This window comes from Triturus cristatus, chromosome 7 (assembly GCF_964204655.1).
Source record: "Triturus cristatus chromosome 7, aTriCri1.1, whole genome shotgun sequence".
Classification (NCBI taxonomy): domain Eukaryota; kingdom Metazoa; phylum Chordata; class Amphibia; order Caudata; family Salamandridae; genus Triturus; species Triturus cristatus.
The window spans coordinates 1,541,435,375-1,542,012,090 of NC_140590.1; the positions used below are offsets into that span (position 1 = coordinate 1,541,435,375).

Sequence of the window (576,716 nt, forward strand, 5' to 3'; positions counted from 1 at the left end):
GCGTAGGAAACCTCCTGTCAGTTTAGTTTCAGTTTATTTTATGTCTTTATTTCGATTAACAAAGAATCATAAAAGACAACGTACTTCAATAAAACATGTAGCCTAGCACAGTACCACAATAACCGCTGTATCCAAAAACAGTAAAACCGTTAAAATTACCTAAAAAAAAAAAGTTACATACATTGTAATGTTATCTCAGATTGGCTGTAAAAGCAGATTATACATCATATAAATGGCTATTATCACAGAAATTTGTTGCAACCGGCATAAAAGACAGTGAACAAATTTGGACATAATACATATGGGTTACTGTTGACAATGACAAATTGATAAAAGCAGCTGCTACAGATGGGACAGAGACTATGTATTGCAGGAGAGGTTGTGTTAACAAGCCCTCAACTTTCTTGCTTGAATAACCCACAACCAGCTCAAAACTTTGGCCACTGCTATGACAGTAGGGTCATCAGTGTTAGTTTTCAAAATCCTGAGAGCCTCCAAAGCTACTCTAATGCCCATATTCTTGCAAATGGGTTTCAGCCATTTGAGCCTGGGTGACCTACAGGCAGGGCATATTAAGAAAATGTGAGCTAGTGACTCAGTCTCAGCTGGACAAAAAGGACATTTATCATCCATAGGGGGGTGCCAGCTTTTGGTATACACTTTGATAGGAAGAGAACCCACCCTAAACTGGTGATACAACTTTCTGTCAGTTGGTCTTGTTATAATGTCCCAGTATGATTCCAATTTTGGCTCGTGTTTAAGGTCGATAAAGACCCGAGTCAAAGAGCTGCAATGGTGTTGTGTAAATTGCTGCAATCTAACCATACTCCAATAGGCAGCCTTCAAATCATTTTTAGCGGGGAAAACAGCGACTTCTGGATCCTCCCACAGTTTACTCATCCCCATACTAATCAGTGTATGCTTTAAGTTCCTTATCCACGGTATTTTAGTTGTGGAACCCAACGCCCTGACTTCAGAAAAAGCTTGGGCGTACAGGGTGAGCTCCGTAGTGGTCCAGAGTCTTCTCCAGAAAGCTATTGGTCTAACCGTGCCTGGTCCATGATTTTAATACATCCCAAATTCAAATGTAGAGGCCACAGTGGGGTAGACTGCGGAAGGCCGATCAAAGCTCTTAAAAATGTATTTTGGGCAGCAGCCAGGGAGGATAAGTTGTTAAAACCCCAAAGTTCCACCCCATAAAACACTGCTGAACCTACTTTAAGGTTGTATATTTTAAGTGCAGGTGCTATGGGCTTAGTCCTAGAAAGCCTATGCTCTTTTAACAATGCTCCTGAAAGTTGGGAATGTTGGACTGTCAACAGGTCAATCTGGGATTTCCAACTCTGTTTCTTTCCCAATGTTAACCCCAAATAGGTAAAGGTGTCAGTCTATTCCAAGGGGACATTATTCATGTGTACCCTCCCCCTCACGGCCTTTGACCTATGAAACACCATGAACTTTATTTTGTCCGCGTTTACCTCATGCTCATGGCAAAAAACCCCGAAACGCTCCAGAGCAACCTGCAGGCCTGGAAAACAACAGGGTATCATCTGCTAACATGAGCAGCTGTATTTTCATTCCTGCCAGCATAGGAGCATCAGTAGGCTGGGATATGAAATGGTGGACCACCCTGTTAATAATAAGTGAAAACAGGGTTTGGGCCAGAACGCACCCTTGACGGACACGCTTAGTTACTGCAAATCTTTTAGTAACATTCCCCTGCTTCCCCCATCGGACCTGTGCAAAGTTTGATTCATGCAGTTTAGCCAGGATACTCAGTAGTTCATTGGGCATAGCCAAAGCCTGAAGGGCACTCCACAGTTTTGTGCATGGGACTAGATCACACGCGGTCTTAAAATCTACAAAGGCCGCGTAGATCGTACCACCTCCAATAGCGACTACCTTCCAATACACAAGAACAAACCTAAACACTTGGTCAATGGTGCTTATATGGGGACGGAACCCTGCCTTTAATGGGGTCAAATTATCCAACTCATCTATCCAAGCCTGTATTCTTACTTAGGCAAGCCTGGCGACTATTTTTTGGATGGAGTCGATTAGGCTTATTGGCCTATAGTTGCCTGGTAGTGAACGGTCACCCTTCTTGTGTATAGGTAGGATTTCAGCACCAGACCACGTTTCAGGAATTGGTGCGCCACTAGCTACTGCATTTGCAAGGTATTTTACATAGGGGACCCAATGCTCTTGATCCGATACAAACTGGTCAGCCGGGATACAGTCTGGTCCTGGTGCCCGGCCTCGTGGGATTGACTTTAGCACATTTAGCACCTCTAAATGGGTGAAGTATGCACTGGTGTTGGGTACGGGTTGGTAGAAGGCGGGGACATTGCAACTAATGGCTAAAAACTGAGCCTCGAAATGAGACACCCACACCTCTGGGGCGACATGGTTTACGGGTTCTTGGGAAGTCACTCCGCTGCCCCATTTAACAAGGTGCCAGAAGTGGGTCATATTTTGCTTGTTGCTCGCTACAAGCCGATCATGCCATCGAGCCTCATCCCAGTCCTTCTTCGGCTGTTGCTGAGATGCCTTGTACCTGAATCTGGCTATTCTTGTGTCCCCCGTTACCTGTGATTTAATAGTCTTAGCCAATAACTTATATGCCTCCCTACTGGTTTTATTATACGAGGCGGCTGACTTGGTGGATAGGGCCCTTGTTTTTTTATTGGGTTTGATAAAAAACTTTTTAAGCTTACCTCCGGTCAGCCTCATGCAATTCTTCAATCACCCATCCAGCACTATGTTCTTATTGTATCAGTCTGCCAATACCTAAGCACTTATGGGGCAGATTTACAAGCCCCCTTTGCCACCAGTACGTCACTTTTTGTAACGTAGTGATGGCGCCAGGCACTCCTTCATATTTACAAGGAGAGGAAAAGCCACCCTGCATGGTTTTTCCTCTCCTTGTAAATATAAATACGACCCCTTCATACACAGAACTTTGCGTTGAAGGGGCGTTCCATAGGTGTTGCTGTGGGTGTTCCCACGCAACACCCATAGAACAAGACACATCTCCAGATTTATGAGAAATCGTAAATCTGGAGATGTGTCTGAATTCTGTGCCATCCTTTGGTGTAGCAAGGCGCAACGAGGAGAATTGCTTTCATTTCTCCTCATTTTTTCCTCTTTCAATGCATGCTGCATTCCACAGCATACATTGAATGAGGAAAATGTCTTTACTGATTGTTTTTGTGCAGGAAGGTGTCCCTTCCTGCACAAAAACAATCTCCGCATGACAAATCCTTTGAAATTCACTGAAAAAAACCATAGGTTTCAGGCACATTATAGTTAGGAATTATTTAAAAAACCATAGAAATTCACTGAAAAAACCATAGGTTTCAGGGGTGTTATAGTTAGCTGGACACTTCCCTCGTAAAAAACCATTGAAATTCCCCCGTTATAGTTAGTTCAGCTAACTATAACTCACGCCCGCAATGCACTGCTGATGACATCACATATTACATCACTCATGACATGGTCAGTGACATCACTGATGACATCACTGATGACATCACTGATGACATCTGAAATGACATCAATGATGACATCACTGTGTCTGTGTTTCTGTAAAGTTTAAATATGTTTATTATATATAGGGAAAGGCATATTGAAGAATGAGTGGGTGTATAAGTGTGTGAATGGATGATTTTGTAGGTGTGTGACTGACTGAGTGATTAAACGTATCTTACTGAATGCATGGGTTAGTGACTAAACTGTGTGAATGTCTGTATCCGTCTGTCTGCTGGTGTGTAAGCCGCTGCATGGGTTTGCAAATAGCTACATGATTGTCTATATGGGTTATAGATTGGTTGTCTGAGTATCTGTATGGGTCCCTGAGTGTTTGTGTGGGTGGGGTGTGTGTGACTCTGTGCATAGATATGTGAGTGGGTGATTCACTGGGTGCATGGTTTCAAGAGTGCACATGTGATGGACTGTATGGGTGGGTGAGTGTGTGTATGGTTGTGTTAGTAAGTGAAAGTATATTTCAGTGGTACATGTGTGAGTAGCTACATATGTGAAAGGCAGTATATATGTGTGTTGGAGTACATAAATGGCTATAAGTGAGAGTGTGTGATTGTGGCTGTATGGATGAGTGTGTGCTTGTATCATTGATTGTATAAGAGCGTAAGAATGTGCTAGTATTTGTATGAGTAAGTGAGCTGGTGTGTGTATAACTGTATAGGTGAGTAAATGGCAGTGTGCTTAATTATTTGCATGACTGAGTAGGTGTGTGAGTACCTCTATGGATGAGTGGCGGGATGTGAGTGTCTATATAGGTGCATATGATAGTCCTGTACTGAGTGACCATAAGTATGAGTGACTGTACGGGTGAGTGAGTGGATGGGTGTGTAGACCTAAGAATGAGTGGGTATGTACTTATTGGTGTTGGAGTGTCTATGGTTTTGAGAATGGCAGTCTGTAATTTAGAGTGAGTGTATCAAAGGTTATATTAGGGTGTGAGAAGATGCATCAAATTATCACATGGATGATATCATCAGTGATGTCATTTGAGATGTCATGAGTGATGTCACTGACCGTGTCATGAGTGATGTAATATGTGACGTCATCAGCAGTGCATTGCGGGGGCGCGAGTTGTAGTTAGCTGAATTAACTATAACGGGGGAATTTTAATGGTTTTGTATGAGGGAAATGTCCAGCTAACTATAACATCCCTAAAACCTATGGTTTTTTCAGTGAATTTCTATGGTTTTTTAAATGCTAATTCCGAACTATAACATACCTGAAACCTATGTTTTTTTTTAAGTGAATTTCAAAGGTTTTTTAAAGGCTAATTCCTATCTATAACTTATCTCTAACCTATGGTTTTTTACTGAATTTCATAGGATTTCTAAATCTTTATTTTTCAGTGCATCAATTGCTTTATTTATGTTTTTCATACGGTTTTTCATCATTTTGTAAAGTTTTTTTTAACAAATTAAAAAAAAAACTACGTTTTTAATGATTTTTTTTTAAAGTGTAAAAATGTAACTATTTTATTATTTTTATTTTTTATATTTTTTAATAGCAACAACTTTACACTCTGTATAGGTATTTACTTATAAGTACCATAAAATCTCAATGAATACAACGGCTCTTTTTAGAGCCACTCAGAAATGTACACACTTATTCCACAGACTTCTTCAGCCTCGCTTCTACCGAGGCACAAAATGGCTGCCAACAGTTCCTGGTTTCAAATGTTGACAACCATTTCACAGCCAATTAGCATTCAGCGCGTGATCGGGAGGGTGCGTGCAGAGGGTGCGCTCAGGGTGAGCATAGGGTGCGCGGATCCTCCGAGGCCATAGATATAGATGTACTTTTAACTGTAATTTTCTCAGGAACTACTCAACAGATTGACACCATTTAAGCAAAAGGCATGAGTCTGAACTGAGGACTACCTCTTTGCCAAATTTGGTGTAATTGCGTTCAGCAGTTCGGGCTGTAGCTGCGGCTAAAGGTCCTATGGGAAAATGCATTGGGAAAACTCATTTTGGGACCCCCCTTTTTTCTAACTAACTATAGCGGAGGAATTTCTATGGTTTCGTGCAAGTGAAATGTCCAGCTAACTATAACACCCCTGAAACCTGTGGTTTTTTTCTGTGAATTTCTAAGGTTTTTTAAATGCTAATTTCTAACTATAACGTCTCTGAAACCTATGTTTTTTTCAGTGAATTTCAAAGCTTTTTTAAATGCTAATTTGTAACTATAACTTCTCTGAAACCTACAGTTTTTTCTGTGAATTTCAAAGGTTTTTTAAATGCAAATTTTTAAGTGTAATAGCAGTTATACCTATTTTTTTGTACTGATTTTCTACAGTTTTTCTGTTTATTTATAAATATTTTATTCATTAAATAACATTTTTCTGAAAATTGCAAAAAAAAACTTTTTTAAATTAAAACTGAAGTATTGTTTAATTTTTTTGTTTTATTTCTTTCTTTTAATATATTTATATTATTTTCTTTTTCCAAATTTTTTTCGGAGTCGCGCACCCAAAGCGTACACATCATGGTGGGTTACATCATATACATTTAATATTACGTGATGTGCGCGATTGGTATGCGACCAGTCCGCGACTCTTGCTCCCGTGCATCCACGACACATGCGCATTACGGTACATGACGTTTGCACGGTGGCGGGTCCGGCGTGACATATACATGCTGGGGCGCGCTGGGTTTGCGACTCCCGCGAATTTTTTAAATGTTTTAAAATGATATGTATGTGTATTTAATATACATATTAGGGCAAGAGACAATCTAAGATATTCATAAAAATGATATATTTGTATAAACTTATATCATTTTTAAATATATTTTTGCAAAGTGGCGTCGGGTGCGTGCTTCGTGAGTGCAGAGTGCGCAGATCCCATGTGACCCCAAAAAGAAAGATTTCATTGGTTCATAACATTTCCCACTGTAACTATTGAAGGACCCCACCCATTTTAATCATTCTTGTTGGAGCATCTTTAGAGAGACATCTATTTTCCTACAAGAACCCTTTTTGCTTGTTTTGTTTGGTGTTTTTCAAAAAATATCAAACAAAATGGCATCTGGACAGCAGCAGCAGCAGGAGGAAGTATCTTCTGAAGAAGAATTCTTGTAGGAGGCACCACGTCCACAGAGGCCAGAATCTGTTGTGTGGAAATTCGTCACTTTTCCACCTGGAGAGAAGAAAGTAAATGCGAGAAAGGTGACATGCAAAATTTGTGACCGAGTCCTGTCAAGAGGCAGTGAAAAAAAATACTCTTGTGGCACTGCTTCTATGTACCAGCATCTCCGGATGACACATCCTCTCAATCTTGCTCGGGAGGAAACCAGGCGAGTTGCTTTGAACCCCTCACCTGCTGTGGCAAGTACATATCGAGCGTCCTCAGGAACACCTGCAATGGACATTAGGCCAGAATTCGCCTTTCTCGAGCAACACTGCGTGAAGTGTAACAAACTTATACGCTTCGGTGAGCCGTCGGTGGATGCAGTTTGTGCTGCGCAATGCAATCATCGTTGTTAATTTTTTGTTTGTTTGTTTTTGGAATGATAAGTAATTCCAAATGTTTCCTGTTTTATTTGTTTTTTTTGTTCATTTTTTGAAAAAACACCAAAAAAATACATTTTTCAAAAAATACAAAAGAAAAAAGAAGAAAAAAAAATTCTTATCAGAACTACCTTATCTGGTTAAAGAAAGAACTATAATTGCAAAGTAGTGTGTGAAAGTTTGGTTGAATATATATATACAGCATGATTGACTGAAATAATGCATTAGTAGTGTATGGTGAATTTATAGGTGAAGATTTATGAGAAAGTACTGCAGCGTGACACTGCAAGCTCTTTAGCTGCACTGCACTGTGGCACTGCCGAAGCACAGGGATGTGACATATGTACATGAATATGTTGCAACTCTGTGCTTCCCTCTGCACTGCTGCACAAATTGCAGCCATGCGGTGACACAGGCACCCTTGCACCATGGTGCAAGGATGTCTGTGTCGTGTGAAGATTGTTTTGTGCAGGAAGGGACACCTTCCTGCATAAAAACAATCAGTTAAGGCATTTTCCTCTTTCAATGTATGCTGTGGAATGCAGCATGCATTGAAAGAGGAAAAAATGAGGAGAAAGGAAAACAATTCTCCTTGTTGCGCCTTGCTACACCAACTCTAGGATGGCGCAGCAGTCACACACATCTCCAGATTTACGATTTCTCATAAATCTGGAGATGTGACTTGTTCTATGGGTGTTGCCTGGGAACACCCACAGCAACACCTATGGGACACCCCTTCAACACAATGTTCTGTGTATGAAGGGGTCGTATTTACAAGGAGAGGTAAAACCATGCAGGGTGGCTTTTCCTCTCCTTGTAAATATGAAGGAGTGCCTGGCACCATCACTACGTTACAAAAAGTGATGTACTGGTGGCCCAGGGTGCTTGTAAATCTGCCCCATAAGTGCTTAGGTATTGGCAGATTGATACAATAAGAATATAGTGCTGGATGGGTGATTGAGACTGACAGGAGGTATCCTACGCTGCATGGGTACTACTTTAGTATTTAATGGAGTGGACCAATAGTATGTATCTGCTTAGAGATTTGTAGGGATTATGCACAGAATATTTTGTGTACTTGTATTGGTGCATAGGTCATTTTATAAGAATACCACTAGTAACTGGAATGAAGACAATGCTTCAAACGGAGTGAATACTTAATTAATAAGTGCTTAGGTATTGGTGGAGTGATAGGATATGTAGATAGTGCTGGATGGGTGAATGGAGAAGTGCATGGGACAGACAGAAGGATTCCTAGACTGCATAGGTACTAACTGGGTATTTAGAAGAGCGTATCAATAGTATGTAGCTGGTTAGAGGTCTGCATGCATAGTGCACAGAATATTGTAGCTGTACTAGTATTGGTGTGTCTATGGTTTCGAGAATGGTAGTCTGTATTTTAGGGTGTGAGGAGGTGCATCAGATGACAACGTATATGATGTCATCAGTGATGTTATTTGAGATGTCATCAATGATGACACTGACCATGTCATGAGTGATGTAATATGTGACGTCATCAGCAGTGCATTAGTTTAATCCAAAAAGCTGGCAGCCATATTGGCCTGGTCACGATGTGAAAATTCAGGAATTGATACAATAAAGAAAAGAAAACAAGTGTTAATATGCACACAATGTCATTTCAGCATATCTTGCCCCGTGACCGTCATACCTGTATGTTCGTCAACGTGACTTATTCATAATAAACATACTTAGGATTGCAAACATCAACATAAACAATGGACTACACATTACTTTGAAGTGAAAGGCTATCGGCCATATTAATCTGGGCACGTTGCGTATTATAATGGTTCTTACATGAAAGAAAAGGAAAAAAAGGGGTGTTAATATACACACACTATCCCTAAATAATGTTCTAGCGATTATAGTTCCATTCCATTCACAGCTCATTTGAGATGTCATGAGTGATGTAATGAGTGATGTAACTGACAATGTCATGAATGATGTAATATCTGAGGTCATTAGCAGTACATTGCGGGGGCGTAAGTTTTAGTTGGCTCAGGTAACTATAACTGTTGAATTTCACTGGTTCTGTATGAGTGAAATCTGAGTCCAACTATACCGTCCCTGTAATCTTTGTTTTTTTCAGCAAATTTCTAGGTTTTTTTTAACGTTAAGTAAGATGCATATCACAATGGATGGTGGGGGGTTGGAAGCAGGGCCTGGCATTGTGCTGCCCCCACCCAAGCTTGCTGCTCCTGCCTTCCTTCCTCCTAGCCATCCATTGTCCAAGTCCATGTCCCTGTTCCCTTATTACATGCCTGTATGGCTGTTGCTCTGCCACTGGCCTTCCCGCCTTCTCTGAACAGTTAGCTTGCTGCCCCATCCACCTCCTCCCTATCCTCTGTTGTCTGAATCCATGGACTAGCCTCCTCCCTCCTGCCATGCATGGTCTGATGTGCTGCCACTGCCCTCTATTTAGCATGATGTACCAGTCCACTCCTCCTGCCCTCCATTGCCCCATCATTGACCTCCTGCTTTGCCTCTGCGCTTAGCATGCTGCCCCTATTCTCCTTCCCCTGCCCTCCAATGTCTTTGTGCATGCCCCTGCTCCATCATTTTTGCCCACCATGTTCCATGGACCTGCCACTCCTATCTACTCTGAGTGTTCTGTTGAGCTGCCACTCCCCTCCCACCTGCCTAGCATTGTCAGATGACTGTAACCTGCCCCTGCCACCTCCACCCTGCCTGTCCACATGCCATGCCCCTATCCCCTTCCTCCTGTCCTCCATGGTCCACTTTACTGCCACACCCTTCTGCCCTCCCTGGTCTGTTGTGCTGCAACTGCTCCTCCTGCCTGCCCCGCGTGGTCTGTTTGGAGGCCCCTTCCCCTGAACTCTCTTGTCCGTGCCCAGGTCCTGACCCTCCCTTCTATCCTCCATGGTCCTTTGTGCATGCCCCTGCACCCTCCTTCTTGCCCATCATAGCCATTGTGCTGCCACTAACCCTCCCGCTTGACATGCATGGTCTTTTGTGCTGCCAGGGCCCCTCCTACCTTCCCTGTGTGGTCAGCTAGCTGCCCCTGACCCCCTCCCTCCTTCCCTCCATGGTCTGTGTGTATGCCATCATAGTCTCACTGTTGCTCTCCATGGTGTGTCTTGCTTCTAGTGCCCATCCTGCCGGACCTCCATGGTCATCTTGCTGCTCCTGCCCTGCAACCCTTGCCACCAGCCCTCTGTTTCCGTGTGCAGACCACTATTCCCTCCCGTCTTGTCTGTTTCATTGTAATGCTCCTAATCCGTCCCTCCTGCCCTTTATGGTCTGTTATGCTGCAGCTGTCTCTCCTGTCTGTCCATTATGGTCAGCTAGCTACCATTGCCTCTTTCACCTCTGTTCTCTGCTATCCATGTGCATGTTCCTGTCCCCTCCCTATTGCTTTCTATGGATTGTTGTGCTGCAGTCCCATCCCACATGCCATGTGTGGTGTATTGTGCTGCCACAAACCCTGATGCCTGCCCTGTAGGGTCAGTTTGGTGCACCTCTCCATGTCCCTCCTGTCCTCTGTTATCCGAGTCCATGTCCCTACCCCAATTCCTTCTGCCTTCCATCATCCAATATACCATATTTGCTAACATTCTGAACTTGGTAAGAGGGAGATTTTGAAAAAAAACTGGGGTATTGATTTTCCCCTTTGACTTACATTGAAAAAGAGGAGATTTTAGACAGGAGACAGATCAAATAAAGCTCATTTGGGCTTAAAAACATGGGTGAATCGGGTCTGTTGGCATGTATGGTTGTGGCAATATAATAGACCATTGTGGACAGAAGGAAGAGGCAGTGGTAGTACAGTCTCTCTTGCCAGTCCTGTATTGTTGGTTTGTTGCCCCTGCCCCCCTTTCCACTGCCCTCTATAGTCTGTTGTGCTGCCACTGCCCTTCCTGCCTACCCAGTGTGGTCAAATTGTTGCCTCTGCGCCCTCCTACCTGCCTTCAATTTTTAGAGTCCTTGCCCCTGGCCTCTGCCTCTCAACAGTATCCTAATGAACAACTAGATTGCTAACATTCTATATTTATTACAAAAGTGTGGAACGCCTGACGTCATCTTGATGCAATCAGGGCATTTCCTTTAGAAATTACATATATGAGAGGGTCTTATTTGCATCAAAATTATGGTTAGTGCTCTAAAAAACTAAAATGACGACATATTTTCTGAGTTTTCAAATAGCGACAAAGCACTTTTAAATTATTTGTAATCTTTATGTTTTTTTATCCAGTTGACCACTTGATTAAATGTTGCACTTAGAGGAGAGGATGTGGTGTTACTTCCAGAGCTGCAGACTTTGCAACTGGGGAACCAGGTTGGAGTTTCTGCTTCAGCTCGACATTCTGTGATTCTGGTCAAATCACTTAGTCTCCCCATGTCTAAAACCAAAATGAATTTGTTCTTGTGTGATGTAACCAATGCTCATGTAAAGCACTCCAATACCTGACAAGTCTGCGCTATATAAAACTGAAAAAACACAAAAAATAAAGTGTTTTGCACACTTCTGTCATTGGCTACACCTGGGTGATATTTGTGCTACATTTGGGCTCTTGTCTCTGGTGACCATCTTGGGAGATTTATTTGTTATGAAATTTCCTAATTTGCTCATTTACTGCAGTCTCCTCAGTAGGAAATGCTTTCAGTTTTTCACTTTGATTCCCTCAAGAAGGTATTCAGATATGTCACACATATGCCATAATTTAATGAAATAGAAGAGGATTTGAGAAGTCACTCAAAATGTGCCCTCATTTTTCTTTCTTCAGCACTAATCATAATTTCTATGGCAAAATGAATCCCCTCATTGTGTTCCTTTTTTAAATGAAATGTTTTAAGTGTTACCACTTTATTCCAATCAAGATGGCTTCAGGGGTGCCATATTTTTGTCATAAGTAAGACAGTAAGCACTCTAATTGTTCTAAAGAACACTCTGGGACATTATGTCATTGGGCTATACTTGGGCTACATCTGGGTGATATTTGGGCTACATTTGGGCTCTTTTGTCTCTGGTGGCCATTTTGGGAGATTTATTTGTTATGAAGTTTCCTAATTTCCTCATTTACTGCAGTCTCCTCAGTAGGAAATGCTTTCAGTTTTTTACTTTGATTCCATCAAGAAGGCATTCAGATGTGTCACACATTTGCCACAAATTCTGAATGTTAGCACTCTAGTTGCTCATCAGATCACTGTAGTAAAGCTAATGCTCACCAAGGAAGTCTGCTGCTGGTATTCAAAGTGCATGTTTCAGTCTGCATGTCAGAATTTTTTAATGAAATAGAAGAGGATTTGAGAAGTCAAAATGTGCCCTAATTTTTCTTTCTGCAGCACTAATCATAATTTCTATGGCAACATGAACCCCCTCATTTTGTTCCTTTTTAAATTACATGTTTTAAGAATTACCACTTTATTCCAACCAAGATGGCTTCAGGTGTGCAATACGTTTGTCATAAGTAGGACTGTTAGCGCTCTAGTTGTTCTTTAGAACACTCTGGGAAGCTGCAGTGGGTCCTAATAATGAATTCGCTGTGGTTTACACCCCATTATGGGTTTGACTTTAACATGCTTTTACCATATATCATGACATTAGACAGCAGTGCTGGCGGAGACCGGTACCAATATGGCCCGGCACGGATTGAACGAGGGTGAGACTCATTTTGATGAGATTATATCCTTATATCTTTATGTTCCAAGTACGATGTTTATTTTCTGTCTTCCTTCGTACTTCTGTTGTTTGCTTCACCACTGTAGTGCAGTGTCCTTCCATTGATTGATCACTGTTTATTGCACTTTAGCACGTCACTGCACTCAGTCCCAATGCATGTGTTTTTACACTACCACAAACTACAGTATTGGGTTGAGTGACTTTCATTGTAATAGCATTTTAATGGATTGTTTTTGATTATTCTAACTGTGTTTTTATTTCAGGTTAAGCATTGCTTACCCCGGTTGACACCAAGGTACCAACCACCCCTACACATTTTTTAGGGTGCTGTAATGGTGGCCGCTCCTTCACTATTCGCTCTGGGTGACCACCACCAAAAAATGTGGAGGTAGTATAACATTTGGTCCTGAGGAATTGCCATCAACTTTGATAAATAGGCAAGAAACATGTCGACCTCTTTTTAGCGTATCACAACACAACATTGTAGTGACGATACGCGCTATTCTCATTTTAATTAGGGGAGTAACCATACTCATTAAAAATTCTTTTGAATTGGATTATTTTTCCCTATTTTAACGCACACAACACCTTCACGTACACTGACACTAGGATCCTCACTTGCACTTCACCCATCGGCTCTGGAAAAAAGATCTCCGAGAAGTAGGCCCCTCAATGGGTGCCTGATCGGGCATTGCAGCGCCGGCCCGAGTAGGAGCAGACCCGATGATGAAGCAAGACACCTACTTGTCAGGTGTGTGAGGGTCTTATTCCAATAAGGAGATCACTCTCCGAATTTCCATCGGTTTCAACCACACAGTTAGCATTTCTTTCCTCTTTTCGTTTCACGATAGGAACTTCATACTCAGTGTTTGAATATAAGCTGCAGTAGAACACAAAGGAATCAACTGACAGTCTCTGCCCTTGTTGGATGTACATGTTTTACTGAGAATGTCAGACTTCATTCTCACATGACTGAGAAAGATAATGTGAATTTACACAAAATATATTCAGTTTAGCTTACAGTTTAGCTTATAGATCACCTTCCAAACCTCTGTGGGAAAAGCATGAGAAAATAGTTTTCTCTCAAACGTGATTCATGATATCCCAGCAGAAGGCTTTTTCACATGGTAAAATCACCTTAGAACACACCACAATTCCTAAAATGAGTACGGTCCCATCAACAAATGATTTATAATGTAACTAAAGTCTTAAAACCTTCTATTAACTGCATTGCTTTTTAATGAGGTGCTATCATGTATATTGGTCCCAAGATGGCTGCCAACACTTCTTGGATGAAGTGCTGACAGCCAATCAGAACTCACGATGAGATGTGTGGTTTATCGTATGTGAAGGAACTCTACCGTCATTAGGTATTTACCTATGAGCAGTGTTGATCGTCAATATTAGACTAGCCTTGATAAAAAGTGCCTATACTAACAAAGTGGAACAGAATAGATAAAAAGGAGAGAGGAGGCTTACGATTCAGAATGAAGAGATTAGGCAGCATGGGTCCGGGCAGGGGATGGTGACTCTGAATCACACGCTGGCGGGTAGGAGACAGAATATTGCGATATCACGCTGCAGGAAACATACCTTGAATTAACCGGTACGACCTCTGCCACTTACTGAATGCGAGCCAGCCAGCCGCGTTGCCTAGTATTCTGCCCATCTTCAGGACCCGGAGCTGAAAAATACTTCATACCAATAATAGCCACTTTGTTAGTATAGGCACTTTTTCTCGAGGCTAGTCTAATATTGACGATCAACTCTGCTCATAGGTAAATACCTAATGACGGTAGAATTCCTTCACATACGATAAACTTGAATTTATTTATCGGCACACTCGGCAACCTTCGTGCCGCTCATGCATAGTCATGCCTAGAATCCCACATTATAGAAACTATTAGTGTTGAGCAAGAGCCTATTCGGGCCCATTTGGTTTTTTGTTGAACATAGGAGGCACACAGATGCTTTATTAAGGGCATATATGAATGTACTTTATCGCTCATTTCCTAAAAATTGTACACGAGGCGATTTGTCTATGTGTGTCTTGTGTATCTGTATGTTACTGTTTCTTTTGCCTTACAGATATGCTACGCATTCAGAAGTGCTGAAGGCGTGTCTTTCAGAACCATGAGTAAACCGGTTCTCTAACTGGCCATAGGTTAGGGTGCACCTTAGCGAGTGCACACCGCCATGGTCCCTGGTCCTGAAGAAAGCCTCTCTATTGGCATACAGAGGCTGAAACATGTCGACCTAATGTTTTAATTTTGGATGTGGTTGATCAATCTAATCAATCAAATGCCCACCATACACTGACTATTGTAACATCACATTCTGCACAATCACTTGCACTCAACACTCAGTAATCCTGCTCCACTGTAATCAGGTGTTGAAGCACATCGGGTAGGCATTCGGCCTCTCTGGTGGGGGTCCAATGATGAAGCATGCCACCAACCAGGTTGGTGAGTGAAGACCCTTTTAAAAGACATGAGTGATTTTTGTTTACAGCCCTCGACATTCTGGCTTCACTCTTTTTTGTTTATACATACTGCTGGGGATTAAGGGTGGAGATAAAGAGTTCCCCTCTATCTTTTTGTTTTGATATGTATATATATACATACATATATATATATAAATGCATATAAAAATGTGCATATGTGTGCGGGTAGAGGTAGAGAGTAGTAGAGCGAGAGGTAGAGAGAGGTAGAGAATAGAGGATGAGTAATAGAGAGTAGAGTGAGTAGCAGAGAGTGAGTAGTAGAGAGAGTAGTAGAGAGTAGTAGAGACTGTGTAGTAGAGAGCGAGTAGTGGAGAGCGTGTAGTGGAGAGCGAGTAGTAGAGAGTGAGCAGTAGAGTAGTGAGTAGTAGAGTAGTAAAGAGTAGTAGAGAGTGAGTAGTAGTGAGTGTAGAGAGTAGTAGAGAGTGAGTAGTAGAGAGTAGTAGTAGCAAGTGGCTCTAGAGCAGCTCTGCTGACCTAGTTCTTAGGCTACAGAGCAGCTCTGCTGACCCGGTTCAGTGATGTCATTTGAGATGTCATGAGTGATGTAATGAGTGATGTCACTGACCATGTCATGAGTGATGTAATATGTGACGTCATCAGCAGTGCATTGCAGGCGCGCGAGTTATAGTTAATTGAACTAACTATAACGGGGGAATTTCAATGGTTTTGTATGAGTGAAAAGTCCAGCTAACTATAACGTGCCTGAAACCTATGGTTTTTTCTGTGAATTTCAAAGGTTTTTTAAATGCTAATTTCTAACTATGCCTACAGAGATAGGACATGTGAAGAAAGAAGAAAAAATGCACAGAAAGAAACAAAAGAAGTGCAGAAAGAAGCAACAGATGTCCTCAAATACGAAGATAAGTGCAGGAAGAAGGATAACGTGCAGAAAGAACAAAAAGAAGAGCAGAAAGAAGCCTTGTTGCAAAATCATCCTGTACCCTCAACTTTTTCAGACGGATACTGGTGGTAACTGAGTCTGACTAACCAGTCCTAGAGCCAGTGCTATGTTAAAAGACACTTAGAATACAGGGAAAACACCTACATACACTAGGGAACATTATGCGTTGGGGTCCCCGTGTGATTAGCATGACCTCCTCTGTAAGCCCCTAGTATATTATAGGGCATGGGGATTAAAACTACCTCTTAAAACAGGCCACAGGGCGTTTTTGCACACGTTAACTCAGGCCCCGTCCCCTCCCTTCACCACTGTGTAAACACGCCCTGTGTCCATTTTTAGTTGGGAGATTAAGTTCATTTGAATCCTGAGGGTCCCTAGGGTCCAACTAGCCCACTAGGTACCTCCAGTAAGTGCCACAGAGCTGCGTTGCAGAGAGGTGTAAAAAGTGGCACGGCCTGGACCACCTCTCTGCAATGCAGCTCAGTGGCGCTTACTAGAAGCACTTGGTGGGCTAGTTAGCCCCCAGGGGCCCTCAGTATTGAAGGGAAATTATATCCCCAATTTAAAACGTGCCATAGTGCGTGTTTGCACACATCACCTCAGGCCCCGTCCCCTCCCTTCATCACTGTGTAAACGCGCCCTGTGGCTGTTCTAAGTTGAGAGATTAAGTCCCCTTGAATCCTAAGGGTCCCTAGGGTCAAACTAGACCACTAGGTATCTCCAGTAAGCGCCACAGAGCTGCGTTGCAGAGAGGTGTAAAAAGGGGCTTGGCCTCAGAACACCTGTCTGCAGCGCAGCTCCCTGGCGCATACTGGAGATGCCTGTTGGGGGCGCGTTTGCTGAGAGCTGCACGGAGGGGTCATGGCCTCCGGCACGATGCCAGCCTTTTATTTATTTTAATTTTTTAAGAAGGGGGGCTGTGTGGTTCCCCTTCTTATTCTAATGTATTGGCCCTGATGACCCCATCCCCCAGGGCCTGTCTCCTAATTATATTTTTTTGACCCCAATCCCCAGGGCCGGCCACTGTTTTTTAATATTTAAAAAAAATATATATTTATAGACACACCTAGGACATGCTGGACAAACCGTACGTACCTATCACCATGACGATTTGCGTGATATTCATTAAAAGGCGACTATGCATGCAATGAATCCACGTGGAATGTATTTACACCACTAGTGAAGCTCTGACATGTCTGATGCCCTACCGTGCCTAATCCCGGCAGACACCCTTGTCGTTTATTTATACAAACATGGGTAGCTATTGACGGGAACATTTAATACACATGCACACCAAGCCATTCAAAGGGGATTCAACAAAAATTCGACCAAAACTATGCAAGAAACCCCCCTCACGGTTAATAAAACACACATCCACTGCTGGATGTGTAATACTTTTTATTTTACTCTCTGGAAAGGGGACGAACATCACTTGAGAGTCACAGCGCGCTCCTGACAGAGCCCAATGCTGTGTTACACCCACCATTGCCTGCCGAGTGCCACACACCTCTGTGTTGTATTCCACTAGCTAGTGCATATGCTATGACACTCTCTAGCCCATGTGCACTGTAACACCACCCCGTGAATATGTCATACCACACTTGTCTTCGCACGGGTTATATTGCCCCATCTAACGTGCCTTCCTCGATGCCTATGTTATAACGCACAGTGCTATGCCATACATATTACAATCTGGGATCCATATCTTTGTCACAGTGCATATGCAACGTTACACTCCCCAGCACATATTTTATATTACAACTTTAGAGACTAGTTAGGTTACACAACACTGCCCTGTGCATATTACATTCCAAGGCGCATATCGCATAGCACGCGCTAGTGCCTGTGCTATCTCGCGCTCTCCAATGAATCTGTCATTGCGCACAATGTATTGCATATTATATTTCACGCCCGGTTCATCTTATATCACACATTTTGGTGCATAGTTTATACCATACACTATATCTAGTTTTCATTTTCAATCCTGCTCTCAGGACTATGTTCTATATAACACTGTGTTCACCTACCCTTTTCACGGGCATTACATTTTGCGATAGGGGGTGGAGGGTCAGGGGGTGTTTCTGCCAAGTGAGCCCGGAGTCACAGTCACAAACGTCCTCTTCTTCCTGAATAAAAGTGAGATTATGCTGCATACTTGTTCATATTTTAAGTAGTTCGCACAGACACAATGTTTTAAAAACAATAAAGTTCCTAATACCCGCCTTCTCTGAACAGTTAGCTTGCTGCCCCATCCCCCTCCTCCCTATCCTCTGTTGTGTGAATCCATGGACTAGCCTCCTCCCTCCTGCCATGCATGGTCTGATGTGCTGCCACTGCCCTCAATTTAGTATGATGTACCAGTCCACTCCTCCTGCCCTCCATTGCCCAATTCTATGCCCCATCATTGACCTCCTGCTTAAACTCTGTGCTCAGCTTGCTGCCCCTATTCTCCTTCCCCCTGCCCTCCGATGTCGTTGTGCATGCCCCTGCTCCATCCTTTTTGCCCACCATGTCCCATGGACCTGCCACTCCTATCTACTCTGAGTGTTCTGTTGAGCTGCCACTCCCTCCCACCTGCCTAGCATTGTCAGATGACTGTAACCTTTCCCTGCCACCTCCACCCTGCCTGTCCACAAGCCATGCCCCTATCCTCTTCCTCCTGTCCTACATGGTCCATTGTACTGCCACACCCTTCTGCCCTCCCTGGTCTGTTGTGCTGCAACTGCTCCTCCTGCCTGCCCCGTGTGGTCTGTTGTGAGGTCCCTTCCCCTGAACTTTCTTGTCTGTGCACAGGTCCTGACCCTCCCTTCTATCCTCCATCGTCCTTTGTGCATGCCCCTGCACCCTCCTTCTTGCCCATCATAGCCATTGTGCTGCCACTAACCCTCCCACTTGCCATGCATGGTCTTCTGTGCTGCCATGGCCCCTCCCACCTTCCCTGTGTGGTCAGTTAGCTGCCCCTGACCCCTCCCACCTTCCCTCCATGGTCTGTGTGTATGCCATCACAGTCTCACTGTTGCTCTTCATGGTGTGTCTTGCTTCTAGTGCCCATCCTGCCTGACCTTCATGGCTATCTTGCTGCTCCTGCCCTGCCCCCTTGCCCCCAGCCCTCTGTTTACATGTGCAGACCCCTACTCCCTCCCTCCTGGCTTGTCTGTTCCATTGTAATGCCCCTGATCCGTCCCTCCTGCCCTTTATGGTCTGTTATGCTGCAGCTTTCTCTCCTCTCTGTCCATTATGGTCAGCTAGCTACCATTGCCTCTTGCCCCTCTGTTCTCTGTTGTCCATGTGCATGGTCCTGTCCCCTCCCTCTTGCTTTCTATGGATTTTTGTGCTGCACTCCCGTCCTGCATGCCCTGTGTGGTGTATTGTGCTGCTGCAAACCCTGATGCCTGCCCTGCAGGGTCAGTTTGGTGCACCTCTCCATGTCCCTCCTGTCCTCTGTTATCCAAGTCTATGTCCCTATCCCATTTCCTTCCATGATCCAATGTACCATACTTGCGAACATTTTGAACTTGGTAAGAGGGAGATTTTGAAAAAAAACTGGGGTATTGATTTTCCCCTTTGAGTTACATTGAAAAAGAGGATATTGTAGACAGGAGACAGATCAAATAAAGCCCATTTGAGCTTAAAAACATTGGACGTTTCCTGGCTGAATCGGGTCTGTTGGCATGTATGGTTGTACTACCATTGCCTCTTCCTTTTGCCCACAATGGTCTATTACATTGCCAAAGCCTTGAAGGAGGGTAGATTTTGTATCACAGGGGGCCCCTGGCCCGTTCTGTCCACACCTCAAGTATGAGACCCTTGTCCTTGCCCTGCCAGCCGCATTTGTAGGCCGTATTAAATTGACCAGCGGGTCCTGTGTTGCTATATAATTATCCTGAGACATCCTTACCACTCAGCCAGCATAAAACCCCTGTGTAGGCCCTTCTGTTCAATATGTAGGCCTCTTTGTTAAATTGACCATAGCTCTGCAATTTTAGTGTATAGCAGTCTGAAGGCAGGTCTGCGAGGCCTTCTGCTCCAAACTAGTAGCCCCCACCCTACCCGAGTGCTCCGTGCTCGGTATCAAAGTTCAACATCCCCCTGAAGCTGTCGACATACAGTAGGCTGCATCCTGGACTGGTACTTGCTTCCTGGGCAGGTTTCCCGCTTTTAAGGAAGTGGCAACCACAGAGCGTCAAGTTAGGAGAACTGAGGAGATTTTATACATGAATATATTGAATTGCCGTACAATACCCATTATTTTCTGCTTGCTGTATGGAACTTACGATAAGCGATTGGCCTGAGAGACTGACCTTTTCACCCAGTCCATTGTCAGCATTAAGTGGGTAAATGACGAAATGTCTGATAAAATCTGCAGACAAAGCTTTTGGGTAGCATACGTAGGTAGATGTAGCGTGCAAAGGAGCCCACAAAATGATATAAAAAGGAAGCACCCACAGATATCGACGGACTACCTCGCCGTCTGTATGTAGGTTAACAGGCTGTGCAGGTTTTCCCCAAGAGCTGGGAGCTCTTGTCTTCCTTTGCTTAAAATGTCTTGCTCTGCTTTGCTTGAAGTATCTTATTCTATTTTACATATATGAAATGTCATGTTATGTTTAACCATTGTTCTCTTTACTTTTGCATTTAAAAGATTTTGTATTGTAATTGCAGGAATGCTTGCTCTAAGAGTAAACGTGAGTGTTCCTAGGTAACATTTTCCTTGGTGTAACTTGTTTCTCATGATGCATTTATAGATGTGTTTTCTCTCTGTCAGTACATTAATTGAGATACAGAGAATATCATGACAGCTGTATGATTATCTGGATTCTGTATTTTGTACTTTATGTCTCTATTCTGCGGTTTCTTTGAAGTTGCATATTCTCATTAAACTGCCATTGTATTCTGCCTCCAATTCCATGTCTCATATGTCTGTTTTCTTCATTTTTGGAGCAAGCGTTCCTAGGCACCCCGGCTCAAATTAAGGTGCCCCTTTTGTCCCTGACTCACTCTCCTGCTCAGTTCTGTGGTGGCTCCCGGGGCTCTGGGGACCGCCCCTAGCTTCCTTGACCCGTAATAGATCTTCCCTCTAACAGCCTCTCTTGCAAGTCCTGTATTGTTGGTTTGTTGCCCCTGCCCCCCTTTCCACTGCCCTCCATAGTCTGTTGTGCTTCCATGGCCCTTCCTGCCTGCTCAGTGTGGTTAAATTGTTGCCTTTGCACCCTCCTACCTGCCTTCAATTTTCAGAGTCCGTGCCCCTGGCCTCTGCCTCTCAACAGTATCCTAATGAACACCTAGATTGCTAACATTCTATATTTATTACAAAAGTGTGGAACGCCTGACATGATCTTGATGTAATCAAAACTGTAATACCTAGAGCATTTCCTTTAGAAATTACATATATGAGAGGGTCTTATTGGCATCAAAATTATGGTTAGTGCTCTAAAAGACTAAAATAAGGACATATTTTCTGAGTTTTCAAATAGCGACAAAGCACTTTTAAATTATTTGTTATCTTTATGTTTTTTTATCCAGTTGAACACTTGATTAAATGTTGCACTTAGGGGAGAGGATGTGGTGTTACTTCCAGAACTGCAGACTTTGCAACTGGGGAACCAGGTTGAAGTTTCTGCTTCAGCTCGACATTCTGTGATTCTGGTCAAATCACTTAGTCTCCCCATGTCTACAACCAAAATGAATTTGTTCTTGTGTGATGTAACTAATGCTCATGTAAAGCACTCCAATACCTGACAAGTCTGCACTATATAACACTGCAAAAACACAAAATAATAAGTGTTTTGCACACTTCTGTCATTGGGCTATATTTGGGCTACATCTGGGTGATTTTGGGCTACATTTGGGCTCTTTTGTCTCCGGTGGCCATCTTGGGAGATTTATTTGTTATGAAGTTTCCTAATTTCCTCATGTACTGCAGTCTCCTCAGTAGGAAATGCTTTCAGTTTTTTACTTTTATTCCCTCATGAAGGTATTCAGATATATCACACATTTGCCATAAATTCGTAATGTTAGCACTCTAGTTGCTCATTAGATCACTGTAGTAAAACTACTGTTCACCATGGAATTCTGCTCCTGGTATTAAAAGTGCATGTTTCAGTCTGCATGTCAGAATTTTTTAATGAAATAGAAGAGGATTTGAGAAGTCACTCAAAATGTGCTCTCATTTTCTTTCTTCAGCATCAATCATAATTTGTATGGCAAAATGAACCCCCTCATTGTGTTCCTTTTTAAATTAAATGTTTTAAGTGTTACCAGTTTATTCCAATCAAGATGGCTTCAGGTATGCCATACTTTTGTCATAATGAAGACAGTAAGCGCTCTAGTTGTTTTTAAGAACATTCTGGGACATTCTGTCATTGGGCTATACTTGGGCTACATCTGGGTGATATTTGGGCTACATTTGGGCTCTTTTGTCTCTGGTGGCCATCTTGGGAGACTTATTTGTTATGAAGTTTCCTAATTTCCTCATTTACTGCAGTCTCCTCAGTAGGAAATACTTTCAGTTTTTTACTTTGATTCCATCAAGAAGGCATTCAGATGTGTCACACATTTGCCATAAATTCAGAATGTTAGCACTCTTTTTGCTCATTAGATCACTGTAGTAAAGCTACTGCTCACCAGGGAAAACTGATGCTGGTATTGAAAGTGCATGTTTCAGTCTGCATGTCAGAATGTTTTAATGAAATAGAAGAGGATTTGAGAAGTCACTCAAAATGTGCCCTAATTTTTCTTTCTGCAGCACTAATCGTACTTTCTATGGCAAAATGAACCCCCTCATTTTGTTCCTTTTTAAATTACATGTTTTAAGAATTACCACTTTATTCCAACCAAGATGGCTTCAGGTGTGCCATACGTTTGTCATAAGTAGGACTGTTAGCGCTCTAGTTGTTCTTTAGAACACTCTGGGAAGCTGCAGTAGAACACAAAGGAATCAACTGACAGTCTCTGCCCTTGTTGGATGTACATGTTTTACTGAGAATGTCAGACTTCATTCTCACATGACTGAGAAAGATAATGTGAATTTACAGAAAATATGCTCTCAGTTTAGCTTACAGATCACCTTCCAAACCTCTGTGGCAAAAGCATGAGAAAATAGTTTTCTCTCAAACATGATTCATATCACATCACAGCAGAAGGCTTTTTCACATGGTAAAATCACCTTAGAACACACCACAATTCCTAAAATGAGTATGGTACCATCAACAAATAATTTATAATGTAACTAAAGTCTTAAAACCGTCTATTAACTGCAATGCTTTTTAATGAGGTGCTATCATGTATATTGGTCCCAAGATGGCTGCCAACACTTCTTGGATGAAGTGCTGACAGGCAATCAGATCTCACGATTAGGCCTGGGCCAAAATTCCGTTCCGTTCGCGGAAATTGCGATATTTTGGCATTTTCGCGTTCCGCGGAAAGTGCGAAAATGTCAAAATTTCCGCATTCCGCAGCTTAGCGATAATTTGTTTCTTGCTCGCGCTGTACAAAAATACATTCTCGCGTTCGCGCGATCGCCTTACCTGAAACCCCGCGTTCGCCGACAAGTTTTCCCGACCCGGTCGCGTTCTCCACGAGATGTTGGATTTTGGTAGCCATTTTGCGCTGTCCCGCGGCCGCATTAACATCATTTGTCGCGCGATCACGTCATTTGTCGCGCGATCACGTCTTTCTTCTCGCGATCAAAACCGCGCGAGTATGAGAAGATTGAGATCTCGAACATGTCATTCTACATCGCGAGCCAGAGGTTGAGGACGCGGGCACGTCTAATCGAACGCGAACAGGAGAAAGAGACCCCGAACATGTCATATCCAACGCGACAGGGACAAAGAAGAGAACGCGATCATGTCGTTTTCGACACGCCGGCGGAAGTAATGTGAAGCTCAAGAACTCAACAACGTAAAATTTTCAATTTGGAGAGGAATATCGGCTCTAGCAGCATGAAACCATCTGCAAATGCTGATTTTGGATGAAAAGAACTCCTTACATTGAAATTTGGCTTTCCTTTTTTGTGCAAGGAGTCATTTTTTTAAAAGGTGGAGAGAGGGAGGAAGTGACACAGAATCTCCAACTTCCTGTTCCTGTCCAGCAGGCTCCTCCCAGTGCTTTGTCCATCTCCTGCTCATTCTGCCTTTGAAATTGGAGCTGGAAAGATCACTCTTTTTGTCTGCTGCATCATTGCAATTGGATTTGAGGATTTTTGGAATAGGATATTTTACAAGTAAGTGGTTGTTGTGGTTGTTGTGTTTGATTGTGGGCATTGCAGTTGTTGTAACTACAATTTATTTTTGATAATTAATTATCATCACTTTTTTTTTTTTAATTTTGTGGGTAGTAGTAGTAGGCCCGAGCTAGCCATGGGCATGGCCTCATGGGTGTGTGTGTGCATGATGAAGCAACTGTTCCTTTTGTTGTTTTGAATGTATTTCATTTTCAAGCACATTTAGGGCATGGATGGCATTGGATTGAGTTGGGGAAGTGTGTTTTTTGGGGTGGCCTTTGTGATGATGTTGGGCCTGGCCATGTGGCTGGTGACCATTTTGAAGCCTAGGCCTGCAAGCTTGCCTGGCCTTGTCTGCCAACAGGCCTGCTTTTTCATCCACTAGGATCAGAGCAGGTAGCCACAGCTTTATTAATCAACTGCTTTCTGTGTGATCTGTTGAATTTAGACATCATTTAGGGCATGGATGGCATTGGATTGAGTTGGGGAAGTGTGTTTTTTGGGGTGGCCTTTGTGATGTTGTTGGGCCTGGCCATGTGGCTGGTGACCATTTTGAAGCCTAGGCCTGCAAGCTTGCCTGGCCTTGTCTGCCAACAGGCCTGCTTTTTCATCCACTAGGATCAGAGCAGGTAGCCACAGCTTTATTAATCTTGTGTTTTCTGTGTGGTCTATTGAATTTAGACATCATTTAGGGCATGGATGGCATTGGATTGAGTTGGGGAAGTGTGTTTTTTGGGGGTGGCCTTTGTGATGTTGTTAGGCCTGGCCATGTGGCTGGTGACCATTTTGAAGCCTAGGCCTGCAAGCTTGCCTGGCCTTGTCTGCCATCATTTAGGGCATGGATGGAATTGGATTGAGTTGGGGAAGTGTGTTTTTTGGGGTGGCCTTTCTGATGTTGGTTGTCTTAAAGACATGCTTTTGTTGTATGTGTCTGGTGTGTTGGTGTGCAATGCATGCGCCCTGCAGACCTTTTTGGGGCCTGTGAATGTTCGCATTTCCATTTTGTTGCATTAAAAAGGCAGAGCAGTGTGCTTTAGCATGCATCCTTTACCTGGCTTTTATAGGCCTTTTGTCAGCTCCTGGTGTTTCCGAGGCCCCCGACTTGTTTGTGATTTGTGAGTGTCCATGTGGGTGGTGGCCTTTTTTGGTGTTTGGACTGTGAGTTATTAGTGTACTGCTTTTGCCATAGGCCTGCATGGTTTTCCTATTGGCTATTTGGCTTACTGCTTCCATCCATCCTCCCCCTTTGCCAGCAGCAGCTCCATGGATGCTGAGATGCTCAAATAATTTAATGGCCCACCCCACTTTCATTAAATTTTTATTTTGGTGGTTATTATTAACTTTCCTATCCTTCCTGAGAGTGTAGTGTGTGGCTGTACACAGTAGTATAACATAGCTGTAGTTAAAAAAAAAAGTCATAAATGGCTAGACTATCTTTTGTTTGCACTAGTACAGTACTAAGTAACTGAACCACAACAACAAATGCAACATTTCACTGATGTTCTTCTCCTGTCTTATTTGCTTTTAGGTGCACAAAAGACAGAGTAGGAGGTGTCATCAGCATCACCCGGCGGTGGCTACCCGTTGTACTGCCGGCCAGACAGAAGTCCTGCTGCGCATCACATCCACGTGTGACCAGAACTTGTTGTGCATCTGCATCCTGCCTGACGTCTGAAGAAGATGGCCCCAAAGAAAGGTACCAGGTCTAGTACCAAGAAAGTTACCGATGAGAAGAAGGAACAGAAAAAGGAAGTGCCATTAACCACGACTGGTGGTGTGCCGGCCAATGTTTTTTTTGCCACCAAAGCGTTGTCCGGGAACCAAGCTGGGAGCAGCACAGCAGTCCAACCCCACCAACCTAGGCCCAAGGGCTTTAGTGTCGCAGAGGTAGCCAGTCTACTAACGAGCAGCGATGTTGAAGAAATGTCATTACCGCAAATTAGTACACAATCAAGTTCAACGCAGGCGCAAACTCAGCAGATCAGTGTGCAGCTGCTGCAGATCGGCGCATATAAATTCTACCTGCTTCCGCGGACAGAGTAAACTACAGTCACACGCACAATCACACATCATACGCTAGGGCCCATCACACTAAATTCACACTATTACTCTATCCACACTGAATATAGGAGAGAAAACCTAAACCAATCTGCATCTACAATGAGGTCAATGCGACCTTAATGACATTGTCCTGAGTCATGATTTTAAACATAAGAAATACATTTGAAACTTCAATAAATGACAAGGAATAAACACCCGACACTAGAACAAATGCTTGTTTATCTAAATTAATTCAAATGGAAAGTCAATCATTAGCAACATCGTTATTCTCATAATTACCTATTCTAGCTAAAGGGTCAGGACAGGTCTCTCGGTAAAGTCTCTCGAGCTGCCGTCCTCAGCATAGGTTCAGGTAGAAGTCCAAACCGCGATGACCACAAGGAACGCAATGAATGCAATGAGCAGCAAGGGAACACGGACCCTCTCTAGTCTAGCATATTTATAAGAAAAATAACAAATAAAAGTTACAAACAAATGTTGAATATCCGTTGAGCCACTGAGCAGAGCGAGCAGGAAAGGATGTCACTCGGTTACATTTAGAAAACCTCCGCTCAGGAAAAATCACAAAAATAAAAACACGGAAGAAGGAAACTCGAGTTTGCAAATGTTACTTTCGTAAATGCTCTTCCTTGATATCTTAGCAGAGCCACTGCAGACTGGTCATTTTTCATTGTGGCTTTATCCTTCTCCAAGGACAGTTGGAATCATTCCCAGAGCTGCTGTCCTCACGGAAAACTTTCTACCCAGGCAGAGGCTGTGGTCAGGTGACTCTCGACCATGTTCAGCAAAGCCTCTCATCAAAATTCGATCACTCGAGTGCAGGCTGTAAATGGCAGCCATCTTTATTTAGGCCAACACGGACCATCTTAATTAAAAGAAACACAAAACAACGTTACCACATCATAATGATTATACAGTGTTAAACCCCACTAATACCCTTATGTGTATGTATTTATCTAGCCTTCTGCAACGCAATAAAGCATTAGCACACGTTATTTTAAACGCACAAAAACAAAACAAATAGCACTTGCGACACTTATTTAATAAAACCGCACATTATTATTAAGCAACATATATGCATCCCACGTGTAGTTTCTCTCATTAGTAATGTTGGTTAATCGGGACAAAAACAAACTATTAATTAATGTTTTAAAATTAGTAATTTAAATCATAACATATAGACGAAACTGGAGCTTAAAACTCGATAAATTTTCAACAGAAAACTCTGCTCCAGCACAGCCACCGCAACAAGAACAGCAGCAGCCACCGCAACAAGAACAGAAGCAGCCGCTGCAACAAGAACAGCAGCAGCCGCCGCAACAAGGACAGCAGCAGCCGCCGCAACAAGAACAGCAGCAGCCGCCGCAACAAGAACAGCAGCAGCCGCCGCAACAAGAACAGCAGCAGCCGCCGCAACAAGAACAGCAGCAGACGCCGCAACAAGAACAGCAGCAGCTGCCGCAACAGCCCACCATAGTAGTTGTTGCTCCTGACGTAGGGGCATTTCAGGAAATCGAGCTTCCTGCAGACAAAGTGGAGCAAAGTCAAACCACTGTTTCAGAAGATCTATTGTCTTCCAGACCACCAGCAAGGAAAAGGAGGCTTAGTCCATCATCTTCTTCTTCAAGCCCCGCTTCTGATGATCGTGATGACACTTGGGTCCCACCAGCTCGGTCTGAGAGTGATATACGCCACAAGACAATGCTTCTGAAAAGGAAGGTCCCAGAAAAACTTAGTTATGGAGGTAGATGTAGAAGGTGGGGGTGATGATGTTGATGAAGACGAGCCAGTCATCACGCACATTACTACCGCCCCAAAGGGATTGGAGACCGACATTCTCACCCTATCCAGAAAGGCTGCTACTGAGCGGGATGTAGCACGGATCTCACCAACACAGGTTACACCACCACTACCTCCAGCTGCCATATTTTCCAAGGCCCGGCAGGGACCTACATCCAGCTCAACCATCTCAGTAGGAAGTGGTAGTAAAAGTCACAGTGTAGGTGGACAGGGTCACATATTTTCAAGCACCCCCTCAAGTTCATCTGGTGTTGAAAGTGGCACATCCAGCAGTACCAGAAAGTTCTCCTCCCCAGTTTGGGACTTCTTTTCTGTTAGCGCCAAGGAGGAGAACGTTGCTATATGCTCAATTGTCGGCAAGGTGTTCGGCGTGGTAAGCTTGGTACAAACTATGGTACCGGAGGACAAGCAAGTCATCTCAGAATACACCACACTATCGTGTGGGAGGATCACCTACTTAAGTTAAAAGAAAGTAGAAAAACTAAACCCATTGAAGTTGCTCAGGATTCAGAATCAGGGAGCGATATTATTGTGGTGGCAGGTGAAGAACAGGGAGGAATTTCTAGCCCTGTCTCCAGTAGTGCAGTCACTGCAGTGGTAACGCCCACATCCTCTTCAGTAACATCAGAGTTGCACCGCAGTAAGAGCCATACTCAGAGTGTGGGTGAGACACCAAGGCGACCGGCGAGTACCTCAATGAGACAATCTGTGTCGTTGAGCCTTAGTGGGTCAATGAAAACAGCACCCCTAAGGAAAGTAAGCCAGCCTACCATTGAGAGCATGTTTAGGTTGGAGGGGCAGTTCCAACGCAACCACCCAACGGCACGATTGAACAATGCGAAGCTGGCTAAAATGTTAGCGCTGGACCTTCTTCCTTTTTCATTTGTGGAAGGGGTGGGTTTCCTTGAATTTGTGTATGCCATCTGCCCGAAATGGAAAGTTCCCAGCCGGTCCTATTTTGCAAGAATTGCTGTTCCGGCACTACATCATGATGTCCTGGAATTGGTTGGACAAGCTTTGAGGAGAGTGCTGTGCACAATATCCACCTGACAACAGACATGTGGAGCAGTTGCCAAGCCACAGATTACATGTGCATCACTGCACACTGGATCTCTTTTGTGGGGGTTAGAGATAAACTATCTGCACAAGGTGTTGTTGACACAGCTGCGATTTTTGAAGGTACTCGGAAACATGCAACTGTAGCCATGTTCGGCATGGAGAAATCTCATACGGCTGAAAACATTTTAGAAGAGTTTCGCACCAAGGTTTTGGAATGGCTGCGGCCCAGAGGGCTTGGTATTGGTTTTGTTGCCACAGACAATGGCAGTAATGTACTTAAAGCCATGGAACTTGGTTCCTATTTCAGGGTTCCGTGTTTGGCACACTGCATAAACATTATAGTGCACGACTTTCTGAAAAAAGAACCCATAGTCAGCAATTTACTGGCCATCTGCCGAAGAATATGCACTCATTTCAGCCATTCTTTTAAAGCTCGGAAGCAGCTGAGGATCATCCAACGTGAATTTAGGATGCCAGTCAAGGCACTCATCCAGGAGGTGGCAACACGTTGGAACTCAACGTATTACATGCTTGATCGTCTGTACGAACAGCACAGGTCCCTCCATGAATAGGTCTGGTACAGAAGCAGTGATGCTAGTGTTAAAGGCATGACCCTTCAGAGGGAGCAATGGACCCTAATTAAATGCCTGACTGAGATGCAGTCTCCTTTTGAGGTCTTCACACGTGAAGTCAGCAAGGAGGACTGTACAATGGGCCAAGCTATCCCATTGTTGCAAATGCTAGAGCATGAGCTGAATAATGTGTCTGAATCCTACAAAGGTGTAGAGGACAGAAGGCAAGCCCATGACTTGGTGGAGAGCTTATCCAGGCGCTTAACTGAAAATGTAAGGATACAAAATAAAATTTTGTCACAATAACATTACATTTGTGCCACAATTCTGGATCCACGTGCAAAATTAGGACTATTCCTTGCTTTTTCCGACAATGATGTTGCCCGCTACAAAAGTTGTATAGCTGAAGCAGCCATTAAGTTTGAAAACGAGGGGCTGCTAATTAAAAGCCCGCCACATCAACCCACAACAAGTACTGATACTGAAGCAGGCCATGCAGAATCAAGTGCAACTTCGTCGGCTGAGGGCAGTGCGGTTGGCTCACAATCACAACACTCACCATCACTATCGACTACAGAAACAAAAACTGGATCATTAGGCCGAGTACAATCACCATCATTACAGGATTGGTATGTAAAGATGGGCTATTGTAAGCACAGTGCTGATGCATAGAAAAAACAGCACAAAAGCTTACCATCAGCAACCCTGAACATTGAGCGGATGATCCAGGCCTATCTGGACGACCCAACAGAGGTGTACGTTGATCAAAACCCATTGTAGTATTGGTATAGGAAAAGGTCTGAATGGCCACAGCTCAGCAGGCTGGTGATAAGCTATCTGGCTTGCCCTGTCGCGAGTGTCTCTTCCGAACGTGTTTTCAGTGCTGCTGGTTCCATTGTAACATTGAAAAGGACCAGTCTATCTCCAAAAAATGTGGAGAGGTTAACAATGATCAAAATGAATCAGCACTTCATACCACCGAATTACACAATGCATGCATCAACAGAGGAAGATGAGGACAGCGGCTCAGGTGACGGAAGTATTGTGTCAGATGATTACCTACTACTGGAAGAACCCCCAGAGTTTGAGGACGAGCTATACTTCCCTGACAATTAGGCTCGCACTTACTGTCTTCCTCCCTTTTTTCCCCCTTTGTTTATGTGTCTGTCGTTCCGGTTATAAACTTGTGAATTGCAACAAATCCATTATCACCGTCTTCTACTCTTCTAATTTAATATACAAGTTTCAGGTGTCTGCCATTTGACAGTACAGTCCTCCGAATCCAGCTCCTCCGCTCGATCATACTGAATCTCCTGCTCATTTCCATTTTCCTCATGAATGATGATTGGATGATGGTAACAACAAATTCAAACTTTCCTCGTCCTTCCAAAACAAGGGGACCATGAATCAGATGACTACTATATCTATCCTCCTTTCAGAGCCGAGAGAGACTGGCCATTAACTGAAAATAAGATGGAACAGGTAATGATTGATGCCATGCATTGGACGCAGAGTCGCAGACTGAATGATTTAGATTTTGTTGTGTTTGTTGCGCATGAATTTATGTAATTGTGCACTGCCACTAATCAACTTTCTACAGAACACACTAATTTTCCCCTTCTTGCAAATAAGAAATGTGTACTTCTCCTGCATCTTGGTGATACATTGGTTTTAATTCAATACAGGAAGGGGACTCACTCAATCTGCGCAATGCAAATGACTGTGACACAACAGCACCGTCCATGATGATCATGGCGAAATAGACGGCCCGTTAACAAGATGAGATGGAACAGGTAATGATTGATGCCATGCATTGGCCGCAGAATCGCAGACTGAATGATGTAGATTTTGTTGTGTTTGTTGCGCATGAATTTATGTAATTGTGCACTGCCACTAATCAACTTTCTACAGAACACACTAATTTTCCCCTTCTTGCAAATAAGAAATGTGTACTTCTCCTGCATCTTGGCGATACATTGCTTTTAATTCAATACAGGAAGGGGACTCACTCAATCTGCGCAATGCAAATGACTGTGACACAACAGCACCGTCCATCATGATGATGGCGAAAGAGATGGCCCGTTAACTTAAGACTAGAAGGAACCGGTAATGAATGATAATTAATGGCATGCATTGGACACCTGACTCTGAGCTATTGGTCTTTGTGTTTGCGTTGTTTGTTTGTTGTGCACAAAGTGATGTCAAAGTGTACTAGTAGTAATCTATCTTTCTGTACACAATAAACAATGACTCAAGTCAGTAATATTTATATTTCTACTCTTGTTGTGACATAAAAATTATACTTATACTGCAGGCCGATCTTCAGTCAGTCAGTAAGAGTATCAGAGATGATGATGAAGTCAGGAGGATGTTTCAGGAGTGGCATAAAACGGAAAAGCCTAAAGGTAAACACGTCAACAACAACCACAGCAGACCCAAATGTCTGTGTAGAAGTTGAATAGAGTGTTGCGGTGGGATGACTGCAGTGCATTGATTTTACTAACTTAAACTGTAAAATACTATGTTTGGAATGGATAATGTGCTTTGCGTTTGTCCAACTCTTTGAGAGAAAAAAAAAAGGACTCTAAAGTGTTAACGTAGGATGTGCTACTGCTAAGCACTGTGGGCCTGCTCTCTCCTGTTACTGTTGAAGGTCAATGCTGGAAACAGACTAGAGTAGAGATGATGCATATGCATACATGCCACCTCGGAAAGTGTTCTTGTTGCACTACACCATCACTTGTGCATTTGTTTTCACTTTCTTTCTCAATATCCCCTTTGGTTTTCCATCTAAAATTACAAGCCGAGCCTTGCCCAAAACTTTGTAAAACATTACAATGCATATTAATTACCTTACCAATCAATCACCTTTTTTTTTCCAGCCGGGCAGTGGCGAGTGGCGAGGCGACACACCCAAGATTGATGGACGAGAGGAGCAAGAGGAATGCCGAGATGCAAAAATCCAGTCCACATTTTTGACCAGGATAAGACAGTAACAGTATCCACTTTTAACTTCTTTTAAATAATTTGATTAATATCTTGTATACAATCTTTACAACAGTGTGTTCTTGGAGTTGTTATTATCAATCATCATTAGGTTTGCTCTGTGTTTACGATTCTTCCCTACCAATATTTAAAATTTCTATTTGCTATCTGTAAAAGTATTAAGGCCGGAACAACAGAACAAGAACTAGAAGTGTATGTAATCCGGGTCTCATCATCATGCATGCATTGCCTTTTTCTCCCTTAACATATGGACATGGTAGTCTTCAATGATTGTCGTTTGTTTGTCTATGTATGCATACTGTTTTACTATGTCAAACCTTTCGCAAAAACCCCCTTCCCACCATTCAACAAACCCTAACCCTCTTCCCCCGGGCTGTGTGACTTATTGTCGAGGTGTAACTAAATTAAATGTACACCAATACTTAATCACACACTTGCTGGGGCGGATGTGGTGAAAGCAACACTACTTCAATTTCAAGGCAGAGCGATGATCTTCTTCTGCTTGGCCACCCATGAGTAGGATATTTCAGAGGTTATTTTATTTAACAAAGGAACATATACCTCAGCATGAATTGCCGGCATTGATTGGATTTGTTTGTTGTCATTCCTCATATACAGCACTAACTGTTAGACTGTAGGCATAGTCAAGTGACTCGACACAACTATAGTTTGTAACTCTGTCTAGTAGGCTATCCTCCTAACCACCATTCCGTTTTTTTGTCAAATATTTGAGCATATTATTGTTGCTCGGTAAGTTCTGTACTGTACTTCATTCAACTACTCCTCTAACAGTCTCTCAAAGGCGATTGACTGTCTCCTTTTCTTTTTTTGGAAATGCTGCCGCCCTGCCAGTATCTACTACTACTACTATACTACCACCACCACCCCAATCATGTATGAAAAAAGAAACCATCTTCACCATGCAGCCAGTGCTGTGCCACAGTTGGACATAAACATCAAGCACCGGTAAGAGAGAAGTTTGGGGGAGGCAGAATTAATAATGGACATGTTGTCAATGATTTCATTTTCACACACCACTCCAAAGAATGCATAGACTAGAGGACAGACTGAAAGTACTAGAAGGACCAGTCAATGAGTGAGGTGTAACAATAACAAAAGAACCAACAGCTGACTAAGGTCTAGCACTTGTTTTCCATGTATCATCCGTATGGGTATATGAGTGCCACAACTTCCAGTATCCACTGTATAAAGATACTTGTAAGTCAAACAGTCCACAAAAGAAGGAAGGTGCACTCTATCACGAGTCATACAAAGACCAACACCTGTAGTAGCAAAAATATCTTCTTTATTCATAGTCTTGTTAAAAGACAGGCACACAGCCAACGCGTTTCGTTCCCCTGTGCCTTGGGAACTTCATCAGGGCTCAATATAAATTACTATAGTGTCCACTAGCGCGTCAAACGATAATGACCAATGAAAGCATAAACGTACAGGCACGACATCAGTGCGTACAGTTCTTGAAGTATATCCAAAGGAGCTCCCGTAGTTTATTGTTTAAATACAGCGGGGAGCAGGTTACGAGAAATTCCTCAAGGTGTATCTAAGTTCGGCAGTCCGTCTGCAACACAGTTCGATGGCTGTTTGGTGCTCCTACTCCTCTAACAGTCTCTCAAAGGCGATTGACTGTCTCCTTTTCTTTTTTTGGAAATGCTGCCGCCCTGCCAGTGTCTACTACTACTACTATACTACCACCACCACCACCCCAATCATGGCATGTATGAAAAAAGAAACCATCTTCACCATGCAGCCAGTGCTGTGCCACAGTTGGACATAAACATCAAGCACCGGTAAGAGAGAAGTTTGGGGGAGGCAGAATTAATAATGGACATGTTGTCAATGATTTCATTTTCACACACCACTCCAAAGAATGCATAGACTAGAGGACAGACTGAAAGTACTAGAAGGACCAGTCAATGAGTGAGGTGTGTCGCATCTATCTGTTTGTGTCTTATACAGTCAGCAAATTATTGAAATCAAACACAGGCTATGGGCGGCCATGCACCAGCAAGGAAACAGTGCGATGTAAAACAGTTACCCCACCTACAAAACATTAACAACATTGCATGTAACATAGAAAAATATATTTAATTTACCCTAACAAAAATAAACTAAACCCACAAAAGTTGACCCACCCCCCTCCCTAACCCCAACCAATGCCCATAGAATGAAGTCCGTAACATACAAACAAGTTCCCACCCACCCACCCAAACAAGAATTAAAAAAGGGGCAGAACAGGATGACAGGGACTAAGTGGTGGGGCGGGACTGAAGGAGGACACGCATCTGGCGCATCTCGTCCTCTAAACGGGCGACGCGGAGTCTAAGGCCGCGGCAGTTGCAGCCACAGAGGGGGGGGCACCGGAGATGGCACGGTGGCGGCGGGCAGCCGCCAGACGGTGGCGCCGTACCGCTGAAGGGCGGTGGCTGGGGCCCGGGGCACTGGAGGAGGCTTGAACAAATGCTGCCGCAGTCTCCTCCTCCTCCTCGGCTAGGACCACCAGCCGCCGGTATTCCCGCTGGATTGCCTCCAGCTTCCGGCGCCGTGCCTTGGCGGCCAACTCCTTCCGGTTGAGTTTCAGAGTAGCTGTGTATCAAAAAGAAAAAAACAAGACAATTGTAAAATATACTCTTAGAAAAACAGTAGGACAAGGTAATTATTTATACACATAGTGGCATGGTAGGGTAGCACTATAAAGCACAGTAGTACATAACATTTTAAATGTCGCCCGTCCTTCTTCCTTCCACCCGTCTTTTACTTTTTAGTTGAACAGTGCACCAGGTGCTCTTCTCTATAAAACTTTCAAAGCGGAGTTGAAATCAGATAGATGAGGCCCTTGGTTACTCAATACTCCGGCTCCTAGTCCTATGCCAAATAAAGGGAATTCTAGTCTTCTAGTTCACTCTTCAAACGTCCCCAACAACTCATACTTACTTACGACATCGGATAGCGGGCGGACTTTGTCCGCCCGCCATCCTCATGCTAAAAAGGGTGGGGGTCCAGTGGGGACAATTAATTAGGATGATGCGCCCAGCACAGTGGCGGGCGCATCCTAGTTTTTTTTTTACATTCTGGTTGGCTTTGCTGAAAGCAATGCTAAAATGTTGTGCTGCTTTTCCAAGCACAACATGACGGGCCCAGCACGGAGCCTGTCACGTTTTGCTTTGAAAGGCGGGGGGTACCATAGCATAGGTAGGTACCCTCCATGGGGGCCCCCAAGCATACTCTGCAATGTCTGCATGCCTTTCCGTGGCGGACGGCAATGCCGCCACGCAAAGGCATTCCAAAATGCAGATTATATGGCTGGCGGTGTGTTCAGAGAGACACCACCGCCATATTGAACACTTTTCCGCCTGGTCGACATGTGGGGGGTCTGAATATTTTCTACAGGGATGGCGGGAGGTTTGCCCCTGCTGTGTCGGCAGTGAATTCCAGCCGGCCCGGCGGGGGCAATACGCCCACCATCCTAATGGGGCCTTAAGTCACAACTGTACAGTATACATATACATACAGTACACCCTTGCAGTGAGTGTACTGTCAAGTTCAACAATAGTTAAGGATTATGAATCTAACTTACCACTGCCCGCCACTGGTGCTGCCACTCCCCCTACTGCTCCGTTGCTATCTGCAGCAATTGCCGCATCCTCGCCCTCGCCTTCGCTGGCCCCGGCAATGGTGGTCGGTAGTGCGCATAGAAAACATTACACATTTATTAGGCGTCATATACACCTCCCCCTATTGATCAGTAGCAAGGTTGAAAAATGAGTTAATACTAACATACATCACTAGTACAAATCAGGTAGTAGTAGAGTAGACACTAATAGTTATATATGATCATTGTAGCCTTTGCTTAATTAGCCCTAGCCATGCTACCATTTTACCTTGGTGGCTTTTATTTTTGCACATGTGACGTTACCTTGCAGTTTCTTAAGTCACCTTTGAGCCCACATGACCTGCCTCACACTGCTACTGTCTAGTCTACGCGCTGCGTACAAGCGGTCCACAAACATTAACAAGCCACTTTTTTAGGAAGTACTGGTGTACTACTGTTACTGTTAGTCCATATTCCTTATCCATAGATGCTACACTTTTTGGCACGGCTGCGAAATACTTGCAAGTTGCAATATACTAACGCACACCATTTCTTTTTTCACATTACAGACGCAAGATTCCCTTCAACGAACCAGAGCTTCTGAATGATGCAACAACTACCAGTACTAGGTTTAGGGGTGGGCAGAATTTGCGAAATCCACTCTCGCAAATTATCGCGAAGATGTTTAAAATTATCGCAAACAAGCAGAAATATTGCGAAGATGCGGAATTTTTTTTCCCGCATGTTCGCGAGATTTTCTGCATGGTTGCGGGTCGCCAACTTACCCATGTGGTTGCTCGCGGGCGCGGCCATCTTGTTTTGAGTTGTCTCGTGGTGCATGATCGCGAGAAGAAAGACGTGATCGTGCGACGCATGACGTCACTGCGGGCGCTAACGGTCGCGTGACAGCGCAAATGGCTAAAAACAATCCAACATCTCATGGAGAACGCGACCGGATCAAGAAAACTTGACGGCAAACGCAGGGATTCAGGTAAGGCGATCGCGCGCAAGAATGTATTATTTTACAGCGCGAGCAAGAAACAAATTATCGCCAAGCTGCGGAAAGCGGAAATTTTGACATTTTCGCACTCCGCGGAACGCGAAAATGTCAAATTATCGCAATTTCCGCGAACGGAACGAAATTTTCGCCCAGGCCTAACTAGGTTCTTCTAAGGTGAGGGGTCCCTTCACTCACATCTTCTTTTATAAATTTATATAAACTAAATTGCTATGGGATGGTGGTGCTGCCTTCCACCACTGTTCAGTTATCATGATTTAATTCCCAACTGTATAAGTGTAAACAATGTATATTGTTTTAATGTTATTGATTTTCCGGTTGGTGCTGCTAAGAAAACAGACCTTCTCAAATTGAAATAAACATTTTGAACTTACATAGACTTGGTGGTATTTGGTGTGGACTAACTTACACGAGTGAGAAAATTAAAGTAAGGGTGTGCATGTGAATTGCTTCCACGACTGAGAGGTTGGGTGTGTTATGTTCTGGGTTGTCTACTTGTTGGGTATCTTGGGGGGAGGGTTCCGAGACCTAATAGTTATGACAAGACAGTACTATAGTCAAGCAGTGGAATTGTGGTGGGTGAGGAATTTCTGATTGAGGTGTGCAAGGAAGGTCCAACCTACCATCACCAACATCCTATTTTATGGTGCAAATGTATATGCAAGATCCCTACAACAGTGGTATGTCCTATAGGGTATCATATCAAAATATTAAGAAATCTGGTAGGGCTGTTGTTGCTGTGAATTTTCAAAGCCTCAAGATCAATAAGAGTAAAAGTCGACGACCCAACGGATTGGACTCAATGGCTCGAGCTACTGGTGAATATGAGTTTTATATTACAACCTTTCACAAAGAGTGACACTGGCCAACTGGGCAACACTAGCTACTACAGTACAGACAGACTGATAGTATGTAGTAGTAGTAGTACTCAGTCATCATAGCGGAGGCAGGGATAAGATTTTTGAAACCGTACAGATCGAAGGATAATTGGTGGTAAAAAAATAGCATTTGGAAACCAACAATAGTTCAGGAAAAATATGGGGCACTAAGAGTTATGGAATAAGAAATATTATTAAAAACAAGAAGACTTACTGGGGCCAGCAGAGGAGCCCTCAGCGGTGTCCTCCTGGTGGTGGTGTTCCTTTCCCGCCGACCGCCCAGTCCCTGTCGGTCTGCCCCTGGGTGCTGATGAACAGGGAAGATACAAGAAAGAGACAAACATTGATGGATGGTGTCAAACAAATACAATATTTTTCAACAACGGTCAAAAAACACTTATGTAAACAACAATTGCAATTACTACATTGACCGATCTCATCTGGTCAACATGTAAAATCGGGGGATTCGCAGTTCGACTACTTAAGTTACTATTTATCAACAGTAATCCAGTCTTCCATTCGGATTCCAGAAAACTAAGTTACAACTAAGCCTAAGTACAACGTACCACCCAACCTAGCCCACCTATTCCAGGCATGCCAATTGTACATTAAGTATGCATTTCCACTGTATTCCTCAACAATGCGTATGGTCAAATCATGGAGGACACATGAACATGACTACATTTTTTGTATACACCAAATTTTGGTTTGATTGATGCTGATCTGCTACTGCTAAGTAACTGCTTATCCTACCACCACTCATTGAACAAACTAGAAAAGGTTCTAAAGACTGCCGTACTAGCAGCATGTCACGTAACTGAGTGAGGGGGCATCACGCATACCACTAACAAATTAGAAGCTCATACAAAGTAGTGTACCTAAACATCAATCCGCCCCTATCTATTAGTAACGGGACAAAGTAAGGAGTGGACTAGAGTCACTGTAGCATTACGTAACTTAATTTCACTAAAATAAACTCGTAAACAATCACGCTAAGCAAGCGCAAACGCAAAGCTGCAAACAAGTAAGATTAGTAGTAGCGCAGAAGAGCACCATAATCACAGAAGACTTTTAAACGTTATTAACCTGGAATGTATTGTAAGCAGCAACATTCTAGCTGGTTGGAAGGAAAAAAAATATTCGCAATATATAACACAGAGCAGAAGAACAGACACAAAGTTGTAGTAATTAAATATGTACTCACCAAGCCCCGGGACCTCCACTCCTAGCAGGTCCAGCAGGTCCTGCTCACGGTCCAGGATGTCGGACCACCGGTGCGTCAGCAGTGCCTGGGTGCGCCGTACCCCAGAGATGCGCGACACTGCCTGGCGCACCTTCCCCCACCACTGCCGACGCTCCCGGAGGCCGTACCCGGACCCAGGCCTGCCACCTGCTGCCAGGGTTGAGGGGAGGTGGCGCTGCACAAAGAAAATTAGTGCAGCCAACTCCTCCTCCCCAAATATGGCACGTGCCTGCACCCCTTGTGGGCGCCGCCTTCCGCAAGGAAGGCGGTCGCGGCTCTGGGTGCGCCGACGAACAGCCCTACCCTTGGACATGGTTCTGGGGACGGGGCGGGAAAGAAAAGGTAAAATAAATAAAGGAATAAAGGAAATAAATAGCAGGCAATAGAAAGAGGAAAAAGTAGCTAAAAAAAATTAAAAAAAATAGACAAAAACCAAAAATATAGAAGCAGGAAAATAGTTAGAGAAATAATAAGTAATAAAGATCCAAAAAAAGTGGCTATAAACAAAGGATTGAAAGGATTTTGGGAGGATTGAAAATCAGGCCCCAGAACCATGCAATGGAGTGAAAAACAAGATGGCCTCGCCCATTGCGACCACGTGCGCAAGTTCGCGTGATATTTTCTCCCCCAGCAGGCAAAAAGCAACGCGATCAAGTAAAAGCGGTCGCGAACAGGAAATTTCAACCGCGAACGGGCGCGAACAGACATTGCGCGACCCGGAACAGGAAGTAAGCATCGCGAGAGGGCGGGACAAGTGAAAACAAGATGGCCGCGCCCTTGAGCAACCGCATGGGTAAGTTGGCGACCCGCGATCACGCAAAAAATACCGCGAACAGGCGGGAAAAAACTTCCGCGTCTTCGCGATATTTCCGGCGTGTTTGCGGAGATTTTTAGCATTTTCGCAATAATTTGCGAAAGTTAATTTCGCAAATTCCGCCCACCCCTACTCACGATGAGATGTGTGGTTAGGCTCCGCCCAGATATATATGTGATTTTACTTTTGATTGTCACAGGAACTACTGAACGGATTTACACCATTTAAGCAAAAGGCACATGCCTGACCTGAGGACTACCTCTTTGCCAAATTTCAAGTAATTCCGTTCAGCCGTTCGGGCTGTACCTTCGACTAAAGGTCCTATGGGAAAATGCATGGGGAAAACGTGTTTTGGGACCCCCCTTTTTTCTCAGCCCCCGCTTGACGAATCACCCCGAGACTTTCAGGGTAGGAGCTGAGCGGAGCGCCCCATTAGTTTTGAAAATTTCACGAAGAGAAGTCAACCGGCGCCAAAGTTATTCAAAATAGAATTTTTAGATTTCCTATGGGAACTCGGTCCTAACTATAACTATCTACTGGCGACCGCCAGTAGATAATACACACATATATATATACATATATATATATGTACATGTGTATATATGTGTGTGTGTATATATATATTTACTGAAAAAACCATAGGTTTCAGGGGCGTTATAGTTAGCTGGACTTTTCACTCGTACAAAATCATTGAAATTCCCCCGTTATAGTTAGTTCAGCTAACTATAACTCGCGGGCCCGCAATGCACTGCTGATGACGTCACATATTACATCACTCATGACATGGTCAGTGACATCACTCATGAAATCACTGATGACATCTCATTGTGGTTGTACTACCACTGCCTCTTCCTTCTGCCCACAATGGTCTATTATATTGCCTCAGCCTCTCTTGCCAGTCCTGAATTGTTGGTTTGTTGCCCCTGCCCCCCATTTCCACTGCCCTTCATAGTATGTTGCGCTGCCACTGCGTGGTCAAATTGTTGCCTTTGCACCCTCCTACCTGCCTTCAATTTTCAGAGTCCGTGCTCCTGGCCTCTGCCTCTCAACAGTATCCCAATGAACAACTAGATTGCTAACATTCTATATTCATTACAAAAGGGTGGAACGTGTGACGTCATCTTGATGTAATCAAAACTGTAATACCTAGAGCATTTCCTTTAGAAATTACATATACGAGAGGGTCTTATTTGCATCAAAATTATGGTTAGTGCTCTAAAAAACTAAAATGGGGACATCATTTCTGAGTTTTCAAACAGCGACAAAGAACTTTTAAATTATTTGTAATCTTTATGCTTTTTTATCTAGTTGACCACTTGATTAAATGTTGCACTTGGGGGAGAGGATGTGGTGTTACTTCCAGAGCTGCAGACTTTGCAACTGCGAGCCAGGTTGGAGTTTCTGCTTCAGCTCAACATTCTGTGATTGTGGTCAAATCACTTAATCTCCCCATGTCTACAACCAAAATGAATTTGATCTTGTGTGATGTAACCAATGCTCATGTAAAGCACTCCAATACCTGACAAGTCTGCACTATATAAAACTGCAAATACACAAAAAATAGGTGTTTTGCACACTTCTTTAATTGGGCTATAATTGGGCTACATCTGGGTGATATTTGAGCTCTTTTGTCTCTGGCGGCCATCTTGGGAGATTTATTTGTTATGAAGTTTACTAATTTCCTCATTTACTGCAGTCTCCTCAGTAGGAAATACTTTCAGTTTTTTACTTTGGTTCCATTAAGAAGGCATTCAGATGTGTCACACATTTGCCATGAATTCTGAATGTTAGCACTCTAGTTGCTCATTAGATCACTGTAGTAAAGCTACTGCTCACCATGGAAGTCTGCTGCTGGTATTCAAAGTGCATGTTTCAGTCTGCATGTCAGAATTTTTTTATGAACTAGAAGAGGATTTAAGAAGTCAAAACGTGCCCTAATTTTTCTTTCTGCAGCACTAATCATAATTTCTATGGCAAAATGAACCCCCTCATTTTGTTCCTTTCTAAATTAAATGTTTTAAGAGTTACCACTTTATTCCAATCAAGATGGCTTCAGGTGTGCCATACGTTTGTCATAAGTAGGACTGTTAGCGCTCTAGTTGTTCTTTAAAACACTCTGGGAAGCTGCAGTAGAACACAAAGGAATCAACTGACAGTCTCTGCCCTTGTTGGATGTACATGTTTTACTGAGAATGTCAGACTTAATTCTCCCATGACTGAGAAAGATAATGTGAATTTACAGAAAATATGCTCTCAGTTAGCTTATAGATCACCTTCCAAACCTCTGTGGGAAAAGCATGAGAAAATGGTTTTCTCTCAAACATGATTTATGATATCACAGCAGAAGGCTTTTTCACAAGGTAAAATCACCTTAGAACACACCACAATTCCTAAAATGAGTATGGTACCATCAACAAATGATTTATAATGTAACTAAAGTCTTAAAACCTTCTATTAACTGCAATGCTTTTTAATTAGGTGCTATCATGTATATTGGTCCCAAGATGGCTGCCAACACTTCTTGGATGAAGTACTGACAGCCAATCAGATCTCACGATGAGATGTGTGGTTAGGCTCCGCCCAGATATCACTAACTTTTTTACCCTAATTTTCTCAGGAACTACTGAATGGATTTACACCATTTAAGCAAAAGGCACGAGTCTGAACTGAGGACTACCTCTTTGCCAAATTTGGTGCAATTCCGTTCTGGCTGTAGCTGCGTCAACAGGTTCTATGGGAAAATGCATGGGGAAAACATGTTTTGGGACCCCCCTTTTTTCTCGGCCCCTGCTTGACGAATCACTGTGAAATTTCCAGCATAAGAGCGGACCGGAGCTGGCCAAAAGTTTGGAAAATTTCACGAAGAATCGTCAATCGGCTCCAACATTATTCCAAATAGAATGTTGCGGATTTCCTATGGAAAATAGGTACTAACTATAACTACCTACTGGCGACCGCCAGTAGGTAATGTATATGTGTATATATATATATATATATATATATATATATGTGTATATATATGTGTGTGTCTATATATTTGTGTGTGTGTGTATATATATATATATTCACTGAAAAAACCATAGGTTTCACACATGTTATAGTTAGCGGAAATTTTACTGATAAAAAACCAATTAAATTCCCCCGTTATAGTTAGTGCAGGCAACTATAACTCACGCGACCGCAATCCTCTGCTGATGCTAATACTGTATTTAGACACTTATTTGCCCATGTCTTCTTCCATACATTTTTAGCTATACATATATTACAAATATTTTTTTTTCATAAAGACACATATGTCATCAGCAGAAGATTGCGGTCGCGTGAGTTATAGTTGCCTGCACTAACTATAACGGGGGAATTTCATTGGTTTTTTATCAGTAAAATTTCCGCTAACTATAACATGTGTGAAACCTATGGTTTTTTCAGTGAATTTGTACGTTTTTTTAAATGCTAAGTTACTTTACGCCATTCGTGGCGTGCGCGCCCACTTAACGCAGTTCGTTCCGTGCGCGCACGGTGCGCTTCGCACACCGTTCGCGCACACTTAGCACGCTGTGCGCTTCGCGCACCGCGCGCCCACTTTACGCAGTTAGTGCCGTGCACGCACGGTGGGCCCGCGGCGCGCGTACGCTAGATGGGCCATGTACGCACGATGCGCTTTGCGCATCGTGCGCACATGGAGGACACATGTAAGCGTAATCGGCGAAATTACCGAAAAAATAAAAATTCCGTTTTTGGCCTTGGGGGATCTTTGGGGACTCCCTCAACATGGCTATGTGTGTGGGAGCTGTCTAAACAGCCCCTTTACATGTTTTTGGGCTTTATATTTTAAAAATCACTCTCAGTGCGAGAGAGAAAATGGCGGCCGCCGCTTCCTGGTTTCGGCCGATTCGAATGTTTACTAAGATCTAAGAGCCAATCAGAATCGCGCTCGCGCACGCCACCGTACGCGTTCGGTAAGCGTACCGTAAGCGCACCGTAAGCTGGTTCAGATATATATATTGATTTAAAGGCTATTTTCTCAAAATCTACTGAACAGATTTACACCAAACCTACAAAAGGCACTTCCTTGACCTGAGGACTACCTCTCTGCCAAATTTCTAGTAATTCTGTTCAGCCGTTCGGGCTGTAGCCCTGTCGAAAGGTCCTATGGAAAAATGCATGGGAAAAATGCGTTTTGGGACCCCCCTTTTATCTCAGCCCCCGCTTGACGAATCCCCCCGAGACTTTCAGGGTAGGAGCGGAGCGTAGCGCCCCACCTATTTTGAAATATTCGCGAGGATTCGTCGACCGGCGCCAAAGTTATTCAAAATAGAATGTTGCGGATTTCCTATGGAAACGTGGTCCTAACTATAACTACCTACTGGCGACCGCCAGTAGGTAATGTATATATGTGTGTGTTTGTATGTATGTATGTGTGTATATATATATATACACACATACAAATGGAATCAGTAATATATATATATATATATTACTGATTCCAAAGAAAGACCGTTAAACAACTTCGGTCCTACCCTCGCTAGATGTTGACAATGACAAAAGAAATGTAAGACTTACTACTTTTAGTCAGCAGGCGAGCAAAATACGCAGAATCATATATTCCCAATGGCCAATAGTACTGATAGACATTACCATTAAATCCATTCTACCAGAAACACCAGCCATCACATTTAGAAGGGCTCCCTCAATGAGGGATGCCCTTGTTAAATCAAGTCCAGAAACAACACCCAAAAATACCTGGCTGACTAAGAAAGGGTTTTTAAGTGTAATTCATGCCGTGCTTGCACTTTCGCCACCAACAGCACTGAATATTCAACGGTGTTAAGTGATAAAAAAAAATGACCATCAAAGAACATTTGACATGCCGCACGGAATTTGCTGTCTACAAATTACGCTGCACATGCGCCTTAAATTACATTGGCAGCACTAAGCTCCTTGTGCATAAACACTTTCTACAACACGTGTGGGCTATCGTTAACTCCGACCCTAATTATCCGGTGGCCAGACATTAAAAGTTGTTCAATAATAACAAGCTTAAAGATCTAGAATACACAGTATTGGGGGCCGTTCCGATTTTCGGGCGGGGTGGGAACCGTGAATAAATCCTTCGGCAATTAGAGACATTTTATCTTGTCACTTCACACTAAGATGCCGAACGGCCTCAACAATAGCGAAGATATGCACAGTTTACTGTAACTACACATTTATATATAGTGGCTTCTTTTTTTTACTGTGTTTCTCGTTTTTTAACTTTGTACTATATGAAGGTAGTAACTCTTGACAACATGATCTTATGAACAGACTCATGTATGCCATTTTTACATAATCGGCATTTTCGTTAGATCTATGTTCACGCTTGGACAAAGAATATCAGCTGCTACACAATGTACTGAACTCTCTTTTTTGCACTTTCACGCTTATTTGCACATTGCACAACACTTTAACCGACTTTGTTAGGTGGCACATTCTGATTTTAGACCTGAGATTACCTTTTTAACATTTCATCTTCACGAGAAGAGAGGATATGGAGTTGAGGCTATTTTTATCTATCATCAATTTTTCTGGTCTTCACACATTGCTATGAGAACTAGTGCACTTGCAATTTATTTCAACAAATTTTTATATATGGTCTCATTTTATCTGCTTCAATTTGTGGTTTATTTGTTTGTAATGGTACTATACATCATGAATTTAATATATTTATACCGTAACATTTACAATAGGATTTACATCATCTGCCCATTTTGCAAATTTCTTGCACTTGCCCTTTATTTCCGATTAGTATAATTGCATGGTCTTTTCTGTTCTGAATCGCTGGAATGACATGTCTGCAGCACTTGCTTGATTTGATTTGTGAATTACCAGTATTTGGGAAATCTGTCTATACCTTCTCCACAATTACGAACTATATAATGACTATATGAGTAAAAATGAGTCTAATATTGGTATTATTTATATACTATGATGTAATTTGTACTGTGTGGGAATTTTTATTCAAATTGTAATCATAGAAGTACTATCTGCATTTGTGTGAAAAATATGAAATGCTTCAACTCATATTGAAGGTATGCAGGTATTTCTATCAGGAATACTGTCTGCTCATAGTCTGATTTTTTATATTTAGTCACATGGCACTCACTATTTACAGCCAATAGTGGACATATTTGTATTTATTGTTCCCTACTTCATGTGATCAAGCTCAATGGCGGTCACTATGCCCGAGTATTCAGGATGTAATCGGTTTGCTGAAATAAATCCTGCACTGCATACCGTAAATTTGTTGTGGTTTTCTTCAAGTTTGTGTGGAGATTGAAAGAAGTCCATGCCAGAAGTCCCCGACAGAATCAGTTGAACGGGGCTGGAACGCTGTTTGTGATACATATATTATCTACTGGCAGTCGCCAGTAGATAGTTATAGTTAGGACCGTGTTTCCATAGGAAATCTCAAAATTCTATTTTGAATAACTTTGGCGCCGGTTGACGAATCCTCGCGAAATTTTCTAAACTAATGGGGCGCTCCGTTCAGCTCCTACCCTGAAAGTCTCGGGGTGATTCGTCATGCGGGGGCCGAGAAAAAGGGGGGTCCCAAAACACGTTTTCCCCATGCATTTTTCCATAGGACTTTTAGTCGAAGGTACAGCCCGAACGGCTGAACAGAATTACTTGAAATTTGGCTGAGAGGTAGTCCTCAGGTCAAGGAAGTGCCTTTTGCAGGTCTGGTGTAAATCTGTTAAGTATTTCCTGAGAAAATAGCATTTAAAAGCATATAAATATCTATACGCGCGCACCGTGCGCGCACCATGAACGCACGGTGCCGTGCGCGAGTGAAATTCTGATTGGTTGTTAGATGTTAGTAAACATTCGAATCGGTCAAAATCAGGAAGTGTTGGCCGCCATTTTGTCTGTCGCACTGAAAAGGAAAGGTGGAAAACGTGAAAAGGGGGCAGGGAAGAGAGTTTCTGACCCCCTAGCCTTTGTCAGGGGGTCACAGAAGGACCCCCAAGGGTGAAAAAAACATTTAATTTTTTTACCAAAAATTGCGAAGGTTCGCGCACGGTGAAAATGCCATAAAAAAAAAACATACATAAATTAGCATTTAAAAAACCTTTGAAATTCACTGAAAAAACCATAGGTTTCACACACGTTATAGTTAGGAATTAGCATTTAAAAAACCTTTGAAATTCACTTTAAAAACCATAGGTTTCACACATGTTATAGTTAGCTGGACATTTCACTCGAAAAAAACCAATGAAATTCCCCCGTTATAGTTAGTTCAGGCAACTATAACTCACGCTACCGCAATCCACTGCTGATGACGTCAGATATTACATCACTGAAGACATGTGTCTTTCTGTAAAATAAATATTTGTAATATATGTATAGCTAAAGGTAAATGGAAGAATAAATGGGTAAATAAGTGTCTAAATACAGTGATGTAATATCTGACGTCATCAGCAGTGGATTGCGGTCATGTGAGTTATAGTTGCCTGAACTAACTATAACGGGGGAATTTCATTGGTTTTTTTCGAGTGAAATGTCCAGCTAACTAGAACATGTGTGAAACCTATGGTTTTTTTAGTGAATTTCAAAGGTTTTTTAAATGCCAATTCCTAACTTTAACGTGTGTGAAACCTATGGTTTTTTTAGTGAAAAAAAAATATATATATATATGTATATATATTCACTGAAAAAACCATGGGTTTCACACATGTTATAGTTAGGAATTAGCATTTAAAAAACCTTGGAAATTCAGTGAAAAAACCATAGGTTTCACACATGTTATAGTTAGCTGGACATTTTACTCATAAAAAACCATTGAAATTGCCCCGTTATAGTTAGTTCAGCTAACTATAACTCGCACGCGCCCGCAATGCACTACTGATGACGTCACATATTACATCACTCATGACATGGTCAGTGACATCACTCATGACATCACTGATGACATCTCAAATGACATCACTGATGACATCATCCAGTGAATGTGTGTTTTTCTGAAAATTAAATATGTTTTATATATGTATATCTCAAGGTCGATGGAAGAATAAATGGGTATATAAGTGTCTAAATGGATGATTTGTTTTTGAAAAATTGATTGTGTAACTGACTGATTAAGTGTATCATAGTGAATACATGGCTTAGTGAGTAATGTTTAAATATGTAAATATCTGTATCAGTCTCTCACTTTGTGTATAAGTGGCTGCATGGGTTGGTGAGTAGCTACATGGGTGTCTATATAGGTTATTAGTTGGTTTTTTGAGCATAAGTCTGAGTGTCTGCATGGTTCGGTGGGGGGTATTATGTAGTGCATAGGTGCATGAATGAGTCACTCACTGTTTGTATGTGTTGAAGACAGCATGTGTGCAGGACTGTATGGGTGGATGAGTGTGTGTATGGGTGTGTTAGTGAGTGAATGACTGTCTCAATAGTGTCTTTATGAGTAACTACATATGTTTTAAACTACTATATGTGACTATTGGTGTATATAAGTGAGTATATGTGAGAGTGAGAGATTGAAAGAGTTCCTGTATGAATAAGTATGTGTTTCTATAAGTGATTGTTTAAAAGACTAAGTATGTGTAAGTTTCCGTAGAAGTAAGTGTGGTGGTGTGTGTATAACTGTATATGCAAGTAAATGTATGTTTGATTCTTTATTAGCATGAGTGACTATGTGTGTGAGTAACTCTATGGATGAGTGGCATTGTGTAACTGGATGTATAGGTGTATGAGTACATATGATGAGTGAGTACATGTATGAGTGACTGTATAGGACTGTTGGTGAATGAGTGAATGTGTATGTGAATCTTAGAATTACTGAAGAGGTTGTTGTAACTGGTATTGGTATGTCCATTGTTTTAAAAATTTTAGTCTCTATTATTGAATGTGTGTATCAAAGGTTATATTAGGGTGAGAGGAGGTCTGCCACTCTATCACAAGGATGATGTCATCAGTGATGTCATTTGAGATGTCATCAGTGATGTCATGAGTGATGTCACTGACCATGTCATGAGTGATGTAATATGTGACGTCATCAGCAGTGCATTGCGGGCGCGTGTGAGTTATAGTTAGCTGAACTAACTATAACGGGGCAATTTCAATGGTTTTTTACGAGTAAAATGTCCAGCTAACTATAACATGTGTGAAACCTATGGTTTTTTCACTGAATTTCTAAGGTTTTTTAAATGCTAATTCCTAACTATAACGTGTGTGAAACCCATGGTTTTTTCAGTGAATTTGCAAGGTTTTTTAAATGCTAATTCCTAACTATAACGTGTGTGAAACCTATGGTTTTTTCAGTGAATTTGCAAGGTTTTTTAAATGCTAATCCCTAAATATTTCGTTTTTGAAACCTATGTTTTTTTCTGAGAATTTGTATGGTTTTTTATATGCTAAGTTATGTATTTTTAATTAAAGATATTTTTTTTTATTTAAATAAAATTACTTTATATTCATTTATATATTATCTGTATTTTTTTATAAATTATTTTTTTAAATAATTCAATTTGGATATTTTTTTTTTATTATTTTTTTTATTATTTAATGTCCTCTTTTTTTTTATTTTATTTTTTATTTATAAATTCTTGGGATGCGCGCTCTGAGCGCGCACCTAGTACTATTTCGTATGTTTTTTATGAATTCCGGCGTACGTTATTTACGTACGCAAATATACTTATTGGTGCGCGCTGGGAGCGCGCACCCAGTACGTATGCGTACGTATGTACGTACGCATGCGTCCTACGCCCTCGACGCGGTTTACTTCCGCATACGCTAAAATTACGCGCAATAACGGTCGCGTATACGCGTGTTAAACGTATGCGCGCTAGGTACGCGTATATGACGTATGCACCTGCGCGTTTACGCGTTCGTGCATACGTCATCACGGGGTGCGCGCACGGAGCTTGCGCAGTGCGCGCACCTCGGGTTTATACATAATAAAACAACATTTCTTATTGGTTATCATTACTTTCAGTTTCTAATTGTTTCAATCCACACCCAATCCCCTCATGGCAAGTCATGTGATCAAGAATCATCACTTATGATTGGTTTAAAGTACTTTCTGTTCCAGATTCTTCCCAAACCACACCTACTCCCCTCATTATTAGTTCTGATTCCTTTGGAGAAGGAGCTATTCTGTTGTTGAGAGACAATGGCTGAACAGCAACCTACTTCAGACAGTGACCAGGACACTCTTGAGAGGCAGAGGAACAGGAAGCAAAAAGACAGCTTTGTATGGCAGTTTTTTTACTTTTCCTGAGAATGAGAAAAAGGTAAATGCACCAAAAGTTACATGTGTACTTTGTAAAAAAGTCTTATCTCGTGGGAATCCTAACAAGAAATATTCTTTTAGCATTCACACTATGTTGAGACATGTTTACAAAATGCACCCAGCATCTTATCGTCGAGCTTCTGGAGAAAACCCTCCACCTGCTCAGCTGACGACATCAGCAGCAGCTCAGCCGAGCACATCTTCGGCAGCTCAGGGGAGCACTTCAGCTGCGATGGTGCCTTCACCTGTTTCTTTACCTCTTGTTGGTCCACCTTGTTTGGCGAGGTTGTCTACACGGTGCACTGATTGCGGTTCTCTTATTTCTGTGGGGGAGACCAGTCTTGATCTCCTTCAGAGAAAATTTGATGCGCATTCATGCACTAGGCCATAGATGTTTTTTCTTTTTTTGCGTTTTTCTCTTCCTGTTTCCCTCCATTAACTCAAGGGCTCTTTTAAGAGCCACTTATAAACTTAACCAAACAAATTTTTTTTTTGAAAAATTTTTTTGAAAAATTTTTGAGGTGCGCGCACCCTGCGCGCACCCAAGGTTTTTTTTTTTTTTTTTTTTTTTTTGAGAGACTCCCCCTTTTTCCTACTAATGCAACCAACTGTGAAATCACCAGAGCAAAACGCAACCAATCTCTGCCTATAATTCCTCTTTGCACACAGAGTCATGTTTTCACATTAGTCACAAAACGAAAAATCTTTGCCAATTTGAATGCACACTTACTGCTCTTTTTTGTTGGCAAGTGAAAATCACTTTTACAGACTGACACATTATGAATCCACTTTTCAGATTTTTTTAAATGCACATGTCCAGACTGCTTTTTCAGACCACAAACCATGTGTATGCTGGGTGACTGCCTACACTCCAGCAAGAGCAACCAGCCTTAGTGATGCTGAATGTATTTGCATTACAGACTGAAACCTCAAAACCCCACAGCAGATTATCAGAGCCAGGACCTCTGTTCTCTACACCTCTCTCCACTCAGCAGAACCAGATAATGGCAATCTTTCCCTCTATTTTTCCACACATATACATGTTAATTTCAAATCTCACTGCTTCCCCCTTTTTTTCAAATGTAATCACACATTTCTATTGCTTGAAAACCAACCCTTTTCCAAAAGTACCCTTCCCCCTACTTCACTTCTGCCTAGTTCCCTTCCCCCAACTTGACTTCTGCCTGCTACCATAGCAACAGCTCATGGAACACTGCTGTGTGGAGTTAGGTCAGAAGTTCGCCACACAATGTTTCAATTCCACAGAGCAAGAGTGCTTGACTTTTCAAACCTTACAGCAAATCCATAGTACTGTTCTTTGGTAACACATTTTTCTGAACCAATACAAAACATGCTTCTATTATTTTACACATACAGCCTAGTTTTTAGTGTAGAATGGTATGAAACAGCCAATCAGTTCTTTTTTTTTTAATAAAAAATATGTATGCCTCCATTTCCAAACTGTCTTTCATTTCTTTTTACCATTCTACTGAATTACACCTCCTGAGTGCATCCAGATCTCCTTTGAAGATGTTCACAGTGTGGATTGTAGGACACAGCTATGTCTTCTGGAGTGAAAAATTTGCAGAGAAAAGAGGTATGGTGAGAGACCTTGCTTTGCCAAATGTAGACATCAAGTGGATTGGTCAGAGAGGGTTAAAGTGGCACCAATTAATGCCTTTGGTGAAAACCTTTCAACATCTCCCACAGCCTAACCTTATTATTGTGCACTGTGGTGGTAATGATCTAGGCACTTTAACTGGGGTAGGTTTGGAAATGCTTATTAAGGACACCTTTGTGCAATTGATGTCGCTTTTTCCACAAACTGCCTTTGTATATTCTAACATATGCCAAAGGCAAAAGTGGAACTGGTCCAACCAATTTTGTCCGCAGATTGACAAAGCAAGGAAGCACGTCAACAAATCTATTTCTGCTTTCCTCAGAGACTATGGTATGGGATCCATTTACCACAACAACTTGCGTTACGACATGCAAGACATTTATAGAGGAGATGGTGTGCACTTCAATGATGAAGGGAACAGAGTCTTCCTCTTGAACCTCAGACTCTGCGTCGGTACTTACTTGTAGGTACCGAAAAACAAACAATAAACACAAGGGCTCTTTTTAGAGCCACCTTATATCTAAACACTTAAATGCAATTTTTTTTAAATTTCTTTTATTATTTTTTTTTTCCGGGTGCGCGCAGGGTGTGCGCACTCGGCGATATTTTTTTACAAAATATTATTCTTTTTTTTTGCCCTACAAGGTCCTACTTTGACCCCCTTACAATGCCTACTGGGTCTATTTCTACCCACTCTGCCCCCTTTTCAAGTGCTCCCCCTTTGTTTATCACCCCCTCTTTATGCGATAGACAAAATGGCGGCCGCCGCTTCCTGACTTCCACCGATTCGAATGTTTACTAAGATCTAACAACCAATCAGATTTGCTCTCGCGCACGGCAAGGTGCGCGCACCCAGCGCGCACTCTGCGCGCTTACAGATATATATATTGATTCAAAGGCTATTTTCTCAGAATCTACTGAACAGATTTACACCAAACCTACAAAAGGCACTTCCTTGACCTAGGGACTACCTCTCTGCCAAATTTCTAGTAATTCTGTTCAGCCGTTCGGGCTGTAGCTCGTTCTAAAGGTCCTATGGAAAAATGCATGGGAAAAACGCGTTTTGGGACCCCCCTTTTATCTCAGCCCCCGCTTGACGAATCCCCCCGAGACTTTCAGGGTAGGAGCGGAGCGTAGCGCCCCACCTATTTTGAGAAATTCGCGAGGATTCATCGACCGGCGCCAAAGTTATTCAAAATAGAATGTTGAGGTTTTCCTATGGAAAAGGGGTCCTAACTATAACTACCTACTGGCGACCGCCAGTAGGTAATACACACATATCGATCACCAGTTCCGGTTAGTTACAAGGCTGTCAAGATGGGCTGTCTGAGTTTGGGTTACCGGATTACCCTGTCATACAGCAAATCTTCCTCCCAGTCAGCAGGAATTACCCAGACACACCAGTATGCTTGAAATAAGTTTTAATGACAAAATAACACGTTTTGGCTTTACACCTTGTTCATGTTCATCAAAAATCCAGTATTAATCTTCCATATTTAAATTTATCTACCAAAAAAATAAAGAGGACTATACCACAACATTGTGATTCTGATAGCAAACAAAAGTGACGGCCATCTTAACATGGAAAATAAAAGCGTTCTTCTCTGCTTTATAATTAATACCGCCACAGTAATTATACAGCAATTCTATTAAAGTGCTGTGCCAAATTTAAAATACATATTTTCAATACTAATCTGTAAAATACATGATGTATTCGATCCCATCATCAAGATCGTGTGATTGTCATCAAAACGTGAATACAGAGCCACATGATATGTAAATATTCTTGTAATCACATATTGTTACACAAATTTCCCCCCAGTGGGCAATTGTAACAACTAAATAAGTCATTGCAACATTTCAGTCCTACCCCAGTGGGCGATTAGCACAAAAGTTCATATAGTGCATCAGAGGTTATTTAACAAAATTGAAGACAGATGGTTCCATATTAGTTACTATCAACAAAAGAAGAAGACGAAAGTCCCTGCACCTGTGTGAAAAAATAGAAATATAAAATGTTACATATTAAAACATTAAAACCAGTTGTAAAGATTCTGCAACAATATTCCTAATTTCCTACATACTCAGATGGACTGCAAGTTCCTTGCTGGAATTTAAACCCTGTGGCAGAAGGGTTTCAAAATCAATAATATATTTAGATTCCAACTTGCATAATGTTAGCTCCCGATTTCCACCCCTTACATTTGTATTGACAATCAATTACCATCATTCTTAACTTCTCATTTTAAAAATGGCAATCAACAAAATGTCGCGCCACTGGATAGTGCCTGTCATTGAGCCTAATAGCACGTACATGCTCAAAAACTTGTTTCTAGCACGATGTATAGCCCTTCCTATGTACATTTTATTACAAGGGCAAATTAAAGCATATACACAGTAAGTGGTGTTACAACTCAGGGGTTTCTTAACAAATTCTCTTCTCAAATTTGGTACTAGGAACTTTGTGCAATCTGTACTGTTACTGCACACTTTCCAATTCTTGTAGCAACAAAAACTTGGATGCCCCACACTATTGAGCGTATCATCTCTTGTAATCAGGTTAACACTCAATTCATCGCATAGAGATTGATAATAGTCTATGTAAACATTTGAACTGTAATCCTCAGATAACTTTTTTTTAAATCAGTCATTAAAACATGCCAATGTTTAATACCTTGCGCACTTCCTGTACTTGGTGGGAAAAAGTTGTTATAAACCTTATATTCTCAGGACACTCGTACTGCTAGGTGTAATAATTCATTTCTGGTCACTGACTAAACTCTTTTACTAGCCTGATCAATGATCTTTTGGCTGTACGCCCATTCCGCAAAATGTTTACAAAAGATTTCTTTTACAGAAATAAATGCTGTTTCAGTACTACAATCACGTTTTGCCCGAAATAATTTCCCATAGGGGACACTATATATAAGGTTAGAGGTATCTGCACTTCTTGCACTTAACAGACTATTACCTGCTGTTAATTTTCTAAATATCTTAGTCTGTAGCTTCCCTTCCTCTATGCTTATCCACACATCTAACAATTCAATTTCAGTTCTACTGATGTGCTCATTAAAAGTCAAATTGCAAGAGTTGATGTTCAGCTTTCGCACAAAACTTCTGGCAGATTCTTCATCACCTTTCCAAATACAAAATATGTCATCAATAAAACGCAGCCACAGGACAACATAGCTTTCAAATTCCTCCCGCCGAGCAGCCACTTGCTCCTCCCACCAGACCATGAATAAATTTACATAGCTGGGGGCGAAGCAGGTGCCCATAGCTGTTCCCTGTGACAGCTTGTAGATGGACTTGTCAAAGATGAAAGAATTGTTAGACAAAAATACATCATATCTAAAATAATTTCAGTGTGGAAGAATAAAGAAATTGAGCGTGTCTTCAAGAAGTATCTCACAGCTTTCAAGCCCAAATCATGCTTAAATGCTCGTGTACAGGCTATTGACATCCAAAGTTATAAGGGTATACTCCTCTTTCCAATGGACGTCATTAATTATTGTTAAGAAATGAGTGGCGTCACGTAAATATGCTGGCAACCCCTTTACAAATGGTCTCAGGTAATGGTCAATAAATCTTGAAGTATTTTTCAGTAGAGAGCCTATTGATGAAACAATAGGCCTTCCAGGAGGATTCTCTGCATCCTTATGCAGTTTGGGAAAAAGATATAATACCAGTATTTTAGGATGGGTACATTTCAAATAATTGAACTCTTCTTACTCTATGAAACCCCTCTCTCTCCAATCTACTAGCATGTCCCCAAATCTTTTGTTGGATCTCACTACTTCACTGTTGTTTGAAGTGCAATAACAATTGGCGTCATTCAGCTGTCTCATTCCTTCAGTTAAGTACTTAACTTTATCCAGAATAACCACATTCCTGCCTTTATCCGATTGGCGGATCACAATAGAGCTATCTGTTCTTAAATTCTCTATTGCTTGACTCTGGGAGATGGTGATATTTCTCCTGCAGGTTGGTAAAGTCCTGTACCTAATCTTCCTAAGATCTTTCAATACTCCCTTTTCAAAGGTTTCAATAGCATCACATTGAACATTAGCTAAAAATACTGATTTTGGTTTAAAAGTACTTCCTGGATAAACATCAAATTCTAGATTAAAATTGTGTAGATTCAAGACAGCATCTTCATGATGATCACAATATTCATCAAGTGTTGTAAGTGTATGCAATATCTCAACATCATCAATGTTCAATTTACTGAACCCTGTCATTTTGAGAGTTCCCCTTTACATGCTGTGTATCAAACCACTTTGAGTTTCAATTTCCTAGAAAAATAAAACAAATCAATTCTAGTCCGTGCATAATTGAGGTTTGTAGAAGGACAAAATGACAAACCCAATGAGAGTAGCTTCTTTTCTTCCAAAGAGAGTTTTCACTGTGACAAGTTCACCACATTCATGGTTTCACTTTCCTGCCCCTTGTCATCATTCCCACGGGCTTTGTTTTGTCGCTTTTTCCTTCTTTCTTTTGCTTGCTTGTTCCTCGAGTTCTTCCTCTGCTTCCTCGTCCACTGCCTCTCTGCGCACTTTGTTCCTGGAATTGTTCTGTCCTTCCTTGATTTAACATTTGGAACTGTCATAAAAAAATTCTTCTTTTGGTTCTCATGGGTAGTGCTCTGACTCAAAGCTGAAACTGAGACATCGGACGTGCTTCCATCTGAGACCTCACTCTCACTGATTTCAATTGTAGTTGTCAGTGCCACTTTTATCTCTACACGACCACTATCCTTATTTTCAAACATGTGGTCGTATCTTTTGTGAAATGTTAAAGTCCGTCCTGTCTTGTAGTCCTTAAAATCACGAAGAAACTTGCGCTGCTTTTTTGCAGTAATTTCCTCTTCCAGTTTACCCAGACGTACCATTAGGTTTTTCATAAATTCCTCCACTGATTCTTTGGGCACCAATTTACCAAACTCACTAATAATTCCATCAATTTCCTCAAGGAGTTTACTCCTGTCCTTAAGGGCATATTTTACCAAGATACGCATCATTGTTAGAGAGCACGAGGTAGAATTGTTAGACTATTCCTCCAACATATCCAGATCCGCGTCTTCATACGTTGGAATTGTAAATATTTATAGCCCGCGAGGATCTCGCTCGACATCAATATATCTTTGGAGAAATTCCGCTCCCCACCATTTGGAAAGTTCTTTCTTGTGTAATTTTTCCAATTGCTGATATAATGTTTGAACTTTGATCTCTTCCGTCATACTTTGCATTACAGTTAGTGTGCTGCTGCCACCAGCTCCCATCTCAGTAAAAAATAGTTTGTTTGCAGTTTCCTTCCTTCTGGCTTCTAGACCTGCAGCCATTATTACTTAACAATCGATCTTTCACAAGCATGCAGGTGCCTACTCTCCAAAACCCCTAGGTCCCGTAATCCTATCTGCTTCCAGCCCCTTGACCTCTAACAGGCACCCAGCGCACCCAAGAGCCCCGTAGACGAGCTAAACTCACCACTGCTCCCAAATGCCCACCGTGTCCTCTGAAGCGGTCCGACAAGTGAATGCCTCAGCAAGGAAACTCTCCCACAGGCTCCAAGTGCAATAGACGCCGCTCTGCACAGCCGTGGGGATTCATATTGTCGAGTGCTTCTCTGTGCTAGCATGTCTACATGCACTGTTTAAAAATGTTGAATGGGCTGCTGATTCCAACAAGTCCAAAGTACCTTGAAGTACCGGTCAAAAAAGGGGGTCAGCCTCGTTCCTTTTAAAGAACTGTGTAATATGTGCCAACAGTAGCGACCCACATGGGGGGGGGGATCTGAACTACCGGTCCCAGCATGCAATGTGTTCACTCACCTGAGTGTGATTGGTGGAAATTTGAATAAATGGAGGGAAAATACTGGTGCTTCCTGGTTTGCTGTTGGTTACAGGGGGAGTGTCCATGAAGAAGGGCTTTACCCCGAAACGCATCGGACATCGAGATAAGTGAGGAGAGTGTCTGTGCAAGTTGTTTCTGTTTTGTGCACTACCCTCCTGCGAGTGCTGTCCCACTCTAGGGGCAACTATTGTTCTTTCATTACCTACTGGCGGTCGCCAGTAGGTAGTTATAGTTAGGACCACGTTTCATTAGGAAATCCGCAACATTCTATTTTGAATAACTTTGGCGCCGGTCGACGAATCCTCGCGTATTTTTCAAAATAGGTGGGGCGCTACGCTCCGCTCCTACCCTGAAAGTCTAGGGTGGATTAGTCAAGCGGGGGCTGAGATAAAAGGGGGTTCCCAAAACGCGTTTTTCCCATGCATTTTTCCATAGGACCTTTAGACAGGGCTACAGCCCGAACGGCTGAACAGAATTACTTGAAATTTGGCAGAGAGGTAGTCCCTAGGTCAAGGAAGTGCCTTTTGTAGGTTTGGTATAAATCTGTTCAGTAGAATCTGAGAAAATAGCCTTTTAATCAATATATATATCTGTGGCAGCTTACCGTGCGCTTACGGTGCGCTTACCGTACGCGTACGGTGGCGTGCGCGAGCACGATTCTGATTGGCTGTTAGATCTTTTAAACATTCGAATCGGTCGAAACCAGGAAGCGGCGGCCGCCATTTCGTGTGTTTCACTCAGAAAAAAAAGAGTGATATCTTGAAAAGGGGGCAAGGTGGAGAGTTACAGACCCCCTAACATTTGTAAGGGGGTCAAAGAAGGACAGAAAAGTTCAAAGAAAACATTTATTATTTTTTTTTAAAAATCGCGGGGTACGCGTACGGTAAGCTTACCGTACGCGTACGGTAGAAAAAAAAATAAAAAGAGAAATAAAATTCAGATTTAAGTGTTTAGATATTAGGGGGCTCTAAAAAGAGCCGTTGTGTTTATGAAGTGATTTTTTAGTGGTACCTACAAGTAAGTACCGATGCAGAGTCTAAGGTTCAAGAGGAAACCTCTGTTCCCTTCATCATTGAAGTTCACACCATCTCCTCTATAAATGTCTTGCATGTCGTAACGCAAGTTGTTGTGGTAAATGGAACCCATACCATAGTCACGGAGGAAAGCAGAAACAGATTTGTTGACGTGCTTTCTTGCTTTGTCAATCTGCGGACAGAAATGATTGGACCAGTTCCATTTTTGCCTTTGGCATATGTTAGAAAACACAAAGGCAGTTTTAGGGAAAAGTGAAAACAGTTGTGCAAAGGTGTCCTTCATAAGCATTTCCAGACCTACCCCAGTCAAAGTGCCTAGGTCATTGCCACCACAGTGCACTATTATGAGGTCAGGGTGTTGGATTTGCATGAAGGATTTCACCAATGGCATCAATTGGTGCCACTTTAACCCTCTCTGACCAATCCATTTAATGTCTACATTTGGCAAAGCAAGGTCTCTCACCATACCTGTTTTCTCTGCAAACTTTTCACTCCAGAAAACATAGCTATGCCCTACAATCCACACTGTGAACATCTTCCAAGGAGATCTGGATGCACTCAGGAGGTGTAATTCAGTAGAATGGGAAAATGAAATGAAAGACAGTTTGGAAATGGAGGAATACATATTTTTTTCATTAAAAAAAAGAACTGATTGGCTGTTTCATACCATTCTAGAATAAAAACTAGGCTGCATGTGTAAATTAATAGAAGCATGTTTTGTATTGGTACAGAAAAATGTGTTACCAAAGAACAGTACTTTGGATTTGCTGTTAGGTTTGAAAAGTCAAGCACTCTTGCTCTGTGGAATTGAAACATTGTTTGGTGAACTGCTGACCTAACTCCACACAGCAGTGTTCCATGAGCTGTTGCTATGGTAGCAGGCAGAAGTCAAGTTGGGGGAAGGGTACTAGGCAGAAGTCAAGTTGGGGGAAGGGTACTTTTGGAAAAGGGTTGGTTTTCAACCAATAGAAAGAGAATAGGAGAGAGGTGTAAAGAAAAGAGATCCTGGCTCTGATAATCTGCTGTTTGAGTGCCACATTTCTTTCACAGCTAACTAATTTTAAAGGTGAGTTTAGAGTTTGAGAGGGGATGTATATGGTAAATTAAGAAATGAATAATAGAAATGGAATTCCTTTTGTTGAAGTTGTGTTTATCATTTTCTGTTTTGGGAGAAATTTAAATGTGAGGAACATGTAAAATAATATGGACTATGTTTTCACGATAAATTAAGGTGTACTGGTATAAAAAAAGAATAGTTTAAGGGTTTGAGGTTGGACTCAGTAATGCAAATACATTCAGCATCACGAAGGCTGGTTGCCCTTGCTGGAATGTAGGCAGTCACCCAGGTTACACATGGTGGTGGTCTGAAAAAGCAGTTTGGACATGTGCTTTTAAAAAAATCTGAAAAGTGGATTCATAATGTGTCAGTCTGTAAAAGTGATTATCACTTGTCAAAAAAAAAGAGCAGTAAGTGTGCTTTCAAATTGGCAAAGAAATTTCGTTTTGTGACTAATGTGAAAACATGACTGTGTGCAAAGAGGAATTATAGGCAGAGATTTATTGCGTATTGCTCTGGTGATTTCACAGTTGCATTAGATGGAAAGGGGGAGCCATTTTTTGGTGCAGAAGCAGACTCTTAGCACACACCCAGCTGCTTACCATGTTGAATCATGCACAGTATTTACAAGCGAGTGGGGTTTGAGGTTTCAGTCAGTAATGCAAATACATTCAGCATCACTAAGGCTGGTTGCCCTTGCTGGAATGTAGGCAGTCACCCAGGTTACACATGGTGGTGGTCTGAAAAAGCAGTTTGGACATGTGCTTTTAAAAAAATCTGAAAAGTGGATTCATAATGTGTCAGTCTGTAAAAGTGATTATCACTTGTCAAAAAAAAGAGCAGTAAGTGTGCTTTCAAATTGGCAAAGAAATTTCGTTTTGTGACTAATGTGAAAACATGACTGTGTGCAAAGAGGAATTATAGGCAGAGATTTATTGCGTGTTGCTCTGGTGATTTCACAGTTGCATTAGATGGAAAGGGGGAGCCATTTTTTGGTGCAGAAGCAGACTCTTAGCACACACCCAGCTGCTTACCATGTGGAATCATGCACAGTATTTACAAGCGAGTGGGGTTTGAGGTTTCAGTCAGTAATGCAAATACATTCAGCATCACTAAGGCTGGTTGCCCTTGCTGGAATGTAGGCAGTCACCCAGGTTACACATGGTGGTGGTCTGAAAAAGCAGTTTGGACATGTGCTTTTAAAAAAATCTGAAAAGTGGATTCATAATGTGTCAGTCTGTAAAAGTGATACAATTACATTTTAATTATAAATTAAATTGTTCGGTGGGACAGGTAAGTGAGAAATTAGAAGGTCTCTTTCTTCCACTTTATCTCAAAAAGATTTTTAAAAATTAGTTATTAATTTCTCAAGGATCTTGAGATGTGGTAATTGATTTTTAGTGTTTTTAAAAAAAAAAAAAAAAAATACGCTTACCGTACGGTAAAAAAAAAAAAAGTTTCAAAGAAAAAATAAAAAAAAGTTGAGAGGTAAGGTTGGCTCTTATAAGAGCCGTTGGGTTCATACAGGGATGGAGGAAAGAAAGAATGGGAGTATTATGAGCGTCTACAAACATGCTGGTCTATCTTATTGTTAATAAGGGTAAGACTGATCTCCCCAAAAACAATAAGACCACCACATCTTGTACACCTCATTTCAACCCTCCCAAATCGAGGGTTGATGTCCACAGGAAAAGAAGAAGGTGATGCTCCAACATCAGAGGAAGGGCTCAGCTGAGCTGCCGATGATGTACTCGGCTGAGCATCTGAGGCTGGGCTCTGGTGACTTACTGAAGAGTTTTCTCCAGTATGTCGAGCAAAGGTCCTTGGGTGTCTGTCCTGGAGGTGTCTCTTCATAGAGTGATTTCCAAAGGAATATTTCTTCCTTGGATTTCCTCTTGATAAAACACGACCACAAAGTATGCAAGTGACCAATTGAGCATTCACCTTTTTCTACCCCTCTGGAAAAGTGAAATACTCCCATACAAAAGAAGTCTTTTGTTTCCTCCTTCTCTGGATCATGGTGGTGCTGCTAGCCTCACTCTCAGAAGAGGTCTGCTGTTCTGCCATTGTATCCCAATGTCAATCCAGCTCCTGCTCCTAGAGAATCACAAGCAGAAATGAGGGGAATGGGTGTGGTGTGGGAAGAATCTGGAACTGAAAGTAATTTCAACCAATAAAAACTGTTCTTTGTAAGTCACATGAACTGCCGTGCGCGCACGTGACGCTTACGGTGCGCTTACGAAGCGCGTACGTCACACTCGCGCATGCGCATTACACGCCCCTGCGTAACCGCGACGTTGCTTCCGGGTGTACGCGTACGTCACGCACGTATTGCGTATCGCGCATGCTAATTACACGCCCCTGCGTAACCGCGACGTTGCTTCCGGGTGTACGCGTACGTCACGCACGTATTGCGTATCGCGCATGCGCATTACACGCCCCTGCGTACCCGCGACGTTGCTTCCGGGTGTACGCGTACGTCACGCACGTATCACGTACGCGCACCGTACTTATGACGTACGAAGCGCGTACCGTCAGCTTACCGTACGCGCACGGAAAAAAATGCATAAAAAAAAAGACTTTCCATAATGCAGGATATAGTACATATATTATTTTATACAAAGGCTTACAAAAAATGACAAAAAAAAATTTGCATTTAAAAATCCGTACAAATTCACTGAAAAAAACATGGGTTTCACACACGTTATAGTTAGAAATTAGCATTTTAAAAACGTTGCAAATTCACTGAAAAAACAATAGGTTTCAAACATGTTATAGTTAGGGATTAGCATTTAAAAAACCTTACAAATTCACTGAAAAAAACATAGGTTTCACACACGTTATAGTTAGGAATTAGCATTTAAAAAAACCTTAGAAATTCAATGAAAAAACCAAAGGTTTCACACATGTTATAGTTAGCTGGACATTTCACTCGTAAAAAACCAATGAAATTTCCCCGTTATAGTTAGTTCAGCTAACTATAACTCGCGCGCCCGCAATGCACTACTGATGACGTCACATATTACATCACTCATGACATGGTCACTGACATCACTCATGACATCACTGATGACATCTCAAATGACATCACTGATGACATCACTGATGACATCATCCTTGTGAAAGAGTAGCAGACCTCTTCTTCCCCTAATATAACCTTTAATACACACATTCAAAAATAGAAACTAAAATGTACAAAATAATGAACATATCAATATCAGTTACAACAACCTATTCAGTAATTCAAAGAACCACATACACATCCACTCATTCACCAACAGTCCTCTACAGTCACTCATACATGTACTCACTCATCATATGTATTCATACACCTATACATCCTGTTACACAACGCCACTCATCCATAGAGTTACTCACACATATAGTTACTCATGCTAATAAAGAATCAAACATCCATTTACTTGCATATACAGTTATACACACACCACCACACCTACTTCTACAGAAACTTACACATACTTAGTCTTTTAAACAATCACTTATAGAAACACATACTTATTCATACAGGAACTCTTTCAATCTCTCACTCTCACATATACTCACTTATATACACCAATAGTCACATATACTAGTTAAAAACATATGTAGTTACTCATGGAGACACTATTGAGACAGTCATTCACTCACTAACACACCCATGCACACACTCATCCACCCATACAGTCCTGCACACATGCTGTCTTCAACACATACAAACAGTGAGTCACTCATTCATGCACCTATGCACTACGTAATACCCCCCACCGAACCATACAGACACTCAGACACTCATACTGACAAAAACCAACTAATAACCTATATAGACACTCATGTAGCTACTCACCAACCCATGCAACCACTTATACACAAAGTAAGAAACTGATACAGATATTTTCATATTTAAAGATTACTCAGTAAGCCATTTATTCACTATGATACACTTAATCAGTCAGTTACACTAAAAATACCAATTTATTCTTCCATTGACCTTGAGATATACATAAATATAAAACATATTTAATTTTCAGAAAAACACACAATCACAAGGATGATGTCATCAGTGATGTCATCAGTGATGTCATTTGAGATGTCATCAGTGATGTCATGAGTGATGTCAGTGACCATGTCATGAGTGATGTAATATGTGACGTCATCAGTAGTGCATTGCGGGCGCGCGAGTTATAGTTAGCTGAACTAACTATAACGGGGAAATTTCATTGGTTTTTTACGAGTGAAATGTCCAGCTAACTATAACATGTGTGAAACCTTTGGTTTTTTCATTGAATATATATATATATATATATATTTCACAAATCCCTTTTTACAAAAGTAGGTTGGGTCGCACTAACAAAGGGTTTAAGTTAATCCTTTTATTCCTTATTTCACAGGGTGAAAGCCAAATTCAACACATTTCGATCCATCCAGAGACTTTGGTCACAAATCTATATATTCCATTTGGTATTCTCTTTTGTGCCATTATCCTGACCAAAAGAAGGGTGCTGTGTGTTTCCTGCATGGCCCATTGTAGTTTAGCCTAATTGTGCATGCTGTAGGCTGCACTTTGCATTGCACACATTACTATAATAAACACACTTGCTTTTGTGGAACATTCTATTTTCACACAGAACCTGCATATGTTTTCATGTTCTGTTCTTTTTCTGAGATTTAGTCAGCACACCATAGGCAAGGTCAAATGACAATGCCCCTTATTATTTTCTTTGGTCAGGCACTAGCACCTAGATATAACATGAGAATGCAGCTGTTTATGAGCACACGTCTTGTCATGTAGATGAGCCCAGAGGTCCAAAAAGCACACTTGGAGTGAAATTTAAGACAAGAGCACTGCGTCAACTGAGAGGTAAAACATCTGTGTAAGGTACATGGTCTGAAACTAATCCCAGAGACCTTTGACATATAATAATATAGCTTCAGTAGAAGAGGAGTGTGTTTAGGCTACTCTGTCGTATAACATGACAGGGCTTTTCATGGTATATAGTTTATTGAAAGTGATAACTGTATTTTTAGTCTCCATTTGCTTTCTAATTGTTGCATGAATATTGCATTTTAGTGCATGATAATTTAAATAAAAAATCTAAACCTTATTTGTGTCTCTTGTTTATCTAATTGTATGAAAGTGAGAGAGCGGAAGGGTGTGTCCTTTTAAGGCGACCCGCAAGTGTCATGTTCCACTGTGACTCCTCCGGCCTTGAACGATGCACAAAGGGTTCCACACCCGGATGTCCCCGACTCTGGATTCAAACCACCACAGAGCACTAGGGCAATCAGGTGAGGGAAAGGGATTAGGAAGGGAACAGCGGGGAGAAGGATACCTGCAACAAAAGACTTACATAGATAACAATGATTAAACAATAGCATACAAACAGCGCTACTCTCGTTAGGTCTCACTAAATGTGTCTCCTACATACATCACACATACACCAAATCTCTATAGGAACACTCGTTCGCCAGCAGGGACCTTCAGAGTAAAGCACCATCCATCAGACACCAATACTCCACCCTTTTCCTCTCCCTTTTCTGCCCCAAAATAATATCTAATTACTGCTGTGCCTTCCAACAGTATCCAGCGTGTGTAATTCAAGAAAAGATTCGACAGTCTAGAATGAGCCTTTCTAGGCGCTTCACACTGCCCTCCCTAGTATCATTACGAGTCATGAACCAAAGGATACTGAATGAAATTAATTCTGAACAACAACTGAAACAGTCTCGCCCGTGATTGCCTCCTCGCTTCCGTGGTTCGTGTCTGTCAAGCTTTTGAGATGCACTCCCAGTGTGTTTTAGGACAATGCCGAGCAATTCAGGGGCTAAACACTTCCCCAAAGTCCAGACAGTCGAGTGTCAACAATCTTAATGCAGGTGCGGCGGTGCTTACCTCAGCGCTTCGCAGTGGTCTCCCTCCTGGCAGGAACCTCGAACAGAAGTTCACAACAAGCCTCTCGAACCACGGTCGGCTTCCAGGAAAGACGAATTCGGAGTTGCGGGTGTGGCGCGGGGGCTCTTCCTTCAGCGCTTCGCTGCGGTCTCCCGACTTGGAAACCGCCAAAGATTTCCAGTTCCGGGGTGGGCGTTGGAGCGCTTGCTTCAGCGCTTCGCTGCGGTCTCCCGACTCGGGAACCGCTAAAGACTTCCCCGTCTTCCTAAACTCTGCAGCCACAGGAGAACTCTCCTTGAGTTCAAACGGAAATTGGCAGGATAACGCGCGCCTCTCAGCTCGCGTCCCCGAGCTGTAAAGCAGTAGCCATGCCCTCCTACCACCGGGTATTCTGGGCTTCGTAGTCCCGGTTTTGACCACAAAGTCTGGTAGGCGCCCATGCTCAGCGCCTGACAGCAAGTGGGTTAAGAGTGTTGTGTTCTGGGTTGCAAATTCACTTGTCTCTCTGGTAAGGTTAGGAGGGCAAGTGAGGCACTATAGCTAGTTGGACTCTGGCTCATAGATGCAGCGGTGGTATGATGCCTCAGTCCATAAATGCCAAGGTTCTATGGCCCCAAGCATAGTGTTCCTGAACAGAATCCCTGAAACACTTTCTGTTACACACTGTGACCTCATAGCATTAAAAATACACAAGTCACTATTTCCCACTGTACCATCCAAGATTTAATTCTTTGGCTCTCTTATTACACACAGACCTCGGCAGTGCATTGACTAATAGAGGTTTCATAATATACTATAGTGCATTTCCCACTAATAACTTTATTTAATTTTTAATTTAAGCGGTCTAATATTTTATATGTAGCTACTCGACTGTGAAAGACCTAAAAACTTTCAGAATATTCAGTTTTTAGCCACATCTTTGACCCCATCCCATATTCCAACTTTCAAAGCCCTCTAGCCCCCCCGAAACATGACTGAAGTCAACAGCAGCAGCAAAATAATATATAAAGGGGTCAGATTTTGCTGAATTATAGGTGTCTGTTTTCAAAATGTTAAAAATAAAAACCTTTTTTGAAATACTGTTTGGAAGAAGATAAGGGACCACTTCCCCCCCTGGAATTAAAGAAAGCATCCTATTTGGACCTTACAATTCGTCATTAATGATTGTAAATAGTATGGTTTAATTAGGATGAATGATGTTCAGCAACCCTCAGTTCTATACAGCTGTAAAAACCAAGCCGTCAACATCGCATAAAAAAATATATGGTTCTCCTCGGATGCCTTGCACTAAAGTTGCAGCCTGTGCCATATAGCCATTATACCCAGGACCATTGGAAATATGCGATTGCATGGCTGCAATGATTTCAGCATAGTTATAGATTTGCCACATAATAAATCATCTAACATAATCTGCTGATTTTAACAAAATACATGTTTTTAATACACAAGAGGTTTAAAAGTTACTAAAAAGCAGCAACACATGTTGCTGCACAGTAGAAGGCCCTTTGCAAAGCTGGACTGGTCACCTTTTTGTTGCTTATTGCTATATTTGGGTGTTAACCTGGTACTAATGAGGTGCAAACACAGATTGACCGTTTCTCTGAAGAAAAACAGGCCCACCCATCACATTAGTTGAGATAGGAGTTATCTGAATACGTTTTGTCAAACATAAAATACCGCTGTGCATTTTTAGTGAATTCTTTTTGGGTACTTTTTTTCTTTTTTTAAGTGTGTGGTAAGTCCCAGTCACCCACTAACCTTTGGTTTGCAAACATTATTTAATATTATTTCCCCACTGTAAACATTATATGCCATTTGGTTGTCGATGATCAGAGATTTTTTGGCAGGAGGGTGTCCTAAAGATTGAAAAAATGATTGACTGCGGGTCTCACAATCAAAAAGTTTAAAGACCACTGCTCTAAGCCCATGGGACTAACCAAAGTTATTTTGAAAAAAAAAAAATATTAATTATTTTCACCACAAACTATTGTGTGCAAGATCATAAATGCAGGCAGGCTCAACTCACAGACAGGACAGCAATATTCTGTTAACATAGTAGTTTTTCAGTTAGTGGCTACAACAGCATTAAGATGCCAAACACTGAGCCGCCAAACACTGAGCTGGAAAAAAACTGCAGCCAAAACAGAGGCATTAAAAATAGGAGAGCTGAAGGTGAAAAGTTAGAGGAGAACCACACCAAAGTTGCCAGGTCCAACAGGCAAATACCCAACCTCCCCAAACAAGTCCTCTCAGCTAATAGTACTAATAAAGGGGAAACACATCTGACTAACTTGCAATATATGAAGTCAATCACAATTATAATATTCCCAAATAAAAAGTAGATTTTAGGATGTATAGATGCCAGCCGCAACTCAAAACTAGCCTCCTTGCAGTGGGTTGTCATGTAGCTTTTGAATTTACATATCCAAGGAATTAAGGCATGCTCAGTTGCACAAGGCATCCTACCTTCTAGGCTGCCCCAGGGAAAGTGATTTCTTACCATTTTCCTAACTTCTCATTTCAGGCTACCTATATCTCTCACTGTCGCTCTATCAGGTGATATCTTTGTAATTTCTTGCCCAGGGTTCCCAAAAATTACTGTTATTTTTGAGTGACATTTTCTGAGAGTTTAATATCGATAAAATGACACAAGTACACATGAATCATGCCAAAGTTGTTACCCAGGATCCTTATGAATATCTCTTAAAGCAGCTTAAAGACGCCCAATAACTTGTTAGACGAGAACCCATGCTCTAAGCCTTTGTGACTAAACAAAGATTTTTAAATAAACATTATATTTAGGCAATGCATAACAAGCCAATGAGGTCTGACAGACAACTCAGAGGTGGGATAGCAGTGTTCTGTTAAATTATTGGTGGCAATAACAACATTAACATGTCATCAAAAGAAATCCACCACATTAGAAAGAGTGTGCCACTAAAAAGAGACTACCAAATAGTGAGCCGCCAAATAGTGAGCCGCCAAATACTGAGCCGCCAGATACTGAGCCGCAGAACACAGCCACCAAAAACGAAATCTCTAAATAAAGCATGATTGGCATGGTTCTCCTATAAATGTTAGCCTTCAAAGATGCCTTCTGAATGCCTGTTCCGACCCAATTTAAAACCTGGCTGTTTTCCAAACCTTAGCCTTGCTGAGAAACTTACTGCTGCCTACAGTCCGTAGCTTCGGGACACCCCCGTTGGGGGTAGCTGCACGCTATATATGCTCCAAAAATAAATAAATAATGCCAGGTCTAACAGGCCAAAAATCAATCCCCCCCCCCCCACCACTAGTTCAAAAATCAAGCCATCTCAGCTGGTAGTAGTAATAAAAAGGCAATACATCTGACTACCTTGGAATATAATAAGTCTACAACTATCATAATATTCCCAAATTAAGAGGCTGTGGCAGCAGGGGTATGTCTCTCTGAAAAGCAAACAGCCTCCTTGCAGTAGCTTGGTATGTAGCTTTTTTATTTACAGTTCCAGTTATGACATTGATGAAGCTTCAACTATGCCTGAATAATACATCTTAATGGGCAGTTGCTCAAGAAATCCTAGTTTGTAGGCTACCTACAGGGAAAGTGATTTTTCATCAGTTTCTTAACCTCAGTTTTCATGCTAACTCGATCTCTTGCTGTTGCTCTATCCACGGTCATCTTATCAATTTTTTGGAAGCCAGGGCAAAACGTTGCAGTGATCTTTGAGTCACATGTTCCAAGAGTTCAATATACAGTTTAATGGCCTTGAATTTGTAGATAGTGAGTCATAAAATTGAGTTTTCGATTAGGGGCAAAACTCCATAAAATGAATCATACTAAAGTCCTTTCCCAGGATCCTTATGAATCTGTCTTAAAATTGCTTATAGATGCCCAGCACATTGTCAGAAAGGATTGCCATGTTCTAAACCCATGCTACTAAACTTTTTTTTCAAATATATTTTTATAATAACTTTTCAACAAAAAACAATGTCGAAAAGACAATAACCCTGGAAAAGTTTTTGTGAGTTCAAATCTCTTCCATTGAATTTTCTGAAACACAGGATAAACAGTACATATGCATAGAAGTACAGTGGTAAAATAAAGAAATATACAGATAGAATGTAGCAACACTCTTGGAGTAGGGATTCAGAGAGGGGGAGAACAGAAGACTCTGTAGGATTTGACTTGAAGACATAGATGCCATGTTGTCATTTGGGTTTTACAAACAACAATTATCTACTGTAAGTTATGCAAGTCATAAGATTCATCTTGTTTGGTCATAAACACAATACATCACAGTAATCATGAATAAATATTGAAGATGTGGTAACCACTGTCTGCATCTTGATTCAGTTGAGGAGGTAATGGGAGTACCACCAGTAGAGATGATATAAAGGATCTAATCCTGGCTATGAGTTGGACATAAATCCTACACATTAGAATAAAAAGTACAAAAGCCCTGTGTGGGCGGAGAGGAGGTAGAGTATGTGTTATAAGATAAATAGGCTGTGAAAGAGAATGTCTTAAGAGAAAGTAACATTATCCTGAGATAATTGTTTACGGTGGCTTGTAGCTAAGAAGCTTGGTGTCCAATGAGTCCCAAGTTGGTGCCAGGGGGAGGGTTTTAGTGTCACATCATCAGCACCTCTAAGGAAGGTGATCCATTCTTGCCACATTCGGAAAGATGTCACCTTGAAGTTCTTCCAATTATGTAGTATCAATTTGCATGCTAGAGTAAGCATTAGGTCTAGTAGATGGGGATCACCCTGGAAGACTTAATTCAGAGACAGAACAGCTGTATTCTGTTGTAAAAATTGAGGTAAAGTTAGTGGCAATAACAGCATCAACATGCCCATCAAAAGAAATGCCAAATACTGTTGGTCTACCCATTGCCATCTTAATTTTTAGAACTCTGGGCAAGACATTACTGTGATTTTGAGTTATATTTTCTGAAAGAATAATATACAGTTCAATATGTGGGCTAGGCATGATCAGAGGTCGCACTACACAGTTCTCCGCACAACTTTAAGTTTCACGGGTGGGCAGAGTTTCCTGATACACCGACTCATGTTGTGTTTTCCATTCGAATGCACTGCAGAGCAAATCCTTGAGTTGCAAATCATGCGTCAACAGCGTCAATCTTGATTTCTACTGTTAATGGTGCTGGGCCTGTTTAATCCCTCTTTAATCCGTATAATCATCTGTACTCCTAATTAATCTACCCCTCATTTTTATTTATTGTATTAGTGTGTGTTTTTGTGTCTGAATTTCTTTTTAATTGTTTTCATGACTACTTTTTACTGCTTATTTTTCCATTTACATCCTTATTTTTTCTTTTCTTACTTAACCTGTTTCAATATTGTTTAACCCACCCAGCGCCATGGCCAGCAGGGCGAGCAGCGGAATGGCAGTGCCAGGCCTGTCCGAACAGCCAGCAGCAGCCACCTACCATGTGGGCGGCGCAGCTGCCCAGGTATTAAGGAGGTGACAGCATTCGTTTTTTGGGGAGTTCCACCTTCTCTCCATTCTGGCAGCAGACCTGGCAGTGGATACCCCCTGAAGCAGCATAGAGAGGAGGTTGTGCTCCACTAAAGAAAATAATGCTGCTACCTCCTTTATACCTGGGCAGCTGCGCCGCCCGCATGGTAGGCAACTGCTGCTGGCTGTTCATAGACAAACAAAAAATGGTTCTGTCGGGTGAATACAATTTCTTTGTATCTCAAGGAAATAAATCTTCAACAAGCGCTAGAACACAGATAAAGCTGTGAAATCATGCATAATTGAAAACAATTAATCTTTAGTTTTTCAAGCTTTAAAATACAGTATTTTTTCAGTACACAAAGACTTAAATTAATTACCATAGGTAGAGGCTGTCAGGTAATTCAATCAATCGAACGACACAAGTGACAATTATAGTGACACTGTGAATAAAGTGCAAAAGTGGCAAGATCAGTGTATTATACAAAAAAGTGATAATCATACATGATGAACAAATATTTATACATACAAGCTTTCAACAAAGTCCAATTTCAAAGAATAGCCTAAGCATCTCCAGCTAAGGAATTAATTCACGATCATTTTGAGCTAGGAGACCAATAGAAAAATGGACAATTAAAACCGTCGACGTTTCGACCCTATCTGGAGCATTAATAAGTGATGGTCAGTACGGGTCTTCTTCAGGACAAGGAGATGAACAGACAGCCTGCAAGGAAAGGATTCAAAATGAATATGTGTTCACCATGCTTTAAATGGCAAAAAGGCAGCACATAATGGCGAAATGACTCACCGAATCTTTAAATTTGATAAGTGTCCAAGGGAGATTGAGTCAATATCAAATAGCCCTAGGGAGGTGAAAAGGCCTGATTAATGTGCCATTCTACACCCAATATGCACAAAAAACAGAAAGAAGCAAGAATGAAAGATAATCCATACCTGGATTAAGATGAATACTAGCACAGATGAAGTGCAAACAACCACCAATGATGTTGCGTATGAATAGAGTAAAACGGAGGCTCCTTCCAATTCTGTATGCATTTAGTGTATTCAGAACGTAGACGACTCTAGAAGTCTTTAAAATGGCTGTTGCTAAAAATAGGGAAAACGGAGAAACCAATGTAAAGAAATAAATCATACATGGCAGTGGGCTTAAAAATGAATAAACATGGCCCCGTTGTCAAGTAAGGAAACATACCTTGAACCCTTGAGCTTGAAAATCAACTCTTTAATGCTCTGGAATTCAGAGCGCAATGAATGCTGCCTCTAAGCCTTAATATGAAGTGCGTTACCAGTAATCAATCATGGATCACCAGCAAAGGCTGTAAATTGAAACAAAAATATCCTGAGTGTGGAATTCCAGATTTAAAAAGGAGGAAGAAACTTCTTTGGTGGCATGCGTGTAAATTTACCTTAGTCAGAGCTGACAGGCGACCGGAAGATGTATTCCGTGAAAGAGGTCGCTCGAAATGCCTGCTTATGTCAGAAATGGTGCGTCCCAAGAACGTCCGTGGCTAACGTGCATGAGGATGTGCAGCACTAAAACCGGCAGCCGCCGGTGTGGATAATAGAAAAAAGACTTTACGGTTCACTGTTGTTGGTGAACCACTGTGTTTCATGAAGTATAGCGCAAATGCCGGCAACATTGTTGCGCTTACATTATAATTAGGTGACATAGTTGCGTATTACTTAGTTTCAATGAATCTAAAATGGGAGTGCAATGCTTGATGGTGACTTTAGAAAGCTAATACATTTTGACATCCAGCTATCGCATCAGGAGGCTTTAACTAAAACATATCAAGTTAAAATACACAATCATACATAAAAAAGGGCATTAATTGTACATTAATAAATTCAAAATCCACAGTTAAATGAATGAAAAATAAATTCACTGTAATCACAACAGCGATAGTAATATTCCCAGTTTTAGTCTCCGCCTGTTAGTGAACTGTAGGAAATAGAATTGACAAACAATATACATTACTCATTTGAAACAGTGAAATGTTGATCAGCTAACAGACCAGGGTGACAGTGGGTCTGCTCTGTGAGAGTTAAACTGATGAATAACGTATTCAGGTATGGGAGCTGGATGTACAAAGAAAGGAGAATTAGCTATTTCTTAATAGTGCCATTTGTTTGTATGTCTCCTCCATTTCATTTAAACCAGACCCTCCTGTTTTCAAAGAATGAATCCAGTTACACTTCTTGAAATTCAACAGCGACGCTAAATTACCCCCTCTGGGATGTATATGGACCTTCTCAAGAATAGTCCACTTCAAGCTTTCAGGATGGTGTTCTGAGTCAACCAAGTGTTCAACCAAATGGTGCCCCTTGCATGCAGCATTTGATCCTACTGATGTGTTGTAGGATCCTACGTTTGTCCCACGTACAATTTGTCGCAGGGACATTTGATAACATAAATTACATTTGTACTGTTACAATTTGTAAAATGCGACAGGGTGTAATTACAGTTGGCAAAAGAAAAATTGGTGCCTTATATCATTAAAGGGCATGCTTTGCACCGGCCACACTTGTGGTGACCTGTCACTGGTGGCAAGCATAGTTGTGCCCTTAAATCAGGTAGTTTGGGAGTTTCTAAATAGGCACTCACAAAGCAATCTTTAATATTCCTTCCTCATTTGAAAACAAATAGTGGATCTTCAATGGTGCCAATTTCTGTTGCTACCAAAGTCCAATATTTGTTGATTGTTTTCTTGATCTCATGGCTTTTAGAATTGTAGGTCGTCACACATACCATCCAGTCACTTTCACTAGACTTAGGTTTTACTTCTAGGAAGGCTTCGCTGGGGCAGTACCATGCTCTTTTCTTGGCACGTTTGAGTAAGCCCATCGGATATTCCCTATCCTTCAATCATTGTATCAGTATATCTTATTCCCTAAAGTAGTCAGATCTGCTCAAACAATTGTGGCATATACACAAAAATTGTCCGTACGGCAAATTGTCATGGAGACTCCTAGGATGGTTTGAGTTATACTTGAGCGAAGTATTGCGTTCCGTCTCTTTCCTATAAAGATTAGTAAAAAATCAATCTGTCTTCAATTTGCAGTGTGAGATCAAGGAAATTAATTGATTCCTTACTAGAAGACGTAGTAAATTGAATGTCGCTGGATCTACCATTCAACCAATCAAAAAATTCCCTCAATGATGCTTCACTCCCTGACCAAATCATAAAAACATCATCGCTATACCTCTTCAACATATTGATGTCATCTATGTGGAGGTTATCCAGATTATAGAGGTTCTCATTTTCATAGCGATCCATAAACATATCGGCTAGACTGGGAGTGAACCTCGCCCCCATAGCCACACCCTTGCACTGCAATTAGTATTGGTTCTGAAATATAGGTCTCCCAGCTCAAAATTATAGTGAATTAATTCCTTAGCTGGAGATACTTAGGTTATTCTTTTAAATTGGACTTTGTTGAAAGCTTGTATGTGTCAATATTTACTCATCATGTATGATTATTACTTTTTTGTATGATACACTGATCTTGCCACTTTTGCATTTTATTCACATTGTCACTATAAATAAGTGTCTCTTGCGTGGTTAGATTGATTGAATTACCAGACAGCCTCTACCTATGGTAATTCATTTAAGTCTTTGTGTACTGAATAAAATACTGTATTTTAAAGCTTGAAAAACTAAATAAGATTGTAAATTTTTTCAATTATGCATGATTTTACAGCTTTATCTGTGTTCTGGTGCTTGTTGGAGATGTATTTCCTTGAGATACAAAGAAATTGTATTCACCCGACCGAACCATTTTTTGTTTATTGTATTAATGCCCAGGTTCTGAGGAATACTGGGTTAACCCCGTTTGCTTTGCTGGCCGTCATAGACAGCGCTCGGGGAGGGTGCATCAGTGAATGCGTCACACGAGTCAGGTACATTGCATCCTCCAGTAGCTGATGCACTGCTTGGTGGGCATTCTTGACAAGGACAGGAGTTGCTTGACGTGGTCTGCATACAGATCCCGGTACCTATATTTGTTGTGTTGCTTATGCTCTGCAGGACAACATTTTTTCCTCAAATAGCATGTTGCTCACACTCAGAGGTAAGTTACGTTAATTTTACATTAAGATTATTATGTGATCAGAGCTACCTAATCAAACTCATTTTCAGCGCTCGCTTTGGCTGATTAATTAAGAAGCCATTTCAGAATCTTCTGTCCTCCTGTCATCATAGTGAATCAGTGATATCATTGAGTTAGTGCTCTGTGAGTTTCTTTATGTAGCTTGTACAGTTGCATATATGCATTGCAACAAGGGGAGACTGAGTTTGTCCTTTAGTGGGGTTGAGAAATGAGAATACAATAAAAGATCATTCATTCATTGCAATGCATTAGTTCCAAATTTAGTTTTGATTAAGAACATTTGGAAGAGAGATTTTAGGATTAGCATGGCCAACTCAATGATTGCCTATAGTTTTAGTTTTGAGGATATTGACTATCTGTTTTAGAATAATACAGTGTGACTGTGCTTGCGGGTTATAAATTTGTGAAGGTTAACCGAATCACTCGTCTATTTTAATTTTTTTCACCGAAGTAGGGCAAGAAGAGGGATGTTGCAGGGGTGGGTCCCGGAGCAGCTGGTCAGGAGGCACTGACCACTGACACCACTGCAGAGGGCTCTGCTAACCCAGTAAGTCCTATTATCATTTCCCTAATTTGGGGTTTAATGATTGTTGTGATCTTAGGGTAGAATCTTGGGGTATTGGAAAGTTGGTGCTGGCTTCCAGGTTGGGAGTTGCTGCCTGGAGCTTGGTATTGCTGGTGGGAAAATAAAGTTGCTCTGACACCCTTACCGGACTTCTTTACAGGAGGGAATATGAACCCACGCATGCAAAGCACGGTGGATTAGCTCTTTATATCTGCCTAATATGCTACTTTTAAATTTAGCCTTGTTCATTTTTTTTTTTTTACACTGTTTTTTCCAACTCACCTATCCGATTTTAGTTTCATTCCTGTTGTCTCTGCATTTTTTGTTTCCTTATTTCATGTTTTTTTTATTTTGTGAGCTGACTTTTTCTTGTCTCTAGTTCTCCTATATTCTTTTTTGTTGGTAATCGTTCCCTCTCCCCTCTATAGCTTTTGGTACTGTAAGACTAAGAACTCATTTTGGGCACTTTTCGGTCAAATGTTAGATTAGGAGCAAGAAAATTAAAGCCTTCTCAACAAACATACATGGTGAGTATTATTGAAAATACTAGCTTACTTGGGCCTGCAATCTTCACAGTGAAAAAGAGAGTGGCCATGGTCATGGACCTCCGCAATGTTTTGGTGTAGAATTAATTTATTCAGTATACCAGCAGTTGCCATGACAGTGCAGCATGGCTGGTAAGTATGAGGTCCCATTGCATTTGCCAACCAATACCATATGTCTTTCATTGATCATTATTCTGAGCCATAATATTCATAGGTTATAGTTCTGTCCCTCATTATGTAAAGTTTTTAGTTTGCTTCACTTCCTTGCTTGTCTAATATATAGCAGTTGTATTTTTTTTTATTGAAAAAATTAAGGGGAGGCGTATTTGGCATAACAGCATTAAGTTATCCATCAAAAGAAATACACCACAATAGAAAGAGTGTCAAAAACAGAACTTGCAAAAAAAGAGTGCTGCCAAAGAGTGAGCCCCCAAAGAATGAGCTGCCAAAAACACACACCAAAAACAGCAGAGAAGGAAAAAGGTTAGGGGACAACCATGCCAAAGATGCCAAGCCTAGCAGGACAAGAACCAACCCCTCTCAAACAAATCAAGCCATCACTGCTAGTAGTAGTACTGAAGGTGCACCATATCTGACTAGCTTGGAATTTAAGAAGTCAAGAACTATCATATTGTACCCAAATAAAGAGTAGATTGCAGCAGATATATATGCCTCCCAAAAGCTAATACCAGCCTCCTTGCAGTGGCTTGAGTAACTGAATACCTCTGGCCACTTGAAGCTTCAGCAATGTCAGATTTGGAATTTTATATTTGAGGCATGGGCAGTTGCTTAAGGCATCCTACCTGCTAGGCTACCTACAGGGAAAGTGATCTTTCATCACTTTTTAACCACTATTTTCAGGCTACCTCTCACTTTCGTCCTATCCATGGTCATCTTAATTGTTTGGAACCCTGGGCAAGACATTGCATTGAAGTTTGAGTGACATTTTCTGATAGTTTAATATACAGGTAATTATGTGGGCTTGAATTTGCAGATATTAAGTAATAAACTTCAGATTTTGAATGGGGGCAAAATTCCCTAAGATAACACAATTAAACTTGAATCATAGGAAAGTCATTACCCAGGATTCTTATGAATATATGTCTTAATGTGGCTTAAAGACGCCCAACACATTGTCAGACAGGATCACCATTCTATAGCCTGTTTAACTAAACAATGATTTTAAATATATATTTTTCTTTGATTTTTTCAGCACATTAAGCAACATGTGGAAGAAATAAGCACTGGCAGGCTTAACTCAGACAGGACAGCAATAGTCTGTTAACAAAATAAAGGTACAGTTAGTGGCAATAATGGCATCAACATGCCAATCAAAATAATTTCACAATAAAAAGAAAACAAACCGGACAAGCCAAAAACTGAGCTGCCAAAATCAGAGTTGCCAAAAATTTAGCTGCCAAATACTGGGCTGACAAGCGCTGGGCCGACAAATACTGAGACGCATTTACTGAGCTCCCAAAAACAGAGCAGCCAAACACAGGATGGTTGAAGGCAAAACGTTTGGGGAGAACCATGCCAAAGATGACAGGTCTAACCAGCCAAGAACCAAATCATCCAAAAATAACACGCCATCATAGCTGGTAGCAGTAATGAAGTGGAAACACATCTGACAACCTTGGAATATAAGAAGCCATGAACTATTATAATGCACCCAAATAAAAAGTAGGTGGTGGCTAGTGCCCATACCTTCCAAAATATAACACCATTCTCCTTGCAGTGGAATGTTATGTAGGTTTTGAATTTACAGTTCTAGGCGGACCCAAGTTAAAGTGATCTTTCACAAGTTTCTTAACTTCTCTTTTCAGGTTGTCACTATTGCTCTTCCCACGGTCTTATTACTTTTGTGGGGCCTTGGGCACACATTACTGGGATTTTTGAGTGATGTTTTCTGAGAGTTTTATTTACAATTCAATATGTGGGCTGAATTTGAAGATATCAAGCTATAAAATTCAGATTTCAAATGGGGGAATAGTTCAATAAAAAGACAAGTACACAAGAATCAGCGAGAAGTCTTTGCTCAAGATCCTAATACATTTATGTCTTGAAGTGTATTGAAGATACCCATCACCTTATTAGGGGAGATTACTATTCTCTAAGCCCATGTTACCCAAAAAGTTGTTTAAAAAATTAATTTACCTTTTTCAACACAAATCAAATAGTACAAGATCATAAGCTCTGGGAGCTTAACTCCAAGATAGGACAGCAGTATTCTGTTAATATAATAGAGGTTCAGTTACTGGCAGTAGCAGCATTAAGATATCGATCAAAAGAAATGTACCACAATATAAAGAGCTACCACAATGGTGAGCCACCAGTTATTCAGAGCCACCAGATACTCAGCCGCAATTGCCTCTGAACTACGCTATACCATCAACTGCTCTTATTGAGACCTCCACCTTCCCTGATTACTGGAAGCATGCTGAGATCAACCTTCTGCTGAAGAAACTGTCTTCCAGACTGACAGACCTTAAGAGTTTCAGACCCATCTCCCTGCTCCCCTTCCCAGCCAAGGTCACTGAGAAGGCCATCAACGCACAACTCAGAGTTCATAGAACCCAACCACCTCCTGCATTCCTCTCAATCTGGCTCCAAAGCTACCACAGCACCGATACCGCCCTCCTTGCCTCTACCTATGACATCTGCTCCCTCCTTGACTGGGGAGAAACAGCAGCCCTCATCCTCCTGGACCTCTCAGCCGCTTTCGAAACAGTCTCCCACCGCACCCTAAGCACGAGAGTCCACAACGCCAGCATCAGCAACAAAGCCCTGAACTGGAACCGTTCCTTCCCTACCGCTAGAACACAACGAGGCAGACTACCACTGTTCCTCTCAAAACCCAGGGAGATCAGCTGCTAAGTCCCCCAGGGTCCACCCTGAGCACCACCCTCTGCAACGTCTACATGGCCCACTCCCAACCATAGTCAGAAGCCACATACTCAACATAATCTACTACAGCGATGTCACCCAACTGATCCTCTCCCTCACCAACGAGCCCACAATCACCAGAAACAACTTCCACGATGGGATGAATGCTCTGACAACATGGATGAGACAGCTGCCTCACGCTTGACTCAGACAAGACCAAAGTCCTCATCCTGGGGCCCAACACCTCCACCTGGGAAGAGTCCTGGTGGCCTGCTGCTTTAGGAACCCCCAACCCCACAGACCACGCACAGAACCTAGGCATCATATTCGACTCTTCGCTCATGATGAGCCGCTAGATCAACACTGCTTCCTCATCATCATGCTTCCACACCATTCACCTGTTTCAAAAGATCTGCAGGAGGGTCACCATTGAGGCCAGAGAGACAGTCACCCATGCACTCATCAGCAGTAAACTCTACAACGGCAATGCACTATATGCAGGTGGCACCCAGAAACACCTCAGGAACCTACAGAAAGCCAAGCCACAGCCAGACTGGTCCTCAACATCACCCCATAGCAGCCACATCTCCAAACACCTGTGAGAACTGCACTAGCTCCCAGTCAACAAAAGATTAAAGTTCAAGCTCCTCACGCACACCTACAAAGCCATCCATGATGTCGGACCAGCATACCTGAATGACCGCCTCTCATGCCACTTTCCTACCAGATACCTTTGCTCAAATGGCTCTTACCACCGTCCCTCAGATCTGCAAGAACATTACAAGAGAAAGATCCTTTTCCTACATTGCCACCAAAACCTAGAACACTGTGCCTCTCTGCCTCAGGCTCTCCCAGTCGCTGACCCAATTCAGGAAGGATCTCAAGACCTGGCTCTTCGACAGAACCTCTGCACCCTGCAGGAACTGCATCCCCCCAGTGACTTGAGACCCTCACAGGTGAGTAGTCCTGCTTAACAAGCGCTGACTGATTGATACTCAGCTGCCACAAACTCAGCACGCACAAACCGGAGGTTTCAAGGCAATAAGTTAGACCTGGCATCTTTGACATGGTTCACCCCTAACAAGCAAATAACCAACCCGCACACCCCCAAATAAACAAAACAATCAGAGATGGTAGTAATGAAGGGGCAATGCATCCGTCTACCTTGGAATATAAAAAGTCTAGAACTATCATATTAAAACCGAACAAAGGGTAGATGGCAGTATGTGTCTATTCCTCTCAAAAGCTCAGGTCAAACTAGGCGCGGGGGAATGTTTATCCAGGAAGATCCCTACAAGCACAGGGGTAAAACAAGGATACGTGCTCGCACCAACATTATTTAATCTTTTCATGGCCGAACTGTCAATCTTGCTGAACAAAAGTTATTCCCATGCACCCAAGCTAGGGGGCACCCAGCTGTCCAATTTATTCTACGCGGATGATCTGGTGCTGATCAGCCGGACTCCGATAGGCCTACAGCGACTGTTGGACATCACATCGCAATATTCTGAAACAAACAAACTCAGAATCAATCAAGAAAAAACGAACGTCATGTGTATCACTAGTCGCAAAAAAAAAATAACGAACAACTGGTTCTTGGACTCAAGGAAGCTGGATGTTGCAAGCAAATACAGATACCTGGGGGTCATTCTAGACTCCAAGGTCAGCTTTAAGCCACAATGCAAGGAAATAAAAAAAGAGGATTAATGACTGCGGTATCTTTCAGAAACATAAAAAATAAGATCACTGGACGAAGCCTCCGCCCTCTAATGAAGGTGATTCAGGCAAAACTGATCCCATCTATCACCTACGGAAGCAAAGCAATGAGAGGAAGGGACGCTGAAACGGTAGATGGTACGGTAACAAGAGCATCGCGCATGATCTTTGGCTTGCAGAGGTACACATCACCCGTGTAGATTAGGCTCAAATTTGGGCTCGCACAGGAAGAGCAGGCACGCAAAGGAGTATATTTAAAAAGCTGGTACAAAATAAGCATGGGAGAAGCAAAAACACTCAACACTCCTGTGGAAGCAACTGCAAACTAAAGAAAACTGCCCTGCAAGGCTTTACCTGCAGGACGCAATAAAACACCCAGGGTTGCCTCAACTATGGGATCGCTGAGGACCCTTGGCGGGCTTCAAAAAAGCAGTAAATAGCATTGTTAAAAAAGAATCTCTCTTGCAGAACAAAGCCTTACTGGCAGAGCGAGCACATGGCTGGCTAACCATACAATCTTACAGCAAACTCAGGCCCCAAACATATCTTCAGGCCAGCTTCACCAAAAAGACAAAAGGGAAGTTTTTGAGATTTCGCCTAGGACCGTTGCCCTCTTGGCCCCTTGGCTGCGTCCCTCAATGCCAGCACAGTGCTGCCTTTGTGGCAACGGCAAAGAAAACAAAATACACCTCATCACCATCTGTAAGGATCTACTACAAGATCGCCGGAACCTTTTGAGACCACCATTCAACAAAATACAGATAAGGTCATGCAGGCAAGCAGTGCTGGCATGCTTCTCCAGTGATGAAGTCCAACTTGGCTGCCGACTGGTAAAATACCTTGAAGTCGTAGATGCCCAACTTAACAAAGTGAAAGAATAAACAGAAAAAGCCAAATTGGTTTGGCTGTAGAGCAGAAGCCAGCTCCACAACCTGCATGAAGAAGGAACAGCACTCACATTAGCGAAAAAGCCGGAAGGACAGTGACGGAACCCAGCGCAACACTTGTACCCTTAGAGCTAAAATAATTGGAAGGCAACGAGGGCTCAGCTGGCATTTTCAGTATCCATTGAGCTTTTATTGTTACAAAGTACAAGCTTACGTAGAGGATAACTTTGTTATCCAGGCAGATTATGGACTGCAATAATTAACTGAATTTGAATGGGAATGTAAGGTAGCCCAACCATGCAAAGTTTTTCAATGGTATGATAGAAGTGAGCCAGTTTCTGGGCCAATCTCACATCCTGTCTGTATTTTAATAGTTTTAGCTGCAGCACCTTTTAAACGCAGTTTTTACTTACACCCTACTACAGTATTATTGTAATTTGTTATGGCTGTTATAGACACACAAAACTGTTTTTATTTATGGTTTGTAATGATTTTAATTAACTGTACAATAAAGTATTACCTTACCTAACATCAGCTTCCTTGCATTGGCTTGTCATATAGCTTTGATAATTGCAGTGCCAGTCCTGACATTGCTGAAGCTTCAAATACACCAGAGGAATTAAGCCACGAGTAGATGCTCAAGGCATCCTACCTTTTAGGCTGCCCCCAGGAAAATGTAATCTCTTACCAGTTTCTTAGCCTCTTTTCAGGCTACCTCTACTTCTGTTGCCTTATCCACTATCATATTAGCAATTATTTGGAACCCTTGCTACCAAATCACTGTATTGTCTTGCCATCATTTTCCGAGAATTTAGTAAAATGAATCATACCAAACTCCTTACCCAGGAGCCCTATGAATATAGGTGTTAAAGTGGCCTAAAAATGCCCACCACATTGTCAATTGTGATCACCATTCTCTAAGCCTTTTTGACTAAACAAAGTTCAAAACTTTTTTAAATTATATTTTTAAGCATATAAACCAATGTATAGAAGACCATAGGCACTGGCATGCTCAGCTCAGAGACAGAACAGCAGTATTCAGTTGAGAAAATAAAGGTACAGATAGTGGCAATAACAGGATCCACATGCCGATCAAAAGAAATGCACAATAGAAAGCTGCCAAAAACATGGCAAGCCAAAAACTGAGTGGGCAAAAACTGAACGGCCAAAAATTTAACTGCCAAATAATTGGCTGACAAACACTGAGCAGCAAAATGCCAAGCCACCAAAAAGAGAGACACCAAAAACAGCCACAAAAAATAGGATGGTTGTAGGCTATACGTTAGGGGAAAACCATGCCAAATATGCCAGGTGTAACAGACCAAGAATCAACCCCCTAAACACAGAATAAAATAAGCTATCACAGCTGGTAGTCATTTCTGTTGCCTCTTTTTTACTACTATATTGGAAAATAAGATATAAAGAGCTATCATAATATTCCAAACTAAAGAGTAGGTGGTGGCAGGTGTCTGTGCCTCCCAAAAAGAAACAGTCTCCATGCAGTGGCTTGTTGTGCAGCTTTTGAATTTACAGTTACAATTCTGACACTGTTAAAGCTTCAAGTATGCCAGAGGTTTTAAGTTATGGGCAGTTGGTCAAGGTGTTCTACCTTCTAGGCTACCCACAGTAAAAGTAATCTTATAACAGTTTCTTAACCTCTCTTTTTCGGCTACCTCGACCTCTTACTGTCGCTCTATCCACTGTCACCTTCATTTTTCAGAAGGTTGGGAAGCCATGGGCTTGAATTTGAAGATATTGAGTAATAAAATTCAGATTCCGAATGGGGGCAATATTTCATAAGATGACAAGTACGCATGAATCATATCCAAATCATTGCCCAGGATTCTTATGAATTTTTGTCTTAAAGTCACTTAAAGATGCCCAACACCTGGTCAGGCTGGATGACAATTCTCTGAGGACATTTGAATAAACAAATTTAATTAAATATTTATTACAATTTTTTTTAACAAATAGCAAAGCAATATATACAAGACCATAAGTGTTGGCAGGCTTAACTCCGACTGGAAAACAGTATTCTGTTAATAAAATAGATGTACAGTTAGTGGCAAAAGCAGCATCAAAGAAATGCACAATAAAAAACTGCCAAAAACAAGGCAAGCCAAAAACACAGCTGCGAAAAACAGGATGGTTGAAGACCAAATGTAATGGGGAATGATTAAAAAAATGCCAGGTCTAGCAGGCCCAGAACCAAACCCCCCTCCCTACCAAATAAAACAAAGCATCACAGCTAGTAGTAATAATGAAGAGGCCACACATCTGACTGCCTTGTAATATATGAAGTCAAGAACTATCATAATATATATTCAAATAAAGAGTAGGTGGTGGCACGTGTCTATGCCTCCCAAAACCTAATACCAGACGCCTTACTGTGGCTTGTCATGTAGATTTTGAATTTGCATTTTCAATTCTGACATTGCTGAAGCTTCAAGTGCGCCAAAGGTATTAATGCATGGGCAGTTGCTCAAGGTGTCAGCATCTGATTGGCAGGGCGTACAATCAGGCATTGTACGAGGAGCCTGAAGCAAAGGCCAGCTTGTGGGCTGTTTTTTTCAGCTGTAGATAAAATCACATTTTACTGGGCCTGGCTCGGCCACTGGAGCTTGATCTTAAAGGCTGCTGTAACCATAGAACGAAGATCGGCGCACGTTATAACTAAGTATAGAGTATGGCTGGCTTACTCTGAGTCTTGTGCAGTAGGACAACGGGCCAAACTGAGCAGGCACAGGTTGTGGTGGGTATCCTCCTGTCCCCATTCTCTCACCCTGACAGTGAGGCAAAATGGGAGTGGCTGATCTCTTTTTGAATTTAACAACCAGCACTAATGTTACCTGGGGTGGAGTGAAAGGTGGCTGTGCAGTTAGAAAGATTAAATGTGATTGCCAGCTAAAAGGTTCTGCTTTTGTTTCCAGCAACAGCCACCTTATCTGGGAGGGATCTCCAGTTCACCACTGAGCGAAAATAAATATTGCAAACAACCAAAATGAGCAAAAAGAAAAATGTTTGACAACACAAAATATTTTGGTCTTATTTTTTAGAACCTTACTGTGAAAAACGTTCCTTCTGGGCCAAAATTACACAGGGAATGGAAATTCTGCATGGCATGGCAGTAACAAAATGGAATGAGCGGAGAGAATGTGGCAAGAGGCAAAAGGTAAAGTGAGACAGCAGAGTGGGTAACAATGACAAAAATATGGGAGGAGGTAATCAAGTGAGGGAGAAAGGAAAGGTAGAGGAGAGAGGATAAGAGTTAGAAATGCAGACAGATGGAGGCAGTAAGGGGGAAGCGATTTGGGAGAAGTAACAATTACAGCACATATCTCCACTGTCTTTCAGGTTTAAAGAGAGAAACCTGCAAAGCAAAAATGGAGAAGAGGGAGAAAGGAAAGTGGTAGAGAATGTGGTGCAATGGACAAAGCAGAAAACCAGGTTTGAGTGTCGGCGTCGACTTAACATTCTGCGAGTCTGGGCAGATCAAAAAATATCCCAGTGCCTAAAAAAATCAATGTGAACATGTAAAGCACTTCAATACCAATGGGTAGAGAATGCGCTATATAAAACTACAAAAATCATGAATGGCAAAGGAAGTGATGGAGGGGAGCTGAAAGCAAACTTGTGTGTCAAACATTTTCTGGTCTAAGAGAAAAAAGTTAAGATATTTACTACTCATAAGCACTATGCTAATTCTCTCCCTCAGTCTAGGGCTCAGTTTAGAGGTTGATGGCATTCCAGAAGGTTGTGCTAAATGCAACAGTAGATTACGATTCACCAGTGGAAATTCCTTCATCAAAGACATGAAATGGTAAAGGAAATTCTACCTGTGGATTCTCCTTTGGTTTAAACCCTACCTCCAGGCACATGAGGACTTTCTCTTATCGTCTGCAGCAAAGCAATAAAGTGGACACACAAGAATATAACATAAAATAACAAGAGGAATAAGTGCCTGAGACATATACAAATAAATAAAGAAAGAGTCCACAGGGAAGTCAGGAGCGGGAGAGAGAGGGGGATTTGGAGACAGAGAGAACGATAGCAAAAGAAAGAGGGGAAATGTGAGAGACTGAGTGAAGTACATAGGTAGAAACAGACACCAAGAAGAGGAAAAAAAGTAGAGTATGAGAATAAAGGAAGAGCTAGAGGGAGGGGTAAAAAGTGATCCGAAGAACGAAAGAGATGCCCACAGCTAGTAAGAAAGGGGCATGGAGACAGAGAGAAAAAGGCATTTAGAGTGAATTCCTGCACCTTTTCAATATTCAGACCAAGGCTATACCAAAAATACAAAAGACATCAAGTAAGAAGTTGTATGCAAACCTCAAAGACATCGCTTGTAGAGAGGTTCCTGAGTGACAACTAAAAGAGGAGGACCCCTGGTTCCTTCAGGGTGAACAAAAACCTCCAGACACGAATGATGAAGATGGTTCTCTGACTCATTGCCTAACATTATACAGGGTATTCAGGGATCTTTGGGTGGGGATGACAGACTAAGGGTCCAATAGGTGACCAACACATTCAGGCACCAAAAGAACAGAAATGTATAGGCCTGAAGATCAGGCGAGGAGACCAGCAGGTGAGTTGCATTGGAATAATGGTGTGTCTAGTGGTGCATCTATGGCCAATGCTACTGACCCCATGAGTTTAGAAAGTTTAATTTATCAGAGATTTCTCCCGCGATTACTCCAGATACTATGCAAAGTTTGATGAAAGGTCATTATGCACAAATGTGGGTCAATTTATTGTTTCGATGCCCTGGCTTGTGTTCCTAATCTGACTCTGTAACACATCCTACTTTCTAGGCTACCCGCTGGGAAAGTGATCTGTCATCAGTTTCTTAACCTCCACTTATAACTGTAGCTCTCCGTCATCTTATCAATTTTCTGGAACCCTGGGCAAGATGTTGCAGTGATTGAGTGAAATTGTATGAAAGTTCAATATACAGTTCAGTATGTGGGCTTGAAATTGCAGCGATTGGGTGATAAAATTCTGATTTCTTATGGTAGAAAATTATATGAGATGACACAAGTATAAATTAATTATACCAAAGTCCTTACCCAGGATCCTTACTGATAAATGTCTTGGAGAATGGTAATCCTATCTGACAAGCTGTTGGGCATCTTTAATCTACTTTAAGCCTATTTGACTAAAGAAAGACGTAGAAGCTGGCACTATTCATACGATACCAAAGTTAGGTATAGTGTGCACATAGTCCAGCGAGTCCCCAGAGGTATAGCAGAGGCTAAATTAGGTAAGTACTAACAACTCTCTTTGTGGAAGTGTGGGCGAGCAGTTGGGCTTATCCACAGGGCGTTTTAAGCATTTATTGTATTCACTCAATCAAGACTGATACACTCAGAGACTGAATCCAGACCAATTGGGTAAGTATAAAAAAGGTATACTTGGATTTCATTATTTAGAACTTAGCAAGACTTGGTACGGGTAGGTAAAATATAATTTCAATTGTAAACCTGTCTACAGATATGCAATTGAGGATGGATTTGCAGTTGTTACAGATTAGCATCCCTTAAGAAAAGCAGTTTGAATTACACAGTATGACTTTCAGAATACTTTTCAGTTACTTTTGGTTTACTTTGAGGAGGGTGGTATGCCTAGATACCACACCTAAGGTTCTCACACTACATGGTAAGTATGACTTTGTACTTTGCAGTTTAGTTCTATTTTCTTTATACAAACATCAGTTTAACACTTAGGAACCCATGTTATCAGATTTTGGGTCTAAAATGTTCTAAGGGAGAAAAAGTGTTAGCAGGTAAGTACAAGACGTGAGAGTTTTGGGGGTTAGGACAAAGGTTCCCCAAGGTCTAGATGGGCACTTGAATGGCACCAGAGGTGGCATTGGAGTGGCTGGGTTCAGAGTGCAGGGGCCCAATGTTAGCCAATAGGGCAAAGGGGGCCTTCAGTTAGGGACAGCTTACAAGCAGGCCAATCCGGTGTGGGAGCAAATATCCTGGGGCTAATGTCAGCACTACAGGGGCCCATAATCAGCATTGGAGCTGCACCACCAGCGACACTGGGGCAGCCAGGTGCAGGGTGCCAAAAAGTCATCAGGGACCTTGTGCTTTTCAATGGGAATTCTCGGTTTGGTGAAGTTGCTGCAGGCTCTGGCAGGGAGGCTTCCTGAAGGTGACCACGGGCTGGAGAGATAGTTGGTATCTTGGGAGATACCTGGACACCGTCAGTTTGGCCACACAATGCCGTGGGGGAGTGCAGTGAATGGGTTTCTTCTAGCATTAGTTTTTCTTACCTGCTCCGGTCAGAGGGACCCTTCGGGTTGAGGCTGCAGGCGTCTTCTTGAAGCTTGATTCAGTTCAAGAATCACCAGATCACTGGAGGGAAACCTCTTTGTGGTTTTGGGCCACTCAAACTCGAGCTGTGGACATCGGGTGCAGAATCGCAGATTCAACTGATTCTGGTCTTAGAATCTTTGTTGGGCAAATACGCTGGCCATGGGAGACAGTGTCTGTATGGGGAGTTCAGGGCAAGTTCTCAGTGCTCTGGGAGGCTGCTAGACACACCAATTTCTTCTTTGTAGGCAGGTCAGAGTCTGGAAAGGCCCATATGTCTGGGGCAAAAGCAGCAGGTGTCTTCTTTTTCCTGCGTCAGCACAGCTCTTTGATCCTTCTTTCCTCAAATCTGAGGAAGGCAAGGTTCGGGGTTGCCCCTAATTACTATATTTAGGGGCATTTAAAGGGGTGTGAAGGTTGGGACCAATGGGTTTATTCCTTGGGGTGGGTAACCCCCGATTATGCCACCTTCCATTGGGAGAGAGCATGAGCCTCTCCTTGATTGGCTATATCTCCTCATCTTCAAGATTGAAGGGACAGATGTTTGCATCACCTCGCCTTCCCTACCTGAGGGGTGGGTTTGGAAAAGGTGGGCACATCTCTCTTCCTAGGTTGGTCTTCCCGCTGATTTTCCCACCCAAAGTGGGGACCGGAAGAGGTGGGAGCCAGTTGCTGGGGGCAGTCAAAGGCAGGGACAGCTTCCAAAGGTGGTAGGCCTTTGAAGCTTCTCCTTCATGGATGCTGCCCATCCTGGGTGAGGAGGCATGACACCTCTGCCAAGGGCGGTTTCTGGACAGAGAGCGGAGGCTCTCTACCCACGAGTCCAGAAACATGGCGGTGGTGGCAAATGGCAGGCAGCCATTCAGGAACCACACCAGGGGTGGTTTATTTTGAGGGGGCATCTCGAAGATGCCCTCTGAGTGCATTTTACATTAAATCTCACACTGATATCCGTGTGGGGTTAATATGCTGAGAAGTTTGCTACCAAACTTCACAGTTTTTAGTAAAGCCATTATAGAGCTGTGGAGTTCGTAATGACCAACTCCCAGACCTCATATTCCTTATGGCTTTACTACACTTACAGTGTCTGAGAATGGAGGTAGGGGAGGGCACAGTGGAATGGGCCCTGTGCCCCTACAGTGTCTGAGGGTTAGTGCACCCTGCTAGAGGGGTAACTTGCCTAGGCCTTAGACAGTGGGTTGCAGGCTTGACACACAGGGAAGTGAGCCATGTTGACTCTATTCTGTGTCAAAACACACAGCATGCACTGGCATGGTGTGCGTGTTAAGGTACTGGGCCCTTAAGGGTGGCACAATAAGTGTTGCAGCCCTTAGATGCCTTCCTTTGTCACAGTGCCCTTTGTGCCCATGGTATCTTTCACAAGGGGGTTACCCGAGGCCAGGGATGTGCCAAATGGGTGTCCAAAGGCACAGCTTTGGGAAAGAACAAAACCCTGGGAACCTGGTTGGAAGTGACTCCGGCACATCAAGTCAGTTTGTATCAGATATCAGACAAAAAGTAGGGGTAACCATACAAAAAGGGTCACATTCCAACAAATGTTTTTTAAATAAATATTTGTGTTACTTTTTTTTTTGCACATAAACCAATGTGTACAAGGCCATAAGCGTGGGCAGCCTAACCTCGGAGACAGGACAGCAGTGTTTTGTTAAAAAAATAGAGGTTCAAGTAGCATCAATTCCAGCGTTATGATGCCCATCAAAAGAAATGCACCACAATAGAAAGGCCACCAAATAGCCACCAAATATTGAGCCGCCAAACACAGAGCTTCCAAAAATAGGAGGGTAGAAGTCAAATAATTAGGGGAGAACCACGGCAAAGATGCCATGTCTAACAGGTAAATAATAAACACCCCCACAAAAAAAACAGCCATCACACCTGGTAGTAGTAATTTTACCTGGGCTGTGAACTCCATTCTGTTTGTGGAGTTATCCACACTCTGTGGAGCAAAGGGAGTTCTGAAAAACTCTGCTTTGCAAAGCGGAGATTTTTTCCTCCCTCTCATTCGCCAATGTTAAGTTAGCGAGAGTGAGTGAGGAATATCTTACTCCAGATGACCTCTTGCCCAGATTTCTCAACGCAGATGGCCAAGAACGCTTGTGTTGAAAAACCTTCCGTTCACATTGAGGAAACTGGCACGCTAGCAGACTGTAGAATGGAGGAAAGAAGCAACGACCTCCTGCGCTTCCCATGTTTTTGTTTGCACTGATTTTCCAGCACGGGACAAACATCTGGGGCTAAAAATCAGCGTGAATGTCACAACCTAATGTACTCTGCCGCTTACAGAACTCTGAGCTGCACGGTGGAGTTTTTTGGTGACTTAACTCTGCCCAGGCCTTGTAGTAATGAAGGGGAAACACATCTGACTACCTTGCAATATAAGAAGTCTAGAACTATCATAATGAGCCCTAATAAAGATTGGGTGGCGGCAGCTGTCTACGCCTCCCAAAAGTAAACACCAGCCTCCTTGCATTGGTTTGTCATGTAGATTTAGAATTTTCAGTACCAATTCTGACATTGTTGAAGCTTCAAGTACACTGGAAGAATTAAGACTTGGGCAGATGCTCAATGCCTCCTGTCCGAAACAGAGCCGCCAAATAGCAAACTGACAAATAGCGAGCGGCCAAACACTGGGCTGCCAAATATAAAGCCACCAAATATAGAAACCCCAATTACATAAGGGTTGAAGGCCAAAAGTTAGGTGAGAAACACGCCAAAGATGCCAGGCCTAACAGGAGAAGAACAAACCTCTCCAACCTCCATATTTTTTAATATCTCTACATCAACCTTTCCTTACATGATCAACCACCCCCAGAATGGTATAATCCAACTCTACAATATCTACTGGAAGAAGACCTGAACCACCAAAAGACTAAAGAAACGTACAAAAGGTAAAAATACGGACATTGAGAATTTTAAATCTGTTAACTACAAATCACAGTGCAAAATCATAGACAGCAAAGTCAGAGTTAGCAAAGTCAGAGTCCAGCCACAGAATAAAGAACAAGTTCTTAGAAACGTCAATAAGCAGTCAAGAACTAATAACCAGATTTTCTTTACAGCTTTTAACTAATAAACATTTCTATTTGTGAACCATCAAACAAAATTACTTTTTCTATCCTGTTTTACGGCATGTAAAATATGGCAACAGGAAGAAGTAACGTACATCAAGCCTGACAGAGGCAATCAGCTGCTAAAGTATGGTGGCTATTTTTATTGTAAGGTGAGACTAACTGAGCCAAGGAATCATTGGAGTTGTGTGCAGTATTATGCATCTCATTGCACAGGCAGAGTGGTTACTCTTGATGACTTTGTTTTTTTTTTTTAAAAGCACCGAGCAAAACCACTATGCCTCTGCAATGGAGATTGAGGTTAGAGAGAACATCCAGCAAATCAAAACTTTGGCATCCACCTACAAAGAAACCTTTGGTTCAGTTTTAAGGGAGGTATTCCAATACATTTCTATGTATATATCAAGTTCTATGCTCACAATTCCTAATGTACACACAATTATACAAAGAAAAAACAGGCAGCTCACCCACATTGATCAACACTCGAGACCTACTCAGACATTAACATTCCCATTGAATTTACTATAACCTTTACTAATAAAACTTTTCTTTTGCACGGCAACAAAAACTCTCAGAAAAGGATACTAATCTTTAGCAAAGCCCATAGCCTTGTAACTTTAGAGAGAAATAATATTTGGATGTTGGATGGGACTTTTAAATCCAGACCCCTACCATTCATCCAAATATACACTATTCACACCAATATCAATAACACTACAGTTCATTTAATGTACAGTTTACTCCCTGATAAGCAAACCTCCTCATACACTGAATTTTTTAACAGTAGTAAAATCTAAAAAAAACAATCTATATAAGTGATAATTAATTTTGAATTACCCATGATTAACACCATTATTAAGGTTTATCCAGATACCCAAATTCAAGGATGTTTTTCACTTTTTACAGACCTACTGAAGAAAATCCAAAATACCTAATTGGTTGAGGATTACATTTCAAACAATAAACTGCAGTATGAATTGAAGTAATTAATTAACTGCATTATGCTTTGTACCTCCTGACAGTGTGGATGAATTCTACAAATCAATTGCTGAATCAGAGTATTTTACAACAATGACAAATTAGCTGCCTTAGTAAACTACTTTGGGGACAAATGGATTGGCCATCAAAACAGATAAGGCAAGAGGAGGAAGCCAAGGTTCCCTGTTGAATGGTGGAACTGTTACGCAACATGCTTAGGGGTGCAAAGACAAATAATGTAATAGAGGAATGACTACTCCAACAAATCAATAAAAAAAACTCACCCAAACTTTTATCATTTCTGAGACATTGAGGAAGGAACAAAGATTCGAAGAAATGAGAATAGCACAGACATTCTCAGGTAGTCTGAACCCACGTGTTTATATAAAAAATAAAAAAATTGTATGAGCGACTACTGAGTCAAATGTAAAATTTTCGTTGGTGGTGGCTTTAGACTACCTAGACAACATTGCATGCATACTACAGTTCTAACAAAGACTAACAAGTGTCTTGAGCACACCAATAATCCAAAGTAAAGCATCCATATTCAATGAAGGTATCCAAATCCCATTGTAAACTAACAAATAATAGACAGATTGGCATAGCAATATTTTCCAACAAAACCACTGCTGGAAAAAGTACTGTAGTTTAAAAAAAAAAAACACAAATGCCCAAAGCAAAATCCTAAAGAATTAGTATTTTGGGAGGAAAAAAACTACAATGATCAATCTATTTATCCAATCCACTGTCCATACAATAGAATTTGATCCATACACTTGGAAGAGATATCCCAAAATCCAGTGGTGGATATATTCAAAAAGGTTTGTTTGAACAAAACATCCTGGAAAAAAATTGAAAATCTCACCAAAATCCATAATTAATACACTCCGCCACCCAACCCTTCTATTTCCTACATATCCTGTGCTGGTGGGTGGTACACACACCCAAAAGTAATTTGGGAACTTTCTATAAAAATATAATATTAATAAATATGTACAAATAAATGAATACCCAAGTATTTGAATCAATGCCACAGTTTTAATACACTCCCCCACCTAAACTCACCATTTCCCTCATACCCCATGCCATGCCAGAAGGTGGGTGTTATACACCCTAGAGTAATTATTTCTAATTTGGAAAAAAAATATAAAAAATCAAAATAAAGTTAGTAACAGAGTATTTAATTCACTATCCCATCCAATAACCCAATTTCTCACACATCCCATACCGGAGAGTAGGTCTACTTCCTCCTAAGAGTTTTCTTTATAAAAACATTAATTAATACCCAGGTATTAAAATTAAATCTGAGTATTAAAAAACTCGCCCACACAAAACTCCCTTTTCCCTCACATCTATTTTTTATATATTTAAAGTTAATTTTTAAAAACACAAAACATAACCAAAAACAAATTAAACATCAATCTTTAACATTCTTCCATTATAAAAACATACCTATTAAACTTGCCATAAAATGCATAGTAATGGCATGCATTGTAATGTATTCTGTGTAAAAAATGCATTTTAAAATCATATTGTAATGCCTGTCTTGTGATGGTAGTGTCCTGGTTTGAGAACCAGACATGCCGTACCACCTCTTGGCAAGCCTAGCTCTATTAAGGAACTAGACCAGCCCTTGTCTCTAATAATTCATGGGATTAACCTAAGCAACAACAAAAAACAAGACAACATGGAGGTACCTAATCCCCAGAGTCCGCAGAGCCCTTCCAATTTTCACAATTGCACTAAAGTCAAGACTCCTGATAGTTATCAGATTCCTGATATGCATTCTCCTTGTTCCTTTCAGAAATCATCTGACCAACAGTACGACAGAGGAGGGCAATCTAATCTCAGACAAGGAGAGTATGTGCAACTGAAAACAGAGAGTACTCGTCTGACGTGAAGATGAAGGAGGATAGGCCCCTTCTATATACAGCACCTTTCAAGAGTTGTAGCACTGATAGCTAGATATGCCACAGACTGAGAATCCTCCTCCTGAAGAGGAGTTGGGTGGTGACTCTGGACAGTGCGACAAAGGTCACCATAGTAAGCCGGAATCTCCACCAATTTCTGGTAACGAAAGCAACTGATGCCTTCATTACAGATTAAACTACCGACCCCCGCATGGCCACTCCAGACAGACTTTATCACTTAGAAATCAAAATTGAGGGTGATATTCAACTCACCATTAAAGCAATTTTTTGGGACAACTTGACTACTTCTTATGATATTCTATTGGCATAGGTCGATTGGTTCCCACATTTTGTTCTTGCATGTCCCCAAAGTAAGAATGTTATTCTCCCTTCTTTCTCACACCTCATCCCAAACAAGGTCAAACATGCATATGTATCTGAATGGGACCTTGCCTTGGCTCCAGCTCTTTATTGTAATTACACTTGTTAGGAAACGGATTCCCCTTAACATGCTATTCCTATACTGTCTACACTTCAAAGTCAGCCACAGTGTCCTACTAAATGGTATGCTAAAGCACCGTTATAGAAACCCTTTCCCAACTGGAGCACCAGGGAATAATAGATCCCTGTGTCTCTCAAATTAATAAACCTCTTTTTCTCGTTCTGAAACCTGATTGCTCCTATCATATAGGATTATATTAGACACATTTGAATAGTCATACTCACTCATTTGCAGTGCAAAATACCCATAGTACGGTTCTGATCAATAATATAGCATACATAGTGTCTAACTTATACAAAGAACCTACCAAATCCCACCACACCTTATAGGATACTTTATCTGATGTTTTCCAATTCAGACTAATCTGGTGAAAAGCTATTGCTAACAGAATATCTAATAATTTATTTTTAGGGAAAGATGGAGTGAACAAATTGGACAGTGTTCCCCAAAAAAGTTAAATAATATTGAAAAGGCTATCAAAATAAAAAATCCTCTTAGTCTGAGCCCAAATTTTGTACCAAAGAATTACTGGCATTGGGACAATTGTATAGGATATCCATTAAATCTGCATGAGCAAAATCACATGACCAACATTTAGAAGGGGTATCGGAGGAGAATTTGGAGCACTGAAAGGGAGTAGAATATAGGCGATGATAAACAAAAAATAGAGTTTGTGTAATATCAGCAGACCGTGATATTTTGTATATGCGTGCCCATAATCTATTCCAAAGAGGGATTGTCCAAGAAACTTCTAGATCTCTCACCACAGAAGCTCAGATATGGATTTGGTTCTGGAGGGGTTGTCAGGAAGGGAGGAACATTAATAAATACCCAAAGCTCCTGGGCCCGTTTTCAGAAATTTCGTAATGCCAGAAGAGAAGGGATCCTTCTTCGAAGAGTTCTGAGAAATAAACATCAAGAACCACATTCATCAATGATAAAGAGTATAAAAGGATTTAGGGCAGTGAAAATTAGGAAATATTGAGGATAAAAAATAGGGGAGTCGTTATAAAAATGTTATATCCACATTAAGCCTTTATCCTTCGAGGAACGGTAAAAAAAGGTCTATTGTTCATCTTGAGTAAGGAGTTGTACCATATCGGCATTTTAAAAAACAAGGCCGTATCTAGAGTAAGTGGAAATAAATTGGATTTAAGCAGCGATACTATGTTGTGTAATATAGAGGAATGAAGAAGCGACGCCCTAGCAGTAAGTGATAGGACCTCTTGAAAGCTAAAGGGAAGAAGAGAAATATGCTCAATATCTAGCCATAAAGGATAAAAGGAATAGAATAAATCATGAGTCCAAAGAGCCACTTGGCGCAAAGCAAAAGCTCTATAATAACCATAAAAATTTTGGAAAATTAAACTCCCCCTGCCAATTTCGTTTTTTGTAATGTGAATAACGCTACCCTTGACTTTCTATGCTTGCAAAGAAATTTGAGGAGGAGTGTGTTGATTTAAAAAAAAAAAACATTTGGGAATGTGAACTGACAGCATATAAAAAAGATTTAACAGTAAGGGAGAAATCAACATTTTAATACAGTGTAAACGGCCTCACCATGATAAAAATAGAGGATTCTAAGAGGAGAGAATCTTATCAATTTTGATACTAATGGGGTCATTACGATGGCAGACAGACTTTGTCTCCGGGAGTGGGACCACCTGCCTACAAGGCAGCAGTCCCACAGATGGTATTAGGATGCAACTGCCACTGTGGTGGTCGTACTTGCCATACTTTGCATTATGGCGGTTTCTGGTGGCTTCAGCACCCACCGCAATGTAAAAAAGGCACTGTTTACATTACCCTGCACTACATGACATGGTGTAGGAAAAAGTAGAGGGCAACTATGCCAAATTCCCAAACAAAAGTGCCCAGGATGAAGGAGGGCCCGCTACATGGCCCCAAAAGTCTATCCCCGCCAGCCTTTCCGTGGCTGGTGTACTACCATGGAAAGGATGGCGGGGAGGCACATCCTAATCCCTATGCTTGGGGAGGCCTTCACCACACCAGTAAGATTAAGGAGCCTGTCGGATGTGCGGCAGTCAGAGTTTCCAACCGCCACGGTACTGCTCCCATTATAATATAGCGGGCGGAAAATGGCCTCACAATGGCAGTGAACCTGCCACCGACAGCCTGTCAGTGGCGGGTTCACCACCTTTGTAATGACCTTCAAGTTCTGTAAAATTTATTGTAATCATATCAGGGATGGAGTTTGAAAACCATACCCCAAATATTTAATCTTTGCAGAAGTGGACCAGTGAGAGAATAAGAATTACTGAATGTGTATTTAATTAGCAGGAGAATTTCCGTTTTATCTTAATTAAATTTATATCTAGAGACAGTAGAAAATAGAGACATTTCTTGCAATAGAGAAGGTAGGGAATCCTCAGGAGAAGAAATTAAAAAAAGAATATCATCTGCGTAAGCAGAAAATTTTAAATGTTGGTCTCCATGAGGAAAGCCAAAGGTAGAAGGGTTACGACGTATCCGAGAAAGAAAAGGCTCAAGAGCTAAAACAAATTTAAAAAGGAGAAAGTGGGAACCTTGTCTAACCCCCCTATTAAGACAGACATGTGAGGAAATCATGCCATTAACCATTACTGATGCCTGGGGCACATGATATAGAGGGAGATAAGAGCTATAATTTTAGACCCAAACCCGTGCCATTTTAAAGAATGAAATAAAAAATCCCAGTTTACTCTATCAAATGCCTTTTCAGCATCAATTGTTATGGCTGCAAGAGAAGATTTAAAAGAAGGAGCTTTACTGAGAACATTCAGAAGAAATCTCGCATTATCCGAGTAAGCCTACCCTTAATAACCCTGATCTTTCTTCACCTATAAGATGGGCAAGAAAGGATTGTAACCGAAGAGCTAAGAGCTTGGCAAAGATTTTATAATCATCAGATAGGCTTATAATGTTTGCATTCACGAGGGTCTTTACCATCCTTATGAAGAAGACATATTAAAGCTTCATGGGAAGTGCCAGAAGTAGAAGAAGATGCAGTAAAATGTTTAAATAAGCGACACAGAGAAGGAAGAAAGATGATGGAGAACTGAAGATCGAATTCTACAGTTAAAACATCTGGACCAGGCATTTTCCCTAAATTAAGTACTCACAAGGCTAGAGCAATTTCTTCAGTAGAGAGGTTATTCTCTAAATAATCAAAGTCCAAATCAGTAGCAACAGTATGATGTAAATAATCCACAATTGCAGGGGAAGGAGGAGTTGATTCAGGTGTATAAAGATATTTGTAAAACAGAACAAATTCTTCTAAAAGAGCCTGTTGACTGGGAGTAGACTCACCAGTCGATGTGGAAATAGAATTGATAATGTGCCACTGTTTTCTTCCCTTGAGGTAATTTGCTAATAACTTGTCAGCTGTATTTCTTCCTCCATAATAAGGTGCATTTTTTGGGAAGAGGATTCTTCAGTAGTAATAGAATTAAATTGCAATTTGGCTTTAAGCAGGGTATTAAGTCAGAGGGCAGTGCAGAGGAGAAATAATTCCTTTCTAAAGATTTAAATCAATGAGAGAAGACTAGTATGTTCCTTTAAGTTTGTCTTCCTTTGCCTAGAGACATAGTTTAAAATGAAATCTCTTGCGAGGCTTTGAATGTTTCCCAGCGCAAGGAAGGTGAAATTTCAGTATTGACATTCAACGAAAAAAAATCTGAAGCAAAAGCGATAAATGAACTAGAGTATTGTGCATCTTGTAATAAATAATTGTTGATTTTTCATAGATACAAAGGGGGACGGGGATTAACCAAATCCAAGTCTGTAATACCCACAGCATGGTCTTGAAGCACAATTGGAGAAATCTGTGACTGTATGACAAACTGTGCAAGGGACTTAAAGAAATATATTATCCAGTCATGAAAGTGAACCATATGAAGCAGAGTAAAAAGTAAACTTCTCCGGCAATTGGGTTAGACATTCTCCCAGAGTGCCCCAAAGCTCCCTTGTGCTTATACATTGTTAAAAATTACCTGAGGATTGTTTATCTAAAAATGGGTCCATTATTTGATTAAAGTCTCCTCCCAGAATAAAGTAAGAGTCATGAAATTGTGTACATTTTTGTGCAATGGAGGGCCAAAAAGCATTTTCAGGTTGCGCTGGGACATAAACATTAAAATTAGTAAGGTGGATATTAACTATAATTAGGCTTGCTATAATCCACCGACCCACATCACCTATTTGTTGAGAAACCAAAATAACATTGATGGATTTTTTACCCAATATCACAACCCAATTCTTATTTACCGATGGGGAAACAAACACGTAGCCAACCCAGATTTGCCTAAATTTCAGAGCTTCACATTGTGCAAGATGAGTTTTCTGGAGAAGAACCAGATCTGGATTAGATTTACCAAGATGGGAGAACGCTCCCTCTGTTGTTTGATCGGATTAAACGATCCTTTAATATTCCACGAGAATTGTACACAAAGAAGAAAATGGAAAAAAATAGTAATGGAGAACAATGAGGCATATATAAAAATTCCATCATATAGTACAAGGAAAAGAAAGGCAATGCAGAAATGAGACAAGAAGGAGAGGAGGAAGGGAAACGATGAAAGGAAACAAAGAACAAAAAAGGGAAAGGTAAAAAGGAAGAGAAAAGAAGCCAAAAGAAGAGACAGTACATATCCATAAAGGACGACAAAGATCATACCTGTAAAAAACAAGAACGAAATAGAACAGGGGTGGTGACGACACATAAGACGATAACATGCCCAAGGGTGAGGGAAGCCAGGCCACACCAGGACCAAAAACAATTAGGAAAGAGGACTGAAGATACTGAATTACATCAGACTAATCTGCAAGGAGGTAGAAAAGATCAACATAAGACATATAATATACAATAAAACATACTAAGAATTACAGTCCGAGACATATTAAAACATTTGAAGAATTGCAAACGGAGATATACTAAAGAGTTACAAAAAAACTATAATTTAATATTGGTGTAGAACCCAACAGTGAGAGCCAAAACAAGTAGATCAACCATTAGATGGGCCAGCAGGGTCCATAATACTCAAAGTACAGAAATGTATAAACTTCTTAAGCTCTGATGGATCTTGAAACGTGTGAGTGTTATTTTGGAAAGTTACTTTAAAAATGCGGGGATGAAAAAGACCATATCTAGCTCAAAGAGAATGAAGAGGAGCTTGGAGATTTAAAAAATCCTTTCTTCTGGCTACACTGGCATTAAAGACATCCTGAGAGAGGAACATCCTTTCACCCAACCAAGAAACATGACGCTTAGCCCTAGCTGCAGAAAGAACGTATAGCAAGTCGGTAAACTTGAAAAAGAGAATGATAACGCCTTTGACAGGAGATGTAGGCAGTGAAGGAAGACGTCCAAGCCTATGGGATCTCTGAATAATGAGCAAGGTTGAGGAGGGCATGTCTAGCAATTTTGGCAAAAAGGAGGAAAAAAAGGAGACTAGGTCATCTTCTTCCAAAGCTTCAGACAGGCTATAAATGCGAAGATTTTTCCTCCTATTCTGGTTTTCCAAATCCTCTGTATGTTGTTGGAGCATGCACAGCTACTTTTCCAAACAGTTAATTCTATGAGCCTCACCCAGGACATCCAAAAGTTGCTGCTCCATCACAGATACCCGAATTTCCACTGATGACCATTTATCGTCTAGAAGTTGCATTCTGCTATTAGTTTCCTCCACAAAAGGACGTAAAGCCCGAATCGCCTCCAGAAACAGCTCAAAGGAGACAGGGGGCCTTGACTTGACAGGTGAGGGTGGATCTTGTTTCAACCGCTTGGATGTAGGAGAGGGCGGTGAGGCCTTATTGACGGATTGTAGCGAGGAACTATGAGTAGGGGCTGCATTAGTCATTTCTCCAACAACAGGTGACTGGACTTCTGTTGATGAATGAGACACAGGCCCCACCGATAAATGCCCTTTAGGTGTAAAGATAAGCTGTGGTTTCCTTAATTTACTCATAAAAAGGATTCATACAACAAGACGGTGATGTCACAAGTGTATTTTTGACTTCGCCTGCACCAAAGGAGTGCCACCTCAGAATACCATAAAGCTCCCGATATACACACGACTCACCAGTAATGCGCTAAAAAAAGATAGCCCTAAGCTGAACCCCGATAAAAAAAAACTGCTGCAGGGGCTGACATTATCTTGCAAAAAAATGGGTACGTCCCAAATACTTTGTTTTGAACATGCTGCATTCCTAAAAAAATAAATCTTACTCGTGAATTTGCGCAAACCTCAAAATGGTGGTCACTCAAGTAACCAAAGTTAATGATAGCATAGGTGTTCCTCCAACATCACCTGCACCAATGAAGTATCGCCTCAGAGTGCCAAAGAGCTCCAGATACACACATTACCCAGTTGTGAAGCGCTAAAAACCAGCCTTCGAATGAGTCACAATAGAAATGTTAGAGGGGCTTCCATTGTCCTTGTAAAGTCATAGTTAAGTCACCAAACTTAATTTTGAATACGTTGTATTTACAGCCTTCTTACTTGTGAAGGTGCACGGATACAAAATAGGGGCCGCTCTGTGAAGCAGCAGCGAAGTCTAGGAAATGAACGAAGCACACCGCGCATTACTCCAAAAAGCAGCTTTTCTTCATGCCCGTGGTTTCCTCCGTAAATGCTGCTATTGTGGTCTGTCGCGATGGCGCCAACCAGTGACGAAAGACCACAACTCATCCAAAGTGCGGCGTACCTCTTCCGTCAGGCGACCATCTTGAGTGGTGCCAAAGCCACGCCCCACCTGGTTATAAATTTAACTTGGAAAAGTGTGCTCAATTGAAGCCTTCATGCACACATAAAAAAACGTAGTCTTTTATGGGATTTTTTTAAATTTGCAGGACATACATACCTGAGTGTGCACATACCTTAACACGTCTAACTTTTCCACTTCCTGTTGGACCTCGAAACACATCGCAACACTCAGTTCTTTACAATCTGATTTGCTGGAAACATGTAGCCTACATACATGTGTTAACACCACTAACTTGGTCATCTGGGTATTATAGGGTGGAATTGAATATTCATATGTAACCTTTAATGAAGGTTAAACAGTACCTGTAGCAAATAAATCATATCTATATTCTCCTGCAGAAGTGTATTTTGCGAATGCATGTCATTACATCGCATAGTAATACCACACATGGCATTACAACGTGGATATTACTACGCGATGTCAATGACATCGCATGCCATTACATCGCAAACTATTACCACGAATATGCCTTTACCATGCATGCCATTACAACGCAAAGGCATGCGTGGTAAAGCTATATTTGTGGTTAGTTTGCAAGGTAAGTGACTACCCCACCCCTACACAACCCTTCCCCGCCCCAGTCCTCTCCCTACAATTACATTACACTACACGACCCCCAACACTATCCTAAAACACAACACATGCACACTACAGCACTACCCTAATCCCTAACGCACTTCACTACTCAAATCTACTACACTACCCTAAACCACTACACAAATTCTACAACATTACCCTGAACCCTAAAACACTACTACACTACCCTAAATCCTAAAACACTACACTACGCAAACATTACTACACTACCCTAAACCCTAAAACACTACACAAACTCTACTACTCTACCCTAAACCCAACACTACTACACTACCCTAAACCCTAAAACAATACACTACGCAAACACTACTACTCTACCCTAAACCCTAAAAAACTACACTAGCCTAAACCCAAAAAAACACTACACTACACAAACACTACTACACTAACCTAAACCCTAAAACACTAAATCACTACACTACACAAACTCTACAACACTACCCTAAATCACTACAACACTACCCTAAACCCTAATACACTACATTACACTACAAAAAACACTACAAAAACCACACAGAACACTACTTTTACACTACCCTAAACCCAAACAATTAACTCCCACCCCAAGCACAAACCCCCGTACCTCTCTCCTCTCCAGTGTCGCCGTGGGATCCTGCTTCCTCCTTCCTGCTTGCTTCACGTCGTGAGGAAACAGCCTGAGTTTCCTCACAATGACTTGGATAGCCACCAGATTACATCGCATGCGTTGTAAAAGCGCATGCGATGTAATGGTATGCGTGGTTTTACCAAGCGTTTCAACATCGAATGCGTTGTAACGCATGCGATGTAATAGCAACGCGTGGTAAAACTGCGTTGTAATGGCTGTTGCCCGTATTTTGCTTCTACTGAAAAAATTCTAAATGCAGTACAGATTGTGATCCCGAAGGAACGGTCACTTGCTCAAGGTAAAAGCATTGTCGTTTTTCCTATGCCAGCCTTCGAGGCCATCACAAAAGCAAATATCCCTATTGTAAAGGCCCTCTATCCCCGATGGATACAATGGGCTACGTCCTTAACAGCCATGGATGTAGATTTAGTCTTCGACCCTTCCTTGCAAACTCAAGAATTTTTGCAATACGAATACCTTTATCCACTGCCTTCTTCAGTTTTGCCTCTTGATTAATGGACAAACATCATTTACACTGATGGTTCTGCTCATCTTGGTATTGGTTCTAAGAAGCAGTATTCTGCAGCATGCCCAACCAGTTTTGGCACTATGTCAGATGGTGTTTTTCAGCCTCCAATTACTTGCACCTAATCCGCTGGGTACTGTACTGCCCAGTTGGCTGAAATGAAAGCTTTATTCCGTGCTCTTGAAAATATGGATCCTGAATTCCCCACACTTGTTGTGTTTGATTCGTATTAATGTGTCCTTTCTTTTAATAATAGCTTACATTTTTGCTGAAATGATTTTAAGGCTTCAAGGGTAGCACAGTAAAGCACAAACTGCTCTGGGTTAAAGAGGCAGATCTAAAGGATAGGTTGTCCCAAACTCATATTATACATATATGGAGTCATCAACTTGTTGTTACACACACCGTAGGAAACACTCTGGATGATGAAGCTGCCAAATCTCCAGCTACCACATCTAAAATAGTAGCAGTAATACGCTCCAAAACTTGTATTGATAATGATATTGTATGCCTTTAATCCATTTAAAAATCACACTGCTTTACCGAAGGGCTTTCCTTCAAAATATTCCTATCACCTAAATGATCAAAAAGAGTTCCTTTTGAAACTATTCCTGGTGTTTGTGATTGTGTGATTCCCAATGCAGACTGCGGACAGGATTTAATTATAGCAGCACACAAAAGTGTAGCTTCGACTCATGCTGGAGTGGCTGTCGCTATTTCACGCTCAAAGCAACGTTATTGGTGGCAAGGTTTATACCAACACCAGAAAATATATTTTAAATTGTGAAATATGTCAGCAAATCAAAAGTTCCTCGGTGTCTAGTCCACCACAGACATCTTCATGTATAACCAGACTTTCGACTGCTTTTACTTAGATCATTGTGGCCCACTGATTTGATGCATTGTGTTCAAATATATTTTGGGTGCAGTGTATTCTTGTTATAGTTTTCCTTTGGGTGCGTCCACATCCCTCGGCTGAAGTTCAAACTGTTGTTAAAGACTTGCAATTTGTTATCAGCACATTCTATTCAGGCCTAGGTCCAGCATTTGCTTCTAAAGCATACCGTGATTCGATAAAGTCCTTGGGTGTGCAAGTACTTTTTTCTTCTCCATATATACCCAAGGGGGAAATCCATTGTGGAGATAAGTACTGCTTTAAGACGTGGTAAATTAATGACTAGAGTATTAGTTACAGGGTGTGGTTGGTTAAACCCTCTTTATGGGCTTTAACAAGCACTAAATAACTTCGCTAGAAGGTCTCTAGTTGGGCGTGCCACATATGAATTACTTTTTGGCATCAAGATGTATGTTCCAGTCCTTGATGGCCCAGAGGTTCTGGCAGCTGCCACAACCTTTGACGCATATAACCATTTTGCTGTCTTAAAGGACCTAGAAAAGTTTTGTGACAGTCAATCTTGCAAACACTTGCCCAAGTCTCACTCTTCCAGTGCTGCAGATCAAGTTTTATTTGGCTTCCAAAGATTGGCGATCTAGTTTGATAGAAGGTGGCAATCAAAAAGGAATACGGCCAATGTACCATGCTCTAGTTCCAGTTCTTGGTGGCCAAGGAACATAAACAGTGATTCTGCCACCACGTTCAGGATACAAAGATAGACACTTTGTCTCTATTGAACATGTCAAACAACTCCATCTGGCCGATTCTTCATTGTATGACATGGAGTAGTTGTTAATTTGCACAAGACTTACAATTGTGGCCCGTGAGCACCAACGATGCAGATACTCCCCGATTGAGGGAAAGGCTGAGTAATCCGTTGATCAGCTCCTCTGCCCGTTTCTTCTATCCAGCTTTCTACAATGGATGTTGTATGTAACTATCCACCATTAGTAAATGCTAAGTGGGATTTTCTAAACCAACTGAGTCACAGCCTCCTGTTTTCCAGCTAAGTACCTGCAGGTATTTTATGGATCAAGTTATTTTTTCTTCAGACAGTTCTTCTGTTTTGTAGACGCCACCAGCACAGATTTTAATTTATTGGTTAAAATGCACTTATATAGTCCCCCCCCCTTGGCTATATGTCATGATCATATTTTCCTTGGTTTCCTTGTTCCTGTGGATTTGCTTTGTGACTATTTCCTACGTAATAATGACCATTATCTCCCAGAATGTACTGCTACAGAACTGGTAGACAGGGTGCTGGCCCCTACATTCATCATCGCATAAAATGAAAAGGGGCTGGTGTCTGGTTAACATTTTAGCCATTCCAGTGACCAATGGAAGTGTTTGGGATAAAGTTCCATAAAATATATTTGGTCCTATGGAGATCCTGCAGATACCATTATTCCCAGAGATCTTAGACATATAATCATTTAGCTTTGGTAGTAGGGGAGGAGGTTAGGCTACTCTGTTTTATAACATGACAAGGCTTTTTATAGTATATGGCTTACTGACCATGCTCACTGTACTTTTAGTATGCATGTATTTTCTAATTGTGGCATGAATACTGTATTTTAGAGCACTATATTTCAAAAATCTATTCTAAAATTCGTTTGTGTATCTTGTTTATCTTATTGTGTACAAGTGCGAGTTAGGGAGTGAAAGGGTTTGTCCTGTTACCATAATCCCAGAGAGGGTCGAGAGTGTTGTGTTTTGGGGTGCAAAGTCATTTGTCTCTCTGGTAAGGTTAATCGGAGTCTGGCTCAGATACCGCAGTCCCTATATGCCAAGGTTCTATAATCACAAGCATAGTTGTGCTTCTGAGCAGAATCCCAGAAACACTTTTTCATAGACTTTGAGCTTGTAGCACTAAAAATACACAAGTCCCTATTCCCCACTGCACCAATCAAGATGTATTTCTGTTTCTCTCTGGTTACACACAGACCTCAGCAGTGCATTAACTACTAGAGGTTTCATAATGTACTATAGTGAATTTCCCACATACAAGTTTTGATATTTATTTTTCATTTAAGCTTGCAGTTATTTTATATGTAGATAACGGACAGTGAAAGACCTAAAATATGTAAAGAATATTCTGCTTTTAGCCACATCTGTGACCCCACCCCATAGTCAGACCTAAGGCCATCTAGCCCCAAGCCCAACATGACTGAAGTCAACAACAGGAACAAAATAAGATAACCAGGAGTCAGTTTTTGCTAAAACATAAGCATCAGTTTTCATATTTAAACTAAAAAACCTTTTTAGAAAAATAGTATGAAAAAAGATTAGGGGACCACTTCCTCCCCTGGAATTAAAGAAAGCATCCTACCTGGACCTTACAGTTTATCATTAATGATTGTAAATGGTAAGTTTTAATTAGGATGAACGCCGTTCAGCAACCTCCAGTTCTATGCAGCTATAATATCCAAGCCATCTGCATCTCATGAAATATAGTATGGCTCTTCTCGGATGCCTTGCACTAAAGTTGTGTGGTGATTTTGGCATAAATATAGATTTGCTCCATTTACCGCAATCCATCATCTAATGTATACTCTGCTGATTTCAACAAAATACAACTTTCTATTACTCAAAAAGCTGACTAGTTACTAAAAAGCAGCAACATGTGTTGCAGCACAGAAGAAGGCCCTTTGCAAAGCTGGACTGGTCAACTTTTTTTTGTTTATTGCTATTTTTTGGTGTTAAACTAGTTCAGTACCAGTTTAACATCCAAAATGCAACCACAGATTGACTGATTCTCCGGAGAAAAACAGGCACACCCATCACATTAGTTTAGAAAGGTGTTATCTAAATCTGTTTTTATCAAATTATGTTTTGTTTGTAAAAAATAAAGTAACATTTTTGGTGTTTGGTATGCCTCGGACATCGAACCACAGTCACCCACAAACCTTTGATTTGCCAGACACTATTTAGTATTATTTCCCCACCGTAAAAATGATTTGGCGTGGGTATTGAGGGCGTTTATGGTTGTCGAGGAGTTCTAGGCTCTGGAAATTTGTCAGGAGGTAGTCATTACGCCTAAATAAAATGATGACAGGGGGGAGTCTCGCAATCAAAATGTTTGAAGACCTCTCCTCTAAACTCAGGTTACTAAAAGTTGTTTAAAAAAAATAGTTTCTTGAATATTTCCAACACATAACAAACCAATGTATTGAGGATCATAAGCGCTGGCAGGCTTAACTTAGAGACAGGATAGCAATGAGCTGCTAAAAAAAAGGCTGTCTAATACTGATCCACCCAATACCGAGCCGCATACTGAGCTAACAAATACTAAGCTAACAAAAACAGCCACCAATAATGGAGCCCCCAAAAATAAAGTTTGCTGCAAAAAGGTAAGGGAGAACCATGCCAAAGATGACAGGTCTAACATGCAAAAAACGAAGCCTCCCACATCCCCCCAAGACAACAAGCCATCTAAGCTGGTACTAATGAAGGGGCAACACATCTGACTTTCTTGGATTATAAGAATTCAAGAACTATCATAATAAACCCAAATAAAGAGTAGGTGGAGGCAGGTTCTAGGCTTTCCAAAAGCCAACACCAGCCTTCTTGCAGTGACTTCTCATATAGTTTTTGAGTTTACAATTCTAATTCTAACTTTGCAGAAGCTTTAAGTACACTAGAGGTATTAAGTGATCAATTTTTGGGGAACCCTGGGCAAGAAATTAGTGATTTTTGAGCAACATTTTCTGAGCGTTTATTATCCACAAGATGACACACATACACATAATTCATACCCAAGTCCTTACCAAAGATCCATATGAATATATGTATTAGAGTGGCTTAAAGATGCCCGACACCATGTCAGATGGGATCACCATTATCTATGCCAATTTGACTAAAACATGTTTTTTAAACAAAAGTTTTCGCAACATTTGTTCAGCACATAAATTAATGTGAACAAGACCATAACCTGTGGCAGGTTTAACTCAGATAGGACAGCAGTATTCTGTAAACAAAACAGAGGTACAGTTAGGCAACAACATCAACATGCCCAAACGAAATGTACAAAAAAGCCCCCAAAATAAAGGCAATCCAAAAACTGAGCCACCAAAAACGAGCTAAGCCAAAAGCAGGGCTGCCAAACACTGGGCCGCCAAATGCAGAGCCACCAAATGTAGTATTGTCGAAGGCCGAAAGTTATGGGAGAACCATGCCAAAGATTGCAGGTCTAACAAGCCAAGAACCAACTCCCTTCCACTCTACCAACAATAAAACAAGCCATCACAGCAGGTAGTAGTAATGAAGGGGCAACACATCTGACTACCTAGGAATTTAAGAATTCAAGAACTATCATATTAAATCCAAATAGAGAGTAGGTCGAGATAGGTGTCTACGCTTCCCAAAAGCCAACACCAGCCTCCTTGCAGCTGCTTGTTGTGCAGCTTTTGAATTTACAATACCAGTTTGACATTGCTGAAGCTTCAAGTACACTAGAGGTAATAAGGCATGGGCAGTTGCTCAATGCATCCTATCTCTAGATTGCCCCCCAGAGAAGTGATCTTTCAGAAATGTATTTCCCTCTCGTTCCAGGATACCTGTATCTATTACTGTAGCTCTAACTGCTGTCTGATCAATTTTTTAGGGCCCTTGGCAAGACATTAGACTGATTTTTAAGTGACGTTTGCTAAAAGTTTAATGTACAATTCAATATGTTGGCTTCATTTGCAGATATTGAGTGATACAATTCATATTTCAAATGGGGAAACATTTCTTAAGATGACACAAGTACACTTGAATCATTGAAAAGTCTTTACTCAGGTTCCTTACGAATATGGGTTTTGAAGTGGATTGAAGACCTCCCACACCCTATTAGGCGAAATCACCATTTTATAAGCCCATATGACTAAACAAAGTTGTTTAAAGACAATTGTTTTATTATATTTTCCAACACATAAACCAGTGAGTACAATACCTTAAGATCTGGCAGGCCTAAATCCGAGACAGAAAAGCAGTATTCTGTTAAAATAAGAGTGATTTAGGTAGTGGTTATAATAGCATTAAGATGTCCATTAAAAGAAATGCACCACAATAGAAATGCTGATCGGGCCACATACTGAGCAGGCCACATACTGAGCAGGAAACATACAAGGCTGGCAAATATTGAGTTTCCTAAAACTGAGCAGGAAAAAACAGCTTCCAAAAAATGAGATGCAAAAACAGAGCCTCTAAGAATAAGAGCTGCCCTGTACGAGTGCAAAAACAGCAACACTCCTATCAAGACATCAAATGTGGGCTTAGAGAAAAAGGACTTAAATACTCCATGTAGTTTCCTGCGAGGCTGCGGGTTGAGGTGGAGGGAAAGGCCTGTTTTTTTGACACCCCGGAGTCGGCACAGGAGTGGCTTGATGGATGGCAAACGGTCGGTGAAAACGGCATCAGGCAGAGGAAAGATCAATTGCCAAAGAGATGAGCAGGGGCCAGAAGTACAATCAAAGTGAGAACATGAAGGACAAGACTAGAAATAACTGGTGCTGAGCACTGATTTGCTGCCTGCAAAGCAGATTAAGAGAAGGCTCTAATCATGGATCATCACAGAAGGAATGATCAACTACTATGTCCTCCTAACTCAAGAATAAGTGACTTCCAGTCTAATAGCTGTGGCATATGCAGGGTGGGATCTCTCTTCTTTTCCTTTTGTACCTAAGGTAATGGTGGGAGTGAAGGTATAGGGACAACCCCCACTTTCTTTTTTTTTTTTTTTACATGAAGAGACAGGTACCCTGCATAGTTTGGGATAGGGGCAGGGAGGGGGGATTGAGGTTTTAGTTAGTTCTTAGTGATAGTTTAGATCACACTAAGAGAAAGGGTAGAATGTAATTCCTCCAGAAAAAGCTTGAGATTGAATCTGACAGCCTATATCCAGGTATTAGTCACACATGCGAAAGGGATCTTGATGTTCACATGGCCACCTATTGCATGCAATGAATAAAGATAATAAGGATGAGTCCGACAGTAAAAATGCGGCATTAAACTTCTGTCTTGGAATGTGAATGGCCTGGGGGGATAAGCTCAAAAGAGGAATAGTGCTCCAATACATAGAGACATTCACCGGATGAAGTCCTCCTACAGGAGACGCACTTGATGGGAAACGCATGCGGAGCAATGACCAGATAGGGTTACAAACTAGCGGCTCATTTGGCATTCACTACTGAATCCAGAGTAGAAGGCATACTGATTAGTAAAGAATTTCCATTGATAATTGAACACACATGGCAGACTAACAGGGCAGATACATCATGATTTTGGGGACATGGGAGGACACTACACCAATATTAGTAGCTATATATGTGCTACCGGGCCTTCAAGCAATGGCTTTTAAAGATTTGGGAGATCGAGCGCTCCACTTTCCAAAGGGAGACTGCTGCTGGGAGGGGACTTTAACTCAATATTCTCGGGGTGACTGGATCACCACCCCCCCAAGGGGGGCTCCACCCTCCCGAACACAGATCTGAGACTTCATAAATGCTTTGGGTCTGGCCGATGAGGGGCAAATCTAACCTCCAACGGACACCCAATTCACACATTACTCTGGGGCCCACAAGCGCCTTTCCAGACTAGATTACATAATTGTACCAGCGGACCAGGTAGGACAAATTAAACAGGTGTGCCACTTGGCGAGGGGTATATCTGACCATTCCCCCATATGGGCTCAAGTAGATATGGGAGTGTAACCGTCAAGGAGAGTGTGCCGATAAATCCCAGGTACTTGAAGAACCGGTCAACCAAAAAATCTGTGATAAAAGAAATAGGTTTGTACTTTCAAGAAAACAAAGGATCCGTTGACTAAGCCCAGTCGCTCTGGGAGGCCTTCAAAACAGTGGTCAGGGGCCACTCAATCTCCTAGATAGCCAGGGTCCATAAATAGAAAACCACTAAGCTTGCAGGTTGGAAGAAGAAATCTTACACCTGGAGGGGAGATAACGAAGAGAAGAAGTGCCAGAGGTCAAACATCTGCTGGATATTAATATTAAAGAATAAAGAGACCTCGTCACAGATGCAGCCCAAGCGCAACATAGGGCTACGCTGTGTCGAGTATATGAGGCAGGGGATAATGCAGGGTAATTACTGGCATGGCTTGATAGAAGAGAGCAGTCGAATAGAGTGGTAGCTGAGTTGAGGACTGAGGCAGAGTTACAATTGACTGAGCCGCAAGTATTAGCAGACAGATTTGCTGATCACTTTCAGAACATATATAAATCACACACCGTCTCCACAGGCAAGGATGCAGACGCCCCATTGTCAGACATGTCTCTTCCCACCCTCTCTGAGGAAGACTCCGTTGGGTTCGAAGGCGAGCTCACACCCACAGAGTTGGAACGAGCAATCGGTGCACTACAGTCGGGAAACGCGATAGGTCCCAATGGTTTACCAATTGAACTATATAAGCTAGCCCCCAGTAAAATAGCACCGCATTTAGCTAAGAGGTTTGAAGAGAGCCGGGAGTGGGGGACGCTTCCACTTGATCAAAGACTAGCCACTATAATGTTCATTCATAAAAGTGGTAAGCTCAAAAATAAACGCTCCTCATGCATACCGATATCCTTGCTCAACGCAGAGGTTAAGATTTTAGCCAAATTATTGACAACCCGGCTCCTTAAGGTTATAACGAAACTGGTGCATCCGGATCAGTCGGGCTTAATGCCATCCAGAAATACCTCACTTAACCTTCAAAGGTTGCATGGCGTAATGGGCAAGACAGACACTAAGAAAGGATGCAGTGGTGGTATCATGAGAAGCCTCAATGGCGTTTGACACAATAGAATGGCCTTATATGTACAGAGTTCTAAGAAAAATGGGTTTCGGCTGGAACTTTATCAGCTGGGTTAAGCTTCTGTATAGTGCGCCACAGGCACAGGTGGCAGTTAACAACAGGAAATCAAAAGTGTTTACCCTAGAAAGAGGGACTAGACAGGGCTGCCCGCTCTCCCCACTGCTCTTCGCGCTGATGCTGGAACATCTGGCACAGTGGATAAGGAAAGACCCAGTTATGAGGGGATTGCGATGGGCAGAGACATAGGAAGATCCTATCTCCCTGTATGCAAATGACATACTTATCTACCTCACGTCACCGAGAACGTCCATAAATAGAGCACTCCATATTTTTACAGACTTTGGTAAATACTCTGATGTTCGTCACTGGAGGTCTCTCCCACTGTCACTGCTGAGGCGCGCTGCATTATTCAAAATGATGGCACTGCTGCGATTCTTATACATATTACAAAACTCTTCAGGACCAGTCCATGCAGACTATTTCAGGAGTATTGAAGGTGCACAGAGGGAACTGTTGTGGGAAGGAAAACAGCCACGGATAGGGACTCAGAAATTAGTAAGGGGATGGTATGATGGCGGTATGGGACTCCCTGACATCAAGAGATATTACTTTGTGGCACACTTACACCTAATAATCAATGCATTTATAGATCCTATGATGACCCTGTTACAGAATGGACAGATGGTTTCTTCCAGATGGGACTTATTCCAAAGTGCTCTATGCTAAGTCGTTAAGTACTAAATTAACGGGACCAACCAAACATACAGTTCAAGTATGGCATACAGTAATAAAATTATGTGATGGGCTGGGAAAATACCGCAGGCCACTACCTTGTGGGATGCGTTGGGCACTTTGAGAAACACAAAGGCCTTTGCTGGCTGGGACCAGATCGGGATCTCCCGGGTGGGTGACATATGGGAAAAAGGCAGAGTTATCCCCTTTGCACTGCTACAAATCGAAAATGAAATGGCCAGGACAGAAACTTTGCTACTTGCAAATCCAACATGCGCTACAGGTGGCTATTCCAAAGGGTCAAATGCTCCTCGAGGCCTCCCCACTAGAGGATAGGATTGTAGAAGAATATGCACCCAAAAAGGCGATCTCCATGATATATCTATAGTTGGTTAATAATATGCCTGACTCCCTCCTACAACTCTGTAAACACTGAGAGAAAGATATCACGGTGTTGGAAGATGACGACTGGCAGGAAGACCTTGCATCCCCCATGGAGATAACCATCACGTCAAGATGAAGATTAGTACAACTCAAGGTGCTACATAGAACGTATTTATTAGGTACAGCTGAAAATGGGTTATAGGGACGACCCGGGGTGTGGTAGAAAGTGTGACCAAGAAGGAACATTTATTCACATCCTCTGGGAGTTTGTTCACGTTCAACGTTATTGGGCAGAAGTGACCCGGTGTATGGCAAGTGGACTGTGGAAACAGGTAGAACCTTATTTAAAACTATGTCTCCTGAATGTGTGGGACCACACTGATTTAAATGAGAAAGAGAAGGCCTGGGTGCCGCTGGGGATGACTGTAGCTAACCGAAACACGGCCAGACTGTGGAAAGCACACGAACCACCTACGTTAGTAGCTTGAAAGAAAGCTATGGACTGGTGCATGGTAATGGAAAGAACTGTGTATGAATCACAAGGTTGTTCCAAGAAATGGTTGCATATATGGGGTAAATGGAACAAATAGAGAGGGAACATTTGTGAACCACCGCAGGTAGTGAAGTATCCTGAACCTGACATGGACTGAGAGCAGTCCTGAGTAATAGATCAGTAGGATCGGAAGCTTGGGATAGGGAGGAGGAACATGACTCATTCGTATATATTTTGCTATAAAGTACTGCATGGAATTACAATTGGGTTGTATCAGAGATGTCATCAAGAAAAAGAATTGTGAAAAAAAAGGAATAGGAGCAGCCAAAGACAGAGACATTAGGAGTAGGAGCCGCAAATAAATGTAGCCACCAAACACAGAGCTGCCAATAAAAGGAGCTGCCAAGCTCAGAGCGTCCAAACACAGTCACCAAATGTAGAAGGTTTGAAGACAAACAGTTAATTGAGAGCCACACCAAAGATGTCGGGACTTAAAGGAGAAGAACAAACCGCTACACCCCCTAAACAAAAAGCCATCCCAGCCGGTGGAAGTAATAAAGGGCAACACATTTGACTAGCCTGGAATACAAATCAAGAATCAGCATAATATACAAATAAAGAGCAAGTGGCGGTAGGTGGCTATGCCTCCCAAAAGATAACACCAGCCTCTTGCAGTGGCTTGATGTAGCTTTCAAATATACAGTTCCAATTCTGACATTGCTGAAGCTTCAAGTGTGCCAGAGGTATTAAGGCATGGGCAGTTGCTCAAGGCGTCCTACCTATGCACTGCCACCTTATCAATTCTTTGGAACCCTGGGCAAGACATTACACTGAATTTTGAGTGCCTTTTTCTGATAGTTTAATATACAGTTCAACTCAAATTTCAAATGTGGGCAAAAATTCTCTAAGATAACACAAGTAAACATATGTGTTAGCAAAGTGTCTACCCAGGATCCTTAGGTCATAAAATGGCTTAAGACGCCCACTAAATTGTCAGACAGGATCACCAGACTAAGCCTGTTTGACTAAAAGATTTTAAATACACATTTTTCTATCATTTTTTCAGCACATAAAGCAAAGAGTGGAAGACCATAACCGCTGGCAGACTTAACTCAGACAGGACAGCAGTATTCTGTTAACAAAATAGAGATACAGTTAGTGGCAATAACAGCATCAAGATGCCGATAAAAAGAAATGCACACTAAAAAGCAGACAAAAAGCAGGGTAAGCCAAAAACTGGCCTGCCAAAACCTGAGTTGGCTGAAACTGAGATGCCAAATATTTTGCTGCCAAATACTGGGCCAACAAATACCGAGGTGCAAAATACTGAGCTCCCTGAAACAGCGCCCCCAAGAACAGGAGCATTGAAGGCAAATATTTAGAGGAGAACCTTGCCAAAGACACCAGGACTAACAGGACAAGAACAAACCCCTCCACCCATCCAAAAAACAAGCCATCACAGCTGGTAGTAGTAATTAATGGGCAACATATCTGACTAGCTTGGAATATAAATGGTTAAGAACTAACATAATATACCAAAATAAAATGTAGGTGGCAGCAGGAGGGATATATGCCTCTAAAAAATAACTTCAATGGCTTTTTATCTAGCTTTTGAAATTAGAGTTCTAATTCTGACATTGCTGAAGCTTCAATGTCCCTTTCGGAAAGAGGAGCACCTCTCTGCTAACCTTGTACCTTCAAGCACACCAGCGGCATTAAGGCACAGACAACTGGTCAACACATCCTAACTTTTGGTCTGACCCCCTGTGAAAGTAATCTTCCATCAGTTTCTTGTTTCAAATCTGTTTATTTAACACAGGACACAGGGGAACGGTCATACAAATTAAGGCAATGTAACCCCATCAAAAACGAATAAAAAGAATATCATCTCTCAATTTGGATGTCAGAACATTTTGTGTAAAACGGAAATGAAGGAGTCAATACATTATCACCCAAACCCGTGCTGCAGAGGAAAGGAAGAAAACTAAAACAAAAAACGAAACAATATGTTCCAACCCCTTCTAAGGTAACAGGGCATCTCCTTCAATTTGGGAAAGACCAAAGGAACCATCAGTTTCTTAACCTCTTTTCAGGCTACCTATAGCTCTCGCTGTTCCTCTACCCACTTCATCTTATACATTTTTGGAACTCGGGGGAAGACATTACAGTGATTTTTGTGCAACATTTTCTGAGACTTTAATGTAAAGCTCAATATGTGGGCTTTAATTTGCAGATATTGAGTAAAAAAATTCAGATTTCGAATGGGGGTAAAATTTCATAAGATGACACAAGTACAAAGGAATCATACCAAAGTCCTTACTCAAGATCCTCATGAACACATGTCTTAATGTGGCTTAGATGCCCAACACCTTGGTGAAAGGAATGGCAGTCTATTTGGCTAAACAAAGTTTTAAAAATATATATTTTTTAGTACAATTTTTAACACAACAAACCAATGTGTACTAGAGCATAAGTGCCTGCACGCTTACCTCAGAGACAGAAAAGCAGTATTCAGTTAATACAACAGAGGTACAGTTACTGGCAATGACCGCATTAAGATTTCTATCAAAAGAAATGGACCACAATATAAAGAGTCATCAAAAACAGATGTCAAGGGGGGGTGTGGCTAACCGCCAAAGATGGGGGACGCATAGCTAGAGAGCCCCCAGGCCAGCCCAACCATCCTGGCATTTCCCGGCGCTGTCGTGGCCATTCACATCGGAATAGGGTTGCCACAGTCTTAGACTTTATGGAACAAAAAACTCCGCCATCGCACAGATGCAGGACAGCACTGAGGTATGGCCTCTGCTGGTGACATTGTGGGCCGCTGATCCAGCGGTGCTGCCTGTATGGCTTGATACCAGATCAGACCATTGCTGATGGAGGTTAGTGGAGTGTGGATCCCCTCCAACTGAGACTGCGATAAGCTATGTATTGCCAGTTTATGGCAGAGAAGAGGAAAGCCCTGACGGAACTACACGGGAATTGGCCAACAACGGGTGGGATTAGCAAAATTACAGTTACCATCTGATGGTGGGGGCTTGGGGACACCTGATTTTAAATCTTATTCCCTTGCAGGCCAACCTCATACTGGCTGGCTGGACACAACCTACATGAGATAGCCTATACGCCAGCATGCTCACACAGGGAATGTGGCATAAACAGTTGTGCCCCTAGGAACAGTTCCCTGCCACAACTTCATTAGTGCTAAAAGTTGCCCTTACTTACTTGAGAATGGCCCTGAAGTAAACTGCAGAGCCTGTTCCATACACCTCATAAACACCTCTCCTAGGTCTCCCCACCCAAATGAGAACACTGACGAGACGCTGACTGCACCCATGGTAGCAGGTAGGAATGACGACCGTGGAATCACTATTCGGGAACGGGATGTTATTAAACCACACAGACTTTCTACATGAACAAGGCATTTCAGACTCCCTGTTCCTTATGCGTGCAAATATTACACGTTAAGTCAAATTACACTGGGCTTGAGACGGCACAGAACCAGCCACGCACAAATTTGTACATTCAGTATACTTAATGGGAAATGTCAGGCACTTAATACAGTGGCTATATTGAGGCCTGCAAACGCACTTAGCTGTACTCCTGACACAGTTATGGGAAAGATGGGGACACAACCTGGGTAGGGTGCTACAGGACAAGGAATGGAATGCTGTTTTAGAATTTCCTAAGAAAATCTCATGCAATTTCAGATTTAAATTTATCCAATACATGGTATTACACAGGCCATATCTTACACCACACAGATTACAGATCTTGTTTCCGGGGGCGTTGGCAATGTGCCCTAGATGTTGTGAACAGGATTCAGACCTGAGCCACATGTTATGGGCTTGCCCCACTCTCATATTATTGGGCACACATTACGACAGTGCTGGAGGAGGTGATATGCGGGACTCACTGGAACACAGCAGAAAGCTGCTTGTTAGGCCTATACCCTTGTCCTAAAAAATTACAAAGTGCAGGCCAAATTCGCAGATTTGGCACTCCTTCTGGCAAAATGCCGGATAACCAAAAGATGGAAGTCGGCAACCCCCCGAGTATATCGATTTGGTGAGACAATGTAATACAATGCGGGAAGGCAGAAAATGGCGCACTCCATAGAGAGGAGCACAGGGGTTACGGAAAACACCTATAACAATGGAGTGTGATGCCCTGCTAGAATCTTTCAAAACTTTACATTCTCCAGATACCTGAACATCACTTACATTGCCGCAGGTTCTGCTGTATGGTACGTGGCCACTAGAAAGATGCTGACAGGTGGCATAAGGCCCAAGCAATGTGTGATAGATGCCAAAGGTATATTTTACACAAGGGATACGGCCCCGGACATTCTTCATAATACTCTGTAGTAAGGTTACTGACCCTGATAGAGCCCACTTGGGGGTACTGGTCCATACAAACCACCTATCCATGTCCCATCTTTGATAGCAGGTAGCTGTCAGTTGGGGATATATAGGCTAGATATATCACATACGTACCTTGCATGGCAATGGATACTGTATTATATACTGGCTAAATGTCTGTTTTAGACCTGCATGCAATGTGATGCAAGATATATGTAAACAATAGAATTTATGGTCCAACAAGATGTGCAGAGCAGTTATATTACATACTGTGTGAACTATGAAAACTAAAAGTTTGTGGAGGGAAAACGGAGCCACCAAAAGCAGAGCCACCCAAAAAAACTGCCTCCAAAAAAGCTGTTATAAACTGAGGTGTTATAAACTGAGCCACAGAAAGAGAGGAGGTTTGAAGGTGAAACGTTTGGTGAGAACCACCGCAAGAATGCCAGGTGTAACAAGCCAAGAACCACCCCCCCCCAAACCCACCCCAAAAAAATAAGTCATCACAGCTGGTAGTAGTAATGTGAGGGCAACACATCTATCTACCTTGGAGCATAAGAAGCCACTTTAATATACCCAAGTAAAGAGCTTTTGGGAGGCATAGGCAACTGCCTCCACCTACTAACACCATAGACTTCTCATGCAGCTTTTGAATGTATACTTCTAATTCAGACATTGCTGAAGCTTTAAGTACACTAGAGGTATTAAGGCTGCCCTCAGGGCAAGTGACCCTTCATCAGTTTCTTAACCTCTTTCACGCTACCTCTACCTCTGACTGTTACTCTATCCACTGTCTTTCTATCCATTTTTTCGAACAGTAGGCTATATATTGTAGTGATTCTCGAGTGACATTTTCTGAAAGTTTAATGTATAGTTCAATATGTGGGCTTGAATTTGCAGATATTGAGTGATGAATTTCAGATAAGGAATAGGGGCAAAATTCAAAAAGAAGCCACAAGTACACATAAGCCATACCAAAGTCCTTATATAGGATGCTTACCAATGTATGTCCAAAAGAGGCTTGAAGATGAATAACTCCTTGTCAGAACGGATTGCCATTCTCCAAGTCCATGTTACTAAACACAGTTTAAAAAAATATTTTTATTAAACTTCAACAAATTAACCATTTTGCACAAGACTTGAGCGCTGGCAGACTTACCTCAGAGACAGGACAGCAGTATTCTGGTATCAAAATGGAGGAACAGTTAGTGGCCATAACAGCATCATCATGTCCATCAAAAGAAATACCCAATACCTCTTACTGTTGCTCTACCCACTGTCATCTTAATTTTTTGGAACTCTGGGATAGACCTTACAGTCATTTTTGAGTGGCTTTTAATTCAGTTTAATGTAAAATCTAATATGTTGGCTTGAATTTGCAGCGACTGAGTAATAAAATTCTTATTTTGAATGATTCACTCCAAATTCCTTTTGGATGATCATTATGAATATTATTTTAAAGTGGCCTAAAAATGCCCAACTCGCTGTCAGATAGGATCACCATTCTCTAAGCTTATTTGTCTAAACAATGTTTTTAAAAAAAATATATTTTTATTAAATTTGTTTAACTCAAGCATAAGCACTAGCAGGCTTAATTCAGAGACAGGACAGCAGTAGTCTGTTAAACAAAATAGAGATACATTTAGAGGCAATAACAGCATTAAGATATCCATCAAAATACTGAGTTGACAAAAACTGAGCTGACAAAGTGAGAAGGGTTGAAGGCAAAAAATTAGGTGAAAACCGCGCCAAGGATGCCAGGTCCAACAGGCCAAGAACCCACCCCCCATAAAAAGGATCACAGCCAATAGTAGTAATAAGGGGGCAACGCATAAGAAGCCACTATAATAATATATAGTAGGTTGCAGCAGTGATTTTTGAGTTACATTTTCTGAAAGTTTAATGTACAGATCAATATGTGGACTAGGCCTGGACAGAGGTCGCAGAGTCATGCTACGCAAAGCTCCGCGGAGTAACAAAAAACTCCACTGCTGGTGAGCAGAGATTCCCGCACGGCTGTTCCTGTTATGTTTTCCCATCAAACTCAATGCAGAGTACGTCTTCACGTTGCAAATCAAGCGAGTACCAGAATCGGTGGGAGCCAGTTGCTAAGTCCAGCAAAAGGCAGGCATAACTTACAAAGGCAGCATGCCTTTGAAGCTTCTATTTGTAGACTCAGCCCATCCTGAGCGAGGAGGCATGTCACCTCTGCCCAGAATAGGCTTTGTTTCTGGACCAAGAGAGTGAAGGCTCTCTACCCAGGGGTCCGGAACCCTGTCTGGTGGTGGCAAATGGTAGGCAGCCATTCAGGAAACACACCAGGGCTGGTCAATTTACAGGGGCATCTCTAAGATGCCCTTGGAGTTCATTTTACATTAAACCCCACACTGGCATCAGTGTGAGTTTAATGTACTGAGACATTTGCTACCAAACTTCCCAGTTTTTAGTAAAGCCATTATGGAGCTGTGAAGTTTGTAATGACCAACTCCCAGACCATAAACTCTTTATGGCTTTACCACACTTAGTGTTCGAGAATGGATTTAGAGACACTGTATAGGCACAGGGCTCATGCCACTGTGCCCTCACCTGAGGGTTAGTGCTCCCTGCTAGATGGGTGACTTAACTAAGCCTTAGTTAGTGGGTTGCAGGCACGGCACACAGGGATGTGAGCCATGTCGACTCCACTTTTCTCTTCACCAAAACACTGCACTAGTAGTGTGTGGGTGTTATGGTACAGGGCCCTCAAGGGTGGCACAATAAGTGTTGCAGCCCTTAGAAGCCTTCGTTTGTCACAGTACCCTTGGAACCAATGGTACATTTTACAAGGGGCTTACTTGTGTGCCAGGGATGTGCCAATTGGCTGTACAAAGGTACAGCTTTGGGAAAGAGCAGATGCCCTGGGAACCTGGTTGGCAGGGACCCAGGGCACATCAAGTCAGGTTGCATCAGATGTCAGGCAAAAAGTGGGGGGAACCATGCAACAAGCATTTGCAATGCAATAGGTCTCGCAGTTACGCGAGTTTGAGCTTTTGGCATTGTAAACGGCTATGCCTTTTATTTTGGTTTATAAAACAAAAAAAACATTTACAATGGCAATAGCTTAAACTCGCGTAAATGTGAGACCTATTGCATTGCAAATGCTTGTTAATATTCTGTAGAAGCGTGGTGGCAGAAAAGGGGTAGTAGGGATTTAGCCAGCTCTGCTACGGCAGGGTTAGAAAATACACCATTCCACCCAGTGCTTAATTTGAACCGGTGGTTGCAGATGCATGCGCTCTGACTCAGGCTCGACATAAGGAGTTTACAGAAATATTGAGCTCTAATATTTATCCCACAGGAACACTGCCAATTAGGGTGTCTGTGGGAACAAATTTGCAGTCCATACTTCACATTTGTACAAACACACGCACACTTGCAAGGAGATCAGATTACATGACCCACCAGTGATAAACATGTTGAGGAACTTGGAGTTAGGAGAGCAAAGACCGGGCTCACACATGCTCATGAAAATCAAAGTGGCATGTCTGCTTTACAGGTCAGCTTCGAGGCACAGAAGCGGACATCAGCGCCCCATGGTTTTGTTTATTTAGATACACTTTGGGCCGCCATCTTTTCATAGGCAGACCCGTCTCTGCAGCAAGCAGTCAGCCTCCCTTGTTGCTGTGCCGCGCGGTGCTCGTGCATATTAAATTAAGCGGGCACCGTGATCATGCTCCGAGCCCGTGCATATATTAAACAAGTGACTGGCTGCTTGTAAAAAGAAAGTGTGCATCACGCACAGCAGCCTATCGGAGCCCCATTGAAGGCCTTCCAATGCCCCAACATCTCGTGACCAGCGCACCGCAGGCATGTCACTGACAAAGACTGAAGATCAGCTGCTGCCTTGTGAGCTATAACATAAGGGGAAATTAAAACACCATGTATATTACCATGAGTTAGATTTTAGAGTGAGGTTAAGCCGCACAATAAAGCTTTCACGCTCCGTGGAGAAAAGGGTATGTCTCAGTTTAGACACGGAAGTACCATCCGCTAATTGAAGGGGCTTTCTCACCATGCCTGCAATATGCCTATTTGTATAAACTACCAGGCCCTGAAGAGCTGACTGTTAGTGAGATGCCCCCTCAACAAAGTATTAAAGAGAGAGCAAGATCCCCTTTCCGCTTTGCGGAAGTGTCGATTATCAGCAAGGGATACAAATGTGGCGAGGATAATATAATACCTGGTGTCCAGAAGGGATACAGTCCAGCCTTGTCGAGAAACCACAAAGATTTTGAAGAAAAACATACAACGTTGAGCGGCAGTCAAAGAGGACTCTAGGGAAAAAACCCAGAATTTAGATAACCAAGATATCTATCAGCTCATAGTGTGCACCTGTGCAGTAAACATGCAAATGGGCCCGTTTTTTCTCTCTTAGGAAAAAAATCATTAGATTACCTAAATTAAACAAGCATTTGCAATGCAATAGGGCTCGCATTTACGCGAGACCTATTACATTGCAAACGAGAGTGCGGGCGGGCGAGAAGGCACGAAGAACGGGAGTGCGGGCAGGTGAGAAGGCATCGACTGCGGAAGGGGGGAGGCACGGGAAGAACGTAGTGCTCACAATCTAAAAAAACATACTGTGCAACGCTCGAAGTAAAGGGGCCAGTAGCCATGGAAGGATACAAATGACGACATGGCCGTCATAAGGAGGGACTAACCAGCCTAAAACCAAGCAGAAAGCAGCATTTAAGACACAAGCCAATGAAAAAGATGGGCGGAGCTCTCACAGAGCTTCCACTCCATACTAAATACTGCATGCCTCGCTAAGCGAGTAGCGCATGCCTATTGCCGCGTTAGGCTTAACCAAAAAGGGGAACTTTCCTACAAATGTTTTGTAAAAATAAATACTTTTATTACTTTTTGGAGCACATAAACCAATGTGTATAAGACCACAAGCGCTGGCAGGCTTACCTCAGAGACAGCACAGCAGTCTTTTGTTAAAAAATAGAGGTTCATCTTAATAGGGCATTTTGAGAACCCTTTTGACTTGAATCCAAAGTTTACACACTGCAATTAAAATTTTAAATGTCATCTTTATAAAGGTACCTATGGTGGCCAAATTTGAAAGGAAAATGGTTACCATCATCAGGAAGGTTTTCTGTTAAAACTCTGAATCGATCCAAAAAATGGTGATTATTATCCATTAATAGCATCTTGTTTTTCTCAGAAAGAAGGCCCAATAATATATTTGAACATCTGGGAGTGTTATCCCTCCCTCTATGCCCAGATCTGGAAATCCATAGGGACACCAAAGTGCCTACAAGATACTTTAGCCACCCCACTGTTAACCTGGTATGCTGGGGTGACCTAATTAAACAAGAATGCTTGCTGTGATGGGACTTTTTAGCAAAGAGCACAAATCACAGCTTATCTAGATTTAAATACTATCAGTTAGTAAGCTAGTTCCGTGGAAAAACCTACCTTGGGCTCAAAATGGAATGGGAAGAAGAGATACCGAGGAATCATGCCTACACAAGAGGTGTCTAAGTGGTAATGGGCTCTGTTTTGAGGTTAAGACAGCCCCCCAAACCTACCTGAGGGAATCTGGAAGGCAGACCTGCCAGGACTTGATATTCTACATTAATTGCAAGTATCTATGTCTACACTTTGGGTAACAATAAGATCTGCACCGCTTAGGAGGATTCATCCATTTACCTTATACAGGGCGTACTGGTCACCTAAGAGGCTCTCGAAGATGGGAGGAAGTAAGAGGTTTTGCCCTAAATGAACACAGGTGTTTGCCTACTATGGCAGTGTGCAGCCTTCTAACTCTTCTGACAAGAGGTGGGCACATTTCTTACAGGAATCCTTGGGGAGAGAATAGAGGTAAGCCTCGATTTGATTATTTTTGTGATCTTAGCTGGTGAGAGGGCCGCACACAAAGTGGGGACATTTGTGCCCGACTGCTCTTTACCCTGATAATTATTGCACAAAGAGAAATATACATAAAATGGGACTTCTCCATTCCACCCTCTTACTCTGATTGGTTGGATTGCTCTAAAGGTTCACAAAAAGAAAAAATGTGGGACCCCCTATACTGTAATACGGGGTTAGGTTAAAATATCATGGCAGGGTGGTTTGACTTCTCTGGTGGCCAGAACTTGTAATCACATCACACTCCACATGTCTAAAAGTCCAAGGATTAAGACAAACTTCAACAGTTGAGGAGAATGGTGATGGTTGTCGTAGAACTCCCTCCACAAACAGATTGAAGGAGGCATGATAAGGATCTTAACCCAATCAAGGAACCTGTTGCACCTCCGAGTCACAATTAGGTTCTATCTCTGTCTATGTCATATATGAGGATAAAAAAATAGAGATTCAGGTATCGGCAATAAAAAAAGCTGCCAAACAGCGAGCCTCCAGACACAGAGCCGCCAAGTACAGAAGGGCTGAAGGCAAAAAGTTAGGGGAGAACCACACCAAAGATTCCAGGGGTAACAGGAGAAGAACCAACCCCTCCAGCCCCCTAGAGAAAACAAGCCATCACATCTGGTAAAAGTAAAATGTGCAACACATATGACTAACTTGGAATACAAGTCAAGAATTAGCATAAACTACCAAAATAAAGAGTAGGTGGCAGCAGGTGTCAATGCCTTCCAGAAGCTAACAGCAGCCCCCTCGCAGTGGCGTGTCATATAGCTTTGAATTTATAGTACTGATCCTGCTTTAGGTACACTTGAGGTATTCAGGTATGGGAAGTTGCTCAACTTGTCCTACCTTTTAGGCTGACCCCTGGGAAAGTGATCCATCACCAGTTTCTTAACCTGTCTTTTCGGGCTACCTCTACCTGTCACGTTGCTCTATCCACTGTCATCTTATCAAATTTTTGGAACCCTGGGCGATACATTGCAGTGAATCTTGAGTGCCATTCTTTCTGATACTTTAATGTGCAGTTCAGTATGTGGGATTAAGTTTCCAGATATTGAGTCGAAATTCAGATTTTGATCGTGGGCAAAATTCCCTAATATAACACAAGTAACCATGAATGTTAGCAAAGTCCTTACCCAGAATCCTTATGAATAAAGTCTTAAAGTGGCTTAAAGACTCCCACCACATTGTCAAACAGGATCACCAGACCAAGCCTGTTTTACTATACAAAGATTTTAAATACATATTTTTCTTTCATTTTTTCAGCACATAATAAAGAAAAGTGTGGAAGACCATAACAGCAGACAGGTTTAACCCAGACAGGACAGCAGTATTTTGTTAACAGAATAGTCTCACAGTTAGTGGCAATAACAGCATGAACATGCCGATAGAGAAATGCACAATAAAAAGCAGACAAAAACAGGGCATGCCAAAAACAGAGCTGCCAAAATCAGAGTTGTCAAAAATTGAGTTACCAAATATTTAGCTGACAAATACTGGGCAGACAAATACTGAGCCGCAAAACACCAAGCTTCCAAAAACAGAGCTGCCAAAACAGGAGCATTGAAGGTAAAATGTTGAGGGAGAACCTTGCCAAAGATGCCAGGAATAACAGCACAAGAATCACCCCCTCTACCCATCAAAAAGAAACAAGCCATTACAGCTGGTAGTAGCAATAATGGGCACTATAGCTGAATAGCTTGGAATACAATTAGTCAAGAAATATCATATACCCAAATAAAGAGTAGGTGACGGAAGGTGTCTATGCCTCCTTAAAAAAAAATCCAACCTACTTGCAATGGCTTTTTATGTAGCTTTTGAATTTATTGTTCTGATTCTGACATTGCTGAAGCTTCAGCCTCTCTTGGAATATAGCCAGCCTCTCTAGGAAACTTTCTTTCCCGGACTGGAATAGGTTTATCGAAGGCTATAACGTTTGTATATTCCAAGAGACGTGGAGCAAGATTGCACATCATAAAGTAGGATTTGTGTCTTATTATGTTCCAGCGGTACTGGCGCAAACAGGGAAGGGGCGTCCATCGGGTGGGTTATTGGTATGGATTAGCATTTCCCTGGATTGGTCAATTAAACAGATCCAATGTATCTCTCCTGATCTTTTAAGATTGACCATCCGGGAGAACCAAGGAGGTAGAACTCTGGAAATTTTTAATGTCTATGTCCGGGGAACAAAGGGAGGAGTAGAATCACCTATAATTGCATCCTTGGAAACTGAGCTCTCCAACTGCCCCTATGACTCGCACAGCCTAGTAGCGGGAGACTTCAATTGTACTTTTGAGCCTCTTGCTGCCGAGGATGTGCTAGACATCGAAGAGGATGATGTAAAGTGAGGAATTCCTCTGTTGTGTATCCCGCCGATAAAAACATGGACCGAGCTGGCTGTCCAATTGAATTCTTTAGCCGTAGAATATGGGCTAAGGGCAACAAATGGCAGGTCACTATCTGATGTAAAAGGGGCCCATACCTATAACGGGGTAGGTTGCTCCTCGCGAATCGACTACATTCTATTAAATTATAAATTGTGGCACACCTAATAGATATGGCGATAACATCGACAGTCTATAGTGATCAGAATCCATTCTCTTTAATTTTAAAACCTTCATGGTTGCCTAATCCTGGTTATCTGGCTTTAGAATATCCAATGCCAACAAGGGAAGTAATTCCCTCCAATTGTAATAGGTATCTGAAATGGCACAGAGTTCTTCTGGATAAAAAGAAGCTATGTTCAACTACTAGAGTAGGTTACCGTCCAATGTGTGAGAAGTCTAATAGTAATAATACATGGTATACGAACATTTTTAGACAAAAAAAACGGCCCTGGTTTTGGCAGTTTGAAGTAAATCGCTCCCCATGATCAAGCAAGCAAGAAGAGACTATAAGGAGGCAGTATCTAGTGCCAAAAAAGAGTGGGAAGAGCAGTACTGGCAAGATTTAAAAACAGCCAGTCTGGAGAAGGACACTAGCTGGTTTTGGAACTACATTAGAATTAAGACACGGCCCGATAGTGAATCAATCACCTGTAACATCTCAAGTTGTATTTGGTATGACCACTTTCTGAAACTTTATTCGGTCTCTGAGGATCTTTCATTGAAAGACACATTAATAGATCCCAGAATAGGCACAGGGGACTTAAACAGCTATCCCTTTTCTGAATTGGAAGTGGAAACCGCCATTCGGCGTATAGTTCCAGCTAAGGCAGCAGGCCCAGATGGCATTCCCGGAGATCTTCTTCGGGCAGATCCCGTTAAATGGGCGAAATTTATTACCATTCTTATTAATGCCATTGACACCGGCTCTCCGATACCAGACTCCTGGAAAGGAGCAGAGGTGGTCCCTATTTATAAAAAGGGCGCTAGGGACGACCCTGCTAACTATCGCCCTATAAGCCTAATTGATTCTGTGCAAAAGGTCATTGGGAGGATGGTGTTGGAGAGAATCCTGGAATGGGCAGATGAAAATAGGATCCTCTCCGAACACCAAGCAGGCTTTAGGGCAGGTACAGGGACAATTGAGCAGGTGTTCAGGTTAATTCTCCTTTACTGGAAGGTGGTCAAGATAGACAAAGGCAGTCTTTATCTCGCATTTATAGACTTAAAGACTGCCTTTGACCTAGTCCCTCGAGGGCGCCTGTGGAAGGTACTAGTGACCAGGGGGTTCCCAAGTATATTTTAAATCTCCTGGTGCGTCTCCACGAAGGAAATTATGCCCAGGTTAGATGGGGCTCCAAGGGGCAGAAGACGGATAGAATACCGGTGAACAGGGGTGTCCGCCAGGGCTGTGTTTTAGCTGCCACCCTATTCTCCTTGTATGTGAATGGGGTGGTGGAGCATTTGCAGCAAATACCATCTGACGCACCAGCCCGGCGGACAAAAAAATTCCTACCGTCCTGTTCGCCGATGACACCCTCCTTATCTCCAAGACCCCGAGGGGCTTGCAGGGTTTGTTGGACAGCTTCCAGTCATTTTGTACTAATAGAGGATTGATCATCAATTCTGAGAAAACCAAGTACTTGGTGTTGAATCCTCCTAAGAATCTTAGAATTCCACCCGTTTTAAATTCTGTCCCGCTAGAGAGGGTCACCACGTTCGACTACCTGGGTATCAGTATTTCTGACTCCATGCTTTGGAGTACCCACATACAAAAAATGCTTTTGAACCACAAAAGGGTAGCGGGGGCAATACTTAAAGAGCATCGCAACTCAAGAAGTAGGCCTATAGCTCCCACAATTGATATAAATAAGGCTAGAGGAGTGAGTTCAGCCCTTTATGGTGCTGAACTCTGTGGCTTTTCTAACCTAGATCAAATTGTGAGGTCAGAAAACAAATTTTTAAAAGATCTTATGATGCTGCCCCCGAGGACCCCCACTAGGCCCCTACTGCAAGATCTAGGGTGTCATTCATTTAGAGATCTGGCTAGACTCCGCCCCCTTTTGCTGTGGGCACGCTTGTGGCAGACCCCAGAATTATCAAAGTATGCAGCGGGGTTAAGCAAAATAATGAACATGGGTGGTTGGTATAAAATCAAATGGCTTAAGGACCTAAAAACATTGCTGTACGATCTTGGCCTTAAAGAGGCGTGGGTAAATAGAACTTCTCCACCAAAGGCAGAACTCAAGATAGTTTATTGGTCCTGGGTCCGCAATAAGGGTTTTCTAGATTGCAAACTAGGTATGCTATCTGAGGAGTTTATGCAGCATAAATATACCACCTATTATGAACCATACCTAGATGTCATACAAAAACCTTATGACAGAGCTCTGTATTTTGAGTTCAGGGTTGGTTCACTCCTCACCCGTGCAATGACCGCTCGATGGAAGGCTCCCCACCAGACATTAGCCTCTTGCCCGAATTGCAAAGCAAACCTTGAGACAATAGCTCATGTCATGTTCGTGTGCCCAACCTATAAAGCGCCAAGGGAACGTTGGCTTAAACCGCTCTGCAGGGAGTTGGGTACTCGCAGCCACTTCGTGGTGTTGCGCATCCTAAGATCTGATGCATGAGCCCTACACGCGTGCGGCATGGCTAAATTCTTGAGCTGGGCATGGAAGATCAGACTGAGAACCCTGAAAGCTAATCCTTAAATATTGTTGCCGCTAAGAGCCACTTGCACCTTGTGAATGTATTTCTTATATATTTTTATCTTGTAAATATTATCCTCAATGCTATTGCTAATTATCTCATCATAAGGATCCTCTGATGAATTATGTTACTCAGTCACTTAGGGTATTTTTAATATTTGATGAAATGTTTTGTACCTTGTATAATGTAGTTTTTTAACCTGTGTTTCACAGCTTTTAAGATTTGTTTTTATCGAAATAAAGCTAATATGACTGACAACAAGCCATTACAGCTGGTAGTAGTAATAATGGGCACCATAGCTGAATAGCTTGTAATATAATTGGTCAAGAAATATCATATACCCAAATAAAGAGTAGGTGACGGGAGGGGTCTATGCCTCCTTAAAAAAAATCCAACCTACTTGCAATGGCTTTTTATGTAGCTTTTGAACTTACAGTTCTGATTCGGACATTGCTGAAGCTTCAATGTATCTTTGGGATAGTAGGGTACCTCTGCAAACCTTAAAGCTTCAAGTACACCCGAGGTATTAAGGCATAGGCAGCTGGTCAACGCATCCTACCTTTTCGTCTGAGCCCCCATGAAAGTAATCTATCAGTTTCTTAACCTCTTTTCAGGCTACCTATAGCTCTCATTGTTCCTGTACCCACTTCAGCTTAACAATTTTTGGGAACTCTGGGGAAGACATCACAGTGATTTTTGTGCAACATTTTCTGAGACTTTAATGTACAATTCAATATGTCGGCTTGAATTTGCAGATATTGAGTAATAAAATGCAGATTTTGAATGGGGAAAAATTCCATAAGATGACACAAGTACAAATGAATCGTACATTAGTCCTTACTCAGGATTCTTATGGATATACGTCTTACAGTGGCATAAAAACAGCCACATCCTTATCAGACGTGATCACCATTCTTTAAGCTTTTTTGACTAAACAAGGCTTTTTAAACAAATATCATTATAACTTTTTTTCAACACATAACAGACCAATGTGTACAAGACCATAAGTGCCGGCAGGCTTGACTCAGAGGCAAGACAGCAGTATTCAGTTAATATAATAGAGGTACAGTTACTGGTAATGACAGCATTAAGATGTCCATCATAAGAAATGCACCACAATAGCCGTCCAAAAAAACAAAGCCATCTAAAAAAAAAAACGCAAGCTGCTCAAAAAAAGACCAGCACCAAAAAAGTATGAAGGGTGCAACAATGTCAAGAGCTTGGGAGAAGAAGTCTTAAAATATGGCCAATGACTAGTTAATGTCATGTGAATTATCCAAATTGGGGGTTTGGGAAGTAGATTGAAAACATTCCATAGTGATTTTCTTCAATAGTCTTGATCTCAAGCCATTTATAGTATTAGGTGTTGTAAAAGGTAACCTTGGAGGGGATTTGAAAGTTGATCAGAAAATGATCAGGCCAGGTTAGTGGTTCAAAAATTTCTACATGAAGTCTCAGAGAGGTAGAAAAAATTAGGCCTAAGGCATGGCCAGCTGAATTTGTGAGACCCATCCTTATCAAGTGAAGGTCTAGTATTTCAAGGTTGGACAGCAGTTTCCTTACCAATATATGTCTTAAAGAGGCTTGAAGATGACCAACAACTTGTCAGAAGTGACCGCCATTCTCTAAGCCCATGTTACTAAACAATTTATTTTAATGAATTTTTATTACATTTTTTCAACACATGAACTAATGTGTACCACACCATAAGCACTGGCAGGCTTAACTCAGAGAAAGGACAGCAGTATGCTGTTGTCATATTAGAGTTACAGTTTACAAGCATTAACATGCTTAAGATGTCCATAAAACGAAATGCACAATAGAAAGAGCCACCAAAAATTGAGCTATCGAAGAGTGGACCGTCAAATTGTGAGCTACCAAAAAGTAGGCTGCAAAATAGTGAGCTGCGAAACAGTGAGGCGCCAAATAGCTAGCCACCAAATAGAGAGCTGCTAAATACAGAGCAGCCACACACTGAGCCGCCAAATATACTGAACCGCCAAATATACTGAGCCGCCAAATATACTGAGGTGCCAAAAATAGGAGTGTTGAAGGCAAAAAGTTAGGGGGAACCATGGCACAGTTGCCAGGTCCAACAGGCAAATAACCACCCTCGCCCCCAAACAAAAAAATACATCACAGCTGGTAGTAATGAAGGGACAATACATCTGACTACCTTGGAATATAAAAAGTCTAGAAGTATCATAATAAACTCAAATAAAGAGTAGGTGGTGGCAGGCGTCTATGCCTCCCAAAAGCTATTACCAGCCTCCTTGCAGTGGCTCGTCATGTAGCTTTGAAATTTTCAGCACCAAATCTGACACTGCTGAAGCTTTAAGTACACTAGAGGTATTTAGGCATGGCATTTGCTCAAGGTGTCCTACCTTTTTGGCCACTCACAGGGTAAGTGATATTAAATTAGTTTCTTAACCTCACAATAAGGCTACCTCAACCTCTCACTGTCTCTCTATCCACTGTAATTTTATTATTTTGTAACCCTAGGCAAGGCATTATAGTGATTTTTGTGAAACATTTTCTGAAATTAATATGCAGATTAATATGTGGCCTTGAATTTGCAGATATGGAGTCATAAAATCCATATTTCAAATAAGGGGTAAAATGCCACAAGTACACCTGAATCATACCAAAGTCATTACCCAGGATGCTTATGTATATATGTCTTAAAGTTGCTTAAAGACACCCAACACCTTATCAAATGGAAACACCATTCTATAATCCTGTTTGACTAAACAAAGATTTTAAATAAATATTTCTTAAATTTTTTCAGCACAGAACAAATCAATGTTTACAAGACCATAAGCCCTGAAAGACATAACTCAGACAGGACAACAGTATTATGTGAATAAAATACATGTAAGGTTATTTGCTATAACAGCATCAACATGACAATCAAAAGAAATGCACAATAAAAACCCCAAAAAACAGGTCAAAGCAAAAACGGAGTCGACAAAATCCTAGTGCCTAAAAACTGAGCTGCCAAATATTTAGCTGCCTATTACTGGGATGACAAACACTGGGCCACAAAATCCTGAGCTGCATAATATTGAAAGCAAACACAAGGAGACGATGGATGGAACGCTGAAACTTTTCAGACACTCGCCTCCAATCACAGATCAGGGATGAATTCCTCATCATTCTTTAGCTCACTTCGCCACCTCCGTTCATACCCATCTACATGCAAATCAGTTTTGACCCTGTGCCTCATGGGAACAGTCCAACCCGAACTGCCAAACCAGGTCTTTCCTAAACCGGAAACAAGCATCTTGGGACCTGTTTCTGGGTAACACTCTCCATCAGTCAGGCTAGCTTGAATCCTGTGGCAAAGTGAGCAAGGGACCCATGTCTGGGCATACCCTTCCAACTTAGGGCGAACAAAGTAAACACAAGGAGACGATGGACGGAATGCTGAAACTCCTCAGACACTCACCCCCAGTCACAGATCAGGGTTGAATCCATCATTCTTTAGCTCACTTCAACACCTTAGTTCAGACCCAGCTATATGCACATCAGTCCTTACCCTGTGCCTCATGGGAACAGTCCAGCCCGAACTGCCAAGCCAGGTCAACCCAGATCTGTGACTGGGGGTGAGTGTTTGAAAAGTTTCAGCACTCTGTCCATCATCTCTTTGTGTCTGCAAAATATTGAGCCACCAAAAACAGAAAAAAAAACAGAGTGGCCAAATACAGAATGAATGAAGGCTCTAAGTTAGGGGAGAACCATGCCAAAGATTCTAGGTCCAACAGGCCAAGAACCAACCCCTCCATCACATTTGAACTTCTAGGCAGCACCCAGGGAAAGTGATCTTTCACAAGTTAACCTCTCTTTCCTGGCTACCTGTATCTGTCACTGTCAATCTACCCAGTCTTAATTTTTTGGGGCCCTGGAATATAACTTTGGAGTGACATTTTCTGGGAGTTAATTATCCATAGTATGACACAAGTCGAATTGAATCATACCACAGTCAGTACCCAGGATCCTTATGAATATATGTCTAAGTGGCTTAAAGATGCCCAACCACCTGTCAGATGGTATCTCTATTCTCTAAGCCAATTTGATTAAACAACGTTTATTAAATAAATATTTATATTAATTTGTTCAGCACATAACAAACCAATGTTTCCAAGACCATAAGCGCTGGCAGGCATAACTCTGTAAACAAAACAGAGCTACAGTTAGTGGTAACAATAGCATCAATATGCACATCAAAAGAAATACACAAAAAAAGCCAATAAAAACAAGGCAAGCCAAAATCGGAGCTGCCAAACAATAGGTTATTGGTGGGGCAAATGTAGGTCTGCCACTGGCAATAAGTCCACTGACACATGGTAGGACTCAGCATAGGTCTTAGAAAATTATTCCTATGCTCAACCGTTGGTAATGTGGCTGCGAGCAGACAGGCTTAACTTCAAAGAGAGGTATGTAAAGCATTTAAAAACACCAACTTAGTGAATAATTAAGACACAACACAAAATAAAAATCCAGTACCAATTTATAATTTATAAATTTTCTCTCACTGCTACCTCTGTCTTACAGACAGACGGCAGTTCAAGCCTTGATCATCCCAAGGCTGGACTACGCTAATATCTTGTACTTGGGCTTTCCGAAATACTTAGTAAGTCGCCTCCAGTTGGTGCAAAATGCGGCTGCCAGGGCTATCTTGATGGTCGGGCCTAGGACCCATCTGGCAAGTCACCTGAAAACTCTACACTGGTTACAAGTGAAAAACAGAATTAATTTTAAGGCGCTGGTACTAGCTTTCAAGGCCTTGCATAATAGCGGGGCCCAGTATCTCAGAAAGAGAATTTCTCCCTACTGTCTGGGTAGGACGCTAAGAACTTCAACCCAACATCTGTTAGCGGTGCCAAAATTTCTTCTAGCAAGGAAGGGAGGACGTTCCTTTCAGGTGACCGTAGGCATATTATGGAATTCACTGCCTCTCTCCCTCAGACTTGAACCTGAACTCCTTAGTTTTAAACGCCTACTTAAGACCTGGATGTTCCATCAATGATTTTGCCGGGTAGGAATGGAAGCTTGCAGGATCTCTCTTCTTTCGAGGTACCTCTTTAGCGCCGGGACACTCTTGAGTAGCCGTGCGCTCTACAAATTCCTCATAACATAACATTAAAATAGGTAATATCTTTATCTTTCAAATGACGCCAACATGAAAAAAAAAACACTGTAGGGAACCAGAGATATGAATTTTTAAAGATAAGTCACTTTCTAATGCTTAGAAACCAACAGTGCCCCTTTTAGTCATTTCGTTTTCTCTGACAGGGACACACCTTTAGAAATTGTTCTGGAGAATTTTCTCACCACTGTGTTGTGCCACCTTCTCCAGCAGGCGGGGTCCAGTTAGAACCCCTTCCTGAAGTTCTGCTTGCGGGTCCCAAAGTATCCAACACACAATCCAGAGTTCTGGAATCTCCAAGAGGGTCCTTGAAAGTGTGAAACTTCAATTCCGCAATCCACTTGAACAAAACCCTTACAAATCCACTGGTACTCCAGGCTGGGGATTCTTTTTGGGGATGTCCAGGTGAGCTCTGTTAACCTGTAGCTTGCAGGGAGTCCACTCTTTAGTACTGTCGAAGCAGGTTTGATCCACAGGGCTGTAGTTTCCAATGGTGTAAATAGGCGCAAACTCAGAGTCCTGGCCTTTGGAAATGCACTTCAAAATCTTCAGCGCAGACAGAACTTTGATTCTCTTCTGTTTAAAGTTTGAAAAGTACATGACTTATGAGTGCGGGTTTTGAGGGTTAGGACCAAGTTTCCCCAAGGTCTAGATGGGCACTCAAGTTGCACCACCAGTGGCAATAGAGCGGTCAGGTGCACAGTGCATGGGTCCAATGTTAGCCAATGGGGCAAAGAGGACCTACGGTTAGGGACAACAAACGAGCAGGACAATTGGGTATGGGAGCAAAGCTCCTGGGGTGAAAGTCAGCACTGCAGCGGCCAAAAATCAGCATAGGAGCTGCACCACCAGTGGCACTGGGGTGGCCGGGTGCAAGTTTCCAAAATGACAGCATGGAACCTGTGCTTTTCACGGGAAACCTTCAGTTCAGTGAAGTTGCTGCATGTTTTGGGAGGGAGGCTTCCTGCAGGTGACCACTGACTGGAGAGGTAACTTGGGATCTTTGGGGATTCCTGGACACTGTCGGTTGTGTTACCCAAAGCAGTGGGGCACCCAGTGTAGGGGTGTCTTCTGACATGGGGAAGTCATACCAGCTCCAGTCGCGGTCAGGGGTACCCTTCAGGTTGAAGCTGCAGGCATTGTCTTGAACCTTGAGTGAGGTCAGAAATCACCAGATCCCAGGTCAGGCTCACTGGGGAGATCTCCTCGTGTTGTTGGTCCACTCAAACTCAGGCTGTGGGCGCAGATTCACATAGTCACCTGGTTTCAGATTCTGGTCTTTCAGTCCTTGTTGAACAAAATCCAGTGCTCACGGGAGACCCAGTCTGTAAGGGGAGTGTAGGACAGGTTCTCCGGGCTCAAGGGGGCTGCTGGCTATGCCGGTTTCTTTGCTGTAAGCAGGTCAGAGTCGGGACAGGCCGATAGGTCTGGGGCCAAAACAATAGATGTTCTCTTCTTCCTGGGTCAGCATGGCTCTTTGGTCCTTCTTTACGCAAATCCGAGGAGGCAAGGTTCAGGGTTGCCCTGAAAAACTAGATTCAGGGGTGTTCAAAGGATTGTGCAGGTTTGAAACCAATGGGTCCCTTCATTGGGGTGGCAATACCCCCTATTATGCCATCCTACAGTGGAAGGAGACATGAGCCTCTCCCTGATTGGCTTGGTCCCCTCATCTTCAAGATGAAAGGGACTGAGATGTGTGCTTCACCTCTCTTCCCCCACCTGAGCCCCCCTTTCTTCCCTGCTTGGTTTTCCCACCGATTCACCTGCCTAAAGTGGGGGCTAAAACTGGTGGGAGCCAGTTACTGGGGGCAGCAGAAGGCAGGGACAGCTCCCAAAGGCGGTAGGCCTTTGAAGCTTCCCTTTCATGGACCCAGCTCTTCCTGGGCGATGAGGCATGACACCTCTGCACAGGATGGGCTTTTATTAATAGACTGAAAGAGCAGAGGCTCTCTACCCAGGAGGCAAATGGTGGGCAGCCATTCAGGAACCAGGGCTGGTTGATCTTCAGAGGGCATCTCTAAGGTGCCTTCTCAGTGTATTTTACAATAAATCCCACACTGGCATCAGTGTGGGTTTAATGTGCTGAGAAGTTTGCTACCAAACTTCCCAGTTTTTAATATAGCCATTAGAGAGCTGATAGAGTGGTCATGTGTCATTACGCGATGACCATCTCTACAGGGTTTGTTACCACCAGTTTAATGTTTGGTATCAAACATGTTGAAATCATACGTGTCGCGGTATGATTTAATGCACTGCAAAGCTCCTCCAGGAGTCCCTCCATGCTCCCAGTACCAGTCTTCTAGAACCAGACAGCATGCTAAGGCTGCTGCCGACCAAAGAGACAATTCTGCCCTCCTGCTGCTGAGCCAAGCTTAAGCAGGGGAAGGCAGAACAATAGGTATCCTGTCACAGGGAGGAGTGACCACTTCCCAGACAGGTTTTAGTGTATTGGGACAGGGTGGGGGGCGCTTGCCAGTGCCACTGAGACTGCTTGAATAGCACATTTGGTGCCCTCCTTGCATACTCCACTTCAAACCAGTTCAGGGAGCCGTTTGTTTGCTTCACTCTGGCACGAAATTAAACAAAGGACATGGGAGTATCCTTCCCACTGTCCAGCCCCTCCTCTGGGAGAAATTCCTGAATCATCCCAACCATTTCTTTGGGGTACTTAAGGGCTTACCTGAGGGTGAGTCTCTAAATTCATCGTGGGACAAGATTCAGATTGAACACCACTTCAACTTCAACCGTCTGGGCACTCTGGACTTTGCTTTGAGAACCAAGACTGCAACTGTGAAGGCTCCTGCTGCTCCTGGTTTCATCATCCTGCCAGTCTTCTGCAAAGTCTGTGCCCGTGCTCCATACAGGTTCTTCACAAGCCCGGTGGACATCCAAGACACCCGAAGAAATCTCCCCTGGACTGAAGGAGTCACTTCCCTGCATCTGCAGGCAGCGCTACAAAGGTAACCGGTCTGCTGATCCTGGGCTCCCACAGATTCCGAAAGGCTCAGCAACACAGGTCGTGGTTCTGCAACTCCCTCAAGACCCAAAACTGTCTTCACACTAGGTTTGAGGTCAGTATCCCTCGTCAGAACAACTGGAACAGAACCCCTGTGCACCTCGTCGACTTGCCGTTCGGAAGGCTTGCTGACACTCTCCTCCAGAGATCTTCAGGCACCAAGAATGTCCAACCTCAAGCATCTCCTGGACCTAAGATCTTCTCCTGCATTGCTCCTTTACAGCGTGGGCCTCCATCCTTTGGTGTGTTGCAGGGATTCTGCACAAACACAGAATGATGCGTACGATTATGGGACCTTCGTGTATAGGGACTTAGTCATACTATCGCCTTAGTACCCATGAGTCCAGGTCCGACTAGCTATAGTGTCTCACTTGCTCTCCTACTCACCAACAGAGAAACAACTGATTATACACCCCAGAACACACACTCCCAACTCTCAGGAATTGCGGTCCCAAGACACACCCTTTCTCTCCCACTCTTGTACTTGCCCACAGTATGATCTGACAAAGACACAAACAAGTTCCATATGTTTTATTTTAACTAACATACTTGAATATGCTGTATAAGTGCCACAATAAGCAAAAAATCCATAACACAAATATGGTCAGCATAGCAATTAGTCCATAAATCATGAAAGCAGCTGTCATCATTAAAAGACAGTATAGCCTTACCTGCCTCCCCTTGTATAGAAGCAGAATGATTATATATTAGAAGATCTATAGGCATTATCTGCAGACCCCATACCTCAGTCCATCGATGGTAGATCAACATCATAGGTGCTCTCATGCTCTTCTCCCTGGAAAGGTCACTCTCCAAGTGTATGCCGTGTGTCTAAGATGAGCAAAGTACGTTTTGTCTAGGTGCTAGGGCCTAACCAGAACAGAACAACAAGGAGCATTGTTGATCGACCTTGCTCACAATGCTCAGACTAAATCCCATGAACACAGCAGTAGGTTATCATGTGAAAATGGCAAAAGGAGCATTTGCAAAATAAACTTGTTTAGGAATGTGCACAAAGCAGCGGACAGTCTAGTTTGCTCATGCTAAGTTAGAGAAGACAACAATGTCCCCATGGGCCAGGTGACAGGTGATCTGCTCGAGGTACTCATGTATCTCTGGCCTGTGAGTTCTCTCAAGGGTCTTCATAGGATCCATTGGGCTCCCCTGCTTGCTCGGGGCCTGCTCTGACTTACCTGCTCATGGTGAGTCACTTGGACCTTGCTGGTCCCGATACTGCAACTTTTTTGACGACTACTTGGTTTGTCGCTGCCAGGGTTAGTTGGTGCCACTGCTATACACTGACCCCCTGTGCTCTTGACATCCAACATGAGACAGCTCGTGAATGGCTCCTGGTCTTCCATGGTGTCGCCTGGTCCGCACAGCTGCAACTTAAATGGCACCGTCCACTCTTTTGCATCTATCGACACCGGTGGGCATTCGTCTTCCATGCTGCCTGGTCACTCCTGAGTGCAAAGACTCTGTCCCCTCTGCTTGCAGGTATCTCCTATCTTGAATCCATCTTTGGTTCCACCAGACGATTACTCCTTCTCCAGCGGCATCTTTTCTGAAGTCCTCCAGTGTGGTCTATGACGGTTTACCGCGTCACTTCACACCTATGCACCCAGCTTCCCTGGTGTAGGTTTCCTGGGTTCCTGGGGTATCCACAAGTGGGGTGACTCCCCTACCTATTGGTAAAAGTAGCTGCTTTACAGTCCTTCTGGTATAAGTCTGAAGGATGCTCTCGTCAGCTACCACTTAGAGAGCTATCTAAGGTTGTCTAAGACCACTAAAATTACCATACGGGTTGTCTGGATTAGTGCACGGTAATTCGCTTGAATAAGTGTGAACCATTTTCTAAGCCAGCATCTCACAGCTGTGAACTCCGCTCTGTTCGCGGAGTTATCCGCACTGTGTGAAGCAAACTGAGTTCTGAAAAACTCCGCAGAGCAGAGTTTTTTTCCTCGCTCTCATTCACCAATGTTAAGTTGGCGAGAGTGAGTGAGGAATATCTTGCTCCAAACCACCTCCTGGTCAGATTTGTCAACGCGGGTGGTCGCGGTTGGCCGAGAATGCTTGCATTTAGAAACCTTCTGTTTGCGTTGAGGAAACTGCCACTCGAGTAGACTACTTGAGCGGCAGAAAGAAGCATTGCACTCTTGCACTGCACACTGTTTTGTTCGCGCTGATTTTACAGCGCGGTAGAAACATCTGGTGCTAAAAATAAGCGTGAATGTCACAATCTAATGCACTCTGCCACTTACGGAACTCCGAATCTAGAACTATCATATTGAACCCTAATAAAGAGTGGGTGCAGCAGGTGTCTATGCCTCCCAAAAGCCAACACCCTCCTCCTTGCAGTGGCTTGTCTTTTAGCTTTTTAATTTTCATTACCAATTATGACAGTGCTGAAGCTTCAAGTAGACAAGAAATATTAAGGAATGGGCAGACGCTCAATGTTTAATGCGAGCTGCCAAATAGTGAGCCGCCACCAAATACTGATCCTCTGCCAAATAGTGAGCCTCCGCTAAATAGTGAGCCTCCGCCAAATAGTGAGCCTCCGCCAAATAGTGAGCCTCCGCCAAATAGTGAGCCTCCGCCAAATAGTGAGTCACCTCAAAATAGTGAGCCGCCAAATAGTGAGGCACCACAAAATAGTGATCCACCAGATAGTGAACCACTGCCTAATAGTAAGACCCCGTCAAATAGTGAGTCGTCGCAACCAAAAAGTGAACCGCCTCAGCCAAATACTGAGCCACCGTAGCCATATAATGAGCCGCCGCCAAATAGTGAGCTACCGCCAAATATTGAACCGCTACCGCCAAATAGTAAGCAGACACCACCTAATAGTGAGCCGCTGCCAAATAGTGAGCCGCCGCCAAATAGTGAGCCGCCGCCAAATAGTGAGCCGCCGCCAAATAGTGAGCCGCCGCCAAATAGTGAGCCGCCGCCAAATAGTGAGCCTTTTAGTAAGAGTGGGTATTTGGAGGATTAAAACAATTGTGTGAAATGGACCTTCTATTTTACATGCCCTATTGTTTACTCACTTCTGCTTCAACCACTTTATGGTAGACATTTATGCCCCCTCGCTCCGATACATCACTAGCTTCTACTGCTGTTATTGTTCTACCCAGTTTTACTTGTAAAATTAGTCTTTTACCCCTAATTTGTGTCATTGATCTGTATTTATAAATTTTCTCCATAAACCCATAAGCCACGAAAATACGTCTGACGTTTGAGTAAGCCACATATTATATAAGCAGTTTTAGCATCAAAAATGTTCAGTGTTAATCTTGGCAACATTTACTACTAAACTGCTAGGAAATCAATGGTGAAGGCTCGGACCACATTTATGCTGGCGGCACAAACGGTAACACAAACCACTAGGGCAGCATACTCACCTCCAGGAGGGTCTTGATAACTAGTTTAATTATTAGGTCATCTATTTCATTAGCTTCATCTGTATAGTTATTTCCAAAAATTCACATGCCGTCTTGACTCCTCTGAGAATGGCATTAGCCAGAAATAAATGACAGTGGGTCAAGCAATGTTCGCTTTTCGTTTAGTAAAAATACTCCACCTTCTTTTGTCCCAAAACAAAATATTAAAATGACGCCTCTCACTCATTGAATGAAAACATCTATGCTAGTTGAATACACTATGGTTTTTATTGACTGTGAAAAAGCATGGACACTTAAGACTCTCAATGTAATTACCTCTCTTCATCTTACCCAACAACCCAACCCTACCGCCTCCCTACCACTTTGGACCCACGGAAAAAAAAAGTACAGTAGGAGAAATCCATTGAAAAGCATAATATTCACAGCTAGAAAATTGAATATGCTTCTCATATGTCACAAGATTGGAATCAGATGCAATAACAGTTGAGATTACTTATCCATGTTCAGTTACAACTTTGCTACACTGAAAAGACCTTGTCTCAGTTTCAAGATTTCATATGTCGTGCATGAAGTACAGGCAACAGCGTATGGTGGAAAATACCGGCCATGCTTTCATGCACAATTTATCCCACAATGCTTAGCCTGCCTAACTTTAGTAGCCATGAAGAATAAATAAAATAAAGATGAGAGAGATGCATTTATTGGGTTATCCTGTTCCTGCACTTAGTCAAAAATCTCGAAGTTATTTAAAAGGAATTAACATGACAATTCATGTTACTTCTTTTTAAATAACGATGAGATTTTCGACTAAGCCAATCCTATCGGGCTAAGGCACAAGGGGCTGCACTTTATGGGGCTGAAATATGGGGTTATGTGGATGTACAGTCCCTGGCAGAAAACAGTTTTGACAGGAAGCTACTCTGCCTCCCATCCATTTCACCCCTTATTCCGTTCTATCCTGAACTGAGATTAAAAATAATAACTGATGTGGCTATACTAAAAATATTAGTTTACTGGGTCCGTCTCTGGAGTACTCCAGTGCTTGCTGATTACAGAGATTCGGTTGATGAAGCCTTAAGCTTCCAGGTGCTAGATCGCTCCCCTGGATCAAACATGTGTTCACCTGGACGGGGAAGCTAGGACTTCAAAGATTTTGGGCCGACCCGAATAAATGAAAAAAAAAAATGGATAAAAATGTTTTGAAAGCTATTTATTGGGCATACACTGACGAGGAACTTACAAATAGAAGTCCTCTGGGATCTCTGACCAATACATTTCCTGATCATAAATTCTTACCCTTTGAGGAATATTTAGATGTTATACCCTCCTCTTTTCTTAAGAGTCTGTTTTCACGATTTCACCTGGGGACACTCCCTCTAAGAGCATTCACCCATAAATGGAGTAAAGAACAGGTAACCATGATTTGTCCCATGTGTAACCAGGGCATCGAAAATTAACCACATCTACTCTTTTTTTGTCAAGAGTATTCAACCTCTCGCCGTATATGGATCATTCGCATATGTCGTGAACTGGGGGTCTCTTGTTACCAGGTAGCTCTTCGTATTTTAAAGCCTGATACATCTCTTAGAACCGCATTAGCGGTTAGCAAATTTTTAGAGGCAGTCTGGCACAAACGAAGAGCAGTTTTAAAAAGTGAAGTGTAATGATCTATGGTCCTCTTGTTTTATACACCTAATTATGAATAAGAATTGTATCTTTTTTTTTTTTTGGAGAGTTTTTATATAGCGCAAACTAGACCTGAAGATATCAAGTATCAGTGCGCTTCACATGAGCACCAGTTTCGTAACAGATGGGCACATTAATTTTTTCTTTTTGTTAGGTATGGGGAGATAAAGTGATTTGCCAAGAACCACAGGATGTTGAGCGACGTTGCCGAGACTCGAACCCGGTGGTTGCCTGCTTCGAGGTCGACTGCTCTAGCCATAAGGCTTCATCCTCTACCCAGGCAGTTTTCAGTGCAAGACGTTATGATGATACTGTTGTATACCATCTATGTATATTTTTTGCTGCTCTTATTTTGCACTGATATTGAAGCACGGATCACTTTATCCCATGAAGCGATTTCATCAATGGGGTTGTGTCCTACTGTTCAGTGAATGGTTATCGCTGGAATGGCTAGTTGCAATGATTTTTAAGCACTGGGCACTTTATTCCTTGGCATTACCCTTAATGAGGGACATTATCAAACATCATTGTTAACACTGCGTGTAGGTACATGTACTTTTACCCTTGAATTTTATCTTCTTAACTGTATTAGTTTATTATTTCATTGTTGTGTACCTCACATTGTCATTGACATTTGTCTTGGGATATGATCTTAATATGTAATTGCAGTGCTGCAGAAGGCCCTTAAAGCATTATTTGTTCTGTACTACTGCCCTCTTACAGTTATTGGCCACAGTGGCTATGGAATGTTCTATTGTTATGTGATGTATGTTCTATGTATTCATTATTTTTAATTGATTCAGTTTTTGCTGGATGTATTTTTTATGGTTGTAATAACTGAATAAAGTAGTAATAATAAAAATTACAATTCAGTTGAAAAGTTCAAATACACGAGACTGACGCCAGTCACCTTCCAGGTGTGCTCAGTTCCCGAAGGATCTGTATGGTATAGTCTTGGAGTTCCATCAAAGTCAAAGCCCACAATAAGGGCTGATGTGCCAAATGTTCTGCGGCCATTTCTCTGGGTGTAGCGCTGCCAAACAAAATAGGAAACCTAAGGCTTGCTAGGCCCAGACTGCTATACTAGTTAAACTAGAGGGGCCCGACCTAGGAATCCTTTGCTCAAATGGCACCACAAGGAAGGTTTTTTTTAGATAAAGGGGTACACATCTGAATTAGAAGGAAGCTATTAAAAATAACATTTGAATTTATTTAAATCAGTGGCTGGCACCTGATTGGGTGAAAAACAAAATCACAACACAAAAACATATTAAAACATTCCTTCTTGGCTCTTGCACAATGAATATGGAACACCTTTGCTTGGCCCTGGCTCACTGAGTAACATCAGTGGGCAAACTAGCTATAAGCCAATAACTGCCTATAATCTGTTTTCCCCTTCAGACTTCCTGCTCTCCTCTGTGGAACATCCATGGACAATAGCTTAATATAAAATTCTACATGTAATATTACTCATTTGGTCATATACTACCCATCCCTAAATCACCTTCCCCTTTAAAGAAATGTATCGTAGTGCGTTTTAACAGACATCACTGTATTGTTAAATGCATTGTTAAAACGTTGCTCTCATTGTAATGCATTTTACTGGATGAGTTGTAGTGGAATAATGCCATTTAGTTGCGTTCTGTACGAAGGTGTGGTTACTTAATAGTATAAATATTGAGAAGGCATAAGAACAGCCTTTGGTATAATAGTTGTGTATTGCAGAGGTAATCATGACTTGGGAGTTTCATTGGTTTTATCCCCCAACTGTTCTTTAACTGTGTTTAAGTGAAGATTGTGTTTTGTAAGCATGTGTTATACACAAAACTAACCAGAAAATGATTTTATCCATATTTTTTTGCTTTGAATATCTAAGTTTTTTAAAAACTCATTACAAGTACCTCCAAATTCTATGAAAAGAAAAGCCTGTCATGTCAGCTCACATTCAAAAACCATTGTGTGCTCTCACACTGCACAGTGTACAGCCTTTGGCTGGCCAAGAGGAGGTAGGCCTCTTTTTTTTTTTATTAATAAAGCAGGTTTGTACATAAACTTCAGTTTAGGTCAGTAAACCCACACATGTTCATGGCACATATTGCCCCCCCTCACCTCCATAAACCAGTCAAGAGGTCCTATCTGGGTCAAAGAGGTTTTGCTGAGTGTCATGGAACTTGGAGCTGCATGGTGGTCTGCGAACACATGGAAAAACTTACCTTTTTTCCCATTTTGACCTAAGGATGCAACCTCTGACCTGTTATGGTGCTTTCATTTTTGTTTTCAGAACTTTAGCCCTGAATCATGCAACGGTGGCAACAACAGGTTTTTCTACATTGTGGACAGAAAATCAACATCCAACCCAAAATGAGTAAGTGGAGATAAAACTCCCAGCTCCAATCAGATTTGAATAGTTTCAAAATGTAGTCCCTGGGTGGTCCTTGAGGTGGGCTTAGTGGAACAGGTGTGGATTAATGGTCCGGATATCTCTACGTTTTTAACCCTTTCAAGCTAATTTTTCAACAACTACCCAACAGATTTACGCCAAACAAAACAAAAGTACTTCTTCCAGTAAAGTTCAGCTTTCATTTCAAGTTTGGAGCAATTCTGTTAAGTAGGCTTCTCAGTATCAGACAGCAAACCTGCTCAATGAATTTAAAATAGTTAACATCACTTTATTCTCCCCAACACCTTTTTTGTCCTCTTCCTGCTTCTTCCACTATACACTCTGGATGTGTGGCCAGGGAAGAAACTACGGAGATTTATGTTTACATTCTCTCTTTTTTATTTTTAAATGTAATTTTTATTAGCATTTTGTTATATTACATCGTAGTATCCAGAACATGTACATTGATTAGGTATGAACAAGAGTGATCAAAGGAGAACAAAAGAAACAACATGGCATTCTCATACAATTTTATATCAGCAGACTATGCAATAATTGATGTGTAAACTTGGTCTATTATTGGTGGAATACATACATCAGGTTTAAACTCATCCTGTATGGGGAGCTCATCAGGTTCACTAATATACTCAAATGTGTTACCATGAGGACTACCGATAATATAACAAAGAAATAATAGAGAAAACAAAACTTTGCGTCTTTTTTTAATGAACATAGCCAACTATTTAACAGCTGATTTTCTCTGGGGTCAACCTCAACGAGATTCATCTTTCATCTAAACTGTTCGACTATAAGGAGTCTAGTTGGCATCGGGGGATCAAGGGAATCAAGGAAGGTGGTGACTCAACACCTCCAGTCTTACTGCCTATGTCACATGTCTCTAGGTTTGGTAGACCTTTTGCAATTTACGGTAGTGCCATCTGGAGGGGGGGCGGGCATCATCTTTCTCATTTTTCAGGGATTCACCGGCTGAGTTCTCACCATCTCCAGGGCCTTCAAAAGCTCATAGAACAATATTCGGCCTTTATGGCCTATTTGGACCATCAGGTGAATAAAAAAATCTTTTGTTTTGACTGTTGGACGAAACACAAAGAAGATGAGAATATTTCAACTTGATGGGAATAAAGTCAAACAAGTGGAACAATTGACCTATCTTGGTGTACTCTTTGATTCTAAATTGAAATGGAAAGAGATGGTCCAAAATAGAAATAATCACTAGAGTAAAAGCATAGCTGCAATTTCTAGATGTTCAAAAAAAGTGGGGGCAAACTAATTCAGGAAATGGTCAAAATGTATCTTCCAAAAGCAAGATCAGTAGCCACATATGGGGCTGCAATTTTGGGGTCAGTAAATGTGGCGGCACTCCAAGTATTGGAAGACACAATTGTGAAAAGATTGTCCGTCCTAGGAGCTTGCTCAAATTTTATATCTCATAAAGAACTAGGCTTCCCATATATTAATGATACTATTTAAATGGTCCCACTTTTATTGTGGTTAACAATTTAGAATCGAAATATGGTACCACTATATCAATTTAGTTAGACCACACCCTTAAAATTCTGTGGTTATCGTATTTCAGACAATCTTATTTTTCTGGGTACGGAGGACTTTTATGTTACACCAACACTGTGCGTAAGCTTTTCTAAAACCAAGCTGAAAAACATCTTTATAGCAAAAAGCATAAGGGACAGATGGGAAAGATGTAAATGAAAATGCTCAGTAAAGATTTATCAGGACTTACATGCTGTACAACATGGTTCCCTCTCATACCTCTCCTTTGAAGAAAACTCTCTGCATAATTTTATTCTGATGAGATTTTGCTTAAACTTCATACCACTAATGTCGGGACACCGTTCAAATGTATTCTTGTTAAGTCACCTCCCTCTCTGTCCCTGTGATGAAAAGTCAAGACATTCCACTTTGCACATATTGTTTTTCTATTATTTTTATGCCATAGACTGGAATACGTTTATTATTCCTTTGGTGTGGAAATTTAATCTCCGTTACTCCGCGGAGGCATTATTTGCCCTTCAACAACTAGAAACCCCATATGTATGCTTCGCTACTGCCTCTTATTTACTGGCAGCTGTAAAATCTAGTGGGGCCTTAAATACATTAACAATTTAATATGGGGAAGATTTTGATGATTTTAGTACAGGTCTAACTATGAATAGAATATGCATTTAATCTACAGAACCTTGCAAGATTTTTAACCAAATCCAATAAAGGCAGGTTATTTTAAGCTTTTAAAAATATTGTGATCTTGACATTTTGTCACATATAGATTGTGATTCTGCTGCTATACTTCCTAAGGAAAAGTTAGTAAAATTTGTTTAAGAATTATTTTAAAATTGGAATGTTTAATTTAAGTGGTTGACATAAGGTAGTTTAGGCAACCCAGTATTATTAGGAATTAATCTATAGTGTTTTTAAGGAATTTCTATATTTTTATTTAAAACAAATGATCCTGGATTGCACCGTGATTCTATTTATAGTCTTTATTTGTATGAAATGAAATGTATTCTATGTATTCTATGTACTTTTATGCATTTTATGTTCAAATGCGAAATAACATTTTGGGGATTTGATATGTACCCTAACAGACAGACAGACTTCTGCTCTGCACTGTATAGATGGTACCAAAACTCAATTCAGGATCTCTATGATCATCAGCTGATTGCTCTATATCACCGGGCAGCCCCAACCCATATGTGCAAAGCTGACATCTAGTTCTTCGCACCTAGGGCATTTCTGATCCTCCAACCTATACATATAATATTGAGCCTGTGTGGTGTGAGATAGATCATATGGAGTATGTTAAACTGTGTGAATTTGAAGTTGGCATTCCTGGAGATTTTCTCAGGCTCTCTAGCGCCTTCTTCCATTCCGCTTCAGTCAGGGTCCTACCTATCAGGGCCTCCAATTCTTCCTGTAGGTGGGCCAATGGTTGTTCCGTTAAGGTCCTTATTACAGCATACAGTAATTTTATGAGATACCTGGCTGACCCCAGTGTCACTATTGCCTGTAGGGCTGAATGCATGTTGGGTTTGTTAGTGTTGCCCCACCATAATGTAGCCAGAGTTACCAGCATGGTGTGGTTATTCAATAACTCCACTAGTGGCTAGTCATGGTGTTCCGGGAAGTCAGGTCAGGGTAAGTTGTTCACCATCCTGGAAGCAATTCCGAACTGTGATCACCCCTGCCTCAGTCCACTCCCTCAGCTGTCCTTGTGTAAAGGGGGATCTGTCTCCTATTTGAGGTAACCCTGTTAATGGTAAATCAGGCACATTCAGGGGGGTCCCCATTGGTCATTTAGTCCATCAGCCCCAGTATTTTAAGGCCACTTTTAGTAGAACCCCTGTGTTTTTAACTTGGTGTTTGCGGTTTAAGATCCTAAGAAGGAGAGTCCCTTACGGGGACTGTCCCAGTAAGCCCAGTGTTTCTAGTCCTCTCACTTCCAACCATTGAGACACCCACTGGAGCTACACAGATAGATAGCATGCTTTGAAATATGAAGCACCCAGACCTCCTGCTAGCAAAGGTCATTGCAAGACCACAAGGGAAACTCTATTGAGCACCCCATCCCCGATCGATGTCCCTGAGCAATGTATCCATGTCCCTAAACCATCTCCTGGGAATCACCATGGGAGGTTAACAAAGTAAGATAACAGTCCCGAAAGGATAACCGTTTTGGAAAGCGCTATCCTGGCTGTAACTGAGAGTTTGTGGGATCACCAGAATGACACATTTGTCTTTAGCGTACGGAGTGCTCGGCCAAGGTTGTCCTCGAAGAGCTCAGCCAGTCTATGGAACACCTGTATGCTCGGGTATCTAAGGGAGCTTGGGGACCAAGTGGGTCCCCTTGGAAGGTAGTTGGGTGTGCCCAGATTGGGTCACAACGGGAATATCTGGGTCTTTGAAGTATTGACTTGAAGCCCTGACGAGACTGCAAATTCCTCTAAAATGGTAATGGCCTGCAATATGGCCTAGTAAAATATCATCCGCATATAAGATTATATGCATCTTCCCATCCGTGTCTCGCCCCTTATCGTCTGAAACATTCTGCAAGTGGTTCAATCACCAGGCCGAAAAGCAATGGTGATAGTGGGCAACTTTGCCTATTCCCTCTGTGTATGGTATATGGTGCAGACTCCACTAAGCCTGCACGCACCCTAGTACTGGGATTCAAATAAAGCAGGTGGACCCATCACAACTATCCATCTCCTAGTTCCATGCTCTTCATAACCTGCAGCAACAAGTCCCACCTTAAGGAGTGAAAATACTATTTCCAGGTCGACCGCCATTACCACTGCATCTGGATATACCGTCAGACCGTGATGGAACAATATAGGAGACAGCCTACTCAAATTACCCGAGGTCAACCTAGTTGGGATAAAGCCATTTTGGTCCATGTGGGCCAGATGCTGCATGTGTGAGAGTAGCCTAGTGGCCAATACCTAGCTAAGCAGTTGAAAATCAAGGTTCAACATAGATAGTGGACAGTAATCTGCCATACCTGCTAGATCCGATTTACTTTTGGGAAGCGGGACCACCAGTGCCTCTTAAATGGACTTTGGCAATTGGCCCACCTGTAGTGAAGCAGCGTACATATTCTCAAGATGGGGTCACTATTGTCGTGTATGTGTAGTAAAACTCCACCAGGAGTCCATCTGGCCCCTGGGTCTTCCCTCTGGCCATTTCCGTAATTGCCTAGCTAATTTCCTGAGTGGAGTTTGTGGCTTCCAAACACTTCCATGCATTTTGGTCTACTCCCTGTAACTACAAGCCCTCTAAGTAGGTCACCATCAGCTCTTCATGCACTTCCCCGGGCATCGGATACAGCATCACATAGTATTCTCTAAATGTATGGCTGATGATTTTGGGGGAGAAGACTGTATGCCAGTCAGCCGTCCGAATACTAAGTATCGAGGAGCATCTGCCCTCTGAACTAATCAGCCATGCTAGTAATTTCCCTGCCTTCCCCCCTTCTATGTGCTCTCTCTCCTGATATGCTCAAGAGTCCAGGAGCTGACAGCGTTCCCAGGCTACATTATTCTCACTCCTAGTGTTTTCTAATCATTTTTTATTCCCCTCACCCCTTCTAAGCTCCTTATCTAGTGCATGAATTTGGGATTCCAGTCTCTAGAGTTCTTGGTAGATCTCCAGAACTGCGCCTACTGTATGACCCCTACACTGGCCTCTCAACCCCACTTCAAAGGCGTCCCACACCATCTGGGAGGTGCTTGCAGTGTTTTGGTTTAATTCAAAATAGGTTGAGATGACTGCTCCTCCATTAAAGATAGACAATGCAACCGTCACAATATTTCCAGACTATACTGCGACAGTCACGAAACAACGCAGAGGATTTCTCGAAATTAAAAAGATTCTCCCTGATCGGGGAATCAAGTATTCCATGCTGTTTCCGGCCAAATTGAGGGTAGAAGCTGAAGGCAAAGCGTGGTTCTTCATGTCGCCAGAGGATGTACAGGAATGGCTGGAGGGATGGCGTAAGGCCACCCGAACGGGAAGATCAGTAGGAAGAGACGCTCGACGCGGAGACCGTGAGATAGAGGAAGAACAGGAATAGACCTACGCAATGGAACGTGAATTATGTCCAAGGGAAGCAGAGACTGAATGGACCACAATGACGACATTGGTGGCATCTGAATGTGTTTCGGGCCTTTGGGACCATCCTACTGTTACCAGCAGGGACTGCCGTGGAAAGGCTGTTCATGTCCGATAATGGACAGGAACTTTTCTGACTGTATATGGAGGCATGGACCAACCATGACAGAACACTGTATCCTTAAATAACTTGACCGACTCGGTCGGATAGCCAATGGGGAAGGCGGCGATTGGTACAGGTTTGGGGGGGGGGTCTAGGGGGCAACGGAAGCTTTCTCTCGCCCCCGCCGAATGGTAACTGGGAAGGGTACTAAGCATTCTGCACAGTTGGGGTGGCGGGTAGTTTTAAGTCTGTCAAGCAGAGGCAGGAAGGTGGGTGGGTAGGGAGGAACTGTTATTTTGGTATTTCATGTTATTAGTTACGATTCTCACAAGGGCGAGACTGGCACACTACCTATCAGAGATTGATCTTTGAATATGCTATGGTAATGATCCTGTGACAATACATGCTGCCCGTGGCAAAAAGGGGTGATGCAGGAACAACAAGAGTCTAGTTCGCAGACACCCCCGGTGTCCCCGATAACTCTTGTCGCTGCTTACATGGAATGTACATGGGCTAGGAGATAAGATAAAGAGGGGTTTGGTTCTACAATATTTAAAGCGGCGGTGGTCCTGCTGCAAGCGACACATTTAGTGGGCTCGGCCTGCAGGACAATGGACCGCTGGGGGTTTCAAATGGTTGTGTACTCTGAGTTCTCTTCTGGTTCGAGGGGTGTTGGTATTTTAGTGCATAAACACTTTCCTCTAGTAAATGCCTAAACTCGGACAGACGACCAGGGTCGATTTGCGGCCATTACAAGTCAGTGGGAAGGGAGACTGTTCAATATAGTGTCAGTATACATCCCTCCAGCCCTTCATTCAGTGGCCCTCCCAGCACTTAGTGCATTTCTATTGGATCTCCCAGCAGGGGAAATGCTAATTGGTGGGGACTTTAATGCTATAATTGATGGAATCCAGGATCCGCACCCCCCCCCCCGATCCGCACCCCCCCCAACCCCCCCCCCAAGATGAACTCGGCACGGACTACTCGTATGGAGGGATTTTTAGACGCCCTTGGGCTTACAGATGCGTGAAGATATAGACACCCAGAAACATGGCAATTCACTTTTCAGTCAGGGGTACACAATAGTCTCTCCCGAATCGTTTATTTCTTGACAGCCGCAGATAGCCTCAAGAATGTGGTAAACATTGAGATCCGTCCTAGAGGTTTCTCAGATCACTCTCCACTAACATTGACATACACGAATCATCGCAAGGCAACGTATCTACCCTATATATATCCTGGGTATCTACGTGTCCCTAAGATTTCAAAAGACATTGTTACAGCAACACGTCACTATTTCCAGGAAAACGTCTCTTCGGTTCAATTCCCTGGCACTCTTTGGGAGGCGTATAAAACGGTTGTCCGTGGTCAGGCCATCTCCTCTATTGTAGATCACAAGAGTGAGAAACAAGCCGATTATAGAATCTGAACTGAGTAGTGCTAATGACCAGCACGCACAGAATCAGTCACCAGAAACATCCCAAACTTTGCGTATTAAACAATGTGAATTTAGGGAATACCAGCGAGAAGTGACTAAGGCATAAGATATATGAAATAGGTGATAAGGCAAGTAAGCTTCTAGCTTGGCTTGATAAAAAGGAGCGGGCGCAGAAAACGATAGCACAGTTACGCGCTCCGGATGGCGGAAGACATATTGAATACATTGGCCGGGTATTTCGAGCGGGCGCACGCGTAACAGACCAGTATAGCGACGGATGGGGCTCAAACTTACATTAAAGATATTAATATACCTAAGCTGTCCCCAGAGGCGGCCCTCATGCTAGAGGCTGACGTAACGATCGAAGAACTGCAGATGGCTATCGGCTCCCTACAATCAGGGAAAGCGGTGGGGCCTAATGGTATACCCATTGAACTATACAAAAAGACTGCCGATACTACTGCTCCATATCTTTTAAATATGTATCTTGAGAGTCTGGAGGCAGGGGAGCTCCCGCAAGATCAGCTAATGGGCACCATAGTGACGATCCCAAAGCCTGGTAAGCCCCCGAGAAATGCACTTCCTATCGCCCGATATCATTATTCAATGCTGGAGCTAAAATACTAGCCAAACGTCTAGCGACGCGATTGACCCCACATCTTGCGGCCCTAATTCACCCAGATCAGAGTGGGTTCATGCCAAATAGAAGCACGGCTCTTAACTTGCGGCGGCTGCATGGAGTGTTGGCTCGCATGCCTTATATTCAGGAACCGGCGGTCATCCTCTCCCTAGATGCACGGATGGCGTTCGACATGGTGGAATGGCCATATCTTTTTGCAGTCCTTAGACACTTAGGCTTTGGCCCAAAATTCTGTGCATGGATACAGCTACTATACACTAAACCCCTAGCGCATGTAGTGGCCAAAGGACATATCTAGGGATTTCCTGCTGACACGTGGAACGCGCCAAGGGTGTCCACTATCCCCGTTACTGTTTGCACTTGTGTTGGAGCCACTGGCGGCATGGATCAGATGGGAACAAATGATCTGTGGGCTCAGGTGGACACCGAGCTGGGAAAACTGCATCTCCCTATATGTGGAGGATGTGTTATATCTAACATCCCCTAGGCGGTCCGTTTTTTGTGCTCTTAAAGATTTGCGAGATTTTTGGTCGGGTGTCTGGCTACACCATTAATTGGTCCAAATCGATTTTATTTATACTACATGGCCCACCACCGTTGCTTCCCGAGTGTTGCCCGCTACATATCACTGAGGCTACCTTCAAGTACTTGGGCATTCACGTGACACCCAAGCCGGACGACTTTTTTCAGAGAAATCTTAGGCCCCCATGGAGCAGTTTAGACGAGACACGACCTTCTGGCGCAATTTACCGCTGACATTGCTGGGAAAGGCAGCACTTTTTAAAATGATGGCGCTCACCCGATTTTGATATGTTTTGGAAAATACCCTGTTTCCCGTACCACCGAGCTACTTCAAATCAATAGCGACAGAAGTTTCCAGTCTGTTATGGGGGAATAAACCAGCGCGCATTGCACAAGACAAGTTAGTCAGGAGCTGGTATGATGGCGGTATAGCCCTTCCAAAAACACAATTGTACTACTGGGCAGCTCAATAAAAAGTAATTAATTGCTGGATACATGCTCCCCAGACAGACCCAGCATTTCAGGCAGATAGGCAAGGGCTGGGAGAGGAAGGGGTCATGTCAGTGCTATATAACAGAAATAGATCCAAATTACTATTTGGGCCAACAGCACACACAGTTAACATATGGTATGCGGCACATGCCAGGTTAGGATGGCGGGGGGGGGGTCATCACGCAAATCACACCACTCTGGAATTCACAACGGCTTGGGTGACTCAGAAACAGTAAAGGGTTTAGCAAATGGGATGCAATAGGCATATCTACGGTGGGTGAGCTCTGGAGGAAGGGCGAAATGGTCCAGTTTGAACATCTGAGGGTCCAATAAGAGCTTGCCTCCTCGGAGATTTTTAGGTAAATACAGATCAGACATGCACTGCAGGCGGTCTTAACGTCAGGTACCATCCTACCGGAAGCTACTCCTCTGGAGGATAGATTGTTGACCGAGTATATGCAAAAAAAGGGCCACCTCCCTCATCTATCGTAAGTTGATTAACAATTTGCCGGACCCCATGTTGGCACTTAGACAAAAATGCTCCGTGGATTTGGGAGAATTTGATGATACGGATTGGCAGGGGGCACTATCGTCCCCTCATGAGGTTGCAATATCTTTGCGGCTAAGGTTGATACAACTCAAAATACTCCACCGTACATATTACACTAGATTGACCCTCTACAAAATAGGGATGGCTTCACATCAGTTCTGCCTGCGAGACTGTGGGGAGGAGGGCACTTTCTATAATACTATATGGGAGTGCTCGAAGATTGTGGGGTATTGGGTTAAGATAATGAGGACTGTATCACAAACTGTGGAGGTGTCATTGTACCAGAGCCGAAGAGATGCCTGCTAAACATATGGGAACCTAATGATCTTAGACATCCAGCGCAAGACTGGGTAATGTTGGGACTGATGTTTCCTAAGCGGAATATTGCAAGGAGGTGGGGTTCAGGAGAGTCACCTACATTACAAGAGTGGTGTAAAGACATGGATGAAGCTATGGTGGCGGAGAGGAAGGTATATGTACATCGGGGATGTCCTCAAAAATGGGGAAGAGTTTGGGGAGCTTCAGATGGTATATCTGTGAACCACCAAGCATGGAAACTGATCAGATGTCCGATTAAAGGGGGAGGGGGCGGAACGGAGTTTGCATAATGTCAATGGGATCATTCCGGATGTCACTGGTATTAATGATGTATGCAATGTTGACGAAATGTGTGCCAATGGATGATGAACAATATGTATCATGTGATTTTATGGTGCCCTAAGTTTGAAATTAAATATCTTATTAAAAAAAAAAAATAGGTTGAAATGGCTGTGGACAATTGCTGCCTAAAGCAGTCGTTCTCAAGCAGACTGGGGTCTACTCTCCATACTGGGATGGGAGCTCTTTCGGGCGTTGGGGAGAAGCTCAGAAGTACTAGACTGTGGTCTGAAATGGTGCGTCCTATTCTGCCACCATTGGTGTTGGTGCTAGTTGTCTTCAGCATTGATACAGGTCTAGTTGGGTGTGCAACCCATAAAGTGGGGAGTAAAAGAAGTATTCCAGCTGATGACAATTTTGTAACCTCTAAACGTCTAGTAATTCCCACCCCTTCATCCAGTCCCGAAGCCCTTGGAAGCAATGGCTGCTGCTGTACCTCATAAAGGGGGTGTAGACAGTCCAAATCTATGTCCACAACACAGTTATAGTCACAACCCAGGATCATGTAGCATGCTGCCACTTCCAACAGGTGTTTAGAGAGCTGTAACAAAAAGTGAGTTTGGTCTTAATTTCGGGCGTACATGCTCCCCAAAGTAACTTCCTTTCGCTCTAGTCTGCGCTTTACTATGACATAGTAGCCGTCCGGGTCAAGGATTTTGTGTGTTGCATGAAAGGGGGTGCCAGGTTTGACCTACAAAAGGGCCCCTCTAGAAATATGTTGAATAAGTGGTTGCGAACAACTGTTTCCGCCACCTATGGCAAAGTCTGGATGCTTCCTCAGCTGTCAGATGAGTTTCCTGAAGCATCACTAGCTGTGCGCCTCTACGGCGTATGAAGTGAATACTGTAGCGTCCCCAAATATTCCAGTGTAATAGTTTAACCTTTCCTACTTTTGTTTGTTTGTTAGACATGACTACAGAAAGGTTATCCTTCCTCCCTTCCTTGGTCCGAACCATCCTCAACTCCCTGACATAGTTATATGTAATTGACCCCAGTGCAGCACTCAACAAATCCAAAGTCGTAACTCCCCATCCCAAGGGTGGTCTGGTGAAGGGGGGGGGTCAAAGTAGGTCAAGAGGCTCTGGTTCCGTCCCTGTTAATGTTACTGGTGAAAGGGCTGACCAGCACACACACTCCTGAGTTTTACTATAAACCCTTTCTCTGGATCTCAGGCACTTGTACAAAAGAGAAAGAAAGAGTTCACCACTGTTCTGGACTGTTATATGAGGTCGTCTGCAGAGTGACTTTTGGCAAATCGGGTTCATTTCCTGAAGTGTCTTCAGAGTCCGATGTGGGATCTCCTGGTTCCGATGATGTGTCTGCCAGTCTATCCGCTTTCTGAGCTGACAATCTGTGTGACCGCTTGAAGAGCTGCTTTCCTGCCCTGTTGAGTTTGGGAGGTTGTGTGTTTTCAGAGTGGAGTCGGTTTCTTTGTTCGTTGTTGCGGATTCATAGCTCCGCTTTTTGTCCCACTGTGGCCAGATTGAGCTTTTGGCAAGGGTACCCTTTTTTATATGCCTCTAGCCAGGACCATGCATTTTCTTCAAATATTGCATAAGTGGGTGGTTCTGTCCAAGATGATTCTAAGCTTCGCTGGGAAGACAAGGGAGTACTGCACAAGCCAGCTTCCCGGAGGGCTTTCTTGGCCTCTATGAAGCATGCTCTTCGTGCTTGCACTCTGGCTGTGAAATCTGGGAACACCAGTTTATTGCTGTTGTCCAGGGCGTAGGGGCCATTGACCCTCTTGCTGCAGGATCGAATCCTGGTCCCATAGTGGAGGAGCATGGCCACCACCTGTTGAGGAGGTCTTCCCGGAGCCGGGGCTCTCCCCGGTATTGGAGCGCTCTTTCGAGGGCAAAGAACTTGGAGAGTGAGTCAGGGGACATTTCAGTTCTTAAACATTTCTCCAGTAATGTCAGCATGTCTGTGCCTTCCATGCCCTCAAGAATACCAACTATCCTTATGTTGTTCAATCTGTTATACCATTCAGCATCGTCAGCCCGTCTCTACAGCACGGCCACTCTGGAGCTTAGGTCTTGTAGGTGTGCAGCCGCTTGTTTATGTTCTAGTTGGAGCTCCGCTACCACTCCCTCCACGGCTTTGACTCTGTCCAACAGTTTATGGTGTTCGGCCTGTAGAGGTCCTAATCCAACCAAGACTGCCCCAACGTCTTTTTGCAGAGCCACCTTAATATCAGCAATTGTTGCCATTTCTTTGTCCAGGTGAAGAGAGGCCCCTGGGCCTGTGGGGCTCCCCCCTCTTTCTCTGCGTATGGAGGGCTTTCGTGCATTGGGCTGTGTGCCCCCGGTTTTGCCTTTCTTCATCTGCATTGTGTTGCCCAACTGAAAGGACAGTGGTGTGAAGTACTCATGCCCTCTCAGTATTTCTGCACAGCTCATTCTGTGTCCCTTTCTATGGGAGGTTTTAAGGGGTTGTAGTTGTCAGGTGCAGCTTATAGGTCTATTTCCGTTACTATTCACGGTTTCCAATCAAGGTGGCTCAATTGGGGGATCCACCTGTATATGAGGGTCCCTGTGAGTCCTTGGCTCCTAGGTCTTCCCTGTTAAACAGTCTATTCCAGCCTCACAGGTCACTTCAAGCTCTGTGCCCCCCTGTGATTTCTCTCATGCCAGGGCCCTTGCTGTGTCCAGCAGAGATAGTCCCCTACTAGTTCGCCCCTCTCTGATGGAAGCATGGAGGTTCTGGGACACTAACTCCAACTTCACGTTTTCTCTGGAGTCAAGGAATGTCTCTCCACGTGTCTCAGGCCTCAGTCACACCTCTAATCCCCCGCAGTGATCTTTCCTCACTTTCCTTTTTTACAGCTCTCTGGCGGGCCCTCTTGGTCGTTCCCCAGGCCAGGTCTGCTCTCTGCTTCCAGACCCCCTCTCACCTACTTGGCAGGTCCGGGGTCCTTGTGGATTGGATATCCTCCCTGCAGCCAGCCCAGACCTGCCACTCCTCAGAGCAGGCTCCATTAAGCACAGGGGTGATGTCAGTGGGTCCGAACCTGTGTCACTATGTGCAGGCCTCAATCTCGCCTCTGGGATCTCCTAGGCGCTTGGCTGTGATTTAGGTCATCCTGGGGCCACCCGAGACCGGGCCCGTCTTGCCAGAGCCTCCCTGCGCTACCACTTCTCCAAGTGGGCCTCTGTCCATTGTATATGGCAGCTGACAGCTCCTGGGGTGCTGCCCTACCCTTCTGGAGCCTGCTTACTTCAGCACTGTTGTTGAGCCCCGATGTGTGTGCCATTGAGTGCTCTCCACCAAAATTAATTTTTTAGATACCCTGCAGTCCTCACCTCTGCCCTCCATCTCTTAAGTCCCGCGGGCCTGGGTCCGCCTCCCTCGCTCATCTAGCTGTGGCCTGCGCCCCTGGCAGGCTCGGATGTGCCGAGCAGGGCAGCCGGCAATTAGTATCGAGCATACCTCTTTCCTGGCTGCTCCTCCCGACCAAGACCTCTCCGCTCGCTGCCAGAAGGATTCCACTCCTCAGGTTCACTAGCGCCTTGCCTCAATCGCGGGTGCATCAAAGTGTACTCTTCTGGGGCGACGTCAAGGATCTCTGGGTGGGTTTCTTTCTGCTGTCTGCTCTCTCTTTTCTCAGGCCAGTGGCCCCCACCACCTCCACTTACGCTCCGAACAAGTGTGCCTCGATGCGAGAAGAGCTCTGCTACGGTTTCTGCTCCTCCATGCGATCACTGGAGCATTACGTCCCCCTTAGGGAGCTGCAAAGTGAGTCAACTACTGGAGAGTTGCAGTAGTTTGGTTGGGTCGGGACTGAGCTCCACTTTAAGCAATGGCCAAGTAGGGGCTCCCAGTCAGGTGCAGTTTATGTTTACATTCTCAACATGAGCATATCAACCGTTATAATTTTTTCTGAAGATTAGAACTCAAAAGTCAGATTTGATGCGCTTGCTTAGCTCCATGTCAACACTAGCACGGCAGCAAAGAGCAGCAGTTTCAAAACAAACATAAGTCACTTAAGTCTTTAGCAGCGATTGAAGGAGTTTACTCCAATAAATGGACAAATAAATGACATTCCCAAACACATGGGAGCCAAAAGTCTATGGGAGGTATTGTGGACCAAAGATCACATATTCAAGTCATCTCCACACAAAGTGTTATCTATTGTTACCTTTTATTATCTCACATTAACTCATTTGACATTTTTATATTGTTCCTTTTCCCATTTAAAAGGGCATTTTGCAATGTACCTGGGAAAACAGATTTTCAGTACAGTCTGAAGTGGCAGAGGAAGTGTCAGCCTCTCTTCCTTTGGCTCAGGGGCCAATACATGGGGGCCTGCCATTCAGTTTCAAACCTAATACCATAGAGAGTTCCCAAGGGGCTAATGGTACCCACACATCCCAATATTCACTACACATAACCGACCTAACAATTAACTAGATAACGGGTTCGCAACCTTTTCTGTAATGAGAGCTACTTCTTATCAGTGAAACTGGCTGTGATCTACTGAAAGCCATGTAACTTGTGCATTGCTATCAGTCACACCCTCGCCCAGCTTCATTGGACTTTAAAACCTAAAGTCCATGGAGCCCGATACTATGGTTTGAGAAAAATACTGTGACTAGGAGTACTATGATAGAGCTACTATGTGCGTCAGTGAGCGCATGTCTGTAAGGATGAATAAACGTATGTGAACGGATGGTACAGGACATAACCTTCAACATATGTGGCAACATTTCATGTACCACAGAAACATACCACCATTTATTTTTAATAGATTAAATTTAAAGTGCAGAAAAATGTTCTGCAGAAATTATCATAAAGGAACTATTTTTGCACTTAATAGAAAATGTTTCTGCACTGGATGGAACATTTGTCTGCACTTTAAAAGACACCAATTTTTTTAAAAAAGGCTGAATTTTTCAGTTATAAATATGGCAGCGTGTCTACCAGCCACTGGGATGAAGATGGCTGCTGTGCGTAAATGTGACGCATTGAAATGGGTGAAAATGTAACTGAAGAGTTTACTTTATGTTAATATGCATTAAAGTAAATTCATCATTTCATTTTATTTGCTCCCATGTCAAAGTGTCTTTACAAAAAGTAAGCATATTACTCCCAGTGGCCTGTAGACAGTGCCATATTTGTAACAGGAAGTACAGTCATTTGTTTAAATGTGGGGAATTTAAAGTGAAAAAATATGCTTCATAAAACATTAGGACTAGATTGGCTTAATTTAAAGCAGAGGAAAACATTAAGACTATGTTTCATAGAAACATTTTTCTTCACTTAAAATGTCTTACATTTAAAAGAAAATGCCTGTATTTTTTCAGTTAAACTTATGGCACTGTGCCTTCCAGCCACTAGGAGCAAGATTGCTGCTGTTTGTAAATGTGACACTTTGAAAAGGGATAAAATAAAAATTAAGAGTTGTTACTTCTTAATTTTAATTTTCTCATTTAAAAGCATCCAGAAACATAATTTGGATCTCATGCTCCAATATTGAATTGAGAAGGTTTTTAATTTAGAGTTAAATACCTCAGTACTTCAGTTCTGAAGCTCTGTGATCCACATAAGCTATAAATCTAACTGAGCAATGCTTATCAGGCTCTGCTATCTGCAGCCTGATAATAATGTAAATAAACATAGCCTTTCCTTAACTTTCAAATGAAAATGCAACACTTATTTATTGCAGATCTTAATTAAAAATGAACTGAAGGGTGGGAGCTACTCTGAATGTTTTTGTGAGCTACTGGTGACCCGCGATCGACTGGTTGGAGAAACATGAACTAGATGATCACAAACGTATCACTACCACCAAAAAATGATTTTCAAACATTGCTTTATAGGTAACCCATAATAGTGAACTTCACACTAAGTATCCCAAGGCTCACTAGTGAACTGTTTACCCTGTAGAGCCCAAGAAGCAAACAAACAGTAACAGAATGCGGAGAAGAATACCACCAAACGACACGGGGTGGAAATATTTAATGTTCTCCCCAATACCTGCAAATGCCATGCAGACGTTTTCAACCAGGAAACATCTTCCGCACAGTCCTTCCATCCTGCAGTTTGGCAACAGACTTTTTTCTCAACTTTGAGGACAACAATATCTTTTCCCCGAACTCCAACCTTAAGATGAAAAAGAAAACTTATTAGAACCACGAACATGCAGATGGACTGTCCAGTCGGAATCAGAGACGTTTCTAGTTAAAGTAAAATGAGGAAGGACCAGAGGCAAGAAACTTGAAAAAGACAAACCAACCTAAACACTGATTGTTAAAGCACTTTCTGCTTCTCTGTCACCATTTTAATAACTCTGCATTGCATGCATAAACATTATGGTGAAGTTATATCTGGTTCCTAAGGACGTAGTGAGCTGAGTGGGCAACTGTGTCTGCTGCTGAGATTCAATCATCAACATGACTAACTTAGCTTTGAATCTTTGATACCTGTAAAATAAGTAAAATGACTATGGATAGTAGTATTAAAGGTATAAACAAGCATTGGCAAAGCCAACAGGTCCCGTTTTTGCGAGAGTTAGAGCTATTACTGCAAATGACAGTCTTTTACCCAAGTATTAGGGAGTGGAATGGATGTATGTGGTGTGGAATTATGTGGGTTGGATTGGAATTGTGTGGTGTGAAATATTATGCTGTGGAGAGGATTTTAGGAGTGGAATTGTGTGGCATGGTGTACATTCAAATTATTTGGATAGTAGTTATGTGGTATTGAGTGTACTGGAACTATGTGGAGGGGGATTATGTCTAATTGAGTGCAATTAGGTGGAATGGTATTTTATGTTGTGGAGGGGTATGTATTGGAGTTTAATTATGTGGTGTGCTGTCAAATATTTTGGCATGATGTAGAATTCTGTGATCTGGATTGGATGTTTGTGGTGTGGTGTATTATAGTGTTTTTGAGTTGAATTCTGTGGTTGTTGTTGAATTATGTGGTCTGTAATGGAAGTATGTGGAGTTAAATTGTGTGGCGTGGTGTCGTGTAGTTCCTACAAATGTATATAGGATCTACGTATTTTAAACAACAAACAAAGGGATTGGTGTCCAGACTGATTCCAGACACCCCCAAAGGATACGTTAGTCTGCAGACCGGATATCTCACAGTGTCACTATAAGCCCCCAACCTTACCAAGGAGCACATAGTTTCTGGCAACTATTGAACATGACAACTCTGACCTCTCAGGGATCGTGGAAATAGTCCAGCATTATTCGCTCAGTCACTTGTGCTCACTTTGTCTCAGAGAGATACACAGAATAAACAGTGGGGATGTTTTCAATAAGCATTTATTGAACCAGCGTCATTCTAGTATAAAATACATGTGCAGCAACAACCATAAGACAGAAACAGATATGTACAGTTATAAGCACCAAAAGAGTAAATAAAAGATAGAATTCTACCATGCTGCTAAACAATGAACTTGTAGATCATGATCATGTAGATATAAACAATGATCATATAGATGCATGACAGAAATAATGTGTTCTCATACGATTAAAACCCCAACTAGATGTACCTAAGTGTACCTAGCATGTATGTAGGTGTATAGCCAAGAATCCCCCTAGGAAAGAGCCAACCCCTTTACCTGATGTGAGAGAGAGAAGGACCCCATCTTGGTCTCGAGTTGGACACCCTGTGAGGGATGTCAGACCACTGCGTGCTGGAGTGTCAGCGTGCAAGGACTTCAGCGTCTCGTGTCAGCATGCAAGTCTTTTTCTCCTCTGGGTTGCCCAGCTAAGATGTGGTACTTATATACCCAAAAGGCACCCTCAGGTGTTCTACCTAGATGTGTCTTGGTACTGTCGGCGTGTCCACCAAGTATGGCAACAGTGGTGACCCTTATACAGAGTTATTATGCAGAAGATGGGAATCCTGCTATGATACTGAGAATCCTCATGCATATTAAATTAGGCTAGTTTGAGAGAAAACCACACACCTTTTATGTGGCACCTAACTAGGTAAAAGATCAGCACCAGAACAATTATTTAGAGCAAGGTAGGAAAAATGTAGGTAAAAGGTAGTGCAACTACCTAGGCCTATATTGGGGTACATTGGGGTTCATAACACCCACTTCTCATCCTACTGGATGACAAAGTAACAAATTCTAAAAAATGCCTTTTTAAAAAGCATAAAAGACTTTGCTAAAATATGAGTATAAAAGCAAGCCTGGACATAGTTCATTGAAGCGGAACTCAGCGAAGTGTATATAAACTCTGCTGCGCTATGCAGAGCTCTGCAAGCGGTGGAGTGTATTAGATAAATGCCATTTGCGGTGATTTTCCATGCCAGGTGCTTGTCCAGACTGCAATTATCGCGAACGGCACAATGTACAGTGCAAGCGGGCGCTGCTTCCTTACTGTACTGCTAGAGTAGATTTTTACACGAGCTGCAGCTTTCTTAATGGAACAGACAGTTTCTCAACGCGAGCAGTCTCAAGCATACAAGAACTCAAGCAATGAGAAATCTGACGGCAAGCGTTGAGAAATCTCGCTGGGAGGTTGATTTTCCACGCTTGCGCTAGCCATGATGTGGAACGAGGAAAATCTCACAGAGAGGTGGATTTTCCTCACTCGCCAACTTGATGTTGATGAACGTTAAAGAGGGCAAAAACTCCGCTCCACAGAGTGGAGTTTTTCTGAACTACGCGAGCTCAGCGTAACGAGAGTGCAGAAAACTCCGTGAGCGGAGTGGAGTTCACCTCCCAGACTTGTATAAAAGCATCTAAAAAACATGGTATGTGTTAACAAATTATGTAAACATTAAAAAAGCTCTATAAGTCCTCAAAATTGTCAACATACTGTTAGACCAACTGAGCACTCTGAAAGCCAAAGTGCTCAGTGACAGCAAAAGAGGAAAAATAAAACAAAAATAATTTTTTCTATTTCCAATTTTTTTGACAAAAGGCCGAATTGTTCCCGGCACACGGAGAGTCAAATGTTTGTGTGTCCTATGTAGGAGACTCAGCATCACTGCTTCTTGCCTTTGCAGATGACTGTCACTGTAACCCCTCTTGGACTAGGTCAATGGAGCAACGGTTATCTTCTCCAGTTCCCACAGCCACTGTTGAGGTAACACCTGATGCCTGTATGCCTGGTATAGAGCCGGTGCCTATTCAGACAGAAGAACAAGCTTCCCACAGTAGCTCGAAGAATGCAGATATCAGAATTGGAATATGCTGAGGACACTGCACTACATGGGCCTTTAAAGAGTCCAGCAGTACTTCCAGAGGCGCAACAGATAGAAGTGTTCGACATATGTCTAACACACGTTCGTATCCACAGAATAAGCAGCGGAGTACAGGCAGGAAGCTGTCGACCCAGACTAATCTGAATGACAGAAACCAATGTTTGCTTAGCTCTGAAAGCCGAGGTGTGCCCAGATGGAGTACCTTATGTTCAAGGCAACATCGCTCCAAGAGCACTTTTTCCATCTCCTTGGAATTTTGGACATCCTTTGTGTAGCAGGAAAATTAAAACCAGGATACCCACTACAAGTAGTAGGACCAGTGGAATCTCTCCAGAAACACTTCCCAATACAGAGTATATAAAGGATGGAATAACTCCAAAGATTGTCCGAAAGTTGCTTAATAGCCCAGAAACTGTGTTCCTAAATAGGTGTACTATCCCACTCATATCAGACATGTTAAAGATACGATGTACCATTTCCCCGAAATGGAGAAGTTAGTTCGGAGTAGTGCTTTTATCTCAGCTGAAGACCTTTAAACCTGGAGATCAAAAGTCTCTTGAGCGAAGGTCAAGGCCACCTCCTTCTGTAATAGTAGGGCTTTCGGTCTGCTCAAAGAATCAAACCGTATAAGGGAAACATTCAATGAAGGCCATAGCGGCACCTCCCTGAATGTGTGGGTTGGTGGAAACAATACTTGCATACAATACGTAACCTTGGAACTTACTGTAACCAGATAGGTGATGCCTGGTAGCATCCTAAAACAACCTTGATCATTCAAAATCAAATAACTCCCATTCAAGAGTAATTTGAACGCCGGTTTAATGACGGCAGCTGGGGATCCCTTCAAGTGGCATGATAGGTTTGCAACTGAAGCATGACAAGCTCAGTGAAGCATATTATACTGACAAATTAGAGACCCACTTAATGAATTCCCACAGTCTGAACCGCTGAGAAAGACTTTAGTGTCCCTATTCCTGCATCTAAATCTGTAAGGTAATTCCCCAAATGTATGTATGTATTCCATACACAAACCACTTCATACCTGCCTGCTTGAGGGTACTGTAGACAATATTGAAATTGGAATGTCGTGACTGGCAATGTAATATGGCCATTCATTAACCATTCTGTGGAAGGTGACTCAGCGATGGCGATAGGTAATTGGTCCAATTTTTCAATGTGCAGCATTGTATACTTTGCTACTTTTTGTGCCATTGTGGTCTGCCTTGCTGTTAAATTATAAGAAGAAAACAGATGTACTGTTGATATATCGCCAGGGCACGTGACCAGATCGCAAAGACTGTAGCTTCCAGCTTAATAATAGAATGGATCATAACTGCGATTGCCCATGTTGAAGAATGGACAGATCCTGTTCCAATATATATGTTGCAGAAGACACAATGTTGCCCAGTAAATAAATCCTAGATGATAGTGTGGTCATACCATTGTCGACCACTGCCAAAGCCTTTTCTAGATTAACCCTGTCAATTTCATGCAATCTTTCTACAGCTTCCTGTTGTTCATTGTAAATAGCGTATAAGAAGCGTTTATGACAGTTTCTGGAGACCTAGCAAAAACATCCATTAGATCCATTTCATCTGAAAGTAAGTACAAGTGTTGTTTTACCTGGGACAGTGATGAGGTTCTCAGCCACTCTAGGCATAACTTCTCAACACTGTAGGATATCACCACCCCGAATGTTCTCATTGTACATAGCGTTGGTCAGGCGTATGGATAAAAAAAACCTTCGGTTGTACCTCTGAATCTCGACTGACACCCATTTGTGTCAATAGGCCATACCAACCAACGCTTCCAATTGGGGTCTGAAGAATTGTATGACCCCCTCATGTATAATGTCATCTAGCATATTCTTACAATGATATGCATAGTTTAACCATCCCTTAAAGTGTGATAGCGAGACAATCGGAGGTGTGCTAAACTCCTTAATTTTGGCTAGTTCAAGACAGGAAGTCTGTTGCACTGGGTTATTCAGGAAAATAATCTGTTATGGTTTGAGACATGCTCTAAATAATGACTCAGTTCCATGAACTTGCCAATCTTTAATCCCCCAGACAGATTTTGTGTCTATGGTGTCCCTCCAAAAGTTGAAACCTTGTAACGAAAGCTGGGAAATGAAGGAAGCAGAATATTTATGTTTCATATTAGTGAGCATATTTTTCTTTGCAGGTGTAGGTGCAACCTTATAATAATATGAGGTCGGATCTGAAGTATTAAACCCAGAAAAATAGGCAAATTTTTGTGCAAACATTTGTGAACTACCTTTTGGTGGTGTGGGCAATGTTCCCAGTGATGGTAAATAAAAACATTATTTAGGATACTTGCTTTGTGCAAGAAATGATGAGCATAATGTTGATAACAATACACTGTATCATAATCTGATTTATCATAAAATTCATTTTTAGAGAATGCAGCAGATTGTTCTAAATCGGACAGCATTCTATTCACAGTTCCAAAGTCCCAATCTTCAGAGAATGTACTGGAGTTAACCCCTTCGACGCTCATGACGGAGTGGTTCCATCATGAGCGTTGGTTGCACTGTGCGCATGACGGAACCGCTCCGTCATGGCCCCGCCCGCGCTCAGAACCTTCAGCACGGCGCGGAAGTCCGCGTCGCGCTGAAGGGGTTAATATCATCACTAAAAGAAATTTAAATGCATGTGGTATTTTAAAAGTTCAGTGGGACCAAAAACATCATATGAAACCCTGTCCCAAACTATTCCTTCAGGGATCGGAGCAGCTGTAATGTTCACAAAGGAGAGGTCTCTTTGTTCACGATGAGATGATGTATGTGGTCTCCGGACCAAGTTCACATGTTATACTGCAGAGCGTTCTAGGTGATAATGTACATTCAGGGGCAGTAAAAAGACAGTCACTACATCTATCTAAAGGACTAAGAAAAGTAGACCAATAACAATTCAGAGCTTTAGCCAGGGTGAAACAAAGTAAGTCTTTTTCCGCCAAAGGTAGTGATTAAATATTTTTTCTTTTAGGGGAACAGAAGCTGGTGGTGACTGACTCAGGTTCACTAGGATCCATCGAAAAGGTGTCAAAATCAATTAAGTAGCCAGACCCTGTTCGAAATATCTTTTGTAGCTCAGCAAGTTTTGTTGAACTGGCAGATGACTCGTTGTGAAACATTCACATAGATGTTGATATTAGGTCGAATTGAGATCTGTGCTTCATTTGTATTTTTTTGTTGGTCAATTTTGACTGGTACAAGTTCCATTCCATTGTTGGGAACTCTGTTACTTCGTAGAGTGGAATCTTCAAACTATTAGTCTTTCTGTCTGAACTTTCTCTATTGTAGCGAGTGGCGATCAGCAGCTACCCAGGAGCCCATGCTGCCTGCTATTCAGTATCGGCCACATAGTGTGGTTTGAGCAGATAAATAGATACTAATTTTTTTTCTTCTTGCCAGAAAGAAGAGGAAGAAGTACAGTTCTTGTTCCCTCGACTGCTAGGACAGGTACAGGCGCTCTGTAGGATGGCCCTAATTATTTTTTGGCCAAATCTTTTCTCTGACCAGGTCTCCGATCTTCCGGACCTAGGCAGGTCTTGCCGAACAGATTTCACTTCCCCATTGGTGGTGCATTTTACTTGGACCTTGCTTTTTAATGCCCGGAATTCATTGAATTCCTGGAAAACAGACAAAGGGTCATTGAAGTCAAATGCTTTTTTATCCGCCATTGTGCTGCCACAATCGAGGTCAGGTACCCATATTCTCATCCCAAACAGGACAACACATGGAGTACGGCTTCCTAGGGAAGTTCGTGGCATGTAAGTCCTCTCTGGACCCCATATAGTTGATTGACCCAACTCCCACCCAAGCCTAATAACCTTGCTGTTAGGGATTGCTTTAAGTCCTGGTTATTTCTCTCCACAATCTAATATCCCTCTGGATAATACAGAGAGGAGTACCGCAAGACCATACCCAAACTACCGATAGCTTCTTTGTAAATCAGAACGCTAAATGCAGGGCCACAGTGAGAATGTAATGTGCCAATTGCGTATGTCCATATGAAGACTCGCAAATCCTTTATAACAGTTTGAGCGTCGCCCGAGCACTGGGGCTAAACCCACAGGAATGAAGTGCATGAATCCACTGCCACAAAGATGTACTTATAAGCCCCATCATGTTGTTAGGGGCCTCAGTGATCCAAATATACACGTGAGAGGTCTGTCTGAAATCAGTAATGGTGTTTGTGGTGGATGTGCTTCGGTGGAACCCTTCATCTGCTGACAGATGTTGCACTTAAGGACAAAACCCTTGGTTTGTTTGGTCAGATCTAGCCACTGAAAACGTTGTTTCAGTAGTGAAACTGTAGCAGTAATACATGCGTGTGCAGAGAACAGGCCCCCATGTGCAGCTAGAATTAAACCTAATCTGCGATCCATGTTTGGTATTACTGTATTCCCCACTCATGGAATTTGAGCATATGGAATATTTTGCAAATCTAACTTGTAGGAGTACTTGAGTGGAAAACATTTTAACAAGGCTGAGCTGTCTGTACGCGAAGCGATGACAGCTACCATTATCTGGCCGTCTACCCTTGTGCTAGAACAAGTGATTACAGCAATGGCAGCAGTTCGCACTGTCACCTTAGCGGCTTCATCAGCCAATGAATTCCCTTAAACATGCTGATGCCTCAGAATAGGAATACCATGAGCCCGTGGCAAGCCCTTTTTCAGTTCTGGCACTTGCTCCCAAAGTAATTTGTGCTTTATTGTGCAACCTTTTGAATCTCTAAACCCATCCAGGCACCAGTAGTGAAGATAGTCATTGTAAGACTGGATGCAAAAAATGAATCACACACTACAAGTGTGGGGAATTTTTGATCATTATTTTTTAGCACCAGTATCAGGGCTTTTAGTTCTGCCAACTGTGCCGTGCAATCTCTTAGAGACTGCATCTGCGTATTGCTAGGGTGGCGCTTACCATCTCTCATATGTCCCTTTACAATTGCACATGCGGTGCTGTATTGCGGTTTACTTCCTACGGCTAGTTGAGCATAGCCGTCAGTACAGATAATATCATCATACTGATCTAGAGGCATTTTTTTTTCACTCTGAGGAGGATATTCTTGTTCGTACTGAAAAATGCTTATTTTGTTAATGTAGAATCAAATTTGTAGTCTACGTCTTTTGCAGTGAGATAATTAACCCATTATATGCATCGCGGATGCAATGCTTTAGCATTTGGAACGCTTGCTTCAGTAACATCCTCTAAGGTTGTTACTGGAGTTAAGACCATTATTAATTTCCCTTGAGCCAGTGCTCGCTCTCTCACTACAAGAGTTTGTACCGCTGTCAAAATGCTTTCTGTCGATGCAAAATGCATCTCAGCAATCGTGAACAAATGTGATTTCTATGCAATGGGTACAATTTCACCTTCATTAAAGGTTAGGTAAGTATACCCGGATTGACCCGAGAATACACTGCTCACCAAGTTTGTAGCATTTACACAGATATGTGAATATATGGAAGCTATCATGTCAGCTTGTAGGGAACAACGAAATTCTGTATGTTTCTGTGTCGAAAGTCGAACGGAGAAATCAGTTCTAATTAAGTTGTAAAATGGTTTTACTTTTTCTCCATAATCTAAAATGCATGTTCTGCCAAAATTGAGGAACCCTAAAATGTATTGTAACTTTTTCAGGGTCTTTGGAAGTTGAAGCAGCACACACCTTTCTAAAACATTAGCTGCTAGGCTTTTGCCTTCACTTGAGAGATCATACCCCAAAAATAGGACATTGAGGTGGGCAATTTTTGAAATTATATTGTTAACCCTGGTCAATTGATCCAATAATTTATAGTCCGATAAATATCATTTATATAGGACATTGCCTCCTCATCAAACTAATTCTGGTAATCTTGCTGAGAATAACCCTGGGCTATTCTTATACCCTTGGGGCAATCTACAGAACTGACATTGAGAGCTGAGGGCTGAAAATTCTGTCAAATATCTGCTCTCAGGCACTAGATTTTGAAAAAAGAATCCATTTGAGATATCTAGTGTTGTTTTGTCTTTCTTCCACATATTATTCATTAATGCGACACTGTGTATTTTGCTCTGCAAATGTTTTAATGCATGTGTTCGAATGCCTGTAGATTTAAGCTAGATGGTATGAATTGTCGGATTTCATTATGAATTATGAGAATCAGAGGATTATTCATGGAAGAGGTGCAATTCTTGATTACACCCTGGTATTCAAGTTTATATATGATCTCACTGACTTGTTTTTTTGCATCATGTTTTATAAGGTATTGTCTCTGTGGGGTTGGAGTAGTTTTGACTAGGACTACATGGTGAGGTGACTCACCATCCCAACCTACATAATTGCTGTTTAATGCAGCAGCTAGTGCTATCGCCCACTCCTGTGCGTATGAATGTTTTAATGATTCTGGAACAAGGTCGGAGAAAGCCGATAAAATGATGGTCTCTCCTTTCGGGCAGTCCATAACGAACTCAGGTGGGCAAACTTTTTCAGCCAGAACGAGATCGTCTTCAAAAGTCATGTTTTGACAAAAGAGACCTTTCACTTTTCTTGATATATCCCACCCCATATGGAGTGTTATTTTGTGTAACACATGTGGGACACTTTCCCTAGTATCAGGTGTCTCCACCGTGACATGCTCATTCAACACTGCTGTCACCAGAAATTTCATTAGGTTCTGGCGAGCTATTGTTGAATTCTGCTGCACTGTCCACCATCATCGGAGCCCATTCAGAAGTTGAGAGTCTTCAGTAGTCTGAGCATTTCTTATTTTACGGCCAGCTACTTTATTTTCTTTTAATTTAGGTTTACTCTTGGATTGATCTTTTTTGATAATGTAGTCTGAAGTGCGATGTGTGTCTCTTGGCTTGACTCACTCTTCTGCTCTGTGTTCTGACCGTCCTTCCCTCTCAGAGTTTTTTTTTTTATCAACCCTGAAAGGAATGAGAGGAACGTGTATCAGTATCCTGATATCTGTCAGGTTTTTTTAATGTTATCACGGATCCTAAGGTTACACCTCCTGTCAGAGCGTTCCTGTTGAGGAGACCCACCCGTGATTGTGATGCATTCTGCCTATTTTGTTGTTATTATCCCATTTCTTTTTAGAAGAATCAGGTGCTTGCTTGGGTTTATCCTATTCAGGATAACTCATTAATTGTGGTTTCATAGGTCTAGCTCCCAAATTATCTATACTCAATGAAGTATAGGTCTCTTCAATAATTTAAGGTAATTCTCACTCCTGTTGTGCAGGTGTGCATTCACTCAGGCATTGGCTTATAGACAATGCAGCTGCCTATCCTTCTATATTCGCTAACATAATTGTTAATACCTTGGAAAAATTGTGTATTAATATCATTCCTAAGTTTAGGGCAGGTTCTGCCCCGTACTCATTCTGTATTTGTCTTAATACTTCTGTCATCACTGCTATTGAAGGGGTGCCATGAGTCATGGTATAGATGGCAGTGAAAACTGTACCCCAAGTGGTACAATCCTATATCTAGGGATCTATCCTCATTGGCAAGCAGATCGTTAGTAATCTGTTTTTCTTGTGAGCCTGTGTGTGGAAACACTGCCCCTAGCTGTGCTATTTTCTGTGCTATCCAGAATGGTATGTGCTCGTGTTTAATGGGCATTTTTCCCATAACCGCGTTCAGTTTTTGTGGGGTAGTTTTAGTTGCGGTCTCTTGTAGTTGAACTGCTGTAGTAACCCTTGACGGTTAAATGGTGAGCGTTCTCATAACCAACGTGTCAGGTTTCTGTAAAGTTTTATTATTTCTTTGTAAAGTGGACGTGAGTCTTCTATTGGTAAATGTGTCAATTTCTGGATGCGGTGTATAAGCAGCTAGGACCAGCCAAGTCGCTCCATTACTGATGATTGGACCAAGTCTCACTTTTTCTGTGGTGAGTAGGTGGGCACCTTTAAACTAATTTATATGTTCCTGGTATGCTAACGAGACCTCTATGTCCTCATGTGGATTGTATTCTTCTGGTATTTCATCTGCTATATATGAATGAAGTGTATGTGTATGTGCATCTGCAGGTGGGATTTGACCCAAGAATAGAACACCTCTGTCCTGTATGCCTTGTGTGCCTCAATCACAAAGGTAACAGTCCCACCTACAGCTGAGACTCCAAAATCTGCTACTTTTAAAATAAGTCGATTTCTGACATTTTCTGAAATGTTTATTGCACCTTCCTGCCCTCCGTCCTTCGCTGCATTTGCCTGTAATGCTACCGCAGCCTCACATTGGACAGACATTTCAAAAGGTTTTTCAAGGAAAATAGAGAAAAAGGTTTATGCCCAATGTAGGGAACTATAATCCTTCCAGCTTGAATATACATACAGCCAATAAATATACGATCAACTTACTCGGCTGTGACAAATTTCACAGATTGCTGAAGCTTCAAGAACAGAGGTATTAAGGCATGAGCAGTTGCTCAAGGTGGCCTATGGTCTAGACTGACCACAGAGAAAGTGACTTTCACAAGTTTCTTAACTTTTTTTTCAGTCTAACTAGCTCTCACTGTTTCTCTACCCACTATCTAATCAACTTTTAGGGGCCCTGGGCAAGATGGTGCAGTGATGTTTGAGTTTGTAGTTTAATATACAGTTCAATATGTGGGCTTGAATTTGCAGATATTGATTAATATAATTCAGAATTCGAATGAGGGCAAAAATACATAAAATGACAAGTACATATGAATCATATCAAAGTTCCTACCCAGGACCCGTACAAATGATGTCTTAAAGTAGCTTAAAGACGACAAAACACTTTGTCAGATGGGATCACTCTTCTCTAAGCCTATTTGAGTAAACAAAGTTTTTAAATAAATATTTTATTACTTATTTTTAACACATAACAAACCAATGTGTACAAGACCAAGTGCGCTGGCCGGCTTAACTCAGACAGGTCAGCACTTTTCCTTTAACAAATTAGAGATACAGTTAGTGGCATTTACAGTATCAACATGCCTGTTAAAAGAAATGCACAATAAAAAGCAGCCAACAACCAGGCCATCACCAACCGAGTCGCCAAAAATAAGATGGTTGAATGACAAAAGTTAGGGGATAACCATACCAAAGATTCAAGGTCTAACAGGCCAGGATTCAACCCTCCCACCCCAACAAATTAAAGAAACCATCACAGCTGGTAGTAATAATGAATGGGCAACACATTTGACTACCTTGGAATATAAGAAGCCAATGATTATTATAATATACACCAAAAAATAGTTAGTGCCGGCTGGTGTCTATACCTCCAAAAATCTACCACCATCCTCCTTGCAGTGGGTTGTATTATCGTTTTTGAATCTACAGGTCCAATCCTGAAGATTCAAGTACACCAGAGATATTAAGGCATTGGCAGTTGCTCAATCGTCTTGGCTGCCCCAAGGGAAAGAAATCTTTTGCAGGTTTCTTCACTTCTTTTTTCAGGTCACTTATGTCTTTCACAGTCACTTTACCCTGTGTTATCAATTCTTTTGGGCTTTGGGCAAGACATTACACTGATTTTAGAGTGAAATGTTCTGAAAGTTTAATGTACTATTTAATATGTAGGCTTGATTTTGCAGATATTGAGTAATAAAATTCAGATTTCAAATAGGAGAAAAATTCCATAAAATGACACGCAAATCTGAAAATCCTTAGCCAGGATCCTTACGAATATATATCAAGGCAGATTGAAGACACCCAGCACCTTATTAGGCAAGATCACTGTTCTATAAGTCAGAGGTCTTCAGTGTGGGGCGTGAACCCCAGGGGGACGGTGGAGTCATTGGATGTGGGGCGCACATTCCTCAGTCTCTTCAGCTGATGTGTCATTCAGGGAGTCTACTTGTGATGTAAAACCGAAGCATTCCAGACAGTGAAACACTACTTTCACAGTGTGCTGCTTGCCTGAAAGAAATGTAAATGTGCACAACTTTTTAATCTGCAATTTTGAAGGGATATCTGCAAATGTATTCGATGTTGGGAGCTGGTACTAGCTTTAGCTGATCGAATCACTTGAAGCTTCTTTTGGAGTGGCAGTGCAAAGAGTTAACTGAGCTCTGTATTGTGTGCTTTTAATTGTCATTGTTTTTACATAGCTTTCACTATTCCGGTGTTGAAAGAACAGTTATGTAAAACAAAATGCATCATTTACGGGCTGTGTATTACTAAAATCTATTTTGGAAGCACCATAAAAATGCCTTTACAACACATACCATTACAATGTATACCATTACAACACGTTACAAAACCTTTCAAATATGCTTTTGATTACCACCCCCTAAAATACAGGATACAATTTTAAACATTTACAGAACACAAATATCAAGATTGCTAAACATTTCCCTTAGTAAAGTACTCCTAAAAAGCGGAAACATTTCCTATGTTAAAATACAGTACTGGTATTTGGAAACAAAGCGTGTTCATTCTAAATACAACACGGGTGTCCTTCCTCTATTTTCACTCTACCAGTAAAAGAAAGGTCTACACAAAATGGCTGTTCTAAAAATGAACAAAGAGAATCCTTTTTTACAACACATAATAAACATTCTGGTAGACTCTTCATCATGCGGAAAAATATATTCCAAAACATTTTCTTTTGAATTTTGGAAAACTCAAAAACCATAGAAATTCAGCCAACCACCATTTTGTGCTCAGTGGTACACTGACTTTTGTGGTGACCACATGCTACTGAGTTGCAAAGAGAAAAAACATTCCTAGACCGACACTGCCACGTATTAACTCCAGTAAGTGAAACATAAAACAAAGTACACTAAGAACAACAATTATTTCCAAACCTGACATTAATTATAAATATCATACAAATTCACAGATTTTGAACAAACCAACATCCTTAAAATTTAAATACATTACTTGAAGTTAAACCACTAAATTTTAATTAAATATATGTTTTTATATCGTAACAAAATTTTTATCTCAGGGAAGGTGCTGGCCAGTGGTGGGAAGCAAAATTACTATTCAACAGCACCAGGTGCTGGACTAGGGGGTGGTGGTGGACAGTGGTGGGGGCAAAATTAGCATTCCAACAGCAGCGGGTGCTGGCCTCAGGAGGGTGCTGGTTAGTTGTAGGCCTTAAAATGTAATGCATTTACAGTAAAACATACAGACATTATAATTTTTTTTTTACAGGACTTGCACATTACCATTCAAAAAGGACCAAACAAAAACATCGACTCAAATCCATCAACACCAGCACTTGTAAAAAACAAAAAAAAAGATAAAGACCGTAATAGCTAAAATGTTTGCAAAACCCACTTTTTACACCCAAACAAACCAAAAACAAGTCTCTTAAGCAGCCAAAAAACACAATCAATTAAAAAATTAAAGAAAGCAAAAAATGTAAAAAAGGTTGTACTGTAGACAAATCATTTTGAATATCTCTATGTCAACACTCAGAAGGGAGTAATACAACTCTACAATATCTACTGGAAGAAGACCTGAACCACCAAAAGGCTAAAGAAACTTACAACGGTAAAAATGGACATTAAAAAATTTAAAATCTTGTCTTTCTTTTTACAAGGATCAACTACAAATCACAATTTAATTTGATGTATCTGATCACAGCTCTTCCTTGCTTCTGATCTTGATCGCAATGCTCCACCAACTACAAATCACAGTGCAAAATCCTAGTTCGTAAAGTAAGTCCAGCAATTGAATAAAGAACATCTTCTTAGAAAAGTCAATAGGCAGTCAAGAAATAAAACCCACATTTTCTTAATAGATTGTAACTATTACATTTCTATTTGTAAGCACTAAAATAAAATTACTTTTCACACCCTGTTTTACAGACAAATACAATATGGCAACAGGAAGAGAGGCATCCTACAATAAGTCTAACAGAGGCAATCAACTGCTAAAGTATGGTGGCTATCTTTATTGTAAGGAGAGACTAACTGAGCCTAGGAATCAAAGGAGTTGTGTGCAGTATTATGCATCCCATTACACTGAGGTTACTCTTGGTGACATTGTTGAAAAAAACACCGAGCATAACCACTCTGCAATTGAGATTTAGGTTAGAGAGAACATCCAGCAAATCAAAACTTTGGCATCCACATTCAATGAACCCTGTGGCTCAGTTTTGAGGGAGGTATCACCACACATTCCAATGAATGTATCAAGTTCTAAATCCACAATTCCTAATCTCAGCAGAATTATACAAATGGAAAAACAGGCAAATCACCCACAACGATTAACACCCCAGACCTACTCTGACATTAACATTCCCATTGAACATACTGTAACCTTTACTAATGAACACTCCGAACAATCTACCATTCCCTTAGTTTTATTCTGTAAATTTTACATAGAGTTAAGGAAAATGTGGATAATTCCAATTTTAAAACAACAGGGGTTGAGGCAATGTCGTCCAGTGTTAATTAAACTTCAGTTTTTGGAGAACAAACACATAGCCTGGAGGGTAGCTATGTTTTTGAAGAAGGTGCTCCACCTAAGGGAAAGTATTATTAAGAATGTATAAGTAAAAGGGGCACTCATCCCCTTTTTAGATAGCTCATATCACTGCTGTGTTATTTATTCTTCTTGTTTTAACTTGTTTTATTGTAGTCACCTGACAATTGTATTTATTCTGTGTAATTTAATGATGAATATGGTAGATTTTTGTGTTTGCTTTTATGATTATTAAAAAATGAGTCAAATAAAGCTTTCCTTGACTCGACTACTGTAACCTTTACTAATGAACCCCTCCTTTTGCATGACAACAAAAATCCTCGGAAAAGGATACTAATCTTTAGCACGCCCAATACCCTTGCATAATAGTGATAGTCAGATGAGGGATGGGACCTTTAAAACCACACTCCATCCATTCACCCAAATATACACTATTCATGCTAATATCACCAACACTGCAGTTCATTTAGTATACGTTTACACTGTTTATGCTCTAATAAGCATATTTCAACATAGACTAATGTTTTACAGTTGTAAAATCAAAAACACTCAATAAATGTCCTAGAAAAGTGATAACTTATTTTGAATTACCAATGAATAACCCCATTTTGAAATTATATCCCCATACCCATGGATTCAAGGATTTCTTTCCACTTTACACAGGTCTATTGGAGAAAATCCCAAAAACATTTTAGTTGAGGATTACATTTCAGACAGTAAACTGCAGAATGAACTGAAGAAACTAACTGCATTATGATTTGTACCTTCTGACAGTGTGGATTAATTCTACACATCAATTACTGAAGCTGAGTATTTTACAACATACTAAGACAAACTGGCTCCCTTACTAAATTAATTTGAGGACACATGGATTGGTAATCTAAGCAGGACAAACTGCAGGAGGAAGCCAAGGTTCCCGGTTGAATGGTGGAACTGTTACACAACCTGCTTCAAGGGAGGTGCAAAGACTAAAAGTAATAGAGGAATGGCATCTCCTTCAACAAATCAATCAGAAAACCTCACCCAAACGTTTGGCATTTCTTAGAACTTTTGAGGAAGGAGCAACGTTTCCTAGAAATAAGAATGGCACAATCGCTGAAAGGTAGTCTGATCCCACATGTTTCAAAAAGAACAAAAGAAATGTCAGAGCGACTATTGGGTCAATTTCAACAATTTTTGTTGATGGTGGCTTCAACAGCTGTTGACAGAGGCTGACCGAGTCAGCGCGAGTGGTGAGAGACCACCTAAGGCACCGTGATCGGTGCTTTAGTGTATTACGGATTACCGTATTTCTGTATAACAGAGTACCTGATTGTCGTATTACACATTGCATCATTTCTGCATAACGAATTACCGGATTAGTGTATTACGCATTGCATTATTCCTGCATAACGAAATACCTGATTAGTGTACTACGCATGGCATTATTCCTGCATAACGAACTACTTGATTGTCGTATGACACATTGCACTATTCCTGCATAACAAACTACCTGATTAGTGTATTACACATTGCAATATTTCTGCCTAACGAAGTACCTGATTGTTGCGTTACGCATTGCATTATTTCTACATTGCAAGGTGCCCGATTGTTGCGTTATGTATTGCATTACTTTTCCATTGCAAAGTGCCTGATTATAGCATTACGAACTACAGAACATTGTATTAGGACTACAGTGGAATGTTTAGAAGTGCTTATTGATACCGCCAGAACTTACAAGGGCTGGCTGACCTAACCACCATCCAGGAGGAATATTACCAATACACATAAGTTGGATTTATATCATGTGGTCTTATCGTATATCTTTTTATATAAAATGTATACTCATTTTTATAAAACTCGTGTGGAGTCCATTTGTGGTGTCATCATTGGGTTGCTGTGAGCTTGGTTGCAAATACTTTACACATTGGCCTTGAAAATAAGCCTGGCTGCTCGTGCCAAGCTACCAAGGGGGTGAGTGGGGGCTATCTCAGAAGGTGTCCTTCCTTTCACTGACGTGGAGACGCAGGTCCTATATGGCCTAAGGTACCTACCTCAGCCAACCAGGGATCCGGGGACCAACAATTGTTCAGACAACAATAGTATTTGATCCATATGCTTTGAAGTGATGTCCCAAATCCAATGGTTCACATAGTCTAAATATTTTGTTTGAACCAAACATCAAGAAAAAAATTCAAAATGTCACCAAATTCCTATACTTGATCCAAGGCATCCATTTTGTTCTCACTCCTACATGTTTTTGGTGGCATTAACACAATATGCAAAGTTTTCAAAAACACGTTGCAAAGACTGTTTAAAAGAAAATTATTTTCCCATTTTGGTTTAAAATAAATCCTATTCATTCTTGAAATTAGTTTTTTAAAGCAAATAATGAAAAACAATCAAGCTGACGTGGGCCTACTACTGTTAGCTGCAGAGGAATGAAAAAACATGCAAAACATACATCTTACTAACATGGATCTAACTTCCTTCCTCCTCTCACCTTACACCCATAATCTGCATAATAAATTAAATTTGACTTACCTTACAACAGCTGTTCTTTGCTTCTGATCTTGACCACAATTCTCCTCAGACTGTAGATACAGACACACAACCGTATTTGCGAAACCTGAAAGGAAAAGGGAAAAAAGGATAATTTCTCCCATTTAACTCAATTGAAAAGCATGGGAAAGTTCTTTTAAAAATTGTTTACAAAATGTTAATACATTTTTTTAAAGAAATTTATTTTTCTAAAATAATGTAAACTATATAAGATTTTTTGAATTTTTTCATGAATGTTAATTTTTTTTAAATAAACAGTTATATTTATATGTTTAATCTGTTTTTTTTTTAAATTATTTTTATTAAGCATACAGTCGATCCATCGATATCAGCAAACAATAGCAAGTAGATGCATTTTGGCAACATTAGAAACAAGCGGTACCGTAGCACATAGACATGGAATAGTTTGTATTCATAGCACTAAGTGCCTTTTTCCCCACACCCACTGGCGCAAAGGTCAGTGTCAGATCTGCCTATCCTATGGGTGGAGTGTTCTGGGGGTGTATGACCTGTGGAAGACTTGGAGTGGAATTAGCCTGAATCTTGCCCGTATGGCTACTTCTCTAGGACTCTGGATCGCTTCCTGCCAATCATCTTCCTCCAGTACTCCCAAGTCCGATTCCCAGGCTTCTCTCAGCTTGCCTACAGGGTCTGGGAGATTGTTCTTTAACTTCCAGTATAAGGGAAACCGCTCTCTCAGTCATGGGGTGAATAGCAACTGATCTTCCAGTGGGGAGTAGTCGGGCAACTCCCCTTCAGGCACTTGGCATAACAGCGCATGCCTCAATTGCATATATGGAAACTGCTCTCCATTTGCCATTTGATATTCTCTTTGGAGATCCACAAACGTGATCATGGTCCCGTTCCGCCATATATCCCCCAGGGTTTCAATGCCATTAAGGCTCCATCTATGGAATCCCTGTAGGTGTCCCACTTCACTCAGAGCATCACTTACCCATAGTGGCATTCGTTATGTTAATTTAGAGTCCCACCCCAGTAGCTTAGTGCCTGCATGCCACGTGCTGACCGTTTGAGTGTGAGGAGGTATAGCTCTCCCTCTTTTTCTACAGTGCAGGAGCACCAAATACCCACTGTTCACCATTGCATGTAAATAGACTCTGTATGTCGGTACAATGTGGGGTGTGAAAGCCCAGCCCTTAATGTTAATTAGCTGGGCCATCAGGTAGTAGCTACGAATGTCCAGGACCGCTAATCCACCCTCGTAAACCTCCTGTTGTACTGTACGTGAAGCCACTCGTGGCTTGCCACCCTCCCACAAGAGGCTACGCTGTTCCCCCTCGATTGCCTGGAAAAAGATATCTGGGATTTTGTGGGGGGTGTTTTGTTGTGGATAAAGTAGTCACAGTAGGGCCATCATTTTAAACAACACACCCTGCCCATGAGGGAAATCGGTAGCCGCCGCTAGTGCGTCACATCTCTCCCCCGTTTCGCCAGCTGGGAGTGGATATTTAATGTTATGACGTCTTCTGTTGATGTTGTGATCCATATGCCTAAGTATTTAAATTTATTGTGTTAGGGCCGCACAGTTATCCATAAGAGGCGGGAGTTCACCAGTGAGATTAAAAACAAGAGATTTATCCCAGCTTATCCGGAGTATGTACCAAGAATCCGGAGTATGTTAATGAGTCTGTGGAATGTCTGCCTTGGTCTATGTGCGTATAGTACATCGCCAGCATATAGTTAAATATGCTCCTCCCACCCTCCCCCAACATCAATACCTCAGACTAAGGGGTCTCCTCTGATCCAAGCCGCAAGTGGGTCCAATGCCAGTGCGAAGATCATTGGGGATAGTGGGCACCCCTGTTGCATGCCCCCGTGTAGTGTGAACAATTTTGACACTGACCCATTCACCCAAACGTGGGCCCTTGGATCACAATAGAGGAGGCAGACCCACATGCAAAAATGTGGTCCAAGGCCCAGCCTGGAATGGACCGCTTGCAAATATGGCCATTCAATGCTATTGAATGCCATATTGGCATCTAGTGACAGTAGTGCTGCAGGTTCAGTTGGGTTCGCAGCCTTATCAGGCATTACACCATATAGTTGTCCCTAAGATTCAACCTGGTGCTTCCATGGGGCATGAATCCAGTTTGATCCAGATGTACAATGGTAGAGAAAATGGGGCTAAGCCGGTTTGCCAGCAGCTTCGCCAGGATCTTTGTTTCAAAATTCAGTAGGAAAATGGGCCGATAGGAACCACACCGCTCTGGGGGTTTGTCTTTCCTTGGGATGACCACAATTGTAGCTATTCTCAAATCTACCGGCAGGGCTCAGTGTTCTCATGCAGAATAGAATGTATCTAACATCGGTTGCACCACCCCAGTTGCCACACATTTAAATAATTCTGCAGGATGTCCATTTGGGCCCACAGCCCTTCCAAACTGTAGATACCCAATGGCCTCCTCCACCTCCTCCTTTGTCAAGTCTTGAGCTACGGCTTCTCTGTCTTCTGTAGAGATTGTTGACAGGGAGATGTCCCTAAGCAATTCCACACATTCTTCTTTCATCCTGTTTGTTGCTGATTGATACAGCGCCTCATAGTAAGTTGCAAAGGCCTAGGCTATATCTGCCCCAGAACTTGATAGCGCACCATCATCCTCTCGGATCTCTGCGACCCAGTTCTGTTCTGTCTCTCCTCATCAACCATGCAATAAGCCTATTGGCCTTGTCCCCTAGGTTGTACAAATGCCTCTGCACAGCTACTGCATGTTGTCTAGCTGCATTATTCTCTAGATCTGTAAGCGCCGTTTGCTTAAATTATATTCTATGTCTAAGGGCAGGGTCATCCGACCCTTTGTATTGTATAGCTCGATCAAGGGTTTCAATTTTGTTTTCTAATTCCGTGTATCTGAGATGCCTTTCCTTCCTCTGACCCCCTGCCACTGCCTGTAAGTAATTTTAATATGCATGATTAATTAAAACATTTGCAAACATGTAACAATAAAAGGTTTCTTATTCACAATTCAGTAAGTAAAAGTGTATTAAAAAACTATTGTTAAACGTTGCTTAAAATTTCACAATTGGGCATTATGCTCGTCAGTAACTCTAAAGTGCTTGTGCGTCAGAAAAAGCTAGGCTGGCAGTACTTTTCCTGAATTGTGCAGCCCTCCTCATACAGCATAATAAAGTGCATTGTTTTGCGTATGTAGCCATCCTTGGTTTAAAGTGCCAGTGCGACTGTAAGGTGCTGTAAGCTTTTTGGGTCTAGCATCAAAGGGTGCCCGGTTCAGCTACATGTTATGGCCAGTGTCTGCATGCGGCCAGTTTTTGAGTCTCTTAGTTACGGTCTCAATTTTGTTTGCGAGTAGGCAGTATAGCTGTACCGCGGCTGGGTGAAGCACAACTTTACTGGCTGCCTGCAAGTCTGGGTGCCATGCCGCTTGAAAAATGGTTGCAATAAAGTGCTTCTTATGTCTTTTAACTTAGGGCAGATGCAAATGACATGGATGCTATCCGCCTGAACTCTTCCACATAGGCGACAGGGCTGCGGCCCTCCTCTCCTTTCTCACGGTGGAAGATATGGGATGATTGTAATAACACCTACTCGTAACTTTAAAAAGTTTTCCTTTGTCCTCATTTTAAATTCTATTTTCGAGTAAGATTGCGGTTTGAGTATTTCGTAGTCACTGAGCCCTATCGAGCCATGTACCCTTTCAGCAAGCGTTTCCTTGTCTTCTAAGACAGATACCATTTGTGTCGATTTTCTTTTTAAGGATAGATGGTCTGTTGGGGTTCCCAAAAGATCCGACAATCCCAGTAACTTAAGGGAGTCATACAAATATTCCCCGGCTGTCGATTTTTCATGGCGAAGCAACTCGATCCAAAGATGGAAATTTAGCGATCCAGCCTCGGCACTACGGAGCTTGTGCCAACTTTTTACGTACGCGCCCCTTCTTTCCACCGATTGTTTTTGGAGCCCAAATTCTAGTCGTATTTGGGCAGTGGAAATCATTTTGGGAAATGAAAAATTGCTCTGTAAGAATTAGCTATGACCATGTCCAGAGCTGCAGCATCTTTAAGATATTCTCTCCCATATGTTATTGTACGCTGCAATTTTGCACCCAGTACCTGTAGCAAGAGATCGAGTGTTAGGTCAGGCAACATTTTCCTCAGTGGTTTCATCACTAGGTAAGTCATAATTCCCTTTCTCTGCAGAGACTCCAGCTGGGGAAAAAAATGAACTTTTGTGGTCCAGAATAATTACAAGAGATTTGTAGTTGGTTAGCTGGTCCAGACATTGCCCGTCTAAATACCAGATGATTGTTTTCTTATTATGGTAATTTACTGCCATCATTTTAGTTTTCTTTAGATTCATTTGTAGGGCGTTCCATTGTGAGAAGCGGTTTGTCATATTCAAGAGATGTTGAAGACTGATGGGGGTCTGACTTATCAGCACTAAGTCATCTGTGTAGAACAGATTTGACAAGAACATGTTTCCCACTTTTGGAGCATGTGACGTGCTCCTGTCCTGTTCCCCTGGGAGGTCAGCTAGGAAAAGGTTGAAAAGTAGGGGCACTAGGACGCACCCTTGCTTTAGGTCATGATTCATTTGGAGAGGTGGGTCCCTGCACCTAGTTTAATCCTGATTCAAGTGTCCGTATGTAATAGTTTGAGCCAGTCCAGGAGGGGTTTTGGGATCCCCCAAGTTTCCAGTTTTTGCCAAAGTTTGGCTCGGTCAACATGGTTGAAGGCAGCAGTATAGTCAATAAAACAAAGATATACGAGAGTGTTTGTCTCTTTAGCTGCATCCATTAACAAGGCTAATGCCATGATGTTGGTTGTGGTTCCTTGTCCTCGGCAGAACCCAGTTTGGGTTATTGGGATAATCGAATTTTCGGATGCCCAAAATGTTAGTTCATCCTAGATTGTTCCCGCGTAGTACTTTGCCTCTACGTCAATGTGAGCGATTCGTCAATAGTTAACTGGAGCTTTCCTGTCACCCTGTTTAAAAATTGGACTGATGATTGATCCTTCCCAGGACTCCGGGATTGTTGTTGCGCAGTTTAGGTCATATAAACTAGTGATAGGCCTTGGCTCCGCATTGTCTTTATGCAGGTTTGGGGGATGCGTTGGGACCTGGGGCACCTGCAAGTCTGCCCCTGGCTATTTGCCTCTTTTCTGAGTTGCTGTTGGACCATAGCGTTCCTCTTTGATGGAGGATAAGCGGTCTAAGCCTTCTGCCTGATCAACCCCCTGATGATGTTGCGTTTTCCTGTTAGAGTCATGTTGCTCTGCTAGAGTGGGGTTGTGCGTTGTTTCTTTCCTGTTAATGTCGCTTCTATCTCTTCTCGCATTCCACATTTCCTTTCTTCATCCTTTTGTGCTTTATATTTTAAGTTTTTGAAGAGGTAATCTACCCAGACTACCTCTGTTATTTTAGAGTTTATTCCAGGATGATGTGGTTGCTTGATTCTGTTGATTGTTTGCCAAAACTTGGCGCTGTTTTTTTTGTTTGGCTTCATGAAGTAACTTGGCCCATAGTTTGTCATTCTTTGATCTTTTTTTTCCCATTTCTTTCTTTTTATTAGTGCGTTCACTTTCTGGAGGATGCATTGCAGGTCCAGTTTTTGTGGAGTTTTACAAAGCCGCCTTAGTGTTTGGTTATGGTACGTTTTAGGTTTTTTGATTCTGGGCTGGTTGTCAGTCTTGTTAAGGTTTCCTTCAATTGTCCTAATTTTGTCCCTGTCGTGAGTTTCCCACCAAGGGTCGTAATGAAGCTTTCCCATGCTTTCACTGGTTGGGTTGGTGTATCTTTCCCTTGATTATATAATGTTTTAGCAGTGGCTGATGTTGCTATGGTTACACCTTATTCGCTTGAGATTTGAGGCCCCTTCTATGTTGATGGCTTTGCATGCCTCTAGCATGAGGGCTGTGTTAGCCTTTAACGTCACTTCCTGGGGAGGGTTAGTACAGTGTTCGTTGTTGCCCATTCTGAAGGTAGTGATTTTATTGAACAGGGTTAGGGTTATAAATGTAAAATCTAGATAAGAGGTTTTTGATGAATGAAACGTGGCAGGCGGTGGATTATCCCCCTGAAGGCGGCCGTTCAGTGCTCATAAGTTTAGATGTTCAAGGTGCTGAAGAAGGTGCTTTGAGCATCTAGTTGGTTTCTCAATTTTTGTCGGACCCTGATTCGGTATTCCCCATGCGACAGTAAGGTCTTGCGCAGGGTCATCAACTGGTCTGGACCCTAGAAGATGTAGGTTAAAGTCACCTGCCAGAATGATGTGATCAGTGTCTTGCTCTTCCATAACCCATTTTATTTTGTTGATTAGCTCTTTAGCGGCTTTTAGTTTTTGATTCGGGTGCACGTAGGTGGTAATTATTATAACTTCTTGGCGTTCCTTGTTAAACTTGAGCGTTATCATAGCCTGAATGGCGCTTGGAGCTGCAATTCGGGCCTCTATAGGTAAGATTTCTCCGATTGTGGTTGTTGAGACCAGTATCATTAATCCCCCCCAAGCGATGACCAAAGTAAGATCCCTTTGTAGCTGGAACGAAGTGGGAGGTGTATCCCTGAAGCTCAAAAGCCTGGTCTGCCCAGGTTTCCTGGAGCAGTATCATGTCAAATGTTTTTAGGTAATTTAATACCTTAAGCTCCTCAGTTTTACTAGCTAGGCTATTGATGTTCCAGATGCACATGCTGGTTTTGCCTTGCTCCACTGGGGCTGTCAGTGGGCTGCACATCCCTTTGGGCTGCACATCCGTGTAGGTATCCCCTGGCCACCACTTTATATGCCTCCCACAAAGTGCACAGCGATTCTACCATCCCTGAGTTTTCATTGAAATAGTGCTATGTTTGTTCTCTAAACATGTCTTAGAGATCCCCATCTTTAAACTGCCACTCAGATATACATGGTGGAAGGGTATGGTCCCTCTCAGGGCCCTGTAGCTACACCTTGACTGGCAAATGATCGGATATGCCCCTTGCTTTGAGTTGGGCCCCACAAAAGTGTACCACGTACATGTATTGTGCAAAGCGGTAGTCTAGACCTGCTTCGCTGCAGTGATATGTGCATATTGCCTCGTGGTCGGATTGTGAAGTCTTCAGAGATCCAAGAGCCCCCTTGCTTCTGTGAAAGCCCTGAGGGGATACGTGAAAGCCCTGAGGGGATCCATCCCCCCCCCCCCAGCAGACATTCCAGTTCTGTCCAGCTCCGGTGCAATTACCAAGTTCATGTCCCCCCAAAATAAGCACTCAGGGGGTATGTCTAGTAGGGTTGCGCTCAGCTCTGGGAGGGTCCCCCAATGTAGCCCTAGTGGTATGTATGCAGAGCATAGGTTTAGGTTCTGGCCCTCCCACGTCCCAGTTAGGGCCACAAGCCCACCTAAGGGGTCTTCTCACAGGCGGTTTACTATTAGAGGTATTACATTTTTGGCCAGTATCGCCACTCCCCTGAAACTTGATGTAAAACTTGCAAGGGCCAGAAGGGTATATCTAAATTTGTTCAGTGCTAAATAATGATTGTGTCTCAAATGTATGTCTTGTAGAAAGACTAGATCAGGGAAGTGACGACGTTGGTACTCCAAGACCATGGTCTGTTTGATTTTGACTCCCATCCCATTGACATTCCAAGTCAGGATTTTCATTGTAGCTGTAGCGCCATAGCGTGGTCATGTGAATATGGGCCCAGCTCCATTTCCCACCTCCCTCTAATTCAAAGATTGGATCGTGGAAGTTACATATTGAACAAAACCATAAACTTTTTTGCTCTACTCCCTTAATGTAAACCCTTCACCCTGCCACCCTGCACTTTATGTTCATAACTAACCACTTCCCTAATTTGCAGAGCACCTGTCGTCCAGTTAGAACCATTAACCTATAATCAGGGGTTGGCCAGTGCCACCACTTACTTACAAACAGCCGTCCGCCCGAACTCCTTACAAAAGCTTCAAGATATGCCCTTTTTAAGTGTCAGGGTCTTGGCCCCCATTAAGTGTTGTCCTTTTGTGTAAAATGAGCCTTAAGTACCTGCAGTAGTCTATGTCTCTCGCTGCTCTGGGCTCGAACTCCGGCCTCACCACCCCACCACAAAGGGTTTCCTTGCAATCTCCCCACCCCCACACCAGAATTATCCAGGTTCAAGGGATCAGTCTTCACACAGCGGTCTTCCTCCGCTTCATCAGTGCTTGTTCCCTGTGGGGAAGCCTCTCTCAGGTCTTTGCAGTCTCTTCTATTCTGAGGTTGTTGTTTGGCTTTCTGCCACCCTTCCAGCCATTCCCACTCCTGATCGTGCGCCGTGAAGTACCATGACTTGCCATTTTCCAGTACCCTCAACTTGGATGGGAATAGCATCATATATTGGAGGTTCTCTTTTGACGTCGTCAAACGTGTGTTGCTGTCGCTGAACCATTAGGGTAAAGTCCAGAAACAAGCGGATCGCCCTTTAGCAGGGCCGCTTGTAGGATGACGTCGCGATCCCCGTAGTTTAGGATCTGCACGATAATGGTTCTTGATGGGGCCCCTGGCTTCGGTGGTAGCACTGAAGCTCTGTGCACCCTTTCCACTGAAAGGAAGGTAGAGAGATGCTTGGGCTGGAGGTGCTGGAGTATAAGGTCATCTAAGAATAAGTCCACATTGGGGCCTTCTGCCTCTTCGGGCACCCCCACAACCCTGATGTTGTTTCTTCTGGCCCTTCCTTCCTGATCTTCCAGCTTTGCCGTCATTATCTTATGGTGGTGGTTGAGTTTTTGTATCTGATCTTCCAACTTTCTGGTGGTGGATTGTTGGTCCTTAATGTTAGTTTCTGCCACCCCAACCTTTTCCGCAGTCTTGTTCATGTCTGCCCGTAGTAGATTGACCTCAATTGTAACCTTGCCCATTTTAGATTCCAGGGTCATTCCCAGCACCTGGATGGCCATCATGATGACCCCCAGGGAGGGCTCCGTCCTCTCCTGGCTTCCGGTTGCCTCTGCGTTCTCAGCCATTGTATGTCTGTGCACCGCATACTTGTCTAGTTTGTTGGTCTGAGATGGGGGGATACCTTTGGGCTGTTTTACTTCTGCCTGTGGGGGGGGGGGGGGAGGAGAAGAGAAAGCAACGGTCCCCACACTCCTTGGTCCAACCTCACTCTCCTACTCTCTTGTCCTTTTCACCACTGGCGCCAGCTCAGAGGTCACAGAGGGTGAGCATCACCGACAACCCCCGGAAATGCCCCAGAGCAGGCCCAATTGTTATGACTCCTTGACTGTTAGGTAAGGCTGCTTATGATATGGTTTATTTTGGATAAATACACCTCATTGAATGTTTAGGACGTACGGACAAGAGAACCTTGCTGTACCGATTGAAGAAAACTTGATTTGAAAAGAAGAAGAATAAACTTATGGACATTGAAATGTATTTATGTGATATTACACAATTGTGTGCTCGGGGAGGGTATTTGGTTTAATTTGTTATGACTCCTTGCAGCCGTGCACAGCACTCATACTTGCTGTGCCGTGCATGTTCCTCACGGGGTCTGTGCCTCCCGATTAGTCAATTCCACCCGGACTCTAGGATCATGTGTTCTCCCCCAGCACCAGTGGGCTCACCTATTCCTAATGCCTACTCCACCCTGTACTATTTTAGTATGCCTCCTGGTGTGGTCTGCTGCCCCAGGAGCCCCACCAATACCAATCGTCTCTCTCTCACTCACGGCAATTGAGGGGCAGGGACTGGCTTCCAGGATGTGTCTTTTCCCTCACCGGGGGGGGGGGCACCTCACTGACGAAAGCCACACCCTGTTTTGTCGGAATCCCACAGGCTTACAGTCCATCAGGCTCTGATGTTAGCGGGCCTCCTGGAGTGCCACCCAGCTGTTTTCTCCACTCACTGCAGCGACTGGGGTGGTCTCTGGACACAGGCTCAAATCAATGATTTCCGTGGGGACACCCCTGAGGCACAGGCGAGTAGGTGAGTCTGCAGCTTCTTGCTGCTGCCATGGAGCCAAGCCCTCGTACCATAGTCCCCAGGGGCCACGGGCCCCCATGAGCACCACTCGGAACTCCCCACTAGCTCCGGTCACGGGCCACTGTAGCACGGGCACCTTCGGGGTTTCCTGGACACTGGGGTAAGGCGGATTATGCCAGGGTATTACAGAGGATGGGAGGGCAGCCGCAGAGCTCTTCTATGCGGCCAGCTTGGCCGGCGCAAGACCACGCCCACCATGCATAATCGTTTTTTAAACATTTCAATATATTTTTCCCACATCTAAAAGCGTGTTTTTTATTTACAGATTATTTAACTATTACATCGGAATTATATCCCCCCCCAAGCTAAACACCTTTTTTAAATGTATAATTTATTACTTGGGTATTAAAATGTATACCAGAGTACTGATATATACTCCACTACCCAAAAACACTATTTCCTCATACCCCACACCAGAGGTTGGGTGTTACAGATCCAAGAGTATTTTTGGGACTTTATCTAAAGTAATATTATCATTAACATTTCAAATAAATAAATACCCAAGTATGGTAATTAATACCTGAGTAGTAATATACTCACCCAACCAAAACCTATATTTCCCTCACATGCAGTGCGAGGTATGCACCCAGGAGTAATTATTTCTAATTTATCAAAAAAAAAAGATATCATACATTTAAATTCATCAATACCTAGGTATTAAAATTAATACCTAAATATTAATTCACTACCCCACCCAATATCCTACACATTTCATACCAGAGGGTTGGTGTTACACCCTTAACTAAATATAAATAAAATATAATAAATTAATACCCAGGTCTTAAAATGAAAACCTGAGAATTAAATTCCTGACATCTGTTCTCTGTGTACCTTTCTGGAATCATTTGACCAACAGTGCGACATAGGAGGGTCATCAGCATGCAGACAAGGAGAGTACGTGCACATGAAAAGAGACAATGCTCATCTGAGGTGAAGATAATGGAGGAGGATAGGCCCCTTCCATATAAAGACCCTTTCCAGAAAAAGGAAGTTGCAGCATTGACAGCTAGATATGCACCAGACTAAAAATGCTCCTCCTAAACAGGAGTTGGGCAGTGACACTCCTTGACAGTGCAGCAGAGGTCACCATAATTACCGTATTGGGAGCCGTGGTGGGGGGGTAGCTATTATCTATAAAACCCCCCTCCGGTGCTCTTTGTTACCAATAAACGACCTTGACGGAGCCGAAGGGCTAGGGTTCTTTATTTCTGTTTCAGCACAGCAATCTGTTGCAGGTATACTTCTCTATAGACCACAGGGACCGGTGGGCCATTTTCTTGAATCTGTCACCATGGCTACTGCCCCCATTGCCGCCAGATATAAACACTGTATGGTCCTTGGTGATTTTAATTTACACTTTGATCTAGACACGGACATGGAGGCCAAAAAACTTTGCGAATCATTTATAATTTTTGATATGCCTCCTTTTGTTTTTTCCCCAACGCATGATAGAGGCCATACACTAGATGAATCTTTTTCGTCTCAGAATATTGAACTTGACAGTCCCTTAGCTCTGACTTGGTCAGACCATTGCCTGCTCACTTTTTGGGTGCATGTAGAAGGTCACATGACCGGGGCACTGTCTAGCTCTCAATCTAAGGAAACCAGATCGTTTAAAAATATTACTCCCATAGCCTTAAAGGAGATTTTAATTGATCATCTATTTTGGCGGTTAGCCTTCTCGAGGATGCAGCATCTTCCCTTGATGATTGGTTACATACGTGGACACTCCACTTGGCACCTCGTAAAATACCCAGGGACACACGGAATAGTCCCTCGGCTCCCTGGTTCTCAGCGGAACTTAAGCAAAAAGTAAGTAAGTAAAAAAAGCCTGTAAATGTTTGGAGCGCTCATGGAGGAAAGAATATCTCCCCCAGAGTAAGCTCCTTTATAAGCAGGCTTTGAAAGACCACTTCTCGAAAGTACGTAATGAGAAGAAAAAGTTCTTAGGAAACAAAATTGAATCCGCAAATAACTGTAGTAAGGCTCTTTTTAAAGTAGTGAAGGAGTTTGTTACCCCTACTGTTACCCAGAATCCATTTACTCCCACTGCCATATGGACGGCCAACATTGCTACTTTCTTTTACAACAAGATCAAGTCCATCCAGGACTCTTTTGCTGTATCCCCCCAATCTATGTCTGAGAGCGCCTCTGATTTCTATGACAACTCTCAGACGGACATTTTGGAAGAATTTCCACCTATATCCTTGGATGTTTCCCTATCCATTATGAGAACACTAAAATCGGGTTCACCGTCCGACCCGTGTCCTGCTAAGATACTAGCATCAATTGCAGATGTTGTGAACCCGACCGTCAACCATGTGATGAATTTGGCATTAAGTACTGGAACTGTCCCGGCGAATTGGAAACGTGGCTTGATACTCCCCCTTTTGAAAAAACCTACGGCTGATCCTGCAGTCACTAACAACTATAGGCCCATTACGCTGCTCCCTTTCTTTGCTAAAGCCTTAGAAAAATATGTTAATGCAGTAATTACCAAGCATCTTGTTACCACCAATGCTCTTCATGCTAGCCAATCTGGCTTCAGAGCAAACTACAGTACTGAGACAGCTCTGTTAGAAATCTCTGAAAGTATCAAGAACACTCTTGACAAAGGTGGTAGAGCAGTTCTTATACTGCTGGATCTTTCAGCTGCTTTTGATACCATGCCCCATGACCGCCTCCTTCAGAGACTGAGGGAATGCAGCCTACGGGGCACGGTTCTCAACTGGTTCTCCTCCTTTCTCAATGAGCGGCAGCAATCTGTTTGGTCCCCTCCTTTTTCTGCTGTTATTCCCCAATTAAATGTGGGAGTACCTCAGGGCTCAGTGTTAAGTCCGACTCTTTTTAAAACTTATATGGCTCCTCTGGCCTTTCTTGCTGAAAAATCTGGAGCCAAAATCATTACATACGCCGACGACTCAAATTCTGTTTTCTTATGGGAAGGACGAACCGTTTAATGAAGTTTCAATTAGGGAATGTTTGTCCAATATATTTGGATAAATCAGCTAGCCTGTAATTCGGCTAAGACGGAAATCATCTTTTTTGGTCACTCACCGGGGGATGAATGGAAAAACTGGTGGCCACAGGACCAGCCCTCTCCTCCCAATCCTGTGTCTACAGTGAAAAATCTAGGCGTCCTATTGGACTCCGACCTCTCTATGAAGTCGCGAGTAAAATCTGTGACTGGCACTTGCTTCAGGCTTATCAAAATGATGAGGAATTTTCTCTCCCTCCTGTCTAGGCCTCATAGACAGACTGTAGTGCAGGCGCTTATCTCCAGATTGGACTATGTCCTTTATCTGAGCTTGACGAAATTTTTACTGAATCGTTTGCAATTGGTCCAGAACACTGCAGCCAGAGCTGTTTTGAGGGTTGGCCCCAGGACCCATTTGTCTAGCCTGTTCAAGGCACTTCACTGGCTCAGAATAAAAAACAGAATTGACTTCAAGGCCCTGGTCCTTGCTTTTAAGGCGCTTCACAATATAGGAGCTTCTTATCTTCAAAAGAGAATTATCCCTTATTGTCCTGGGAGGACATTAAGATCTTCTGCTCTCTATTTGCTTCAGGTGCCCAAGTTCCTCCTAACCAGGAAGGGTGGGCGATCCTTCCAGGTGATGGTCAGTAAATTATGGAACACTCTCCCTCTGGCCCTCAGAAGTATCTCTGAACTCCTCAGTTTTAGAAAGCATCTCAAGACCTGGCTGTATCTCCTATAGTCTACAATTACTTCGCTGGGAGAAGGTTCAAGAGGTTGTATAGGAGCTCCTTGGTTTTTCGGTCAGGTTATCCTTAGCGCCGGGACACTCTTTTTGGGTAGCCGAGCGCTTTATAAATCTCTACGAACATAACATAACACGCCAAAATCCCCACCAATTTCTGGTAACGAAAGCAACTGATGCTTTCATTGCAGTTGAAACAGCGGACAACTGGGTAGCCCCTCTGGACAGACTATCATTTGGAAATCCAAATTGAGGGTGACATTCAACGCACCATTAAAGCAATGTTTTGGGACAACTTGACGACTACTTATGAAATTCTATAGGTGGGGGGTTGATTGGCCCCCACCTTTTGTTCTTGCGTGTCCCCAAGGTGAGAATGTTATGTTATTCGCCCTTCTTTCTCACACCTCATCCCAGACAAGGTCAAACATGCATATATATCTGAATGGGGCCTTGCCTTGGCCCCAGCTCTTTATCGTAATCACATGGGTTAGGGATAAGGATTCCCCTTACCACGCTATTCCTATACGATCTACACCTCAAATTTAGCCACAGTACCCTATTAAAGGGGATGCTGAAGTTCCCGTTACAGAAATCCTTTTCCAACTCTAGTACCAGGGAGTAATAGAACCCTGTGTTGCTCAAATGAATAATCCTCTTTTACCTGTTCTGAAACAGGATCTCTCCTATCGTATAGTCTATTTGAATAGTCATACTTGCACATTTGTGGTGCAAAACACTCATAGTACAATGCTGAATATTATCATCTGTAGGAAATACAAAACCACATTGGGCATTTCCAATGTTTTTTTCAGTTACAATTTGGCTCATGAGAGCTGTGACTGGTCAGCACTTAGCACCCTCAGTTTTCAGAAGCGTTAAACCAGTCTTCCTATGGGCCAAAAAAACAGCCCAGGAGTCTTTCTGGCATGCATTGCATTGATTCTCCATGAGACAGACCCTGATGCGCTTTCCTATGTTGATGATATCTATTTTAGATAATTGAACACCGAATTAGCAAGAGTGGATCACATAAATTCACGATATGCTTACTTGGTTAGAAATCTAACATAAAAAAATCCTCCATAGCTTTTCTCAGAGTCCTTTTCTCAGGATATTAACTTAAAAGTGAGGGGAACAGTCTTGCCCCTCATTTTTGGGAAAAGTGTACTCAATTGCAGCCTCCATGCACACTTAAAAAAAATTGTCTCTTATGAGATTGTTGAATTTTGGCAGGACATACATACCTGATTATACACATTGCATTAAAGCACTTTATACCTTAATATGTCCTGATTTTTCCACCTCCTGTTGGATATCGGAACAAATCGCAGCACTCAGTTCTTCACAATCTGATTTGCTTGAAACACATAGCCTGCATACATGTTTTAACACCACTGACTTGGTCATCCGGGTATTACAGAGTGGAATTGGATTTACACATGTAACCTTTAATGAAGGTGAAACGGTAAACAATAGCATATAAATTGCATCTATATTCCCCTGCTGAAATGCGTTTTAATTCCAACAAAACAATTCTAACGGCTGTACAGATGGCCATCCTGAAGAAATGGTCACTTGATCAAGGGAAACACATTGTTGTTTTTCCTATGCCAGCTTTCAAGGCCATCACAAAAGAAAGTGTCGCTAATGCAAAGGCCCTCCATTACCAATGGATACAATGGGCTACGTCCTTAACAGCAATGGATTTAGAATTAGTCTTTAACCCTTCTTTGCAAACTCAATATTTGTTTTGCAATATGAATACCTTTGTCCACTGCCTTTTACAGTTTTGCCTCTTGATCAATGCACAAATATAATTTTCACTAATGGTTCTGCTCAGCCTACTATAGGTTCTAAGCAGCGGTATTCTGCAGCATGCGATATTGGTATTAGCACTACATCAGATAGCTTTTTTCACCCACAAACTACTCGCACCCAGTCTCTTAAGGGCTGTATTGCACAGTTGGCAGTAATGAAAGCTTTATTCCTTACACTTGAAAACACGGATCCTGAATTCCCCACCCTTATTGTGTGTGATTTGTTCTAATGTGTACCGTCTTTGAATGATAACTTACATTTTTGGCGATAAAATGATTTTGGGGATTCCAAGGGTAGCACAACAAAGCTCAAACTGCTTTAGGTTAAATTTGCAGATTTAAATGATAGGTTTCCAAAAACTCATATTGCACATACATGGAGTCATCAACTTGTTGGAACAAATGCCGTAGGGAACACTCTGCCTAATGAAGCAGCCAAATATGCTGTTACCACATCTAAAATAGCAGCAGTATCAAACTCTAAAACTTGTATTGATAATCATCTTGACTGCAGTTATTGCATTTAAAAATTGGCACAGCTTTATAGAACGGCTTTCCTTCAAAATATTACGATCAATTAAATGATCGAAGTGTTTCTTTTGCAACTATTGCTGGTGTTGGTGATCGTATGATTCCTAATGCAGACCACAGACAGGATTTAATTATAGCAGCACACAAAGGTGCAGCTCCACTCATGCAGTAGTGGTTGCCACTATTCTTCTCTTACAGCAAATATATTGGTGGGAAGGTTTATACCAATAGACCAGAAAATATGTTTGAACTTGTGACATTTGTCAATGAATCAAAAAGTTCCACTGTGTCTCGTCCACCACAGACATCTTTTTATTTATAACCAGCCTTTTGGCTGCTTTTACTTAGATCATTGGGGCCTGTTGATTTCATATACTGCGTTCAAAAATATTGTTAAGCATCTTACATACATATGATAACACCACTAACATGGTCATCCGGGTATTACAGGGTGGAATTGGATTTGCATACGTAACCTTTGACAAAGGTGATACAGTACCCATAGCATATAAATCACATCTGTTTTCTCTTGCAGAAATGCTTTTTGCTTCTACTGAAAAAAATTCTAACTGCTGAACAGATGGCCATCCTGAAGGAACGTTCACTAGCTCAGGGTAAGTGCATTACTGTAGTTGTTCCTATGTTGAGTTATAAGACAAGGGGGTTAACCCAGACAAGTCACTAGGACCTGGGTAATGTATGGTACAAGACAAAATGGCCCTAGTGGACTCAATTTTAAGAAAAACCTTTTAACATCACTTGTAGAATTAATTCAAAACAATTATACAATAGGTTAAACACATTTTTTTTATGTGAGACACGGGTTCTCATGTTCACAGAAAACACATCAATAATATACATTTAAAGAAGGTGCCCCATTGGGAAGGGTGAGCGCAGCAATGTGCAATGGTGAGGGTAAGTGAGAGAGGGAGGGCATTGAGCAATATTTACATCCAAATAGTAGAAGATGCCAGTCCCGCCTATGATACATGGCCAATCTATACAACACCACAATGTTAGGACACATGAGGGACCTATCACTGTTGTTCACAATGGTAAATACAATATCAATCCATCAACGTTTTGACACTGGGGGATGAATGTAGACAAATGGAGTTCTTAAAGTAGGGTCTTCATCAGGACCAAGTGTGGGACACTTAAGAATAATTAAGGGACCTTTATTAGGCACAGGTGATGAAACATTAATGAAAATATTTACTGCATAAAGGATGGGCAGAAAAAATGACCCTTAGACCACCAGATATGTGTGGTGGTGAGCAGAAAGTACTCTTAAGTACTAGTGCTGCATTGTGTGCGCTGGACATATTGCGCCATTTTTTAACTAACTGCTACTTAGTTTTTATGGACAGATTTTAACCTAACACTGCTAACCCGCTTTAAAAAAAAAAGAAAATTACTTGGAATTTGAATTGCTTTACCTTGTGTTGTGGACTTAGCCTCGGGAGCAGTTTTCCAGTTTCCTGGTTGCTGGATCGGATATCCCGCTTTCCACCCCTAGAGCCTATCATTTCGGGAGAGGGAGGAACTAATCACTCCACTTGGCCTTAAATAACAGCCACAGCGCACCAAAAACAAGCCCATCTGCGCCCATCCGCGGCTGGCCAGAGGCCATACTCCATGCCCAATTTTTCCATTACTCCGCCAAGGAGCTGAAATCATTACGAGTTAGCATGCCAATTGATGCCATTACCCATGCTAAACTCGAGAATGTGGGTATTCTGAAATTCAGAGATACTTTACCAGAAATTAACCCTAATGCCTGGAGGGTCATATCAGAGAAGTGATCTTGCCTGCATCCGCTACCCTTCAGCATCAGGAGCAAAAAAAACTTGCAGTTAGTTGGCTGAACACTCGCTCGCTGGTTAAACACCACCAGCCCAAATGGCACCATGTTAGACATCCAATGAAGAGCCGAAACTGGCTCTCAGTGGCCAAGTGCTGTGCATTTAAGATAGGGTGTATCACCTTTAAAGCTCTTCATGGCAACAGTCAAGCATTTATATCCTCTGGGATTCAGTGCTATGTCCCTTTTCAGAACCTCAGGTCTTCTTATCTCAATCTGTTGGTCATCCCGTCCTTTAAACCTAAGAACCATTGGGGACTAAGATTTGCGGTCTAAGCCCCTCAATTCTGGAACCCCCTTCTGTTAGAGATGACATCAGCGACCTCTTATGTGCAGTTTAGGAAACAGTTAAAGACCTGGCTGTTCTGCCAGGCATATGATTAATTTTAACCCTCGCACTGTTACAGCATCCCCTGGACCCCAGCGCCATGAAACTGTCTGGTGTACGTGCGCTTTACAAGTTCCTTTAACATAACTTAACGTAACATGGGCCCTCAGGCTCCGATGCCAGAAAAGGATGTTGTATTATGGCTGAAAAGCATGTAAGCAAATATCAGCACAAGTAAAGTTTGGGACATTTGCATATGCAGCTGACATGCTCTGGATTCCTTATGTATAGGAGCATAACCTCACGGCAGTGTTGAATGAAGAGGCCTAATTTGGAGACCCTGCTGGACAAAGTCAGCTGGAGCAAGTCCATTATCCTGCTTACTCCAGCTATGGAGCCATTGCTGCTGCAGTTTCTACAACAATTGATATCAGGCATGTCCGATACTTAGGAATTCAGATACACACAAACCCCGAAGTTGTGATATCAGAAAACTATGGCAATACCACGCAGAAACTGGCAGACAGCGGAGAACTCTGGATTAGATTGTCGCTGCTGCACGCAATCAGCATAGCCATGATGAAGATGGTGGTCTTGGCCCGTTTTTGAAATTTTATTTTTTAATTTTTTTTTTAATAAACTTAGTGACAGCCATATAAAATTTGCGATTGACAATATCCACTGGTTGCTCACATCATGGCACAGTATACAGAGGTCAGCAAAGCAAATACATTAGTCACATCTCCGTCCACACTTCTGCGTAATTCCAACTCCACCACTGGGGATACACATATATCACCTCTATAGACATTCCATTTGGCCCATTTTCGGTCCCATTTTTTCGAGCACCCCCTGGATATAAAGACTTCTTTCTCCACAATCATGCATCTGTCTGATTCTTTCACCCATAGAGATGCGGAAGGCGGTGCCGCCCCACCCCCTCGCCAGTTCCCTCTTCACCAGTGTGTATCCCAGCATCACTAGCTGTTGTTCGATTTTAGTTAGGTCAGTGGCTGCTCAGATGTTTAATAAGCCCAGTTGCGGTGTCAGTCCCACCGTCTTTCCCAGTGCAGTCTGTATATGATTTGTGGCTTCCTCCCAGAAGCGATGGACAGCCGGGCACTCCCGAAGGGTATGATAGAAGGTAGCCGGCTACCCAGTTTTGTTTTTTGATTGATGAATTTTCTGATAATCTTGCCTGGGTTGTTGTTTCAGTGACTCCAAACACTTCTGACACGTCTTGCCTGGGCCAGGAAACAACAGAGAATGAGCTGGAAATCACTTACCTTGCCACACTCCATGGGAGGACTAAATGCCCCTGACATAGAAGCATATTATAGGGTCGCCCAATGTGCCCATGCCAACACTTGAGTACTGGCCCACAAGATCGCCCACATTTGTGGCTGGAACAGAATGCAGCTGGCTCAATGACCCTACCACAACTACTGTTCGGAAAGTCGATCCGTAGAGACGGAATAATTTATTTGGAAAACACAACTAATAATTCCTGGCAGAGATTCCTTTTTATACTTGGCAAATACCCCAACAAAGCTGGTGCACTTGGTTCCCCATCTGGAAGGAAAGGGGTACAAAGGAATCGCTTGCAGCCCTAGGAATTAGGGTTATGGGAGATTTGTTTGAGGATGGCACTAGGTTAGGTTGGGAGGAAGTGGGACGGTGACTAGCTAACCCCTTGGCCCTAAAACAATTTTACTTTTTCAGAGCCCGACACGCTCTGAGACTTACTTGCGGAGGATATCCTAGAGCCCACAGAAATGCTGGCACTTAAGACTAATTCAAATATCCTCCCCGGGCCATTTGGTGACAAGACTCTACACGCATTTGCAGGAAGCTCGCACATCAGGAACAGCCAAGGCCCGACTTGCATGGCAAAATGAGGTATAATCCCAGATCACGTTGGGTGACGTTTGCACCCTGTGATCCAGAGGATTAGGATCCATTGAGGTTGTATCAATTCCAACCTTGTTTATTTTTCACATATCTTGGATTTGTGTGGTCACGCTTTACTATTGGCAGTGTGATAATTGATTGCAGTAGCATGTTTTAGATAAATACAGGTCCTTAAGAAAGCCGTGGGTAGTATACCCGGATGGCTGAAACATGTCGACCTACATATAGCAGCCAATAGGAAGCACTGCTATAATTTTGTTACACCTTTTTAGTCAAGGTGTGCGGAGTGAATGGAATATTTAGGATTTTTCTCTCTACACAACCTTTTTTAGTTTTCACAGTTTTTTTGCACTGCACTTTATAGGATTACTCATCCTGGACACAACAACTTCTTGACTTGCTTTTGTGGTCATTATCCATCAGCCCAAATGAGCAATAGAGCTTCTAACTAGAGAGGCAGTCTCTATGATCAAGAGACATACCTCCGTCATAAGTTGGATGACCAAATGATCTGAACGATCAAGAGAGCTAGTATGTTCCAATTTCATGCTCCATCCTAAGAGTGAGATTGATGGTAATCCATGCTCTGCTCTTGGACTGTTTGGGATTGATCCTATGCACCAACTTCCTTCTTTCTTTTCTTCTGCGCTGTCTGTTAGTAGACCCCCAGTTCTTGTTTGTGTGTATCATTAAGTTAGTAGTGGGGATTGGAATTTGGGTAGGTCTATAAAAATTTTCCCTTAGACCCTAGTTTCCTAATAGTATTTTTGATATCCTAGAGCCCACAGAAATGCTGGCACTTAAGACTCTAATTCAAATATCCTCCCCGGGCCATTTGGTAACAAGACTCTACACGCATTCGCAGGAAGCTCGCACATCAGGAACAGCCAAGGCCCGACTTGCATGGCAAAATGATCTGGGGTAACTATAAGTGAAAATGAATGGCAATATTGTTGTGGTGTAACGAACAGTATCTTTAAACACCAGGCACAGACTAATGCACTATAAATACATTAATGGAGTGTATTACCCCCGTACGACTATTTAGGTACAGGCTTTGGGATACACTTAACTGCCAGTGCAGCAGATCGGTGGACGCTGACTTTGCGCATCTGGCCAGGTATTGTATGGGAGTTGGGCCTTTCTGGTGAGTGGTCATTAGGGATTTGGAGACTATCGCAGCAATGTCACTGGAATGATCTCCTTTAGTTGTTGGTGTATGACAAAGAGATACAACGCAGCATGAGACATCTAGTGGCTATAGGATTGTTACTAGCGAAATGTAGAGTCACTATGCCATGGGGTTGGGGCCCACTACTAACGCTGGAGGAGTGGCATAAAGCCATGACCTATTGCAACACACAATCAGACATACGCTGGGAGCTCCTCCCACTGCAGGGTCGCCCTTAAGATATTGGACTTACTTTGCAGGCCATGGCGGGAAGGGGTCGGAAGGCGTTACTCCGCTAGATGGAAACAGTGGGACTCTGACATGAGAGGTAGGGAACGTGCAATATGATGTACCATGTCAGAATGAAAAGAAGTACAATGCAAGTGTAACATGCTCTGCAATATAGAATTATGTAATAAGCAAGTTGCTACTAGGTATGCGGCTGCCCTCGGCCCCCGCAGGTGGCCACCTCAGAGGGCGGCCACCCTTAGTTGCATTTGGGCTCCTCCCCCACCCCCCCCCCCACTTTCCTGCGGGACTCCAGGAGGAGTCCTCTTACAGGGCGCGCCAGACACGTCATGTCAGCAGCGCCGGGGGTTAGGGAGGGGTATTTAGGCCTCCCCCCTCCATTTTGGACCCACTTTGCTGCCCTTCACACCGTTCTTCACGTCGTTCTTCACGTCGTTGTCGTGTGTCGCCCCAGCGCCTAGCGTGGACCCTCCTTGCTGCCCTTCACGCCATTCTTCATGTCGTGGTCATGTGTCGCCCCATCGCCTCGTGGTTTTGGTGAGTGCCTAAAATCCTCCCCCCATGCCTGAGCACTCCCATCTGGTGCAACACGGCAGGGCAGCCCAGCATAGGCTGCTTGGCTGCCGGAGGGGAGTGCGGGCATTCGGAGGCAGCGCCGTGGCCAGGTCACTCTATAACCCACTCTGTTTAATATAGCGGGGGGATCGAGCACAGAATTGTCAAAGTACTCCCCCTTTCCTTACAGGCGGGCAGCATTTGGGGTCGGCGGCGAGAGCTGCTTTCGCGGGCACTAAGAGGGAATAGGGGCGGGGAGAGGAATTGTCCTGTTTCGAACTGCCAACTGCGGGGGAGAGTCCGGGGTCCGCGCCTTCGGGTGCTCGCTTAGACCCATGCAGTCGAGTGGCGGCTAGCGGGCAGGCAGGGCGAGGGGGTGCGCGAGCCTGTGCAAAATGGCTCCTTCCCGGCCGCGGCTGCCCCGGCTCAACTTGTGAAACCAACCCCCCCCCCCCCTCTTGGAATATAGATTTGGGGCACGACATCCCAGACTGGGCCCGCGGGTGCGGCGTTTCGATCAGGAGCAGGGGGGAGGCCGGGCCACTGTCTCGACGCTGCTGGCACGGGCTGGACTCGCCCCCACCGTACCACCCGTGTAGGCGCTCATGTGGCTCTCCCAGGGAGAAGGTATGCGGGTAGCGGTCGGAGCGGTTTATAGGGCTAGGAGGAGCCTGTCTCTAATCCGGGCGCATGCGGTGCATGCCTGAGGCCCCAGGTTTGATTTCCCGGTGCTCCGCTGCGTGCGCAGTGCTAGCCTCGTCTCAATGCCCTGTGTTTCGGTTCAAGTCTGCACCAAGAGTCTAACGACTGGCGGGTCTGGTGGGCCCAGGGGGGCGGCGGGGGACGGCCTCCGCACCGACTAGCCTGACCCCCCCCCCCCCTTTATGCGAGTATCCTAGCGCTCTGCGGGCCATCTACGGGCCAATCTCCGGGGGAATTGATGTGAGGTTGGCGGGGGTGGACTCCGCTGCGGTGCTGCTGCTCTTGAACTGCGGGGCTATAGCTTAATGGTTCTGACCTCGGAGTGGGGGGCCTGGGTGCGGAAGGCGGTATTGTTCCGCCTGCGGCGGCGGATGCTGTGTAAATCGATTAATCTCACAGTGCCTAACAAAGTGAAAGTGTATCCTCATGCAGTAACTGGCGCCATGTAAAAGCACTCGGATACCCGCTCGGGTCCAGTGCACACATTTCATTGTCCACTTTTGTGGGGGCCATGGGGATGGTTGCTTATTCACTCATATGTGTTTGTGAGCTCACTCGTGAGGGCCACGCTACCTCCGGTAATTTGCCCGGGGGTATAATGTGTATTTAACCATGCTGGTTTTCTTTTACAGGAGGTATGCAGGCCACGTGGGGGCGGGAGTCTGTTCGACAGCGGACTCAGCGGGTGTCCGCAAAGACAAAATTCACAACCCTAGCTACCGACCATCCTTTCACCCCCCCCCGCAAATGATTGTGGTACTATCGCTAAAACAAGTAGTGCTTAGGAAGTCTCTGAATGTATGTGTTGTCTCCCGGGCCAGGTCAACTACAGACGTTCAGCGCAGTTATCGCAGGATTTAACTTCGCACAAGAACACAGCAGGTATTGGGGCGCAAGATGTAAGGTATTTCAATGCCTTGTGGCAGGGGGGATGGTACAGCGACGTAAGGGGGAAAATGAAAAAGGGTTCAAAAGCGTCACTCTGGCCCAATGATTAAGGTAAACTCTTACACTGACGATTAGGTGTTCAACCCTTGGTCTTTCAATGTTGTTGGGCGTTCAGTCTAAAATGTAGGCAATGGTATTTCCTTCAGTAAGGTTGGAAAATATTGTAGCTTAGGATAAGAATGGCCTGGCATGGATCTTCCGGTTAGGAAGGAACGCGGCACAGGTGCATATTGTGGCGTCGGACCTGGGAGCAGTTGGCCTGATTGTTGGCTGCCAGTCCCAGTGGGCACCTTGTACCAGTCCAACCTGACCCTTATGGTGATAAGCAACAGACGACCTTTATCGGTAACTACCATTAGGGCACTATGGAGAGCAGTCTTCTTGGCTAAGTCTGGAAGGAAGGTCGAGCAGCTGGTTGTAACAGTCTATAATCTCTCAATGAGCAATTGGGGGTGGCGGACTGGAACCGCCGCTATTTACATGTTCTTTTCATCCATACAGTAAATAGCCCCCACCCCCGTCTAGTAAGCCCTGCGGGTATCGCCTCAGGGAGATTATCGAGGGTGATTTAATGATTGTACATTTTTTATCACCAAGGTTCACCGTCAGTTCGCACACTACAACCAGGAGGACTGTCAGGAGTCCACTCTAACGTCTGAATCAGTAAGTTTTAAGCAGGACTCGGCAGTAGCTGGAGAGGCAGGGCAGGTGTGATACCAAGCAGCTTCGAGGGTTTCTTGCACTAATCGTTGTTTTTCGTTCCAATCAGGAGCAAGTCGCAGCAGAATTGTTTGAGGTAAAACAAGTGTACACCCCTCGCTTACACCCCCCCCTCTCTACCGCTTTCTCGATGATCGCCAAGACCCCCCATGTTCACATCACCTCCAGGTAATGACGGCAAACCGGATAAGCACTTACCCGTTGTTTTATTTACAGCATAGAGAAGCCACCCCCCCCACTCGCCGGCAAACACGGACATCGCACCCCTCCCTAACATGGGCAACTGTTAATGGACGTACGGAAGCGACAGTGGGTGTGTGGACAGGCTAGGGTGAGCCAGGTGACAAAGATCGAAGTAAGTATGGGTAAGTGTGAGGGGGGGTACGCTGATAAACAGAGCCGTTATGGGGGAACGTTTTCAACCCGCAGGTCAGCACCAAGGCCCTGGGAGGTCAGATACTCATGATCCTTTATCTCTGCAGGACCCGAGTAGAGTTTCGTCACTACGAAGCAGAGGCATGGATAGCCAGGGATCCCCTCCCCTCCTGTTTTCCCAAACAACCACAGTGGAAGAGTCGCAGCCCAGCACGTCGCAGGAAGCTATATGGGCAGACTTTTGTGAAATGGCAAAGACCAGAGGAGTCTCCTGGGCTAAAGAGATGCTTGACGCCCGAAAACAAGTAGATTCTGGTATAGTTGAGGTTGTACCTGCTGCGGGTTCAGCAGGGCAAGCTGAGGCAGCACCCGGGAGGTCGAAGCATGCACGCCGGCCGACAAACAAGGATTTTCCGGCAGAGCCGCCTTCCCAGAGAGTCAGGGTGATTGCCCCCACACGGGCAGCAGTGCAAGCAGTCATCCCGGTCGGCCCGCCACCGCTGATCCCAGTCAATGACACAAACTCTGATAAATTCGGTAAGATGATGGACTCTATGTTGAGCATCTTGGCCGACTTTAAATCACGTTTGGTGAATACTGTACAGACACCCACTCCAGTAGCCAATGTTACGCGAGGGGAAAGTACATCATCTATTGTGAGAGTGTGGAGTGAAGTTGCTGGACACGCAGGTGTTCAGGAAGGACAAGGCTCAGCAGCCGCCGCAGCGAAAGCAGGGTCACAGCAAGGTTTCACTGCGCAAACGGCAATAGAGCGCGACAATAGGGAGACCCCAGCAGCGAGCGACAATGCTACCACGAGCGCGCCACCAACAGCTACACCCATATCACCGCTACCAGCAGTCCCCTCCCTTCCCCAGCCTGACAGACAAAGTTGCCCCGCCAGCAGGTAAAACAGACGCTCCCAAGCCCACAGTGCCATCAGCATCAGACAAGGTAGGCACAGGGGCAGCGGTGCCGTTAGTCGCAGTAGCACCACTGAAATCGGGACGCTGCTCCCTGGCTTGGGAAGTACCGCAGGCAGCTAAGGAAGGGATATGGAGAAGGGAATTTGTGGACATCTTTACCCTTCTGATGCACGGGGTAGAGGGTCAGGATACTAGGAAAATGGGGGGAAAGAAGAGGATAAAAAGGTGAAATTTCAGTCTTGGCCAGAAAAGACAATTAAGAACTGGGGTGATGCCTTCGCTATTTTGGTAGCAGTGGTTTCTGAGAAATTCCCAGAACAGGCGCCCGCAATGTGGCAGTATTCTCACGTAATACATGATGAGGTGGAAAAAACAGGGGGGGGATCAGGTGGTATAACTACGATCGTGAATTCCGCAAGAGGATGACGATGTGTCCAGACCTGAGCTGGGACCAGAAAGAAATTCAATTCTGGGTGGAACACATGGGGAAATTTATGGCATACATCAAGGGGGAATCAAAGAATCAGAAGGGGCAGGTACATTACAAGGGCCAGAAGCAAGTGGCGAAGCGTCCCTTCAAACAGTCCTTTCGTGGAGGCCGGGGGGGAAACGGTCAGGGAAGGGGGGCAAGCGATTTAACTCAAACTCTTGCAGGTTGTACAACGCAGGGGCTTGCTCTTGGGGTAAGGCCTGCAAGTTTGCCCACATTTGCAGCAAGTGTGGCACCGGTCATACGGCATTGTCCTTCAACAACCAGCCAGCTGCCAGTATGCCACCCAAGTAGCAAGCCAGACAGAGCGGCACCCTTCCTTCCCACCTTTCTGCCCCCTATCCCTCCCAAAGCAGATTGCCCAGCCACCCCCACAGCGCCTGACTTCACTGATTGTAAGTTTACCGCAGTAAAGGGAGCCTCACCAATTTGCATGGACACCCTCATCCCCTTGCTCAGGGCGTACCCCAACGAAAAGGACAGCAAGATTTTGGCTGAGGGTTTCATAGATGGATTCAGGATTCCATACCAGGGGCCCCTAGTTGTCAGGGGCGCAGAAAACCTGAGGTCAGCCAGGGAACTTCCGCATGTGGTGCATGAAAAAATCATGAAGGAGAGGGCTTTGGGGAGGGTGGCAGGGCCATTTCTTTCCCCCCCACTTGATCATTTCTTGGTGTCTCCCCTGGGGGTGGTCCCCAGAAAACAACCCGGGTCTTTCCGCCTCATACATCACTTATCTTACCCAGAAGGCAACTCAGTGAATCACTGGCTTGAGGAAGGAAAATGTTCCATGTCGTACTGTTCTTTTGACATGGCGGTAGACATGGTCAGAAGAGCAGGGAGGGGTGCATGGCTGGCTAAGGCTGCTCCCAGTGCACCCTGATTATCACCATCTGCTGGGCTTTAAGTGGCAGAGCAAATTTTACTTTGACAAATGCATGCCGATGGGTTGCGCAGTTTCCTGCGCTTACTTCAAAGCATTTAGCAGTTTCCTACAGTGGGCACTCATTTGGTCATACAACACAAATGGAGTCACGCATTATCTGGATGATTTCCTCTTCATAGGGAAAGCAGGGACCCAGGACTGCAGCTTAGCACTTCATCATTTTCAGGAACTGTCAGGGAGCCTAGGGATTCTTCTCGCTCCGGGAAAAACCGTGGGTCCGGCTCAGGTCCTCACTTTCCTGGGCATCGAGTTGGACACGGTCAAGGGCGTGTCCAGGCTCCCTGCCGAGAAGGTGCAGGCTTTGCAGTCGGATATCCAGGCTCTCCTGGGCAAGGACAAAGCCCCCCTGGGTGTCATTCAGAGTCTGTTAGGGAAGCTAAACTTTGCATCCAGGGTAGTCCCGGCGGGCAGAGTCTTCGCAAGGAGACTAGCGAGGTCCACAGCCAATGTGCAAAAAAAGCATCACATGGTTAGACTAACGAAGGGTCTAAAGGAGGACCTCCTCATGTGGCATGAATTTCTGCTGACTTTTAATGGCACAGTCATCTGGAGATCCCCCTGGGCTGGTAGCCCAGACATTTGCCTGTTCACGGATGCGTCAGGCAGGGAGGGGTTCGGCGTCCTAATGGACAGCGAATGGTGTGCTCAAAAATGGCCCAATGCTTGGCGCAGGAAGAACATAACAGCAAAAATAACAGTACTAGAACTCTTTCCCATGGTCATCGCACTACATCTGTGGCCAGAGGTGTTGTCAGCCAGGAGGGTGGTATTCTGGTCTGATAACATGGCGGCGGTACAAGCCATCAATGGGCAGACAGCCAAATGCCCTCTGGTTCTGTGCCTGTTAAGGGAGCTGCTCAGGGCCTGCATGCGCTGCAATGTAGAGTTTAGGGCACGTCACATTGAGGGGGTAAAGAATGTAGCAGCTGACGCTCTCTTGATTTCAGTGGCTCCGTTCCCGGGAGGCCTGGCCAAGAGCGAGCGCGACGATGATCCCTTACCCAGCGCAGCTATGGAGAATTCTGCGATGGAACAGCAGCTAAGAGCGATGGGCGAATGTTCTCTCGCACCAGGGACCAGGAAAAGATACAGAAATCAGCTATCAACTTTTCATAACATTTCAATGACACTGGGCCAAGCCGCGCATCCCCTAGAGCAACGGGTGCAGGGTTTCGTACTCTGGGCATAAAGGCAGGGGAAGAATCACTCGTGGGTGCGGGGTCATTAGTCAGCTGTAACCCATGACACCAAATTGAGAGGTGAACAAGATCCCACTAAGTCCTTCCTGATCTCAGCAGCTTTAAAAGGGTGGGCTAGAGAAGAAGTCAGAGTACCCGACACCAGGGCCCCCCTCGAGTTCCACACACTCCAGGCGATGCTAGACGTGGTAGAACAGGTCACCATTTCACATTTTGAGGCTCGACTCTTCGCAGCAGCGTTTTGCCTCACGTTCTTTGGGGCATTACGAACTAGCGAATTGGTGGCTAGGGCAAAAAACGACCAGTCAGGAGACGCATTAGGCAGCCACGACATATGTGTGTCAGATAGGCTGGTGATCCACCTCAGGAGGTCTAAAACTGACCAAGCTGGGAAGGGGAGGGACATATTGCTAATGCCACTGGGTGACCCCAGATACTGCCCTGTGGCGAGAGTCCAAGAGTACTTGGCTATCTGCCCTAAGGTCCCGGGTTACTTTCTGATACATGTGGATCAAGTGCCTCTCTCCAAATTTCAAATGGATAAGGTGATGGGAGCTTGCCTCGGGCGTGCAGGGCTTTCCCGCCCTGGCAGTAGGTTTTCGAGTCATTCATTTAGGATTGGGGCTGCTACTGCAGCATTTAAGGCGGGTATGGGACAGGAAAGCATAAAGAAAGTGGGTCGCTGGGAATCCCGTTGCTTCAAGCGCTACATTCATCCTTGAGTGGGACAGCTACTGGCAGCGTGTCATGCGTTCCCCCTCCCCCCCGCGACAAGGGACTGTTGTAAGGGACTGTTGTAATGTGTGTGCAGTGAATTACAGTGACGGATTTTGCGTCCTGTATATATATGTGTGCAGTGAAGATGAACAGCATAACATGTAATGCCTTTTGCAAATACGAAAATTAATTAAGTGTGTGAAAATTGCATCCATTTATTTTGCCAGGATTCCAAGTGTGGGTGATCGGCCACTCGTTCGTCGCCAGACTGGCCCAGTTGGCGGCGCGCAGGAAGTGGATGCAGGGTTCCCCACATACTAACTTGGTCTGGTGGGTTTCCCCAGCATGAGATGGTCCAGCCTACTGAATAGGCTAGAACAGGGCCTGGCAGGTCGGGAAGGCTTTCCCAACATCTTGATAATACACCTGGGAGGCAACGATCTCACTTCCATGGGCAGGGGTGCTCTCTTACAGGCGATGAAGGCTGACCTGAGGGAGAATAGCAAGCGCATGGGACAATGTGAGCTTTTTTGGTCTGAAATAGTGCCACGCTTGTCCTGGCACGGGGCTAAGTTCAACGAAGCTGTTGAACATTCCCGCAAAAGGGTGAACAGTGCAATGCGCAAGTTCACAGACCAAAGAGGTCTTGGGTTTATCAGACATGAGCTGATCCAAATGAAGGTGAGAGGCTATTTTGATGCCGATATGGTTCACTTGTCACAGGTTGGAAGGGACCTGTTCCTCTTGGACATGCAAGAGACACTGGAGGGAGCCGGGTGCAAGTAAATAAAGTAGTGTTGGTTGGTGGGGGGCTCGGTAGACGACGGGGGCCGCCTCCAGAGCTGTGGAGGAGTTACAGGGCGATCTGGAAGCAGGCTGGGTACAGAAAATACCTCTGCAAGAGCACAATAGGGGTGCCAGAGCCAAACCCACAGGAGCCTCAGGAGAGGGTCCTGGAACAATGACGTCAGTGCCCCGCTAGTCCCTAGGGCGGTTGTGGGCCTGAACAACCGGGGGCTTGCCTTGCTACGCTCCGCCCTGAAAGGGGCGTGAGTAATAAGGGACCAATGTGTCACGTGATCCAGTAAGGGGATCCCCCCGATAAGGGTAGTGCTGGTTGGGGTTTTTTCCACAGTGCTTGGCTCATCAGGCGGGCAGGGCAGCATAGGTTAGTATGGCTGCCTGCCCTTGCATTGCCCGTAAGATAACCCACCGTATGTTGCATAGTTTTGTATGTAATAAACCTGCAGCAATAACTTTCTCCCAAACAAATATTGTGTGGTGTAGTTATTCATGCATGCTTATTCTGCCGTGGTGTGGGTGGGGGTCTTGTGCCCATAATGTAACTAATCACTGTGTCTCTTCCACAGGAAAAACCTGACTGCAAATGGAATGTTTATGGAATCATCAAGCAAAGCACACAACACTTTACCCGTAATTTGTTCTCCCTGCTGGGCCGGGGGAACGAGGTGATGGGACTCACTTTCCCAGCGCCCCCAGTGCCTCCTCACATGCACAAGAAGCACCAGCGGTCCACGGTGTGGGGTAGAAGCGAAGCACACAGAACTTGACCCGCAATTGTGTCTCCCTGCTGGGCCGGGGGGAACGTGGTGATGGGACTCACTTTCCCAGCACCCCCTGCACCTACTCACGCTCACAAGAAGCACCAGTGGTACCCAGTGCAGGCTGGAAGCTAAGCACACAGCACTTCACCCCCAATTTGGTCTCCATGCTGGGCCAGGCGGAACATGGTGATGGGACTCACTTTCCCAGCACCCCGTACACCTCCTCACACCCCCAAGAAGCATCAGACGTCCCTGGTGCGGGGTGGAAGCAAAGCACACAGCACTTTACCCGCAATTTGGTCTTCCTGCTTGGCTTTTTTTCCCCAGCACCCCTTGCGCCTCCTCATGTGCACAAGAAGCGCCAGAGGTCCTGCGACATGGGACACACATGGGGATGTGCAAGGGCCAAGAGTGGGTGCGTCCATGCCTGTCAGAGCCCGGAGCAGGCTGGGCTGGGCCACACTTTAACGTGGTCTTCATTGGGGCCTCTCATTCTGTCTGAATTAATGCTTTGCTGCTAACATGGGCAAACGAAAGTCAAAATCGTCTGAACAAGGTCCAGAGGGTATAAATACATATGACTCCTTCCTCCTGAGAGCAGGGGATGCTCTATCTAAGGAAATTGAGAGGGCGGAAGAGAGGTGAGCCTAAAGAACTCTCAATTACTTTCAGGGACAGATGTGACTTTAGGTACAGGAGTTGCTAACCCCCAGTCCCAAATTAGTGATACTGCACTGGACTCTGAACCCTGGGACGGATTAGTGTAAAGCGTGATCCATCAGACGAGCCACCAGTGAAAAAGAAAAGGGGTGGCAGGTCCAAGAGACTCACCAAATCGGACAATGGGGCTATGACAGAACCTTCCTCAATTGTGTCATCAGAGGTGGGGTTTGAGTCTGTAGTAACTACTAAGTTCTTGGAGCAAACTATTACCCGACTCTTACAGCCCTTATTGGAATTGTATTGAAGTTAGTGTGGCTCTTCTTAATAACCAGGGATGTAACAGATCTGCAGGGTTCTGTAAGACAGCAGAGCCCCCATTGGTTATGCTGGGCGATAAACTTAAAGATCATGCAACTACAGCCCCTGAGCCTGCTATGAGGTCAGAGGGTGTTGCTGCACAACATCATAATCAGGAAATAAGGGCCACACAACCTTGGTCATGGCAGGCGCCACTTTCCACTAACATCAATAATTCGATATCCCAAAATTATGCATACACCCCTGCAGGCATAGGGGGTAATAGTTCCAAACCTAATAATCAGAACACCCAACGCACTAATCCTGAACAGCAATCCCAATAGCCTACTCAGCCACCCAATGTTATTGCAGCATCTAGCTCCAGGCAGGGCTTATTTGGTGAGGGTCGGAAAAGTCCCTCAACCATGAAAGGTTCTAACCCAAACCTTCCTCCAGCAGCCTGCCCATTTGTGATCACCCTGGTAAATACCCCACAATTGCAATATGAAGTCAGCATCCACACACCAACTGTTGAACAAAGCACTACAATTGCTGTTGAAGCATGTTGATGTCTATGAATGTCCCAACTTAGCAAAATATATCATTTTGGCTAGAAGTATTCATTGGGTGGGCAACTCCCCTAAAATAATCTGGGGGGTTGCATTGTGCTTAATTTGTCTTGTCAACTACTTATTGGGTGTACTTCCCAAAAGTACTACGCCATCAACTCAAATGTATGCTTTGCCGTTGGAGTACTTGTATATGCCCCGGGGTCTCAGGTGTTCTAATTCAGGGTCTGATACTAAACTTGCTCCTTTACATTCACCCATCCAACAGAGTCTCAACCATCTAGCAGCCATCCCGCTAACTAATACATTTGCTGCCTTGGAAGGGCTTGACACTTGCGACTGACTGGGGGCCACTAGGTTGACTCCAGATATTTACTACAGTGAACAACAGCAGGACGACGCCTCCATCTTAGCTCATACATCACCACCCCAGAGTAGTGATTTGATTTGGCATGGGGCTCTTATTAATCAACCCTTGCCTGATCCATCCCAAGATTTCATACAGGCATTTTATCAACAACTGTGGGTGACTTCCAAATATCCATCTCCCATATCTGACCATTTTGCTGCTAGCAATGGCTTAAGGCCAATAGGGGTCTAGACAACCAGCCCACTCCAACGAGAACATGGCACTTCAATGACTGGTGACCAGTTGCAAATCCTAGACAATTGTGTAGGGCCCTCTAGGCTGCAGGTACTTTCATGGAACTTTGCAGGTCTCACTACCAAAGTGGACTACCTGGAGTGGGGGGTATTCATGGATCAACACGCATTCTGCATATTCCAGGAAACCTGGGCTAGGGTGGACATGCATAGATTAGGCTTTGCGTCATTTAGCATAGCAGCCACCTCTCGGGGTAGGGGGAAGGCCCTCAGGGTGACTCAGTACCTGTGTTGGTGTACATTTGTGCTGTGAAGTGAAATAGAGACATCTTCATGTGACAGTCTTTGGTTTTTTCTGATCTTTCCTACTAAGGTCAGAATTCTCTTCATAAATGTCTATTCTCGAGGGGGGGGGGCTAGAGGGCTTACGGCAAGATGGCCACAGTGTAGTGCAGCTCGGCCGGCTGTGAGCACAATATCCACCATCATCCTGCACAACTCCCAACACAACACCGTGAAATTGGGAGATATGCCTCCGCGAATGCTGCGGACACACGTGGCAGCCTTCAAGTGCCGTCAGAGAGCCAACGCTGGTGTTGCAGACTCCATCCTTGGCAAGGAGACCAGGCCAATGGCGGCTGTCCCGCCGTAGGACCATCAAGTGAAAGGATTTAGTCAGCGGGGGAGAGTGGTAGCCTCACTGCCCACAGGTGAGTCCGGTGAGGATAGCTGCTCAGCACGGGTGTGGGACATTCTACAGCACTGTGCGGTGGGCCTGTGACTGTGGGGGTGCCATCGTGGCCACGACTGACACTGCCGAGCGGGCCACACTGGCTCAGTCAAGCCCCAGCACTCACTGCCACATTCCAGCTGCGAGTGGAGGCCCCCTGGGCAGCCGAAGTGCTTTACTCACCAGGGCGGCACTGGGAACGCCGGCGACAGCCCATCTTAACTATAGTTGTTGGATCCTGCATGCCTTAACCTATACGGTCCTGACGGGACTCGAATCCCCACCACTGCCTACTGGGCCTAACGAGCAGATAAGCGGCACTCGGTGGGAAGTCCTCTCCCGAGCGCACAGCAGTAAACCCGGCTGGATCTGCATGGCTGTGCTCTACGGAGCGTCGTAACTCTGCCTTTACCATCTGCGCGGTGTGGATCCACCACTGCCTTCTTAGCATGTGTGAGCACCTGGGTGAGTGCTGGGCGCACAGTCGCTACCGGACCTGGCTGGGGGACGGCCCATGAGTTTTTAACAGGGTAGCACAATTTTTTCAGTGGCCTGGGGCCCTGAAAGTAAACCCCTATCAGCCCTTCCTGTACTGATTTAGGAGTCAGAGGCCAGCAGGACGCTCATTTCTCTGCCCAATTGCCAAGACTAAGCTGCCAGTCTAAAAATAGTGGGTGTTCGCAGCGCGACTGCACCTGCGCACATGGTTCAGGTACGGCACCTTCCTCGGGTCCATTCTGGAAAACACCCAACATTGGCCCCCCCGCATCAGCTGACGGAGACTGACGTAATTGGAGCACGCACTCTCCCCATTCCTACAGGTATATGCGGTGGAGGGGGGACAGTTGGAATTCGAGGCGTGCCACTGACAAAGTGGCCCACGAGCGGCCTGAGTGGCACTGGGAGAACACTGAGGACACTCCACAGGCGGCCCCTGCCGGGTAACCCCAGTCTGCCAATGACTCTGTGGGGCAGTGTCACCACACAATTACTGTTTGCACACTCTGGATTGCTGGGGCCAGCCTAATGGGACTTAACCACACACAGCCAGCACCCTCATGGTGCACTCTATCATGGCTGACCTGAGGGAGTCGAATCATACGCCGTGACAAGAGATTCCTGGGCCGAGGTGGCATGGGATAGGTACGGTCTGGGCTAGATTTCAATGAAGAGCCCCGCCCTCACCAATTGTGTCAAACACAAAGTATAGCCCTAGACCTAGGGGTGAGGTCGGCAGCACAGCAGTGGACAGCGATCTGGCCGAATGGGGAGGATGGACAAAGCCCAACTGAAATTAACTTTAGAGGCAAGGAAAACCACCCACACGACTGGGGAAACTGCTCTAACTATGGCAGAAAAGGGAACAAGCCGTGCAACAAAGATTGCTGACCATAGATGGTAAAATAGATCGCCTCAACATCCGCATGGACAACATGACGGCCAAACTATAACAACAAGTGAGCAGGATCACTGAAATGTAAACCCGTATTGTGTCCATGGAAGATGTCACGCAAGAACTACAGAACAAAAGCCGCCCTATGGAGAAGGTGCTGGCCGTAATACAGGCAAAGAATGACTAGCTTGAAGCGCGGTCCCGGCACAACAATGTCCACATCACAGGGGTGCCGGAGTCCACGAACACAGGGCATATGGAACAATATGTTGAGACTCTGTTGAGACTGAACAATCCCAGAAAGGTCCATCATGTGCTGGAATTTCTTAACAGACACCACATAGAGGTAGCAATGTTCCAGGAGACGCACCTCACCACGTATACTGACAAGACAATAGGTCGAGGCTGGGCAGAGCGGACGGCCGCGTCCCCATATTCCACATATTCGCGGGGTGTCATTATTATGATCAAGAAAGGAGTACAATTTCAACAGGACAGGGTGTTAAGGGACAACCAGGGTGGATGTGTAATCATCACGGTCGTTCTAAGGAGCTCACAAATTGGGCTGAACAACACATATGGGCCAAACACTTACGACCCCGAGTTTTACACCGCCATTCGTAACAAGCTAAGAGACCTGTCATTAACAAATCTAATCTGGGCAGGTGACTTAAACATTACACTCAACGTGGAGCAAAACAGATCGCCGAATGCGATAGAACACCCCAGGCAGGCTACTAAGGAAATGCTGGCATGTATGGACAAATTCGACCTGGTAGATACGTGGCGCCTCCGCCACCCAGGTACTAGGGAGGGCACATACACGTCCACTGTGCATGCCAGTTGGTCTAGGCTGGACTATTGGCTTGCCACTACACGCGCCAATGGCTGGGTGACAGACGTCAGACACCTCTCAAGGACACTCTTCGACCAAAAGCCAATGCTTTTAGTGATAGACATACCCACCTACACACCACCACAATACACATGGCATTTTAACTCTAGGTCTCTGTTGGACCCTGTGTACAACAGTATATGGAGGGCAGTGGAGGAGTACTTTTAGATAAATGTGGGGTTGGTTGACAACCCGTGCATAGTGTGGGAGGCCTTCAAGGCCACCATCCGTGGTATACGTATAAGCACCAGCGCAGGGATACTGATAGATATACGTTCCAAATTGTAGAGTAGAGAGGCAACCATCATAAAGCTGGAGGCAGAATATGAAAACACTCACCACGCCGACATCCTAGGAAGAATTCAGGAACAGCTTACACTCTACAATGACTTTGCAGGAGACAAATTCAAATACTTAACGAAGAGGCACACCGCGAGGGCTTATGGAGAGGGCGGTAGGATAGGGCACACCTTAGCCCAGAAAATTCAAACTAGAAGCACACAACATACAGTAACGCACCTTACTGACAACTGAATGACGCACGTTGATAACAAAGGGATCAACTCCACAATCGTGGCTGCATACAGTAATCTGTACACATCGGGAGGGGACACAGATGGGGCTGCGCTCACAGAGTATTTGGAGGATATAGCCCTAGCGTAGCTATCGGATGGCCAACACGAATATCTGGCTCAGCCGATAACGGTTCCAGAGGATCAGGAGGCCATCAGATCGCTGCCGAATGGTAAGGCACCAGGCCCAGATGGGCTCACCAATGAGTTCAACAAAACCTGTAGCGACCTGCTAAGCCTGCACCTTGTGGCCATGTACGCTGACGCTCATGAGAAACAAATTCTATCCCCAACTCTAAGAGAAGCTCTAATAACGTTATTCAAGCCAGACAAAGCGCAGGATAGATGGGACTCTTACCACCCACTGTCCCTTATCAATACCGATGCCATCATACTGGCGAAGGTGCTAGCTACCAGAATGACGCCATTAATGCCCAACATTGTGCCTCCAGATCAATCGGGATTTATCCCGGAAAGATCGACCTCCTATAACATTCACACCATATTTGCACTCCTACATGTCCTTAACCCAGAGTTAGAGGTGGCGGCCATCTTATTGGATGCAGCCAAAGCCTTCGACTCGGTGGAGTGGGGATATCTCTTTGCTATCATGCAAAGAATGGGTATGCCCAGTGTGTTTCTAAACTGGATAAAGCTCCTCTATACGGACCCAATGGCCCAGATCAAAGTAAATGGGAGGGTGTCGGGCCGGTGCGGATACGGCGTGGAACTCTTCACCATGGCGTTAGAGCCCTTAGCCTGCAAAATAGGACAGACATACGCAGACACTGCACTTAGATTCTACTAACGACAAATAGGCATATCCTCTATGCAGATGACATGGTGTTCTATGTAAAAGACCCACAGCATAACCAGTCGAGATTTCTGAGAGAGTACATCCGCTTTGGTAGATTCTCCGGACTCCAAATCAACTGGAGCAAATCTACAGTTGTTCCTCTAATAGAGGGCACCCAGCCATGCTCACTAGACTGCCCCTTGGAGTGGCAAGCCGACCCAGTTAAATACCTGGGGATCTGGATTCACAGGTACCCAGTGGAAGTCATCAGGATTAATTATGGAAGGGCAATTGACCAGCTTGAAGTACAGGTAGACAAATGGGTTAAACTACCCTTAACACTAGCAGACAGGATAGCTATTATATAAAAATGTTCATGCTGCCCAGATGTTTATACCTATTCAATAACATCCTGATTACCCTACCTAATCATCTTTTTAAAACAATACAAACGCGCATAATCAAAATGGTCTGGGCTGGGAAGCAAGGGCAAATAGGTTGGGACACAGTAACACTCCCCTATGAGCAAGGAGGATTTGCCGCCCCAGATTTCAAACTTTACTATTTATGTGCCCAAGCACACTATGCCCATTATTGGTATCACCCGGTGCGATATCTTCCACATCTGGCTGTAGAAGATGGGGATGCTCATCCGATACCACTACACCACACCCTACCTCACAAGTGCAAGGAAGTCCCTCGCACAGAAATCAACCCAGTACAAGCGACCACAGAGGCATGGAGGCAGTTGGGTGGCATGGCCGTGAAGCTGCCGCTATATGCACCAAGCATGTCGCTTGCCAACCACCCGGCACAGTCAGTGTCGCAGGATGCAGGCAGCATTGTAATGCTACAAGATGTGGGTATTTGCACTCTGGGCAGTCTATATGAGAAGGAGCAGTTTGTGAAGGCATCTGCCCTACACCACATTAGCAATCAAACGCTGCTGTACTGCGGGCAGCCATCAAAGCCCTGTACCCCAGCTTCCCGGTGGAGCCACCTGCACTGGCCGCGCTACACATGATAATTGTGGACTCCAACAAAATACATTTAGTGGCCAAACTATACCACGCAATGCAAACAGAAATAGCTCAACCCACCCACAGAGCACTCAATAGGTGGAACCAGATGCTAGATGTGCCTCTAACCCAGGATGAATGGAAGTTTTGTTGTAAACTTATCGAAATGCTGACTCGTAATGTTAATTTGCAAATTAACCACTATAAATATCTTTACAAAACCTACCACATGCCCATGAAACTATGGAGACAGGGCCTAAGAGCGGACTCCACTTGCCGCAGATGCGGGGCGTAGGGTGCAGATTTTGTACATCTGTGGGAAAGTCAGAGACTACTGGGAACAAGTGGTATCATTATGTGAGGTAACGCAATGTGCATTGAATTGTTCAGTTCCAGTGTACCTCTTGGGCCTTCTCCATATGACACGGCCGGCCAAGAGGCACACCGGTTGGCTATCGCCAAGAGTTGACGACTCTTGATCAACTAACCACCTTTCTGCTCACTATTCCGGACAATTTCTGGGTGATCCTACGGGGTGATTTTAATTGCCAGTACAAGCCTCTGAATGGCCTGGTAACCTCAGTGATGAGGAAATGCACTGGGCCATTCCAGAGCCCAACATTCCACAAACTCGGGCATAGACGCCGCTGGTGTTGCAGATGAACACCCTCAAATGTAATCATTCATTAAGGCGTGTAATTGCTGCACAAAATCTGACACGCAGGGTAACCACACCTTTAATAGACCAGGACATGCCTCTATTATAGACTACTTTCTGGTAGATACAAAATCTTGGCATTGGGTGTTAGATATTATGATCGTGCCCCGTCATGATAGTGACCATAATGCTCTTATCGTATAGGTGATCTCGCCCTGTGCCATGAGTGCATCTAAAACGCAACCACCATCCGACTTCAGTCTAACACTGACCAACGGCAGGAGGAGAGATCGGTGGGGGGAATTCTGCCAATCTCATAAAAAGTTGGCATCTCTATACGAAACCACCATCCCATTCCTCATGGTCGCGAACTAATTCACACTGATTGACGGCATCCATTTTACTCTTTCTAAAATTTTTGATAATCACCAAGATCACGTAACCACTATGGCTAATATTTTTCATTCCAACATAAGAATAAGGGGGAATAGAAAAGTAGGACATCCCTGGTATGGCGATAGCTGCCGTATGACCAGGTCAGCTCTCATCGCTGCTATAAAACTTAAGGATTGGCTGTTAATAAGAGAAAAAAGGGCAGCCCACAAAATTGCTATCGAGAAGGGAAAAAGAAGATGGGAATGTCACAAATGGGACACCTTGCTAAACACCTTAAATAAATACTCATGATTTGAGGTCCTTTTGGAATGTTATAAATTCAGGATCCCGAGAAGGAAAATTGGCCACAGAACCTAATATAGGAATGGATGTTTGGAAGGCTCACTATGAATCCTTATATTTAAGGGTAGAGGATAAGGATGGGCCAGCTGGTAATGAGGTTTCTCGCCTGAGCCAATGTGTTTTGATGCCCCTATAATATTCCTCATTGAGATAATTGATGCATTGAGCAGGGTAGCGCCATCCAAGGCTCCAGAGTTAGATAAGATTCCTGGGGATCTTTTCCGTAGTTAACCTACTATTTTGGCCCCCTACCTGTGGTCTTTGTTCAATGCTAGCCTGCAGGGAATGTCGCTACCCACCACCTGGGCGGGGGCTGAAACCATACCAGTTTACAAAAAGGGCTCTCCACTGCTCCCCATTAACTATCGACCCATCAGCCTTATCAACGTTAGCCAAAACATATTTACCTGTGTATTGTTGGGGCGACTCCAGAGCTCGATGAAGGAGCACAATGTTCTTAGTTCCCTCCAAGCAGGGTTCAGAGCGAAGATGTCCACAATAGACCACATTTTTAGGTTACAATTACTACATTGTAAATCAGTGTGTATAGAGGGTGGCAAACCCTAATACTTGTGGACCTAAAATCCGCATTCGACCTGGTTCGGAGGGACAAATTGTGGGCAATTTTATTGCATCTGGGTGTCCCAGCATATCTTTGCCATCAACTGAAATGACTACACAAGGGCAATTTGTCAAATTAGGTATGGCAAAAATGGTGAACTAACTGCCCCCATACCTGTTGAAAGAGGCGTACGCCAAGGCTGTGTCTTGGCCCCGACTCTTTTTATTGATGGTTTAGTTGGGTCATTGACTGGAGGGAAGGATATTGATGCCCCTAAGCTGGCAAACTGTAAAATTCCAGCCATGAGGTTCGCCGAGGATACCCTCCTGCTCTCAAAGTCACCAATGGGAATTCAGAGGGCTCTAGACATCATTTAAGTTTTTTGCAAAAATAGGGGGCTGGGGATCAACCTACAGAAAAACAAATACATGGTATTTAATGCAAGCACTAGTACCCAGCCAAATCCCGGTCTAGATGGGAAACCCCTGGAGAGGGTGTCCGCTTTTGAATATCTAGGCATCACGTTCACTGAAAAAATGGACTGGGGTGCGCAAATTAAGAAAGCAAGTTTAAAGCTGGTGCAGACAACAAGGGGACTGACAAAGGTATATAGGAATTGCACCCACAAGTTTTAGGCCCGCGGTGGAAATGTATAAAGCCCAAACCAGGGGTGGCGCCCTGAATGGAGCTGAAATTTGGGGTCACTGCACATCAGGCTCCAAATCGAAAATTGAGAATTCTTTTGCATGGACCTAGGGATTTGACCAATCACACACAAAGCCACTTTTAGACCTCTTCTATTTTGGTGGCATCAGTGGAGTACCCTTGAACTGACTGCATATAGGGAAGAGCTGAGTGAAGTATTGAGTTTACAGGGGGTGTGCAAATTACCATGGCTGGTATTTATCAAGAACACTCTTGTGGCCATGGGCAAGGGCATTTTGTGGAACAATGCCGAAGAAATCTGCTCCATAACTTCAAGGAAGGACCTGATAGAGAGCTACAGGGAGCATAAACTTGCCCAGATACAGGGGAGGTCTATGTCTGGCTCACTGACTACAGGGTTTTTTAAAACAAAAGATCAGTACAGACTAGAGCCCGTCCGGGATGACATCCAGCCGTTCCTTGCCAAGAAGTTATTTTTGCAGTTTAGGCATGGGTTGCTCCCGTTGTGTGACTTTACAAATAAATGGACGGGTTCATCCAATTTGGGTTGTCCGGCCTGTAGCAATGCAGTTGAGACGGAATATCATGTAATATTTATCTGCCAAGGGTATAAGATGGAGAGGCGTCGATGGCTTCTACAGCTATGCAGAAACATAGGAACCAACCACTGCACATAGGTTTTTAGGATTTTAAAATATGACACACACATGCCTATTGTGTTCTCAATATCCAGTTTTTTATTCTCTATGTGGTGTGTACATAGAGCCACTTTAAAGATTAGCCTATAGGTTTTGCCAAATTATCATTATATATTTTATAAACTGAGGTTCGGCCTTTTTTAACATGAATATAAGTATTTTATGATTTTTAAAAGAGTATTTTCAATCATAATCTGTTGCACATGCTTTTATATCTATTCATTTGTATATATCTTCGAATGCTACCATGTGAGGGCCGCACTGTTGGCATTATGATCCCTGGTTTCTGAAAACTGTAAAGGCCCTATGCTGCTCATGTTTTGCACACGCACTTTATTGGTTCCTAAACATATAGGTTAATTCTAGGGCCCCTGAGGCTGGCATGCGGGATAGCTGAGCGTTCTATGTAACCATGCACATGCACCTTTCTGTAATCCTGCATTTTACTTAGAGCAATAATAGTTTTTATTCAATTGTACAAAATGTATTGTACTTTTACTTGTGCTTTTATAGTCACAACAGCCGAAATAAATATTTTTTGATGATGATGATAATGATGAATCATCATGCAATGCAAAACGTTCGAAGTGCAGCTGCATCTGTGACCTATTGCTTTGTGTGTTTGAAAATAATAAAGAAATAAAAAATAGAAATATTAGCAGGAACACGTTCTAAAACTCGTATCAATAATGATATCTTGGATTCTGTTAATGCATTTTAAAATGGCACAGCTTTACAGAAGGGCTTCCTTTCATAATATTCCTATCACGTAAATGAGCAAAGGGTTCATTTTCCAACTATTGCTGGTATTGATGATCGTATGATTCCCAAAGCAGACCGCAGACAGGTTTTTTATTATAGCAGCACTCCAGTCATGCTTGAGTGGCTGCCACTATTTCGCTCTTACAGCAACATTATTGGCAGCAACGTTTATACCAACAGACCAGAAAATATGTTATAACTTGTGACATTTGTCAATAAATCAAAACTTCCACTGTGTCTCGTCCACCACAGACATCTTTTTATTTCTAATCAGCCTTTTGGCTGCTTTTGCTGAGATCATGTGGCCTATTGATTTCATATAATGCATTTAAATATATTTTGTTTGCAGCAGTATATTCCTGCTATAGATTCCTATGTGCTTGGCCACATCGCTCGGCTGACATTCGGACTGTTATTAAAGACTTGCAATTTTTATCAGTACATATGCCTGTAGCGCATTACATTCGGACCAAGGTCCGGCATTCGCTTCTAAAATGTAGCGAGATTCGATAAAGTCCAAGGGTGTGCAAGTGCATTTTTCTTCTCCATATAGACCAGAGGGTAATTCTGTTCTAGAGAGAATGAACTGTGACTTAAAGCTTTGCTTAATGGCTAAAGTATTAGGTACAAGGCGTGGTTGGTTGAACCAACTTTATGGGGTTAAACAAGCGTTAAATAAACTCCCTAAAAGATCTCGGAGTGGGCAGACCCTGCATGATGTACTTTTTGGCATCAAGATGTATGTTCCAGACCTTGATGGTCCAGACGTTGTGGCGGCAGCCGCAACATTTGACATAAATAACCATTGTGCTATCTTCCAGGACCTACAAAGGTTTTGTGACACTCAATCTTGCAAACATTGCTTCAGTCTCACACTTCCATTGCTGCAGATAAAATTCCAGTTCCTGGCTGGCTTCCAAAGATTAGAGATCTAGTTTGAGAAAAAGTGGCAATAAAAAAAAGAATTTGGCCCAATGTACCAAGCTCCTGTTCCAGTTCTTGGTGTCCAAGGAATGCTAACTGTCACACAAGGAGTCCACAGGTCCAATAACTAGTCAACTGAGCGTGTGGATAGAGCCAACCATGCTGGGGAGGGGGATCCCTTTCAAGGACGGTTTCCCTCACACACCAAAGGTATCCTGCTTCATCATAGGGCTACCTCCTCGTATCACGAGCCTAGTCGTGAGCCTGGCTACAACCCCCTCGCTGCGAGGAGCTCAGGGTTAGGTTTTTTGAGAGGGGGTTATTCTAAAACCCTGTGTGAGCGTGGTGTGTCGAGTGCAGTGCTAGGGTAAATGGTGGTTAAAACTGGCAACGAGGTTAGCCAGACCAAGTTGATTATGCTACCTTGGGCCAGGATTAAAAACAAATAGTGGGTAATGCAACTGCCAACATTAGAGAGAGCTGCATTAGGAAGCAATCAACATGTTTTGGCCTTCAAACCTATAAAAGTGTTGTGGCCTGCATCAGGATCATGTAATAGCTGCTGCGATTAGTGAGTGAACACAATACTGAAAAGTGTAAGATAATAAACAATAAACGGCAGTGTGTAAAACTAAACCAGTGTTCCTGTAGTTCAGCGGAGTCACCAGTGGGACCTGTGGTGAAACAAAGAAACAACACACCGCGCCATTTACATTGTGGTAAAAAATATATATAGCATGGTCAAGCCACAGCACATGTGACAAACAAATATGTAAAATACATTATATAGGCTGTCAAAACATTGTGAATGTTCACCTAGTGGTTACTTGTTTGTGCGAAACTCACCCCCAACGGTCAGGCAATTTACCACATCTGTCCTGGGCTACGAGCCATAGGTTCATACGCCAAACCAACCTAATGAATAAAGTTGATGGCGTTAAAGTAAAAAAGAAAATGTTTCAATGAGCAAGATCTAGCTAAACAGAATGTGAGCAATCGTTAGCAAAGGGGTCATCTGTAAAGTGGTTCCACGAGAGAGCTATGGGAACTCATGCGCTGCTGTGTGCAATAGTTATATCGTAACATACAAAATGTCACTGCGTGCAGTCTGCGAAGGCGCAACAACTATTCCAATGGGTGCAAGCATGCAGTGTGCCACGATGGTCTAACGATTCAAGCAGGTGAAGTGTGTCCCAGAAAGGTAGTAGGTCATATGCGTGGAGCTGTCCCTAATGGGGACGGATTAGTCACTTGCGCTTTCTAATTAATGCCTCGGTGTGAGCGCTGCGGGTATTCCGTGTGTATTCGGAACCCGCTTCTGTGAAAGACACGGTGCGCAATGGAAAAAGTATGCCTCGGGGTGAGCGCTGCCTGTATAGCACGTATATTCATAACCCGCTTCGGAGAGAGAAATGGAAATAATATGCTGCGGGTTAGCGCTGCCGGTATAGCGCATGTATTCAAAACCCTTTCCTAATTGAGAAATAGGGTTATGCTATATGAGATGTGTAATAATCCAGTCGTGTATATAACCATAAGTTTATTCAGCAGTTAAACTAAACATCCATCACCACAGCGGTAACAGAACCAACAACGTACCGGGAGTGCAGGTTAGAACGTTCGCAGGGTTCCACGAGCGTTCCATTCCAAAGGGGTGGGTGGAAGGAACCAAATCAGAGAAACAGAATACAACACATCTTCCTTCCAATGCATATTTGGGAAATAACAGATCAATATGTGAAAAAGTCTTTTTGCCATTCCGGCTTGGAGTGCACCTCCCTTAGGCACATCTTACCTTCAGGAATGGCATTTTGGATATCATTGCTTGGTTTTACATTACCATCATGGTGAATAGGAACTTCGCCTTTATCAAGAACTATTCTGTCCATACTCCAATACTGACCATCATCCAGCTTTACCACATTCTTAAATACCTTGCTTATCACCTTCCTTTCAGAATATTTAGAGCTACCTGACACTACAAAATTAGGTAATTTCACCTTCACTGCATCCCCTACCTTCAAGGTTCTGGGTGACTTCTGAATTTTCTCATTGTACCTATCCACATACTTCCTTTGATTTGAATGCATCTTTTCCATGATCATATCTCTGTCCACCTCCTCATTTCTTCCACCGACAAGCCACAAAGGGCCTAGCTTAGTGCCGGGCTCTCTCTCTTTAAGGGACTTAAACGGTGACACGCCTGTGACTGAGTGAGGAGTTATGAGATATGATCAAACCATGTCCTCCAATGCTTTCCTTACATTGCTTCCATTTTGTACATTAAGTTGAATGCATTCTTTGATCATGCGGTTTATGCGCTCTACCAGCCCATTTGCCCTTGGACAATACAATGGCGTAAACTGGTGTTCAACAGAAAACTTCCGCAGGAACTCCTTCATACATGCAGAGGTAAACTGAACCCCATTATCCGTGACCAAAATCTCGGGTATCCCCTCTGTACGGAAAACCCCTTGGAGGAAACTCATAACACTATCAGTAGTGATGTTTTCTACTACTTTAATAATGATCCATTTTGAATGGTAGTCTACCAATGTGATGATAAATCTGCCACCCAGTCCTCTTATATTTAAAGGACCAACAATGTCCATGGCCACTTTGACCCAAGGAGCAGTGGGAACTGCCACAGGAGAGATCTTCCCTTTGCTCACGACCTTGCTCTTGTCGCTCATGGTGCAAGGCACACATTATCTTACCTCCTTCTCCACCATATTGTCCATTTTTGGCCACCAATAGTGTAACCTAATTTTACTTTTAGTTTTGCTGCACCCTAAGTGTCCCTCATGTGCCAGATGTAGAATCTTATCTCTTATGTCTTCAGGAGGTACTAGCTTGTCCCCTCTGTATATGTTATTTCCTTGTAAATGTAGTTCATTTCTCACCTCCCAAAATACATCCTCTCCCTCTTTCAAAATTTTGGGGCTACAAATAAGATTTTTTACCCTTGGGAATAACTTATCCTTTGTTAAAGCCTCAACCCATTCCTGTTTGTCCAACCCATCAAAAACTGTAGATACTACAATTTCTTCCCCAGGATCCTCCTCCACCTCCTGATTCCTCAGTGGTAGCCTAGATAAGCAATCTGCTGCCTGACTCTTTTCTCCGGGTATGTACACAACTTCAAAATTGTAACCCTGTAGACCAAGGAACCATCTCGATATCCTAGGTGTGGACCTTCCCAAATTCTTGGATGAAATAATGCTCACTAAAGGCTTGTGGTCTGTCTTTACATTAAAAGGTATGCCCCACACGAATGTTCTGAAATGCAGTATGGCCCAATAACATGCCAATGCCTCCCTCTCAATTACCGAGTAGCGAGATTCAGCTGCAGTAAGAGCTCTCGATGCAAATGCTACTATCCTTTCTCCATTTTCTGTCACTTGACTGAGAGTGGCTCCAATACCTTTTTGGCTGGCATCTGTGGTAATGATGGTGCGCTTACTAGTATCAAAACATCCTAGGAATGGTGCCTCTGCTATACTGTCTTTTATGGACTCAAAAGCCTTTCTGCATGGCCCATCCCATTCAAATGTTGCCCCTTTCTTTAACATACACCTCAAAGGGTACGTAATTTCTGCAAAGTTCTTTATAAATTTAGAGTAATACTCTGACAGCCCCAAGAATGACTTTATCTCTTCCTTGTTGGTGGGACATGGCGCTAACTTTATAGCTTCTACTAAGTTAGTTTTAGGCTTAATCCCTTCCTGGGAAATGACATGCCCTAAATATGTAACTGAGCGGACTCCTATCTGGCACTTTTCTTTCTTCAGAGTGAGACCAGCCTTCCTCAAACTACCCAGAACCAAACGTAGCTTTTCATTATGATCCTTCTCATTCTTTCCATACACTAACTGGTCGTCCTGGAAACATAACACTTGTTCCAATCCATTTAGAATACCTTGCATTGCTCTTTGAAAAATGGCCGCAGCTGAGGCCAACCCGAATGGCATTCTACAAAATCTAAATGCGCCAAACGGTGTTATGAACGTGGTCAATGCCTTACTTTCAGGGTGAAGTCTTATTTGGTGGTAGGCTGATGATAGATCTATTACTGAGAATAGTTCTGCCCCACATATCTGATTCAGCATTTCATTAATATTAGGCAAGGGGTGCCTATCGATCCATATGTTCTTATTCAATTCTCTTAAATCAATGCACAATCTGATATTGTTAGTATTGCCTTTAGCTGTGATAACGATGGGTGCGACCCACTCCGCACACTCCACCGACTCTATGACCCCTTGACTAAGAAGTCTGTCTAATTCTGCCTTCAGAGGCTCTCTCATTCTAATAGGTATGTTCCTACATTTATGGGCAACTGGTTTCGCCCCCACCTTAAGTTTTATTTTATGTTGGTACTCGTCCAAGCACCCCAGTTTATCTGTAAAAATGTCAGGGAATTCATCAACAATTTCTGCCCCACACACACCTCTTTCCACCAGCATGACAGGACTTTCTGCACTGGGATCCAGTTTTATACCAAGGTCTCTCTGGTGCCCCCATCCCAGTAAGTTTGCCCCCTTCTTTGCAACATATACTTTTCCTACAGTGCTCCTGCCCTTAAATGATATCCTCATAAGAGCTACTCCCTCTAAAGGAATCGGATCCTTGTTGTACCCCACAGGTACTACATCTGGAGTGTGTAGTTCAACTTCTCCCTCTTTGAATTTTTTCCAAAATTCCTCCCTATTCATAAAGGTGAAAGGTGAACACGAATCCACAAACGTTGCCATTTTTTCTCCATTGAACCCAATATCACATTTAGGCAGCTCAACGTGATTTACACTTACTTCCCTCAAAACCTTCACTTGTAACACAAAGTTCCTTTTGTAACCTTCACCATACTCTACACTGTTTACTGTTTTCCCCGACATATCTTTACACGCTCGCGCAAAATGTCCTTTCCGATTACAATTCCTACACATAGCTGTTCTTGCTAAACAATTTACACTGTTTGCTAAATGCCCGCTACTTCCACATCTGAAACATTTCAACCTGTTTTCATTGTACAACCTCTCCTGGTTAACCATTTCCTTCCCATCTTTTTTTTTTTTGTATTCCTTATGGCACACACCTCTTTCATTTCTTCATTTGTCTCACTTACACTGTTCTCCTCCTTGGTATTCATTTCCTTCATGCATTCCACAGTTTGTTCTACACTTTTCGCAATATCGATTGCCATTTTTAAATCTGGATTACCAACAAGCAACTTGCTCTGTATTTTCTTATTATTCGTGCAACGTACCAACTGATCACGTATCAAGGATTCCGTTAGTTCATTAAACTCACACGTGTTTGCAAGCCCTCTTAACCCTGCAATGTAGTTTCCAACCTTCTCATTCTTGCCTTGGACCCTTCCAAAAAATTTGTGTCGTTCTAGAACAACATTAATTTTATCCGCAAACTGTAGTTCCAATTTCCTCATACTGCGATCATACACATCGGCCCCTTCCTCATCCGCTTCCTCATCCTCCACTTCAGGCAAACTATCAAAGATCTTTCTACCCTCTGCCCCTAAATTATGCAGTAGGATATGTTGTCTTCTGATAGCAGAAAACCCACTTGCCCCTATAGCTATAAGGTACGATTCAAAACTTTTCTTCCATTCTTTCCAGGTTACCAAAGGTTCCCCAGCTTCTGACAGAAAGGGCGTAGGCTGTAACATGCTAGCTGCTGCCATATTGTAATTTTCCTAAACTACTCTTATTCCCCCCAAAATTCACCTACTATTACGTTTATCAAATCTCTTCACTATGCTCCTGTACTTGTAATGAATAAATTTGCCTACTCCACAATGTCTCGCTCAGGATATACTTGTAAATTCAGTCACAAGTTCCTTCACTGCAGGTTTCCTCCGAGTACTCTACCCTCACCGTATGTCACTCGGTTCTGTTCAATTCGCTCTAAAGTGAAATGTTACCAGAGCGTTAATGAATCTCCTCCCATCGTCTCCCTCAACAACCTTCAATCTTCTGCTTCTTACGTCGTCCCGGTTTCCGTTACCGGCCGCTCTCCAACCTTTTATTCCAATACTGCGCAGGTTGACGAAGTGTCACTACGATTGTAGTGTTCTCCTCACACAGTCGCCCTCTCACTGCTCGCTCGGTAAATGTACTGCTCAAGTCCACTTGAAATTGTGTAGTGTTCTCCACACACAGTCGCCCTTTCACTGCTCGCCCCGTAAATTACTGCGCAAGTCCACATGAATTTGATTTTCTCCACAACTCACTGCGCATGTGTACTGTCACCTCACTTTGCTTCACACACTATACTGCGCAATGCCGGATTAGTCCGAAACTCCTCTCCACTTCACCGTGCATGTACTCGCACTTGACGCTGCTCACTTCACAACTTCCTCCCTACATGCTTTTCACCGGTGTTTTCTTTTTTTTCAGACTTCCTCAAACTGCCGTCTTCCGATGTCCTCCGTGCACGCGTCCCATAAACTTCTCTTTTCTCCGCTTCTGTAGATACCTCACCCCACGTACTTCCGATTACTCCTTACTTGTCACACAGTGAGTAACCTTTACTTGTTCACATGTTCTGTAACTCCATACTGTCCTTTTCGACTTTTCCTTTCTTCTAATTTCCCGCTGTGGCCACAAATGGAGGGGATGTTAGTATGTCGTCCTCCTCACGACACTCGTCGCCAGTGTAATAATCCAGTCGTGTATATAACCATAAGTTTATTCAGCAGTTAAACTAAACATCCATCACCTCAGCGGTAACAGAACCAACAACATACCGGGAGTGCAGGTTAGAACGTTCGCAGGGTTCCACGAGCGTTCCATTCCAAAGGGGTGGGTGGAAGGAACCAAATCAGAGAAACAGAATACAACAAGAGGCATCCCACCAATGTTAGAGACAGGACTCGTAGAGATGCCAATGGCTGAGAAAGTCCTGCCGGAGTATACGTAACTTACCGCTCAACTTGAGCGATGATGCAGGATGCATATGTATGTCCGTCACACAGGGGGAAACCTGCTGGTGGAATACGCTCTTAAGTAGTGGAAAATAAATGCATAGCGAAGCGGGAACCAACTACCTGGCTATACTGCCACCAGGCATGCTGGGAGTTGTAGTCCGGAGAACCCCCGCTACGATGGGAACTCGAACAAAAAACAGAATGTACCCACTGTTGTGCAGTAGATGCAGGGGCTTTTTAGTAGTGGAGGGTGTGAATGACTAAAAAAGGTGGAAGGTGCATCCGCTTTAACAAAAAACTCAGAGAGTAAGGCCCAGGTAAACTTGAGTTGTTGGTGACAGTAATGATGTAGGTAGCTCCGCTATCACCAAGGCTTTGTGTCAGGGATAACATAACGAAGAGACTACGTCAACCATGTGGAAAAATGACATAGTACGCCAAAAGAAAGGAGGCGTATAGTGATATCATAAGAAGATAACTGCCTAGAAATGTCAGATAAGGCCGACAAGTGCAGAAGGGGCTGTGTGGATAGATGTCATTAGGCGCTAAAACAGCATAATAGAGTGCGCGAAACCCTAAATGCTAGATGAGCTAGGTCAGTGTCAGCCATGGAATATCATCATTCAGCCCAGATTTAGATGTGCCTAGTTTAAATGGCCATCTTTGTTCGATGCGCAGCAGTTGTTTTGTGAGATTAGGTGTCATCGCACTTAGGTTGGGTTTGTCAAGCACTGTCCAGGTGAGTGTTGTCTGCCTGGTGATGCACTTCTAAAAAATGTTTTGATAGTTTAGTTGTTTGCTTGACGCTTCTAAGGTTCTATGGGTCTATGTTCTAGGATGCGTGCGCGTACTTCGCACGTAGTCATACCCACGTATCTCAGGCCACATGTACATGTGATTAGATAAATCACCCTTTAGCGATTGCAATTAGTATGGTGTCTAAGCTCCCAGGAACTTCCTGTACCAATGTCAATGTTCTTGGTAACTGTTTGTGCGCAGACTGCGTATATCCCACACAGGAAATGTCCTTGGACGGGTGGAAGATCCCACAAGGTGTTCGGCCTTGGAAAAGGAATGCTAACAGTGATTCTGCCACCTCTTCTGCGCTACAAAGACACCGCTTTGTCTCTAGTGAACATGTCAAATGACACCACGTGGCTGATTCTTCATAGTATGACACATAGTAGTCCTTTTACAAAAGACTTTCAATTGCGGCCTGTGAACACCTCCGATACTGATATTTCCTCCACTGACCATTTGCCTAACGCGCTGCCTGTTCTTTTTATTCAGTCTTCTACAATGGATTTCTCTTATAATGATCCACCATAGGCAAATCCTTCTGAGTTAAGTTTTTCTAGCCCTACTGCTGAGTAACACCCTCAGCTGAGGACCTCTGGGTATTATATGGATCAAGATAATTCTTCTTCAGACAGTTCTGCTTGTACATGTCTCAAGCACAGATTTGTGTTTTTATTTCTTGGTTAAAACACACTTATCTAGTCCCCACTTCGATCATATCAGGATCATACTTACCTTGGTATTCTTGTTTCTGTGGACTGGATTTGTGACTATTTTTTTCCTATTTAATAATGGCAATCATTTCCCAGGACGTTCTGCTACACAACTGGTCAACCGGGTGCTGGACCCCATTCATCATTGCCTAAAATGAAAAGGGACTTGTCCCTAGTTAACAATTTGGCCATTCCAGTGACTGATAGAATTGTTTGGGATAAAGTACGATATATTTGGTCCTATGGAGATCCTGCAGATACCATGTGTTCAAAGTTTCTATGGGTGATGTAATAGTATTAAAGTTGCATTCAGATAATTTGAATGTTGATATTGTAAATTATATGCTTTCTGAATTAGAGTATTATATGTTGTGTTTTTTTAATCAGAAGACCTATTCCATATTTCTGCCAATTAAGATGAGATGTTCTGCTACTCGCATTATGAACATCACTTTCTGCACAGAGATAGTGTACAGCATCCCAATTTTATTTATACACAATGGGATCATTGTCCAACTCCCCCCCCCCCCCCCGAGGGAGTTGAAAAAAGCTGAAAGATGGGTATGCATAGTTCACGGGATATGACATTTTAGACCCCATGTCATATTTTACACTAACCCCAACACCACAAAGGAAATATATGTTTGCCCAAAATAAAAATATATACCACTACATTTGTCAATCAGTTGGCACTGAATGATTATGATTACTAGAAGGACGCCATTTAAAAAAAAACTATTTGGGGCATGAATTCCTGGCAGGTTCAGGGCATGGAAACCTTATGTTGATCCTGTTTAATTCCTACACAAATCATTTTCCTGAATGAAACAATCCAACAGATGACTTGTCTGTGGTTGGCAAAAGCTAAAGAAATTAACACCCCGACTATTCTTTCAGTGGCCTTCTTTGATAATTGGCAGAGTTTAGCAAATTATACTGAAGAACAATTAAATAGCATGGTACAGAATGGTACCTTTGATTCCTCATTTCCGAGTCCGGGCGGGTGGTTGTTATGGGCAGTGGATATGAGTGGTTGTCATGCTTGTTTTCTAAATTCCACATCCAGGTTTTAATCCGGCAGACCTGATCCCCGATATGCACAGTCAAAACATTCTAGTATTGTTACCACCTAATCGGTGGGTAAATTGCGTCAGCAAAGGTTGGAACATTCCACACTATCTGCAGTGAAACATCTTTCTCACCTGTCTGAGGACATGAATTGATCAGACTTTCTGTTAGGTCATAAATCCCACATTCTAAAAGATGTATTTATGCTACTTATAACAAAATATGGAAACTATCATAAATGGAAGCTGCTGCACGTTTAGGACAAATTTACCAGGATAATTTGGAAAAAGTGCTGGCTGTTGTTGATAATAGTATTAATACGATTTAATCTAGTTTTTAGAATGTGAACAATATTCCATCATCTTATTGATATTGTGCAGAGGGACATGTCAACCGTATATCATGGGCAAAGTCAGTTTTGATCTATTATGCACTTTAGGTAGGCGCTTCAGATACTTAAGAATGGGCGAGTTCCATGGCATTACTTGAATTGTACAATTTAGTTTCACCTTTTAACTTCACACAAACAACAAGTCACGAAAGACGGAACAAACAAAATGCTGCATTTAGAAAAATTGAAACAACTCACATTTATAATAGCCGAGACGCCTTAGGCGGTGTGGGTACTACACGGTGTTATTTCACTACCCATCAGGATATTTAAATTCATCACTTGCATGAAACATTTTGCCATAGGCAAATACGAATTCCTTGGGAGCAGCTTCTTACATGAATTATGGTCATTACTCTTTACTTATAGTTGTGAACATTCCAACAATGAAGTTATTTTATAAATGGAGAAGTATGTGACCACTGTAGGATATTCACTTGCTTGTAAACAAGTAAAAATCCATGGCACCTGTAACACTTTGGCACCCAATTCGGCTTTTTATTTGAAGGGAATCCTAGTTCCTTTAATTCTCGCTTACTTAATAGTACTTTCGAATGATAGTTACCTCATGTTGAGTGATCAAGACTGTTGTGGAATGCAGACTGGAGTCCTGTATATTTTGTCTGTTTTCCAATTATTCACTTGTTGCAATAACATCTTGTTTCCTCCTCCGCAGGGAATATTAAATAGCTTGTTGTGGCCTTCGATTCAATATTTGAAGGCAGATTTCAACAAACTGAGCAGACTCAAAGCATTGTTTCGAACAAGAAGTAGCTCTTGCATATGCCCACGAGACAGGCAAATTGCAGGTGGTAGACCTCCCAGTGAACTACAGCTATTTTTAAACAGAAACCTTCCCCTACATGTCGGAGAATTAGTGCATCAAATCTTTTGTGCGTCTAGTACGACCGGCCATGCCCACTTTTTAATGTTTAGGCTCTGGCCTTGTTACTTATTTGCAGACCATTTTTGATTAATTCTGGATTTTATCCACTCCACTGTCTAGTGTATTTAGAGGATTCCCATTGCTGTTATTCCTCATTTGTGGCATCCTCATCCTGCTTCCCCACAATGGATGCTCCTTTTGCAGGTACTTTGGAACTGGTACTGCTCTAACACTACCGTGAACGTATGCTTCAGATCTTTGGAATGTTACTACTACAAGAACTGGATCTTTATTTGTCCCGAACGTTTTGAACCATCCTGGTTTACCTGTGTGCAACCCATGTTCCATTGTATCTGTTGCCCTTTTGAATGGGCATTGGACATTGGCCTTGTTTTGCAAATTCCCAGTACCAAGGATTTTGGGCTGTTGATGAGTCTTAGTGACCCATGTTCAGAACTGTTTCCTGAGCTTACGACTTCTTTCCAATGCAAGGTTTGAACCATCAATCTATGGAGAAACATTTGTACCAGCACATCGACAACTGGATGTAGCCTCCACTAACATGGATGCAGGTTGCCTGGCAACTGTACAAGCATTGGCGTAGACCGAAGATCATATTTGTTCCTTGGAGCTCATGGCTTGAGCAATCGACCAATCCTTGCATGCAGAGCCAAACTCCTTTATTGAGTACTTGGCCTTTGAACTGGCGAGTAGCACGGTGGATTCATCCAAAACACTTTAATTTGACTATTTTTCCAAATTGACCCTTTCGTCAATTAACTTTTATTCCATGCCATTTTTATACCTATGCTTTGAGCAGGTTTACTATATATATATATATATATATATATATATATATATATATATATATATATATTCAATTCAAATCAGCTTTATTGCGGTTAGATTTACCATAAAAGCATACACAGAGAAAAAAAAAAAAAAAAGAATACAAGCAAATCACAAGTCGATTAATACATTTCGATACATGGATCTCATATTCCTGAGTGATTATTAGATATTATATATAAAAAATTTAAATAAGTTAAAAGGTAGTAAAATTGATAAGAAACAGATCATTAAAAATATAAAAAGGTAGGTCTAGGGACTTGTTGGTCATATACTTATTATTAAAGTGCTACAGTGTCGTTTATCAACTTCCTTCGTGTAATCCACATAGAGTGTAAATATTTAGCTACAGTAAAGGCGATCAATGCGTCAGTATCTGTTTTCAGAACCCTAAAAAAGGCCAAGTATTGCCTCATGCCCAAGTTCTTACATAGCTGAATTATCCATTTTTTCCTAATGTAGGAGTAAGCTGGACAAAAGAGCATAACATGTACCAGAGATTCATTCTCATGTAGACAGCCTGGGCAAGGTCGTACAGTGCCCCCTTTCCAACTGTCAATTATCTGAGAGAGAGGTAGGGTGCCATATCTAAATTGTAAGTACAATTTCTTCGCCAGTGTGGGTTGAATTTGGTCAATCACAGACTCAAAGCTATAAGAAAACTTGATATCCAAGAAATTATCGGTCAGACTTGAACTTTTTGTGGAGCTGAAGAGGTTCATTAAATTTTTTTCCTTAATCATACTTATCATAGTTTGTTTACTAATGGCTGGGCAGGAGGTTTCAGGATTAAGCCAGAGTTCCTCGAGCCCAGACAAGATAAGTGATTTTTTTACAAAGGCCAACCATGGAATCTTACCGGATCCCATAGTGGCTAGTACAAATTTAAGCTCCTCCTTGTAGTGCACCAGTTCTGGGGTGCTCCACAAGCGCTTCCAATAAAGTAAGGGCCGAAGAGCAATGATTTCTGCAATTGGATAAATATTAAGATCTAGCCTTAGGGGGACCAAAGGTGTGCTTTGAGGCAAGTCCAACAGCTGTCTTAAAAAGTTGTTTTCAGTTATTGATAAATTACTAACTGATATGTGTCCCCAAAGTTCTGCCCCGTACAGGGAAGATGCCCTGGCTTGGACTTTAAAAATTTCAAGGGGGGCACTTATTATTTTATGTGAGCAGTTCTTTTGCACTTTCAGAATTCCTCCAGCCGATTGTGTTAGCCTAAGGTTTGCTTTGGTCAGTTGTGGACCCCAACCCATTTTATCGTTGAGGGTCAGACCCAGATATTCGAAGATCGGAACCCTTTCAAGTGGACTGGCATCCAATGTTGGATGGGGACAGTTAACAGTATTGGCGTTAAAGACCATGTATTTAGTCTTATTTACATTGATCACCAAGTTTCTTTTGGAACAAAATTTAGAGAATTGGTTTAACACGCACTGCATCCCCATCGGGGATTTTGATAGTAGAAGCGTGTCATCCGCAAACATTAGAGCGGGGAATCTCCGGGAACCCAGTTTGGGGGAGTCAATATCGTTTACGGCTAGTAGGTCTTCGATAAGCCCGTTGAGAAACAAGGAGAATAATGTCGGGGCAAGGACACATCCCTGTCTGACACCTTTCTCAATCGGGAAAGGACCAGTTAACTGTCCTTGATTACCGAACCGTACTCTCGCATAGGTGCCATCATGTAAACGCTTCAATTGTTGGCACAGATATGGTGGGGCCCCCATTGATAATAATATGGACCATACCTGATTCCGTTCCACCATATCAAACGCTGACTTTAGGTCAACAAAAGTAAGGTAGAGACTACCCCCTTCCAAGGTCACGTGCTTCCAATGGAGAACTTGCAACCGGAATAACTGGTCAATTGTTGATGTTTTTGCCCGGAACCCCGCCTGTAAGTGTGTCAGTATATTATTATCATTAATCCAACTCTCTAGTCGATGAAGCAGTAATCTAGCGTAAATTTTTTGAGTAACGTCAATTAAACTAATCGGCCTATAATTTGAGGGCTGGAGGGGACAACCCTTCTTGTAGATGGGAATGATCTCAGCCCCTAACCAGGTACTTGGCAATGGTAGGCCCTTCAAGATCGCATTGAATAACACCAGGAGATATGGGCCCCAGACTGCTGGCTCATCTCTGAATAAGTCCCCGGGGATCTTATCGAGTCCCGGCGCTTTATTAGACTGGATATTTAAAATGGCCAGCTTTACTTCCTCCAAAGTGAAGGATTGCGTTGGGGATGTAAGATTCATAGCTGGAGGCCCAGAGAGAGCTTGATTTATACAAGCGGGGGGAAGTGAGTATAGATCTTTAAAATATATAGACCAAGCTTCTTCTGAGATATTCGGGGAGATCGTAGTTCTCCCTTCTGGAGTCCCTGTGTGAACTAAATTCCAAAAGGTTCTAGGGTCCTTAGCTTCAAGTGCAGATGTGATGGCCACCCAGCGATCCACCTCCCATTCTAATTTTGCATTTTTTAGCAATTTTTTATATTCCACTCTAGCTGTGATGACATTGTGCCTATTGCCTAGCTTTAAGGCCTGCAATAGCACGTTTTTAGCATCTCTGCATGATTTATTGAACCAAAGATCTTTGCCTTTACATTGTTTGGATTTGATAACACCATCCCTATAAAAAGTGTCCTTTAAGAGAGTAGCCATTCCATTGTGAATTTCAGCCATTGTCTCAGCCACCATAGTAGGGGATTCAATTAGGGTGGAGTGTGCCCTTTCAAGAAAAGGAATGGCATCATAATAAAGTTTAGCCTTAGTTTCAATGGAAGAATAGGCATCCGCCCAGCGGATTCTTCTCCCGCCGTCTACTATTCTTAGATTATTGCTTGGAGGATTAACTGGGGCGCTGTCCCCACTAGATAGCTGATAATCCAACTCAAGTATCAGGGGGTTATGGTCACTTTCTGTGCGAGAAGACACACTAAAATCTAAAATTTTTGACCAAAGTGCCAAACTCACCAGGAAGTAATCAATAATAGACGGGTGCCCCAAAGAATTGTAGGTATATTTGGCGGGAGTGTCGCTCTTAAAACGTCCACTGCAGGCTCTGATAGAGAACGAATAAGTAAGGGAGGTCAACTGGATAGCAAGGGCAGACCAATTTATTACTGGATATGCATTAGATGGCGGAACTGACCAGATGTCATCCTCAGCCGATGTGATAGGAGGGACCCCTTGAAGGGGTTCAAAATGGCAGTTAAAATCCCCTCCAATCAACAGGACTACGTCACCCCCAAGCCTGTGTAGTAATGCAGTCAAAATATCCAGGGTTGTAGATGTTTTCCCGGATTGTACAGGCCGGGAGTAGACGTTAATCAAAGCTAATTTAGGTGTGTTACTGTGGGACATCAGGATGCATAAAATGTCGGGACTGTTGGTCTCGATTTTTTTTAACGAAAAACCTAAGTGGGTGCCCACCCAGATACACAGTCCCCCAAAGGGTCTTCCTCTGGTGCCCTTGAAAGCAGGTTCCCCAAAGGTAACAAACCCCGATCTGTGAGGTGGATCGACCGCCCATGTTTCCTGAAATAGGCAGATCCCATGGGAGTCCACAAAGGTGCACCAATCCGGAATGTCTAGGTTAGATCTAAGACCCGCTATATTCCATGAAAGGATTTTAAGAGGCCTAGATGGCATTGTCTGCTTATGCCCTGAACAAGACTTGCGGGTTAATTCATCGTGGCCCAGTGTTCCAGACTCAAGTACGGCCAAGATTGGATTCACAGCAGAAATCTGGAGTTGAAAATCCTGTGAGGAATGGGCAGAAGTCAGAGGAGGGGAGACCTCCCCAGACTTCCTTGTGCTAGTCAAGGATATGCCAGTTGACAGCGAAGTGGCCACTGTTCGGTATGTATTTTTGTTGGCACTTTTAGATGCCTCAATATAATCCCTACCAACAGGCTTGGAGACCACTGTCATGTTGCTATTTTCCAAACAATGGGTGGGTGCAAAACTGGGGGATACAGAAAGTCAATCCACCTGGTCAAGCACGCTAAATCTGTTACTCAACGGGATTCCACTTGCTTCTCCCCTACATTGGTCAATCCTGCTTCTCTGAACGTGATACCGGGTATCTTCCCACTGTGGCCTTGCAAAGTTCCTTCTACCAGGGGGAGGATAATCATGATCTGTTAAATAAAAATGGTCTAACCTCAGGGGTTTGATCGATGTATTAGGACTTGACGGTTGCCATCTACAAATATGGTCGGCAACCCTACGATCCTCAAAATTAATAATTATACAATCGCCACCCACATTTTTAGTTTTAGGTCCCACCCACCCCATCCTTCTAACAAACAAGATCTTGCTTAAAATTGGTCTAGACAGAGGTCTATATGTGTTCAACCAATGTATTGTCTTATTTTTTAGTTCCTCATAGGATTCCTGTTTAGAGCTAGGGAGCTCGGGAACTTCCGTAAGGATTACTACAAAAGGGGCACAATCCGGGGGTAAGTTAATGCAGGGTAGGTCATGTTGGTTAAAATTTCCTCCGTTGGAGTTTTCATTGTCCTTAACTGTCTCCTTCCTCATAGTGGCGATGTTCGGTGAGTTAACAGGTTTGGCAGGGTTCACTCTTCCCACTGTAGAGGAATAGTTGTTAGGGCCAGTGGGGTTAGACCCCAGGGATGAACCTGGAGCAGTAGGCAAAATAGGCTGATCCTTTGCAACACTATATGCTGATTGTAGTTTTGCCTGTGGGATATTGACTAATGTCACTAGTGCTTCAACTTGGGTTTGTATAGCTAAGAGGTCCGTCCTCAGGTCCTTATTTCCCCCAAGTGAAGACTTCAGTTTCCTCAGTCTATCATCTAGGCAGTTCAATTTTAAAAGCACCGGTTGAATAAAAGAAGATATAGCCACACTCAACTTCTCCACCAGGGAATCTAGATAGGGGGGATGTGAGATTTCAGAGTCACCAGTGGCCATGGGAGGAGTATCTATAAGCAGCTCAACATTACGTGCTCCTGTGGTGTGAGCGCTAGTAGGTTTTGGCTGTTTAGACATTTTTGATTTTTTTGCCGGAGGGGCAACACCAGAACCATTCTTGTTTTTTTTTGGGATTGCGCCTTCCCTGGAACGTAAGGTCATTTGTTTATTAGTGTTCGCTTCCGTAATAGCCAACTGTGAATGTGTGCCGTTGTCACCTGTTGGATCTTGTGATCGGAGGGAGGTATCTAGTTGGGCCCCTGTATTAGTCTCAGTATCATCCACGGGAGGGAGCACAGTATCTCTGTTTAACTGGAAAGGGGCTGGGGAACTAACATGAGCAATCGGACCCAGTGAAGATCTTCTCGTAAAAATCGGATCTTGGGAGAGACGACGCTGCGTCAGGACTATTTCTCTCTCCAGTACCGATGACGCTCTTGTTATGAATTGGTCGAGAGTCCCTGCGACCATTCCTATGGATGCCCTTTTTGCTCCCCCTTTAGCAGACATGATAAGCAGATAGAGTTATGACAATGGCAGTACTCTTAGTTGTTGAGAATGTTAGGGGACTGGCCCAGCCCAGCCTATTCCTGCCTCTGACGGCCACAGACGGCCCGCCCTTCGTCCGGGCTTCGTCCGGCGCGTCCCGCTCGCGTCCCGCGTAGCGGATGGCGCCTCCTCCTTTATGGGACGTGGCAGGGCTAGGTCGGGTGGGCGGGGAGAGAGCACAGGTGCTACCGAGCACGGGCTCCTGGGACACGGAGTCCCGCGTCGTGCCTCAAGCCCTCCTCGACTCCTCTGAACTCAACAGCGGTAGCAGGCAGCCCCTCTTAGATGGCGGCGAGGGAAGACACCACTTCGGCAGCAGGTGAGACTCCAAGCGATGCGGGACATATATATATATATATATATATATATATATATCACACACTCTTTCTCGCATAGAAAGAAACGGGTCGCACTCCGGTCTAGCTTTTCCACTTTGGTGATTTATTAACGTTTGTAGTATTACTCCATAGCAACAAACAAAACCAACGCGTTTCGGTCTCACCCGAGACCTTGCTCACGGTAACGCCCCCATTCTAGGTCACATTTTATAAACCTATCTTTGTTATTACATCACTTCCTATTATTTGGAAAAGGGGCATTCTGGGAATTGTAGTGAAAATAAAGTTAATACTTAACAAATTAATTCTAATGGACCTTGCATTGTGAGGAAATAGTCATATGTTCCCAATATTGAATTAAATTAAAGGGTTTTTCCATCTATTCATTTGCTAATGCATTATTTAAACATGTTCTATGAATTCATTTTTCAGACACATGATGATATAATATAACTCCTCCAGTGGAGAGTAACTTCTCATACTTTGTGTCTTAAATAACCCCGATCTTAACTCTGCTTTCAATCATAATTGGAATTTTCCATTTGAAATTCGCACATTTTGTATGCAAGGCACATAGTTATTAAAATTTTTTTTTGTTTTTGTTTTTTGTGTATATACAAGTTGGCGGTGCAAAAAAAATATTATCATCATAATGTTCCATCCTACGTTTCTATCAGTTCATTTACAGATGTGTATAGAGTTCCTCATTTTGATTGAGTCCATGTGGGGTGAGAGAACGTAAGTTTAGAATATGGCATGATTCCTTTTGTCTTAGTTTTTTCTCTCTATCCCCTCCTCTCTCCCGTTTTTTCACAGTTTCAATCCCAAAAAAAGTTAACAGTTTCCAATTGCTATTGTGGTTTGCCTCCATATGTTTCGCCACTGCATTACTTCTGTCTTTGTGAATGGTTGCTCGAACGTGTTCTAATATTCTTTTTTTCAATTCACATATCGTGCTTCCAACATATCTTAGTTGACACGGACATTCTATTACGTAGACCACATACTGGCTCTTACATGTAATAAGTTCCTGGATGTTCCAATTTTTTCCATCAGCCATTTTTATTTCCTGAATATTTTTTGCAATTGAACATACTTTACAGGTGTAGCATTTCTTAAAACCTTTGCTTTGAAGCCATGTTTTGCTCTTTTCTTTTCTGTAGTGGCTATGTGTTAAGCGATCTTTCAGATTTGTGGCTCTTCGATAGGTTATACTTGGTGTTTTACCCATGATTTGTCCTGCCGTGGTATCTAGCTGTAAAATCTTCCAATTTTTCTTGATGATATCTTTTATCTGTTTAGATTCTTTTGAGAAGGTTGTTATGAATCCTATCGGTTCTTCATCCATATTGGTTTTTGTTTCACTCTTTTTTGATTGTAATAGAGTTTTTCTATCAAGAATATTTGCTCTTTCCCAACCACTTTGGATCTGTTTTTTGGGGTAACCTCTTTTTTCAAATCTCTTAGATGTTAAATTACTCTGTTTTGTCCATTCTGTATTTTCAGAGCAGATTCTTCGAAGTCGTAAGAATTCGCCGTATGGAATGTTTTGAAACAGACATTGTTGGTGGAAACTGCTTGCGTGTAGTGTCGCGTTTGTTGCAGTGGATTTTCTGTGTAAAGTTGTTTGAAGCTGATTTTCCGAAATATAGATTTCAATGTCCAGAAAAGTTACTCTTGTTGGGCTTGAAAAATATGTGAATTAGAAGTTTGCCGGTGTGGTATTTAATATCTCAAAATATTCTTTGAACTCCTGATCCGTTCCATCCCAAATGATCAGGAGGTCATCGATGAAGCGTAACCAAAGAATTATTTTGTTCAGAAACTTGTCGTTGTTGGGTTGCCAAGCCCATTTCTGTTCCCACCAGCCCATTGTAAGGCAGGCAAAACTGGGGCTGAAAGAAAAACCCATCGCAGTACCTTTTCTTTGGTTGAAAATGTCTTCACCAAAGTAAAATACGTTCTGTGTTAGGCACATTCTGATCATTTCTTCCAACATGATGTTATGTTTGTTGTAATGGATGTTTCTTGCTCCTAAAAAGAATTTACAGGCTGAGATCCCAATTTCATGGTCAATGTTTGTGTATAAGGACACAACGTCCATCGTTATCATCATATATGATGTTTGCCATGGGGTACCATTCAGATGTTTCAACACGTCACTAGTATCTTTAATGTATGAACTTAAATTAGGGACGAGTGGTAACAAAAAATGATCAATGTAATTAGCCATAGGTTCGAATAAAGATCCATTAGCTGACACTATCGGTCGTCCTGGTGGTCTAGTCCGATTTTTGTGGATTTTGGGCAAAAAATACATTGTGGCCGTTACTGGATGCTCTACCGTTAAGTACTTGCATTCATCTTGGTCTATCAAACCTGCATCCAACCATTCTTTCAATTTATTATCCAAATTGATTTTCATTTTTGCTGTGGGGTTGGCTTTGAGTTTTTCATAGTACATTATGTCATTGAGTTGTTCAAATGTCATCTTGACATAGTCTTGTTTGTCCCAAACAACGATGTTTGCACCTTTGTCGGCCATTTTTATTTCAATTTTATCATCTGATGTTAAAGATTCCAAGGCTTTCCTTTCTTCCACTTTGAGATTATCTACGTATCTTTCTTTTTTTATTTTGTAAATATCTTGAATTATGGCTTCATGGAAGGTGTCTATCTTGTTTCCAGCCGGTAATTGAGGATAAAAGTAAGATTTTGGTCTCAATTTGCTTTCACCTGCTCCCAATTGTGTACACACCTCTTCTAGATTTACATGTTGTGACTCTGATTGGACGTCCAAATTCATCAAAGTTAGAAAGCCTTCTGAGTCTTTTGCTGCTAAGGTTAAATTAGATGTATTTGTGGGTACGAGGAACTCTATACACATCTGTAAATGAACTGATAGAAACGTAGGATGGAACATTATGATAATATTTTTTTTGCACCGCCAACTTGTATATACACACAAAAAAAAAATTTTAATAACTATGTGCCTCGCATACAAAATGTGCGAATTTCAAATGGAAAATTCCAATTATGATTGAAAGCAGAGTTAAGATCGGGGTTATTTAAGACACAAAGTATGAGAAGTTACTCTCCACTGGAGGAGTTATATTATATCATCATGTGTCTGAAAAATGAATTCATAGAACATGTTTAAATAATGCATTAGCAAATGAATAGATGGAAAAACCCTTTAATTTAATTCAATATTGGGAACATATGACTATTTCCTCACAATGCAAGGTCCATTAGAATTAATTTGTTAAGTATTAACTTTATTTTCACTACAATTCCCAGAATGCCCCTTTTCCAAATAATAGGAAGTGATGTAATAACAAAGATAGGTTTATAAAATGTGACCTAGAATGGGGGCGTTACCGTGAGCAAGGTCTCGGGTGAGACCGAAGCACGTTGGTTTTGTTTGTTGCTATGGAGTAATACTACAAACGTTAATAAATCACCAAAGTGGAAAAGCTAGACCGGAGTGCGACCCGTTTCTTTCTATGTGAGAAAGAGTGTGTGATTTATCGGCGGCCAGGCTCAGTCGCGGGACAACGCACAACTCCTAGAGCGCCACATCAGCAAAGGGAGCCAAAGGAGGATTGATATTGATATATATATATATATATTCACTGAAAAAACCATAGGTTTCACACATGTTATAGTTAGCTGGACATTTTCCTGATAAAAAACCAATGAAATTCCCCCGTTATAGTTAGTGCAGGCAACTATAACTCACGCGACCGCAATCCTCTGCTGATGACATATGTGTCTTTATGAAAAAAAATATTTGTAATATATGTATAGCTAAAATTTAATGGAAGAAGACATGGGCAAATAAGTGTCTAAATACAGTATTAGCATCAGCAGAAGATTGCGGTCGCGTGAGTTATAGTTGCCTGCACTAACTATAACGGGGGAATTTCATTGGTTTTTTATCAGTAAAATGTCCAGCTAACTATAACATGTGTGAAACCTATGGTTTTTTCAGTGAATATATATATATATATATTCACTGAAAAAAAACATAGGTTTCAGAGACGTTATAGTTAGAAATTAGCATTTAAAAAACCTCAGGGGTGTTATAGTTAGCTGCCCATTTCACTCGTACAAAACCATAGAAATTCCTCCGTTATAGTTAGTTCTGCTAACTATAACTCACGCGCCCGCAATGCACTGCTGATGATGTCACATATTGCATCATTCATGACATGGTCAGTGACATCACTGATGACATCACTGATGACATCTCAAATGACATCACTGATGACATCACTGATTACATCATCCACTGAATGTGGTTTAGTTTGAAATTTAAATATGTATTATATATATACCAATCTGTATTGAAGATTGAGTGGATATATAACTGTCTGGATGGAGGATTTAGTAGCTGTCTGACTGTCTTTTTAAGTGAGTAATTAAAAGTGTCTCACTTAATACATGGATTAGTAACTAAACTATGTGAATGTGTGCAGCACTCTCTCTGTTGTTGTATAACATGCTGCCTCAGTTGGTCACTAACTACATGAGTGTGTATATTAGTTATTGATTAGTTGGGTGAGTATTTGTATGGGACACTGAGTTTGTGTGTGGTTGGATGGGGTGTGTGTAACTCTATGCATAGATGTGTGAATGGTTGATTGACTAGGTGTATGGGTTTAAGAGTGCATGTAGAAACAGTTGTTTGGGTGACTGAGTGTATTTATTTGTGTGTTGGTGAGCGAATATATGTTTTAGTTGTACATCTTCAACAAAGTAAAAAAATAAAAGGCATTGTATGTGAGAGTTGGTGTATATAAATAAGTTTGTGTAAGAGTCAGTGATTGTGAGAGTAAATATATGAATGAGTGGATAATTGTAATGGTGCTTTTTTAACATATTAACAATGAGTTACTATGTGTTTGAATAAATGAGGTGTCGTTGGATAATTGTGTAAGTGAGTAAATTTAAGTGCGATACATTTTTTTCATGGGTGAGTAGGATGACTGCATAACCGACTAAGATGACTGCTGATGTGTCAATGTCTATATATGTGTATAAGTGCATTTGATAGTGTTCTATTAATTAATGACTGCATGTATAGATGATTCTGTTGTTGAATGGGTAGTTGTGTGTGTAGACTTAGGAATCAGTGAGTGGGTATGTAGTAACTGGTATTGGTGTGTCAATGGTTTCAAATATGGTACTCTGTATTTTACAGTGAGTGATGAAAGGTTATACTAGTGTATGATGTGGTGTATCGGATTGTCAAGTGGATGATGTCATCAGTGATGTCATTTGAGATGTCATCAGTGATGTCACTGACCATGTCATGAATGATGCAATATGTGACATAATCAGCAGTGCATTGCGGGCGTGTGAGTTATAGTTAGCAGAACTAACTATAACGGAGGAATTTCTATGGTTTTGTACGAGTGAAATGGGCAGCTAACTATAACACCCCCGAAACCTATGGTTTTTTCTGTGAATTTCTAAGGTTTTTTAAATGCTAATTTCTAACTATAACGTCTCTGAAACCTATGTTTTTTTCAGTGAATTTCAAAGGTTTTTTAAATGCTAACTTTGAAGTGTGATAGTAGTTATATCTATTTTTTGTACTTATTTTCTACAGTTTTTTAACTGTTTATTTATAAATATTTTATTCATTAAATAACATTAAATATTTTTCTGAAAAGTGCAAAACAACATTTTTTAATTGAAACTGAAATATTGATTAATTTTCTTGTTTTCATTTTTTATTTTAATATATTTATATCATTTTCTTTAAAAAAAAAAATCCAATTTTTTTCGCAGTCGCGCACTCAAAGTGTGCACATCACGGTGGGTGCGCGCATTCTAGCCGCCATTTTAGAAAAGTCATGAAGGATCCGTGTATGGTGTGCGACGGCTGCGTGTTTTTCAGTTACATCATATACATTTAATATCACGTGCTATGCGCGATTGGTATGCGACCAGTCTGCGACTCATGCTCCCGCGCATTCGCGACACATGCGCATTACGGTACGAGATGTTTGCACGCTTGCGGGTCCCGCATGACATCATATACGTGCTGGGGCGCGCTGGGTGCACGACTCCCGCAAAAAAAATGTATGTTCCAAAATGATTTGTATGTGTCTTTAATATACATATTAAGGCAAGAGATTATGTAAGATATTCATCAAAATAATATATTTGTACTTATAAGAAACTTATATTATTTTTAAATATATTTTCGCGAAGTCGGATGCGCGCGTCGTGAGTGCAGAAAACCAGGTCAGCAGAGCTGCTGTAGAGCCAGAGAACCAGGTCAGCAGAGCTGCTTTAGAGCCAGAGAACCAGGCCAGCAGAGCTGCTTTAGAGCCAGAGAACCATGTCAGCAGAACTGCTTCAGAGCCATAGAAGTGGGTCAACGGAGCTGCTTTAGAGCCAGAGAACCAGGTCTGCAGAGCTGTTGTAGAGCCAGAGAACTAGATCAGCAGAGCTGCTCTGTAGCATAAGAACTAGGTCAGCAGAGCTGCTCTAGAGCCAGAGAACCAGGTCAGCAGACCTGCTGAAGAGCCAGAGAAACCAGGTCAGCAGAGCTGCTTTAGAGAGAGAGAACCAGGTCAGCAGAGCTGCTTTAGAGCCAGAGAACCAGGTCAGCAGAGCTGCTCTAGCTGACACTGACTGACTGACACTGACTGACTGACACTGACTGACTGACACTGACTGACTGACACTGACTGATTGACACTGACTGACACTGATTGACACTGACTGACACTGACTGACACTGACTGACACTGACTGACACTGACTGACAATGATTGACTGACACTGATTGACTGACACTGACAGACTGACTGACACTGACTGACTGACATTGACTGACACTGACTGACTACTCTCTACTACTCTACTACTGACTCTCTACTACTCTACTACTCTCTCTCTACTACTCACTCTCTACTACTCACTCTCTACTACTCTACAACTCTCTACTACTCACTCTACTACTCACTCTCAACTACTCACTCTCAACTACTCACTCTCAACTACTCACTCTCTACTACTCTACTACTCACTCTCTACTACTCACTCGCTACTACTCACTCTCTACTACTCACTCTCTACTACTCATGCTCTACTACTCTCTACTACTCACTCTCTACTACTCTCTACTATTCACTCTCTACTACTCACTCTCTACTACTCACTCTACTACTTTCTACTACTCTCTACCACTCACTCTCTACTACTCTACTACTCACTCTCTACTACTCTCTACTACTCACTCGCTACTACTCTCCTCTACCACTCACTCTCTACTACACTCTCTACTACTCTCTCTCTACTACTCACTCTCTACTAATCACTCTCTACTACTCACGCTCTACTACTCTCTACTACTCACTCTATTACTCTCTACTACTCACTCTATTACTCTCTGCTGCTCTCTAGCACTCACTCTGTACTACTCTACTACTCTCTCTCTCTCTCTACTACTCACTCTCTACTACTCTCTCTCTCCTACTCTCTCTCTACTACTCACTCTACTACTCACTCTACTACTCTCTACTACTCACTCTCTACTACTCACTCTCTACTACTCACTCTCTACTACTCACTCTCTACTATTCACTCTCTACTACTCACTCTCTACTACTTGCTCTCCACTACTCACTCTCCACTACTCACTCTCTACTACTCGCTCTCTACTACTCTCTACTACTCACTCTCTACTACTCTACTACTCTCTACTACTCTCTCTACTAATCACTCTCTACTATTCTCTACTACTCACTCTACTACTCTCTCCTACTCTCTACCACTCACTCTCTACTACTCTACTACTTACTCTCTACTACTCTCTCTCTACTACTCACTCTCTACTACTCACTGTACTACTCTATACTACTCGCTCTGTACTACTCTCTACTACTCACTCTGTACTACTCGCTCTGTACTACTCACTCTCTACTACTCTCTACTGCTCACTCTCCACTACTGATTCTCTACTACTCGCTCTCAACTACTCTCTACTACTCACTCTACTACTCACTCTCTACTACTCTACTACTCTCTCTACTTCTCACTCTCTACTACTCACTCTCTACTACTCACTCTCTACTACACACTCTCTACTACTTGCTCTCTGCTACTCGCTCTCTACTACTCTCTAGTACTCACTCTAATACTCACTCTCTACTACTCACTCTCTACTACTCCACTACTCTCTACTACTCACGCTCTACTACTCTACTCTCTCTCTACTACTCACTCTCTACTACTCACTCTCTACTTCTCACTCTCTACTACTCTCTCTCTACTACTCTCTCTACCACTCTCTACTACTCACTCTCTACTACTCACTCTCTAATACTCTCTCTCTACTACTCTCTACTACTCACTCTGCTACTCACTCTCTACTACTCTACTACTCACTCTCTACTGCTCACTCTCTACTACTCACTCTCTACTACTCTCTACTACTTTCTACTACTCACTCTACAACTCACTCTCTACTACTCTCTACTACTCACTCTCTACTACTCTCTACTACATTCTACTACTCACTCTAATACTCACTCTCTACTACTCACACTCTACTACTCACTCTACTACTCTCTACTACTCACTCTCTGATACTTTCTCTACTACTCTCTACTACTCTCTAGTACTCACTCTCTACTACTCACTCTCTACTACTCTCTCTACCACTCTACTACTCACTCTCTACTACTCTCTACTACTCACTCTCTACTACTCTCTCTCTACTACTCTCTACTACTCACTCTGCTACTCACTCTCTACTACTCTATTACTCACTCTCTACTACTTTCTACTACTCACTCTACTACTCAATCTCTACTACTCTCAACTACTCACTCTCTAATACTCACTCTCTAATAGTCACTCTCGACTACTCACTCTCTACTACTCACTCTACTACTCACTCTCTGATACTTTCTCTACTACTCTCTACTACTCTCTACTACTCACTCTCTACTCTCTATTACTCGCTCTCTACCTCTCTACCTCTCTCTCTACTACTCTCTACCTCTCTACCTCTACCTCTCTACCTCTACCTCTCTACCTATACACCTCTACCTATCTACCTCTCTGTACATGCACATATATATATGCATATATATGCATATGCATTTATATATATATATATTCACTGAAAAAACCATAGGTTTCACACATGTTATAGTTAGCGGAAATTTTACTGATAAAAAACCAATGAAATTGCCCCGTTATAGTTCGTGCTGGCAACTATAACTCACGCGACCGCAATCCTCTGCTGATGCTAATACTGTATTTAGACACTTATTTGCCCATGTCTTCTTCCATACATTTTTAGCTATACATATATTACAAATATTTTTTTTTCATAAAGACACATATGTCATCAGCAGAAGATTGCGGTCGCGTGAGTTATAGTTGCCAGCACTAACTATAACGGGGCAATTTCATTGGTTTTTTATCAGTAAAATTTCCGCTAACTATAACATGTGTGAAACCTATGGTTTTTTCAGTGAATTTGCAAGGTTTTTTAAATGCTAATTCCTAACTATAACGTGTGTGAAACCTATGGTTTTTTCAGTGAATTTGTACGGTTTTTTAAATGCTAAGTGACTTTACGCCATTCGTGGCGTGCGCGCCCACTTAACGCAGTTCGTTCCGTGCGCGCACGGTGCGCTTCGCGCACCGTGCGCGCACAGTGAGCACGCGGTGCGCTTCGCGCACCGCGCACCCACTTTACGCAGTTAGTGCCGTGCCCACGTTACGCTAGATGGGCCATGTACGCACGATGCGCTTCGCGCACCGTGCGCACATGGAGGACATATTATGCGCTTCCTTGTGATAGGTAATCTGTTGAAATTTTTTGGGAAATTTCTGTGCTCTGATAAGCCATGCACAAATGGTGGCCTTCGGCCACCATTTGCACAAGGGGTGGAGAAAGTGTGGATAGTGTTTTTTTTATTTTTATTTTTTTACCGTACGCTTACGGTAAGCGTACGGTAAGCGTACCCCGCGAAATTGCCGAAAAAAAAATAATGCCGTTTTTGCTCTTGGGGGATGTTTGGGGACTCCCTCAACATGACTATGTGAGAGGGAGTTGTCAAAACATCCCCGTAACATGTTTTTGGCCATCATGTTTGATACATAACACTCAGTGCGGTAGACAAAATGGCGGACGCCGCTTCCTGGTTTCTGCCGATTCGAATGTTTACTAAGATCTAAGAGCCAATCAGAATCGCGCTCGCGCACGCCACCGTACGCTTACCGTAAGCGTACGGTAAGCGTACCGTAAGCGGGCTCAGATATATATATTGATTTAAAGGCTATTTTCTCAGAATCTACTGAACAGATTTACACCAAACCTACAAAAGGCACTTCCTTGACCTAGGGACTACCTCTCTGCCAAATTTCTAGTAATTCTGTTCAGCCATTCGGGCTGTAGCTCGTTCTAAAGGTCCTATGGAAAAATGCATGGGAAAAACGCGTTTTGGGACCCCCCTTTTATCTCAGCCCCCGCTTGACGAATCCCCCCGAGACTTTCAGGGTAGGAGCGGAGCGTAGCGCCCCACCTATTTTGAGAAATTCGCGAGGATTCGTCGACCGGCGCCAAAGTTATTCAAAATAGAATGTTGAGGTTTTCCTATGGAAACGTGGTCCTAACTATAACTACCTACTGGCGACCGCCAGTAGGTAATATATATATATATATATATATATATATATATATATATATATATATATATATATATATATATATATATATATATTTAATATCAAAATCCTGTCGTGCCTGGGATCCCCCAAGAAACAGGTATGGACCACAGCGTGTTCGTCGTAGTTTTTAAGGTGCAGTTTATTGCAGTCAAATTAGCAGCATATTCAGCATTTCATCATTTCAGCATTACGTGTTTCGACAGTGAAACCCTGTCTTGATCACATGACCTGCTTAGAGCCAATCTGCATTAAGTACTTCGTGAAGGACAGCCTCGTTAGACGGTGCTGCAGTTTCTCCCCAACAATATATATATATATATATATATATATATATATATATATATATATATATATATATATATATATATATATATATATATATATATATGGTTCAGCACTTATTCATGAAGAGTCAACGAATATATAAAGGAATGTCCAAAACGTAGGTGTTTTTTCCACACAAAATTCTTTTCTTTATTTCATATATTCACAAACATGGAGAATCAAAACCTCATGGACGTGAAAAAGCCATAGCCTACGCGTTTCGTCTCTTATAACGAGACTTCTTCAGGGCTTCAAAAAACAGTATAGAAAAATGTTTCAGATTAATTATCAAAATCCAGAGCTTCAATACGCTTCTTATAGGAGCATGTCAAAGTAACGCAGTGACCTGTTTCTTCCAATGTCTGCGGTCAAAGAATGAACCCAGCACCTAAGCGAGGATATATATAAGCCTTATATATTCGTTGACTCTTCATGAATAAGTGCTGAACCCTGTTGTGTTTATGTTTATGATAGGATTTTCCTAGTGAGGAGTTCAGAGGGAAGTGCTCCTCGGTTCGTTGCACTATAGAATTCAAGAATAAAAAACACTATTCATTTATCAAGTGCGGTATCTTTAGCCTTCACCCTCTCTTTTTGCTTAAAAAAAAAATATATATATATATTTTTTATTTTCACTGAAAAAACCATAGGTTTCAGGCACGTTATAGTTAGAAATTAGCATTTAAAAAACCTTTGAAATTCACTGAAAACACCATAGGTTTCAGCCATGTTATAGTTAGTTGGACATTTCAATCGTACAAAGCCATAGAAATTCCCCTGTTATATACATAGTTCAGCTAACTATAACTTGTGCCCCCGCAATGCACTGATGACGTCACATATTACATCACTCACGATATGGTCAATGACATCACTAATGACATCTCAAATGACATCACTGATGACATCACTGATGATATCATCCAGTGACTGTTTCTATAAAGTTTAAATATATTTTATATATATGCCAAGGTGTATTGAAGAATGAGTGGGTGTGTAAGTGTCTGGATGGAGGATTTAGTAGGTACGTCACTGACTGTTTAAGTGAGTTATTACCTGTGTTCTATTGAATGCATGGGTTAGTGATTAAACTGTGTGAATGTCTATCAGTCTGTCTGCTGTTTAAGCTGTTCCATGGGTTGGTTAGTAGCTACATGAGTGTTTATATGGGTTATTGATTGGTTGCCAGAGTATTTGTATGGGTGCTTGAGTGTGTGTGCGTGGGAGGTGTGTGACTCTGTGCATACATGTTTGAATGAGTGATTCACTGGCTGTATGGGTTCAATAGTGCATGTGGAAACAGCTGTATTTGTGGGTCAGTGTGTATGGGTGTGTTAATGAGTGAATGTCTCAGTGGTACATGTCCAAGTAACGACATATGTAAAAGGCAGTGTATGTGAGAGTTGGAGTATATAAATGACTATATGTGAGAGTCAGTGATTGTGAGAGTGGCTGTACAGATGAGTGTTTACTTGTATGAGTGATTGTATAAGACAGTAATTATGTGTTTGTTTCTGTTTGAATAAGTGATCTGTTGTGTGTATAACACTATACATCAGTAAATGGAAGTGTGATTGATTCTTTGCATGACTGACTAGGTGTGTGAGTAACTCCATGAATTATTGGTGCTGTGTGAGTGCCTGTATAGGTGTACGAGTGCATATGATAGTGTTGTATTCATGAGTGACTGCATGTATGAGGGACTGTATTGGTGAATGAGTGGATCTGTGTCTACACCTAGGAATCAGTGAGTGTGTATGTAGTAACTGGTATTGGTGTGTGGATGGTTTTGAAAATGATACTCTATATTTTAGAGTGGATGTATCAAAGGTTATATTAGAGAGTGAGGAGGTGCATCAGATTTTCACGTGGATGATGTCATCAGTGATGTCATCAGTGATGTCATTTGAGATGTCATCAGTGATGTCACTGACCATGTCATGAATGATGTAATATGTGATGTCATCAGCAGTGCATTGCGGGGGCACGACTTATAGTTAGCTGAACTAACTATAAAAGGGGAATTTCTATGGTTTTGTACGATTGAAATGTCCAACTAACTATAACATGTCTGAAACCTCTGTTATTTTCAGTGAATTTCTAAGGTTTTTAAATGCTAATTTCTAAATATAACATGGCTGAAACCTATGGGTTTTTCAGTGAATGTCAAAGGTCTTTTAAATGCTAATATCTATCTATAATGTGCCTGAAACCTATGGTTTTTTCAGTGAATTGCAATATTGTTTTTAATGCCAACTTCTAATTATAATGTTCATTTAACCTATAGTTTTTTCCGACACCCAAGAAGGACACAACACCCACTGCCACAACCCTCAGGACCTCCCCCCGTACCACCCCTCTCCCTACTACCACCAAGGCAGTGCAGAACAGGACAGCGAACCCTCCAAAAACAGCATGGTCCCTCAGCCATATAATAGCTCAATGTTGGGAAATGTGACAATCGTTTTTCAAGTAAATTTGAATGTTTTTTTTTTTTTTTTTTTAAATACTAATTTCCAACTATAATGTTCCTGAGACCAATTTTTTTTGTGAATTTCCAAGGTTATTTAAATACTAATTCCTAATTATAATGTTCATAAAACCTATGTTTTTCTCAGCAATTTAGAAAATAAATAAGTGATATTTAGTAATTTTAATATTCTAAAAATAGCTTTTATTATTTATTTTATGTTATTTAAACTATATATTGTCTTCTTGTTTTTTAAATATTAAACGACTACATACAGTATGAAAGGTAGCCCAGCCCAGAGCCACATCTGAAGACCAACACATGCCATAGACCTACTGATCAAGCAGCTCTGACACCCAAGAACGCCAAGACACCCACCACCACCCCCAGGACACTCCCCTCTACCACCGAGGCAGCGCAGAACAAGAGAGCAAACTTTCTGAAAATGGCATGGCCCCTCAGCCACACAATAGCTAAATATTGGGAAAGGTGTGAACAAACTATATGTGAAGGAAGCAATTCACCCATGAATAACAATGCACACAATGCAAAGTGTAGCGGTGTTGTGCTGGACACATCTCAGTATGCAGAATACACACCTCTCCGTGTGCACAAATACTACTGGTGCTTGTAGTTTTGTGGACAGTGGACCCAACCATGTTATGTCAAACACTAGGGAAGAGCTCAGTCATGTAGCTGTATTGTCCCCCCTGTAGGCATAAGCGTAACCGGAGTGGGCTGGTCCGATGTACGCCACTTCAGCGTAGGAGTGTGAATAAATAGGCCGGGGGTCTGGGCGTGGTTCACTTGTGAACTGTGAAGACCAACAACCAGAGCGGCGGACCTCACCCAGCCACGAGGCTGCCGCCATGACGGCGGGCATCCTTGACACAGGCCCCCTGCGAACCCAGTGGCACAGCACCGCAGACTTATGTCTGTACAGACTACTGCCTTCGATCTACACTGCGGACAGCAGGCCTCACAATTCACATGGAGTAGCGATTGCACATGACGCAGTCCAGTACGCAAGATACATTGCTCCCAGTGCGGCCCATTCGGACGACGCATTATCGGAGGGTAAGCACACGCTGGGCGCCAAAGGTACCACTAACTCAGTGCACCCCAAGTCATCGACACGTGGCCTTACTGAGGCAGAATTCAATAGACAAAAGACATTGGTCCGAGTGCGGCCCTCCTGGACCACGCATCATCGCAAGGTACGTACACGCTGAGCGGCAAAGGTACTCCGTGCACCATAAGTCATCGCAAGGAAGCGTGAACAGTTTTATGTCAGCAGTGAGGCATACTATCACTCGAAAATCACCCAAAAATACTTATAATATAAAAATAACAGAAGAATCTAAGTACATTAATGATTACAATCCAGTAATTTTGAAGATGTGGAATGCAAATATGTACATACAATATGTTGCAGATAACTCAATTGCTGTTCCTCGCATACTATCCAAATAGAAGTCCATACCTGGAAAAAATATGTCTATATGAAATACTGAAACATAGTTTTAGAAAAAATGTTACAGAAAAAATAAATGAAGGGAAATATGCTGTAATTGGACCTGATGGATGTTTCGTAAAGAGTGCCAAAGGAAATTGGATTAATCACAGGAAATTAAGTTGTGATACTCCAGATAAGAGAGAGTTTTTGTACTTGGCTCTTCTGCAACTTTTCAAACCTTGGCGGACTGAAATGGAATTACTTGGAGATTTTGACTGCTATGAAGATTTTTTCAATACATGTAAATACATTGCTACCAGTGCGGCCTGCCCGGACCATGCATCATCGCAGGGTGCGCACATGCTGAGTGCTTCAGGTGCCACTAACTCAGTGCACCACAAGTCAATGCCACATCGACTTATTGAGGCAGAATTCAATAAACAAAAGACATTGGTCTGAGTGCGGCCCCCCCGGACCACGCATCATCGCAGGGTAAGTACACGCACTGTGTCAAAGGTACTTCTAACTCAGTGCACCACAAGTCATTGCCACATGGCCTTATTGAGGCAGAATTCAATGCAAACCGCAACACATGGTGCCACTAACCCTGTTCAACACAAGCTGGTGACACGTGGTGCCACTAACCCTGTTCAACACAAGCCGATCCCACATGTGGAACTGTATCCTGAGTCCTGAATGGCAGTGACCCCAAGTCTGTGGCAGCGACCACAGCACCAGACTTCCTTTGATCACTTAGGCATATTTTCATTTACAAGGTCGGCAACACGTGGTGCCACTAACCCTGTACGGATACAAATGAAGGGAAAAACCCAATATACCCTTGAGGGCTGGGGCAGACAAATTAAGAGGTCAAAGTGCCAACAAGGGATTTCGTTTCAAACAAACTATCAAGTTGTATAATTCTAAAGAAATTAATTGGCAAGTGTATTTCAAAGTTAACACCAATCAAAGAAATCAATTAACTGACTCAATCGTTGAATATAAAGAGCACACACACGGGAAATCTTTTTGTGAAATAAACACAAATATTTTTATATATAAATCAAGTTAAAAGGAGTACAGGTAAACCGTTGGTTGAGCAATAAATCATGAAAAAAGGGTCAAATCATATCCACATTTCATGAGAAAACATCTATTCCAATATATTTAGACAGAGATATATCTCGTTCTTGAGAAAATGATCAACTGTGTATAGCAAATATTGTGGAAATAGATGGAGTCGACGTTTCGGTCTTGGGTGGCATCAATCCGTCAGACCATCTTCATGACAGTTATTATTGCATACAAAGGACCCTTCAGATTATAGATGTCACACAATACTTTATCGTGGTATGAACGTTTCTTGCCGCTGCAGGTATTCTTTAAATTTTCTGACAGCAAAATCATATACAGGGGAGAATCCTTCCTCGTTTATTTTCAAAAGTGTCTTATCTCGAAATGGAAGCGCAAAGGTCTGTCCAGGTAGAATAAGCCTGGCTTATTCTACCTGGACAGACCTTTGCGCAGACCTTTGTATGCAATAATAACTGTCCTGAAGATGGTCTGACGGATTGATGCAACCCAAGACCGAAACGTCGACTCCATCATCTATTTCCACAATATTTGCTATACACAGTTGATCATTTTCTCAAGAACGAGATATATCTCTGTCTAAATATATTGGAATAGATGTTTTTTCATGAAATGTGGATATGATTTGACCCTTTTTTCATTATTTATTGCTCAACCAATGGTTTACCTGTACTCCTTTTAACTTGATTTATTTATAAAAATATTTTTGTTTATTTCACAAAAAGATTTCCCATGTGTGTGCTCTTTATATTCAACGATTGAGTCAGTTAATTGATTTCTTTGATTGGTGTTAACTTTGAAATACACTTGCCAATTAATTTCTTTAGAATTATACAACTTGATAGTTTGTTTGAAACAAAATCCCTTGTTGGCACTTTGACCTCTTAACTAACCCTGTACAACACAAGGCGTGACACGTGGTGCCACTAACCCTGTTCAACACAAGCTGATCCCACATGTGGAACTGTGTGCTGAGTGGCAGTGACCTCAATTTCGTGGCAGCGATCACAGCACCAGACTTCCTTCAGTTTTATTTGTTGTTGTTTTGTTTAAATAAAATGTTTTATTTGTAAATCTATACATGACTAAGATTGTTTGTCCAACCGCACAGGGACACTTCCGGGCCCAAGTAGGTTGTTGGGGGTATGTTGGTAATGTGGGAAGAGGGTGCGTTACCTGCTGATGTGGGGAGAGGCATCGTGAAAGGGGTATCTCTCACAGAAAGAACTCCGGTATGTTTTCAGAAATGCCTCGGACAGATTCCAGCTGATGGACAATCACAAAATGGCTTGTCAATGCTTATGTAGTGTGACTTATGAACAGTTCGCACCTAGGCTCGCAGAGGTACAACTGCAGCCCGTCCGCTCTAATCACAGACGCAGAACTATGAGCCGTCTGCTCCCAAAGGAACAGCAGCGAAGTAGCTCGCAGAGGTACAGGCACAGCAGCGTACTAGCTCGGTAGAGAGCTGCGAGCCGACGGACTGGCTTCTAACAGCATAGCTGCGAAGTGGTGATGTTGGGCACAAGAAGCGTGAAAGAGTTATCTTCCTACTGCTGTCCTGGAGTGGAAGTCGTACTACCTGGCGCTCACCTGTTTCTCCTTTATTGTTAATAAATCTTAAACCTTAACTGCGTCCAAATCATTACACAGAGCTCCGCTATATTAAATTGCCCCCGGAACCTTTCTTTTATATTTTCACTCAATACGAGGCACAAGATGGATGCTAACACTTCCTGGTTTGAAGTGTCAGCAGCCAATCAGACGCAAGCTCGTGCTCAGCAGTTAGGCACTGTCCAGATATATATATTTTTTTCCTTTAATATCTCAAAACACTACTGAACCGATTTACCCCATTTCTACAAAAGCGTGCTTTCTGGACCAAGACCTTTCCCCCTGCCAAATTCGGTGTAATTCCGTTCAGCAGTTTCACCTGTAGCCATGGAAAATGCATTAAGAAAACACGTTTTGGGACCCCCCCTTTTTTCTCAACCCCCCCCCCTTGACCAATCACCCCTAAACTTTCAAGATAGGAGCTGATCAAAAAAAGAGAAACTTTTGGGAAAATTTCGTAAACATTCATCAAACGACGTCAAAGTTATAGGCACCTGGAGGGCTCCAGGTGAGGGCAAGCGCAACCCCCCTCCTAACATGAGTAAAGCCCCGAGTCTGCGGCGACTCCATCGGGCCCCCGCAATTTTTGTTGGAAAAAATTCTCCCGAGACCTAGTTCACGCCGGGATCTCATGAAAATAAAATGCAGGAACCCGCGAAAAGTTATAAGCACATGGAGGGCTCCAGGAGAGGAGCTGCGCAACACCCCTCCCAACATGAGTAAAGCCCCGAGACTGCGGGGACCCCAGCGAGCCCCGGAAGGGGCAGACCCTAGCAGGCCACAGCGAGCCCCCGCTATTTTTTTTCTAAAAAATTCCCCGGAGACCTAGCCCACCCTGATGTCTCAAATTAAAACGCAGGAATCCGCAACCCCAGAGCGAATTGCGCAGATTTATTTTTTTTCAAAGAAAATGTTTTTGGGGCCCTGGGAGTCTTTCTGAGACCCCCTGAGCAGGCCTAGGGGGTCAGGGTGTTTCTACCCTGCCCCCTTCTCTTGTTTTCTACCTTTGTTTTTCTGTTTTCTTGCGACTCGCTTCTACCGACAAACAAGATGGCTGCCAACACTTCCTGGTTTGGAGTGTTCGCAGCCAATCACAGTGAAGCTCGTGCATGGCACTTAGGTTTCGCCCAGATATCGAAACTTTTATTTTTCTAATTTCTCAGCAACTACTGAACGGATTTACACCATTTAAAAAAAAAAAGGTCGCTTTCTGACCCACGCACCACCTTAGTGCCAAATTTGGGGTAATTCCGTTCAGTAGTTTCGGCTGTAGCCTTACACAAAGTTTCCTATGGGAAAATGATTTTTTGACTCTTATTTTTTTAATTTCTCAAAAACTATTGAACGGATTTACACCATTTACAAAAAAGTTCGCTTTCTGAACCAAGCTCTACCTTTCTGCCAAACTTGGGGTAATTCCGATCAGCAGTTCGGGCTGTAGCTCGTTGCAAAATTTCCTATGGAAATTAACATGGGGAAAATGCGTTTTGGGACCCCCCTTTTTTCTCAGCCCCTGCTTCACGAATCACCCCTAAACTTTCAGGATAGGAGCTGACCTGGATAGACTTTTTTTGGGAGAATTTCACAAAGATTCCCCAAACGACGCCAAAGTTATTATCAAATCAAAAAATGCTTTCCTATGAAAACTAGGTTCTAACTATAACTACCTACTGGTAACCGCCAGTAGTAATATATATATATATATTCCATTTGGTATTAGCTTTTGTACTATTATTGTGACCAAAGGGAGGGTGTTGTGTGTTTCCTACATGGCCCATTGTAGTTTTTCTTAGCTTAGCCTAATTGTGCATGCTTTAGGCCGCATTTTGCTTTGCACACCTTACTATAATGAACATGCTTGTTTTTATTTTCAGGCAGAACCTGCATGTGTGTTCCTGTTCTTTTCTTTTCCTGGGATTTAGTCTGCACACCATAGACAAGGTCAAGCAACAATGTCCCTTGTTATTTTCTCTGGTCAGGCACTAGCACCTTGACATAACACGAGAATGCTGCTGTGTATGAGCACACGTCTTGTCATACAGAGGAGCACAGAGGTCCAAATAACACACATGTAGTGATATTTCTGAAACCACAGCCCTGCGTCAACCAAGATGTAGAATGTCTATTTGGGTATACTATTGTTTGTGGTCCACTATTAATCCCAGAGATCTTAAACATATAATCATTTAGCTTTGGTAAAAGGGGAGGGGGTTAGGCTACTCTGTCTTTTAACGTGACAGGGCTCTTTATGGTAGATGGTTTATTGATCATGCATACTGTACTTTTAGTACGTACTTGTTTTCTAATTGTGGCACGAATACTGCATTTTAGAGCACAATATTTCAAACATATATTCTAAACTATATTTGTTCATCTTGTTTATCTTATTGTGTACAAGTGCGAGTCAGAGCGAAAGGGTGTGTCCTGTTACCGTGATCCTCGAGAGGGTCAAGAGTGTTGTGTTCTGGGATACAAAGTCACTGTCTCACTGGTAAGATTGGGAGGACAATTGAAGCACTATAGCTAGTCGGACTGTGTCTCAGATTCCGCAGTGGTGTGGTGACTCAGTCCCTATATGCCAAGGTTTTATAGTCACAAGCATAGTTCTGTTCCTGAGCAGAATCCCTGTAACACTGTTACAGACTGTGACCTCATAGCATTAAAAGTATACAAGTCGCTATTTCCCACTGCAGCAACCAAGATGTAATTCTGTCTCTCTCTAGTTACACACAGACCTCCGCAGTGCATTAACTACTAGAGGTTTCATAATGTACTATAGTGAATTTCCCACTTCCAACTTTCAATATTTATTTTTCATTTAAGCGGGCAGTTATTTTATATGTAGATAATGGACAGCGAAAGATCTACAAATGTAAAGACTATTCTGTTATTAGCCACATCTTTGACCCAGCCCCATGTTCAGACTTAAGGCCATCTAGACCCCTGGCAAAAACATGGCCAAATTCAACAGCAGCAAAATAATATAACCAGGAGTCAGTTTTTGCTCAAATATAAGCATCAGTTTCCATGATAAAAATGAAAACCTTTTTCGAAAAACAGTATGAAATTAGATTAAGGGACCACTTCGTCCCCTGGAGTTAAAGAAAGCATCCTACTTGGACCTTATAGTTCAGCATAATGATTGTAAATGGCATGTTTAAATTACGATGAACGATGTTCAGCAACCTCCAGTTCTAAGCAGCTGTAAATGCCAAGCCATTAGCATCTCATGAAATAGTATAGTTCTCCTCGGATGCATTGCACTAAAGTTGCAGTCCATGCCCACTTTAAAGATGTGATTTTGGCATAATTATAGATTTAACGCATTTGCCACATGACCCATCGTCTAAAGCATAATCTGCTGATTTTAACAAAAGACAATTTTTTATTACTCAAAAGGTTGAATAGTTACTAAAAAGTAGCAACATGTGTTGCTGCCCAGTAAAAGGCCCTTTGCAAAGATGGACTGGTCACGTTTATGTTCCTTATTGCTACTTTTGAGTGTTAAACTGGTTCAGTACCATTTTAACACCCAAGATGCAACCATCGATTGACTGTTTATTTGATTGTTTATTTGGAGAAAAAACGGCACACCCATAGCATTAGTTTAGAAAGGTGTTATTGAATAATTTTGATTAAAATAGGTTTTGTTTTTGAAAAATAAAGTGAAATTGTGCATTGTTGGGAAGACTTATTTTTAGTGTGTGGTAAGCCTCTTACACTGAGCCACAGTCATCCACAAACCTTTGGTTTTCTAAACTCTATTTAGTATTATTTCTCCACCATAAAAATTATTTGGCGTGGGAATTGGGGGTGTTTATGGTTGTCGAGGAGTTCTAGGTTCTAGAAATTTGTCAGGAGGGAGTCATTATGCCTAAAAAATTATTATGACAGGGTATATCAATCAAAAAGTTTGAAGACCCATGCTCTAAGCCCATGTGACTAAAAGTTGTTTAAAAAAAAAGTTTTCCTAAATTTTTTCAACACTTACCAAACCAATGTCTTCAAGATCATAAGCGCCAGCAGGCTTAACTCCGAGACAGGATAGCAGTTAGCTAGCAAAAAATAACCTACTCAATACCGAACTGCCCAATACTGAGCCGCATACTGAGCTAATAAATACTGGGTAACAAAAACAGCCACCAATAACGGAGCCCCGCAAACTAGAGTTTGCGGCAGAAAGTTAAGGGAGAACCACACAAAAGCCAGGTCTAATAGGCAAATTCCCAACACCCCACATCTCCCCCCAAAAACAAGCCTTCTGCTACTAATGAAGGGGCAACACATCTGACTACCTTGGAATATGAGAATTCAAGAACTATCATAATAAACCTGAATAAAGAGTAGATGGAGGCAGGGTCTACGCTTCCCAAAAGCCAACACCAGCATCCTTGCAAATGCTTGTCATGTAGCTTTTAAGTTTACAATATGAATTCTGACATTGCTGAAGCTTCAAGTATGCTAGAGGCATTAAGTCACGGGCAGTTGCTCAAGGCTTCCTACTAATTCCTAACCTCTATTTTCAGGCTATCTATACCTTTCACTGTTGCTCTATACACTGTCATCTTCACAATTTTTTGGGAAGCCTGGAAAAACAGTGATTTTTGAGTGACATTTTCTGCGAGTTTATTATCCATAAGCTGACACAAGAATCGTACCAAAGTTCTTACCCAGGATCCTAATGAATATATGTACTATGGTGGCTTAAAGATGCCCAACACCTTGCCAGATGGAATCACTATTCTCTAAGCCGATTTGACTAAACAATGTTTATTAAATAAATATTTATATTACATTTGTTCAGCAAATAGACAAATGTTTACAAGACCATAAGCGCAGGAAGGCTCAACTCCGATAGGACAGCAGTATTCTATAAACACAATAGAGGTACAGTTAAATAACAGCATCAACATGTCCATCAAGAGAAATGTAAAAAAAAAAGCCACCAAAAACTGAGCCGCCAAGCACTTGCCCGCCAAAAGCAGAGGCGCCAAAAGAAGGATTGTCGAGGCCCAAAAGTTAGGGGAGAACCATGTTAAAGATGGCAGGTTTAATAGTCCAAGACAGACTCTCCACCCCCCCCCCCTCCCCCCAACCCTACCAAAAAAAAAACAAGCCATTGCTGCTGGTAGAAGTAATGAAGGGGCACCACAACTGACTACCTTGCAATATAAGAAGCCAAGACCAATTATAATATCCCAAAATTACCATTAGGTGGCAGGTGGGGTCTATAACTCCCAAAATCTCACACAATGTTCCTTGCAGTATGTTGTCTTGCAGCTTTTGAATTTACAGTTCCAATCCTGACATTACTGAAGCTTCAAGTACACCAGAGGTAATAAGGCATGGGCAGCTGCTAAAGGCATCCTATCTTTTAGGCTGATCATCAGGGAAAGTATCTTTCAGAAATGTATTTACCTCTCTTTTCAGGCTACCTGCACCTATCACTGTCGCACTACCTGTTGTCTTATCAATTTTTTAGAGCCCTGGGCAAAACATTACACTGATTTTTCAGTGACATTTTCTAAAATGTTTAATGTACACTTCAACATGTGGGCTGAATTTGCATATATTGAGGAATAAAATTCAGATTTCAAATGGGGGAAAGTCCATAAGAGGACACAAGTACACTCGAATCACTTAAAAGTCTTTACTCAGGATCCTTACGAATATGGGTCTTGAAGTGGATTGAAGACACCCAAGACCCTATTAGGCGAGATAACCATTTTCAAAGCCCATGTGACTAAACAAAGTTGTTTAAAAATAATAGTTGTATGATATTTTTTCAACACATAAACCAGGGAGTACAAGACCATAAGCTCTGGCAGGCTTAACTCCGAGACCGGAAAGCAGTTTTCTGTTAACATAATAGTGATTCAGTTAGCGGCTATAATAGCATTAAGACGTACATCAAAAGAAATGCACCACAATACAAAAACTGAGCATGCCACACATTGAGCCGGACACATACTGAGACAGACACATACTGATCAGAAAAAACAGCCTCCAAAAAATGAGCTGCCAAAAACAGACCCCTAAGAATAGAAGGGTTCAAGGCAAAAAGTTAGGGGAGAACCAAATAGTGGGCTGCAGATACCTTGCAAAGAGAGCTACCAAACCAGACCAAAAAAATCACAAAACAGAGCCGCCAATATACGGCGCTGCCACTAAACGGCGTCCTCACTAAGCAGTGCTGCCACTAAACAGAGCCGACAAACTTTTGCCTCTTTCCTTCTTTTCAGTCCAATTTTGGAGTAATTCTGGCTTTTATCCACTCCTGGCGCTGTTATCTGCTTTTATGGTACCCCCACCTTTTGCCTAGTGCTATGGTGGTTCTGACTAGGATCCTGCTAATAAGGACCTACCTCTCTGTCATTTCTCCCCTAAATTGGTTATGGTGAGTACTTGGGTTCATCCCAAGATTGGCTACTGGTATTCCACTATACGTCCCTAGTATATGGTACTGAGGTACCAAGAGCATACTTAGGACAGATACAGATTTCCCTATATCTTAGGTCACTGCCCTAAAAACCTTTAAGTCACCCCTAAGGCAGGCCTTTCAATCCTGAAGGCAGGGTGATCAGTTCTAAGTGGGAGGGTGCCCCGGCATGAGCAGGATACCTCTACAACCTTTGAAGTCCAAACTCCCAGGTTGTAGGTGCATCTGCCATTATGATACATAGAGTGACCATGCGTCCTTATGCGATGAACATCTCTAAACTGGCTGTAATGAACCCTGTCATGTTTGGTATCAAACATGTTGGAATCGTACACCAACACCATAAATGGTTTGTGAAGTATGATTTCATGAAGTGTAAAGCTCTGGTGCGAAACTGGACAAAGGAGATGGGAGTATCCTACCCACTGTCCGACACCTCCCCTTGGAGGGAACCCTGAATCGTCCCAGCCCTTTCCTTAGGGTAATTAAGGGCTTACCTGTAGGTGGGCGCCTAGATTTGTTGTTGGACAAGATTCATATCTATACACCACTTCTTCAACCGCCTCGGCACTCTGGACTTCGCTGGACCTTACTCTGGGCTCCGAGACTGAAACTGGGAAGACTCCTGCTGCTCCTGGTCTCATCGTTCTGCAACTCTGCTGCAACGTCTGTGCCCGTGCTCCATATAGGAACCTCCCAAGGCCTGTGAACATCCAAGACACCTGAAAGAATCTTCATTGAAGTGAAGGAGTCACTTACCTGCATCTGCAGGCACAACAACGATGCTGATCCTGTGCTCCCACGGACTTCAAAAGGCTCAGCAACACAGGTGGTAGTTTACAGCCCTTGAGGCTTGCCTTGTCCTCTCACCAAGTTTGAGGCCTGTATTCTTTGACTGAGATGCAGGAACCAAACCCCTGTGCACCATGTCGACTTGCTGTTGCAAAGGTTTGTTGGCTTTGTTCCTCCAAGATATTCAGGCTCCAAAGTAGCCCCAAACTCAAGCATCTTCTGTGACCAAGATCTTCACCCTCACCACATCACTTGCACCATGGACTTGCATCTTTGGTGAGATGCTCAAGGTTCTCTAGTGAGTCCATTGCCTTCGGCCTGTTGGTCCATTTGAGGTTTTTCTTTGATTTCAGGGGGCACCCGTGATTGCTCGGACCAGCTCTTACTCCCCTGCTTGTGATGAGTCACCTGGACCTTGCTGGACCAGACACTGCACCTTCTTCGCTTTCCAAATAGGTTGCAATTTCGAAGGCTTGTTGGTGCTCCCAACAGACATCGACCACACAACTCTCAACATCCGATGTGGGACAGCTTCTGACCGGCTCGTGGTCTTCCACAGCTCCAAGGTCACCTGCTCTCCTGCAACACCCAACATCAGTGGGCATTCGTCTTCTGTGCCTCTTGGTGACTCCCAAGTGGCACAGACTCTGTCCACTCTGATAGCAGATACTTCTCATCTTGAATCCACCTTTGGGTTCCTCCGGACACTTTCACCTTATCCAGCAGCAGCGTCATCCTATAGTCCTCCTTTGAGTTCGATGTCGGTTTCTTTCACCACTTCACACCCATCTTCCCTGGTGTAGGTATCCTGGTTCCTAGTTTATCCACGGGTGGGATGGCTCTCCAACCATTTGTCGTTCATGGGGTATCGTCGGGGTCTACTGGGAAGTGTCTTTCTTTAAAACTGCAACTGCGACGTACCCACTGACTTGTACTGAGCCAGAGGTCATATTTTCACTCTGCACACGGCCTCCGTGGGGCATCTGGTTACTTAACTCGGGTGGTTCCTTGGGTCCACAGCACTTCTACTTCTTCTGGGTATAGTCTTGACTTGAGTCAGGGTTCGCTTACAACTATTTTAGGAAATGGTTTGGTCTCCCCCTGGCTGCCACTGTGTTATCGTGCTACTTACCTCTTTTTCTTATAAAGTATTGTGTTCATTGTGTACACCTCCAGGTAGGAAATATTTGTATGTGCTAGTGAGTGTCTTATAATAAATACATATATTTTTTAAAATGCACTGTGTGGTTCTCTTTCAATTAATCCATACCAATAAGATTATGCTCTGGTAAAAACAAGTTGCTTTACACTCCTTCTGGACTAAGCCTGAAGACTGTTCTCCACAGCTACCATTTAGAGAGCTTTCTAAGGTTGTCTAAGACCACTAAAATTACCATAAGGGTTGTCTGGATTAGTGCATGGTGCCCACTTACATAAGTGTGCACCATATACTAACCCAGCTTCTCACATTGGTGTGCAGTGGTTGGGATTCAAGCCTGCATTGTTTTACCAGCTAATCTTGGTGTGGAACAATTGAAAAGCCATCACTAATATTAGGCACATATTCAATACAGGTTAAAATATGTAAGTTCCACTGAACTTAGGGTTGGGTAGTTATGGGTCTAGCACAAACCTTTCTCCAACATCAGAGAGTTTAGTTTCCACTAGGATAGGTAGGTGCAACACCTCACTATACCTAGAACCATGTCTTTAGTTGGGGATACCAGTGTACCCCAGTCTAAGTACAGTGGTCTAAAGTTCCAGGAACTAAGGAAGATATAGACAGGTGGGAACCCCACCATTAAGTTGCTCTTAGAGCTGCTACATCAGGATGATGGCCATCCTGTAAAGGCAGAAGAACATGATAATGTGGGTGGGAATACTTCTGGAGAAGGAGCGCCAGGGGTTCCCCCTGATGATTGCAATTCAGAGAGTATCGGCAGGAGGATTCAAATGATTCTAACCTGCCAAACTGACCCCTCAGGGAATAGTGCAGAAGCACATTGGATATACCCATTATTCCCCCTTAGAGGGTCCACAGTAGACCAAGGAGGACTAGATCTTCCTCTAGAGATCCAATGCTTCAGACGCTTCCATAGGAGCTCCATATCTATTAGGAGGGACAACTCTTTGAGAAGGGAATACCAATGCTCAAACTTGAGAAACTGAGACTTAAGCTCAGGAGAGATCAGTTGGCCCTTGACAAAGAGTCCCTGGAAGTACAGAAGACTAGAAAGAGAATTGGACTAGAGTCCCATGGTGGCAGCAATAGTGTCCCTAGAATCAGAGAAACTTCTTTTGACAATAGGAACCTGAGCAGGACGGTCCGTCCTTAGCAGGATAGGGGTGACATCCATAAATGGATCACTGCTTTGGAGAGGGCCTGCAAAGTTTAGAGGGTCTCTCAAGAGCAGTAGACAGTTATCCTGTGGCTGTCCTTTGCTAACAAAGATAGAGCTAAGATCCTCACTGTTAGAGAAGAGGATGCTGACAATTACTCACTACTGAAGAGTGCTTTCAAAGATGGGTTTGGCTTAACCACTGAACAGTATAGGATTAAGTTCAGAGATACCCAGAAGGCACACACACAGGATTAGGTAGATTTTGTAGACAGTGCGAATAAGGCTCTGGAAGGCTGGCCTCATGGAAGCAAGGTACAGGACTATGAGGGATTGTGCAATTTGATCATGAGGGAGCACATTCTTAATAACGGTCAGAACGATCTTTTGCACAAGTACCTGGTGGTCTCTGATCTGACCTCGCCCCAAGAATTTGGAAAGAAGGCAGACAAATGGGTCTACACCAGGATTAAGCAGAAAAACCATGGTAATGGAGGTGACCAGAAGAAGCAAGATGCTTCAAAATCCCAGTATAAGGGTGGGGACAAGGGTAAATCGAAAATCATCACTAGGGCCCCAGAAACCTGCATCTAGAGGGGAATCCCAAGATTCCAAGAAGGTTCTCAAAAGGTTGAAAAGTTACTAAAAAACAGCAACATGTTGCTTCACAGTAGAAGACCATTTGCCATGCTGGACTGGTCACCTTTTTGTTGCTTATTTATTTGGGTGTTACACTGGTTTAATACCAGTTTAACATCCAAGGCGCAACTACAGATTGATATTTTTCTGCAGAAAATAGGCACATCCATCACATTAATTTAGAAAGAGGTTACCTTACTACATTTCATCAAACTATGTTTTGTTTCCGAAAAAGAAAGATATATTGCACATTTTTAGTTATTTCTTTTTGGAGACTGTGTGGTAAGCCTCTGATACCCAAATCCATTCATCCACAAATCTTTGGTCTGCACGGTAAAAATGATTTGCCATGGGAATTGGTGACGTTTATGGTTGTCATTGATGAAGAGATTCTAGATTCCAGAAATTTTTGTCAGGAGAGGGTCCTTCTATCCAATAAAAAGACATCTGCTCTAAACCCATGTGACTGAACAAAGTGGTTTTACAAAAATTGTTTTTTGAATATTTTCAAAACCTAAAGCAATGTGTTCAAGATCCTGAGCGCCTGCAGGGTTAACTCTGAGAGGATAACAGTATTATGTTAAGTTAGTATTTCAGTTAGTGGCTACAACAGTAAGAAAATATCCATCAAAAGAAATACACCACCATAGAAAGAGCCGCCAAATTCTCAGCTCTCCAAAAAGTGACCCGCCCAACACTGAGCTGATAAAAAAGTGACCCCCCAAACACTGAGCTGATAAAAATTGACCCGCCCAACACTGAGCTGATAAAAAGTGACCTGCCCAACACTGAGCTGATAAAAAGTGACCCACCCAACACCGAGCTCACAAAAAGTGACCCGCCCAACACTAAGCTGCAAAAAAAATAAGAGGGTTGTAGGTATACAGTTTGCACAGAACCTGTTAACTGTCAAAAAGGGAGGTACAGTTAGTGGCAATAACAGCATCACCACGCCCATGCAAATTAATGCGCAAAAAAAGCCGCCAAAACCAAGGCAAGCAAAACACTGGGCCGCCCAAAAAAGAGCCACCATAAAAAGAGCAAAAATGTAGGGGAGGACCATGCCAAAGCTATCAGGACTATCAGAACAAGAACAACCCCCCTCCACCCACCAAACAAAAGACATCATCAGCTGGCAGTAGTAATGAATGTGCTACAAATCTGACTAGCTTAGAATATAATTAGTCAAGAACTATCATAATATATCCAAATAAAGAGTATGTGCCAGGAGGTGTTTATGCCTCCCAAAACCTAATACCAGCCTCCTTGCAATGGCTGTTCATGTAGCTTTTGAATGACAATTCCAATTCTGACATTTCTGAAGATTCATGTACACCAGAGGTATTAAGGCATAGGCAGGTGGTCAATGCGTCCTGCCTTTTAAGCTGCACCCCCCCCCCCCCCCCCCCCCCAGTGAAATTAATCTTCCATCATTTCATTAACTTGTTTTCAGGCTACCTATAGCTCTCGCTGTTGCTCTACCCACTTTTCTTATCAATTTTTTTTAGACTCTGGGGAATACATTAGTGATTTTTGTGCAACATTGTCTGAGACTTGAAAGTACTATTCAATATGTGGTTTTGAATTTGCAAGTATTGAGTAGTAAAATTCAGATTTCAAATGGGGTAAAATTCCTAAAGATGACACAAGTACACATAAATCATACCAAAGTCCTTACCCAGGATACTTACAAATATATGTCTTAAAGTGGATTAGACGCCCAACACCTTGTCAAAAGGATTACCTATTAGGCTATAAAAAAAAAAGAAATTAACACATTTTCATTTAATGTTTTAAAAAACATTTAACAAACCAATGTGTACACGAACATATGAACCGGCAAGCGTAACTCAGTGACAGGGCAGTAGTACTCAGTTAATATAGTAGAGGTACCTTTGGCAAGCTTAACAGCTTTAAGATGACCATCAAAAGAAGTGCACCACATTACAGAGCCGCCAAATACAGAGCTGCCAACAATAGGAGGGTTGAAGGCAAAACATTAGGGAGAACCACTCCAAAGATCCAAGAACTAAAAGGACAAGAATCGACCCCTCCATCTCCCCCCCCAAAAACAATCCATTACAGCTGGCAGTAGTAATGAATGGGCAAAACATCTGACTAGCTTGGAATACCAGTAGTCAAGAATTAATATAATATACCCAAATAAAGAGTAGGTGGCTACAGAAGGCTATGTCTTCCAAAAGCTAAAACCAGCCTTCATGCAGTGGCTTGCCTTGTAGCTTTTGAATTATCAGTTCTAATTCTGACATGGCTGAAGCTTCAAGTATGCCAGAGCTATTAAGGCATGGCCAGTTGCTCATGGCATCCTATCTTCTAGGCTATCCTCATGGAAAATGATCTTTCACAAGTTTCTACATCTCTCTTTTCAGGCTTCCTGCATCTCTCACTGTCGCTCTATCCATTGTCACCTTATTAATATTTTAGAACCCTGAGCAAGACGTTGCAGGTATTTTTGTGCAACATTTTCTGAGAATTTAATATCGATAAGATAAGTAGAAATAAATCATACCGAAGTCCTTACCCAGTATGCTTATCAATATGTCTGTAAGTGGCATAAAAACAACCACCACCTTCTCAGATGGGATCACCATTCTCTAAGCTTATTTGACTAAGCAAAGATTTATAAATATATATCTTTAATACATTTTTTCAACACAGAACAAACCAGCGTGTACAAGACCATAAGCACTGGCAGGCTTAAATCAGAGACCAGACAGCAGTATTTTGTTAACAAAAGAGAGGTCCAGTTAGTGGCAAAAACAATATCAACAGGCCCATCAAAAGAAATGCACATTAAAAAGCCACTAAAACAGGCCAAGTCAAAAACCATGCCACCAAATTGGAGTGGCTAAAATTTGGGCCTCCAAATATTGAACTGTCGAACACTGGCCCAACAAACACCAGGGCGAGACATACTGACCGCCAAAAACAGAGCCACGAAACAAAGCTGCCAAAATCGCAGCCAACAAAAACAGGATAGTTGAACGGCAAAAATTAGGGGAGAACCATGCAAAAGATGCCAGGACTAACAGGACAAGAACGGACCCTTCCAACCCTCAAATAAATTAAGCCATCACAGCTGATAGTCGTAATGAAAGGGCAACACATCGGACTACCTTGGAATATAAGAAGCCAAGAACTATTATAATATTCCCAAGTAAAAAGTAGGTGGTGACTGGTGTCTATACCTCCCAAAATCTCACACCATCCTCCATGCAGTGGGTTGCCGTGTAGCTATTGAATTTAGAGTTTCAATCCCGACAATGCTGAAAGTTTGAAATAGACAAGAGGCGTTACGGCACTGACAGTTGCTCAATGTGTTGTACTTTCAAGGCTGCCCCCCAGGGAAAATGATCTTTCACAAGTTTCTTACCCTATTCAGGCTACCTGCATCGCTCACTGTCGCTCTACCTACTATCTTATCAATTTCTCTTTGTGGCCGTAGACAAGATATTACACTCATTTTAGAGTGACATTTTCTTTAAGTTTAATGTACAATTAAATATTTGGAGGAATTTGCAGATATTGTGTAATAAAATTCAGATTTCAAAGGTGGGAAAAAGTTTGAAAAGATGACACACGAAGATGAATTGTTGAAAAGTCTTTAATCCGATTCCTTACAAATATATGTTAAGTAGATTGAAGACACCCAACACCATATTAGGCAAGATCACCATTCTCCAAGCCAATGTGACTAAACTAAGTTGTGTAAAAAAATGTTTTATTAAATATATTCAACTCATAAACCAATGTGTACAAGACCATAAGCTCCGGCAGGCTTAACTCAGAGACAGAACAGAAGTATTCTGTTAACATAATAGTGGTTCTGTTAACTTAATAGTGGTTCAGTTAGTGGCTATAACAGCATTAAGATGTCTATTAAACAAATACATCATAATAGAAAAAGATGACAAATACTGAGCCACCAGACACTGAGCCCCGAAAACAGAATAGAAACTAAAACTGAGCCAAAGCAAAAACAGCCACCAAAAACAGAGAAACCATGAACAGGAGAGTTGAAGGCAAAAAGTTAGGGCAGAACAACGCCAAGGATACCATGTCCAACAGGCAAATAACCAACAACCCTCCCCCCCCTAAAAAAAAAAGCCATCACTGTTGGTAGTAGTAATTCGGCCTTGCGAGCAAGCGGAGTTCCAAAAAACTCCACTCCTTAAAGCGGAGTTGTATTCCTTGCGGTCACCTGCCAATGGTAAGTTGGCGAGCTTAAGTTAGGAATATCTTACTCCAGAATTCCACCTGGCCACATTTCTCAACATGGGCAGTTGCGGATGGCCGAAAAAGCTTGTGCTGAAAAACAGTTTGTTCGCATTGAGGAAACTTCGACTCAAGTAGAATATCTGCTTGAGGCACAGAAAGAAGCAGTTCCCTTTTGGGCTGCACATGGTTTTCTTTTCACTGATTTTCTAACACGGGACAAACACCCAGTGCTAAAAATCAGCTTGAATGTTGCAACCTAATGCACTCTGCTGCTTGCAGTACACCTCGTAGCATGGCACAGTTTTTTGGTCACTTCTCAGAGTCCTGCATAGCCGAGCTCGGAAACTCTGCCCAGGCGTAGTAGTAATGAAGGAAAAACACATGTGACTACCTTGCAATATAAGTCATCTAGAACTATCACAATAAACCCTAATAAAAAGTAGGTGGCAGCAGGTGTCTATGCCTCCCAAAAGCTAACACCAGCCTCCTTGCAGTGGCTTATTGTGTAGCTTTTGAATTTTCAGTACCAATTCCGACATTGCTGAAGCTTCAAGTACACTAGAGGAATAAAGGCATGGGCAGAACAGATGCTCAATGAATTCTGTGAGCTGCCAAAAACAGAGCAACCAAATAGTGAGCTGCCAAAAACACAACCACAAAAATAGAGTTGAAGGCCAAAGTTAGGTGAGAACCATGCCAAAATGCCAGTCCAAACCCCCCCCGCCAAAAAAAGAAATCAAGCCATAACAGCTGGTAGTAGTACTGAAGGGGCAACACATCTGACTAGCTAGGAATGCAAGTCAAGAATTAGCATAATATACCAAAGTAAAGAGTAGATGGCAGCATGTATGTATGCCTCCCAAAAGCGAACACCAGCCTCCTTGCAGTGGTTTGAGTAACTTAAAATTAAAGTTCAAATTCTGACATTGCTGAAGTTTCAAGTGGCCAGAGGTATTCAGAAATAGGCAGTTGCTCAAGGCGTCCTACCTTCTAGGCTGCCCACAGGGAAAGTTATCTTTCATCACTTTCTGAACAACTTCTCAGACTACCTCTACCTCACACTGTCGCTCTATCCATCCTCGTCCTATACATTTTTTTGAACCCTGTGCAAAACATTACAGTGAATTTTGAGTGACATTTTCTGATAGTTTAATATACAGTTCAATGTGTGGGCTTGAACTTACAGAAAATTAGTCAAATTTCAGATTTCGAATGGGGGAAAAATTCCCTTATATGACACAAGTAAACATGAACGTTAGCAAAGTCTTTACCCAGGATCCTTATGAATATAGGTCTTAACGTGGCTTAAAGACACCCAACTCATTGACAGACAGGATCACCATTCTCTAAGCCTGTTTGACAAAAAAAGAATTTAAATAAATCATTTTCTTTAACTTTTTTCAGCACATCACATAGCAAAGTGTGGAATACCATAAGTGCTGGCAGGCTCAACTCCGACAGGACAGCAGTCTTAGAGGTACACTTAGTGGAAATAAAAGCATCAACTTGCCGATCAAAACAAGTGCACAATAAAAAGCAGACAAAAACAGGGCAAGACAAAACCTGAGCCGCCAAAATCCGAGTTGTCAAAAACTGAGTTGCCATATACTTAGCTGACAAATACTCGGCTGAAAAATACTGGGCCGCAAAATACTGAGCCCCCAAAAACAGATCCGCCTAAAACAGGATTGTTAAAGACTAAAAGTTAGGGGAGAGCCGTGCCAAGGATGCCAGGTCTAAAAGGCAAAAAACAACTCCTCTAAAAACAACAAGCCTATTAAAATGCTGGAAAGCAATGAAGTCTTCAATTCGTTTATTTAAACACAGCACGGCAGTATGTCCTTCCAGATGATAGCTACCAGTGCAACTGGGCTCTCACTGGTACAAACACACTACGTTCCACTTCAGAACATAGAATACATAGTAAAACAAAACACAGCGCATACCACTATAACAAATGAACAGGTGCATGCACTTAAAGAGACATAGCTCAGATGTAACAAAGCCATCACAGCTAGTAGTATAATGAAGGGGAAACACATCTCACTACCTTGGAATATAAGAAGCCATGAACTATTACAATACACCCAAATAAAAAGTAGGTGGCAGCCGGTGTCTATACCTCCCAAAATCTAACACCAGTCTACTTGCAGTAGATTGTGATGCAGCTTTTAAATTTACAGTTCTAGGCTGCCCCCAGGAAAAGTGATCTTTCACAAGGTTCTTAACCTCTATTCTCAGGCTACCTGTATCTGTCACTGTCACTCTGCTCAATGTCTTATCAATTTTTGGGGCCTTGGACACATTACAGGGATTTTCAAGGGATGTTTACTGAAAGTTTAATGCACAATTCAAAATGTGGGCTGAATTTGAAAATACTGAGTAAAAAAATTCAAATTTTAAATGGGCGAAAAATTATATTAGATGACAAGTACACATGAAAAATTGAAGTCTTTTCTCAGGATCCCAATGAAAATATGACTCCGTGTATTGAAGACTAAAAAGTATATGTTAAAAATCTGGAAAGAAGATAGCGTCGGACCCAATTTATTGATGATAAAGAGAAATGTAGGTTAGCCCTCACTCATTACCACAAAAACAAAGCAGGCTCGAAAAACCCATATAGTTCAACAACTAACCCAAGCAAAGAACACTCCCAAAGCCCTGCACCAGATCCTGAAAGCCTTTACTAACCCCAAAGCCTGTGATCTGGAAGAAAACTTCTCTCTAAGTCCCTCTGAGATAAATCTATAATAAGACCACTGCGGCAAGCTGTCCACAGCCAGCAGAAACCACAATGGTATCCTCACCAAGTCCTAGGACAAAATCACTGTTGAATTTCCCCCCTTCATCCCAGGAAGAGACAGAAACCTTAATATAAAAGGTAAAATATGGCTCACAACTCGATGTCTTACCTGGAAGAATCTCAGCCGCTCTTGCCAAACATCTGTCAGATCCAATCTGCTCTCAATTGTATTTATCGCTGAAGAAAGGCCACCTACCATTGACATGGAAGGCGGCACAGATCATCCCTATCTGAAAAAACACCAAAGCTTCCATGGAAGATCTCTCAAATATGAGCCCCATTTCCCTCTTACCTTTTCTGAGCAAAGTACTGGAAAAATATGTAAATAAACATCTATCGGATCATGTCGATTCGGCTGGCTACCTTGATCCATCCCAATCGGGCTTCCGGCCAAAACATAGCACGGAAACAGCCCTGGTGGCCGTCACTGATAACATCAGGTTAGCACTGGATAATGGTCAATCTACTCTCCTGGTGCTATTAGATCTCTCCGCCACATTCGATACGGTCGACCACCAGACTTTGCTCAGGACACTGAAGGAAGTCGGGATTGGTGGAGTGGCATTGCAGTGGATTACTTGTATCCTCTGTAACTGCACCCAGACCATTAATCTGGGGCCATACCATTCCAACACGAAAGAACTGACCAAGGGAGTGCCTCAAGGCTCATGTTTAAGCCCAACCAAGTTTAACATCTACATTGTGTGAGAAGTTGGCCTGGTATATGCTGTCCACTAATTATAGTGGGCACCTTGCACCAGTCCAAACAACCCCTTATTGATGATAGGTTAAAGACAACCTTTATTGAAAGCTATCCTAGTGGTAGCTATGGAGAGCAGAATTCAGGCTAAGTCTTGAAGGAATGTAAAGCAGCTTGTTTTACCAGTCTATAATCTCTTGAATGGCTAAATGAAAAGCATCCACACCAGGTATATACATAAAATATATGTATTTATATATAAACACACCCTACTAGTCTCTTTATGAGGCTAGAGGCCCAAACACATTAGTTACACTTCAAATATTACAGTAAAATAGCACAAATACACGTCAGGCCCTAGGGGCGAGCCAAACCATATACTAAAATAGTGGTATACGAACCACGACTTAATTAGACACATGGCCTAGAGCCTGTACAATCACTGGGACCCCAAGGAACCACCCAAGGTAGTAACACAGGGGACCCACAGGGGCCGTGTGCAGTGTCAGAACACAGTCGCGAGCTCCTGTTAGGTTATATGGGGAAAGTCGCGGTTAGATTTTTAAAGATTAGGGACACTTGCAGATGAGCTAGGACCAAACCCTTTTGGACTTAGTATGTTCTAGGATCAACATCCATGGGAGCACCGGAGTACTCGAGTTACCTCACCCAGGGAAGCCGGATGCATAGGTGTCAAATGGTGTCAGGTCGCGTCGTCGTTTTCAATGGGAGCTGGCAAAGAAGTGCTTCTGCTGGGAAGATGCGAGGTGTCCGAAGAGATCCAAGCCTGGATTGAAGAGGAGAAGAACCTGAGGGCAGAGGGGACAGATTATGGGTCACTAGCCAGTGACCAGGAGCACGATAGGTGAATTCCCACCGATGTCGGGTGATTTCAGGTGAAGCTTGACTCTTCAGCCACGAGGACCAGGAGGCGTCGAGGACAACCAGGAGCTGGATTTGAGCTGTCCCACAAAGGATGTTGAGTGTTGCAGCGTCGGTGCCCCGATTGGACACAACAAGCCTTGGCAACCGCAACCCACGCAGAAAGGAGTAAGATGCTTCGGTGAAGACCAGCAAGGTCTAAGGGACTCACCACTTGGTGGGGAGTCAGGGCACGTCTGGAGCAACCAGGGAAGCCCAAGGATAATTAAAGTTGCCTTCACAGGGACCCATCAGTCGACGGACCAGGGATCGCGAAGGGACCTCGAGAGGAATCACAAAATGGCAGCCCACGGGTCACTCGGGATGACTAGGCCAACAATCTTCGGTGAATTCACTGCTCGAGGTAGGGGCTACAAGTAGCCCTAAGCACGACTTCAAGAGGCGTTGAGAAGTCAATGCACTTGCAAATGTGCACAGTGACCAGGAGTTCCGGTTCCACATTACTCACAAGGGCTGCGGGTCTCAGCTTTGCTGGGGACTCGGGTCGGCATCTGAGAAGTCTGGAAATACTCTTCCTGGGCTGTAGATACTTCGGAGTCCGTCAGGAGCTTCAGAGATGCAGACCGGCAAATGCTTCATTGGTGCCTGCCAAGCATGGGAGTCACTCCTTGACCCCAAGGGAGATTTCTTCCATCCTCTAGTCTTGAGTAGATCGTCGAAGTTCCAGGATTCAGTTGTAGAGTTTTATCCAGGAATATCTAAAGTGCTGTTGCCAGGGGTTCCTTACTGATACATAAGGAAGGGGTTGGACTAACTCTGGGGACCCACCTATGGGAGGGTTTGGAAAGAGGGGTGGCTACACCTATTTCCTTTGTCCAGTTTCTTGCCAGAGCAGGGGCCGGAAGCCCCTGAACCGGTTTGAGCTGGACTATGCACAGGAACACCAAATGTGCCCCCACTGCATGACTTCAAAGCACTCAGAGTGCTCCCACCCAGCCCCAATACACATCAGCCTGTCTGGGAGGTGTTTACACCTCCCTATGACAGGAAACCCATTGTCCAGGCCTCCCCTGCCAGAGTTTGGTCAGCAGCAGGAGGCTAGACCCGTGTCTGTAGCATCCATTTTGTGATGCCAGGGCTCTTAAATTGGTACCAGGTATACCGGTGCTGTCATGTTTCTCCCTCTAGAAGGGTGGGATCATATTCTCACATCAGGAATTGATGTGGGGATATGATGCCAAGGTGTTTGACACCAAACACGACATGTTTCCGTGCAGCCAGTCCAAAGTTAGCATTAACCGTTTTAGTTATAATGCACTTTAAGAGTATATGGTCAGGCTGCACTACTGACAAACCGAAGCATAGATTCTGAAAGCTGCAGAGGGGCTCAGCTCATGCCTGGGAACTCTCACATATAACCAAGCACCCTGCCTTCAGGATTGATTAGGCCTGTCATAGAGGGGACTGATCGGTTTCTATGTGCAGTGACAGGTGAGATATAGTGAACCTATATCTCAGTGAAGGGTGCATGCACCACCTTACCCAGGCTGCAGTAGCAGGCCTCTGGTGTCATTTTGGAGGGCTTTCCAGGGGTGGCATAATAAATGTTTCAGCCCCTGGTAGGCCTCTGGGGTACCTATGCCCTAGGTACATAGGATACCATATGCTAGGAATTATAAGGGCACCTCCGAATCCAATCTGTGATGTATCTAAGGTACATGGAATCAATTTAGAGAGGAAGCAGCTAGGCTGGGGTCCTGAATAGCAGCGCCCCAGCCAGACTAAAGTCGAAAAACAATTTAACAACAGCAAAAAGTGGGGATAACCATGTGAAGCAGATCCTACTCTCCTACACATTGCCCCATTGGCCTCACTACTGAGGAACTTCGTGTTCATCCTGATATTCTATGCAGATGACACCCAACTTACCTCCTCCTTCAATAAGACCTCTCAGACAGCCCAAGCCTCCTTCTCTTCCAGCATGTTGGCTATCTCACAGTGGATGAGAAACAACGTTTTACAGCTGAATGCCGGAAAGACTACAATCATGCTTTTTGGAGAGGCCCCACTATTGTGGACACCAGAATGGTGGCCTAAAAAGCTGGGAACGGCTCCAGCACCAAAAACAATGGCAAAGAACTTAGGGGTGCATCTCGAACTGACCTTAACCATGAAAGAACATGTGACACACCCTTGGTTCATGCTTTCATGTGCTTGGCCTACTGAGAAGAGTTTTTCCTCATCTTCCCGATTCCTTGCGAAAGACCCTCATTCACACCCTGGTGTTGAGCAAATTAGACTACTGTAATGCCCTATTCATTGCGGCTAACGAGTCCTCTCTGAACCGCCTTGAGGTAGTACAAAATACGGCAGCTTGTTTAACCTTGTACACCCCGTGTAGAACAGCTTCACTCCCCCTTCTCCAACAGCTCAACTGGCTACCTGTGTGTAAACTAGTGAAATTTAAGATCTTCTGTTTGACACACAAGGCAATTTGGGGAAATGGACCAACCTATTTGGCAGAGAGGCTTCATCAATATACTACCCAAAGAGACCTCTGCTCTGGCTCGAAATCTCTGCTCAAGATTCCCATGGTCAAGAAAGCAAGTACAGGAGAAAAAGCCTTCTCATATCTGGCACCCTCCTTATGGAGCCAATTTCCCACAGCTTTAAGGAAGTGCCCAGACCATCTGAAATTTAGGAAAGCTCTGGAAACTGCCCTTTTCAAGATCTGCCTTATGTGACAGCTTCCTTTTGTAAGTCCGCGAGCGCTGAGATACCCCTCTGGGGGTGATTCAAGCGCTATATAAACACACACAAATCAAAAAACCCATCAACTTATTAGGCAAAATCACCATTCTCTTAGTCCGTGTGAATAAACAAAGTTGTTTTAAAAAAAAAAATAGGTGTGGGGCTAAGATGTTAGTGTGAGCAGACGTGTCTTGCTTGCGTTCCATTCCTGGCTGGCTTAAAGCACTCTCCATAGCAATCCCCAGCCGCCGCATAGAATGTATACCAAGAAATTCCCCCAGCAATTTTGGTCATCAGCGAAAGGGAAGAAAGGGGTTGTGACTATTATTCTGTACAAACACTTCTCCAGGGTGGTCCTGGGTACATGTCTCGAGATCAAGAGCCACTTGGTGGCCATCTGTGTGCAACTTAGAGCATTTCACCTCACGGTGGCCTCACAATATGCCCCAAACTATCGGCAAGAGGACTTTATAACTGATTCCCTTGCCAAAGTCCTCCATTCCCAGATCAGGCGATTTTGGTGGGAGGAGACATTAACATAATAATGGATGCAGAACAGGACCACTCTGGACAGAGAACTGGGCACAATGGGGCACATTCCCCAAAGGTATTCGCTTGATTCGATGACTGTGGACTGCGTGACGTCTGGCGCTCACAGCACCAGATGAACTTGACTACACTTGATACTCTGCAGCGCATAAGACTTGCGCTCTCTTAGACCACTTTTTAGCCTCCCCTGCCACCTGGGATTGGGTAATGCATCCTCCATTAAACCCCGCTCCCTATCTGACCATGTGCTCATCATGCTCTCCCCGAGCGTCCTCTTGCCCCCCCACCCCGACACCAACCTGGTGGCTGCGTGATACGTTGGTACACTCCCCTGAGGTGGTTTTAGCAATCAAGAAGATGCTAACTGACTACCTGTACCTTAACGACACAGGCGTGGTTCCCCTCTCCTCAGTGTGGGAAGACTGAAGTCGTTTGCCCGGGGTGCTCTCCTTGCAAAGGCAGCCCATGACCATGAAATACGGAAGCATAAGAGGAAGGAATTGAAAGAAATCAGTGTTGGAGTTGAAATCCATCAATAAGTGCACCATCCAATCCCCGCCCTCCGAGTTTGGTATAGACTAGAACAGGAGAGGTTGCAATTCAAATGTCTTAACCTAGACAAGGCTGAATTTGCGATGCTACACCTCAAATATACATTTTTAGTGGGGACCAATAAAGTGGGGCAGATGCTGGTGTACCAACTGCGCAGCAAGCAAAATGAGAATGCTGTTAAGTCAATACAACCAGACTGAAATCCAGGTGTTTTACGCCGAGCTGTATGCGAGGGAACCCAAATTGTAATCAGACCACCCTGGCCTATGTACAGTCGGCAGTGGTCACACCTCTCCCATCTGCCCAAACCGAGGCAGTCAAACAACCTTTTTGAATAGAAGTGATATCAGCGATCGCTAGGCTAAAGCTATTGAAATTGCCAGGCCCGGAAGGGTTCAGCGCAGCCTTCAATAAGATGTTTTGCCTGAATTGGCCCCCTTTTTGACTTGCCCCTTTAATTCTTTTGCAGACAGGGGCACATGAAATGAAATTGATGCCACAGGCCTCTATCTCAGTAATACAGAAGCCAGGGAAAGACCCCAAACAATGCAGTTCGTACCGATCCAGCTCCCTTCTCAATGTGGACGCAAAACAGTTCGCTAGTGTTCTCGTTCATCACCTTAACCCCTTCATGCCCGGTCTCATTGATCAAGATCAGGCTGGGTTTGTCACCTTGCACCAAAATGAATACAACAAGCAGCGCATATGCCATCTTATTGGTAAGGAAAATCGCTCACAGGAGGAGGCCCTACTGCTGCCTATAGATGCCAAAAAGGCGTTCGATCAAGTGCACTGGCCCGATCTGTTTGCGACTCTCCGGTGATTTGGAGTGGGCGAGCGGTTTCAGAAGTGTATTAAAAGCTTCTGTTGCACCCCTAGTGCCATGGGGCTGGTTAACGGGGTAAGATCCAGTAGGCTCAGTATCGGGTGGGGCTAGAGGCAGGGCTGCCCACTTTCGCTGCTCTTCTATGCCCTGTACATGGAGCCCTTCGTGCAGAAACATTGAGACAACCCTAAGGTGTCGGGCATTACATTCGGGCCAATCAATTTTATTAGTCTCTACGCGGATATCTTTTTCTCAATCACCCAACCCCTGTCCTTGCTTCCAGCCATGGTCTTAGAGCTGAGCGTATTTGGAGTTACGTCAGGCTTTCAGGTAAACTTGCAGGAATGACAAGCATTGAACCTTACAGCAAATCAGGGCACTGAGTAAACTTTACGATCCCAGTTCGATTTCCAGTGGGTTGAGACAGACCTCCCCTACCTTGGGCTCGTCCTGGCACAGTCTCACTAAAACCGCACAAGCTAACTATGCCAGACTCATGGCCCTAATCAACAGAGACTTGGACCAATGGTAACGCTTGCCTCTCTCATGACTGGGCAGAATAGCCACGGTGATGGTGAATATCCTTCCTAGGGCCCTCTTCATTTTTCAGACACTCCCCCTCTCTCCACCACCCAGCGTGATAACGAACCTTCAAAGAGAGATTGACCACTTTATATGGGGGAAGACAAAGCCTAGATTGCAATAGCAGTCGCTGCAATAAATAAAACAATAAGGGGGTCTAGCGGTACCTAATCTCCTGTGGTACAATTGGGTAGCGCAACTGGGGTACCTGGTGGAGTGGAACTGCCCTAGGACAGAGAAGCACTGGGTCTTCATGGATAAAAAGGTTGGTGGGTGCACACATTTGACACTGTGATACGCCCCAAAGCTAGTAGACCCATGACCCCCTTTGAGAAATGGCTGTTTTAAAAAGTGGATGATAAGAAGCTCATTTCTGAAATCTATCGCAATTTGATGAAATCATCCCTAAACCACAAGACCCCAGGCCAGATCCGCTAGGAAGCAGAACTTGGTCGATCCCTTACAGACAAAGAATGGGAGGACAGAATTTATAGGCCATGGCACACAACTCCGGGCACACTGAAAAAGCATAACAAGTTTGCTCATACTGGTACTACACACCTGCGCGCATTCAAAAATGTAAAGCACTGTGTGGCAGCCAGTGCTGGTGAAGCTTGGCAACCCAGGTACGCTGTTGCATTTTTGGGACATTGTCCAAAGCTTTTCAGATTCTGGGAGATTATCCTGGAGGACATCAATAGCGCCTTTAATACGGAGAACCCTCACTTCCCCGCATATACCCTTCTGGGGCTCTCAACCCACCAACATATCCACTTTGGTCCACCAGAGGTTGACAGATTGCACTGGTCCTAAACACTGCATATAGGCTACTCCTGGCCAACTGGGGCTCAGACAAAGTCCGGGACCACAGATAATGGCTTCATCAGCTTTGGTCCCTGTTGTGCATGGAAGGTCTGTCAATGATGACTGGCACTGATCCTACTGCATATTTGAAAATATGGTCCTTATTCAGTGCTATCCTATCCAAAGAGTTCAGGGAATTGACTTGCCCATCCTATCTGCGTATCCTCAGGCTACTGCTCTGCGAGCAGGAGGAGCCAGGGGCAGTGTGAATTAACTGTTCTTAGCAAACACTAGCTGAGCTAGGCACCTTATATTCACAGGATGGTCCTGGTCGGAAGGGGAAGTGTGGGGGGGTGGGTCATGGAAATCTGTTCAATTTGGGGTAGTTTCATTTCCTTGATTTCACTGTTATTCTTTGACATGCATAGCGCTCTGCTGCACTCAGCAACATTATGCGGAGGCAGAGTTAAGACACTACTGAACATGAAGTGCATTGCACATCTCACTGAGTTTTGACTGGCTCTTATCCCCCCTTTCCCCCAAGAGTGGCCGGCCCATGCTGGGTTGTAGGCAGCAAGCTGTGTATTACCGTAGCTACATTCCTAGTACATACCTTGATTGATATAGCTTTGTTCGCCTGTACGCAATTAAACCTCATGGGTTTGGGTTTTAGGCAGCCTGCTGTGTATGTGATCATTCTAGTGGTCTGCCAATAAAAGAGATTGGAGCAAAAAAAATGTATTACGTTTTTACAAAACAAATTGAATAATACAAGATCTCACGCTCGGGCAAGCTTAACTCAAACAGGATAGCAGTATTCTCTTAACATAATAGACGTTCAGTTACAGGCACTAACAGCATTAAGATGATCATCAAAAGATGTGTACCACAATAAAAAGAGCCGGCAAAAAGTGAGCTCACAAACAGCGAGCCTCCAAAAAGTGAGCTCACAAATAGTGAGCCACCAGATACCAAGCTCACAAATAGTAAGCTGCCAGATACAGAGCTCACAAATTGTAAGCCGCCAGACACCGAGCTCACAAATAGTGAGCCCCCAGATGTGAAGGTCAAAAATAGTGAGCTGCCAGATACTGAGCTCACAAATTGTGAGCCACCAGATGCTCAGAGCTGCTACACCATCAACTGCTCCATCGAGAATGCCACCTTCCTGATGACTGGTAGCATACAGAGATCAACCCCCTGTGGAAGAAACTGTCTGCCGACCCAACTGACCTCAAGAGTTTCAGAGCCATCTCCCTGCTTCCCTTCCTAGCCAAGGTAATTGAAAAGGCCATCAACGCACATCTCTCAGAGTTTGAAGAAGCCAACCATGTCCTGGACTCCTCTCAATCCAGCTTCCGAAGCAACCACAGCATCGAGACCACCCTCACTACCACCACCGATGACATCTGCTCCCTTCTCAACAAGGAGAAAAACAGCAGCCCTTATCCTCCTGGACCTCTCTGCCACATTCAACAATGCCTCCCACTGCACCCTAAGCAAGATACTCCACGATGCTGGCATCCGCAACAGAGCCCTGGACTGGATCTGTTTCTTCCTCACCGATAGAACACAGCAAGTCAGACTATCACCGTTCCTATCAGAACCCATGGGGATCAGTTGTGAAGTCCCTCAGGGCTCCTCCCTGAGACCCATCCTCTTCAATACTTGCAACCATAATCAGGAGCCAAGAATTCAACATAGTCTACTATGCTAAAGACAACCGCTGATCCTCTCTCGCCAACAAACACGTGTGAGAACTCCACTGGCTCCCAGCGATGAGGAGTCAAGTTCTAGCTCCTCTCACATGCCAAGAAAGACCTCCATGATGCCAAACCAGCACAGCTTTTAAAAGAAATCTTTTATGGTCATAAAAGAGCAGAATCATATTTTTAGATTGTCATTATTGCATACACAACCAAGCACCACTACATCCCACCACAGGGCATCCCGAATTAGCCCTGCAGTGCCACTGTCCTTTGTACACACGGTTGTTCCAATAGTTCCATCAGGTGGTCTCTGAGTGAATCATGGAAAGAATGGTTAGACCCAGAGGAGGCATACATGGGTTCCCCCTAAATTTGTTGCATTTGTTCCAAATTTCCCCCCACTTTTTGGGGCATCCTCTTTTTACATAGTTTTCTCCACCACCATGCACAAAGCGTGGGCGGGAGAGTAGCTCCCCTCTCCAGTTGCGCTCTACATTTCATTTTGCCAGCATCAGACCCAGGGTTACTCAGGTTTGTTCCGCATGCCCCAAGTTTGTATCGTCCCACACATTCAGAAGGCACCATTTGGGCGACAGTGTAAGCTCTTCTCCTTGAATCGCCTGACACATGCATATTATATGCCAGAACAACCCCACCTCCCCACACCCTCTGTTACAGGTTACTTCTGCCCTATGTCCCATTTTCACACGTGTGGTGCAGGAAATGTATACCCTATGCAATATTTTGAGCTGGACTAGTCTGAACCGGGCCCTGATTGCTACTTCCCTCAGGGAGGCTAATGCTTCAGGCCAGTCCTCCTCTAGCAAGTCAGGTATGTCTAAAACCCAGCGATCTTTCAGGACTGTAAACGTGGCTGGTAAGTTATTAATCAGCTTCTGATAAGTGAGCGAGATTGCCTTTCGGGGCAGGTGTTCTTCGAGGAGTCTACATTCCAAAAGGTGACAACTCCGGGAGCTCAGCTCCCTGGGGCACTGCTGCCTGTATGACATGACGGATCTGCAAGTAGCATAAGTGCTCCATCCGGGCCAATTCAAATGTTTTTTGTAACTCTTTGAACGATACCATTTCTACACCTTTGTGGAGGTCTCCCGACCTTTTCTTTTCTCTGAGGCCCCCAGTTGGTGTGGCTTTGGTAAGCCTTTTTCTCCCCCCCCCAGTTTTGATAGTTGAGTGCCACTGGTGAACCGTCACCGCCATGGGGTCCTCAAGCGTTAGTTGTCGTGGTTCAGTATAGAGCACATAGAGATACCCTCTCTGCTGCAGGACCAGCCAGTCTATCTGTACGCCGACTCAGTTAACGGTTGGTGGACCCATTGTTCACTGTTGCAAGTTGAGCTGCTCTATAATACATTTGGATGTGTGGCAATGCGATGACCCTGTCTTACCAACTATGGGTCAATTTATTGAGGGAGATCCTTGGGGGGCCACCATCCCACAGGATGGAACGCACATCACTATCTATCCAATTAAAGTAGAAATCCTGAACCGGGAAGGGTGTATTGTGTAATAAGTATAGAAATCTTGGCAAAGCCATCATTTTGAACAGCACCGCTCTACCAAGGAGTGAGAGTGGGAGGGGCTCACCAGTGGTGAACATCGCTTTTGAGACGTTTCAAAGGAGGTTCTAGATTCCGGCCTGAAAGGCACCGGATCCGCTGTTACAAAGATGCCCAGGTATCAAAATCAGTCTGTGGCCACCTGTGCCTCGTAATCCACCGACAGCTTCGGCCTCTGCCGAGTAAGGACAAATACTACAGACTTGGCCCAGTTGATGGTATATCCTGAGTATTGTCCGAACAAGGCGATGATGTTTAGGATTCTTGCTATGTTGGCCCTGGGGGAAGCTACATATGGAAGAATATCATCAGCATACAACAAAATCCTGTTCTCCCAGTCCTCCGACCAGTGCAACCCACGTATTATTGGATCTCTACGGATCCATGCCACCACTGGTTCGAGCGCCAACACGAAGACCAGTGGGAATGTGGGCATCCCTGTCTTGTGCCACGTTGCAATGGAAATATACTTGATCTCTCACCATTGACCACTACCTGTGCCTGCGTTCCTGCATATAAGAGGCTGAGCCACGATATAAACCATGGTCCAAATCCCATTAGTTTGAACACTATCATCTCTGATTCTGTGGACCCGTCTCACGAAGCCATGAAGACGCCTGAGGCTTAGGGAGGTGTTGCGTCCTGTCCTGGCATAAATCTGGATTGGTCCGGGTGGACCAAGGTGGCACCACAGGAAGAAGTCGCTGAGCCAAGAATTTCGCCAGGATCTTTGCTTCTGCATTCAGCAACGTAATTGGCCGGTAAGACGTACATTGGTCGCTTGCCTTTCCCTCTTTATGTACTACAACTATAGTCCCTAGTCGCTGATCTGATGGGAGTCTGCCCCTAGTGTTGCTCTCCTCAAAACAATGTCAAAAGGTGAGGCGCAGTCATCTGCGCTGTGAGCTTGTATAATTCTATTGGAAAACCATTTGGTCCCAGTGCTTTGCCCGACTTTAGGGCTCCAATCGCTTGGGTTATTTCAGCTACTGTTCGGTCCGCCTCCAGAGGCTGGCGTTCTTCCTTTGACAATACCGGGAGTGAGATATCCCTCAGGAACTTTAGAGGTTCCTGTTCAGAATAATCCGTACTTGCAGCGTAAACCTGTCTTGCTTCGGCTTTCAGATAATACAGCTCCCACAAGGTGGCTTAATCCAACGAAGCAGGAGACATTAAAACAAAACAAACACCTTTAGAAAAGGGTTTTATTTTACAAAATGCAAGGACACTTTCTAGAATAAGGCTTCGTGTTTTATTTTACACAATGCTCTTTAACAAAGGCTTTCGCAGATGCCAAATGCACAAAATTTAAATACACAAAGCGATATATATGTTTATATGCAAGCTATAACAACACACTTGGTAAATGCAGCAGTTAAATGCATGAATAATACCATGAATAAACAGGCAGGAAATATTATGAGATAACACTCAAAGTATAATATGCTAGACGTCCTGCAAGAGAGCATAAAGAAATATATATATATATATTCACTGAAAAAACCATAGGTTTCACACATGTTATAGTTAGCTGGACATTTCACTCGTACAAAACCATTGAAATTCCCCCGTTATAGTTAGTTCAGCTAACTATAATTCGCGCGCCCGCAATCCACTGCTGATGACGTCACATATTACATCACTCATGACATGGTCAGTGACATCACTCATGACATCCCTGATGACCTCACTGATGACCTCACTGATGACCTCACTGATGACCTCACTGATGACATCACTGATGACATCACTGATGACATCACTGATGACATCACTGATGACATCATCCATTGAGTATGTGTTTCTGAACAATTTTAATATGTTTAGTATATATAGGGAAAGGCCTGTTGAAGAATAAGTGGGTGTACAAGTGAGTAAATGGATAATTTTCTGTGGTGCGTAACTGACTCTAGAAGCGAGTCATTAAATGCATCTTACTGCAGACTAGTGACTAAACTGTGTGAATGTTTGCATGTGTCTGTATGTTGGTGTATAAGTGGCTGCATGGTTTTGTGAATCGCTATATGAGTGTCTATATGAGTTATTGATTGCTTATCTCAGTATCTGTATGGGTTCCTGAGTGTTTGTGTGGGTAGGGTGTGTGTGACTATGCATAGATGTGTGAGTGGGTGATTCTATGGGTGCATGGTTTTAAGAGTGCATCTGTGATGAACTGTATGGTTGAGTGAGTATGTATGGGTGTGTTAGGGATTGAATGTATATCTCAGTGGTACATTTGTGACTAACTACATATGTGAAAGGCAGTATATATGCGTGTAAGAGTATATAAGTGGGTAGATGTGAGAGTGTGTGATTGTGAGAGTGACTGTATGGATGAGTGTGTGCTTGTAACAATGATTCTATAAGAGCGTTAGAATGTGGTACTATTTTTATGAGTAAGTGAACTTGAGTGTGTATAACCGCATAGGTGAGTAAATGGGAGTATGATTATTTGCATGACTGACTAGGTGTGAGAGTACCTCTATGGATGATTGGTGGTGTGCGAGTGTCTATATAGGTGTATCAATGCATATGATAGTCTTGTATGGAGTGACTGTGTATGAGTGACTGGACAGGTGAATGAGTGGAGGTGTATGTAGACCTAAGAGTTAATAAGTGGGTATGTAGTTATTGGTATTGCAGTATGTATGGTTTTGAGAATGGAACTCTGAAATTTTGAGTCGGTGTATCAAAGGTTATATTAGGGTATGAGAAAATGTGGTAATTTATCACATGGATGTTGTCATCAGTGATGTCACTGACCAGGTCATGAGTGATGTAATATGCGACGTCATCAGCAGTGGATTGCGGGCACGCAAGTTATAGTTAGCTGACCTAGCTATAACGGGCGAATTTCAATGGTTTTGTACGAGTGAAATGTCCAGCTAACTAGAACATGTGTTAAACCTATGGTTTTTTCAGTGAATTTGCAAGGTTTTTTAAATGCTGATTCCCAACTATAACGTGTGTGAAACCTATGGTTTTTTAAGTAAATTTCAAAGTTTTTTTAAATGCTAATTTATGAATGTATTAAATTTTTTAAATATTTATTTTACAATAAGCTACCTGTGTATATAGTTATAGATTGACTTTATCCTGTAATATGGAATGGCTCAGCTCTTTTTTTTTTTTAATATGGATAAAGTTGAACAGCATAGTTAATATCTTCTATAAACTTATTAACCATAAAATAAAAAAAATTTAAAGTGGTTTTTGACCATGCGTGCACGCATGCGTACGTGCTCCACGTGCGCATGCGTACGTGCTCCATGTGCGCATGCGTACGTTGTGCGTGCTCCGCATGCGCGTGCTCCGTACACGCATGCGTGCGTGCTCCGTGCGCGCATGCGTGCGCGCACGGCAAGTCATGTGATTTAGAAATAACACTTTATTGGTTTATAGTAGTTTCAGTTCCAGAAACTTCCAACACCACACCCACTCCCCTCATTATTTCTTCTGATTCCCTGGGAGAAGGAGCTGAGCAGCTTTTCCAGTACTCCAGTACTTGAGAATGGCAGAGCAGCAGTCATCTTCTGGGAGTGAGCAGGAGACCCTTGTGAGACAGAGGAAACAGAAAGACTCTTTTATCTGGCAATTTTTTAGATTTCCAGAGGGGAAGAAGAAGGTGAATGCTCCAAAAGACACCTGCACTATTTGTGGTGTTGTCTTATCAAGAGGAGATCCTAAAAAGAAATACTCTTTTAGTATTTTCACTATGATCAGGCACGTTAAAGGAGTACATCCTGTGGCTTTTGCTCGAGCTGCTAGAGACAACCCTCCAGCAGCTCAGCCGAGCACATCCGCAGCAGCTCAGCCGAGCACATCATCGGCAGCTCAGCCGAGCACATCATCTGCGGCGGCAGCTTCACCTGCTTCTGTTCCTCTGGATATACACCCTCTGTTCAAGAGGGTGCATATACGGTGCAATGCGTGCAATGCTCTTCTCTCTTATGGGGACACCAGCACACATGTGGTACCCTATATTTTTTTTCATTTTTTTGTTCCTCAATTAGCATAACTGCTTTTTTCAGAGCCACCTAACATCTAAACACTTAAATTTGATTTTTAATTCTATTTTTTTTATGATTTTTTTTCCGCCGTGCGCGCACCGTGCGCGCACCTCGCGACGGTGCGCGCACCATGAGCACACCCCGCGATTTTTTAACAAAAAATAAAATGTTTTTTTCACCCTTCAGGGTCCTTCAGGGACCCCCTGACAAAAGCTAGGGTCTCAGGAACTCTGTACCCTGCCCCCTTTTCACGTTCTCCACCTTTCTTTTTCACTGTCACACACAAAATGGCTGATTTCGACCGATTCGTATGTTGACTGACATGTAACCACCAATCACAATTACGCTCGCGAACGCCACAGTGCGCGCACGGTGCGCGCCCGGTGCGCGCACATAGATATTTATGTGCTTTTAAATGCAATTTTCTCAGGAACTACTGAACAGATTGACACCATATATGCAAAAGGCACATGCCTGACCTGAAGACTACCTCTTTGCCAAATTTCAAGTAATTCTGTTCAGCCGTTTGGGCTGTACCTTGGACTAAAGGTCCTATGGGAAAATGCATGGGGAAAACATGTTTTGGGACCCCCCTTTTTTCTCAGCCCCCGCTTGACGAATCACCCTGAGACTTCCAGGGTAGGAGCTGAGCAGAGCGCCCCATTAGTTTTGAAAATTTCGCGAGGATTCGTCAACCGGCGCCAAAGTTATTCAAAATAGAATTTTCAGATTTCCTATGGAAACACGGTCCTAACTATAACTATCTACTGGCGACCGCCAGTAGATAATATATATATACATACATACATATACATATATATATACACACACTAGATACATCAAATGATTACTTTGGATGTGCACCTCAACTCACTCACACATCACAAAGAAAACACCTCAAATGATCAAAGCCACTGGCCAAACATCACAATGGCAATAATCAAAACCCAACACTTTACCTGGTGCAAACACTGTGTAGAAATTTCTTCAGAGCTGTCGCTGTTAAAACAAAGAGCTTTATTAGTAAACTCAGATCCCACAGAGAGCGAGACATAGGCCAGCCTAACATGAACGGAAATACCGGCAACTGTCAAACACCAACTGTAAAAGTCATGCAGCGTCACAGCGCGAGCCAGATTGGCAGTGCTAGCCATGACAGAGGGTCCTCGCGCAGGGGCACGAGGACCGCCTACTACATATCTCCTTTCCTTAAAACCTACTACACACTGCATCTTAGCCCACTCCTGACCTGGGGATTAACAGCCGTGGTTAAGAGCCTCAGCAACCAGAGTTCCGCTCTGAAGCAGACGCGTCCGTCCCAGTTGGGAATGGATTCCAAAATCCCAGTTTCTAAGTCAAGAACCCTCAGCTTTATAATCTCAAAACACACTAGAAGGTTCGAGAGAAACCTCGCCCAGCGCCAGAGGAATTTTACCAGAACTGGCGAGCTTCCGAGCAAGCATTCCAATGGCAGGAAAGAGTTTCCACATTCCCTCTCCAATCTCGCATGTTCCAGCCTTAATCTTGACGAAGTTCACGAAAGCCTTTCAGGGCACATTAAACAATCTCACAAAACAATCCTTGAACGTGATTAACCCAAACAACTTGCAAGCGCTGCTGTGCGCGCAGATAAAGCTCAAGCGAGGCGGAGTCAGAATTCAGGATGACATGAGCCCATGTCAAAGCCAATAGTAAGAAATTCATAATTCTACCAATGTACAACACAATGCACATTTGTGAACACACTGCTTCTAGCATCACATACTTCATCTCTCAATGTACACCACAGTGTACATGTGTGCATCACAACACTGCACTTCGACACCAAAAAGTACATTCCACACCTCTTTCTCTCTCATGCTTTCAAATGCACATCCCACACGTTCTGTTCTTGGCAAGGCTGTACTACTCCGTGACAGCTCCCACTGAAAGACTGCAAGATTACAAGAAAAAAAACCTTTTAAGAGAAGCAAGGCATATGCAGGACGTTGTACATTCAGGATAGGATAAAATACCACACCAAAGTCAATAATTAAAAAAATTGGAGTCAAAGGTCATCACAGGGTGTCAGACCACAAGAGTGCCTCTAGCACTATAAAACCTCAGCATGATGATCTGCGAAGGCCTCTGTGATCCAGAACGGATTTCTAATCTCTTTCCCGAATCTAGAGACAAACCATGGAACCCACCTATTCGGGTGAGAAGTCATGCTCAACAAGCCCTGATTGTTTTTCAGCTGCCACAAACAAGCGGTATAAAGGAAATAAGTTAGGGGACAACCAGGCCAAAGAGGCCAGGTCTAACAGGCAAATAACCAAACCCAGACCTCCAAAAAACAAAGCCAGTCACAGCTCGTAGTAATGAAGGGGCAATGCATCTTTCTATCTTGGAATATAAAAAGTCGAGAACTATCATAATAAAACCAAAAGAAAGGGTAGGTGTTCATGCCTCTCAAAAGCTAACATCAGCTTCCTTGCACTGGCTTGTCATGTAGCTTTTGAATTTACAGTACCAATTCTGACATTGCTGAAGCTTCAAGTACACTGGAGGAATTAAGGCATGGGCTGGTGCTCAAGACATTGTACCATTTAGGCTTTCCCCGGGAAAAATGATCTCTTACCAGCTTCTTAGCCTCTTTTCAGTCTCCCTCTACCTCTGTTGCTCTATCCACTATCATCTTTGTAATGTCTTGCCAAGAGTTCTACACAATTGCTGTGATTTTTGAGCAACATTTTCTGAGAGTTTAATATCTTTTTTTTTTTTTATTATTTTATTGCTTGACAACAATACAAATACAGAAAACAAGAAGGAAAGACAAGGCATATATGGTCAACATGGATAAATTACATATAGAGAAGAAAAAAAGAAAAAATTAAAAAAAAAAGGAGAGAATCCATGAATTGAGCCAAAGAGAAAAGAAAGGAAAAAAAAAAAAAGGAAAACCAAGGTCATACATTAATCTCCACCTCCAGCCATTCCCGAATAGGAGCCCAGATTTTATGACCCAACTCGGACCTCTTTCTACCCCGTCTCAAGTAAATTGCAGATTCAAGACTATAAAGGGCTAATATCCGGGATCTCCAATTAAAGAATGTTGGGGCTTCTGGACTAAGCCATTGTGACGTAATACAGAGCCGGATTAAAGACATGGTTATAAACAAAAAAGCTGAGAGATGTCTTGTCCTTTTAGCTGAATCACAACCGAGCATCACCATCTCTAGAGAAATGTTAAGGGGAATGTTTAAGCTAATATTAATGAAATGCTCAACATCAGATAGAAAGCCCACTAGCTTTGGACAAGAATAAAACATGTGGGTATCATTGGCCGCCTGGAGCCCACACCTAGCACACGAATTACCCTTGCAGCCTCCCCATTTAGAAATTTTGGCCGGAGTGTAATACAGATCGAATAATGCCATGTAGCTCTGAGTACGGAGGCTCCCAGGAATTAGAGCATAACTTGCTAGCTCCAGTGACAGACTGATATCGAGGTTCGACTTTACCTAGTTTACCCTCCCACTTAATATTTTGTAATACCAAATCATCAGGGAGGTTGGATATCAAATATTGATACCATCCTCCAATTCTAGCCCTTCTTTGGATCATTTCAAATAAAGTAATTTTAGCAAAAAGATTTGGCATAAGGTGCTGTTTTTTAACTATAAAGCTCCTGATCTGTAAATATTTAAAGAAATCATGAGTTTTAAGAGAATACCTCCCCTTCAAAAAAGAAAAGGGGGCCATTTGTCCATCTAAACTCAAGTCACCGATCACCACCAGCCCTGACGACTGCCACCAATAAACAACCTGATCTTGAAAGATAGCTGGCAATAGTCTGACAGCTGAGAGCGGGGTACAGAGATTTATATTTGGAATTTCACATTTATGACGAATTTTGCGCCAGATTGAAAACATAGCCCAGATAACCTTGAATTTTGTTTTTTTGTAATAGCTCGGCTCCAGGATCCGCAAAAGCACACCCTTGGCAGTCTCGCCAAGACCCAATTCAAAAATAGTGGGTCTACAGCAAGTCGGTACTTCCACCCTATCACCTAACAATAGCACCCCCATATATTGAAGCATAGCTGACCAATAATACAATAAGATATTAGGGACTGACCATCCCCCACGCTCCCTAGAGAGATACATCTATTTTTCTGCCCTGCGGGGGCGACGATACCCCCAGAGGAATCTTATACAGATGCTTTCGGCCCTAACCATGCTTTGATGTGAAAGCTCCAATGGAATAGTGCGAAATAAATATAAAAACTTTGGGAGGACCATCATCTTCAGGACATTGCATCGCCCAAAAAGGGAGAGGTGTAAATTATCCAGCCTTTTCAACTTAAGATTGACTGAATCAATAACCGGAAGTATATTTAAATCTGGAATATTGGGCAGTAATTTTAACCACTAAATAGGTTGCATCGGAAACCACAGGAGCTTGAGAGGGGCTCATATTCCGGGTTTGAATGACCTGTGTTTTTGAAACATTAAGTTTATAGCTTGATAGCTGTCCAAACTGTTCTGCTAAAGTTTTTAAGGCAGGAAAGGCAAGTGCAACATCGCTGGTTAGGACCACTATATCATCGGCGTAAGCCAGCGTCTTAAACTCTGCACCATTGACCTTAACCGGAATAATATCGAGAGCAGCTTCGATCTTACCCAGAAAAGGATTGATGTACAGAGCAAACAGCAAGGGTTAACAAGGGCACCCCTGCCTAGTGCCCCTACTAATTTCAATAGGTGCTGATACAACCCCAGAAATACGGGGATTTGCTACTGGAGAGGTATATAGTGATTGAATAGCTTGCATAAATTTAGTGCTAAACCCCTTCCAGCGGAGAACTGCCCATAGAAAATCCCAGGTGACCCTGTCGAATGCCTTTTCGGCATCCACAGGATCACACCGAGGGGGGATACTGTTGTTTGAGCCCAGTCCAGCAATGCAATCACCCTCCGGATATGATCAGCTGTGTCCCTAGCTGGAATAAAGCCATCCTGACGCAATGATACCAGCGGTGTGATTAGCAGGGCCAATCTAGTTGATAAAATTTTAGAATAAATTTTGCTGTCAGTATTTATCAAGGAGATCGGTCGATACGAGGCGGGGTTTAGTTCCGGCTTATCTTTTTTTTTTTTTAAATAGGACAATGGTGGTTTGATGCCAGGAGTCTGGTATAATACCCCCTTGTGCTGCCCTAAAGACCGACCAGATATCCTGACGAATCTCCTCAGAAAATACCCAATATACTTCTAGTGGAATTGCATCTGGGCCTGCAGCCTTACCGTTGGCCAGTGAATTAATAGCTAGCTCAACCTCCTCCCACTCTATTGGAGTAGGCAAAATACCATTTTGCTGAGCTGTAACTTGGAGGGTGTCCAGATCCTGAAAAAAATCCCCAACATCAAAGATATTAGGAGAGCTGGGGCTGAATCTTTCCTCTGTATAGAGGAGAGTGTAAAACTTATGAAAAACATCCATGACACCCTCCTCTGTATCATAAATACGGCCCTGATCATCTTGAATTTTAATAATTCGATTGGCGAGGCTCTTCTGCTGAAGCCGTTTGGCCAAGATTTTGCCGGAATTTTCACCGTATTCATAAAGCATTGATCGATAACGTAAATACTTAGCAGCTAAATCTTGCCCAAAGAAATCCAAGAGTTTGGACTTGATTATGGCAACTGATTGCTGACTGACTAGTATCAAGCCCCATCTTGATCATATGTGTTAACTCCACCTCTGCGACCCTAATCTCCTCAATACGCCCATTGATTTGTGCTTGAATAGATTTTCGCCTGAAGGCTGCAAAACTCTTGGTTTCCCCATGAATTGCAGCCTTAAGTGTATCCCACACTGTACCATTAGAGGCGGTCCCCCTATTGATACTTAAAAATTCCGTCATCCACTTCCTCATATGATCCCGATAATCCCGTTCCAACAATAATTTCCTTTCAAAAGTCCAAGCCCTAAGGACTCTTGATGAACATATAAAAGGACATTGTACTATCAGATGATTATGGTCAGAAAGAATTCTTGGGGGGGCAGAAATGGAAGCAGCTTCTGCTAATTGATCTGAGATAAAGAAATAGTCTAAGCGGACCATTTTATTATGTGGAGCAGAAAAGTATGTATACCCGTCTTGATACTTATTATGACGGGACCAGAGGTCAATTAAGCAATGTTCTTGTGTAAGCGCCTGGAGAGCCCTAAAAACCCTAGGCTTCCTACCAACATATTTTAGTGTACTGCCTATATTAAAGTCGCTTGACAAATTGATATTTAAATCACCAGAAAGACAGATAGGGTGTGGACATAATGCTAATTCTACATTAAAAAAATTTAAGATCTCCGGATCATCCAAGTTTGACCCGTAAACAATGCAAATGGTTAATGGTCGATTATTATCAATTCAGCTATTGCCCATCTGCCAACACTAGATTGACTAGACTTCCTACAAATTCCCACACACCGTTTCAGCAGAATAGCGGCACCCCTTATCATAGATGACTGACGGGAACAGCAAACTAAATCGAAGCCAGGAATCTTCAAATACTCCCGTTTGTCCCAAGGTACATGCGTCTCTTGTAGACAGAGTATATCTGCATAGTCAAAACAATTTTAGAAAACAAAGCCCTTTTCTTAGGATTTTTAAGGCCACATATGTTCCAAGAACATAATCTTAGTTTACCCAGCCCCATTTTAAATTCATAAGGAATCCTTCTCTACAACAAAACACGATGACCATTTTAATCCATCCAACTGAAAAGATACAGTAACTAAGAATGACAAAATAGCCATATATGCCACGGCTGAAGTTCTCAATCAAGCATTTAAGAAACATCCACCCCTCCCCATCCCCATCACGAGCACCCTCGTCCCCATCCCTCCCTACAACAACCCCACCCTGACCCTGAAACCCCTCCCCAGACCCCTCACCCCCCTTATTAGGCAACAGGACTGAGTCCTTGTGATGGAAGAAGCTGGCTACCTCCCCCGCTCTCCGCTGGCCTTGAGCTAGAGACTCCCAGAATCCCAAAGTGCCAATTAAATTACTCAAGAATATACTGGAAAACAGGTAGCAAAAAGCATAGCCTACAATAGCCGATAATATGTGAGATTTGTATCCTTATATCCTTGCAAAAGGCAAAAAATTGGTTATCTTTAAGAAGCTTGACTCCTAAAGCAAAAAAATCTACTCTCAACGAGAGAGATTAAAAAAAAGAAAAAAAACAAATAGTAACCAAGCACAAACATAGGCATAGGCATAGGCAAAAAGAAAAAAAGAATAAATTGCATTTAAGAATTCCTTACCTTGAACTTCGGAAGTGAAACATTTTGTCTGGCCCAAATGCAAGATTTTCAATTTAGACGGAAAGAGCAAAAATGCTTGAGCCCCTTTCAACTGAAAAGGCGTTATTAACTATCGAAGTTGCCAACGTAGCTCTACAGTTGCTGGGCAGAAGTCTGGCCTAACGAAAAATTCACAACCTTTGCCAGCCCTCTTTCTATCTGGCCTGGCCAGATCATAAATTCTTTCCCTAGCTGAGAAATTATTCAGGCAGATCAATATGGCACGAGGCTTTCCCCAAGGACTGCGCGGCTCCCCGTTTTGGCTTAAATGGAGAGCGATGAGCGCGTTGAACTTCAGATCGCCAATCCCACTGTGTCACATCGGGAAAAGCCTCGGTAAATAGTTCCACGACAAACTGCCTTGCATCTGCTCCTTCACATCCCTCTGGAACCCCAAAAATTCTAAGGTTATTTCTCCTTGCTCGGTTTTCCAAATCCGTAAGCTTCCAAAGGACATCCTCCCTCTGGGTTTTAATGAGATCTGTAAGACCCTTCTGTGTAGCGAGGTTGTCTTCTAATGTAGATATCCTTTCCTCAGCCTCTGATTTTTTAGCAACATTTTCTGAGTGTTTAATATCCAAAGGATGAAACAAATACACATGAATCATACAAACGTCCTTACCCAGGATCCCTATGAATATAGGTTGTAAAGTGACTTAAAAACCACCACCACATTGTCAGACGGGATAAACATTCTCCAAGCCTTTTTGACTCAAAGTTTAAAAAAAAATATTTAATTATAATTTTCAGCATATAACAAAACAGTGTATACAAGAACATGAGCACTAATAGGCTTAACTCGGACAGCACAGCAGTACTCTGTTGAGAAAGTAAAGTTAGTGGCAATAACAGGCTCCACATACCCATCAAAAGATATGCACAATGGAAAGCTGCCAAAAACATGGCAAGCTAAAAGCTAAGGCATGGGCAGTTGCTCAAGGCGTCCTACCGTTTAACCTCTTTTCAAGCTACCTCTACATCTCACTGTCGCTCTAGCCACTGTCATCTTCTCAATTTTTTGGGAACCCCGGGCGAGACATTATATTCCTTTTTTTATGTGACATTTTCTGAGATTTTATTATCCATAAGATGACACAAGCACACATGAATCATACCAAAGTCGTTACCCAGGATCCTAATGAATATATGTCTTAAAGTGGCTTAAAGATGCCCAACACCTTGCCAGATGGGAGCACCATTCTCTGAGCCAATTGGACTAAACTATTTTTGTAACATTTGTTCAGCACACAGCAAACTAATGTGTACAAGACCATAAGCGATGGCAGGCTTAACTCAGAGGATAGCAGTATTATGTAAACAAAACTGAGGTAGTTAGTGGCAATAACAGCACAAGAGATGCACAAAAAAGCCACCAAGTTTACAAAGCAAGCCAAAACCAAGCAAGCCAATAACAGAGCCGCCAAAAACAAGGCAAGCCGCCATAAACAAGGCGAGCCGCCATAAACAAGGCGAGCCGCCATAAACAAGGCGAGCCGCCATAAACAAGGCGAGCCGCCATAAACAAGACAAGCCAATAACAAGACAAGCCAATAACAAGACAAGCCAATAACAAGACAAGCCAATAACAAGGCAAGCCAATAACAAGGCAAGCCAATAACAAGGCAAGCCAATAACAAGACAAGCCAATAACAAGACAAGCCAATAACAAGACAAGCCAATAACAAGACAAGCCAATAACAAGACAAGCCAATAACAAGACAAGCAAATAACAAGACAAGCAAATAACAAGACAAGCAAATAACAAGACAAGCAAATAACAAGACAAGCAAATAACAAGACAAGCAAATAACAAGACAAGCAAATAACAAGGCAAGCAAATAACAAGGCAAGCCAAAAACAAGGCAAGCCAAAAACAAGGCAAGCCAAAAACAAGGCAAGCCAAAAACAAGGCAAGCCAAAAACAAGGCAAGCCAAAAACAAGGCAAGCCAAAAACAAGGCAAGCCAAAAACAAGGCAAGCCAAAAACAAGGCTGCCAAAAACAAGGCAAGCCAAAAACAAGGCTGCCAAAAAACAAGGCTGCCAAAAAACAAGGCTGCCAAAAAACAAGGCTGCCAAAAAACAAGGCTGCCAAAAAACAAGGCTGCCAAAAAACAAGGCTGCCAAAAAACAAGGCTGCCAAAAAACAAGGCTGCCAAAAAACAAGGCTGCCAAAAAACAAGGCTGCCAAAAAACAAGGCAAGCCAAAAAACAAGGCAAGCCAAAAACAGGGCTGCCAAAAAACAAGGCAAGCCAAAACCCTGCCTGCCAAAAACACAAGGCCCAGCCAAAAAACAAGGCCCAGCCAAAAAACAAGGCCCAGCCAAAAAACAAGGCCCAGCCAATCACTGGGCCAGCCAAAAACAAGGCCAGCCAAAAACAAGGCCAGCCAAAAACAGAGCCACCAAAAGCAATGGAAGCCAAAAACGGAGCCGCCAAACACTGGGCAAGCAAAACACTGGGCAAGCCAAAATGAGAGCCGCCAAAAACAGGCTTGTCAAGGAGAAAAAAAGTTAGGAGAAAACCATGCTAAAGATGACCAGTCTAACAGGCCAAGAACCAACTCACCCCACCCAAAAATAAAGGAGCCATCACAGCTGGCCGTAGTAATGAAGGGGAAACACATCTGAATACCTTGCAATGTAAGAAGACAAGAACTATTATAATATACCCAAATAAAAAGTAGTTGTCAGCTGGTGTCTATACCTCCCAAAATCTAACACCATCTTCCTTGCAGTAGGTTGTCATGTAGCTTTTGAATTTATAGTTCAAATCCTGACATTGCTGAAGCCTCAAGTAGACCAGAAGTATTAAGGGATGGGCAGATGCTCAAGGCGTCCTATCTTCTAAGCTATCCCCAGGGAAAGTGATTTTTCAGAAATGTCTTTACCTCTCTTTTCAGGCTACCTGAATCTCTCGCTGTCGCTCTACCCACCGTCAATTTTTTAGGGCCCTGGGCATGACATTACATTGATTTTACAGTGACATTTTCTAAAAGTTGAATGTACAATTCAATATGTGGGCAGAATTTGCAGATATTGAGTAATAATATTCAAATTGGAAAAAAATTCTGTAAGAAGACACAACTACACTTGAATCATTGGAAAGTCTTTACTCTGGTTGCTTGGGAATATGGCTCTTGAAGACACCCAACACCCTATCAAGCGAGTGAGCACAGACCTGGGCACACGTGGTGGGGGTATAACAATGGTATGGAAGTCTCGTCTGGATTACAATTGCAACGGTCGACACCAGTGTAATGTTGAAAAGTTGTTTAATGAAGCGAAGACTGAATTGAAACAAACCAGCCGACACGCGTTTCGTCACTAGGAATTGTCCTGTGACTCTTCAGGGCTGTGTGATGTGGGTGGGACGGCAGCTACATGAAACCAGTGACAGATGACACCCAACTCACCTCCTCCTTCAATAAGACCTCTCAGACAGCCCAAGCCTCCTCTTCTTCCAGCATGCTGGCTATCTCACAGTGGATGAGAAACAACTTTTTACAGCTGAATGCCAGAAATACTGAAATCATGCTTTTTGGAGAGGCCCCACTATTGTGGACACCAGAATGGTGGCCTAGAAAGCTGGTAACGGCTCCAGCACCAAAAACAAGAGCAAAGAACTTAGGGGTGCATCATGAACTGACCTTAACCATGAAAGAGCATGTGACACACACAGTTGGTTCATGCTTTCATGTGCTTGGCCTACTGAGAAGAGTTTTTCCTCATCTTCCCGATTCCTTGCGAAAGACCCTCAGTCACACCCTGGTGTTGAGCAATTTAGACTACTGTAATGCCCTACTGATTGCGGCTAACGAGTCCTCTCTGAACCGCCTTTAGGTAGAATAAAATACGACAGCCTGTTTAACCTTGAACACCCCATGTAGAACAGCTCCACTGGCTACCTGTGTGTGTAAACGAGTGAAATTTAAGACCTGCTGTTTGGCACAAGGCAATTTGGGGAAATGGACCAACCTATTTGGCAGAGAGCCTTCATCAATATACTCCCCAAAGAGACCTCTGCTCTGGCTCGAAATCTCTGCTCAAGATTCCCATGATCAAGAAAGCAAGGACAGGAGGAAAAGCCTTCTCATATCTGGCGCCCTCCTTATGGAACCAACTTCCCACAGCTTTAAGGAAGTGCCCAGACCATCTGAAATTTAGGAAGGCTCTGGAAACTGCCCTTTTCAAGATCTGCCTCTATGTGACAGCTTCCTTTAGTAAGTCCGCGAGCGCTGAGATACCCCTCTGGGGGTGATTCTAGCGCTATATAAAAACACACACAAATCAAAAAATCCATCAACTTATTAGGCAAAATCACCATTCTTAGTCCGTGTGACTAAAAGTTGTTTTAAACAAAAATTAGGTGTGTGGCTAAGATGTTAGTGTGAGCAGACGTGTCTTGCTTGCGTTCCATTCCTGGCTGGTTTAAAGCACTCTCCATAGCAATCCCTGGCCGCCGCATAGAATGTATACCAGGAAATTCCCCCAGCAATTTTGGTCATCAGCGAAAGAGAAGAAAGGGGTTGTGGCTATTATTCTGTACAAACACTTCTCCGGGGTGGTCCTGGGTACATGTCTCGAGATCAAGGGCCACTTGGTGGCCATCTGTGTGCAACTTGGAGCATTTCACCTCACGGTGGCCTCACAATATGCCCCAAACGATCGGCAAGAGGACTTTATAACTGATTCCCTAGCCAAAGTCCTCCATTCCCAGATCAGGCGATTTTGGTGGCAGGAGACATTAACATAATAATGGATGCAGAACAGGACCACTCTGGACAGAGAACTGGGCACAATGTGGCACATTCCCCAAAGGAATTCGCTTGGTTCGATGACTGTGGACTGCGTGACGTCTGGCTCTCACAGCACCCGATGAACTTGACTACACTTGATACTCCGCAGCGCATAAGACTTACGCTCTCTTAGACCACTTTTTAGCCTCCCCTGCCACCTGGGATTGGGTAATTGCCTCCTCCATTAAACCCCGCTCCCTATCTGACCATGTGCTCATCATGCTCTCCCCGAGCGTCCTCTTGCCCCCCCACCCAGACACCAACCTGGTGGCTGCATGAGATGTTGGTACACTCCCCGAGGTGGTTTTAGCAATCAAGAAGATGCTAACTGACTACCTGGACCTTAACGACACAGGCGTGGTTTCCCTCTCCTCAGTGTGGGAAGACTGAAGTCAGTTGCCCGGGGTGCTCTCACTGCAAAGGCAGCCCATGACCATGAAATACGGAAGGATAAGAGGAAGGAATTGAAAGAAATCAGTGTTGGAGTTGGAATCCATCAATAAGTGCACCGGCCAATCCCACCCCTCCGAGTTTGGTATAGACTAGAAAAGGAGAGGTTGCAATTCAAATGTCTTGACCTAGACAAGGCTGAATTTGCGATGCTACACCTCAAATATATATTTTTAGTGGGGACCAATAAAGTGGGGCAGATGCTGGTGTACCAACTGCGCAGCAAGCAAAATGAGAATGCTGTTAAGTCAATACAACCAGACTGAAATCCAGGTGTTCTACGCCGAGCTGTATGCGAGGGAACCCAAATTATCAGACCCCCCTGACCTACGTACAGTCGGCAGTGGTCACACCTCTCCCACCTGCCCAAACCGAGGCACTCAAACAACCTTTTTGAATAGAAGTGATATCAGCGATCGCTAGGCTAAAGCTATTGAAATTGCCAGGTCAGGAAGGGTTCAGCGCAGCCTTCAATAAGATGTTTTGACTGAATTGGCCCCCTTTTTGACTTGCCCCTTTAATTCTTTTGCAGACAGGGGCACATGAAATGAAGTTGATGCCACAGGCCTCTATCTCAGTAATACAGAAGTCAGGGAAAGACCGCAAACAATGCAGTTCGTACCGATCCAGCTCCCTTCTCAATGTGAACGCAAAACTGTTCGCTAGTGTTCTCGTTCATCACCTTAACCCCTTCATGCCCGGTCTCATTGATCAAGATCAGGCTGGGTGTGTCACCTTGCACCAAAATGAATACAACAAGCAGCGCATATGCCATCTTATTGGTAAGGAAAATCGCTCACAGGAGGAGGCCCTACTTCTGCCTATAGATGCCAAAAAGGCGTTCGATCAAGTGCACTGGCCCTATCTGTTTGCGACTCTCCGGTGATTTGGTGTGGGCGAGCGGTTTCAGAAGTGTATTAAAAGCTTCTGTTGCACCTCTAGTGCCATGGAGCTGGTTAACGGGGTAAGATCCAGTAGGCTCGCTATCGGGTGGGGCTAGAGGCAGGGCTGCCCACTTTCGCTGCTCTTCTATGCCCTGTACATGGAGCCCTTCGTGCAGAAACATTGAGACAACCCTTAGGTGTCGGGCATTCCATTCGGGCCAATCATCATTTGATTAGTCTCTACGCGGATATCTTTTTCTCAATCACCCAACCCCTGTCCTTGCTTCCAGCCATTGTCTTAGAGCTGAGCGTATTTGGAGTTACGTCAGGCTTTCAGGTAAACTTGCAGGAATGACAAGCATTGAACCTTACAGCAAATCAGGGCACTGAGTAAACTTTACGATCCCAGTTCGATTTCCAGTGGGTTGAGACAGACCTCCTCTACCTTGGGCTCGTCCTGGCACAGTCTCACTAAAACCGCACAAGCTAACTATGCCAGACTCATGGCCCTAATAAACAGAGACTTGGACCAATGGTAACGCTTGCCTCTCTCATGACTGGGCAGAATAGCCACGGTGATGGTGAATATCCTTCCTAGGGCCCTCTTCATTTTTCAGACAGTCCCCCTCTCTCCACCACCCAGCGTGATTACGAACCTTCAAAGAGAGATTGACCACTTTATATGGGGGAAGACAAAGCCTAGATTGCAATAGCAGTTGCTGCAATAAATAAAACAATAAGGGGGTCTAGCGGTACCTAATCTCCTGTGGTACGATTAGGTAGCGCAACTGGGGTACCTGGTGGAGTGGAACTGCCCTAGGACAGAGAAGCACTGGGTCTTCATGGATCAAAAGGTTGGTGGGTGCACACATTTGACAATGTGATACGCCCCAAAGCTAGTAGACCCATGACCCCCTTTGAGAAATGGCTGTTTTAAAAAGTGGATGATAAGAAGCTCATTTCTGAAATCTATCGCAATTTGATGAAATCATCCCTAAACCACAAGACCCCAGGCCAGATCCGCTAGGAAGCAGAACTTGGTCGATCCCTTACAGACAAAGAATGGGAGGACATAATTTATAGGACATGGCACACAACTCCGGGCACACTGAAAAAGGATAACAAATTTGCTCATACTGGTACTACACACCTGCGCGCATTCAAAAATGTAATGCACTGTGTGGCAGCCAGTGCTGGTGAAGCTTGGCAACCCAGGTACGCTGTTGCATTTTTGGGACATTGTCCAAAGCTTTTCAGATTCTGGGAGATGGTCCTGGAGGACATCAATAGCGCCTTTAATACGGAGAACCCTCACTTCCCCGCATATACCCTTCTGGGGCTCTCAACCCACCAACATATCCACTTTGGTCCACCAGAGGTTGACAGATTGCACTGGTCCTAAACACTGCATATAGGCTACTCCTGGCCAACTGGGGCTCAGACAAAGTCCGGGACCACAGATAATGGCTTCATCAGCTTTGGTCCCTGTTGTGCATGGAAGGTCTGTCAATGATGACTGGCACTGATCCTACTGCATATTTAAAAATATGGTCCTTATTCAGTGCAGAGTTCAGGGAATTGACTTGCCCATCCTATCTGCGTATCCTCAGGCTACTGCTCTGCGAGCAGGAGGAGCCAGGGGCAGTGTGAATTAACTGCTCTTAGCAAACACTAGCTGAGCTAGGCACCTTATATTCACAGGATGGTCCTGGTCGGAAGGGGAAGTGTGGGGGGGTGTGTCATGGAAATCTGTTCAATTTGGGGTAGTTTCATTTCCTTGATTTCACTGTTATTCTTTGACATGCATAGCGCTCTGCTGCACTCAGCAACATTATGCGGAGGCAGAGTTAAGACACTACTGAACATGAAGTGCATTGCACATCTCACTGAGTTTTGACTGGCTCTTATCCCCCCTTTCCCCCAAGAGTGGCCGGCCCATGCTGGGTTGTAGGCAGCAAGCTGTGTATTACCGTAACTACATTCCTAGTACATACCTTGATGGATATAGCTTTGTTCGCCTGTTTGGGTTTTAGGCAGCCTGCGGTGTATGTGATCATTCTAGAAGTCTGCCAATAAAAGATTTGAGCCTAAAAAAAATGTATGACGTTTTTACAACACAAATTGAATAATACAAGATCTTACGCTCGGGCAGGCTCAACTCAGAGACAGGAGAGCAGTATTCTGTAAACATAATAGACGTTCAGTTAATGGAACTAACAGCATTAAGATGATCAAAAGATGTGTACCACAATAAAAAGAGCCGGCAAAAAGTGAGCTCACAAACAGCGTGCCTCCAAAAAGTGAGCTCACAAATAGTGAGCCCCCAGGTGCGAAGGTCAAAAATAGTGAGCTGCCAGATACTGAGCTCACAAATTGTGAGCCATCAGATACTCAAAGCTGCTACACCATCAACTGCTCCATCGAGAATGCCACCTTCCTGATGACTGGTAGCATACAGAGATCAACCCCCTGTGGAAGAAACTGTCTGCCGACCCAACTGACCTCAAGAGTTTCAGAGCCATCTCCCTGCTTCCCTTCCCAGCCAAGGTAATTGAAAAGGCCATCAACGCACATCTCTCCGAGTTCGAAGAAGCCAACCATGTCCTGGACTCCTCTCAATCCAGCTTCCGAAGCAACCACAGCATCGAGACCACCCTCACTACCACCACCGATGACATCTGCTCCCTTCTCAACAAGGAGAAAAACAGCAGCCCTTATCCTCCTGGACCTCTCTGCCACATTCAACAATGCCTCCCACTGCACCCTAAGCAAGATACTCCACGACGCTGGCATCCGCAACAGAGCCCTGGACTGGATCTGTTTATTCCTCACCGATAGAACACAGCATGTCAGACTATCACCGTTCCTCTCAGAACCCATGGAGATCAGTTGTGAAGTCCCCAGGGCTCCTCCCTGAGACCCATCCTCTTCAATACTTGCAACCATAATCAGGAGCCAAGAATTCAACGTAGTCTACTATGCTAAAGACAACCGCTGATCCTCTCTCGCCAACAAACACGTGTGAGAACTCCACTGGCTCCCAGCGATGAGGAGTCAAGTTCTAGCTCCTCTCACATGCCTAGAAAGTAGGCCTGGGCTAAATTTCCGTTCCGCTCACGGAAATTGCGATAATTTGACATTTTCGCGTTCCGCGGAGAGCGCGAAAATGTCAAAATTTCCGCATTCCGCAGCTTAGCGATAATTTGTTTCTTGCTCGCACTGTAAAATAATACATTCTCGCACGATCGCCTTGCCTGAATCCCCGCATTCGCCGACAAGTTTTCCCGATCCGGTCGCGTTCTCCACGAGATGTTGGATTGTTGATAGCCATTTGCGCTGTCTCGCGACAGTTCGCGCCCGCAGTAATGTCATTGGTCACGCGATCACGTCTTTCTTTTCGCGATCCTGCACCGCGAGAAGAGTGAAAACAAGACGGCAGCGCCCGCGAGCAACCGGGTAAGTTGGCGAGCCGCGACCACGTAGAAAATACCGCGAACGGGCGGGAAAAAAACTTCTGCATCTTCGCGATATTTCCGCGTGTTTGCGAAGATTCTTAACATTTTCGTGATAATTGGCGCAAGTCACTTTCGCAAATTCCGCCCACCCCTACTAGAAAGCCCTCCATGATGCCAAACCAGCACAGCTTTTTAAAACGATCTTTTTATGGTCATAAAAGAGCAGAATCATATTTTTAGATTGTCATTATTGCATACACAACCAAGCACCACTACATCCCACCATAGGGCATCCCGAATGAGCCCTGCCGTGCCACTGTCCTTTGTACCCACGGTTGTTCCAATAGTTCCATCAGGTGGTCTCTGAGTGAATCATGGAAAGAATGGTTAGACCCAGAGGAGGCATACATGGGTTCCCCCTAAATTTGTTCCAAATTTCCCCCCACTTTTTGGGGCATCCTCTTTTTACATAGTTTTCTCCACCACCATGCACAAAGCGTGGGCGGGAGAGTAGCTCCCCTCCCCATTTCATTTTGCCAGCATCAGACCCAGGGTTACTCAGGTTTGTTCCGCTTTCCCCAAGATTGTATCGTCCCACACATTCAGAAGGCACCATTTGGGCGACAGTGTAAGCTCTTCTCCTTGAATCGCCTGACACATGCATATTATATGGCAAAACAACCCCACCTCCCCACACCCTCTGTTACAGGTTACTTCTGCCCTATGTCCCATTTTCACAAGTGTGGTGCAGGAAATTTATACCCTATGCAATATTTTGAGCTGGACGAGTCTGAACCGGGCCCTGATTGCTACTTCCCTCAGGGAGGCTAATACTTCAGGCCAGTCCTCCTCGAGCAAGTCAGGTAAGTCTAAAACCCAGCGATCTTTCAGGACTGTAAACGTGGCTGGTAAGTTATTAATCAGCTTTCGATAAGTGAGCGAGATTGCCTTTCGGGGCAGGTGTTCTTCGAGGAGTCTACATTCCAAAAGGTGACAACTCCGGGAGCTCAGCTCCCTGGGGCACTGCTGCCTGTATGACATGACGGATCTGCAAGTAGCATAAGTGCTCCATCCGGGCCAATTCAAATGTTTTTTGTAACTCTTTGAACGATACCATTTCTACACCTTTGTGGAGGTCCCCCGACATTTTCTTTTCTCTGAGGCCCCCAGTTGGTGTGGCTTTGGTAAGCCTTTTTCTCCCCCCCCCCCCCAGTTTCGATAGTTGAGTACCACTGGTGAACCGTCACCGCTGTGGGGTCCTCAAGCGTTAGTTGTCGTGGTTCAGTATAGAGCACATAGAGATACCCTCTCTGCTGCAGGACCAGCAAGTCTATCTGTACGCCGACTCAGTTAACGGTTGGTGGACCCATTGTTCACTGTTGCAAGTTGAGCTGCTCTATAATACATTTGGATGTGTGGCAACGCGATGCCCCTGTCTTACCAACTATGGGTCAATTTATTGAGGGAGATCCTTGGGGGGGCCACCATCCCACAGAATGGAACGCACCTCACTATCTAGCCAATTAAAGTAGAAATCCTGAACCGAGAAGGGCGTATTGTGTAATAAGTAAAGAAATCTTGGCAAAGCCATCATTTTGAACAGCACCGCTCTACCAAGGAGTGAGAGTGGGAGGGCTCACCAGTGGTGAACATCGCTTTTGAGACGTTCCAAAGGAGGTTCTAGATTCAGGGCCTGAAAGGTGCCTGATCCGCTGTTACAAAGATGCCCAGGTATCAAAATCAGTCTGTGGCCACCTGTGCCTCGCAATCCACCGACAGCTTCGCCTCTGCCAAGTAAGGACAAATACTACAGACTTGGCCCAGTTGATGGTATATCCTGAGTATTGTCCGAAGAAGGCGATGATGTTTAGGATTCTTGCTATGTAGGCCCTGGGAGAAGCTACATATAGAAGAAGATCATCAGCATACAACAAAATCCTGTTCTCCCAGTCCTCCGACCAGTGCAACCCACGTATTATTGGATCTCTACGGATCCATTCCACCACCGGTTCGAGCGCCAACACGAAGACCAGTGGGGATGGGGGCATCCCTGTCTTGTGCCACGTTGCAATGGAAATATACTTGATCTCTCACCATTGACCACTACCTGTGCCTGCGTTCCTGCATATAAGAGGCTGAGCCACGATATAAACCGTGGTCCAAATCCCATTAGTTTGAACACTATCCTCTCTGATTAAGTGGACACGTCTCACGATGCCATGAAGACGCCTGAGGCTTAGAGGGGTGTTACGTCCTGTCCTGGCATAAATCTGGATTGGTCCGGGTGGACCAAGGTGGCACCACAGAAAGAAGTCGCTGAGCCAATAATTTCGCCAGGATCTTTGCTTCTGCATTCAGCAACGTAATTGGCCGGTAAGACGTACATTGGTCCCTTGCCTTTCCCTCTTTATGTACTACAACTATTGTCCCTAGTCGCTGATCTGATGGGAGTCTGCCCCTAGTGTTGCTCTCCTCAAAATGTCAAAAAGTTGAGGCACAATCATCTGCGCTGTGAGCTTGTATAATTCTATTGGAAAACCATTTGGTCCCAGTGCTTTGCCCAACTTTAGGGCTTCAATCGCTTGGGTTATTTCAGCTACTGTTCGATCCGCCTCCAGAGGCTGGTGTTCTTCCTTTGACAATACCGGGAGCGAGATATCCCTCATGAACTTTAGGGATTCCTGTTCAGAATAATCCGTACTGGCAACGTAAATCTGTCTTGCTTCGGCTTTCAGATAATACAGCTCCCACAAGGTGGCTTAATCCAACGAAGCAGGAGACATTAACACAAAACAAACAACACCTTTAGAAAAGGGTTTTATTTTACAAAATGCAAAGACACTCTTTCTAGAATAAGGCTTAGTGTTTTATTTTACACAATGCTCTTTAACAAAGGCTATTGCAGATGCCAAATGCACAAAGCGATATATATGTTTATATGCAAGCAATAACAACACACTTGGTAAATGCAGCAGTTAAATGCATGAATAATACCATGAATAAACAGTCAGCAAATATTATGACATAACACTCAAGAAAGTATAATATGCTGGACGTCCTGCAAGAGAGCATAAAGATATATATATATATATTACCTACTGGCGGTCGCCAGTAGGTAGTTATAGTTAGGACCACGTTTCCATAGGAAATCCGCAACATTCTATTTTGAATAACTTTGGCGCCGGTCGACGAATCCTCGCGAATTTTTCAAAATAGGTGGGGCGCTACGCTCCGCTCCTACCCTGAAAGTCTCGGGGGGATTCGTCAAGCGGGAGCTGAGATAAAAGGGGGGTCCCAAAACGCGTTTTTCCCATGCATTTTTCCATAGGACCTTTAGACAGGGCTACAGCCCGAACGGCTGAACAAAATTACTTGAAATTTGGCAGAGAGGTAGTCCTCAGGTCAAGGAAGTGCCTTTTGTTGGTTTGGTGTAAATCTGTTCAGTAGATTCTGAGAAAATAGCCTTTAAATCAATATATATATCTGAGCCAGCTTACCGTACGCGTACGGTGGCGTGCGCGATTCTGATTGGCTCTTAGATCTTAGTAAACATTCGAATCGGCCGAAACCAGGAAGCGGCGGCCGCCATTTTCTCTCTCGCACTGAGAGTGATGATTAAAATACAAAGACCAAAAACATGTAAAGGGGCTGTTTGGACAGCACCAAAACACGTAGCCATGTAGAGGGTGTCCCCAAAGATCCCCCAAGGCCATAAAAGCAATTTTTATTTTTTCGCTAATTTCGCCGATTACGCTTACCGTACGCGTACGGTAAAAAAATATTTAAAAAAAACAATATCCACACTCTCCCCACCCCGTGTGCAAATGGTGCCCGAAGGGCACCATTAGCGCATGGCTTCTAATATATGTGGAAAAATAAAATTTTATTTTCCAAATCGAACTGCATCATATGTCCTCCATGTGCGCACGGTGCGCGAAGCGCATCGTGCGTACATGGCCCATCTAGCGTAACGTGGGCACGCGGTGCGCATAGCGCACCGCGTGCCCACCGTGCGTGCACGGCACTAACTGCGTAAAGTGGGCGCGCGGTGCGCGAAGCGCACCGTGCGCGCACGGAACGAACTGCGTTAAGTGGGCGCGCACGCCACGAATGGCGTAAAGTAACTTAGCATTTAAAAAACGTACAAATTCACTGAAAAAACCATAGGTTTCACACACGTTATAGTTAGGAATTAGCATTTAAAAAACCTTGCAAATTCACTGATAAAACCATAGGTTTCACACATGTTATAGTTAGCGGAAATTTTACTGATAAAAAACCAATGAAATTCCCCCGTTATAGTTAGTGCAGGCAACTATAACTCACGCGACCGCAATCTTCTGCTGATGGCATATGTGTCTTTATGAAAAAAAAATATTTGTAATATATGTATAGCTAAAAAATGTATGGAAGAAGACATGGGCAAATAAGTGTCTAAATACAGTATTAGCATCAGCAGAGGATTGCGGTCGCGTGAGTTATAGTTGCCTGCACTAACTATAACGGGGGAATTTCATTGGTTTTTTATCAGTAAAATTTCCGCTAACTATAACATGTGTGAAACCTATGGTTTTTTCAGTGAATATATATATATATATATATACATATATATATATATATATATATTCACACACACACACACACGTATACATTACCTACTGGCGGTCGCCAGTAGGTAGTTATAGTTAGGACCACGTTTCCATAGGAAATCCGCAACATTCTATTTTGAATAACTTTGGCGCCGGTCGACGAATCCTCGCGAATTTCTCAAAATAGGTGGAGCGCTACGCTCCGCTCCTACCCTGAAAGTCTCGGGGGGATCCGTCAAGCGGGGGCTGAGATAAAAGGGGGGTCCCAAAACGCGTTTTTCCCATGCATTTTTCCATAGGACCTTTAGAACGAGCTACAGCCCGAACGGCTGAACAGAATTACTCAAAATTTGGCAGAGAGGTAGTCCCTAGGTCAAGGAAGTGCCTTTTGTAGGTTTGGTGTAAATCTGTTTAGTAGATTCTGAGAAAATAGCGTTTAAATCAATATATATATCTGAGCCCGCTTACGGTACGCTTACCGTACGCTTACCGTAAGCGTATGGTGGCGTGCGCGAGCGCGATTCTGATTGGCTCTTAGATCTTAGTAAACATTCGAATCGGCCGAAACCAGGAAGCGGCGGCCGCCATTTTCTGTGTTTCACTCTGAAAAAAAAAAGAGTGAAAACAAGAAAAGGGGGCAAGGAGGAGAGTTACAGACCCCCTAACATTTGTAAGGGGGTCAAAGAAGGACAGAAAGGTACAAAAAAAACATTTATTGATTTTTTAAAAAATCACGGGGTACGCGTACGGTAAGCTTACGGTAAGCGTACGGTTAAAAAAAATAAAAATGAATAAATGAAATGACGAATTAAGAGTTTAGAAATTAGGGAGCTCTAAAAAGAGCTGTTGTGTTTATGAAGTCATTTTTTTAGTGGTACCTACAAGTAAGTACCGATGCAGAGTCTAAGGTTCAAGAGGAAGACTCTGTTCCCTTCATCATTGAAGTGCACACCATCTCCTCTATAAATGTCTTGCATGTCATAACGCAAGTTGTTGTGGTAAATGGCACCCATACCATAGTCACGGAGGAAAGCAGAAACAGATTTGTTGACGTGCTTTCTTGCTTTGTCAATCTGCGGACAGAAATGATTGGACCAGTTCCATTTTTGCCTTTGGCATATGTTGGAAAACACAAAGGCAGTTTTAGGGAAAAGTGTAAACAGTTGTGCAAAGGTGTCCTTCATAAGCATTTCCAGACCTACCCCAGTCAAAGTGCCTAGGTCATTGCCACCACAGTGCACTATTATGAGGTCAGGGTGTTGGATTTGAATGAAGGATTTCACCAATGGCATCAATTGGTGCCACTTTAACCCTCTCTGACCAATCCATTTAATGTCTACATTTGGCAAAGCAAGGTCTCTCACCATACCTGTTTTCTCTGCAAACTTTTCACTCCAGAAGACATAGCTGTGCCCTACAATCCACACTGTGAACATCTTCAAAGGAGAACTGGATGCACTCAGGAGGTGTCTTTCAGTAGAATGGCAATATGAAAAGAAAGACAGTTTGGAAATGGAGGCATACATATTTTTAACAAAACAAAAAGAACTGATTGGCTGTTTCATACCATTCTAGAAAAAAAACTAGGCTGTATGTGTAAATTAATAGAAGCATGTTTTGTATTGGTACAAAAAAATGTGTAACCAAAGAACAGTACTATGGATTTGCTGTAAGGTTTGAAAAGTCAAGCACTCTTGCTCTGTGGAATTGAAACATTGTGTGGCGAACTTCTGACCTAACTCCACACAGCAGTGTTCCATGAGCTGTTGCTATGGTAGCAGGCAGAAGTCAAGTTGGGGGAAGGGTACTAGGCAGAAGTCAAGTTGGGGGAAGGGTACTTTTGGAAAAGGGTTGGTTTTCAACCAATAGAAATGTGTGATTACATTTGAAAAAAAGGGGGAAGCACTGAGATTTGAAACTTACAAGTATATGTGTGGAAAAAAAGAGGGAAAGTTTGCCATTATCTGGTTCTGCTGAGAGGAGAGAGGTGAACACAACAGAGATCCTGGCTCTGATAATCTGCTGTTTGAGTGTCACATTTCTTTCACAACTAACTAATTTTAAAGGTGAGTTTACAGTTTGAGAGGGGATGTATGTGGTAACTTAAGAAATGAATAATAGAAATGGGAATTGTTTTTGTTGTAGTTACACATGGTGGTTTCATAATGTGTCAGTCTGTAAAAGTGATTTACACTTGCCCCGAAAAAAAAAAGAGCAGTAAGTGTGCTTTCAAATTGGCAAAGAAATTTCGTTTTGGGACTAATGTGAAAACATGACTCTGTGTGCATAGAGGAATTATAGGCAGAGATTTATTGCGTCTTGCTCTGGTGATTTCACAGTTGCATTAGATGGAAAGGGGGAGCGAATTTTTGGGGGAAGAAGCAGAGTCTTAGCACACACCCATGTGCTTGCCATGTATAGTCATGCACAGTATTTACAAGCGAGTGGGGTTTTCAGGTTTCAGTCTGTAATGCAAATACATTCAGCATCACTAAGGCTGGTTGCCCTTGCTGGAGTGTAGGCAGTCACCGAGAATACACATGGTGGTGGTCTGAAAAAACAGTTTGGACATGTGCATTTAAATAAATTAAAAAAAAAGGTTTCATAATGTGTCAGTCTGTAAAAGTGATTTTCACTTGGCCCGGAAAAAAAAAGAGCAGTAAGTGTGCTTTCAAATTGGCAAAGAAATTTCGTTTTGGGACTAATGTGAAAACATGACTCTGTGTGCAGAGAGGAATTATAGGCAGAGATTTATTGCGTCTTGCTCTGGTGATTTCACAGTTGCATTAGATGGAAAGGGGGAGCGAATTTTTGGGGGAAGAAGCAGAGTCTTAGCACACACCCATGTGCTTGCCATGTATAGTCATGCACAGTATTTACAAGCGAGTGGGGTTTTCAGGTTTCAGTCTGTAATGCAAATACATTCAGCATCACTAAGGCTGGTTGCCCTTGCTGGAGTGTAGGCAGTCACCGAGAATACACATTGTGGTGGTCTGAAAAAACAGCTTGGACATGTGCATTTAAATAAATCAAAAAAAGTGGTTTCATAATGTGTCAGTCTGTAAAAGTGATTTCCAATTGTAAAAAGTGATTTTCACTTGCGCCGAAAAAAAAAAGAGCAGTAAGTGTGCTTTCAAATTGGCAAAGAAATTTCGTTTTGGGACTAATGTGAAAACATGACTCTGTGTGCATAGAGGAATTATAGGCAGAGATTTATTGCGTCTTGCTCTGGTGATTTCACAGTTGCATTAGATGGAAAGGGGGAGCGAATTTTTGGGGGAAGAAGCAGAGTCTTAGCACACACCCATGTGCTTGCCATGTATAGTCATGCACAGTATTTACAAGCGAGTGGGGTTTGAGGTTTCAGTCAGTAATGCAAATACATTCAGCTTCACTAAGGCTGGTTGCCCTTGCTGGAGTGTAGCACTCTGGACATGGGCTTTTTAAAAAATCTGAAAAGTTGTTTCATAATGTGACAGTTTGTAAAAGTGATTTTCACTTGCCCAAAAAAAAGAGCAGTTTGTGTGCATTCAAATTGGCAAAGAAATTTCGTTTTGTGACTATTGTGAAAAGAAATGTAGTAATATATTTAAATACAATAAAGGATTTTTTTTTAGTTTTTTTCAGGTATTGCTGAAGAACAGTGAACAAAATTTAAGATGCCTACAAAATCTAGAGTTCAAAATCGCTAAAAAAAAAACTATATTTGAAGACAACTGGAGGACCAAAGTTAGTAGAAGATGCTCATGTTGGGAAAAAGAAAAAATCTTCTGGTAAGCAGAAAAAACAATTTCTTAAAAAAATATTCAAAACAAAGAAAAATGTACAAAATGTCTGTCCTGGAAAGAATGTAACAAAACGAAGAGAACAGCAAAAAATTGAGAATTTAGTTAATGCAAATATACCTTCTGCAACTGAAAAGTTTTACATAAACAGAAAAACAGCGTTTAAAGAGATACGTAGAAAAATGTTTCAGAGAAGAGTTATGTCCAATTTGATAAAGGATGTGAAGAAATATAAGCAAAAGGCTAAATTTTATAAGAGAAAAAAAGAAATTGAAGCCATTGCAGCAAAAGCATTAGAATTAAAAAGGAAACTATTCATTTTAATTTTGAATAGGATGCGTACATTAGATAAAATGGTTAATGTACTGAAATCACAAAGCAAAAGCAAAAGAGTAGTGAACAGAACAAACTTTTGTAAAGTGTTTTTAGGAAAGTGGATGCATAGTTCAAGTAGTGAACCTTTTTTTAATGAAGAGAGCTATTTTCAAAGTAATAGTTTGCTGCATGCAGTTGACACCAGAGGTCGTTCATACGAAGTAAAAAATGGTTGCATAATGGAGAAGGAGATAATGGTTCCAAGAGATGAGGTACAAGTGATGGCAGATGAGGCAATGGGGAGACGTCCTAAAGCCCCAGTGTACACTTGGAATTGTAGTAGTATTTGCACTGTGCGTCAGGAATCTATTGACAGATTTCGAGAGTTTCTAAGAGAATATAGTAAAAAAAGTGTAAAACAGAAGATTAAGTAAGGTGCTTCAAAGTCTGGATCCATGCAGAGTGAGAGAGAATACTGGTTTGCAGGGTCATTCTCTGGCTTGTCTATCTAGAAAAGTGTGCAATAGTGTTTTCCATCATTTTAGGATGCTGGCTGTTCATCATACTGAAATGAGAAAGTTTGTGAGACGGTTGTATTTTGCTAAAAGTCCAGCAATAAAGTTAAATGAATTGAATAGGGCTCTGTTCCGAGGAACGGTATCAGATGTAGAGAAGGTTGTTGATGAAATTCAGTTTTGTTACTTTGGTCCTGAACAAAACAGTGCAGAGAAGGACACAGTAAATGAGGAAGAAGTGGAAGAGAATGTAGAACCTTCTGTAAGTAAGACATTTAATGATCACATAACAAAATTTGCAATAGTCTCTAATGAAAGACCAAATGTTACTTGTATTTGTTGCCGCAGAACTCATTATAGAAAACAAACTAGGAATGTTGATCTCTACAGAAAGAGTGAAAATGAAGATAATTATAAGTGGAAGGATTTTGCCACATATATATTTCTTGAAAATTGTTTTGAATTGGGTGAAGATCAGCGTATTTGTAAATACTGTTACAACAAGTTAGAGGAAAATAGAATGCCGACCAGAGCTGTACATAATAATTTAGAATTGGATGCTATTCCTGCTGAACTTTCTGAATTAAATACATATGAGTCTATACTCATTCAATGTGTTCATCCGTTCCAGACCATAGTACGTATGGAGCCCAAAACTGGTAAATTACCTCCTTCAGATTTACTGAGAGGTTTAAAAGGTAGAGTGGTGTATTTGCCCTTGGATTTGAAAAAAAATATGGAAACTATTGATGCGGATACTTTGGAAACTGAACCATTAATTATTCTGGTTAATGGTGTACCTACAAAGAATAAGAAGATTTGGCAGGAGCTGGTAGATGTGCGGAAAGTACAAAGAGCAAATTTGTATTTGAAAAAAAATAACAAATGGTATGAATCAATTTATATAGAAGAAGAAGAAGAAGAAGAAGAAGATTTACAAGGAGACACAGAAACACCAACTGGACAAATTGAAAAAGTGGACAAGACAAAGGAAGAAGAAATTTATGAACATTTTAGCATACATACTCTTCATTCGAAAGAAGTTATGGGAGACAATATTGATCTCTTTCAGATGAAGAAAGCAAAAGGAACTCCCGTGAGTGTATGGGAGGAGAGCTTGGAAGCTCGATGTTTTCCCCAGCTGTTTCCTACGGGAAAAGGAGGACGATACGATGAACGTCCAGAACAGATTCCAGCTTCAGAGTATCGGACTACAAGACTATATGCTGAAGATCCCAGATTTCGACAAAGTATTCCTTATTTGTTCCATCTTTTATTTGAAAGCGACTTGTCTGCACTGTCTTATGCAGTAAATCACATTTTAAAAAGTGGAGTACATTTACAAAATGTGTCTGCTAAGGATTTTATGGAGAAAGTGCAGCACCGAGATGATCATTTGGAAACACAACTGATCAATCTGATGGCTTGTCAGCGTGGGACAAATGAATATTGGTACCGACGCCATGGTGAACTAAAATGCATGTTACGCAATTTAGGAACACCAACATGGTTCCTTACCCTAAGCTGTGCCGAGTACGCTTGGGATGATTTACTGGATTTTCTACGAGAGGCCAATTCAAACATTAAAAACATCGAATACAAGACAGCAGGAGAACTGTGCTCATTGGATCCGGTTAATGTTTGCAGATATTTCAATCATAGATTTGAGGCTATGATGTCCTTCATCTGCAATAAAAAAAATCCACCCCTTGGAGAAGTAGTGGATTTCTTTTGGAGAAAAGAGTACCAGGCAAGAGGTGCTCCTCATATTCATATGCTGTTGTGGATCAAGGATGCCCCAAAGTTTGGAACAGATACTGATGAAGCAGTGTTATCTTACATTGAAGAATATGCAACATGTGCTATACCAAAAAGCACAGAAGAGAAAAAGTTAAAGGAGCAAGTTTTACGTTTCCAAAGTCATCGGTGTGGAAAATACTGTCGACGGAAATACAAGAGCAAAGAAAAATACTACTCTAAATGTCGATTTGGATTTCCTAGACCTGTTCTTTCAAATGGAAGAGTAAACAGTTTTATGTCAGCTGTGAGACATACTATCACAAGAAAATCACCTAAGAATACCTACAACCTTAAAAGAAAAGAAGAATCAAAAAATATAAATGACTACAACCCAGTCATTTTATCCATGTGGAACGCTAACATGGATATACAGTATGTAGCTGACAATTCCATTGCTGTTGCACGATATGTAACGTCTTACATTACGAAATCAGAAAAAACAGAATTGAAGGAAATGTGGGAAGAGATTTCTCACGAGAAGACTGTCAGTAAGAAGCTGTACAGTTTCAGTTTGAAGATGTTATCGCATCGAGAAATTGGATCCTACGAATGTTCAGATAGGTTATCTTCTGCAAGTCTCTACTCGAAGTCAAGAAGAATAATTTGGGCAAGTTTAGGCCTTGCAGCAATGAGAAATCGGGTACTGAAATCTGTTGGAGAAATTGAATATTTGGCCGAGAATGACCCAGAAAGTACAGATATATTGAAAACAAACATGTTGGACACATATTATCCCAAGAGAAGTCATCATCTGGAGAACATGTGTCTCTATGAAGTGTTGCAGAACTACATTTATTCACGGAAAGCTGCAGAAGACATCAACAATGGAAAATATAAAGTCGTTGGTGAGGAAGGAGGTTTGGTGAAGCAAACCAAAGGAAGTTTGATAAATCACAGGAAGCGGAGTTGCGACACTACCGACAAAAAAGAATTTTACTACTTGGCTCTTTTACAGTTGTTTAAACCATGGCGTACAGAGGATGAACTACTGGGAGAATTTCAAAGCTATGAGGATTCATTTAATGCTTGCAAAGACAGCATACAATGCAATACATTCACAACTTATCTGCAAATGTTAAATGAAGAAATTGAACAGGAAACTACAATTGCAGCAGAAATAGCTAGAGACAGTTCTCAGGACAGCCAAAGTTCAGGAACACACAGTCAAGATCCCCTAGGACAACCAATCGTTGAAAATGAAGCATCAATAGCCATGAATGAAGTGGAAACGGCTATGAATCAAGCTCAAGAAGAATTTATAGACTTAGAAAATTTGGAAAGACAACTGAATCAAGAGCAGCAACAAATTTATGAAGAGATCAAAAACAAAATTGATCACGGATTTCTACATGTAAAAAAAGAGTGCTCATGCACATCATTTCATCCAATCAGGATGTATGTAAGCGGACAAGCTGGCACTGGAAAAAGTTTCCTAATTAAAGTTATCAGAAGCTACCTAAAGCAAAAAACCGATTCTACTTTGTCTTGTGTGGTTACTGCTCCAACTGGGTTAGCAGCATATAACATAAAAGGAATCACCTTACATCGTTTGCTAATGTTACCAGTGGAGCATGAGAACAAAATACAATTCAACAAGCTAACTGGAGAAGCATCCTTGGAAGTTTCACGAGTATTGAAGAAGATGCAAGTTCTCATTATTGATGAGGTGAGCATGGTATCAAACTTAATGCTTGCCTTTGTGCATTTAAGAATGCAGCAAATTTTGAAGACAGACTATGACGTGTTATTTGGTGGAAAACACGTCATAGTTTTTGGAGATCTTTTGCAACTTACTCCAGTTAAAGGACAACCAGTGTTTAATACTGTGACACATGAAGACACGAAGAAGTCATTGGGAAGCATCGGAAATACAAATATTTGGTCCTTCTTTGAGTACAAGGAACTTACAACTAATATGAGGCAAGCAAACGATGAAGAATATGGAAGTATTCTGAAAGATATCAGAATTGGACTACTCACAGAAGTTGGCAAAAAAGCATTACAGAGTCGGCTGCTACATAATTTATTTCCAAAGGAAGAAATAGTTGCAGAGAAAATATACAAGAATATTGCAGAAAACAAAAGTGTCATCTGCTTAATGCCAACTCTACGTGAATGCTCAATATTTAATGAGGAGCTTTTGAAATTGGAAAAGGAAGAGATCAGGAAATTGGAAGCAGTGGACAAAATTGAGGATGGAAGAATTACTGTCACAGTAACAGGCAAACTGAAAAATAAATTGGACTCACTAGAGAAGAACATCTCCAAAACAGCTGGATTAGAAAAAAATCTATATGTTTGCATGAACTGTAGAGTGTTTTTAAGGAGAAATTTGGATGTTGAGAAAGGTTTAGTTAATGGAGCGATGGGAAGAGTTGTGGGTTTTATTAATTATCAGAAAAAAGAAGGAATTGAATGTTTAAAAATAAAATTTGATCAGATAGATGAAGTTAAAGATATTTGTCGTTGTACAGTTCGTTTTATGCTTGTGAAAGACTTATATGTACGTAGGAAGCAGTTTCCGTTTTCTCTAGCATATGCTGTAACTATTCACAAGTCTCAAGGATTGACTGTAGATTGTGCATTTGTGAACATTGGTTCAACTGTGTTCAAAGAAGGTATGGCATATGTTGCTTTGTCACGAGTCAAAACATTATCAGGTTTATTCATGATAGACTTTGAAGAATCAAAAGTTAGTGCTGATACAAATTGTGTAAAGGAGTATAATAGATTAAGAAGAAGCTATGCTCCTCATTTAGGTCAGTATCCTGTGTTGGAGAAACGTGTAGTTTCTCGTAAAAGGAAAAATGAGAATATCTGTAGTGAAGATGTAGAGAAGAGGAAAAAAAAGAGGAGTGATGTAATTGCAAGCAAAAAGAAAAAGGAAAATGAAGAACAGGTTGTAGGATGTCATTTTGAAAATAGCTCTGGTGTCAACTGCTACGCAAATGTAGTGCTGAATGTTGCATTTTATCTGGAAAGTTTGCAAGAGCAGATAATAGTAAATCAGGGAAAAAGATTCTGTTCAGAGCTGAGTCTCCTTTTTCAAAAGCTGAGTAAAGATAAAACTCAAATAGAAAGTGCTACTGACATTAGAAAACTTTTAGATGTATGTTCAGGACGAACACAGTTTTCTCAAAATGAACAGCAAGATGCACATGAATTTTTGATGTATTTTCTTCAGGTAGTGGAAGAAGAAGGAGTTCCCATTGACATTTTTTTTGGTCTCTCTTATAAATGGGAACATAGTTGTGATAATTGTTATAATATAAGTGGCTCTATTGTTGATAATGAAAGGTTTATTTATTTGACATTGCCAGAGAGTAAAACAGTCACTTTTGCAAAATTAGTTAAAGATGCTAATCATAGCATGAAATGTGGTGAGTGTAATTCTGACATGTTTTCAACATTAATTTTAAAGGAATACGGACAGTATGTAATTTTAATGATGCAACGATGTAGAGCTGATGGTTCAAAATTGGATACTTTAATAAAGAAGTTTACAGGACAGCAATTATCAATTTCAGGAAAAACTTTTGTAACTGTTGCAATAATTTTCCATGATGGACCTACTGTTACTTCTGGACATTACACAGTTTATCTTAAATGTGAAAAAGGCTGGACACTGTGTAATGATTCTCAATTGATTTTCAAACAACGTTTGCCTTTTGATTTAGCAAATTCATATCTAATCTTCCTGAAACCTAAATTTTAGAGAGACTTGGCAAGATCTGGACAAAACAATTTTACCATTTTACTGGATTACCATTGCAATTTTGTAAAAATTTTTTTTTTAAAATTATCATTTGGCCTAATGGAAAGATAACCAATTGTAATGTGGACTTTTTTAATTTTTAATGAAATTTTGAAAAACCAATAATTTTGAGATTATCGGTAACTTCTGCACATTTTATATTTTGGAATGTTATTGGACTGCCATTGGAAATTTTTTCAAAAATGATTAAAAAAATTACTATTTGGCCATGTGGAAAAGTAACCAATTCTATTGTGGACTAAATAAATTAATCAAAAAATTTTCATGAACCAAAATGTTACAGAGAATCTGTGAGATCTGGACAAATTAAACTTTAGAATTTTATTGGATTACCGTTGGTAATTTAATCCAAACAAAAATTTAAAATTACTATTTGGCCTAAAGGAAATGAAATCAGATGTTTTTTGGAGTTATTTGAGATATAATATTGTGATTATACTTCTGAAACAAACATATCAGACGGTATTTTAAAGGAATAAGTATTGGTATTAGATGATATTTTTTTACAATATTATGCATTTCTATAATGTTAAGTTCAAGTAAAAAAAGAATCAGGGCTTTTTTAATACAATCTTTGTGATTGGTATTTTTTTTTGCCCGCTGTAAAATGATGAATGCAATTGCTTTCACAATTTATAGTGAAATGCAATATATTCTGAAAACAGCAAAAATAAGGCAAAAATATTTTTGGGGAAAAAATGTAAATGTGTACTGTATTATAAAAAGTTTTTAAAATATTAATACTTTTTCCTTTTTTTCCAGATAGATATAGAAAATTTACGAAAACTACAAACATTTTTAAAACTATTTTTTAAAAAAAGAAATGAATAAATATTTTTTCAGTGAGTATGGTAAGTCAATAATAATTGTAGTCTCTCAAGGTCAATGTAATGTCATAAATGATTTTTAGTGTTTTTTTTTTTAAAAAAAAAAAGTACGCGCACCGTACGCGTACAGTAAAAAAAAATAAAAAAAAGTTTTTAAAAACATATGTAAAAAAAAGATGAAAGATAAGGTTGGCTCTTAAAAGAACCGTTGTGTTCATGCAGGGACAGAGGAAAGAAAGATTGGGAATATTAGACGGTACGACAACTGTGCTGATCTATTTTACTGTTCACCAGGGAAACACTGGTCTCCCTATAAGTAATTAGATCGTGACAAGTGGCGCACCGTACTTCAACCCTCGCAAACCGAGGGTTAATTTCCAGAGGGCCAGCAAAAGGAGATTCTCCCCCCACAGATGAAGGGCTCACCTGACCTGCAGAAGAAGGAGTCAGCCCTGCAGATGATGGTCCAGGCTGAGCTGCTGTGGATGTACTGGCTCGTCTTTCTGAAGAGTTACCTCCAAAAAGATGACCATGTGTCCTTCTGTGTACATCCTGGAGGTGTCTCTTCATGGTGTGATTCCCAAAGGAATACTTCCTGTCAGGATTACCTCTAGAAAGTACACGCTGACACAGCCTGCAAGTAACTAAGGGTGCATTCACCTTTTGCTGGCCTTCAGGAAAAGTAAAATAATCCCAAACATAAAAAGGCTTTTGTTTCCTCGCTCTCTGCCTCAAGACAGTGCTGCTGGTGCTAGCCTCACTCTCAGAAGGGCTCTGCTGTTCTGCCATCGTATCCCAAAGACAAACCAGCTCCTTCTCCCAAGGGATCACAAGCAGAAATGAGGGGAATGGGTGTGGTGTAGGAGAGTTCTAGAACTGAAAGTAGTTTCAACCAATCAAAAGTTGTGTTTCATGATCACATGACCTACCGTACGCTTACGGTACGCTTACGGTACGCTTACGGCAAAAAGTACGCATGCGCGTAAAAAAGACACGCGCTTGCGCGCATGCGCATAACAGTCACTCCCCGACACTTCCGCGTAACGTGCGCGCGTGGCGTAAGCGCGCACGCGTCCCACGCGCAGTACGCGCGGCTACGCAAAGTGCGTAACTATACGCAAGCAGCGTAGAAAGATTACGGACGTTGCGTAAACCGTACGCTTACCGTGAGCTTACGGTACGCGTACTAAAAAAAAACAAAAAAAAAAAAAAAACTGGAAATAAATTTTACATGTTTATTTTAAAAAATATATAAAAAAAACATATTAAAGAATTTTAAAAATTTAAGCATAGTCTTTATAAAAGGTAAGAAAATTAAATTAAAAATATGTTAGAAAAAATTGAAGAATAAAAAAAAAATTAGCATTTTAAAAACCTTGCAAATTCACTGAAAAAACCATGGGTTTCAAACACGTTATAGTTAGGAATTAGCATTTAAAAAACCGTACAAATTCACTGAAAAAACCATGGGTTTCACACACGTTATAGTTAGGAATTAGCATTTAAAAAACCTTAGAAATTCAGTGAAAAAACCATAGGTTTCACACATGTTATAGTTAGCTGGACATTTTACTCGTAAAAAACCAATGAAATTGCCCCGTTATAGTTAGTTCAGCTAACTATAACTCGCGCGCCCGCAATGCACTGCTGATGACGTCACATATTACATCACTCATGACATGGTCAGTGACATCACTCATGACATCACTGATGACATCTCAAATGACATCACTGATGACATCACTGATGACATCATCCTTGTGATAGAGTGGCAGACCTCCTCTCACCCTAATATAACCTTTGATACACACATTCAAAAATAGAGACTAAAATTTTCAAAACAATGGACATACCAATACCAGTTACAACAACCTATTCAGTAATTCTAAGATCCACATAAACATCCACTCATTTACCAACAGTCCAATACAGTCACTCATACATGTACTCACTCATCATATGTACTCATACACCTATACATCCTGTTACACAATGCCACTCATCCACAGAGTTACTCACACACATAGTCACTCATGCTAATAAAGAATCAAACATACATTTACTAGCATATACAGTTATACACACACCACCACACTTACTTCTACAGAAACTTACACATACTTAGTCTTTTTAACAATCACTTATAGAAACACATACTTATTCATACAGGAACTCTTTCAATCTCTCACATATACTCACATATATACACCAATAGTCACATATACTAGTTTTAAACATATGTAGTTACTCATAAAGACACTATTGAGACAGTCATTCACTCACTAACACACCCATACACACACTCATCCACCCATACAGTCCTGCACACATGCTGTGTTCAACACACACAAAGAGTGAATCATTCATTCATGCACCTATGCACTACATAATACCCCCCACCGAACCATACAGACACTCAGACTGATACTCAAAAAACCAACTAATAACCTATATAGACACCCATGTAGCTACTCACCAACCCATGCAACCACTTATACACAAAGTGAGAGACTGATACAGATATTTTCATATTTAAACATTACACAGTAAGCCATGTATTCACTATGATACACTTAATCAGTCAGTTACACAATAAATTTTTCAAAAACAAAGCATCCATTTAGACACTTATATACCCATTTATTCTTCCATTGACCTTGAGATATACATATATAAAACATATTTAATTTTCAGAAAAACACACATTCACTGGATGATGTCATCAGTGAGGTCATCAGTGATGTCATTTGAGATGTCATCAGTGATGTCATGAGTGATGTCACTGACCATGTCATGAGTGATGTAATATGTGACGTCATCAGCAGTGCATTGCGGGCGCGCGAGTTATAGTTAGCTGAACTAACTATAACGGGGCAATTTCATTGGTTTTTTACGAGTAAAATGTCCAGCTAACTATAACATGTGTGAAACCTATGGTTTTTTCACTGAATTTCTAAGGTTTTTTAAATGCTAATTCCTAACTATAACGTGTGTGAAACTCATGGTTTTTTCAGTGAATATATATACACACACACTAGATACATCAAATGATTACTTTGGATGTGCACCTCAACTCACTCACACATCACAAAGAAAACACCTCAAATGATCAAAGCAACTGGCCAAACATCACAATGGCAATAATCAAAACCCAACACTTTACCTGGTGCAAACACTGTGTAGTAATTTCTTCAGAGCTGTCGTTGTTAAAACAAAGAGCTTTATTAGTAAACTCCGATCCCACAGAGAGCGAGACATAGGCCAGCCTAACATGAACGGAAATACCAGCAACTGTCAAACACCAACTGTAAAAGTCATGCAGCGTCACAGCAAGAGCCGGGTGGCAGTGCTAGCCATGACAGGACAGAGGGTCCTCGCGCAGGGGCACGAGGACCGCCTACTACATATCTCCTTTCCTTAAAACCTACTACACACTGCATCTTAGCCCACTCCTGATCTGGGGATTAACAGCCGTGGTTAAGAGCCTCAGCAACCAGAGTTCCGCTCTGAAGCAGACGCGTCCGTCCCCGTTGGGAATGGATTCCAAAATCACAGTTTCTAAGTCAACAACCCTCAGCTTTATAATCTCAAAAACACACTAGAAGTTTCGAGAGAAACCTCGCCCAGCGCCAGAGGAATTTTACCAGAACTGGCCAGCTTCCAAGCAAGCATTCCAATGGCAGGAAAGAGTTTCCACATTCCCTCTCCAATCTCGCATGTTCCAGCCTTTATCTTGACGAAGCTCACGAAAGCCTTTCAGGGCACATTAAACAATCTCTCACAAAACAATCCTTGAACGTGATTAACCCAAACAACTTGCAAGCGCTGCTGTGCGCACAGATAAAGCTCAAGCAAGGCGGAGTCAGAATTCAGGATGACATGAGCCCATGTCAAAGCCAATAGTAAGAAATTCATAATTCTACCAATGTACAACACAATGCACATTTGTGAACACACTGCTTCTAGCATCACATACTTCATCTCTCAATGTACACCACAGTGTACATGTGTGCATCACAACACTGCACTTCGAAACCAAAAAGTACATTCCACACCTCTCTCTCTCATGCTTTCAAATACACATCCCACACGTTCTGTTCTTGGCAAGGCTGTTCTACTCCGTAACAGCTCCCACTGAAAGACTGCAAGATTACAAGAAAAAAAAACTTTTAAGAGAAGCAAGGCATATGCAGGACGTTGTACATTCAGGATAGGATAAAATACCACACCAAAGTCAATAATTAAAATAATGGGAGTCAAAGGTCATCACAGGGTGTCAGACCACAAGAGTGCCTCTAGCACTACAAAACCTCAGCATTATGATCTGCGAAGGCTTCTGGGATCCCGAACGGATTTCTAATCTCCTTCCTGAATCTAGAGACAAACCATGGAACCCACCTATTCGGGTGAGAAGTCATGCTCAACAAGCCCTGATTGTTTTTCAGCTGCCACAAACAAGCGGTATAAAGGAAATAAGTTAGGGGACATCCAGGCCAAAGATGCCAGGTCTAACAAGGCAAATAACCAAACCCCAGACCTCCAAAAAAACAAAGCCATTCACAGCTGGTAGTAATGAAGGGGCAATGCATCCGTCTATCTTGGAATATAAAAAGTCAAGAACTATCATAATAAAACCAAACAAAGGATAGGTGTTCATGCCTCTCAAAAGCTAACATCAGCTTCCTTGCACTGGCTTGCCATGTAGCTTTTGAATTTACAGTACCAATTCTGACATTGCTGAAGCTTCAAGTACACTGGAGTAATTAAGGCATGGGCAGATGCTCAAGACATTCTACCATTTAGGCTTTCCCCAGGGAAAATGATCTCTTACCAGCTTCTTAGCCTCTTTTCAGGCTCCCTCTACCTCTGTTGCTCTATCCACTATCATCTTTGTAATGTCTTGCTAAGAGTTCTACACAATTGCTGTGATTTTTGAGCAACATTTTCTGAGAGTTTTAATATCCAAAGGATGAAACAAATACAGATGAATCATACAAATGTCCTTACCCAGGATCCTTATGAATATATGTTGTAAAGTGACTTAAAAACCACCACCACATTGTCAGACGGGATTAACATTCTCCAAGCCTTTTTGACTCAAAGTTTAATAAAATATTTAATTATAATTTTCAGCATATAACAAACCAGTGTATACAAGAACATGAGCACTAGTAGGCTTAACTCGGACAGCACAGCAGTACTCTGTTGAGAAAGTAAAGTTAGTGGCAATAACAGGCTCCACATACCCATCAAATGATATGCACAATGGAAAGCTGCCAAAAACTAATGCATGGGCAGTTGCTCAAGGCGTCCTCTTTTCAAGCTACCTCTACATCTCACTGTCGCTCTATCCACTATCATCTTCTCAATTTTTTGGGAACCCCGGGCGAGACATTATATTCCTTTTTTTTGACATTTTCGGATATTTTATTATCCATAAGATGACACAAGCACACATGAATCATACCAAAGTCGTTACCCAGGAACCTAATGAATATATGTCTTAAAGTGGCTTAAAGATGCCCAACTTCTTGCCAGATGGGAGCACCATTCTCTGAGCAAATTTGACATAAAAATATTTATTTAAAAATGTGTTTAAACATTTGTTCAGCACATAGCAAACTAATGCATACAAGACCATAAGCGCTGGCAGGTTTAACTCAGATAGGATAGCAGTATTAAGTAAACAAAATAGAGGTAGTTCGAGGCAATAACCCCATCAACATGCTAGTCAAGAGAGATGTACAAAAAAGCCACCAAGTTTACAAAGCAAGCCAAAAACAAAGCAAACCAAAAACAGAGGCGCCAAAAACAAGGCAAGCCAATAACAGAGCCACCAAAAACAAGGCAAGCTAAAAACAGAGCCGCCGAAAACAAGGCAAGCTAAAAACAGAGCCGCCAAAAACAAGGCAAGCTAAAAACAGAGCCGCCAAAAACAAGGCAAGCTAAAAACTGAGCCGCCAATTCAAGGCAAGCCAAAAACGGAGCTGCCAAAAACAAGGTAAGCCAAAAACAAGGTGAGCTAAAAACAAGGTGAGCTAAAAACAGAGCCACCAAAAACAAGGCAAGTCAAAAACAGAGCTGCCAAAAACCAAGCAAGCCAAAACCAGTTCTGCCAAAAAACATGGCCAGCCAAACACTGGGCTAGCCAAAAGCAAGGCCAGCAAAAAGCAAGGCAAGCCGAAAGCAAGGCTAACCAAAAACAGAGCCCCCGATAACAAGGCAAGCCAAAAACACTGGGCAAGCCAAAAACACTGGGCAAGCCAAAAACACGGGGCAAGCCAAAAGGAGAGCCGCCAAAAGGAGAGCCGCCAAAAGCAGGATTATCAAGGGCCAAAAGTTAGGGGAAAACCATGCTGAAGATGAAAGGTCTAACAGGCCAAGAACCAACTCACCCCACCCAAAAATAAAGAAGCCATCGCAGCTGGTCGTAGTAATGAAGGGAAAACACATCTGAATACCTTGCAATATATGAAGACAAGAACTATTGTAATATACCCAAATAAAAAGTAGTTGGCAACTGGTGTCTATACCTCCCAAAATCTAACACCATCTTCCTTGCACTGGCTTGTCATGTAGCTTTTGAATTTACAGTACCAATTCTGACATTGCTGAAGCTTCACGTACACTGGAGGAATTAAGGCATGGGCAGATGCTCAAGGCACCCTACCTTCTAGGCTTTCCCCCAGGGCAAATGATCTCTTACCAGCTTCTTAGCCTCTTTTCAGGCTACCTCTACATCTGTTGCTCTATTCACTATCATCTTTGTAACGTCTTGCCAAGATTTATACAGAATTGCTGTGATTTTTTTAGCAACATTTTCGGAGAGTTTAATATCCAAAGGATGAAACAAATACACATTAATCATACCAAAGTCCTTACCCAGGATCCTTATGAATGAGACTTCAAAACCACCATCACATTGTCAGACAGGATAAACATACTCTAACTCTTTTTGACTCAAACTTTTCAAAAATATTGAATTATAAAATTCAGCACATAACAAACCAGTGTATACAAGAACATGAACACTAGTAGGCATAACTCAGACAGCACAGCAGTACTCTGTTGAGAAAGTAAAGGTACAGTTAGTGGCAATAACAGGCTCCACATGCCCATCAAAAGATACAAAATAGAAAGCTGCCAAAAACATGGCATGGGCAGTTGCTAAGGCGTCCTACCATTTCTTAACCTCTCTTTTCAAGATACCTCTACCTCTCACAGTTGCTCTATCCACTGTCATCTTCTCAATTTTTTGAGAACCCTGGGAAAGACACAACATTAATTTTTTGGTGAAATTCTCTGAGATTTTACTATCCATAAGATGACACAAGCACACATGAATCCTACCAAAGTCGTTACCCAGGATCCTAATGAATACATGTCTTAAAGTGGCTTAAAGATGCCCAACACCTTGCCAGATGGGAGCACCATTTTCTGAGCCAATTTGACTAATCTATTTTTTTAAATAAATAGGTTTATAACATTTGTTCAGCACATAGAAAACTAATGTGTACAAGACCATAATCGATGGCAGGCTTAACTCAGATAGGATAACAGTATTATGTAAACAAAACTGAGGTAGTTAGTGGCAATAACAGCACAAGAGATGCACAAAAAAGCCACCAAGTTTACAACGCAAGCCAAAAACAAGCCAAGCCAAAAACAGAACCGCCAAAAACAGAACCGCCAAAAACATGGCAAGCCAAAAAGAGAGCCACCAAAAAACAAGGCAAGCCAAAACCATGCCCGCCAAAAAACAGGGCCCAGCCAAAAAACAAGGCCCAGCCAAAAAACAAGGCCCAGCCAAAAAACAAGGCCCAGCCAAAAAACAAGGCCCAGCCAATCACTGGGCCAGCCAAAAACAAGGCAGGCCAAAAACAAGGGAAGCCAAAAACAGAGCCGCCAAAAGCAATGGAAGCCAAAAATGGAGCCGCCAAAAACTGGGCAAGTCAAACACTGGGCAAGCCAAAAGGAGAGCCACCAAAAGCAGGCTTGTCAAGGAGCAAAAGTTAGGAGAAAACCATGCTAAAGATGACCGGTCTAACAGGCCAAGAACCAACTCACCCCACCCAAAAATAAGGAGCCATCACAGCTGGCCGTAGTAATGAAGGGGAAACACATCTGAATACCTTGCAATGTAAGAAGACAAGAACTATTATAATATACCCAAATAAAAAGTAGTTGTCACAAATGTGTTCCACCGGTAGGCATATACAGTTTAGGTGAGGGACGCCTGACTGCCAGAATCACAAACTTCAGGAGGCAAGTCAAATGGAATCAACTGTCGCCGCTCAATCTCCACGCAAGGAGGTGGAGGCTGGACAGGAACAGGTGGAGGACCGTCCCCTGTTGCTGCGAAGAGAAGATCCTCCCGAAGAGGCAGTTGTATCGGAGGATCCACGCTCATACTGAGTAGCTCGGGATACCAAACTCTTCAAGCCCAGTCCGGTGCCACAAGAAGAACTTGGGCCCGGTCGCGTCTGATCTTCAGCACTCTGGGTATAAGTGGTATTAGCGGAAAGGCGTACTACAGACCACAGCGTCTCCAAGCGACTGCCAAATTGGAAACTCCAACGCGCTGAACTGCTGACAGTGCGCGTTCTGTTTGGTGGCGAATAGATCAACCAAGGTACTCCCCATTGCTGAAAGAGACCTTGTGCCACCTCTGAGCGAAGATGCCATTCGTAATCTATGATGCACCGGCGGCAGAGTTCATCCGCCCCGGCGTACACAGAACCTGCCAAGTGGATGAACCACCAGTAGAATGCCCTGGCAGTCCAGCCACGTCCAGAGGTGCAGAGTCTCCTGCCGTAGGGTCCACGACCCCACCTTGCCTCGCTAGTTGCAGTACCACATGGCGGTGGTTTCGTCCAAGAACCCCTGCACTACTGTCCTCTTGACAGAGGGAAGGAGTGCAAGCAGGATCGCCGTAAGCTCCAACTGATTGATATGAAGCTCTGACTCCACCGGAGACCATAGGCCTCTGATCTCTGCCTCCCCATATGGCTGCCCCATTCCCGGAGGGACACATCTGTTACCACTGTGTGCTCCGGTTGGGGAAGGAAGAGGGATCTGCCGCCAACCCAACTCATAGGTCGAATGACCCAGACACGCTGTTTGGGAAGATAAAACCAAAATTGCACCGTGTCCAGAACCGCTTAGATGAAGAGGAGCTTCTGAGAAGGAGCCAGATGCCACTTCAGCACGTGGATGGAGAACCCCAGCAAATGCAGGAGGTTGGCTGTAGTTTGGAGGTGTGAGACAACTGCTCGTGGCGGGCCCGCCATCAACAGCCAGTAGTCAAGAAAGGGGAAGACAAACCCCTGATATGCGTAGATGAGCTGCGACCACTGCAATAACTTCTGCGAACACCCGAGGGGCGCTGGTAAGGCCAAAAGGGAGTAGGGTGAACTGAAAGGGGGAGCATTTAGAACTTTTTTATCCAAAGGAAGTAAGTGACGTACCGGAGGCCTAAAAGATGACGCAGGCTGTTGTCCTTTTTTGGAATCAGGAAGTAGTCGGAACAACCACGACTTACTATTGGTGTCGGAACGTGCTCAACGGCCCCCTCCGGCCAAGAGGGCCAGAACGTTCTGCTGGAGAAGCGCCAAGTGATACACTGACATGCGGTGGTAAGAAGGGGGCACGGCCGAAGGGGAAATTTGGAATGGGAGGGAGTAGCCCCTTCGGACTATCTGCAAAACCCCACTGTCCAAAGTGATGGTGCGCCAGTGGGGGAGGCAATGGCGAATCGTGCCGCCCACGGCCGTTCAGTGGGCCCGAAAACCCCGGACTAGGAAGGTTTGGAGGCCGTGGGGGCAGGGGTGGCAATGGACTGACCTAGCCGCTGGCCCTGGACCCACCTCTGTGCGTCCCCTTTCCGCGGCTGCACCGAGAGTGCTGCTGCACAGGCCTGCAGCTTTGAAAGAAACTTGTTTTGGGTGCCCCATCCATGTCAGGAAAGGAACAAAAGGCAGAACCCGAGGGAGTGCGTGTGGTGGAAAGGTCCAACGACTGGGCCGCTGCCCAGGAGTCCTCAAAACGTTCCAACGTGCCATCCGGGTTGTCACCAAAGAGGCGCGTGCCAAAGGGTATGTCCAACAAGGCATCCTAAACATCCCCTGAGAAACCAGTGGCTCTGAGCCAGGCGGAACGGCGAAGCGCCACAGGTGTGGAAATTGCCCTGCCGAGGGAGTCGTCGATATCAAGGCCACCACGTATAGTAAAGAGTGCCGCATCTCTCCCCTCAGTATAGCTAGGGAAAGTACCAACCAAGCGTCCGGACACTGAGGTAGCACCAGCACCACTGTGACCCACACAGAGTGGGAATAGCGGGCCAAAAGGCATGCAGTATGCACTGTCCGCAGTCCCGAAGTGGCAGAGGTAAAACCTTGTTCCCAGACCGCTTAATCTCTTTTTTTTTTTGGTACCCTATCCGGAGGTGCGGAAGGGAATGCGCTGGGAGAAGCAGAAGTCTGGACAACCAGACTGACGTCGGGTGTTATGTGAGGAAACTGGGGTCGCCCGGAACCAGACAATGCCGTTGTGCCACACTCCTCTTCACAGGAGTTCCTGTGGGAGGCGTGGACCAGGGGCCCAGAGGACGTCTGTAATTGCATCATTAAAGGGCAGCAGCAGCTCCTTGGAGGAGGCTCCTGGCCGAATCACCTCAGTCAGGAGATTTGTCTTGAGAGACACCGTAGGGAGCTCGAGGTTAAGAGCCTCAGCCGCTCTGTGCAACACCACAGAAAATGTACCACCCTGCTCCATAGCCACGGAAGAAGGGGACAGTGTACCGGGCGTGGAGAGAAATCCAGATGGCTCAGATCCTCCCCATTGGCATCCTAGTGTGGCGCATACTCACACTGAGCTGCGAGAGGGTCCCCAGACCCCTCCCAGTCTTTGCTGTCAGCCGTCGGCTGTGTAAGAGGCCAAGCAGGACAAGGAGGCCGGGGAAAGGGAGAAAATCACCTCTCACGGGCTAGGAATTGGTGGACAATAGGTCAATCCAAGCTCATCGTAGTCTGGCTGCGGAGGAGCCAGCGGCGGCGCAGAGGCCGGAGCCAGCGGCGGCGCAGAGGCCGGAGCCAGCGGCGGCGCAGAGGCCGGAGCCAGCGGCGGCGCAGAGGCCGGAGCCGGCGCAGAGGCCGGAGCCAGCGGCGGCGCAGAGGCCGGACGCCAGCCGGGGCCGGAAGCCAGCCAGCGGCACAGAGGCAGGAAGCAAGCCGGCGGCACCGAGGCAGGAACCCAGGCGGCGGCGCCGAGGCCAGAGCCATTGGCAGGTCCGAGGCCAGGAGCCAACGGCACCCCAGGGTATCTTGCTGGCATTGCCGGGGCCAAAGGAGGCATCATGGGGGCAGAACTACCCAACCGTTTCACGAGACCCAAAGGCACTCCAGAGGGACCCAAAGGGGCAAATAAAAGGCCCATGGCCTATAACACTTGTATTTATTCCGGAGTTGTCTACGGCCCCGGGGAAGGGCCACAGGCAACAACCGAGGCTTCACCGGAGCCGCGGGGGAGTGACCACCCGCCTCCTCCACCGCGTCCTGCAACCGGTGAGGGGTAGGCGAACAGCGACACTGCATCTTCGACCTGGTATGGCGCTTCGACTTACCCGACACCGATGAACGATGGTGTAGGCTCCGCGACTGGTCCCTCGACCACCCAAGGTTGCGGGACCTTGAGTGGTGCAGAGCAATTGCCGGGCCTCAAAGAACTGTTGAGAACGCTCCCGCAAGTCTTTGGCGCCATGGCCCAACAACTGGGGCACATCTCGGGGTGATGGCCGTGCTCTAAGCAGAAGAGACACACGACATGCGGTTCCTCCGCCGACATGTTCCGATGGCAGTCCCAACAGGACTGAGACCCAGGTGTCCCTACTGCGACAGAAGTCGAGTACACGACAAACAAGAGAAACAAGTATCAGAAAACAAGTCAAAAATATGACTAGGAGTACTGCTCCCTCTCGGATCTGCACTTGCTGGCGCGGGAAAAGAAAGAACCGACGTCAGCGCGCGTTGGCACGTCTAAGTAGCGCCGAAGACATCCTCTCGGCGGCTACATCGCCAGCGACGTACGCGGAGCCGCACGACGACGCCTACCGACGCACAGGGGTACTGCTGACGAAAAATTTCCGGATACAGTCTGATGCCTGGGGATATTCTATGGTAAGGAATCTATCACTAATGTGCCTCTTTCAGATGTACAATGTAATATGCAGGCTGAAGTTGCAAATATTGAACAATACAATTTATATTTTGAATGTGGCAAAAATGTCATAAGATGACACAAGCACACATGAATCATTGAAAAGTATTTACCCAAGATCATTATGAATATGTCTTAAACTGAATTTAAGACACCGAATAGCTTTTTAGACGAGATCACCATTCTCCAAGCCCATGTGAGCAAAAAAGTGGTTTTAAAAAAAAACATTGTTTTAGTAAATATTTTCAACAGAAACCAATGTTCACAAGACCATAAGCTCCAGCAGGCTTAACTCACAGACAGGACAGCAGTATTCTATTATTATAATAGAGGTTTGGTAAGTGGCAATAACCGTATTAGGATGTCCATCAAAAGAAATGCACCACAATAGAAAGAGCCGCCAAAAACAGTGGCCAAAAGCAGAGCCGCCAAACGGAAAGCCGCCAAAAGCAGAACCGCCAAAAGCAGTTAAAGACCGAAAGTTATTGGAGAAACATGATAAAGATACCAGGTCTAACAGGCCAAGAGCCAACCATCACAGCTGGCGGAAGTAATGCAGGGGTCACACATCTGACTACCTTGTAATGTGAGAAGTCAAGAACCATCATAATATAAGAGTAAGTGGTGGCATGCCTCTCAAAAGCTAACACCAGCCTCCTTGCTGTGGCTTTTCGTGTAGATTTTGAATTTACAGTTTCAATTCCGACATTGCTGAAGCTTCAAGTGCGATAGAGGTACGAAGGCATGGGCAGTTGCTCAAGGACTCAGCTTCTGATTGGCAGGGTGGGCAATCTGGCATTGCACAAGGGGCCTGAGGCAAAAGCCAGCTGGCAGGCCATTTTTTTTTAGCCATAGATAAAGGTAATCTACCATTACTTCGCAGCCACTATTACGACTTGCGCATTTTTTACTTAGCAGAATCTTTTACTTTGCATGCTTTAAGTTTGCATGCTTCTACTACGCACATACCCTTACTTAGCAAAGTCAATTACTTTGCTGGCTATTCACATCATTGTTTGGAAAAGGAGGCGCTGCCGTTTCCAAACAACGACGTGCAACTCTGACGACGCCTGAAGCAGGAGAAGAGAGGTAGCACGGTGAAGCAAGGGACCACGAGGAGAGAGAGGTAAGTGGGGCAGTGTAGTTTTTGGGGTCGTGCAGGGGGTTGTCTTTTAGGTTTTAGGGTTGTGTTTATGTGGTGTAGAGTAGTGTATTTGGGTTAAGGGTAGTGTTGTGGTATTTGTGTAGAGTAGTGTTTTAGGGTAGTGGTGTTTGGGTAGTGTAGGGTAATGTAGTGTAAGAGGGTAAGGGTAAAAGTAAAATGCGTAGAAGTTGTATACTTAGTAATATACTGCGAAGTAAATGAATATTTAGTACTTTTAAATGTATTTGCGAAATAAAAGCATGCGCGGTTAAATCTTGCGTAGGAATGTTATTTGCGATGTAAAAACATCGTAGTAAAAACTTGCAAAGTAATGGTCCTCTAAGTAATATCATATATTCTTAGATAAAATCACATTTTACTGGGCTGGGTTGCCCGCTGAAGCTTGATCTTAAAGGCTGCTGCAAACTAAGAGCGAAGTTGGGAGCTTGTTCTAACCAAGTATAGAGAATGGCTGGCTCTTTGCCTTGTGCAGGAGGACAATGGGCCAAACTGAGCTGGCGGAGCATGTGGTCGGTCTCCTACTGTCCCCAGTCTCTCACCCGGACAGTGAGGCCACAGAGTGGCTGAGCTTTTTTTGAGCTTCAAAACCAGCACTAATGCTACCTGGGGTGAAGTGAAAGGGTGAAGTGAAAGGGAGCTGTGCAGGGAGAAAGATTAAGTGTGATGGCCGTCTAAAAGTCTCTACTTTTGTTTCCAGCAGCAGCCCTCTGCTACCTTATCTGGGAGAGGACTCCAGTTCACCACTGAATGAAAATAAAAAATGCAAGCAGCCAAAATGAAAAGTTTGACAGCACAAAATAATTTTTTTTTTTAAACAGTATTATGAAAAATCTTAATTCCGTGGCCAAAATGATGGAGAAGGGAGAATTTACATGGCTGGACAGTAACCAAATGGAAAAAGGAAAAGTGAGATAGCAGAGTGGAGAAGAATGACAAACATTTTGGAAGAGGCAATCAATGGAGGAAGAAAGGAAGGAGAGGGTAAGAGTGCTAGATATACAGATAGATGGTGGGAGTTTAGGGGAAGAGATTAGGGAGAAAACGGCCTGAAAGACAGTGGAGAGATGTGCTGAAATTGTTAAAGATACAGAGAAAGCTGGAAAGCAGAGAAGAGGGAGTCAGTAAAGTGGTACTGGATGTTCTCAATGTAGATTACAATCCACCAGTGGAATTTCCTTCATCAAAGAAATGAAATTGTAAAGGAAATTCCACCTGTAGATTCTCCTTTGGTTTAAACATGGCTTCCAGGCACATGAGGACTTTGTTATTGTGTGTAGCAAAGCAATAAAGGGGACTTAAGATTATAATATTAAGTATAGTACAAAGACATTAAGGCGGCAGAGGGGCGTGAAAGAGGCTGAGCAAGACAGGAAAAAAAGGAAAAGTTTGCAAGACAGAGAAATTAAATAAAACTACAAGGAGAGATACGAAATTACAGGAGGAATAAGGGCCTGAGAGATATATGAATAACTAAATAATGAGCCAAAAGGGGAGTCAGGAGTGGGAAAGGGAGGGGAGTTTTAAAGACAGAGAAAAAGGTAGGAAAATAGAGAAGGGAAATGTGAGATTCTGAGTGAAGCACAAAGTAGAATGAGAGACACCATGGAGAGGAAAAGAAGTAGAGTATGAGAAAAATAGGAAGAACTAGAGAGGTGCAAAAAGTGATGGGGAGAATGAAAGAAATGAACAGAGCTAATAAGATAGGGGTATAGAGACAGAGAAAGAGAAAGCATTTGGAGTGATTTCCTGCACCTTTTCCCTATTCAGATCAAGTCTATACCCACAGTAAAAAAGACATCAAGTACGTAGTTGTATGCAATCCTCAAGTTCGTTGCTGGTGGATAGGCTTCTGAGTGACAACTAAAAGAGAACGACTCCTGATTCCTTGAGGGTGAGCAGAAGCCCTCAGACACGAAGGATGCAGATGGTTCTCTGACTCATGACCTGAAATAATACAGAGAATTCAGGGATCTTTGGGATGTTGATCACAGACTAAGAGATCAATAGGTGACCAACACATTAGGGCACCCAAAGTAGAAAAATGTATAAGTCTGAATATCTTGTGAGGAGACCTGTGGGGGAGTTGCAGTGGAATAATGGAGTGTGTAGTGATGTGTCCATGTCCAATGCTACTGACCCCCCATGAGTTTAGAAAGCTTAATTTATCAGATATTTCTTCCAAAATTACTCCTGATACTATGCAACATTTCATGAAAGGTCATTATCCACAAAGTTGTTGACATTTATTTCCCGATGCCCTGGCCTAATTGTGTTCCAAATTTGACCCTGCAAGGTGTCCCACTTACTAGGCTACCCACAGTGAAAGTGATAGTTTCAGTTTCTTAACCCCTTAACTGCTGGGCCTCGCCCCCCCCCAGCTATTTGTGTCTGCATTTTCACCTGTAACTTCTAAGTATGGCAGATTTTCACAAGCAATATACCACTATGTCCACTGGAGCCATATGGTTGCAGGGGTATATAGGACTTGTAGGTTCACCAAGAACCCGAAGTGCCCAGAGCCAAAAACTGAGCTGCGCCTTACCGGCTAAACAGCAATTCACTTGGTAAAATATTAAGAGGGAAAAATAGTTATCAAGGAAATCTATGTATTGCCGAAATGGGAACAACAGATGGAGTTTAGAAGCTGTGGTTATTTGCACAACTCCGTATATGTGGGTACCTATACCAGCATGTCAATTAGAGGGCATTTTTGAAAACTAGTTCTTTTTTACACACTGTCCTACATTTGGAAGGTATAAATGCATAGAAAGTCAATTGTCAATAACACTTGTTCTACTATTCTGTCTTTACCCAAGTCTCCCAACAGAAATTGTACCTCAGTTGTGTGGGTAGGCATAGTGCCCACGACAGGACCCGGCCCAAAATGCAACATGTGCACATAATTTTTTGCCAGTGAAAACGGACCCTTTTATTGCAGTGTGCCTAGCTGTTGTTTTTGGACCCTAGCTCAGCTGGAACCTAGGACAGCCCAGCAAACCTGTTACTTTTTTAAAAATAGACACCCAGGGGAATCCAGAATTGGGTGAGTTGTGTGGGTTTCACCATGTTCTGTTACCAAGAACCCCTAGCAAACCTCAAACTTTGTATTAAATTTTTTTTTTAAAAAAAACAGCCTCACATTTCTGTGATGGAAAGTTCTGGAATCTGCGTGGATCAACAAAATTCCACCCACCCTGCATTCCCTAAAGTCTTCCGATAAAAATGGTACCTCACTTGTGTGGGTAGGCCTAGTGCTCGCGACAGGAAGTGGCAAAAAACGCTAAGTGGACACACCACATTTTTATAGTGAAAACTGACTTTTTAGGCAAAGCGCCTAGCTGTAGATTTTGAACCCTAGCTCTGCCGGCATCTAGGGAAACCTAGCAAACCTATACTTTTTTTTTTTTTTTTAACTTGACACCCAGGTAAGTCCATGAGGGGGTGACTTGTCTGGCTCTCACCAGGTTCTGTTACCCAGAATCCCTTGCAAACCTCAAACTTTGTCAACAACAAAAAAAAAAAAGATTCCTCACATTTCTGTGATGGAAAATTCTGGAATCTGCATGGATTTACAAAATTCCAGGGCACCCGCATTCCCCAGATAATGGTACCTCAATCGTGTGGGTCAAGTACCCGCGATAGGCAAGGGCCTAAAACGTATTGTGGAGACTTCAAAATGACCTATCATAAAACAACCTGGTTTTGCAAGGGGGGCACCTGTTTTTTTGGCCCAGGGCTTGTGGTCATCTAGGGAAACCTACCGAACCCACACATTTCTATAAGCTAGACACCCTTGGGAGTCCATAGAGGAATGGTTTTCATGGATCCCCCATCGTTTCCCTACCCAGGATTCCCTGCAAACCTCAAATTTAGCTGAAAGAAAATCACTTTTTCCACAACTATTTGTGTAGGATCCCCGTGCTGGCACAAATGTCCTACCACCCAGAGTTCCCCTTGTTCTCTCGAGTAAAATTATACCTCACTTGTGTGGGTGGGCCCAAGGCCTATGACTGTTAAGGGCTAAAAACCTAGGGATTAAGGGTACAGCACAGTGAATTCTAAGCGCTCAGGGAAAGTGATCTTTCACAAGCTTATTCACCAAGCTTTTTAGGCTGCATCTCACTGTCGCTCTACCCAGTGTCTTATCAATTTTTTCGGGGCCTTGGGCAAGACATTACACTGATTGAGTGACATTTTCTGAAAATGTAATGTACTGTTCAATATGTGGGCTTCAATTTGCAGATATTGAGTAATGCAATTCGGACCTCGAAAATGGATTTCATGGATCCACCATCATTTCCCTACCCAGGATTCCTTGCAAACCTAAAATTTAGCTGAAAAACCCCCCACTTTTTCCACAACTTTGTGTGGGATAACTGTGCTGGCACAAATGTCCTACCACCCAGAGTTCCCCTTGTTCTCCCGAGTAAAATTATACCTCACTTGTGTGGGTGGGCCGAAGGCCTATGACTGTTAAGGGCAAAAAACATAGGGATTAAGGGTACAGCACAGTGAATTCCAAGCGCTGCATTTTAAAAGAAAATACATTTTTAGCCAATTCTGCATTGGACAGCCAGACAAGTGAGGTATCATTTTACAAAGGTGCTGCCGCCCCCAACAGAGGCATCCCCAACAGAGCCGCTGCCCAAACAACAACAGAGCCGCTGCCCAAACAACAACAGAGCCGCTGCCCAAACAACAACAGAGCCGCTGCCCAAACAACAACAGAGCCGCTGCCCAAACAACAACAGAGCTGCTGCCCAAACAACAACAGAGCCGCTGCCCAAACAACAACAGAGCCGCTGCCCAACCAACAACAGAGCCACTCCCAACAACAGAGCTGCTGAAAATAGGATGGTTAAAAGCCAAAAGTTAGGGGCGAACCATGCCAAAGCTGCCAGTTCTAACAGGCCAGGAAACAACCCCCTCCATCCTCACAAATAAAACAAATCATCACAGCTGGTAGTAATTATAAAGGGGCAGCACGTCTCATTACCTTTATATACAAGAAGCCAAGAATTATTATAATATACCCCAAAAAATAGTATGTAATATAATAATATAAATTTACAGATCCAATCATGATACTGCTGAAAATTCAATTACACCAGAAGTATTAAGGCTTTGGCAGTTGCTCAAGGCATCCTATTTCTAGGCTACCCCCAGGGAAAGTGATCTTTCACAAGTTTATTCGCCAAGCTTTTTAGCCTACCTGTATCTCACTGTCGCTCTACCCAGTGTTTTATCAATTTTTTCGGGCCCTGGGCAAGACATTACACTGATTTTTGAGTGACATGTTCTGAAAGTTTATTGTACTATTCAATATGTGGGCTTCAATTTGCAGATATTGAGTAATGCAATTCAGACCTAAAAAATTCCATAAAATGACAAGTACACACAAATCATTGAAAAGTCCTTACCCAGGGTCCTTATGAATATTTGTTTTAAATTGGATTGAAGACACCCAACACCTTATTAGGCGAGATTACGGTTCTCTAAGCCAGAGGTCTTCAGTCTGTGGGGCATGACCCCAGGGGGGCGTGGAGTCTTGGGAAGTGGGGCGTGTATTCCTCAGCCTCTTTAGCTGAAGTGTAATCCAGGGACTCTCCTGTGCTGTAAAACAGAAGCCTGGGAGTCAGCTAAACATGCCTTTCTGCCAGTGTGCTGCTTGCCTTAAAGAAATTTGTAATTGTGAAGGGATATTGGCAAATGTAAAGTATGCTTGGGAGCTGGTACTGGCGTTGATTGGTCGAATCACTTGAAAATTCTTTTTGAGGGGTGCTGCAAAGAGTTAACTGAGCTGTGTGCTTTTAATTGTCATTGTATTAACATTATGCTTCTTATACCCAAGGTGTTGAAGAAACCGTTATGAAAAACAAATAGCACAATCTACGGTCTGAGTATTACTAAAATCTATATTTTAGAAGCACCATTTTATTGTAAAACGTTTATCACATATTGTAGCATTCTCTTCTACTGTGTGTAATGCAAGTATAAAATAATGACTCATTTTCACAGTGCTTTTGTGGTGTTTATTTTCTCTGGCAGGCACTAGCACCTAGACAAAACACAAGAATACAGCTGTTTGAGCACAAGTATTGTCATATAGATGAGCACAGAGGTCCAAAAAACAAACATGGATAGAGTGTTCTGAGACAAGAGCCCTACGTCAACCGAAATGTAGAACGTCTGTGTATGCTAAGGAAATGGGTCTGCCACTAATCCTAGAAATCTTTTATTTTATATCTTTATTTTAATTGTAGCATACGAAACATTAAATAATACTTTTTCCATAAAGTACACCAATAAATTACAAGAATCAAGATGCATGCTATACATAATAAATATAATAGACATAGAACACTCTAAAAAGAAATCGCACATCTCATCGAACTAGAAACTTTCCATTATTTCCATATTTTATTTACTTTGATCATAGAACCGACTCTCCCTGCATACATGATTTCCCCATTAAAAATTGTATTCATTTTATGTATCCATTGGGAGTGAGTTGGGATTATTGTGGATTTCCAATTTGCCAGAATTAATGATCTTGCTACCAATGAGGCGATAAAAATAAATTGACATTGAGATAATGTTAAGAGGCTCTGAGCCTAGGCCTAAGAGAGCTGTGGAAGCCTTAAAGGGAAGATCTATTGCCAATCTTCCTACTTCTGAAGAAACATTTTCCCAGAAGCTTGCAATTTTAGTACAAGTAATTCCCACATGTAGCCAATCTCCTAGAACCAGGCAGCCTCCAAAGCAGCAAGGATTAACTGCAGGGTAGATTTTATTAAGTTTGACCGGAGTAAAATAAATCTGCCATTTACTAAAAAAGGCCATTCTCCTTAAGTTAGCTGCTCTCACTGCTTTACAGCTCATGTTATTAAAAAAAGGCCATTGCTGAAGATTGAGACGATAATTGATTGAGAATTGTTTTCCAAATGGGTTATAACTATTTGATCATTCTGCGTAGATTTGAGCAGCTTGTACCAGTTCCTTGAATTTTCAGTATAAAATGAGCTTTACTTAATAGCAACCCTTTCGAACTAACCAAATTGCTCACACCCACACAAAAAGTATTTATCTGAAAGTGACTTAAAAAAAGAGACCTCTTGATGCTGTTGTTGAGCGATCTAATTTCCTGCCAAGTGCTAAATCTAGAAAAAAAAAAAAAATCCTGAGGCTTGGAGAATCCATATTTAGCCCAGAGATCACAAGTCCGAGTGGACACGTGTAGACCGAAAGGGAGGTATTCCACTAATCTCAACTGTGGATGTAACCAAGGGATATTAAATGTCTCCTCAATCCTCTAGATTTGAACAGCTACTAATTTAGGAAATTTATATCGCGATCTCTTTGGAAGCTTTGACATATAATCGTCCAGCTTCAATAGAAGGGAAGGGGGGTTAGGCTACTCTGTTTTGTAACATGACGGTCAATAAACTGTATACCATGAAAAGCCCCAACTGTATTTTTAGTATGCACTTGTTTTCAAATTGTGGCATGAATACTACATTTTACAACACAATAGTTTAAATAAATACTATAAACTTCCGTCAGGTCTCTTGTTTATCTTATTGTGGACAGTTTTAAGCGAAAGGGTGTGTTTGGTTACCTCGATCCTTGAGAGGGTCAAGGGTGTAGTGTTCTGGGGTGCAAATTCATGTGTCTCTCTGGTAAGGTTAGCAGAGTAAGTAAGGCACTATAGCTAGATGGACTAGCACTCAGAGAAAGCGGTGGTATGGGGACACTATCCCTACATTCCAAGGTTCTTTGGTCCCAAGCATAGTTCTGTTCCCGAGCAGATTCCCTGCAATATGGCACTGAAGTTTGATTAGGTACTTACTTGCGGAAACCCAGAGTAGTGCTTGTCAACAATACCGTTGCACCTTTTCCTGGAGATGCCTGTGGCGTTAGGGATTATTTATCCTCCAGAGTTATTAGGCAGCACCTAGTTATGTTGGTTTTTCAAGTCTGAATATATCAGGGTGTAATAAGCCCTCATTGTGCTACTTTTCAAATCTTTTGTCAGTTAACTGTGGCTCGACCTGTGGCAAATCCAGTTAATTGCTGATTTGCAGTAACTCAGCATTTAATGCAACACTGAGTTCCTAATGCAGGAGAACTGTGATTTTTGTTGTAGAGGCGGATGCAGCTTTCTGCTTGGAAGTTTCCTATTCTTGGTTCACTTTCCCGGCTGTTGCGCTAATACATTCCATGAATACAACCTTCCTCAAGTTCCTGGTGCTTATCGTCAATATGCACTTACTGAAATCCTGTTTACAGTCTGGGAACACCAGACTTAGTTTCTTGGCATCCTTCCCCAGGTTCCTGGCAAAGTCTGAATGGGCCCCTTGGGTATTGATGGGGGACACATGGCCTACATTAGCAGGCTACACCCCTTATCCAAATATTGGTTATATGAAACTGTTGCAGACATGTGCTTTGTATAATGTTATTGTGAACTTATTTTAGACGCATAACCCAATTTATTGCACGTGCCTTGCTGGCTGGACCAGGTAGAGTTACCCTGCAAGGACAACCTCAAGTACCTGTAGCTCATTTTATCAGTCCTGCAATTGTTAATTTTGTTATCGGTAAACTACCTACAAATCATTTTGAAATACATTTTAGAAAGCCCAAAAAAAAAAAAAAAAAAAATCTGCGTGAAGCAGTATATTCCCTTACAGGACCACATGACATACACAGACTTAAGTATGTGCTCTCCCAGTGGCCTGGTTGCCCTTGAAGCAGACTTCAACACCTAGGGGACTATTGTTGCCACAGTTTACACTTTGTCTGGGCTCCCCTTCGATGGCCGTTATACACAACGGCTTCAAGAATACAGAATGAACATGGGTAAGGTCCTGCCCTAGATTTGGGAATGAAACTCATGGGTAATTTACCCGTTGTCTCTGAAATTATTCTTTCTAATGTTAAGGGTGAAACAGCGTCTGACTATATGTCAGTGACTTGTCATGGTGGCAGTAGCCAACCACGGTGATTGCCAGTTATTATTGCTAATGTATACAAGTCTTTAGGATGTAATAGTTTGGGAGAATAGGACATTACAACGCATGCTTTTACAACACGGACTTTACAGCGCACCTATCACAAATCATTTCTTTTTTTTTTTTTTTTTACAAAGCATCCCCAATAGAAGTACAGTAAAAATGCCTTTACAACATACACCCTCACAAGGCATCCTACAAAACCAATGAAATCTGCTTTTTAATACCCCTCTAAAATATGGGATAACATTTTAAAAATATTTACAGAAAACCTCAAAACTGCAAAACATTCCCTGAAGAAAAATACTCCAAAGAAGCAGAAACATTTCCTATGTTAAAATACTCTCATAGCATTTGGAAATGTAGTGTGTTCATTCCAAATGCAAAACTGGTGTCCTTCCTCTATCTTCACTCTACCAGTACAAGAAAGGTAGGTGAAAACTTCAGACAAGATGGCAAGAGTATATTTCACAAAATTAATAAAACAATAAAATGTGCTTCACTTAGAAACATGGGAAGCCAGGGGTACGATAACCCCGGCAAAAATGAGTCTAGTGATCTCACCACAATAAGGTGGGCCGAAAGTATCAGGGCCAATCACCAGATCCAACCTTGATAGGCCTGGGATCCGACCTCAACATGCCTGCTGCGAAGTGATAAGGCTTATCTTCAGCTATCACTTCGCAGGAGGCGTGTTGAGGTCATATCCCAGCCCTATCAGGGTTGGATCCTGTCTGACGTTTTGACCTACCATGGATACTCGGATGGTAATTTTCCTCAGTTGTGCCCTTACTTTCCTCCATGCCCTGAAGAAAGTCCATTTCTCTGGACAAAACGCGTTGGCTGTTCCTTTTCAATGTGATTGGTCTTTTTAAAACATCTTGAATAAAAGAAGAACTTGACGAAAACTTATGAACACGGACCTGATAATTTGTTATGTGTCTGTCTTCTCTTTCTGTTAAGTGGTGCACCTTTGTTTCTTTTTTTGAAATTGTAAAGGTCCTGTATTGAATTGCATGAGGACAGTGGGTGCGTCAGCAGTGTGCACACAATTCATTGGGGATTCCCACCATATGTATACTAAATAGGGATAGCGGGTAATGTGCTAGGTCCCTTGTAGGGTCCACTGTCAAAGCTTGTTTCTTCAGTACAAGAAAGAACTTCAAAAAATGTCTGTTCTAAAAAGGAACAAAGAGAACCCTTCTTTCATAACACAATAAACATACATTCTGGCAAATTCTGAATCACGTGAAAGAACTATATTCTAAAACATGTTCTTTAAAATTTTGAAAAACTCTTAAAAACGTATGAATTCAGCCAACCACCATTTTGTTCTCAGTGGTAGACTGACTTCCGTGGTGACCACATGATGTTGAAGTGCGAGGCGGTGGAACTGCTGGCTGTTCATGCAAAATCGGGGCAATACAAGGGCCTAGACAGGATGGGTCAGTTCCACTTCATTGCCCTATATGCAGACGACCTCCTAATGTTCCTTGCCAATGCTGTAGATGAGTTACAGGGTGCCCGAGAACTGCTCGCCAAATTGGGGCGAGTGGCGGGTCTCAAAGGCAACTGGAATAAGATGTGCCTGTTTCTTGCTCAGATTGGTAGAGCGAACCACCGGATGCACTAAGCGTGCGGTGGGAAAGCAGCTGCCTGACTTACCTAGGAGTGCAGATTTATCATGCACCCTCCGACCTATTAGAAGGTAATGTTGGAAGAGCAATACGAACCACCAGGAGCAACTTTGAATTTTGGGGAACTCTTCCACTTTCAGTAGCGGGGAGGGTGGTGCTGCTAAAGATGGTAACTACCTCGACCACTTTGGCTCACTACCACTATGGATACCGCGAAAATACTTCACCCAACACAACACCATGATTACAGGATTTTTATGGGGTTCTGGGAGGCGCAGAGTAGCGCTCACCACCATGCTGAGACCTTTGCGAGAGGGGGGATTCGCAGTCCCGGATTTTGAGGCCTTTTACCATGCAGCCCAATTCCAATGGTTCACAAAGTGGATGGCGCGGAGACCACGTACTGGAGAAGCCCATGGGGGCATGGACACGGACCTGCAGCAGCTTTCTCGCTTACTCCTCCGGCTCTCCTTAAGCGAAAGGGAGGCCCCGAGGGATCTGTGGGTGATGCAGCAGTGCTGGAATCAGGCCAACAGGAGAACCAAAGTGGGACCCCCGTATGCAACTGAGATTCCGCTGAGGGTTTGTGAGGCATTGCCACATGGGGGGGGGGGGGGGGATTCGCAGAGATTGCGTGATTGGGAAGAAGTGGGGATCTCCACTATTGGAGACCTCTAGGAGGACAGCACCCTCCTACTCTTCCAGGACCTTTTAGAACGGTACGAACTGCCCCGGCATGACTTCCTATTGCATGCTGCATTGACAGCAACCATCCGTAAGCACTGGAAGAGAGGGATGGCGGAACCGCCGACCTTTCTCCCATGCCAGTATGTGGCATCAGCGGCTGGGGCGATCAAAGCGGTCACTTGCCTGTATAGGTGAATTACCCAGGAGATCAGGTGCCCCTTAGAGAGCCTGCGTGTCAAATGGGAAGCGGACCTTGGGATCCCCATAGAGGAGAAGCCGTGGGAGGCGCTGATGGAACGGGCGTGGAAATGCTCTAGAAACGCGAGATTTCAACTAATCCAGTTATGTCTTTCACCGAGCGTATCTCACCCCACACAAAATGAACGAATTTTTCGGTTCCCGAACAGCCTGTCCGCGTTGTAAGCTAGAAAACGCTACGTTTTTACACATGCTCTGGGAGTGTCCATTGTTAGACGAGTTCTGGAGGGAGGTAACTACTACACTGGGTGAAATAATGGATAGAGATGGCAATCGGACTCCGGGTTTCTGTCTACTACACTGGTTCCCTCATACTGCCCATAATAAAGTTACCAGCAAATTCATAGATTTGGGGTTAGTCCTGGCTAAATGAAAAATTACTGGCCATTGGAAGGCAACCACTGCCCCTAACACCTCACGATGGCTGCGAGAATTCATAAGATGGTCTGACTGTGAAGGGATTTTTAGATTACAAATGGCCCAGAGAACCAATAATGGAAAAATGTTGGACGTTGCTAGAGCATGGGTGGCGATGGTGGACTTACTCAAGAGCCCGAAAGATGACACAGAACAACCCACTGAGTGAGAGGGCTTGTGCATACGGATTGAAGCATTGCCCTTCCTGAGCGGGTGACTTGGGTGATGGTAGGCAGGTGCTTCATGGTGGCTTGCCCCTATGCGGATGTCTACTTTCTTGAACTACGATGCCAGATGCCCTACAAGATTAAACACAACACAGAGTTGGATGATGGAGCGACATGTCTGACGGTGGGAGGGGGGTGGTTAGAGTTAGAGGGGGGAGGAGGGGAGGGGGTATTTTGGTAATCCATTGCCTGTTGGGATGAATATGAGTGAGGACTAGCACAGATGCTTATGAAATTGACTCCCAAGATAGAGATATAGATCACAATTCTCCTGGTACTGTTAAGATAGATGAATACAGGAGCACTTTGCGAAGCGGAGACGTTAGACGAGACGATGTTTATAGGAATGTATAATTGTTAACGTAAATGACGCTAATTAATTCAACCATAAGTGGGCACTGTTTCATCCTTGATATGGCACCCGATTGATGAGCTGTAACTGAATAAAGTTTGTTTACAAAACAAAATGATGTTGAAGTGCGAGGAGAAAATCGACAGTTTCCTAGACAGACACTGCTACTTTTTGACTCCAGTAAGAAGACCAATATTTTCCAAACCTAACATTAATTGTAAATATCATGCAAATTCACAGATTTTGAACATAAACCAACAGCCTTATAATTGAAGTACAATACCTGGAGGCAAACCACTAATTTTAAATTAAACTTTTATGTTTTAAATAAAAAAACCTTTACCTCAGAGAAGGTGCTGGTCTGTGTTATGGGGCAAAATTGCTATACCAACTCCACCGGGTGCTGGACCCAGGTAAGGTGTTTTGTCAGTTGTAGGCCATGAAATGTTATGCATTTACAATAACAAACACAAGGAGTTGATGGACCTGAGCCCTGGAACTTTTCAGACACTCACCCCCAGTCACAGATCCAGGTTGAATCCATCATCGTCCTTAAGCTCACTTTGCCATCCCAGTTCAGACCAAGGTATATGCAAATCAGTCTTGACCTGGTGCCACATGGAAACAGTCCAAACCGAACAGCCAGGCCAGGTCTTCCCTGCACCAGAAACAAGCATTCTGCCAAGCTTCAGCAGGGAAAGGCAGAATAGACATCCTGTCACAGGGAGGAGTGACCACGTCCCAGACAGGATTTAGTCTATTAGGCCTGGGTGGGTGCGCTTGCTAGCGACACAAAGTCTGCATGAGGGGCACATTTGGTGTCCCTGTGCATAGCCCCGTTCTAACCAGTCCTGGGAGGCGTTGGCTCCTACCCTGGCGTGAAACTGGACAAAGGACATGGGAGTAACCTCCCCACTGTCCGAACACTCCCCTGGGAGAGTCCCCTGAATTTGTCCAACCCTCTCCCGTGGGTATAAAAGAGATTCCCCGGCTGTAGGACTCTAGATTCGATGTGGACAAGATTCTGAACCAGAAACCACTGAACTTTGACCATCTGGACACTCTAGACTTCGCTGGCCTTTGTTTGGGCCTGACTTCATCTCCCTCTCAGTCCGAAGCATTGTCTGTGCCTGTGCACCATACAGGTTCTGTGCAGGACCTGTGGAGCATCAAAAACAACCAGACACCTCCCTTGGAATGAAGGAGTCACTCCCCTGCAAAAGCAAGCACCACATCTTGACTGACTGGTCTGCTGTTCCTGAGCTCCAACTGACTCCAAAGACTCCAGCAACATAGGAGGTGGGTTCCCCAGGCCCTTGAGGTCCGACCTGCCTTCTTACCAAGGTTGAGGTCAGAGTCCATCGTGGGGACTGCAACACCTATACCACTGTGCACTGCATACTTTTGCAAGTGAATATGTTTGTTGGCGTTTCCTGAACAAGTACAATGGGCTCCTAGTAGCTCCAACCTCTGGCACCATCTCCTACAAAGAACTCCAGCCTGCTTGTACCAAGTGCTCCATGGGCTGCTGCTTTGTGAAACTGCTCGAGGTCCCCTTGCGACTCCTGTGCCTCTGGCCTGAGGGTCCTCTCAAGGGTCAATACTGCTTTTCTTGGGCTCTCCTGGTTACTCCAGGCCTGACCTGACTCCTCTGTGTTTGGAGAGTCTCCTGGACCTTGTTGGTTCGCACCATAACCTTCTGCATTGGTTGCTGCAGCAAAGGCTTGTTGGTGCTCCCGTCGGACGATGACCCCTCAGCACTTGACAACCTTCATGAGACAGCTTGCATCCAGCTCCTGGTTATCCTCGACATCTCCTGGTCCCTGAGGCTGCAGAGTCAAGAACCCCTTCAACACACCTGAAGCACCAGACATTGGTGGCATTCGTTTACAGAGCCCCTGGTCACTCCTGAGTGACCCAGACTGTGTGCCCTCTGCCTTCAGATACCCTTCACCAAGAACCCACCTTTGGATTCCGACGAACACTCTTCTTCCTCCCAACAGTGGCTCTTCTTTGAAGTCCTCCATAGAGAGATCGACAGCGGTTTCTGACGCCACTTCGGACCTATGCACCCGGCTTCCCTGGGATAGGTAACTCTGGTACCATGGTATTCAAGGGTGGGGTGGCTCTCCACCCTCAAGTTCCCCAGGGTTTCTTTGAAGTCCACTTAGAAGGGTCCTTAAACTTTAAAACTGCAACCACAACTCTCCCATAGAGTTGTATGGTGCACAGTGTTGATTTCCCACACTGCACCCATCCTCCGTGGGGTCCCTACCTACTCACCGTGGGTGGTTCCTTGAGGTCCCTGTGATTCTACCTCCTCTAGACCCTGTCTTGACTTGAGTCGTGGTTCTTATACCACTATTTTAGTTCATGGTTTGGTCTCCCCCTGGAGCCCACTGTTTATTAGTGCTATTTACTATGGTTTCTGTGCTACAGTATTGTGTGCTCTTAGAGTATCTTCGTGTAGGAAATACTGTGTCATACTAGAGAGTGTTATATTAATAAATACATAATTCTATAACTACTGTGTGGTTCTCCTTTCATTTAACCAATTCTACAAGGATGAATTCTGGTACAACTAGCTGCTTAACATTCCTTCAAGACTAAGCATGAAGGATGCTCTCCACCGCTACCACTTGGATAGCTTTTAAAGGTTATCTTAGACCTCTCAGGTCACCATAAGGGTTGTTTGGACTGATGCAAAGTGCCCACTTTAATTAGTGGACAGCATATACCTGGCCAACTTCTCTCAATATATATCTCACAGATGTGAGCAATTGAGCCCCCAATTAGCAAGACTGGATCAATATTTTTGTGATTTACCGAACTTGGTTACAAATGTAACTTAAAAAAAAATCTTACATAGCTTCTCATTGTCCTTTTCTCAGGATCTGAACGTAAAAATGAGAGGAAAAGCCTTACCCCTCATTTTCTGGAAATGTTTGCACAATTGCAGCCTCCATGCACTCTCAAAAAAAAAGTTAATGTCTCTTATGGCGCGACCCTTGACCCTGTTTTAGGCAGGTCGCTCCGCACAGCGCCACCTGTGTGTCCGTGTCCCCCGCTGCTGCAGCCTGCTGAAGTGCTGAAGTTCGAGGCCCTCCTCCACCCTCAGGCTACCACCTGCGACTCATCCCTGGTGGCCAGTGTTAGGCCGTAAGCTCATGCGCTCGCTCTGCTTTTTTTTTCTGTGTCAGCCCTGCTGCGATTGTGCTTCTGCTCCCCTTGTGTATTTAATTGTATTTCGCATTTTTCCTTTTTGTACTGTTGTAGTGTTGTAGTGTTATTGTGCCCGTTTTTGCTTTCTGTATCCTCCGCCCACTCTACCCTCTAGATTTCCCGCCGCTGCGTCCCCTGCGACCCCGCCCACCTACTCGCCCATTTGCCGCCCCGCTCCTGCCTCCCAGCTGCTCCTCCCTCCTACCTCCCCTCATATGGTGGCCGCACCTAAGGCAAGCCCATCTGCGCCCGACTCCCTGGTCCCCACGGACACCACACCGAATACCGCCACTACACCGCCAGCACCCTCCACGAACTCAACACCGGACAACAGCATACCTGCTTTCTGGCCGCCGCAAAGCACACCAAAGGACCCTTCTCCTGCCGGAGCTCGGGCTTCATCAGCCGCCGAGCCACCAAACCGCCTATTGTGACAGGACATAACCACCTCAGATGCATACTACTACACACCCGCTCCACATGCAAATACGCCGTCGAACTCTGGGACCTGCTCGACACATCCTCCCCGGACGTCGCCTTCCTGACAGTGACCTGGATGAACGCCTCCTCGGCACCCGATATCGCCATAGCCATCTCGGAAGGCTACAAGATCACCCGCAGGGACCAACGGAGTAGGAGGTGGAATCGCCCTCATCCACAAAATTACCCTCAAGGTCTCGGCCAGCACCGACAACACCCTCAGCACCGCCGAACACCACACTGATCCCAACACCACCCTCAGAGGAACTCTCGTGTACAGACACCCCAGACCCAGGCCTCAGTTCAGTGACTCCATCGCCGGCTTTCAGCACGCACGCCCCTGCCTCCACAGACTATATCCTCCTTGGAATCCTGAACTTCCACCTCGAGAACCACAACACCAATTCCACCACCCTGATTGACAACCTCACCAACCTCGGTCTCAGACAGCTTGTCACAACACCCACCCACTCCGCGAGTCACACGCTTGACCCCATCTTCTCCGCAAGTCCCCATGTCTCCTTCAGCCACACCACTGAACTCCACTGGACCGACCATCAATGCATCCACTTCACCTTCCGGAAAACCACCACTCACCACTACACTCAACAGATCCCCACCACAGCTGGAACAAAATCACCGAAGACATGCAAACCACCCTCGCCCGAAGCCCACCCGCTGACCCCACCGCCACCACCGCACGCAACCTCAGATGCTGGATCGACGACTGCGCCAACACTCTCGCCCCGATTAAGAAACACTCCAACGGTTGCACTAACAAGAAAGCCAGCTGGTTCACTCAGGACCACCAGGCCTCCAAGCAAACCTGCTGAAAACTAGAGAAGAAATGGCACCGCGAACAGACACCGGACAGCGACGCAGCCCACAAGAACGCCATCCGCAGACACCATCGCCTCATCAGATCTGCGAAAAAAACCTCCTTCAAGGACCGCCTCGACAACAACGCACACAACAGCAAAGAGCTCTTCAACATCGTGAAGGAACTCTCCAACCCAAGCTCCAACACCAACGACATCCCACCATCACAAGACCTGTGCGACTCCCTTGCCACCTTCTTCCATCGCAAGATCGCAGACATCCACAACAGCTTCAACAACCTGGCCGCCCCGATGGCCATGACACTTCAGACCACACGGCCACCACCCACATCAACCCCCTGCACACCTGGACCAACATAAACGACTACACCATCAAAATCATGAACACCATCCACTCCGGCTCCCCGTCAGACCCATGCCCGCACCACATCTTCAACAAAGCTAGTGCCACCATCGCACCCCATCTCCGCAAGGTCATCAACATCTCCTTCGAGACAGCATCCCTCCCGGAGAGCTGGAAGCACACCGAGATCAACGCCTTACTCAAGAAACCCAAGGCGGATCCGAGGGACCTCTAAAACATCCGGCTCATCTCCCTGCTCCTGTTTCTGGCAAAGGTCATCAAGAACACCGTCAACAGACAGCTGACCCGCTACCTCGAGGAGAACAACATCCTGGACCCGTCCCAGTCTGGGTTCCGCAGCAACCACAGTACCGAAACTGCCCTCATCGCCGCCACCGATGCCATCAGGCTCTTGCTGGACATCAGAAAAGCCACGGCCCTCATCCTCCTGGACATATCAGCCGCCTTGGACACTGTCTGCCACCGCACCCTACGCTCACGGCTCCACAATGCAGGGATCCGAGACAAGGCTCTGGAATGGACCACCTCCTTGCTCTACGGCAGAACCCAGAGCGTCCGCCTCCCCCCTTTCCGTTTCAAAGCCTCCGAGATCATCTGCAGCGTACCCCAAGGATCATCTCTCAGCCCAAAATTGTTCAAAGTCTACATGGCTCCGCTCGCCCACTTCGCTCAACTGCACGACCTCATAATTTTTACGCCGACGACACCCAACTGATCCTCTCCCTCATCAAGGACCCCCTCACTGCCAAAGCCAACCTCCACAATAGAATGAAAGCAGTCGCCGAGTGGATGACGAACAGCAGTCTGAAGCTGAACTCGAACAAAATGGAGGTCCTCATCCTCGGCCCCACCCCCTCAGCCTGGGACGACTCCTGGTGGCCGACCACACTGGGAGCAGCACCAACACCCACCGACCACGCAGGCAACCTGGGGTTTATCCTTGACTCAACGCTCTCCATGACCAAGCAAGTCAACGCCATCTCATCCTCACGCTTCAACACCCTCCGCATGCTCCGCAAGATCTACAGGTGGATCCCCACTGAAAGAAGAACGGTCACCCAGGCCCTAGTCAGCAGCAGGCTGGACTACGGAAACGCCCTCTACGCAGGAGCCACGGCCAAACTACTGAAACGTCTACAACACATGCAGAACGCCTCGGCATGCCTGATCCTCGACACCCCCTGCCACAGCCACATCACACCCCACCTGAGAGACCTGCACTGGCTTCCTGTCAACGAGAGGTTCACCTTCAACCTCCTCACCCACGCACACAAGGCAATCCACAACACAGGACCAGCATACAACAGACGACTCACCTTCTACACCCCGAACCGCCAGCTCCGCTCCACCGACCTCACCCTCGCCACTATCCCCCGCATCCAAAGAGCAACCACCGGCGGCAGATCGTTCTCCCACCTCGCCGCAAAAACCTGGAACACCGTCCCCATCCTCCTACGGCAGACCCAGGACCTACTAACATTCAGGAGGCTGCTCAAGACTTGGCTTTTCGAGCAGTAACAGCACCCCTTCCCCCCCAGCACCTTGAGACCCTCACGGGTGAGCAGTGCGCTTTACAAATTTGATTGATTATGGGATTTTTTAATTTTGACAGGACATACATACCCGATTATGCACAATACATTAAATTGCTTTATACCTTAATACGTCCTGATTTTGTCACTTCCTGTTGGACATCAGAACACATCGCAAAACTCAGTTCTTCACAGTCTAATTTTCTTGAAACACACAGCCTACATACACGTGTTAACACCAATAACTTGGTCATCTGGGTATTACAGAGTGGAATTGGATTTACATATGTCGTCGGCATAGGAGAGGATGTAGAGTCCGTGGTTCAAGCTATGGCTGCGAGTGGGTCCATGTAGATTTTAAAGAGGTTGGGGATCAGGGACGAGCCCTGGGGGCTCTGCAGCTGATCTCAGTGGGTTCTGAGAGGAGCTGTGGTAGTTTGACTCGCAGTGTTCTCCCAGTGAGGAAGGAATGGATCCAGTCCAGTGCTTTGTCACAGATGCCAGCGTCATGGAGTCTCGTGCTTAGGGTGCAGTTGGAGGCGGTGTCAAAGACGGCCAAGAGGTCCAGGATGAGGATGGCTGCTGTTTGTCCCCAGTCAAGGAGGGAGTCGATGTCATCAGTGGCAGTGAGGAGGGTGATAGTCTCAGTGCTTGAAGCCGGATTGGGAGGAATCCAGGATATGGTTGACTTCGATAAACTCAGAGTTGGGTGTCGATGTCTTTCGATGACCTTGGCTGGGAAGGGGAGCAGGGAGATGGGTCTGAAATTCTTGAGGTCTGTCGGGTCGTTGGATGGTTTCTTTAGCTGGGAATTGAGCTCCGCGTGTTTCCAGTCATCAGAGAAGGTGTCGCTCTTGATGGAGCAGTTGATGGGAATGGTGGCTCTGTGGATGATGTAGTGCAGGCAGGGGTCAGGGTGCGGTCTAAACTGAATGTTCTTCATGGTTTTGAGAGAGTGTCGGCCGTGGTGAGCGGGGTCCTATTAAGGTATGGGCAGTTGCTTAAGGTTCCCTATCTTCTGTGCTACCCCACAGTGAAATTGATCTTTCACAAGTTTCTTAACGTCTATCTTCAGGTGACCTCTACCTCTCACTGTCACTCTACCCAATGTCTTATCAATTTGTTGGGACTCTGGACAAGATATTAATGATTTGTGTGTCATTTTCTGAAAGTTTAAGGTACAAGTCAATATGTGGGCTTGAATGTCAGATAATTAGTAATAAAATTTAGACTTTGAATGGGAGAAAAATTACCTAACGTGAAACAGGTACAGATGAATCATCTAAAAGTCCTTGCCCGGGATCCTTATGCATATATATGTCTTGAAGTGGCTTAAAAAAGGGCAATACCTTGGTAGGATCACATTCTCTAAGCCTTTTTGACTAAACAAAGTCTTTTAAAACCAATTTTTTTTTTTTTTTTAACACATAAACCAATGTGTACAAGACAAAAAGCTTCAGCAGGCTTAAATCAGAGACGGGACTGCAGTATTCTGTTACCATAATAAATGTACAGTTAGTGGCAATTACAGCATTAAGATATCAATCAATAGAAATGCTACAAAATAGAGGGAGGCGCCAAACAAACAGGAACGCGCAGAAAACAGAGCCAGTAAAAATAAGAGGGTTGAAGGCAAGAGGTTACCATGCCAAAGATGCCAGTTCTAACATGCCAGGAACAAAACAAAACAGGCCATAACAGCTGGTAGTAATAATTAAGGGGCAACACATCTGACTACCTTGGAATATAAGAAGTCAAGAACTTGCATAATATACCCAAATAAAACAGTATGTGGTGGCAGGCTAACACCAGCCTCCATGCAGAGCTTGTCATTTAGCTTTTGAAATTACAGTCTCAATTTGGTCGTCGATGAAAACTTTAAGTATGCCAGAGGTACTAGGGCATGGGCAACTGCTCAAGGCATCCTACCTTCAAGGCTGCCCTCATGGAAAGTGATCATTCACCAGTTTCTTAACCTCTTTTCAGGCTACCTCTACTTCTCACTGTGCACCTATCCATTGTCATCTTATCAATTCTTTGGAACCCCAGGGAAGATGTTGCAGTGATTTTTGAGTGACATTTTCTTAAACTTTAATGTACATTTCAATATGCGGGCTCGAATTTGGATATATTTAGTAATAAAATTAAGATTTTAAATGTGGGCAAAATTCCATATGATGACTCAAGTAACATGTATCATCGAAAATTAATTACCCAGGATCCTTACGCATAGGTCTTAAAATGGATTGAAGACACCCATCACCATATTAGACGAGATAACCAATCTAAAAGATTTTTAAAAAACTGTAGTACACTTTTCAACACAAACCAATGTGTACAAGACTATATGCTCCGGCAGCCTTAACTCAGACTGGACAGCAGTATTTTCTTAACATATAGGTACCGCTAGCGGCAATAACAGCATTAGCATGCCAATCAAAAGAAACGCACCACAATAGGAAGAGCCGGCTAATAGTTTGCCAGCAAATAGTGTGCCACCTATAACAGGAGGTTTGAAGGCATTTGAAGGCAAAAAGTTAGGGGAGAACCACACCAAAGATGTTAGGTCTAGCAGACCAAGAACCAACCCTGTGTCCCTGCAAACAAAACACAAACCATCACAGATGGTAGTAGTAATGTAGGGGAGACACATCTGACTACAAGGAATATAAGGAAGTCAAGAATGATCATATTTCACAAGTTACTTACTTGTGTAACGATATATCTGTAAGACACATTAGTTAGTGACAGATTCCTCACCTTAGAATATCCCCAGGCATCAGACTTGATCTGGAAAGTTTATCAGCAGTACCCCTGCGCGTCAGCAGGCATCGTCGTACAGCTCCACGTACGTCGCTGGCATCGTATCCGCCGAGATGATGTCATCGGAGCTACTTAAAAACGCCCACACGCACCGACGTCAGTTCTGTACACAACTTTTCCACACCATGAGCGCAGAGCCATGCCAGAGACAGACTACTGGTGCAATAGAACTAGGGCCCTAAAAGAGATGACCTGAACCCTAGAGAACAGTTCGCAGAATAGGGAGGATGGGCGGGCGGTTAGGAATCTATCACTAACTAATGTCTCTTACAGATATATCGTTACACAAGTAAGTAACTTGTGCATCTGAAGGAGACACGTTAGTGATACGATTCCTCATCTTAGAATACATACCCAAGCAATACCAACCGCGGTGGTGGGTCTGCAAAGTGAGATTACACCAGAAAGTCACAGAGAACTGAACGGCCAAAGAAGTCGTCGCTCCAGACCTAACGGTCAAGGCAATAGTGCTTAGTAAAAGTATGCAACGAGGCCCAAGTGGTCGCCTGACAAATGTCTTGCAGGGGAGACACCGCGTCCCAATGCTGTAGTAGCTGCTGTCACCTTCGTAGAATGGACACGCAGCCCAATCGGAGGTTCCTTTTTAGCCAGAGAGTAACAGGCTTTAATGCACAAGACAACACATCGAGAGATAGTGCGCTTGTGCACAACCCGGCGTTTCTTGGCGCCCACGTAGCCAACAGAGAGCTGGTCATACACCCGGAACTGTTGTGTGCGGTTGAGATAGAATGAAAGCGCACGTGTTTGGTCCAGACGGTGGTGCCACTCCTCTGCTCTTGAAGGATGCGGAGGCGGAAAGAAAGTGGGCAGGGTGACCGTTTGCCCGAGATGAAAGGCAGAGACTACTTTTGGCAGAAAGGAGGTACGCGGTCGAAGCACAACCTTGTCCGGATTAATCGCCAGGAAAGGAGGTTTGCAGGAAAGAGCCTGGAGCTCACTCACCCGCCAAGTGGAGGTGATGGCCACCAGGAAGACAGTTTTCAAAGTTAATAACCGTAAAGGACAGTTATGAAGAGTCTCAAAAGGAGCGCACATCAAGTATGTGAGAACCAGGTTCAAGTACCATTGAGGCATCACAAAGGAATAGGAGGGAAAAGGCGAGTAATGCCTTTGAGAAATCTATTGATAACTGGGGACTTGAAAAGAGAGGGCTGATCAGGCAGCCTAAGAAGGGCTGAAAGAGCAGAAAGGTAGCCCTTGATAGTCCCCAATGCAGAGCCCAGCTGGGCCAAAGAAAGAAGGAACAATAGGACCTCAGAAAGAGGGGCAGCAAGGGGATCAACAGATTTTGCTGTGCACCATGCCGCAAATCTTTTCCACCAACAGGCGTATACAGTTTTAGTGGAGGAACGCTTGGCTGCCAGAATCACATTACAGACTTCGGGAGGTAAGGCAAACGCAAGCAGGTGGAGGCTGGACAGGTTTGGGTGGAGGACCGTCTCCTGTTGCTGTGACAGGAGATACTCCCGAAGAGGCAGTCGGATCGGGGGATCCACGCTCATACTGAGTAGCTCGGGATACCAAACTCTTCGAGTCCAGTCCGGTGCCACAAGAATGACTTGGGCCCCGGTTGTGCCTGATCTTCAGAGTGCTGAAGTGGTATAGGCGGAAAGGAGTACAACAGACCGCAACTCCACTCGCAACGAAAAGCGTTGCCTAGCGAGTGCCTCCTTGGAAACTCCAACGCGCAGAACTGCTGACATTGCGCGTTCTCTTCGGTGGCAAATAGATCTAACCAAGGTTCTCCCCACCGCTGAAGGAGAACTTGGACCACCTCCGAGTGAAGATGCCATTCGTGAACCAACATGCATCTGAGACTGAGTTTGTCCGCCCTGGTGTTCAGCCTACCTGCCAGGTGTTGAACCACCAAAGAAATGCCTTGAAGTTCCGGCCACGTCCAGAGACATAGAGCCTCCTGACATAGGGTCCACGACCCCACCCCACCTTGTTTGTTGCAGTACCACATGGCGGTGGTGTGGTGTGTGAACACCAGCACTACTCTCGCTTGACAGAGGGAAGGAATGCTTTGAGTGCAAGTAGGATCGCTCTGAGCTCCAAAAGATTGATGTGGAGCTTGAACTCCGCCTGATACCAGAGTCCTCTGATCTCTGCCTCTCCCATGTGGCCATCCCATCCCAGGAGGGACGCGTCCGTCACTACTGTGTGCTCCGGTTGGGGAAGGAGGAGGGATCTACCACTGACCCAACGCGGATCCGTCAGCCACCACTGCAAGTCCTATGCAGTGCTCTTTGAGATCTCGACGTAGTCGGACAGGTGCCCTCGATGCTGCGTCCACTGGAACTTCAGGTCCCACTGCAGAGCCCGCATATGCCATCTGGCATGATCAATTAGAAGGATGCATGAGGCCATGAGGCCCAGCAGCCTCACGGTCTTCCTGACCGAAACCCAAGAAATGGGCTGAAAGATCGGAATCGTAGCCCGAATGTCCTAGACTAGCTGTTCGGGAGGATAAACCCGAAACTGCGCCGTATCCAGAACCGCTCCGATGAAGAGGAGCTGCTGAGAAGGAATCAGGTGCGACTTCGGCACATTGATGGAAAACCCTAGCAAATGCAGGAGGTCGGCCGTAGTCTGGAGGTGGTTGACGACTGCCTGGGGGGAGCCCGCCTTCAACAGCCAGTCGTCGAGATAGGGGAAGACTGAAACCCCTGATCTGTGCAGATGAGCTGCGACCACCGCCATCACTTCCGTGAACACCAGAGGGGCGCTGGTAAGGCCGAAAGGGAGCACGGTGAACTAAAAGTGCTCATGGCCTACCGTGAACCGAAGGTAACGCCGGTGGGCCAGCAGAATGGGTATATGAAAATAAGCATCCTGCAAGTCCAACGCTACCATCCAGTCTTGCGGGTCTAGGACAGACAAGACCTGAGCAAGCGTGAGCATCTTGAACTTCTCCTTCTGGAGGAAGCGGTTGACGTTCCGGGGATCTAAGATAGGCCGCAGGCCCTTGTCCTTCTTTGCAACCATGAAGATGTGGAATAGCAACCACAACCTACTTCTGGCATTGGAACGCGCTCAATGGCCCCCTTGGCCAAGAGAGCCGCAACTTCCTGCTGGATAAGTGACAAGTGATCCCCTGACATACGGTGGCACTGAGGTGGCATGGCTGGAGGGGTAGACTCTAAGGGGAGGGAGTAGCCTCTTCGGACTATTTGCAGAACCCACCTGTAGGAGGTTATGGAGCACCAGTGGGGAAGGGGATGGCGAATCCTGCCACCCACTGGCATCAGGTGGGCCTGAAACACTGGACTAGGAAGGTTTAGAGGAAGAGGCGGCAGGAGAGGTGGTGGATTGACCCGCCCGCTGTCCTCTGGGCCCACCACGGTGGGTCCCACGTCAGCGGCTGAGACTGTGGCTGCGAGGGCTTGCGGGTCTGAAAGGAACACGCCTGGGCGCACCAATCCTGACCTCGAAAGGACCGAAAAGCGGACCCCGAGGGAGTACGCATGGTAGCGAGACCCAAGGACTGGGCCGTAGCTTGATGGTCCTCAAAAGCGTTCCAAGGTGCTATCCGCCTGATCACCAAAGAGGCGTGTGCCATCAAAGGGCATGTCCAACAAGATGTTCTGGACATCCCCACAGAAGCCAGTGGTTCGGAGCCAAGCATAACGACGGAGCGCCACTGTTGTGGAAAGTGCCCTACCAAGAGAATCGGACGTGTCATGAAAGCTTGGATCGCCCGGTGTCGGGCAATGGCGGCGTGCCACACCCTTGTCTACAGGAACTCCTGTGTTAGGTTTGATCCAAGTGCTCAACAGGATATCAGTAAGCGCTTCATTGAAGGGCAGTAACAGCTCCGCAGACAAGGAGTGCGGCTGCAGCACCTCAGTCAGGAGATTGGTCCTGATAGGTACAGAAGGGAGCTCGAGGTTAAGAGCCTCAGCCGCCCTACGCAACACCAGTGAAAAAGTCCCAACCTCCTCCGTGGCCACGGGAGAAGGGGACAGAGTACCAGGGTGTGGAGAGAAATCCAGATCTACTGGACCCCCCACATCGCCTTCCCCATTCAGGCTAATCCTCGCATTGACCTGCAAGAGGGTCCTCAGACCCCTCGCAGTACTCCCCTTAATCCACCGGTTGTTGATGAGGCCGGTAAGAACAAGCTGCCCTAGGAAATCAGATAAACTCCTCTCCAAGCAATGGAATGGGAGGGTAAGATACCGGGTGGCAGCGCTGAGGCCGGATCCAGGGCCAGCTTTGAGGCCAGAGCCGGCGGCGGTGACTAGACGAGAGCCGGCGGCGCCGCAGGGTATGGTGCCGGCGTAGCCGAGGACAAACCCGACCGATCCGTGGGGGAAAAGGCTCTTCGGAGGGACCCGGCGGGGCAAACAAATGGCAAAAGGCCGACATGAAGGCCTACACCTTGTCCGAAGTCAGGTGCAGTCCCGGAAAGGGTGGGTAGGCCGCAGGAAACAAAAGGTGGCTCCAACAGAGCCGCGGGGGGGTGTGACCACCAGCCCCCTCCACCGTGTCCCACGACCGATGAGGGGTAGAGGAAGAGCGATGTTGCTTCTTCGACTTTTTATGGCGCCTCGACTTACCTGTCCCCGATTCCAACAATCGATGCTGATGGCTCCGCGACCGGTCCCTCGACCTCCCACGGGATCTGGACCGCGATCGGCACGGAACCGATTGCCGGACCTCCAACAACTTGCAGGAACGCTCCCGCAAAGCTTTCGCCGCCATGGCCCGACAATCCAGGGGGGGGGGAAATGCCTCGGGGTCATAGGCATGCCCCAAGCAGAAGAGACACACATCATGCGGGTCCGCTACAGACATGTTTCGGCGGCAGGCCCAACAGGACTTAAACACGGGCATCCCTACTGCACAAGGTGTCAAGTACTCGGCAAAACAAGTTGTCAGAAACCAAGTTACATTTTTTTTAACTAGGGGTACCGCTCTGTCTCGGATCCGCGCTGCTGCGCGCAAAACAAAAATGATGATGTCAGCGTGCATGGGCACATCTAAGTTGCTCCGATGACTTCATCTCGGCGGATACGACGCCAGCGACGTACGCAGAGCCGTACGACGACGCCTGCCAACACACAGGGGTACTGCTGGCAAAAACTTTCCGGACCCAGTCTGACGCCAGGGGATATTCTAAAGGTGAGGAATCGATCATTAACGTGTCTCTTTCAGATATACCCAAATAAAGAGTAGGTTCCTACGTCTCAATTTACAATTCCAATTCCGACACTGCTGAAGCTTCAAGTATGCCAGAGGTATTATGGCATGGGCAGTAGCTCAAGTCGTCCAACCTTCTATGCTGCCCCTGAGGAAAGAGATCTTTCAACAGTTTCTTTCCCTCTTTTCAGGAATCCACTACCTCTCGCTGTTGCTCTATCCACTGTCATGTTATCAATTTTTTAGAACCCTGGGCATGGCATTGCATTGATTTGAGTAGCATGTTTTTGAAACATTTATGTACAGTTCAATATGTGGGCTAGCATATGCAGATATTGAATAATAAAATTAAGATTATGAATGAGGGCAAGATAACCTAAAATGAAACAAGTACACATGAACCATTGAAAAGTCCTTACCCAGGATACTTGCGAATATGTGTTTAAGTGGATTAAAGACACCCAACATCTTCTTAGACATGATCAGCACTCTCCAAGCCCATGTGACTAAACAGTCTTTAAAAAAATATTGTTATTAAAACTGAACACAAACCCATGCGTGCTAGACAATAAGCGCTAGCAGGCTTAGCTCGTAGACAAGACAGCAGTATTCTGTTAACAGAGGTACAGTTAATGGCAATAACAGCATCAACATGCCCATCAAAAGAAATGCACCAGAATAGAAAGAGCAGCCAAATACAGACTGGAGGCACCAAAAACAGGAGGGCTGTTGACGAAAACTTAGAGGAGAGCCAGACCTAGGATGCCACTTCCAACAGGCCAAGAAACACCCCCCCCCCCCTCCAAAAAGAACATGCCTTTACAGCTGGTAGTAGTAATGAGGGGGCAACACATCCGAATACCTTGGAGCATAAGAAGCCACAATAATAATATACCCAAATAAAGAGTAGGTGGCAGCATCTAGGGCATTAAGGGATGGGCAGTTGGTCAAGGCGTCCTACCTTATTGGCTGTACCCACGGTAAGGTATTTCACCAGTTTCTTAACCTCTTTTCAAGCTACCTCGCACTCGTGCTCAATATTTTTTACACATTCTGGGCAAGACATTGCAGTGATTTGAGTGACATTTTCTGAAAGCTTAATTTACAGTTTAATGTGTGGGATTACATTTACAGATCGAGTAATATACAGATTTTGAATGGGGGTAAAATTCCATCAGATGACACAGGTATATAAGAATCATACCAAAGACTTTACCCACAATACTTACCAATATACATCTTAAAGACACACACCTTGTTAGAAGGGGGTCGCCATTCTAAGCCCATGTTACTAAACACAGTTTTTAAAAAATATTTCTGAATTTATTTTTTTCAACACAGCTAAACAATGTGGACAAGCCTATATGAGTTGGCAGGCTTAACCCAGACAGGACAGTAATCGGTTACTAAAATAGAGATATAGTTAGTGGCAATAACAGCATCAACATACACCACAATGGAAAGAGCCACAAAAACTGATGTGCCCACAAAAAAACAGAGGTTTGAAGGCAAAAAGTTAGGGGAGAACCATGCCAAGCCTGCAAGGTCTAACAGGACAAGAACCAACCCCCCCCCCCCCCTCCCCAATAAAAAAAAAGCTATCCCAGCTGTTAGTAGTAATAAGGGGGCAACACATCAGATTTGCATTGGAGCATAAGAAGTCACTATCCTAATCCGCCCACCTTTTTTGCAAAATTGGACATGTGGCACAAAATACCAGCAAAGCAGCTTTGTTTGTGACACCTTCGAATCTCTCACCACTCCCCTACTGAGACACCTCATCCCATTTGACATCCCACCAGCAAGCAGAAAGGGACCCCAGGCCTGATCCAAATATGAGCACCCGTGAAAATCAGAAGCAGCAGCAGAGTTAGCCTTAAGAGTGCCCCTAAAGGGTATAGCCCTCAGTCTCCATAAGGTGGGTGTCCTAGAGGAGCGCAACATGCCCTCCCTATTGTTTCAATTTAGGACAGCACATTTTAACTTTTAGGGGAAGGGGAGGAAGGAGAGGCCCTGTACATTCCACAAAAGCAACTTAATTTGTGTACCCATAGCTAGTGGGCCAGGAGGGAGAGGGACAACCCAGGAAACTGTCCAGCAACTGAAACGCTCAGAGCCAGGAGGGAACCATTGTACCAAATATCACCACATCCTCATACATACCACCCCCTGCAAACAAGCAAGTATACAAAAACAATACCCTAACAGTCCCGCCCCTCCCAAAGACTGAGACATACAACCCATCCTGTCCAATCATCACAGTCAGGCCCCAGCTAGGAACCAACTAAATGCCAAAAGGCCAATTTGATCGTTTCAGGCAAAAGACATGTGGGGGTGGAGCAGTCAGCAAGAGATGGAAAACCAACACTTCAATGAGACAGGTCCTGCAAAGCTTCACCCTGCACCCATCCAATAGTAGTAAAGACATCATACATTAATACACTGCCATAGAACCAACCCACCTCAAAACAATGTATATAAGCAAGACAAAAGACCCATGAAAAGCTAAGTGGAGCACTTCAAACCAACTAGTCAACTTACCCCCAGAATGACCCCTAGCAGAATATCTTCAAGTACTCGAGTAGTGGAGTCCTCAAAATCTGAAGCGGACCAACAGGACTCTTCAGAGGTGGGGGTCAAAAGGAGTCCCAGTCAGATCTCAGATTGGCAGCAGTCTAAGCCACTCTCCACTATTCCAGTGCTACCTGCATCTTAGAAGGGCAGGTCACACCTTGCCATCGAAAATGTTGGCAGTTTGGGGTGCGAAGAGTGGTTTGGCCAAAATGTCTCAGGTCGCACCACACTCTTGTCATAAAGATCAAATTCAGTCTCATGCCACAGACTGATCTATGAAGAAATGCACTTGGTCCTCAGACTGGACCCACACAGAGTGGGGAAGTGCAAGGAATACAGTATTCCCATTTGCACAGCCTCTTCAGCACCATGAAAGATGCCCTCTGTGTTTCAACCAAGAGTAAAGTCAAGATACAGAAACACCTTTGTGTTGCCTACCACAAATGAGCCAAGTGCACGGGTACACTGCAGGAGGTGATCCCAGTACCTTAAGTGTAGAAGGCGGGCCACCACAGGATGCTGCAAGGCCCCAGTGCAAGGTTCCCGTGCTAGCATCCTGTGAGCATGCTTCAGTGCATGTAATTTTGAGACGAGGGGGAGAGGCCACAGCATCCTGGAGCCAGGTTTCAAGAAAAGCCAGGAGTGAGTCCACCTCAGCATATTCAGGTAGCCCTTCAATATGGACAGTATTACTCCTGGCCCATCCTTCCTGGTAATCTAAGAGAGGGGCAAGGCGCTGATTCTGTACCTCAAGAGCCAAGATGTGATGATCCATATCAGGGTCTGCACTTTGGCCTCCAGGACAGTAAACCTTTGAGATCTTCTGTGAGTTCTCATACAGAAGGCTCAGCCCTAGGAAAGGGAGTTAATTTTGTCCTCCAACTGTTCCCTTGTAGCGTCCATGGCAGCTAGAAATATATACACATACACAAACACACCGGTTAAACCCAGACCATTAATCTAGTTTTCAGTTACTTTCCTCAATTCAGAAAGTTTAGGCTTTCACAGTTAGGTGGACAAACCCTTCATTAACTCAACTAAGCTCTGAACCAGCCTGCCTGTAGGTAGGTAATCTGCTTTTTTGCATGCACCCGCCAGATTTTTGCCTTTTGATGGACTCTATTTTGTTGGCTTCTGAATTCTGTGCACTTTTCCCTTGCCAACCACTAGTAAAATTGACTATGCTCCCGTTGAAGCTATGGTTTCCCCAATTGGTACATTTAGCCTTAATAGCTCCATAGTTGGTTCAATAGCATATGGTGTAGAAAGTGTATCCAGGGACCGGAAATTAAATGCCACTAGTGGAATGCAGCACCTATGTTGCCATCCACTACAGTGGTGGTCCCAACAGGATTACAGACCTACCCTGTGTAGACAAACCCTGCAGTACTACTGGCCAAAATGACCATTTTACGGGAGAAAATATCACTTTACATTTTTTTTAAATCACCCCTTAGTAGGCCTTGTAGTCCACAACGTAGGGTGCAAGGTTTTCAAAAGTGGACTATGTAGAAAATGGTTACCATGTCCTAAAATGGACAAGCACCCACAAACTCAATTTCACTGTGGCAGGCCCCTCTATCCAATGTTAAACAGTGCAAATTAAAATATTTAACATATGAAACTCCTGGGGCACAAGGATATTGAGAGAACAGTGTTGTTGATCCCCGGTTTAGTAGCTGAAGGACACCGCTATTGTAATGACAGGCTTAGATCTTTGGATTTGTTGTGGGTACAGCGCTCTCTTAAAGAAAAAAAAAATAATTAAAACTCGATTTCAGTATTGAGCACATTAAGATTACCATAGTACCCTCCACACTCATACCGCCAACCTTAGAGCCAGAGCACCATTTCAGATTTGCCCTGACATTGAAGTTAATCGAACAGGAACTAGTGCAAAGTAAGCAGGTCAGGCCTGGGATGCTTTACTTGGTCAAAGATAAACTAGGAGTGTCTTCGGGTGTGCGTAACCAAAAGCTTGTCAATCTTACAAAACTGACCTCACCCAGCCTTCCTCAAACACTTTCTCCACCTGCTGATAAGAGGAGTCCTGAAGGAATGGATGTCCTCCTTCTTGTACCCTGCACAAAGAAGTGAACTCCATGATTAGCTGGGTGACCTCCTGTGTGGCTACAGGAAAACAAGCAGCAAGAGTTTGCCCCCGTAAGTGCCCAACTGACTAATGGCACTTGTACTGAACTCTGCAGTCAGCTCTCAACACACTATGAGTCTTAGCACCTCCTGGAAGGGCTTTACAAGTGTAATCCTGTAGTTAGGACCTAGAGTGCAAGTCAGAAGAAAGAATCTTGGACTAAGACAAACCCGGTTGTGTATCTGACTGGGGCGCCATCATAGTCCACCTCAAACTGCACCTACGTTCCAGTCCCCTGCAACCATTAAACGTCAGTGGCATATTTTAATTTTTTGTACTTGGTTATCGCCAGCTCTCCCATTTTGAGGAGTTATTTAGTTTACTAAATTTAACTCTCGTCAGTTAGGTTTGAGATTATTACTTTGTGTTGTAATCATACCAAGTTTGATGCTGCACAAAAACACATTGCCTCCATGTGAAGCCTGACTGCTCTGTGCCATAGCTACTAGGGGGTTGAGCTCAGGTTCATTTAGTGGCTTAGGGTTCACTCAGAGAAGAGGTGATTATTCGGAGATGGGTGGTCACACCACGCAAAATAACCGAATTTCCTGCAATTGCCATTTCAGATATCTGTAATCCCCTTTATCTAGCTAAAGTCACAAATGTTTCAAACTGGTGAGAAACTTCACTTTCCTTCTAAAACCCCACCCGCTCGATTTTGTGGCATAACAGTGCTACACATTTATTTTCCAGTCTTTAAGATTCAGCAATTTCTAAACATGGCAGTCAATTGTTTACTTTAATAGGCTAAAGGGTCCAAATTATTGCCTACTCCTAAGGCATGTGGTGGTTACTTTGCATTGCTTTTTTGAGGGGGATGTTTATCACTGGTGTATAAGGGCACTACAGATTGCATTAGAATCACATTGCAAAGTGCTACAAGGAATTGCAAAGCCAAACAGAATGCAAATTAACAATGGTTGCTTAGTGTACCTTGTTAAGTGGGGATGTGATATATAATAACTGGTAGACCACAGAATTGTCCAAAAGCCAGTTTAATTTAGTTGTTACAGTTTGTTGAAGTCTAGTCACACGATTGTGCAGGTTGCATGATTCTCCTAGGAACCAGTAGTGGGAGATACTTTAGGCCATAACTGTATGTGGTGGTAGATAGTTTTCATCTAGGGGCAAGGCCAATTTAAATCAGCCCCCATAGTTGTTGTACACTGAAGGCCAACAAGAGAATGTGGAATAATTGCTAGAGTGGTAACTATTGAAGCTGGGAAAACAGGTTAGAGTCTCGGCAGAGATTATCAACATACTGTGATTCTGGGCAAATCACTTTATCTCCTGTGCCTTCATAAATTAATGTGTACGTCTCTAACCAAACTGGTGCTCATGTAAATGGTTCGGATACCTTTAGGTCGAGTTTGCACTATACATCCTCCCTCCAAAAAAAAAAAAAAAACAGTGCTAGAATTGTGAGATGATACACAGACGGAGTGCCATTGGGAGAGAGAAATTTTTTTTTGTTTTTAAAAAGAAACACTTGGACTAGTACAAGTAGCGCATGATAAGATTGAAAATAATCTAATGCAAGGACTAGTGCTCATCCTGCTTAGGTCAAGCGGTGGGTTAGTTGTCGGTGCTCACATTCACAAGCTAACAGTAGTATCTTGCACTGAACAGAGGACCATCAGAGACATATGAGCACTACAGAATACAATTCTCATTATATACAGGATGTTGGATAAAACGCAAGGGAAACTACTTATAACTGCAATAGTATTTTTTTTTATTCAACTCTTAAATACAACTTAATTATATATTAGATTACCATATATTGGATATATTTTTAATATTAAAGTTGTCAAATTCATTCACATCAAGAAACAAGGACTTTGTATATTTTTGTATAAGAGACCAGTCAGTAGCTTTCCATAGTGTGTCAACCTGCAAGACAAAAGGACAGAATATTCAGTAGGAGCACTTACTTGCTCACCCAAAACTCCAGGCAGACGTCATGAAAGCACAATCAAGCCCAGCTGGGCATTCTACATCCTGACACGTGTGGAAAACATCTCCTAGCAGAAAAAATTATTAAATACCACCAGGGCCGGCTTTAGAGCAGTGCAACCGGTGCGGCCGCACTGGGGACTGACCTGGAAGGGGCGCTGATCTCAGGTGGGGGATGGATGCGGTGTTTAGCAATAACTTACGATTTAAAAGGATTTGATGCAGAGTTTTTTTTTGTGTCCTGATTGGTCTAAAGGCAGGTTTGACTTGCCATAAAGTAGCGCAGAGGATTAATATGCCTGCGGCAAAGATCATATCTGTAATTAATATGCCAGGGAGGGGCTATGGGGAGATAAGGGGCCCTTTACCAGGTGGTACCAAGGAGGTTGGGTGGGGGAGGGGGGGCTAAAAAACAAAACAAAAACCACAAACGACAAAAAAAAAAAAAAAAAAAAAAGAAGATGTTGCACTGGGTGTCACCAGCCCTAAAGACAGGCTGAATACCATTACAGAGCGGTGTATACCTGGTCACATTAAACGCAAACATGGTCAGAGCAATGACATCAAGGTACATTATCCAGATGTTTGAACAAACTTTGAAACTTGTCAGACATAAAACTCACCTACAGGTCTAGGACATGAGTGCTGACAGTGTCCTCTATGCTGGCTCTGCAGATTGGGCACCAGTTTGATCCAGGGGTATATACCGTACACACTACAAGATGGCCACAGGGAACAAAGACGATGGAAACCTCGCTATCCCTGCACATCTTGCACACTCGCTCTTACTTTAACTGACGCAACTGCTCCTGTACTGTTGCCGGTGTTCCTAAAATAATCAGCAAAAACAGTTTAATTCAATCCCCAAAACCCCTTTGCATTTCCTCAACCCATCCCCAAACAATTAACCCAAAGCTAAAGGGGTGGTGTTATAACATCCAGATTATAAAACAAAAAGATTAAGAGATTTTAAAAAACACCACACACATCACAACAACCTTAACACTAGACTAAACCCATTGTAATATCCGCACTACCTCTGGACGTGATAATGTGAAGACGATAAATGTGTTCAGTGCATAGAATCTGCAATAGAAATGCCTTTACGTTAAGCAAATGGGGAACCTATTTAAGGGACCTGGATGTGATCAGAAGAGCCAGGTTTATCAATAAGAAAGACGCATCAGTGGTTGGCAGGGAGGAACCTCATTAACGGGCAGACCTCTGCCATCATGATCATGATGTAGAGTTGACAATACAGCGGTGCCATGTAGCACAGGGGGTCTATTTACTATGCAACATTTCAACGGGTATGAAAATGGCTGAGCATGATCACTCTTGCAAGTTAAAAGAACACTGGCTTTAATTCACGATGCTACTTCCATCTAGTCCACCCCTCAAGTGCAGTTCCCAGTTGACCATAGTCCATTTCAGTTATGCCTCATTCAAATCATTCTTGTGCCGCAATCAAGAGTGAAGACTATGGGTTCTCCTGCATTCGGGTGCTCATGAACCAGACTTCGAGGCTTTCAGAAAACTATGTAAGGCCATCAAGGATCGCACCCCATACCTGATCCCATGACCAAACCCATTTCTCTTACAGCCTGGGATCCGAAACTGGGACCTAGATTGACAATTTAAAGACAATATTAGCATTTGAGCCACTCTGCAAAGTTATGAAATGTATTGAATTCTGCAACCTACCCATAAGTTTATTGAAATATTGCGCACCAACTCTGTCTGACCACTCCAAGCTGGAAGTCAGTGTCCACTTGAACTCACTTCCGTAAAGATCTTATACTGAGCTTATCGTCCCCATTTTGGGACAATTTACTTATTTGTACAATCCCACTCCACCTTAAGAGATGCTATACTAAAAAGGTTCTACTCTACTGCCATTGGTAATAAACACTGAAAGGGAGAGTAAAAACCCACAAGTTGGGGTGTCTGGTATACAAAGCTTTAAGGCAGGATAGGGTGCGGAATAGGAGAGGAAGCATGGCTAGGATTAAATTCAATAAGGGAAAGGGACAAAAGACAGGAAAGTTGCAGTGTATAGAACACGGCTAACTTTCTTTTGCTGTTTTATATAGCTTTAACTCAGACCGAAGGTATTGGAGTGCTTTACATGAGAGCCAGTTACATTACACTAGGACACATTTTGTTAGGCATGGGGAGATTAAGTTATTTGCCATGAAAAACAGGATGATGAGCCGACACCAAGACTCGAACCCGGTGTCCCCAGTTCCAAAGCCGGCATCTCTGGCTATTATGCCACATCTGCTGACTTGCATGACAAATAAATGCAGCCTAAAACCCATTATCTTATTACCAAAACCTCCCCTTCACAATGTTTTTACCTGTAGCCTCCAATGTGGCAGACGCCCCTACTGTGCTGGGGGTTTGAGAGACCGGCTCTGGTGAAAGGACAAACAAAAGGAGGTCTTGAATCTGCCAGGTTTTAAATCCCGCCTCAAAATCACTGTTACCACACATCGTCCCTCCATGCGCTACACCCAACAGACCCCTCACAAATACTTCACCTGAAGGCTCAGATGCTGACTTTGCTAAAAGAATAACTGCAATCAGAATTAAGTAAAGTAGATCAGTGCTGCCCCATCCCAGAGGTGAAGACACAACTTATCATTTAGACTTTATTCACTATTCTAAGCAAAGAAGCATAAACAGAAAAAAAAAACATGCTTTAGTGGGGTGTGCCGAGTAAATGGGACATGTTTGAATCCTTCCACAACCAAAACTTCTTACAAGGAGGATTTTTTAAAATGTTTGTGAAACCTTTTGGCAGACATCAATAAGACTGACCATACCTTGGCCTGAAACTCTCCAAGCACATCAACCCCACCAGTCGACCATGTAGGATGCATAACTCAAAATAATCAATCTTTATCCCTGAACTAGCAGAAAGAACGGAAGATATGCAAGAGCACAGCAAATACACATTTGCTCTTGAATGTATTTTGCTAAAGAGGCATTTAAAGGTGACCCAGAATTAAGGAACTGTAGCTATAGCTAGCCAGTGCAACTGCACCAGTCCTAATCTACGACCTGTAAATACAGACTATTTAAAACAGGTACACCAAATGAGATTATGATGCAAAGTATACGTATTGAGAAAGTAACACTTCTTCGAACCCATGCAAACTTTTGAGGGTGGAAAGCAAGATGTGATCCCATGCAGGAGATTCAGATTAGGACAATTTTACCTTCACTAGACACATCATCCATGTCAAAGTCCAGGATCTCTCGATTACTGGGAAAGTAGTTAAGAGATGGGAAGGAATCCCAGGGTTTCAGATCCTCCATTAATGTACTTTGGAGCATCTGTTGCGTGGTCTGCTCGAAGTCGTTCTTGATGACAGCCTGCATCAGTGACGAGGTCAGATGATCATCCAACCACGGTCAGGTGACAAGAGATTGAGATGAAGCAGCACAAGTAGGAGGCTAAGCAGGTGAAGAGCCGAGCCCTAGAAAGAATCCAGACAAAAAGGTAGCTCATTCACATTTATAATTTTAATATTTTCATACAGATTACTGCAAGGAAGCATAGATGCCTGTAGTGAAATCCTACTGGAAAATACAAATGTTGATAAATAGGCTTGAGGAGTGGAGGACAAAAAAACTTGGCAAGTCACAAGATTGAAAGAATGGTTCTTTTGCTGCTCTTCCAAAACACCAACAGGAATATGGTGCTTTCATAACAGCCAGTCTGTAAAGATCCCACTGTCCTTTGGATTACCCAGAAGAGTGACATTAGTGCCACTGTCTTGCTCAATTAAAACTGGTGCGGTCCCTCATTCTCAACGTAAAGCGTTAACGGGTGAGCAATACTAGAGCCCCTGCAATGGTGGAGCCTATTTTGGCACAGGGGTAAATGGAGGGGTCACAGGGGCTAATGATCCAGCTATTTAAGGTAGTCAGTGGGAGAGTTAAAATCCACTGAATTGGAGTCCACCCACTACTGTTATCACCTCCAGCAGAAATTCTAAGCACTTTTCTACCCATCAGACCACCAATGCATGGTTGCCTCGAGGGGAGCAATTTCTGCATAGAGGTACATAGAGTCAGATGGGCATACCATCCCATAATTGTCAGTTTGTAATGCTCTAAAAAATAAATTTAAAAAAAATCAAGAAAAGCCTTATCCGCCCTGTACCTACAGTGCTCGCTTTGACAGCTGCAAGTGGACTTTGTACTAGCTCTGTGGACTCGCTGCAACAGTCATGGATGTCAATTAATGGAATTAGCATACACTCATTTTTTTAAAGCACTCCAACAACTGCCTTTGTGGTCTTCATCCGTGGTTCAGAGGAGATCAGATGGCTCCTACAAAGCGACTAGGAACCTGAGTCTTGGAGGGGGGAGAAGGGGGTGGTCAACGAATGAGAACTGCTTAAGATAACTGGCACAATTTAGGTGAAACCTATGGTGCTCAATGGAATTCGCTGAGCTCTAGCAATAGCTGTTAGTTACCATGGCTTGAGTGTTCAGTCCTTTCCTAGAGTTCAAGAAAAATACAAAGTAAGTAGCCCATGCAAAGCCAAGGATTCTTCAAGAAATTTAAATTACCAGACCAGTTTGCTTCAGGGGAGACTGGTGTTCATGGGCAAAAGGGGCATTGCCCTGCCACATTCTGGCAAGAAGCAAGAACAGGGAAAATAAAATAGCGGTTAAAAAGGAAATAACTGCTTTGAGGCAGTGTCGTGAACTCTACTGAACTTTGAATATGTCCTACTACAAACGCACCAGGTGTGTGAGGTTTTATTCAATCTGCAGGCACAAGCTAGAGCAGTGACATTACACGAGGGAGTGATGGAGTAGAATTCCATGGATCTAGTTTTATTTGGGGCGCATGAACAGTGGCCCTGGGAGGAGTGGCAAAACTCCATGCACTTCAATGACTAAGGGTGAGACAGGTCATTTAGGACAAGGAGGGAGTGGGTGGCAACAATGTTGATTATCACAGAGGGGCAGGTGGTAGGAAGGGCGTAGGGGGGGAACTCTCCAGGCATCAACGCATGGTTAGTACTGTATTTGGTTTCAGTTTGAAAACATTGCTGAGCTGAGCACACACAGTGCGCAAATATCGACTGTAAAGGCTCAAGAAAAGGAAGGAACCAGCTGCGGACAACAAAATAAATGAGTGGACTAAGAGTTTGAGTGTGCAGTTAAGCCACTTCATCGAGAGCATCACACCCACCTCCCTCCCCCATCCTCCCTGCTTTAGCAGCTACAGAGGGAGTGGTGTTCCTTATGGGCCTTGTCTGTCTGCAGCTTGGCAGACAAAGGCTCATAATGAACTAGGGTGGAAGTAGGAAAGAGTGGAAATATGTATGAGTGAAAGGATGGATGTAAAGATGGATTAGTAAAACAATGGATGAGTGAAAGGCAAGATAGATGGGTGTCCAGATGACAGGATGGAACAGTGAATAGATGGTGAGAAAAGGGTAAATAGAGGGATGTATGAGTGGATTTAATGATGGAGGAGCCAGTCATTGTTGTGCCGCACACAGCATGCAACTTACCAGAGACGGTGGACCTTCACAGTACTGCTCCTGAACAGCATGGATGAAATCAGGTCCTTTTTGTAACTTCAGGAACTCTCACCTAGGGAGTGGACAGAAATAGGTTGAGAAAAGCATCCGCATACAGTGAAGCTGCACCATTGATGAGATAGGTTGCCAATAGCATGGACAACTAGCGGTTGATCAGTGTAGCAATTCACCACTTAAGGTTTGAAAGGGGAATAATGGTCAACTAGTGTTTTGATGGGAGCAGAGTTACAATGAACACCAGGAAGCTTGAGGTTCTACAAGAATCAACGACTGGTGTTGAGCAGGCCAGATAGTCGATCCCTCTTCTAGCCTAGAATCTTTCGACCGGAATGAAAACCAGCCAGTCCCATTAAATTCAGATTCTCCTCACATGCAGCATTTCTAAACCATCCCACAGCTCTCCAGGAATCATACCCTCAGCCATTTTCTGCATTTGGTCCTGCTCATCTTCACTTTAGCATTTCTTTAATTATGTGCAAAAACTACCCTACCAACCCCCTTCCCAGTCCACAGCCGACCAGCCAAGGTCTCCTGGCTGCTCCTCCAGACATCCCCTTATAATCTGCAGGCAAATTAGCCTGAGGTACGTCAGGCAATCATAGGCCTATTGAAAACTGCATGTAATGCACAATAGGACCTTCTGGGGTTCCAAGAAGGGGACTTGCTGAAACCAGACTCCATGACTTCCATCTCAACTTGTGTCAGGCATTTTGATTTCTAAATCTCGAAACATAGCAAATCAGCTCAGTATCTGGAATGGGATTGGGGGAATTAGGGGGCGTGAATAGGGGGACCACCTGAACCATCACCAGTATTTTCATATAAAAACCTGTAATATTAGGGAAAATTGAATTTGATCCCTGAGAACCATGAGCTTTATTCACCAAGCATGACTCACCACAAAATAGCTAAATAAGCAATAGTGCAGCAGGCGCAATGGCATCAGGGCACAAAAGTGAACGAACGCTGTACACGTCTATTATGGTGCCATTTTGTTAGCTAACCCAGGGCAGTGGCTGGTCATTCGCCTGCACGATTCCCTCATGTTCCCTTGCTAGGAGATGAAAATTCCCACACTCATGCCTCCACAGACCCTTGCTTACATTGTGTAGCATGCTGCCCACTAAGGTAGTGAGTTCAAAATAAATGTTGAAATGCAAGCGTCTGCAGAACTGCTAATAAGTCTAGAATCAGCCTTAAAAGAAGGCCAACAATGGTGTGGGGAGAAACAGGATGATGAAGCTAACTGAATTATAAATAAAGATAAGAAATCAAAATGCGAGGACAGTTAAAAGAAAGGAGTAACATAGATAAAGTGAGTTGGATCAAGAAAGGAAGAATGTTTAAGAAGAGGAAAGAGCATAATATGATGAGGAGTGAGGCTTAAGCATAGAGTAATTGGGGGGCTTGGAAAGGAGAGCACAGGAGTAAGAAACTTGAAGCAAAGGAATGCAGTAAGATGGAGTAGAGGCAATTAAATTTGCTGCACGAAAAAGTGGGAAGGAGAGAGAAAAACAGATTAAGGAAATAAAAGCACCAATGGGCTAGGGCAGAGTTCAGAGCTGTCGGGTTATGCTGTTATTTTCTTGCAGTAGCAAAGGCATGGACCACATTATCCCAGCAGCCCAATCATTGTGCCTTGATGAACCCATGTGTATCATCTAGGTACCACCAAGTGTGAAAACTCTGCTCCTAGAGCATCTAGTGCTCAAAGGATCAAGGCAATCAGAGCTCCCTCAAATGAGGCGGATGTGTTGGGCAGGGCAGAGGAAACAATATAGAAATCTGCAGATGTTCATAGAGGAGAAGAAACTTACCAGTCAACACCCTCCTCTCACAGACCTAGGGTGGAAGCTGGGCACATGAAATACTAGGTCACCTGGTAGGTCACTACCAAGGTGATGGAGTGTATTTGGATTGGAGTGTCCAGTGTCAGTTGCACTCAAGGACTTATGCTGGGATCTCCTTTTGAATAAATCAGCTTGCTTTTGCCAGTACTGCAGCTTGCGTTTCATTTGCTAAGCTGCCTTCATGAATTGCCACACCTAGAAACGAGTAGTGCCATTTTAATGATTTCAGGGGTCTCTGGGCAAAACATTTTTGTGGGCCCCTGTATGGATCAAATTTTAAAGTTTATTTGCCATTTCATGAAATTCAATGGTACATTTTAGCTGGATAACAAAAACGATTTAGATACCCTCTAAAAATAGAGGTCCCAGGCAAGGTAAGAGGTAGCAGTAAGCAGAGAGGGACAGAGGTTTAGATAGACAAATAAACTAGACCGAAAGCTTAGTTTCCCAAGAGAGCCCGGGCAATTGCCCACTTTGAGCTGTAACTCTTCAGACCCAGAGAAGTGCCAGAGAGTCCATGTGTAGAGGTGATGTGGACAAGGCAGATGCTGCAGAGGCCTAGGAGATTAAAGCAGTGTACTCCGGTTGCTTGAAAATGTTGGGGAGGGTCTCCGTAATCTAATAGTCACCATCAACCTGACAACATTCATCTCCAACCTACCCATCCTCCTCCTACCCCAATAATTTATTGAACGAGTGATATAGTAAGTCTGATTAACGAGACCTCTTGGTGCTATACAGGTGCCATAAAGCAGCTCAATGATTGTTAAAGCATTGCACAATTAACAAACATTGTCCTATTCACCAGGCCTCCCTCCCATCTGATGCTTTAAAGGACACAATACGGTCACACTCCGATTACCAGACCTTCATTTGATAGGTAGTGTTCCAGAACATCGCTGCAGCGGTACATTACTACCAATCTGAGTATGCAAGCACTTGCCCATGGGAAGTAGGTACTCAAGACACCCAATGCACCTCTATTTCTAATATCGTTGACCCTGCTGCCCTCTTCTGCTCCCCTCAGAGGAGCCAAGCCACACCTTGACCAAAGGCAGGAGTTCATTTTGTCAATATATTTCTGTTCTTTTCACTAGGGGTGAAGTATCAGAAGCTGAAGATCAGCCATTCTACTCTCAAAACTGTACTCACTTAAATGGGAAAAAGTTGGGCAGGTCTCTTCCATGGGTCATGGTGCCTCTTCCAGTTAATAATCCCCGTATTGCAGTAGAAATACCATACCCGGTCAACGTAACCTGCAGGAGACAATGCTGGCGAAAGAGGGAACTGCTTAGCCATAAACCACCCCTTGGTAACAGTCCACAAAATCCCAAACACTAATCTTTTCCATAGTGGCAGTGCCTTAAAGCAGAAAACTCCAGCTCTAAGTTCTTAGGAGTATTGGCAGACAAAGGACCATACACACTATTTATGATTGGGCCTTTGATAGTTGTCAATTATATAAGTAGTCTATATTTCAAAGTAGACATATATAACTAAAAAGGATAACAAATGTACATAGGACCAATTCTGGGCCACATTGCTACAGCAGCTGTATGCCATACGGCTGCAATTGATAATCATTGCATGTAGGAGTTAGATTTTTATAGGAATGTTATTCTTTTCCCAAATGACTTGCATTGAAAAAGTTGTACACATTTAATGAAATGCACCAGTGGAAATGACTTTAAAGAAGCTCCCACGGTTTTCCATCTGAAGCTGGTAGATCACTGTTGCTTAGTGGCCATTAGGAACAAGCATTTGAAAATGCAATAGGTCTTGCATTTCCAAGAGTTTAAGCTATTGGCATTGTAAACGACAGCGCATTTTATTTATGTGTTAATTATCAAAACAGATAAATAAAAGGCATTGTCATTTACAATGCCAATAGCTATCTGTTTTGATAATTAACACATAAATAAAATGCATTGTCATTTACAATGCCAATAGCTCAAACTCTTGTTAATGCAAGACCCAATCAATAAAATTACTTTATTCGAATCTTTGTTGGATTCATATAAGTACCTGCAGTTTAAAATTTATATTCACATTTATAAAAATATACAATAATCTTTAGTTAATAACTTCATCAGTCCACATCATTAAGTAATCCCACTTAATCATGAAGTACCTTATATCCAGAACCATCCTTCATTCTGTTTCATAAATAAGTTGGTCTAAAAATTTTAAGGATTTCCTTCTTTGTATGGCCCGAATTATAAAACCAACAATGGCACTACAGATTAATTCATTTTCAAGGGTACATATAAATTTCATCACATCCTTATAAAAAAATAATTTCTGTGATATAAAAATTGGACGTAAAAATTGTTTACTAATATCTTGGTAAAACTTACAAAATAACATCAAATGCATTGTTGTTTGGTTGGCTTTTCCCTCACATGGGCATTTGTGTTCTATTTTTTGCCAGTTATTCAGTTTAGGGAAATCCACCAATTCATGGACTATATATACCCAGCCGCAATCATGTCAAATAAAATCTATCCTGTGTGTTTGTAACTTTTACCAAATAGTTTGGGGGGCCAATTTACTCCGTCTTAGCTGCATATCTTAGTACACAAACTTTTCCTTCCTCTATCCCGGCTCTTATTTGGCTTACTCTCTCCAAATACATTTTCTTCACATCATTCTTACCAAATTGTAGTATGACTGTGGGGTTTATCAATAAGTCTCCGTTAATGCTCTTTAATAGCCTGTCTATATAAGCTAGCCAAGGTATCTTGTTTGTGTTCTCTAAAGCTAGACATTCCATGATAACATCCTTAGTAAATTTTAAACCTTCCTTGCGCCAAATGTTGTGCCAAGCACAAAGCGTTCTCACTTGAATTAGATCAGTCACATATAATGCGTCTAATTCTTTGTGCAGAATATATGTTGAAGTGGATCCTGGGGCAGCCAGCATACAACATAGTAAGTAGTTTTCACATGTTTGTAGTCCATTACAGTTGGCATTACCCCATACCAAGGAGCCACAAGTAGCTACAGATAAACATTTGCTACCGTATATTTTTAACATGTCCCGAATGGGTTTACTGCCTAACTTGTTGCAAAATCTAAAAACCGCCTCTATGGTTCTGATCTGGTCTAGATGGGGGGTCCAGTTGCAATTAGTGGTCCCTGGGGGACGCTTCGTAATTATCCACGGCACTCTTCACGCCCAGCCCCTGACACTTGCTGCCCTGTACGGACCAAACTGACGACCCTGATTTCTTCACACAAGTATGCACCACATCTCTGTTCTCAACCCTGCGGCGCTCCTCTGGGGTGGAGATTTTAATATAACGCTTTCCCCTTCCCTTGACCCGCCCTTCTCAACTCCATTCGCACTGACAACGCTCTGTACGACACATGGCGACTCACTCGACCTGATGCGCGCGTGGGTACCTGTGTCACTGGCTCCCGCGGCTGCTGGTCCCGCTTGGACCTTTGGATTACTACTTTGGACACGTTGGCTTGGCTCACCTCCATTGATCACATGGCACGCACTCTTTCTGATCATGCTCCTGTTCGCTTGGGCCTACGCCTTCCACACTCCTTGCCGTGCTTTCTCTTGGCGGCTCCCTCCTAATGCCCTCTGTGACTCTGTATTTTGCAATGAAATTCAGACTGCAATCACAAATTTCTTCGAGCTAAACGAGGGTTCGGTTGATTAGCCGTCCACGCTATGGGAGAGTTTCAAAGTCGTGATTCGTGGCGAGTGCATCTCTAAGCAGTCTGGAGTCCTTCGATCCATACGTGGAACCCTCGCCAAATTAGAAAGGGATATCAAGGATCTCGATTCTTCCCATGCTCGGGATCCCAATCCGGAAAAGCCCGCTCAGATCCGGGGGGGAAACTTATTGAGTTCGCCGATGAGGCCGACAGAGAGCTTGCCTTTCTCGGCAGGGAGGCTCAGGCGTGCAGTTTTGGTGAAGACGATCGCCCTGGCAAAACCCTGGCCAACCTTCTTCTCCCGCCTCGGGCGGCTTCTTATATTAACGCCCTCCGTGACGGCGGTACTGATCGAACAACTTCACCCGAGGAAATTAAAGCGCACTTTATTTCATTCCATGTTATGTTATGTAAATTTGTATAGCGCACGACTCACCCAGGAGCATCTCAGCGCTTACCTAGTGAAAGGAGAGTGGAAGCCAGAGTCCGGTTGATACATAGATTCAGAACAGAAAGGCTTTTAGTTGTTTCCTGACGACGGTATATGAGGTACATTCACGCAGTGCAATAGGCAGTTGGTTCCAGTACCGTGGGGCAAGGTACGGGAAGGCTTTGCCCCCAGTGCGACTAAGGCGTAAACAGTGAACTTTTAAAAGGGCTAAAGAGTTAGATGCAAGGTTACGACCAGAAACCTGTTTGGTCAGTTTCTTTTGCAGGTATTAGGGGCCTTTGCCGTTTAAGGCGTTATATGTGAGGCAGCCGATCTTAAAATTGGATCGCTTCCTCACAGGTAACCAGTGAAGTTCTCTCAACAAGGGGACGGAGGGGGAACCTGGCGGGCAATTCAGAATCATTCTTGCTGTGGTGTTTTGGATCACCTGCAGTTTAGCAAGCAACGTCTTGCCTACTTCAGCTAACAGTGCATTTCCAAAGTCCAGGCGTCTGATCACCATAGCCTGGACCAGAGTTCTACGGTGTTTGGTGGGCAGATAGGGCAGAATCTCGCATAGGAGAGCTATAACAGGAGCTAGTAATAGCATCAATGTGATATTTCATAGATAGTGTCTGATCAAGTTTTAATCCAAGATTTTTCACAGATTGTGAGGGGATGGGGGCGACTCCTAGCTGAGACGGCCACCAATCATCCGTCCAAATGATTGAATCTTTCCCCATTAGCATAACCTCAGTTTTACTAGGATTCAGCTGAAGGCAATTCTCCGTCATCCAATTTGAGATGGCGAGCATACCTGCCAAAAATCGGATTTTCTCAGCTTCTATGTTAGAACCGATTGAAAACATCAGCTGAGTATCGTCAGCATAGGAGATTATCTGGAACCCTAATGGTTCTACAATTTTTGCCAAAGGGGCCATATAAACATTAAATAGTGTCGGACTTAGACAAGAGCCCTGGGGTACACCCTTATCTAGGCGAATTTTCTGTGAAAGATAGGGTCCTAGCATAATAATTTGATGTCTATCTGACAAAAAATTCTGCAGCCATTGCAGGGCTGTGCCTTGAATACCACACAAATGTAGTCTCTCCACGAGCTTTGAGTGCGAGATGGTATCAAATGCCATGGAGAGGTCTAGGAGGATCAGAAATTCTACACACAACTTTACACGGCCGGCTCAGTCCCTTTGCACGAGGTCCTTGATAAATATTTCAACACCCTCCAACTGCTATGGCTAGGTAAATCCCCACCGGGAGTTACTTGACGAGAAGAGATACTAGCTGCAATAAATGGCATGCCCGGTGATAAGGCCCCTGGCCTGGATGGCCTCCCGTCCTCCTTCTACAAGGCTTTTGCCCCTATTTTGGTTCCTCACCTTGGCGCCATGTATAACAAGTCCTTTGAAACTGGGCAACTCCCCCCATCGCTTCACGAGGCCTTACTTACTTTGCTCTTAAAGCCAAATAAACCACCTGAATCGAGGGACTCTTATAGCCCCCTGTCCCTCATTAACACGGATAACAAACTTTTTGCCAAACTGCTTGCTTCGTGCCTTTTGCCCCTCATGACGCTCATTGTCCGCCCGGATCAGTCAGGTTTCATTCCTGGCCGTGCCACCTCCCCTAATCTTTGGACCATTTTCTCCATCCTCCATCAAATAAACCCAACGCTCCCGGCAGTGGCGGCCTTGTTAGACGCTACTAAAGCTTTTAACACCCTAGAGTGGCCCTTCCTCTTATCTTCTTCTCCGCTTGGGCTTCCTTCCGATTTTCATATGAAAAGTTCTACTTCTTTGTACTCTTCCCACCGCTCGACTTCGTCTCAACAGCCAAATCTCCGATCCCATCTCCATCTAGCGTGGTACACGGCAAGGCTGTCCGCTATCCCCAATGCTTTTTGCCATCGCAATGGAGCCTCTTGCGGCTCGGTTGTGTCAGCATCACACCCAGAGAGGAATCAGCTTTGCAGCTCGTGCTCTACTTGTTTCAATGTACGCGGATGATATCACCCTATATGTCTGTGACCCCCGGGAGAATCTGTCCTCTGGTCCGTGAGGCGATACGCTTTGGCGGCTACTCCGGCATCCAGGTGAACTGGAACAAGTCCATGCTATTCCCTCTTACCGATGCCACGATGCCCTTTGATCCGGATTATCCTTTTGTGTGGGCGACTGGGCCCACTAGGTATCTTGGGATCTGGCTGAGTAGGGACGTCGATGAGCTCTGGAGGGCCAACTTCGGTCACGCGGTGGATTGGCTGGAGTCTAATATTCCTCTTTGGAGTCGTTTGCCACTTTCTCTAGCCAGTCGCATGGCCATTGCCAAGATGATGGTGCTCCCAAAGAGCTTATATTTATTTGTTAATATTCCCATCCCCCTTACCGCTCATTTTTTCAGTAGACTCCGCTCTTTGGTGATTGCTTTGATCTGGGCCAGCCGGCAACCCAGGATTGCATATATTGTAATTCTCCGTATTTAGCGCGGTGGTCTTGGTGCCCCCGATCTCAAACTCTATGCCCTCAGCACCCAGGCCAGCTTTCTCCATTTCTGGCTCCATCCCACTCTGTTTCAGCCCCACGTCGCGGTCGAGGCTGACCTGGCTGCCCCTTGGCCGCTCTCTACCGCTTTATTTGCCCTGGCGCGTCCTCCGCGCACTGAGATTGACACGGTCGAGACCCTGCGCTGGGCTTGAGAGCGACTCCGGAAAATCTCTGCGGCTGCTATGCCCATTGCTTTTCCTCCTCTTCAATCTTCGGGGAGGGCGAAACATGCCACTCGTTTTGGGCTTTCTACTGTGTCCGATCTGTACCCTGAGAACACATTCTACACACTAGCTGCTGACTCTGGTCCTATAGACACTACTTTATTATAAGCTTCGGGCGGTCTGTAGGAAGCTCCATCCCTCTTTCCCCCAGCCTCGCCCCTCAATGGCTACTCTCAATCACCTCTACATGTCCCCCTCTCCACAGAAATTGGTTACCAAAATCTATGCTTCCACGCTGGAGGCTTCCTCCATCTCCACCGACAGGGCGCGTGTGGTGTGGGAGACGGACCTAGAGATCGTAATTTCCCAAGCCGACTGGCTGTATTGCTGCACCCAGATTAAACGCTGCTCCCCTATCGACTGTGCCTTATCCATTTTAAATAACTCCACAGGCTCTACCGGACCTCTGCACAATTGCACAAAATAGGACTCATTACCAGTGACAGATGCCTGTGCTGCTCTGCGGATGACTTCTCCCACTTTGCCTGGCTATGCCCCAAGGTCTCCACTTATTGGCGTGAGGCATGCGCTGTTATTTCTGAAATCACGTCATTTTTGCTCCCACCCGTCCCTCTGTTTTGCCTCTTAGGCTTTGTCAAATTTTGCCTAGATGCCTCCCGTAGACTGATAGACTGATTGCTATGTTGCTCGTTCTTGTGCAGCGCAGGGTTTCCATGTGGTGGGGTCGCCAACCCGCACCATTGGTGGCCCTTTGGTTGGAGGATGCTTCCCGTTGCCAGACTCTTCCGTCTAAATTCTGGGACCTAATGCCGACTAGATCCTGCCCACTAGATATCTGGGGTCCGCTTGTTTCCTATCTCCTAAGTCACACCTCCCAGAACCCGGCGACCTCTCCCGTGATCCCCGCCAGTGCTCTGCGCCACCAGTGATGGTCAATTAGTTTCCTCCTCTCTGCTCCCCTCCCCCACCCTCCATGCTCTCCCGGTGTAGTGCCTTTCCTGATAATTTCTTCGCGTTGCTTTTGGTGTCCTCCTGACCTATTTCATTGATATTGTTTGTGGTGCATGTAAGTGGTAGCCTTCGATCTTGTATATCGGATCGCACTGCATATTATTTTGTCATGGTGCAAATGTTTGTAATCTGGTTGTGTCTAAAACCTCAATAAAGGTTTTTGAAAATCAAAAAAAAAAAAAGTTGCAGGAATGCATGCGCTACCTGTAGGAGGAGACACTCATTAATGAATAGTTCTTAGAGATTAAATAATGCAAAAACAACAGTTGATGGACAGAATGCAGAACAATGTCATACATTCACCCCAGTACAGAGATCTGGGCCTAAATCCATAATTTTTTTTGCTCACCATGCCATTCCAGTTTGAACCCAGCCATATGCAAATCAGTCTGGACCCTGTGCCTCATGGGAGCAGTCCAGCCCGAACTAGAGATGAAATAAGGCATACCGTGTAACAGAAGTGAAAGGGATAGTCCTCATAGGAGGGTACAAATGAAAACAAGTAAGTACTAAGGAGGGACTAACAAGCCTATTAACAAATCAGAAGCCATGATTTACAAAGGACAATGACACAAGCCAATGGAAAATATGGGTGGAGAATGGGCGAGCATCAAGTCCATACTGGAGTACAGCATGCCTGTCAGTGCAGCGCATGTGCAACCCAGGCTCAACCTAAGAAGCACTGCATCCAAGCAAACAATGTTCTACTACACAGTTTAGAGGGGTTGACGGGTGCTGCTACAAAGACCCTGTATTAGCCGGGGTAATGTCAGAACCCTTAATGTCCAAGATAACAATTTGAATGCTTCAAGTGTGTTTTGGACTGAGGATAATTTGCGGTATTCGAGAGAAATTCTTTCCCAGGTACAAGGCAAACTGCGGCCCATATGGGTAATTTGTGAATTCATCAAACTCAAGTGTGATATTATTTACCTTATTATGAATCAATTGCTTTGCTGCACCAGTAGCCCCAAATTAAAAAAAATACTATCAAATACCAAATTCTGCAGTGCTGCAGAAATTGTTGACTGATCAATGTGTTGACAAAAAAAAAAAGTGTGTGTTTGGTCATGAAGCAAAGTTTTTAAAATAATACATTTCTGCATAATTGTATCAGAAACTGTGCAATGAACCGTAAAGTAAAATACTTCACATGTGACAACTCGAGTCAAAGTTGTGCTAGAAATTAATACTGGTTGTACAAAGGAAAACAATGTTGAGCCTTATGAATGATAAGTTGAGGGGGGAGTTGGAGTTGTTACCAAAGCATGGAAATTGGGCATGTTTGTGCCCATAACACACAACCAAGGCAGTGGCGTAAAGAAAGTTGAGTGGGCCCCCATGCAAGGTACGTGGAGGGGCCCCCCTCCGGCCGCATTTAGGAACTTCCTGGCCAGAGCACTGTGCTGAGGGGGCCCCCTGGAGCTTGCCCCGCACCGCAGGGGCTGCGGGGGAGGGACTGTGTTACGCCCCTGAGCCAAGGCATTTTATCGTGTGCAGATCTACACAACCTCAGCAAAACATTTTAGTATTGCAGTCTTTATTTCAGTTACATTAACTGTGCTGATCAAGCGCCTTTAGCATGAAGTCCACATCTGCAACAGGGTATGCTTGAGGAAAGCACAAACACTTTGGTTTGTTCATAACACCTCTTAAGGGGTTAGGATTTCTTTTAGTGCTGTTCATTTTAAGCTGATCAGCGACCATGTGTCAGACAGATTAAGTCTTGCCGAAAACAATGAATTACTTTCGGGGAAAAAAACTGTCCAATGTGACAGCGTTTAGGGACATGATGCAGTAAAAGTGAAGCTTTAGAGGGGACCAGCAATTGTGGCTGGACAACTAATGCAAAGAAACGCCAATTCAGCATGGGGTCGATTGATTCATGCCACACCTTAAGAGAAGGTTTAAAACTTCAAGTTGGTAGAAGCAGTAACTGGGTGCCTACTCCCCAAAACTCAACTTTACTCATTCTGGGCCCTTGCAGAGTATTACCAAGGTTTGTGGGAATTCTGCACGTGTTAACCAGTTATATAGCTTGAAGAAAAAAAAAAAGGATTGGGTTTGACAGGACAAAAGATCCAGAAAGGCTTTGAGATTCATGAATATTGTTACTGCCTAAACCTTTAGTACGTTAGTTATTGGAGCAATAGGCCCGAAAATTGTCAGGAACACAAAGAACAAGAGGTGGGGCGGGAGAGCGATACCAAAGACATTTAATAAAACAACCGACTCCAAGTCCAAATATCAGGACTACACCTCCCAGAATGCATGAAGTCAATCGAGGACCCTGTGGTGGAGAAACATCCATGTTACAGTAAGGGAGGGGCGCACGGTAATGCAGGAGGTGCACCGGCACAGGTCCTCTGCAGCCCAGTACTAATTGCTGGATTTTACTGCCCAGACTTTGGTGTGGGGGGAAAGGGGAGGCCGGTGCATTTGCTCGTTTGCCTTGGACACGCAGTTCCTCTAACGTGCCACATCAAGAATTAGATGGGGGCGTGGCTTGGACGCCGTTCAAGATGGCCGCCTGAGTCCGGGGCTCCGCCGCATCGGGACGACTTCTTCCGCCTCGCGTTAATTTACGCAATGTTATTACACGCTGCCTGCCGGTTCCTGTAGTCGGAACATGTCCTGTTCATGGTGAAATTAAAATGAACGCGCTGGGACTCCTCAATGCTTCGTTTTCAAGCCGTTTTGTGAGCACCTCATAACGGCCGCCATTTTGTTTTTCGGCGCGATGATTCCTACGCAGCTACATTTCTCCTCACGAAACATGGAATCTTGGATCATGACCAAGGTAGATACTGTATAACACCTTATTTTTATTTTTATTTGTAACCCTTCATGGTCTATCTTCATGGATACACAGTTTTTATTCTCTCCTTGGTCTGACTGCGGTTTGAGGATCATGGTCAGACGCTGTTCGCAGTGACTTTATTTTTTCTGCGCCAACTCCTTCGGATGCCTTGGTTCTTCTGCGTGGCGGGTGCAGGTGGCTGTGGGGTCTTTGAGTGGAACGTTGTGACCTGTTAATGTGCCTTTTCAACCTCTGCTGACGGCGTTGCACGCTCCCCTGAAGTGCGATACTTGTGGGGATTTGTTCGGAGCGCACTTATGGGCAAGCTTCGCAATCCAAAGTTTGTTTTCGTGCCTTCAAAGGGCTCTTCGGCGGCTCATCCTTCCTCCTCCTCATCAGTTGATCCTTCTTCCAGTCCTGCAGATCCAATGGCGGCAACGTCGTCCAGTCGTCCTTCCTTGACACAATCAACCTCCAGTAAGGCCTCTTCTTCTGCTACGTCAACCAAACGTCTAAAACAAGACTCTCCTCCTCCGGATCCACCGTCACCCCCTATCTCCATGGAGTTAATACTTGAGGAAATACGGGCTTTACGTCCGTTCATTGAGGAAACCAACAACAAGATGCAACTTTTTGAGGAGAGATGGTCAACTATCGAGAGCAGAGTGTCGGTGGTGGAACTTCAGACTTCGGAGATTCAATCTCACTCTCAACGTATCACCTCATTGGAGAAATCTGTTCTTGCTTTGCAGCAGCATACCGAGGATTTAGAAAACCGAAATAGGAGGAACAACCTACGCATTTATGGTTTGCCAGAATCCTTGGAGAGCGATGACCCAGTCTCGTTCTTCTCTACTTTCCTTCCGAAACTTCTGGACATGCCTCCTACCACCTCTCTCACCATTCAGAGGGCGCACAGGCTTGGTCCTCGCCTATCATCCGCAACTAAACCTCGAGGTGTTATCATTCTCTTTCTGAAGTTCACTGACCTGCTCCTTGTCCTCTCCGTGGCTAGAGCCAAGCGCCAAGTTTCCTGGTTGGGCCAGAGAGTTTTCCTTGCTCAGGATGTTTCCAATGCTACCGCAGCAAGAAGGAAGGAATTTTTGAGCCTTCGTACACCCTTACGTGCTCTTGGTGCCAGATTTGGTCTTTTCCATCCTTGTACCTTCAAAGTCACTCATCAGAATAAGACTTGGACTTTTCAAGATCCTGCGGAGCTTAAAAACTTTATTCACATACAGTCCAACGTTGGCATGGATACTTCCGCCTCTACTAGTGGCTGAACGCTCCTCTCCTTTTTTTCTTACAGGGTGTTCCTGATAATGTTTCTGCATTGCCATGCCTTGTTATGATGTTGGTTTTTCTCACTCTGTTTTACTCTTAAGAGCTTTTTGATATGTTCTCTCACTGTCTTTGATTAATCCTGCTGGTTGCTCTCTTTTGCGCAACCTTTGTTTTTTCCATTTTTATTATTGCCCACAATTTTGGGCTGTCTACATCCCATTGTCCATTGTTTATTCTTCTATTTACGTGTCCCTTGTCCTCATCAGCGCTTTTTATTCATTTATTCTTGTGTTTGTTTTCCTTGCCCAGATCGACTAAGGTGTTCCCTTCTTCCCTCATGTGAGTCGTGTTTCCCATTTCGTCCTGGTGCGGTCGGATTGTCCTCCTGGTTTCGGGAGGTCATGCTTGTATTGTTGCGTCATCCACTGCCCCGATATCCTCTCCGTGTTCCCTTCAGGTATGTTACTTTCAGTCGTCCTTTATGGATTTGTACTGTCTCTTCTTGTATCTTCTTCTCTTCACCTTTCCCCTCTCTTCCCTTCTTTATTCTTACTTTCTTTATTCTTCGTTTCCCTTACCTTGCTTGAGCTCCCTTTTCTTGTATCTATTCTTTTCTATACCTATCTTTTACAAATGTTTCACTTTTTCCCCATTGCTGTAGTTATTGCTTCTGATAATGTTATTCACTGTTTAAATTCAGAGTAATTTCTTGGAATGTGAAAGGTTGTATTAACCCTATCAAACGTCAGAGAATTCTCTCCCACCTTGCTACTTACAATCCTGACATAGTTCTCTTACAAGAGACGCATCTTTCGGAGACTGAGTCTCTCAAATTAAAACGTGGGTGGGTGGGTACGGTTCTATTTTCCCCTTCTACCAACAAGAAGAATGGAGTGGTTATTCTATGTCATAAAAAATTAGTATGTAAAGTCTTAACACAAGAGTCGGACTCTGATGGTAGATGGATTCTAGCTAAATTGTCAATTAACTCTATCCCTTTAACTGTGTTTAATGTTTATGGCCCTACGCAACCTGATTTACTTTTTTGGCCTTTGATTACTAGCAAATGTTTTCAATATAAAGATGACCTCTTCATTCTAGGTGGCGACTGCAACCAGATTGTGGACCCCTTTATTGATCGTAAGTCAAGTGTTCGTTTCATACCCCACAAACCCCACAAACAATTTCTCGACACCATTTCTCAAACATCTCTCATTGATTCTTGGAGACTTTCGCACCCTGACACACTTGATTATTCCTTTTTCTCTCCTCCTCACTCCTCTTTCTCTCGTCTTGATTATATCTTTCTTTCTCTTTCCTTGTCGCAAAATTTGCTGTCGTCTTCTATTGAGCCTATACTTATCTCTGACCATGCTCCTATTGTAACAGATCTTGACCTTCTCTCCCCTCCTCCCAGATCCTCTCGTTGGCGCTTTAACAACTCTTTACTTACTGATCCCCTTTTCTCCTCTTCCTTCCGCTCTTTTGCTACGGATTTCTTTCTATTAAATGAAGTTTCTAATATTTCCCCTCATCTTCTCTGGGACTCCTTTAAAGCCACTGCGCGCGGATTTGTCATTGATTTTGTTTCCAAAAAAAAGAAACGCTTTCTTCAGAAGCGGAAAGATACATTAGCTCATATTAAGTCAATGGAGCGCCAGTTCTATTCTTCCTCTAAGAATTCTGTACCTCCGGAACTTATTCGTGCCAAACTAGATTTTAACAAATCAACTACCGATAATGCCTCGTCAATGCTTCTTCGGAGTTCTGCCCGGTTTTATGGTGGTCGCAACAAATCTGGGAAGCTTTTAGCCAATTATCTCAAATCACGCAAAGAACGTTCATTCATTGACTCCATCTACTCCTCTGATAATACTTTATTGCATAAACCTCAGGATATTCTTGAACAATTTCAATTATTTTATCGTACCCTTTATACACCTGAGTCTTCTCCCTCTCCCTCTCTTGTCCAAGCCTACCTAGATAAACTTCCTAAGCCCTTGACGTCTCATCTTCATTTCCCGGATCTGGAAGTTGACCTTTCTTTACATGAGCTCTCCACGGCGTTGGCTATTCTTACCAAGGGCAAAACTCCAGGTCCTGATGGCTTTTCAGTTGAATTTTATTTACATTTTTCTGACCTGTTACTTCCTAAACTCCTGTCTCTTTTTCAATCGTTTCATTCATCGGGGAGAGCGGAAGGTACGTTTCAAGAAGCTACCATCTGCCTTATCCCTAAAGACGGTCGCGATCCTAAATACTGTAAGAACTATCGCCCGATTTCTTTAGTGAATGTTGATTATAAGTTGTTTGCCAAAGTATTGGCTCTACGCCTAGATCCCTTAATGCCCCACCTCATTGGTAAGGAGCAGTGTGGCTTTGTGAAGGGTCGGTTGACATCTGATAATTCTCGGCTCTTCCTTAATGTACTAAATAAAGTTCCATCTCTTTCTATTCCCTTAGCGGCAATCTCGGTTGACGCAGAGAAAGCCTTTGATAGAGTTGACTGGTCTTTCCTATTTGCTTCATTGCGCTGGCATGGCTTTGGTCCTCGCTTCATCTCTCTTATTTCTCTGTTATATTCTGCCCCTAAGGCTGCAGTCCTGGTCAATGGTCAAGTCTCTTCGTATTTCCCTCTTCAGCGCGGGGTTCGTCAAGGTTGCCCTTTATCTCCCTTGCTTTTTGTTCTTGCCCTTGAACCCTTTCTGTCGTCTATCCGGAACAATAATGCCATCGCTGGTTTTCCTTATGGTGACAAGCAACTGAAACTCTCTGCATACGCAGACGATATTCTTCTTTTCATCTCCGCTCCAGAATCATCTATTCCCCCATTGCTGTCCGAATTCGAGTCTCTCACAGGTTTCTGGTTATAAAATTAATTCCGATAAAACTGAAATTCTTCCCCTTACGAAATTTTGCACTCCTCATGCCTTTGCCCCCACGGGCTTTGCTTGGAATGGCTCTAAAATTAAATATTTAGGAGTATGGTTTTCTAACTCTGTTTCTTCTTCAATTGCTCTTAATATGTCAGCGGTTTTGTCCCGCATTGAACGTTTACTTTCTTCTTGGAATCCTCTTTTCCTTTCTTGGTGGGGGAGATTAGACTCCATCAAAATGATGATCGCTCCCATTTTAATTTACGTTCTTTCTATGCTACCTGTCCATATCCCCGCAATTTTCTTTAAACGTATAGATTCTTGTTTGTCTCGCTTCCTTTGGAACAAGAAAAGATCTAGAATCTCTTTGGCGTCACTCCGTAAATCAAAGGCCAATGGTGGGGTCAACTTTCCAGATTTCCGTCTGTATCATAAATCTTTTTCCCTTCGCCAGGCATCTAGATGGCTTGCTTCTGTCCCTTCTGCTTTTGCCCCTCTTTGGCTTTCCATCGAGCATATATTATTACTACCCTTTTCTTTTGGGGAGGTTATTCGCTTCTCTGCTAGGGTTCCACACTTGGCTCTTCCCTTATTTAAGCATACTTCTTCTCTTCTAAAGTCACTCTTCAACCCTACACCTATTACTCGAGAGTCCTTCTTGAACTCCACTGTCTGGCATAACTCCCTTATTCTTATAAGAAATAGACCCATCTTCTGGAAGTCTTGGAGATCGCTGGGCATCATTTGGGTGAACCAGTTTTTTGACGGAGCATCCCCTTGTTCTTTTCCCCAGTTTCAGATGACCTTTCGCTGTCCGCGCTCCTCCTTCCAGAAGTTTGTTGCCCTAATGACGCTTATCCTGAATGTTTTTTACTCTCTTCCCCCCTCCCCTTCTTCGTTCTCCCAGGCACCTCTTCTTAAAATTCTCTTAACCTTACCCAAGGCGTCTCTTATCTACAAATTCTTTTCATTCCCTAATTCAGAGCGCCTTAAAACTAAGGTAGAACTTGCTTGGGAGGAAGACCTGGGTTGTGCTTGGTCCGTCGCCTTGTGGGACAAACTCTGGTCTAGATCTTTGAAAATTTCTCGTTCGGCCTCTCTTACTCAATCTTTATTCTACTTATACCATAGACTATATCTCTCTCCACTCTCTCTAGCCCGTTTTTCTTCCTCTTCTGATTCTAGTTGTTGGACTTGTTCTGCCCCCAACGCTAATCTTTTTCACCTCTTGTTTTTATGTCCCTCTGTCTCTCAATTCTGGAACTCTGTCTGGCTCTATATCTCTCGTATTTTCACTCTCCCTTCTCCATACTCAACTTCTATTCTCTTTTTAGGCAGCTTATCTGACTCTTTAAATCTCCCTCTATGTTCTCATGGTCTTTTTGACCTCATGCTTGCTCTCGCCTTTCAACACATTTCCTCCAACTGGAAAACCCTATCTAACCTTTCCATCCGTCACTGGTGGAATTCCTTGTGTCACTTTCACAGACTAGACACTGCCTTTGCTTCCCTCTGTAATCCTACACATAATAGGGATCTTTTTTGGCTACCTCTTACCACATACTTAGATCGGATGGTCCCGAGGAAGATTCCCGCCATCACTTCGGAAAACTTCAAACCACCTTGAGGGAGTTACTCCTCCTTCTCCTACTTTAATAATATCAGATTGGTTTATGACACTATTGGGTTTGCTGTGTAACATTTTGATTGTTGTATTGCCTACAGCTTTCATTCCTTTCTTATAGCAAGGTTTTAGGATCTTTTATTATATAATATGTTCTTGCCGTTCCCCTTTTCCCCCTTTTATTTTCCTGGTCCTCCTTTCCCCTTTTCCCGTCCCATTTTTCCTTAAAACTTTATAAAATGCTTTGTTCTATCTTTTAATGACATTAGCTTGTTCAATGTAATTTATTCCATTTATCTTTCTCTTATATTGCGGCTGATGCCTATGTATTTATTCCTTCTTGAATAAAGCTTTTCAAACATAAAAAGAATTAGATTCTGTTTTGTGAAATACTTAATTGTCTTGTGATATTCCTAAACGTGACCAGGCTCGTCTGAACGGTGATTTATAACCGTTCCCTCTGTAAAGTATATCAATGTCTGTTTTACTGTTTTTCATATCATCCCCTTTTCACTCACTCACTCTTCAGCACTCTTGCTTTATGCACGTTGCCTCTGGAGCAACCATGTGCCAAATATCATAGAACCTATGAGATTGTGTAAATAAATGTATGGTGATTCAAGAATTGGATGTTGCGACTTTTTCATGTTACAATGTTGTATTGAATACCATGAATTATTCTAAATAATTTCTGTTCAATTAGCTCAAATCTGTAGAATCATCTATGGTGCAGCAGATCCAGAGGAACCCAATGTATGGCTGTATTGTACAGCCTAGTGGTCGGCAGGTGGTTTGGTAACATTTACATTTTTTTTGCTTACACAAGGGCCCATACTGCCTTGTTATAACAAGGTAATCTTTAGTACTATTTAGAAGGGGTAGGCAAGTCTGTAAATCTGATTTTATCAGGCATTCTAAATTAAACCCAAACGTAGCTAGGTACGAGCAAACTAAAACAGAAACGATGTGCCATGCCACAAAAGAGAAAACAGAGTTAAGCAAACATGAAAGACAAAAGCAGTGTAAAAACAGCTCCACAAACTCAGACATGCAGATAAAACGTATGCATGCTCTGGCAACGTTAAAGAAAGAAAAAAAATCATCCGCAGCACTGAGAAACAAAACTAGTTATTTTACCCGCAAACAAGAACTCGCCAAACCAATGAACTCACAAGCCCACATCCACTTCCTTTCAAATGAATTACCAGCCCCGCCTGATTACCATCCGTTCCACGGAACGAAACCCAATTCGTCCCAGGTGAGACCTACTGAATGTTCCTTAATGGAGACAGACGTGTAACATCGCACTTTAAAGAGAGAGCGTCACATCCACGGAATCCAGGCGCTGCAGGTAAAATATTGGGTGGAGCAGGTGGTCACAGTAGGGACAGCCTAGACTAGGCGATAGCGTGGGCATCCTTTCCCGGTGTTGGTGTTTGTGTATGGCTTGGTGGACTGCATGGATGACTTTCTGGTCGCCCAGAGCTGGGAAACTGTCAGTTTTGGGAGAACGCATTCCACCTTGTCCCAAGGACACGGTGTTTAACCTACCGAGAGTTCTTTAAACTTAATGATGCATTTTGGGCAGTGGTCAAAGTGTGGGGGGGGGGGACGGCAGGACACGGCGTGCCCCTACTTCTTCAATTCCAGCGATTCCGTTCCCCTACTTTATTTTGAAAATGCGTCCCGGGACGCAAGAAATCGGCATGGCCTATAAAGATCGGCATTCCTGGCTTTCGAGGACGGGCAGCAGAGAAGTAACAGGACCCTGTCTTTTTCTTCTTCAAATAGTGTCCACTTCTGCTCTGCCGCTTCAGCTGCCTTCCCCCCCTCCCCCCAACTCTTTCCCTCTTCCCTCTTTCTGTCTAGCAGTTCTTCTCTTACAGAAAACCGAGACTTCAAGACGGGGTTCTCACTCTCTTTCCTCTCCTTTCTCTTATTTCCTCCCCTGTGAAATGGATCCAAAAATGAAAATAATTTTTGCTGGAAATGTCGTATTATAATTCCAAAGTGGTTAAAAATAGGAAAAATAACTAAGTAAAGTAAGACAGACTGGTAGACAGAGGGCAAAGAAAAAATTCCGGGGGGGGGGGGCTTAATCTTTAAGCAATAGGCAGAGTGGAGCTGCAGGGCTCTTAGAAGGGGTGAAACAACCGTAAGGCCTCATTAACATGCAAATGGCCTTTAAAAGACATGTGAAGTGCTCGGGTGCGGCTGTCTGTGTACCCAGGAAGCGGTCTCATCCCAGGCTGCCACACACAACGCGAGTCCAATGGGTGTTGCACGCCTGCTGGTAGCAAACTGACCAGATTGATTTTATTCACACCCAAACACATTAGCGCCACTTTTACAGAGTTTGCCAGTGAATCGCTATTTTTGTTTTCTTGTCTTTGTTTTCCCTGGGCTTGCAACTAGTGCACCATCCTGGAGGTACTACAATGCGTGGATTGGAAAACAATATATGTACTGCGGCTCTGCGTACAGGGATGTGGTCTTTTTACCATACTGTTTATGTTTTGTAAGGAGAAAAGCAATGGGCATTGAAATGGGTCCATTCAGGGCCCTGTAGTCATGTCCTTTACTTTTCAGGCAAGAGCACTCACTGAATTCTGAATAGTGAGTGTACAAGCGTTAAGGTTCCTGCTTACAATTCACATGGTTTGCTAAATTTTGCATTCCCTATGAGTGTTTGCTTTTTGCAGGATGTTGTCACTTTTTTTTTGTAGACTGCATATTGCTCTGCGTCATTTAAATTGAGCCGCATCCAGGTGTTTATACCCGGCAGCAATTGGGTTGTAGTTGAAGGCAGTGTGAGTTTCTCAGTGGGGCAGTATGGTGTTCAGTGGGGGAGAGGATGTGGCACTATGGCCAGAGCTGCTGAATTTGGAACTGGGGAACCAGGTTCAGCCTTAATAACCAGTCCGCCAGACCACTCTCCTGAGAGATCACAATCCCATGCTAGACCTTAGAAGGCTGCGCAAGACCTTAGAAGCCCTGGTGTCTTAGCACCAGCAGGTGGACCCTAGCAGTGGCAAGTGTGGGTTAACATTCAAGGTTTGTCCACCACAATCCATATTGAAGTTCACCTCCAGTCTTGCAGACAGGCCTATGAAGCAGCACACCCTAGAGCGACAGTGACTCTGTCACTGAGGTTACAGGACACTTGAGAAGGGCCAGCTCTAGAGCATTGCAACCTGTGTGACCGCACCGGGTGCTGACTTTGGGTGGAGGCATTATGTTTGCAAGTATATTAAGGTTTTTAAAAGTGCTTGCTGCCTCCTTCCTGGTCTCCAGAAATTTTCGGCAACAATAAAAGTGTCATGATGACTCTGGTGTTTAATGTTCCTTCTAGAGAGAGGTCATTTTGTCTAGTGGAAGTTCTGATTCATGGAAAGGTAGCTCAGAGGGTTAATGTGCCTGCTGCAAAGAACATGTACCATACAGATTGTGAGAAGTTGGCCTGGTATATGCTGTCCACTAGTTATAGTGGGCACCTTGTACCAGTCCAAACAACCCTTATTGATGATAGGTTTAAAGACAACCTTTATTGAAAGCTATCCTAGTGGTAGCTATGGAGAGCAGCCATCAGGCTAAGTCTTGAAGGAGTGTAAAGCAGCTTGGTTTACCAGATTATAACCTCTTGAATTACTAAATGAAAGGAGAGCCACACAAGGTATATATAAAATATATGTATTTATTTCTAAACACTCAATACTAATCTCTTTATGAGATTAGAGTCCAAGATACACAATAATACAGTTCTAAAACGACAGTTATTAGCACAATATACAATGGGGCCTAGGGGCGGACCAAACCATATATTAAGAAAGTGGTATAAGAACCATGACTTCACTAGACACAGTGCCTAAAGCACGTAGAATCGCTGGGACCCCAAGGAACCACCCAAGGTAGTGCTACAGGAGAACCACTGGGGACGTGTGCAGTGTGAGAACACAGGCGCGAGCCCCGTACTATTTTATGGGAAAGTCACGGTTGGAATTTTAGAAGTTAAGGACACTTAGGAGAGGACTTTGAGAAAACCCCTTTAGACTTGGGGGGTTCTAGGGCCAGCACCCATGGGAGCACCGGAGTACTTGAGTTACCTCACCCAGGGAAGCCGGGTGCATAGGTGTCAAATGGTGTCGGGGATCGTTGTTGATTTCAATGGCGATCTACTGCAAAGTGCTGCCGCCGGGAAGGAGAAAAGTGTCCAGTGTGATCCAAGCCTGGATCGAAGATCAGAAGAACCTGAAAGCAGAGGGTACGGAGTCTGGGTCACCTGCCAGTGACCAGGGGCACGGTAGACGAAACCCCACCGATGTTGGGTGATTCAAGTGCGAGGAGGCGAAGCTTGACTCTGCAGCCACGAGGACCAGGAGGAGTGGACGACAACCAGAAGCTGGATTTGAGCTGTCCCATAAAGGATGTTGAGTGCTGGGGTGTCGGTCCTCGTATTGAACACAACAAGCCTTGGCAACAGCAACCCACACAGGAAGAGAAAAGATGCTTTGGTGCGGACCAGCAAGGTCCTGGGGACTCCCCAAGCAATGGAGAGTCAGGACACGTCTGGAGCAATCAGGTAAGCCTAATTAGAGGTAAAGTTGCCTTCACAGGGACCCACCAGTCGACGGACTAGGGATCGCGAAGGGACCTCGAGAGAGAAAACACAAAGGGCCAGCTCACGGAACACTCGTGGAGTGTAGGCGGGCAATCTTTAGTGCAAATGCTGCTAGGGGTAAGGGCTATAATTAATACAAAGCTTAGCTGCAGGAGTTGTTGGAAAGCTGATGCTTCTGCAAAGTGATGTGGTGTCCAGTGGTTCAGTTTGCACGGTCGCCACGAGGGATACGGGCCTCAGACTTGCTGTGGGCACTGTTCGACCTCTAAGACCACGGAAACCCACCTCCTGTGTTGCAAAATTCTTCGGAGTCTGGCGGGAGCTTTGGAGCTGCAAACCGGTCAGATCTGTCTTTGGTGCCTGCCTTGCAGGGGAGTAACTCCTTTACTCCAAGGGAGATTCTTTACTCATCTAGTTCAATGTCTGAACTGGGGTGGCAGAGTGGGCTAAAGAACGGTGGTGGATTAAACCCAGATCAGTTGACTGGGGGTGAGTGCTTGCAATGTTCAACACTCCGTCCATCATTTCCTTTGGTTTTATTTTGAAAGGCTTCCCAGGGGTGACAATACATGCTGCAGCCCCTGGTAGGCCTCTGGGGTACCTATGCCCTTGGTACATAGTATACCATGTACTAGGGACTTATAAGGGTACCCCAGAATCCAATCTGGAGTGTACCTATAGTACTTGTGATCAATTTAAGGGAGAAAGCAGATAGGCTGGGGTCCTGAATAGCAGGATCCCAGCCAGACTAAGTCGAAAACCAGCAAAACACCAGGAAAAAAGTGGGGGCAACCATGTAGTCAGATTCCACCTTCCTACACAGATCATAAAGTGCACATAATGTAAATAGGTCAGTGGGCTACTGCTTTTGTCAGAGAGATCCTTTTGTTACTTGCAGTCTATAAGTTAAAATCCTAACATACAACAGTGAGCTATTAACTTTCATCTAAGAGCTGCATACAACCTGCAAGGTATAAATTAGAGCGTTATGTTTTTCCCCCCAGTCTTTGATTATCCTAATGTTGCAAAAAGTGTTCTTTTGGAAAGAAATCAATTCTGATTATTAAAGAGAACCCCCAACCATGGTATTACGTTTTAAAATTCTGAGTTTGTTTCTCCAGACCAATCACTTAAAACTATACCGCCTAGTAGTATGGTTGTCATGTGACTCCTACACCTTCTAGTCCTTAGTCTTATGTAACATTTTCTGTACAGTGATTTACACACATATTGATTGTCTCTGAGTAATGTGTGTGATGTAAAGTGCTCTGACACCCTACACTGGTATGAGTGGCGCTGTAAATCAAACTAAATGTATCTGAGAGTGTGGTTATGGAGACTTGAGGGGCACTGTTAAAGGGTGGTAGTGAGGGAATCCATGACAGAGGTGGCCATTAGAGGGTAATAACAAACATTAATGCACAGGGCACCACCAGTGCGAAGACCAGCCCTGCCCTTGAGGCCAGTCTGCCTCAACCATAGTTAGCTCCATTGGCCTAGTTTCAGAAGTAGTAGCTGCAACTCACCAGGGATTGGCAATGCAGAATTTGGCACGCACACCAAACTAAGTTTGCAAACTTCACAGTCTCTCTGCTTCATTCACAAGCACTTTAAACATGTGCTGCTTGCTGTGGGGTCACCGGAATTAAATATGAGGCAAAGGAGGACAAAATTATGCCACAGTGTTAAATTATGCATTTAAAAAAAGGCTGCAGCGTAATGCAGTATATTTTCTGATATTTTATTATTTTGACGTGTACACATGCTAACAGTCTTTGGAAAGATTTTGCCTTATTAGCACCAGTGTAACATACAAATGCAACAGTGAGAAAGATGATCAGTCAACCTTTGCAATAAGCCACCCACTCTGCAGCAAAACGAGTCACATTTTTTGTTAACTTTTGATACATTTGAGCTATAAACAATTTATTAGTTTAAATGACCAGATCATGCAGCAGATCTTGCATTAGGAGGCAAATATGGCAGAGCCAAAGTTATATAGAAAACATTTGCAAACTAGGATAGTTTGCCATTCATGTTTGAACTGCTGTTGTGGAAAAAGGGAGAAGTGCTGATAAACACCATGGCTCAGTGAACAATTTGCTTGTGCTTCCACATTTTATCGTATTTGGTACATTCTGTGATTAGAAGCATATCCCACTTTGTGAATGTGTTTGTGTCAATAACTCATTATAACCTTATATAATCATGTGTATCCATTGGTTGATTAAACTGGGCAGTGAAATGCCAAACATACTAAAAATTGGGATATTTGCGCATTCTGGCCACACCTCTGGCTCCGCCCACTGAGCCAATTCTTGGGTTATTCCCGCCCTCTGATTCACCGCCCACAGTTCCCCTACTTTTTTTCCCCCACTTCGACCACTGATTATGGGGGTTGTAGTCTCTGGGTGGCCTCGGTTCAACCCATTGTGCTAGTGCTTCATTTCACAACAGTTTTGCAAAAGCTAATTCCAGGGCAGGATTCATGGTGGATTGGAATCGTCCCGTCGCCAGTCCAGCGTCTTAAATCATCCTCAGTCATTACCGCTTTCAAGACAACTGTCCATTGCATTTTAGGAAATGTAGTTCCAATTTTACCTTTTTAAGTATGGGTTGAAAACTACCGACTTTCATGCCAGCATGGAAATTGCAGTTGGTGGAAAAAAAGTTCTTGTTGAAACTTTTTACACGTAAAAGGCCACTCGGCAGGTAGTATGAACCAGCCTTTGGAGTCAAAGCCTGTTGAGGAGCTTAAGGAGTTCCCCTTTAGGGAGGGTGACTAGTCCAAGTCCCCAAGAGAGAATATGGACTTTCTTCTCACAGTCCTCGTGCTCAATTACTTGAGATCCAGTTAGCTCACCGCAACAATTCTAAACATTCATCATTTAGAGAAAAAACACATTTGTGAGGGGAGAGCCATTTATTTGTCTGTGAGCCTGAGAGGTGGTCACCCTCTGTTGGGCCACATATGTATTTTTGTGATCTGCTTGTGTGACTGGTGGGTGGGTATCTATTTAAAATGGGTGTCAGGATCTAATTCTGATGTTAGGTGATTGAATGTTTAGGTAATGTGAATGTCAGTGTACTGTGTAGTGTAAATGCTGATTGTGGATTTCTGTGCAAAGGAAAGAGTGTGCTATTTAGGCATGTTGCTCTGTCTCTTTACCCCTTTCGTGTGAACGGAGATGTAGGGTATTTCTATGGATGCTGGTCATGCCTAGTATGTATGGGCGGCTTGGTTAAGTGTTGGAATATGTGATATGAGTGTGTGCTGGATGAGGGAGGGCTACATCAGCAGTCTGTGGGGTGGAGCTCAGCAGAAGATGAACTGGTCCTAGTGAGAATCATTAGTCCTAGTAGGATGTGTGTTTATAGCTAACAAATCCTTAAAAAAGTATCTCTGCCCATAAGGACATTGAATTTTACATTACTTCATAGTTCAGTCGATATTTGGCTACGCAGATCCATAGGCAGTTCCACATCCACTCTTTAGCAACGACCCTGATTGCAGTTCCCCTGTCTGCCACAGCAAGTATGCTGCCCTTGGAGACACCCTCTTGGTGGGATTTAGTACTTCCTCACTGGCAGTGATGACATGCCATCAGGATTTGAAGTTCTCTGTGTACAAAGTGAGATACTGCCTGTCTCTTACTTCTCTCTCTGGGACCGTCAGTTGTTGCTTTAACACCACTTTAAATTCAGGTCATTATGTCTCCCACGAGGATGCATTGCTCTGGTTAAGGCTCTACTGCTACAGCCCTTTTGATGAGTTGTTTTTATCCATTGTTTTATCTCTACTTAATATCAATAATACCTTTGCCTATTAAACATCAGGTTTCAAAAAGTAATGAATAGTTTCTGCCTCTAGCTGTTCGTCTGAGTGATGCAGGAGTTTGTCATAATGAACCTTGAGTGTGGAAGGTCCAAAAGGAATGGGGAACCAGACTTCTGAAGCACAGGTTAGGATTTATTGAATGTTGATAACTCAAGGCCAGTTAGTATTGGGACCTTATGATGATACAGTGCGGGCAAGCGTTCCTCACCTGTCCAGCCAAAGGTGCCTGGCACCATGTTAAGTATGAATGGACTGACTGCACACGGTACACAAGAGGAGAAGTAACACCATGTACTCTTCAAAGATTGCTAAACCAAAAAATAAACAATGCAGTATGAAAGAGGAGTCGTGCAAAGGAAAAATGCAGACCAAACACTGCTTAAAAAGTCAAAGGGCCTCACTTGGAAGTTGGTGGATGCTTGCAATGCACCAATAACAGCAATGTCACGTCCACCAAACATTTGAGTTCCCTTGCTCCATACAGTGGTAGAACTACTGAAGGGTTCCTGCAGGATGAGAGTCAGCTAGGTGTGCCATCAGAAATCCTTTACTTGAAGCCTGTCCACGACCGGGCTTCCAGGTCTCAGTGATAGGCTCTGCATGTAGGAAAGCGCACTTTTTATATGGTCACCCGCGCCCCTTTTGTCCCAATGCTGATGGTTAAGACTCTGAAATTGCACTGGGGCCTGCTGCCCAGGCCCCAGTGGCCTCTTCTTAAAACTGATATTTATGAATTGGTACCCCAATTGGCAAAGGATTATAAATCCCTATTATACGGTACCAGTGATACCCGGGGCATAGGATTATTATATTAAGATTTGTACAGCTCATGGCTACCCAACCAAGGGTTTCCCGGTGCTACGTTACAATAACGATACCCAAGAGCACGGTAGAGACTGCTTATATTAACTGCATCTGGAAGAGCCAGGTTAAGTTTTCTGTGAGAGACTGAAAGCAAACAGCAGGATCTCAACTCATCAGGGAGAGAGTTCCACAGCTTTGGGCCTAAGAAGGAGAAGGCTTGATCTACTTGCCTGATAGCTTAACTCTGGGAACTGCTGTGAGATCCAAATTGCTTGAGCGTGAGGACTGCCTGGGAGTGCATCACATCACCAAGGATCCTAGGTAGGAGGGACCAGAGTTCGTGAAACATTTGTGTAGGTACACAGCATCTTAAATTGAATACAACGTTCAATTGGAAGCCACTACAATTAGCGAAGCAGGATAACCATACAATGGAACTTGGTGTGGGGGGGATGAATTATAAGTCTTGTCGCTGAGTTACACATTACCTGGGATGTTTAAGAAGGTTCTTTGTTACTCCAAAATACAGAATGTTTCTGTAGTCATGCCTCAAATCACCAAGGCCTGGATGACTGTTCGCTGGGCTGAGGACGGAAGACATTCTAAAATGGTTCTGAGCCATCTAAGAATGCTGAGGCCACTTGGAGAACTGGTGACTCATAGAAAGCCTCTTGTCCAACCAAGCACCAAGGTTCTAATGGGACAGGGGCAGGTATATTGAGTTAAAGGGGTCACCTGGGCCTGAAGCACTGTGTGTCAGCCTGAGTGACCCAAGTAAATGACTGACAGCAGGTGTAGGAAAGTAGGATCTGCTTCTTATGGTTACCACCACTTTTTGCTTGATGTTAACACTGTTTTTGACTATTCTGACTGGCATCCTGCTAATCAGGACCCCAGTCTGCTTTCTCCCTAAAATGTTATGTCATATACTTAGGTACACTCCAGATTGGATACTGGGGTACCCTTGTCAGTCTCTAGTACATGGCACACATGTACCCAAGGCATAGGCACCCCAGAGGACTCCCATGGGCTGATGGATGTATTATGCCACCCATGAGAGGCCATGGAAAGTGGAACTACAGGCCTGCAATTGCAGTCTGTGTAAGATGGTGCATGCACCACTTACTTTAGATATAGGTTTACTATATGTATAGGTCACTACACTTGAAACCTATGTCACCCCATAGCAGGCCTTGACAATCCTGAAGGCAGGGTGCTGGGTTTTACATGAGAGGGTGCCCCTGCATGAGCAGAGCACCCCAGCACCCTTCGGAGACCATTCTAACGGGTTGGCGGTGACGCAGCTGGACATAAAGGTAGAGGTGCATTATATGCTCACGTAAAATGCTATCTCGAAAATGGCTGCAACAAACCATGTTGTGTTTGGTATCAAACACCTTGGAATCATACATCCACACCAGTAACCGGTGTGGGAAGTACGATTCCACCCTTCAGAAGCAAGCTTCGTGGGGTCCCTGGTCTTCCCGATATCAGCCTTCTCGACCTGGACAGCACAAAATGGTTGCTGCTGATCAGAGACACATTTCTGCCCTTGTGCTGCTGAGCCAAGCTCGAGAAGAGGAAGGCAGCACTATAGGCATCCTGTCACAGGGAGATGTGACCACCTCCCAGACAAGATTGAGTATATTGGAGCTGGGTGGGTGCACTTTCCAAGTGCATGCAGGTCTGCACGAGGGGCACATTTGGTGTCCCTGTGCATAGTTCAGCTCAAACCAGTCCTGGGAGCCATTGGCTTCTGTTCTGGCATGAACCTGGACAAAGGACATGGGAGTGACCTCCCCCATGTCCTGGTTCTCCCATGGGAGGGTCCCCTGAATCTTAAACCCTCTCCCGTAGGTACAAATGGGCTTACCTGGCTGTAGGACACTAGATTCGACGTGGCCAAGATTCTTATCAAGAATCCACTTACCTATTGTGACCACTTTGTCTCGGCCCCTGCCCCTCTCTCCCTCCTATTTTCGTATGTTGGTAGGACCCTCCCGAGGGGAGCACATAATGTTGCCTAGACTTTTGCCGCCTTGTGGGTTTGTTTTTTCTTTTTTTGTTTAAAATGAAACTGCCAATTGCGATGATTGGGCAATGTAGCCGCAGGTGCTATCTTTGATCGGTGGGACTCTTACTGCTTGCCTTTTGTACTTATACATGTGTTTCATGGTCTCACTGTACACTAGCGGCCGGCCTTAAGGTTGTAGGCCCATACTTGTATATTTATTGAACTGTGTAATAAAGGTTTCAAAAAAAAAAAAAAAAAAAAAGAATCCACTTACCTTCGACCGTCTGGACACTTGACTTTTGTGGACTTCGACTGGGCTGACTTAGTCTCCCTCTCCGTCCAAAGCATAGTCTGTGCCTGTGCGCAATACTGCCTCCATGAAGGACCTGTGGGTGAAGGAGTCACTCCCCTACATTTGCAGGCACCATAACACAACTGACCGCTTTTCTGATCCTGAGCTCTTGCAGACTGAGAAGGCCCCAACAACACAGGAGGTGGGTTTCTACTTTCCTTGAGGTCGAGCTGCCCTCTCACTGAGTTTGAGGCCAGTATTCCTTGTGGGAACCGCAAAACCCGAACCCCTATGCACCACGTACTTTTGCAAGTGCATATGCTTGTTGGCATTCCCCAACTAAGTGCATTGGGCTGCCGATGGCCACAACCTCTGTGCACATTTCATACAAAGTATTCCAGCGTCCTCACACTCTGTGCCCTGCAAGCTTTGTCTTTGGGAAACTGCTAGTGGTCCCCTCGCAACTTCTGTGCCTTCAGCCTGTGGGTCCCCTTGAGGGACAACACTGCTTTTCTTGGGCTCCCCTGGTTGCTCCAGGCCTGCCCTGACTCTCCTTGCTGTGGTGAGTCCTCTGGTCCTTGTTGGGCCAGACCGTAACCTTCTTTGGCTTTCTTGGTGGGTTGCTGCTGCTAAGGCTTGTTGGTGCTCCTACCGAACACCAACCCCTTAGCACTCAACATCCTTCATGGAACAGCTCATATCCAGATCCTGGTTGTCCTTGAAATCTCCTGGTCCCTGCAGCTGTAGAGTCAAGGTCTCCTTCACACCTGAAGCACCCGACATTGGTGGGCATTTGTCTAACGAGCGCCTGGTCACTCCTGAGTGACCCAGACTCTGTTCCCACTGCTTTCAGGTTCCTTCCATCAAGATTCCACCTGTGGGATCCACCGGACACTTTTCTTCTTTCCAGGAGTGGCATTTCTTTGAAGACTCCCTTTGAGAACGACTGCGGTTTCCAACGCCACTTCAGCCCTATGCACCAGAGTTCCCTGGGATAGGTAACTCTGGTACTTTGGTATCCATGGGTGTGGTGGCTCTCCAACCTATGTTCCAAAGGGTTTTCTCATAATCCACTGGGAAGCATCCTTAAACTTAAAAACTGCAACCACGACTCTCCCATTGAATTGCACATAGCACGCGGTCGTTTTCTCACACTGCACCCATCCTCCGTGGGGTCCCTACTTACTCACTTTGGGTGGTTCCTTGGGGTTCCAGTGATCCTATATCCTCTAGACACTGTCTTGACTCGAGTTGTGGTTCTTATACCACTATTTTAGTATATGGTTTTGTCTCCCCCTGGAGCCCACTGTGTATTAGTGCAACTTATGATTGTTTCTGCTCCTGCCCGGCCCAGTTCTTCAAATCACTTGCTCTATGACTTAATTTGGTGTTGAACCCAATTTAGAATTCTTCTCGGACCACGGGGATCTATCCTGCCACCTGGAAACAGGCCCATCCCCTGCCTATTCTAAAGAAACCAGACGCTGACCCAGCAGAGCACAAATGTTTTAGGCCTATATCTTTTTACCAGCGTCTGCTAAGATTCTTGAAAAAGAAATTCAGAAACAATTGTTCAATTTCCTTGAAGCTAACTGCTGTCTCCATGATACCCAATCTGGTTTCAGATCAGGCTACAGCACAGAGATAGCACTTCTGGAAGTGGCTGAAACTGTGTATGAAGCGTTAGACCAGGGCAACTCTGCAACGTTGGTGCTATTGGATCTCTCCGCGGCATTTGACACGGTGTAACATCGAAATTCTCTTGGAGAGACTTAAGCCCTTGGGAGTGGGGGGGGGGGGGGGGGAAACCGCTCTGGCCTGATTCTACTCATTTTTAGAGGACCGCTCTCAGCGGGTATTACTACGCCCCCACGCGTCCTCACAGAAACCAGTGCTCAGCTTTGAGCCCATTACTATTCAATGTCTACCTTACCCTCCTCGCAACTGTTGCCGAGCAAATGGGTGTAACAGCGGTATCCTATGCTGAGGATACTCAGCTGGTGTTTTCTTTACGAGATCACTCTGAGGATGCCTTTGACAACTTCAAACAATGTTTGAATAACATCGCAGCCTGGATGTCAGAAAGCTGCTTGAAACTGAATACCGAGAAAGCAGTGGTTTTCTTCTTTAATCATTCTTCCCCCTTGCTACCGGAGCTCTGGTGGCCATCTGAGTTAGACCCTTCTGCCAATCCCAGTAGATTCAGCTAGAAACCTGGGGTTTAATTTTGACTCTGACCTTTCCTGCAATGCCCGGATCTGCCAGGTCTCCTCTTCCTGTTTCTGGAAACAGAGAGCTTTGAGGAGATTGCTCGATCTCCTCCCAATGGATTGCAGGTAGACTGTGGTCCATGCATTGGTCACGTCCCAGCTGGACTACTCCATTAGCCATTATATCGGACTACCAGTATATTTGATCTGTCGGTTGCAAACTGTTCAAAATGCTGCGGCCCGGCTCATAAGGAAGGTGTCTTTCTGCCACCATATATCCCCTCATGTGCGGAGCCTCCGCTGGCTGCCGGTCAAAAGGAGAATTGAATTTAAGGCACTCACCTTTGCCTACAGAGCCTCTAGAGATCGGGCCCGCATTATCTAAAACAGACTCCAAAACTATCATCATAACAGCGTTCTGAGATCCAAACACCTGAAACTGCTTAGAATTCCCCGCTTCTCTAAGGTCAGGATGGGCGGCCGAGCTTGCTCGGTGAGAACGGCGTCAGTCTGGAACTCTCTTACTACCCATCTTCGGCTGATAGAGTCTGACCTGGCATTACGGAAAGCAGTAAAAAACTGGCTCTTTAACCTCCTGTAGCTTCTCCCCTCTTTCCTCTTTGGTATTCTGCATTTAGCACCGGGGCACATCCGCTGGAGGTAACCGTGCACTTTATAAATACTAATTAGTATTACGATTGTTTCTGTGCTACAGTATTGTGTTCTTTGAGTTTATCTGTGTGCAGTAGATACTGTGAGGTATTTAAGGTATGTAATAACACTAAATACATATTTTTTCTAACTACTGTGTGGTTCATTTAACCAATACTATATGGTTGCATTCTGGTAAAGCAAGACGCTTAACATTTCTTCAAAACTAAGCCTGAAGGCTGCTCTCCACAGCATAGCTTTCTAAGGTTCTTTTTGACCTCTTAAATCACCATAAGGGTTGTTTGGACTGGTGCAAGGTGCCCACTTTAATTACTGGACATCATATACCAGGCCAACGTTTCACAGCAGGTCTGTCATTGCAGATTGCAGGAGCAGTGCAAACTTCTTAAACTTGACATTGCCCTAACCATGTGTGTGAAACTCAATGCACTATTTTTAATATATGCAAGTCACCCCTAAGGACAGCCTCCTAACCCCAGGAGGCAGGGTGCATTATATTAAAGGCATGGGCATCTAAGTGCAAACTTAGGGGTCCCTATAGTTACCTTTGCCATTAAAGGACACTATAAGTGATAAACGGCTCATAAGTTAACATGTGCTGGTACCCGGGCAACCCAGAGGATGGTAGCTCCTTTATGATACCATCTAAATATGTTGTGTTTGGTATCAAACAGCGTGCCTCTTCACCCCGACACAAATCTCATGTGGAGGAAGATGTGGCATGAACTCAGGGGGATAACTTAGAGGTTGCCCACCTAGTTGTCCCAGTCTTTCCTCTGATCTGACTGCCAGCCAGAGCTTGCTGCCACTGAGACAGGAATCTGGCCCTCTGCGACGAGGTGAGAACTCTCCAAGGAGTCAGAAACAATGGCTTGGACAGGAAAGAGGTCACACCTCCCTCCCTTGGCTAGTGAAGTGGCACATCAAGGCTGTGCAACCAGGCTGCCTCCCAAAGGAAGAAACAGCTCCTCCCCCCCCTGCCCCAAGCACATTTGCACTCAGACAGGAGAGATAATTAGGTATTCAGGAGGTGTACAGCCACAGAAGGCTAGACACACCTCTAGGGTAGCCTACTTGGTTTGTACAGTAAAGAAATACTTCTGCCATTTTAAAAAGTGGTAGAATAGTGGGTTCTGGGTAGAAAAGGTGACCTACAACCCCAGATGTGGTCACCTCAGGGGTGGATTAGCTGCTGGGGTAAGTAGCCCATTGGCCATTTGCACCCACACCCCCAATGAACCTAAATCTAGGATTTAAGAGCTACCCAAGACACCAGAACCTTAGTTCTGATCGGACTTGCAACAAGAATAAAATTAGAGACGTGTGTGACAACGTAAGTTGCACAAACCAATGGTGTGATACTCTGCACCTGTGCCAACCTTCCTGGGATGGGATGGACGCAGCTTGTCCTGGACCAAAGCTTGGTTCACGCAGACAGAAGAACCCCTTTGGGAGCCAAAGGCATCATTTGATGTCTCTGGACTATTGGCAGTATTTCTCTGGACTAGTGGCAGTAGTCCCCTACAACCATAGGTAAAAACAGTGTACTAGACCTGAATAATCGCTGTCCAGTGGGCCCTCTGAGGGATTGCCCATAAGTAGAAGGTCCACTAAATTGTGGGAAATGCAGTCCTCACCTACATGAACTTTAAGGCAGCTACCATGTTCCCCAAGACCTCCGGATATCAAAATATTTACTGTGCTTACCACTGCTAAGGCTTGTTGGTCGCCAGTCCTGCAACCACCCTCTTTTTTTGACGCTGCTCTTGTGGGAACTCCACAAAACCTTCCTCTGACATCAGCAGTGGCTTCATTGTCAACTTTTTTAACCCTGTTCCCCACCAACACTGTGTAAGCAGTAAAACCAGCTCTCCCATGGCTCCCGCTTTAGCATCAAGGACAGCCAGGACACCTCTGCACCCAGGCTTCTTGAGCCAGGTAAAAATGAACTAGCTTGATCCTAGGGCCACATCACCTTTACCTTCCTTGGGTTCCCCGCAACTCGCCCTCAAAGTTACCGATTATCATTGCCTCTTTTCCCATTGACCGAGATGCAAAAGTCCTGCAGTAGTGAATGACTGATTTATGTGTTCTTCCAAAATCCACAACTCCAGGTGTATGCATCTGATCTATTTCATTTAGGTGTGTAAATTGAAATAAAAATCTGCTTTATTTTTTATATATTGGTGTTGGGTTTCTTTCGAGTCTTTTCAATTACTTATCGTCCATGTTGGTACTCTGAAATGCTTAACACCTGTTCCTCTAGTAACGTCTGACTGCTCTTTGCCACTCTACCAGGACTGAGCTAAGAATTTATTATTGCGAATCCAACAACCATCTTTGGGGTATTGTGAGAGTACTGCATGGTGAAGCCTAACCAGCATCACCACAATTCTCCACCTTCCTACACTACGGATTTAGGGTCAGGTGACCATCATTGGATTTCTCTTTCTGGCGTGGCAGCATGTTTTATCTTGAGAGGGAAAACAATTACCCCGACATATAGGAAAAAAAACTACGTGTGTCAGAGGGAACATTTTTTGTTCTCCCCCCCCAAAAACTCCTGCTTTGAGAATTTCAGAAAAATAAAAATAGAATTCTGAGCTGTGCAAACCAATACTGCTTTCTCAGCAGAAGGACTATAATATGTGTAGCAGTGTTAACCAAACAAGGCAGCAAGAAAAGGAAAATGATGTGACCTAATGCAGTACATTTTATGATAGTAATACTTTATAATTTTGTAATTTATTTCCACACATTTACACTGTCTTGGCAATTGCTTCACCTCATTAGTACCACTTTAACATCCAAATACAATTAATAAACAACTGAAAGATGACCAGTTACCCTTTGCATAGACCCTTCCTCTGCGCAGTAGCAGCCGTCACTGTGATCATAGTAACTTTGTATAATTGTGAGCACAGTGGGCCAATACAGATTTTTTTAAGGCAGCTGCTGTTCCATTGTCTTCAATGCAACTTAACAGTTACATTTTCTAATAGGAGAAAGGATGAACATAAGTTGATGTTGAGAATTCTCAGATTCTATGCAGACCACTAGAGGGCACAATTCTCCTGTTAAACAACAAACTGTAAGAGCCTGCTGAGCTGGGCAGCTGTAAATCTATATTAGTGGCCGGTACAACTGGGAAATAGAACTGCTGGGCATTGAGTGTTGGAAGGCTTTGCATGATGACATGGTCACGCTCTACTGTCCCTATGATTGCAGATTTCTTAGAGAAAATCATGAGCTAAACCAACTGGTCACAAGGACACCTCAGAAATGGGCCAGTCATCACTGGGAGAGTGCTTGAGATTGTACGAGCTACAAAAAAGAAACACACAGAGAAGTGAGAGAATGCTAACTCACTAATAGTAATAACTATCAATATCTTAGTGATGGGCCAGAGGAGTACCTACATAACTTCTTAAATAATCAGTCCAAGTGAGCTCCAATGAGTATGATTAGGAAGCGCCAAGCACCTGGCTAGATAATGATCACATAATATGTGTAACAAAAGGATAGTTTCTTACCTGTAACTCCAGTTCTCTTGCAGGGGTATTTCCATGACAAGTCATAAGCACTTGAATAGTCCAGCTCATGAGCCGGGACCTGGAGCACTTCTTTTTATATATCTTCTTAAGTGTATATTTTTCATCTTTCTTCAGGAAGGCCTGCAAAGACACTTAAGAGATTATAAAAACAATAATGCAACCTAACTAAATAAGCTACAATGGCCACAACTTCATCTTGAAGTGAAAAAGACAACCAGTGTACTAAGTTTTGTTCAATTATTTATGGTGTTTAACCCACAGAAAAAAAACTCCCCTTCACAAAACTTCTTTTTTATGACTCAGATGAAGGATGGGACAGAGTAGCCCCCAAAAGCTGCCATTATATGTCAAACTAGACACTGAGCCTTTAAAAAAACTCCAAACACCACCAGTATCCCATGATGCACAGCCAGTGGTAGTTACTTCAGTTCTTTTTGAAGGCGATGAGAAGTGAATGTCTATTTTGTATAATGGATTTGTCTGTCTATTTCACCAGGGAGGCAGGAGGGTTGCTTATGACTTATCATGGAAATATCCCTGCAAGAGAACTGAAGTTCTAGTTAAGAAATTATTCCTTCTCTTGCAGGGGATTTCCATGTATAGTTATAAGCACTTGAATTGACTAGCAAGCCCATCCCTATACAACAGACGCGGTGGAAGAGACAAAGATTTAAACTGAAAGTTTAAGCAAAGAGATTCCGAAGGGAATACCGCCCTACTTGAGCATCTACCTTGGCATCAGAGTCTAGGCAGTAATGTCTTGTGAATGTCTGGACTGATTTTCAGGTAGCAGCCTTACAAATCTTTGAAATGGGAACATTACGAAGCAAGGCCGCAGTAGCAGCCTTTCCTCTGGTAGAATGATTCCTAGGCTTACAAGCAAGGGATTTGTTAGGTTTTTGATAACCGAGTAAAATACAATAGACAATCCATCTGGAAATAGATTGTTTAGAAATTGCCAGGCCTGTACAGAGAGAGCCATAGTTTACAAATAACTGATCCGCTTTCCTTATATCCTTAGTTTTGTCCAGATAAAATTTCGAAACCCTTCTTACATCCAGGAAATGAAGCAATCTCTCCGCTGGAGAAGATGGATGCTGCAGGATAGTAGGCAAGGAAATAGTTTGGTTTACATGAAAAGCCGAAATTACCTTAGGGAGGAATTTCTGATGAGTCCTCATAACCACTTTAGATGTATGGAAAACTGTGTACGATTCTCGACAGCAAAGTGCCTGAATTTTGCTAACCTTGCAGGTGGAGAGGATAGCCACAAGGAAAGCGGTCCTACCAGACAGATGCTGAAGAGTAGCCTTATGAATGGGTCCAAAGGGCTCTTGCATTAGCCGAGAAAGCACCACATTAAGATCACATGGAGGGGGAAGGACTTCTAATGGAGGAAACACCTTTTTCAAACTCTCCAGAATCTTTAATGACGGGAATCCTGAAAAATGAAGTTTGTGAAAGGTATTTCCTGTAAACACTTAAGGCTGCCAAGTGAACCTTAATGGATGATAATTGGAGGCCAGATTGTGCTAGATGAAGCAGGTATGGAAGGATGACATCTTCCTCGCAAGAAGTAGGGTCCTCATTCCTCATTGAGCACCAAACACAGAATCTCCTCCATTTATGAGCATAAGCAGCCTTGGACATAAAGAAGAAATATAACGAAATACAGTATTCTGCTGAGGCAGGCTATTCTGAATTCTAAGGCCTAACACATTCTCGGCAGAGGCAGTCAGTCAGTCAGTCAGTCAGTCAAATACTTTTATTCGATCAATAAAAGATCATAAAAAGAGACAAAACACACATAAAATCACAGTACGGAAATACAGAGCAAAGGGTACATCAATTACAAATCTGGTATATAAGGAACATAATCAAAATTTAAAAATTTAAAAATACGAAGAGAACCTATTACATCGATTCAGTTCTTAAGTTAAAATGAATAAATAGAGTTTGAGGATACAGTTTCTATCTAAAAGACTAGCAGGGATGAAATAGTCCATAATTAATGACCGCCGCCCATCACAGCCACAACCGTTGTGTTAATAGTGTGTCGCTCTCTGGCACGCATCTTACTAATGCGCACGGCAGCGACTAAAAAGTTTGCTACGTAAAAGGCAGTGGTGATATTAAGCAGGAGTTGTAGGGACAAGAGCGCTGGCCGAACCTGAACATGGCCAGCCTCTTTAAGTAAGGGTAACAGGTATTTTCTCCTGATATGTACAAAATGTTCACAAAACATGATGAAATGTAATGTATCTTGGCTAGAAAAATTATCGCAGTCACATGGGGGCGCATTATCCGGGGTTGCCCACGTGGGATAAAAACCTAGCACATACGGTATCAAGTTTAAACGAAATTTAATCAAGAGAGACCTGTGAAGTGGGCTTGTGACAAAAGCCAGGTAGGGTTCAAGGCCCGGAACAGTAATTAGCCCATAGTTCCTTCTCACTACCGGCTTAATTAATTCAGTGTCCTCCCTCTTGACCGTTAATCTTGTCATTAATGCGGTCTTAATCCCCTTAATGTCCTGCTTGTTGATGCCTTCGGGGGAATTAAAGAGCACTGAACGTCCCACTGAACTCAGCATCTTTTTGACGTATACTAGCCATGGAATTGTGTGGGCTCTTTCCAAGGCTAGACAATCCTTTAGTATTAAATGTGTTAAAGGAATATCTTGATTAAGCCAGGTTTTAAGCCAACATATGACAGGTGCCATTTTAATTAGATCAACAACATACCCCAAGCCCAGTTCTGAATGTAATGTAAAAGTAGGTGTGGACTGAGGAACGGACAACAAGGATCTTAAAAACTTGTTTTCCACCCTCTGGATGGTGTCATTTCTGGAATAGCCCCATATGGCGGAGCCATAGGTGGCCAATGCCAGAGTTTTAGCTTTATAGACTTTCAAGATGGCCTCCAGGGGGCGACTACCCAGCCGTTTGGCAAAGCCAAGTATAGCTGCCACAGATCTTGCCATTGCGTTGCCTTTAAGGTTGTGTTGAGGACCCCATGATCCCTTCTCGTCAAAAATGACCCCTAAATAGGTGAAAATTGGGACCCTTTTGACCTCGTGGCTTAGACAAAAGAAGGATTTAGATTTCTTTCTCCTACTAGCCTGGCCCGTGATCATGACCTGTGATTTCTGAGTATTAACTTTCAGGTCTAACGATGTCATAAAGTCTCCGAAAGAGGCCAATAATCTGTCAAGGGCCACTCCTGTACGCGCCAAAAGAACGGCGTCGTCCGCGTAAAGGAGAACTGGGATCTTGGTGTCTCCTACCCGTGGTACATCCACCGCAGCATTTGCCAGGGCGGGGTCCAGTGCATTGATGTAAAGCGTGAAAAGGAGGGGTGCCAAAATGCATCCCTGCCTTACACCTCGCTCTGACTTGAAGCGGCTGGTACACCTTCCCTCCTGGGTGACTCTCACCGAGGCTGATAAATCACAGTGGAGATCTGCCAAAAAACCAACCAGTGGGGGATCGACTCCATTGTCCAAAAGAATACTCCACAGTTTCGACCTATTGACTAGGTCGAAGGCTGAGGAGAGGTCCATAAAGGCCATGTACAACGACCCCTCCTTTGCGATGGTGTATTTGCAAATAAGTAAGTGGAGATTCAAGCATTGATCTTGCGTGCTCCTGTTAGCCCTAAAACCATATTGGGCGTCACATAATATATTGTTACCTGCCAACCATGTATTCAGTCTGCCCAAGATGACTCTGCCTAAAATTTTGACAGCAGAGTCAATTAGGGAGATCGGCCTATAACATGCCGGATCATCCCTCTGGCCTTTTTTAAAAATTGGTATGATAGTGGATGTCGCCCAGGACTCAGGGATATACTTGTGTCTTGTAACATTAAAAACATTAGTTAATAATTTGGCCCATAGTTTAGGTGCGGACCTATATAGGTCAGCCGGGACGCCGTCAGGGCCTGGTGCCTTACTCTTCGATGTCTCTTGGATGGCTTTTTCCACCTCCTCCACCCTGAAGGCCGAAACAGGACCAACCTGATTTAAGGCTGACAACTCCTCTGAATTCCCATGCGAGGCAGAACTATAAATTTTTCCGAAGTGGGTTAGCCACTGTTCATCAGGTATGCTACATTCTAAGGTCTGATTCCCACTATCGGAAAAAAAGGGGTGATTTATCAATCCCCAGAATTTGGAACTATCCCGCAATGTGTCCGGTAACAGCAAATTGTTCCAGGCTTCTTCCTGGATCTCATTTTTACGTGCTTTGATGGCCAATTTATACTGTTTCCGCAAAGAGGTAATTAGAGGTCTGTTTCTTGGTTTGCCTTTTATTGCCTTCAAAAGAGCAGAATGGGCCTTACTACAATTGGTGTTGAACCATTTTTTCCCTATGGCACGTCCTGCCTTGGATTTGGTCAAGAGGGCCGCATTTATATGTTGACAAATGATGGCAAAAGCCTCAACAATGCTAGAGTTGGAGTTGGCATGGTCTAGGCATATGTCCATCTCCGGTTTAACTTTAGCCAGTACATCTTGACAAAAAGAGATCGGGGACACCTGAGCCCATTTTACCCTCCTGCCCTGGTCTTTTACTATCAGGGCTCTAGGTCCCAAGATACTAGGCTCTTTAAATGCCAATAACCCATCCGAAGCGGCCTCCACTATCACTGGATTGTGATCACTGAATGCGGAGTCCTCCACCCTGTAGTTTAAAATCAAAACAAGAAGCAAAGAGGAAACAAAAATGTAATCGATGACTGACCCTGAATCCGGGCCTTTAAAGGTAAACGGTCTCTGCCCCACCGTGCAGTGACCAGGTTCAGAGAGATCTGAGGTGGCCAGTAGGCTCTCCAAAGCCTCACCCGATTTAGTATGTTCGAAGTGTGTGTGTGAAGCGTTGGAAGAACCCTCCTCGTCATCCAAAATGCAACCTAGACTGCATGGATGGATATTAAAATCGCCCATTAAAATTACCTCAAAATTATTGTGTAGAGCTCTATATTTATCCAGAACCTCCCCCACAGATTCTAGATGGTAATTTGGACTGACACTGTCTTTAGAATTATAAAAATTTATCAAGAGTAGAGAAGGAGATTTTGCCACCACTAATTCTACTACTAAACAATGTTGGGAGCCAGAATCAACCTGTTTGGCGGATCCTTTCAGGTTCAGAGAAACGAGCAAGGCAAGACCCCCCTTGGCCCTCCCCGCCAAGCTAGGTGTTGCTGGGATATAGAAGTGAACAAACCCGTCCAAAAAGAGATTGTTTGATGTGTCCCAAGTTTCCTGTAGGGCGATAATATCGTGGGACACAACATAACCAATCCATAGATCATCCTGGCTTTTAAGTCTGGTGCCGGCAACATTCCAACTTAAAATTTTACAGGTGTTTTTTCTGTCGGACAAATCGTGCGACACACAGACATCTACACCCTTTCCCTCAGATCTTGTTGGTGGATTATCAACTGAGGGTGACAGATTAAGGAGAGGCCCCTCTAGGCCCGGTCAGGCTGATGCTTCCAGGTGGTATATGTGTTATCGATACTCTGAGTGGGAGGCATTACAAAGTTTGGGTTGGGTCCGGTCCTATCCTGGGATTGAACAAGGCTTTCGGGGGTGTTAAAGTGAGGATTATAGAAATGCCTTAAATCATGGACCCTTATTTCTGACCTGTCCCAACTAAGTGGATGGTCACAGATGATGCGCACAACTCGGGTATCCCTGAAATTAATGATAATACAATCCCCTTGGACATTTTTTGGTCTGGGACCAACCCAACTAACTCTTCTGGCAAAGAGAATTTTCCCGTCCACAAAGTTCGGGATAGGTCTCTTTTGATTGAGCCAGAAGATGACTTTATTTTTGAGTTGTTGATAAGATTCCTCTATGTCGCTCTTTAATTCCGGAACGCCGGATAAGACAGCAACATAGGGAATAGATTCAGGAGGTAAATGAATGCAGACATTCGAAGATTTGGAGGGTTTAGTTATCCTATCTCTATAGACTATGTTTGAACCTTTGTGTGAAGACCTGCTATCCACTTTGGTTCCGGGTAGGTCCTTTGAGCGATCCCTATCCTGGGTACTACCCTGGGTGCTAGTGTTGTCTGCTATCGAGGTTCTGGGTGGAACTATCCCAGAGTCGACTATAGGGGGTATAACAGTTTTGGGGGAAGAAAGTGGCAGGGCAGGAAGGGTATGGGTCACCTTAGTGGGATTAACACAGTCCTTGGTGGCTAATTTAATAACATTTTTTAATGAGCAAAAATTATCTAAAATAGTTTGCTCAAGACGATCTACTTTGTCAAAAACCACCTTTACCCTATCCAAAAGTGGTGATAGCAGGGAACGGACTATTTGTTCGATCTGGGGGATCAGGTCATTATGTTGGGGCTGATCCTGATGTCCATTATCAGTTTTATCACCAATAGTGATATCGACAGACTGAGCCAAACCAGACTTTGCTGGTGGGCCAGTCGCGATATTAGTATGCTTTGCTGATCTCCCGCCCTGTGATAGCCCTACTCTCTTCCTCTTACATGCTACACTGTTACTACCCTTCTTTTGGGCTCTTGTCTGTGGATGACTAGAGGCAGATTGGGTGTGAATCAGAGCACTAGTGACTGTAAGGGGAGCCTCTCTCGGGGGATCATTTGTGTCGTTTGTATCATTCTGATCGACTATTGTAATGGAGCTAACTGCTTTATCCATCTGTTGCCCAATAGCTTCCGCACCCTGCAATACAGGGTTCTTAGGGGATTTTGCTAGGGCAAATAAGCCTAAAGAGGAACGTCTAGCTTGACTTAGCTCGGCAGATAACCGGCGCTCGGTAATAGCTATTTCTTGTTCTAAAACCGAGACCGCTCTCGTGATGAAATGATCCATAGTGCCAGACACAGACCCGCCCCCTCCCAAACGCTTCCCCCTGCCTGCCATCAGGCACTGTGTACACCCCTATGACAGGATACAGTCCCAGGGCAGTGTTGGTGATATGTTGTGATGGTAGTCCAAGTGTTACGTCTCAATACAGCTTTTCACGTTATCAGCCTGAGGGATCAGCAACCTCAAATCATACGTATGCAATACAAACTACTACTCATATCACAAATGACGTAATACAGTGCAAATCTACCTTCCTGGCGGTGAGCACTTAGAAGTGTCAGAGGGATGGCCCAGTCCAGTCAGGTCCAGGCAGTGACGGGCAAGGACGGGCCCGCCCTTCGCCCGGGCTTCGCCCGGGTGCTGCCCGCGCGCGTCCCGCGCTGCGTGAGGTCCCTGTTGGTTTTAAAGACCTCCGGCGCTCCTAGATGATGCAAATGGATGGCGCCTCGCTGGGGACTCTGGGGGATGTAGTCCCTTCAGTGCCCGGTGCCGTTTCCCGCACGGCTGGAGCGAGAGACCCTGATGCTGGAATCCGTTCCCCTCACGGAAGTGTCATCTGGTGAGGTAGGGTTTTCGTGCAAATGAAAGTGCAATTACAGCGTTCAGCGTCCCGCGCTGCGTGAGGTCCCTGTTGGTTTTAAAGACCTCCGGCGCTCCTAGATGATGCAAATGGATGGCGCCTCGCTGGGGACTCTGGGGGATGTAGTCCCTTCAGTGCCCGGTGCCGTTTCCCGCACGGCTGGAGCGAGAGACCCTGATGCTGGAATCCGTTCCCCTCACGGAAGTGTCATCTGGTGAGGTAGGGTTTTCGTGCAAATGAAAGTGCAATTACAGCGTTCAGCGTCCCGCGCTGCGTGAGGTCCCTGTTGGTTTTAAAGACCTCCGGCGCTCCTAGATGATGCAAATGGATGGCGCCTCGCTGGGGACTCTGGGGGATGTAGTCCCTTCAGTGCCCGGTGCCGTTTCCCGCACGGCTGGAGCGAGAGACCCTGATGCTGGAATCCGTTCCCCTCACGGAAGTGTCATCTGGTGAGGTAGGGTTTTCGTGCAAATGAAAGTGCAATTACAGCGTTCAGCGTCCCGCGCTGCGTGAGGTCCCTGTTGGTTTTAAAGACCTCCGGCGCTCCTAGATGATGCAAATGGATGGCGCCTCGCTGGGGACTCTGGGGGATGTAGTCCCTTCAGTGCCCGGTGCCGTTTCCCGCACGGATGGAGCGAGAGACCCTGATGCTGGAATCCGTTCCCCTCACGGAAGTGTCATCTGGTGAGGTAGGGTTTTCGTGCAAATGAAAGTGCAATTACAGCGTTCAGCGTCCCGCGCTGCGTGAGGTCCCTGTTGGTTTTAAAGACCTCCGGCGCTCCTAGATGATGCAAATGGATGGCGCCTCGCTGGGGACTCTGGGGGATGTAGTCCCTTCAGTGCCCGGTGCCGTTTCCCGCACGGCTGGAGCGAGAGACCCTGATGCTGGAATCCGTTCCCCTCACGGAAGTGTCATCTGGTGAGGTAGGGTTTTCGTGCAAATGAAAGTGCAATTACAGCGTTCAGCGTCCCGCGCTGCGTGAGGTCCCTGTTGGTTTTAAAGACCTCCGGCGCTCCTAGATGATGCAAATGGATGGCGCCTCGCTGGGGACTCTGGGGGATGTAGTCCCTTCAGTGCCCGGTGCCGTTTCCCGCACGGCTGGAGCGAGAGACCCTGATGCTGGAATCCGTTCCCCTCACGGAAGTGTCATCTGGTGAGGTAGGGTTTTCGTGCAAATGAAAGTGCAATTACAGCGTTCAGCGTCCCGCGCTGCGTGAGGTCCCTGTTGGTTTTAAAGACCTCCGGCGCTCCTAGATGATGCAAATGGATGGCGCCTCGCTGGGGACTCTGGGGGATGTAGTCCCTTCAGTGCCCGGTGCCGTTTCCCGCACGGCTGGAGCGAGAGACCCTGATGCTGGAATCCGTTCCCCTCACGGAAGTGTCATCTGGTGAGGTAGGGTTTTCGTGCAAATGAAAGTGCAATTACAGCGTTCAGCGTCCCGCGCTGCGTGAGGTCCCTGTTGGTTTTAAAGACCTCCGGCGCTCCTAGATGATGCAAATGGATGGCGCCTCGCTGGGGACTCTGGGGGATGTAGTCCCTTCAGTGCCCGGTGCCGTTTCCCGCACGGCTGGAGCGAGAGACCCTGATGCTGGAATCCGTTCCCCTCACGGAAGTGTCATCTGGTGAGGTAGGGTTTTCGTGCAAATGAAAGTGCAATTACAGCGTTCAGCGTCCCGCGCTGCGTGAGGTCCCTGTTGGTTTTAAAGACCTCCGGCGCTCCTAGATGATGCAAATGGATGGCGCCTCGCTGGGGACTCTGGGGGATGTAGTCCCTTCAGTGCCCGGTGCCGTTTCCCGCACGGCTGGAGCGAGAGACCCTGATGCTGGAATCCGTTCCCCTCACGGAAGTGTCATCTGGTGAGGTAGGGTTTTCGTGCAAATGAAAGTGCAATTACAGCGTTCAGCGTCCCGCGCTGCGTGAGGTCCCTGTTGGTTTTAAAGACCTCCGGCGCTCCTAGATGATGCAAATGGATGGCGCCTCGCTGGGGACTCTGGGGGATGTAGTCCCTTCAGTGCCCGGTGCCGTTTCCCGCACGGCTGGAGCGAGAGACCCTGATGCTGGAATCTGTTCCCCTCACGGAAGTGTCATCTGGTGAGGTAGGGTTTTCGTGCAAATGAAAGTGCAATTACAGCGTTCAGCGTCCCGCGCTGCGTGAGGTCCCTGTTGGTTTTAAAGACCTCCGGCGCTCCTAGATGATGCAAATGGATGGCGCCTCGCTGGGGACTCTGGGGGATGTAGTCCCTTCAGTGCCCGGTGCCGTTTCCCGCACGGCTGGAGCGAGAGACCCTGATGCTGGAATCCGTTCCCCTCACGGAAGTGTCATCTGGTGAGGTAGGGTTTTCGTGCAAATGAAAGTGCAATTACAGCGTTCAGCGTCCCGCGCTGCGTGAGGTCCCTGTTGGTTTTAAAGACCTCCGGCGCTCCTAGATGATGCAAATGGATGGCGCCTCGCTGGGGACTCTGGGGGATGTAGTCCCTTCAGTGCCCGGTGCCGTTTCCCGCACGGCTGGAGCGAGAGACCCTGATGCTGGAATCCGTTCCCCTCACGGAAGTGTCATCTGGTGAGGTAGGGTTTTCGTGCAAATGAAAGTGCAATTACAGCGTTCAGCAGAGGCAGTCTAATAAGGATTATGAAATGTAAAATGGAGTCACACTGACTAACAATAGCTTACATGGTATCAGGATAACTCAGTGGGTTGTATAACATGAGCATTATTACATGTACTTTAGTCACACATTGCTAATCTAATGTAGCACGCTGAATGCAATTTGGGAACGGGGAATTTTAAATCTAATAGAACCTTCTTTTAGCATGTATGGCTAAAGAACCCAGAGCCATCCCGTGCGAGTCCATGAACCATTATCCTCATGTATTTCTGAGGCAAGTTTGTGTAATTTCTGTATGGCAGAAGGGACAATCGGGGCGCTCTCAGGTATGTACACACAGCAACTGTTCCCTATGATGCAACAGGCTCCACCCGATCGGCTAAGATAACATAAAACCATTCTATTTTAAAGTGAGACGAGTCTCGTAGCCTGGAGCTCAACTGTAATATTGGTCAGTACACCTGCAGTAGTATTAATGACTCCATCTACTACTCTTGCGAGGCGACTAATGTTGCGGCTATTGAACATGGGACCCCAGAACGGTACAATACCCTTCATTATATCAGTGAATTGTTGCAAGGAGTTAACAATTGATCAATATCATCCGAATCAACAACTATCTTAACTCTATGTACACAAAGGTCCCTGCGATACAACTTGTGATCTCTATGATAGGTGGACAGTGCAATGTAAACGAGAGGCAGGAGAATGGAGAGAACATCGGCCAGACTACCCCGTAGGAAGCCAGATATAAACTTGCTCCCCACAGATTAAATATACGTTCTGGGGTATCAGCAAGGGTGGACTACTGGTAATATTCAACCAATGGGTATAATTACAATGACTCTGCCCTACTGAAACATTCCTGGACCCTTGAACACAAATACTAGCTGTTGCATTTATCTCGGGGACAGGCATAGCTTTATCTTCAGTGATATTGTGCTCCTGGAAACATTTAAAATATTCAGTGACATTAAACCCTGGAAGTCTAGTACTTAATTTTGTAACCATCTGTCCCAGCCGTATACCCCTGATGTACCGCTATATAATCTAGTACCGCCTCAAAATCAGCTTGTGTTATCTTCATCGCATCCGCATAGTAATGCATATATACCATAGAGAGCAGTTGGAACCAGGCCTCACAGCTATCTAAATATGATAAGGGCAATGACACTAATATATCATTTTTATGCATGACTGAAGGGAGTAGTCCACACACCCAGCACTTCGTGGCGTTAGTGGTACTGTGTACCTGATGGAGCATCTGGATGAATGCATACTGGGTATAGGGCTATCTAGGGCTTTCCTTATGCGGAGCCAATGTAACAATTGAGTGCTCAGTGGGAACCGGGGTAGACCCTAGCAGAATATGCACAGGGTGTTGTTCCTGTAAGTACCAGACTACCCGAACAGTGTTATCGTTATCAAGAGAATAAACACTACCACCGCTACCCTACTTCCAGTAGACCACCTAGACCACCCAGGGCCATTCTGCTGCATTGGAGAAGCCACTAGAGGCTGCTCCTCCTTCATTATTGCACGATCAAACGGGTACATAAAAAGTACTTTGGGAATTGGAGCCACTATACAACCAGCCAGAGGGGTATTCTTCTTTCCTGTGTCCTTCAAGAGTCTTACAGGCAGGCTCCTATCTTTCATCAAACGTGGTCTTTTCCACGTTGGAGCTGCACAAGGGCAACCCAACTGAAAACAATTTCAGCCCTTACTAGAAACAATCTTTCTTCTTTCAGGATAGGGCAACCTCCCTTCCAGGGCAAATACCATCAACGATCCTGTCCAGTGTTCAAGGCAGAGCACCAGTGTTCTTCACTCTAATCTAAAACAGGCACCAGAGGCACAGCACCTGCACCCTAAGCTGAAGTCCTTCCCTAACTACTGTGTTGCTCTGCTGGCGCACTGCCCTTCCATCGGGACCGCAAATTTTACCTTGTGGGTCCAGGTACTTCCTCATCAGCAAACAAAGGTAGGAGCTCACTTTCAGCTGGGGATCGAGACTCAGGTGCTTGTGCTCCAGGAGCTCAGGTATCCGGGGCTGCCCTTATCTCAGGGGGGGGGGGGGGGGGTGGAAAAAAAAAAAAAAAAAAAAAAAAAAAAAAAAAAAAAAAATCGGTCCATGCCCCTCCGAGCCGGGCGTCGGAAAAGGGAACGAAGCGGGGGACCAGCTCCCCTTCCTGGTCAGCGATCCTGTCCTTCACCCAGGAATCGTATGGAAGCAGGAGAGGAACCTTCTTCACATGCAAAGCATGCACCCAGTGCTTCCGGCCATCCACCTTCACAGCTGGCAGAGTGGCCAGGAGCACCTGGGTGGGGCCTCTTCACCATGGTTACAGGCAGGATTTGAGCTGAAATTGACGAATAAGAACGAAGTCTCCAGGCTGAATCCGATGTTCAGGACCCTCTGGCAATGGTTGTAGGGAGACAGATATCTGTTGATTGACAGAACACATCAAATGAGGAATATTCAATGTCGGAAAAATGCCCCACACATTAGCAGGGCACCCGAAGACCACCACGTAAGGTGACAATTCGGTCCTAGAATGTGCAGTCACTCTCTCAGACACCAATGCTAGGGGAAATGCATCTGGCCATTGCAATCTTGTGCTTTCATGTATTTTCGCTAGTTTTAGTTTGAGAATGCCATGGTATTTCTCTACAAGGCCGGCTGATTGGGGATGGTATTCTGCATGAAATTTGAGTAATTTGAAAACCCTTGCACACCAAATCAATGACCTTGGCATTGAAGTGGTTCCCCTTGTCACTCCAGATCACACGTGGCAATCCGTGGAGCGGGAAGTACTCCTTTAAAAGTGCTTTTGCTATTGCTATTGCTAGAGCTGTATTCTCTTTAGTTGGGTAGGTCTCAACCCACTTACTAAATGTACAAACTACCACTAGTACATACATTAAGTTATTAACTCGTTCCATTTCAATGAAATCCATCTGAAGAACCTCGAAAGGGAAGGAAGGTGGTGCAAAATTACCAGCAGGTGTAGGGGTGCCTTTTCCAGGATTATGCTGGAGACAAATGATACAATGTCGCACAAAATGTGCTGCAACTTTAGAGATGTTCTCATTCTGCCATACCGGGTCTAACAGCTTACAAATACCTTTAGCACTAATGTGCGCCGGACCATGGGCCATGGTGACTACAGGGAAAACCTATGCGTTCAGCAACAACCACCTCGGTTTGCCTAAAAATCAGTTCAACACGCGTCCTCATCTAAGCTTCCTGTTCTCTCCTCGCTCATTGCCAGTTCGTCTGCAGTCGCCTCTCTTTGTATTTCTCTTACACTTTCCACAGTGTTCTCAAACATCCCGTTGTCTGGGACCCATCTAGCAGGACCTGCCACAAACATTTTACTCATCTTTGACCTTGCTGTCTCCTTAGCCGTCTGGTCTGCGAGCGCATTCCCCCTCCCCACATTGTCCACAACAGCTTTATGTGCGCTGCATTTTAATATAGCAAGTTTGTCTGGGAGGGTCAGTGCTGATAATCTGAGTATTAGGGGGCCGTGTTGTATTTTCTGCCCATGAGATGTCAGGAACCCCAAAACCAAACCAGTACAGACATGGCCATATGCCTGGCTGAGGACGGCTGATTAGCCAGAAACCGGTCCCAGGATGCGTGTTTCCGATCCAGGGAAGACATGGCTTGGTAGTTCAGGCTGGACTGTTCCCATGAGGCACAGGGTCAGACTGATTTGCATATGGCCATGTCTGAACTGGGGTGGCGAAGTAAGCTAAAGAATGATGATGGATTAAACCCAGATCAGTTGACTGGGGGTGAGCGCTTGCAATGTTCAACACTCCGTCCATCATCCCCTTTGGATTTTGCTATGTCAGGAACCACCTCTCTGCCCAGAGGAGCCCAAAATTGTGTGCTACACCGAAGGCATACTGGTGGTCAGTATAGACCTTAACATCCAGTCCTTCACTCAATTCACAAGATCTTAGGAGAGTGACCAATTCTGCAGCTTGGGCCGACTGATATGCGACACAGAATGTCCCGACTACTGTATGTAGTGTGGTGATTGCATAAACTGCAGTAATGGTGCCATCTGGCAGTTTGAAACAAGAGCCATCAACAAATAGTTCCCCTTGAGGGTCAGATAAGGGAACATCAGTCATGTCTACCCGTCCTTCGTTTCTTCTTCTGTTCAGAACAGGCAATCATTGACATCATTGTCTTCTCCTTCCGAAGGGAGGGATAGTAACGTGGCTTGATTCAAAGTGGAAGAACTTTATTTTGCACAGCAAATAGAGTCAGCTCATATCCAGTAAGACGTGCACTGGTGAGGTGCTGTGTCTTAATCTTGTTAAATAGCATGTCCACAGCGTGAGGTACCATCACTGTGAGGTCAGTATCAAGGACGAGCCCTGCCGATTGTCTGATCGATACCGCTGCCACCGCAGCAGCTCTCAAACAGCTTGGAAGCGCTCTGGCAACATTATCCAAAATGGCTGAAAAGTAGGAGCAGGGTCTCTGCTTACCACTGAAACCCTATGTTAGTACAGAAAGCTCACAACAGTCAGCCTCGTGTACATACAGCACAAAAGGCTTTTGGTAGTCAGGAGTAGCAAGCACAGGAGCAAGCAAAGCGCAGTCTTTAATTGTTCAAAAGCTTGTTGGCATGCAGGTTTCCAAGGCAGAGGCTCATGCACATCTTTGGTGGTGAGGTAAAGAAGGGGTTTCGTTAGTAGGGAGAAGTTAGGGATCCATTGCCGGCAATACGCAGTTAACCCCAGGAACGCTCGTACCTTGCGTTGGGTCTTAGGGACGGACATGTTAGTTATAGTAGCTATGCATTCTGGTGTTAGTCTGCGACCCTCCTTCGACAGTAGGTGACCTCCTGTCGACAATACTGAAACTTCGATAGGGACACCTTGTGTCCATGGTTTGCCAAATGGAGCAGTGATTTAACTATGGCCTCTTTACAGCCCTGTTCAGTGACTGAGGCCACCAAAATATCATCAACATATTGTAGCAACACCTTACCAGATGGAAGTTCCAGTGTATCCAATTGTGTTTTTAAAGCCTGGCTGTAAATACTAGGGCTTTCCATATAGCCTTGTGGAGCACGACAGAATCTAAAGCTCTGACCACATATTGCAAATCCAAAAAGATTACGGCTATCGGGATGGATGGGAATGCTAAAGAAAGCATTTAAGTCAATGACTGAGAAAAATGTAGCAGTCGGGGGAATCCTAGTCAAAATCGCTGTGATGTCAAGCATCACAGGGTATTGGGGAACCACAATTTTGTTTACCTCTCGCAAACCTATCACGAAACAGTAAACATAAGGTGTAGCGTCTGGACATTCCAAAGGGGCCTTTGAGACCCGCAGCCCTCTTGAGTAGCGTGAAACCGGAACTCCTGGTCACCGCGCACTTTTGCCAGTGCATTGACTTCTCGATGTCTCTTGAAGTCGTGCTTGGGCTCACTGGTACTTATGCCCACCTGCTATGCCTTCCCAAAAGAAGAGTCCATCAGACAGTAGAGAATGGAAACGTGCGTATTTATTGCATTTCTCTGCAGAGGAGTCCAGTCAGATCATCACCATAAGATTTTGTCGAGAGGACTGACTCCCCAACATTCGCTAATAGAAGGTAAACCCTTCAGGGGACTTCGGCAACACCTCTGATGGAAAAGTACCGGTCTGAGCCAGGTATGAACAATGGAGGCACAGAGAGATGAGCTAAACATCTGCCAGATGGGCATGCTATCAGCGACCCAAGGTCACTGTGCCGAGTCTCAGCATCTCATAACGTGGCAGCAGAACTACATGTATACAAAGGAATGCAAGAACAGAATAATTGCCTTATTAGCAAGTTGAGTCACAGCCTTGGACATAATGAAGAAATATAACGAAATACAGTATTCTGCCGAGGCAGGCTATTCTGCATTCTAAGGCCTGACACGGGCTCAGCAGAGGCAGTCTAATAAGGATTACGAAATATAAAATGGAGTCACACTGGCTAATGAAAGCTTACATGGTATCAGGATAACTCAGTGGGTTGTAGAACGTTACCATTATTACATGTACTTTAGTCACACATTGCTAATCTAATGTAGCACGCTGAATGCAATTTGTGAACGGGGAATTTTAAATCTAACAGTGTGGAAGGCTGCTTAGCTTCCTTAAGAATGTCCATGCAGTTTTGAGATAAGTGCAAGTGTCCATACTGCCCTAGCTCAGGAGCCATGCTGCCAAATTCAAAGAGGAGAGGTTGGTGTGTACCATCTGTCTTCTGAACTTCATTAGTAAGTGCATTTTGCATGGCAGCCTGAGATGTGGATGGATAGACCGGTGAAGGATGTCTGTGAACCACCATTGACGTGGTCATTCCGGAGCTATGAGAATCATCTTGGCCCAGGATTGAGAGAGCTTGACGAGAACTGCCAGGATCAGGGGGACTGGAGGAAATGTGTAGAAAAGTCTGCCTGATCGGTTTATCTATAGGGCATTTCCCAGGGTTCCCGGTTGGTAGAACCTGGAGGCAAAGATTTGGCATTTACTGTTTTCTGCGGTGGCAAACAAATCGACATTTGGAGTACCCCATTTTTCGAATACGTCTCGTACCACGTCGTTGTTTAGGACCAACTCATAATTTTCCTGAGGAGTCTGCTTAGAGAGTCGACCTGAGCATTTTGAACACCTGGGAGGTGGGTTGCTGTTATGGTCAGGTTTCTGGCTAGAAGCCACTTCCAGATTGTATGGGCGTCCCGAGATAATGGTCTGGATCTTGACCCTCTCTGCTGGTTGAGGTAGAACATTGTTGTTGTATTGTCCCTCTGTACAAGCAGGGAGTTGGAATGCAAGGATGGCTGAAAAGCTTTCAGAGCCAAATGAACTGCTTGTAGCTCTAGCAGATTGATGTGGTAAGTGGATTCCTTGCGTGACCATCTACCCTGAATTGGGAGGTGATCTGTATGGGCTCCCATCCCAGGAGAGAGGCATACGTGACTATAGTTTGAGTCAGTAAATCCTTGTGAAAAGGAGTCCCTCATAGGAGATTGATGGGCGAATACCATAATTTGATGTACCGTAGGGCATATTGTGACAGTTGAATCCGGTCTTCCCAATCTCCCGTTCGCTGGTACCACTGGTCCTCCAGACATTCCTGCAGGTGTCTCATGTGGAGATGTGCGCGCGGTGTGAGGAATATGCAAGACGCCATGGAGCCCAGAAGAGAGGAGACCTTCCTCACAGTCAGATGTGACATTGAAATGAGAGGCTGAGCTTTCTGAAGGATCGATAAGCGTCTCTCCTCCGAAAGATACATGTTTCCGTGCGAGTATCGATGGATGCTCTCCGATATTGTAGGTACTGCACAGGCGTCGAGGTAGACTTCGTCTGAATCACGTAAAGTTCCAATCAAAGGAGAAGGTCAGAGGTCCAAATGAAATGTATTTGAGCATCCTGTCACGTGGATGGCTTGATCACCCAATCATCTGGATAGTAGTAGATGTACGCTTTGTGTTTCCTCAAATGGGCAGCCATTACCACCATGCACTTGGAGAAGGCCCTGGGTGCTAATTTCAGGCCGAAAGGAAGCACATAGTATTGGTAGTGGTGGTTTCCCACAGAAAATCTCAAGAACTTGTGCTGTTTTTTTATGATCTGGATGTGGAAGTATGCGTCTTGTAGGTCTAATGGTTACATCCAGAATCTTTCTCTCCGAATCCATTTGTTGGCCTCCCTTAGATCGAAAATGGGTCTCAACTCGTTCTGGTCTTTCTTTTTGATGAGAATAAATCTTGAATACAGCCCTTTGCCTCATTGCCACGAAGGAACAGGTTCTACTGCCTGTTTTCATAAGAGAATTTTCACTTCTGCTTGTAATTGCAATAGGTGGAATCTTGATTGTTTTGGAGGAACTGATGGTGGAGAGCTGGTGAATCGTAGAGAATATCCATTGCGCACAATATTCAAAACCCAACTGTCTTGTGTGATACTTCGCAACACTGCCAAGAAATGTTGAATGGTTTCCCCCTACCGGAGTGGGTAACGGAAGAGGGGGAAGATAGGATTCAGGGCTTGGAGCCAGTAGGTATATTGCCTCCTTGTGAAGGTTGTTGTCCTGACCTTCCTCTTCGTTGTTTTTGATAAGGTTGGTAGGATCGTTGATATGATTGTTGTGTGCCTGACTGTCGAACCAGATACCACCGAGGGGTTGGAAGCCTGTCTCGAGATCAACAGCTTTTAATGTTTCCGTTTCCACTTTCATGCGTGCCATCTCCTTGTCTGCATGAGATCCAAAAAGAGTAGTGCCTGAGAAGGGAAGATTCAGGATGCTCTGTTGTGCTTATGGCTTCAAAGAAGTCAAGCGAAGCCATGAATGTCGACTGAGTGCTACTCCATGACAATATCCATGCACAGCCAGAAGAGATGCGTCACAGCAGCGCTAATTACTGGGTTAGATACCATACGTCCTTCCATTAAGATCTCGTTATAATCCTCCCTTTTATCTCTAGGTAGATGTTCCACAAATTGTTGGAGCGACTCCCATAGTGCTCGGTCATATCTACCTAAAAGAGCTGTGGCACTAGCTGCTTTCATGGAAGTCGCTGCTGTGTTGCACACTTTTTTACCCATTGAGTCCATCTTATGGCTTTATTAGGTGGAACTGTGGATGACGGAGCCGTAGTATGTTGCTTTTTAGAAGCCACCACAATGACTGAGTCTGGGGGCGGATCCACCCTTAGGAATGTGGGATCCTGTTCTGGAGGATGATACTTCTTTTGCAGCCTGGATGAAGCTGGCTTAATGGAAGAGGGTGTTAGAAAGAGTTCCAATGCCAGTTCTAAGAGGCCTGGCACCAAAGGAAGCAAAGGACGAGATGCTTGTCTTTGCTGCAAAGTCTCGAATATCACAGAAGTTGATGGCGTTGGAAAGGACATTGGAATGCTCAATTTGGAAGCCCCTCGCACAAAGACTTGCTGAAAAGGAGCAATATCAACGATTTGTGAAACCCTTTGAAGAGGAGAGTCTGATAAAGTAAGAAAATGTCTTCGTCGAGGAAGTGTCCCTGGTGCCTAGAACAAGATGTTCCACCATGATGTCAGCAGTGGAGATGAGTAGAGGAACGTCTATGTCGGTGAGAACGATTCCTCGTGTGGGACTTGGACCTGGACCTGGACCTTCATGGTGTAGGAGGAGGCAGAGTGCAAGAGGAGGAGGTGTAGCTGGCTGAGGCGGAGGCAATGTAGGAGGCCTAGGTTGATCATCTGGAAGATGAGGAGGAGACAGAGTAGGTGATATGGTCCTAGACAGAGAGCATGTATGGGAATACTCCGAATCCGACAAGCAGATTAGTCTCCTCTTTTTCCGTGCCTTCTGGAGAGCCACCGATTCCACAGGCGAGCCATCTTTACCCCTCGACATTGATCTACTAGTCGATGGAGACCTTGGACATCGTCTTGAATGAGAACTTCCTCCCGACGTCGACTGCATACTTCTTGAAGTCTACTGAGTCGGTTACAGACGGTGTTTTCTCAACGTCGAATGACGGTGTCTTCTCAACGTCAGTCGATGGCGGCGTGGTGACTTCGATCAACGGCATGGTCGATGCCAATCGATGGTGATGTGTTGACGTCGATCAACGGTGATGAATCGAGGTCGACTGATGGACGTTCTTGATGGCGATCTTGTTCCGTCTGTAGTGGGCTTCTTGAGGGCAAATGAGGAGTTCTCACTGTCGGCGTAGCCTCCGCCGAAGAGCTTCTCCTCGGCCCTGGTAAAGGACTGACCCTCTCCTCACCCTGAAGTCCCACCTGATGACTGGACCTGCTGTTTTCTTCGTTCTTCTGCTCCTTGAAGTCGAATCTTCTCCCTGTCACACAGGGTATGCCTGGAAAAGGTTTTACAGATGGAACAGGAATCAGGAACATGAGTGGCAGGTAGACAAATAATGCACACTCTAAGAGGGTCAGTTCTGGCCTTCTTCCTTCTCAGTCTGGACGCTTATCAAAAAGAGATGGCATTTTTGAATGAAAACAGGTAATTGCTGTCAGGAAAAAACAGAAAAAGGTAGAGAAAGGTAAAGATGTTGAGTGTAACACTTAAAAGTAAAATTCTGAAGTTATTTTTAAAGAAAATACCCAAATTTGGTAGAGCTCAATGCTCTAGGGTCCTGAAAAAAGGAGCCGGAAAAAAGAACTGAAGTAACTTCCACTGCCTGTGTATCATGGGATACTGGTGGTCCCAGGTGTTTCTTAAAGGCACAGCATCTAGTTTAAGACATAATGGCAGCCTATGGGGGCTACTCTGTCCCATCCTTTTATCACCATCATAAAAAAGGAGTTTTGTAAAGGGGAGTTTTTCTGTGGGTTAAACACCATAAAAAACTGCAAAAAACGTAGTATACTGGCTATCTTTTTAATTTCAAGATGAGGTTGTGGCCACGGTAGCCCGTTTAGTTATGCTGCATTATTGTTTTTTTCTATCTCTCAAGTGTCTGAAGAAAGGTAAAAAATATCCACTTAAGAAGATATATCTAAAGAAGTGCTCCGTGTTCCCGGCTCAAGAGCAGAACTATTCAAGTGCTTATGACTATACATGGAAATCCCCTGCAAGAGAACTTAACTTACCTCCAAGTGTGAGGAGCATGCTTGCTATTTGGGAAATTAATATTAGCATAGAACACAACAACAAATAATTATTACTCACCGAGTCCCACAACCTCAATGCCTAGCAGAGCAGGTCATGTTCCCTGTCTGGGATGTCGACTGTTGAGTGCACCTGTGGTGCACAGCCTGGGGCACCCTCTCCCAGTGCTACCGATGCTCCCGGAGGCCATACCCCTTGACAGGCCTGCTGCTGGCTGCCAAGGTGGAGGGAGGTGCCGTGGCACATAAACTAGTAGAGCCACCTCCAACTCTGAAACAAATGACAGGGGTTGCACCCCTTCACAGCGCCAATCACAAGGTAGGTGGCTGGTACTGCATTTGGTTCGGGTAGGGCTGGCACTGACACTCCCCTGCTCTGCAATGGAGCTGGGTGAGGGGAAAATAGAAATAAGAAAGGCAAAAAATGTAAAAAGGAGAAAAGTCTCAAAAACACTCAAAACAGTACAAAAAACAAAATACATAAAGAGACAGGATAATATAATACATACACATTAGATAAGTTAGATAGGAGGAGGATTAAAGAAACATTGTAAAAATAGACTACCACCATAAACAGAGCAAAAAACAAGATGGCTGTGCCCAATTCGCAGCGTGAGAACAAACTTTGCATTGAAAAAAATTTAATAGGTCATGCAAACGGGTGCGGTGAGCAACTCTGCCTGTGGAACTCTGCTTAGTGCAATTAACATTTTTGGGCACTCCACAGTGTTCCACGTTGCACTCTCCATGAACTTGGTCCAGAGCCATTAAAAAGTGAGCCATTGAAAAGTGAGCCATTGAAAAGTGAGCCATTGAAAAGTGAGCCATTGAAAAGTGAGCCATTGAAAAGTGAGCCATTAAAAAGTGAGCCATTAAAAAGTGAGCCATTAAAAAGTGAGCCATTAAAAACAGCCACCAAAAACAGGAAAGTTGAAGGCTACGAGGGGAGATCCACACCAAGGATGCCAGGACTAAGACCAAAAACCAACCCCAGCCACCAAAAAAACCAGCCATTACAGCAGATAGTAATAACGAGGGGGCAATACATCCGATTACCTTGGACCATAAGAAGCCACAATAATAATATACCGAAAAAAAAAAAAGTAGGTGTCTAGGTATCCTTAATGGTAACCCCAGCCTCCCACCAGTGACTTGTCATGTAGCTTTTGAATTTCTAGTTCCGATTCTGACATTGCTGAAGCTTCAAGTACGCCAGAGGCACTAAGATATAGGCAGTTGCTCAAAGCCTCCTACCATTTAGGCTGCCCCAAGGGAAAGTGATCTTTCACCAGTTTCCAAACCTCTCTTTTCATGCTACCTCTACCGCTCACTATTTCCACTGTCATATCAATTTTTGGGAACCCTGGGCAAGACATTGCAGTTATTTTTGAGTGACATTTTCTGAAAGTTTAATGTACAGTTCAATATGTGGGGTTACATTTGCAGATATGGATTGATACAATTCAGATATTGAACGGGGGTAAAAGTCCTTAAGATGACATACGTATACATGAATCATACCAAAGTCCTTAACCAGGATCCTTATGAATACATGCCTTAAAGTGGCTTAAAAACACCCAACACCTTGTCATAAGGGTCACCAGTCTTCAAGTCTCTTTGACTTAAAGTTAAAAAATAAAATGTATAATTTTTTTTAACACAACATAATTGCTAGCAGGCTTCACTCAGAGACAGGATAGCAGTATTCTGTTAACATAATAGAGGTAGAGTTCGTGGCACTAACAGCATTAGGATGTCTATCAAAAGAAATGCACAATAATAGAAAAAGCCGTCAAAGACAGGAGGATTGAAGGCCAAAAGTTAACGGAGAACTTGCCAAAGATGCCAGGTGTAACCGCTCAAGAAACATCAACCTCCATCGCTCCAAAGAAAGCAAGCAATCACAGCTGGCAGTAGTAATAAAGGGGCAACACTTCAGACTACCTTGGAGTATATGAAGCCAAGAACTATTATAATATACCCAAATAAAAAGTAGGTGGTGGCTGGTGTCTGTACCTCCCAAAATCTAACACCACCCTCCTTGCAAAGAGTCATCTTTTGAATTCACAGTTCCAATCCCGACATTTTAGAAGCCTCAAGAACGCCAGAGGTATTAAGGCATGCGCAGTTAATCAAGAAATCCTGTCTTCTAGACTGCCCTCTGGGAAAGTGATTCTTCACCAGTTGCTTACCCTCTATTTTCAGGTTGCCTGTACCTATCACTGTCGCTCTACCCATTTTATTCTAAAATTCAACGAATTAAAAGACATTAAAAAGATATTTGAGTGACATTTTCCGAAAGTTTAATGTACAATTTGTGGGGTAAATTTGCAGATATTGAGTAATTAAATTCAGATTTCGAAAGGGAGGAAAAATTCCGTAAGATGACACAAGCACACTTGAATCATCGAAAAGTCCTTACCCAGGATCCTTACGAATATGTCTTAAAGTGGATTAAAGACCTACAACACCTTGTAACAAAGGTTCTCTATTGTCTAAACCCATGTGAATAACAAAGTTTAAAAAAAAATAATAGATTCTTATAAACAAATTCTACACATAACAAACCAATATGTGCAAGACCATAAGCACTAGCAGACTTGACTCAGACAGGACAGCAGTATTCTGTTCAGTTAGTGGCAATAGCAGCATAAACATGCCCATCAAAATAAATTCACACTAGAAAGCCATCAATCACAGGGCAAGCCAAAAAATGAGCTGCCATAAATTGAGTGGCCAAAAATAGCCACCAAATATTGAGCCACCAAATACTAGGCCGACAAATACTAGGCTTCAAAATATTTAGTCACCAAAAACAGCCGCCAAAAACAGAGAGGTTAAAAGGCCAAAAGTTAGGGAAGAACCATACGAAAGATGCCATGTATGACAGACCAAAAACCAACACCCCCTCCCAACGCTCCAAAAAAAAAAAAAAAGAAACAATCAAGCCATAACAGCTGGGAGTAGAAATGAATTGGCAACACATCTGACTACCTTGGAATATAGGAAGCCAAAAACTAATATAATATACCCAAATAAAAAGTAAGTGGCGGCTGTTGTCTCTACCTCCCAAAATCGAACAATCCACCTTGAAGTGGGTTGTCGTGTATGCCTGTGTGGAACTCTCAGAGTTTTACTCTACGGAACTACCAGAAAACTCCACAAAATTCCACTGAGTTCTGCGAGCGCGCGGAGTATTAAACTTCGATGCTAACTATGTGTTGCATGCTCTCATCAAGGAATCACGGTTGATACAAAATTGCATGTTTATTTTCAGTGCCTTTTTGTGTGATTCAATAAAAGAAATTGACCAATAGGTGGCAGTATTGCAAAGCCTTGCATTTCACTAAGATTTCCAGGTTTTGGAGCATGTCAGGCCAGTAAATGAGAAACATAATGAACACTTTGGTATTTTTCGTCTTTTTTCAGCGTGTAAAACTCGTAGCTTGTTTAATTAAAATACTTATTTTAGATGTACAAGTGAAGAATACATGGGGCGGAGCTTGCCTGCATCTAAGATGGCCGCAAGTGTCTCCACCAACTTTGAATTAAAATCCTTCAAAATCCTGCTCAACAAAGCGCGAGTCTTACTGCACTGCCACTGTAATCGACTACCTGATGACATGGTAGCCTCAAGATTGGCAGCAGAATGCCCGCGTTGCCCAGAGGCTGGCAATCCCATCGGCAGCTCAAGCTAGGGCTCTGTAATATGCTCTCAACAGCCCGGTGTCTTCGCTTCTGGAGTGCGGCCTGTCCGGGCACTGGAGTCTACAGAATGCTGAGAGGAGTCGAGAGGTCGTGCAGATGGAGTCGGCTACAACCGAGCCTGGCTGGAGATCTGGATGCTGGGGCTGCTCGATCCAATGGCCCCCCATCTATCCTCGCAGTGGCATCATCACCCTGGCCGGGCCTACATGGCGATTGTTGGAGGGGGCCCTGAAGAGAGCCCCTGCACCGTTTGACCCACTTAGAACTGCAATCCCGGACTTGCAGCAGTGAATGGGCAGGTCAGAGCAGAGTGCAGTGTGGCGGCCTCCAACGGCTGGTTTGTCTCAGACTGCAGCATCTTGCGCCTGGGGTGCCTGGGGCCCTCTTCCGACCAGGCTCGGTGTGGTCGCTGAGGTTGGACAGCCGCGCCTGGCTATGCTGGATCGCGTAGAGGGGCAGGTGGCCCTACAACCTGTTTGTGTCGGTGAGAGGTCCCCGCCTTTAAAATAAGCTCCCCGGCGATGTAGTGGACCTTGACTCGCTCTGGGCCTTGTGGTGTTGGTGGTGACGGGTCTGCCTTGCGTGCAGCTGTGTGCTGGGAGTGAAGCCTTGCCTCCCCCATTGAAACAGTTGATCCTGTAGCAGGTGGTCAAATGCATAATACTCCGGTGGGAAGCTCATATCCCCTCTTCCATTCAATGTGTGAATTTTCGTGCTAACTAACCCACAGCAAAATACAGGGCAGGGTTTGCAGCCCTCTGGCATTACTATGCCAACAACGCCAGCTACATTCTGTGAGGCTTCATTATGGTGGGGAAAACTGAGAAATCTCAAACAATACTACAGTTTAAACCAAGGAAATCACAAAGGCAGTATGAACAAGATAAAAAAGCCTCAGACTCAGGTTCAGAGGCGGGTGACTCTCCCTCAGTTTCAGACTTGAAGCAAATACTGGCAACTATGCAATTCAGTCTGAACAAGATGGATGGGAAAATGGATATATTAACATTTCGAAAGACTAGACAAGCACACTGAACGCTTAGATGCTGTAGAAAAAAGGGTCACAGACACTGAGGATACCCTAGACACTGCTCGCCTCTCTCATACTGCCATGGATAAACAACTGGCTTGTGCAGGCTACGGTTGAGGATTTGTAAGCACGCTCAAGGCGGAATAACATTCAAATTGCAGGAATTGCAGAATCCACAAAAATCCCCAACATGGAACTTTTTGTAGAATAACTGCTTGCTACACTATTGGGAAGGGATTGTTTTCCACTATATTCGTAGTGGAGCAGGCGCATCACTTGCTTGCCCCCAGACTGGACCCAGGTACGCCGCCATGCCCAATCATAGCGAGGCTCCTTAATTACAGGGACCGCAATAGTGTGCTCTGTAGAGCCAGGGAGCTGCAGGAGCTTCATTACGAAGGCATGGCTGTCTCCCTATCCACCAATTTTACGCAGCAGGTGCAGGACGCCCGTCGACTCTGCACTAGTCAAGAGGAAGCTTCGCAAGCTGTAACTGGACTACAACTTGATGTACCATGCCAAGCTGCGAGTCCATACTGACAGGAAAACACATATGTTCACAGACCCTACACAAGCGATGCAATTTCTTAAGCATTGGGAAGGTGGCCGCTACAGAAAGGGAGCAACTAGCAGTCAGGCAGGCGCATGTGATGAGACTCCGCACCGGGGAAATTGAGGATTCCCTCATTCACACATAATCCGAGGAAGCGCTATATCAAAGAGCTTGTTTGCAGTTAATTGAGCTTAATTCCTGGTCCGGAGAATTCTATATAGTTATACGGTGGCATTAACTCATGGCAATCGGCAAGTTGCTGCATTAACACAATACCAGATTCTGGGTTACCTGCTCTGGAGTATCTTCTATGCATATAGTATTATGCAGTTAATAGTAACTCCTAGTAGGTCATGATCAGTGTACACAAACTTACCTTTTGTTTTCATTTATTATAGCAGGGTCTCTAATGGGAAAAACATGAACAGGGGGATTGCTTAAGTGGCATTATAGGTAAGATCTCATAAGGAATGGAACCATTGTTATTTCACCACTGTCAAGTATGCTGGAGTGCGGAGAGTTTTGAGCAGGGTAACATCTGACCCGGAGTGTGAACCAAAAAGGGTGTGCCTCAGTTGCCGTTGTTCAAATTTGATTTACGTTTTTCTTTTTCCATCCTCGGTAAGAGGGTATTTCAGTGGATAGGAGAGTATTGACTTCGACTATATGCAGTTGGGGACTGCATAGCATGGGGGGTGGGAAGCTATCTGTTTGGAGAGACTAGAACAATCATAGGTTGCTATGTAATTCTGAGGTGGGTCTGGACATATTTATCCTATATAGTGTTGCATACATGGATCATAGATGGCATGGTCTGTAACTACTCTGAGAATGGATAGTGTAGTGCGATATCTAACATAGAATGGCAGGGGGTTGAACGAACATAGAAAGGTTAGGAAAATTGTTGCATACCTAAAGAGGCAACGTATAGATGTTGCTCTGCCTCAGGAAATACACCTGCCCCCAAGAGTAATATGCTTACGCAAAACTTCTCCAAGGCAGGTACTGTGAGGCGCGCGTCCGCTGCGCGGGAGAAGTGGCATTGGATTGAAGTAGAGAGGAGCTCTAGGTCACGTGACCGTCAGAGTGCCGCCTCCCCCAAGCCTGAGCAGCCGATAGCAATCAAGGAAAGCGTGCACACGCCCACACCCTCCACAACAATCAGGGTAGAAGCCCTGCGGTGGACCGAGGTGAGAGCGCCAATTACCACAAAGTGCAAATAAAATGCTGAGTGAAGTATGAGGTTATATTTAAAAAAAACAAAGGACAGAGATTCGTATTTTTTTTTTTTTAATCTCCAGAGCGCAACAATTAGACGGCAGCAAGCCTCCGCTTTACTTTCAGGATCTCACCCTTCAATTACTGCGCACGTTCCTTCACATACCAACCCACTTTCCAGTCCACAACTGACCAACCAATGTCCATGGCTGCTCCTCCAGCCATCCCCTTATAACTATAAGCTGCAGGCCAATAAGCCAGAGATACGTCAGGCAGTCACAGGCCCATTGAAAAATGCATATAATGCACCATAGGACCATCTGGGGGTCCAAGTAGGGGACTTGCTGAAACCAGACTCCATGACTTCCATCTCAATTTGTGTCAGGCATTTTCATTTCTAAAACTCGAAAAATAGTAAATCAGCTCAGTATCTGGAATGGGATTTGGGGAATTAGGGGTCATGAATAGGGGGACAACCTGAACCATCACCAGTATTTTCATATAAAAACCTGCAATATAGGGAAAAATTGCATTTAATCCCCGAGAACCATGAGCTGTACTCACAAAGCATGACTCACCACAAAATTGCTAAATAAGCAGAAGTGTGGCCATCAATAGGGCAGCACGCGCAATGGCACAAGGGCACAAAAGTGAACGTACGCTGTGCACTTCCATTAGGGTGGCATTTTGTAGCTAACCCAGGGCAGTGGCATGTTCATTTGTCTGCTTGATGCCCTCATTTTCCCTTGCTAGAACACGAAAAAGGCCACACCCATGCATCCACAGAACCGGGCTTATAGGGCGTAGCATTCTGCCCATGAAGGCAAGCACTTCATTGCCCACAGTGGTAGTGAGTCCTATATTAATGTTGCAATGCAAGTGTCTGCAGAACTGCTAATAAGTCTAGAAGCAGCCTTAAAAATAAAAAATAAAAGGCCATTGATGGTGTGATGGGCCGGCACTGATCCTGCTAACAGAGAAACAGGACGATGAAGTGAATGGAATTATAAGTACAGATAAGAAATCAAAACAGGAGGACAGTTAAAAAGGAGGGAGCAGAATAGATAAAGGGAGTTGGATCAAGAAAGGGAGAATGTTTAAGAAGAGGAAAGAGCAAAATACATAACATGACTAGGAGTAAGGCTTAAGCATAGAGTAATTGGGGGGAGGGTGAGAAACATAAGCACAGGACTAAGAAAGCCGAAGCAAAGAAATGCAGTAAGAGGGAGTAGAGGCAATGAAATTTGCTGCAAGAAAAAGTGGGGAGAGAGAAAAACAGATTAATGAAATAAAAGCACCAATAAGCTAGGGCAGAGTTCAGAGGTCTCGGGTTATGCAGTTATTTTCTTGCAGTAGCATTGGTATTGATTTCATTATCCCAGCAGCCCAATCATTGTGTCTTAATGGACCCATGTGCATCATCTGGGTACCACCTCCTCTCCCAGAGCCTCTAGTGCTTAAAGAAACAAGGCAATCCGAGCTTCCTCAATTGAGGTTATGTTGGGCAGGGCAGAGGGGGAAAAATAGAAAACTGCAGATGCTCATGCAAAAGAAAATACCTGCCAGTCAACACCCTCATCTCAATCAATCAATCAAAAGACCTTTATTCGAATTACTTGAATTCATAAAAGTACAGACATTAAAACGATTCATTATTGCAAAATGCAGTAACTTAGGAATTAAAAAGGGAACTAAAACAGCAATCTTTCAGGGGTTTTCCATCATATTATGTACACGTGTTATTAGTCTTAAAAAGGTACTAGTACGAAAGGTCGGTTCCTCCGTATCCAGGGAGAGTAACATCAAACGGGACTCCTCCAGGGAGAGGGGTCTTTGTTTTCTAAAATAAGGTGTTAAAAACCAGTTAAAGTATTCTAAATAAAATTTGCAGAAGAAAAAAAAATGCAGATCATTCTGTTTGCTGGTACCATCACAGGGGCAGGGGTTACATTCTGTAGGGTGATTATAACCCAAGGGGAAACCCAGCAAAAATGTTATGGAGCCTGCCCTTAATCGAAATAACAGAGACCTCTCCCAGCTGGACATAGGAAGAGTAAGATAAAGTGGGAGGGGTTGCCTACACAGGTCATTCTCCATGTATCTAACAACAGTGGATTTGGATATTTCCCTTTCCATCCTTTCTGTTTCAAAGAGTGCATATAGTGCTTGTTTAACCTCTGCCTTATCTTGACATCCGATTCTGGAGGGATCTGAGAAGAGATCTCCTTTGTTCACGGCACTTAGTAATTTTAAAACTCCAGCAAGCCATGGGATTGAAAGACCGTGATCACATTTAAGGCAATCTTTAATTATATCTTGTGTTAGGGAGGCTGCGTTGTTCCTCCAGATTCTCAACCAGAATAAGGCTGGTCTGCTTCTAATAAAATTACAGATGTAAGGGAGATTTAGCTCTTTGTGACAGATAAATTCAGAGGATGAGATTGGGGCACCCAATACTTTCCTACAGAAACGTGTCTCTTCACGTTGGATACCGGGGTTTTTAGCAAGGGCTCAAACTTCAGCCCCGTAAGTGGCAACAGGAATACACTGCAATCTAAAAAAATTTAAAATAGCACTGGTTGCGCCTAATTTCTTAGGGCGTGGAAGACTCAATATTGAGTTGATGGCCTTCGAGAACTTGCTCGTGGCGTGGGCAAAATGCCCACTCCATGAGTTGTTCGTAGCGAAAGCCACCCCAAGATATATAAAAGAATTTACGGAATCTAGTTTATCAGACCCGATATGGATGGTATTAAGTTTCCGTTTACCAGGTCCGCATGACATAACAAAAGATGTTTTAAAATTCACACGCAGGTCTAGGCCCTCCATATGATGTACAAAATTTTCCACAAGCAAACGGAGGTAGTTAGGGGTGCGGCCCATAAGGACCGCATCATCTGCGTATAGTAGAACTGGCAAAGGATGCCCCTGGACAATTGGCACATCTCTAGTTACTTGTTTTAAAACCTTTGCTATGCCATTGATGTAAATGATAAACAACAGGGGTGCTAAAACGCACCCCTGTCTAACCCCCCTGCCAATTTTTATAGCTCCGGAAACTTCACCTCCCAACCCAATCCTGACTTGCGCCCTGAGATCAGTATGGAGATACGCCAGGAAATGCACTAGAGGCTCATCCAGTCCATAATTGAGAAGCATGGACCACAGTTTTGATCTGTTTACCAGATCAAACGCAGATGAAAGATCCATAAAAGCGAGATATATAGGGGACGATCGAGCAACGGTATACTTATCAATTATTAATTTTAGATTCAAACATTGCTCGACCGTGCCCACCCCACTCCTGAATCCCATCTGACATGGATCCAATAGGTCAGAATCTTCCGCCCACTCTACCACCCTGTTGTAAATAACTCGCCCGAGTATTTTTAAAGTGTTGTCCAGAAGCGAGATTGGGCGGTAGTTAGCTGGATCTGACCTATCGCCCTTTTTATAAATTGGGACTAGGATGCTAAAACACCACGTCTTAGGGATGGGCACTCTTGACAAACTGTTAAAAACATTGTGTAAAATTGGCGCCCATAGATCTGAACTATACTTTATAATATCTATGGGAAGACCATCTGGGCCAGGGGCCTTGTTGCCAAGGCTCTCTCTGACGGCTGTCACCACCTCAGAAAGATCAATCCGCAGGTCTCGCAGCTGTCCCAGATCTGGGGTAATTATTTCCTCAAAGGGAGCAGCATATATATTGGAAAAGTGGGCTTCCCAAGTGCTACTGGTTATATTGCAGCTGATTGGGGATAAATGTTTACCCATGTCGCGCATTTTCCTGACAGCGGACCAAAATGGCCCACTGCTCTTCAGATTGGCGCTAACAACCAGGGACTCCCACTGTTCCATCAAAAGTGCCGCCTTTCTTTCAGCTATTTTTTGTTTGTAAAATTTCCTAGCTGTTTGTACCTCCGCTATATTCCTTGGCTTAGTGGTTAATACCCTGCGTAGTTCCCTGTTTGCCATAGAACAGGCAGAGTCGAACCATCTTGGGTCTTTCGCCTTTGTGGGTAGTGGGACTAACAAATAATTTTTGATTGCCACGCATAGTTTACCAAAATCGGTAACTATTCTGTGGCAATCCCCGTCGGGTGATAAACAAGAATTTATTAATACTGGATGATCATTTTTTACACGATCAAGTAGGGCTTCGCAATCAATTCCCCTCCATTTTAGACGGAGACCATCACCTGATGGTATAATATCTCTTGCGCCATTACATTTGGCATATACTGGGCTAGGGCCCAAATACAAAGTAACTGTAAGGGGGTTATGGTCTCCATATAATGTCTCTACCACATTTGAGTCTGTGACACGATCTATTAGGTAGGGGGATGTGAAAATAAAATCAATCGTCGAAGATGAATCTCTCCCTCTATACGTGGGGGCACAGGTCATCCTTGGAGATTGGCTTGCTTCCATTACATTACTAAGGATGTGTTCGTTTAATATCTTAACGAGCTCAGTACCTCTACGGTCTGCTGAATCTGGATAGCTTTTGTCCTCTAATCGATGCTTTCCTGGAATTTTCGCGTTAAAATCACCCCCAATAAGAATCCCTGACTTCTCATCTAGACCCATATTCATGTTCATTTCAAGGTGTACCAATAAATTAGAAAGTGCTATATAGTTCCGATTTGGTATCGAATTAAAATCATTATTATAAAAGTTAATTAAATAAATCTTGGTCTTTCGCTTGTATTCAAGAACCTGAATGTTTGGGTTCCCGAATGATAAATCCTTAAAAGTACCACCCGCCAATATCCTGATCCCAATAAAAAGTCCTCCCATTGCACGACCAAAGGCAGGCTTAGAGGCGAACACGCTAAAACAATAATAACCCTCTAGGTGCAGGTTCCCTACGGCCCAGGTCTCTTGGAACATGATGATGTCTTTGCCATCCAATAGCTGGACCCATTGAGGGTCAGACAATCTTGATTCTATACCTGCAACGTTCCAGCTAAGGATTGACAAATCACAGCCACTTGGGCTACTTAAATGCTTATCCCTGGTAATCTGCCTGGGGTTAATTTGCAGGGTTGTTGTTACATCCTCACGTGCAACTGGGGATTCGACCGTGGCAGGCTGTGCGGCCATGGGTTGAAATATAATAATTTTTGTGGGATCTAAAAGTTCCTCAGTTACATCGGCTGCCTCTACACGTTCAATATTCCTAACACTGTCCCCCAGTCAGTCCAGTTCCTCTAAGTTTGAAAAGGCATGTTCGAATCGATTATAGGTTGGGACATTATACAGGTACCTCCTCTCATGCTCATCCGGATAAAAATTTTGATTGGTCACTGCATAGGGCCTCTCCCTGGGAATGCGCTGGGGAACGGCTAAGGAAGGGGGATATGACATTTGGTGTGCTGGTAGTGCAGTCACATTACCCAATGAAAGGCCATTTCTAGTGTCAGGATGTTGGTCCTGGTGGTAACGTCGGTTGTTAATTCTAAAATTAGTGTTAATGTCCTGGCGGTGTCGCAAGAAATGAGTCCCAAAACTAGGATTGGGATCTATTAAGTGCCTGTAAAAATACCCAAGAGGGAGAAGGGTGGTGTTATATTCCCAATAGGAGGGCTGTGGAGCTTTTGCTAACGTGCATTGAGCCCATTGAGGGGACTTAAAATTTAGGATTATACAGTCCCCTTCGAACTTTTTCCTTAAGGGGCCCACCCACCCCACTCTTTGGGTATGAATAATCTCTCTTGCGCCATCCATCGGAAATTGACAATGTCTGGATAGCCAGTGGAGAGTTCTATTTTTTAGGTTAACAAAATTTTCCTCTTGATCTTTCCTTAGCTTGGGGACATTAGCTAAGACCAGGACGTAGGGTCCGCACTCTGGGGGTAGGCTGATACGGGCCAGAATTTGCTTAGCAATGGTTAATATAGACTGGTCCGGCTTAGGTAAGGGAGGGGATGAGTCAAGTCGGACATCAGTATTGGTTTGTCCAAGATATGCCGTATTACTTTTAGAGACCTTGGGGGATGTTGGTTTGGGTGCCCGTTTGGCACGATGTTCCACAGGTGGTAGGCTTTTACTTGTGCTTGGTATTGGGGGCAACAAGGGGACGCTAATGTTAGTTTTATTAAACATTTTGGGCTGATTTGTTTGGGCATCATCAGTGATGGTAGTTGCCCCTAAGGAGGGCAAAATTTCTTGATGGCGCCCTGAACTTAGTTTAGATACATGATCAGTCAATACTCTCATCCTCTTTTCTATATTTGATACATGTAAATTCAAAGGACCCAAAAGAGTAGATATCAGTGTCTCCAGTCTCCCCCAAAATCCCTGAGCCCCTGACACTGTGTTAATTTCTATAATAGAGGAATCCATCCCGCTAGGTAGGCCGTCCCCCTTAGCCTTATCTAGTACTACGGGGGCAACAGACCTCCGTGGTTGGCTATTCCCACCCTTCTGTTTATTTTGTGCAGGCTCAATGTTTTTCCGTTTGCTCTTAGCTTTTTGCCTCTTTGCTTTCTGGCCCCTTGTTTGCATTAGTGCGCTAGTGCTTTTATCCCCACCTGAGTCCAAAGCATCAGAGTCGTGACATAAGTCAATCCCTTCTGTGTGAATCAAATTGTCAGCTGGGGATGACAGAAAATCCAAGTCCCTGTTTGAGCTTGGCTTTAACATAGTGGGGGTTGACGATAGCCTAGAGTCCGTGGGCAGGTGGCCATAAGATGCTATATTTCCATTTATGTGGTTCTTATTGGTATCTGTGCCCGGGAGCCCCGCATAGGATGTAGCAAGTAAAGAATCGAGGGATTTTTCAAAGGAGTTATCATGGTGCATAAATAAGGGCAAACTTGGTGGGAGCGAGAGGCGTCTTTCAGTGTTCTGAATAGCCGTGGCGACGACCCCTATTGTTTTTTGCAACATTTTATCTATGGCCGTTAGGCTTGGCAATGGGGTAGTAGGTGGTGGTGCTGCAGGTTGTTTGGGCTTACCCGGTCTTCTGGATGCTGCTGAAGTCTTTTTCCCCATAATAAATATCGATGCGGGTAGCCAGCAGTAGTTTCACAGCCAGATGCCCCCGGGCCAGCGATGTTAAGTGGGGGGGGCCCTGCCCTGCCTCTTCCTGGCAAGGGCGGGCAAAGACGGGCCCGCCCTTGGCCCAGGCTTCGCCCGGGCGCTGCCCGCACGCGTCCCGCGCTGCGGGGCTCCAGCGGCACTGAAGTAGGGGCCAGGCGCTGCCTGATGACAGCAACGGCGAGCGCCTGGCGCAGAGACTTCTGGGGGATGTAGTCCCGCAACGCTGGCCGTTCCCCTCACGGGGGTGCCGGTAAGAATTTAGGCTGATTTAGCCCTGCTCTCTCGTCCGAGCCGTTCCCCTCACGGCGTCCTCTGAAATTCTTTGGTGCTGGCTCACGGAAAACAGGCTCCCACTGCAGGCGCGTCCCCTCATCTCACAGACCTAGTGTGGAAGCTGGGCACATTGAAATACTAGGTCACCTGGTATGTCACTACTAAGGTGATGGTGTGATTGGAGTGTCCAGTGTCAGTTGCACTGAAGGACATATGCAGTGATATCCTTTTGGATAAGTCAGCTTGCTTTTGGCAGTACTGTAGCTTGGGTTTCATTTGCTAAGCTGCCTTCATGAATTACCACACCTAGAAACTGCTAGTCCAGAGTAATATTTTATGATTTCAGGGGTCCCTGGGCAAAACATCCTTGCAGGCCCCTGTATTGATCAAATTTTAAAGTTTATTTGCCATTTCGTGATATTCAATGGTACATTTTAACTGGTTAACAAAAACAATTGAGGTTCCTTGCATCGGACCATGAATATTTTTAGGACACTGGTTTAGAGAGGGTAAGAGGTAGAAGTAGGCAGAGAGGAGAAGAGGTTTACACAGACAGACAAAATAGTCCGAAGCTCAGTTCCCCAGAAGGCCCCAGGCAATTGCCCACTTTGAGCTGTAACTTCTCAGGCCCAGAGAAGTGCCAGAGAGTATGTTTGGAGAGGTGGTGTGGACAGGGCAGATGATGCAGAGGCCTGGGAGATTAAAGCAGTGTACTCAAATTGCTTGATAATGTTGTAGGGGGTTGGTCTCCCTTATCTAAAAGTCACCATCAACCTGACAACATTCATACCCACCCTGCCCTCCTCCTACCCCAATTTTAATGAACGAGTGATATACTAAGTCTGGTTAACATGACCTCTTGGCGCTATACAAGTGCCATAAAGCAGCTCAATGATCATTTAAGCATCGCACAATTAACCAATATTGTTCTATTCACCAGGCCTCCCTCCCATCTGATACTTTAATGGACCCAATATGCCCACAGTCTGATTACCAGACCTTAATTTGATATGTAGTGCTCCAGCATATCGCAGAAGCGGTACATTACTACCAATCTAAGTGTACAAGCACTTCCCCATGGGAAGTAGGTACTCAAGATACCCCATACACCTCGGTCTCTTTCTAATATCGTTGACCCTGCTGCCCTCTTCTGCTCCCCTCAGAGGAGCCATGGTGCACCTTGGCCACAGGCAGCAGTTGAGTTTGCCAGTATAGTTCTGTTCTTTTCACTAGGGGTGAAGTATCAAAATCTGAAAATCAGCCATTCCACTCAAAACTGTGCTCACTCACCTGGGAAAACATTGGGCAGGTCTCTTCAATGGGTCATGGTGCCTCTTCCACTTACTAATCCCCGTACTGCAGTAGAAACACCTTACACGGTCATCGTAACCTGCAGAAGGCAATGCTGGTGAAAGAGGTAACTGCTTAGCCATAAACCACCCCATGGTAACAGCCCACAAAATCCCAAACACTAATATTTTCCATAGTGGCAGTGCCTTAAAGCAGGATACTCCCACTGCAAGTTATTAATCAAGTCAAGTCAAGCTTTATTGCGGTTAAATTTACCATAAAAGCACACAAAAATACACAACGGTGCAACAAATCAAGCAATCCATTTCATGCATATAATGTGTGCCTCGGAGTTAACAGACCTCCACGGACGCTAAGCTGAACTACGAGGGAAGGCTGCTGCCTTGATCTGCTCTGGGACTGCGAGGACCAAGGGGCCCAGCGCCAATCACATCAGCCTCACCTGGTTGCTCTTCCTGGAGCCGCCTCCCTGCACCAAACAACGCCTCGCGGCCCCCGCTTCGCGGGTGCCGCTCGCTGGTTCTATCTGCATAAAAGCCTGGTCGAGCCCCCATTCTTGCTGTGTGCCTCGGAGTTAACAGACCTCCACGGACGCTAAGCTGAACTACGGGGGAAGGCTGCTGCCTTGATCTGCTCTGGGACTGCGAGGACCAAGGGGCCCAGCGCCAATCACATCAGCCTCACCTGGTTGCTCTTCCCGGTACCGCCTCCTGGTTAACGGCCCTCGCCAATAACATCACAACTTTGTAACGCGCCAGCGGGACGCGCGCGGGCCGACGACCGGGGCAAAGAGCGGGCAAAGAGCGGGCAAAGAGCGGGCAAAGAGCGGGCAAAGAGCGGGCAAAGAGCGGGCAAAGAGCGGGCAAAGAGCGGGCAAAGAGCGGGCAAAGAGCGGGCCGTTTGTGGCCGTTCGTGGTCGGTTGTGGTCGGGGCGGGCCACCTCTCTGAAAAATGGTCGCCCGTAACGAGTTACAAACTGTGCTGTTATTGTGAGTACACGTGTCACTGCTGACTGGTGAACTTCCTCATTCAGTATTTGTTGCCTATATCTAGCACTCCTATATTTTAGTGTGATTTGGTCATATTTAGTCAATTTTATTTTTAATCTTCAGAGGTGTATCTGTTATTCTCCCCGGTTACCCCCCCCTCATTGTTTGTTTGCTCTCTTCCTAAATCATGACCTCTTTAAGGTCCGGTAGGAAGGTGGCCCGGGGTAGCCTAGGGGGTCAAGTAACAGGGACCCTTGATAATTTTATTACTAGAGCTGCTCGTGTTCTCGAACATGAGATTTTATTAACGGAAAAAAGATTGTCCCTTGAACTGTCTGCCAAAAGATCATCCCTTGGCAACATTATGACAGCTGTCTCGCCCAACAACCGCCAGCCCCAACCTCTCCCCAGCATGTCAGGTAATACCCCTAATGCACCGCCGGACACATCTGTTCATTGCCCGCTGGTTGACCTGCATGAGACAATTAGTACTCCCGAGTCCAGTGGTGAATCAACTATTGCTAGCACCAGCATCCCACAGTCTACCCATGACCAGCTATCTACTGTAGCATCGACCCAGGCCCCCAAGCCTAGGCGTATCCCGAGTAAAAGGAAATGCACGGGAGCCCCTCCTAAGGGGAAACGTGCTAAAACCTCTAAAGTGTCCATCTCACATAAATCTGCAAATACTTGTGACGCTTCCAATTCTACTATGTTTGATAGCCCCCATTTGGTAACCGGTAGTTTGAGGTCCCCGCACCCTTCCACCCTCCATCTCAACGCAGACTCCACTACCACTGATTTTCTGAAGCCAGTAGAGAAGTTATTTAAGCACTACTCCTTCCTCTAATAGAGCGAGTCACTCGACTCGCCACTTCGCTTGAGAAGATTGAGGGTATGGTGTTTGCCAACATGTCTCTGATGGAAAAGATTGCAGTGTCTTCTATTGGTCCCACAACTTCTTCTAACTTAGATATAGTTGACAAAACTAGGCTTGCTTCCACTGCTAACGCACTCTTGGATGGAGCATTACCCCATATCCCTGCTCCTACCGAACAGGCCGTGGAAGCACCCCGCCTTCATGTCAACATCAATGTTCCGATAGAACCAGATCGTAATATCAACACTGCCACCATTACAAACAATATCTCTATCAGTAAGCCCAACCTAGAGGATGTTGATTCCCTCCAAAATCTCCCTTGTATCAACCTTCCACCCGAGTCCCAACCCTATACAATTATAATGGCCGGTGTTCCTCGGCTCCCACAGGCAAAGCCCGAGTGTCATAGTGAGCTGAAGAACAAAGTCACACACTGGTTAAATAATAATAGGCCTTTACCTGCTGGACTACGGGCTGAAATATTGACTGTACGTAGGGTACGTTGGTTGGGCAATAGAGCCAAACAAGTGGAGGGTGATTGTGTGATTATAAATTTTCGTGACCCTAGGGTGGTGAGGCATATTCGCTCGTTTCCTAATAACTCGAGAGCGACTGGCATATCCACAGTGGATTTGTCATACTTTTATCCTCACAATCCCCTTGCATCAACACGTGATTCGCCCACTGCCTGGGAAAGGGTTAATAGGAATTCCCACCGACAGACAAGGTCGGATTTCTATCTCCCATTGTCAAACTTTTTTGCCCCCTTGAATTCTCTAGATGGGGTTGACTGACAGTCACCAAACATGGTAAATTCGAGTAATTTGCGGGAGGCTTGTCTTGGTCCAGATAACACGGAGCCAACAGGGAGAGGTGGCTTACGGGGGGCACAAGTTGGTTTGGACACCATGTCTACTAGTACCCCGTTTTTTTCAACATTTAGACCACCCTCCACCCTCATTGATCCTCGCCCACCCGAAAGCGAGAATAAAAGCCCCATTAACATTGCAACTAATCCAGCTGCTACGGGCCCCGCCCCTGCTGCACTGTGTATCATGCCTTCTAGTTCTCTTCCCTGGACCCTGGTCTCGTGGAATGTTGCGGGCCTCAGCAGTAGGGTAACCTCGGAAGATTGGTCAGGCTGGGTAAACACCCATGATATCCTGGTATTCCAGGAAACCTGGGCTGTGGTCCCGATCTATTTTTCCGGGTATGTTAATTTTTCCAAGGGGGCTACCCGTGGTATCAGGGGCCGTCCGTCCGGCGGGCTCTGTATATGGGTTAAGCAATCCCTTGGGTATTCCCTCAAGGAATTGGCCATCGATAGCCCAGATCTATTGATTATTTCTTTGCAACACCGCAATGAACCCGAAGTTTTAATTATAAATGTCTACAATAGAGGCCTCCCTGGTGGACGTGGTACTAATACCTTTATACAATTAGATGGGTTTCTGGACACTATTAATATACACACTAATGTTTACATTGTGGGCGACTTAAATTGCTGTTTTGAACCCCTGCTCCTTACTTCTGACTCACTAACTTGGGAGGTGGACGCGATCCTAAATATCCCCCCTCTCGATCTCCCTCCTATCAAGAGGTGGACAGAGTCTGCCACTCAGTGGATGGGATTATGTATGGAGCGGGGTTTCAGGGCCGCCAATGGGCGGACCGCCTCTGATAAGGGTGGAAAGATGACTTTTTCAGATGGCCGACGTTGTAACAGCAGAATTGACTATGCCCTTGTTAAAGTGGAGTTCTGGTCCACATTATGTGATATGGCGGTATTCGACCGCCCCGAGAGTGACCATAACCCGCTGGTCTTAAGTCTCTCACTCTGTCCAGCACATAGAATCAAACCCTCTGAAACAGTGACTGCGGAAGCCGTTTTAACCAATGACCAACGGCGTGTACGCTGGGACAAGGTTGCAATGGATGTTGCATTATTATCCGAGATCAGCTCCAAGGTTTCCTGTGCTCTGGTTGATTTACAGTCTCTTCAGAGCACTGAGGACGTTGTTGACAATGCTACACGCGTACATGACCATCTTTTCTCTGGCCTTAAATCTCTTTTTTCAAAACCTTGTAAGGCTAAGAAATCTGTTATTTTAAAACCATCTACTTCGTACAATAAAGCTTGCCGAGAATCATTTAGTAACTTAAAACTCGCTATTGCTAACAAAGATCCAGACAATATCAGATTGGCTAGAAAAATTTATAACAAGGCTAAAGCCAAGGCCAAACAAGAGTGGGACAATGACCACTGGAACGACCTTCTGGCTGCCAGCAAACACCGGAACCTAACCCTGTTCTGGCACATTGTTAAGTGGGGCAATTCGCAGAATAGCCAGGTCCCTACCAACCACGTTCCCCCGGATGCCTGGGTGACACATTTTGAATCCCAGTTTTCGGATTCTTCACAGGTTGAGGGGCCTGCCCCAGCAATAATCAGGGACCTGTCCCTCTCCCCGACCTTAATTTTTGACTGTGTTGAGGTTGAAAAGGCTTTAAATAAGGTTCCAAGTGGTAAGGCGCCGGGTATGGACTGTGTTCCCACGGATCTCTTTAAATCTGACCCTGGGAATTGGGTGCCTTACATCGCACATTTTGCCAACGCCGTAGCCAGAGGGGCCGACATTCCAGATTCATGGGGGGGGGGCTGAGATTCTCCCTATTTTCAAAAAAGGTGACCGCTCTTGCCCGGGGAACTACCGCCCAATTAGTCTTATTGACTCTGTCCAGAAAATTATCGCTAGAATGATTCTGGCACGAATCCAGGCCTGGATTGAGCAGGAGGATGTCATCTCTCCCCTGCAAGCCGGTTTCAGACCGTGTACTAGTACCATCGACCAGGCATTCAAATTTCAATTGATTGTCTGGAAAACGGTCTATCTGTGTGGCGGTACCTTATATGCTGCTTTTGTAGACCTTCGGTCAGCATTTGACCTAGTCAATAGGACGAAACTTTGGAGTGTATTGGCTGAGTTAGGGTTCCCAGCCGATCTTTTCAATATCATCATTAGGCTCCATGATAATAACTTTGCACAAGTTCGCTGGGGGAAACAGGGCCAGGTTACAGATCGATTTAGGGTCAATAGGGGTGTCAGGCAGGGGTGCGTCCTTGCTCCCACTCTGTTTTTACTGTTTATTAACAGAGTTGTCCAGTATTACTCCAACACTTCGACGGACGCCCCAACGCTGGGTGGCACCAAAATTCCGCTCCTTATGTTCGCCGATGACACCCTACTCCTTTCCCAGACCCTGTCTGGACTACAGGTGGCTCTGAATGTTTTCACGAATTTTTGCTCTGACTTTGACTTGTCTGTCAATGTGTCCAAAACCAAATATATGGTTTTTAACAAAGGGAGAGGTGTGAAGGGTCACGTTTCCATGGACAAAGTCCAGCTTGAACGAACTAATGTCATGACCTATCTACGGGTAGTTTTTGAAAACAAGTTGGATTGGAGGCCGCAAATTGATGTTTTCTCTCTAAAATTTGCTCAGCTCTCTGGTTGCCTAGTCAAAGAACACAAGCAATCCCAGTCGAGAACGATAGGCCCCCCCATCAAAATCTTTAATGTTAGGATCAATTCGGCGATCCTTTATGGCGCTGAACTTTGGGGTTACGCTGATCTTTCTCCTCTGGTTAAGGCACAATATAAATTTCTCAGAATGCTCACGGGCCTTCCTTGCTCTACCCCTGTTAAACCGCTCCTGTTGGACCTTGGCTGTCACTCGTTTGATGACATTGCTAGGTTCAAGCCATTGGCTTTTTGGAGGCGATTATGGACAGTCCCCGAGTTGGACCTCTATGCCAAGGCCTTTCTTGATGTGCGATCCATCCTGGGGGCTGGTAACATCCCCTGGTTCAGACAGACCAAACAACTCCTGGATTCTATGGGGTTGGGCAATCTATGGACCGACCCAGCCAATAACCCTTTTCCCCCCAAGAAAGATTTTAAGGGCCTTTATTGGTTAATGGTGCAGCAAAAACATTTAAATTCAGCCTCTGCAGAGTCTTTGACAGGAAGGTTCCTAGTCCAAAAAAGAATCCCTCTTCTTGAAGCTTACTGGGATACCATCACCAGACCTTGTGACAGGAAACTCTACCACCAATTTAGGGTAGGCACCCTTCCGACCAACTCTTTTACCAAAAAATGGAAGGGTGTTTCCTGTGACTCCTGTAAAAGGTGTATTGACTGCACAGATTCTGTTGGTCATATCTTTTTCGTATGTCCCGCCTATGCTGCACCCCGAGCTAAATGGCTCAAACCATTATGTCGTACTCTGGGAACAAGACAAGGGTCAGAAGCACTTGAAATATTGCGATTTGAGCCTAGTGAATATGTTGTTATTGCTGTTGCTAAATTTTTGGCATGGGCTTGGTTTATCAGAAATAAGAGGTATTAGGTTACTGAAATATTTTTATGTATTCTGTTTGTGTTTCTTTTTCTCTCTATGTACTCTTTTATGTATTGTAACTGTCTTTTATGATGTAATACATCGATAATAAAGACTAATAAATGGAATGCATATAATCTCAAGTTTTTAGTTGATTGTTAGACATTGTTTTTTTAAAATTTAAATAATTTCCAGAATTCTAAAATTAATAAAACAATGATCATTCTAAAAATGATAAAATATTATCTATTCTCTTGATAATCATTAACTTGGTACTAATGTGCAGCAGCATTATTTGTCAGGTTCCTTCGAGTTATCCACATAGAATGCAGATATTTAGCTACTGCAGAGACAATCACTGCGTCTGTATCTGTTTTTAATATCCTAAAAAAAGCAAAATATTGCTTTATACCCAAGTTTTTACACAGCTGAATTATCCATTTCTTCCCAATGTAAGCATAGGCTGGACAGAAAAGGGTAACATGTACAGGAGTTTCTTCCTCTAAGCGGCAACCTGGGCAGGGTCGTACCGGACCCCCTTTCCACCTATCAATTTTATGGAAGAGAGGCAAAGTGCCATATCTAAATTGTAAGTACAGCTTCTTTGCTAAGGTAGGTTGTATTATGTCAATCTCGGGCTCGAAACTATAAAAGGGCTTAACGTCCAAGAAAATATCGGTTAAGCTTGAAGTTTTTACAGAGCTAAAGAGATTCCTTAGGTTAATTTCTTTGACAGCACTTGTCATCGTTTTCTTGGAAATGGCTGGGCAGGAAACCTCAGGATTAAGCCAGAGTTCCTCAAACCCAGTCGATATAAGTGACTGTTTTACGAATGCGAACCAAGGAATCCTACCAGATCCTAATGAAGCCATAACAACTTTGAGCTCCTCCTTATAGTACACCAGCTCAGGAGTGCTCCACAGGCGCTTCCAATAAAGTAAGGGCCGGACAGCAATGGCTTCTGCAATTGGGCAGATATTTAAGTCGAGTCTTAGCGGGACCAAAGGAGTGCTTTTTGGCAAGTCCAATAATTGTCTTATAAAATTATTTTCGGTTATTGATAGGTTGCTTGCTGATATGTGTCCCCAAAGTTCCGCCCCATACAGGGATGATGCCCTAGCTTAAACTTTAAAAATTTCAAGGGGGGCACTTATTATTTTGTGAGTGCAATTCTTCTGTACTTTTAGAATTCCCCCAGCTGCTTGGGTTAATCTTAAGTTGGCCTTGGCCACTTGTGGACCCCATCCCATTTTATCGTTCAAAGTCAAACCCAAATATTCAAAGGTTGGGACCCTTTCGAGGGGTCTGCCTTCCATTATTGGATGGGGGCAATTAACAGTGTTAGCATTAAAAACCATGTACTTAGTCTTATTTATATTAACCACCAGATTCCTTTTAATACAGATTTTGGAAAATTGATTTAACACGCGCTGCATCCCCATCGGGGATTTTGAAAGCAGAAGCGTGTCGTCCGCAAACATTAAGGCGGGGAATCTTCGGGCACCCAATTTGGGGGAGTCAATGTCGTTTTTGGCTAAGAGATCTTCGATAAGCCCGTTGAGAAAGAGAAAATAGGGTCGGAGCAAGGACACAGCCCTGCCTAACACCTTTCTCAATCGGGAAGGGTCCAGTTAACTGGCCTGGTTTACCAAAGCGTACTCTCGCAAAAGTACCTTCATGTAGGATCTTAAACTGATGGCATAGGTATGGTGGAACCCCCATTGTTAGTAAAATGGTCCATAGCTGATTCCGATCCACCATATCAAATGCGGACTTTAGGTCGACAAATGTAAGATAAAGGCTACCCCCTTCCAAGGTCACATGCTTCCAGTAGAGCCCTTGCAACTGGAATAGTTGGTCAATTGTTGATGTTTTGGCCCTGAACCCCGCCTGAAGCGGTGTCAGAATGTTATTGTCACTGATCCAAATCTGTAGACGTTGTAGCAATAACCTGGCGTACATTTTTTGGGAACATCAATAAGGCTAATCGGCCTATAGTTAGAAGGTTGGAGCGGAGAGCCCTTCTTGTGTATTGGAATTATCTCCGCCCCTAGCCACGTACTTGGCAGTGGTAGTCCCTGCAATATCGCGTTAAATAATACCAAAAGGTATGGGCCCCAAACTACTGGTTCTTCTCTGAATAGATCACCAGGGATCCTGTCGAGTCCCGGCGCTTTATTAGGCTGAATACTTAAAATGGCCAACTTTACTTCCTCTAATGAAAATGGTTGCGCTGGCCACATGGGGTTCGGAGTCAAAAGGCTCAAAGGAGCTTCACTTGTACATGAGGGAGAGAGAGAATAGAGATCTTTAAAATAAGTAGACCAAGCTTCTTCAGGTATATTTGGAGCAATCGTAGTCCTACCTTCTGGTTTCCCAGTATGGACAAGGTTGCAAAAGGTCCTTGAATCCTTTGCCACAAGTGCAGATGTGATGGCAACCCAACGGTCTGCCTCCCATTCTAATTTTGCATTTTTTAGCAATTTTTTATATTCTTTTCTGGCTTCAATGACATAAGGCCTATTTCCTTGACTTAAGGCCAGCAGTAGCGCATTTTTCGCGTCCCTACAACATCTGTTAAACCATGAGTTGTTGTCATGGCATAGTTTAGGTTTAACAGTACCTTTCTTATAGAAGGTGTCCTTTAATATAGCAACCATTCCAATATGAGTATCGGCAATTATATCCATATCTATATTCAAAGGATTGATAAGGCTAGAATTTGCCCTTTCGAGCAAGGGGCTGACATCTTGATATAATTTTGCCATTGTTTCAATAGATGATTTCGCGGCCGCCCATCGAAATCTTCTCCCACCTTGCTCTAATCTTAGGTCGCTACTTGGGATGCTGACTATGGCACTATCCCCACTGATTAATTGAAAATCCATCTTGATTATCAGGGGATTATGGTCACTTTCTATGCGAGGAGGAACGCTAAAATCTGAAAATTTTGGCCAAGATGCCAAGCTCACCAAGAAATAATCTATTACAGATGTGTGCCCCAAACCATTATAAGTGTGCTGGGCTGGGGTATCACTCTTAAAACGACCGTTGCAGGCTCTAACGGAGAACGTGTAGGTGAGAGGTCAGCTAAAGGACTAAGGCTGACCAATTTTTTACAGGATAAGCATTAGAGGGCAAATCTGACCAAGTTTCATCTTCAACCATTGTGATTGGAGGGACCCCTTGTAATGGTTCAAAATGACAATTGAAGTCACCTCCAATCAACAAAACAACATCACCCCCGAGCGTGTGTAATAGGGCGGTGAGCATATCCAAGGTTGTAGATGTTCTAACGGATTGTACTGGCCGTGAATAAATGTTAATCAGAGCCAGTTTTGGTGTTTTTTTTATGGGACATCAGGATGCACGTAAAATCGGGGCTATTTGTCTCTAGCCTTTTCAACGTGAATCCAAGATGAATACCCACCCAAATACACAACCCCCCTGACGGTCTTCCTCTTGTGCCTTTTAATGCAGGTTCCGCAAAAGTTACATACCCCACTCTATGAGTAGAGCCTACCACCCACGTTTCCTGAAATAAACAAATCCCATGGGAATCCACAAATGTGCACCAATCCGGAATCTCTAAGTTGGATGTAAGACCCGCTATATTCCAAGATAAAAATTTTAAGGACCCTTGTGACAGTGCCTGCTTATTTCCAAGGCTTTCCTCGTGGCAAAACCCATCATGGCCAAGCGTCCCAGGGCCAACTGGATGGCGATCTATGTGTACATAGGCAGTCTGCAATTGTGACTCCAAGATACATTTGTCAATCATGGGGGGAGATAGGATCTCTACCAGCCTTAACGGGGCTATCTATTAAGGTCACAGAGGGGCAAAACTCCGATTGATCCGAAGTCCGGGGTGCCAAATTACTATTAGATTTAGGATGTTTAGGTTTTCTGCCCCGAGATGAGGTATCAGCCTTCTTCTTTTTCGGAATTGCACCCTCCTTAGGTCTTGTCTCCTTCTGATTATTTGGGCTCACTTCAATTGGGGCTGAAGTTGTATTTGTGGACTGACCATATGGTGATTGAATTGGGCCATCCGCCTGAGCACCTATATTGGTACCAATATTATTTGAGTTAGTAGAAAGGTCCACAATAGCTCTATTTGGCTGAGTAGAGACTGGTGAGCATACATGAGCAGCAGGGCCCAGGGAAGATCTCCTTTGAAAGATCGGATCTTGGGACATACGGCGTTGCGTCATTTCAATTTCACGTTCTAGGACCGATCATGCTCTCGTTATAAATTGATCAAGAGTTCCAGCTACCATCCCTATTGGTGTCGTTTTAGCACCCCTTCTGGCAGCCATTGTACAAAAATGTTAGGATTGGGAGGAAGTATTATAAGTACTCACGGTTTGGGCTGAATGTCAGAGGGATGGCCCAGCCCGGCCTCCTCCGGCCCCGGACGGCCACAGACGTTATTAATAGAATTTGGACTATTGGCTGACTAAGGACCATACACACTATGTAGGATTGGGCCTTTGATATTTGTCGAAAATAGAAGTAGTCTCTGTACCTAAAACTAGATACTTTTAACTAAATAAGATAACAAATGTACACAGGACCAATTCCGGGCCACATTGCTACAGCAGCTCTAGGCCATATGGCTGCAATTGATTATCATTGCATATAGGAGTAAGATTTTCATAGGAATTTTATTGTCTTACCAAAACAGAAGCCAGAATTTAAAAAGGACAATGACACAAGCCAAAGAAAAATGTGTGGAGTGTGGGCGGAGCATCAAGTCCAGACTAAAATACAGTATGCCTCGCAAAGCGGTTCATGCGCTGCCAAGGCTGGACCTAAGAAGTACTGCTTCCAAGGAAACAATATTCTACTACACGATTTAGAGGGGTTGAGGGGGATAGCTACAAAGCACCCAGAAGGTTGAACAGTTACTAAAAAGCAGCGGCACGTGTTGCTGCAGACAGTAGAAAGTCCTTTGAAAAGCTGGACTGGTCACTTTATTGTTGCTTGTTGTTATTTTTGGGTATTAAACTGGTTCAGAGCCAGTTTAAGACCCAAGATGCAACCACAGATTGACTTTCTCTATGGAGAAAAATAGGCACACCCATTACATTAGTTTAGAAAGGTGTTATCTGAATAAGACTTATCAAATTAGGTTTTGTTTGTGAAAAATAAAGTAACATTGTGCATTTTTATGTAATTCTTGTTGGAGACTTTTATTCAAGTCGGTTGTAAACCTGACACCGTACCACACAACCTTTGGTTTGCTAAACATGAAGTATTATTTCCCCACCGTAAAAATGATTTGGCGTGGAGATTGGGGGCAGTTATGGTTGTCGAGGAGTTCTAGGTTCTAGACATTTTTGTTATGAGGGAGTCGTTGCGCCTAAAAAAAAGTGATGACAGGGGGTCTCGCAATCAAAAAGTCTGAAGACCTCTGCTCTAAGCCCATGTGACTAAAAGTTGTTTTAAATAAATTGTTCTCTTGAATATTTTCAACACATAAACAAATGTGTTCAAGAACATAAGCGCTGGCAGGCTTAACTCAGAGACAGGATAGCAATAAGCTGCCCAATAACATATCGCCCAATAACATACCGCCCAATATCGAGCTGCTCAGTACAGAGCCGCATAGTGAGCTAACAAATACTGAGCTAAAATACACCAGACACCAACAGTTTGCAGCAAAAAGTTAAGTGAGAACCACGCCAAAGATGCAAATACCAACCCCACCCCCCCATCACCCCACTTCCTCCCAAAAAAAGAAGACATCTCAGCTGGTACTAATGAAGGGGCAACACATCCGACTACCTTGGAATATAAGAATTCAAGAACTATCATAATAAACACAAATACAGATTAGGTGGAGGCAGGGTCTACGATTCCCAAAAGCCAACACCAGCCACCTTGCAGTTGCTTGTCGTCTAGCTTTTGAGTTTAGAATACCAATACTGACATTGCTAAAGCTTTAAGTACAGTAGAGGTCTTAAGTCACAGGCAGTTGCTCAAGGCATCCTACCATTTTTAACCTCTCTTTTCAGGCTACCTCACCTCTCACCGTCACTCTATCCACTGTCATCTTACAAATATTTTTGTTACCCTGGGCAAGATATTACAGTGATCTTTGAGCGACATTTTCGGAGTTTATTATCCATAAGATGACACAAGTACACATTAATCATATCTAAGTCCTAACCCAGGACCCTTATGAAGATATGTATTACAGTGGTTTAAAGATGCCCAACACCTTGTCAGATGGGATCACCATTCTTTAAGCCGATTTGACTAAACAATGTTTTTTAAATAAATATTTTTACAACATTTGTTCAGCACATAAACCAATGTGAACAAGACCATAAGCACTGGCATGCTTAACACAGATAGGACAGCAGTATTCTGTAAACAAAATAGAGGTACAGTTAGTGGCAATAGCAGCAGCAACATGCCCATCGATATAAATGTACAAAAAAGCTACCAAAATAAAGTCAAGCCAAATACTGAGCATCTAAAAACAAGGCAAGCCAAATACAAGGCAAGCCAAATCAAAGGCAAGCCAAATCAAAGGCGAGCCAAATCAAAGGCGAGCCAAATCAAAGGCGAGCCAAATCAAAGGCGAGCCAAATCAAAGGCGAGCCAAATCAAAGGCGAGCCAAATCAAAGGCGAGCCAAATACAAGGCGAGCCAAATACAAGGCGAGCCAAATACAAGGCGAGCCAAATACAAGGCGAGCCAAATACAAGGCAAGCCAAAAACTGAGCTGCCAAAACCAAGGCGAGCCAAAAACTGAGCTGCCAAAAACAAGGCGAGCCAAATACAAGGCAAGCCAAAAACAAGGCAAGCCAAAAACAAGGCGAGCCAAATACAAGGCGAGCCAAATACAAGGCGAGCCAAATACAAGGCGAGCCAAAAACTGAGCTGCCAAAACCAAGGCGAGCCAAAAACTGAGCTGCCAAAAACAAGGCGAGCCAAATACAAGGCAAGCCAAAAACAAGGCAAGCCAAAAACAAGGCGAGCCAAATACAAGGCGAGCCAAATACAAGGCGAGCCAAATACAAGGCGAGCCAAATACAAGGCGAGCCAAATACAAGGCGAGCCAAATACAAGGCGAGCCAAATACAAGGCGAGCCAAATACAAGGCGAGCCAAATACAAGGCAAGCCAAATACAAGGCGAGCCAAATACAAGGCAAGCCAAATACAAGGCGAGCCAAATACAAGGCGAGCCAAATACAAGGCGAGCCAAATACAAGGCGAGCCAAAAACTGAGCTGCCAAAAAACAAGGCGAGCCAAAAACTGAGCTGCCAAAAAACAAGGCGAGCCAAAAAACAAGGCGAGCCAAAAAACAAGGCGAGCCAAAAACTGAGCTGCCAAAAAACTGAGCTGCCAAAAAACAAGGCGAGCCAAAAACTGAGCTGCCAAAAAACAAGGCGAGCCAAAAACTGAGCTGCCAAAAAACAAGGCGAGCCAAAACACAAGGCGAGCCAAAACACAAGGCGAGCCAAAACACAAGGCGAGCCAAAACACAAGGCGAGCCAAAACACAAGGCGAGCCAAATACTGAGCATCTAAAAACAAGGCGAGCCAAATACTGAGCATCTAAAAACAAGGCGAGCCAAATACTGAGCATCTAAAAACAAGGCGAGCCAAATACTGAGCATCTAAAAACAAGGCAAGCCAAAATCAAGGCGAGCCAAAAACTGAGCTGCCAAAAACAAGGCGAGCCAAAAACTGAGCTGCCAAAAACAAGGCGAGCCAAAAACTGAGCTGCCAAAAACAAGGCGAGCCAAAAACTGAGCTGCCAAAAACAAGGCGAGCCAAAAACAATGCGAGCCAAACACAAGGCGAGCATCTAAAAACAAGGCAAGCCAAAATCAAGGCAAGCCAAAAACTGAGCTGCCAAAAACAAGGCGAGCCAAAAAACAAGGCGAGCCAAAAAACAAGGCGAGCCAAATACAAGGCAAGCCAAATACAAGGCGAGACAAAAACTGAGCTGCCAAAAACAAGGCGAGCCAAAAACTGAGCTGCCAAAAACAAGGCGAGCCAAAAAACAAGGCGAGCCAAAAAACAAGGCGAGCCAAAAACTGAGCTGCCAAAAAACAAGGCGAGCCAAAAACTGAGCTGCCAAAAAACAAGGCGAGCCAAAAACAAGGCGAGCCAAACACTGGGGCCGCCAAACACTGGGGCCGCCAAACACTGGGGCCGCCAAACACTGGGGCCGCCAAACACTGGGGCCGCCAAACACTGGGGCCGCCAAACACTGGGGCCGCCAAACACTGGGGCCGCCAAACACTGGGGCCGCCAAACACTGGGGCCGCCAAACACTGGGGCCGCCAAACACTGGGGCCGCCAAACACTGGGGCCGCCAAAAGCAGGATTGCCGAGGGCCAAAGGTTAGGAGAGAACCATGCCAAAGATAGCAGGTCTAACAGGCCAAGAACCAACTCTCCCCCACTCTACCAAAAAAAATAAACAAGCCATCACAGCTGGTAGTAGTAATCAAGGGGCAACACATCTGACTACCTTGCAAATAGAATTCGTCAAGAACCATTATAATATCCCAAAATTTAAATTAGGCGGCAGCTGGTGTCTATACTTCACAAAAACTAACACCATCTTCCTTGCAGTAGGAAACTGAGCCGCCAAAAACAAGGCAAGCCAAAAGCTTAGCCGCCAAAAACAAGGCAAGCCAAAAGCAAGCAAGCCAAAAACAGTGGGCCATAAGACACTAGGCCACCAAACAAAGGGACGCCAAACATGGGGCAAGCCAAACACTGCGCAACCCAAACACTGGTCAAGCCAAAAGCAGGATTATGGAGGACCAAAAGTTAGGGGAGAATCATGCCAAACATGGGAGGGCTAACAGGCCAAGAACCAACTCACTCCACCCAAAAAAACATAAGCCATCGCAGCTGGTCATAGTAATGAAGGGGAAACACATCTGAATACCTTGTAATATAGGAAGACAAGAACTATTATAACATATCCAAATAAAAAGTAGGTGGCAGCTGGTGTCTATACTTCCCAAAATCTAACACTATCTTCCTTGCAGTGGGTTGTAGTGTAGCTTTTGAATTTATAGTTCCAATCCTGACATTGCTGAAGCTTCAGGTACATCAGAGGTAATGAAGCATGGGCATTTGCTCAAGGCATCCTATCTTCTAGGCTGCCCCCCAGGGAAAGTGATCTTTCACAAATGTCTTTACCTCTCTTTTCACGCTACCTGCATCCCTCACTCTTGCTCAACTCGTTGTCATCAATTTCTTTAGGGCCCTGGGCAAGACATTACACTCATTTTTTTGTGACATTTGCTACATGTTCGGTGTACAATTCAATATGTGGACTGAATTTGCAGCTCTTGAGTAATACATTTCAGATTTCAAATTTGGAAAAAAATTCCATAAGATGACAGAAGTACACTTGAATGCCCTCTATGCCAGGATCAAGAAGAACCTCACCCACAAACTCCAGAATACCTCTGCCAGACAAGCCCTCAACCTATCGCGCCACTGCCACAGTTATGCTTAAAAAAACCTATGATTGATTGAATCATTGAGTCTTTACTATACATCAAAAGATATGCATCACATTAGAAAAACTGAGCCGGACACATACCGAGCCGGACACATACCGAGCCGGACACATACCGAGCCGGACACATACCGAGCCGGACACATACCGAGCCGGACACATACCGAGCCGGACACATACCGAGCCGGACACATACCGAGCCGGACACATACCGAGCCGGACACATACCGAGTTACCTAAAAGTGAGCTGAAAAATCCTGAGCCATCAAATACCGAACTGCAAAATCCTTATCTGCCAAGTATTGAGCAGGAAAAACAGCTTCCAGAAGTGAGCTGCCAAAAACAGAGTCACTACAAATAGGAGCCGCAAATAAACGAGGCCGCCAAATACGGAAATGCCAAAAATGGAAATGCCAAACATAGATTGAAGGCAAAAAGTTAGTAGAGAACCACACCAAAGATGCCAGGACTAATAGGAGAAGAACTAACCCCTCCACCAACCAAAAATAAAAAAATCATCACAGCCGGTAGAATAATGTAAAAGAATCAGCATAATATACCAAAATAAAGAGTAGGTTGCGGTAGGTGTATATGCCTCCCAAAAGATAACACCAGCCTCCTTGCAGTGGCTTGCTGTGTAGCTTTAAAAATTTCATTTCCAATTCTGACATTGCTGAACTTTCAAGTGTGCCAGAGGTTTTAAGGCATTGGCTGTTGCTCAAAGCACGCTACCCATCCACTGTTACCTTACCCATTTTTGGGAACCCTGGGGCATTGCAGTGTATTTTGAGCGGCATTTTCTGATAGTTTAACCCACAGTTCAATATGTGGGCTTCAATTTACAGATCGAGTCATAAAATTCAGATTTAGAATGTGGGCAAAATTCTCTAACATAACAAAAGTAAACATAAATGTTAGCAAGGTCTTTACGCCCACCACAGTTTTAGACAGGATCACCAGACTATGCCTGTTTAACAGACAGGAAAGCAGTATTCTGTTAAGAAAATAGAAGTACAGTTAGTAGCAATAAGCGCATCAACATGCTGATAAAAAGAAATGCACAATAAAAAGCAGACAAATACAGGGTAAGCCAAAAACTAAGTCGCCAGAAGAGGAGTTGTCAAAAACTTACTTGCCAAAAATTTAGCTTCCAAATACTGAGCCAACAAATACTGAACCGCAAAATACTGAGCTCCCTAAAATAGAGCCGCCAAAAACAGGAGCATTAAAAGGCAAAAATGTAGGGGAGAACCATGTCAAAGATGCCAGGACTAAAAGGACAAGAACAAAGCCCTCCACCCATCAATAAAAACAAGCCATCACAGCTGGTAGTGGTAATTAATGGGCAACATATCTGACTAGCTTGGAATATAATTGGTCGAGAACTAAGATAAAATACCGAAATAAAATTTGGGTGGCGGGAGAGGTCTATGCCTTCCCAAAAATAACTCCAACCTCTTTGCAATGGCTTTTTATGTCGTTTTGAATTTACAGTTCTAATTCTGACATTGTTGAAGCTTCAATGTCCCTTTGGGAAAGTGGGGCACCTCTCTGCTAACCTTTAAACTTCAAGTACACCAGCGGTATTAAGGTATAGGTAGCTGGTCAATGAGTCCTACCTTTTCGTCCGAACCCCTGTGAAAGTAATCTTCCATCAGTTTCTTAACCTCTTTTCAAGCTAACTATAGCTCTCACTGTTCCTCTACCCACTTCATCTTATCAATTTTTGGGAACTCTGGGAAAGACATTACAGTGATTTTTGTGCAATATTTTCTGAGAATTTAATATTTCTGTTCTTTTCACTAGGGGTGAAGTATCAGAAGTGGAAGATCAGCCATTCCACTCTCAGAACTGTGTGCACATACCTGGGAAAATCTTGGCCATGTCTCCTCAATGGGCCATAGTGCCTCTTCCAGTTACTAATCCCGTACTGCAGTAGAAACACCTTAGGCGGTCATCGTAACCTGCAGAAGACAATGGTGGTTAAAGAGGAAACTGCTTAGCCATAAACCAACGCATGGTAGCAGCCCACAAACTCCCAACCACCTATGTTTTCCATAATGGCAGTAGCTTAAAGCACAATACTACCACTCCAAGTTCTTAAGAGAAATTGGGGTATTGGCTGACAAAGGACCAGATACACTATTTGTGATTGGACCTTGGATGAGTCAAAAATGGAAACAGTCTCTATATTTCAAAGTAGATACTTTTAACAAAATAAGATAACAAATATACATAGGACCAATCCTGGGGCACATTGATATAGGAGTAAGATTTTCATAGGAATTTTATTATTTTATCAAATGACTTGCTTCAAAAAAAGTTGTACACATTTAATGAAACACGCCCATGGAAAGTACGTTAAAGAAGGATTGTATATTGATCCAAAGTTATGCAGTGTTGAAGTATTAGCTTACACAACTCTCATAGTTGTTTAATCAAATAGTGTTTAAGATAGTAGCAGCAAGCATGTCGCAGTACCCAGCTCCAGGAATGTTTCCATGTGAAGCTGGTAGATCACTGTTGCTTAGTGGCCATTAGGGACAAGCTTTTGAAAATGCAATTGGTCTCGCATTTGTGAGAGTTTAAGCTACTGGCATTGTAAATGACAGTGCCTTTTATCTGTTTTGATAATTAACACAAAGAAAAGGCATTGATTTTACAATGCCAATAGCTCAAACTCTTGTTAATGCGAGACCCATCTCATTTCAGAGATGCGGCCGCCATTGTCCAGGGCGGCTTAAAAAGTGAAAGCAAGCATGGCACTCTGAATGTCACAGGAAAGCATGTTGTGCCTGAAGTAGGAGAAACACATTAAAGAATAGTGCTTACAGAATAAATAAGACATACCGTGTAACAGAAGTAAAAGTGCAAGTCCTGATGGGAGGTTACAAAAAAAGACAAGTCGGTACTAAGGAGGGACTAACAAGCCTATGATCAAATCAGAAGCCAGTATTTACAAAGGACAATGACACGAGCCAATGAAAAAATGGCTGTAGAGTGGCCGGAGCGTCGAGTCCATACTCAAATACAGCATGCCTCGCGGATACGCTGCCCAGGCTTGACCTAAGACGTACTGCTTCCAAGGAAACAATGTTCTACTACACAATTTAGAGGGGTTGACAAGTGTAGCCATAAAGCACCCTGTACTAGCAGGGGGTAAATGAGAACCTATGATGTCCAAGATAACAATTTTAATACTTCAATCATGTTTTGGACTGAGAAGAAGTGCGGTATTCAAGAGACCTTCTTTCCCAGTGTACAAACTGCGGTCCATTTGAGTAATTTGTCAATTAACCAAGCTCAAGTGTGATATTATTTTTCTTATTAGGGATCAATTGCTTTGCTGCACCAGTAGCCCCTAATAAAAAATACTATCAAATAACCATAGTCTGAAGGGTTGCAGGTATTGCTGACTGAACAGTGTGTAAAAACAAATATGAGCTGTCTGGTCATGAAGCAAAGTTAAAAAAAAAAAATAACGTCTGCAAAATTGTATCAGAAACTGTGCAATGAATGGTAAAGTCAAATGCGTCATGTGTGACAACTCTAGACAAAGTAGCTCTTGAAATTAATGCTGGTTGTACAACGGAAAACAATGTTCAGTCTTCTTCATGATCAGTTGGAATAGTTCCAAGAGCGTGGAAATTGGGCATGTTTGTGCCCATAACACACAACCAAGGCATTTTAATGTGTGCAGATCTACACAACCTCAGCATAACATTTTAGTTATACAGTCTTGATGTCAGTAACATTGGCTATGCTGATCAAGCACCTTTAGCATAGAGTCGACATCTGCCTAAAATAGGGGATGCTTGAGGACAGCACAAACACTTTGGTTTGTTCATAACACCTCTTAAGGGGTTATGATTTCTTTGAGTGGTGTTCATTTTAGCCTGATCAGCGACCATGTTTTAACAGTTTGTGTGTTGCCGAAAATAATTCATTATGTCCTGGAAAAACAGTAATGTGGCAGTGCTTAGGGACATTATACAGTAATAGCCAGGTTTTAAAGGGGACCAGCAATTGTGGCTCGACAAGGAATGCAGACAAATGCCAATTCAGCATGGGGTCTATGGATTTAGGCCCCATCATAAGAGAAGGTATAAAACAAGCCTCAAGTTGGTAGAAGCAGTGTCTGGGTGCCAGTGCCCAAAACGATGGTCATTCTGGGGGTCTTGCTGAGTATTACCAAGGTTTGTGGGAATTCTGCAAGTGTTAACTGGTTATATAGCTTGAAAAAGAAAGGGATTGTGTTTGACTGGACAAAATATTCAGAAAGGCTTTGAGATTCATGAATATAGTTACTGCCACAACCTTTAGTAAGTTAATTAGGATTAAAAATAACGCTGATGAATGATTAAAGTATAAAAAAGGTTAGGTGTAGTCTTGCCACATGTTGATCAGTAGTGCAGTGGTTGTTACAAGTTTAATTCTTTATGTAATTACTTACATGCAGTTAGGGAGTTCAAAACAGTTCTTTTTTGTGGTTTTACCTTTAGTTAAATTGTACTACAAACCCTTAATTCAATTGTACTCCAACGTTTCTGCTGAGCATTTCCTGATGGACAGAAGGGTCAAGGAATAGATTTTGGTGGTGTACGCGGGAGGACTGTATGATAAAGTTGCAGATGGTTTGTCTATGCCATCTCTGGGAAATAAAGAGAGTGAGAATTAGGGTGATGAGATGTTTTCTGGGTGAGGACGACAAAAATATGAAAAAAATAAGTAGAGTACAGCACTAGCAAGAGATTAAGGGGAGGGTAAATGGAAGAACATTGTCCACAAAATACATTTGAGATGGGTTGACTTTGGGAGTGATAGCAAAATAATGTGAAGACTATTTGAGGTGGTAAAATAACTCCTGCTGAATTAGGGGGGGGGGCGAAGGGGGGTGAATCCTCTAAGCCTGCCACATGCATGACATTTGAGAAGGAATATCGCCAAAACTGATCATACATGTTTTAGGGGTCCAAGGTGAACGCCGCAGTTGAATAATGGATTTAAGTCTGCGAATGAGCCACTGCTGAAAAATCTAAAATAAATTGCGTCCCACCTTTGTCACCAGCGAGTTTGTTGTAGTCCCTTGGAATAAATTAGGTTGTCAAAGAGCATTTTCATTTGTTTCCAGCTAAGGAACGGCAGTTGTGTTGAGCGGTTTCCGTTCCAAATGGGTGCTGGTAGTTATAGGAAAGTAGGATCTACTTCTTATGGTTACCCCCACTTTCTGCTTGCTGTGATGCTGGTTTTAACTAGTCTGACTGGAAACAGGACCCCAGTCTATCTGCTTTGTTTTTAAACTGTTGTGTTATGTACTTTGACACACCCCAGATTGGATACTGGGGTACCCTTGTCAGTCCCTAGTATAAGGTACCCATGTACCCAGGGCACAGGAACCCCAAAGGTTCCCATGAGCTGAGGCATGCCTTATGCCACCCATGAGATACCATTCAAAATGAATCTACAGGCCTACCATTGCAGCCTGTGTAAGTAAGCATGCACCACTTAAAGATATAGGTTTACTATATCTAAGGGTCACTGCACTTAAAACCTATAAGTCACCCCAATAGCAGGCCTTTACAATCCTGAGGGCAGGTTGCTTGGTTCTAAGTGAGAGGGTGCCCCTGCATGAGCCGGATACCCCTGCAGCCTAGGGACCCCATTCTCCTGGGTTGGCAGTGAAGCAGCGAGATACTATATAGAGGGGCACCACGTAATCGCGCGATGATCATCTCGAAAACTGCTGCAAGGAATCTTATGTTTGGTATCAAACATGTTGGAATCAAACGACCACACCGTAAACAGTGTGAGGAATTATTGCTCAAACAGCCTTCCGTTAGGTTCTCACTATTCCCGGTACCAGCCTTCTAGTCCCTGACAGAACAAAATGGTTGCTGGTGACCAGAGACACATTTCTGCCCTCCTGCTGCTGAGTCAAGCTCGACCAGGGCAAGGCAGAACAATAGGTATCCTGTCACAGGGAGGTGTGACCACCTCCCAGACAGGATTTAGTCTATTAGGGCTGGGTGGGTGTGCTTGTCAGTGCCTAAAAGTCTGCACGAAGGGCACATTTGATGTCCTTGTGCATAATCCTGTTTAAACCAGTCCTGGGAGCAGTTGGCTCCCGCTCTGGTGCGTAACTAGACAAAGGATATGGGAGTAACCTCCCTCCATCCAGACCCTCCTCTGGGAGGGTGCACTGAATCTTCCCAACCCTCTCCTTAGGGTAATGAGGGGCTTACCTGGGTGTAGTTCCCTAGATTTGTCATAGGATAAGATTCAGAACTGAAACCACTGCACTTCTACTGTATGGGCTCTCTGGACTTTGCTGGACTTCATTTGGGCCTGACTTTGTCTCCCTCCAGTCTGCTGCATTGTCTGTGCCTGTGCATCATACAAGAACCTTCCAAGGCCTGTGAAGCATCAAGGACATCCAAAGTAATCTCCCTTGGAGTGAAGGAGTCACTCCCCTGCATTTGCAGGCACCGCAACGAAGATGACCAGTCTGCAGATCCTGAGCTCCTCTGGCCTCTGTGGGCTCTGCAACACAGGTGGTAGTTTTCCTCAGCTTCTGAGGCCTGTTCTATCCTCTTGCCAAGTTTGCGGCCAGTAGTCCTTGTAGGGGGGTGCAATAACTGAACCCCTGTGTACAGTGTCCCCTTTGCAGTTGCAAAGGCTTGTTGACATCTTTGCAAGAAGATCTTTGGGCTCCAAGTAGCCCCAACCTCGAGAACATCCAGTCACCAGAATCTTCAGCCACACTGCATCGGGTGCATAGTGGCCTGCACCTTTTTGTGAGCTGCCGAGGTCCTCTAGCGAACTCCTGTGCCTTCGGCCTGTAGGTCCATTTGAGGGTCACCTTTGTTATCCTTGGGCTCCCTTGATTGCTTGGGGTCTACCCTGACTCCCCTGCTTGTGATTAATCTCCTGGACCTTGCTGGTCCCACCCGTACACCTTCTTCACTTCCCGCGTGGGCTGCAATTGCCAAGGCTTGTTGGTGCTCCCGCCAGACAGCAATCCTTCAGCACTCTACATCCTTCATAAGACAGCTCATATCCGGGTTCTGGTCATCATCAGCATCGCCTGGTCCCTGCAGCTGCAGAGTCAAGTTAGCCATCATCTTTCCTTAAGCAGCCGACATCGGAGGGCATCCATCTTCCAAGTTTCCTGCTCACCTCTGAGTCACATATACACTGTCCTCTGCTTTCAGGTACTTCTCTTCAAGAATCCATGTTTTGATTCCTCCGAACACTTTTGCCTCTTCCAGCAGCAGAATTTTCCTGAAATCCTCCATTGGGTTCGACGGCGGTTTCTGATGCCTCTTCACACCTATGCACCTTACTTCCTTGGGATAGTTAACTTTAGTACCACGGTATCCACGGGTGGGGTGGCTCTCCTACCTTCTGTCTTCCATGGGGTATCTTCAGGGTCCACTGGGAAGGGTCCCTTATCTTCAAAATTCCAACCGTGACTTGCATGCGCATTCCTCGCCAGGAATGCGCATGCGCGGGCTCCAGCGTATGCGCAGTTCCCAGAAGACGACGCGATGGAGACGGATGGAAACCCAGGGACGCCGCCGATAAGGTAAGGCTAATTGAAATGTGCTTTTTAAAGTTAATTAATACTGCGGGCGGGAGGCGGGCGGCACGTAATGGAACTATGCGGAGATTGGTTCCATCTCCGTGCCTCTCCGCGTAGGTACCTTACACAAATTACGCCCACCCCTAGTTCTTATACCACTTTCTTAGTATATGGTTTGGTATTCCCCCCCCCCGCAGTACATTAGTGCTATTTACTTTGATTTCTTTGCTAAAGTATTGTGTGCTTTGTGCCTATCTCCATGTAGGATATACTGCAACATGCTAGATAGTCTTGTATAATAAATACATATTTTTATAAATACTTTATGTGGCTATTTTTCATTTAATCTATACTATAAGATTGCATTTTAGTAAAACAAGCTGCTTTACACTCCTTCAAGACTAAGCCTGAAGGCTACTCTCCACAGCTACCACTTGAATAGCTTTCTAAGGATGTTTGAGACCTCTTAAATCACTATAAATGTTTTCTGGACTGGTGCAAGGTGCCCACTTACCTTAGTGGAAATCCTATACCAGGCCAGCTTCTCACAGTAGTAGTTAAGAATCTTGAGACTCACTACGGTAATATAGTTGTATTTATCAAGGAAGAAAATAGAAAAGGTATGCCTAATGCTATTAGCACCAATGGGGCACAATTTGTTTTCTGAAGAAATTAGTACTTTTTTTTTTTTTTAGAACATGTGTATACTCCACAGGACAACCGTTTAATGGACAGAATGAATCTCATGATCACAGGTAGTAGGCAAAAGATCCAAAGGAGGAAAATGAATTAAGCTTTAAAAGTTGTTGTACACTCACCATACAGCTCCTAATATGGCTGCAGGCACGTTTCCTATTTAGGTGGAGTCAGTGCGTATGAGCTACTCTGCGAGGCATGCTGTATTACAGTATGTACTTGTAGCCCTGCCCACTCTACACCCATATTTGTCATTGGCTTGTGTTATGTTCTTCAGAAATGCTGGCTTCAGATTGGTTAATATGCTTGTTAGGCCCTCCGTAGTACCGCCTTGTCTTCATTTGTAACCTCCAATGAGGACTGGCCCCTTTACTTCACTTGTTACACGTATGCTGTAATTAGAGCGTGGGAGCACTATTTTCTTAATTGCCTTTCTTCTGCCTGCTATTGCAGGCAGGACACGCTCTCTCTCTCACACAATGGTTTGTTTTTTTATTTAAGCAGCACGGCCGCCTCCAATGGGATAATGGCAGACATGCTTTTCTTTTACCTGAACATGGGTGAGCTTGTTTTGTTATAGCGGATCCTCAGCTGTCCATTGATGTTGCCACAGCCGTACGACTTTAAACATATAATTGCTCATATTTCAAGCAGTTGTGTACTGTTTCGCTTAGGTAGTTTATGATGCTCAATAGGGACCTCTAGGAACAGCTTGCGGTACTGCACATAGACATGCAGTGCTGGTGCCTTGCTCACTAGGGACCTCTAGGAGCAGCTTGAGGTACTGCACTGAGACATACAATGCTGGTTCCTGGCTCACTACGCGAGCATTTGCAATGCACTAGGTCTCGCATTACTGAAAGTATGAGCTATTGACGTTGCATTATTATTTGCAACGCCAATACCTCAAACTATCATTAAAGCGAGACATATTGCATTGCAAATGCTTGTTATTACTGGCAGGGAAGGATGCCTGGTTCAAGATTTTCCTCTTCACGTTTGGACAGGAGGAAGGGACATAATTCAAGGACTTAGGATATTGAGAGGTATGATCATGAAGAACCAGCAGACAAAAACAAGGTATAAGGAAGGTGAGGTGGCATTGTGGAAACCGAGTGCTAGTGACAAAACTACGCTGGGGAGGAGGGGGGAGGGGGAGAAAGGCCAAGCAAAATTCTCCTGTCGACAGAGGGCTGTGATAGTGTATAAGAAAGAAAAAAAAAATGTTTGTTGACTCTTTAGAGGTCCAGAGGAGATTAGTGCTGTTGCGTGTAAATAACAGTGAGAAATAAAAAAGTAGGGTAGGAGATTGCATCACTTCTCATTTTTGTATTTTTCAAAAAGTTGTCACCTTGCTACTTAGAAGGGGTGCGTAATTTCAAACTCTTTATTGGTATGAAGAATATGGTCTTTTGTTAGTATGAAGGTTTTTGATCTTTTGTACATAGATTTTTTTTACTGAAATGTACTTTGTCACCAAGTGTTGTGTACTTTCTCTGGATGCATTAGGAAAGAGCGGCAGGGATTACATGATTCAAAGTGTGCATCTTGACAAGTTGAATCCAACGAGAACCACGCCGGACTAGGTTTGCACTTCAATCATTGGTAAATTTATAAATCCAGTTGTTTCACAGGGTTCTTCAAGAGCCGGAAGTCTAGATGAAGGCCAGGTGGTGACCGTAGGTCATAGGAGAGTGACTGGCTCTTGCCCCTTTACACGTTGCATGCAATAAAACAGCAGCACAAAACTGTGTAGCCACCTTGAAGTAAAGGGCACATTAATTCAATTCTAGCCCTAAAAAAAACAAAGTGGCACAACACGATGCTTAAGACATGGTCTCTGTAGTATCTGCACTCATCAATTTAATAAAAGCCAGCCCTGGCGAGTTCCCTCGGCCCCACCTTGTCCTTTGGCCAGCCGCAGAAAGAGTACTCCTGCTTCCATTTGCGTGCCATGTCTGGACGCACTGCCTTGTTTAATCTGGAGACCTCTGGGTCCATACTCTGAGGTCCACCCCTCGGGTCTGGACTTCGACCCACTGGCTTCATTTGTAAATTATTAAGTCCAGGTGCTCAATTTTGTTTAGGAGGCCACCCCCACTTCCCCCGGCTTCACTCACTTCCTCTACTCACTTACTGCAGTGGATCCACCCACATCCTCAATTGGCACTGCTGAAAGCCAGATGTAATACCCAATCTAAATTGCAGCAAGGGAGCCTTCCTCAAGTAAGGTTTTGATAGAAGGTGCCCCCACCCGCCGTTCCTGAGAAAATGTTGAAAAAAATGAATGAAAACGTGCATTTAAAGCACTATTTTGGAATAATTTGGCTTAAACGACGAATACAACTTCTGCAACGTAACACAGTGGTTAGGGTTGACTTTACCAACAATTTATTTTTTACCCAAACAAACCCTTTTTTGTAAAATTAGGATAATCAAAGACTGGGGAAAAACATAACTTTCTAACCTGTACCATGCTGTTTGCATCTAGCGCTTTGATAGCAGTTCATAGCTCCAAGTGCTAGATTATGATTGTAACTTAGGAACAGCACAGTAACAAAAGGATCTCTGTGACAAAAGCAGCAACCCACTGAGCACTGCACATGAAATAATGTTCTGTCATCTGCACGGTACACGTTCTTTGCAGCAGGCATAATATATATATATATAACCTGAGAATTAACCTTACTTGTAGGGATTAAAAAGCGTTAGAAACAAACAAGTGTGTCTCTTGTACTCAGACCCGTTATTTATCACATGCCTTGAAGAGACATTTACCTGATGTCTATCCACTCTTTTGGCAAGCAACATTGCAGTGTTAAAGGCACAGGTATAGTACTTTCTCATTAAGGGAAGTGGGAATGGTCTAATGTATAATACGCACTCCAGTGGCGGCTGGTGGATTTTCAAAGTGGTGAGGCGAAACGTTTTGTACCCGAGTAGAAAGAGCGAGCGAGCCCAAAGTACAAAAGGGTGCGGGGGGAATTTTGAAACAATAGATTGAAATGGTGGCTTTTACGCCACATATTTTTGAAAAAAAAGGGATCCAAATATAGCATTTTAAAGCACAAGTGTGAGGAAGCATAGCTTTAGTGACATCACATATTTGCGCAAGATACCACAATTTACACTGGGAAGCAGTGATTTATCCAAGTTTTCTTGTTTCACTTTGCATAAATCAGCCAGTAAATGGGCATCTCCTTGTCTTTCCTAATGTTAAGGCTTTGTTCTTATCTTTAAGTGCATGTTTCTGCAGTTTTTCTACATAGCATGAAGCCGACATGAAGGCAGAGCACTTTACATGAGCACCGTTTACATCACATGAGATCACACTCACACACGTTGTTTGTAGGTATGGGGTGATTAAGTGATTTGCCCAGAATCACAGTATTTTGCGCCGACGCCGAGACCCAAACCTAGTTCCCTAGACAGCAGCTCTGGCCATGACGCCAGATCCTGGGCGGAGGAAGGCAGACAGGCAGAAGCCAGATGAAAGCAGCAGGTGTTTTTCTACCTATAATACAGTTGCACAAAGGGTGCCCCCCAAAATCAGCACCCGGTGCCCTGGCACTGGTCGCAGTTGGTTGGGTGCATGTCTACTCTCTACCTGTGACATTTTTGTGCTGTTCCTTAATTGACCGGCTTAAGGCACCTTCCATCTCTCTGCAGTGTGTCTGTTAACTGCCTGCTCTGTAGCCGCTTGTGGTCGTGCCCGTGACATGCTACGATGCGCTTGTTGTATCTGCCAGCTGCAGGATTGCTCAGTGCCCGTTACCTGCCTGCTCAGCGGACCGCCTTTCTGTTCAGTGCCTGTAGCTGCCTGTTTTGTGTGATCCTTCTGCCTGTGTTGTGCCGGTTATCTGCCTGAGAGAAAGTTGTAAACGGAGGAGCCTGGGAGTGTCTGGTGGTAGTCGAGATGTGGACGATGTTAATGTGTAAAATGTAGAGGTTCAGGGTGTTAGAGAAGAGGGCAATTTAGAAAGTTTGGGCGTGGGGAACGTCCTAATAACATAGCTCTTTTATAGGGGCTTGCCATTGCACTTTCACATTGCTATCAATAAAACGCATTCAAATTGGTAAACTCTGAAGAGTCATTTTATTTTAGGAAGGATGAAAGGCTGAGCCAGCCTGCTTTAGGAGCTGGCTTTAAGGGCGTGGGTGGCGGGGGCAAGACTGTTACCTTGAAGTTCCACACGGACTCAGCAACAAGTGCCTAATTCACACTGCACTGGCTGGGAAACGTGGAGAATTCTTTCCCCTGTTCACATAGTGACCACACCGTCATTCGCTTCAGTCAACACGCATACACAGACGTCACCCAATGATTACACTGACACTTTATTTGTGGGTGAAGAACTGCTGCAGGTTTATTTCATACAACATAGTATGATAATAAAATTGGGTTATCTTACGGGCGATCCAGGGCAGGCAGCCCCTTGCTGCTCCGCCCGCCTGGTGAGCCAGCACACACGGTGGGTCGATGCCCGGCAGTGTGGCACATAATTATTTACAGATCATCCACTGGGTCACGTGATCTGTCTCCTACTCCCGCCCCTTCCGACAGGGGCGGAGCGTGTTGTGGCACACCCCCGGTTGGTGAGGCCCCCCAACCGCCCGAAGGACTAACGGGGCGCCGTCGCGGTCTTCCCAGAACCCCCTTCGGCTCCTGGACCTTGGCTCGGGCACCCTTACTGTGCCGGACAGGGGTACCCTTACTGTACCGCCTATCGCAGAGGTACCCTTACTGTACCCGTCTGCATCCAGATCGCCCTGTAACTCCGCCTGCAACGCAAAAGAAAACATTAAAACATTCCAATAATGCGCTGTGCCTGACACGTGGGGTAAGTGGAAAGGGTGGGATAACGCGTGTCCAGGCTGGAGCGGCGCGCAGGGAACAGGAGGAGGAACTGGGCGAGAGGGCCTCCTAAGTAGAGGGGGCAAGCCTCGCCCCCCGACCCCAACGGCCCGCCTCCAGCTCTACACTATTGGGGGGTCATCACCCTTGTGGGCGTAGCCTCGCGCGCGAGGCTGCAGGGGGGGAAGGCTCCGACGGGCAGCCACTAGAGTGCTGCCCTGCTGATGTCCCACTGCTTGGGACGCGGGCAGCGGCATAGTGACCACACCGTCATCCGCTTCAGTCAACACGCATACACAGACGTCACCCAATGATTACACTGACACTTTATTTGTGGGTGAAGAACTGCTGCAGGTTTATTTCATACAACATAGTATGATAATAAAATTGGGTTATCTTACGGGCGATCCAGGGCAGGCAGCCCCTTGCTGCTCCGCCCGCCTGGTGAGCCAGCACACACGGTGGGTCGATGCCCGGCAGTGTGGCACATAATTATTTACAGATCATCCACTGGGTCACGTGATCTGTCTCCTACTCCCGCCCCTTCCGACAGGGGCGGAGCGTGTTGTGGCACACCCCCGGTTGGTCAGGCCCCCCAACCGCCCGAAGGACTAACGGGGCGCCGTCGCGGTCTTCCCAGAACCCCCTTCGGCTCCTGGGCCTTGGCTCGGGCACCCTTACTGTACCGCCTGTCGCAGAGGTACCCTTACTGTACCCGTCTGCATCCAGATCGCCCTGTAACTCCGCCACAGCTCTGGGGAGGCTACCGTCGCTGCCAGAGCACCCCTTCCTCCCTTCGCTGTTTATAGGTGCCCGTCCCTGCGAGCCAGCTTTTAGTGGGCTAAATAATGGGTCCTGTTCTGTAACCGTAAATATACGGCATTAAGTTGCAACATTACTCAGAAGCCCAGGGCAGACTAACAACAAATGACTCTTGGCCCCAATGCCGCTCAGCTTAGGCGTGACTGGAGTTACTAGCCTTCTTAGCGATGCCACTGCAGATCTTCCTAACGTAATTATGGGAAGATCTAGCACCTACATATGGAGCCAGAACTAAACCATAGCTGAATTCGTCAATCCATCGATTCCCTTCATATCCTAGCACTAAGGTGTTGTTTTCCGCTTTGTCTACAAAGGTGATGTATAGATAGCGTCATGGTACCTGAATAGCAGCTGCTGCTGCGGGGGATTGCATGATTTCTTTAGCAGGACAGAAGATTTTTATGTAACTGCTAAATGGACGTATTCTTCTTTCATGACTCCGGATAAAGCCAATATGACTGACTGAGCTGCCGAAGGTACATCGCTCAGCTCGAGGACCCAAATTTGTGAACGTTTCCCCCCCTCCCTGGCTCCACAGAAAGGCTGGGCGAGAAGAGTAACACCTAAATCTGATTCTCGGGCTGGAAAATATGGCATCGGTAACAAGGCATTGGTGAAATAGGCGCTTATGGACCTGCAATCCCATTAAGATTTTTCAATTGGCCAAATTAGGTGCCACCTGGCACGGAATTGTGTTCCCAACAGCTACAGCACCATAAGCAGGGTGAAGGTAACGTGTGAGTTAACCACTTCACCTACGTATATAAACACAAGCTGACATCACGGTTACCTAAAATTGCTTCCTTTCACATCGTATTAGTCTATTGTTTACTACAAACTGGCCCATATCTTAGCAACATCTCCCGGTTTTAGCCTCTCTACTTGCAAATTAAGTTACCTTAAATTGGACGATAGAGTCTTATACTAGTCCCGCTGTTATCCCACTCTTTTCTTACTCTCCACTGGGACAGCGTATCCAATTCCTTGCTTGTTGAATAGCAGCTAGCTTTGGACTCTATTGCTGCTGAAAGTAGTTAATATCTTTGCCTACAGTCCTTGTTACACCGGTGTTGCAGTGCTGTAGGTAAGTCGTGGCACCGACATCGTGGCTTGAAAAGGAAACTTCTCATTTCTATCAAATAATTTGTTGTGAGCCCCAGTTATCATTTCGTTCCTAACCCATAATTGGCAGTGTCTCTATCTTGCCAGTACCTCGGTCACGTCCACCTTAAATCATGACAATACATCTGGCTTTTCCGCTAGCCTTGTCCATTAACCTGTCAAATGTCAGTGGAGAGCAGCACATCTCTGGTCATGCTTGTTTCAGAAGGTGATAAGCCCTTTTCATTACTAGAAAGTTTAAGTGCAATATTCAAGGGGTATGGTCGCTCCCTGCTCTCTCAATTATTACCATGTAGATGAGGGCATGCCATTCCCGGGTGTCTGGTTGAAGTATGCACAGGTAATTGACATACATTCTGTGGTGTCTGGGTGAAGTATGCACAGGGCATTGCCACTCTCCCACGTGCAGTGCTGTGAACCGTTTGAAGTAGTTCATCAGATTCAGCCAACCACCCCCTAGGTGGAGGCTTGCACTCTCAAACTTCTGCTCGTGTAAAACCCGGCCACACCTTCAGTTCAGGGAATTTTAGTAATTCACGACACTGACAACCCCAGGGGCCAAATACTGCGCTGTGTAAATGCGGCCCAATACCACCATGAACAATTAGCTCGGAGGGATGGGTGTTAACCTAGGCTGGCTGAAGGCAAAACCTTTGCCAATCACTCCTGGCAAGACGTGCCACCGCAGGTAGAATAAAGAGTTATCCAGCCCTCCTTCCTTCCTTTCCCAGTTTGACACAGGTCGAAGAAGAATGCCCCTTCCAGAAAGGTCATGGCCTTATCCCTGAAGCTTATCCATCCAGCTTACTAAATACCTTTGTCATTTGTACTCCTGCTACCATGATAACACATATATATATTTATATATATATATACACATATATATACATCCCCTCCCTTGTCCTGTTGCCCCACTCGGGACACACAAGGTTCGTCACTTCGTGAGAATGACTTTACGGATGGTTTGCATGACTCCAACCCAGACCCTCCGCTTGTCTTAAAACAGCTCAGGCTGCTGACTGTCCTGTATAGACTAGGCTGAACATTACACCAGCTGTTTCCGAATAGCAAGGCTAAATATGAAAGGCAGCAGCATCTCCTGACCTAAGCGTGGAACTCACAATAATAAATCCGTATTCCGAGACCAAACATTTTAACCAATACCCGATCTCATGTGACTATCTCATCCACCATCAGCCAGGCCTACTTCCTTAATAAAATCGCGGGTGGCTGGCAAGGGGTACGTTCGCAATATCTAAGACATGCATGTTCAACATGCAGACAGGAATCGGAGGAAAGCTAGGGGGGAGATAGTGTGAATAGTGAAGGTGGCATCTGGTTCACGGCTTTCAGGAATGAAAACAGCCATCAAGGTAAAAAATGTTAAGTGTATGGTAGTGCTGCACGACCAGCAAGGTATTGAGTGTTTGCACCCTTTACCTGCGCACCAACTAACGCTACACCAGGGACACACTCTTTTCTTATTAGGCACGGGGAGATTAAGTGATTTTCCCAGAATCCCTGCATATTGATAAGGCGCTGAGACTTCTCTCTTCTTATGCAAATCTACAGTTGTCTTGAGGCATCACACCAGAGGTGTTTGATTGCATTTCCTACGTAATGAAAACACGCTTATATGTGATTAGATGTTATGGGTTTTCCTAGCGCCACTTGTGTTTAAAACACATCTAGAGTAAGTAAACTTATTTGAGAAGCGGCATTTGTTGTAGGAGTTGTGACAGTCTGAAATTTAGAAAGTAAATATGTCCCCCATTTCCAAACACGAGAAAATATATGTTGAGGGGTTCACACGGAAGGAATTACGAATAAATACGGGTGGACGGGTGAATTGATTATGCTATATGCTCAAGGCCAATATGTTCATTGACCTCCCCTGCTTTGAAATTCGAAATGGGATAAAATGTTGGTTCCCCAGAGCAGCGTTACTCACATCATGTTACTGGCTGCTCGGTGGATTATTCCACCTCCAAGTGAATGCTTTCATTGAAAGTATCAGGGACTGCTTAACATCTCCAAAGTACAATATATCCTCACACTCTTGTTTTCCCCATAGATGCATCAACTAGAGTGACCAATCGTTATTGCTTTATTTTCTCTGCCTTTTACGTGTTGTAGTTAGGATACAAACTGAATGCTCGCCAGGCATATCGGCTGTGCCATTGTTGCTTAGGTTTGTATTATTGTTAGGGTCAGTCTGGTACTTTGGTGTTTGTGTGATTTTATTTATTCTAAACATAGTAATCGGTTTACATGAAGGTCAATGCCTTACAATTTAACCACTCATATTTATCAATGTAGGAAGTTTCATGATACGAGTGCCTAATTGCAAGTATTTCCAAGACACCTGCCTTAGTAGGCTTCAACTCACTAGCAATGTGCTGGGCTTACCCAATGCAGATAGGCTGTTAGGCCGCACGCCCAGAGTCTAGACCGGAGAATGGAGTTCTAAGTAGGCTGGGCCTCCGCTGTGTGGCCACCAAGGTTTGGGGCTAGAGGATCGCTGCAACCCAGATTCCCATATTTCAAAGTTCCCTCCTGGATGGTCTACCTTCTGCACCTATCAAGGCTGCCAGAACACTAAAACGTCTATTATTTCCATGGGGGATAACTTCGTGCATAGATGGGACCAGGGGCATACATATCCGTTGCTGCACGTAGGGCCCAGGTTCCTTGTTCTGTGAATGCGGGCAGTTCAGCCACCTTTCATTTTTTGGCCCCAAGCACCGACTGTGAGGCCCCCCCCCCCCCCCCCAACGGCTTATGGCCACGGGGCTGCCGGCGAGACGGTGTGCAGACAACTGGGCACAACAAACGAGACAAACTGCCCTCGTGTAGCGGCGCCACGCACAAACACGAAACTCCACCTGTAAAGCGCGAACAATCACCCGTCAGGGCCACCAGGCGCCGATTCGCCGCCGGCTCCGGGGAAAAAGCGAGACCTATTGCCTTGCAAATGCCAGCCCGTGTTAGGCAGGGGCAGATAGGGTGATTTGCAGGATCACAGGATGCTCAGCGTCATTCCCGAGACTCTTTCCCATTCCCAGCGCTAGGATGAGCGTTCGAGCGCACTGTTGACTATCAGGGCTGTCAGATATATCCTGCAAGGAACAAAGGATGCCTCTTTTGAACCTACGAACCGGCTGACCTATTTAAATCATACGCACTCTGCAATCCGTTCTGCACACGTTCTCTGCAGCCGGCACACCACTCTCCGCACTAGCCACCCTGAAGCACAGTGGCCCACGGCGAAAGCAGGCATCATCGGCGCACAATGACCGAAACCGCTGCGCACCCATACAGCGCGAACTCGACCCGAAGGCAGCGGAGCGCCTCACATGAGCACAGAATCAAAAGAAGCGGAAGCGACCCCGAGACTCGAACTCCGGCACCCAGCCCCACAGTCGGCAGGCTAGCCAGAGCTCCACATCCCCCTCCCCGATTCATACACGGGCCCGACCACCATGTATAGAGTGCGACTCCGCCGAACCGCCCTGGGACGCACCAACGCTAGTAACCCAGAGATTCACATCGGCCCGTGACAACATCACACACCGCTGGCAATCGCTTTCAAAACAACCACAATTGTAAGGGGCGAAGCGAAAGAGCAGGAAGAGCCATGAAAGTGCAAACAGGCTTCCTCTGTAGTTTTTCCTCAACAGTATACCATTAACAAACAATGCACATTTTTGCTGCGTGCTGGCCAAGCGAGAAATATAAACACAATGAACATTATGAAATGGCTGCCACATTTTTAAAGATGGAACGAGGCATAGCTGAGGCCTAGTTTAGGCTAAGCCAAAAACACATTAAAGGACAACATAACGATTTTGTTTCAGTTGCAATCGTTTCCTGTTATTTCACGTATATAATTCAAATGTGGTATAACGTCCAAATATATACACAATGAACATTATGAAATGGCTGCCATATTCTTAAAGATGATATAAGCAACTTCGTGAAGCACAAGAGAAACACACTGAACTCCAAAACTTATAGTCATCAAGTAAAATCTGATTACAAATCATGTGAAGCGAAGAACCAATCATAAGAACAACATCAGTATTATTAAACATTTTCCCTGCGAGACTGAGCTAGCACACGAAACCACCATGGATTCCGAAAATCTGCAACTGCGCAACCGGAAACCCACGGCGGCTATGCACATCGATCCCTTCCTGGCCAAGCGAAACTCCCCCCCACGCCAGAAGAGAAACTACAACCACTAGACTTGCGGCTTCAAAAGCATCACGTAGCCACAGTCTATTGCGTGGCACACGGACCCAATCGGGGCAGAATCTTTTCCGTAGGCACGGGGAGATAGAATGCTGTTCCCGGAGCCAATTGCCCAACCATCGAATTTAGAACAGTAGTGTAGCTCCATGCGATGCCCCAGCGCATCCCACCCCGGTGAGGCTCCGTGGAAATCTACCCGCCCGCCATAAAGCACCTAGCCATGCTCAGCTATATTCCGCAGTCGGGGCGGCGCTGCAACCGCCAGCCCCAAACTCGCCTCCCGGGGAGCCAGGCCCACACGCACCCTTGCTCGAACCATGTGGCATAGGCCACTAAAGCCAACCAGGCCACGCCAAATATGGGAGGCCCAGGGGAGATGCCCCCCCCTAGACCCGGACCGAGGCATGCACTCCCACGGGGCAGGGGGATACCAAGTACATGTAGCGCGAACCTGAACCAGGGGGATTGGAGCCCGCTCTTGTGAGGCCACCACGACTGCCTCTTTCGGGACCACTCCCGGCACCAGTACCACTTCTCTGGCCCCCACCCCTCTTGCAGCGACCGCTCACCTCCGCAGTCAAATGTCATGGGGGGGTGCGAACTGACCTCTTCATCTACCATGCCGATGGCAGCGTTGTCTCCCACTACGAGTTCAACAGGCAGGGTCGCCGAGAGGCCCTTGCATTCGGCGTCATTCTAGGCCTCGGCGACGACGGGACAGAAAGAGGGCTACTCTCTGGGGGGGGGGGGGGGCGAGAGCATTTAAAATAAATTCGGAGAAAGCGAGGCCTGGAATCGTTCCCATGCCATCTACCACCCACACCATGCCCTACTACTCTCGGGGCCTGCTAGGCACACAATATATCCCCCTCAAAGCCGCGACAAAGAATGAAAACAACGGCAGACCACGGACACAAACGTGTGACCCACGCCAGACCTGAGCTACGACTCCTGCTGCGGCACTGGAGACCAACGGCATGTAAACCTTGCACAACAAAGACCCCTCCCCCGGCCTTGCACCTACACAGCATACGTCTCGCTCCCCTCTGCCCACCTCCCGAGCCCCACCAGGCAACCCAGCAACATCCAGGCCAGTGAGGCTCGGGGACAGGGGACAATTAACACTCACCGGACTAACACGAAGGCACAACCCGACGCCAGACAGGACGACCAGAACGCCCAAGACACTCAAAACGGCGGCGTGGTGACGAATAACGCGTGTCCAGGCTGGAGCGGCGCGCAGGGAACAGAGGAGGAACTGGGCGAGAGGGCCTCCTAAGTAGAGGGGGCAAGCCTCGCCCCCCGACCCCAACGGCCCGCCTCCAGCTCTACACTATTGGGGGGTCATCACCCTTGTGGGCGTAGCCTCACGCGCGAGGCAGCAGGGGGGGAAGGCTCCGACGGGCGGCCACTAGAGTGCTGCCCTGCTGATGTCCCACTGCTTGGGACGCGGGCAGCGGCATTCTTCCTTTCTTTCGCCCCTTGATCCCTAGGGCCTCTCCTCACCTAAACCAGTATCGTGCCCCATTTCCCTTCTCAGGCATTGCTCCTCGCTCCCGGAAATCAACTCTGAGGCCCTTTCGAATCCTCTCACACTTCAGCATCTGTCCGCCCTAGAGCCGGCCATGCTCTTTAGACGCCAGTCATGAATCCACTTCAGCTGTGCCGGAACCCTAAAGAGACATGCTCCTACCACTCGAGAGTACTACTCTGCTTCCCGAGAGGTTTACCTGCCCCCATAGAATAATACTGTGCCGCATGAGACGTGCACTGCCCCCCAGAGAGCTTTGCGCTGACTCTACGGGCTCTGTTTCGGCCCCAGTGGTGTTTTGCTCTGCTCCTACCAATGAGGTCACCAAGCCCTTTAGGGGGTTCTGCACCAGTCACCTTTATGCTCTACGCTAATCCCCAGAGAGCTCTCCCTGCCCCCGACCTCCGGCCAGTTTTGTCCTACTTCCATGGGTTTCCGACTCCTCCCTGGGCCATGCGATTAACGCCCAAACTCAAACACTATTCCTGCAGTGATACACAGGCTGCGCCCCTGAGTTTGTCGTCACTGCACTGCTTTCTTGCACTAGGTTGAAGAAATCTTCGCCCGAATACCCAGATTTGCACATTGGTTGTTCACCGAGCAGCCAGCACAATATATTGCTAGTTGCTCGGTGTTCCATCTCGCATTTTTTTTTACCCCCGCAGGGTGGCGGGCAACGCCCATCTCGACCCTATACACCAGCCGCCCCTCGCACTAACTATAGCCTCAAGTTTACATCTCAGTCTCCAGTTCTCGTGCATTCACTAAGGGTTTTACCAATGCGATAATCAAAAGGCGTTCTGTCACCACCCGTGCTCTTAAAAACAAAATGAGGAGTTTTTTGGCTAGCGCTGCTCAAAGGCGCTCCTCGTGAATACTGCCAACTCTGGCTTGGACGAAATACTTTTGCCAGGACCTGCACACTGGCAGTTCAAATCATCGCTACCAAAACGAAGATGAGAACCGAGGCACACTTTACCTTGGTTCCGCCGGGAGTCTCTGCACTGCTTGAGAGCCAGAATTGCGTTAATCACGTTACTCGGGGCATGATCTGTGTTTAAACGGCGGCTGTAACTCCTGAAGTCGCACTAGAGGATGCGGGGCGTGACATGAAACTTGAAAACAATTATGTTAATGGCTCCCTGCATTGGAGTGCATTAGTGTCCGGTACGTACTGTATTATTAAGGCTCATACGAACCTAGGTAATTTAAGGTTCATACGAGCATTTGCCAAGGACTATTTATTAATGCACAACAGTGTCCCTGTGCATTACTGGGATTAGCATCCCTGACATTAATCAAACGTGTGGTGCCGAGTAGCGTCCTGCCAGAGTGCAAGCATGCCGGTTACTTAGCTCTCACACTTTCACATAATTTCGTAGTTCAACTAGACATAAGTACAGCGAATCCGTTGTCATGGTATATTACAGTGCACATTGGACTGAGGACGTTCTATCTGGGGACGAGCTGACGAACCATGACACCACATAAAGATAAAGTTCAGTTTGTATTACCGACCCTATACAGTAAGTACCGGTGCTTAGCACGGAAAAACACCGGCACAAATTAAGCAGCCTTGGGTATGTTGCCCACTTTCCCGCCCCTGACAAAGGGGCAGTACGTGATGTACATCTGGTGCTCCTGAATGGCACTTACTCGAAAGATCCTACAGTTCAGAATGCCCCACAGGAGAAGCACTGGACCCGGTCCTCTGGCCTCAAGGAAAAGAATCCAGCGCTGGCCCGAGCTGCGCGAAACGCCTGGGCCGCGGCCAGCCACCTTTCGAAGGACCTCACCTGTTGAGCTCGCGTGCAGTAGTCCTTGTTTCTCGCGCCATCTTGCTGGCTCTCGTAGGTCTTCCCAAGGTGCTCGAGCACAGAGCGGAATCCATCCAATTAAAGAGACAACCCCATCAGGCACCTCGAGGGACATCTAGTTAACAGTGGGTGTGGTTACTCATACCGCTGCTCTACACGAGACTGTAGGGGCGCCTCAAAGTTTGGGGTGCCAGGCAGGATTCCTTCACGCTAGTGACGGGCTGCTGCAGTGCCCAGTGGATTATCCAAGGAGCTTCATTTAGTCGGTTGTTTAGAATGCAGGAAGACCAAATATGATTTAAAAGACACGGGACGATTCCAACCCACCGTGAATCGTGCCTTGCAACTGTGTCATTTGATTTTGCAAAACAATTGTGAAATAAAGCACTAGCACAATTGGCTAAACCGAAGCGACTAGAGACTACAACTCCCAAAATGCACCACGTTTAAAGAACTCTCGGTACGGTAAACATCGCTTACGTGGGACAAGGTGGAATGTGTTCTCCCCAGACTGACAGTTTCTCAGCTCTGGACGCCCAGAAACTAATCCATGCACTCCACCAAGCCATACACAAACACCAACACGGTGAAAGGATAACCACGCTATCACCCAATCTAGGCTGTTCCTGCTGTGACCACCCGCTCCACCCCATATTTTACCTGCAGCGCCTGGATGCCGTGGATATGACGCTATCTCTTTAAAGCTCGATGCTACACGTCTGTCTCCATTAAGGAACAATGAATAGGTCTCACCTGGGACAAATTGGGGTTCTTTTTGTGGGAGGGGTGGTGATCAGGCGGGACTGGTAATTCAGCTGAAAGGAAGTGGATGTGGGCTTGTGAGTTCATTCGTTTGGTGAGTTTTTGTTTGCGTAAAAAGTAGTTTTGGTTCTCAGTGCTGTGGATGATTTATTTCTCTTCTTTCTTTAGCATGCGTATGTTTTATCTGCTTGCTTGACTTTGTGGAGTTGTTTTTGCTTAACTCTGTTCTCTCATTTTTGGCATGGCACATAGTTGCGGTTGCTGCTTTAGATTGCTCGTACCTAGTTACGTTGGTGATAAATTTCCAATGCCTCGTAAAATCAAACTTACTGACAGACCCATCTAAACCTACTAAAGATTATAGCAAGGCAGTTAGGGTCCTTGTGTAAGCAAAAAATATAAATGCTACCAAACCACCCACCGACCACTAGGCTGTACAATACAGCCATACATTGGGTTCAGTGGGCGGTGCCTCTGAATCTGCTGCACCATAGATGGGTTCGCCTCTGAACAGGTTAATGCATTTGTTGGTGTGTCTTTGTTGTGTGGGGTGTGGCTTCGGTAGTGGTGAGGGATGCGAAACACACCACTGCCGATGCTCCATCTGCCCCACAGTACTGGCGTAACTGGCTTCGTATATGAACGCAGTACCGTTGCAGGGCTGTCATGGGACCCCAAGGCAAACCAGGAAATGTGCCGGCCTCCCCTTTCCCCCACACCAAAATCTGGGTAGTAAAATCCAGCAATTAGTACTGGGCTGCAGAGGACAGGTGCCGGTGCACCTCCTGCATTACCATGCGCCCATCCCTTACTGTAACATGGATGTTTCTCCACCACAGGGTCCACGATTGAGTTAATGCATTCTGGGAGGTGTAGTCCTAATAATTGGACTTGGAGTCGGTGGTTTGATTAAATGTCTTTGGTATCACTCTCCTGTTCTTTGTGGTCTTGACGATTTTCGGGCCTTTGCTCTATTAACGGACGTACTAAAGGTTGAGGCAATAACAATGTTCATGACTCTCAAAGCCTTCCTGAATCTTTTGTCCAGTCAAACCCAATCCCTTTCAAGCTATATAACTGGTTAACACGTGCAGAGTTCCCACAAACCTTGGTAATACTCAGCAGGGGCCCAGAATGAATAAAGTTTAATTTTGGGCACTGGCACCCAGACACTGTTTCTACCAACTTGAACTATTTATTTTAATTATAACTTCACTTATGGTGTGGATTAAATCCATAGACCCCGTGCTGAATTGGCGTTTCTTTGCTTTAGTTGTCGAGCCACAATTGCAGGTCCCCTTTAAATCCTCACACTGCATGATGTCCCTAAACGCTCTCACATGGGGGGACCCAGGGGGTGCAGGGCGCGAGCCAGGTCTCCCCCTGGGTGGCTTCGCACAATGGAGCGGCCACCCAGGTGCCAGGGTAGAGGGTTAATTAGGGGCGCGAGGCGCGCCGAAGTTGATAAGTAGGGGAAGACAGCGGCGGGAAAATCACTGGGCCCTCGGGAGCGGGGAGGAGGGGCTGGTTTACTCTCTTTTGTTGCCTCGCGATTCCCGTAGCTTTGCGTAGGCGTCATGGCGTCACAGGAGGCGGTGCGGGAGGCGTTACGGGTGCTACACGAAGCCGGCAGGAGTGACCTCTTGAAGCCTGGCGTGGCTGGCCAGGCATGGGTGGGTTTGGACCTCGCACCCCGTAAGGCCAGGAGGGGCGTCGCTCGAGCGGTGGCGGCCTGTCTATCCCCGGGGCCCGACGCGATGGAGGAGGTCGCGATGTATCCGGTGGGGGCGCCGGAATCGGCCCAGTGCGGGGACCTGGAGGCGCAGGCAGGCCCGTCGTCGGAGGAGGCGGCGGAAGAGGCGCAGGTATGTGCTCCTGCACGGCTGGTTGTGGGCCCCAGGCGGACAGCAGTGGGAGGAAGGAGGGGGCGGTCCCTCTCGAAGGCCGGGCTGCGTGGGAGGAGAGCCGGTTGCAGGGCCGGTGGTCCAGCTGGACGTGCCAGGAGTGAGGGGCGGGGGAAGTGTATGGAGGTTTTACAGGTCCCCGGGCCGGTTCAGAGGCACGCCACCACCCCAGTTATAGGGTCAGTTGATTTATCGTGGCATAACAGCTCACAGTTGGTGCAATTGAATGGGCAGACATTTCTGTTGAGCCCTGCGACATCCCTGCCTGTTGTTTTTCCCCCGGAGGTGCCTACCGACTGCCCCTTAAGGAGGAGTACAGTGGTGGTGACACCCAGGAGGGTGTCTGGGGCCATGGGCACAGGGGTGACGGGTCCAGTTCAAGTGAGTGACAGCGCGTTGGGTCGGCAGAGTGCGCCGGAGGGGCCGGTTTTTGCGTCATCGTCTGCCAGTTCTCCTGCGCTAATTGGCGCTTCCCCCCTTGTTAGTACTGGTGACTCTTCTGGCCAGGCAGCTTTTCAGGGCCCGAGCTCCACGTTAGGGCGCGCAGCACAGTTTTCCAACTTAGAGGGGTTTCCCGCTAGAGGGTTACCGGCGCCACGTGATGGTCAGTGGATCTGGGTGCAAGGGGCTGCGGCTTCGGGGGTTGGGAGGGGTGGCAGTTTGGAGGGTCAGGGGGTTCAGTCGATTGGAAAGGAACGTCTTGGTTTGAGCGGCTTACAGGAAGATATGCCGGTTTTAGCCTCACGGTTTGCGGCCGGCAAGCGCACGAGGCGGATGGAGCACGCTGTGGCTCTGTCTGGGGGGCCTACTGAGGGGGGGCGATCTGGAGCGGATTGCCCTTCCCAGCGAGGGCACCCCTCCACTAGAGGGACTGTTCAGCAACGTTTGGGGTTTGGCAGAGGGGGTTTTTCTGGAGGGGACGGGGGACAATGGGGCACCTGCTGGTGATTTTGGTGTCTTGGGTCCTTTGAATTTGGACAGTGATGAATTGGAGGAAGGGGAATTGCGGGACGGGGATGGGGCTTGTGGGGCACACCAGGCGCAGCCTGTGAGGGGGAAGAGGGGTTTTGTGGGGCAACCAAATGTGCTTAGTTTTTTGCAGACGTCTAGTGCGGACAATGCAACGGACCAGGCTCTGGAGGATACCAGTCGCACGCAAGCAGCATGGCCCGTCAACACGCTTCGACCAGCTCCTTTGCCTTCAGGTACTACGGGGTGGTGGTCGGTTTGGCAACAAGGGGGTCAACCACCAAAAGCGACCAGGTCTATTGGGACTGGGGGAGATGCTTTGGGGGGCAAGACAGTGTCTGAGCAGCAAGGTTCCTCCTTGGGTGTGGGGAAGGGGGGGGTTGCCCCCGTCCCTGGGTCTCAGCCTCTTCTGGAGAAAGGTAAAGGGGTCCCGGAGGTGGTGGAGGAAGATAAAAATATCCACAAGAAATGGCCGTATATGGGGATTGCCATGCCATTGGGCTCACATCTATCTGACAAGACTAAAAACAGGATTTGGAGACATGAGTTTGTGGATGTTTTTAAACTGTTGCACCGTGACATTCAGGCAAAGGAGGGCTCCAAGGAGGAGGAGTGGGAACTGGCGAGGCGTCCCAGGGTGCCTAAGAATATTGAGAACTGGTCGTCTGCTTTCCTGATATATGCCAGTGTATATTGTGAAAAATACCCAGATAGGGCGGTAGCGATTTTCAAATACATGGATATTATTCGGAAGGCTCAGAGTTACTTTGGGGGTTTTGCGTGGCTGTCTTATGATGAGGAGTTTAGAGCCCGTTTAAGTGTGTCTCAGGACAGACCTTGGGGTGATGTGGATTCCGAGCTGTGGCTTCAATGGATGGCGTCTTCTCAGCCGCCTGCTACTACGCACACGGCTAGTGGTTTACCTATATCCTATCGGCCCTTTCCCGCTCGTCCCGCCCAGCCTGGGGCGGGGTTTGGTGGCAGAGGTCAGACCCCTATTTTTGGAGCCTGTTGGAATTTCAACAGGGGTTTCTGCAATAGGCAGTTTTGCCGATATAAACATGAGTGTTCCCAGTGTGGTGGACGGCATCCCCTCACGCAATGCTTCGCTGGCCAGAAGTTCAGTGACATGGGGAGGGGACAGAAGGGAAGGGGCAATGCTGTCCAGTTTACAGGAAAGGGGTCCTACTCCGGTTAAAGTGGAGGTTCTGGGGCAATGGTTGCAGGAGTACCCTGATGTTGAGGCCGCCAGTAGGCTTTTTTGGGGTTTCAAGGAAGGGTTCAAGATAGGTTACCAGGGGCCTAGACTGGGTAGGTGGTCTGATAATTTGAAGTCAGCTAAGGAGTTGCCACATGTGGTTCAGCTGAAGTTGCAGGGTGAAGTAGAAGCCGGAAGAGTTGTTGGTCCTTTTTCCAACTGTCCAATGCCCAATTTGATTGTATCTCCACTGGGGGTGGTCCCTAAAAAGAAAGCTGGGGAATTCCGTATGATACACCACCTGTCATGGCCTGAGGGCGCATCCATTAATGATTTCATCTCGCCCGACGATGCCTGTGTGTCATACGCTTCGGTGGATGATGCCTTGCGTTTGGTTAGATCGGCAGGGAGGGAGGCGCAATTGGCCAAGAGTGATATCCAATCTGCTTTTAGGCTGTTACCCATTCATCCTTCTGATTTTGAACTTTTGGGGATGCAGATGCAGGGAGCCTTTTATGTAGATCGAATGCTTCCTATGGGCTGCTCTATCTCTTGTGCCCTCTTTGAGCTTTTCAGCTCATTTCTGCAGTGGCGCTTCACCCAGGTTACTGGACATGCCCTCATTTGTCATTATTTAGATGATTTTCTTTTCATTGGAGTTCAAGGTACAGGTCAGTGCCAGGGAGCTCTGCGGGCTTTTCAGACGCTGGCGCAGGAGCTGGGTGTGCCATTGGCCCCGGATAAGACAGAGGGTCCCAACACGACGATGGTTTTTCTGGGTATTGAAATAGACACCATTGCAATGGTAGCAAGGTTACCAGCGGAGAAAGTTCAAGAAATCACTGCATTTTTGTCATCTGTGATTGACGAGCGCAAGTTGGAGCTCAGGAAGGTGCAGAAGCTGTTGGGTTATCTAAACTTTGCATGCAGGGTGGTCCGGGCTGGGAGGACATTTTGCAGGAGGTTGGGCATGGCTATGTCTGGGGCTTTTCTTCCTCACCACAGAGTGCGTATTTCAGCGGCTACGAGGGCTGATCTGGCTATATGGTTGACATTTCTAGCAGAGTTTAATGGGGTGTCTTTGTTTTTTGCGGACGAAGACATGATTTGGCAAGTGCAGATCTACTCGGATGCATCTGGCGCGCATGGATTTGGTGTATTCTGGGAGGGCCGCTGGTGCGCTGAGAGTTGGCCACAGCATTGGTTGTCACAAGGGCGCAGTATTGCTTTTCTTGAGTTTTTTCCACTTTTGGTTGCTCTATATGTCTGGGGCGATGAGTTTCAGAATCGTTCCGTGCTTTTCCACGTTGACAATTTAACGGTGGTTCAGTTGATTAACCAGCAGAAAGCCAGGGATTTGAGAGTTTTACGCTTGCTGCGCGCTTTTATGCTCAAATGTTTACAGCTCAATGTTGTGTTTAAGGCGCGTCATATCCCGGGGGTGCATAACAGTATAGCAGACTCTCTGTCTCGTTTACAGTGGGAGAGGTTTCGCAGGCTGGCTCCTGGGGCGGAACACAACAAGACGCCAATCCCGCAGTGTGTCTGGGAGTGGGGGGATTGAGACTTGCCGCTTTTGTGGAAAATTCCATAGCGGCTTCTACACGACGGAGTTATCAGCAGGCGTGGAGAGAGTTCTTGAGCTATGGTAACATGTGTGCTGAGAAGAGGGGGAGTTGGACCGATGCTCAGTTGGTGCTAGGTTTTGTGTTACACTTGATTGACAAAGGCCTCTCGCATACTACCATCTCTGGCAAGTTGGCGGGGGTTTCTTTTTACGGGCAATTGTGGTGGGGGAGGGATTTGGTTCAGGGGGTGTTGGTGAAAAGGGTTCTCAAAGGTTTAAGCAGGGTGCAGGCGGGGACAAAACAGTTACGAAGGGCGATAACTTTTGATTTGCTGCAGGGAATGCTGGGGCAGTTACCTTTGGTATGCTACGATGAGTCTGAGTGCAGGCTGTTTAGATTATGTTTCTTATGGTTGTTTTTTGGGGCTTTCAGAGCCTCTGAACTGCTTGGGCTGCGTAATAGGACAGGTATCCGCAGGGATGAGGTATTTCTTGAGGGGCACAGGTTGAGCCTGTGGTTGAGAATGTCAAAGACGGATCAGCTGGGCAGGGGTAAATGGGTTTTCTTAAACCGTAGTGAGGATGGTTTGTGCTGCCCGGTAGGGGAATGGGAAAGTTTCAAGATTTCTAGTGGTTTGGCCATGGGGCTTGTGTTTTGCCACGCCTCGGGGCAGCCTCTTTTAGTGGCTCAGTTGCTAGCGGTCATGAGAAAAGTACTTCTTCTTTTAGGGGAAAACCCTTTATGTTTTGGGACACACTCTTTCCGGATCGGGGCGGCTACAGAGGCGGCCAGGTTGGGGTGGTCCTGGGCAGACATACGCCGTATTGGGAGGTGGAAGTCCAAATGTTGTGAGAAATATGTGCGGAAAGTCTCTGCATAGGTTCTAGTTTTTCTTTGGTTAATCATTGTTTTTCTGTCTAGGTCTGGCTCCGGGGCCCGTAAGTTTGAAAAAATCGACATGGATAGTAGGACACTCCTTCGTTAAATGGGCTGCAATCTATGCCGAACAGCAGATGTGTGGGCGTTCCCTTGGACTGTGCAGTGCCAACCACGAGGTGGTATGGAAAGGAAAAGGGGGAATGCGTTGGGGGGGTTTGTTTCCGCTGCTGGCCACGATGTGCTCTGGAAGGGGACCGCCACATTTGCTCATTCTTCATTTGGGTGAAAATGACCTCGTTGATTTGTCAGGCCTGTCATTAATAAAGTTGATGAAACAGGATTTGGAAGTCCTCCGGGCTACCTGGGAGAGCACCCAGTTGATCTGGACGGAGTTCATTACAAGGTTGCACTGGAGAGGAGCACGGCATCATGCAGCAATGGAAAAAGCGAGACGAAAGGTTAATCGCACTATGAGACATTTTTGTGAGGGTCATGGGGTGCATGTCCTAGCTCACCCCAACATTAAATGCACGGAAGGGTATATGTTTCGAGAGGATGGGGTACATTTATCTACAATGGGGCAAGCATATTACCTGCTGGAGTTGCGGGATTTGATTGCAAAAATCTGGAAGGAACAAATATGGTGCGCTTGAAATGGGTTTGCGCACGACCACTAAGTTGCGGGGTGGGGCAGGAAAACTCTGTGGGTTTTCCTGGGTGGCGGGGTTTTTGCTGGGGGGGTGGGCAGCCTTGAGCGGGTTAGCCTATCCTCCAACGGGGGAGGGGGGGAGCAGTCACGTGATCAGGAAATGAGAAGTAGGGGAAAATGCACACAGGGGTCGGGATTCTGTTTAGGGGTAGGGCTTTTACATTGGGGGTTAGGTTTGGGGTGATTTGAGGACAAACTGTGGAAAGTTATTGCATTGCAAAAAGTTATGATTTGGCACCTGTCTTAATAAAGTGGCCTTTTTTGCTAACAAGTAAGTGGTGGTTGGTGATTTATTGTGCGAGGGGGGACCCAGGGGGTGCAGGGCGCGAGCCAGGTCTCCCCCTGGGTGGCTTCGCACAATGGAGCGGCCACCCAGGTGCCAGGGTAGAGGGTTAATTAGGGGCGCGAGGCGCGCCGAAGTTGATAAGTAGGGGAAGACAGCGGCGGGAAAATCACTGGGCCCTCGGGAGCGGGGAGGAGGGGCTGGTTTACTCTCTTTTGTCCCACCCACCCACCCTCTGGTTTATTAGCATGGTTTTCTTCATCAATTTTTCCTGGTGTTGGCATGACACCGATTTTCTTTTTCCTTTTGCCACGGTAAGACAGGTTTTTTCTTGTGTTTTGTTTTTCAGGCTGTACAGTGCCCTGGGTAGGCGGGGTTTTTGCTGGGGGGGTGGGCAGCCTTGAGCGGGTTAGCCTATCCTCCAACGGGGGAGGGGGGGAGCAGTCACGTGATCAGGAAATGAGAAGTAGGGGAAAATGCACACAGGGGTCGGGATTCTGTTTAGGGGTAGGGCTTTTACATTGGGGGTTAGGTTTGGGGTGATTTGAGGACAAACTGTGGAAAGTTATTGCATTGCAAAAAGTTATGATTTGGCACCTGTCTTAATAAAGTGGCCTTTTTTGCTAACAAGTAAGTGGTGGTTGGTGATTTATTGTGCGATGGACTTTTTTTTCCGGAAAGTAATTTAATTATTTTCGGCAAGACTTAATTTGTCTCAAACATGGTCGCTGATCAGGCAAAAATGAAGAGCACTCAAAGAAATCGTAACCCCTTAAAAGGTTTTATTAACAAACCCAAGTGTTAGAGCTTTGCTCAAGCATCCCCTGTTGTAGGCAGATGTCGACTTCATGCTAAAGGCGCTTGATCAGCATAGCCAGTGTAACTGAAATCAAGACTGTATAACTAAAATATTCTGCTGAGGTTGTGTACATCTGCACACGTTAAACTGCCTTGGTTGTGTGTTATGGGCATAGAAATGCCCTTTTTCCACGCTTTGGTAACGATTCCAACTCCTCAACTGATCATTCATAAGACTGAACATTGTTTTCCCTTGTACAACCAGTAATAATTTCAAGAACTACTTAGACTAGAGTTGTCACAAGTGAAGCATTTTACTTTGCCGTTCATTGCACATTATCTTGTATAATATTTTTTTTCAACTTTGCTTCATGTACAGACTTCATATTATTTTTACACACTGTTCAGCCAACAATACCTGCAAGCCTACAGAATTTCGTATTTGATTGTATTATTTTATTTATGGCTACTGGTGCAGCAAAGCAATTGATTACTAATCCGTGTATGGCGGCCCAGTGTATGGCTTGCCTTGTTTTTTGTCGGCTCCTCGTTTTTGGCTTGCCTTTGTTTTTTTGGGCGGCTCCTGGTTTTTGGCTTGCCTTTGTTTTTTTGGGCGGCTCCTGGTTTTTGGCTTGCCTTTGGTTTTTTTTTTTTTGGGCGGCTCCTGGTTTTTGGCTTGCCTTTGGTTTTTTTTTTTGGGCGGCTCCTGGTTTTTGGCTTGCCTTTGGTGTTTTTTTTTGGGCGGCTCCTGGTTTTTGGCTTGCCTTTGGTGTTTTTTTTTTTTTGGGCGGCTCCTGGTTTTTGGCTTGCCTTTGGTGTTTTTTTTTTTTGGGCGGCTCCTGGTTTTTGGCTTGCCTTTGGTGTTTTTTTGGGGCGGCTCCTGGTTTTTGGCTTGCCTTTGGGTTTTTTTTGGGCGGCTCCTGGTTTTTGGTTTGCCTTTGGGTTTTTTTTGGGCGGCTCCTGGTTTTTGGTTTGCCTTTAGGTTTTTTTTGGGCGGCTCCTGGTTTTTGGTTTGCCTTTAGGTTTTTTTTGGGCGGCTCCTGGTTTTTGGTTTGCCTTTGGGTTTTTTTTGGGCGGCTCCTGGTTTTTGGCTTGCCTTTGGGTTTTTTTTGGGCGGCTCCTGGTTTTTGGTTTGCCTTTGGGTTTTTTTTGGGCGGCTCCTGGTTTTTGGTTTGCCTTTGGGTTTTTTTTTGGGCGGCTCCTGGTTTTTGGTTTGCCTTTGGGTTTTTTTTTGGGCGGCTCCTGGTTTTTGGTTTGCCTTTGGGTTTTTTTTTGGGCGGCTACTGGTTTTTGGCTTGCCTTTGGGTTTTTTTTTGGGCGGCTACTGGTTTTTGGCTTGCCTTGTTTTTTTTTTGGGCGGCTACTGGTTTTTGGCTTGCCTTGTTTTTTTTTTGGGCGGCTACTGGTTTTTGGCTTGCCTTGTTTTTTGGGCGGCTCCTGGTTTTTGGCTTGCCTTGTACATTTGGTGGCTTTTTTGTGCATTTCTTTTGATGGGCTTGTTGATGCTGTTATTACAACTAACTACCTCCCTATTTTGTTTACAGAATACTGCTATCCTGTCTGAGTTAAGCCTGCCAGCGCTTATGGTCTTTTACACATTGGCTTGTTATGTGCTGAACAAATGCTATAAAAAATATTTATTTATAAAACATTGTTTAGTCAAATTGGCTTGGAGAATGTGGATCCCTTCTGGCAAGGTGTTGGGCATCCTTAAGCCACTTTAAGACATATATTCATAAGGATCCTAGGAAAGGACTTTGGGATGTTTCATGTGTGCTAGTGTCATATTATGGATTATAAAATCTCAGAAAATGACGCTCACAAATTAATGTAATGTCTTGCCCAGGGTTTCAAAAAAATAAGATGACCGTGGAAAGAGCGACAGGGAGAGGTAGAGACATAGACACCTGCCACCCCCCACTCTTTATTGGGGTTCATTATGATAGTTCTAGACTTCTTACATTGCAAGGTAGTCGGATGTGTTGCCCCTTCATAACTACTATGCCTGGACAGACCAAAGTGACCAAAAAACTGCACCTTGCGGAGTTCCGTAAGAGGCAGTGTGTTAGGTTGTGACAGTCATGCTGATTTTTAGCACCAGATGTTTGTCCCGTGCTGGAAAATCAGTGCAAACAAACCCATGCATAGCGCCATAGGACACTACTTCTTTCTGCAGCTTGAGTAGATAGTCTACTTGAGCAGCAGTTTACTCAATGCGAATGGAGGCTTTCTCAACCCAAGTGTTCTCAGCCATCCATGACCACCTGTGTTGGGAAATCTGGCCAGCAGGTGGTCTGGAGTAAGATATTCCTCACTCAAGCTCGCCAACTTAACATTGGAGAATAAGAGCGAGGGGAAAAAAACTCTGCTCTGTGGTCTTGGGCAACCTTGTAAAGCTCTCTAAGTGGTAGCTGTGGAGAGCAGCCTCCAGGCTTAGTCCAGAAGGAGTGTAAAGCAGCTTGTTTTACCAGTACTTAATCGTATGGTATAGGTTAAGTGAAAAAGAACCACACAGTGTAGTTATAAAAATATGTATTTTATTATCAACACTCACTAACGCATTATTATATCTCCTACCCGGAGATATAAACACAATACACACAAATACTTAGGAAATAGAACTTGTAAGTAGCACAAATACACAGGGGTCTTCGGTGGAGACCAAACCATCTAATAAAATTGTGGGATGCGAACCATGACTCAAGTCATGACTGGACTGAGAAGACTTAGCAGTGCTGGGGACCCAAGGAACGACCCGAGGTAAGTACCCAGGAACCACGTGTGCAGACCATGAACATAACCGTTTAATCAAGACAATAGGTAAGTCACGGTTGCCGTTTTAAAGAACGGCCCTTCCCAGCGGACCCCGAAGAAACCCTATGGAAGGTTGGAGGGTCACCCCACCCATGGATACCTCAGGAACCAGGATACCTACACCAAGGAAGCCGGGTGCATAGGTGTGAAGTGTTGTCAGAAACCGCCATAGACCACAATGGAGGACTTCGGAAAAGATGCTACTAGAGAAGAATACTGCAGAGTCCGGTGGAACCCATAGGTGGATTCAAGATGAGCGGTACCTGCAAGCAGTGGGGACAGTCTATGCAACTCAGGAGTGACTCGGAGGCATGGAAAACGAATGCCCACAGATGCAGAAGAGTTGATGGAGCCCTTGAAGTTGCTGCTGTGCGGACCAGGTGATGCTGTGGAAGACCAAGAGCTGTTCACAAGCTATCCCACGTCGGATGTCAAGAGCAAAGGGGGGCACTGTCCAGCAGGGGCACCAACAAGCCTTGGCAGCAGCAAACAATGTGGTAAGATGGGTTGTCCGTTCATTACTACTACCAGCTGTGATGGCTTCATTTATTTGAGGGTTGGAGGGGTCTGCCCTGTTAGTCCTGGCATATTTGGCATTGTTCACCCCTATCTTTTGGCCTTGAACCATCCTGTTTTTGGTGTCCCTGATTTTGGCAGCTTATTTTCGTAGCTGTGTTTTTGGCGTTCAGTATCTCTCGGCCCAGTGTTTGTCAGGCCTGTGTTTGGCAGCTCAGTATTTGGAGACTCAACTTTTGGCCACTCAGATTTGGTGGCATAGTTTTTGGCTTGCCCTGTTTTGGTGGCTTTTTTCCCACTAACTGGATCTTTTGTGAACAAAATACTGCTGTTTGCTCTCCAAGTAAAGCCTGCCTGTGCTTATGGGCTTGTACACATTGTTTTTTTATGTGTTGAAAAAATATAATAAAGATATTTATTTCAAAATCTTTGCTTAGTCAAATAAGCTTAGAAAATGGTGACCCCCATCTGAGAAGGTGGTGGTTGTTTTATATGCCCTTTGAGACATATATTGATGAGGATACTGGGTAAGGACTTTGGTATGAATTTCTACTTGTCCTATCTTCTGGATATTAAACTCGCAGAAAGTTGCTCAAAAATCACTGCAACGTCTTGCTCAGGGTTCCCAAAAATTGATAAGATCACAGTGGATAGAACGACAATGAAAGATACAGGTAGCCTGAAAAGAGAGTTGAAGAATCTTGTGAAAAATCATTTTCCATGAGGGTAGCCTGGAAGATAGGATGCCATGAGCAACTGGCCATGCCTCAATAGGTCTGGCATACTTGAAGAATTGGATCTGTAAATGCAAAAGCTACAAGACAAGCCACTGCAAGGAGGCTGGTGTTCACTTTTGGGAGGCATAGCCTTCTGTCACCACCTAGTCTTTATTTGGGTATATTATGATGATTCTTGACTTTGTGTATTCCAATCTAGTCAGATGTTTTGCCAATTCATCACTACTACCAGCTGTAATGGCTTGTTTTTTGGGGGGATGGTGGGTTCGATTCTCGTCCTGTTACTTGCATTTTTTGTTTTTTTGCAGAGTTTTATATAGCGCGAACTTGACTCGAATCGGTTATAGGAGCACTTTACATAGCACCAGTTGATTTACATGAGGACACATTCATGTTTTTGTTAGGCACGGGGAGTTTAAGTGATTTGCCCAGAATCTCAGGATGTTCAGCTTCATTGCCAAGACTCGAACCCAGTTCCCCCAGATTAGAGGTCGACCGCCCTAGCCGTTAGGTGAGAACCACACCAGAGAGAAGTTGGCCTAAGTTTTTGCCTCCTATTGTTGGCGGCTCTGTCTTTGGCGGCTCTGTATTGTGGTGCATTTCTTTTGATGGTCATCTTAAAACTGGTATGCTTGCCAAGTGTACCTCTACTATATTAACTGAATACTGCTGTCCTGTCACTGAGTTAAGCTTGCCGACGCTTATGGTAGTGTACACATTGGTTTGTGTTAAAAAAAAATTTTTTTTTTGCCTAATAGGCAATCCTTTTGACAAGGTGTTTGGCGGCCCGGCGCAGTGTTTGGTGGCCCAGTGTTTTGCCTGCTTTGCTTTTGGCAGGTTTTTGGGCATTAATTTTCAAGGGCCTGTTGATGCTGTTATTGCAACTAACTGTACCTCCCTTTTGGACATCTAATTTTAGCAGCTCACAGGTTCTCTGCTAACTTTTTGCCTTCAACCCGCTCAGTGTTGGGCGGCTCACTTTTTTGTCAGCTCAGTTTTGTGCGGCTCACTTTTTGGAGAGCTGGGAAATATGCTGCTCTTCCTATTGTGGTGTATTTCTTTTGATGGACCTTTTAATGCTGTTGTCGCCACTAACTGAAACACTAAGTTAACAGAATACTGTTATCCTGTCTGAGTCAAGCCTGCTGGTGCTTATGATCTTGAACAGATTGGTTTATGTGTTGAAAATATTCAATAAAACAAATTTTATTTTTTTTAAACAACTTTTATTCACATGGGCTTACAGCAGATCTCTTCAAATTCTTTGATTAAAAGCCCCTTGTAATTTATTTTTAGACATAAGGACCACATCTCGACAAAAACTTCTGGCATCAATGACCACCATAAATGCCCCCAATTCCCACGGCAAATCATTTTTACGGTGTAGAAAAAATATTAAATAATGTTTAGCAAGTCAAAGGTTTGTGGGTGACTGGAGTTTGGTATCAGAGGCTTACCTAACACTTACACAAAAAAAAGTCTCCAAAAAAGAAGTAACGAAAAATGCACAATGTAACTTTCTCTTCCAGAAACAAAACCTATTTCTTAGTAAGATAACACGGTTCTAAATTAATGTGATGGGTGTGCCTGTTTTTCTGCAGAGAAATATCAATCTGTAGCTGCACCTTGGATGTTAAACTGGTATTAAACCCGTTTAATACCCAAATAGAGCAATAAGCAACAAAAATGTGACCAGTCTAGCTTTGCAAAGGGTCTTCTACTGTGCAGCAACATGTCTCTGCTTTTTAGTAACTTTTCAACTTTTTGAGGTGTCAAAAAAGTGTTTTGTTAAAATCAATAGATTATGTGTTAAATGGTGGATTATGTGGCAAATCTATAATGATGCTAAAATCGCAGCAGCCACCCAATCACCTATTTCCAGTGGTCCTGGGTATTATGGCTGTAATGCACGGGTTGCAACTTTAGTGCAAGACATCTGAGGAGAACCATACTATATTTCATGAGATGCTGATGGCTTGGCTTTTACAGCTGCATAGAACTGGAGGTTTATCAACATCATTCATTGTAATTAAAACATACTATTTACAAGCTTTTAATAATGAACTGCAAGGTCCAAGTAGGATGATTTCTTTAATTCTAGGGGTGGAAGTGGTCTCATATTCTTCTTTCATACTGTTTTTCTAAAAAGGTTTTTATTTTTAATATTATAAAAACAGACACTTTTATGTTTTAGCAAAAACTGACTCCTGGTTCTATTATTTAGTTGCTGTTGTTGACTTCAGTCAAGTTTCGGGGGGCTAGATGGCCTTGAGCGTCAGAACATGGGTCAGGGTCAAAGATGTGTATGAAAACAGAATCTTCTTTATATTTTTTAAGTTATTCACTGTAGGGTAGCTACATATAAAATAATGGCAGTTTACATGTAAAATATTAAAGTTTTGGGTGGGAAATGCACTAAAGTACATTATGCAACCTCTATTAGTTCATGCACTGCAGAGGTCTGTGTGCAGCAATGGAGACACAGAATTACATCTTGGTTGGTCCAGTGGGGAATAGTGTCTTGTATATTTTTTGTGCTATAAGGTCACAGTCTCTGACAAAGTGCTGCAGGGATTCTCCTCGGGAACAGAAATATGCTTGGGACCATAAAACCTTGGCATATAGGGACTGAGTCACCACAACACCGCTGTATATATGAGCCAGTTCTGAAGAGCTATAGTGCTTCACCTGCTCTCTTAACCTTACCAGAGAAACAAGTGAATTTGCACCCCAGAATACAACACTCTCTACCCTCATGGGGATCACGGAACAACACCTCTACCACATCCCCTTTTTGCTTTTAAACTCAGTACCAACATCCGAGATAGACTCATACACACTCGCCCACGTGAGACCACCATGCACCATCAAGATGCACTGTGGGGTCTACCAGCTGTACGTGGTCATTTCCCTTGTGGTAGCTGTGCTGCATGTGCACACACTGCACATACTACCGAGATTTACATTGGCACATCGAGACCGTGGATTTTGACTGATCATACTAACTGTAACAGCAGTAATTTAATCTATTTTATCACTTGCCCCTGTTCACTCCGGTACGTTGGAATGACGACACGGAGAGTTAAAACACGCATTCTAGAACATAAGAGTACTGTTCGTTGCAAGAACACTTCTACCAAACTAACTCAACACTTTGTGACGGCATGCCACACTCCCCAAGATCTTAAATGGACAGTGTTAGAACATCCTTTCATTCCCACACATATGACAGATATTTCTACCTTTCTGTTCAAGAAGGAACAGCGTTGGGTTTACAAACTAGACACTCAACAGTCTGGTCTTAACGATGATATTCCCTGGGTCTCTTTATAGAACTATAACTCTGAACGGAACCATGTCCGATGCAACCCTGCAGTCATTGTGACTCCCAATAGAAGGTTATCTTGCTTTTAGTATGGCATATTTAACACACAATACCATCTATTCGTTTTTTCACTTCTCTACGTATAGTTTTTACATGAATAGCCTGTCTTTGTACTTTAGCCCTTCTTAGGGCCATCTATTTCCATGTGGGGCCCTTTAGTTATGAGACAAGGCTTTTTACCGTACAGACATTCTGCTAGCACTACCCTGCCGGGCTTGTACTAGCACGCGCCTTTCACTTTAAACGCATACTACTTATGCGCACATGCACAGCACTTCTGGTTTCGCGAATTGCGTGTTTGCCAGTGAGGTGCATGCGCTGAATGTAATACTCTCACTTTGCGCAGGCGCACTAACATCAACATCAATGAGCATGCGCAACGGAGCACCTTGACACAAAATACCAACTATTCATTTATTCACCACTCTACGTATAGTTTTTACATGAATAGCCTGTTTTTGTACTTTAGCCCTTCTTAGGGCCATTTATTTCCACGTGGGGCCCCTTTATGAGACAAGGCCTTTTTTTACCGTAGAGACACTTTGCTAACACTAACCCGCCGGGCTTGTACTAGCACGCGCCTTTCACTTTAAACGCATACTTCTTATGCGCACATGCGCAGTACCTCTGATTTAGTGAATTGCGTGTTTGCCAGTGAGGCGCATGCGCTGAATGTAGTACTCTCGCTTTGCGCAGGCGCACTAACATCAACATCATTGAGCATGTGCAACGAAGCACCTTGAGCACCACCGGATGCCGATTAAGGATTGATTGTGAGGGGTACTTAAGACCGTGTTTTTCGGTCAGCATTCACCTCCGGCAGCAGGCTCTCCAGGTCTAGTAGTACCGAAGGATAGGTGAGTGTGATGGTGCCCTTTTGCCACTTTACAATGTGACTAGGGGTTTCTAGGTCCTAAGAAAAATCGCGTTGGTTTGGGGCCATTGTTTGATTTAATGTGTTAAACTGCCAGGTACTATCACTATGGTTTCATTATGCTTTGCAATTATGATAAATACTATGTTTAGTGTTCACTTTATTTTCTCTTCCCCATATTTCAGGATGAGTATTGAACCATGTGGTTTTCAACCATTATTTTTAACCATCATTAGTAAAGTTGTTATGGTGCTTCTGCACCTTTCACTTATGATTGGGGGAGAAGGGCTGCTTGAGTAGCAGTCTTATGACGTTTTGATTCTTCTTACCAAATTCATTGGGACGAATATTGAACATCGATATTTCTATGTGTGAACCCCTCCTTGTTTATCACTAATTATTAGCTCTATACACAAGGTTAGTCTTTCATGATCGATGCAAACAATTTCAAATATTTTTTGTAGAGCGGTGCGTCCTTCCTGAGCGGTTGCCAGGTAGAGGCGAGGTCCTGTACCCAACCTTGGCGGGTAAGGTGTCGACTTCTTTTAATTATTGGTTATGCAGATCCTTTTCTGTGCATACTCACATTGCTGATACATATTTGTATATACCTGATGTGTGTTGTTATTTCCTTTCCATTACAGGTATTAGCAGTTGTTGAGAGAGGCCAATGATATTGCTCTGGCCACATATCCTTTTCAGTTTCTTTTTCACTTTACTATTAGCAGCAGCCTTTTTGCAAGGTCCTGAAGAAAGCCTGATCCAGTTTGGGTCTTCTAGGGCTGAAACATGTTGACCACCTAAATTTACACCATAGCGGTTTAAATCCATACCGCAGGTGCACTGCTTTTTTAACCCTGACAGTTGGCATCTCTTGATTAAAGTATGTTTTTGATGCCCCCTAGCCACTTTTTCTCACATATTCACCAATTCCTTATCATTTGCGCTGCATCCTCACTCATACATCCTTGCTCATCATATGTGGATTTAGTCGATCCTCAAAAAACAAAACATCCCTGAGCTGCTCCCTCTCAGTGAGGGGGTTGTAGCCCCCAAAGGAACTAGGGTTTTCCTCTGGGAGGAGAGTCCCTATGATGAAGCATGTCACCATTGGTGAGTGAGGGATTACGTCCTGAAAGGGATCTGCCCTTAGATGTTCTTGGATTTCAATTATTATCAAATAGGTTGACCACTACCTCACCGGTTCAGGTTATAACTTGGAGGTAGTAAATTTTTTAATTTTTGCTTACTGGCACTTCTGGTATTCGTGCAGACCCTAGGATTTCGATGTTTGATGATCACGGTAGCTGGACACATCCTTTAGCTCTCTCACTCGCACTTGTCCACAAAAAGATAAACAAGAGACCTGGAGGAGGTTTAGAATATATTTTAAACTATTGTGCTCTAAATTGCAGTATTAATGCCACAGTTAGAAAGCAAATGCATGTTAAAAGTACAGTAACCATGGTCAATAAACCGTACACCATGAAAAGCCCAGTCATGTTATAAGACAGAGTAGCCTAACCCCCCCCCCCCCCCTCCCCTTCTATTGAAGCTAAATGATGTAAAAGATCTCTCGGATTCGTGGCGGACTCCTCAACTTAGCATACAAAAATAGATGTTCTACATCTTGATTAACACAGTGCTCTTGTTTTGCTGGACCTCTGATCATCTGTATGACAAGATGTGTTCCCATAAACAGCTGCATTTTTGTGTTATCTCTAGGTGCTATTGCCTGAACAGAGAACATAACAAGGGACATTGTTGTTGGACCTTGTCTATGGTGTGAGACTAAATCCCAGAACAGAACACAAAAACATATGCAGGTTCTGCCTGGAAATTAAATGTAGCACAAAAGCAAGCATGTTTATTACAGTAACGTGCATAGGAAAATGTGTCCGACAGCATGCACAATTAAGATAAACTAGGGAAAACTACAGTGAGTCATGCAGGAAATGCACAACACCCTCCCTTTTTTCAGGATAATAGCACAAAAGAGAATACCAAATGGAATGTATATATGGTTAGCATACTCAAAGCATAGATATAAAAATGGCACTGAATGAAAGTGAATTGAAGAAAGAGTTCATTTGGAAGAATAGTCAAATTATGGTGTTTTGGAGGAATCCATTTAGCTATTTGCCAATTCAAAGGCAAAGAACTCAATAGAGTGCGACTCTGCACGCTAGGATTGGTGTATTGCTCAAGTCATGAGCTCCAAGGAACAACATTGATCTCTGGTGTCATCTGATGGTGAGACAGTTGCAGGGCCTGCATCCATGTTAGCGGAGCCTGCATCCAGTTGTCCATTTACCTATGCAAATGTTTCTCCGTAGGTTGATGGCTCAAACATTTTATTGTAAAGAAGCTCACAAAACCGTTATGAAAATGGGTTGCTACGGGACTCATCAACAGCCCTAAATCCATGGTAGCTGGAATTAATGAAACCAGGCAAGTGTCCAGTGCCCATTCGAAGGGGCACCAGATAAAATGGAGCATGGGTTGCACACAGGTAAACCAGGCCAGTAGAAACCGGGATCAATCCAGATCCAGTTTTTGTTGTAATAACATTGCAAAGACCTGAAGCATATGCTCAGAGTAGTGTTGGAGTGGTTCCAGTCCCAGAGCGCCTGCAAAAGGAGCATCTATTGAGGAGAAGCAGGATGAGGATGCCACAAATGAGGAATAACAGCAACGGGATTCCATTGAATATGGTAGAAAAATGGAGTGTATAAAAGCCAGAATTACTCCAAAAATGGTCTGGAAAAAAAATAATAATGCCAGAGCCTACAACTTTAAAAAATGGGCGAGGTCGGTTGTACTAGACGCACTAAAGAGTTGATACTCTAATGCTTCAAAATGCAGGGGAAGGTTTCTATTTAACAATGACTGTATTTGTCTGGATGTTCTAGCCACCTGCAATTTGAAGGTCTCGTGTGCAGATGTGAGGGCTACTTTTTGTTGGAACAATAATGCTTTGAGTCTACTAAGCTTGTTGAAATGTGCCTCCAGAGATAGAATCGACGGCTACACCGAGCTATTTACTATTCCACGCGGAGGAGGAAACAAGATGTTGTTGCAGCAAGTTACTATTTGGAAAATTGTCAAAATATACCGGACTCCAGCGCCCATTCCACAACAGCCTTGAAAGCCCAGCATGAGGTAACTACCATTTGAAAGTACTGTAATGAAGGAACTGGGAATTCCATTTAAATAACAATCTGTATTGGGCACCGAACTCTTACTGGTGCCATGGATTTTAACTTGTTTACAAACAATTGAATGTCCTACAGTAGTCGCATTGTTCTCCAGTTATAAAAACTTCCTTGTTAGAACGTTCACAGCAATATGTAAAGGGTAGTGACCATAAATCAAGTATGAAGCTGCTCCCAAGGGGTTCGAATCTACATATGTTGAAATGGTTCATGCAAGTGGTGAATTTAAATGTTGAGTGAAATTACACTGTGTAGTACCCACATCACTAAAGGCATCTCGGCTATAGTGAATTGGTGTTGTTTAAATTTTTCGAAATGCAATGCTGTGTATGTAGTGTCTTTCATGGCTATTAGTTGTTGTTTGTGTGTTAAGTTAAAAGGTGCAAACAAATCTGTACAATTCAAGTAATGCTACGGACCTCATCCATTAAGTGTTTGACGTATCTGGGTAAAATGCTTAATAGATCTAAGCTGACTTTGCCCATTATATAAGGTTGACATGTCACTCTGCAAAATATCAATAGGACAACACAATGTTTTTAATATTGTAAGTACAAGATAAAAACGTATTAATACTATTATCGACAACAGTTAGTATTTTTTCCAAAATATTCTTGTCAATTTGTCTTAAACATGCAGCAGCTTCCACTTGTGATAATTTCCACATTTCATTAAAAGTGGCATAAATAAGGCTTTTAGAATGTGGGGATTTAGGACCTAAAAGAAAATCTGATAAATTAATCTTCTCAGACAGGACAGAAAGATGTTTCACTGCAGAGTACAATGTTTCAACTGTTGTTGACACAATTTACCCACCAAATAGATGGTAACAATACTAGAATGTTTGGACTGGTGATATTGAGGATCAGGTCTGCTTGATTTAAACCCATGTATGAAATATAAAAAAAAAAAGCCATGACAACCACTTGTGGCCACTGGCTCTAGCAACCGCCCTCCCGAACAAAAGAAAAATGAGGAATTAAAGGTACCATTCCGCACCCTGCTATTCAATTGTTCTTCAGTATAATTTGCTAAACTCTGGCAATTATCAAAGAAGGCCACTGAATGAATATTTGGGTTGCTAATTTCTTGAATGTTTGCCAACCCCAGACAAGTAGTCTGGTGGATTGTTTCATTTAGGAAAATCATTTTGTGTGGCCATTAAACAGACTCAACATAGGGTTTTCATGCCCTGAACCTGCCAGGACTTCATACCCCAAATAGATTTCAAATCAATTGCCCTTCCAGTAATCATAACCTTTCAGGACAAACTGATTAACAAACGTAGTGCTATATATACACGTTTAGTTTTAGTAAGCATATACCTCCTTTGTGGTGTTGGGGTTAATGTAAAATTACATGGGGTCTAAAGTGTCATAGCCTAGAAATATGTATACGTATCTTTTTGCAACTCCTTTAAGGGGGAGTTGGACAATGGTCCCATTGTGTATAATTAAAATGGGAGTGCTGTCCACTAGTTCTTTGCACAAAGTGATGTCCATAATAATGGTAGCATAACATCTCTGCATATTTGGCAGAATTATCGTACAGGTCTTCTGATTCTAAAACAGTATAATACTCTAATTCAGAAAGCATAGAATTTAGAGTATCAACATCCCAATCATCTGAATTCAACCCCGGTTGTATTGCATAGTCCTCAGAAACTCTGAACACATATGTTATCCTCAGGATCTTTGGAAGACCAAATGGATCAAAAGGAACTATACCCCCAAAAATTCCAAACAGTCACAGGAATGGCTAAAATGTTAACGAAGGACAAGTCCCTTTTTATTTTGTGCAATGATGAATGGGAGTGGGGGAGAGCACCCAGTAGACCAGTTATGTAGCAGAACATTCTTGGAGATAATGGCCATTATTAAGTAGGATAAAAATAGTCACAAATCCAATCCTAGGAGACAAGAAAACCAAGGTAAGTATGATCCTGAGATATATTCAAGGGGGGACTAGATGCGTGCATTTTAACCAAGAAATAAAACACAAATCCATGCAGGAGGCATGTACCAAAGAGAAGAACTGTCCAAAGAAGAACTATTTCGATCCATATAATATCCGGAGGTACTTAGCTGAAAAACAGGAGGCTGTGACTCGACCGTAGGGCTAGAAAATTCAAACTCCGAAGGATTCACCAATGGTGGCTCAGTATAACTGACATCCATTGTAGAAGACTTGATAGAAGAAACAGTCAGCGTGTTAGGAAAATGGTGAGCGGTGGCCTCAGCCTTCCCCACCAGCCGGGGAGTATCTGCATCAGTGGTGCTTACGGGCCACAATTGAAAGTCTTGTGTAAAAGAATGACTACTCCGTGTCATACTATAAAGAATCAGCCACATGGAGTTGTTTGACATGTTCAATAGGGGGAAAGCATTTGTCTTTGTATCCCGGAAGTGGTAGCAGAATCATTGTTCGCGTTCCTTGGACACCAAGACCAGGAACAGTAGCAAGGTACATTGGGCAGAACTCCTTTTTGGTCACCACCTTCTTTCGAACTTAATCTCCAATCTTTGGAGCCAGTTTGAAAATGGAAATTTGATCTGCAGCACTGGAAGAGTGAGACTCGAGCATGTGTTTGCAAGATTGAGTGTCACACAACTTTTGTAGGTCGTGCGAGACAGCATAATAGTTAACTGAGTCAAAGGTTGTGGCAGACACCACAACATCTGGACCATCAATGTCTGGAACATGCATCTTGATGCCAAAAAGTAAGGCATATGAGATCCGTTCACTCTGAGATCCTTTAGAGAGGTAATTTGAAGATTGTTGAACTCCATAAAGATGGTTCAACCAACCACGTCCTGTACCTAATGCTCTTGCCATTAAGTACTGCTTTGAGTCACGATTCATTCTCTCTGCAACAGAATTACCCTTGGGTCTATATGGAGAAGAAAAATGCACTTGCACACGCATGGACTTTATCGAATCACGGTACGCTGTAAAAGCGAATGCCAGAACTTGGTCCGAATGAAATGTGCATTAGGCATATGTACCAATAAAGACTTTCTAGTCTTTAATAACAGTTCAAACGTTAGTTGAGCGATCTGGCCAAACTCAATGGTATCTATATCAAGAATACACTGCAACCATATATTTGAACCCAGTATATGAAATAATTTGTCCACAGTGATCTAAGTAAAAGCAGCCAAAAGGCTGGTTATAAATAAAAAGGTCTGTGGTGGATGAGATACAGTGGAACTTTTGATTTGTTGACAAATGTCACAAGTTATAACATTTTCTGGTATGTTGGTATAAACCTTGCCACCAATAGCATTGGTGTAAGAGATTCGTGGCAGCCGCTCCAACATGAGTGTAAGCTACATCTTAGTTTGCTGGTATAATTGAATCCTGTCTGCGGTCTGCATTCATAACCACAGGATCATCAACACCTGGAATAGGTGCAAAAGGAACACTTTGATCATTTAAGTGATTGGAATCATTTGAAGGAAAGCCCTTTGGTAAAGCTGTGCCATTTTTAAATGCATTAAGGGCATACAAGATCATCATCGATATGAATTTTACAGCCAGTTACTGCTGCTATTTTAGATGTGGGAACTGCAAATTTGACTTCATCAGCCAGAGAGTTCCCTACAACATGTCTTCCAACTAGTTGATGACTCAATCTATGTATAAAATTTGTTTGTGGCAACCTATCCTTTAGATCTGCCACTTTAGTCTAAAGCAGTTTGTATTTCTTGTACCACCCTTGGAATCCTTAACATATATTTTTGCAGTTAAAATCATTTCATCATTAAAAGATAGTGCACATTAATATGAATCGCACGCAATAAGGATGCGGAATTCCGGATCCGTAGTTTCAAGAGCAAAGGAATAAAGCTTTCATTTCAGTTAACTGAGCAGTATACTCCTTAAGGGACTGGGTGCACGCAGTTTGTAGTTGAAAAAGGCAATCAGACATGGTGCAAAAATTCTTGAATTTGCAAAGAAGTGTCGAAGACTAAATCTACATCCATGTCTGTTAAGGACATTGCCTATAGTATCTATTGGAAATGGAGGACCTTTGTTTTGGGACGCTTGCTTTTGTGATGGCCTCAAAAGCTAGCATAGGAAAAACAATAATAATGTGTTTACCTTGAGCAAGTGGCCATTCCTTCAGGATGGCCATCTGTACAGCAGATAGACGTTTTTCAGTAGAAGCAAAAGGCATTTCTGCAGCGTAACATAGATGCGATTTATATACAATGAGTACTGCTTCACCTTTATGAAAGGTTACATGTGTAAATTCAATTCCTCCCTGTAATACCCAGGTCACCAAGTTAACACAGGTATGTAGGCTATGTGTTTCAAGTAAATACAAATGTAAAGACCTCAGTGATGCTATGCGTTCCGATGTCCAACAGGAAGTGATAAAATCAGGACGTATTAAGGCATAAAGCACTTTAATGCATTGTGAATAATCAGGTATGTATGTCCTCCCCATAATTAAAAAAAATCCCATAATACTTAAATTTTTTTGAGGGTGCATGGAGGCTGCATTTGAGCCCATTTTTTCCAGAAAATGAGGTGCAAGACTTTTCTTCTCATTTTAAAGTTCAAGTCCAAAGAAAAGGACACTGAGAAAAGCTATATCATTTTTTTAAAGTTAAATTTGTAACCAAGTTCAGTAAATCGAAAATTTATGTGATCCACTCTTGCTAATTGGGGATTCAACTCATCTGTAAGACCGGTATCATCGACCATAGTAAAGCGCATCAAGGTCGGTTTCATGGAGAATCCATACAATGCATGCCGCATAGACTCCTGGGCTGTTCTTGTAGCCCTTAGGAATACGGGCGTAGCGCCTCCTGAAAACTGAGGGTGCTACGTGCTGACCAGCGCAAGGCTCTCGGGAGCCAAATTGTGACTTAAAAAAACATTGGAAATGTCCAATTTGGTTTTGTATTTCTTACGGATGATATCAATCGGAATCGTACTATGGGTATTTTGCACCGCAAATGTGTGAGTATACTATTCAGATGTCTATAATCTAAGACTATATGGTTGGAGTGATCAGGTTTCAGAATAGGGGAAAAAGAACCCTGTGTCTCTCAAATGAATAGTACCCTGTTACTCACTGGTACTCAAGTTAGGAAAGGATTTATTTAATGGGTACTTTAGCATCCCATTTAATAGGATACTGTGGTTGAATTGTAGACCGTATAGAAATAGCATGGTAAGGTGAATCCTTATCCAAACCCGTGTGATTACGATAAAGAGCTGGGGCACAGTCAAGGGCCCATTCAGACACATATGCATGTTTTCCTTGTACGGGATGAGGTGTGAGAAAGAAGGGAGAATAACATTCTTATCCTGAGGACACGCAAGAACAAAAGGTGGGGGCCAATCGACCCCCCCCCCCCCCCCAACCAATAAAATATCATAAGAAGTAGTCATGTTGTCCCAAAAAATTGCTTTAAATGTCTGTTGTTTGTCGCCCTAAATTTGGATTTCCAAGTGATAGTCTGTCCAGTGGGAACACATGGGTGTCCTCAGTTTCAACTGTAATGAAGGCATCGGTTGCTTTAGTTACCAGAAATTGGTGGAGATTTTGGTGTACAATGGTGACCTCTGCTGCACTGTCGGAGTCACCACCCAACTCCTGTGTAGAAGGAGGGTTCTGATCATCCATGGCCTATCTAGCGGTCAGTGCTGCAACTTTCTTTTTATGGAAAGGGACTTTAAATAGAAGGAGCCTATCTCCCTTCCTTATCTTCACCTCAACGAGGGTTGTCTCTCTTCAGTTGTACGTACTCTCCTTGTTTGTGATTAGACCACCCTCTGTCGTACTGTTGGTCGGATGATTCCTGAGATGTACACGGAGAACGGATATCGGGAATCTAATACCTATCGGGAGTCTTGATTTTAGTGCAATCACAAAATCGTAAAGTCTCTCAGGTGTATCCCCTGATTTATTGGAGAAGTCAAGGGCTGGCCTACTGTCCTTATCAGAACTAGGCTTCCCAAGAAGTTGTACGGCACGTCTGCTTCCCAAACTAGGAAACTACGATTGCAACGCTGGTATTACAATATAATGACTTTACAGTGCATTTTTTAAAATGGAGAGGACATCACAACGCATGCCATTACAAGGGATTAAATGGCAAGTTTAATATGTAAGCTTTTATGATGTAACAATTTTAAAGATTGGTGTTTAATTTGTTTTTGATTACGTTTTGTTTTTTAAAGAAGTTCAAATATAATGGATGTTAGGGAAATAGAGGTTTTAGGTGGGGGGGGGTGTTTTTAATACTCTGGTTTTCATTTTAATACCTGGGTATTTATTATATTTTATATTTATTTAGATTTAAGAAACTCTAAAGGTTGTAACACCTACCACCTGGTAAGGGATGTGTGGGTTATAGGGTGGATTCATGAATTAACATTCAGTTAATAATTTTAATAGCTGGGTATTAATGTGTTGCATTTTTGTAAAAATATTTTCATTATTTAATTTTTTTTTAGACATAATTATTACTCTTGGGTGTATAACACCCACCGGCACTGGATGTGAGGGAAATGGAAGTTTTGGCTGGGGGAGTGTATTATTACTCCAGTATAAACTACTAGACATGGGTATTCATTTATTTTAAATATTAATGATAATATAACTTCAAATACTAAAAATACCCTTGTATGTGTAACACCCACCCTCTGGTGTGGGCTGTGAGGAAACAATAGTTTTGGGTAGAAAAGTATATTAATGCTCTGGTATTCATTCTAATACCCAAGTATCACTTTTAACTTGATAAAATATACATGTAAAAAGATGTTTAGCTTGGGGATATGTAATACCTAATTAATATTTAAATAAACTGTAAATAAACACCCTTTTAGATGTGGGAAAAAATATATTGAAACATTTTTAAAAACCGATTAAACATACATATAACTTTGCTTATTAAAACATATTTAGTAGTGCAATAAAATGCTGGAAACAAATCTATAAAATTTAAATAGTTTTATTTTTAAAAAACAATTCTTTAAATAAGTTTATTTAATATATTGTAAACCATTTTAAGAGTACTTTCCCATGCTTTTACATTGAGTTCCAAGTGAGAAATGATCGTTTTTCCTTTTTACTTTCAGATTTCACGTATGCAGTTCTGCGTCTGTATCTACAGTCGGTGGAGCATTGCGATCAAGATCAGAAGTAAGGAAAAGCTGTGGTTAGGGGAGTCAAATTTAATTTATTAAGCAGATTATGGGAGGAGGGAGGTAGCAAATGTTTTTCTCTGTAGGTTGATGGCTCAAACATTGCATTCGTAAGGATCCTGTGTAAGGACTTGTGTATGATTCATGTGTAGTTGTCATCTCATGGAATTTTGCCCCATTTAAAATCTGAATTTTATTACTTTATCTACAAATTCAAGCCTGCAATTGAACTGTATATTAAAATTTCTGAAACATGTCACTCAAAATGTACCGCAATGTCTTGCCCAGGGTTCCAAAAAATTGATAAGATGACAGTGCAAGAGTGAGAGGTAGGTGTAAGGAACTAGTAAGAGATCATTTTTCCTGGGGGCAGCCTGTAAGGTAGGATGCCTTAAGCAAACTCCCATGCCTGAATACCTCTGGAATACTTGAATCTTCAGCAATGTCCGAATTGGAACTGTAAATTAAAAAGCTACGCAACAAGCTATTGCAAGGAGGCAGGTGTTAGCTATTGGGAGGCATAGACAACTGCCGCCACCTACTCTTTAGTTGTATATATTATGATAGTTCTTGACTTCTTATATTCCAAGTTGCCCCTTCTGTACTACTACCAACTGAGATGGCTGGATTTTTTTTTGGGGGGGGGGGGGGGTTGGGGAGGGTTTATTCGCCTGTTAGACCTGGCATCTTTGGCATGATTCTCCTCTTGCTATTTTTTTCCTTCACCCCTCCTATTTTTGCTAGCTCTATTTTTGATGGCTCAGCTCTTTTATGCAGCTACTATTTAGTAGCTCAATATTGGTCAGCTCACTTTTTGGCAACTCAGTTGTTGCCGGTTCTGTTTTTGGTGGCTCAATATTTTTGCAGCTCCTATATATTTCTTTTTTTTTTTTTTTTTGCGGCTCATTTTCTACAGCTAGTTTTTGGGAGGCACTTTCTATGCTGGTGCATTTCTTTTGAGGAACATCTTTATGCTGTTTTATGTTAACAGGATACTGCTGTCATATCTCGAAGTTAAGCCTGCCATAGCTTATTGTCATGTACACATTGGTTTGTTATGAGTTGAAAAAATGTAATAAAACATGTTTTTTTAAAACTACTTTTAGTTACAGTTACAATGGTTTAGAGAATTATTAGCTTTCCTTGTAAGTTGTTGGGTATCTAAAATCCCCCTTACGACATATATATATTTTTAAGGATCCTGAATAAAGACATTTTGATCATGTGTACTTGTATGATCTTATGGAATTCTTTCCCCATATCAAAATCTGCAAATTCAGCCCACATATTGAATTGAACGTTAAACTTTCAATCAAACATCACTGTATTGTCTTTCCCAGGGCATCCAAACATTGATAGGAAGTGGACAGAGCCACAGTCAGAGTTACAGGTAGCCTGAAGGGAGAGCTTAGGAAACTTGTTAAAGATCACTTTCTCTGGGGGCTGCCTAGAAGAAAGGACGCCTTGAGCTACTGCCCATGCCTTAACACCTCTTGCGTGCTTGAAGCTTCAACAATGTCAGGTTTACAATTGCAAATTCAACAGCTACACAACAATAGGCCCGGGCAGAGAAATTAACTCCGCTCGCGAAGTCTGGCCTCCCTGTGCAATGAGAAGTTCCTGATAAATTCTGCATTCCCTGTGAAGTGGAGTTTCAGCATTAGAAACTATAGGATACCGTTGCTCTGCTACATCTACAAGGTTTGTACTTTGGTGGTGATTACTTTCGAGCGCTGAGAGGATTTTTGTTGGTGCTTACCTGACTCGCATGCCCCCTCACCCAGTTGGTGAGTTAGTAAGTAACTGCAAGGATGTGAATAATGCTGTTGCGTGTCTTCCGTGGCAGGACATGAGGTTCGAGTGTGCGTGCAAGCCCCGGGAAGTCTTAGGTGCATGCTGGTCTGGCCTGTACACTAAGAGATCCTGAAGGGAGGCTAAGAGGAGCACTGTTAAAACATAGAGCTTTAATTACATATCAAAGTCTGGATACAACTGGGAGTCTGAATCCAATAGCAGTTAAAAGTAATTAATTTGTTGAAGTGGCACTCCAAGGCTACCCACTGCAATCAGTCTCCCTCTCATCCATGGACTTCTTTTTGGGTGTGGGTTTTGAAAGCACAGGTTCTAAGCAAACCAATCACTTAAGAGTGTAATGCATGATGTTTGGATCTGCTCGTTTAAGAATTGCATTACTTCTTTCAACAAGTCTCTTGGCTTGAGACAATCAGTGGCCTCTTGGCTTGGACAGTGTAATGTAGCTCAACTAATGCTATTGGCTGTCATCTTCTACCTCCATTTAGTGCTTACATGGAGCTGCCTGAGGGCAGCTGTGTCTGCACATTAGAGCAAGACCTGTGAGATGGAGCTAGCAGGAGCTTACACTGCTGGAATTTCATATCAAACCATGATCTAGTGGCTTTGCCAATACTTATTTTATTTCAGTCCAGGGACTCCTTTCCCATTGTAGCGGCAAATAGAACGGTCTTTTTCGAACTTTCTCTTTCCCCATTTAGTCTGCTTGCTGCTGTCACATTAGCAATTACTGCTTTAAGTCGGGGCAAGATTTTTATTTACCTTTCCGATTAACTTGGCAGTCTACGTTGGATGGCCTCTTAATTGTCTGCCACTATTGGGGCTGCTCTGCTTCCTAATGCCTTGGGGGAAAGGGTGGGTTATGCCGGGTAGACTCTTGTCGCTTCTGTGACTTTCAGATAGAAACAATACATGGTCCGTGCTGGCAGCTAGAGGGGGGACCCAAGGCCTAGTCCAGCAGGGACCCAATGAGAGAGGGTAATTACAGCATCTTACAATGTCTACCTCATTAACACTGGCTCTGCAAGAACCAAACACATTGGTTCTCAACCACAGGCCACATGCATCTAGTCAGGTTGGAGTAAAGTCCTAGCTAGTGCAATGCTGACCGTCCTGATGGGGACAAGAGGTCCTTTGCGCCATTCATTCCAGCCTGTCCGGTACAGAGTCAGTCCCGTGTCAGGCATGCCGGTTGGACTGACTCCGACCCAGCCCTACCTCCCTTTTGGCAGCAGCAGCCTAACTGGAGACATGCCTGACTGGTCAGGCCTCAGAAAGGCTAGCAGGGTTGGTGCAGTCTCTTTCCCAGCCCGATCAGGCAGTTCAGAAGCACAGGTTGATCCTCTGTGTGTTGTAACTGCGCCAGGTAAATAAATCTGCTGTAAAGATCTGTTTGTACTGTGATGACAAACGTGCGTTCTAATATTATAGCTCCGTCGGTTAACAAGCTCACTACAGAGATGCTACCCTGTTTCCTGCAGTGTTCATGTTTACACTCCAATAAGAAGTGTCCGGAGTTTAATGCAACTGCTGCAGCGATTAGAGTCTAAACTGCACGTTGTGAATTTCAGTCTCCGTAAAATGCATCCGTGGTTTAAGGCGCCTGTTGCAGAGAGCTTTGTGCAATCTGTAGCCAACTTATTTCAATTTTGTGGGGTTGATTTATCCTTGCTTGGGAAGTTGATTAAATGAGTACTATCAGAGGATGAAGAGGAGAAGGGATTAGAAGGAATAGGGACGAGGAAGGAGGGATGAGGAGGAAGTAAGAGGTAGGTAGGAAGGATGGGGAAAGGTGGTGGATGTTTCATAAAGCGCATAGCACACTCACCAGCATCTTGGTGCTAACCAAGAACCACACCCCGAAGCGGTTCTACAGGGACACACCAATGGATTATTTAAAAGCCCAGTATTAAAAGATTTTCTGAAGGATAAAGAGGTCCTCGTTTGGCGCAGCGATTGGGGTAGGATGTTCCAAGTGGGGCAGCGGTGAAGGATAAAGCACGCCCCATCCCTGGATTTAAAAGTCTTGGAAATGGGTAAAATGCTTTTAGCCAGGAGTGTAGGGTACGAGAAGAGTAGTAACAGCCGTCCTGCACAAAAGAGTTGGGCTGCCACAAATGGACTGGACTAAGCTCATGTCAAAGTGTCATCTACACCAAAATAATCTGTGTGTGCGGCTTATTGAGTGATAAAAATGTGCAGCATTTGAAGTGAGTTGGCAGTGCCGTACAATCTCACATTAGTAACTCATCCAGGAAGAAAAATGTCAGCTCCTTGAGACAGTCCAATCTGTGAGTATTTTGGACACCTTAGGCGAGGCTGTATATTATCACCGCTCTGCAGTCTTCAATGGCACAGCCATATTTGACTAGTCTGATGGCAATCTGCCCCTCTGAGCTGATGGCACTTAGGACACTGCTGAGGAGTCCCTTGCTGTGGCTCCAGCTCTATTTGTTTACTCAAGAGATGACACAAGCAGCGCAAGAGGGTGTCACATAATTGAGGGGGCACAAGGCACTTTGAAGGGTGCTCATCAAACACAACAATGTGCAACACCCATTGGGAGACACAGTTGAGGGTTACACGGGTGAGTGTGACAAGAAAACACAAGTGAGTAGGGTGATACAGGTGAGTATTGAATCAGTGAGGATTACACAAGTGAGGGTGACATTACCAGCGCAACAGTGTTATAAGTGGGGAGACGTGAATAAGGGATTCACAAGTGGGGTGACATTTGCAATGCAGGACAGTGTAGTGGGAGACGGGTGACAATCAGCACAAGTGAGGGGGCTCAAATGAGGTTGATGCAGGTGAGGGTCACAGCAGGAGTGAGAGTAGCATTCGCTGACACTGGTACTACAGACAGAACACAGTAACATGAGTGAGTGTGATCCAAGCAGCACAAGTAAGGGTGACACTATTAGATCTCACATCCTCAAACAGAAGCGAGTGAGCACTGCCTTTTGTATCACCAGAGTCCATCAGCAAACGTCCCTTATGGTTACCGTCAAACAGTACCTGCTATTCTTGAGAGACCCCCTGCAGCCCCCCGAAGATCTTCCTGTCTTCATACACCTACCTGAATGTCTTCTCCACTTGTTTAAAAAAAATAAAATAAAAATTTATATATTTATTGAGTTTTACAGAGCATAGTTAGCAATGATTGTTCGGATATCAATAGAATAAAGAAACCTACAAAAACAAACAAGCGAGATATACACAACATTATTGTCTGGACACATTACAACATCTTCGTTTTGTACATTAATTTTGGCATTTGTTAAAGGCATGTTAATCATTGTATTGGTCTGGAGTCAATTAGAATGCAGGAGGGACAAGCGGTGTCACTGGGGGCGGTAATCTAGGCACAAGTTATGTATTGCAACCGTGCAAAGCAACCAGCACAACACATCAGGAACTTTCCATTAGTGCTCGGACTCAGTTGTTCCCGACTTCAGGTTCCCCTGTCTCTTTCCCAATTAGGTATTGCTGATCGAGTCCCCAGAAACCCTTGGGACAGCACTGTGGCGGTAACAGCACATTATATGTGTCTGACTGAGTATTGCAGTAAAGCATGTCCGCTTTCCAATCTGGTATAAGTGGTATTGGCCCCTTTGCCCACTGCCTAGCCACTCTATGCATGGTAAATAATAGACCCATTGCCATTAGTTTCCTACAGCTTGTGTCTATTTCCTTATCATAACCAAGTATAGCTAGTAGTGGACTAGGTTGCGAGACATGTCCCGTAACTTCTCTCAAGACTGAGAAAACTCTACCCCAAAAAGCCAAGATATCGGGACACTGTCATGCCACGTGGAAGAGCTCCACTTCATGCTCCGCACAACGATCATATCGGGCAGTCCCATGCAGCCTGTAGTGAAACAGTCTGTTGGGGGTAATAAACCCTATTGATGTACTAACCAGTGTCTACCATTCAAAGGTGTATGCTTTGTAACCTCACAGCAGTACTTCCAGCACTTGATCATCTACAGTCAGGGCTAGATCTCTCTGCCATTCTTGCCGAGCCTTAAGGAATTATGCTTTAACTGGGTTTTTGCGAGAGGGTATAAAATATAGTTTCACCGGGGAATCTGCGCATATAATATGTGGAAGCATAGTCATTGCAACCAGCTCGCGCATCTCATCACCAAGTAACTCACACCATGCTTTCCTGACTCCGAGATACTGAAACTGGTCCAATAATGAGAGCGCAGGCCTCTCTTTAGTCTACTCTTCCCACCTATAATCGCCCCCATTTTGGATAAAATCTCCCCACTTGAGTATACCCAGCAATTTCAGTGTACGGAGCACATCTTTTTCCCTTCCTGTTGGGAACAGCACCAGTCTAATGGCGTTATTGGTGAATACATGAGAGCACCTGCTTGTGACCCTAATAATTTTCACTATGCATGTGTAGTGGAATTTAAGGAGTCTAGGACGCCATTTCCTCAGACTGGAGGCTTAAATAGAATCTGTGGAAGATTTTAAGGATCCGCTGCATCTCTCTCCATGTGCATATGGGGTAAGTCCTGCGGTCCATGTATCCAGCCATATACATGGAAGTCTTGTGCAAGTCGATAATACAACTATAAATCAGGGGCACCTAGGCCCCCTGCGGAGTTCAGCAAAGTCAGTGTTTCCCATCTAACCCGCAGTTGCTTCCCAGCCCAAGCTAGCTTGGTCATCAGTGTACGCAGGGTATCAAATACGTTTCGCTGTAGTAACATGGGGATGTTTAAAAATGGAATATAAATCTGGGTAGAACCACCATTTTCATTAGAGAGATCCGTCCTATCAATGAGGAGGGCAGTCTTATCCATCTGTTGATATCCTCTAACTTTGAAATGACTTTCCCGTAGTTCTGTCATTACTATAGTCGAATTGGTGTGAATTTGTATCCCATGGTAGCAAACAGGGTCTGTAGACCATTGCATAGGAAAGTCTAACCTAGTTGGTTTCATAGTAAGAGATGGGAGGGGGGGGGGAGATATCATTGATCTAGTCCCATTGATTCTAAGCCCTTATAGCTGCCCAAAATGCTCCACTTCAGAGAGTATGGGGTTAATATGTGTCTCAGGGTCACAGACCTATACCAAAGTATTGTACAAAAAAGCCCCACACTGCGGCTGACCAATGGTTAAGCACATCAATCCTTGGTAAATAATTGAGTCCTGTGCATATCACTTCCGGAAACCGCCACAGTTGGGCTTCGTTGGAATCCAGACAAGAAGATTTTTAAGATAGTGGAAGGTGCACCAGGAAAGAAGTCACTCACCCTTACGGAAGTCCTTTGTATTTCTTTATTCTTCTTTTATAAAAACAAACTATTAGACATCAGCCAACGAGTTTTGCTCCTATCAAAGGAACTTCATCAGGGCAAAGTAGACTAAGTGAAATAATCCAAGTAATCTTTTAAATTTCTTATTCATTCAAGAAGAAGCCCCACAGTAAGGGTTCACATCTCTCCAATCCAGGCACGTCAGTCTGGAAATTCTTCTTCTCAGCAGCAGGTACGTGGGTATACACCTAGCGTGCGGTAGAATTGTGGGTCATCGTAGTTGGGGTCATACACTTTAACCAATTTTATTATTAGCCCACCTTTTTGGCATCTCACTATTATATATCTCCCATTTGCGTCCGCCTCAACTTCTTTCAGTGAGATCCCTGACTTTGGGTACCTGCCTTGGAGAAGCTTCTGTGTAAGCATATTGCTCTCGGGGGGGCGCAGGTGTGTTTTCTGAAGCAGAGCAAAGTCTATACGGTCCCTCTTTAGATATGCAACAATTTTCCTAACCTTTCTATGTATATTCACACCCTGCCCATTCTATGTTAGATACACTACACTATCCATTTTCGGAGTAATTGCAGACCATGCCATCTTTGATCCATGTAAGCTACTATATAGGATATCTCACCAAACCGATAGCGTCCCAACCCACCCACGCTATTCAGTTTCTAACTGTGCATAGTCTAAGTCAACTCCTTCCCACCCACTGAAATACCCTCTTAATGAGGATGATAAAAGAAAAACGTAAATCAAATTTGAACGACGACAACTCAGGAACACCCCTTGTGGTTCACACTTCGGGGCAGATGTTGTCCAGCTCAAAACTCTCCGCACTCTGGCATACTTGACAGCGGTGATATAATAATGGTACCATTCCTTATATGTGACCTTACCTAAAATGACACTCTAGCAATCCACCTGTGCATGCTTTTCCCATTAGAGACCCTGTTATCAAGAAGGACAACCAAAGGTAATTGTGTACAACGATCCTGACCTACTAGGAGTTACTATTAACTGCATAATACTTTATGCAAAGAACATACTCCAGAACAGGCAACCCAATATCTGGTATTGTCAATGTGGCAACCTGCCCATAGCCACAAGTTCATGCCTTCCTATAACTATTATGAATTCTCTGGACCAGTAATTAAGCTCAATTAACTGCAACCAAACTCTTTGATATAGTGCTGCCTCGGATTATGTGGGAATGAGTGAATCCTCAATCTCCTCTGTGTTTAGCCTCATCACATTTGCCTGCCTGAGGGCTAGTAGCTCCCTTTCTGGAGCGGCCACCATCTCTGCTTTAGAAATTGCATCGCTTGTGCAGGGTCTGTGAACACATGCGTTTTCCCATCGGTATGGACTCGCAGCTTGGCACGGTACATCATGTTGTAGTCCAACTACAGCTTGCCAAGTTTCCTCTTGACTGGTACAAAGAGTCGTTGGGCGTCCTACACCGGCTGCGTAAAATAGGGGTAGTGTCAGGAATCCCCTCCCGCACATGGATTCCCTCCCACGATGCCACTTCCGTGAACCTGGTGCGCTTGGAGGAGAGCGGACTACAACTCCCAGAATTCCCTCCGGCAACAATTGCCTTTTGCCACTCAAGAGTTCTGGTTACATAACACCAAGGGTAACGCCTAGTTTTCCTGTTATGCAACTCAAAAGTCATGGTTATACAACGCCGAGAGTACTACTTAAGGAGAAGATCACTGGGACTCTGCGTCGGATATTCTGATCTTTGCCGGAGTACCTGGTTGAGGTACACGGACCCGTTGGTGAGTTGAGCGGCGGAAGGAACATTCTAAGGAGCGGAGGAGAGGTGCTGGCGTGTGCTTCCTGCCCGTGTCCTGTCCCGTTCTGAGAGCCGTATTCAACGTCATTGGGCACCAGTCCCGTTGGTAGAGCCGAAGCTCCCAACAGCCTGACAAATTGGAGAAAACGAGGTTGGTGCGAGCCGAAGCTCCCAACCCTCGTTCCTTGGGTAAACACACGCTTAGAGCTAAGACGTTATCCAGGAGGTGTTTCCGCGTCTTAGCCATCGACACTCGTAGGAGAACTGGGATAGGTAGAGCGGCTGCTCCCATCCATTCTCTGCGCCACCTTGGGTATCATCACTTAAACCCGGATACAAGAGACGCACACCAGGAGGTGTTCCCAGCGTCTTTGTGTTGTGGCAGCACTCTGGGGGATACTGGTAGAGCGGCTGTTCCCAGGTGGTAGAGAGCCCGGCCGGGTGACTCCCACGTGCCCCCCGTAGATTCCACAACCTTGGAACTACCCTTCACAGCGGTCGAGTGGCATTGTCGGCCACTGCTTAGCACTGTGCCCTCCGTTGGAGCATACCGGGTCCGGTGTGCATGCGGAGGACGGTTAGACGAGCTGTGAATGGGTATCGTACTTTAACTGGTGATTCCAGTACCGGTATTCTTTGTTGTCTGTAGTTGTTTATCTGTTTATTAAATCATCCTTAAACCTCCATTTCTCTGCTCAGTCGTCTGTTTGTCCCAACCCCGAGAAAGCCAGGACGTTACATAATATCCGACCTCTTCCATAACTATCTCCTGGTTGGGCGAACGACATGGCCACGATTGAGGATGTGTTGGCCGTCTTAGCTGCGATGCAAATCGAGCTCACCGCTTCCAGACAGGAAACAGCAGACGTTAAGGCTAGAATGGACGCTCGGCAGAACGATCCGCTACAGGCAGGTGCCTCTCACACGGCCACGGCTCCTGCGGTTGTGGTAGAGATGTCCGTAGCCATTCCTTTGGCGACACCAGAGAGGTACAGCGGAGACCCCAACACAGTGCAGGTATTCCTCACTCAAGTAGCACTGCATCTGTCCTGCAAACCAAAGGCCTTTCCTACCAGCCAAGCCAGAGTGGCCTTTCTGATCTCGTATCTTGCTGGGAACGCGGCGCAATGGGCAGTCCCACTGGTGAGCAGGGACGACCCTATCCTATGTGATTGGGGAGCCTTCCGCGAGGAATTCTTGAAGGTGTTTGATCGAAGGGCGGACTCGTATACTGCCGATCGAGAGATGTTGGAGCTGAGGCAAGGCAACAATGATCTGGTGCAGTACCTTAATGCTTTTCGAAGGTTAGTGGCCGAAACCAAGTGGCCCATAGCCAAACAAACCGCGCTGTTTCACCAGGGCTTGAGCGAAGAGCTCAAAGATGTGGTAGCACAAATCGACCCCCAACCCAAGACATGTGAAGGCTTGATCAACCTGGTGCTACGGCTGGACCATAGATTGAACAAAAGAAAGGGCGATCACAAGAGGAAAGGGAAAGTGCTGCCATCGTATGTTTCGATGGGTGGCCCTGAGACCAACTCCTCCACCAGGATGGAACCCATGGACATAGGAGCTATAAGGGCGAGCCTTACAGCCACTAAAAAAGAATCACGCCGCCAGCAAGGCCTTTGCCTTTACTGCGGGAAAAAGGGGCACTATGTACGCGAGTGTCCAGCCAAGCCAAAAACCTCACGATACCGAGCGAACAAAACGGTGACAGCAGTGGTGGAAGCACCGGCGGAAAACTGAGGGACTCCGGGTCTAGGGAAGGGGCATCTTGGAGTCACACCCACATCCCTTCCATGTTGAGCCCGAATCAAAAAGGGCGAAGACATTTGTTTATTACCTTACACGTAGGAGTGCAGGACCAGTGGATACCTGTGGTAGCCATGATTGATTCAGGAGCCACGGGCATGTTCATGGACTACAATGAAGCACGGAGACTGGGTCTCACTCTCCTTCCCAAACAGATACCAGAGGAGGTGTATGCAGTGGATGGGAGAAGTCTGGTGACCGGACCTATCGGACAGCACACAGGAGAAATACCGGTGAGGTTCGGAAAACTGCATAACGAATGTATCGATTTTAGCATAATCAGAGCCCCGCAGTACGGGGTCATATTGGGTCTACCCTGGCTCCAAAAACATAACCCAACGGTGGATTGGCCTACGCATCACATTGAGATGACTTCCCCGTTTTGTGAACAATGGTGCGGCATGCGGCAGGACCCCCATGAAGGTGAGGTAGGCGAAGGTCACACGGTCGCCACGGCAGCAGAAAAGGACGTAAAGCTGCCCAGAGTGTATCACCGTTTCGGGGACGTCTTCGATGAAATCCGAGCGGAGGTGCTCCCTCCACATAGACCGTTCGACTGCCAAATCTACCTGGTTCCGGGGGCTAGCGTTCCCAGCGGCAGACTGTATGCGCTCACAGAACCCGAAAACGTACATCTACGGGGATATTTGTATAAGTTACTAGGGCTGGGGTTCATCAGGCCGTCGAAATCCCCTGCCGCATCGCCTCTCTTTTTCATTCCGAAAGCGAATGGCGAATTGAGGGCCTGCGTGGACTTTAGGGCCTTGAACGCGATAACCATAAAAAACCGGTACCCCCTGCCTCTCATAAGCGTTCTCCTGGAACAGGTAAAAAAGGCCCAAATATACACAAAGCTTGATCTCAAGGGGGCATACCATCTTGTGCGCATGAGGGACGGCGACGAATGGAAAACCGCCTTTAAGACCAGGTTCGGGCTCTTTGAGTACCTCGTCATGCCGTTCGGACTATGCAATGCCCCTGCCGCTTTCCAATACTTCCTCAATGAGGTGTTCCGGGAGGTATTGGATATCTACGTGGTCGTTTACATAGACGACATACTCATCTACTCCAACTCAGAGGAAGAACACGTACAGCACGTATCCGCAGTTCTAAAAAAACTGAGGGAAAACATGCTATACTGCAAACTCAGCAAATGTGACTTCCACGTCACATCAGTGGAATTCCTTGGGGTGATGCTGAGCCCCAACGGACAGGAGATGGCGGAACGCAAGATCAGAGCGGTGGAGGAGTGGCCGGTGCCCCGAGGAGTAAAGGAAGTCCAGAGCTTCATAGGCTTCGCCAACTTTTATAGGCGTTTTATTGAGGGGTTTTCAGGCTTGGTTGCCCCGATCACGCAACTACTAAGGAAGTCTCAGGAGTTCGTGTGGGGACCGGAAGCACAAAAAGCATTTGTGGCCCTCAAGAAGGCCTTCAGCACCGCCCCGGTGCTAGCTCACTCGAATCCGGAATTACCCTATGTGGTAGAAGCGGACGCCTCTGATGTGGCGCTGGGTGCCATTCTATCTCAGAGGAATGAGATGTCGGGTTTGCTCCATCCTGTGGCGTACATGTCTCGTAAATTGAACGACGCGGAACGCAATTACCATATTGTGGAGAAGGAACTACTCGCAATAAAGGACGCATTTGCTGAGTGGAGGCATTTGTTAATGGGGGACAGACACGTGGTTACAGTGTATACGGACCACAGAAACCTCCAGTTTCTGACGGCGGCGCGGCATTTGTATCCTCGTCAAATGAGGTGGATGATCTTTTTCTCCGGTTTCAATTTCCACATCACATACCGACCCGGTACGGAGAACAGGAAAGCGGACGCGCTTTCGAGGCAATCGAATGGCAGGGATCCGCAGCCGGTTGCCGAACATTCCATCATCCCTCCAGGAGTTGTGATAGGGGTGATTCAACCACAGACGTTCCTCAGGGGGGTCCAGAAGGGGACCCATACCTTCATGTGGCGGAGGTGGCTTCGCAGTCACAAGGAGTGGCAGATGAAGGACGGGATTCCGGTGAAAGGACGATGTATGTTGTTACCCACACCTAGGCTTCAAAAACAGGCCTTCACCTGGTGCCACGTGTCTCCCTGTGCCGGCCATCTGGGTGTCGAAAAGACGGTAGCGAGCCTAGGACGGCAGTTCTGGTGGCCTGCCATGAGAACAGACGTCCAGAATTGGTGTTCATCATGTACCGTTTGCGCATCCATGAAATCGGACCACAGAAGATCACAAGGACTCCTCCAACCCCTTCCTACACCGACCAAACCCTGGGAAAACATATCCTTAGACTTCATTGTCGGGCTACCAAAGGATCAAGGAAAGACGGCCATACTGGTGGTGGTGGACTATCTCACGAAGATGGGGCACTTCCTCGCTTGCAAACAGGTACCTTCGGCAGGAGAGCTGGCGTCGTTGTTATTGAAGAATGTAGTGAGACTACATGGCCTACCCAACGTGATCGTGTCGGACAGGGAGTCTCAATTCACGTCGCACTTCTGGAAAACTTGGTGTTCGGCGTTACACGTCAAGTCTGCCATGTCCACGAGTTATCACCCGCAGACGGACGGCCAGACGGAGCGCCTGAACCAGTCGCTCAAACAATATCTACGTTGTTTTGTAGAGCAAGGGAAGGATGAGTGGGTGGACCTACTTTGGATCGCGGAAATCGCGTACAACAACCCCACACATTGTTCCACCAAGGCTTCCCCTTTTTATAGTAACTACGGCCATCATCCCCGGTTCTTGCCGTTTCTGCACCCGGTCAGGGAAGAGAGATTGCCGACAACAGCCAAGAGGGTGGCCCGCATCAAGGAGGCCTTGATGAGTTCTCGAGTTGCCCTGGAGGGGGCTAAGGCCACATATAAAGCCTTTTCTGATAGGAGGAGAAGGCCTGGACCGGTCTACAAACCTGGAGATTACGTCTGGGTCTCTACACGGCACATGAGATTCAAGAAAAGTAGCGTGTTCCATCCCCGCTTCATGGGCCCATATAGGATCCTTCGATGCATCAGCCCGGTGAATGTGAAAGTGTGCCTGCCCCAGTCCCTGCGGATCCATCCCGTGTTCCACGTTTCCCTCTTGAAACCCGCGAACGCGGTGAGTCCTCGTACGCCGGTGTCGGTGACTGTGGATTCGGAGGTGGAGTACGAGGTGGCTGGTATCTTGGATTCCAAGTGGCGCAGGGGCAAACTATGGTATCTGGTGGCATGGAAGGGGTACGGACCTGAGGAGCAGTCATGGGAACCTGCGGCGGGGGTTCACGCTCCTTGTCTGGTATCGTCGATATCCTTCCTGTGCTGGTCCTGATGGGGGGCGCTGATGGGAGGGGGGATGTACTGTCAGGAATCCCCTCCCGCACATGGATTCCCTCCCACGATGCCACTTCCGTGAACCTGGTGCGCTTGGAGGAGAGCGGACTACAACTCCCAGAATTCCCTCCGGCAACAATTGCCTTTTGCCACTCAAGAGTTCTGGTTACATAACACCAAGGGTAACGCCTAGTTTTCCTGTTATGCAACTCAAAAGTCATGGTTATACAACGCCGAGAGTACTACTTAAGGAGAAGATCACTGGGACTCGGCGTCGGATATTCTGATCTTTGCCGGATTACCTGGTTGAGGTACACGGACCCGTTGGTGAGTTGAGCGGCGGAAGGAACATTCTAAGGAGCGGAGGAGAGGTGCTGGCGTGTGCTTCCTGCCCGTGTCCTGTCCCGTTCTGAGAGCCGTATTCAACGTCATTGGGCACAAGTCCCGTTGGTAGAGCCGAAGCTCCCAACAGCCTGACAAATTGGAGAAAACGAGGTTGGTGCGAGCCGAAGCTCCCAACCCTCGTTCCTTGGGTAAACACACGCTTAGAGCTAAGACGCTATCCAGGAGGTGTTTCCGCATCTTAGCCATCGACACTCGTAGGAGAACTGGGATAGGTAGAGCGGCTGCTCCCATCCATTCTCTGCGCCACCTTGGGTATCATCACTTAAACCCGGATACAAGAGACGCACACCAGGAGGTGTTCCCAGCGTCTTTGTGTTGTGGCAGCACTCTGGGGGATACTGGTAGAGCGGCTGTTCCCAGGTGGTAGAGAGCCCGGCCGGGTGACTCCCACGTGCCCCCCGTAGATTCCACAACCTTGGAACTACCCTTCACAGCGGTCGAGTGGCATTGTCGGCCACTGCTTAGCACTGTGCCCTCCGTTGGAGCATACCGGGTCCGGTGTGCATGCGGAGGACGGTTAGACGAGCTGTGAATGGGTATCGTACTTTAACTGGTGATTCCAGTACCGGTATTCTTTGTTGTCTGTAGTTGTTTATCTGTTTATTAAATCATCCTTAAACCTCCATTTCTCTGGTCCGTCGTCTGTTTGTCCCAACCCCGAGAAAGCCAGGACGTTACATAGAGGTAGAGGCTCCTTCAGCTCCCTAGCTCTACGGAGTGCACTATTGCGGTCCCTTCATTAAGGAGCCTCACTATGATCAGGCGCGGCAGTGCACCTGGGTCCGGTCTGGGGGCAAACGAGTATGCACCCGCTCCAATACAAATATAGTGGAAAAGCAGCCCCTTCCCAATACTGCAGCAAGCAGTTGTTCCACAAAAAGTTCTATGTTGGGTGTTTGTGGATCTTGCAATTCCTACAATTTGCATGTTATTGATCATGCTTCTAAATCCTCTTTCTTAGCCTTAACAAGCTGAAGTTGTTTATCCATGGCAGTATGGGAGAGACCCTTTTTTTACAGCATCTAAGCGTTCAGCGTGCTTGTCTAGTCTTTTGGACATCCTGTTCATACGAAATGTTAATGCAGCAATTTTACCATCTATCTTGTTCAGACTGCTGCATAGTTACCAGGATTTGTTTCAAGTCTGGATCAGAGGGAGAGTCACACTCCTCAGAACCTGATTCTGAGGAATTTGTATCTTATTCATTCTACCTTGGTGATTTCCTTGGTTCAAACTGCAGTTTTGTTTGGGATTTCTCCGTTTTCCCCATAGTGAAGCCTCACAGAATGTAGCTGGCATTGTTGGCATAGTAATGCCAGAGGGCTGCAACCCCTGCTCTTTATGTTGCTGTGGGTTAGTTAGCACGAAAAATCACACATTGACTGGAAGAGGGGATATGAGCTTCCCACCGGAGTATTGTGTTTGGCCCCCAGCTACAGAATCAACTGTTCCGATAAGGCGGGGGGTGGTTGGAGGTAAGGCTCTGCTCCCAGCACACAGCCGCATGCGAGGCAGCCCCTGCCACCACCAACATCACAAGGCCCAGGGAGAGCTAGAGTCAGGGTCCACTGCACCGCTGGAGAGCTCACACCGACACTTACAGGGCGCAGGACCACCTGCCCCTCCAAGCGAGCCAGCAAGGTCAGGTGCAGCTGCCCAACCAGAGCGACCAAACTGAACCAGGTCGGAAGAGGGCCCCAGGTACAAACAAGCAAAGACACCGGGCTGAGGAGAGCATATCACAGAGGCCCCGCCTGAGCCGCTGACGGGATTGCCATGCTCTGGGTAATGCTGGCACTCCACTGCCAAACTTGAGGTTACCACGTCATCCGGTAGTAAATTACAGGCGGGAGGGGTGGCTAGCAAGGCAACATGGCGGACGCAACTTGCTAGTGCTCCACAGTGCATCCCTCTGTTATCCTGATTGTATTCCTGCATCTGACCCATCCGCTCCTGTAAGTGCGGGGAACGCATTGGTATTGCTCTGTGGCCCCCGTTGATATCCTTGAATTATGCCACAGACGGACCGAAGTTACGGGAAAGGCGAGTGGCACCTTGCGGCCCACCTGGTGTGGTGATGCAAGTGGAACTGAGTCCTGATCGCGGCGGGCTGGCAGTAGACCCCCAAACCAGATGAAACGTGGTGACTGCCGCTGTCGCGATCCCTATGGTGCTGCCTGGTGGCCCCAAGAAAGTGGCAGCTGCTTTCCCTGGACCTGCTATTGGCCTGAGCGGCACCCCGAGAGTCGAGCTCCGGATCCTTCGGTGAGCCTGCTTCCCGCCGTCCAGCGGAGGTGGCATGTAGCCTGCCTCGCCGAGCGGCAGCTGTGCCTGCGCTAACCCTGCGGTGGGGCGCACTCCAGTGCCGGAGGACTGCCGACCTGGTTGCTGAGTCGGTTGAGACGGCGGGTGAGAAGACGCTGCACCCTGTGCTCGACTCCGCAGAGATCTGGCTGTCGTGACGGCCGGAGCCGAGGCGATGCGTCCCTGAGGTCCAGGCACGGGGCAGCGGGAGAGAACGCCGCGAGGCCAGCATTGTCAAAATGACCCAAACTGCCTGACACCAAGAGACACCTACATCACGCGCACGCGTCGTTGAGACTAGCGACAGCACCTGTTCTTGACAGCACTTTGGGTGGCCTACTACCATAGACTGACCGGAGCAATCTGTTGCCTCTACCGCTGATGACTACACTCCCACAGAAAATACGCCACTTGATGCCCTTCTCGCCCCCGCTGCATGTGCATTCACCCTGAGCCTTCAGCCAGCCCCGCTGCCTTCCGTGCTGGGACTTCTCGAGAGAGCAGTGCCCAACTGAATTTAGCGCTGGCCATATGGGCATCAGCCGCAGCAACCGGGAAACCTCAGACACTCCTGTAATCCCGCGTCTCGCCTAGTGGCGCTACCCAGCTGGCGACCCGAGACTAACTCTGCAGCACCCTGCGTGATCTTCCTGCCTTCCACCCCCGATAGTGGAATTCATGTTGCAGGCCCCAACACGTGGGGGCACTAAACAACGTGAGAAGTGTTTAGGAATCCCAGCTATAATTGATAGCCTCTCATGAACACTTAAATTTAGGATCTCGGCCCCCCTGTTGCTGCCGCGGGCCTGGGGAAGTTCGCATGATTGATGGACTCTTACACTCTTCTGCCAGCGGCAACTGAGTTGTGCACACATTGTGGAGGCGCTGACCTGGGGCCCCAGGAAGTGGTGAACTGGCACCACGCTAAGACGCCACGGCTATCGTTGATGTCGTAGACAGTGCTGTTGTGACGCAGCGATGACTCAAAGGTCCAAGAGGCTCATCTGATTGCTGACCCACTTGTGCTGCTGTCGCTGCCCCCTGGCTCCAGTGGTCTTGACATTGACTCACCAGGCATCGGAGACCGACTATCCCGGTGACCCTCGAGGGAAGTCTAACTTGCCGGTGCTTGCCCTGAGGGCGCAGTGGGCCACTCAAGCATTCCTACTTGTGCTGTGTATACTGCGAGACACCGACTGCGCCGCGAACTATCGGTGCACCTCAGCGATCATCCTATGGCAGCCTGGAGATATCACAGGTACCCCATGCCACGTGCCAGAACCGCAATCTACATGGACACACACTCATTCTCTACCTAATAGTCAAGGCTGTCCACCCAGAAACTTGCCATGGGACGCCTTCGCATAAATACACAACAGCTAGCCACGAAGTCCAACCTGTCAACTCGTCGCCTCTGGGAGATGATGTTAACAGTCGCGTATCGGGCCCAGCGCTTGCCGTCAAGCTGGACTCAGTGCTGGCAGCCATCGAGAAAATTGGGGCAGTGTTGGACCAGACTAGGGTATCCCTTGAATCGCGCATTGACAAAGTCACCACAGACTTCACTCAACTGCGTGCAGATCATCTTAAGTTAGCAGAGAAAGTCCAATCGCACGACCACTCTCTCTCGGAGCTCAAACCTGTTGCTCAAAGCCACACCGCAGCACTGAAAGATATCCTTGACCGCGTACACGCGCTGGAGGACCGAGTCGAGGACTCTGAAGGGTGATCCCGTCGCAACAATGTCCGTGTGTTGGGCTTCCCAGAGGGCGTGGAAGGTCTGGCCCTGGAACTCTGTGGAGCTTTCGCTGAATGATCTTCTACCTGCTGGGTCACTATACCCGCATTTTGTAGTGGAGCGTGCGCATCGCGTGCCGGCACACAGACCACCTCCTGGAGCCCACCCAAGGCCATTCCTTTTTAAACTTTTGAATTACAGGGATCGCGATGCTATCCTGCGTGAAACTCCCTCATTTACAAGTAGATGGGAATCAAGTCATGCTGTTTCCGGACTATACATAATACACTACAGTGGCTCTGTCGGGGAGAAACAATTACTTCGTTGGAAGGAGCAAATCAAAATAAAATTATGGAAGCTTACTTTTACTAAAAAAGTCCAATAACAATATAGGTACAACAAAATCAATGCGCGCAGCAGAGTAAAGACCAGTAACAGTACCACAAGGAGAGCCAGAAACTCAAAAATGCTTGCAAATGAGTTATTATTATTATTGAATTGACGTGAATATACATATGTTCACGCTGTCCGAATAAAACAAAATGCAATAGTGACACGTGTTTCAATGTGACATAAGTGCTCCGTGCAAGTGACGAGGTACGTATGCACAATTGTGAGACTTATGTACAAATAGATACAATTTTGAAAATGGTCAGGACAATGATTATAGAAATCACTCTGGTACAGGGCCAAATTGCTCAAATAGGACCCAGAGATGTCTATGACTGGACCAAGGGTAAATGTCGACGTTTCAACCCTAGCAACACATAACTGATGTGTCGCGGCGGGTCTTCCTCAGGACAGGAGGACAGCCCCAAAACACAAGGATGGCGTCCCGCATAGTGTGGACTGCCAGAGTGATCTGCTGATGTTGGGAAAGATGCAGTGGAGCACAATTGCGAAAGGAGGGAAACCTCCAAAAGGGGAGCCAGTTTCTGGACTATACAGCTCAAGTACAGTGGCAGAGAAGCACCTACACTGAGGTAAAATGTCAACTATGCGCCCTGGATCTCCAATACTTCCTATTGTTTCCTGCCAGACTCGGGGTGGTGGCCAGCAGAACGGCCCAATTTTTCGACACACCTGCAGATGTCTGGGACTGGCTGGAGCGCTCGGGATTGTGGTCAGGACCACGTCCTTTAAACGCAGAGGTGTCCGACTCCTGTCTCAGAGGTACCCGCAGCCATGGACATCGGAGAAAAACTGGTAACATACCTGCGACAGCGTCCGCACCGGCCCCTGCACAGAGTCGAATAGAACGTCTGGACGTCCTGGAGGCAGCGGCAGCATTGGCAACGCAGTCCTACCATGAAAGCTGTGAAGTGGGCTCCTCCGAGTCTACCACGGCTAGCGGATCTTCCACTCCCAGACCTGGAGAACTAGATGAAATGCCGCCTCCGGACGGAACACCGCAGACCACAGATGAAACCATATGGATCGTGGCAGCGGGACCAGAATGAGCCATCGCACACGCAAGTAGAGACTATTCTATAGTAAATGGTCGCAGTGTTGCTTTCTGCTTTTATTTTGTGTAATGCTGTTAATGCCGTGCCCTTCTGCATACACGTGCACCCAATCTCAGCTATACCCAATTAGGCCTGCACAGACTGCAGGCGTACATCAATGTATAGGGTGGGACATGGGTGACAGATCCTTGTTAAGGAGGGATGCGTGATATTCTCACCAACACACACATCCCAACCCCACACCAATCCCTACACTGACATAGTTAAGGCCGCTCTTGGGCCGGATATGGTTTGGAAGAGCCCCACCCTGTAATTGAGCGCACGTTACACGCACACCCTCCCACCAGGCACAGTACTGGTATAGTTACTTTCCTGTTACTGTTAGACACTCAGTTTGGATGGACATCATCGCAGAATTGAATCGATGTTTTGGTTACGTAAGACCAACCCGAAACTACTTGCATATGACACATGTTTGAAAAGTGTTTGCGCCTGATCCCCCTTGATGACTGCACATGTTTACAATGGCACAAGTTAACGTACTAACATGGAATATACGCGGCATGCAGACACCCACGCAATGATACTCCATATTCGCCTACCTCCAGAAACCTTTGGTTGGCATTTCCCTGTTACCGGAAATACACGTCACAAATAGAACTGCAACGGCTACGCAGGCATTGGAGGGCCAGATATTCGGCACTGCGTACTCCGCACATGTGAGAGGCACACTAATGTGGGTGAGAGCAGGAGTCCCATTTACACATGAGGAAGCCGTAATCGATACTGAGGGTAGATACACCTTTGTACGAGGAAGGCTAAATGGTCAGACAATATTACTAGGCTCTATATACGCCACAAATGTGGACCAACCCTTCTTTCTTACATGCCTATCACAAACATTGACCCCATATGCTGGGCTCCCCTGGATGGTGGGAGGAGACTTCAATTCGGTGCTCAACGTTGATCTGGATAGGTCATTCCCCCCACTCCATAAAACTACCGCCATGTTTAATGCCCAGGCACTTAGACTGGCTCCCAAACTGGGCGCACTCTTAACCCTACAGAACGTGTCTACTCCTATTACTCTGCAGTACATGGCCTACATGTACGTCTTGATAGACTAGTGAGTTCCCAATCACTACTCCCTTTAATTATGAAGATCGAGTACCTTGGTCGGACACATTCCGATCATAATCCCCTGTGGATGCAGCTTATCTGGGAGGCAGACCGCCCCCCCCCCCCCCCCCCCCAGACCCACATGGCGTCGCCAAACAACTGCGTTAGAAGGTCCAGAATTCCGCTCGTCGCTAGGGACGGCCATCCTCCCATATTTTAAACTAAATGAGGGTACAGCAAGCAATGCACTCCTAAAGTGGAAGGCTTTTAAAGTGGTGATCTGAGGACATTGCCTAGGGGCCACGTGGAGCATACGTAAGCAGCTGACGACTTCCCTCACAAAATTAGAAACCCAGCTACTAGGGTGCGAGTGGGAGGTGCAGGGGAACGGTAAGGATTCACGGCGCCTGGAGCCACTGCGCGCGGAACATGCAGACCTACTGGAGCGATTAAGATGCCATAATTACACAGCACATACAGCTCGCACCCATGCCTCAGCCGATCGATCGGGCCGACTGGTAAGACAGGAAAACAACCGCGCTTCAATACGGGCCATACGTACACTGGAAGGGACACTGGTATATACACAGCGTGAGATGCACAAGGCCGTGACAGACCACCACACCCAGTTAAACCAATCAATAGAGCGCTGTCCGGACCAAGAATTGGAAGGGTTTTTGAGCTCAATGCAAGTGCCTACAGTCTCTGGGGAACACCAGGAGATTCTCAATGCTCCGCTAACATTGGGAGAGATTGGAGATGCAATCAGATCCATGGCATCTGGGAAAACACCGGTGCCGGGTTGCCTGCCAGCAGAGTACTATAAGGCATACCGTGAGTCTCTTATGCAAAGCCTTCTCACTCTATTCACAGCATCTCTAGAAGAGCGGGAACTACCTCTCTCGAGGCGTATCTGGTGTCCCTATTAAAACCGGATAGAGATCCCACGGCCCCGGGCTCCTATAGACCCTTGGCCCTACTTTATACCGACTATAAAATACTTGCCAAGGTGTTAGAGGACAGACTGGCACCGGTGGTCCCCAAGCTGGTTCATGCCGACCAAAACGGCTTTGTGCCCGCGCGGAGCACCTCCCTAAACCTGTGGCGTTTTTTTAAGGGAAAGGTATTTGGGTATTTAGAATGGGTCTACCTGTCTGCAGTACTATTAAAGTATGATCTGGGCCTAGGGTTTCTCCAAATGGATAACTTACTGTACACAAACCCTAGAGTTCGTGTGCGAATGGGGCGTACATATCTGATGATATACCGGTGCGCAGGGGCACCAGGCAGGGATGCCCATTGTTACCCCCCCCCCCCCCGCCATTGTTTTTTGCACTCGCAATAGAGCTCCTGGCGGAGGCGATGTGCACCATATTGGGAGACAGCTAGATGGGGAGACATGTCCACTGAACCGAGCCTGATAATAAACCAAAGGAGTATGCAGTTTCTAAGGTGGCTGACGGTGACGTCGGAGTTGGTGCAAATAGCTGGCTACCAAGAGGGAGGATGGGGAATCCTTCCTTTCGGAATTAGGGCCCTCACACCCCCCAGCCCACTGGGTGTCATGCTTCATCATTGGTCATGCTCGTCATCGGGTTGGCGCTGCAATACCCGACGGGCACCCTCAGTGGGGGCTCTTTGGCGGAGATCTTTTATTCCTTGCCGTATGGTGAGGTGTGTGGAATGGGCCCTGAAGTGTAGAAGTGTTGTGGTTTCTAAAAAGACCAAGTGAATTAAAACAGGAAAAGGGAGGGTCAGGGCAACCAATTTAATAATCCTGTCTCCCACCCTGATTTAAAAAGATTAATGGCGACTGTCTATAGTGATGTTATAGACAGTTGCGCTATGTTTCATGTGCTCAACATGTTTCTTGCCCTAGTTGTCCTAAGCAGGATCCGGCAGCAATTTTTCAGGACCTAGTTTGGGAGTTGAAAATCTACACTAAGTGACTGATAATGGGGTGTAATAACCTAGCTATTGCCAGTATGATAGCACCAGTGGTGTGTGGTGTCCGTGGGTGCAGTAGCCAATCTAAAATAAAAGAACAAAAACATTAAAACAGTCATTTTACAACATGACTAATCCTGTGAGGATTGTGTAATTACCAAATCAGGTTAGAGGCACCTATTAGCGTTACCATTGCATATATTGAGAGAATCATTTTAATGCATCACATGTGCAATGGTGAATTGTATGTACAGCGCATGTGGTACACTGGAATTCGTTTAAAAGGCACTTGGGCAGCAGTGCAGTGAAGTAAAACCTAGTCGCAGTCTGTTTCGGATGTTGCCACTCACCCACAATTTATTCAACACTGGCCCCATCGGGTAGCGGCATGGAGTGGACACATTGATCCAATGTGCGTCCTAAAAGGGGAAAGAGTGGGGGTGGGGGGGGGGGGCAAGGTAAGTTTAACTTGGTCTCTAAAATGCTTGTAGAACGTATCGTCGGTTGGGTGAAGGTAGGCCCAGCGTTAAGTTGTAGCAAGTGCGGGGTGTCACACTTGAGACCAGCTAATCATGCAGTACACCACCTTAGGGTCAGAGCACCATGAACCCAATACTGGCATGCCAGCGTCGGGACGTGGTCTGGGCGATGTTTGACCCTCAAGGGATCTCGCTCTCAACTCGGACCCACAGTCCCAGCACCAGATCTGCCAGTACATAGCGAGACACATGGAGCACGTTGCCTTCAGCTAGAGCGCTGCCAGTTCCTAAAACATAGGTAACCAGGCCGCTGTCCGTGAGGTGTTAGCTGTGTAACATCTCAAGCGTTGGTGGGTCTTAGTTATGGCATCAAAGGTTGTCACAAGGTCAATACTTACAATAGCTTGCGCCCACTCTGCGGAGGACCTAACCTGCAGTGCCGGTTCAGGGAAGGTAACTGCATGCCCTGTTCCGGCAGCTAATATTCCAGCGGAAATGGTGCAAAATTAGGGGCGTCTGTGTCAGGGAGGGAGGCACTAGGCTGCTGACCAACTAACAACCTGTGGAGTTCGGGTGGCGGCCATGATGGAGGGATGGAGGGAATGCTCGCAAAGTTGAGCACCATCTTGGAGTGCGTGTGAGGTGTAATACCTATTGGTAAGGTGGAGGTATTGGAGGAAATTACGTCCATAAGTAAGGCTGATTACTATAAGGTACTCTTTGTGTTGGGGATGTTCCCAAAAGGGGTAGTGTGGTTAGCAAGCTAATCGCATGGCAATGAGTCGGAGATATCATGTCGTGCTACGACTGCTATAATATTTCTAGGACCAAGGTAGACTAGCATAGTATCATCCTGGAAACGCACCTTCCCAGGGCTAGGGAAGCCTTACATGCGGTAGATGAACTATTGATCTAGTTGCGTTCGATAGCTGACTCGTGCGTCGAGACTACCATGTGCAGTAGTGCTATGTCGGGCTCGCATGTGCAGAGTGATTTATAAAACGCCCGTTCGTACAAGACCTGCAGTGTGGAGATATTGAACTAACTCGCAGTGAAGTGTGCCCTGTACTGGAAGCAGGGTAGAGGTATGTGTCGCATCGTGAATGGTAGGGGTTGCGTTCACATGGATGTAGATCTACCAATGCCTCATAGTGTAGCAGGACCCTTAGTTGTGTGACAGAATGGGTTCTAACCCAGACTAGGCCGTTCTTGTCTGAGACCAGACGGTGTACCCATCACTGTTCGATTCTAAACAATGCATCAAGGGTGATAGATGTGCGTGCTTCCAGGATCACCCACCTGAGTGTGTCGCAGGTATGTTGGTTTGTTAAGAAATGGGTATATAGTCTTGTTGTGGTTTTGTGACACCTGATGTTGCTCTTATCCTGTCTTATATGGGTTTTGACTGGTCTGGTATTCATCCCCACGTACGAGAGGTCCCATGGACAGGATAATAAGTAAATGCAATTGGTGGTGTTGCAGTTGGTATGTCTCCTTATCTTCCAAGTGAAGTTGTTGGCAAATGTTATTTCCTTGGTGAGTTTAGTTTGGGGGCACACTGCACAGGATCCGCAAGGGTAATGGCCAGTGACGGGAGGTAAGTCCCATAGGCATCTTTGGCTCTGTGCTGTTTTGGATCTGGGTCTGGTGTGTATCAGTAGGTCTTTAAAGTTTGTGCGTTTGAACGCAAATCTGGGGGCTGGCAATGCCAGATCACCTGTGTTCAGAATGTCCCAGTGTTTGCGTATGATGTTCCTAATAGGACTAGAGGCAGGGGTGTAAGAGGTTACACATGTGATGGCCTCCGTGGGATTCTTGTCAGTCGTCTCCGACAGTGCCTCTCTATTATTGTTCCTGGCTCTCTTCATGGCCATGGAGACTGTTGTGGGTATTCCCGCTTGCGCAAATCTGATGCTAGTTTAATAGCTTCCACCCTGTAGTCCTCAATGGAGGTTCAATTCCTCCTAATACGGAGAAATTGTCTGAATGAGAAGTTGCTTTCGAGGGCCCTCGGGTGGTGACTGCTGAAGAGAAAGAGACTATTGCAGTTGGTAGGTTTCTTGTATAGTGTTGCATTCAAGGAGCCTGATGACAGATTGATGTTCAGGTCCAGAAAGGGTACAGTGGAATCTGAGATGGTGTGGGTCAACTTAAGATAGGGATTCAGAGTGTTAATCCACAGGTGAACCGAGCCCCCACCTCACCGTACAGTAGCTGCATGTCATGGGACGTGGAAGGCATCTCATACGCTGGTTCGCAGCATCCCTCAGAACCCATGCGGCATTTAACCTTGACCCACTCAGTCGTAAATGTGAACTAGACCTGGGGCGACAGCTAGAAGAGAAAGAATGGACACTGATACAATAAGTACCCATACCTAGAAACATGAGGTTTAGGCATATACAGTTATACATTGTCCACAGGGCCTACCTCGCGCCCCCCATGACCAATCGCTACTTTCACCGCAGATATGCGACGTGTCTGAGATGTGCTGAACCAGGGGCTGAGCTGGTGCACATGCTATGGAACTGCCCCCAAATACATGTATATTGACGTACAGGAAGTAGGCTGTTGCACACTTGCACTGGCTGCGAACTGCCTTTTGAATGGACAGCATATCTACTGCATCATTTTAAGAGGACCCCTGCCACTGAGGTAGTCTCCAGGTTCCTGGACTTGGGGATAGTGGTCGCTAAGCGGCTTCTAACTAACTGGTGGAAAGCTGAGGATCCGCCCTATGCGCGTACGTGGCGCCATTTATTACGAGCATGGGTCAAAGCAGAAAGCATCGCCATCAAATGCGAAGAGACATTGGGGCTGCGTAAAGAGCCCATAGCAGCTTGTTGGGACACCTTCCTGGACGCGCTACAGCAAGTTGAGGAGAGAGGATCTGGAGAACTAATAGACTGTGCAGAGGGAGAGCAGATAATGTGAACCACATATACCCTTGTACGATGTGCTGAGGTACTCATTGAACATGTATGGATCACTTCAGTGCGCAGGCGTATGCACCACATAAGGGAGATGATGGGTGCTGGTATCACAAGGAAATGAAATGTACACATGTGCGGGGACAAGGGGATAGGATTACATGGGCTGGTCACTGTTTTTGTTTTCGTTATTTGTTATCTCACCTGTACAAACCCCAAGATGAATTCACTGGAAGGACTATTGCGAAACGCCACACTTAGCTTATTCGTACTCCATTGTATTTGCTATAACTCTACACAATGTGTGATATTGATTGGAGTGCAGAGGTTGTCACTGCCTTCTTAAAATGGATGTTGAATTCACACAACCAGCGCATCACAGACTGTGTACTTGATCTAAAACAGATTTTGCAATGTATTGATGGCAAATGGTCATGCATGTATCTTAACCCGGACTTTTACTCTAGTAAATGTTCTTACATGCAATTGTTACCTTTCATAAAAATGTAAAAATCAATAAAAACCAATTTAAACCAATAAAATCAGGTAGTCCATTACAGTGGCAGTGCGGTAAGACTCACGCTTTGTTGAGCAGGATTTTAAGCCAGAGTTGGCAGAGAGAGACTAACTTGCAGCCATCTTAGAGCCAGGCAAGCTCTGCCCCCCATGTCTTCTTCACTTGTACGTCCAAAATAGGTACAAGCTACTAATTTTACACTCTGAAAAAGACAACCCAAAATGTTCAATATGTTTCTCATATACTTGCCTAACCTGCTTAAAAACCTGCAATTCTTTTTGATATGTAAGGCTTTGCAATACTGCCACCTACTGGTCAATTTCTTTTATCGAATCACAAAAAAAGGCCCTGAAAATAAAGATGCAATTTTGTATCAACAGTGATTCCTTCAGGAGAGTATGCAGTACATAGCATAGAAGTGTATTACTCTGCGCACATGCAGAACTCGGTGGAATTTGGCGAAGTTTCTGGTAATTCTGAAGAGTAAAACTCTGCGAGCTCCACGCAGGCATACACAACAACCCACTTCAAGGTGGATTGTTCGAATTTGGGAGGTATAGACAACAGCGGCTAGTTACTTTTTATTTGGGTATATTATATTTGTTCTTAGCTTCTTGTATTCCAAGGTAGTCAGATGTGTTGCCCCTTCATTACTACTACCAGCTGCGATGGCTTGCTTTTTTTTATATTTTGGAACGGTGGGAAGTGGTGTTGCTTCTTGGTCTTTTATACATGGCATCTTTGACATGGTTCTTCCCTCACCTTTGTGTCCCCTCCCCCTGTTTTTGGTGACTCAATATTTTGAAGCCCAGTATTTGCCGGCCTAGTATTTGGTAGCTCAATATTTGGTGGCTATTTTTGGCCACTCAATTTTTGGCCACTCAATTTTGGCAGCTTGTTTTTTGGTGGCTTTCTATCGTGAATTTCTTTTGATGGGCATGGTTATGCTGCTATTGCCACTAACTGTACCTCTGTTCTGTTAACAGAATACTGCTGTCCTGTCTGAGTTAAGTCTGCTAGTGCTTATGGTCTTGTACACATTTGTTATGTGTAGAATTTCTTTAATAAAAACATATATTTAAAAAAAAAACTTTTTTAGTCATATGGGTTTAGACAATAAAGATCTGTTCTTCCAAGGTGTTGTATGTATTTAATCCACTTTAAGGCATATTCGTAAGGATCCTGGGTAAAGACATTTCGATTTAAGCGTGCTTGCGTCATCTTATGGAATTTTTCCTCCCTTTCGAAATCTGAATTTAATTACTCAATCTGCAAATTTAGCCCACAAATTGAATTGTACATATAACCGAAAATGTCACTCCAATATCAATGTAATGTCTTACCCAGGGCCACAAAAAATTGATAAAAAGAAAATGGGTGACAGTGATGGGTACAGTCAGCCTGAAAAGAGAGGGTAAGAAACTGGTAAAATATCACTTTCCCAGGGGGCAGTTTAGAAGACAGGATGTCTTGAGCAACTGCCCATGCCTTAATACCTCTGGCGTACTCTAAGCTTCTACAATGTCAGGATTTGAACTGCAAATTGAAAAGACATCCCATTGCAAGAGGGGTGGTGTTAGATTTTGGGATGGATAGACACAAGCCACCACTTACTTCTATTTGGGTATATTATAATAGTTCTTGGCTTCATATATTCCAAGGTAGTCCGATGTTTTGCCCCTTTATGACTCCTACAGCTGTGATTGCTTGCTTTCTTTGGAGCAATGGAGGTTGATGTTTCTTGAGCCGTTACACCTGGCATCGTTGGCATAGTCTCCCTTTACTTTTGGCTTTCAATCCTCTTGTCTTTGACGGCTTTATCTATTGTGGTGCATTTCTTTTGATGGACATCCTAATGCTGTTTGTGCCACTAACTCTACCTCTATTATGTTAACAGAATACTGCTATCCTGTCTCTCAGTGAAGCCTGCTAGCAATTATGTGTCTTATGTGTTGAATACAAATTAATAAACTTTTGTTTTTAAATCTTCAAGTCAAATAGACTTAAAGAATGGTGACCCTTATGCCAAGGTGCTGGGCATCTTTAAGCTACTTTAAGACATTTATCTGTAAGGGTCCTGGATAAGGACTTTGGTATGGTTAATGTGTACTTGTGTCATCTCATGGAATTTTCTCCCATTTGAAACTAGAATGTTATTACTCAATATCTGCAAAGTCAAGCCCACACATTGAACTGTGTATTACAATTTCAGCAAAAGTTCGCTCAAATCACTACTACATCTTGCCCGGGGTTCAAAAAAATGTATAAGATGACAGTAGACAGAGCAAAAGTGATAGGTAGAGGTAGCCTGAAAAGAGAGGTTAAGAAACCGATGAAAGATCACTTTTCCTGTGGGTAGTCTAGAAGGTGCAACCCTTTGAGCAACTTCTCATGCCTTTATACCTCTGGCGTATTTGAAGCTTCAGGAATTCAGAATTGAAACTGTAAATTCAAAAGCTACACAACAAGCCACTGCAAGTAGGCTGGTGTTCGATGTGAGATATAGAGACCTGTTGACTCTTACTCTTTATTTGGGTTTCTTATCCTAGTTTTTAACTTTTTCTATTCCAAGGTAGTCAGATTTGTCCCCCCTTCATTACTACTAGCAGCTGTGATGGCTTGTTGTGTTTGGGGGATAATGGGATTGGTTATTTGTCATTTAGACCTGGCATCGTCTGCATGGTTCTTCCGTAAGATTTTTCCTTCAACCGTGCTATTTTAGTGGGGGGTTTTTGTGGCCGGCTCTGTTTTTCCATTGTAGCCTCTAAATGAATCACTATTATGTTAACAGAATACTTATTTCCTGTCTCTGAGTTAAGCCTGCCAGAGCTTATGGTCTTGTACTCACTGGTTTGTGTTAAAAAAAAAGACAACTTTGTTTAGTCATATGGGCTTATAAAATGGTTGGGTGTCTTCAATCCACTTCGAGTCATATTCGCAAGCAACCTGAGTAGAAACTCTTCAATGTTTCAAGACTACTTGTGGTGTCTTATGGAATTTTTTTCCCCATTTGAAATCTGAATTTTATTACTCAATATCTGCAAATTCTGCCCACTTATTGAATTGTATATAAAACTTTTAGCAAATGTCACTGAAAAATCTGTGTAATGTCTTGCCCAGGGCCCTAAGAAATTGATAAGACAGTGGGAAGAGCGACAGTGAGAGAGATACAGGTAGCCTGAAAAGAGAGGTAAAGACATTTCTGAAAGATCACTTTCCCTGAGGGTAGCCTTGAAGATAGGACGCCTTGAGCAACTGCCCATGCCTTATTTGCTCTGGTGTACTTGATGCTTCAGCAATGTCAGGATTTGAACTATAAATTCAAAAGCTGCACGCCAACCTACTGCAAGGAAGATGGTGTTAGATTTTGGAAGGTATAGACACCTGCTGCCACAAACTCTTTATTTGGGTACATTATAATAGTTCTTGTCTTCTTATATTGCAAGGTATTCAGATGGTTCTTGGCCTGTTAGACGTGCCATCTTTGGCATGGTTCTCCCCTAACTTTTGGCCCTCAACAATCCTGCTTTTAGCGGCTCTTATTCTGGCTGCTCTCCTTTTGGCTTGCCCAGTGTTTGGCTTCCCAGTGTTTGGCTTTCTTCGTTTTTTTGGGCTTGCCTCGTTTTTTTGGGCTTGCCTCGTTTTTTTGGGCTTGCCTCGTTTTTTTGGGCTTGCCTCGTTTTTTTGGGCTTGCCTGCTTTTTTGGCTTGGCCCAGATTTTGGTGGCTACGTTTTTGGCTTGGCCCAGATTTTGGCTTGGCCCAGATTTTGGCTTGGCCATCCTGTTTTTTGGCGGTTTAGTTTTTTGGCTACTCCATTTTTTGGTTTGTCTTGTTTTTTTGGCACGGCTCTGTTTTTGGCTTGCCTTGTTTTTGGGCGCGGCCGTGTTTTTGGCTTGGCAGCTGTTTTTGGCTTGGCAGCTGTTTTTGGCTTGGCAGCTGTTTTTGGCGGCTCAGCTTTTGGCTTGGCAGCTGTTTTTGGCTTGGCAGCTGTTTTTGGCGGCTCAGCTTTTTGGCTTGCCTTGTTTTTTGGCGCGGCTCTGTTTTTGGCTTGCCTTGTTTTTTGGCGCTGCTCTGCCTTTTGGCGCGGCTCTGCCTTTTGGCGCGGCTCTGCCTTTTAGCTTGGCCTTGTTTTTGGCGGCTCTGTGTTTGGCGAATCTGTCTTTAGGCTTGGCCTTGTTTTTGGCTTGGCAGCTCAGTTTTTAGCTTGGCCTTGTTTTTTGGCGGCTCTGTTTTTGGCATTTTGGTTTATGTGCTGAACAATTGTTATAAAAATATTTATTTAAAAAGCATTGTTCAGTCAAATTGGCTTAGAGAATGGTGCTCCCATCTGGCAAGGTGTTGGGCATCTTTAAGCCACTTTAAGACATGTATTCATAATGATCCTGGGTAAGGACTTTGGTATGATTCATGTGTGCTTGTATCATCTTATGGATAATAAAATCTCAGAAAATGTCACTCATAAATCCCTGTAATGCCTTGCCCAGGGTTCCAAAAAATTGATAAGATGACAGTGGATGGAGCTACAGTGAGAGGTAGAGGTAGTCTGAAATGAGAGGTTAGGAAACAGTAGGATGCCTTGAACAACTGCCCATGCCTTTGTTTTTGGCTTGCCATTTTTTTGGCAGTATTCTATTGTGCATATCTTTTGATGGATATGTGGAGCCTGTTATTGCCACTAACTGTACCTTTATTTTCACAACAGAATACTGCTGTGCTGTCTGAGTTAAGCCTGCCAGTGCTCATGGTCTTGTATACACTGGTTTGTTATGTGCTGAAAATGATAATTAAATATTTTTTTAAACTTTGAGTCAAAAAGGCTTAGAGAATGTTGATCCCGTCTGACAATGTGGTGGGGGTCTTTAAGAGCATTTAATACCTATATTCATAAGGATCCTGGGTAAGCACTTTGGTATGATTCATGTGCTCTTGTTTCATCTTGTGGATATTAAACTTTCAGAAAATGTCGCTAAAAAAATCACAGCAAGTTTTTAGACCCCTTGGCAAGACATTACGAATATGATAGTGGATAGAGCGACACGGGTAGAGGTAGCCTGAAAAGAGGCTAAGAAGCTGGTAAGAAATCACTTTACCTGGGGGCAGCCTAAAGGGTAGGATACCTTGAGCATCTGGTGATGCCCTAATTCCTCTAGTGTACTTGAAGGTTCAGCAATGTCAGAATTGGTACTGTAACTTTTTAAAAGCTACATGACAAGCCAGTGCAAGGATGCTGACTTTAGCTATTGAGCGGCATGGACATCTACCCTTTTGCTTGGTTTTACTATGATAGTTCTAGACTTTTTATATTCCAAGATAGTCAGATGCATTGCCCCTTCATTACTACCAGCTGTGATGGCTTCGTTTTTTTGGAGGTCTGGGGTTTGGTTATTTGCCTGTTAAACCTGGCATCTTTGGTCTGGTTGTCCCCTAACTAATTTCCTTTAAAGCGCCTGTTTGTGGCAGCTGAGCTTGTGGCAGCTGAGTATCAATCAATCAGCGCTTGTTAAGCATGTCTACTTCCCCGTGAGGGTCTCAAGGCAGTGGGGAGATGGGGGCTGCAAGTCCTGCTGGGTGCAGAGATTAACTTGAAGAGCCAAGTCTTGAGATCCTTCCTAAATTGGGACAGCGAGGGTGATAGCCTGAGGTAGAGAGGCAGGGCGTTCCAGGTTTTGGCGGCAATGTAGGAAAAAGGTTTTCCTATGGTCCTTGCGGATCTCAGGGACCGTGGCAAGGGCCAGTTCACAGAATGTGTTTGGTGGGTATGTGGAATGAGGCAGTGGTTCAGGTATGCTGGTCCGGCATCATTGAGGGCTTTGTAGGCATGTGTGAGGAGCTTGAACTTGACTCTATTGTTGGCTGGGAGCCAGTGGAGTTCTCACAGGTTTTTGGAGATGTGGGTGATGTTGAGGGCCAGTCTGGCTGCGGGGTTCTGTAGGTTAATGAGGAGTTTCTGGGTGCCGCCTGCATAGAGTGCATTGCCATAGTAGAGTCTGCTGCTGATGAGTGGTGACTGTCTTTCTGACCTCAGTGGGGATCAATCTAAAGGTCTTTCAAAGCAGGCAAAGGTTATGGAAGCATAAGGAGGAGACTGTGTTGAACTGGCTGTTCATCGCGAATGAGGTGTCCAATATGATGAGGAGGTTTTGTGCGTGGTCTGTGTTTGTTGGGGGGGTTCCTAATGCAGCAGTCTTCCAGGTGGAGGTGTTTGGCCCGAGGATGAGGACTTTGGTCTGGTCCGAGTTGAGCTTGTGACAGCTGTCTCTCATCCAGGTGGCCACTGCATTCAGCCCATCATGGCAGTTGTTTCTGGCGATTGTAGACTCGTTGGGGAGGGAGAGGATCAGCTGGGTGTCTTTGGCATAGTAGACTATGTTGAGTCCTTAGCCCCTGACTATGTTTGCATGCATTGAAGAGGATGGGGCTCTGGGAGGAGCCCTCGGTGACTTCGCAGCTTTTCCCCCATAGGTTCTGAGAGGAACAGTGGTAGTATGACTCGCAGTGAGGAGGAAACCGATCCAGTCCAGATGCCAGGGTCGTGGATTATCTTGCTTAGGGTGTAGTGGGAGGCAGGGTTGAATGTGGCTGAGAGGTCCAGGAGGATGAGAGCTGCTGATACTCCCCAGTTGAGAAGGGATTGGATGTCATAGGTGGCGGCGATAAGGGCGGTCTCGATGCTGTGGTTGCTTTGAAAGCCGGATTGAGAGAAGTCCAGGACATGGTTGGCTTCTTTGAATGAGTTGTGAGTTGGTAGCCTTCTCAATTACCTTGGCTGGGAAGGAAAGCTGGGAGATCGGTCAAACTCTTGAGGACAGTTTCTTCCAGAGGGAGTTGATCTCGGCATGGTACCAGTCATTGGGGTAGGTGGCAGTCTCAATGGAGCAGTTGATGGTGCAGTGGCTCTGAGGACCTGGCGGCTCTGAGGACCTGGCGGCTCTGAGGACCTGGCGGCTCTGAGGACCTGGCGGCTCACTGTTTGTGAGCTCGCCATCTGGCGGCTCACTGTTTGTGAGCTCGGCAACTGGCGGCTCACTGTTTGTGAGCTCGGCAACTGGCGGCTCACTGTTTGCGAGCTCGGCAACTGGCGGCTCACTGTTTGCGAGCTCGGCAACTGGCGGCTCACTGTTTGCGAGCTCGGCAACTGGCGGCTCACTGTTTGCGAGCTCGGCAACTGGCGGCTCACTGTTTGCGAGCTCGGCAACTGGCGGCTCACTGTTTGCGAGCTCGGCAACTGGCGGCTCACTGTTTGCGAGCTCGGCAACTGGCGGCTCACTGTTTGCGAGCTCGGCAACTGGCGGCTCACTGTTTGCGAGCTCGGCAACTGGCGGCTCACTGTTTGCTAGCTCGGCATCTGGCGGCTCACTATTTGCTAGCTCGGCATCTGGCGGCTCACTATTTGCTAGCTCGGCATCTGGCGGCTCACTATTTGCTAGCTCGGCATCTGGCGGCTCACTATTTGCTAGCTCGGCATCTGGCGGCTCACTATTTGCTAGCTCGGCATCTGGCGGCTCCCTATTTGCTAGCTCGGCATCTGGCGGCTCGCTATTTGCTAGCTCGGCATCTGGCGGCTCGCTATTTGCGAGCTCGGCATCTGGCGGCTCGCTATTTGCGAGCTCGGCATCTGGCGGCTCGCTATTTGCGAGCTCGGCATCTGGCGGCTCACTATTTGCAAGCTCGGCATCTGGCGGCTCACTATTTGCTAGCTCGGCATCTGGCGGCTCACTATTTGCAAGCTCACTTTTTGGTGGCTCTTTGTATTATGGTACATTTCATTTGATGGACATCTTAATGCTGTTAGTGCCATTAACTGAACCTCTTTTATGTTAACAATATACTGCTGTCCTGTCTCTGAGGTAAGCCTGCTGGAGCTTAATATCTGGTACTATTTAATATGTTTTGTAAAAATTTAGTAATTTTTTTTTTTTTTAGTATCAAATCTTTTATTGACAGACCACTAGAATGATCACACAAACAGCAAGCTGCCTACAACCCAAACCGGGCCGGCCACGAGGTTTAATTCCATACAGGTAAACAAAGCCATCTCCATCAAACTATGTATGTTTGTAGCTATGGTAAAACACAGCTTGCCACCTACAACCCAGCATGGGCCGGCTGCGCTTAGGGGACAGTCAAGATTCATTGAGATGTGCAATGCACTTCATGTTCAGTATTGTCTCAACGCGGCCGCTGCGTGGTTTTGCTGAGTGTAGCAAAGCGCTATGCATGCCAAAGAATAACAGTGAAAACAAGGAAATGAATCTAACCCAAATTGAACAGACTCCCACGACCCACCCTTTCCCCTGCCAACCAGGACCATCCTGTGAATATAAAGTGCCTAGCTCGGCCAGTGTTTGCTAGGAGTCAGTTAATTCACTCTGCCCCTGTTTCCTCCTGCTCGCAGGGCAGTAGCCTGAGGATACGCAGATAGGATTGGCAAGTCAATTCCCTGAACTCTTTGAATAGGATAGTAATGAATGGGGACTATATTTTCCTATATGCAGTAGGAGGAGTGCCTGTCGCCATTGACAGCCTTTCCATGCCCAACAGGGACCAATGCTGGTGAAGCCATTGTCTGTGGTCTGGGACTTTGTCTGAGCCCCAGTTGGACAGGAATAGTCTTTGCAGTGTCTGGGGCCAGTGCAATCTGTCAACCTCTAGTGGACCAGAGTGAATATGTGAGTGGGTTGGGGAGCCCCAGAAGGGTATATGCGGGGAACCGAGGGATCTCAGTATTAAAGGTGCTATTGATGTCCTCCAGGACCACCTCCCCGAATCGGGAAAGCTTTGGACAATGCAACAAAATATACAGCAGCGTTTCTGGGTTGCCAAGCTTCACCACCACTGGCCGTCACACTGTGCATTCCATTTTTGAATTTGTGCAGGGGTGTAGTACTAGTATGAGCACAATTTGTATGCTGTATCGGTGTGCTCTGAGTTGTGTGTCCTGTCCTATAAAATATGTCCTCCCATTCTTTGTCTGTAAGGGTTTGACCAAGTTCTGCTTCCCAGCAAATCTTGCTTGGGGTCTTCTGCTTATGGGGTGATTTCATCAAATGGCGATAGATTTCAGAAATGAGCTTTTAATCATCTGCTTTTAGGAACAGCCATTTCTCAAAGGGGGTCATGGGTCTACGGGCTTTGGGGCGTATCTCACTGTTAAGCAACCAGTGAGTCAGCTGTGTGTGGGTAAATCGGTCCCACTCCAGCAAGGAATAGTGAGTCTTCAGTTGATCAAATGGGATAAGACCCTCATGGCCATAGAGACAGCCAATCTACTTACAACCACCATCCACCCAGCGCTTGGCTATGCCTGTGGACATACCAGGGGGGAACTCTGGGTTTGCAAACAAAGGTGTCATTGGAGAGGGGAAAAATTAAAACCCAGCGGTCTCGCCACCCTGTCCCATACTTGCAGGGTAGGATTGGTTACCGGGGATGAGTGGAGACCCAACAATCTGTGAGCATGGGCAGCCACGCCTCATTCCAAATGTGTGAACCCACCACTGCTTGATCCATGAAGACCCAGTGCTTATCCGTCCTAGGGCGGTTCCGCTCCACCAGGTACCTCAGTACCGCTAGACCCCCCTCTTGTTTTATTTGTTGCTGCAACTGCTTTTGCAATCTGGGCTTTGTCTTTCCCCATATAAAGCGGTGAATCTCTCTTTGAAGGTTACTAATCATGCCAGGTGGTGGGGAGAGGGGGAGTGTCTGGGGAAAAATTGAGTGCCCGTGGAAGGATATTCACCGAGGCTATTCTGCCCAGCACACAAGAGGCAAGCTTTGCCACTGGTCTAAGTCTCTGAAGATTAGGGCCATGAGTCTGGTATGGTTAGCTTGCGAGGTTTTAGTGACACTCCGTGCCAGGATTAGTCCCAGGTAGGGGGAAGTCTGTCTCAATCCACTGGAAGTCAAACTGGAATCGCAAAGTTTGCTCAGCGCACTGATTTGCAGTAAGGTTCAATGATTGCGATTTCTACGTTTACCTTAAAGCCCGACGTATCTCCAAATACAGTCAGACAATGACTGGAAGTGAGGACAGGGGCCAGGTGATTGAAAAAAGGATATCATCCGCATAGAGACTAATCAAATAATAATCGGCCCGAATGGTATGCCCGACGTCTTAGGCTTGTCTCAGTTTCTGCGCAATGGGCTCCATCTACAGGGCGTAGAAGAGCAGAGAAAGCGGACAGCCCTGCCTCGAGCCCCGCCTCGAGCCCCACTCAATAGTGAGCCTACTGGAGCTCACCCCGTTAACCCGCACCACTGTGCTAGGGGTGCTATAGATGTTTTTAATGCACTTTTCAAACCGCCCGCCCACACCGAAGCACCTGAGATTCGCAAACAGATAGTCCCAGTACACTCGATCGAATGCCTTTTCAGCGTCTATAGCCAGCAGTAGGACCTCCTTCCGTGAGTGATGTTCCTTATCAATAGGATGGCAAATGCGCTTGATTTTGTCCTCATTTAAGGCAAGGGGATAAACCCAGCCTAATCTGGATCAATGAGACCGGCCATCAAGGGGTTAAGGCGATTAGCAGGGACCCTAGCGAACAGTTTTGCGTTCACATTGAGAAGGGAGATGGGGTGGTACGCCAGCATCTAACCCCTTTATTGGTCCCCACGCAAAATGTATGTTTTGAGGTATAGCATCGCAAATTCAGCCCTGTCTAGGTCAGGACAATTAAGTTGCAACCTCTCCTCTTTTAGTCTATGCCAAACTCGGTTGGGGGGGGGGGGATGTGATGCGTTTATGGACATCATTGCTACTAGCGGTGGCATACAAATGCTATTGCAGATGTCTATACATCACCAGAAGCGTCACTCCCTATGCACCGACAATACCACTGGAGGCGTCTCTAGTAGACGATGAGGGCTTCCCTCCAGGACAATTCCTCATGCATCGCTCGCTGATTACCACATTAACAGCTAGATGGGGAGACATGTCCACTGAATCAAGCCTGATAAACCAAAGGAGTATGCAGTTCCTAACGTGGCTGACGGTGACGTCGGAGTTGGTGCAAATAACTGGCTACCAAGAGGGAGGATGGGGAATCCTTCCTTTCGGAATTAGGGTCCTCACACCCCCAGCCCACTGGGTGTCATGCTTCATCATTGGTCATGCTCGTCATCGGGTTGGCGCTACAATACCCGACGGGCACCCTCAGTGGGGGCTCTTTGGTGGAGATCTTTTATTCTTTGCCGTATGGTGAGGTGTGTGGAAGGGGCCCTAAAGTGTAGAAGTGTTGTGGTTTCTAAAAAGACCAAGTGAATTAAAACAGGAAAAGGGAGGATCAGGGCAACCAATTTAATAATCCTGTCTCCCACCCTGATTAAAAAGATTAGTGGCGACTGTCTATAGTGATGTTATAGACAGTTGCGCTATGTTTCATGTGCTCAACATGTTTCTTGCCCTAGTTGTCCTGCGAAGGATCCGGCAGCAATTTTTCAGGACCTAGTTTGGGAGTTGAAATCTACACTAAGTGACTGATAATAGGGTGTAGTAACCTAGCTATTGCCAGTATGATAGCACCAGTGGCGTGAGGTGTCCGTGGGTGCAGTAGCCAATCTAAAATAAAAGAACAAAAACATTAAAACAGTCATTTTACAACATGACTAATCCTGTGAGGATTGTGTAATTACCAAAGCATGTCAGCGGCACCTATTAGCGTTACCATTGCATATATTGAGAGAATCATTTTAATGCATCACATGTGCAATTGTGAATTGTATGTACAGCGCATGTGGTACACTGGAATTCATTTAAAAGGCACTTAGGCAGCAGTGCAGTGAAGTAAAACCTAGTCAGTTGGTTTCGGATGTTGCCACTCACCCACAATTTATTCAAGACTGGCCCCATCGGGTAGCGGCATGGAGTGGACACGTTGATCCAATGTGCGTCCTAGAAGGGGAAAGAGGGGGGGTGTGGGGGGGCAAGTTAAGTTTAACCTGGTCTCTAAAATGCTTGTAGAACGTATCGTCGGGTGGGTGAAGGTAGACCCAGCGTTAAGTTGTAGCAAGTGCGGGGTGTCACACTTGAGACCAGCAAATCCTGCAGTACACCACCTTAGGGTCAGAGCACCATGAACCCAATACTGGCATGCCAGCGTCAGGACGTGGTCTGGGCGATGTTTGACCCTCAAGGGATCTCGCGCTCAACTCAGACCACCAGTCCCAGCACCAGGTCTGCCAGTACATAGCGAGACACATGGAGCACGTTGCCTTCAGCTAGAGCGCTGCCGGTTCCTAAAACGTAAGTAACCAGGCCGCTGTCCATGAGGTGTTAGCTGCTAAACATCTCAAGCGTTGGTGGGTCTTAGTTATGGCATCAAAGGTTGTCACAAGGTCAATACTTACAATAGCTTGCGCCCACTCTGCGGAGGACCTAACCTGCAGTGCCAGTTCAGGGAAGGTAACTGCATGCCCTGTTCCGGCAGCTAATATTCCAGCGGAAATGGTGCGAAATTAGGGGAGTCTGTGTCAGGGCGGGAGGCACTAGGGTGCTGACCAACTAACAACCTGGGGAGTTCGGGTGGCGGCCATGATGGAGGGAATGCTCGCAAAGTTGAGCGCCATCTTGGAGTGCGTGTGAGGTGGAATACCTATTGGTAAGGTGGAGGTATTAGAGGAAATTACGTCCATGAGTAAGGCTGATTACTATAAGGTACTCTTTGTGTTGGGGATGTTCCCAAAAGGGGTAGTGTGGTTAGCAAGCTAATCGCATGGCAATGAGTCGGAGATATCATGTCGTGCTATGACTGCTCTAATATTTCTTGGACCAAGGTATACGAGCATAGTATCGTCCTGGAAACGCACCTTCCCTGGGCTAGGGAAGCCTTACATGCGGTAGATGAACTATTGATCTAGTTGCGTTCGATAGCTGACTCGTGCGTCGAGGCTACCATGTGCAGTAGTGCTATGTCGGGCTCGCATGTGCAGAGTGTTTTATAAAACGCCCGTTCGTACAAGACATGCAGTGTGGAGATGTTGAACTAACTCGCAGTGAAGTGTGCCCTGTACTGGAAGCAGGGTAGAGGTATGTGTCACATCTGAATCGTGCATGGTAGGGGTTGCGTCCGCATAGATGTAGATCTACCAATGCCTCATAGTGTAGCAGGACCCTTAGTTGTGTGACAGAATGGGTTCTAACCCAGACTAAAGACTGAATGAGAACTCCCCGATTAATGGTTGCTCAGGATGCTCCATGGAATGTCCTCGTTTAGGCCGTTCTTGTCTGAAACCAGACTGTGTACCCATCACTGTTTGATTCTAAACAATGCATCAGGGATGATAGATGTGTGTGCTTCCAGGATCACCCACCTGAGTGTGTTGCAGGTATGTTGGTCTGTTAAGAAATGGGTATATAGTCGTGTTGTGGTTTTGTGACACCTGATGTTGCTCTTACCCTCTCTTATATGGGTTTTGACTGGCCTGGTATTCATCCCCATGTACAAGAGGTCCCATGGACAGGATAATAAGTAAATGCAATTGGTGGTATTGCAGTTGGTATGTCTCCTTATCTTCCAAGTGAAGATGTTGGCAAATGTTATTTCCTTGGTGAGATTAGTTTGGGGGCACACTGCACAGGATCCGCAAGGGTAATTGCCAGTGACAGGAGGTAAGTACCATAGGCATCTTTGGCTCGGTGCTGTTTTGGATCTGGGTCTGGTGTGTATCAGTAGGTCTTTTAAGTTTGTGCGTTTGAACGCAAATCTGGGGGCTGGCAATGCCAGATCACCTGTGTTCAGAATGTCCCACTGTTCACGCATGATGTTCCTAATCGGACTAGGGGCAGGGGTGTAAGAGGTTACACATGTGATGGCCTCAGTGGGATTCTTGTCAGTCGTCTCCGACAGTGCCTCTCTATTATTGTTCCTGGCTCTCTTCCTGGCCATGGAGACTGTTGTGGGTATTCCCGCTTGCGCAAATCTGATGCTAGTTTAATAGCTTCCACCCTGTAGTCCTCAATGGAGGTTCAATTCCTCCTAATACAGAGAAATTGTCTGAATGAGAAGTTGCTTTCGAGGGCCCTCGGGTGGTGACTGCTGAAGAGTAAGAGACTATTGCAGTTGGTAGGTTTCTTGTATAGTGTTGTATTCAAGGAGCCTGATGACAGATTGATGTTCAGGTCCAGAAAGGGTACAGTGGAATCTGAGATGGTGTGGGTCAACTTAAGATAGGGATTCAGAGTGTTAATCCACAGGTGAACCGAGCCCCCACCCCACCGTACAGTAGCTGCATGTCATGGGACGTGGAAGGCATCTCATACGCTGGTTCGCAGCATCCCTCAGAACCCATGCGGCATTTAACCTTGACCCACTCAGTCGTAAATGTGAACTAGACCTGGGGCGACAGCTAGAAGAGAAAGAATGGACACTGATACAATAAGTACCCATACCTAGAAACATGAGGTTTAGGCAAATACAGTTGTACATTGTCCACAGGGCCTACCTCGCACCCCCCATGATCAATCGCTACTTTCACCGCACATATGCGACGTGTCTGAGATGTGCTGAACCAGGGGCTGAGCTGGTTCACATGCTATGGAACTGCCCCCAAATACATGTATATTGGCGTACAGGAAGTAGGCTGTTGCACACTTGCACTGGCTGCGAACTGCCTTTTGAATGGACAGTATATCTACTGCATCATTTTAAGAGGACCCCTGCCACTGAGGTAGTCTCCAGGTTCCTGGACTTGGGGATAGTGGTCGCTAAGCGGCTTCTAACTAACTGGTGGAAAGCTGAGGATCCGCCCCATGCGCGTGCGTGGCGCCATTCATTACTAGCATGGGTCAAAGCAGAAAGTATCGCCATCAAATGCGAAGAGACATTGGGGCTGCGTAAAGAGCCCATCCCATAGCAGCTTGTTGGGACACCTTCCTGGATGCGCTACAGCGAGTTAAGGAGAGAGGAACTGGAGAACTAATAGACTGTGCAGAGGGAGAGCAGATAATGTGAACCACATATACCCTTGTACGATGTGCTGAGGTACTCCTTGAACATGTATGGATCACTTCAGTGCGCAGGCGTATGCACCACATAAGGGAGATGATGGGTGCTGGTATCACAAGGAAATGAAATGTACACATGTGCGGGGACAAGGGGATAGGATTACATGGGCTGGTCACTGTTTTTGTTTTCGTTATTTGTTATCTCACCTGTACAAACCCCAAGATGAATTCACTGGAAGGACTATTGCGAAACGCCACACTTAGCTCATTCGTATTCCATTGTATTTGCTGTAACTCTACACAATGTGTGATAATGATTGGAGTGCAGATGTTGTCACTGCCTTCTTAAAATGGATGTTGAATTCACACAACCAGCGCATCACAGACTGTGTACTTGATATAAAACAGATTTTGTAATGTATTGATGGCAAATGGTCATGCATGTATCTTAACCCGGACTTTTACTCTAGTAAATGTTCTTACATGCAATTGTTACCTTTCATAAAAATGTAAAAATCAATAAAAACAATAAAAAACAATTTAAACCCAAAAAATCAGGTAGTGAATTACAGTGGCAGTGCGGTAAGACTCACGCTTTGTTGAGCAGGATTTTAAGCCAGAGTTGGCAGAGAGAGACTAACTTGCAGCCATCTTAGAGCCAGGCAAGCTCTGCCCCCCATGTCTTCTTCACTTGTACGTCCAAAATAGGTACAAGCTACTAATTTTACACTCTGAAAAAGACAACCCAAAATGTTCAATATGTTTCTCATATACTTGCCTAACATGCTTCAAAACCTGCAATTCTTTTTGAAATGTAAGGCTTTGCAATACTGCCACCTACTGGTCAATTTCTTTTATTGAATCACAAAAAAAGGCCCTGAAAATAAAGATGCAATTTTGTATCAACAGTGATTCCTTCAGGAGAGTATGCAGCACATAGCATAGAAGTGTATTACTCTGCGCACACGCAGAACTCGGTGGAATTTGGCGAAGTTTCTGCTAATTCTGAAGAGTAAAACTCTGCGAGCTCCACGCAGGCATACACAACCCACTGCAAGGTGGATTGTTCGAATTTGGGAGGTATAGACAAAAGCGGCTAGTTACTTTTTATTTGGGTATATTATATTAGTTCTTAGCTTCTTATATTCCAAGGTAGTCAGATGTGTTGCCCCTTCATTACTACTACCAGCTGCGATGGCTTGCTTTTTTTATATTTTGGAACGGTGGGAAGTGGTGTTGCTTCTTGGTCTTTTATACATGTCATCTTTGACATGGTTCTCCCCTCACCTTTGTGTCCCCCTCCCCCTGTTTTTGGTGACTCAATATTTTGAAGCCCAGTATTTGCCGGCCTAGTATTTGGTAGCTCAATATTTGGTGGCTATTTTTGGCCACTTAATTTTGGCAGCTTGTTTTTTGGTGGCTTTCTAGCGTGAATTTCTTTTGATGGGCATGTTTATGCTGCTGTTGCCACTTACTGTACCTCTGTTCTGTTAACAGAATACTGCTGTCCTGTCTGAGTTAAGACTGCCAGTGCTTATGGTCTTGTACACATTCGTTTTTATGTGTAGAATTTCTTTTATAAAAACATATATTAAAAAAAAAAATGGGTTTAGACAATAAAGATCTTTTCTTCCAAGGTGTTGTATGTATTTAACCCACTTTAAGGCATATTCGTAAGGATCCTGGGTAAGGACATTTCGATTTAAGCGTGCTTGCGTCCTCTTATGGAATTTTTCCTCCCTTTCGAAATCTGAATTTAATTACTCAATCTGCAAATTTGGCCCACAAATTGAATTGTACATTTAACAGAAAATGTCACTCAAATATCAATGTATTGGGTTTAACCATGGGCCCAAAAAATTGATAAAAAGAAAATGGGTAGAGCGACAGTGATGGGTACAGTCAGCCTGAAAAGAGAGGGTAAGAAACTGGTAAAATATCACTTTCCCATGGGGCAGTTTAGAATACAGGATGTCTTGAGGAACTGCCCATGCCTTAATACCTCTGGCATACTCGAAGCTTCTAAAATGTCAGGATTTGAACTGTAAATTGAAAAGACAGCCCATTGCAAGAGGGGTGGTGGTAGATTTTGGGATGGATAGACACAAGCCACCACTTACTTCTATTTGGGTATATTATAATAGTTCTTGGCTTCATATCTTCCAAGGTAGTCCGATGTTTTGCCCCTTTATGACTATTACCAGCTGTGATTGCTTGCTCTCTTTGGAGCAATGGAGGTTGATGTTTCTTGAGCCGTTACACCTGGCATCGTTGGCATAGTCTCCCTTTACTTTTGGCCTTCAATCCTCTTGTCTTTGATGGCTTTATCTATTGTGGTGCATTTCTTTTGATGGACATCCTAATGCTGTTTGTGCCACTAACTCTACCTCTATTATGTTAACAGAATACTGCTATCCTGTCTCTCAGCGAAGCCTGCTTGCAATTATGTTTTGTTTCTTATGTGTTGAATACAAATTATTAAATTTTGTTTTTAAATCTTCTAGTCAAATAGACTTAACCCCTGAAGCGCGGCGCGGATTATCGCGCTGTGCTGAAGGTTCTATTGCGCAGGAGAGGCCATGACGAAGCGATTCCGTCATACGCACAGCGCAACCGATGCGCATGACGGAACCGATCAGTCATGCGCATCGAAGGGGTTAAAGAATGGTGACCCTTATGCCAAGGTGTTGGGTATTTTTAAGCCACTTCAAGACCTAGATTCATAAGGATCCTGAGTAGGGGTGGGCGGAATTTGCAAAATTAACTTTAGCAAATTATCGCGAAAATGTTTAAAATTATCGCAAACAAGCGGAAATATCGCGAAGATGCGGAAGTTTTTTTCCGGCATGTTTGCGAGATTTTCTGCATGGTTGCGGGTCGCCAACTTACCCATGTGGTTGCTTGCGGGCGCGGTCATCTTGTTTTGAGTTGTCTCGCGGTGCATGATCGCGAGAAGAAAGACGTGATCGCGTGACGTCACTGCGGGCGCCAACTGTCGCGAGATAGCACAAATGGCTAAAAACAATACAACATCTCATGGAGAACGCGACCGGATCAAGAAAACTTGTCGGCGAACGCAGGGATTCAGGTAAGGCGATCGCGCGCGAGAATGTATAATTTTACAGCGCGAGCAAGAAACAAATTATCGCCAAGCTGCGGAAACCGGAATTTTTGACATTTTTGCGCTCTCCGTGGAACGCGAAAATGTCAAATTATTGCAATTTCAGCGAACGGAACGAAATTTTCGCCCAGGCCTAATCCTGAGTAAGGACTTTGGTATGATTCATGTATACGTGTGTCATCTTATGTACTTTCATCCCCATTCAAAATCTGAAGTGTATTACTCCATATCTGCAAATGTAAGCCCACATGTTGAAATGTACGTTAAACTTTCAGAAAATGGCACAAAAAACACTGTCAATGTCTAGCCCAGGAATCCCAAAAATTGATATGACAGTGGAAAGAGTGATGGTGAGGTAGAGGTAGCATGAAGAGAGGGTACGAAACTGGTGAAAGATTACTTTCCCTGGGGGCAGCCTGAATGGTAGGACGCTTTGAGAAACTGCCTATATCTTCGTGTCTCTGGGATACTTGAAGCTTCAGCAGTGTCTGAATTAGAACTGGAAATTCAAAAGCTACATGACAAGTCACTGGTGGGAGGCTGGGGTTACCATTAAGGATGCCTAGACACCTACTCTTTATTTGGGTATATTATAGTGTCTTCTTATTATCCAAAGTAGTCGGATGTATTTCCCCCTCATTATGTTGTATGTTATCGGTTTTGTAAAGCGCATGGCTGCCCCAGCAACAGGGCGTCCCAGTCCTAGAGCCGCAATTAAAGACCCAACGGGCAAGACGGTAACAGAGGAACAATCTAGGGAAAAGCCAGGTCTTAACTACCCTCCTAAAACCTTATGATCTTGTAGGTTCTTGACCATGCTCGGAAGAGCGTTAGACAGATGCAGCCAGAGCGCAGAACAAGCGACCACCCGCGCATACTGTTCTGACACGAGGCATGCACACCAAATGTTGGTGTGAAGGGCACGTTTTGGAACATGAGGTATAAGGAGATTAGCTCGGGTGGAAGGGGCCGGAGTATGAAAAATTCTGTGAGAAATGCAAAAGGATTTGAACTTCTTTTTTCTACAGAGAGCCAATGAAGCTTATATATATTTTCCAACGCAATCCAGTTTACAGTTATAATGAAAACTCACTGGTGCCGTGGCCTCAATTTCAAGACGCGCTTTATTCAACGGATGTCCCTACGCGTTTCGGAGTTTCAATCACTCCTTGATCACGTGTGTGTATATGTGTATATATGTATATATATATATATATATATATATATATATATACGTGGTGCAGGATCTTGGAAGAGCAAAGATGGTACGGGCAGCGGCGTTTTGCACCCTCTGTAATCTAATGATGCCTGTCTTAATGGCAGATGTGGTGGCTTGTTTTTTTGGGGGGTGAGGGTTGGTTTTTGGCCTGTTAGATCTGGCATTCTTGGCATGGTTCTCCCCTAACTCTTTGCCTTCAACTTTCCTGTTGTGGCTATTTTTAATGGCTCTGGTGGCTTTGTCGGCTCTGGTGGCTTTGGCGGCTCTGGTGGCTTTGGCGGCTCTGCTTTTTTAGACTGCTTTTGGTGGCTCTGTTTTTGTTAAGCCTGGGCCAAGTTCATGGAGTTGGGCTACGTGGAACACTGTGAAGTGCCCAAAAATGTCGATTGCACTAAACCGATTTCCACAGGCAGAGTTGCTCACCGCACCAGTTTGCGTGATCTATTACATTTTCTTCAATGCGAAGTGTGTTCGCACACTGGGAATTGGGCACAGCCGTCTTGTTTCTTGCTCTGTTAATGGTGGTGGCCTATTTTTCCAATCCTTCTTTAAGCATCCTCCTATCTAACTTATCTACCTCTCCCTTTTTATTTATTAAATTAGCCTGTGTCTTTATGTATTGTTTCAGGTCATTTCTTGTTCTTCTTGTTCTTCTTGTTCTTCTTGTTCTTCTTGTTCTTCTTGTTCTTCTTGTTCTTCTTGTTCTTCTTGTTCTTCTTGTTCTTCTTGTTCTTCTTGTTCTTCTTGTTCTTCTTGTTCTTCTTGTTCTTCTTGTTGTTTCTATATTCCCCCTCACCCAGCACCATTGCAGGGGAGCGGCGGTGCCAAGCTCACCCGAACCACCCACAGTACCAGCTGCCTACCAAGTGATTGGCGCTGTGAAGGGTGCAACCGCTGCCATTTTTTCAGAGTTGGAGGTGGCTGCACTAGTTTTTTATGTGCAACACCAGCTCCCCTTCACCCTGGCAGCCAGCAGCAGGCCTGTCAGTGAGTATGGCCTCCAGGAGCGTCAGCCGCACTGGGAGAGTTTGCCTCATGCTGCGCGCCACAGCTCTGGAGTCAGGTGCACTCAACAGCTGACATCCCTGACTGGGAACAGGACCTGCTTGGCATTGAAGTTGTGGGGCTCAGTGAGTAGTAATTAGTTGTTGTTGTGGTCTATGCTAACATTTACCCAAATGGCAAGCATGCTTTTCACACTTGGAGGTAAGTTACGTTTGTTACACATATTATGTGATCACTAACTAGTAAGGTGCTTGGCGCTACCTAATCATACTCATTGGAGCTCACTTGGACTGATTATTTAAGAAGTTATGTAGTCTCCTTTGGCCTGTCACTAAGATATTGATAGTTATTACTATTCAGAGTTAGCATTCGCTCACTTCCCCATGTCCGTTTTTTTTTTTTTTTTTTTTTTTTTTTGTAGCTCGTGCAGTATCAAGCAATCTCCCAGTGACGGGACCATTTCTCAGGTGTCCTTGTGACCAGTTGGTTTAGCTCACGATTTTCTCGAAGAAATCTGTAATCCTAGGGACAGTACATCGTGACCATGTCTTCATGCAAAGCCGTCCAACACTCAATGCCCAGCAGTTCTATTTCCAAGTCGTACCTGCCAGTAATATAGATTTGCATCTGCCCAGCTCAGCAGGCTGTTGCAGTTTGTTGTTTAACAGGAGAATTGTACCCTGTAGTGGTCGGCATAGAATCTGAGAATTCTTAACATCAACTTGCGTTCATCCATTCTCCTATTAGAAAATTTAACTGTTAAGCTACATTTCAGACAATGGAGCAGCAGCAGCATAAGAAAATCTGTATTGGCCCCCTGTTCTCACAATTATACTAAATTACTATAATCGCAGTGACCGCTGCTACTGCGCAGAGGAAGGGTCTATGCAAAGGGGGATTGGTCAGCTTTCAGTTGGTTATTAATGTATTTGGATATTAAAGTGATACTAATGAAGTGAAGCAATTGCCAAGACCGTGTAAACATGTAGAAAGAAATGACAACATTATTAAGTAATACTATCATAAAATGTACTGCATTAGGTCACATAATTGTCTTTTTCTTGCTGCCTAATTTGGTAAACACTGCTACACAATTCCAGTAGCCCTGACTATAGTCCTCCTGCTGAGAAAGCAGTATTATTTAGCCCAGCTCAGGATTTTTTTTTCTTTTTTTTTTTTTTTTTTCATTTTACTCACATTTTCAAAGCAGTAGTTTTTGGGATGAAAACAAAAAGATTTGCCTCTCGCACACGTAGTTTTCTTCCTACATTTTAGAGTCATTGTTTTCCCTCTCAAGATGATAAATGCTGCCACGCTGGACAAAGAAATCCAATGATGGTCACCTGACCCTAGGTAGAAAGGTGGAGAATTGTGGTGATGCTGGTTAGCCTTCACCATGCAGTACTCTGACAATACCCCAAAGATGGTCCTTGGATTCACAATAATAAGTTCTGAGCGCAGTCCTGGTAAAGTGGAAAAGAGCAGTCAGACGCTACTAGAGGAACATGTGTTAAGCATTTCGGAGTCCTTTTATTCACAAGAGCAAATGAGAGAAGCAGATCAGTTGCAATCTCCCAGATACAATCACATCACAAAAGGCAACTGCTGGTGTCTGTATATCAGTTGTGGGTATTCGGGCAACAAAAGGAAAGAGGAAGGAAAAAGTAAAGGGTCCCACTCTGGTTTAATATTAATCCTCCAACTATCTTGGGGTGAAGGGATATCAAAAGATATTGGAGAATACGCCTCAATTACTTATTTTGACATGATTCATCATAGGCGTCTTTCCACACCCAGGTAAGATGGTACTACCTGGGCGAGCTCAACCAAAAGATGTTACGGGAGTTCTTATATAAAATATTTACTGGCCATGCAGGGAACCAGATGAGTGACGTTAAAAATACGTACAGGTATACCCAAACCCTATGTTTATTCATTGGGTACCTGTGGTACCAGATGAAAAAATGTGATACAAAAGAAAGTTTTTTTTTTTTTGTTTTTTTTGTTTTTGTTTTTTTTTAATGTTATTCATTCAATTATACCCACATCAGAATGCCAACATGATTTGGCCCACAACTAGAGCCCTAACGGGTCTGGAGTCTTCTTCAGGGCTGGAATCTCTACTCTTAAGTATCCCTGCTTTTAAAATACGCACGTATTACATGCAACTGTGAGGCCTAGTGCACACACCTATATATTATTTTTTGTGGTCTTTCAGTAGTATTTCTACTGGGTATCGCTACTAAGCACCATGCGGGTGAAGAGGTTCGGTGCTGTCTTATTGTCAAACATTCATCAAAGTTCACACATAGCCGGTGCACCTAAGGCTCCCAACATGTCTGCCGCCAATATTCGGTATACGATATAAATGCAGTACCGTTGCAGGGCTGTCATGGTCCCCAAGGCAAACAAGGAAATGTACCGGCCTCCTCTTTCGTCCCACACCAAAATCTAGGTAGTAAAATCCAGCAATTAGTACTGGGCTGCAGAGGACATGTGCTGCTGCACCTCCTGCATTACTGTGTGCCCCTCCCTTACTGTGACATGGATGTTTCTCCACCACAGGGTTCACAATTGAGTTAATGCATTCTGGGACGTGTAGTCCTCATATTCGGACATGGTCGGTTGTTTTAATAAATGGCTTGGGTATCACTTTCCCGCCCCCAACTCTCATTTTTTGTGGCCCTGACAATTTTCGGGCCTATTGCTATATTAACGAACGTATTAAAGGTTGTGGCAGTAACAATATTCATGAATCTCAAAGCCAGTCTGAATCTTTAGTCTAGTTAAACACAATCCCTTTCTTTTTCAAGCTATATAACCGGTTAACAAGTGCAGAATTCCCACAAACCTTGGTAATACTCAGCAGGCCCCAGAATGAGTAAAGTTTAGTTTTGGGCACTGGCACCCAGACACTGCTTCTACCAACTCGAACCTTGTTTTAAACCTTCTCTTATGGTGTGTTCTCAATCCATATACCCCATGCTGAATTGGCGTTTCTTTGCATTAGTTGTCCAGCCACAATTGCTGGTCCCCTCTAAAGCCTCACTTTTACTGCATCATGTCCCTAAACGCTGTCACATTTGCCTTGTACCCTGGGAAAGAAGGTCTCTCGAATACCGCACTTATTCTTAGTCCAAAACACACTTGAAGCATTCAAATAGTTATCTTGGACATTATGGGTTCTCATATTACCCCAGCTAATACTGGATGCTTTGTAGCTACACCTGTCAACCCCTCTAAATCGTGTAGTAGAACATTGTTTCCTTGGATGCAGGACATCTTGAGTCGAGCCTGGGCGGCGCTTGCGATCGTCTGCGAGGCATGCTGTACTTCAGTATGAACTTGACGCTCCGCCCCCTCTCCACCCATTATTTTTCATTGGCTTGTGTCATTGTCCTTAGTAAATGCTGCCTTCTGATTTGTTGATGGGTTTATTAGTCCCTTCTTAGTACTGCCTTGTTTTCATTTGTAACATCCCATGAGGACTAGCCCTTTCACTTCTGTTACACAGTATGTTTCTAAGCACTGTTCTTTAATGAGTTTCTCCTACCTCAGGCAGGACATGCTTTCCTGCAACATTTAGCACACCATGCACACTTTCACTTTCCAAGCAGCCCGGGACAATTGAGGCTCAGTGGTGTAACACAGGCCCCCGCATCCCCCGCGGTGCGGGGGGCCCCAAGCTGCAGGGGGCCCCCCCTCTGCACAGCAGTCAGGCCTGGATGCTCCGGATTCAATCCTGAGTGGGGCCCCTCCATGTACCTTGCAGGGGGGACCCCTCAACTTGCGTTACACCAGTGTTGCGGCTGCTTCTTTGAAATGAAATGGGTCTCACATTAACGAGTTTGAGCTATTGGCATTGTAAATGAGTGCATTTTATTTATCTGTTAATTGTCAAAACTGATAAATAAAAGGCACTGTCATTTACAATGCCAATAGCTTAAACTCCTGCAAATGCGAGACCTATTGCATTTTTAAATGCTTGTTCATTATGGCCGCTAAGCAACGGTGATATACCAGCTTCAGATGGAAAACCCTGGGAGCGGAGTACTGCGACATGCTTGCTGCTTTTATCTTAAATACTATTTGATTAAACATATGAGAGTTGTCCCAGCTAAGCTTTCAACACTGCACTACTTTGGACCAATGTATAATCCTTCTTTAAAGTCATTTCCACAGGTGCATTTCATTAAATGTGTACAACTTTTTTGATGCAAGTCATTTGGGAAGAGCATAAAATTCCTATAAAAATCTTACTCCTATATGCAATGATGATCTATTGCAGCCATACTGCCTACAGCTGCTGTAGCCATGTGGCCCAGAATTGGTCCTGTGTACATTTGATATCATCTTTAGTTAAAAGTATCTAATTTGAAATATAGAGGCTACTTCTATTTTTGACAAATATCAAAGGCCCAATCCTAAATAGTGTGTATGGTCCTTTTGTCAGCCAATACTCCTTAGAACTTAGACTTGTAGTCTTCTGTTTTATGGCACTGCTACTATGGAAAAAATTAGTGTTTGGAATTTTGTGGGCTGTTACCATGGGGGGGTTTATGGCTAAGCAGTTCCATCTTCACCAGCAGTGTCTTTGGCAGGTTACGATGACCGTGTAAGATGTTTCTACTGCAGTAAGGGGATTAGTAACTAGAAGAGGCACCATGACCTATGGAAGAGACATGCCCAACGTTTTCCTAGGTACGTGAGTACAGTTTTGAGAGTGGAATGGCTGATCTTCAGCTTCTGATACTTCATCCCTAGTGAAAAGAACAACAATATACAATGTGCTGTCCTAATTGAAACAATGGGGAGGACATGTTGCATTCCTCCAGGAGACCCACCTTATGGAGAATGAGGGCTGTACCCTTCAGGGGCACTCTCTAGGCTAACTCTGCTGCTGCTTCTGTCTTTTCACAGGTGCTCCTATTTGGATCAGGCCCCGGGTCCCTTTCTGCTTGCTACTGGGAATTCAAATGGGACGAAATGTTTCGGTAGGGGAGTGGTGAGCGATTCAAAGGTGTCCCAAACAAAGCTGCTTTGCCAGCATTTTGTACCACCTGTCCAATTTTGCAGTAAGAATTAGGGGTGGGCGGATCTCCATGGAATCTGTGTCTTTATTTGGGGATATTAGGATAGTGCCTTCTTATGCTCCAATGCATGTCAGATATGTTGCCCCCTCATTACTACTACCAGCTTTTTTTTTTTTTAAATGTTCATTGTGGGGGGGTTGGTTCTTGTCCTGTTAGACCTGGCAGCCCTGCCTTCAAACTCTGTTTTTTTGGGCAGCTCAGTTTTTGTGGCTCTTTCTATTGTGGTGCATGTTGATGCTATTACTGCCACCAACTATGTCTCTATTTTGGTAAATGAATACTGCTGTCCTGTCTGGGTTAAGCCTGCCAGCGCGTATGGGATTGTCCACATTGCTTTGCTGCGTTAAAAAAACAATTTAATACATATTTGTAAAAATGTATTCAGTAACATGGGCTTAGAATGGCGACCCCTTCTGACAAGGTGTATGTGGTTAAGATGTATATCGGTAAGTATCGTGGGTAAGGACTTTGGTATGTTTCATGTGTACCTGTGTCATCTGATGAAATGTTGCCCCCATTTAATATCTGAATATTACTTATCTGTAAAGTTAAGCCCACACATTGAACTGTACATTAAGCTTTCAGAAAATGTCACTCAAATCACTGCAATGTCTGGACCAGAATTAAAAAAAAAAAAATTGACAGTGGATTGAACAACAGTGAGAGGTAGAGTTAGGTTGAAAAGAGGTTAAGTAACTGATGAGAGCCCTTCCCCTAGGGACAGCGTATGAGGTAGGACACCTTGAGCAACTGCCCATACCTAATGTCTCTGGTATATTTGAAGATTCAGCAATGTTCGAATTAGAACTATAAATTCAAAAGCTACATGACGAGTCTCTGAAAGAGGCTGGTAACATTTGGGAGGCATAGACCGCTGCTGCCACCTACTCTTTATTTGGGTAGATTATTATTGTGACTTCCTATGGTCCAAGGTAGTCAGATGTGTTGCCCCCATGTTGGTTTTTGGAGGGCGGGTTGGTTCTTGGCCTGTTGGAAGTGGCATCCTAGGTCTGGCTCTCCCATAAGTTTTTGTCAGCAACCCCTCCTGTTTTTGGTGCCTCCAGTCTGTATTTGGCGGCTCTGTCTATTATGGTGCATTTCTTTTGATGGGCATGTTGATGCTGTTATTGCCACTAACTGTACTTCAATGTTAACAGAATACTGCTGTCTTGTCTCTGAGCTAAGCCTGCTAGTGCTTATTGTCTAGTACGCATGTATTTGTGTGAAGTTTTAATAAAAATGTTTAGCCACACGGGCTTGGAGAATGGTGATCACGTCTAATAATGTGTTGGGTGTCTTTAATAAACTTTAACTCATATTCGTAAGGATCCTGTGTAAGGAATTTTCAATGATTCATGTGTACTTGTTTCATTTTATGGGATTTTGCCCTCATTCATAATCTTAATTGTATTATTCAATATCTGCATATGCAAGCCCACATATTGAAACGGTACATAAGTTTCAGAAAATGCTACTCATCATTTCAATGCTTCGACCAGGGTTTTACAAAATTGACAACTTGACAGTGGAGAGAGCAACAGCGAGAGGTAGTGGCATCCTGGAAAGAGGATAAGACACTGGTGAAAGATCACTTTCCTCAGGGGCAGCATAGAAGGTTGGACGCCTTGAGCTACTGCCCATGCCTTAATACCTCTGGCATACTTGCAGCTTCAGCAATGTCAGACTTGAAACTGTACATTCAAAAGCTACATGACAAGCTACTGCAAGAGGGCTGGTGTTAGTTTTTGGGAGGCATAGACATCTGCTGCCACCTACTCTTTATTTGGGTATTTTATGATAGTTTTTAACTTCTTATATTCCAAGGTAGTATGATGTGTTGCCCCTTCATTAAAGCTACAAGCTGTAATGGCTCTTTTTTGGGGGGGTCAGTGGGGGGGGGGGGGGGATCTTGACCGGTTAGGCCTTATATCTTTGGCGTGGTTCTATACATTTTGCCTTCAAACACCCTGTTTGGGACGGCTATGTGTGGGAGGGCTCTTTCTAGTGTGGTGCATTTCTTTTGATGGACATCTTAATGAGTTATTGCCACTAACTGAACCACTATTATGTTAAGAGTACTGCTGTCCTGTGTGAGTTAAGCCTGCCAGCACTTTTGGTTTCTCATACATTGTTTTTTTTGGAAAAATATATATATATTTTTTTTTACTTTGTTTAGCAAAACCGGCTTCGAGAATTGTGATCCTGTCTGACAAAAAATTGTGTGTCTTTGAGCCACTTTAAGCATACTTTCATAAGGATCCTTGGTAAGGACTTGGTATGATTCAAGTGTACTTGTCATCTTATGGAATTTTAGGGACTGGTTAAGAAACTGATGAAAGATCACTTTCCCTGGGAGAAGCCTAAAAGGTAGGATGTCTTGAGCAATTGCCCATGCTTTAACCCCTTCGCTGCTAGGCCTTTCTTTTGCTATTTGGGGTAGTTCACGCTTAGGCCCCTGTAACTTTTTGACCACAAAAGGTATCCAAGCCAAATTTGTGTCCTTTTCTTCCAACATCCTGGTGGTTTGTGGATTCCCCTGGAGGGGAACCGTAAATTAGCCAAAATACAGCTAAATTTGGGGTTTTTTGGGAAAAAGTGCCGCAAATGAAAGCGTCAGGGCTTTCCCCTGCAAATGGTATCAAAAAAGGGGTTGTGGGGATGAAATCATCATTTTCCCAGCTTTTAGGGAATGACAGACTTTTGTCAGAAAACCAAAATTCTTTACACAGTTTTGGCATTTTTCTGGGACATAGCCTATTTTTGCTATTTATTGTGCTTTCAATCGCCTTCCAGTTAATGGTAGAAAGGGATATGAAAGCAATAATGGATCCTGGAAAGCTATACATTTTTAAAAAAGTAGACCACATTCTCAATTCAGCAAGGGGTCATTTGTGTAGATCCTTGAAGGTTTCTTTATAGAAACTAACAGTTTAAATATAGGAAAAATTGAAATTAGTCGGAAAAAAACAGCCATTTGTGTCAACGTTTTCACCTGTAACTTCTTCTAATTATGACAGCTCTTTGAAAGCAATATACTGTTACATCCGCTGGACCTTACTGGTTGTGGGGATATATAGGACTTTATAGGTTCACCAAGAACTCTACGAACCCAGAGCCAAAAACTGAGAAGTGACTTGCAATGGTTTTTTATTATGTACCGGGTATATAGCAATTATTCTGGGAAAATGTATACGTGGAAAAATCGGTATGAAAGACACATATGTATTTCTGAAATGGGAACAAAATATAGAATTTAGAAATGGTTATTTGCAGATTTCCAAAATTGGGAATACTCATACTAGCATGAGAATTCGGTCATTTTTCAACATTACTTCTTTTTTAGACATTGTCTTTCATTTGGAAGGCAGAAATGCATCTAAAGTCAATAGGTAATAACAGTTGCTTTACACATCTAAATTACCTTAAGTCTCCCGATGAAAATGGTACCTCACTTATGTGGGTAGGCATGGTGCCCACGACATGAAACTGCTACCAACGCAACGTGAATACCCCACGTTTTCACAATGAAAAATTACCCTTTTTTTGCAAAGTGCCTAGCTGTAATTTTTGAACCCTAGCTCTGCCGGCACCTAGGGAAATCTAGCAAACCTGTACATTTTTGAAAACTAGACACCCAGGGGAATCCAGGATGGGGTGACTTGACTGGCTTTCACCAGGTTCTGTTATCCAGAATCCCTTGCCCTCACACTTCTGTGGTGGAAAGTTCTGGAATCTACGTGGATCCACAAATTTCCACCCATCCAGCGTTCCCCGAAGTCTTCCGAGAAAAACTGTACCTCACTTGTGTGGGTAGGCCTGGTGCCCGCAACAGGAAACGGTGCAAAACACAATGTGGGTACACCACAATTTCACAGTGAAAAATAACCATTTTCTTGGCAAAGTACCTAGCTGTAGGTTTTGAACCCTAGCTCTGCCGGCACCTAAGGAACCTAGCAAACCTATACATTTTTGAGAACTAGATACCCGGGGAAATCCAGGATGGGGTGACTTGGCTGCCTTTCACTGGATTCTGTTACCCAGAATCCCTTGCAAACCCAAAAAATTGTCAAAAACCACATTTTCCTCACATTTCTGTGGTGAATGGTTCTGGAATCTGAGTGGATCCACACATTTTCAACCACACCACGTTCCCCAAAGTCTTCCAAGAAAAATGGTGCCTCACTTGCGTGGGTGGGTCAAGGACCCTCGACTGGCAAGGGCCCAAAACCTATTCAGGCAACATCAAAATGACCTATCACAAACCAACCTGGTTTTGCAAGGGGGTCCCGTGAGTTTTTGGAATGGGCTCGGCGACCATCTAGGGAAACCTATCAAACCCACACATTTCTGGAAACTAGACACCCAGGGGAGTCCAGCCAGGGGAGTCCAGCGAGGTATGGCTTGCGTGGGTCCCCCATCATTCTCCTACCCAGAATCCCCTGCAAACCGCAACTTTTGTTCAAAAAATCACTTTTTTCTCATATTTCTGTGTGGGAAAGTTCTGGAATCTGCGTGGATCCACAAATTTGCTCCCACACCAGCGTTCCCCCAGGTCTCCCAATAAAAATGGTACCTCACTTGTGTGGGTAGGCATAGTGGCTGCAACAGGAAATGGCCCAAATCGTACTGTGGAGACTAAAAAATTACCAATACAAAACTACCTGTTTTTTTTGGGGGGGAGGGAGGGGGTACCTGAGATTTTGGCCCCAGGCTTGGTGGCCATCTTGGGGAAAGTACCAAACCCAAACATTTCTGAAAACTAGACACCCGGCGGAGTCCAATAAGGTATGGCTTGCGTGGATCCCCCAACATTTTCCTACCCATAATGCCAAGCAAACCTCAAATTCAGCTGAAAAAACAAATTTCCCTCATTTTTTTTTTTTGTGTGGAATCACTGTGCCTGCACAAACGAAAGGTAATTTTGATGTTGCATCAATAGGTTTTGGGCCCTTCCCTGCCGCGGGTACTTGACCCACCCATACAATTGCCATTTCTATTGGGATACTTGGAGGAATGGTGGGGGTTTGAGATTTGTTGTTACTTTCTGCAGTGTGAAAATTTGAGCACAGTAATGCAAGGAGAATGTCAGTTACGTTTTGAGGTTTGCTGGACATTGTGGGTAAGATAACTTGTTGCGATCCACAAGAGAGACATCACCATGCACTCCCATGGGTGTTTAGTTTACGACAAAATCTACAGTTGGTAGGTTATTCTTAAATTAAATGTACACCTTGGCAGAGAGACAAAAAAGACAAAGTTTACTGCCCAGCCATCTATTCCTCAAACACACACACACACACATACATACTGGTTGGATTTGGCTCGAGGGTGAGTGACGGTTCAGTATATAAAATTTTAATAACAAGAGATTTTACAAAAGTGAAATGCACTGTCAGTAATTGAAAGGACAAAAAACTGAACCAGCGACTCGCAGCTCGTGAGCTGTAAAGCCACGTCAAGGCACCAACCGCTTTACAGGCCATTCACACACCTTTGATACATGATACACACAAGACCATTCACACCACCAGGCACAAAACCAGCACATTACAACAATCACAAAAAGGGACAAGGTACACCCTGTTTGACAAAAGCAGAAAAGACAAATTTCTGCACAACCACCTATTCCTGAAGCACAGCTACATACTGGTTGGATTTGGCACGAGGGGGAGTGATGGTTCAGTATATACAGTTGTATTAACCAGAGATTTCACAAAAATGAAATGCACTGTTAATATTTGAAAGGAATAGAAACTGAACCATTGACTCCCAGCTCGTGAGCTGTAAAGCCACGACAAGGCACCAACCTCTTTATAGGCCATTTCATACACCTTTCATATATGTGACACATACAAAACAGTTCACACCGCCAGCCACAGGCCCAGCACAACACTCACACCAGCAGACAGCGCCATTCAAGGGCCCATCACTTTCACACGCCCGCATTCCTGACACAGCAACCACACCAGCTGACGGATTGCGTGGAGTGGTGTTTTGCTAGCAGTGTGTGAAGTGACCAGCAGCTAGTCACTACTCACACACCGCCAGTCCACATACACCGCCAGCTGAGTGCCAGTCCACGCACACCACCAGCCAAGCACCAGTCCACACACCGCACCAGTCCACGCACACCACCAGCCAAGCGCCAGTCCAAACATACTGCCAGCCAAGTTCCAGTCCAAACACACAGCCAGCCAAGCGCCAATCCACGCACACTGCCAGCCAAGCGTCACTACACGCACACCGCCATCACATTTAGGATTTTTTTATACAAATAAGAAAACACAAACAAATTGCAAATGGGTACAAATCTACTAACACAAAATGTGAAACTAAATACACTACACAAATGCCAACCTTGAAACTGAACAAAAAATATTAAACCATAGAGGCCAGGCAATTCACTTTACCACTCATGGATGCTCCCAAATATTATTTTGCGTGTGGTATATTCTAAAATAAGCAGGCACACACAGCCCAGGGTTAGGACACTCGGGGCAGTACATACTAGTCTTCTTCCGCGTACCTCTTTGCCAACAGACTCTACATCTCCTACTGGGAAAGTCTTTTGAGGGTGTGGGAGGAAAGTGATCAGGAAAGTGGCAATCTTTCAATTTAGTCACATCCTCCACCACTCCAACTCTAGGACCCCTTGCCTGTTCCACTAAAACAAGGCTGACTATTACAGATTCCTGAAACTTAGCAAAAGTCATCTTTGACTCAGGACAAGAATCCTGGAACACAACAAAAGCATTAAAGGGTGCCAAGTGGAAAAGATGGATAGCCAACTTCTTATACAAAATGTAAGCCTTACGAAGAGCAGCGCAAGGTTCCAACCTCTGATCTACTGTCAACACCAGCCATGTGCGTATTACAGTCTAAAATGCACACAGGTTTGCGCGCTTCAGCAGCCTGACCCCAAACAGTCACAGGTCCAGTGCTTTCATCATGGATGGTAGTCATCATGTAGACATCTCGCCTGTCTGGAAACTTCACAGCAAGAAGTTCCTTGCAATGCAACGCACTGCACTGTCCCTGCACAAGCTTTTGACAAACTAGGTTTTTAGACAAACCCTTATGGTTAGAGTAGATTGTGCCACAAGCAACAGTGTCCACTTTGGCCAATTCCCTGAACAACCACACACCAGTGTAGAAGTTATCTACATATAAATGGTGACCTTTGTTAAAAAGTCCTCTACCCAGTTCCCACACAATCTTCTCAAGTCACTCCAAAAGTGGACGGACAACCAGGGTGGTTAATCCTGGATTCCTTACCGGTGTACACCCTAAAATTAGAGACATCCAGTCCTAGTGTCACACAGCATATAAAGCTCAATTCCATAGCGTGCCCTCTTACTAGGAATGTATTGCCTAAAAAAACAAGCAGCCCTTGAACAAGACCAAGGACTCATCCACTGCTATTTCTTTCCCTGGAGCATAGATCTCAGAAAATCAATCTACAAAGTGATCAATGAAAGGCCGACTGTTAAAAAGACGGTCACACTCGGGGTGATCTTGTGGCAACGCTAAACCGTTATTGACAAAATGCAGCATCCGAAGCAGAAGCAAATACCTATCACGACTCATGACTGCTGGAAATATAGCCGTTGCCAATAGTAGACCAATATGAAGACATTGATGGCTTCCTTAGCCAGCCCATCAAAAAAGTTCAACCCAATAACTTCATCTCTTCCAGATTTGTGGGAGTCCACCGGGTAGCTCTAGAATGGGGCTTAGGGCTGGCACTGTTGTCCCTCAAAAACTGTTTGGCATACTAATTAGTCTGCTCAACAATCTCTGCCAAAAACACATTGTCCCTAAACAACTGAAAAAAATATCGGCAAAAAGTTTTCTGTATTCACTCTACACCCTGGAACACCAGTAAAGATTGCAATGCCGGCTGCACCATGCCTGGGGCAACCCAGAGGTCATCACTTCCTACTGGAAGCCTTGCAGCCCCAGGCTGCAACCCAGATGCCTCTTGCCACACTATCGGCACATCAATGTCCTCCTCTAAAACAGGCACTTCATCCGCACTAAGAGTCACTTCATCTGCACTGAGAGTAGCTTCATCATCCGATGATTCCATGTGGAGAGAAAACTCACTGCCTGAATCTTCCCCTCCCTCCTCTGCCTCAGATGCAGAGTCATTCTCTGAACCATGGTCAGAGGAAGACTCACAAAGCATACCAACCACCTGCTGAGCAGTAATCCTGCTGCTAGCCATTATCCTTACTAAGAAAGGAGACTGCAGAAGCAAGTCAACAACAACAAACACTGTGCAAAATAAGTAAGTTAAACAAATGTGTGCCTTTATCACAAAGACGTATATACTCAAACTATACGATTCACTTGCAAGAGACAGCTACACTCACCAGCACCTACTCTGCAGAGAAACAGCAAAAACGATATCCCACTAGAAAGAAAAAAACCAAAACCAATTACTCACAAGACAACAAAATACTCATCGAGCACAAATGCAAAAAGTTTTTGACACTCAAAAAACAGAAGCCAAACATACTGCTATTATTACACCATTTGCAAAAAACACATTCATGCAGAGAAATTAAACATTTACATTGTACAAAAAAAAGTCTCTTACCAAACACATGCAACTACACAAACAGCAGAACCACCAGTCACGAAACCGCAACCTGGAACAGTCTAAAGAGCAAAAGCCTTGAACTAAAACAAAAAGAGAGAAAGAAAGCATTGCAATTGCAATTCACAAGAAATAAAACAATTAACATTATAACACGCTATGTCACTACCCAAATGGGGGCAGAAAGGCCAAATAAATGGGCAGACCTGCCCCCGGGGGGTCAGAATACACATAAAAAAATATATGTCCCTCTGGAAGCGACCTTTGCCCAAGGGGTTGCTTCCTATTTATTTATTTTTAAATCCCTGGCTCTAGTGGGATTTTTTTTACCCCCCCCCCCACCCCCGTGGCCAGAAATGCCAAAAATGCAGGCAATCTATCCCCAGGGGGGGCAGAAAAGTATTAAAAATTATTTAGGTCCATAAGGAAGCGACCCTTGCCCAAGGGGTCGCTTCCATTTAAAACACTCCCTGGTGTCTAGTGGGGTTTTCTGCCCCCAACGGGGGCAGAAAGGCCAAATAAACAAACCTATCGGGGGGGGGGGGTCAGAAAAGTCTTAAATATAATTAACCCCCACGGGAAGTGACCCTTGCCCAAGGGATTGCTTCCAATTTAATAAGAAACAGTTCCCTGGCCCTAGTCGGCTTTTCTGACCCCCCCCCCCGCCCCCGGTGCCAGAAATTCCCCCAAAACAGCCAAACTGTCCCCGGGGGTGGGGGGCAGAAAAGTCTTTAAAATATTTTTCCCACATAGGAAGCAACCCTTGCTTTTGACAAAAAAGACATCCCTGGTGTCTAGTGGGGGCATTCCTGCTGCACGACCACGATGCTGTGCGTGATCTTGCAGCGGGAATGCCCTGCATTGAGCCATCGGGGGAGAGGAAACACTGTTTCTTCTCCCCCAATGGCTCAAGGCGTGTGGAGCTGCCCCCCCCCCCCCCCGGCCCCACCGGGGACCAAAACTCACCTCCTCCTCCTTGGGATGCCTGGAAGCAAATGGCTCCCAGGCGTCCCAGCGCTTCCTGATGACATCGGCGCATGCTGTGCGCACTGACATCACAGCATCGCCGAGGGGGGGGGGGTCAGGGGTGGCAGCGAAAACTCTGCTACTGTCATCCCTGCCTGGGAGTGTTGATGGGCTGCCCACGGGGAGCGCCAGCGCTTCCCCATGGATGGGTGCCATGACGGAGCGGTTTTGTCATGAGCACAGCCCAACCGATTCTCATGAGAGAACCGCTCCGTCATGAGCATCGAAGGGGTTAATATCTTTGGCGTATTTGAAGCTTCAGCAGTGTCACAATTGGAACTGTAATTCAAAAGCTACAAGACAAGCCACTGCAAGGAGGCCGGCGTTAGCTTTTGGGAGACGTAGGCACCTGCAGTCACCTACTCCTTTATTTGGATATATTATGATCATTCTTGACTTCCTTATATTCCTTGTAGTCAGATGTGTTTGACCTACATTTCTACTACTACCTGTTATGGTTTGTGTTTTGTTGGGGGGGACCCAGGGTTGGTTCTTGGCCTGCTAGACCTGGCATCTTTGGCGTTCTTCTCCTCTAACCTTTTGCCTTCAAACCTCCGTTTTTCGGTGGCACACTATTAGCCGTCTCTTCCTATTGTGGTGCAGTTCTTTTGATGGGCATGTTAAATTCTGTTATTGCCACAAACTATCTCTATGTTAAAATACTGCTGCCCAGTCTGAGTTAAGGCTGCCAGAGCATATAGTCTTGTACACATTGGTTTGTGTTGAAAAGTTTGATACGTTTTTAAATCTTTCAGAATGGTCCTCTTGTCTAATATGGTGATGGGTGTCTTCAATCCATTTTAAGACCTATGAGTAAGGACCCTGGGTAATGAATTTTCGATGATACATGTTACTTGAGTCATCATATGGAATTTTGTCCACATTTGAAATCTGAATTGTATTTCTTAATATCTGCAAATTAAATCCCGCATATTGAACTGTACATTTAAGTTGAAGAAAATGTCATTCAAAAATCACTGCAACATCTTGCCCAGGATTCCCGAAAAATTGATAAGATGACAGTGGATAGGTGCACAGTGAGAAGTAGAGGTAGCCTGAAAAGAGGTTAAGAATCTGGTGAATGATCACTTTCCCTGATGGCAGCCTAGAAGGTAGGATGCCTTGAGCAACTGCCCATGCCTCAATACCTCTGGCATACTTTTAGTTTTCATCAATGTCAGAATTGGAACTGTAATTTCAAAAGCTAAATGACAAGCCTGGGCAAGGAGGCTGATAGCATTTAGAAGGCATATACACCTGCCACCACCTACTGTTTTTATTCGGGTGTATTATGAAAGTACTTGACTTCTTGTATTCCAAGGTAGTCCGATGTGTTGCCCCTTGCTTATTATTACCAGCTATTATGACCTGTTTTGTTTTGTTCCTGGCATGTTAGAACAGGCATCTTTGGCATGGTAACCTCTTGCCTTCAACCCTTCTATTTTTACTGGCTCTGTTTTCTGCGGGTTCTTGTTTGTTGGGTGGCTCCCTCTATTGTGGTGCTGAGAGAGCGTCCAGTTTTACCAT

The 576,716-nt window shown here is 44.2% G+C and overlaps 1 long non-coding RNA gene across 8 annotated transcripts; it reads right to left on the minus strand.

Annotated features, from left to right (window-relative positions):
- Positions 1-53,915: 53,915 nt before the first annotated feature.
- On the minus strand, positions 53,916-485,541 carry LOC146812329 (uncharacterized). Of its 8 annotated transcripts, XR_014965913.1 has the most exons (13): positions 485,449-485,541; positions 464,656-464,754; positions 446,995-447,109; positions 374,861-374,942; positions 372,542-372,802; positions 371,678-371,734; positions 369,941-370,146; positions 269,396-269,456; positions 223,192-223,260; positions 179,074-179,158; positions 160,924-161,049; positions 71,964-72,026; positions 54,245-54,279 (listed from the first exon to the last, which is right to left on the minus strand). It is a non-coding gene; the product is annotated as an uncharacterized LOC146812329 (long non-coding RNA). The 8 variants fall into 8 exon arrangements; XR_014965914.1 differs by lacking the exon at positions 71,964-72,026 and having other exon boundaries at positions 53,916-54,279; positions 446,995-447,094; XR_014965912.1 differs by lacking the exon at positions 71,964-72,026 and having other exon boundaries at positions 53,916-54,279.
- Between the last annotated feature and the right edge of the window lie 91,175 nt (positions 485,542-576,716).